This window comes from Eublepharis macularius, chromosome 10, assembly GCF_028583425.1.
Source record: "Eublepharis macularius isolate TG4126 chromosome 10, MPM_Emac_v1.0, whole genome shotgun sequence".
In the NCBI taxonomy this organism is placed as follows: domain Eukaryota; kingdom Metazoa; phylum Chordata; class Lepidosauria; order Squamata; family Eublepharidae; genus Eublepharis; species Eublepharis macularius.
In genome coordinates, this window is record NC_072799.1 from 54141636 (window position 1) to 54718351 (window position 576716).

At 43.0% G+C, this 576716-nt stretch overlaps 2 protein-coding genes and 1 long non-coding RNA gene across 8 annotated transcripts; 2 read left to right on the forward strand and 1 right to left on the reverse strand.

Moving 5' to 3' along the window:
* The first annotated feature begins 40732 nt into the window (after window positions 1-40732).
* POU4F2 (POU class 4 homeobox 2) lies at window positions 40733-42354 on the forward strand. Its single transcript, XM_054990428.1, has 2 exons — window positions 40733-41002; window positions 41416-42354. The coding sequence occupies exons 1-2, from the start codon at window positions 40733-40735 to the stop codon at window positions 42352-42354; spliced, it is 1209 nt and encodes a 402-aa protein (XP_054846403.1).
* Window positions 42355-46174: 3820 nt separating this feature from the next.
* Window positions 46175-313395, reverse strand: TTC29 (tetratricopeptide repeat domain 29). 5 transcript variants are annotated; one of them, XM_054990580.1, is made up of 14 exons: window positions 313341-313370; window positions 307383-307448; window positions 306211-306305; window positions 304694-304777; window positions 288530-288753; window positions 273107-273292; window positions 246579-246791; window positions 245143-245228; window positions 180149-180240; window positions 163381-163504; window positions 159920-160151; window positions 82297-82335; window positions 79861-79927; window positions 46175-46237 (listed from the first exon to the last, which is right to left on the reverse strand). In XM_054990580.1, the coding sequence occupies exons 3-13, from the start codon at window positions 306297-306299 to the stop codon at window positions 79890-79892; spliced, it is 1407 nt and encodes a 468-aa protein (XP_054846555.1). In that variant the 5' UTR covers window positions 306300-306305; window positions 307383-307448; window positions 313341-313370; the 3' UTR covers window positions 46175-46237; window positions 79861-79889. The 5 variants fall into 5 exon arrangements, with proteins under 5 accessions (XP_054846555.1, XP_054846554.1, XP_054846553.1 ...); XM_054990579.1 differs by lacking the exon at window positions 46175-46237 and adding an exon at window positions 76998-77555; XM_054990578.1 differs by lacking the exon at window positions 46175-46237 and adding an exon at window positions 79358-79615.
* On the forward strand, window positions 57927-64227 carry LOC129337090 (uncharacterized). 2 transcript variants are annotated; one of them, XR_008597772.1, is made up of 3 exons: window positions 57927-58179; window positions 62532-62724; window positions 63779-64227. It is a non-coding gene; the product is annotated as an uncharacterized LOC129337090 (long non-coding RNA). The 2 variants fall into 2 exon arrangements; XR_008597773.1 differs by lacking the exon at window positions 57927-58179 and adding an exon at window positions 59230-59322.
* Window positions 313396-576716: the final 263321 nt, after the last annotated feature.

A 576716-nucleotide genomic window follows, 5' to 3' on the forward strand; every position in this document is an offset into this window, starting at 1 on the left:
GACTCTTTGATTTTGCCACTACAGACTAACACGGCTAACTCCTCTGGATCTGTAACCCCCTAGGTCAGCAGAGATGCCTAGTAAGCAGAGAAACCTGGGGCGTGGGAGTCTGCCTTGCAGAGCGTGCTCCAGAGAGAGAGAAAAATTCATGCTTAGAGCCTTGGTTAAGCTTTGGGGGGGGGAGAGTTCTTTATTGTAGGAATTCTATACAGAATAAGAAAAAGATCTCTTTCTAGCTATCTGGTCTAAGGATGCCAGCTAGAAAGAGATCGTCTCTCAGCTTTCCTATCCTGTATGGAGTTCCTAGTTAATTCTTTTCTAAAGCTTAACCAAGGCTCTGAGCCTAAGTTTGTTCCTCTCTACAGCGCATACTCTGCAGGCAGGCTTCCACTCCCCACATTTTTCTGCTTACTAGGCATCTCCGCTGATGATATGATTCTGTACATGTCTATTCAAAAGCAGCCTGGCTCGGTGGTGGTCAACCAACTGTGTTGCATGCCAAAGCTCCCGGGTTCAATCATTTCCAGACTAAAAAATCAGGTAGTGGGTGATGAAAAAACAAAACAAAAACCACCCTTTGCTTCAGACCCTGGAGAGCTGCTGCCAACCAGAGTAGACAATACGGACTCCAGCATAGGGTAAGGTGGCTGCATCAGTTCAGTGACGCTAATTCCCAGGTCAGCCTGCAGCTTTGACTTACATCTCAGTCTTATGCACATTTACTTGGAAGTAATTCCCACTGAATGTAGCAGTTTAAATCTGAGTCAACATAACACATGATCTGACTGTGCTGTTGCACTACCTTTACTGTAGCATCCCATTCAAGGGGGTGGGGGGAAGGCCTTACTTAAAAATCAATATGTTAAAGATGATGCCGTATTCTGTAGTTAGTTAGTCTTAAAAGAAACCTGAAAATGGTAATGGGAGGGTGGGAGATTCCTTCATTTGCAGAAGAGTTCTTCTAATAACTTGTTGGAACATACTTTAAAAAAAACCTTGTAAAATCTCATGCTGAAATAAAGTAAAAATTAAATCATTATGAAACTGATGTACTTTCAAACAAGTTCTGACGGTTAGAAGAAGCGGTGATCTCAAAAGGTAGAGAAACGTCTTGCTTTGGGGCTTATTTGTATCACTTGTTCTATGTATTATCTGTCCTTGAGACAATCCTATGCAGAAGCTCTAATGTCAGGTGAGAAATTAAATTCAAATTCTCACCTAGATATCAAGTTATTTTACTGTCTCTTAGTATAACCTACAGCTACGCTATGTGTATGTAAAGTGCTGTCAAGTTGCAGCCAACTGGTGACCCCTGCTGGGGTTTTCAAGTTAAGAGACTAAACAGGTGGTTTGCCATTGCTTGCCCCTGCATAACTGCTCTGATATTCCTTGGTGGTCTCTCGTCCTAATACTAACTGGCAGCACCCCTCTTAGCTGCTGATATCTGATGAGATTGGGCTAGCATGGGCCACCCAGGTCGAGATAACCTATCCTGCTTCGCATGACTCTTTGAGGCCCAAATACCAAACTCAGCTTCCTTAGAGGAAGGGTGGGATATATATATATATGGAACAATAATAAATGGGACAACATATTTGATTTAAGTGGCTTAGAAATAACACTATCTGGATTAAACAGCTCGCTTTAGTTTATAAATTAAATGTATGGAAAAGAGGAGGGGGAAGACCATGGATTGCTTCCATAAGAATAGACTGAACCCAGAGTTACTTGACTATAAAAGTTCCTCTCTGAACATTTGGAAGTGTACCAGGTACTGAGCCAGAAGTTGGTGTCCAAAAATAGCATTGTGTATGAATTCACATGGTAAAGAAAAATCAGATGCTTCCTGGTTGTTCTTCAGTAGGTACAGTTAATTTGCATATTGTGGGCCCATCATGATGGCCTTCTGAAGTAGGCTTCTCATGGTGAAAACCGTAAAATGCAGTCTAGGTTGCCATGCTGGTTATTTCACGTGAGCAGGATTTTTTGTGCTATTTCTATATGTTAGTGGTAATTTGTATTAAAACAGATTACAAGGGACCAAAGCGGATTACAACTAAGGAACAATGCCTTGAGCTAAAACTTTAATGAATATAATGATTGTGCACTGCCAGCAAAGTCAGTATCTTATATACTAATAGTGAAATGGCCCTGATTTGTGCATACAAATCAGGAGACTGGAGCCATGAATGGATAAGACAGATCTTCCTACACACCTGGAAAATGCCCCAGGTTTGCAGAAAAATCTGAAATCTAAAAAAAAAAAGATACATTGGGGTTAAAAAATGCAAAATTATTAAAGAAGCTCTTGTAGCTTTAACCAGATGCCTTCAGTGGCTGTTGCTAGGCAACAAAGTAACGGTTCAGTATTCCAGGCTTGGTTTCTGTCAGAAAAAGTAAGGTGGGGCAGAGCTTTTTCCTGGGATGTTTTGGCCTTTGAAAGAGGACTCATTGGGACCTAGGACTACCAGAGTCAGGGGATTGCTTGCTCCCCCCTCCACTCCATGCCACCACTCACATGGCCGGTGGGGGAGGCAGGGGGCAGGCCGCCCGGGTGTGCTCCTGTTGTGACATAATGACATCATACCATTGTGTAGGCCTTGGGAGTGGTGGCCCCTCTTTGCACTGGGCCAAATTGAACTGCGTGAAGTGCGGGAGCACTCCCGAGGCCTGAGTAATGACATCACTCCTGGACGTGACTTCATCATGCCGCACCAGGAGTGTGCATGCACACATGGAAAGAGAAAAGATAAGTACTGCCCCCCCTACCAGGAGGGTAAGGAGACCTGGCAACTCCTAGGACCTGACCCAGAAACAACCACCACATGACTTGATACCTCATGACTTACAATGACTCACCCAGGCCTGGCTGCTTGCTACTCCTCAACAGCCAGAGTAGTGTAGTGGTTAGAGTTTCAGAGTAGGATGTGGGTGACCCAGATTCGAATCACCACTTTGCTGTGGAAGATCACTGGGTGACTTTGAGCCAGTTACACCCTTAGCCTAACCGAGCTGTCAGGGTTGTTGTGGGGATAATGCGGAGGCAAGAAGCATGATGTAAGCTGCTTTGGTTCCCCACTGTGGAAAAAGGCAGTATGTAAATAAAGTAAATTAGTAAATATAGATGAAGATGAGGGACAGATAAAAGATAAGTTGTTTAATAGGTTTAAAGGAGAGAAGGATATAGGGAAAGGTGAGCATATGGGGGCTGCCAGGAGGAGGGAAAGAGGGAATGGTGTGGGGAAAGGGATACAGGGAATAGTAACATACCCACGTAAGTGGTTCTTGAAAGCTTATGCTACAATAAAGTTGGCTAGTCTTAAAGATTCCACTAGACTCGTTACTGTTTTGCAACTACAGACTAACACGGCTAACTGCTCTGGATCTACGTCTTCTTACTATCTGATCCTGGTTTTAAATGGAGATTCCAGGAACTGAACCCTGGGCCTTCCTGCATGCAAAGCAGATGCTGTTCCACTGACCCCCCCCCCTCCTCTCTCCCGTGCGCTTTCTGTTGCTGCTCAGCCCTTTACGGCTACAAGGGACTGCTGGCTGCACAGGTGGGCCAAGTTCTCCTCCCTTTTAGAAGCCTCAAAGCCTGTACTCCTTTGGAGCTACAAGAGGGAACAATTGACAGGTGCTACTCAGCCATGGCAGTAGCTGCCGTGAAGGGAAGCAAGCCATAAATGTCCCCACACGCACATGCACACGCATGCATGCACCTTTTTTCATAAGGTTATTTTAAATTTACTTATATCAGTAATGTTAGCAATAATTAAATAATTTGATACAAACAGTTAGTAGCAAATATAATACATCATTTCAGAAGGCCTTGACCTGACGATATTTTGAAACATCTGCCATCCCTTTGGGAAAGGGCACACCTATTATTAACGAAAGACAACTTAATCTCTTGTGATTTATTCTGTTTCATTATGTATGAGTTCCTGCTGAATGAGCTCTTCCCCAGACTTGGGAAAATATATTTGATCCTCTTACATACTTTACCTGAAAGTCAGTGGGCTTATTGTAACGTTAAATAAATCTCCAGTAATAAACCATCTCAAAAGTACTCCCACCCGGGATATGTATGTGGTGCCAACTCTCTTTCTCTTCTTACAAATACCTCCTCAATAGCTGTGCTTTCTTTCAGGTTTTTGGCTTAACCTCTTAATCCTTATTCCCAACTGTACCCTTGTTTTAAACTCACGTACCTGCATTTGCCCAGTTTCACCCCTCACTACCCTTGTTTTACTCCTCCTTCAATTGTTTCCCTCTTAGTCTGTTTTAGATTGTAAGATCCCTGGGGCAGTGAAAAAATGGTAGTCTAAAAGTATGTCATTAATGCACGTGTCTACATTAATTCCCTTTCATAACTATCCGGAAAGAGCCACCCAGTACATAGCATCAATCCTTCTCTACCCCCTACCTCATTATTCTCTCACACAGTGCAAATCTAGGCATCTACTGATAAGAGGTATCTTTACATACTCAGGGAATTCACCAAATATGCAGAGAAGTATGACTCTAGATTACCTAGATAAAAGAAATAGAACAAGAAATGGCGTGATGAGAACCCAATATGCTCTGGATGAGTGGGGTGGGGGGGGGAGAATATTGAGAGCAGTTGAGTATCAGTTACTAAAAAACAAGAGGAGAGAAGAAATCAGCCTGTACAACCACTAAGAGCCTACAGGGTCCTGGAGCGAGGCTTTGGTGTGTGCGTGTAGGGGTTTCCCCAAAATTGTTCTCCCTCCTGCAATCCCCTGTGCCCCCAACCCCCCCCCCCATCTCTCTCACGCTTGATAATCTCATGCCAATTTACGGAGCTGTGAAACAGGTTCAACCACATGTGAAGGGGGAATTTCTGGGTTTCTAAGAGGATACCACAGGAATGCAGAAATATATGACTTCATTTTTAAAAACTGAAAAGAGGGGAGGGAAACCCTAAAGGCCTCCTGTAAGGACAGCGGAAAGCCCAGAGGAATGAGCAAAGAAGGTTCTGGGTGCAGAACTGGTGACTGGGAATGGCTAGGTGACAGCTGAAAAAGACTATTGGTATGAAGAACTGTAGCAAATAGCTTAGGGAAATGGTAGGCTTGTAAGCATTGCTTGAAAGCATTATTTTCATTCAATATCCTCAGACTCTCTATAGTTTGTTTTAACAGGCTTTTTCATTGACTAACTGGTCAAAAACAGTAACAGTGCAATCCTAAGGAGAGTTTCACCCATCTAAATCCATTGAAATTGATGGACTTAAAAGGACATAATTCTGTTTAGGAGTACACAATCTGCTAAATTTTATCTTTTACTTCATGAAAATCTTCTTTGGGAGACAGATAAAGGTTTGTTGCGATTGTAGCGTTGAAGTCCTTGACCTTTTAATTCATATCCCTCTGAAGTATTTCAGCTTTATATGCGCATGACATACCTTGCCATCAATAAATATACAGTTAAATGATTTTCACCAATGCACTGGGATTTTTAAGTTGTTCAGTAGTGAATGTCATCTGATTATGCTTTTAGACAGCAGAGATTTCAGAATAAAGGAAAGCAGCTCACAAGATAAAGAGAGCTTAAATGAAAAGAAGAGGCGGTAGTAAATAATTTAACTAGGAAAGAACAAAGATAGTCAAAAGGAACAAGATAAAGAGAGAGATTAATTATGAATAAAGAGATTGAGAAAGAAATGTAGAAATATACACGAGACAGGTTACAACCCATTTATGCTTCTCACAAGCACTTAATAGTATAAACTCAAATTTTCTAAGCAATTGGGGGGAGTTGCTATAGATTTAGTATAAACTTATTGCTTAAGAAATACACATTTGTAAAAACCTAACTTCTGTTAGTGAAATGGCCCGCAAGTGGTGGACGTAAGTATGGAAATGTGTCTTTAACAACTGATCTGTAACTGACTTAGCTAGTCCCAACAGCACTTCTCAAGTTGCTTCCACGTGTAAGTTTTGCTCTGGTAAAACTTGAGCAGTTTGCTCCAGTCTACACAACAGTGCCCCCTAATCATCTACTTTCTGGATTTTGCCCACTTTGCTGTAATCCTCCCCAGACTTGTTTTGATACAATCTTTTGGGAAAGATCAATGAAAGCACTTTTGGGTGCTTTGGTGCTCACATTGGCACCATTTCCCTTACTTCAACCCTCTGTGGTCACCATCCCCCCCCCATTCCACCAGAGGGTCTTTTTAAAAAAATAAGAATAACTAAATTACTACTGCACAATAACATTATAATGATCTATTGCCATGATCTACTAGCTCTACTGAATTCCTAGCCATTTTCTCTGTGGAGACATTAGAGGGAAGGTTCTCCTTCCCTCCTTTGCAACAAAAAGAGCTAGAGGCTTTAAAAAATGAATGCTTGAGAATTTAGAGAAACAAATGGATTGTGGCAAAAGACTGTAATAATGCTATAGCAACACAGCAACTACAATTTTCAACTACCTTTCTTTTTAAGTTCCCCTAGTGTAGGGAAGGAATGGTACCCACAGGGGGCTGAGGCAAAGAAAGTGAGGGGGAAATTGTCACATGGACACTCCATTCAAAGCTGCAATAACAGCTACACAGAGACTCCTCATTATGTGGAAGCAGTCTAAATCAACTTTGCCTCATTTTCCCTTCCCTCCTTTTCATCCGTTGGGGCTCTCATCTCTGTCCCTTGCCTTATCTGCACCCTTACCCTCAAGCACTTGCTTCTTTCCTCTGTTGCTTTCAGCATTCATCTCTAGTCTGTCTCTGCAGCATATTATTGAGGCTCAAAAATGCCTCTGTGACATTGATAACCATTGCACCAATCCCCATCAGCATCTCAGACTTAGCATGCAAAGAAAGGAGGAGATTGGTGTACAAGCTGATGATGTCATAAAAGCCCAGCTTTCCCCCTCAATCAGAAGAAGCTGGCTCTACTCCCCATGCTGTTGACCAGGTGGAGGGATATATTAGTATTCAACTGTCTTCCAAGTGGTTTCCCAAAGTTGCTGTAGTGTCTTTGCCTCCTTCACAGCTTCAAGACAGTCTCTCTCGGTCAGACAGACATCTGGACAATTGCTTTTCTTCTTTATTATACACAGTAGAATGGCAAGATCTTGAGAAGCTAAAGATGAGCAGTCAATGTGATACAGCAGTAAAAACAAAGATAAACAAAGATATAACATACAAACCACAAAACATCATTGTCAGGCCCCGCCTGGAGTATTGTGTTTAGTTCTGGAGGCCTCACTTCAAAAAGGATGTGAACTGACTGGAATGGGTGCAGAGGAGAACCACCAAGGTGATCAGGGGCCTGGAAACCAAGCCCTACAAGGAAAGACTGAGGGGCCTGAGAATGTTCACTTTGGAGAAGAGAAATTTAAAGGGAGACATGACTACTCTCTGTAAATATTGAAAAGGCTGTCACAGGAGGAAGGGAGCCATTCCTGTTGGCAACAGAGGATAGGACTCATAACAATGAGTTTAAACGTCAGAAGGGAAGGTATCGGTTGGACATTAGGAAAAACTTTCTCATGTTAAGCAGTCGAATTGGCTGCCTAGGGATGTGGTGGTGGATTCCTATCATTGGCAGTCTTCAAGGAGCAGCTGAACGAATATTTGTTGGGAATGCTTTAGGCTTTTCCTGCATTGGGCAGGGGGTTGGACTAGATGGTCTGTAAGACCCTTCCAGCGCTCTGATTCCATGATTCTATGACATGCTGCTAAGTCCAGAAGAATGGATAGTCATCCACTTACCATGAAAAATAGACTTTGACAAGTCTGTTCATATCCATATATTATTACTCAGGGAATCAGAAATCACTGATGTGGAACAATAGAGAAGAGCTGAGCTGGAACATAGTGCCACCTGTGCTCACCTAGTTCAGGAGGGTGTATTTTTAAAGAATGGTCTTATCCCCCTTTCTTCCTGGGTAATGGACATAGGCCTAATGGTCCACCTATATGATCACTATCCCCTGTGAGGAAGTATTTGAAAACCTGCTGCCACCACTACAAAAACTGGCTTTATAATGTGGTTTGGGATACCTGCTTGAGTAATTTCAGTTATCTCTTCTACAAGAAGTTTTGGTCCAGTGCTGGCACTGAGGTATAGGTATAGTCTCTGCTCAGAGCTAAAACACACAAGCCGAATTACACAAGGATGCTCAAGTGAAGGGAGATGCAGTGTTAGCCAGGAAGCCAAGTTTTAAAAGACAGATCGGAAGGTTTTGTCAATTTCCCCACTCTACAGAGTCACCCAGATAAGCTCCTCAGAGGGTTTGTTTATTTGGTCTTTGCCTCCCAGAAGGGGAGGTGAAACTGACAGATAAAATAGGAATTATCTCAAGGAAAACAGAAATAAGGAACAAGGTGGATGTTTATCTATAGATGTTCCCTTCAAATACATGATATCCACCTCCCAAATCTGAATTCTGGATTCCTGAAGATGTTTCTAATTTTTTAAAGTTCTGTCTCACAATGGACAGGCCCAATGTGAAATATTTTGCTCATGTAATCTGGAGAAGGCAGGCAAGCACCTGATTTTGGATTCACAAATAGGTTAATAGGCAATATGATTATGTTTTCAAAGGGAAAATGTAGGTAGGGTATTTTTAGGTCGTCTTGCCACTTACTTGTCACAAAGTAAAGGGAAGTTTGGCATGTTGATCTCCTTTGCAGCGTCTACATTTTTAAAAACTCATTGGCTAACTCTAGAGGCACCTTTTTATATCCTGTGTAATTAAATTTTATCTTTGCTTTTCTTCACAAAGAAATGTTACTAATCATCTTTGTTGGACTTGTAATAAAGCTAAAAAAATTGAATACAAATCCATATGGTAATACAGAAAATTTTGAAAGCTAGTATACAATTGAAACCAGAAGCTTCTTGTATATTACATTTAAAGGTTTTGTAGTGCTAAGTTTGCATTTTCCCTTTATAAGGGATGTGCAATAACACATACATTTAATAGCACTTTAGCACTAGCACTTTATGTATTGTGTTTATTGAATGTTTCAGGGTCTGTTGTCTTGTAGTACTTGTATGAATTATCACTCCAATTGTGGGTTTGAGTACCTGAAAGACAATTTTTGTATTCTGAAAAGTTCTACTGCGAATTTAAAATGTTTTGTGAATTGTGAGTAAAATACTCTATATATGTACTCTAATTGATATAATAGGCTGATTAGTAAGTTTACACAGGATATTTTGTCTTTGGGGTTCCTTACCGCTTTGCTTGGATATTGGGTTTAATGGACAGACAGATAGAAAAGAGACATGGTACTTTATTTTTACATATGACAACTGTGGTAAGGCTACTATATTCTCAAAAATGGAAGAGTCTGATATATATATATGTTTTTCTTTATCAGTTTTAAACTGTATATATATTTTAAAAACCTTTCAATAATATATAGATAGATAGATAAAAGAAATGTTACTACTAATTTTTTTAAAAAATCACTACAACATTTGCACCCTCGTTCTAAATGTGTGCACCTGACCTATATGTCAGATGGCATTTGTTCAGGGAGACCCAGGTCAAATCCCCTCTCTGTCATAAAGCTTACTGGGTGCCTCTGGGCCAGTCACTTTCAGCCTGACCTTAGCCTACCTCACAGGGTTATGAGGATAAAATGGAGGAGGAGAAGCCAATGTCCATCCTCCTGGGCCCCTTGAAGGCAGAAGCAGGGTAAAAATATACTGCAACCATCCTAAAGAATTTAAGTTTTTTATCAATGAGCCTAAGAATTGGACCAAAAAGCATAAATTCTGCTGAAATTATCCTGATAGAATATAGGAGGTAAATAATTTGAGTGACTATTAATGTCTGATCCTGGTTTAAGTTTGTCTCTATTCAACTGTGATTTTTGCAAGATGGAACAAGCGGTTTCTGTGCTTTTGGTCAACATTGGTAAGGTCCTCTTTAAACCCATTACATTCTCATCTGTAGGAAGTAGCTATTGCAAATATCTTTAAATTCCATTTCTCTCAATATGGTGTACAGCAAAGAAGACTCTCATTCCCTTGGTAGAAAAGAAAGCTTTGAAGCATGTCCTCTGTGGGAGTGTTTCTGAGCTTTTCTCACAGGATTGTAGATACTTTTTTCTTCAAAACAGATCAGATGTAAAAGCAAATCCCAACTGAGGGACATTTCTCACATTACTTGTTAATGACACACTCTTGGGAGTCACTCCCATGGCTAAAAATGCATGTAAATGTAACGTGAGTACACGTAGCTACTTGGGAGAGGATCTTTGGCTAAGCAGCACCAACACAGGACAATATGAGCAGCATACAAATCTGAATTTTAAAACCCCAGATATGGTGTTATGGCACCATGTTTTGTAGCACCATGAAGAAAGCTAAGGGAAACAAAAGGCTTTGTACCATCTCTCATTAGGACATTTTTTTTCCAGATTCACAGTCTTTTTGAGAATGGATGGGTAAATAGGTGCTACTGAGCAAACAGCTGGTTTCATTGTTAAAAAAAATAATAATGGGGAGGGGTGAGGAAAAGAGGGGGGACAATTGGGAATTCCTCCCCACCCTATTGCACACTAATTGAAGACTCTGCAGATCGCACGGTCCTGAATTTTAGCAGTCCAGCATTGTAACACAATTGCCTTATAGAGGTTGAGTTTTGAAGCTCAAAGAAACCTGAACCTGATGGGTACAGCGCAGGAAGGGGTGTGTAGGAGGACTGGAGGGAGGAGAACCAAGATAAGGGGGATGCATGACTAAGCCCTTGTTTAGGATAATGTAAGTTCGTAGGGACTTGGTCAGGCCAGTTTACCACCTCCCCTCTTGCTTTCCTTCTCCCTCTCCTTAACTGACGCTCAACTGCCCTTAACATCCCCTGCTCAGAAAGGGCAATGAGCATGCCCAACCCTCATCAGGCCATTTGGAGTATTTCCTTTTTGTTAATTTGGGGAAAAAATTATGCATATCTGTGGAGTCCCCTAAGTATGCAGATGCTCCTTCCATGTCTGTGTGCGGCCCCAGTTTTACAGTTGAGCTGATAGGCTCTTAACCATCAACTTCACACTTACAAGGAATGACATACTTAGTATTACAGTGCATTAGGAGATAGATTTGCATTCTGTTTCCTGTCCAATGGATATCCATGTGAATTGCAAGCTCCATGCAAGTCACAGAGCAATAATTACATTTATATACAGTATCCCTTGTGTACTGTATATTAATGTCTGGTTGGTAATTTAACAGCACCTCTAGGCATAAACAAAAGTTTATTAAAACAGTAAGTAAAATTTTCCTGACGACTGGCCTGCATTTTTAATTTTCAAATCAGCACACCAAAAATGAGAATGTGGATAACTTTATGCAAAAATGAAAAATACCATTTTATTGAAGCAACTCTCCAGCCTCATATTTTTGTGCAAGTTACACATAACACTGCCTTGAGCAATGAGCTACGTTTTATGTTCACAAATCCTCTCTTTTCTCATAATTGTTAACAATGATAATAAACAAAATCCTCTTCTGTCTTGATTAAATCATGAACATTTTGTAATAAGAAGACCTTTTTAAAAATTCAGATTTAAGTAATACTTGTCAAGAAAAAGTCATTGAAGTATTTTGTGGATGGGAATTTGCAATGATAGTTGCAAACAATGGTCTTCAATCATCATTTATCAGACTGATGCCGCTCCAGTTTTAAATGGTCTTGATCTGTTTGCCTTGCCCATTTTAAATGCAGCCACTACAACGTAAGCAGTAGGCAATTTAAAAATTGTATTTGTTTGTTTATTTAAATTAAATTATTTATAGAGCACCTGTTCTGTCAGGCTCAAGGTAGTATAAATAAAAATATATAAAAAGCATACATAAGATGGCATAAAACCTATTAGAGAGCTGCTGTAGCATAGTGGTTAAGTGGTTGGGCTGCAAATCAGCACTCTGCTGGTTTGAATCCCACCACTGCCATGAGCTCAGAAGGTGACTTTGGGTAATCCACTCTTCTCAACTCCAGCTCCCCAGCTATAGTGTGGGGATAACAATAACACTGAGCTTACTCAGTGCTCTGAATGGAGCGCTAATCTGTCCAGAAGAGCAGACAGTTATTATTCTTATTATTGCTAATACAAAACAATCACAATACCAGTCATAATCCATAACCACAATCCACTAGTCTCCAAAGATCCACAAAAATCAATAATATCAGTATAAGCAGTAGAAAAGTTATAAAAACAAATCTATAAAAATCTATTAAAAGCTCTCTCAGATAACATTATCTGACAAGCTCTTCCAAAACAGAGCAGAGAGGTTTCAGACCTCACCTCACTTGGCAATCCAGAAGTGGAACCGCTACTGAATGGCTACCATTGATCTAACCTCCCTGTGGGAAGGAAAGCGGAATCTGCTCAGAAGAGAGGAGTTGGCTTCTGGGCCCGTATAGGGAGGCCTTCCTTTGGCTGTGTGGCCCCAGGCCATAAAGGGCTTTAGAAACAGCACCTGAATACACAGGTAGAAAATACAAGTATTCTAACGCAGATTAATATGGCTGAAGGGATTAGTTCCAGTCAGAAAATGGGTTGCCACATTTGGTACTAACTGAAGTTTCCAAGTTGCCTTTTAGGGCACCTTGCCCTCCCATGAAGCACATTGCAATCACCAAGCCTTGAGTTGACAAGTTTAATAATCAAGCAAGTTCACAGTTGTAGGAATCAGCATGGCAAGATTGACATACGAAATAAGCGATGTGACAGTTGATCACAATTCAAGTGCCATGGCAATCCTCAATCAAATCCATCATTAGAGGCTGTGATGGCAACGTCTCAATTTTTTTCAGATGAAGTAACCCAAATTTTGTGCCAAGCAAAGCTGAATTCTGTACCGTACAAATTATACCAAGGAGCGTCTAGCAGTTTGCAGCTATGGCACTATTAGTTCCTCTCAAGGGCAAAGAGCACTGTCAGGAATGGAGGTGATAAGTGTGTTTTACATTGTCATTTATGAAACACAAAATTTTCTTATACGTTTGTGAATTGGGAGTTGATTGGCATTATTTTGCAGACTTAAGGACCGAAATGGAACATTCAAAGACAATGCATCCTCTATAATCACATTGGAAGGAATAAATGTAGTTGTTTCCCTGTTTGGGGGGTGGGAATTGGAGGGGGGAAACTCAAAAACTGTGAAGCACCTCTGCGCTGCTGTGATGAGGCGACCCAGTCGAAGGCACTCAAAATCAAAAAATATCATGATGTTCAGAGGAGGGGGTGCCATGATTACCAAGCAGCCCAGACCTGCATCTCCGTTCTGTTCCAGAGAGGCAGAAACAAGTTCTTGAGAACAGCTTCTGATTTTTATTCTGCACATCCCTACCTGCTACCTGTTCCCTTTTTAAAGTATACTTCCATGGGACAGCAGAGAATACGAACCCTGGGTCCAGCTGGGTCCACCTGCCAGAATCCATCATTTTAGGTTCCTCATGTTTGGGGACCAAATTTCACCCATCAGTTTAAACTAACGAATATTTGCTGAAGGTGCCTGGCTGAGTTGAAAAAGACACGTGTGTTTTCTGTGTTTGCACCTATGAATACAGAAGGGAAGGGAAAAGGCTGGATCCTTGTATTGTCTGAATGTTCGGACGTGACTTTGATACGTGGTGTGTAAAGGTAATATCCCAAAGCAGCCTGGGGAAGGTCTCCGTTTGCAATCTGCAGATTCAGTTCCCCTGATTTAGACTAAGCCACATACAGGATGCAAATATTGAAACGTGGAGTTTGACCTGGTGACATCTTTACTTCAAAAGCAGAAAAGGCTCAAGACACAGAGAGAGATTGGTTCAGTGCCTGTAAGCGTTGCATATTCATACTGCTCACAATGGTTAAGCATTTGAAAATTCAGGTAATGAGCATACAATACTCTGGTTGCCTTTGTATTGCTTGGGGGTTTGCTGTTCTAGTGATGTCTCCACAGAAACCGTCCTATCAAGTCAATTTTTCCCCCTCAAATTGAATCAGTACTTGTACATTGAAGTTTTCAACATCACCCATAAGGTTTTTAAGGCTTGTCAAATGAATCTGCATGGTCTCTAACCATGAATAAAAATGATTTCAGATATCATCTTTATTTCGAGTTTTTATTTCATGGGATTAATTTAATTGATTGTGCTGATGGGTTGTAAAGCTGTTGCTGCAATAGATATATTATGAATTCATCCAAGAATGATTATTGAATGAATTCATAATATATTTATTGCAGCAACAGTTTTACAACCCATCAGCACAATCAATTAATCAATTGATCAATTAGCTGTTAATCAATTAATAGCTAAAACATCTGGATTCAGTATAGATACGAGCATCTTGTTTGTGCTGTTAAACGTGGTGTTCTTTTAGAAAGGACATGCACTTTATAACATAAAATCTTTGGATGTCACTGGCTTTTGTTGTCTTATGACATATTTCCTTTTAAGTAATTTAACTTTGGTTCTTTATACTGGACAGTAAAGCCAATAAATTGGAAATTAAAATCCTTCTTTCATCAGTCTGTTTATACAAGTTTCTGAGATGTCTCATTATAATATCAAGAAGAACTGGTGGAAATGAGCTCTAGTCATTTATATAATGTACAGTGCCTTCATAATCAGTTACAGCCTTCTAAGTTCATTGACTTGAAAGGGCTTGAAAGGGTGTAACTCTCCTTAGGATGGCACTGGTGGATATGGAAAACTTGGTATCCAAAGTACTAAAATGAAGGGAGCTCTGAGAACTTGAACGGGCACTTGAAGTTAAAGCGGCTTGGCTAATTTTTACACAACCTCCTACTTTCTTGAATGTATACTACCGAACACTCTGACTAAGATCCAAAGAACAATGAAAATATACTGTGTGGATTTGTGTTTCTTGCTACATAGCAGCAAGCTGCTTTTGCAACTGCAAAGATCTTCAAGAAGAGTTTGTGATGTGATGCAGCATCTGGTATTCCCAGACAAAAGTTTAAAACTCCAGTGAAACATCCACGTAGTTAGGCAGGCCTACTGCAGCTCTCTGGATCTCAGACTGTGTGGCTTCCTGAATAAATATCTGTTGCTGTGGTGGGGAGAAAAATGTACTGCTGTGCCAAGAACTGCTGCATTTATTAACCTGCATGTTGTGCAAAACAGCTGCGTGTATCTGGGTTTTTTGCTTAGCATTCTAATTATGAAGAAGGACTGAAAACAAACTATGCAGGGCACAGATGGACCAATAGAAATCTTGCATAGGTACACACACACACACAGACCAAAATATGATGGTTCACCAGGTATTGCCTGCTAGAAGTTTCTTATAAAAAGAAAAGCCAAGGTAGAGAGCTGAGGTTCTTGGAGTACTGCATTCTTCAGCCAAATGAATATCCTGTCATTGCAGTACAGTCATGGGATTTGTGGAAAGAACAGTACTATAAATCACCTTTTGTTTCAGATTCCGCAGTGGCACTGCAGAGTTCACAACACTAGCACCTAACTGCTCTGCTAATGTGATCTTCTGGGTGGGGTAAGAATAGCCAGCTGTGAGGGATCTCTGAAGGAAATAAGTAAATCTTAGGTCTTGTCCACACGGTGTCCCTTGGCTTTCCAGAACACTTGTTTATAAAGACCAGCTGTGTTGGGGCCATGATTCCCTGGGCTGATCTCCAAGTGACATGCCTTTGAGGATTTTTGACATTTGTATCAGTTACTAGGCACGTTTGTGACTATGATCTTCCCCATGAACACACATGAAGCTGCCTTATACTGAATCAGAGCACCAGTCCATCAAGGTCAGCGCTGTCTACTCCAATTGGCAGCAGCTCTCCAAGGTCTCAGGCAGGGGTCTTTCACGTCACCTACTGCCTGGTCCTTTTAACTGAAGGTGCCAGGTATTGAACATGGGACCTTCTGCATGCAAAGCAGACATTCAACTACAGAGCCACAGCTGCCCCCCCCATTCATATTCACCCATATTTGGATCTCTCACTCTTCCCCCTCCCCTCCCAAGGCCATTTACTATTGTATACTTCCCAAATAAATTATTTCCGCCCACGAAATCTTCCTTTGTTCTGAAAAGTATTTCTGAGCACTGTGAAAGCATTGCTGAAGTAATGTATCTAGTGGCTGCTTTGTAGATGACAATTGTCACATGAGAAAGACTCTGTAAACCAATGAAATCCAACCCATAACCTCAAACAGCTTGATACTCTTGCCTACTCACAGGTCCGAAATCAGGACTGGCTTTGCTACCTTGCACACTTGGCAATGAGTAACTTATGCCCAATTTTATTTTATAACATTTCTACCCTGCCTTTTGGGGTGGTGGTGGAGGGGATTTCTAAGTGGTTTACAAAAAAAAGTTCATATTTAGTTTCCATAGGTGCCATCAGAACAACTCCCAAGTGGCACTTTTTAGCAGCAGCTGGCAGAGCTGCCAACAGGAATTTTGAGGCTGGTCAGGTCCCCCTTAGAAATGTTAATCTCTGGCCGCACAGCAGCCCCTTTAAACTCTGAACATCCCATCCCCCATAATTTCAGATGTGTGTATATTCTTGATTAGGATTATGGTAGAAGTTCCAAAGAATTCCTTGCTGCAAACGGGAATAGAATTGTGGCAGAGTCATGATGAAGCCGCGGTGTCTGCCTTCTAACCCCAAAGCTCTGAGACCATCCTTGTTTCCTGGGGGGGGGGGGGGAGATGGGGCACTAGAGGCTGGGTCTGGAAGTAATGGCTGAGCATCTGGCTGCCACTTTCCATCAAATATTAGGATTTGTGTCACTCGAGCAACTGTGCTCCCTAGAGGAAAAAGACCATAACAGGAAAAGTGGCTACAATTTCTCACTGTGGGGATTTAAATCCATATGTAGTTTCTTTGGACATCCCTTCTTGTTCTCTTTCGGGCTTTTTAGTTTAAATTGCTTCCATGAGTTTACAGGTTCCTCTACTTTCAGGTATAAAAGGTCTGGAAACATTTTTAAATGTGTTTCTTTGCCAAATTAGTCTGGATGAACACTTTTCCCCTTTACTTATTAGACTGTAAATTCTACCTATTGCATAGAGGAAAATTGATTTTTTCCACTATTTAAGTATGATCAATATTATCGACAAACTCAAATAAATTAGGTTTCCTCTTGGGGAATAAGGGCTGGTTTATTATGGATATAGTGCTGTCTTCTGTATATATGTTTAATACGATCAAATATCAAAACATTTAAAGTAACTAGAAGTATATTATATTTTTATATTATGGTTTTCTGTGCAAACCTGTTTCTGTTATTAATTAGCAACATTCAATGTTTCATGCGCCTTTCTACCATAAACTGCACATGGCAAACAGTGGAATCCCAAGGACCCTTCCCTCAGAGTAAGTCCCATCAAACAAACCTGAGTAGAATTCTGAGTAGACCTTCTTAGGATTGCTTTCAAAATTATAGCCGTTAGTTGATGAATGCAGGATATTTGTAAATTACCTCTGCTATGAACTTCCATTCCTAAACATGGAAACTTACCGAGTGACTTCGGGTCCCTCACACACTCTCAGCCTAACCTACTTCACAGGGTTGTTGTGAGGATCAAATGAAGGAAAGGGAAATAATATAGGCAACTTTGGATCCCTACTGGGGAGAAAGGAGGGGTATAAGTGAAGCAAATTAATAAAGAAACATTTGTGCTAATTTATCTGCTTGCATTGTATCTTGATTGCTCTCCAGGCAGATCAGAGTTCTTCTAGCACAGGCCAGCAGGAGGCAAGACAAACTCTAGCAGAGATAGTGATCCTACAATTGCCCAGGCAGGACTGAGGCTATTTATAGAGGGGATTACAAACAGCTGCCGCAAAGGCCAGGATCCTGCAGGCACTTACATCTGGGCTTAGTCCAGCAACCTGAAAAACCCTGCTATGGATCTTGGTCATCACAAGCCTTGTGGGTGGGGGAGAGATCCCAGGCAGCCAAGCGGCCACTCTAGTGTCACAGCTGAGCCTTGGCCCAGGTTCTCCATCTCTTTCCCGCTAGGGCTCTGGGGGTACCCATGAGACCCCTGGTTTAGCTGATGGATTCTTCTGAGGCCTCCCTGTGCAGCTCCATTTGAGGAGCCTGTTGGGTTTCTAGGTCATGGTCTCAGCAGATGGCCTATCTGAGTCTTGGGTGTCTGAGAGCCCAGGAACTGTAGGGTCCGGAGTTCTTGATCTCCCCTGGTTTAGTCGCAACAGTGGCAAAAATGAGTTTAATCATTGTTTAATCCAGTTTATGATGGACGCAGCATCCACTCGTGGAGGAATCTCCCAGTTTCCTTCACTGCTTCCACCCTTGGCTCATGCAGTTGGATGTAGATGCTGGAACCACACTAGATTGTTACAGGGAATGGAAGGTAGTCTGGGGTCATCAGTCCAGACTACCGTACCTCTTCTGCTCAGTCAAGGATTTTGAGTAGACCCAGGGCTCATTTGGAGGGGGAACGTGCCGGAACACAGTTCCAGCAGTTCCCCCAAAAGGTCACTGTCAGGTAGCCCTGCCCACCTGACTTTTGGCCATTTTGGGAAGGGGAACCCTCCACTGCCCAGTGCTGACCCGATCCCAGCCGTTTTAGCCCCAATCTGGGCCCAAAATGGCTATTTTGGGCCCATTTCCGCCAGGATCAGGGCCAAAACAGCTGGAATTGGGGGCCATTTTGGGCCCGTTTTGGCCTGGATTTGGCCCTGATTGGGCCACTGCCAGGTGGGGGAACACTCCCCTGTCTGGCAGCAATTTTGGGCCTGATCAAATCAGTTATGCTAGTGACACACTTCCGGTGATGGCAAGGGGCGTGGCATATGCTAATGAGTTGTGCTAATGAGTTCTTGCCGCTCTTTTTCTACAAAATGACCCCTGCTTAGACCTTTTAATGCTACAAAGTTAGCGTTTGTACAGATTGTGCAGCCAGTACCAACCCTTGATGCTTCACTCTATACAGCTGGTGTCTCCAGTAAGGCTTTGTATTTGCTATAGTACAGTCCTTTAAGAACAACATTCTTCCATATTTGAAGGTGCTGGGCAATCTACAGTTTTCAGACCTGAGTGCACAGTGACCAATGACGCTTCCTTGAGAAATTCAGAGATTGTGTTTATTTTGAGAGGGACTCCTCCGGTAGTGACTTGGAGCTGAAATTCATATGCTTTACAAAGTGTGTTATTATTTTCCCCACAACAATCACCCTGTGAGGTGGGTGGGGCTGAGAGAGCTCTGAGAGAGCTGTGACTGACCCAAGGTCACCCAGCTGGTTTCAAGTGGAGGAGTGGGGAATCAAACTTGGCTCTCCAGATTAGAGTTCTGACGCTTTTAACTGCTACACCAAACTGGCTCTATAGACAGAGATTCCAGGGCAGTGTTGCTTGGGTTGGTTTCTTACAGAGGAATAAGCATGGATGTGTTAGGACATTTTTATATTATTTGCTTTGTTTATAGAAGTAGAGTACACGTACAGGTAAAGAGACATTCCGTAAATCCACTAACCAATTTCAGATTCTAAAACAGAGAGAAAGACTCCAGCCAACAGAGCTGCTGTCTGCTTCTCTTCTTGAGAAAACTCAGAAACTTATTCCTCGGTTTATGGAGTTGGCATCAAAAAATCCCCTATGTACATCCCAATGTACATACAAACCAAAAGTGTTTTGTTTTTCACACCCCAAATAGCTACCATGGAGTAATCACAACTTTTTAAAGGCTTCAGGCTAAGCATCCTTCTGTGATGGGGCACTCCTTGCGGCTCGAAAGGTTCTGCCTCCTGAGTTCTTCTAACATAACACCTGTTCCAGGGAGGTGGATAACCAGGTTTGGATCACTGCTTGGGGGGAAAAGTGTTTTGGGGAAGAAGTAAATGGGAAACCAGGAAACACAGCAGTGAGCGCCAAGGCAGGCTGCTCTATGTCAATGGCTGCTTAAAACTCCAAACTGCACTTCTCCCTGGACTGAACTCCACTGTGATAGTGTTTCCTTCTTGTCCTAAGGATGCTGAACATCTCTCAAATGTGTGTTTTGTTTTATTTTTAAAAACTACTTTCCCCTCAGAGAGAGAGTTTTTTTTCCTGTGTCTTGTTGCAGGTTTTCTTGTCCTTAGTAGGGGGTCTTCATTCTACTTTAAATGGATTTTATAAGTGAAGATGAATGTATAGACTGAAGATGGATTTCTTCCATCATAAAGTGAGTTTTTTCTCATCACTCTGCAACCCTATGGAATTATGGCATAATGGCCTTTAAGTTACAAACATGCTTCTATATTAGGATGTCTAGACATGATCTGGCAGTCTGATGTCCAAGCCTCATATCTAGCAGCAACCTGGACTTCCTGTTGGGGCAAAAGATGTGGTACGCCAGTCTACCTTGACAGCCAGTGTGATCTTGTAGTTAACCTGTCCAACTAGGACTGGAGAGATTTGGGTTGTGCAAATAAAAAGGAAGGAGAGGTGAACCATGCATGTCACCATGAGCTCCTTGGAGGAAGGATGGGATAAAAATGTAATGCATGGTTCTTACATGTGTAATGGTGCAGCTACTATGTGTAACCTTTTTTAAAAGGCCTTCCAGGAAACAACTGTAACAGAGCAGGTCTTGTGAATTACGCCCTATGTGTTCAGCCTCTTTAGCAACCACATCTTTGAAAGGCTTATCAGGAGGCTAAGAGCATGCAGCACTTTTAGAGGACCAATGTACACAGTGTTCTAACCGTGGAGTGTGTATGTGTATCTGTATCTATTTGTGTATCTGTGTGTGTGTAAGGGGGGAATCATTTAATAGGAATTGATACCAGAAAGAAGACTTCCATTTAAACATATCCTTGACATCTTGCCTTCAGAGAATGCTGTTGGTTGTAGAAGAGTTGGCAAAACATAATATGCAATTATCTCCTGAAAATACACAAGAATATGTTTTCATTAAGTAGTCTTGGAGGTGGTAAACGTGTGTCTAGGATGTAACATTTCATACTGTGGGGGGGGGGGTGGAACTCAAATAACTGAATTCTTCTTCAAACCAAAATATTTAACACAGAGGACGCTGCCTGATACTAAATCAGATCATTGACCCATCGAGGACAGTGTTGTCTACTCAGACTGGCAGAAGCTCTCCAGGTTCTCAGGTGGAGGTCTTTCCCATCACCTGCCACCTGGCCCTTTAGCAGGAGCTACCAGGATTTGAATATGGGACCTTCTGCATACCATGCAGATGCTCTGTCACTGAGCCACAGTTCCTCTCCATATTCATGCATACAGAAAATTAGCACGTTCAGTGGAAAACTAGTCTAGAAGCCTTCTCCCTGACAATTATTTTTCTCCATAAGGGACGTTCTTGAGTTTTATGGAGAAGCATTCAGCCATATAGGCCACTTCTGCAATACAAGGTGTACAGTCCAGATACAGTTTTGTGCATCAAGAGATGGTTTTTGACATCATGGCTTCTAGGCCATACTGAGTTCTAGTTTGAACGTCATTGCAACAAGGCAGAATTGTCTCTACTCAAACATAAAAGTACCTTTCTTCTACCAGGCAGCAAGTCCAAATAACTTTCAAGTTCTTTAAAAACAAATTCAGATAATCAATGGATAAAGTAACCAATACTAACAAAAAGTATGCAGAGTAACATTTACCATAGAAAAGAAACTAAGTTCACATGGTGCCAGTCAGGTGGTTTGGTAAGCAGATGAGGAAAAGCAGAGAGACAAACAATACGTGTTAATGAATCATTTCAAGGCAGACGTTCTGGCAGGACCTCTCTTTGCAGCGGGTGCTGATCAGTATGAAGGACCTCGTGTCTACTCGTTACCTACGCCAGGACAATCTGCCTGAGATTTCTGTAAGATGCAGTGAACCGTAATTGAAGAATCAGTTTGACCTCAAGAAGTTTTCCGTCAGTCTCTCTCATTCTTCTTGCCCCTTCATCAACATTTTACTCTTAAACGTGGGGACAAATGCCAAAGGACATTTGGGGTTGTCATCCTGAAAGTCTGGTCCCCATTTCGTTGCTTTCACTTCCCATATGTCAGAATATCCAACCAAAACTAACATAATGATGCAGGGGGCAAAGAGCAAGAAGATGATAGGAAGGGATAGGTGCAAACTAAACCCAACAAACCCAAGGTCAGCATCACACTGTAGGCACTAGTATATATTACTGATTTGTCCAAGCTCAGGACTAGACATGGGCACGAACAGCATTACGAACAGAAAAAACCAACGAACAGCCCAATCTGCTGTTCACGAAGAAGCTGTTCATGAGGCCCCATCCTAAACGAACAGGTGATCGTTGCAAGCCTCATTCCTTGCCTTCTGCAGCCGTTCATCAAGCCAGACAGTCTGGCACCTGCAATCAATCCCCTTGGCAACCGGAGGCAGTGATTGAAATCTGAACTCTCAGCTGCCTGCCAGCTGATAGTTTAAAGGGATCTTTAAAGGGCCAGGTAACTGGGTTCGAGGGGAGGGGGGGATAAGTGGTGGGGGTTGGGGTGGTGGGTGGTTCTGGCCCCCATGAACAATGAACAACGAACATGTCTGGGAACAGTTCATGTTAGTCCATGTTTGTTGTTCATGGATGGCAACGAACGACGAACAGGTTGTTTGGGGTTTTTTTTCTGTCCGTGCCCATGTCTACTCAGAACTATCCACAATTTGGCACCAATGAGGTCTTTAAAACGGCTGCAGTAAACCTAGGTGATTCATTTGGGAGTTTTCTTGCGATGGTTTTACCTTCAGAGAGTTGTGCCTTAAATCAGTAAATGTTCTTAGAAGAACATGATGCACTCACATTCGCAAAATTGTAAGTCAATATTTTTTCTGTGACTACAGCTTTTGCCGCTTGAGCTTATGCATCACAAAAAAAATTAACTCTAGCCAAAGAGATATCTTTGTTTCTTTTCTGTACAGTAAGTGGTGTACACTTGGAAAAGAAGCCAAGCTATAAACTGGAGAGTCTTATGCCTCATGCAGATATACTGACATCTAAAGGAAACATGCCAGGAGCAAAGAGATTCTAGCAGAAGAACAGTAGAGTAGCCTGAAACATCTGACACACAGTGCTGTTTTTAGGTCTGAACATAGTAGCTATATTAGAGTAGGCATAAACATAAAAGTCTTTGCTCATTGCTTTCACGTCTTGAGTCAGAATTCCAGGCCTGACAGAAAAAGTCTTCATGAAATACATTGCTAATTATTGATATGCTTCTTTAAATGCACCCCCTTTTCACTTGTGCCGACTATTCCTACCAATGCAGGCCCGAGGCTGTTTTCAATGAATTCTAACCTCCTAGAAATGGCAGGGCTTTTTAAAATGGATGTGTGGGCGTGTTTTTAAAAAGTGGTTCTAAATGACAGCAAGTTGTAGGGTACAAGATAAACGCCTTAAAACTGAAGACTTTTTTTTTTAACAGAAGGAGCGATTTATTTTTCTCAGCAGCAAAAAAATGTAAAGAATGCTAATGTTTTATGCCTAAAGAATGTTTTGTGCCTAAAGGCTGTTGTAATATAGCTGTATTCCCTTTTACTCTAATTATTATGGACAATCCATTCAGATTGATACAGCCTATGCTGGTGATATGGTTTAAAGTAGAAGATAGGGTCAGAGAGCAACCTGAACGGCCTTTCTCTGCTCATAGAGAGCTTAATATCACTTATTTTCTGGGTCTCATTTAAAGACTACTTTTCTCATCTGAGATATACCCTCCATCTGATTTTTGTTATTGTTGATCTTCTTAGTGGCTTATTCTAGCAAATAGCTTATCCTGATGTGTTATTTATCCTGACTCTACTTTCACATAACCCGGCAGCACCTTCTAAGTTTTATGTACTAATGCCTAGTTGGACAAATTAGTATTTGGATGCCCATTTGCACGAACAGTATGTTTGAATCTCTGCTCTGCCATGGGCATTTGCTGAATGACCTTTTGCCAGTCACACACCCTCAACCTAACCTACTTCCTGGGGTGGTTGTGAGGATAAAATAGAAGAGAGGAATAAGGCGAAAGTAAGCTTAGAGTCTCCGTTGGGGAGAAAGTTATTATATAAATCCATTGCTTTTATTGCAATTTTTGTGTCTGTGGAAGTGCCTTTTGCTTCTCAGCTGTAAGCGCACCAGAAAGCTGCTCCCCCCTCTTCATATAACTTTTAAAAGGAACTTTCAAGTTGCTTTTAACAGAAATTATGGCAGAGACAGGAACTACATATACTTTTTCTATTGTGTCAATTTTCGAAAACATACAGATTGCAGAAGCAACAAAATGGTTGGTGCAACAAAAATTTTCGGATCTCTCCAATGCATGACCCTGGATCATCAGTACAAATGGGAATGGTGCTGGTGGAGAATGCTATTAAGTCATAGCTGACTTATAAAGACCTGTGGTGGGGTTTTCATGGTAAGAGACTAGCAGAGGTGGTTTACCATTGCCTATGCAATCCTGGTATTCGCTGGAGGCCTCTCATCATTAACCAAGGCCAACCCTGCTTAGCTTCTGAGATCAGGCTTGCCTGGGCTATCAACATCAGGGCACAAATGTGAACAAAGATCAGCTGACGCTGTGTTCAGCTAAAGTGGTTTTGTGGAGCAACTAAGAAGCCCATTCTTGGTTCATTCACTGAAGGTACCTTGATTCAATTGTGAACATTGCAAAGTGCACAGTGAAAATGACCATGTTGTCACCAAGGATAGAAGCAACAGAATCTCAAATAGAGGTCCATTGGAAAATATAATTCCCTGGCTGTTATATTCCTCATGTCTGTTTATGTGTATGCTTCTTTAATGACCCTATTAAGAACAATTGACCTTTTATAACTATGAGAGTTCCTAATTATTGCTGATTGATCCATAAACATTTAGCAGAGGAGCACTAGTAGTAGTCTGTGCTAGTGTAGCTGCTAAAGCAACATTCTAATCTAACGAAGAGTACAGAGTTGCCCCATGCCAAAGGGAACAATGTCTTGTAACGATGGTTGTTGGGGGTTTTCCGGGCTGTATTGCCGTGGTCTTGGCATTGTAGTTCCTGACGTTTCGCCAGCAGCTGTGGCTGGCATCTTCAGAGGTGTAGCACCAAAAGACAGAGATGTCTTTTGGTGCTACACCTCTGAAGATGCCAGCCACAGCTGCTGGCGAAACGTCAGGAACTACAATGCCAAGACCACGGCAATACAGCCCGGAAAACCCCCAACAACCATCGTTCTCCGGCCGTGAAAGCCTTCGACAATACAATGTCTTGTAAATCAGAACTGAGTGAAGAAACAGTAGAAAAGAGCAAGAGTCCAGTAGCATCTATAAGACTAACAAAATTTGTGGTAGGGTATGAGTTTTCATGAGCCACAGTTCACTTCTTCAGGAAGGTTCATACCCTACTACAAATTTTGTTTTCTTATAGGTATCTGAAGAATACCTATAGGTACATTTGGGCCAGGTGATAGGGCAACACTCAACAGTTGTGCCATTGGGACTGTCTAGGACTCCTTGGCCCTGGTCTTGGGCACTCTGCCAGTGATGCAGTAGATCTTAGAGTCAAGGAAGATAAATGGCTGAAACGGCACCATGGAAGCGAAGTGGTTCTTCTAGGCAACTGAGCAAAGCCAGAGGCCTGCCTGCAGCAGCGTTGATGTCATAAGCACTTACTTTCCAAAGGAACATAATCACCTTGTAATAATATCGTAGTAATGTTGTATAATTAACTTTGGATCCTTCTGATACAAAGGTTTCCATAATTTTCAAAATTATTTTCTGCTTTCATTTAATTATGTTAATATTCATCAAAACTTAATATTTTGCTCATTACAAAAAGGAGTTGGAGGGGGCTGTACACACATTGCAGAAATTGTTTCCCCTGCGTTGGTGGCTATGCTCCATAAGCAAGACAAGTGGTGAATTTTTAAATACAGGGACGACACTTTTGGACTGTGCTCTCAGGATGATGACAAGGAATGGAGGGGGCATGTTTAGTCCTGTGAAAGGGGAGGTGCTGTACCTCAGGCCTGCAAGTGTGCTCTGCCATCAGCTCTGGAAATAGCCCCTTAAGGCTCTCTTGGTGGAAACAGGCTGTAACCACTAGGCAGACAAAGAAAAGCACCCTGTTTGTACTTAAAGACACTTCATGATATATTTTCCACAATATCCAAATATTGGAAAGGGGCTCCTGAAAAAGAGTGTGATGCTAAATCATGGAGAAAGATGGCAAGACAAAGACCACAGTGCCTGCAAGTGTTCCCCCCATACTTTCCTCTTGGTAAAGATATGCTTTAATGTACATGCTTCCACTGCCAGGGCACTGGCCTTGAAAGGCTAAATAATGTTATGGTTTCTAATTTTTCACTGATTCATTATGCCTCCATCTAAACTCTCATGTGCTTTAGGACTATACCATAATTTTTTTTAAAAAAATGTATTTCATAAGGGACGATTTAAACATCCAGAGGGCAAATATTATGCCTTTCCACAAGTCAATGCCACTACAGAAGCTGTATCATTTGTAGTCAAGCACACTCAAATAAAAATCTCCTGGTACATGAAAATCTGACGTATCAGGGAAATCCGCCTCTCCATGTATTCCTATCCTGATCGTCATGGAGGACTCTGCCATGTCCCCCCACCTCTCAAATGTTCAAAGCAGTCTCTAATGCAAAGCTCCTCTAACATGCAGCGAGCCAAGCCAGAAAGAAATCTGAAGCGAGAGTACTGGTTACTTACAGAGCTATCCTGCAGTGAGTTACTCCAGTCAAAGGCCATTGATTTCAATGGGCTTTAACTTTCTCTGCAATTGCGCTGTAAAAAACAAAATGACAGAGGGCTGCTACCTTCATGCTTTGCCGTATACCCCATAAAAGGTCCTGTCTGGTCATTGTTGGAAATGAGATGCTGTTCTAAAGGGACTCTTGATCTGATACAGTGGGGCAGGATGTGTTGACATTGCTGGAAGTTGTGCACTGGCCTGAAATATGTGCCAATCAAAAACGGAACACATCCACGGCCTGTCCTATCACACAACATTCCACCCTGTTCTTTCTTTGTTTCATCCGTCCCAGGATACTGCCCAGGCCAGTGTTAACTAAGAGGGATTGTTGTACTGGATACATTCAAAGGAAGCCTCAGCTGTTGCCCTGTGGCAATTAAAGTGTTCTTTTTGCCAACCGAGAAACACATAATTGGATTAGAGTGCTTGATAGTAGATGCTTCGGAGGCATTTAAATGAATGCAGGTAAGATGCTACTTAGCTCTGCTGCAACATTATATACTCCCCAAGTGTGTATGCAGTTGTTTTCATCTGCATGAATGTGCTTTGTTTCTCCCATCTTTCAAATGAGAAATACAAACAAATCTTACACTGAGGTTCTTCCCTGAGGGGTGCAGAGTCCTAACCCAATAAAAATATTGCCATAATCCATTTATAACAATAAGTTTTGTTATGGATGTCATATTTAGCAGTGCATATAAATAAGGCTACACATATCAACAGAGGAATACATTAGCTTTTTCACATGATAATATCTCAGCTTCAAAACTAAAAATATCTTAAAGTGGTATTAAAGAGGTTTGTATACATGCTTACTTATTAAGAGGTAGTGGTTTAGCAAGGGACATGAGAAGTAAGTGGCAAGTGTAAGTTCCAATAAAATATTTGTCGGAATGATAGAACTGTGTATGTGTTCTAACATGAAAAAACAAATAATGCATTTTACCATGATATTCCAATGCATTCTCTTCCCTCCCACCTTGTCTTTATAGCAATTACTCATAAACAGTATTTCCTACACCAGAACATCTCTGTCACTCCTTTCTGCATTCTACATAGTGGTGTAACTGAACTTTCTCATTCCTTTGTTCAGAATACAAATTTGTCCAGCTCCTAATACTCAGCGGCATTACAAACCATGCAACAGTCACTTTCCAGCTGGGAATACAAACCGATATTCTGCACATGAATGGTCTGCCTTCCACAGAGCAGGTACCCTGAAGCTAACTACTTTGTAGATACATGTATAAAAGGTTTTTTTAAAAGTTAAACCCCTTAGTGCATCATCTACAAAGGCAGCTGTTTTATACGTGGAGGTGCAGAATTTCTTTATTCTGAAGCTCTTGCACTCCCTGAAATGCTTGTTAACTAATCAGATCACCCAAGCAAGCGGATTTTACTTGATGAGAGTCTTTCCGATTTGAGAAGGTCCTGGGCTCAGTTGCCAACATCACCACCTTGGATCCCAGGATGCCTGGGAGAAAGCAGGTAAAGAAATATTTTAAATTTTAAAAAAACCCTCCAGGTAAAAGGATCTCCTAGCAGGTGATGTGAAAGACCTCTGCCTGAGAGCTAGGAGAGTTATCGCCAGTCGGAGCGTGCAATGCTGGCCTTGACAGACCAATGGTCTGACTCAGTTTAAGGCAGCTTTCTCTGTGTGTGTGTGTGTTCATTACTGATTGGATTTAATTTAATATGCATTTATATTCTAGTCTCTTGCTTAATTAAAAGGATTAGGGTTTATTTCAATAAATAATACAAATTTAAGCTCTGAGGAAGTCTCAGTCTACCTTGATGGGAAAGGGTTAAACAAGAAGGACTCACATAAGTAATTTATACTGAGAAGCAGGTTCTCAAAGAGAGATCTCCATTTTCAGACCTTATCTGAAGCTCTGAGTCTGTCCAGATTTGGACAGTTCCAAAGCTTTAACAAGGTATAGATTAAAAAGTCCATCACACTGGCATCTGTTCCCAGCACCTAATTCCCTGGCCCCTTCTGCAGACTGAAACATACTTAATGGTTCCTTACCATTTACTTGCTTCCACAAGCCAGGAAGGTGACCTCCAAAAACTAGATAACTCAACTGCCTTGGCTGCCAGGCATATCTGCATATTGTGATAATGTTCTTGGGGGTGGCAGTTCCTTGCACCAACATCAACCAACAGCCACTAGAGGCTTTGATTTCCTTGTCTCATCTAAAACACACACACCTTGGAACAGGAAGGGGGAAAAGAATGGCCACATCGAATGTTCACAAGGATCAACTGAGAAATCTCTTAACATTTTCCAATCATGACTATAAATGGTTTAAAATCAGATCAAACTTGGTCTACTATAAAATGCATCAAGATGTCATAAACTCAGAGAGACATACATTTCTCACCTAAAATCTGCTGTGTGATGTTTCTTTCATCAAAACTTGGTGACCTCTTTTTATACTAAATGACATTTGATATCTAAAAAGACATCTCTAAGATCTTTTACAAGGGACAATAATATAAAAACGTGATTGGTCTTAAATTTAGTTGTTACTTCATATTTTTAATTATGCGACATTTTGCTAAACCAGCTTATAATGCTATTGCACACCTGCGCAGATAAGATCCCATAAATCTTTTTAAAGATTTTTTAAAATCTACTACAGACTAGATGAACAGATTACACTTAGTCTTCCTAGCAATTAAAAAACATTTAGCTATTATTTTCCAACTACTGGGGGGTTGTCAAAGATAAAAGAACATCTTATTTTTCCACAAGCTGCTAATGAACTGAATTAAAGGTTGTACGAAGTTTACTAAAAGACACATGTATAACTGGAGTATATATGGTCAAAATCCTATCTCTACGACACCAGTTATTAGAAGCAGGGGAGCTGGCGGAGCTGTATACCTTGGACAGCTCTGAAGTGAACTAATTGCAAGGATGGTTGAGCTTCATAGTGTATAGATCCCACAATGCTCCAGAATGAGGATATCTCCAGACCTGTGCCCAGACCCTTCTATTCAGCATTGCTCAGGGATCTCCTTCAAGGTCCCACCCATACCTCTAGTGATTGAGACCTGGTAACTTTGGTCTCTGGGATAGATCTTCTAACAGCTCCATGTGACTGCTGGAGTGGTGGAGCTGGTGAGCTGCTGGCTCTGGGATTACAGTTTGCTGTTCCTCCCGCCCCCAGCTATTTCCCCTAATCTGAGCCAGTGGCGCATCTTGGCTTGGTGGGTCTTTAATGGATGCCTCATAATCTTTGGAGTCAGAGCCTGGCCAACACAGAAAGGCCAGGACATCAGCCAAAAATGTATGCAAGTCTAAAGAGTTCTAATCCAGAAGTCTATGTGCAGTGTGCACATGGATGTCCAAATCATTTCAATGAAGGCAGAAGATCTCTGCATATAATGGAATGCACACAGAGATCTCCATTCTCCATGGAAATGAAGGGTGAAAGCCTTGTGCGTAAGGCTGCCCTGTGTGTCAATTTAAGAAAATGCTGGATTGGGGCAAATGAACTATTCATGTGTGCATCAGGAAATGCTGTGAGCAACCAACTGTCTTTGTGTTTTCTGTTGCAGCAGCTCTCATTGAGGAAAACTGAACAGTACTTTGTTCACTGACTGTCAGAGCTGGTGTGGCAAAGGTTGCAAGGAAAGGCTGAGTGTTTGCTTGGCTCATGCATTCACAGCTTTTTTGGCTCACAGTCAATACCTATAAATGACTTTGGTATTCAATTTCTGGTTACAAAAGAACTCTGAAACGTTAGTTTCTGCAAAAACATTTTGTTATGGCCAGAGTCCAAGATTAGTACGGTTGGGCTGTTCCAGAGAGAGTTTGGCAAAAGGGCCACTTTGCCACCATTCTCACTTTGCAAAGGATGCCCAGAGAAGCCAGGAAGTGGCATAACAGAAGCAGCCACCAGCCTTGCCTGCAAAGGAAGGCACTCTGCTTCTTCCCTGAATTTTGGAGAGCAAAATGATCTCTCCGCTTGACATCCGATGCCCGGCACATTGCAGAAGGCAGATCTCTCACTTTATTCTAGCCAATCCATTCAAGATGAAGATTGTGCTCCCTTTCTGGCATTGACCACTGAGAACATGGAGTAGCAGGACACTTTGTTGCAAGCAAAGGGACTTTGGGGGATGTCCTCAGCCATGCAAGCATGACCTGATGCTTTCATTTCATTTCATTTATTCCCCGCAGGCAGGGTCAGGGTGGGTCACAACAATATTTAAATTATAGAAACCTTCTTAATGCTCCATGAAAAATCATGATGGCAGGAGATAAAGAAGTTTGTGAGCAGCAGCATGTGTGTGCCTAAAATAATGAAGGTAACTATGTAGAATAAATGAAACCATCTGAATTCCCAGACAAACAAGAGCTGGATTCAAAGGGTCATGAAGGCCTGAGCAGCAATAGATGGCAGCAAGACTGTGGGATAGAACTCACACAAGAAGATAGAGAGCGTGTTTGGGCATCTGCATTGCTTAATTCCCCTGTCACCAGTGTGCGTCTCCAGACCTATAAGCTTATCCACAGGTGGTACCTCATTCCCCAAAAGCTAGCGAATATATATCCCAGCAGATCACCGCTATGCTGGAAAAAATGCGGGGAGCATGGTACGTTCCTGCATTGCTGGTGGGAGTGTAAATGTGTAGCTGCCTTCTGGCAGGCGGTTCTCCATGAAATTTCTCGCATCACGACTTATGTGATACCCCCGAGCCCGGGACTTGTTTTCTTGGACCTTTGGGGAGATCTGGATATTCCCCAGCTACGGAAAGCACTGGTCAGAACTCTCCTAGTAGCTGCAAAAACCGCAATTGCACTCAGGTGGAAATCGCAATACCCACCCACTCTTGACATATGGTATAGAGTAGTGTGGGATCACCTTATAATGGAAAAGATAACAGACAGAATTCGAATGTTGCAAAACCCCTCCAAACCTACACAATTTTATGCACAATGGTACCCTTTTCTGGAATTTTTGTCTCAGAATGAATGGCTGATCTCTAAGCTACCTCACTACACGATTATAAACCCCGAAATTTGAATTATGGATTTACTATGCGACATACTGGATGTGCCTGTACATGTTTCTCCCGATGTAGTTGTACTTAGCTTGCTTAACACTGTATTAGAATCTTGTTGATTATGTATAATATTTACACACTTGAGTATTGCCGACTGTTAGTGTTTTGGTGTTTGTGTATTGTTGTATCCGAACATTGTTACGTGTGATACCACCTTTTTTTTACGCATTTATTGTTGATCTTGTTACTTGTTACACTTTCAATAAAAATTTTGAAAATTAAAAAAAAAAATGAAGGCCTGAGCAGGCAGAAGGGCCACGCAGCCCCTTCCTTCCAGCCCCATTTTTGGTGCCTCTGGTGACAAATTGCATGTGCAAGACAGTTCTCTGCCCCCACCCCAAGAAAACAGGCTGCCTGCTGCAAGTGAGCATTTCCCCGAACAAGTTGTCTTCCTTGTTTCCTTTTAGAGGGTGCCTTAAAACAAATGCTCTGCAACAGCTTTGAAAGACACACTGAGGAGTTGAATTCGGGTGATGGCTTTGAATGAGGAGCTTCTTGGGTCATGAGATCAGACTGCAGTCCCCTCAGTAGTCCAGTAGCCTTTTGTTTCATGAGTGTCTTTGAAATGCTAAATGGGTTGCTAGTGTGCAGCCAAATCAAACACCTACATTCACAGGTAGACCTTTTCTATATAGAGAAACTTGTGGGGGGGGGAACCAGTTGTCCTTCTGCCTCCCGGAAAGGTCCATGTTACTGAGGAGACAGTCTGCGCTTTCACCAACACAAACAAACCCCATAGAAGAGAACCCCCTGATCTCCCCGGCATTTTCGTCCCATTGGACCACCAGGGCAATTACTGTCGGTTCCTGATTCCTGATTAGCAGTGGGCTCACATCTCTCTCATACTAAGCATATTCCATTTTCTTTGTCTGAGGTACTGAATGGTTATGAATAGTAAGGACAGACTATCTGTAATTATTTTTTAATTATTAATGGTTTGTTAGATCCTTTCACTTTTTACATTATATTTTTTTGCTAATGTGCCTTAAATAAAAATGTACTTGGGTTTCCAGGGAGCTCCCCGATGCATTTTTCATTCTTTCATAACATTAGTTCAAATTCTGTGAGCAACGTAGCATAAAGTTCGCTGCTGAGCTGCAGTTCTTCAGGTAGGACTAATGAATGCAGAAGAGAACCGGGTGTATTAAAGTGGGTGTGTGTGTGTGTGCTGAGATCCCTCCCCCCAGCCCTGTTTTTAAATTCCAGTTCTTACACCAGTTGGATGGTTTCCCTCCACAGAGAAAAGGTGTCACTCAAGCGAACATTCCCTTTGTGCTGTCTTGCGAGCGTTGAAAACTGCGCGAGTTTTCAGAAACTGTAGGTGAAATCCCGGAAATTTCTGCAGTCCCTGAACCCAGGGTAGCAAGTTCCCTAGTTAAATAGAGCCTTTGTTTCTTCCTAAAGAAGAGCTCTTCTCAAAGGCCACCGATGAAATCGCTGCACTGGAAGGCCCGTCTAAACCCGTCAGTGTCTTTGGGACAAACTAGAAACTTTCCCATTTCCTTTCGAAACTGCGAAAAGCGCAACAGGTGTCCAAAGGAGGAGAGAGTCCTCAAAGCTGAGGAGGCAGTGAAACATCCCAGCGCAGAGAAATAGTATTATCTCGGGGGTGGTCGGTATCTACTCTTTTTCAACACGTTTTTTCTTTGTTTAGCCATCAGAAGGAAGTACAAAAAAGATTCATAAGCAGTTTTTCTGCATATTGTTAAGTCACAGGAGTTCTGTCAAAATAGATGGAGCTCCACCCCTTCCCTTTCCAGAAAATGGATCTCATGGAATCCAGTAATCCGCATTTAACAAACCGAAAAGTCACTGAAATTGCAAATACTGCCAGTGCAGAGGGAGGGGGAGGGGGCAGAGAGAGCTGGAGAAAACGTGCGGAGTTTAAATGCATGCATTCAACAGAAACTCTCCCCAGAACTCCTGGATAAATTATGCAGAGGGATTTCTGGATTTCTTTCAAAGTAATTAAGTTTCGATTTCTTGCATTTCGGTTAGTGCCAGGAAACACGAGGCGCCAGGGACTGCAAAAAGCCTCATTGATTGTTCCGTACTCGAAGTTTGATTTCGTGACTTGACTTCACTCGGGGAAAGGTAAATTGGGCGGCCAGAGGGGAGCCCGGAGCTCCCTGCCAAAGAGCCCTCGGCTCTGGCTGCCCGGTTTTTGGCAGGCGCGCGGGCTTTCAGGCTCAGGGCGTCCAAGGATCAATTGGTCTGCTGCCCACCGAGGCGCACGTAACTGAGAGCGCCACTTCGGTTCAGCTGAGCGGGACTGGCCTCAGAGGAAGCGCGCTCGGGATGGCGCTGGAGGGGGGTGGCTGCCCGGAGAGAAGCTTCATTCCTGGGCCCGGGATGTGGGTTTTAAAACAACACACCAGGGGGGACTGACAGAAACCGTCAGCATTTAGAGCTGGCAGGAGTGACAACTGCCGTTCCTGGGCGCCTGTGGGTGGGAGAGAGATCTGAGGGGCTGAGGCACTGATGGCACGCCACCATGGCTAGTACTTCGTCTAGCGTCTGTACAGGACGATGCTCGGTTTGTTTACTCAGATGTAAGCTCCACTAAGCTCAGTGGGTATCATAACGTCTTCGACGGCAGCCCTACACACCCTTACCTGTGAGTAAGTGCTTTTGAATGGAGGCGGGCAGGATTTAGATCTGAGTAAACATCCATAGGATAAGGTTGGTTTTGAGCAGGTGCTTTAGCATCCGTGGCAAGTCTGTGAGGCAGATCTCTATTACTCCCTTTTCTCAGCAACGGAGGAGACGGACTTCGGAAGGGCGCAACTCTGCTTAGCGTGGCGCTGAGGCTTTGGTCGCCCAAGGCCTCGCAGAAAGTTCCTGGCGGAACAGAGGGCAGAGTTCATCTCGGTGAAGAGAGCCAGATGCAGCCTCTGGCAAGTCTCGCCCGAGTTCCCTATTTGTCAGGGAAAGGGTCCCTAATCGTGGGAGGCTGGGCGTGCGGTAGAAAGAGGGGGGAGAACTTGTCCCACCAACGAGGCGCAGAAGAAAGAGGTGCAGCGCGTGAAACTTTTTAAAAAGTGTGTGTGTGTGTGTGTGTGTGTGTGTGTGTGTGTGTGTGTGTGTGTGTGTGTGTGTGTGTGAGAGAGAGAGAGAGAGAGAGAGAGAGAGAGAGAGAGAGAGAGTTTTGAACTGTAGAACTGCCCCGGCCATTCACAGCCACACGCCCAGCAGAGCAGCGGAAGAGCCCCTCAGCCTCCGCGCGTGGTTCTGCCTTCTGAACTCCGGGGAGCCCCAGCTTCGGGCTTGCGGCGAGAAGAGCCTCCATCTCTACAACCAGCGCCGTAGGAGAAAGACCTCGCCCGCCCCTCGGCCTCTGCTTGCGGCGGTGCTGGTGGCGGGGAAAGTTTTGCCATTGCTTCTTGCCGGGCCCGCAAGCAGCAGAGCTTTCAAGTCCTGTTAACCCCAGATTCTGGTGGCGACGGGAAAGAAGGGGCGTGGAGCCGAATGCTTGAACAGAAGGCCGAGCGACTGGCTTTTGAGTATCGGAGACCGCAATCCGCAGGGGCCGGACTCTTTTCCTATATCCATATGTAATTATATGGGCTTCTCTGCCGGTGCTGCCAAGTAGAAATTATATTAATGGGGATCACTGATACAGCACCCTTGATATTCAAAATCATTGTTTGCTGCCGCTATGGGACAGGCCGTCATTACTGCCGTTTGACAAACGGGGCTGAGCGAACATGACTTGCCCCCGCCACCCAGTAGACCCACTGCTCAGCTATAGGTTTGCACGCAGGTCCTCTAGATCCTGTTGGCAGCAGTCCCTGTCCCTGGACTAGACCTCTCTGTCCTTCAGCAAGAAAGGGGGAGGCCTCTGAATTCCTAATTCTGTTTCTGCGCAGAATGGGCAGAGTAGACCATAAGTTTCTCCGTTCAGACTTTAGCTTCCTGCAAGCATGCTCTTGATCTAAAACAGATCCGCCCCATGGAAATACAATAGGAATAACAGCAGCTTGAGAGGAGGCATCTGACCTCAAAGTGAACTGGCTGCATCGTCGAGTTTGCCCGAGGTGTATCCATTGATTGCTCCTGATTGTGTGCGCGGGGAAGGCGGTGTGTGTGTGTGTGTGTGTGTGGTGTGTGTTGAAGGGGTATTTCATGTTTGCTGAAAGGAGCGGCTCCTACTTCTCTCCCTTTCCGTCCACCAATAGGAGGAGAGAGGCGCCGGTGGCTCTTCGCTGTCCAGGGTCCTGACTTCTTTCAAAGTTCTTCATCACATCAAGCAAAGAATTCAGAGCATTACTTTGCTCATTTCACTCACCAGCTCCGAACTGTCACCACCTGGAAGCCACACCACGTAGCGTTTTTCCCAGTAGGGTTTTCAGTATTAGGCAAAGAAAGGGAGCGAATTATTTGAATAAATCATATCCGAGAGGGCTCTGTGACCGGGAACTGGGGAGGGGGAGAACGTGGGCCAACATTCCTACGCGCTAAAATAAAATGGAAGTACTAACCAATGAGAGCTCATTAATATAAAACAGGGAGGGCGTCGAAGAGCTGCATTTTTCGATAAATAACTGCCCTAGTCATAACTGAACTCGCCTCCTTGCTGAAAAACAAAGGCAAGGCTTCCTAAAAGTATAGCCTGCATCTTAATGGATTAAAATTTCATCCAGCGCATTAGGTTCAGTAAAATATGAATGCGTTGCTTTAAATTTTAATCATAAATCAGAGCAAGGATACATGAGAGGCGACAGTGATTTCTCCCCAGATGTCTCCATGGGTCAGGAAATGAAAGGGGGACTCTAATTTTATTTAGGCAAGTCCATTTGTGAGCCGAGCCTGCAGGAAGACTAATGGCTTCGGAAGGCTTGCAGAGGCGCTCCTGCGCCGGGACTGGAAGGCTGGCCGCTGCTTTGGGACAGCAACATTTCACGTCGGCCTAAGGTCAGTGGTACAGCTGTAAGCGGGCAAACAGGCCACCGGAAGACCTTTGGCAGGGTGGAGCCACCCTGTTTGCTAGATCTGATAACACCATCAATACATACAGAGATGCAGTATTAAAACCATGTAATTACCGCAGCAGCAATACAATCTCAGTCAGGGCCTGGGATCCTGCTTTCTCCCTCAAAATTCCACTCAACTTTGCAAGCCTTGGTATGGTCGATTTCCTTTTGACTTTGGTGAGGACAAGACTTCTATCTTTTAAAATAGATTGGTACAAATAAATACAAATTATAACATCGCTATTTCATAACATCTTCTCTTTTGGGGGGCGGGTGAGATACTACAACTTATGTCTCTGATTCGCCCTAAACGGCTAAGAGGCTTCAACACGATAGGAAGACTTTGTTTACTTGACCCCATTTTGTGTTTCGCTTTCCTCATGTGGGCATAACAGAGGAGGTGTGCACTGTAGCTTGTGTTTTTGTTGGTATATCTTTTTCTTCCAAAAAAAATAGGGGGGGCTTAGGTCCACACACCTAATGATCGTTTTTAAAAGACAATCTCCATTCAGTGGCAGAGGCTGCAAACTCTGGTCACTGTTAGGCTGCTTACATTCTTGACTAGATGGTTAGTATGGTTAGTAAACCGTTTTGGGGGAAAGAGTTTTGTCGAAAAGAAAATGGATTACTAATCTGTATTAATAACGTGAATATGGCAACCTCCCCCATGCCCAGAACTTTGGGGAAAGGCCTTGGAGAGAGCAATGTTTAAATAATCTTTGCTAAATGCAGCGCTAAACAAAGTTTGCCCACTTATTTCACTAGTGTTCTCTTTATTTCATGAATATATTAAAATCCTTATTTACCATAGGAAGTGGTGACAAGTGTTTAGCATTTTGGAGATCAGTTGTCAGTTGCTATTAAAATCAAGATTAATTCGTATTAACGATATGCATTCTCAGTTCTCCCATGTGACAGCATACATTAAAACAACCAGTGCAAGTAATTAAACCCAATACAGGGGGGTTAAATATTTTTAAAAGAGGGTTTTAGACTCAAACTTCACTTGAGAGCTAGGAATTGTTCAGATCGTCCTGTTCATTCCAAACATTAGGAGGTAATTTGATTTTAGATCTTTTGGGGGGAAGGCAATTTATCTCTGGCCCTTTGCTTTCAGTTCTCAATATTCTTTTGAAATAAAGTATACACGGGTATTGTTTGCTTGAGATTCCGAATCTGTAACACGGAAACGGGATGTTATAGCTTGGATGGCTGGAGTCTGCAGCCTGCCAGCTCTTTCCCGTACCTGGCCTTCAATTGTTTCTTGTAAACTTAATTCGATATAATACAATGAAAATACAAAAATATTATCTATGGATTTTTTATTAGGCATTTGAGATGCTCAATAGTTTAGACTAATTAGACAAGCCAAAAGCCTTTTGAAGATTAAGCAAATTGGACAACCCTTGTTAATTAGGACATAATTTAAAGTTTGAAATTATATCACTGATGAAGTAGCCTAATTAGTATGACGATATGTTAATGGCCTACCGAGACAGCCCCGCGTGGAGGGCTGGCACGAACTCCTTACAGGCTTGCAAGAATCTGCTCTTTCCCCCCTGTATTGTCATTAATAAAAGATTTCTATAGACTTCAGCCTTTCAACGGTTACATACAATTTATAGTACACACAATGCATTAGCCCATAGTGCCGCTCCATTTTTTTTACTATTATGAAAACTAATAAATTCGTCAAGCTGAATTAAGCATACAAATCAGATGAGGCATAGCAGATTACATATTGAAGCGCTGTGTCTCCCGAGCCTAAATGAAATTTCAATCTAATAATTCCTTCCTGGCCCGGCCATAATTTGTTTAGAGATGTTGTTCCACTCCTTTCCAAGCGCTGTTCGCACAATAATTAAATGATACTCAAGCTTTTAACTTTGATTTATTTCATTTCTTTGAGCTGGCGACAGTGAGAGCTGATACAATGGATTTTTTTTTTATTTCCCTGAAAATTACGGAGACTACTGTTTGAGGTGAGAAATTAGACACCCAAGCACTTATTGAAACACAAAAAAGGGGCTCGGTGGTACTGAAATGTCAGTCTAGAATCCTTACAGGCAGGCGGGCGCCGACGAGTAGTGTATGTTCATTATAAAGATGAAATACAACCGATTGACAGAACCGAAGAAACTGGGTAGCACTAAAACCCACAATCTGTAACCTGGGCTCTTCTTGCGGCTTTGGGTGGAATATGGAGAAGCCGATTTTGAGGAGTCCAGAGGACGGTCTGGACACTAGAAGCCCTGCTCTCCTCCCGGTCCCATATGAGGCTGGAGCACCCCATTGCACTCCTGGGAATCCCCTCTCTGCAGGAGGCTGAAGGGAAAGCCGGCTGGTGACTGGCAGAGAGCATCACCCGCGGCTGGTCCCAGCTCTGCTCTGCCTTCCCGGCTCTTCCCAGCCGTCAGCTCCCGCGGCGGCCGCCCCTCCAGGCATTCAGCTCCAGTGTGCAGAGCGCAGAAAGGAAGCCACGAACAAAGGTGGCGGAGGGAGGGAGGGAGGGAGGCGGCGGCACCCTCTGGCTCGCGCCCACTTCAGAGAGGAGCAGCGGCAGCAGCGGGGCTGGGCGCGGAGCTCCCAGGAGCCCGTGCGCGGCAGGATAAAACCAGGCGCCAGCGAGCAGCGAATGGGGCTCGTGCCAGGCAGCCTTGGAGATGGCGGGCGGGCGGGCATCCTCCTGCTGCACCTGCGCAATGAGGTCTCCCTGGGCGCCCCCTTCTCTTCACTCTGGTGGCTAATGAATGATAATAATTCGAAGCGAAAGGCTTTCACAGTTATCCACACTCTCCTCCTCCACTTCCCTCCCGCCGCCTCACAGAAGGCGTCTGCCCCGCTCCACCACTTCCCCCCGCCCAAGACTGGGCTGCCTCGACCTCGGCACAGAAGCCGCTCCACACAGAGGAGCAACCGGCCCTCAAGTAGTCCGGCAGCACCCCCCGCCCCCGCGCTGCGCCGCCGCCGCCGCCGCCCCCAGCGCAATTCAGGAACCTCCGGCGCACCATTAGGCGCGCGGGCAGTGCAGTTGCTGCTCGAGGCCGGCTGTCCACATCCAGTCCTGCATAAAGTACGGACAGGGCGCGGGCTCCCAGGCGGGCAGGCAGGCTCGCTCGCAAACGCACCCCCAGCCGGGCTTCCTTCCCCGCCGCCTCCTCCTCCCTTGCTCTGCTCACACACTTTCCCAGCGCAGCGTCTCCTTGCAGACCTCTTCACCCATCCCGCCAAAAACCTCCCCCTCCGACACACACATCTGCGCTCGCCGCCGCCGCCGCCGCCACAAGGGCCCCCCTTTGCCGCCCCCTCCTCACACTCGGTCCCTGGCGCTGCCACGCGCGCGCTCTGGCAGGACGCATGCGTCTCCCGGTGTCAGCCCCAGCCTCGCCTCCGTCCAATGGGCGCCGAGCAGCCAGCAACTGAGGCAGAGCGAGAGGGAGAGGGAGAGGCTCCCGCAGCCCAGTTAGTCGGCGGTCTCGCTCGCGTCAGGCACCTGTCGGGCCAAGGTGTGCGGCTGCCTGGCGCTGAGGCGGCGGCAGTAGCCGAAGGAAGAACAATAGGGCGCTCCTGGAAGGGGCGCGGAGCCGCTGCGGGCTGAGCGCCGGGGGCCGCGGGGAGGGGGCCGCGGAGGAGCGGGGCAGGCGGGCCGGGGCACCTGAGGAGCCGCAGGGGGAGGCGCCGGGCCGGGCCGGGGCAGCCGGCGCACGGGGAGGAGCGGCGGGGCCCGGAGGCAGCGGCAGGAAGGGCTCGGCGGGAGGCGAGGCGAGCTCTTTCCCCACAGAGTTGGGGCTCCGGCGGCGAGTCAAAAGCGAGCGGCGCGGCGGCGCGGGGCCAGTTCGACGGCGGAGAGTGGCGGAAGGCGGAGCAGGAGCGGGAGGCTGCCCGGAGGCGGGAGAGCGAGCCAGGCGGCCGGGCGCCCTCGGGCAGGCAGCGGCTGAGGCAACTTGGGCGTGCTGGTTCCCCGCCTCGGCGCCCCCTCCGCCGGCCAGGATGATGATGATGTCGCTCAACGGCAAGCAGCCCTTCGGCATGGCCCACGCCGGCGGCGGCGGCAGCCTGCACGAGCCCAAGTACTCGGCCCTGCACTCCGCCTCGCCCGGCACCTCCGCGGCCGCCGCGCCCCCGGCCAGCTCGCCCAGCAGCACCAGCGCCGGCAGCGGCGCCGGCGGCCGGAGCAGCGCCCCGAGCAGCAGCAGCAGCGCCAGCAGCAGCACCAGCACCTCCGAGGCCCTGCGCCGCGCCTGCCTGCCCGCCCCGCCGGTAGGTCGCTCCCCAGCGCGCGGGTCCCCGAGGCAGGGCAGGGCAGGGCAGGCGAGGCGAGGCGAGGCAGCCCCCGCATGTTTATTTGATGGGCAGGCAGCGAATCAGCCAGGCGGTCTCAGGCGCTCCGGGGCTCCCATGAATTTTGATGCCCTGGGACGCGGGTGCCGAGAGCCAGAGGCGGCCAGAGGAGAGCTGCCTGCCCGCCCGCCCGCCTCTCTCGCCTCGCCTCCCTACTTTCTCCCTTCCCCTCTCCCTTGCTTCCCCGGCGCATCTGCCCCTCTCTCCCCCTGCTTCCCCCTTCTCCTTCCCTCCCTCCTTCTCTCCTTCTGAACGGTACTGGGGCTGGCTCGGATGTCACCCCGAGGAGTCAGGAGGCAGCAGTAATGTGTGCCTTCTATTTGCAATTGCAGAGCAACATATTCGGCGGTCTGGACGAGAGCCTGCTGGCCCGCGCTGAAGCCCTGGCGGCAGTGGACATCGTCTCGCCTGGCAAGAGCCACCACCACCACCCGCCGCACCACAGCCCCTTCAAGCCGGACGCCACCTACCACACCATGAACACCATCCCTTGCACCTCGGCTGCCTCCTCGTCCTCGGTGCCCATCTCGCACCCTTCCGCCCTCTCCGGCACCCACCACCACCACCACCACCACCATCACCACCACCAGCCTCACCAGGCGCTGGAAGGGGAGCTCTTGGAACACATCACGCCCGGGCTGGCGCTGGGGGCCATGACGGGCCCGGACGGCTCAGTGGTCTCCACGCCGGGCCACGCTCCCCACATGGCCAGCATGAACCCTATGCACCAGGCGGCTCTCAGCATGGCCCACGCCCACGGGCTGCCTTCGCACATGGGCTGCATGAGCGATGTGGACGCGGACCCGCGGGACTTGGAAGCCTTCGCTGAGCGGTTCAAGCAGAGAAGGATCAAGCTAGGGGTGACCCAAGCGGACGTGGGATCCGCGCTGGCCAACCTCAAGATCCCCGGGGTGGGGTCCCTAAGCCAAAGCACGATCTGTAGATTTGAATCGCTCACTTTGTCCCACAACAATATGATCGCCCTCAAACCCATCTTGCAAGCATGGCTGGAAGAGGCAGAGAAATCACACCGGGAGAAGCTCACCAAACCAGAGCTCTTCAATGGGGCTGAGAAGAAAAGGAAACGCACCTCCATCGCAGCTCCCGAAAAGAGGTCCTTGGAAGCCTATTTCGCCATTCAGCCACGTCCTTCCTCTGAAAAAATAGCGGCTATCGCTGAGAAACTGGACCTCAAGAAGAATGTGGTCCGGGTCTGGTTCTGTAACCAGAGACAGAAACAGAAACGGATGAAATATTCCGCTGGGATTTAAAGCCTTTGGAGATCGTGTCTGCTTTAATGCAAACAAACACCTGAAACTAAAATAGTTACCAGACATTTCCCTTTCTGGGAGAGAAAAAGAACAACGTTCAAAACGAGAATCAGACTTGAGACATATTCACAGGCTGTGAATGAAGAAGTAAAGCACCAAGTTTAAGAAAGTTGGCTGCGGAGATAAGCCACCTTTAAGGCTGCAACTTGAGCTGGCATCAAAGACAGAGACTGGTTTTGTGAAGGCAGATAAGAAATCTTTATAAAGGACGGACGACGTATCAAGTAAGAGTCGTTTTTATTCTTAAAGACATCACCTTTGTTCAGATGTAAGAGTACACTTTGCAACTATTTTTCAGAAAAGGAACATAAACTGACTAGTGACTGAAACTTTAACCTATAGTTGAAGCTTATACCATAAGAGAGGCATCTCAAAAGTATTTTGGTTTTTTAAAAAAATAAAATGGCAGGTTTTCTGCGATTACACTGCATATTATAAATCTATATATATAGCTATATTTTTACTGTGGTTATTATCCATTTCCTTCTCTGAAGTGATAATGCTGAGGGAAAGAGCTGATCCTGCTGTGTTCACAGATCTTTTAAGAGCTATTATTAGATTACTGCCAAACAAACCCCTGTAAATTATTAATTTATCTCTCTAGTAACTTCATTTTGTGCTTATCCTAATTAATTGCACCTCTTTCATCAAAGTCTTGAAAAAGTAAAAGAAAAGTATGGTTTCTGTAAATTAATTATTTTGTGTGGGTTGGTACAGTTTATGAACTTAAGCTTTCCCCCTTCTTCCAAAATAGAAACTCTTCCGTTTGGCCATCTGTATATTGTCACCTGAAATTAAACTATTTCTCTATTCTCTATTCTTATTTGTAAGGAGTTCTCGCTCTATAGTGGCCGTCCTGCGTTGTTTGTGTAGACTGACTCACTTGTCCAAGGAGGTATTTGTTGACTGAGTTACATATTTAATGGGGATTCCCAGATTGTCCCCACCATACCTACTTTAAGAAGATGCACTTGAATAGGTGACAGTGTGGTGGGTTTGTTGCTTTAGAATTCTTTTCATCAAAGTATTGTCTTTTCTAGATTTCAACAGTATTTCTCATCAGTGTTCAGATCTGCTATTTAGTCTTCATTTCCTTTGATTGCTATAGGTTTGCATTCTTTTTGGAGGTTTACAAAAGCCAAAAGTATGTATTAGAGGGAAAGAGGAGGAGGAGAGAGAGACTTGTGCAAGGGAGATAGTGCACTTTTTTGTAAATCCACATTGTTCGGTACAATTCTTTTGGAAGAACCCCCCTCCCCCCCAAAGGTACTTAGATTGTGGTACCGCTGTGTATTGTAAATAATTCATTCAAAATTGACGCACAGTTATATTCTTACAGATTTCGCTGTATTGCCGTTCTGTTCCAAGGCTATTTGAAGCCTTCTTCTGTACATTACAACGATTTCTTTGTTTTTGTTAATAGAAGGTTTATTTATTATGGTAATGTATTAAGTTATTTAAAATGTGGTTTGATTGTCTTTCATTAAAAAAGATTTTAACGTTTTATTGACAAAAATGTTTTCTGAGTTCTTTTATTTCTTCATTGAAAAAACCGGTTGCTGAATTAGAACCATATTGGAGACGCTACATAGATTGTTGTCCTTAAAACACTTATTTGGAAATAGTTTTCATAGAAGCCAGCATTATTTCTTTCCAATTCAATAAGTTAAGACTATTCGCTGTATTAACTGTTCAGTGACTTTCCTTTGAACAAAGTATTTCAAATGCAAACTGGATTATCCAAACTGTTATTTACTGGGGCTTGAGTTCCTAGCAGGATTGTTTCCGTCCAACGGGTTGAATCTAGACAAAGTTCTCTATCAGCAGGACTTTCCTGCCCTTCCCCCTACTGCAGCCCATCAGACACCACAAAATGGTTTAGGGGAGCCGTAGGGAGCCAGCAGCAGGAAAGAGGAATCAGTAGAAATTGCCCTTCCATTCCGCTGGCAGAAAATTTAGTCTGGATATGACCCTGTGTTTCATACCTGAACCTATGGCTCAGGCAGATGGGGAATGACATCTCTGAACCAAGTATCAGTTCGGAGAGCCAGACTGCACATCCAGGGCATGGAGACCGGTGAAGGAGCTCAGGAAGCCTGGCAGAGAGCTATTCAATTAGCCCGTCTTCCTAGCTGGGCTCTGGGAATGATGACGAGGATAGGTTGAGTCCCAGGAGCTCAGTCGCGGTGCCAAGCGCAAAAGCAGTGAGATCAAGAGACAGAATCGGGGAGGCGGGGAGAGAAAAGAAAAACTTGTCCTTGTAACTGTCCACATTGTTTTGCTATGGTGTTTCCAGAACACGAGTAATTAGAAACTGAATTCGGCTGACGCATCTTTATGGCCAAACAACCCTAAGTAACCAGAGTTTTAGGGCTGAAAGGTTTCTAGATTTAGTTGTGAAAAAATGTGTAGACGGAAAACCTTACTTGGACGCACAACTTTGGCAAGACTAGCTTCCATATTAAAAAGAGCAAAGGTGCCTAAGGGGAAGATCAGAGAAAAAATACAGGCTTTCCCCTCCCCAATCCGCTAGAGTCACTCCTGTTGTGTTTGATAAGAGGCTCCGGATCGCCCCGGATCAAGAGCTAAATTAAAATGATGCCGCGCGATCAAAAGATAGGCCTGAAGGAACTATATAAACACCCTGCAGAATTGTGCTGTTTCTCGTACTGTAAAGAACTAGCAGCTCATAGGTTTGTGTTCGGTTCATAATTTCTCCTTCAGGATCAAACCGGCTGTGTATAAATAGGTAACCCTATTGCCCAAGGAGATGAGGCCTTTGATGTAGTGAGATTGAACAGAGGGGGCTGTTTCTTCTGCTAGAAAGTGGCTCACAGTTCCCTTAAAACAATTTTAGGGAAAAAAGACAAAACCTGCTTATAAAATGCAATTTTAGGAGATAGGGTGCAGTGATAGATGAGATAGGAGCAGTGAACAGTGTAAGAAAAGCGTGCAAGTAACAGGGTTAGACGATGCTTTTACAATGGAAAGTGAGAAGGTTGAAATACCCTCAGGCCCCTCCCTTTCCACTTTATTCCCTTTGATTTTCTGCGACAATGGTGATATTGCTGCAGCAGCCTATATGATCCCTGCCGCCAGTGCTTTTCAGCACCAAGGACAGCTCCTCGGCGCTCTGATGCTCTCAGTTCAATCTTGCCACTTTGCCAGAGGCTGTCTCTTCCCCTCACTCAGAGGGGGAGAGAGAAGGGGAGAGAGAGAGAGAGAGAGAGAGAGAGAGAGAGAGAGAGAGAGAGAGAGAGAGAGAGAGAGAGAGAGGCGGAGTGAACTGAGAGGGGGGGGAGTTGAGACAGAGGGAGATGAATGTGGCAGGTTTTTTCTATAGGGACTCAGCAATCTAAACGAAATATCATTTGATCTTAGAAAATATGCTCACATGTGAACTTACTACAAATGCGTTTAGCAAAACAAAATAGGAAGACAGAAAGGAGGAAAGAATTCAGACAGAGCAAAGAACTATGACAAGGAAATCGCTGGATTTATTTTTTAGCTGACAGATTTTTAGGCTTTTACATATGACAAAGATTAGAACAGAAGGGGGGCCAAGCAGAAGGGTTAATGTCGCCACTTGCTAAAATAGTGCCGCAGATCACAGGCTTGTCATTTCCCCACCAATCGGCCAATAAATCTTACTTCGTTCCATGTTAATTCCAGATCCTGTGTTCAAAGCATGATATAGTTCTCTTTACAGTTGCTTTATAGGTAGAAAACCCATTTTTAACGACAGACGATCACAAATGCACTCGATGGGATTACTTGTCCCTTATTGGCTATCCCATTTTCTCCATTGCAAGCTTGGATAAAGCTGAAAGGAATATGAACCGAAAAGGTGAATTTCTCAGATGATTTCTTAAAAGACAGGGGCAAATGCAGCTAAAAAGACATAAATTTTCACCGCCACCTCTGTATAGTTATGTGCCTCTACCAGTTCCGATTATGAAGTCTTGGAGCGACTGAAAAAACAAAAACCTACTCGGGAGTCTGACATTAACTGGATGCCGCTAGTCCATCAATCAAACCAGACAAAATCGCTGTGTCTCATTTGTTGAGACATATTTGCCAGCTCTTGGGACCGTGCAGCAGTCCTGGATCAGCATGGCTGTTAAAAGCTGGAGGAATGATCGAAGGAAGAGGCTCAGAATCTACAGGCTGGCGCTCCCCCTCCCCCTCTTCACGTGTTTTGGATTAAGTGTTCTGAAGCTTCGGTTCTATTGGTGGATTGCTTCTGTAAATGAGTTTTCATTTTTCCTCCATTTTCACATCACGCACATCAGACAGAGGGAGGGAGGGAGACTGGGTCGTGGAACGGTTACTAAGGCAAGCAAAACTTCAGTGCGGATTCCCTCTACCTACACAGAGTCAGAACCTTAAATCCAAATATTTACGCTACTTTTAACCACTTAAACAGGGCTTAGACTGGAAGTAACTGGGCTCAGAATTTCACTGTAAATCTGTGAAATATGAGATTCCTATGATGATTTCATGGAGAGGTGAAGTTGGCAAATGAAGAGGATTCTAAAAAAATAGTATGAATTAAAGTACAGAAAGAACTTCTTCAGAGACTAATTATGATTGTAGATTTAAAGGAATTGTCAAGGAACAACACGTGTTTATTCAGAGGGTTCAGCAGAAAGGGCTGCTCAACAACTTTCATTCTCAGTTCAAAGCAAGCCCTTTTAATCCTTTCGCTTATTGACAAAGGGGGCCTCCTCCGTCCCCTGCTGATGCGGATTCTCATGGTGTCTATGGAAATCTTGCAACTAGGGTGAGTTTGGAAGTTGTTAATGTAGCCCATAGTGAGGGAAGAGAAAGCATGTGAGTAAGGAAGGGGAATGCCAGCAGCTACGCGCTTATGCAGAGGTAAAAAGGACCCTGCCAAGCATTGCCGGGACCCCGAAAAAGCACGCACTGAAACCCCTTTAGGAACGACAGAAGAGAAATCTTGTAGGCTGCGGCACTTCCTCTTGCCCCTCTTAAATGAGCCATTCACTTAAAGGCTATTATGGGCGAATTAATAAATTACACAGCGAATGATTAAATCCAGATAATTACAAGGAATAAGTAAGTAATCATTCGTTATCTCAGCTAATTACTGCGGGTCATAGTGAGCTGGAATGTGAAACCCTCCTCGGGAATTGAAATTAACTTTGCCACAGCGAGGCTGCTCTTGACATCCTTAGTCTGTAGGCGCATGGCAGCTCCCCTGTGGGCCAGGCTTTCTATTTAACTTGGAGAGAATGGAAATAAAATTAAGTGGCGAGGAGATAATAGGACGCTGCTTAGAAAGTCAAAACTGTGAGACTGTAGGAAGGAAGAAAGGAAGAAAGAAAGAAATTTGTCCTTTAAACGACTCCCTGAAGACAGAAAGCTTTCCATGCATATCCACATACTATAGTGCCGGCAATAAAGTTCTTTGAATCAGTTCGTTTCCTACAGATCTTTAATCCCATATAAACAGGCGCCAGGACCCGGGCCCAAGGAAAGGCGCTCTCCTTTCATAATAACTGCAAAAGGGAAGAGCTCCAGGAACTGGGAGGGTTCAGGGAACCAGCGTGTGCTTTGTTTTGGAGACAATAAAAGCATTCAGCTCCTAACTGCAGGAACCTAATTAGGAAGCGGAGTCGCCTCTTCTGTTGATCTTTCGCCAAATCTCGCCCAGAGCTAATGTCAGGCCGGGGTTTCCCCCACCGCCACCTTATTCGACCCAACTTCTCATTTTTTAAATTGTATTTACTTGGATCTTCGTAGAGGGCAAATCTATAGCGTAAACTAGGTGACATTCTCTACAGATTTAAGCACACAGGGGAGACGGGCCTGCTAATCATATATTGGAAAAGAAAAAGACAAATCTAAAGGGTTCTTTTTTATCTGTTGTAATTAGGTGGCCAGTCTTTCTCCCCTTTCCTTGCTGGAGCCCGGGATGATAATTAAAATTTAATGAAGCCTGGGACGAGAGGGAGCCCCTGTCTGGGGACGCTGGAGGAGAATATTTTAACTGTACATTTAGGCCAAGTGTCTGGCTTCAAAGACGTGACTGCTTTTAATCTGGAATTAGAAAAACCACAGACCTGAAATGAAATATCTCGGTTCCTTTTCCTTCCTATAGTACTGTCACCAACGCGTTTCCTTTTTGTTGCCCAGTGAAAAACAACACACACACACCCTTCAAATCTCCAATTACATTTGCGTAAATAATACATGGCTTTGATAGGGTACAGGATTCTGGTGCGTTTGGCTTTTTTTTTTTAAAAAAAATGGGTTAATGCAATATTAATCGCTTGTGGCTGTTATAAGAATGCGCACGGTTTTTCAGGAACAAATCGATGGATGCTGGGGATGGGAAGAGCAAAGACTACCTCTCTCCTTGCGGTGTAATCTTGCTCTCAAAGGCTCCTCCAGCTTTGGGTGAGTAAGAGTGTCAGTTGTGCCTATGCGTGGGTTTCTGCTTTGTATTGTTTTCTTTGTGTGTGTTTTTACTAGACGCCTCTTCGCGCAGGTAGCAAGAGAGAAGTCGCCGTCTTGGCCTGTAGCGGGTGTGCTAATAATGCACTCGAGGGGGGCGGGAGGAGGGGAGGAACGCCTCGCCAGGCTCCGCTCGGCTCCTAAACATTAATCACAGCAAAACGTCCCCGACTCCTGCCGCAGCAAACAGCGAAGTGCCCACCGCGGGGACAAGCGCAGCCCCAGAGCTGGGGCAGAAGGAACAGCAACAGCCCTCCCGACCAGGACTGCGCCGCTTCACTAACTGCGCCACCGCCCGCTCCGTGTTCTCGCAAACAAATGCCTCTCGTCGCCAGAGACTCTGGACTGTAAGTTTCCAAATCAGTCATCCAGAATTAAGGGCTATTTTATGCCCGTTGTGTTTTAATAATCGTGGCTATTTAAATTCTAACAAGGCTCCACCATTTCCCAAGGAAATGCTCCGGATAAGCGAGTACATAAATTATTCTTTTCTCTTTCCCTAAACCAAGCTAGCTACACGCGGTTTCTGTAGTCTCTGACTTAATTTGCTCTCTGCTCCCTTCAGTGGTTGGGGTCAAATGCTAATCAGGGCCGCTTTCTTTGTCCGGCAAGATTTAGGGAATTCTGCTGCATGCGCGTGTTTTGGCCAGGTGTACTCAAGTTTGTGTTTGGGGCGCAAATTAAGACGAGTGATCATCCTCTTGCCTTTTGGTTAACAGATTCCTGTCCCCTGGGAGGACTCATGTAAACCGTTCCAGCTTTTTGATTGCTGCCGGTGTGTGCTGGTCTACAACAAACCCTGAACAGAGAGAAGGCACTACAGAAAGACTTCAAAAAGATGACCCTCCGATCGGTGCAGCTACAGCTCCGCGTTTAAAGAGAAGGTAAACATTTTTATTTTTCCCCAAATAACCTACCCTGCAGTAGAGCCTTCCTATAGTTCTGGTTCTCTTAGCTTCCTTCATATTTTAAATTCTCTACTATTATTTCTGGAAGTCAACAGTTAACCCTCCGCCCTCCAATATGTTCCTGCCCCATTGAGTCTGACTTTACGCCAAACCGCTGAGCCCCTGACATTTGCAAACTAAGGAAAAGTCGTTGAAAGCCAGTTCTGATTTACCCCTTTTATAAGTGTACAGCAAACAGCTAAGGCGATGCTCCCATCTTTTAGAAGCCCCTAGCGTCTTCGGGGCAGGGACTCTTTTTTGTTTTTCTGTTTCTGCGGAGCTGTAGTCTCATGGCTGGAGCCTTAGGTGTAAGTATAATTAATTACTGTTACTGTCAAGAGGAGGTTTGTCTGAGTTTATCCCCATTCGACTCCCAAGTATGAACAGAATAGGATCGCTGCAGTCCAAGCAACACTGGATTGGCCCACTGTGACATGCAATGGGGTAGAGGACCCCTGGGAGAATTCATTCCCCCCCCCCTCCATTTATGCCCTGACTTGGATGGTCCAGTCTCGCTGTTAGCTAAGCAGAGTCAGCCCTGATCAGAACTTGGAGAGAGACCACCGAGGAAGACCAGGGCCTTTAGGCAGAGGTAGGCTATGGTAAACTGTGGTCGCCATAATTCAGCTGCAGATTGTGGGCCAATTTACACACACACACACACACACACACAACACTTTTCTCCCCCATGGGGACCCCAAGCAGTTTACATCCTTTTCCTCTCCCCCCTTTTATCCTCATAACAAGCCTGTGAGAGGGGTTAGGCTGAGATCATGTGAATGGCCCAAAGCCACCCTTCCACAGCAGAGCGGGGATTCCCACCGGGTCTCCCTGGAAGTTTGAAAGACTAATCAGTACATTACACCGGCTGTATCTTGCAAGCCTGTTCTTTTGGACTGACTTCCAAACAAAGTCAAACCATTCCCTTCAAACTACTTACACCAGGAGTGGCTCTACTGAAGTCACTTGCTCTACTCCAAAAGTAGAGCAGTCCGAGGATCCCATTTGGCCTCTCAAGATAGTCCATACAAATATCACTGGCTCTGTTCGGCTACCGAAATTCCTCGAGACTGGACACAGTCAGGTTCAGCACGGCGGATTTAGGGGTGAAGACGCTGCCCTCCTATGGGTTGCAGTCAAAACTACATGATATGACTATCGTATCCCCTTTGGAATACAATTGCTTAGTTGGTAGGTCTTAGGTCCATCCTATTCACATATTACTGGGGAGATCATAGAGATTTTAAAACAGTAGCTAACAGAAAACCCCAAGGGGAGAGAACCCATGACTTGGAGCCCCACCTCTGCTTTAAAAGGGGGTGGTCTGCAATCCGCGGGGGAGATGCTGTCTCCTTTGTAATCGCCGCCGAAACCAAAGGGCGCCATTCTGTTCCTAACTGAAACAGCAACCGGTGAGACCAGGCGATGCTGGCGACTCTGTTATAGGAGAAAAAGGAATGGCTTTAGATAAGCTCACATTCCCACGTACACTCTCCTGGGAGTAAATCCAGTGGATGTCTGCGAACTTACTTCAGAGTAGACCTGCATTCCAAGTAAAGGAGTATCTAGTGCCTCCTTTTTGAGTCTGGGAACCAGACAGAGAAGAAGAACTTGGCCCCTCCAATAGCTCCAGGTCAGCTGCTGCGGCTGCTTCCCTCTCCAGCACTCACCAGCCCCTCCTTTCTCCCCAGGGACACCCATCATTGCCTGACAGTTATAGACCAGGGGTAGGGCTTTGGAGTCCTGCCCTATTTAAACTCCCTGCAAGTGGACCACTAGCAAGCCAAGGCCTAGCCGAGTCCTCTTTCTGTTTGCAGGGTGCCTTTGACACAGTGCTGCCCCTTTCTCACATGTGTTGTGGAGAGACGCAGCCCCATCGCCCACATCATTTTGTTGGGGGTGCAACCCTGGTGCTTGAGGGCTCACCATTAAGGCCTTCTTGCTCCCTAAGAAAGATGGAAGGCAACAGGAAGAGCCGGCCCGAGGACCCCAAGGGAAGAGAGTGGGGGGGGCGCTCTGATTTTGGAGTTTGTCTCACCCTTACTCCTCCCCTCCGCGCTCTCTGTCTGGACTAGCGTGAAGCACCTTCTAAGCACATTATCTAGATCAGGTCTTGGATAAGATATTCCACTCAGTAAAAAAAATTATCTGTAAAACTCTGACCATACAGAAATGAAGAAGTCCTCACTGAAAGTACTGCATACCTGGGACTACAAGCCGTCTGAGACCAGACCAAAATAAAACCAACTCTTGTTCAAGCTGTTGTCTGGGTCTGTTGCTCTTTAGGCCGAAGGATGGAGACTGGCTTGGGTTAATGACCTCGCCAATAGGATTGCTCAGGAAGATGCGCAAAGGTGAAGCCCTATCTTGGCAATGCGGTAAGTTTCCGTCTCTAGTTCCATCTCTTAAGGAGCAAAACAGAACGATAAAATGAAATAGGCCTCATATAAGACAAGCAGCATTTGAATGCCCGCATCGGACACCCCCATCCCAAATGCTGTCATAGGAACTGATTCTCTGGAAAAGCACCGTCTGATCGGAGGGCTCGCTGCTGTCTTTCAGAAACTGCTGACGGGAAAAGCCAGAGAAGCCTTCTTTGCACCCCCCCCCCCAATAGCTTAGTGGACTCCAAGCCAGTTATCCTGTGTGACCAAGCAAGCATATTCACCTCCCCTGCATCTCCAGTTAAGCCTACGCGTTCTTATCCTGGGGCTTAAATGTGCCTACTTTTGCTAGGGCTGAGCCCGCTTCTGGCTTGTGGGGGGAAAGTGAACAGAAATCCTTCCCCTGAGTTGCTTAAGTCAGTGGAGGATTCGCCACCAATAGGAGGGAACAGAAGACCAGGTTGCGGCTGCCCTGTGATTGGCCTAAACACCCCTCTCCCTCTAAGCCTTATTTCCAGCCCTGCTTCAGCCCACCCGCTTCATGTCTGCACCCTGCAGTACTGAAAGCTACTTAGCCCTCTTTAAAGAGAAGACGCGATTTCAGCCGTACGCAATGCAAAAAGGGAGCCCAGCAAACACACCTGCAATTAGTACAGCGTTGAAGATTTCCCTCTCATAAGACTTTTCAGGCTAACAGTGCAATTCTAAACAGAGTTACTCCAGTATAAGCCCATTGATTTCAATGGGCGTAGACTGGAGTAACTCTGCTTAGGATCTCATTGTTCATCTGAAATTGTGCCCAGATAGAGGAGCTCAGTGGGACAACACCTGCTTTGCATCCGGAACGTCCCAGGCTCAATCCCTGGGAGCAAGCGAAAGCCCCCAAAGTCACTGCCAGTCCGAGTAGGCAACATCGATCTCCCCAAACCGACGGTTAACTGGGCACTTTCAAGTCTCTTGTATTTTATTTTCAGGAGGAGCCTGGCTGCGCAGGATCACAGCCTTGGAGGTTCTTAACTGACTGCCTTGAGGGTTCTGGCTTCCTCCAACGATTCAACTACTTAGAATAGTAAGGAGTGGGATAACAAACCGCTATACACACACCCTCCACGCACAACTGTCTTTCAAGCGTTTGCTCTGTGCTGGACCTTCCCCGTCTTATATAACTGCAAGAGCGCTTTTCTCCAGCCACGTGAAGCTGCTGCTACTGAAAGCCTTCCTTCGACCTCGCCAGAGAGGCTCCGCCGCGGGGTGCAGGCCTCTTGTACAACTGCTACTGACTCCCCTGTCCTGCTTGTTCCTGCAGGCGCTGCATCTTTCTCGTTGGAAAGCAACGCCTCATGAAGGAGAATGGCCAAGCAACGGAGCTCGGATACCCCCGGGGCAGGGTAAATTGGCGACAGTCTCGAGACTCGTTCCAGGACCGGAGCTCACTTTAAAAAAAAAACCCTTTCGTCTAATGCAGAGAGCTGCGTTGTGTCGCTGTTATGAATCAGAGATTTCATGAAGACTGATCTTAGTTCATCTCATAACTGTCGTCGACGGTGGGTGGCGCGGATTATGAATCAGAGTAAATCTCAAAGATCGTCTGTGAAGATCAGTGCGTGCTTCTGAGTAGCTGGGCTCCCAAGATCGTGGAGCTCAGGAAACCGGAGCCTCCGGGCCAAATTCGGAGAGAACGGTGACACTCCACTCAGTCTTCAATTTGATAGTCAGTCTAGCTATGCTAGTCCGGCCTCCTCAGATATGGGAAGCTAAGCAGGGCCGGCGCGGTTTGTACTGGGATGGGAGACCATCAAGGAAGTCCAGGGTCGCTGCGCAGAAGCAGGCAATGGCAAAGCACCTCTGTTTGCCTCTTGCCTCGGAATCCTTAAGGGGTAGCGGGCGGCTGCGAGTTGACCGCGCTTTCTAGCATCAGCGAGAACTTCTCCTTAAGCAGGGGAGCTTTATTTGCCTCAACGATCTTCAGGACTCAGGGCCAGAATCCACCTGACTCTCCCAGAAATGTACGAAAAAGTAGTAACGAGGAATTCCTCTAAGCAGAGGAATTCATTTCTCACCACAACTAACCCCTAAATATCTCGAATGTGGGAACTGGTCCAAGGCACTGGGTTCCAGATACGTCTCAGCTAGCTATCCCCTATTTCCCAAACGCATGGGACACATTGCAGTTACTGAAAACCCTTTCGCGCCATAAACTTTTCCTTACATGCACACACAGCGATAGATTTGTACATTTTATTGATTTATTTTACTTCATTTGTATTCCACCTTTCTCACAATGGGGACCCAAAGTGGCTTACATAATTCTTCTCTTTTCTATTTTATCCTCACAACAACCCTGTGAGGTAGGTTAGGCTGAGTGTGTGTGACTGGCCCAAGTTCACCCAGCAAGTTTACATGGCAGAGCGGGGATTTGAACTTGGTTCTCCCAGACTCTAGTCCTTCACTGTAGCCACTACACCCACACTGCTTGACAAGTAAGTTCTGCAGGGTCAATTCCCATGGAGAGTTGGGGGCGTGGCTTTTAGAGTCTCAAGATTCCAAAAGAATTGCTAGACCCATTGTGGTCAATTTTAGGAAAACTGTCTCTCCTAACTTCCGATTGCTACACACTTCTTCCAGCATTCCCTTTGGGTACAGGCATCACATAGGAAGGAGCTAGAGAGTGATTGTGGATGGGGAGATTAAGCGGTCGCGCCTCCTCCCCTTAAACGATCCTTGGGCATTTAGTTCGGCTTTCAATGACAGCCGGAAAGAAGGCTGGGAATTTGGGTTAGGTGTAGCCACGCCCACAGAACGCCGAGAAAGTGACGTGATCCCAGGGAGGTCTGACCAGCAGAGGGAGCAAAGATACTCCCTGCGGGATTTGTACAAAGTAGTTGAAAGGGACGGGCTGCGTGGATGTTTCCTGGGAGAATGCGTGCACGTGTGAGGGGAGGAGAGCATTCCCAGTGACCTCCGTTTGGGACATGATCGGTTTATTCAATCTTGTGACTGGATGAAGGCCAAGAAGTTGCACACTTACGAATTTCCTAGTGTTTTCTGTTTGTGGCTTTGTAGTGACCTCCTGACGCATTGTCCAATCCTGTTGTCAGCAGCATGACTTGAGGACTTCGCGTACATTGTTACCAGTAAAAGAGCCACTTCACAGGCGTCCCTTTCCCCGCCTGGTGGCGAATTTAATGCGCCCCTTTCCCGCTACTCCGGATGGCTCTTGCTGCTCACGTGCCTGTGCTGCTCGGGCGCCTGCCGCGGCAGCCTGACCTATAGGGGGGCTCCGACCTCAGGAGCAGACGGGGCGGCCGGGGATGCTGCGCCTCCGCTGGTCCGGCAGCCTGCCAGCCATTCATCCCTTAGTATTACAAACACAGGAGAAGAGTCCTCGGCACTGTTACTGCGGTCTAAGGGCATTGAGATCAGCGTGTTTACGCGGGAATAGCCCGGTGCTGTGTTAGTCCACAGACTAGCAAATGTTCCGTCTAGTCACTAGGCATTCGTGAGTGAGTTGGAAACTTTAAACAATGTGGACTCATAAATTGACAGCAAAGTCTCGCCTTTAACTACATGCAAGCCTCGCATAAGTGGACCGTCTTTTGGTTTTGGAGGACAGGAATGAGCAGGAAATCTGGAGGGAAAAGTCAGCCTGTAGGATGTCCCAGACGTTTGTGTTCTGAACTCCTGGACCTTCGACAGCGTCTTTTAAAATACTTGCTTTTATTTTAAATCACACATGCCTATTGCTAAAAATAATCCACTTTCCTCGAAAAAAATTGTACATTTTCAGATATAATTTTAATTCACCCAAAGAAAAGCTTAGCTTAGACAACTGCGGGCAAATATCTATCGTATCTTTCATTCTAATAGGAGCAAAGACATTTGCCAAGGATGTGTAGATTTCATATTCCCCACCCTTTCGCAGGCAGGCACGCCCACACACATACCGTTCTCCTTTGGGAACCGGTGAAGCAGAGGGGGCTGCCTCCTGTCCCAAGCAAAAGTCACTTCGAAATGGGCCTTCTTCACCCTTTCATGACCAGGGACAAGGCCAAGGTTTTCCCAAGGTGCCGAATTTAGACAGAAGGCCTTTGACCTTCCAGAATATCTGCCAAAGACTTGATTGAATCAGAACACAAGGTAGCAGGTAGGTGCCTAGACAGGTAGGAACCTCGCAGAAGGGCGATCAGAACTTTGCTCCAGAGGAAGAGAACCGGTGCTCGCCTTTCTGCATCTGTCCTCTTGACTAAGGCTCTGTCAATTTCAGCTCCCCTTCGGGGAGGCAAAAATGAAATTAACAAACCCCATGAGGAGGGATCTCTGCCGGCTGTCTTTTTAAACTACGCTTTGCGTCGCCCGTCTTTTATTGATATCTAGTGTAGAGAGACTGAAACCCCCTAATCCTGGAGGAACGCGCGGGGCTCTGGGGCCGAACAAGTGCTAGAATGCAGCCTCAGCCTATGCGCGTCTTTCCAAGGCAGGAAGCGGCAAGGGCGCTCCTGCAGGACCGCTTGGCTGTTGCCCGACGCTGATCAAGGCCGAGAGACGCCCGACACCTGCTGGCGTCCCTGCCAAGGGAGTCTCATGGGAAAGCTACAGAGCAGAAAATAGCGCGGGTGCCCCTCTGGGCGCTGTGGGGCCCTTAGCACCCTGCTAACATCCTGGCTGGAGGCCGAGGGACTTGTCAACAAGGCCACGGCCAGAACTCCCAAAATCCCTGCCCTGGCCGTGGAGCAGGGCCGGGCAGGTGGGAGGCTTCGTCCGCCCAGGGCTGAAGGTCGTCCCCCCCTCCCCGTCCCGCACCCATCTGTCGCTGCTCGCCTTCGGCCTGCCCACCCCCGCCCCCCGTCCGGCCGCTCTCATTGTCTCCGTGTCGCTCTCGTAATATTTACTGCTCCACCCCCCGCGTGACTTTTAGCTGGAAATGCCACGAGTTGTCTGCCCAGTTCGGCTGCGGCTCTATTAATCATCTCTCTCCACCCGGATTGCCAACAGGCAGGGCTCGCTTCGCTTTTCAGTTTATACAGAACAGGATCATTTACATAAAGTCCTTAAGGCAAATAACTGTTGGGGCTCTAATTTATATCTGATCGAAAATTAGCCGTCATTATGCGCTCCATTAGCAGCGTCTTTAATGTGCTTCTAAGCACCATTTGTCAAGCGGCTTGTTAATATCCTTCAAGTCTTTAAAGTTGAGAGCTCATTAAAGAGTGCGCTCTGTTATTGATGTAATTTAGATGAGTTTGGAAGAGCAAGTGCGCCATGCCTGGAATGGACAACCGACAGGAACAAGGGGCGGTGGCGGCCGCGGGGAGGAGGGCTCGGTTACAAAGGAGGCGAGGGCATAGCCAAAGGAAGCCCGGGCCGGCTCTTGGGGAAGCCGGGCTGGAGGGAGCCTCCAGTGAAGTGGGCCCACAAGAGGACCCTGGCACGGTTAATGGGGCAACTGGTTTCCCTGCAGTCCCTTCGGTGATGCCCCTCTGCGTCCCGCTGGGCCAAGCTGGCAACGGCACAAAGTCAAAGCGTCCAAGGATGGCTCCCCCCCCCAGTGCATAGCTGGGGTGGTGGCGGCGGCTAATGTCTCAGGCTGCAGTAGAGGCCCTGGTTTCGCGTGTGTGAGAAGCCGTGTGTGTGTGTGTGTGTGTGCATCTTTGCTGACGTCACAATAGAAACTAGCAATGACCTGTGATGGTCCCTCCCGGGAGTTACTTGGCGCCGGAGTGCAGGCCTGCAGGCGAGGGACGTTGCCCCCATTACCGAGCCAGGGCGATCCAGGTCAGAGTTGCTCCCTCCTGATTCCACTGAAGCCATCGAAGGGGGTGACTTTGTTTCGGGTTGCATTGCTGGTCCTTGAGCATAGATCGCCCCCCCCCGCCCCTCGCCAGGGCGGGAGGAGCCACCGTGAAACCCCCGGTATGGCGTGTCTAGGAGGCGGAAGCACATCCAATGTGACGGAGGTACAGTAAACCCGCTTAATTATGTACATATTATTACATTATCTATCAACCATTCCATCAGAAGAGCATCAAGGGCGATAAATTACCCCTGTTATTTATCTAAAAATCCATATATTCTGTCATCTTTTTTTCCTGGAGGATATTATGTTAGTGAAAGATAATAAAGGGAAGCCCATTAGCCGGGGCATTAAATTGTGGCTGAGTGCAACAAGCATTTCAGTCGCGCAGATAAATAAGAGAAATCTGCATACAGCCTCCGGGCCCCCCTCCGCGGCTCGCCATTAACCACGCCGGCCCTCAGCTCAGGGGCGGGGAGGGCCTGGGCAGCCAAGCAAGGGGTGGGGTGGCGGGGGGCCGAGGCCCAGATGCAGTCCGTTGTCCTTGGCCTTCTTTGCAGGAAGCCAAACCTCGACGTATTCCGAACGTTGATTCATCTTGCTGTCGAGCGTTTAGTCGAGCCGTTCACCAATCCATTAAAAAGTAGCTGTTTGGTGGATTAGATTAGCTAACACACGGGATCACGTCACGAATACTTGGGAGCAGTTGCAAAGAAACAACCGGGTCTTTCGAATACCCCCCACCCCCACCCCGCGGATCGCTTCTCGGTGAACTTGCATAGGATCGGATGCAGAGGCCATTCCGTCAAAAGGATTTAGGCTGCCTGACGGCTCGGAGGACTGCGCTTTAGAGTAAGCGCCGTAAATTGCAATGCCCGCGCCGCGGAGCGGTGTAAATCCCTTTGATTTAAAGAGCTCTGCGCCCCCGCCCCGTTCCGCTCTACTGGAAAGCCAGTCCCACGCAGTTCAATGGGATTTACTCCCGGATAAGCACGTTTAGCCCGTCAGCCGTCGCCTGAGCCAGACATCAAAACGCCGTGTAAACAGATGTTTGCAACTGCTCTGATCCTCTTAGAAAAGGGCCACTTCTGAAATGCAAGCCCAGGCCGGCCTCGAGCCATCGATCCGGGCCTGCAGGCCCCACCCGGCCGGTCTCTGGCCTTTCCCACCCCCTTGTATTTTGAAAGATCTCCAGATCGGGGCCGGGGGCCGGGGATCACGGAAGCGGAGCGTTCAGCCCCCTCCGCTGTGATCAGCGGGGGCTGCCCATTTGCGCCACGATGGCCTTGGACCCTGCGAGGAGCAGGTGGCGTTTAGGGGCAGGCAGGGTTTTTTTTGGGGGGGGGGGTCCCTAGCCCCCACCCAGCCCGGGCTCTTCTCTTGTCCTCCGCGCTGGGTTCTGCTTCAGGGGCCCGACGGGGGTCTTCGGGATGGATGGATCTGAGGATGCCAGGAGGTCACAGTCGCGGCGCGCCGCCCTTCTCCCGGGCTCGGCCGAGGGGCGGCGGGGCCCGTCCGCGGCTGCTCTTTGGCGGCTGCGCTCGACGCGATTCCTCCGGGCGAAAGTAATAAAGGGAGTAATTAGAATGCTAAAGACAGAGGTAAATAACCCGAACGAGGCGCCGCTGACAGATGAGCGCCGGGCCGGGGGCGGCAGGCAGGCAGGCCGGGTGGCGGCCGCGACTCGGCGCCAGGGCCCCGGGCGGCGAAGCGGAGGCAGAGAGGGAGGCCAGGCCTGGGCGGCGGGAGGCGGACTTCCCAGCCAAGGAGCCGGAGGGCGGCGCTGGGGCCTGGAGGGGCAGGACTCGGAGCGCCACTGCAGGAGGCGCTGTCCCGAGGGCGCCCCGGACAGGAAGGCCTGCAGGCTTCCCCGGATGCTCCTCCTCACCACGCCGGCTGATGATTGAATATCCGCGCAACAGTTTGGCCAGTGCAGAAAGCAATCGATGCTCTGCTATTCAGGGGGAAGAAAGAAGGATCTGAACAGCAGAGCATCCATTAGCGCTCTTTGCCCTGCCTCTGACCTGCAACTATTCATCTGAAAAACTGATAAAATTTCATTCTGTGTAGTGGCGCCCAGAGGTTAGAACCGGGAAGAGAAGACAAAGGGAATCGCCACAATCAGGCCACAGGAAGAGTAAATCTGGGTTTAAAAGAATTAAGCACCAAAATACCAGGCCTGTGGTGTCATTTTGAAGATAATTGTTACTTCAGCTTACCAGAAGATGAGCAAATTTTAGGTCCAGTAGCACTCTAAAGACCAATTAGATTTCCAGAGTATGAGCTTTGGAGAGTCAGAGCTCCCTTCTTCAGGTACCAGAAGCTGTACCTGACATGCCTGACATGCACACTTTCTTCTGAAGTACCTGGTCATCATCCAGCTATTGACCACTGCTTCATCCCCTTGTGGGAAACCTTATTTTCTCAAGGCACTGTCAGAAGGTAGTTTTGAACATGGATGCTGGAAGAAGCTGAACATAGGTCGCAAGTACTGCATTGGCCCTTTGCAGGTTATTGTGGCCCAAGTTGATTGTATGAGCTGCTGCATTTACTTGCTTGCATTTCAGTGGTAGGGATGGAGGGTACAATATGTACCTACAGAGCTACCATGCGACTTCATACTAACCTTCTGTGAGTAGGTGAATTTCACTTTAAATTATAGAGGCATGTGCCTTGGTGTAACAAGACTTGCAAAGTAAAAAACATTTATACTTAACTACAACACCCTCAGCTTCTACAATCTAGTTCAATACAAATGTAATTATCCATGTAGTCCTAAACCAAGGTTCATTGACTTCAATAGACTTAGAAGGGTGGAACTCTGCTCAGGATTTTCCTAAGCACATTCACTCAGAATCTTACTGAATGAACAGTAGGGCGGACTCCCCGGAAAGTGTTTTTAGAACTATACTTTAACAGTGCCATAATAGTGTAGTGTAGTGGTTAGAGTGTCAGGGTAGGATCTGGGAGACCCAGGTTCAAATCCCTCCTCCGCTATGGAAGCTTGCTGGGTGACTTTGCGACAGTCACACCCTCTTAGCCTAACCTACCTCTCAGGGTTGTTGTGAGGATACAGTGGAGAGGAGAATGATGTAAGCTGCTTTGAGTCTCCATTGAGAAGGTAGGGTATAAATAAATAAATAATTCTATGTGCATTGACTTCAATGCACTTAGAAGGATGTAACTCTATTTAGGATGGCCCTGCTAGTCTGTAAATTTGTACATACATAACCTTGAGAAAAGAGGAAGGTGTGGGCTGTCAACATAACTTGAGTTTTAGTATTATTGGAGGGAAGGGTACAGTAAAGTGGTAGAGCACATATTTTGTGTGAAAATGTTCTTCACATATTCAGTTCAAAGGATCTCAGGCAGCAGAAAACATCTCTGCCTAAGATGCAGGTACTGCCAGTTGAAGCAGAAAGATCTTAGAGGAAATGTGTTCTATTTTGGCATGTTATAGGGCTGTTTTTTTAAGTGCTCTTTTTGTGTGTTATCCTTTTGTTTTCAAAGATTAAACTTGCTGAAATTGGAAAGATTTCAACATCATCTCTCTCTTTTAACAAGAACTTCATAATTCTTTGACTGGTACTTCTGCACGGAACACTTGCTTCAAATTCTCCCCTCCTAACAAACAAACTCTTGAGGCTTTGGGAGGACTTCACATGACATTTGTCCACGTTCAGGCTTTCCCCCAGCATGGTTTCCTAAATCTACTTTTGTGTACAGTCTTTCCTGGAAGTTAGCACCAAAATTAGGTTTGGGATCCATATGGAAAGGTGTAGATTTCTGACTCCCTTCCCATGCCTGGTGCCATTTCCTCCCTATTTCTGGTCAAGTTGTCACCCGTATCCCCAGTGGATGTTTGTCTTTTAAAAAAACAATAGTAGGAATTTTGCTAAAAGTTCAAAATAATATAGTAAAGTACCTACAAAAACCTCCCTTGTCACAAAATACCCACCAGCTGGGATGGGTAGGTGTGTTGGGATGGTGTCAGGGCAAAGCACAAGAAAATCCCCACACAGACGCTCCATTGCTTTGTCAATGCCTTTGCAACAAGAACAAAACATGGAATTGTCCCTGTGTGGAAGCAGCCTCTATTCCAATTGAATTTGTAGAATTCATTTTTATTTGTGCTTTGAAAGTTCAGAGTCTAGTCTCACTGTTAGTCTAGGGTTTGTGTGTGTGTTGTTTGTTTTATGCCTAGGTTATTTCTCTGTAAAGAAATAGTACCAGAAGTGAACCTCTGTGGCCTTTTATCTGGCCATTCATCAGTGCAAAGCTGGTTCAATGTGCAGGTTCTTTAGAATGCTCCAAATAGGGGCAACCATTACTCAGTGCTCAGGTGACATAGGCATAGACTAGATGACAAACTTCTGAGCTTCAAAGTGCAGATTCCTGTCTCGACTCCAGATGGACAATTGGTGTTGATATTGCACATACATCCAGGAAACTCTGAAACCACCTGTGATGATTGATGGGTGTCTCTATGGCTTGTTTTTTCCCTCTCTTATGCAGATGATGGAACAGTGGTCATGTCAGCCATCAAAGTGAGCCCCACAGCCTAATTATTCTTCAGTACACAGAAAATGAGTGATTAATCCATAGCCTGGTGCAGATAATTCAGGGCAGTGGAGCACTGGTATCCATCAGTGGATGCAGAATCAACTTGCAGCATGCACAGATCCAGTGGAAGCTGAGTGGATATCAGGTAACATGAGAGGAACACAATGCTCCCCCTCCAAATAACATGCTGAATGCCCTTGATTAATCTTCTGTGCTTATTGCTGGTTTACAACTACATTTTTAAAACAGACTATGCAGATATCCAAAACAAGACAAACAGATAAATTCAAGGATTCCTTGTCACCAATGAGGAGTCCTCTTCCATCAGAGTAAGCTTCCTTTCTTAGAAAAAGGGAGTATTGTGTAGTTTGATGCAGCCAAGGAGACATCACAAGGCAGGATTCTTAATAGGCTTTATTCTTCTGTCCTCCTTACAGCCCTTGCTTGACATTCTCCTCTATTTTACTTTCCTCCCCCACTCTGCCTTTTTCTTTCAGTATTGAGGACTCTAGTTTAAACTACAGTCATCTCCCTAATGGGACAAACTTCTAAACATGAACAGTGAAATGAACTACAACTATTAAAACACAATAAAGAGTCTTTCGATTCAATGCACAGTAATCATATTCTTAACCACAGTTTTATTGTTCAGTTTTAAGTTTTAAAGTATTTCTTTTCAAGAGGGGTGGTAAGAACAACCAGAGAAAATCAAATCTTCTGCCAATTGGCTTCTAAATATCATTTTAAAAAGTTGTGTTAATTACCCAAGGCTAACATTTAACACAACCCCCGTCTATTATGGCCATTTCTTGGATGGACAATTCAAGGTCTATGCCTTGGTGGTATTCTATGTCAAGAAGGGCACTAAAGAGAAACTGTACTTTACAGAATATAGTTTCAGGTAGGTAGCCGTGTTGGTCTGCTGTACACAACAGCATGATGTGAATTCAGCGGCATTTTACAAACCAATAAGATTTTCAGAGTAAAGGCTTTTGAGGGTCAAAGCTCCCTTCTTCAGATACTTTATAAAACTTGCTGTTGAAACATTCAAGCTGTAAGAGCCAGTTGGGCTATGTGGAAATCTTCCATGGGACCCAATCCACTTGCTTATTCTTAATGCTATATAGTATATCACATTATATTGAATATTGTTATATAATAATACAAAGTTACTATGATCGAATACTTTTATTTTTTAGGCAGAAAAGAGAAAAAGAAAGTGAGCAGCATATATTTAACTGCTCATTTGTTCCTGAAACAATTATGGATTCCTTTGAACAATGGAAAGTGCTCAGGCAAAGATACGTTTCTCTAGAGATTGCTCGTTCCGTTTTCCTGTAAAGCATCTTTGACTCAAAGCAGTTTTTGGTACAGCTGTTCTAATTCTGTCTACTGAAATGCAACTTGCTCTTATGTGATGGTCTTTGGGATGAAATGGAATCTGAGATGAAGACAGACACTAAACACAGGTAGTCAGGTTTTACATAGAACAGTTGATATCTTTTTGGTAACAAAAATTGCCACTGTTCCCAGAATTGTTTTGTATTCACAAGAAGACACCTTCAAAAAATAATCAGAAATCTTTGACTAGATAATATTAAATGTTGTATGTTTTCTCATTTACCTCATTATGTCAATGGGGCTTGCATAAGAGAGCATTTACTTACTAAATGCTAAATAAGAAAAAGCTAATAAAGATTTAAACTAAGCAGACTTCCATGCCATGTTTATCTTCTAACACAGCTGTAGGGATGCTATCCAATTACTTATAGATGTTATTTAAAAAGTAATTTTATATTGTCAGGGTTAGCTGCTATAAAAACCAAAGGTAGCCATGGGTGCTTTCATTTTGGAGAAGGCAGCGAGGTTCTAGGCTGCTTTACAAGTATGTCCTCTCATGACAACAGATTTTCAAAAACATATTATCACACAACTGAATGCTCCCCTACATCATAAATCTCTGCCCACGGAAATCTAGCCAACAGGGAGAATTCCAGTCTAGCTCTCTCTATAATATGCTAGCTTCCTGTGGGGATAGATTTTTTTAAAAATGAAGGGGAGCATTCAAATGGTGGATCCAACCTGGTGGAACTCTCTGTCTGTGGACACTCAGGTCTGCCAAAATCTTCTTTCAGTGAGCCTGTAAGACAGAGACGTTTTGCCAGGCATATGGTTGAGGCTGTTGTGTCATCTGGTGATCCTCCCTACCGGTATCCTGTTGGAGAGGGGCTGTATAGTCATCTTGGCCCTCCCACATGAGTCAATCCAACCAGAATGGTTGCTTCCTCCTTCCCCCCCTGTGCACTATCAGCAGGGGTGGATGATATGGACCACCATCTTGGAAACTGTAAATTTAAATAGTATTTTATGACTGTTATGATTTGATTCTGGTTTTAATTGTATTTATACTTAGATGTAACCTGCCCTGAGCCCATTTGTGGGGAGGGTGGGCTAGAAATTGAACTGAATCCAGCACTACTACTAGAAAAACAAGTTAAGGCAGTTGCAAAAAATGCTTTTCTACAACATCACTCTAGCTTGGAAGATGGCTTTCTACCTCGACATGGCCCATCCGGCCACCTAGATCCATGCTATGAAAACATCAAGCCTTGACTATTATAACGCACTATACATGGGTCTTCCATCTAAGTTAACTAGGAGACTCCAGCTGGAGTCTCAGCTGTGGCTTGGCTGTTACCAGGAGTGAGCAGGAACATGTATATCACTCCCATCTTGCAGTCACTCCATTGGCTACCTATCAGTTACCATGCTCAGTTCAAGGTATTGGCTATCACATACAAGACTCTTCACAGCCTTGGTCCAGCATACTTACAGGATTGCCTCTCTCCTTATGTCCCTTCATGGCAGCTTCGCTCATCTGAACATGGTTTCCTGCAGGTGCTGCCCTCTACATGGGAAAAACCAACAGCTGCCTGTACACATGCATTCTCTGTGGTGGCCCCTGCCCTATGGAACGGCCTGCCTGAGGAGGTCAGGAGAGCCCCCACTCCCCTGGCCTTCCGCAAAGGAGGCAAATCTGAATTATTCAAAAGGACTTTTTGCACAGATAGGAGGGCTGTATTGTAGGGAGATGATCTCAAAGAGATGCTACATTAATGAGACAGGGACTATAGACTTCACCACTATGTTGCCTTATGCACTATCTGTTCTGTATAGTGTTCTGTTTCTTGTGCAGATGTGCTTTTAAAAATATTTTTCTTGACATACCTTTTTATATGATTGCCCGTTGTGAGTTTTCTTTAAAAATCCAGGTGCTTTTCATCTTAAACTAGTGAAATATCAGCAGGAAGGACAGGATGTACCTGGAGGGAGGGCACATATGGTGGCTAGTATGCAGACGGAGATCCAGTTCAACACTCAAGCAAGACAAGCGGATGCTTGGGAGCATCAAATTGACAGAGTGCCCAACTGGAAAGACGTAATCAGCTTAGCTTATGCTGGTTCTTACCTCCACGACCCATACAACTGTTGCTAGGCTTCAAATCTAGAACCTGTAGCAGCAGCACAGAAGAGGTACATCCTTCTATTTAAAGTTTCAGATGCTTAGCCTTGTTGGTCTGTAGTAGAAGAGCAAGATTCGGGTCTAGTAGTACCTTACAGACCAACTGGATTTAAGGTGTTATGGATCCAAATCTTGCTCTTCTACTACAGACCAACAAGGCTAACCACGTGAAACTATCTTCATGGAAGGCACCACATTCAGCTGCCTGGAGTGGAAATCCATCAACCATACAAAAAAAACGGGCACAGGTACAGACCAATATTACTTTTCTTACCAAATACAAGAGACTGGAAATTATATCTAAGGAAATCTAGTTGGTCTTTAAGGTGCTACTGGCCTCAAATCATACCTTCTATTTATGCCATTGCTATTGGGTCCCAAGACATGAAACTTCAGGAGATGATTTAGAGAGAGGAATCTGCTCCCCTATTTTTGCTTTTTACTGAATCAGACCATTGGTCCATCAAGGTCAGTGGACTGGCAGTGGCTTTCCAGGGTTTTACGTAATGGTCTTTCATATCATATTAGGTAGTGGTCTTTCATATCATCTGGTACCGGCTCCTTTCAACTGGAGATGCAGGGAATTAACTTAGGAACTTAGGAGGGCTCTACTCCGCAATGTTTCTGTTTTGATTGGCTCTAAGACCACAAGTCGACAGTCTAGGTGAAATAAATCAATTTCTGATTCTTCCTGTACTTCAAGATGGGTGATACAGCAACAAACCAGGAGAACATGGAGCTTTTGTATGGATGTGGATTAACCGTTTGCCTAAATATAAAACAACCTTTCCTAACATTTTGTGCCATTTTGTTCATAATCAAATCTTACTGTAATTCCAGTACAATATTGTTTATTTGTGTGTGTGTGTGTACACTACTTCATGGTAGAGGAAATTTCTGTCAAGTCACAGCAAATTTATGGCAATTCTGTTGGATATTCAAGCACACATACCCTTCACCAGTCTTCTCAGTCATCTATATAAAACAGGAAACCTTTCTTCTTTGACTGAAATTTGTCAGGGAGACTCCTTTGGGTGAGGGATTGAATCCCTGAGAATTTCATTCCAATTGGTTGAAAGGGGAGATGTAATATATGAAAATAATTTTCCCATGAAAACAAAAAAAATATTAAAAATCCAGACAAGTGTATAAAAAAATAACTCATATTTTTAAAAAACTAAAGTTAACTGCAAATGAACCAAATAAAAGTTATGTACATATCCTTACAGAAGATACAGAAAACTAGTCATAGGCTCATGAACATGCAGGTAGATGTTACTTTCTAGGACTGGCACTATTGACCGGGATGGAGGAATGGCATGAAGATGAGTTAAAATGAATGCCTCAATGAGGAGGAATGAATGAGGGGGTGGTGCCAAAAAACAAGTGGGGGGAGAGAAATTGAAAGGAAAGATGGAGCCAAGTTTGATTAAAGTGAACAACAGCAAAGCAGTCCTCTAGGCTGGACACCCAGCCGGAATGTGGACGATGAACTAATTTTAAATGTACTATAATGTTCTAGAAAAACCCACTCATTTGACAGATTTCATCCACAGTTTCTTACATTGGAGCGAAAATAAAGAATGGTGCCAAACATTATATTCTTTTACTGCAGTTTTGACACCTCTTTTAATGAGAGAGAACACAATAGATTATAATTGATAAAATAATTATATACTCTGTATTTAATTATAACTTCTTGAGCACACTACAATATCCACTAAATGCTGCACATTATTGTAGGGCATTTTGAAATTAAGCTGTTTAGTTCTGCTAAGATATATAAAGTAAAATTACAAATTTATAGTGTACACTTAAACAGAAGTACTCCAATCTAAGATCATAGATTTCAATGACTTTAGACAGGAATATCTCTGCATGGAAGAGGTTGCTGAGTGGACAGACTTCAGGATCCAACCCAGTTCTGTTTTGTGGCACAGACTCCTAAGCCCATAACCTTTTGGATCAATTGCAGTGTGATAACTTCTGCTCAATCATACACATTTAGATACGCTTAAGCCTATCATTGTTTTGGGGTGTCAGAGTATTACTTCAAGATCTGAAACTTCCACGTGGATTTATGCTACGTACTAAAAACATTCCCCAATAATTTTGGTCACTATATGCAGGTGAATTATACAAGAACCATATGTTTACATTAGCGATCAGCATTCATTTTTCCCTAAATAAAAAAAAGTCATGTTCATGTTCAGTATTTCAAGATTCCACTAGATGTTCACTAAAAACTGTACCACAGAGAAGTGAAGAAATGACCCATACAATATGACGTGAGATTAAAAATTACCAAATAATGTTGTATTCCTGATGGTTTCAGATGGGTAGCTGTATTGTTCTGCAGTAGACGAGCAAGTTTCAAGTCAAGTAGCACCTTGAAGACCAACAAGATTTCCAGCGTATGAACTTTGGAAAGGCAAGCTTCCTTTGTTTAGTATTGCCTCTCAAAAGCTTATACCCAAGAAATCTGGTTGGTCTTTAAGGTGATACTGGGCTTCAATTTTGTATTCCTGATGTATAGAGTCCATCAGGGTTATATAATCAGAAAAACAAACACCTTTGCAACAGAGATTGGTAAATCAAGGAGAGCATTTCTGAAAATGTTAGCTGTTATTTCTAAACCTGTCTAATCCACAAGAAAAAAAATCAGATGCGGCAAAAGCAGCCCATTACATGAACATCCTGGTCAAACCAAAACAGCACTTCTCCCCTCCTGTACACAGTGATGTCCAGGCCGTGGAAGTGTTCATTTTGTGACCCCTGTTTGGTTAGGATTCCTCAGGGAACCTTTACAGGAAACACTGTTGTCACTCTAAATTTGTTCTTAGTGAGATCACATCAAGTAGTCGGATCTGATGCTCTGCACTAGTGGCTTCCAACCTTTTTTTATATGGAGAGCCCCTAGTCCAAATTTGCTTGGTATGTTCATCCATTTAAGGCTGACTGAAGGTTCTTTGGCACCCTAGGAGAACTATAACCTTGGTGCTCATCTCATCCAGCATTCCATTTTCTACAGCAGCAAACCCGATGTTTTTGAAAAAACAATTAACATTGCACAAAGAGCACAGTTGCCCTCACTACGAAGTTCAAGTGGCATTCTGAAGAATATGAAAATTACATTCCAGCCTTTGACCACCCTCTCCTGTGTACAAAGGGGTCATTGTTTACCTAGATGACGTGCATATTTATTCAGAAAATAAAGAGGCACATGTAAAATTAGTCCGGAAAGTCCTGGCCACCCTGATGCGCCACAAACTTCCAATCAAGCTATCCAAATGTGAGTTTCACAAAGAGGAGTTGGACTATTTAGGCTACCGTATTTCGGGGCAAGAACTAAAAATAGACCCGGCTAAAATTAAAGCAGTGCAAGAGTGGCAGGCGCCCACTACACGCAAATAATTAGTCGTTCCTGGGCTTTGCTAATTTTTACAGACAGTTCATTGAAGGCTTTGCCCAGATAGCCCTCCCCCTAACAGAATTGCTTAAGACAAAAGGGAAAGGAGAGCAAGCCGCCAAACCTACGGCCCAACTCCAGTGGAGCCCAAGCTGTCAGCTAGCGTTCGAAACACTGAAGGATTGGTTTACTACCGAGCCGGTCCTACAACACCCCGATGAGAATAAAGCCTTCATAGTACAAGTGGATGCCAGTGACTCAGCCATTAGGGGCGTCCTCATGCAGAAAGGGGAAGATGGGCAGGTGCGGCCCTGTGCATATTTATCTAGAAAATTTACAGAAGTGGAACAGAATTGGAGTGTGTGGGAAAAGGAAGCATTTGCTTGTTAAAATTGCTCTTGACTCCTGGCACCACTGGTTGGAGGGAGCGCGTCATTCTTTTCAAGTTTGGACTGATCACAAAAACTTAGAAGCGCTCCGAACGCCACGGCGCCTTAATGCTAAACAACGTTGGGCAGAATTCTTTTCTAAATTTGATTTCACTCTGAATTTCTTACCGGGCAAATCTAATTTCCTGGTGGATGCCCTTTCGCGCATGCCCCAACATCAGAGCAGGAGGGAGGAGACTATTGACACAGTGTTTTCCCCCACTCAATTGAGGGGAGTGGTTACTACTTGTAGCCAGGCAACCAAGCAGCCAGATAGCCAAAAGGGGTGGAGAGCTAAAGTGAAAAGCGAAGTGGAGAAAGAGGGGGAACAAGCGCCCACAGGAAACACGACACAAATGGCGGCTGGAGAGTGGTTTAAGGGAAACTGACTGTACATCCCTGCTAGTTTGAGACAGGTGGTGCTTCAACAATGTCACGATGCCTGGACCGCCAGCCATTTCGGATACCTGAAAACCTTACATCTGATACAAAGACAGTTTTGGTGGCCCAGTATCCAAAGGGATGTGTCTCAATATGTAGCTTCCTGCCCCACATGTGTTATGGTGAAACCCAGGAGGGGGAGGCCCCCAGGACTACTACAACCCTTAGAAACTCCCAACAGGCCCTTGGAAGTGGTTTCCATGGACTTTATTACTGGTATCCCACCATCTAAGGGTTGCACCTGTATTCTAGTAGTGGTGGATCTGTTCTCCAAACAAGTCCACTTCATTCCATGCTCCAGTATTCCTTCAGCTAAAAAGTTGGCCAGTATGTTCATGAAACATATTGTAAGACTGCATTCTTTTCCTTCCAAGGTAATATCAGATCGGGGAGTTCAGTTTGTTGCCAATTTCTGGTGGGAGCTTTTACAAGTGGCGGGCATTGAACAAGGAATAAGCTCCACCCACCATCCCCAGAGCGATGGACAGTCCGAAAGAACTAATCAAGTGTTAAAGCAATTCCTCCAATGTTATATTAATTTCCAACAGGATAATTGGACCCAGCTCTTGCATCTTGCCAAGTACGCTTACAACAACGTGGTACACAGCTCAACAGGAGAGACTCCCTTTAAAATTGTCCATGGCTATGAGGGAGTAGCATTCCCCTTTGAAGTGCAACCGCCCAGCACATGCTCGGGGGACTTGGGCGAATGGTGGACCGCCCTGGCAAAACAGTGAGCGGAAATCCAAAAAACTTTGAATAAAGCCAAAGCTGACTACAAGAGGTATGCAGATCGCCATCGTGTGGCACAGTGGAAATTACACCCCGGAGATAAAGTATATGTCTCCACCAAAAACTTCAGAATGGAACAACCTAGTAAAAAGTTGGGCCTGAAATACTTGGGACCCTTCCCAATAAAGAAAGTAATCAATGATGTAACTGTAGAACTGGAATGACTAAAGAATCTACGCCAGGTCCACCCAACTTTCCACATCAGCCTGTACAAGAAGGCACCCCCCCCCCAAGATGAGCGGCATCCCAGCAGATTGGTGCCATACCCAACCATGATAGAAGATCAAGTTCACTATGAAATTGAAGAAGTCTTGGATTCCAAACGCAGACACAATAAGCTCTTTTACCTGGTTAGGTGGAAGGACTTTGAGGAGGGGTTTCGTGAGTGGGTAGAAGCTTCTCATGTAAATGCTCCTAGACTGATTGCTAAGTTCCATAGAAAGTACCCAGAAAAAGAAGGAGCAGAAGGGTGAGGAGAGAGGTCTTAAGGGGGGCAGAATGTCAGAGTGTCAGTTTACTAGTCAGTTCTCAAGCCATAGCTACGCCATGTTCTCATGTTATAATCTGTAGTTGTTTAGTTCTCTCCCTCCAGGCCCAGGTGCTGCCCAGGCCGCATATATCCATGGGAGCGAAGAATTCTTATCAACCCGTTCCGTCCAACCTTGACGTCCTCGCCTTCCTGGGCCTTCTAGACATGACTAAGTGGGGAGGCTGGGAATGGGTGTTTGAAGCGTTGTTACTTTCATTTTGTATGTCATTCTCAACAAAGCTTTCGTTCAGCCAAGGCTTTCCTTATCCTTGGAATATGGACACTTGTATCCTGAGCATTGTCTTTCAATAAACCTTCTGGAATCAAGAAACTTTGTGCTTCTTGCAGAAGGGGGAGACGAACTCTAGATAACTGGGATTCCATAGTCTGACAAGGAGCCACTTCACAAATAAAGTTTCCTATATGTCACATGAAAATGCATATACCTATTATTTGTAGTCAAATGTTATGTTTTGCTTACAGAGATAGCACAACAGGTGACATTCACCACACGTAACAGTATATGTTCTTTCTTCAACATAGCAGAAATATTAATGCAAGTAAATCATATTAAAACGGCCTAGTTTTCAACCTCAGCACAGTGCAAAGGTCTAAGGATGATACAACCTGTGGAAGTACCCATTTCCCTCTAAATTTAGGACATACTTTTTTAAAACTAATAGGTAAGAACCACCATGCTACTCAACAGCTGTTGCTCATAATAACTAAGCATTATACCACTTTTAACCACCTTCAGAGTGGTCCATGTGGAACAGGAAAGAAAAGAGGGTAGAATCTTCTGTCCGTCGCAGCAGCCATTAGGGAGGGCTGGCCTACAACCCACTTTCAGAGGCTTTGGAAACCACAGGTTGGGAACTACTGGTCTACATGACCATTGGGGGATTTCTTGGAGGACTTAAACACTGGAAAACAACTGATAAGACAGCAACAAGGAGGGGCGGGAATATGAATAGCAGTCGATAGCCATGAAGAAAGGTAAAATTGAAAGAATTTTTAAAGGGCTGTGGGGAGTTTTTCTCATTCAGAATCACTATATTTGAGTGGAAACGGAGGCTCCAGACTTAACCGGGGGCCTGATTGCTGCCGGCGAACGGGAGGGATCGGGGTCCGGCGACCGCCATGTTGAAAGCTCACCCAGCATGCCCCAGGTGGGCCCTCAGCCAATCAATTCAAATCCTGAGTCGACCAATCAGAGGTGGCCCGGGAGACAGCCAGGGAGCAGGGCTTAGGCATGGACCTCGGATCCGCAGTCTTCACACAGATCCGGCAGCCGGGTATTTATTTTGCTGCCACCCCGCACTTCGGCTCTGGCTGGCAGACACCCACCCTCCTCTCCCTGTTTCAAGGTTCTAATGGTTCTTTTTCATCACAACTTGTGGGCGGTTGGCATTGGATCAGATCCCATTTTTGGTGAGTCTGGACCTCCAGCACAGGCTCCCCATTGAGGGGATTCCCATAAGGAATCTTGGGAGTGAGTTATGGAGGTGCATGCCCAGCTCAGGGGCTGCCGGGGCATTCTCACTCCCAGGTGGCAGGGGAGTCACCGAGGGGTGTACACTGGGTGATCTCCCCCTTAATGTCATTCCTTGGTCCCCCCCCTCAGCCTGGGTCTGGGGGCGGGCTGGGGTTCATTGGCTGGCAGGCGGGTCAGCCGATGCGATTTTGGGGATCTGATCCACATGCGGCGCCAATACTCCTCATTGCTATTGTTAATAAAGTTGTGGCCTTGTTTATTCCAATCTGTGTGAGGGTCTCCGTTATTTTGCCGTGCCCCTTCCCCCTCCCCGTCCTCAGCCATAGGCGGCAAAAGAAACCCCAGAGAACTTTAGGCTCAGTCCTGGGTAAACAGAATTGTGCCTGCTTCTGTACACAGTTTCATGGCCCACCATGAATTTATTCTTGAATATTTCCTTGGAAATGCCAGTCAGTTTAAAGTAGAAAGAAAATTAAAATTACTGAATCAATTTGTTCTCTGTGAACTTTTGGATTCCCTCCTCATGGGGTTTTATCTTCTTGTTGACACTCTGCAAACTGTGTTGGTTTGGTCCTCCATGAAAGCAAGTGCCATCCAAAGCAAAATTACACCCTTCTAAGCCCATTGTCGTAAATGACAGAATGATGAACCAATGCTTAGAATGACATTCCTAAGATTTAATATTGTTCCCCATACCTTCCAATTTTTTTTTTGGTATTGTATGCCAATTTGCTGGAATGATTGTTGATGGACGCCTTATTAACAAAATGTGTGTTTGTAATATAGCCTTCTAAACTGTCCTAATAATCTTCAGAATAGCAGGTTGGCAACTTGTAACAAAGCGGTCCACCAATTTCTGAAAAGTATTAATCTCTGACTGGGATCTATTTACCGCTATTATGGAAAGCTTTGCAGTGCACATATAAATGTTTAAACTTTATATGTAATCAAAAATGTGCGTATTTTCCCCTTGATATGAGTATGTAGTTTATAATAATAACATTATTGAAAAATATGCATGAGCAAGTGTGTTTAGTATTTACATCCTTCTCAGAGCATTTATTGTGCGCTAGCTTAGAGTTCTCCAAGAACTGCATCATGCCGGGAGGAATTTTAGAAGTCATAAATCTTGACCCTATTTTGCTTAGGTCTTACCACCTCAGGCATTTCTTTAGCTGTCACCACCAAATGTTTTATAAGATTTTGAATACACTGCTTTCTTACAATGGATCCTGGGAGAAGCAAAGTAAAAGGCCTAGTTCATCAAAATTTGTGAATGCTTTGTAAGAACGAAGAACTGTTTCCTACATTACTAAGGATGGTGGTGACACTGCTCCTCTATGGCTCCATCACACCACATCAGTAACGTCTGAATGTTGAGATTGCAAGGAAGGAGCTGGCAATGGGAGCTGGAAACTCTCATAATGGAGATAACATTAAGCAAGAACAGGAAGTTTCTGGTTCAGTTGCGCCTCTGCCGTAAGTTCACTAAATGGCCTTGGGCAAACCTCTCTCTCTCCCGCACCAGTCCCTGCTACCACCTACAAAATGTGAATACTAATACTATTATATGAAGCATTTTGAACTGTATAACTGCTATATAAATATGCATTAAACTGTGACTGAATTCAAATTCACACTCTGTACCATGAAGCTAACTGGATGAATGTGGGCCAGACGCCGTGTTGCAGTTCAGCTGTCTCCAAGGTTGCTTTAAGGATAACATATGTGGGGATCAATGCACTGTCCTGACCTCCTTGGAGGAATGCTATGATAAAAATTAAACAAATTAATAAATAAAGTAGTACTTTATAAACTGATTGCTTTCCGATGTCAAGCAGAGCCATAAGAGAACAGCTGCCTTCCACCCCAATAAAGTGCCTAAGGGAACATGAAGACTGATTTTGATGCAAGAAGAAGAGTTCAAGCAGTGGTATATGCAAGGCAAATTCTGCATAAGCACAAAAAATAAAGATGTGTAGACTGAGGAGACTGATTTCAAGTGGGCCAATTGCAGGACTGGAACGCCATGCATAGATCCTTGGCAGATCACAATTACTAGGAGAAGAAGAATAAGGTATTTAAACATGAAAATATGCAAATATGTATAGTTCCAGAAAAGTTGCAGAATTCAACTGTTCTTAGCACAGCATACTGGCCTTTCAGAATTCACATAGTCCTGAGGAGCATTACTATTATAACATTTGTTTTTTTAAAAATATGACTTCACTGTGTCTGTGTTTTTAAGCTTGCTTTAGTATTTTTATTGTTCACCACTTTGGGGACCTTGTCAGGTGGAAAGGCAGCTTTAAAATGTTTTAAATAAATAATAAATAAATATTATTTGTAGGGGAAAATTGGGGGGCCCCCAGGCCCCCCACCCCATTTTTTCCAATGGAAAAATTGGAAATTTTTGTAGAGAACTGGGAAAAATGTCCTAGAAATATTTTCTCTTTTGAAAAAAAAATGAAAGGCATTTAAGATAAGGTTTTATTCACTCAAAAAACATAGCATTAAATTTTTAATGAAGGATCCTCTACAGCATTAGATAATGACAAGTGGGGAACCCAAAGACCTTAGGAAAGTGACTTCATTTTTCCTTGTATCTCCTTCCCCATACTATTTCTTCTTTCTCTCTTCCTGGCAGTCCCCATATCTTTTCCCTTTTTCCTGCCTCCTTCTCTTCTTCCTACTCATCAACCAACCTTTCTTTAATTTGCTCTGCCGTCTTTAGGTTTACTATTTATCTACTTCATTTACACCCTGCCTTTCTCCCTCCAGTGGGGACCCAAAACAGTTTAAATAATTTTCCTCTTAATTTTATCCTCACAACAACTCTGTTAGATTAGGCTGAGAGAAAGTGACTGACTCAAGGTCACCCAGCAAGCTTCCATGGTACAGTGAGGCTTTGAACCAAGGTGTCTCAGATCCTAGTCTGACTCTCTTAACAACAACACCACACTGCCTTTCAGCTTTCCCTCCCCCTGGCAGCCTCTCTCCTGGAAGAAATCTGGCCAAGTTACAAGTCACTCAGGTGAGTTGTGCGGTGGCCATTCTTGGGCCCAGCCAAGTTGTGCACGTTGTGTGAAGGATGCAATTGGGCCCAAGCAAACTATGCAGCATTAAATTGAATGGTGCATGCTAGCAAGTTGACCATTGGTTGCTGTTGGGCCTGGCCCTGATGAGTCTTCCCTCAAGGGAGAGAAGCAGGGTAGATGAGGAGGCCAAAATAGTACTGGAAATGGCCTTGCCTTCTTCCCCTTGCCTTTTACTGACAGAAGCCAAGGTTTGAAAGCTGGTAATATTATTGTAGTTGCCTAGCAAATCCCCCCGCCCCAGTCATTGGGATGTTCTTTCTTAAAGGTACAGGTGCTGCTTCTTTTATTTTGGAGGCTTTTAACCTCACAATGTATTTCAAAAATATATTTCAGATTTTTCTGCACACAGGTTTGTAAAATGATTTGTCATCTGTTATGGAGCTAAACTCTGGATATAAGTATCTACAGATGTGGCCACAGTAAGAATTAGATATGAAAATAGGATATACAATATATATAGGAAGGAATTATCAATATTACATATACTATATACATATGTGGCCCTAATCCAGATAGCCCAGGCAAGCCCAATCTCATCAGATCTCAGAAGCTAAGCAGCCAGGGCTGGCTTTGGTTAGTTAATTGGAGGAAGACCCCCAAGAAAGATCAGGGTTGCAGAGGCAGGCAATGGCAAACCTCTTCCGTTAGTCTTGTGCCTTGAAAGCCTCAGCAGGGGTTGCCATAAGCCAGCTATGATTTGACAGCACTTTCCACCACCACCATATATATGTTTATTATTTAAATGGGAATAATTTTGACAGTGATGAATATATTACATGTTTAATAGTAACACATTACTACAGGTTTCAATGTTTTCAATATTATAACATTTAAGTTCATATCCAAATATGCCAGTAGTTCTACTTTTGTGACTACATGAGACTGTTTCTCTTCAAATAATTCTTTGTTACAAAATTTGTTTTCTAATTTATTTTGGTCCTATCTCTCAGGAGGCAAAATCGAGAGACATATGGTAAGATAACATATGGGGTGGCACTTGCTATGTTGCTGCTGGAGGAGCTTCCTTCTCATTCTCCAAGGCTGGGCAAAGTGGCTGCTGAGCAGAATGGGTGCAAGCCCTTGGACAAGGCCTTTGAGCACTTGGGATTTGACTGCTGTCACCTCCGCCTCCTCCACCTCCTCCTTAGTCTGGCTGCTTCTCCAATGCCAAGCATCTCTTGAAGTCTCTTCTTTAGATTTCTGCTTGTTTTCAGATTTATGCAATCCAAACCCTGTTGCGCTTTTTACTGGATGGCCTATCCTGTTGATTGTATTTGACTTACACTGTAATCCAACTGAAGAAGGCAGACTATAAATAATGTAAATAATAATACTTGGGTGCAGTTGTTTGCAACTGTCTATCAAGTATTGGGTATACTTGCAGTCTAGCTTCTACAAAATAAAGGCATTTATATTTTAAGTTTCATACATATGCCAAATAGTACTATTTTAGGTGTGTTTGATGTTAAAACAGTAAAATAAGTTTTGGTGTGGTGGGAATGTAAATATTGTATGTATTTCAAAATTTCCAGAATTTTTTACATCTCTATATGAAGTATCTTTTGTAGTGAGCATACACAATATTAACTGTTCAAACCAAAGAGCTTGATTTAATATTGAAAAGAAGCCAGAGATTCTAAATTTAGAGGTGATTATGATGAAGTGTCATTTTAAAAGACAAGGCCACAGAGTTGAGATTCCTACTCTTATTACTTCTGGTGGATGTTTCTTGGACCAATACCACTGATATCAAAGAAACCTCTCAACAAATAAAATTAGGCATTTGTGGCATGACCATAAGGACTACAAAAGCCCTGCAAATATGAGACAGAAAAAAGTAATTTTCATAAATGAAAATATAGAGGAACTAGACATTTTTGTTTCCACAGGTTGCCAACATTCAGGGTTTGACTGACAGGCTGTCACAGGGATGGTCTTAGTGATTCTGTGACCCTGGCCAAAAGTCGAGGATGGATACCTCACACCACTAGGCATAGGCCATGGATACAGGACATCACTCACTAAGTACAGTGTCCAATCTCCTTCTGTCTTTGCTTTTAATGAGTTATAGTATGATAGGGGCAGAGTAGCTGCATGGAGTTGGGGGGATAGTTTCTCCAGCTTCTGTCCCTTGTCTCTTGTTGTTGCTGCAGCTGTGGTTACAGAATGGTAGGCAGCAGCAGGGTGGTTGGGGTGGCCTTTCTAGTTTCTTTCCCACATCATTGCCTCTTTATTTACTGATGTGGTGGTGGTAGAGAGGGCAGTGGCAGCCAGGACAGCTGAACAAGGGTTGCCCCCTCCCCTGGTGCAGAGCCTGGGGGAGCTGTCCCAAGTACCCCATAGCTAAGACTGACAGGGGACTGTTACGGCGACAGGACCACAAACTATGCAATGTGAATAATAAGGTTTGATCCAGTCAGCTTTTTTGCTCAGTATCAGCCAATTCCCTCTTTATTATAGCCTCTGTCCAGCATGGCTTTTGTTCCATTATCGCAGCATAGACTTTTGGGTAGTTAAAAGGAACCCCATCTCCTGTTTTTACCAGCAGAAAAGCTGTTTGGATCTATCCCATAATCTTCTATTTCTACATGATTAATTCATTAACCAAGCACTTTACTTTCCTAATAGTCATGCAAAGTAGGTTTGGCTGAAAGACACTAACTTGTCCAAAATAACTCAGGAAAGCTTCATGGTTGAATGGAATTTTTAAATTTAGATTCTGCATATTCAGAATGAAGTAATATGTTCTTCTGTGGTCCAGTCCTCATGCTACAGTGATAATGGCTGCAGTTGGGTAACTATGTGGGATAGGCAGATCTGTTTGGTAAACTTGGTTCTCAAGGCAGCTCTGCACTGGGTCTAATGCTATCAGAAGCATCATACAGCTCCCCTCAGTGCTGTCCCTCCCGCAAGACTGCAATTATTTATATTAATAAAATACAGATGAATTATCTGATACACACAAGAAAACAATTTCTTTTTAGATCTTGTCAGACAAATATATACTATGAGACAGAGGACACAATTATAGAGCAAATCTTCAAACAGCAGTTCTATATGGTATTGAATTTCACAATTTTCATTCATTTTAATGGTAGTCACATCTTGTAGTATATGGCATCAAAAGTATACACATATGGGTGGTTTTTTTGCATGTTTGTTTTTTATGTTGACAATTCTGTATGTGAAAAAGCACACTACAAAATGTGTTCCAGTAGTCTGTATATGTGATTATTTTGTGTTCCCTATTAATATTCCAAGATGAAATTCTGATTTCTTTTTAACAAGATACTCAGATACCAGCTTCAGAATCTTGTGTAACTGTGAAGAATGGAACACAAAATGAAATGAAGTTATTTTGATAGCTGTGAAAAATCTATTGAATTTTAAATGTGATTAAATGCTAATGTTTCTTTACTGGTTTCATTAAGAAAAAATCTATTTGGAGGGAGTAAGACACATATTAAAAGTATGTTGAAGGCCAGGTTAAGCTGCCTTTGTTTACATCAAAATATGCTGCAGAATATATGTCATGCATATAACTTAAAAAAGAAAAAATAATGTACCACATGGTTTCTTCAAAAGCAGAAATCGTTCATGATATTTGTATAACTGGTTCTTCTTCCTTGGCATCTGTAAAAGATATATACTTAAGTAATCATTGTGGCATAGGCTGCAATTCTGCTTGATCTATGCGTAGAAAGCAGGCCACAATGTGGCTCTACAGGAGGCCATTATAAAAATCCTCTTCAAAACAAGCCCTCTGGCACCTCATGCTGAAATATCCAAAAGGCCTCCTTCTTATGCTTAAACATGATGCACAGGATGGATTACTCTGATCAATGCTCTGGCTGTGAAAAAGGTGCACACAGAAGTCAGCTGATACAATTATTTAACCATTTTTTTGATTCCAATAAAAATGTACATTACGTCACCACATTTGAAACATGCAAAAACAAGTGTGGGACCTGCAAGGACTTGCAGGGGGGATCTCATTTCCCCTCCCCCTATCATGTCCTCTTTTCCCTCCAGGTCTCTCCGTGGCCTTTCCTATTTCCGCTTTCCCTCCTCTTGCTCACCTTTCTCTATGTCTTTCTTTCAAACCCACTAAACAGCTTACCTTTCCATTGCCATTTTCGGCTGTTAGATAACAAGGTGGAGATGACATACTGTATACTACTAGCTTCTTATACATAGGTTACCATTAAGAATTGGAATAGGTTGTGCATAATGCCAGGTTGCTTCTGCATCCAGGCCATTTTAAGCTTTTCAAATGCATACACGTTTCTTTGTGCGTGCGTCAGCATTTTGTTATGATCAATATTTTGTTATGATCACCATTATTACCATCATGTTTCCATGCTTATGCTGCGTCTTCCATAGTTAGTCTCCCATAAACTTGGCTTTGGGCAACTGTGGATGCAGCATTTATGCTCTAGGGATCAGTAACTCAGGAATATGTAATACTAGTGTTGCATTCATATGTGACAGTGACCCTGTTTTAATATAGTGTGAATGATTTAAAAACACACACACACACACACATCTAGCATTCTGTTTAAGTCAGTAATGACTCTGGATAGCATAGGGTCAGCTTTAAGTATTCTTCTGCTGTAACTGTGTGCATACAAGGAACTTGGTGTGGCTCTCCTAATTCATCTACAGAGGTTGCAAAGTTCTCTTCTGTTCATTTGAGACACGTATAGGTCTTTTTGACCCATTAAGAATGCAGGGATGGATGCAGGTATGCCCCAATCAAACCTAACAGTAACTGATAAGTGAATCCTCTGCAAACAAGATGCAGCCAAGAGTACTTCCCATTTCAGAGGCCTAGGTTCATATAATCCAAGTGCTGTGTTCCTTGCCTCCATTCTCACTTAGAGAATAGTCTTAAGAAGGTCTTCTCAGAATCCTACTCTGGACTTTCAGTGGGACTTACTCCCAGGAAAGCATTCTTTGGATTACACTGTTGATATACTAGTGATATCTTTGACATTTTACTTCCATGTTAGTTTGCTGTCTTTGGCATAATCATGTTGTCTTTGGCTTCCATGTGTTCCTGTCAGTAAATATGCTTTTTTGGATAAAGGTAGTTAGAATAGAGCTCAGCCAATTCCATTTAAGGCCAGTTCAGTTTATCTGTTTATCTATTGGTTGCTGTGTCAATTCTACACTGTGATTATAAGGATTAGGTGAAGTTACATCTTCTATTCTAATAGCTAAGTGGCCCTGATCTGTGGATACTTAAATCTGGAGATTGGAGCCATGAATGGACAAGATAGATCTCACCATACACCTGAAAAATGCCCCAAGGTTTGCAGCCCCCCCTCCCCCGAAATTAAAAAAAAGAGGTGAAGGGGTTAAAAAACCTCAAAATGATGAAAGGAACATTTGTAGTTTTAACTGGATGCCCTCAGTGGCTATTGGTAAGCAAAGCAACTATAATAGTTTAGCCAGTATCCCAGACTTGCAGTGCAATCCTATGTAGAGTTACTCCAGTCTAAGGCAATTGATCTCAACGTGCTTAGAGTGGCGCAACTCTGCATACGATTTCAGTGTTGGTTTCTGTTAGGAAAAGGCAGAGAGAAGGAAGAGTCCCTTTCCAGGGCTGTTTTGTCCTTTGAGAGACAAGTCATTGGGAGCCAGGCCCACTTGACCACTTGATGCCATATGATTTGCATGATTCACCCAGGCCTGGCTGTTTGCTGCTGTTCAACAGTAGCCCCCCCCTCCACCAAAAGCCACTGTAGTATAGTGGTTACAGCTTCAGAGTTGGATATAGGAGACATGGATTCTAATCATCACTCTGCATTGATTCTGTCACACACACTCTTAGCCTAACTTACCTCAGGGTTGTTGTGAGGATAATATGGAGGCAAGGAGAACAATGGAAGCTGGTTTTGGTCTCCATTGTGGAGAAAGGCAGTATATAAATGAAGTAAATTAAGAAATATAGGTGAAGATGGGGGGGGGCAGATAAAATGAATAGTTCTTTTGCTTACCAGTGCTTATATCTGGAAGAGCAACTGTACCTGACTGCCCTGTGGAACAAACAGAATAGAGATGCTGTTATTCCAAGCACTGACAAGTACTAAAATCCATTGCCAGCACCTAAGATTGAGGCTTATTCATGTAAACACTATGAAAGAACTCTCTTATATCCAAGGAAGCTAATGAAAACAGAGTGCCATTTTGTAAACTGCTGGTACTGTGACACCTGTTAGGGCTGAATTGATTATGGAACTGTTAGCTGATTAATCACCTATGTTTTAACTAATTAATCAGTTAAAATGAAATAAGCAAAACCTCCGCTTGGGCGCTGTTCTGATATACTGAAGGGATATAACATAAACCTAAGTCAACACTCAAGAAGAAAAGGTTATCTTTAATATTTTATTTTCATTTCTTATTACAGTAACACACCAGAACCAAAACATCTTCAAAATAACTTTCCCTTAACTCATAGCTCTATGAACTAAATTTTATTCTCCGTGACTAGCAGAACAGATCTATGGGATCCAACCCATTGCTTTTCCTCTGTGCTGGCACTGTCATTGTGACGTGGAGATGGCAAAAAGAAGGAGGAAGCACCACACTGCTGAGGCAAAGAAGGTAGGAAAGGTATAATGGAAAACAGGGTTGTACATAGTTCTTCTGTGCAGACACACATTGGGACTCTGCATGCTCAGGCCTGTCAACGGAGAAACTTACTAGCTTCTTTAGAGCTCCGTTAGGGGCTGTTTCTCCCCGGTCACATAGACTAACCGCTTTCCCCACCTAAAATGGGTCCCGTGACCTAGGAGGAGTGACCCCCTTTCCCTCAGTTCTCCTGAGCCACCACAAACCCAACTAGTTACCATTAGAGTGCTCACAGCGGGGCAGGGGGGGGAGGGATGTGTGTCTGCACAGAAGAAATCGATAAACAATAGTTACAAGTATGTATAACCCTGTTTTCATCTTCTTTCTTCTGTGCATCCCCACACTGGGAAGATTACTAAGCTACACACAATAAGGAGGTGGGGTGAATCTCTCCAACTCAATTTTATTTGTTGACATCATAAGAATATCACTGAGAAGCATCCTCAGCATATCAAGCTATGAATAAATAATTCAACATCCTTCCTTTTTTTTTTTTTAGGTTGTTCAAAATCACCAGCTGTCAGGGAGTTCCAGACTCCTGGGCCCCAGGCCAGCTGAGGGGAAGGGGCACAGGATGCCTGGAAGATCCTTTTGCAAACAGCACACAAGTCAAGCCGCCACCAGCTCCCCTATCTATCCCTAGGCTACGGAGTCAGGGAGCAAAGCTCCAGAGCCTGTTAGGGAATTAACCAAAGCCAAGTCTACCTTGCAAGGATAATGTTGCAGGTAGAGTTCACAGCAAAAGAGTATTTGTATGGTAGGTGGTTCACACAAGCACACACAGGGTGAGTTCAGCAAAGATTTTATAACTTTGAGGCTTCAGTGTCTCAATAACCCACACAAAGTAAAAATACAAAGGTTTATTGATCAAAGTGCAAGGTTATCACAAGCACAAGACAAAATGTGAGAACAACAAAAAAGAAACCTGTAACTGTTAGCTCTACATGCCACAGTAATTCCTTAGAGCCAGTTTGGTGTAGTGGTTAAGGGCATGGAACTCTAATCTGGAGTGCCAGGTTTGATTCCCCACTCCTCCACTTGAAGCCAGCTGGGTGACCTTGGGCTAGTCACAGTTCTCTGCAGCTCTTTCAGCCCCACCCACCTCACAGGGTGATTGTTGTGGGGATAGTAATAACATACTTTGTAAACCGCTCGGAGTGGGAATTAAGTTGTCCTGAAGGGTGGTATATAAATCAAATGTTATTATTATGTTATTATTATAGGAGGCAAAGCAAGTTGGTTTCATGAACGTAGCAAGCAAAGTCCCTGGACAAGGATCCACAAAAGCAAGTGCCGATCTCCAAGATGGGAGCTTCAGTCCCTCTCACAAAACGGAGCCAAAAGCAGAACAAAAGGGCAAGGGCAGTTGTCTGACCACAAGCTCAGTCGCCATGTTTTTTAGCAGCCAATTTATACTAATTGAAACCAGAATGGCGCAGGCCTGGACCACCAATCCGATCACAACTTGACAATATCACCTGAGAAGTAGGCGTCCAGTGCAAAAGGGAAGTGCGTCAAGTCTGCAGCTCTTGGCACACAGCCCAAATCCACAGGTGCAAATTTGATTGCCAATTAACTCACACAAAAAAAGTTCAGCTATGGAGGTTCAGCTTGGCGCCAGCGAGAACAGCTTACCTTGACTCAAGGGCAGAAGCTGAGAAACGCAAGCAGCTTGCTGCAAGTAAAAAGCAGAAAGGCCTCTCAAAGGGGAAAAGTTTCTCTCAGCATGAACATGGCGTTTTTTCTTCACACCAACAAGGTTGGATCATCAAGCAAATATACACATATAGATGTTTTGAAAATACAAGTATAATAAAAACTCTAGAATGGTAGAGTTGATCTAAAGAAAAATTCAAAATAAAAAAAACCTGTAATACTTTTTATTGGGATCAATCAAAATGGCACAAAACAGTTTGTGAACTGACAAGTTCTCCAGAACGCTTCATCGTGCTGGATGTTTACAAAAAAGGGGGGAGAGGAAAAAAAGATCATTTGAGGCCATGATCCAGAAACCTTTTATCTGCTCCTCTTTGGAGCAGATTTAGGGCACAGGGCAGAGATGGCATCAGGCACCTTTGCCCTTTGAGAAGGACGATAGCCTCCATTATAAATAGAAAAACCAGTGGTTAATGAGTTACTTATCCTTCAGAGTAGTAGCTCAGAACCTTTCATTGTAAAGCAGGTAGGAATAAGGTGCTACAGGTGAATGGTGTACTGAAACTCTGCTGTAATGCAGGAAGAGCTTAAAATATTTAAAAAGTCTTTCTGAAGCGTATTCCAATCAATTGAAAAAATGGTGGATGAAAGACTAAAACAATGCATCTAAATAACACCTACATTCATTGGTTACAAATACTGCAAGACGGTTAAAATAAAATTGAGTATCACTCTTCCTGCATGTCCATCACTCCATTCAGAAACTTGATAAGGTGCTTTCAAAAATCTATTCCTTTCACATATGCACACTAACAGCACAATTGGGTAGTGAGACACAGGGAGGAGATCAGCCCCTGTGCTGGTATATGCCTGAGAGAGGTGAGCATAACCTGGAGATAAGCTGGTGGAACATCCTTGTGCTACTGCACCATTACCAAACTCCAGCATATCAATGCCACAGCTCCCTGGCAGAGAACCACTGGTGCAACCCCCTGCACCAGCTGGATAGGAGGGGGGTCCAGGGGCGTGGCAAGAGTTAGTCGGCTCTCTAAATCAGCTCTCCAGCCTGCAATGGCACAGAGTTACACCCATAAAAACTGCAGTGTAGCCTATTTGCACTCATGGAGTCAAGGAACAGCAACTCCACCACCAGCTGCCATGCTCCTGGGACCCCAAGGATCACAGGAGAGCACGAGATGCCACAGGCTGCACCTGCTAGCCACTAGCTGAACCTCTATGTGGCAGGCTGTATATCAAATTGTATGACACAGGGATATACCATGACTGTACCATGGTGGCAGCTTGAACACACAACATATGGGAATAGGTAAACCATATGGGAGCACAACTCACTGACAGGACAAAGATGGGCGGAGAACCAGCTTCAGAGGCCACCATACCCTTGTAGACCTAATTCTTCCCATGGACAGTGCCCCTTACCATCATAAGAGTGCACCCTGTGCATTTGATGCAGGGTTTGATGGTTTATTTTAATTTTGGACAGTAGCACAGTTACGCAGGGGTTGTGTAATTAAATTTCATAAATAGCAACATTCGTTTTACCTGGACTGCTGACAGTAATTCTATTAACTACCTTGATGTTACTGTGTTCCAAACTCAAGACCAGAGAGTGGGGGTACGTCCCTTCAGAAAATTAACGGACATGAATGCCTACTTACATTTCCAATCGTTTCACCCACCTCATTTACGTTGTAATTTACCCTTCAGCCAGTTTCTCCAGCTAAAACAAAATTCCACATTGTCTCGAGACTTTCACACCAATTGTGAACATTTGGGACAACAATTTCTGCACAAGGGTTACCCGGAACATGTCATTAGCACTTGTAGAGACTGGGCATTCCAACGCAGTAGACAGGATTTATTAAAAAAACAGCAAAAAAGAACGGAGGAGAGGTTCACGTTTGCATTGGATTATACGCCTTTGGCAAAGGGCATTCGACAGGTGATGTTAAAGTATTGGGCGTTAGTGCAGGATCTTCCAGGTTGTGATAACATACCTAGGATAGCGTATCGTAGAACTAGAAATTTTAGAGACCATCTAATACACTCAGATTTAACTGACAGGAGACATGCCAGGGAGTTACCTAAGGGTCACTTCGTGGACGTTGTTCTACGTGCAATCTAGTAATGTCTCTGAAACAGTTTAAAGGACTGGGACTACGTAGTGAGTTCTTTTCTAATTGTAACACTCAAAATGTTGTATATGTTATTGCCTGTCCCTGTAAAAAACTATATGTTGGCAACACCAGTCGAGCTATTAAGATTCGAATCCAGGAACATTGCTCCAGATTACGCTGCATTGTGAAGGAAGCCCCTTTGGTCTCTCATTTTCAGGAACAAGGACATCGGGATCAGGACCTGTTGTACTCGGTATTATATGTGAGTCACTTTAAGGACATTTATTTGCACAAAAAGATCTGCTGTGAAGAGAAGCCTGGTGGGTACACAAGCTGCAAACAGTAGAGTCCAGTGGACTTAATATTAACTGTGACTTATCAGCTTATTTGTGAGGACTATTTACTAGGGGTTCTGGCCCTTTAAAGTTCAATTGAGATTCTCTGGATACATGACATTTAAGGACCGCCTTAAGTTAATGCCGTGCAGACGCCTCTGAGTGAGTGGTCATTGTGCTTACAAACTCTGTGTGACTTACCTTGATTGTCTTTTGTAAGTAGATGTTGTTCTACAGGTTTAGATTTGTATTCTCGTTCATATTGTTGATAAAATGAATTTTATTTTTTACAGCTGTAACTGCCAGGAAGAAGGGGATACCAGAAATGGGATTCCTCGCATGCAAACCCGTCACGGTTACTATCAGTTTGATTTTTTGCAAGCTTTCTAGCTGCTATGAAATTGATTTGGGTTGTCACCTATTAAGTTTATACTTCTGTTGCAAGCTTTTTGCTGCATAATTTTGTATCTTGGATTGGATTCCTTGTGTATTGAAAATATGGTTGGGCGGTGTGAGCCCTTGCGTTTTGAATTATTAAGAGTCTAGCACCTTGCACTTTGTTATCGACATACTGAATGATTGGTTGTTGTGGGTTTTCCGGGCTGTATTGCTGTGGACTTGGCATTGTAGTTCCTGACGTTTCGCCAGCAGCTGTGGCTGGCATCTTCAGAGGTGTAGCACCAAAAGACAGAGATCTCTCAGTGTCACAGTGTGGAAAAGATGTTGGCAGGTCATTTGTATCTACTCAGGAGGGGTGGGGTTGAGCTGAGTCATCCTGTAAGAGTTTCCCAGGGTGTGGAATGCTAATGGCGGGAGGCTGCACTGTATCCTGAGGAGGTTCTTTTGCATATGGATTGGTGCTTGATGTGCTAATCTTCTCTGCAGGGCTATTGTCGGGTATAGAGTGTTTTGTTAGCCTGGTGTTTTTCAGAACTGGAAACCATACTCTGTTCATTCTTAAGGTTTCTTCTTTCCTGTTGAAGTTTTGCTTATGCTTGTGAATTTCAATGGCTTCCCTGTGCAGTCTGACAAAGTAGTTGGAAGTGTTGTCCAGTATTTTGGTGTCCTGGAATAAGATACTGTGCCCTGTTTGAGTTAGGCTATGTTCAGCCACTACTGATTTTTCAGGTTGTCCAAGTCTGCAGTGTCTTTCATGTTCTTTTATTCTTGTCTGGATGCTACGCTTTGTGTACCACATGTGTACCACAAAGCGTACCTCAAACAGGGCACAGTATCTTATTCCAGGACACCAAAATACTGGACAACACTTCCAACTACTTTGTCAGACTGCACAGGGAAGCCATTGAAATTCACAAGCATAAGCAAAACTTCAACAGGAAAGAAGAAACCTTAAGAATGAACAGAGCATGGTTTCCAGTTCTGAAAAACAACCCTAGTAAACTGTTGTGGAAAGGCAGATAGCTGGCAGGGCCTCCTCTGGCTGAGTGAGCACCCCTCCCACCAAGAGCACAGAAATGCCTTCCAGCCAGGTAGCCAAAAGGCAGGTGAAACTGAACACATCATGCATGCTGCCTTGAAACTGGGCAATGAGGTATGTGAAAATGCTCTGGTGGTCACAGCTGGCTTGTATATTGAAGTTGTAGAAGCGGTGTTGATTGTTTTAAACCTGAGACATGTCCTGGAGGGCTATGAGCACAATGCTGGTGCAGTTCATGGCCCCCTGACATTCAGGAAGCCTGCGAATGTGGAGAACCTGGTGTAGATGGGGGCCAGCTCCACCTCCTCCATGGGCAAGTACACATGCTCCTCCACACACAGCAGTGTGGTATCCAAAAAGCTGTGGAGGCAACTGCTCACCAAGCATTGAAATGACCCTGTGGCAAGGAAGTGGATAGACAGCAGAACCTTCTGCAGGACTGGGATGGCCCTGGGGTCAGATGCCTAGTCCTATAGTGCAGGATCCAGGGCCCCATATAGGGCTTAGATGGCCATAATGTCCGGAAAGATCTGCTCAAAGAATTGCAGGGTAGTGATGTCAGGGCCGGCGTCTCCACTGAGGCAAGCCTGACAACCGCTTCCAGCGCCGAGGCACTAGAGGGGGTTCCGGGGCTGGGGGCAGCAGTGTGCGCCACAAAGTTGGCAGCAGCAGTGTGCGGGTGGCTGACTGGGAGGGATGGGAAGCTGTCCATGCACCTCCCCGGCCACCTGGCCTGCAGCTACTGCAGCGTTCTAGCTCTCCCGTGCTGCCGCCGCCGCCAACATGCACCCCCTGGCCGGAAGCAGCAGCCATGGGCCAGGCGTGGCAGGCGTCCAGGGTGGCGCACGGAGTAACGGAGCGGGAGGGCTGGGAAACCCTGGCGCCAGACTTGAGTGATGTGCTCATGGTAGCACCTGGCACTGTGCTTCCAGCAGTGCCACCCAAACATACAGCATGGGCAGGTGGATTGTCTGGATCCCTTGTAGGGGTGGCTGGTAGAATGGCTACCATCATGGTGCATTGTCTGATGCCTGAAAGAAGGATGGGCTTGTTAGATGCAAGAGTCATGTGAGGGGCATCCCCACATCCATTTGGCAACAGTTGTCCTCCAACCACTGGATTAGCACCTTCACCTACTATTGTACCCAGGGTGTGAACACCCTGCTGCTATCCCATGTTCATCTTGCCACTGGTGAAGGGTTGCATTCCATGGTCCAAAGGTTCCCACAATGGGCATGCTCTGCACTTGCATTCCCCTGTGGCATGCTGCCATAAACACCCCAGGCTTAGTAGATGGCAGTGCCAACCACCATCCTAACTGAAAAAGTGCTCCTATATGGGCTGGTGGAAGTGCATGTCAGTGTGTCTCTGGCTACCTTCAAGGGCAACTCTATGAGCACTGCCAATGTGCATGCTGGTGTGTGGCGGCAAAGCAGGTTTCTGCCCTGGGCCATGCTGCACAAACAGAGCTGTCCATCCTTGAGCAGTGGAACAAGACCTTCAGGCTGGCTCAGAGGTTTGTGCATGCTGTCATGGCTCAGGGCAAACCCTACGACTTGGAGGTGTTGGGGTCTGCCTGGTGTTGAGACTATGCTGTGTAGGGATTCTGCCTGTTTTAGTGGGTGGCTACAGCACTGAGGTCCTGTCTTGTGGGTATGTTGCTTTGAGACAATGCTGCATTCCTTGGGGAGGATGGTGGCAAGTACTGCGTCCCCCCCCCAAGTTGCCTTCTCACTCCTGCCTTTCCTGTGTAGGCAGTTTGCTCAAGGGAGAAGCTACTGCTGGGCCATTGGGTGCCAGGACCAGTGAGAGCTGTCTGCACACCAGCTTCCCAGGCTCTGTCACTCTGACCTCCTCCACTGGTGTCAAGAAACATCTGCATATCCTCATACCTTTGAGATGGGCTGCAGAGGCTGGCTCAGTCATCTTCCAGTATTTGTGCACTGGTGGCCTCCCTGGGTGTGGACAAGGCATTACAGTGGGTGGACATCAGATCATCAGATGGGGTGGGGCTGCAGGAGATGGGGAGGCTAGTGAAGTGGCACTGCATCCTGGACCAGCCATGGATGTGGTAGCCAATGAGGTCCCTAGTGAGGCTGGAGCCTTGGAGTCACTGCCTGGCCCCGAGGTGTGGGCCCATATCTGCACAGCTCATCCCCCCACCCTCTTGGCCATGTGGGCAGCCATCTACAGGGAGCAGCAGGAAACAAGGCATAAGTGAAGGGATGCTGTGGACCAGGGTCAGCAGTGCTTGGATTGCCTTGCAGCAGCTTAGGGGTGGATATTGGCCATCTTGCATGGCTGGGACATGGCGAGGCAGCATGCATGCATTGAAGGACTGCTCCCAGACCTGTCAGTTACACTCCATGATCTTGTGCTGATATCTACCCCTGGGACCCCTTCTGCTTCATTGGTGGTGGCAGCTGTTGTACTCAGAGGTAGTCCTCAGTGTTGGCCTCACCAATGTGCCCATGGCACTGGGAAGCTCACCTCCACTTCTGATTGCTGGGTGCCTGTGGCCAGCCCTGTTTTCCTGATACAGCACATGGTGGGCTTTGCCCAGGAGGTCCACATATGCAGGTGTGCTTTAGGTGATGGTGTGCAGGGTGATGGAGACTTCTCCCCCTTTTTTTTGCTGTTGCCTCAGTTCTATTTGGAAGTGGCTTGTGCTTTTACGAGGGTGGAGTGGGACCTCCTGCTGGTTACCAGGGGGGACCTGGCAACCCTAAGGACTGGTCTTTAGATTTCTTAGAACAGCACTTCCATTATTAAAAAAAAATTCTGGGGCGTGGCGTCGGCACCGAGAGGAATGGACGCCTAAAGCCAGAGCTCCGGTTCAATTCCACCCCTAAACCCCGATAAGCACTTCAAAGACGTTCTACACAACTTAGTATGAAGGGTAAGCAAGATCTTACTGCAAAGAAGCCCAACTCTAAGGCGGCGAAAAATTTGCAGAGCTATTTCCCAGCTTCACAAGCAGAAAGTACGGAGGGGGAGATAGAGGGAACGAGTGCAAACATGGCGGCCGCGATGGTGAATGCTGAGGCGCGAAAAACTCAGACGGTTTCCTATGACCCAGCACTAAAAGCCCTACTGCTAGACATCGAATCGAGCTTTTCTAACAAAATCTCCCATCTAATGGAACCACTATCACAACAATTAACTGACCTTAAGATAGTGATGGACTCTGTGGTCGCTAAATCGGATCAGGCTCTTACCCAGACTGCGGCTTTAAGGGAGGACGTCCACTCCCTTCAATCAGAACAAGATCGTGTCCACTATAAGATCCTGGACATGGAGATTCAGCTGCGGGGTGCTAATTTGAAGTTTAGGGGGATAGAGGAAAATGTGGCCGTGGATGCAGACCTGGCCGTTTTTTTGGCGGGCTGGCTGATGACGGAGCTAAAGCTGGAGGAAACCCATGCATTGACTATATTCAAAGCTTATCGAGTGGGCCCCAGAAATCCAGATAAGAGGCGGGGACCTAGAGATGTGGTGGCCGTCTTTGCCGACTGGAGGCTGAGGAAAAAAACGCTTGAGGTGGCGAGGGCGCGAAAATTCCTCTCCTACAATGGAGCGCGAATCAGCGTCTATACAGACCTACCGGCCGAGATTTTGGAGCGACGACGACAACTCCGACAGATAACTGAGGAACTCAGAAATGCCCAAATAGAATACAGCTGGACCCGGTATTCTGCATTGAGAATCTCGTTGAAGGGCATACAGCACCTGATCTCTACTCCCGAGGAAGGCCTCCGGTTTCTACGTGAGCTAGGCATAGAGGTCGCCATGGAGACGGAGGCCAGCTCTCAGAAAAGAAAACGACCGCTGCCCATGTCTCCTCAGAAAAATAATAAAATACCGGTCCGGGACACTTGAAGCTCTGACTGGTAGGACTTATGACCAGAATATGTTGTGTTGGAACGTCCCAATCTTACTTAATTTACTCGTGGGTAGGGGTGGTTGGGGTGGGATTGAGGGGATTGCTTCTTTATTAGCCCCTTACACAAACAGTCCTCCGTTCTGTTTATTTACAGCAACCTCGTTGCAGAGATTTCTCGCGAGGCTGCTGAGGACTGTGTAGCACCTTAGTTTCTATTTCTCTATTGGAAACGGTTGCTTTAGAAAAATATTAGATCTTGTGATAATTATATAAATACACTCTTCAAGTTCTTCCTGGAAAATAAGTAACAAGACGCTGAGTGCTCGTTGTATATAGTTTAGTACGGTAGTTAAGGCAAGTTAATGATTTAATATTAAGAGGTGTGCCCCTAGGGTTGATCCACTTCTACATAAAGTAATAAAGAGAAATCTTAATTAATTAATACCTTCTTGATTGGCATATCAGATACTCGGAACTCATTGCAGCTTGATCCGACGTTGGTAAAGGGGGGGAGGTAACGAAGCAATCTATACACCAGTCACAGCTTGCAGTTTTACCCTCTGACTATCTGCTTGCTCCTTACTGCATTTTGCAGAGGTAAGGGCAAGAATTAATTAATCATTTATTACAAGTCTGGGGACAGTTGGTTTAAAGGAGTATAAATAGTGAGTTAATTGAATATATCTACACTTTCAAGCTTTTACCAAAAACAATATTAAAGTGCTGCGTGCTTATTGTATATAACTTTGTTAAGGTAGTTAGGCAACTTAGTGATTGAGTGCTAGGAGGTGCATCCATCAATTCAATCTACTCCTCCAAAAGGTAACAAACAGACATCTTAATTAATTGATTCTTGATTGATTAGCAAATTGTACACTTGGAATTAATTGCAGTTTGATCCATCCATAATCAGAGAGAGAAGGTAACATAGCACGCCACAAGCAACTTAGTGATTTAAGGTTAAGAGGTACAACTATTAATTTGGTCTACCCCCACATACGGTAATAATAAGAAATTTTAATTAATTGGTACTTACTTGATTGTAACTTGATTATCATATACCTGGAATTACTTGCTGTTTGATCCGTCCATAATCGGAGAGGGGAGGTAGCATAGCAGACTACAAGCTTATCACAACTGTCAGTTTTGTCCACTGACAGTCTGATTGCTTCCCACCATATTTTGAAAGGGTAAGGGCGGAAGTCGATTATTTATTTATTGAAAATTACCAACATAGTAGATTAACTTACGCTTGCTATACATTTCATTGCATTTGTGTTTTGTGATACAATTTCTCGTTCCTTTCCAATGAATTTGTTGCATGATTGCCTTCAAAGTGATGAAATTTGATTGCTTAATTAACGCCAGACAGTGATTTACTTACCTGAATCTTATTGCATTTACGTATTGACCCTTTCTTTGGTGCTTAGATCATTTCAGCCATCTCATTCATATCTATTATAAACTACTGAGGCAGGAGCCCTTACACTCCTGCTAGCGGTCTCTATACTTGCACCTTTGGTTCTGCAATACCAGTACATTTCGCTTCAAAGGCCAATTTTGATACTCTACTTTTACCCATTCTATAATGGCCTCACAACCACATGTCCATATTGTCTCGCAAAATGTGAGGGGTTTAAACAACCTGGTGAAGAGAAGGAGAGTTCTGACCAGCCTGGCGAAACTGAACGTAGATGTAGCCCTGATCCAAGAAACACACCTCCATGCATCCTATGAGGCGGAGCTTAAGGCCCCATGGATAAAATTGCAATTCCACGCAAAGGGCTCCTCCAAATCCCGCGGGGTGGCAATCTTACTAGCAAACAGGGTCCAATTTGAACACAAAGCCACCCTACGGGACCCTAGAGGCAGGTTCTTATTCATAAAGGGGCACTTCAATGGACAATTGCTTACACTGGCATCTGTCTATGCGCCCAACACGCAGCAACTGGAGTTCACGGAAGAAATCCTCCGAAAATTAGAGGCATTCCAGGAGGGATCGGTAATTGTGGGAGGGGACTTCAATTATGTAGCACACTATGACCTAGATAAATCCTCATTTCCCCGCAACAATGCACCTCGAGTGCCAAGAAGGCCTAAGAACCCCAATCGTGACACACAGATGCTCACGCTATTTACTAGGTTCCACTTAGTGGACATATGGAGGGAGATGAACAAACTGGCCAAAGATTACACATACTATTCCCCACGCCATGACGTATACACCAGGATTGACTATATCCTGGTGTCCCCAGATTTGAGAGACAGAGTACTACTCTCCAGCATAGGAGACATAAGCTATTCGGATCATGCTTGGGTAACGTGCAAATTATCCCTAGATAGGCCCTACGAAAGGGAGAGGCATTGGACGTTCCAGAAAAACCTCATACTTAATGAGAACAATGTCCTACAAATTGAACGAGCTATCACCCAATATCTCAAAGATAACCAAACAGGCACGACATCCTCCCAAACGGTGTGGGACGCTCTTAAGGCGGTACTAAGGGGACAACTGATCGCTCTCTCTGCCTCTCTAAATAAGAAGAAAAAACTCCAAAAACAACTCATAATGGATAAAATCCACCAATTGGAACGCTTACACAAGGATAGAGGCAGCAAAAAAACCTATAAACAGCTGCTCCATGAGCGCAAAGCTCTGGAGTCACTTGAAACGTCCCAAATTCAAAAGAACATCTTATATTTAAAACAAAAGTACTGGAACCACTCTCCTAGGACCCTACGTTATCTGTCCTGGAAGGTCAAGGAGAAGAGAATAAATAGGCACGTCAGACTTATAAAAAACGACAAGGGACAAACGCTCACTAAATCTCCCGAAATATTGAATGTATTTACAAAATTTTACACAAATTTATATACTTCCTCCAGGCCAGATAAAACGTCAATTAGGAACTATCTATCAACCCATAAGAACATTAAAAAACTGGCAGCGGAACATAGCCAATTAATGGATGCCCCAATCACCGCCGCAGAACTGCTGGAATCCATTAAGAATTTGAAGAGCAATAAGGCATCTGGGCCGGATGGCTACCCGGCCGAATTCTATAAAAAGTTTGATTTGGTATTAATCCCGCCCCTGTTATCGGCCTGTAATGAGGTGCATAAATTGGGGACCTTACCTGGAACCTGGGCTGAGGCAGTCATCACCATGATCCCCAAGGAAGGCAAAGACCCCTCTAACCCCGGTTCGTATAGACCGATTTCTTTGCTGAATGTCGATTATAAAATCTTTACCTCAATATATGCACGACGCTTCAATTCTTTCATTGGAAATTATATTTGTACGGATCAGATAGGCTTTATCCCCAATAGGGACATCTCCGACAACATTTATAAGGCGCTGAACATTTTAACATTCAGTAGACACAGCAAATTACAAACCACACTCCTCTCCTTGGATGTCGAAAAAGCTTTCGACACCCTGGAGGTCCCGTACCTGCAGTTGCTCCTTTCCCACATGAAATTCGGCCCTAACTTCCTACAAACAATTAAAGCGATATACGAAGGCCCCAAGGCAAGAATCAAACTTAATGACTTAGCGTCCGATCCCTTCACTCTACACCGAGGCACGCGCCAAGGGTGTCCCCTTTCCCCCATCCTTTTCGCCCTCGCGATAGAGCCCTTAGCAGAGGAGATAAGAGCCAATGAAGGGATTCGAGGCATTGAAATAGACAACCGTACTTATAAAATATGCTTATTCGCTGATGACATCTTGCTGTTTCTTACGTGCCCACTTGCTTCCCTAAAGGCTCTGGCAATTGTTCTTGCTCAATTTGGGTGTATATCGGGGTTGAGGATAAACCAAGCCAAATCCACCATCCTATCAGTGAATCTCCCAGAGGAGACGTGTAACGACATAAAACGGCAATTTAAATACCAGTGGGCCAAATCACACCTCCGATATCTGGGCATAAATATCCCTCCCAACCCAGCCCAGCTACTCCAGGTAAACCACGTCCAAAAGATGAAAGAAATCAAACACCTCCTGCTCAAATGGAACAAGCAAAACCTGGCATGGTATGAAAGATACCACTTGATAAAATCCTTCGTCCTCCCAAAATTGACATTTTTGTTTAGAACAATTCCGATTGAAATCCCTAGCAAAATTCTGAGCCAATGGCAGACGACATTAAACAGATTCTTGTGGCAGAATAAGCGTCCTAGGATTGCCTTCAAAGTTTTGTGCGCCCCTAAAACAGCAGGGGGCTTTAACTACCCAAATATAGGGCTCTATTCTGATGCAGCCAGATTGACAGACATCCTCCAGATATTACTCCCCTCTGGACACTCTGATTGGATAAACATAGTGGGCACCTATTCCCAGCCAAAAACTTTGCGAGAGACTTTTTGGTCTACCCCAAGTTTGCGTCCTCCCTCCATATATCATAATATGTTCCTTGCTGCACTGCTGAAGCTTTGGGACAGACATAAGCTTTCCCTTCTCCCGGTCATATCCCGCTTTTCAGTGCTCACATCACATAAGGGCATGCCTCGCCAGCATAATATAACCGCACTGCGCTCCTGGGATGACCTGCGGGACTTGAGGTTGTTGGACATAGCCACCAAGGATGGTATTATAAGCAGAGTAGACTTGAACAACAACCTGGGCAGGGAAGTCCCCTGGTTTTTCTACCTGCAACTGCGATATCTTCTGCACGAATTGAATATAAAAAGCGTAATGACTAAACCACCAACTAAATTTGAAACACTTCTGGACTCCCACTCATTTAAACGTAAAGGTCTCCTGTCAAGACTATATCTCACCCTGCTTGATACCAAACCCCTAAACACTGAAGCGCTGCTCAATAAATGGCAACAGGACTGTGGGATAGAACTCGCACAAGAGGATAGAGAGCATGTTTGGCACTCTGCATTACTTAACTCCCCTGTCACCACTGTGCGCCTCCAAACCTATAAGATTATCCACAGGTGGTACCTTACTCCCCAAAAGCTGGCGAAAATATATCCCAGCAGATCTCCACTCTGCTGGAAAAAATGCGGGGAGCAGGGTACGTTCCTGCATTGCTGGTGGGAGTGTACAAGTGTTGCCGCTTTCTGGAAGGCGGTTCTCCAGGAAATTTCCCGTATCACGACTTATGTGATACCCCCAAGCCCGGGACTTGTCTTCTTGGATCTTTGGGGAGATCTAGATATTCCCCATCTGCGGAAGGCATTGGTCAGAACTCTCCTAGCAGCTGCAAAGGCTGCAATTGCACTCAGGTGGAAATCGCGATTCCCTCCCACTCTTGACATATGGTATAGAGTGGTGTGGGACCACCTTATGATGGAAAAGATCACAGACAGAATTCGAGCATTGCATAACCCCTCCAAACCTACACAATTTTACGCACAATGGTACCCTTTCCTGGAATTTTTATCTCAGAATGAATGGCTGATCTCTAAGCTACCTCACTACGCGATTATAAACCCCGAAATTTGAAATATGGATTTACTCTGCGACATACTGGATGTGCCTGTACATGCTTCTCTCGATGCTGTTATAATTAGCTTGCTTAACATTGTATTAGACTCCTATTGATTATGTATAATATTTGCACACTTGAATATTGCCAACTGTTAGTGTTTTGATGTTTATGTATTGTTGTATCCGAACATTGTTACGTATGATGTCATCTTTTTCCTACGCATTTACTGTTGATCTTGTTACTTGTTACACTTTCAATAAAAAAATTTTTTTTGAAAAAAAAAAAAAACCGAGGGTGGAGTGGGAGCTGTGGGCATGCTCACATACTGCATGGGCCCCCCCATCCCTACCCTCTCTCCTCACATGTCCCCAGGGCCAACTCCTCATGGTTGTTGCCCTGTGGTTGGTCAGTGTTGCCCTGTCCACCATGGCCATGCCACTGCACCTCTGCAATGTCTTGTTGCTAGGGTTGCCAGTGGGCCTACAGCCATGTGCCCTTGCTGCAGGAGCATTTGCCCAGTTGCCTTTGTTGTTTCTTCTTAGGGAAGACCAGCAGTCCTGCTGTTATGCCAACCATCTCCATCATAGTGGACCTCAGGATTGCACTGCCCGAATGGAAGGCGGACTTAGAAAGATTTCAGTAACATGTATGAATTCAGAAGAATAAGCAACTAATCAAACTGTTCTCCCCCTTTTAACCTTTGCCTTCCTCCTCCTAATTTTAGATTGCAAGATTTGCAGAGACCTGTCTTTTCTTGTTACTCTGTAAAACTCCACACACTCTAATGGGGGTAATTAATGTTAAAATGATCGAGTGAAGATGATTAATTAAGTTGAATATCATGATAAACTGGCGTTTTAATCAATATCTGTGTCCATTGATGTGTCTTTTGATTCAATTCTGCAGCATTCTAGCCAAATACAAACATTTCCAAATTGTATATACCACTCCAGATGTTCACAAGGCAACACGTTCTTTGCACCAAAGAGTTTTTAACAGAAATTAAACCAGTAACTAAAGTACTTTTATTGTGTTTGATTTACTTTAAATTATCTGAGTATAGTACATAAAATAGAACTCAGGAGGTGCCATTCAAGTTACTTAGGTCTGCAAGATGTTCATTTTATGTAATTCCATTTGTTGTGGTGTAAACTCTATTATTTGTCAGGGTGTGAGTTATCACTTCAATATATCTAAGTGTAAACCATATACATGCTATTTCCATAGTAACATACATTTTATAAAACTTGACCAGGATTTGACAGGATATGCTGTACCTTCACTCTGGCACAATTTAGATGACAAGATCCATTTCACTATTCTCTTCTGAAGTTCATTTGCATTTTTGAACTGTCATGTTTTTGAGTTGTAGGCAGCTTTAACATAAACAAAATAAAAATACAATAGGAGCAAAGTACCATAATCACTAATGAGTACAACCCCTCTGGAATTTCTCCAGACAGAAGCCCCAGGGAAATGAACAGAAGGTACAGTTCCTATTCATTTAAATGGACCGTCTGCAGGAAAACTTCCTGGGAGTAGTGTTCGATATGTACATGTTTTTTCTGGTTTTCTACATTTATATTTTAATTAATAAGTATTAACAGAATGTCTTAAAACCTTGCCAAAATGTTGCTGCTTTTATCTATCTAGAATGATTGCCTTGAAATGGAGGCAGACTTCTTTAATAGTTTTATGAAAATAATGATTAATGAATATATAGCATTTGGCTATACAAACCATTTTTATCCAGCATATTCTATTTTAAAAAGAGTAAGCAGTACACTACACATAGAGACTGTGTCAAAGTTTATAGAATAGGACCCTTGGTAGCTAACAATACGCTTCTCTAACAAATCAAAGGTATTGTTCTCAGCTTACATGAATATACAGTAGTCATTACCTTAAATTTAAACCTCACAATGAGTGGCAAACTCGCCATGGAAATATGAAGGCCATATTGTATCTGGAGTCTGCAGAGATTTTCTTCATACAGCTTTGCTTTCTTGAGATATATGTTGCACTTGAAAGCTAAAGGGATTACTTCTGAATAGTCATCACAAAGGTTGATTATATTCGTATTTCATTTAGCCAAACCCTGCAGGCTATTATACCATTAGCTGAGCTTGCCCAATTCTGCATTGTCAAAAAGTTGATCATGTAATGTAAAAGGCTGGATAGTGTGTTGAGCTATGAGAAGTTGCTTCAAAAAAAGCACAAAGGTCTTGTATTTAAAGCTAATGGGGTGGATCCAAACTGGCAATTTCCACCACTTCCCCCTTCCTACTGCAGATCCTCTCAAGTCATTCCCCAGGGACCACTATCACCTCGGAACAGCGTTTTGTGGAGATCAGTGGGCAACAGAGGGTAGGGGAGGCAGGAAATTCCCATTATGCCTCTGAGAAAATTAGTCTGGATCCAATCCAACATTTATAAACTGATTAAGATTCACATTTAGTATATTTATACTTCCACAGTTGCTGGATTTGACCAAGATCATAGAAGATGTCTCTGCACGCAGAAACAGGGCTAGCTTGGCCCCACAGCTAGACATGCCACAAAAGGAGTCTAGAGGCCCAGGACAGAACAGCCTTGGAGAGGGGCTTGAAACAAAGGAGTAACACAACTGAGTGATCTTGTGTAGATTAGCAGTCTAACCCATATCAATAAGTGAGGCCCAGGTGTAGAGGGCATCTGAGAATGGCAGGAATATCTTCACAGATGTAAAGATATGTTTCAAAAAAGGGTATATTGTTAGGAGATGTCAAAATCCTATAAATATGAGGTTGAATTGATCAGGAGCTTATTTTTAGAAGGTGCTCCTTGCCTGTGATCTGCTTATCTTTGCAGTAAGATACTTTCTTGGATTCATGTTATTGCTCTCCTTTAATGATCTATGATGGAGGTATGACTTTCTGTTGTTTTAGATAATGTTGAGAATATTGGGTAATCATGTTTTTAAAAAAGGTTTTGAACAGAAGCAGAGATTCTGTAATAGTGTTTATTTTTGTACTATATCTAGTAACTCCTGACTGGTTTGCCAAGTGTCCTGGATGATTCTGGTCAGGCCTGATTTATATACAGGCATGTACTTAAGAAGCCCTAAGTGTTTAGTTATTGCTTCCTATATCAGATCATGTAACTCCTGGTAAAAAGTACACATCAATAATGTTTTAGGTTAGCTTCTTAAATGCATGCCTATATCTCAATCAGGCCTAAACAAAGTCATCCAGAACACAAGTATCTGGGCCTTTCTACCAGTAGGCAAAATAGCAGCTTAGATTAGGAAATGGCATGGGGGAAAGGGTTAAACCCTTAAACATTTACCTTCTACAGCACTTTTAAGTGAAAATTAAAATGTATAGGAGATCTTTGGTAAAATCTCCCATTTCTCATCTGTTTGCACTCTTAAACTATGACAGGTAGATTCATATCAGTTAAATAGGCTAAAAGTATAGAAACAGATAATGCCAAAAGCCTATAGAGTTCCTGGAGTTCGCATTGTCCTGGCTGTATTCCATAATAGAACAATTAAAAGCCAAGTATCAGCTCATTAAGAGGAGAGTGAACAGGACAGACAGATCAGCCGTTGTGCCATTTATCACTGATTTGTGCCTGTAGCCTAACACAATGAAGCAGTTCAGGAACTAAACATCTGTTAGAGAAGGATGAAGAGATATGTCACCAGGACAGTAACGCTGGTTGTCACAGAAATAACTACGAATAGTTATGATGCGGAGTTATCAGCTACAATACATGATGTTTAAGAGGAAAGAAGTCCAATTTTGTAGGTGTAGGGATCAAACAAAGGGGAAAAAAGAAACGAGACAGAATAGTAACAGTATTTAACAAAGCAAACAAATGGGTACTCATGGGGGAGAGGAAATCCCAATCCCTGGTGCTCTGTGCTGGCTTCTCCTGTTTCTTTGCTGCATTTCTCCAATTGGTCTCCTGCCTCTTCTCACTGATGCTTCCTTTCCCCACCAATGTACCTGTAACTGTCTTTATCCTCAGCTCTCTCCCCCTTCCCACGATGCTCTGTTCCTTGCTGTTGCTTTGCTTCTGCTTCTCCCACCACTGCCATTTCTCTACTCTCCTGCATTGTAACTTTGGCTGCTGCTGTCAGTTTCAACAACTTTTATGGGATTTCTAGACAACCCTCAAAATGGCAGCTGAAATCTATTTCTCCCCCTGCACGTTCAGGTTTTTAAAATTTCCCCTTACCCTTTTCTTTCCATTCTCAGATTTTCTACAAATCTGGGAGTTCTCCCAGGTTTGTAGAATAATTCTCCCTATCTGTACCTGGTCCTAATGTGTGGATTTTTTGATCTGCAATCTGGAACCCTGTTCAGAATGAGATACACTGATCCCAGAGTTAGTTTCTTTCAGAACAAAAATAATGAAGAGTCTTGTGGCACCTTAAAGACTAACATTTATTGACACACAAGCTTCCATAGATCCTAGCTCACTTTGGGGGATTAGAACTATCGACAAAAATCACCAACTCTAGAGAGCAATCTCACCATCACTAAATATGTATAAAATCCATTAGTAAATATGAATTCAAATACCTTCATCTTCCACATTCTTTTATACCTTATCTTCTATTAAAAATAGACTCTTTTGTGCTTATCTTTCTTCGTGTTTCAGTCCATCTTGATGATTTGGTACAGAAATGCAAAGTAACAGCATCAGCTAGACTCACTTGCTGTTCAAATTCTTCATGGATAAATTGTGTAAAATAAAGTGCTAAATATATGACTTTAAGCATTTCCAGATGAATTAAGGTAGAGGGTCTTCTGCTTTTATTATATAAAGTTGTTCAATGTAGATTGTAAAAACGTTTTATTTGCTTCTCTTTTGGGACTATGTATTATAGAGAGCAAAGAACAAGTCTTTATGAGCACATACGGGAGTTCTAAAGCACCTGGAATGTCTGAATAGGTAGGGTTTATTTGAACATAAGGCTTGATAGTTGGGACCCAGTTTATGAATTGGGAGCAGGATTTATTTTTATATACCTTGTAATGGGAAGCTGAACCTTTTGGGATCACTGTAATTATAATAATTTAGCTGAGTTAGAAGATGTAACACGTAGGAAAAAAACTGGTTTTTGCCACTATTAATATGTATTTATTTAAAATAGTTCTATCCCTCCCATCTTTATCAAATCTAGTTCAGTTAGAGTTGTATATAAAACACAGTTCAATTAGAGTTGTAGCCTGGACATTCTGGTTCTGATAAGTAAAATTACCTGAAAGACCTCCATAGTAGCACAGATGAATTCAACGGACAGATTCAAATGTCATGTGGAAATTTCTGTAACTGAAAAAGAGTATCTCCATAGAATTCTTTCAAATCAACTAGGTGAAGAAAATCCCAAATCACTGAGAGACTATCTTTCTGTTGATTTTTTTAATTCTTGTGTGGGATTTTTTTGGCAGTTCAGCAAATTTTCTTTTTTCTGGAAAATTCTGGAAAACTGATTATTATAAGCTCAGCCCCAGATGTCCTGGAACATGCATTTGCAGCCATGACTGATTGGTTGAAACAGAGTCGACTGAAACTGAACCCAACAAAGACGGAGGTCCTATACTTGAGCCATGGGGGACTGGATTCGGGACTCCGGCTCCCGACCCTTGATGGGGCACAGCTTGTGCCTGTTCCAAGGGTTAGGAGCCTGGGGGTGATCCTAGATGCCTCCCTGAAAATGGAGGCACAGGTCACAGCGGTTGTCAGGTCTTTTTTCCATCTGCGGCAGACCAGACAACTTGTCCCTTACCTGTCTACCTGTGACTTAACTACAGTGATCCAGGCAACGGTCATCTCTAGGTTGGATTACTGTAACGCGCTCTACGCGGGCCTACCCTTGTGCCTGACCCGAAGATTACAGCTGGTGCAAAATGCAGCGGTGCGCATCATTATGAAAGCACCAAATAGGGTGCATATTACACCAATATTGCGCGAGCTGCATTGGTTGCCAGTGGAGTATCAGATCAGGTTCAAGGTTTTGGTAGACCTATAAGGCCCTGTGCGGACTGGGGCCAGCGTATCTGAGGGACCGTCTCTCCCCGTTTATTCCCCAGAGGACCCTCCAATCAGGAGAAAAGAAATTACTATCAGTCCCTGGCTCCAAGGAGGCCCGCCTGGCCTCGACTAGAGCAAGAGCTTTCTCAGTCTTGGCTCCTACCTGGTGGAACACTCTGTCTACCGAGACCAGGCCTGGCAGGATTTACTATCTTTCCGCTGGGCCTGTAAGACAGAGTTGTTCCGCCAGGCTTATGGCTGAGGCTGGGCCTCCACTGGCTGGAGGATATAACATCTACTCCCCTCCCTATGAGAGCTGCCCACCACTGTTCTGAAGCTGCTGCCATGTTTCAATTGCACTGCTGCACTTTCTGTAATCGCCACTAAAAAAAAAGAGTGCTGCTATTTTTAATATCTTTATACAATGCTTTTAATGTTTTATGATAATGTTTAATGAAATGTTTTAAATGTTTTTAATGCTGTTATCCGCCCTGAGCCTGCTTGCGGGGAGGGCGGAATATAAATATGATAAAATAAATAAAAATAAATAAATTTTAAAATCTAGCACTACATTCATTATATCATAGTAGACCTGTGCCTGCCTATAGTTTGTTAATAAATATCGTGCGGTGTCATTTTGGTTCGAGAAACTTTTGCTTTGGTAGTTTCAGCAAGAACTTTGTTTAATGCTTCACAGTTTGCCATCTGAGATCACACATTGGTTGGAAACCACTCTTTCAAGATCTTCTGGCCACAGAAACTGAAGTCAGCAAAGCAGAGAAAAACCCTTCAATACATCAGCAACTAATAAGATGCAATGGAGATTTTCTGTGAAGTCAGGGTTTTCTTTAAAGCTTTTAAGGAGCATTAGACTTGAGTGCATCCCTTCAGGGTAAGGAAGTGTAGGGAAAGTATGGGAAAAGCAGGTTAAAAACACTGATGCTTTCAGAGGACAGGCAAAGTTCCTGTCACTGAACCTTACCAAAGAGTCCGTTTTCTTGCAATCAGTTTAAAGAAGAGTTCATTTTTCTTCATGGAGAAGAAAACCATCCTTCAAAACCATCTGTTACCTGTCCGTCTTTATATAGAGTGGGACTATACTCCTAGAAGAAACAGTTATCTTTATCTTAATATGGATAGGGAATATAAATGGATACTCAGGCTGTGTTTAGGAAGTGGAAAGGGAAAAAAGCAGTGCCTCCAAAAACACATAACCACAGAAACTTCCACTGCTAGGGAAATGATATGCAAACTGCAAAATAGTCCTGGCTGTAGATGGTGTGGAAATTGCAGCAGTGGCTCAGAATGAGTCAGAAAGTAATTATTTAAAGGAGCCAAAGCACTAACTCCCTGCTTATCACATGGCATCCAGTGTACCATTTCAAGTACTCAATAGGCAAGTGGACAGCAGAATTAAGTCATGGGGAATAGGAGATTTTCTTCTTCCCCCCTTTTTACTGAATGAAGCCTCTATTTTAATTCAGATTTGCAGTCAATCTGTGAAACTGCTAAATATCTATGCACTTATTAACAAGGCTCCTTTCATTTCCCAAGTCTATGCTACCATCTTCACTACCAAAAGTAATAAAGAGTTCTCTACAATGCACCATTTATTGTAGCTAACAGTGCCATATATCTAAAGTACAGATGTCAGTCTCCTGGACTTTCACTCCAGAGCCCAGACAAGGCTATCTCACAGACAAAACAAGATGGGTAGCCATGTTAGTCTGTCTGTAGCAGTGGAAAAGAGCAAGAGTCCAGTAGTACCTATAAAACTAACAAAATTAGTGGTAGGGTACGAGCTTTCGTGAGCCACAGCTCTGAAGAAGTGAGCTGTGGCTCATGAAAGCTCATACTCTTTTTTTTTTAATCCTTCTTTCCTCTTCCTCCCCCTCCCCCCTCTTTTCCCCCTAAAGATAGTTATCAACCATAAATTCTCCTGACTTTCACTTCCCTCCCTCTTCACCCCCTCCCCCTCTTTCTCCCATTCCCCTAACCCCACATATAGACAATCCTGACATGGTGACCTGCAGGTAATTACCTAACAGGTTATTGGTTTAAAAATACCAATTCCAAGAGCAGGAAAAGACAATGAGGGCTAAGTGCAATTCTTTTCAGCTCTCTTCGTTTGCTCAGTACTTCTGGTGGTAGATCAGTGAAGGCTAATATTGGGGTTCCGTTGTAATCAAGTGCTCCCCTCGCTCTAGCTGTTGCAAGAATTTTTTTCTTAATACTCCCATCTTGAAAAGTAGCTATGATGTCTCTTGTTCTTTCTGCTGTTCCTTGATCCCACTCTATAAGCATTTTCTATTTTTAAAGTCTCCTCTTCATTTTCATTCCACTGTAGCTGCTTTGTTAGCCATGAGACCAGAAAGTTTGGCAACTCTTCATTTATATTAATATTTTCTTTAAATCCTCTAAATTTAACATTCCTCTGTCTTATAGCCATTTCCAACCTTAATAATCTTTCCTGATGATAAGTATTTTTACGTTGAAGCTCTTTGACTTCTATCTGAGTTGCATTGTTTATTTCCACCGTTTTATTAGCACTGTGAGTTGCTTTATTTATTTCGATTTTCATTTCAGCAAATTGTGCTGTAAATTGCTGTGATAACATTTTTATGTTGTCAAGCAGATTTTGTTCCATTTGTTTTATCAGTTCAGTAAAGGTGTCCTGTTGGGAGGGTGAGCTTATTTCGGCAGTTTTAGTTGCGCCCGCCATTTTGTCTTCCTCTCCCTGCTGTCTCCCTGACTCTAATGTCATTTCCCGGCTCGTAAAAAAGTTCTGTAAGTTTTTTATCGCCTTTACCAGGTGCCTCTTTTTGTCGGACATCTGCTTTCCCATAATTAGTGTGTTTCTTTTTGTTGTGATGATTTTAAAGGAGAAATTGGAGGGGGGGGAATGGAGCTTTTGAACTAAGCATCCTTCCTCCTCTCCGTCGATGCCACGCCCCCGAAAGCTCATTACCACAAATTTTGTTAGTCTTATAGGTGCTACTGGACTCCCACAGACAAAAGTTACATTTTGATCCAAATCAGGCTTCTTACCATTCATAGATGATAGATTACCAAACTCTCAATATGAGGCAAAATCACACACACAGTGAAGTCCTAAGCAGAATTACACCCTTCTAAGATAGTGATTTCAGAGGATTTAGAAGGGTATAACTCTGTTTAGGATTGCGCTGTTAGTCCTAGGAATACATAATGTTGAATTGTTTACATTTGCCTCTTTATTAGCCATCACTAATTGTCTGATAAAGAGGTGAATGTAAACAATTCAACATTTATACATTTAAAATACTATGGAATCTTCTGCAATCTGTGCTGAATTCTGGTAGCGGTTGTAGTGTACAGATAGACTAATTTGCTCTGCACCATCCTACAGTAATCTCTCTCATACATGTTCTGTATTTTACAGACATGAAAGAAACATCACAGATTCATGCAAAACTGCTAGGTGGCTGATAACAAAATAATAAGCTAGAAAAAGATTGCATGGCCAAAAGCTGTTCTCTCTAGTGAACTGCTCATTGCAGTTTTGCTTAATTCTTAATCTCTGCTCTACTATTTAATTTCTGTCTGCTTTAGAAACCTGCTGTAACACAGCAGTTAAAAAAATATACACATGTACTCATGAGCCTCCCCAAAGACCACTAACTTGACACACAGGCCATGACAGCTGAGCTTTGACTAGCAGGAAACCTAATCCAGGGTTTCCATCATGTCAGTTGTTGCCTTTATTTCATTACACTTTGACTCAGCCCCTAATGGATTCAGCTTTATAAAGTCTGTAAAAGAGGAAAAGAAAGCAATTTATTCATGTTTCACTAGAGCTTACTGAAGTCCTGAAATTTCTCTAAAAATGCAAATCATTTTGTGCTAGGCAAGTGGAAACTGGGCAGCTAAAGCTCTTGGAGGAAGACTCTTTCCCAGGGCTAATGTTTTTATACCCAGTGATGGAATAAATCGATTCCTTTATTATACCATCTCCTTCTCTCTCTATTTTCTAGAAGAATGTAATCCAAGATACTAAAGAAACATTTTAGCCACTTGTTAATTTTGTTATTAATCCCCAATATCTCAAAATAAACACCATAAACACATGTAGAAAAAAAATCAATATAGATCTCTTCAACACCATCTGCAAAAGGTAGATTTACTTAGAATCTAAGATATAAAACACTGTCATAGAAAACTAAGCCCTTACTTGTATTGCATACAACGCAATATAAAACAGAGAGAAACTATTTCAGGAAAGCAGATACATAGTACTTATACTGCACTAAAATGACCCCCAAAGATCTTATTTACTAAAACCATGGCATTTAAAATGAACATAAGTTTTAAAAGATTTTATGCCTTATCCAGTCACTCTTGTTAATTCATGACAAAATACAAAAGACATGCTTTTATGCTACATTCACCAAAATTTACACTTAACAGGTATAAAGCTGGTCATAAAAATAAATAAACCTGCATTCTTAGAAGCCACAAGATTGGACAGTATGGTTACCACTTATTCCTACCAGTTTTTCAAGGATCATTTGAAATAAAACTCACATACCTAGAAGCAGATGTTGCTAAAATATCTCTGAACAGTTGTTGACTACTATGTCATATATTTAAAAGTTTAGTTTCATTTTTCTTCTTTAAAGAAAAAACTACTCATTTTAGACCACATATAGTGTTGATTTGAATTTGCGATGGACTAGATAATTTACTTTCACCCCTTTCAATAGCCATAACTGAAAACAATGTACCTAAATTGAGAAATTTTCCCAAACTGCTTCTAAAAATACTTTGTTTAAACAATTTCACCATTTTGAACATGGTGATATGTTTGTTGCTTATTACATATTGCTTACACATACAGTCCTTCTGTATCTAGAATATGGGATTTTAATGTCCTATATGTTTATTAACATTGAGGTTATTAAGGAATCACTTATCTCATCTGTATAATTGCTCCCTATACTATAAAAAATTATCTTTAATGAGAAATTGGTACTTACCATGAAGTTTCATTCTTAATGGTTTCAGGACAAGACAGTTTTTAATATTGGAAGTAACCTTCTCTTGATTGGAGAGAGAGCAACAAACAGAAACTCTATGACTTAGCCTGAATCAGGAAAAGCCTCTAATATTCATAATTAGAAAAAGAAATTTACAACCAGAGAGAAAGGATTTTTTTTTTGTACTCTAGATAAGAAACAAAAAGTGGGACTTTCCATTTGACTCAAACTCAGCCTGCCACAAGTTATGCTGGTTATCCCAAAACAATAATAGACACTTTAAACTATACTGGGTGGGAGACTGCTCCACTCTGGAGCCACTGAGAATGAAACTTCATGGTAACTACTAGTCTCTCATTCTCCAGTAGTTCCAAGGGCAATCTTCAAAATAGGATGTAGTTGAGCAGTGCATCTTGGGGAGGAATAGATTATTTGACTGGCTAAAGGTGAAATATCAGAACTTGAAGCAGGAGGCCTCTGCAGTGTGGGAGATGTCATGATTCCTGAGTGTACTGTTTAGTAGTTCTGCAAATCATGGCTTTCTCAGGCAGCTGTTTGTTGTTGTAGCTACCGTACGGCTCTGAGAATCAGTATGATGGGAGAAAATGCAAACAGGAAGCTTATTGGCCATATACTGTTAAGGGCATATGTCCAGTATGCTTTCAGAAAGTGGTAGCAGGAGAAGTTAAGCTAGTGGTTCCCTGGAGAGGTAGTCAACTTGCAGTCTGTCAAAGTGGTAGTGTTTAACAGAACACTGCAGGTAATGATGCCATTCCAACTGGTTTAGTGACTTCCAGCTGAGCCAGTTCACCATTGTTTTGTCAATCCCTACCACATGTCCTACTTTGAAGGAATGTAGATGAATTTCTTAGCAGGACAAAATTTTGGAATCTTCCCATATGAAGAAGACTTATGGCATTCTGGTTATTTATTTAAACCTTAGACAAGATGTTATCAGTATATGCAAGAACACTGTGGTTCCTCATATTATTTTGGAATTCCAGCTGAGATAGATGAATGCTTTGACCTCTAATTTTTGGACACTCATCTTGAATTCCAATTTGGTCCTGTAGCCCTGTGCCATCATATGCAGAGGATGAGCCTCTTAGACTGTGCTCCAGTTTCTTGTCTATTGTGTTATCTGTTCCTTGATATTTCTATACAAGTTGTACATGAAATCTTGCCCCAAGGATTTCTTCTTCCCAAGAGATGAACATGTCCAGAGGTTGCATTAGTATCATCATATGTTTGTGGCGTTTTAAAATGACTTTGGAAATAAGATCCCTGATATTTTGTAGTGCCCATTAAGACTCCCAGGTGCTAAATATGTTTGAGCAAAATTATACTTTTCTTTTGATTGATTTTGAAGCTGTGATGTTGGAGAGCAGCAGTAACAGCATGAACATTCTTGGCAGGTTGGGCAATCACATAAGGAGATTGTTGCGTTAGGGAAACAGAGTCCCTGAAACTGAGGCTGATCATCAAGGTGATTAACACTTCTGTAAATACTTCAGGAGGCAAAGCCAAACGGTAAGGCTTGGGAATGATAGTAACTTCTCACATATGATTTGTGAAATCAAAAATATCACACAGCTGTAGTGACTGATTTGAAGGTCTCCATTTGAAAGTGCATCTTCTTTATCCAGTGACTCAGTCACTTAAGATGGCTCATGTGATCCTATTTTTCTTGGAAGCAGTGAAAAAGATGTAGTAGATGCTCACTTATTTATCAGCACTGGTTTTATGGCCACAAGAATTAGACATGGCAATTTTCTTTTTTGGATAATGGATTCTCTTTCTCTTTCTTTGCAGGGGCTTGAATTCCAGGGAATAAACCTAAGAGACCATCACCCACTTTGGATTAAACACACAATACTGTCATATACTAGAGATAGTTCCCTATGTTGTTTACTCTGGGGGACCTAGGATCATGTTTGACAAAGTTTCCTTCCACCTCTGAAGAAGCTTGCAGGGAGTCACTTGGAAATGTAAATCTGTGGTCTTCTAGATGGTTTTAATGGCTAGTACTTTTAGTTAAGTGTTCATGTGTACTGGCCCTGAAGTCACAAAAGGAACAAAACCTTTTTTTCTTATTCTGATTAAAATTGGTCAAGGGACTCCCTGAATAATTTTGAGCTTATGAATAACACACTTGGCAGATGCAATCGGCAACCACAACCTCTCAGTGTCTTACCCAAGTACTTCTACATGCTGCCACACTGGTAGTTATTACTCTTGCTGTGAACTTAATTGAATCCATGGAGGAGATGGCAAAGAAAGCTGCTGAAAGAGAAACCCTTTGATGCTAATTCTGGGGGAAATGTTGGTTCCATGATTCCAGTTGTTTGATCATAAATAAACTTCCCTCACAAATAAATAATTAGCATTTGAGGATTTAAAGGCCCTAGGGATCTTAGGGATCTTTATAGATATTTTCTGGAATAACTGAGTGTGAGCTTAAAGCCAATGCACTCAGAATATTTTAAACTTAGTCATTAAGATGTGATGACTGGATCATATGAGGGCAGTGTGCTTTGTCAGAGTGGGTATTTTATATCAATGATACCCCTAGCTGGACCCCTGCAGGGGCTAAGCTAGGGGTGATCCTCACCCCAGATGAGGTGCAAGGGAGCCACTGCTGCTGCTGGAAGCCAACTGCCCAAGTAAGGGTGGGTGCAAATGGCAGAAAGAGCTTGCTCTTCTTCTTTTCCACCCTCTTTGGGGGAGTGGTGAGCAATCAGGCTCCTCTGTATGGGGTCTGGGGCAGATGGCTCTGTTGCCCATTGGTTCCATCTGCATCAAAAACGCTGGAGGGCTGAAGAGGAAAAAAGAGGCACAGCAGGATGTATAACCACATGAAATCTGAAAACATGCTGCTACTGCATGTACTCTCTCTTGCCCAGGGGTAGAGAGAAGAGCAAGGAAAGCTAATGAGAAAAGGCTTCTATGCTTCTTCTCTCATTGGAAGAGGGACAATGGATGCAAGATTTTTTAAATGCCAACTTTTGTACTCTTAAAAAAGTTACCACTATTATGGTGTTTCCTGTCTAGGAGCAGGAAACCAACTAGGGAGAATATATTCCATTAGGTTGCCACTGCTCCCAAAGGCCAGTTTTACTGTTTTGCTGTCTCCCAGCCAGTCGAAGCCCTGCCTGCAAACAAGAGAAGGTGCCTACCTATCTTGAAGACTGTCCCACCCTGGTGTTTATGTTATATGCCATCAAGTCACCTCCAAACTGTGGCGACCCTATGATTGAAAGACCTCCAAAATGCCCTGTCATTAACAGACTTGCGCAGATCTTGCAAACTGGAAGACATGGCTTCCTTTATTGACTCAAACCATCTCGTTTTAAGTTTTCTTCTTTTACTATTGCCTTCCAGTTTCCTCAGCATCATTGACCTTTCCAGAGAGTCTTGTCTTCTCATGACCAAAGTACGATAGCTTCAGTTTTGTCATTTTAGCTTCTAGGGAGAATTCAGGTTTGATTTGATCTAGAACCCACTAACTTGTCTTTTTGGCCATCCATAGTATTCGCAAAATTCTCCTCCAGCACCATATTTCAAATGAATCAATTTTCTTGTCAGCTTTCTTCAATGTTCACATCCATACATGGAGAATACCACAGTTTGGATTATCTTGATCTTGGTCCCCAGAGAGACATCCTTATCTTTAACGATCTTTTCTAGTTCCCTCACAGCTGCTCTTCCAAGTCTCAATCTTCTTCTGATTTCTTGGTTGTAGTCTCCTTTTTGGTTGATGATTGACCCAAGGAATAGCAAATCTTAAACAATTTCAATTTCCTCATTGACAACTTTAAAATTATGTAATTCCTCAGTAGTCAGTACTTTTGTCTTCCTGATGTTCAGTTGTAATCTTGTTTTGGCGCTGTCTCCTTTAACCTTCATCAATAGCCGTCTCAAGTTTTCACTATTTTGGGTCATTAATGTAGAGCCATCTGCATATCTCAAATTGTTAATGTTCCTTCCACCAATTTTCATTCCACTTTCTTCTGAATTAAATCCAGCTTCCCTTATGATATGCTCTGCATAGAGGTAGAACAGGGAGGGAGATAATATGCATCCTTGTCTGAAACCCTTGCCAACTGGAAACCATTTTGTTTCCCCATATTGTCCTAACAGTAGCCTCTTGTCCAGAATACAGGTTGTGCATCAAAACAATCAGATATTGTGGCACCCCCATTTCTTTTAACACTATGTATAACTTTTCATGACCTACACAGTCAAAAGCTTTGCTGTAATCTATAAAACATAGGCGGATTTTCTTCTGAAATTCCATGCTATGTTCCATTAGCCATCATAAATTTGTAATGCAATCTCTAGTGGCTCTTTCTTTCCTGAATCCAGCCTGAACATCTGGCATTTCTTGTTCCATATATGGTAAGAGTCTTTGCTGTAGAATTTTGAGCATCACTTTGCTTGCACGGAAAATTAACATGATAGTCTGATAGTTGCTGCGCTCTTCAGTATCCCCTTTTTTGGAATTGGAATGTAGACTAAGCATTTCCAGTCTGTGGGCCATTGTTTTGTTTTCCATATTGGATGATAGAGTATTGTTAAGATTTCAATGGGCCCAGTTTCTGTAGCTTGAAATAGCTCTATTGGTATTCTGTCTACTCCAGGTGCTTTGTTTCTCCCAATTATTTTAATAGCAGCTTTCACTTCACTTTCTAAGATTTCTGGTTCTTCATCAAAAGATTCTTCTTCAAAGGTATCTGTCATTCTTCTGTATGGTTCTTCAGTGTATTGTTTCCATCTTTACATTATTTTGTCCTGATCAGATACTGTATTTCTGTGTTGATCTTTCAGCATCCCAAGCAGTGGCTTGAATTTGCCTTTGATTTCCCTGATCTTGTGGAATAGATCTCTTGTTCTTCCTTTTTTGTTGTTCTTCTCTATTTCTTTGCACTGGTTATTACAGTAGATTTCTTTGTCTCTGTGTGCAAGTCTTATTTCTGTTGCTTTTTTCTTTTGCTTCTCGTCTGTCTTTAGCAATTTTCCTCGGTTATCCATTTAGGTTTCTCCTTGCTTTTGGCTATAGGAATTTATTTTATTTTTAACCCGCCCTCCCTGCAAGCGGGCTCAGGGCGGGGTACAACATTGATTAAATACAACTTAAAATCAATCATAAAAACAGCAACAGATAAAATACTGTACCCCTTTCAGGGCAACCAGTGCCGAGCGTCAGTGGACTCTCCATACCCCTTGTAGAGGGAGAATAGTCTTTGCGTATTCTTTCTTGATAATATCTCTGGTTCCAGCCTATAGTTCTTCTGGTTCATGATCAATTAAACTTAAGATTGCAAATCTGTTCTTTACATAGTCTTTAAATTCTTCAAGACTATTCTTTAGATTGTACTTTTGGCACTATGATTCTTTTGGTGTTTCCCTTCAGCTTTATTCTAATTTTTCATATTAGTAAGTTATGACCTGTATCACAATGAGATCCTGGTCTTGTTTTAGCTGAGAGAATTGAGCTTCTCCATCTTCTGCTTCCAATTATGTAATCTATTTGGTTCCTGTATTGGTCACCCTGGTCACCCTGTGATTTCCACATATACAATCTTTTTGGTTGCTTGAAGCATGTGTTAGCAATGAACAGGTTGTTGGCTTCACAGAATTCTATGATTCACTCTCCTGCTTCGTTTCATGATCTTGATCCAAATTTTCCAGCAGTGTTGGATTTTTCTTTGTCTCCTATGATCAATTTCTTCTTGGACATTTGTGTAAAAGTTTTTGATTTCTTCTTCCTCAGCATCTGCAGTTGGGGCATAAACTTGAATGATGATTATGTTAACTGGCTATCCATGAAGTCTGATTGATATTAATCTGTCAGACTTTGTGTTGTAGCTCTAGACTGCTTGTGCTATGTCTTGCCTCACTATTAGAGCAACACCATTTCTTTTGAGTTTATCTTTTCTGCAGTAAAACACTGTGGTTTTGTGATTGAAAATGTCCTGAGTTGGTCCATAGTAGTTCACTCACACTCAGGATTGCAATGTTTAAACATTCCATTTCTTGTTTTATGATTTCTAGCTTACCTGGCTTTATACTTCTCACGTTCCATTTTCCTATTATGTGTGTTGCACAGTTTGGACATTCCTTTTGCATCTGTTTATATCCGCAACTGGACATCCTTTAGGCTTTAATCCAGTCCCATCATTAAGAATACCACTATTTGTACTTGTCCTTTGTTCTTCCCAGTAGCCAGTTGAGTGCTTGCTATCCGATCTGGGTCTCCCATTTTCCAGCATTATATCTTCTTTCATTTTGGATTGTGTCATCAAAGGGTTTTCAAGGGTAGAGATTAGCAGAAATGGTTTACCATTGCCTTCTTCTGTGCAGCACTAAACCAGGGTTACCTGAAATGACACTGCTGTTGTCTGTGAAAGATCCTCCACCAGTGTCACCTTCTACTATTGCTACTGCCCAGTAGCTATCCTTCAAGAGTTCCTCTGGTGCCATCACCATTGGAACAGTCAATTCTCTTCTACTGATGTGATCATTGATTCCTGAAGGGGATAGATGCATCTTTGTCTGGTGTCTCAGTTTTGACCATTCCTCCTTGACTGACTCTTCCAGGAGTTTAGCCTATTGACCACACTTGTGCTTCTGATGGTGTTACTCCCAATGACATTGACATGCTGAAACCCCCTTACCATGTTAAGATGTGTATCCAAGAAGAGGGGAAATCCCACCCCAGTACTGTTGAAGAATTTATATTTTTAACCTGTTCTTCCTGCTTCTGAAGGGCGGTATATAAATTGGTTATTATTACTATTATTACTATTATTATTACTATTATTACTACCACCACCACTACCACTACCACTACCACTACTACTACTACTACTACTATTATTATTATTATTATTCTGGGCTCAGAGATCAATCCTTTAGAGATAGATAGCTAACTTGGTTACATTTAACTTAATGGTTTCCATGCCAAACCCCTCAAATAACCCAGTGGGTCTGCCATAAGCTAAAGAAGTCATGGTTCTTTATATTTCGCTAATACATTAACAGAAAAAGTAATCAACTGTTTAATGTCAGAAGAAAGGCAATGCCTTCATATGTATAGCATCCACTCTTGTAAACTCACCAAATGGAGAAGTGTCAGTGTAAACATAATAAGATCGCAGTTCCTAAAGATTTAGACAATGTATACTGTATTGCTCTGATTTATCTTGTACATCAAAGCTCCCAGGGTGCTTACTTCTTCTGAGGACTTGCTCAGGACATTGTACCCCCTCTGAGTCTGGTTACTTACAACTAAGGTGTTATGCTAAGGGGATCTCCAGACCCTGACCCTCAGGTATCCAGGCCTCTGTCTCCATACAATTCTTATGGTCTGTCCATCAAGTATTCCCAATGTCCCTGCTGTATTGTCAAATACCCCAACTTCCAATCTTAGTCTCAATTAATTCAAGGTGCCCAATTGACAAAGAGACATATACCGAACGTCCACATTAATTAGCCTCATTTATATGGCATAAAGGTTACCAAGATATACTCAAAGGTCAAAATCTACCATACTTGGATGCTACAGCTACTCATTCATTTATCTGTCCCACTGGTTCTTTCTGAGGTTTGCCTTGGAGAAGCCTGATCTGCCCTGTCAGTTCCAGTGAAGAACTTCCCATCTGCTTCTCTTTCTTATGGAATGTGTGCTAGTCAATGTTCTTCTTTTTTAATCCAGTGGTACCTTAGAGGTGCCAATGGACTCAAATCCAACTATTCTACTGCAGACCAACACGGCTACCCACCTAAAACATTTCTCTTTTTGCCTGTTTTGTTTGTTGTAGTTTTAAAAAGTTTTTGCTCTGGTTTCTGTCCCTTTGTTTTTGTATGTACTTTTGACAAAGCGTCATGCTAGTGTTTAGGGAATTTGAGGCTTCCACTTATACTTACTTTATGCTATGGGAGAAGGGAAGTATGATGCTCCTTGTTGTTGTTTTGTACTGGTTATAGTTCTTGCTTTGATTTTTGCATTATTGCCATTCCTTTGTATGTTTATCTTACCATAGTAAATTCTCATTTTAATCAGTAAATGATTTGGCTCATTAATTCCCCTTTGTGATTGATAAGGTGATGTTGATTCTCTACTGAGACTGATTGTAACAAGGAAAGGCTGAGAAGTCTCCTTTTCCTCTCAAGTTGCCTTTCCCCCAGTAACTAAAAACAGCACCACCACAGGATCCTGGTATAGATGGGAATAAAGATCCCAGTGCATACGTTCACCCCAGTAGTGCTGGTTTGCACTACGGATATGCTCAGAGGAATGCCTTTACAGGCCAGAGGAAAAAAATGGGAAGCTGTTTGCATAATACTCATCCCAATTCCATGTACTAGAGGTTTGAGTTCTAGTTCACTTTTCTATATTTGATTCAACTTAAGTTAGCTCTTGTGTCTTAACCAGTGCAATATGTCAATAGTGAAATATCAAGCCAATATGCTATACTCGGGGAATCTAAACAAAAAAGATTGTACACATATATTGTTTCAACCTTACATTTCAGAGACCTGCGATATCATTTTAAAAGCTGGTTATTACTCAGCTCCTGTTAATAGAATTTTTTTCTAGAACAAATATATGCAAGCTAGCTTCCAGTACAGACTTTGCTCAATGCATGCATAATCAATGTTGAAATAACAGCAGCATGGAACGTTCATGAATTACATTATTTGAGCATGGGGTCAAAGATGCCTTGTATTCCTTTGGGTTGGATTTGGGTCTTGCAGGAGACTTCAGTTGAGCATTACCCCTAAAACAGTTTTTAAAAAAATACATTTGTGTCTGTTGTTCCTTTTTCCTTGTTTTATCTTTGGTATAGTATAGTATACATAATTTAAATAACCAGGGAACGTCTCTGGGCTTGAAACCACCTGATGGCTTATATTAGCTAATTAATGGTGATTTATCTGAGTTACTAATTTGAGTAGAGCTGATTGCCTTCAGGAATTTTTGTGAATGTTCTAAGAATTTTGATTATAATTATGCTTATTTGATGGGCAGTCTACTTGAACTACTTAAAAAAATGCCTCCTAGCAGAAAGGACTCCCCCTCCCATTATTACAAATAAATGACCTTGTATTATTTTCTAGTTCAGATCATATATTCAGGTAGTTTGTTTACTCCTATATTCAATTTTATCTCTGTCTGGTTCCTTCTCATTTTCTCTCTTATATTAAAGATTATTTGCCTAGCCTCCAAACAGAGACTGTTTGAAAAATAGTACTGATCTTGTACGCAGAAAGCTTAATCATTTTCACAAAAACTAATATACTAGATTCATTTTAGCTAAACTTCTCTGTCATGCTGGCCTGATTCCCAGGGCCTTTAAGTGTGAATTTAATGGTGATACAATCTCTGAGGTAGAAATATAATAGAAACCTCTCAGCCTATTGGATCTATGTAATTTCTCTTTTTCTTGTCTGTTCTCAGTGTCTCTTAAGGCAATCTGCTCTGAAGATGGCAAAAGGCTAGCCTTTTATTTTAGTGCGATCCCATTGCTACTTATACTAAACAAAGAATCAACTCCCAAGATAAGATATCCAGTAGACATCTGTTAAATACACAGTCCTAGAGGGATGTTTACTCTATTAAGAGGTTTGTTCTTTTGCTCCCCATATAAGAGAGGGGTTTCTAGTATTTTTTTAAAAAAATGAAACATATTTTTTATGAAGTAACACACAGATAGTTTTTATGTTGGTTTCTAGAAAATATATTTCAGTTTAATAAAACTAAAGAAAAACCTCTTTAACATTTATAGATAGGATTGCCCTTTTTAATACCACACTAGAAAATATTGCCCTGATGGATGATCTATATACCCCCTATACCCCCTTCCACCTGGGAGTGAGCATGCCCTGACAGCCCCCACCTGGGTTTGTCCCTGCAATACCTCACCCCAAGATCCTTTAAGAGGATCCCCAAGTTTCCTCATGGCTCTGTTTCCCCCCAAAGGTTCTGTGCCCAATGCCCAAACTGACCTTCCTGGAGGTGTGACAGGAATAGTTTTCCAGCAAAAAGTTTGGATTCCAAACCCAAGACCCAGCATACCCTAGAACAAGGGAAGGATGGGTGAGTAGCTGGTTTAGGAGCCATGCGCTGGCAGCCCAGCTGGCACCATGGCTTGTCCCCTCTGATAATGGCTAGAAGGAAGCTGCTGCTGCTTGCCCCACCTTAGATGCAGGCCACCAGGTCCCAAGCATTGGCTGCTGCCCTCCCTGCATCCCCCCACCCCCGTGAAGGCTGCAAACTAAGCCCACTGGGTGAATCAGCAGTCGTGGTGGTTCCTGAACTACAATGCTATGGATTGTACATCTTCATTTTATACCTTCATTGTTTCTTCTGAGTCTCATATTTTCTTGAGAATATGGCTCTCCTGTAGGTGTTTAATTTTTTCTAAACCTGCCAGTATCCTTTGATACAGTGCCCTCTGATTTTTCCTCATTACTATGAGGGATCTCCATCTGACCTTTTACCAATTAGTTCACCTCCTTATGTATAAGTAGTGGAAATTACAGAAGAAAAGTTATTTACTTATTCTTGATTAGTTCATTAATTAGCTGCTACTTCACAATGATTTTTTATGACAACCATGCAAATAAAACACATTAGCAAGGTTCAGACTTGTTTAATTTTACTACTAATGAAGGTTACACAACTGAAAAACTCTGTATCTCTCTAACACAACCTATGAATTACTAGTACAATCCCTATCCACTGTCACCAAAATCTAAATCCCAGCCAAAAACTTATGGAACTTTTAGTAACGTACAGAAAAAGTCCAGTAGCACCTTTAAGACTAACCAACTTTACTGTAGTATAAGCTTTCGAGAACCACAGTTCTCTTCATCAGATGCATCCGATTAAAGGTGCTACTGGACTTTTTTCTATTTTGCTACTACAGACGAACACGGCTAACTCCTCTGGATTAGTAACTTGTGCAGGTTACTATGAACTACTATGAAAGAATTTACAGAAACATACGGGAAAAATCAATACATATTTCTGAGCAAGCAGCTTTCCAACCTTGGAGGCAGAACATTCCCAAGCAAGACTTATAGGGACATGCCTGGAGAACCTCTTTAGTTGGTACTGCAGAATCTGAGCAATGTCAAAAGGTAGACGCTGAAACCAGATACAGAGACAGAGATGATATATGCAAACAACAGCTTAGTCCTTGTATAGGGTAACATAAACTACCATGTAGGTGGACAGGTTACTTTCAAAGTTAGAATAACAGAAGAATATTTACAGTGCAATCCTAAAACTGGAGTAACTGTGTTTAGAATTGCACTGTTTATGTCACATAAGTTTGGCTGATATTGGAACACCAGAGCCTGTTTCAGAGGCTACTGTAATAGACATTCCCATATTAAACATTAAGTGGAGATATTAACTTCTGTACATGAAGGACAGCTGAAGAGCACTATGCTTTTTAGCATCTTTGGAGTTATTTTTCTCCAACCAAGGAGAAAGCAATCCTAAAAGATGTAGCTTCCTGTAAGTTTGTACACCATCATTTCTCATTGCAGAAATGAATCAACGAGTTCAATCTCCAAGGCTGAGAACCTATGAAGACACGTGGGCATGTTACAGGGTAAAACTTTTAAAATGAATGCTTAAGATGAAAGCCTTCAGCTAGGGGAAAAAAATTGAAGAGAATGTTTTCCAAGAGTTCCAAAGCCATTCGTGTTTGTTTGTTTATGGGAAACAGCACAGCTTGGGTCACAAAGGCCAGCTCTGGGAGTAGCATTTTTAGTTATTTTGAGCAAGAAATGATGTTGTAGCATCACACTATAGATCAGAGAAATAGGATTTTTGTGTATCATTCTGCACTCAAGAAACGCAGCTCTTCAGAGTTTTCATCCAAAAGCTCACTGAACTTAGCTGACTACTCCCTGAAGACCAGTTTGCATTTTATTTTACGTAAAGAATGCTATAAAAATAAACTGCAGTGGTAGCTTTGGGGGGATAATTCAATAGATTTGCTGTTTTTACTGTAGCACTATTTCTTCCTAAATTTTCTCAGTGATCACACCAGCGAAACTCTGCCAGTAGTAACAATAGTAGAAATGCTAATAATCTGCAAAACGTTGGTTTTCAATCATTTATCTTTAGATCATCTGATCATTCAAGGAGCAAGTAGAGATGAGGTAAGATCAGTGCTTGGCAGAATTAGTAAAATCCACTTGTATTCGAGAAGCAAAGATGCATTCTTAACTGCCACTGCAATTTCCCATCTTCTCCAATCCAAGGTTGTTTTGTTTCACGTAAGAACACTTTCTGGGGAACAACCCCACTGAATAAAATGAGACGTACTTTTGAGTAGATCTGCTTAAGAGTGTTCCCTCAATCACTGATAGAAAGTGAGAAACAATATTCTTACATTTTCAGGTGGGTGGCTGTGTTGGTCTTTAGTAGAGTAGCACAATTTGAGTTCAGTAGTACCTTAAAGACCAACAAGATTTGTCAGAGCCCCCTCCATCAGATACCTGGACTTGAATCTTGCAAAATCCTTAACAGTACTCACATAATAAGTGATAATTTAATACCTAGTAATAATTTAATACCTAGAAACAATACCTAGAAAGTGACATATAAGTCAATAAGACTTATTATAGAAGAGTTGGAAAATAGGACAATTACCTCCTGTATTACCTGGGATATAACAGCAAATATTCCAGACCAGGGCAGGCTGGAGCACAGACGGGATAGAATGTAGAGCTATAGAAACTATAAGGAGCCAAAGACTGAGACGGGGATTTGCACTGCCAGGGAAGATTTTCAGTGGCATCCAGGAACACTTTTATGCTGTCAAAATTTATTTATGCATGTAGATGCATGCATATACACATAATGCAGCATTTTAAAAGTAATATCCAAGTTATAAAAATATATCCTATATAACAACAAGAATAACAACCACAACAACATTCGATTTATATACTGCCCTTCAGGACAACTTAATGCCCACTCAGAGCAGTTTACAAAGTATGTCATTATTATCCCCACAACAACAAATACCCTGTGAGGTGGGTGGGGCTGAGAGAGCTCCAGAGAGCTGTGACTAGCCCAAGGTCACCCAGCTGGCTTCAAGTGGAGGAGTGGGGAATCAAACCCGGCTCTCCAGATTAGAGTCCCGGCACTGTTAACCACTACACCAAACAGGCTCTTATTTCCATATATAAATGGAAATAAAAATCAAGATAAATAATGGAAATAATTTAGATAATTTAAAATAACTAGTTAAAAAGAAATTTCAGTATATAGCCTATGTAAAATTCTATACAAGCAAAATTTCCATTATGTTGTTATAAACTAAGAACCAGTGGCCCAATTTCATAAAACAGCAAAACAAAGGAAAAGATGACATTTGGTGGGCTTTTCCTTCACCATATCTATGAAAGCTAAGCTATGAAACGGTGATGGAAATATTAGAGCTGTTATGCTTGGGAAAAAAAAGAAAAGCAATGATCATTTCATTCTTCCTGTCTTTTAATGCTCCAGGGTTTTGGAGACGAATAGGAGCAATAAGTTCACTTTGCAGAATTAATGCTGTAATTCTTTATCATAAGAGCAAGGCATTACCTCAATCTGATTTTTCTACAAAATGGTTCAAAGTATTTTTAATGATGGCCCTAATTTGTTAACACCTCCTAAATTATTAATCCCCCTTTATATTCAAGTAGTTATTGCATGTCATAACAATGTATCTGTGCAGGAAAATTTAATACTGTTTTCTGCATATCAAGAAAAAGCTTGTTCTGCAAAATGCTATTAAAATTGATAATGAGCTAAATATTTGCCATAGCAAAGGCTGAAATTACTGTATCAATCAACATGGATGCTCTTATTCAATAAACAAAAACCATCATATTAACCTTCCCTAGTTATAAGTTGTAAAATGTTTGTTTTCATGCACACCTAAGGCCTCTGTTGGCTTTCTCAGACAGCTCCCTTTTGCTGATGTTTTTAACTGGAGATAATAATACAAGTTTTTTCATTTCTTTCTGAATTAATCTGTACTAAGTTACCTCCAAATAAGTAATATTGTTGAACCTTCCTTGCAACAACACAACAAAAATTATATGAAAGTGCCACACACTATACATTTTTCTTGTTTCTTTTTCTTAACCTTGGAAAAAACATTTTAGAACCAGAACAAAAAATATAGAACTGTACACAACATACAGGATATACATTGGGTCAAGTCATTATCTTTTTTCTGCCTTCTAAAAGAAATACAAACGGGAAAGAAATTATTCAGCAACTCCTATCTCTTAGAGGAATACAAAGATTCTGAAATGAAACATTATTAGAAAAAGAATATTTGTCTTGGGAGGGTTCTGCTCTTGCATTAAGTAGCTGCCCCTGAAGCTGGACTTGCCTTTGCTTCACACAGTATGTGGCCAAGAGGAATCAAGATAAAACATCTCAAGTTAGAAATTCAGCTGCATAAGAGGCTAATCCAAACAAAGCATTTATGTTTGGTGTTCTGTGTAACCAAATAGTTGTGTGAAATCTATTGTTATGGTTCTACAGCTAAATTATCAGCAAATACAGAGAAGTGCTGCATGAATTAAATATATATTTATTTAACTTAAAACATTTACTTCTTGCACCTTATCTCCACAGACACAAGGAGACTATCAATGCAACATCAAATATTATTTGTGTTGGTTATCTCTGTACTCTGTAGAAACATGTCTTATGGCCTACACTTTTAGAACCAAATCTAGGCATGGAGGATGTCAGAGAAGATGGAACTTGATATGCCCGGCTGCTGTTTGACCTGGCAAGGTCAGGCTCTAGTATCAACAACAACCGTGCTTATATACTGCTCTTCTAGACAGATTAGCGCCCTACTCAGAGAAGTGAACAAAGAGCCTCTCTATATGAGATGCTTGGGCGCGTGTTCATCAAGTGCTAGGAGATGCAATGTTAGCCAGGAAGCATAGTATTACAAGAGAGAGCCGCTGGAGATCGCTCCGGAGGGGACAGATTCCCTCACATCTCAGGTATGCTGGACTGTGTCCCCTTCCGGAGTCTTTGCCCTGCCACCCTTGCTGCTTAAAACTTTGAATTAACCGAGTCCCATGTGGGACTGTACAAAAGCCATGAAGATTAAAGGTGGGTTATAAATCAAGTAAACAAAACAATAAATAATCGTGTGAGTTCATGTACATATACAGTGTTCAAAACACTTTATATACATTATCTTTTAATACATACAATTATACCTTGTAATGTAGGCTGTGTTGTTTCCATATTCCAAGATGGGGGGAGGAGAAAATCTAAGAGAGGCTTTCGTAAAGCTCAGTGAGTTAATGGCAGATATAAGATTCAAATCAGGATTTTCTTGATTTGTAGATTAGTGTCTTAGCCCCTACAGCTTTTTTCATTGGAAAACTTTTCAAACTGATGTCAGGGCTTAATGATTTGGTCACACTTATCCATGCACCAATTACATACTGGTTGGACTACTATTTTTATGTTTGCCTTTGAAGACTGTTTGGAAGCTTCAGCTGATTTGAGAACTTGGGGAAGCTGCTGGCAGGTTATTTAGGATCATATCTTGTTAGTTTTAAAAGACCTCTACTGACTACTGGTCTGCTTCTGCACTACTATCTAAAAAGCTCTACACAACCTGGAACCAGAGCATCTGAAGGGTCATTTTCTTCTGTACTAGCCCGCTGTCAGTTGAGATAATTACAGTGCTCTGCGTACCCCCATAATCTGGCAACTAAACAACAGGGACAGGGTTAGTGACACTAACACTTTGGAATTCCTTCCTCACTGAGGGTTGTCTAGCACCAATATATAGCACCAATGGAAGGCACTGACTGAGATGGATCTTCTCTGCCTTCTGCTGATCACAACAGCCACCATACTGGTAGTGCCTGTTCTCCTGGAATGGAATAGGATCTCTAAACTACAGATCAGTTACTCTGGATAAAATGGCAACTTCAGAGGATGAGTTTCCTTCCGTCACAAACCCTGCCCTTCCTAGGCACCATCTCCAAATCTCCAGGTATTTCCCAAGCCAGAGCTGACCACACTAAGCTACCTGAGAGTGCCCAAAAAGTGATACTGAGTGTGGGTGACCCAGACAGATTGCAAGCCATGCAACAAGAATAACAGAGAAGGAAATCTGAAACTGCCCCTCCTGTTTGCCTTGATGGAGTCTCTTATACCCGAGAAAGGTCTCTCAAGTAACAGGAATAGGATACATAGGTATCGGTCCATAATATTTTAGGTGTCAAGCACTGTTTTTAATTTTCCCCATCTTTTAATTAGTTTTCTCTCAGTCTGATTTTATCTGAACTTCTCATTATATTTTCATGCCTTATCTGTGCTGGTTGTATCTGAGGTATACATTCAATATTTTAGCATTTCATGGTTATTGGATATTGTTTTAAATTTTGTTATTCTGAGGAGTGTGCACAAAAATTTTGGGGGCCTAATTTGGATCTGGTATTCAGAAATACCATAAATATTCAGTATTCCTGATATCCAGGTCAGATTCTTGATTTGGGTTTTCTTTTAACCAGGAATCCGAAATATATTTGTCCATTATTCCCTATGGGGAGAGCTATCGGGGGGGGGGGCATTTTTCAACCAAACTTCATTAAATTTGTAGGGAACCTAGTCCTATCTATCCACTAAAGACCCCCCAAATTTCAGGAAAATTGGAACCAGTGGTCCAGTTCTATGGCACCTGAAGAAGGTGCCCCTAGCCAGTCTCCATTATTTCCTATGGGGAAAACATTTCCAAAGCTTTCCAGGCAAAGAAACCTTAAACAAAGGTTCAATCTCTTGCCAAAAGCCAGCCCCAATGCAAACTGAACCAACAAAGCCCACCAGAACCAAAATGAAGCAAGGGGACCAACATCACAACAGAGAATCCCACCAGAACCAATGTTAAACTAGAGAACCACACCAGAACAGAAGAGGGGAACCAACATCAAACCAACCAGAACCAAAGAGAGGGGAACCAACATCAAACCAGAAAATCCCTACAATTTCAAAATAGAGAACCAATGCTAACTAAAAGAATCTCAGCAGAACCAAACTGAAGCAAGAAAGGACACTGTTGCAAACTCAACAGAACCAGGGTCATTCAAAGAGCCCAGGCAGGCAAAACCCAAGATCCTGCCTTGATTTGTGTGTTGTTTTTCTTCTTTGGTATTGTCCCTGTTGAGCAGGAGCTGAGCAGCTCTGAGGGTACTGATACAGTTGGTATCTGTAGTATCAGCCCCTATAAGATTGTTGTTGTCTATGGGGAAGCCTTAATCCTCTCTGCAGTTTTGGCGGTAGGACCCCATATGACCTTGTGGTCTGTCAGTCTTTTTGTTTCTGTGACAGGTAGTTGTCAGATTTAGCAGAGAACAATGTTTGGCCCTCAAACGATAGGCTTTCCACTCTGCTACGGAGTTACACATGTCTCCTGAGCACTATCACTGATGCTAATGCCCTGGTAAAGGAGTCAGCCACATTTCTGCTCACGTTGATCTGTTGTTCAGACAGTCTCAATGCTTCTTCCTGAATCACCTTTAGTAGAGCTCTTTGATCTTCTGACAGGCGATTGTTATACACCATCATCTTGTTCCATAAACAAATCTGGTAAGCTCACATGCTGTATAATTTGCAATCTTTATGTTGAGGGCTGCTGAAGTATAGATTTTTCTTCCCAGTCCATCTAGCTTCTTCCTCTCTCTGTTGGCGGGTGTAGAGTGCGGTCTCTGCCTTTGTCTGGACTGCATTTCCTCGGTAATGAGGAATGACGGTAGGGCGTGAGTAAAGAGGAATGGGCATGCACCCTCTTTTGTCTTATACAAGGCTTTGGTTTTTTTGGACATGGATGAAACCAAGGCTAGCTTCTTGCATAGAGAAGACATCGATTCAACAAATCCTTCAATCATAGGGAAGGCAATATTGGCTGGATTTCCCGAGTATAAATGTTGCAGTATTTTGTCCTTCGGTTTAGGTTTGGAAGATGAGAAATCAATGTCTAATGACTTTGCCATATGAAGCATCTGTTCCACATATAGATGTAAAATTGTTAGTTGGTGAGATTGATCCTCCATCACCCACTGTCTTGTCGGGAGAAAGGTCCAATGACACACTTGGACTCCTTTTGCCTTGGTAAGGTTCAAGGTCTGATTCCGATTAACTGGAAAACCATGAATGATCTAGGCATAGAGTATTGACGTCAATGTGATTTAGTCTGTGTAAATCCTTCAAAAATGGATCCGACAGATTCTGTCCTATAAGGATGTCCCACACCGATACCATAAGCCAATGGTATTTTCTTGTGGAACCAGGATAGGCATTTATGTTTCAACACATATTAGACCTGAGGGACTTGAGTAAGTCGGTCAAAAGAAGGAGGGATCTGAGGGACTGCCTTGCAGTGGCTGGTCTCTTTTTTCCATGGTTGAGGACAGAGGGTGATGCTTGGGGAGAAGTTGTCTGCACACCAACCATTGGTGTGCGGCATCCCACAAGGGGCGATACTCTCCCCACTGTTATTCAGTCTTTACATGCACCCTCTTGCCCAGCTGGTATGAAGTTTTGGACTTGAGTTTTCACCAATATGCAGATGACACCCAGTTGTATCTGTTGATGGATGGCCGGCCTGACTCTGCCCCATGAGAGCTTTGGAAGCTGACTCTCTGTCCTAATGAGAGCTTTGGAAGCTGTGTCTGTATGGGTGAAGCAAAGCCAGCTGAAGTTGAATCCGGAAAAGACAGAGGTCCTGTACTTGGGCCATGGGCTGCTAGATTTGGGAATCCGGCTCCCAACTCTTGATGGGGCACCGCTTGTGCCTGTTCCATTGGTCAGGAGTCTTGGAGTGATGCTGGACTCCTCATCAATGGAGGGTCAGGTCACGGCAGTTACCCAATCTATGTTTTTTAACCTTTGGCAGGCCAGGCAGCTTGGCTAACTAACTACAGTGATCCATGCAACAGTCACCCCCAGATTGGACTACTGTAAATCGCTCTATGCAGGGCTTCTCCTGGGTATGACCCAGAAGTTACAACAGGTCCAGAATGCTGTTGCACAGGTCCTGGTGGGTGTGCCATAAAGGGCACATATCACACCGATCTTGCAGCAGCTGCACTAGCTCCCTGTGGTGTTCTGGATCAGGTTCAAGGTTTTGGTTTTAACCTTTAAAGCCCTAAACGGACTGGGACCAGCATATCTAAGGGACTGCCCCACCCCCTGTATGTACCCCATAGAATGCTAAAATCTGCAAATAAAAATCTACCGGTGGTCCTTGGCCCCACAGAGGCTCAGCTGGCATCGACCAGGGCCAGGGCCTTTTCAGTCCTGGCCCCAACCTGGTGGAACTCTCTGTCAGAGGACCCACTTAATATAAGACCTTATATACTTTTGGCAGGTCTGTATGACAGAGATGTTCCGCCAAGCAAATGGTTGAGGCCAGTCTTAGATTGTTTGAAATGCCTCCCAACCGGTCTCTCATGGGGGAGGGGGCTATAAAACCATCTGCCCCCCCATACGTGATGATATCAACAGTGCCTCCTGCTCCCCCTTTCTTGTTATAGTGTGGTATGGGAAGAATGGAGGGAGTTGCCTTCTGAGACTGTCTGTACATATACTGCTGTTCTAATTTTAAATGTATTTAAAAGGTTTTTATTGTATTATTTATACTATTGTAACCTGCCCTGAGCCCGCTTGTGGGGAGGGCTGGCTAAACATTGAACAAACAAACAAACAAACAAACAAATTTCCCTCTCTGTCAGCATGTGTAGAATGGTGACCTTGTCTATGCATTGATTGCACCTCCTTTGTGACTAACGATGATGGAGGATGGGTAAATAGAAAGGGACATTTGTCCTCCTTGGTCTTATAAAGCCTTAGGCCTTCTTAGAAATGGGGGGAATAGAAGCAGGAACCCCTCAATCATTGAGAAGGTGATATTGGCTGGGTTCCCGGAATAAAGATGTTGCAATATTTTGTTCTTGGGTCTTGGCTCAGAAGAAGCCACATCTGTGCCTAAGGATTTAGCCATTCAGAGCATTTGCTTGGCTTAGAGTTGAAAGTCATCCATGGGAGAAACAGGTTCCCTATCTCCCACAGTCTCATTTGGTGACAGTTCAGAAGGTAGACTTGGGCTCTGCTCTTTTAAATTGGGATCCAGTTCTGAATCAGGTAGATGAAACACCATGGGCAACATTGGAATGGAATACCGATGATGGTGCACTCTAGGTTGTGTAAGATTGGACATAGATCCCACAGATCCTGTTCTATTGAGCTCATCCCAGTCGACTCCCAAAGGTAGAGGTGCTCCCTGGTACAACCCTGGACATTTATGCTCCCAGCAGTTTTGATGTGAGATTTGGTCATGCTTTCTGAGCTCCATGTAAGAGGGTTATCAGGGCAATTCCCCCTCCTTTTCTGAGGAATAAATTGAGTAGGAATCTGTGTGAGGAGAAGTGGTAGGTGGGGTCTCCACTATCTTCAGATCCCCGGTCTCCAGGTCTATGACCTACATCCTATGAGATCTCCTCTTATACTTAGAGTGTTTTGATTTAGATTTGGTTTTCTTTCTGGGTGGTTCCAGAGATTTTGGAGTTGGCCCTTTAGTTCCCTCAGACCTATGTCTTATAGGGCTTGGAGCCGAAAGCAGATCCGTAAAGGAGGGTGTCATGGACAGGGTTCATACTGTCTGATTCAAAAGCTCTCTAGAGTCAGAACGTTGTCAGATATGAGAAGCTGTCGAAACCAATGGGCTTGGAGTGCTTGAATGGAAGATTTAAATCTCACTTACCGTGAAGCTTCCTTTCTCGGTGGTCTGGGAGTGGGTCATTCCATACCAACGGGACGTTGTCTATTCCTGCCACATGGACTGCTTTCAAGGACTGAAGATTCCTCTCTGCCCAGGATAGAATGGTGCAGGCTTCCTTGTGTAGGGTCTTGAATCTGGTACCCCCTTGCCTGTTTAGGTAAGCTTTTGCTGTTGTGTTGTCGGTCTTTACTAACACATTTGTGCCTAACAGATGGCTGCTTAGATGACATAGCCCATTTCTTATGGCCCTCAGTTCCAGTAAATTCATACTCTCGTGCTTCTCTGCTTGTGACCAGGGACCCTGGACCACTGCCTTCTGGCAGTGAGCCTCCCATCCCCAGCGACTGGCGTCCATTGTCAGCACTATTCTTTTCAGCTCTCTTAGTGGGACCCCCACCAGAAACCTGTGTGGATCCATCCACCACTCCAACTGACATAGCAACCTGCTCGGTACTGTCACCACTGCGTTTTTCTTGCGCATGACAGCTTGTTGGTATGGAAGTAGGAACCACTGAAGGGGATGTGTATGTAATCTTGCCCATTGAACAACGTCCTGACAGGAGACCATCATGCCTACCAGTTGTGCTAAGCTGCTGGGTCCTCAGAATCTGTATAATTAGAGACTGCAACTTCTCTTGCCTTTCCAATGACACAAACATCCTGTCCCGAATCGTGTCTATGACTACTCCCAAATGGACTATTCTTTGTTGTGGGGTTAATGAGCTTTTGTCCCTGTTCACTACAAAACCATGTTTCTCCAGACAATCCAGTGTTGTTCTTACGGCTTCCAATCCCATCTGCATTGAAGGGGCCTTGATTAGGATGTCGTCCAAGTAAGGAAACAAGGAGATCCCTTGCAGACGGAGAAAGGCCATGAGCGTTACCAGAATCTTGATAAAGACCTGGGGAGCAGACTTGAGACCGAAAGGAAGTGCCCGATACTGAAAATGCCTCCCATCGTAAGCAAAACGAAGGAATTTTCGGTGTGTCTCCCTTATGGGGATATGTAGATATGCCTCAGAGAGATCTATAGAGGCGAGCACCTCCCCTTTCTGGATGGCTGTCACGATGGTTCGCAGAGTCTCCATCCGAAACTTGCGGGTTCTTATGAATCGATTCAGCCACTGAAGGTCCAATATGGCCCTGATGTCTCCATTCTTCTTTGGGACTATAAAAAAGATGGAATATACCCCTTGATTCCTCTGATATGGATGGACTGGTTCTATTGCCCTGATTTCCAGGAGATGTTGAATCGCCTGAAGAATAAGATGATGTTTCTGATTGGATGTATTTCTTGGAAGCTGAACAACCCTGTCGTGTGGTATCGTCTCAAATTCCAAAGAATATCCATTTGTTATGGTGTCCAGAGCCCATCTGTCTGAAATTGTTTGATGCCAAATTTCTGCAAACTCCTGAAGTCTGCCCCCTATCTAGATGGGGTGTCTTAATGTGTCGTAGTCACGCGGAAGTTTCTTTCTTTTGCGGCTTATGGAATTGTCCAAATTTTGAGAAGGATCTATTGTCTGCTCTGGACTTAGGTTTCCAACCTCCTTTTGAGGCTCTGGATCCCCCAAATCTGGAAGCCCTTCTGGGGTCCTGAAAGGACTGAAACCTTTTCCTCTGTTGGGGCTCCTTCTTTTTAGACGGAAGAACCTTTTTCTTTTCTCTGTCTTCAACCAGATACCTCTCCAGCGCCTCTCCAAACAGATTGGTTCCTTTGAATGGGATTGCTGCCACCTTTGCCTGTGCTGAGGGATCTACCTCCCATTTTCGCAACCATGTATTCCTTCTTGCCACCACGTTGAATCCCATTGCTCTTGAAGAGAACTGGAAAGCATCCATGGTCGCATCCGCAGCGAAGGCTGTCGCTAGGGCAATCTTCTTAACCTCATCTTTGATCTCCTTAGGGACGTTACTCTCAGCTGCGGCTAGATCTGAAGCCCAGGAACAGTCTGCCCTAGCAAATAATGAACCAGTCACCGATGCTCTGATTGAAGTTGCTGAAGCCTCGAAATTCTTACACAGTGACTGTTCAATCCTCCTATCACAGGGGTCCTTTGGAAAACCATCTGCTCCCATAGGAAGGACCGAGTTGGTAACCATACTAGACACTGGATCATCCACTACTTTTAACTGGATTTCCTTATTTGCAGCTGGAGTAAGTGAATATAATTTGGAAACCATAGGCTGAGTAGCTTTTGATTTTGCTGGTATCTCCCATTCTGCCTTCATCATATCATGGAAGACATCAGGAAGCGGCACACCCATCTGACTTTTACCCTTTTTGGGCAAAACCCAGTCTGATCCATGTGGGAAGTCTGACTGAGTCTCTTTTTTGTCAGCCTCAGATGGTGTAAGCTCCAAAGCTCTCAGCACCTTAGGAAGAAGCCTTGCATAAACCTCTTGGGGAAAAAGACGCACCTGAGGAGTGGTCACAGCGTCTTCCTCTTCTTCTTCTGACAGCTCACCCTCCTCATAGATTGAAGACAAGTCTGACTTTTCAGAGTCAGAGTGAACATCCTCAATAGGTCTAGAACCTTTCAGAGAAGCTGCTTCATCCCCTTTCCATCTTTTGTTATTATGGGGGGCAGGGGATAGCTCTCTCCTCTTGCCTGCCTTCAAAGGGTGAGCATTTTTGAGGCATTTACCGGCCTTGTCTGCCATAGTGGCCCCCTCCCTAAGGAGCCCATTCTCCTTCAACACTTCTCTAAACTCTCTCCTCATTACAGAGCCTAGCCATGAAAGAATTTGTGTTTTTACCTCATGGCTGGCAGCGTCTAATTCCCCTGTATTTCCCCCAGGGTTTATTGGCGCCTGATGAGAGGACACAGAATTAGGGGAACCAGGAAGCTCCAACTCACAGAGGGCACCCCCTGACCCCTCAGTGGGCACTAACCCCGTCCTTGCAGCCATAATCGCCCCTTTTCCGTTAAAAACGTTAATGTAAGGGGGGAAGCAAAATTCACCTCAGCGGCCTCTTACCGCTCCCTCAACTGCTGTCTCTTGAGCGTGCGATGAGGGTTCTGAAGGGCTGCACGAAGGCTGATGTGAGGCTTGTCGGCCTGTCGTGCCCTCCGCCGGCATTAACTGACTCTACCCGCTTCCCCCAGGGCAAACTCTGTCAAGATGATGATTGCGGGGGGGGGGGGGGTTCACACCCAAAGGCTGGAAACCCTGTGCGGGAGTCTAAGAGCAAGCTGTGGAAACTGGGCTAGCCCAGTACCGTCAGCTCCGCTGCTCGCAAACCTTGCCTTCCGACCGAAGGCTGATGAGGGGAAAAAGGTCGCAACACCTTCTTTCCCCTTGCAAGCTGTCCGGCTGCTCCTCCCTTCTTCGTTGGTCTTCTTTCCTTTTTTTTTTTTTTTTAAGATCGCATACTCAACGGAGCACTAACAGTCGACGCCCTGCTCCAGGCAGGGCCAGAAAAAACTGAAGAGCCGAGGAAGCCCCTCCCCTTCCGGGAGCGTTCAGGTGACTGACCCTGCACTGGAGAGGAGTCGCTTCCCATTGGTATGGAATGACCCACTCCCAATAGACCACCGGAGAAGCTGGGTGTTGTTGTTGGATATGGTGGGCCCAAATGGCTTGAAGCCTGAAGCCGAAAGGTAGATGCAAGATGGAGTTAAGTCTGAAGAGCTCAGTGCATTTGAGGTCAAGTGATGCTTCTGAATCAAAGATGGTGCAGTTGGATCTGAGGGTTTTGGAGCCTCTGAAGGTGCGACAGCTTGTGTCGGATCCAGTTGATCAGCAACCTCTGGCAAGGCAGAGGACTTAGCCAATTTATAAGATGGACTGGCTGCAGCCGACAATGCCCATTCCCAGAAAGTGGCCTTGAGCCTAGTAGCTTTTTCCGCTCTGGCCTTAGGAGTGAAGCTTTGGCAGTGTTTGCATGAGCTAATATTCTGCCCCTTTCCCAAACAGACGAGGCGAAGAGCGTGTCTATTCGTCTCAGTCATGTTCATATTGTGCTGAGTGTATTTTTTTTAATAAGGTTTTTCAGCCATTCTGTTTCTCTCTCTCTCCGTTTGTCTACATGAAGAATGAAGCTGATGAAAGATCATCTAAGCAGAACCTCTCCCATCGGTGGCAAAAGAGGTACTGAGGGTCCATCCCAGGGAGTGAGCTGTTTCAGCAGGAAACAAACTGCACATGTGTTCTGGGAAGGGGCAGATACCCCCAGAGGAATTTTAGCTGTAAAACCTACCAATTGGCAGGCCTGCTTGTGTGCAGTCCCATGTGGGACTGCACAGAAGACTGAAAATGAACTTAGAAAAAAAAATTTAAAAAAAAGAAAAGAAAAAAGAAAATGAACTTAGGTTTCTCTGAGATCTACAGAACTTTGATACTTAAGTGGGGCCAGGATTAGAGTTTCAGAATCCTAAAAGTGCCTAATCAGAATTCCACACAGGTCTAATCACTGGGGCTCACTCTCAGGAAAGTGTTCCTAGGATTGCACTGCTCAGATCAGAGTAAAAAAAAAATCAGAGTAAAAATTTAATTATTCCTAGTGTTGAATGAAGCATTTGCTAAAGGATTATACATGGGTAAGTTTTTTCATTTCATTTTGAAAGCAATACTTCTTGAGATAATAAAGTTCTAGTTTTTAAAGTGGGATGGAACTTCTCAGTATCAGATAATGAAGAGCTGCCAGTAAGGCATTGCATTTGCATTGGCACATCATCACATTGTGATTTCCTGCCTATTCTTCCATAGTTCTTCCCAAGCTGGATTTCTGAATATAGCTGTGGAATAAAATAGCTACATGGCAGAATATGGATCTTGTGTAAAATCAGGTGTGTGTGGGATGGAGCTGTATTAAGCTATTTTCTTATTAAATTACATGAAAAATGGACTCTGAAATGACAGAATTCCACTAACAACAATATTCTCCAGCCGAGTATCTCATTATTTCAATTTTAAAGGCAAATTACTGATTTAATTATGAGATTGTTCTGCTGAAGGTGGTTCTGCTTTTCATGACAATTATTTCTGTTAGCAGTACATAAGGTACAGTTATGCTGAATTTTCAAAAACCCAGTACTAGTACTGAACACACAATTGCCAAGAGCATTCAACACTTTAGAGGCCTACTACATTCCCTACCTTGACCTGTGATACATCTGCATTGAGTCACTGGAGGGTATTTGAGACTTAAGAGTGCAAAAAGAAGATTGGACCCATGGTGAGAAATGCTTCCAGAGATGTATTGTCAAAGGCTTTCACGGCCGGAGAACGATGGTTGTTGTGGGTTTTCCGGGCTGTATTGCCGTGGTCTTGGCATTGTATGCCAAGACCACGGCAATACAGCCCGGAAAACCCACAGCTTCCAGAGATCTTCAACTTTAAATGCTCTGATAGTAGATGAATACTTTTGTATCAAGATTGGAAGCTCTATAGTGCTGGTGAAAATATTTATTGTGGCCCAATGAAAGAGACATTCTCATCCCAAGGAAGGGGTGCAAAGTGTATCTCCAATATTTTGAGACAAGTGTAAGACAAAAGCGACATCTTCAAATAGAATGAGCATATACCATATCCAGAAAGTGGCTGCTCAGTAATCATAAGGATCACCAAAAACTGGTCTGAATGATGCAACATGGCCCCCATCCTATGACCTGCATATAAATATGGCAATTTTTAGATAACATGAATCACCTTGCAAAAATCAAAGAGAGTGCAAAATAATGGAAGCTGGGAAACACATTTGCCTAGAAAAAAGTATCTATATCCTGTAAATAGGCTGAAATTATCTAAATAACTAAAGCAGAATCTTTCATTGGAACAGAAGATCTATGGCAGAATGGACAGAAACAGCGAATACACATATAAAACAAGAGGGGATCATAATTAGGGCATGTAATAAAGTGTAATGAAGCAGAATGATAGACTAACACTGAAATCAATGGTTTCAGATTAACAGTGCAATCCTAAAAAGAGCTACTCTTTTAGGACTGGGCTGCAAATGTGATAGGATTAAGACCCTACAATACCATTTGAAAAGCCATGCTTGTGACATTTTAAATGTTTTCTTCCTTCTATGCCAATAAATATCAGGTTTCTAGAAAAACGTATAGATGCTCATGAACAAGACGATTTTAGGCTATTTTCAAATATATACTGCATACTCTGGTAAACCTGCCACAACTCCAGCACTCTTCAGTCCTAAATACAGATGTGATGTGAACTTAAACATGCTCACTCAGCAGTCGATACCAGTAAATCCAGCAGGGTTTATTCCTAAATAACTGTAAATAGGATTATAGTATTGGCTGGATGCAAATCCCCCTATTAAGAGCTGAGATACTGTACTGTAAATTACACCTTAGGATGGATCCAGATGACATTTCTTTTCACAATCATCGGAAAGAAGTTCCAGCTCTATGACATTTCTGCTGCATGGATGAGTTAACAAAATTTGTTTCTACTCTGGATGTCTTGCAAATAAAAGATTAACCTGCCATTAAATAAACTAATATTAGAAACCACAAGCCTTAATGCTTGCGTAAACCATATTGAGACATTTCTCCCCCCCCCCCCCCGGTCAGAAAAAGGAAAGGCCCTATTTTCTTTTAAACATGAAGGTTAAAATATATTAATCACTGTCTGTTTTTATTTGCCAATTTCTGACAGCTGTCAATAGGGAAATCTGATTTCTTTATCCAAGCTTCACAAACATAACATTAATACCTTCAGAGAAAGATCTTGTCTGTGAGATCGCCAATTTCATTGCCCCAATTCAATTACTGCATTCTTGAACTGCAATGTATTCATTTGTGGGTACTGAGGCAACCAGTGGGAGGGTATTGATTGGAGTATAATGTCATGTGTACCAGCGAGAGAAAGATGAAAAAGTGTTTTCTGTTTAATGGGTTGGTATTAAGTAGGTGGGAATGGCTTCTAATTAGCCCACAATTGCTGTGTTTCCCCGTTTTCCTCCTTTCCCTCCTCCTGTCGGTCACCAGCTGCCAATCTCCCTCTCCTTTTTTTTGTGTGTGGAGTTCATTGCTCACTGCAGTGAAAGCCTTTGTTTAAAAAAGAGGGCTCCCAGGGTCTCAGCTGCTGGGGTACAGCTTGCTGCCTGCGATGAGTAGCAACTGTCAGTTTATTTTATCTCAGCCTTTTCATCATTCTACTGAAACTGGTCGAGTGAAACCACCTGAGAGACCTGAGGATTCAGTACCTACAAGTCATTAGGCAGGACTGCTCAGTCTCTCCCCACACAGCAAGTCAACTGAATGCAGCCTAAAATACAGTCCATTTTAACCCCATGTTTTCCTATGGACATGTGAGACTTGCACTTGTATCTTTTTGCCAGACGGAATGTACCCATAATAAAATAATCTAAAATGTTTTCTATTGCCTTGCAATACCTGTGTTCAGTGTAAGCCCTCAGAACTGAAAAATATTATGCAGCAAAATGCAAGAGATTTATCGCAATCTCTTTAATCTGGTATGCCCTCTCATGTCTGTATTATTTTCCAGAGCACAAATACTGAAGAGAGTAATGCACCCAAGGTTAAATTTCCTATTTAGCTGAATATTTTTGACCGTATCCATTTGGAGGGGGAAGGAATTGAAACAATGTAGCATTGATATATATTGGATTTTCTGTATATAATAAAAAACATTGGAGCTTGTAATCAGATCCAAATTCATCTTAATTTATATGGGCATTTCTTCTCTTTTTTGTAGATGTTCATAACTGTATTTTATTTTAATTTTTTCTTGATCTCCAGTCCATCAAATTATGCATTCATTTCTATTACATTTGTATGTATCTACAATTTGTTATACATCATTTCCCTTGCCCACAAATATGTTTCCAGGTTTGTTAAATATTATAAATAGGAAAAGTTTTAAATTATCATCATGAAAAATCTTTGCAATAGATCATGTATGACCTGTTGCTTTCAATATTAGTAATAACAACTGTATGGGGATCAGTTGCTAAAGAAATATGCAATTTTCATGTGATGACAACATGTCTCTTACAGCTTTCCTACATCTCCTTTGTGGTTCAATAGAACAGTCCAGGTAGCTCAGAGTCTAGTTTGTTACTTAACCTGGATTTCAAGAATAATTTCATCATAACAACTGCAATTTGGTATGAATGCTATGCATTATACAACCATAAAGAAATAAAGGAACTGGATAAATACAAGAAATCTTACACATATTTTGGCCCAAGTGAATTTAGATTTTGAAAATAAGATTATCCAAATAATTTACATTTTCTTAACAAGGCCATTTGGGATATCACATTTTAGACAACCTGCTCAGTTGTTTTGGTTCATCTAATATATAGTAAAAGAGGCTTAAATAAAATATATGTATGCATAGTGCGTTCACTCCAAACACGGGTATAATTAAATATTAAATATCACCCGATGTTCTCTGGGGCACAGTACCAAACTGGTACAGAATTGGGAAGTGGAAGTACCTAGTGGGTAACAAGAAAATATTTATTTCACAGTTGTAAGATAGTACGCTTCTGTGAAAAGTATGATTTAAAATGATGTGGTATTTCTCAGAATTCAGAATGATTTGCACAGAAACAATATTGACTATGGTTGCATTCAAACATCATGAAAAACTCTAGTCAGCATTGCACATGAACACAGCTTGTTTGCTGTGCTCATGTGCTTCTCTAGCTCCTCCTACCTCCTCTTGTGCGCAGGGCTCAACCGAACACTTCCTGTTTTGATCAACCTTCAATTTGCCATGGTGTCCAAATACTGGCCCCATGGCAAACTGAAGTTCATTCCCCCCTACAAGCCATAATGAATTCAGACACCATAACAAATTGGAGCTTGATCATACTAGGTAGGAAGTGCTCAATCAAGTTCCATATACTAGAGGAGGAAGAAATAGAAGAAGCAAAGGAGAGCACAAGCACATTGACAGAGTTGTGCTTATTTACTGCTAACTGACAGAGTTGTGCTTATTTACTACTAAAAAGCACTGAAGGTAGGTTAACAAAGATTTTAAAATACATCTTCCCAAAAGAGTCACAGAACAGTTAAAACCGATTCTGCATGTTTCCATGGTAGCTTAAGCTTTTGTTATTTTCCACAAGGTCTACAGTTCGTATCCCATTGAGGCACATTTGGCAACAGTCTGGCCACAGGCTTTTTCAGTGGCTGCCCCATGCCTCTGGAACAGTCTCCTTGAGTTCCTACCCTCCTGGTTTTCTGTCAAGGCTGCAAAACAGAACTATTCTGCCCAGCAAAGGGAGAAAGGGAGAATATCCTACTGGTGTGGGTTTAAGTTTTTTTTGGATTTGTTTTTAATGTTTTTATATCTGTTTTAATGGTTTTTTTCTTGAATTGTTTTTATATTATTGCTATTCAGCTTTGGTCCTGAGATGCTCAAGAGAAAGGAGGCATATACATATTTGACATAAACAAATCAATAAAATATACAAATTATGTAAGATGCAAACAAACCACTGTTAATTAGAGTTTTATGCGGTGGTTCAATGTAGTCTATGGATGCTGGTCCCCAAACATTTTAATCTGGAAAAACATGTCCCTGGATAAAAAGTAATAGAGAAGAGAATACTAGTAAAGACAGATTATAATGATTAACACTTTACTAGGGACACTATTATTTAAAATGTTTATATGATGCTTCTTTCTTCAGAGCAAGGTTTGAAGTGGCTTACAAAAAATCATAAAAATTTAATTGTCATTAACATCAACAACCAGAGTACCTTAAAGTACCTGAAGTAGAACTCTATTTCATACTGAGAGAGCAGGATAATTTCTATGGCTTCATTCTTAATCAGTAAGGAAATGTGGTGCAGTGGTTAGAGTGGTATTCTAGCATCCAGGGGTTTTTTTGGGGGAAAAGAGGTGGCGGAACTCTCAAGAGGGAAATGAGGAAGAAACACATGGGATTCTTTGAAATCATATTATTTTCAAGCACTATTGCCGAGTATTTTCAAGAGGCGCCGGAACTCCGTTCCCCCACATTCCCCCTGAAAAAAAGCCCTGCTAGCATCTGCCATGAAGCTTATTGGTTGACCAATTATTTTGTCTCAGATGAACCTACCTCCTGAGAGAGGTTGTGAGGTCTGGAGACTAAAAATCTGGTGGTTTGTTCCCAGTCTTTATAATGTCAGTACTCTTTATTTGTTTTATAGTCCTAGCAAGCATACGGAGGAGTGTAGTGCAATCTATAATTCCACTCTAGGACTGTGACAAGTACTGTAATGATTTTATGTAAATGCATGTGTGTCTTTAAATGCTTGGTGTGGTATAGATGAAGAGTGGGGTGAAAGAGAGACGAGTGAGTGATATGATTGGTTGATAATTGAGAGTGTGGGAGGAGTGAATGCAGTTTTAGACTGAGAGAGGAGAGAAAAGATTCAGTCAGGGCAAGAGAGGCAAGCTGTGTGCAGCCTTAGCATGTGTAAGCATTTCTGAGAAAAATATTGAGTCTGGTTTTAGTAGGTAAGCCGTGTGCAGCCTGAGCATTTTTAAGCAGTTCTGAGAGAAATATTCAGTCAGGGCAAGAGAGGCAAGCTGTGTGCAGCCTGAGCTTGTTTATGTTGTCTGAGAGAAATATAACCTGTGTGGAAGCCTGAATGGTGTGTTTGTGAAAGAACATTCAGTCAGGAAAAGCAGGCAAACTGTGTGTGTGCCTGACAAAAGGTCTTACTTGTATTGAGAGAGAAATTAATATCAAAAGCAGGCAAACTGTGTGTGAAGCCTGAGAGAAGATCTGTGTGACTGAGTTTAAGTAACTTTAAAATTTGAGAACTACTCTTTTCAAACCATCAAGTTTTAGAAATAATGTTAAACCGATACGCTTCTTATAAAAAAAATGTTTACTTTGGTTTTTTTATATCTCAGAGTATCTGTCATTCCTATATTCCATTCCTATCCTCAAGGCCACATAGTACCACGAAAAAGCTTGACACTTGGGCACGTTACTAAAAGGAGAAATTTAAGTTATTCTGGGATTTAATTCCTGGTGGCAGCAATCTACCAAGAGGGGGCAAGAATAAAAGGCTTAAAGACCAAATCTACCCATGAGAAAGAAAGGGGTCGTAACAAGTACATTCCCTATAATCATGCTAGTAACCTGATCATAGTTTGTTTTAACTGTTTTGTTCTGTTGTTTTACTATAAAACACTGAGGAATTCTCTTGAGAGTTAACGTATACATTTTCTAAATTAAAAAAGTAGCTGTGATTTCCATACCATGAGCCTGTCTCTGTTCCATTGTGGTATGCAACATTACATAGATCTTTGGATTGTTCTGGTAGAGGAAGGAGATGATCTAGGGGACTGTAACACTGGAAATCGAGAAAATCATATAGTATCCGCTGTTTCCACAATCTAGTAAGCAGGAGTACAAGGGAAGCCTCTGTCAACCACCACAGAGAGAATTATTAAAGGAGGCTGGGAAGGAAGTGGTTGTTTGAAAAGTTCTGCTGAAGGAGTTCTTGATCCCCAGGCAGCGGTTGCAACGAGAACTTCTACAATGTTGGAGAAGCATTCTGAATCAGACTACTTCTGTTGGGTTTTTTTGCTTTTCTTCCCTCTTTCTGTCTTGTTTGGGTGATTCTCTGATGTGAAGTGAGTTGTTATTTTTGTGAAGTACACTGCTTTCATGCCCTGTTGTGCCTTCCTACTGTGTAACCTAAAGCAGTTAAAGAAATAAAGTGCTTTTGACAGCAATTTTTGGGGTGATTCTTTAATGTGAAGTGAGTTGATTTTATTTTTGTGTAAGATACTGCTGCCATGCCCTTTGGTGTGCCCCCCTGCTGTGTAACCTAAAGCTGTTCAAGAAATAAAGTGTTTTTGACAGGAATTGTGTTTTTGTGATTCTCTGATGTTAAGTGAGTTGTGTTAATTTTTCTGTGTGGGGGACTGCTGGTGTAATGTGTCATAATGCTTTGCCTACTTGTTCTTTGAAAGGGAGAAAATAATTTTTTAAAAACTTTATTTTGTGTTGTTCATGTTTTATTCTTCGTTGTGCAGTTGGTTCCCATCATAGGGAACAATGGGGCAGGCTGGCCAGCCTTCTCTGTAGGTGGTGGGGGTGTCAGGGGGTGGTTGTCTGTGTGTCAGGTGCTCTTTCCCAGGGACAAGTTGGCACTCAGAAGTGTGCCCACCATTGTGGCACCCCTGGGCTGTGCGGAATTGCCCTGGGAAAGAGAGTTTGGAAGTTCCCAGCATAGGGAACAAAGGGGGAGGGCTGGTCAGCCTGTTCCTGGGGTTATGGGTGTGGGGAGCTGGGGGTGGATTTGGGTCAGTGAGGGGCTAATGTGGGGATTTGGGTCTGTGTATGGCAGCTGGGGGGGAACTGCGTTTGTGTGGGGCAGTGGGGGGTGGGTTTTGGAGGCTGAGAGCACCTACTTGGGGAGGCCATGAGATGCCCCCCCCCAAGTGGGAGCAGGCTGAGCCTTGGTGGGGGGTGAGAGGAGAGGTGGGAGAAGGGCTCCAGAGGGTTGGGGGGCATTTTGCATGCTAAATGCCGCCCCTGGCAAGACAAGCCTCCCCCAGGTGGAATTGGTGGAGAACAGAGCACCTACTTAGGGAGGCCATGAAATCCCCCCCCCCAAGTGGGAGCAGGCTGAGCCTTGGTGGGGGGTGGGAGGAAAGGTGGGAGAAGGGCCCCTGAGGGTTGGGGGGCATTTTGCACGCAAAATGCCACCCCTGGCAAAGGAAGCCTGCCTCTTCATTTTTTCCCCATAGGAAAAAATGAATGAAGATCAGCAGCAGCAACCTAAAGCTATGCCCTTTTTTAGGCGAGGATAGGGGGACCTGGTTTGGGGGGCCATAACATGGCCCCCCAAAGTCCAATCGGTCTGAAACTTGGGGGGTTGTTAGAGGGGAGCTAGAGGAAGGCCCCCACCAATTTTGGCTTGATTCGGTGGGAAAATGCCTCCCCCAGGCTTCAGAGAAGCCTGGGGAGCCTTTTTCCCATTGAAAAAGCTTTCCCGAATCATCCCGAATCGCCATTCCCGAATCGGCTTGGCGATTCGGGATTCGGCTATTCCCGAATCGGCTTCTCAATTCGGGTATACCCGAATCGGGAAAGCCGAATCGAAGTGCCTTTGCACACCCCTATTAAGATCTTTACCAATAACAAGATAAGAACAACTATAATATAGAAATAATGTGATATTAATAGCAGGGGGTTCGAGTGCTGTTGGAAGTCAATATTGAAAAGGGGGAGCGGGTGGGGAAATATACTTGTGGGAATTGAATTGGATTGTATTTGTGTTTTAATCTGACTATATATTGACCCATCCAATAAAAAATTATTAATCACAGGTTTGAGCCGGGCCAAGGACTTCTTGGTCCTACTACCTTTCTGTTTTTACTTTTCCAGGAGAGGGATGTGTGGTCACAGAGTGGAGGAGGACATTTTCGTGGTGCTCTAGCTGCCAGCCTGGCCAGCAAGCTCTGCCTGCCCTTTGAGTGTGCATCCCCTCCAAGCTGGGGAGGGCATCTCTAAAGCCAGGTGCCAGGTGCTTCTGTTGAGGTGCCGTGGTTGTGGGGTCTTTGCTCCCTGTGTACCCATTCTCTGTGGGGGAGGGGAGGGAAGTGGCATTGGCAGGCAGCAGCAGCAATCGCTGCCGGGGATTGGCTCTGCCTTTGCCTGCCACTCATGGAGCTGACAATGACAGCTCTCATGTGACTAGTGAAGGCTGCCAGAGTTTCTATGGAAATGAGAGAGTGTGGGGTGCTGGCTGTCCCTGACCATACTTGCATGCTGACATACCTCTCTCCTGAAAGTCCTTAGGGATTGCACTTCTGGTGTTAAAGTTAGATGAGTGGCCACACATCTGCTCTCCAGTGGGAGTTAGGATTACACTGTTAGTGATAATTAAGCATATAAAATTGTATTAACTGGCATATTTATAGAATTTAAATGTCTTAGTTTTTTACATGCAAAACTGCAAATATATTCAATACTGTGGTGAGAGAGAGCTGAAGACTACTTGCATCACATTTTACTCATTCATAGAGTTTTTTCCAGGACTCTCCAAAATTTCCCAATTTTTCCTAAAATTTCTCAGACTTTTTCTTGCTATGTATTTTGAATAAAATCTTGTCTTAAAAATCATTTCACTAATTTCAAAGAAAAAAATACATCATCAAATTGTGTGTGTGTGTGTGTGTGTGTTCCCCACTTCTAATGTGCCAATGTTTCCATTGGAAATTTTTTTTTTAAAAAAACCCATCCTTGGGGGCGGGGGGAACCTTTTTTTCTGCACAAATGTTTTTGCCCTTCCGTCCAGGCCTTCACATCTTTAGGCAGATACTAAGGCTTTTGCCGCTTCTGTTCCTCTAAGTAAAACCACTGTCCCTATTCTCCATCATGTTTTTTCTAGGGATGCCCTTGTGCCCCCTGTAGTGGTTTCTATTTAGCTTCCTGCCCTGCTGCCTCAACTAGAGATAAGAGGTCTTCCCACTTCTTTTCTGAGCTCCCTGCCCACCTCTACAGTTTCACTTCTCTTTTGCCATCTACCTTTGTGTGTTCTCTCCCTTTCCTCTCATTTCCCTGAGAGACTTACAGAACTTTGGAAAGGAATACTTGTCACCATGATAACAGAGCTGTCTCCCACAAATTCATTCCTGTCTCTGGTACTGCATGAGCAGCCAACTTTTGTCCTTCATGGTCTCTGTGTAGTCCCACAAATGGGGTTCTGCGTTAACAAATCCAGAAAGATCTAGAGTTTGAAGCTTTAATTTAGCACTCAAATTCCTTCTCTCAAAAGGAGTATGCCAAGCTACTGTTCCCATCCCAGTAGAATGAATACTGTCTTCCAACTCCATTCTTTTCTGTTAAAAGTGCCTTTTCAGTTCTCCAAAAGAATTTTCCTCAGATTTCTTGGTGTGGGAAACGAACAGTACTGGAATAATCCAGACTTTTCTGCTCACGTGGAAGCCATCCAGACTCTTCAAACCAACCTTGAAGAACAAATGCAAAGGCACTGCAATCTTTTCTTCAGGCAAAACACCCTCCAAACTGACTAGTCTCTGAATCCTAAGACCCCCTCAAAACCAGTCATCAAGACAGAAAGAGGGAAGAAAAGCAAAAAAACCCAACAGAAGTAGTCTGATTCAGAATGCTTCTCCAACATTGTAGAAGTTCTCGTTGCAACCGCTGCCTGGGGATCAAGAACTCCTTCAGCAGAACTTTTCAAACAACCACTTCCTTCCCAGCCTCCTTTAATAATTCTCTCTGTGGTGGTTGACAACTTTCATCAGAGGCTTCCCTTGTACTCCTGCTTACTAGATTGTGGAAACAGCGGATACTATATGATTTTCTCGATTTCCAGTGTTACAGTCCCCTAGATCATCTCCTTCCTCTACCAGAACAATCCAAAGATCTACATAATGTTGCATACCACAATGGAACAGAGACAGGCTCATGGTATGGAAATCACAGCTACTTTTTTAATTTAGAAAATGTATACGTTACCTCTCAAGAGAATTCCTCAATGTGTTTTATAGTAAAACAACAGAACAAAACAGTTAAAACAAACTATGATCAGGTTACTAGCATGATTATAGGGAATGTACTTGTTACGACCCCTTTCTTTCTCATGGGTAGATTTGGTCTTTAAGCCTTTTATTCTTGCCCCCTCTTGGTAGATTGCTGCCACCAGGAATTAAATCCCAGAATAACTTAAATTTCTCCTTTTAGTAATGTGCCCAAGTGTCAAGCTTTTTCATGGTACTATGTGGCCTTGAGGATCGGAATGGAATATAGGAATGACAGATACTCTGAGATATAAAAAAACCAAAGTAAACATTTTTTTTTATAAGAAGCGTATCAGTTTAATATTATTTCTAAAACTTGATGGTTTCAAAAGAGTAGTTTGGTGTACAATATCTCCCTAGTCGGCTTCCTTGTTGTTACCACAGCTGTGGAGGCTGCCATGTGACCCAACAACCTTTGTATTCTCCACACAGGTTGGAAGCGGTTCATAGAAAACATAGACACCAATGTTTTGATGGTATGCACCCTTTCAGGTGGCAAGTAAGCCTTAGCGTTGAGGGCTGCACCAATGTAACTCACTCTCTGACATGGTTTCAATTTGGATTTGTCCAAGTTAATAATTAATCCTAGCCGTAAACAAGTATTAACCATCATGATGCCGAAATAAGCCCATCATCAAGGTATGGAAAAATAGAGCAACCCTGCTCTCTAAGATAGGCCACAACACGTGCCATACACTTTGTAAATACCCTAGATGCAGTAGATAACTCAAACAGCAATACTGTGTACTGGTACACTCTGTTCAAGTACTTGAAAGAGAGATACTTCCTGTGATGCTTTCTAATAGTCACATGGAAGTAAGCATCCTTAAGATCCAGGACTGCAAACCACTCACCAGAGTTTAACAGGGTCAGAACTGCTACTAGTATAATCATTTTGAATTCTGATGTCTTCAGATACCAATTTAGACCTCTTAGGTCAAGAATAGGCCTAAGGCCTCCATCCTTTTTCAGGACAAGGAAAAACTGAGAAAATCGCTGGAGAAGGATCTGCGTCCTCTACCTGTATAATTGCTCCCTTCTTAAGGAGAGCTTCAATTTCATTTTGCAGTTCAGGCAAGACATTATTAACAGCTGCTGAAGGCAGAATGCTATCAGAAGGTGCCATGAATTCTAATCCGTAACCATGTTCAGTGATGACTAAGACCCCAAAGTCAGTTGTTATTGACTTCCACTCCATTAGGCAGCAGACAGGCGATCTACAAAGGAGCAATCTGGGTTAGAGGTGGTGGCAACAAGTAAAAACTACTTGGAAGGACCATGGTTGTTTTTGCTTTGGCTTATATGTCTTCCTCCTCTTCTGCTGGTCAGATTGGTAAGGGCGCTGATAGGACTCCTATACTGTTGCCCCTGCTTGTAGGGTCGGCTGTAGGGTTGGTACTGATGGCGAGGAAAGTGCCTGAGTTTATAGGATCGCTGGTCTGAAGGCAGGATCCCCTGGGAGTTTGCTGTTTGCCTGTTCTTTTTCTTTTGTGAGAGAATCTCTTCAGTGGTAGAGGCAAACAAGGAGGTGCCTTCAAATGGCATTTCTTCCACCTTGACCCCTGACTCGAGTGGCAAGCCCATCAAGTGAAGTCAGGAGTGACGGAGAATTAGGATGGCACTGCCCATCCCCTTGGCAGATGTTTCTACTGCCTACCCACATTCACTTGCTGTTTTGATACCTGAATGATCTCTGTTTGCAGCAGCTCTATCATGGTATTCTTGTCTTGGAGATGTCCTTGATGTACTTAGCTTCTTCCAAAGGTAGAGCTGATAGCTCTCCATTATGGTTTGGTAATTGCCAATCTGTAAGTTGAGTGCTGATACAGAGTATTGTCTCCTCCCAAGAGCATCAATCTACTTGCCCTCTTTATCAGGTGGCGCTGAGTGTGTGCTCACTTGACTATGCTGGACTTCTTTGGTTATCAGCAAAGAGGGTTGTGGGGTGTTTAAAGAGTGAGGGCCATGTATCCTGCTTGATTTTATACATGGACTTCACTCTTTTGAATGTACCTGGTAGCTCCACTGGTCTCTCCCACACCTTCAGTATGATCTGGTCAAGTCCCTTAAGGATAGAGAACAGGGGTTTGCAATTCGAGTTTTCGATTAGGGATAAATACCCAAATTGTACTCGATTTGTAAAGATTAGGGCTTTCCGAATCTGGCCCAGCATGCTGACCCCGATTTTGAAATGCTGAATCAAAGCTTCCTGAAGCGATTCAGGCTGCTTTGGAAAGCTTCAGTGCTTTCAAACACCAGCTGGCTCCAGATGACCTGAGAATTGCTGAGGGCCAGCTGGCATTTAAAGGACCATTTCCCTGTCACACAAGCTGGCCTGCATCAGGTGAAGAATGTCATTCAGTTACAAACTGAATGTCTTGCTTCTTCACCCAATGTGACGGCATTGGGTGAAAAAGTGAGGCATTCAGTCTAAAACTGAACACCTTGCCACTGTCATTCACCTGTCCCAAAGGGATCGGGTGAAGAAACCCCATCGCTCCCTTTGCCTGTAATTGGGCTGGAGATGGTGGTGGCAACCAGGTCTTTCCTGTTGGATCCGACAGGTGTAGGGCCCCTGGCCAGTAACATTGATAAGGTTGTAGGATGTAGCAAGTGTGGTGATGACGTTCTGCTGTGGAGAACCTTGGTTCTGGTGGATGTCTACTGTCAGACCTGTGCCAACTCTAACTAGGTGGAGAGTTAGAACCTGATGGTCTCAGGTCTGAGGGCGGCATCAGTTCCCTGCTCAACTCCTGTCTTGAGTTGTCTCAGAAGCTAGGCTTGATCTCCTGGAGCTTTCCCTCTGACATCGACCTTTTGGGTGAATGGAAGTGCGGTGAAGGAATCTGTCTGGGAAGGAATCAGAATGATGTCCTTGGAGTCACCCTGGAGCTGAGGCGGTTGTGACACCCTCGACTCTGATCCTGCTCTCGAGCCTGAAGGTACAGGTGCCTTTTTGCTGGGCTTAGTACGTGTTCTAGACTCCGACTGGCTCAATTCTGAGTGGGACTTTGACTCCAACTAGGATTTCTCACTCGACTTTGATTTCAAGTCAGATCAGGAGAGATGTTTTGTCTTCTTCAACTTTTTAGTGGGCAGCTCCGAAGGCTGCCTGGCTCTAATAGCACAAGTTTTTCAGCTGGCCTTGACACTTCTGGTTCTGATCTTGCCACCGACCTGGCCGAGACTACTGACCCCACTCTGGAGTGGCAATCGGGTTGACAAGGGCTGTGACCCCTTAGTTGTCAGCAGAGGGGTCTGATCCTTGGGGACTGGTGTTTTTGCTGCAAACACTTTCTCCCATAAAGCGGCCTTGAAGCGAATTGCTCTTTCATTGCAAGCCTTGGGAGTAAATTGGCGACAAATGGCACAAACTCCCACATTCCCTCACCCAGGCAGAGGAGACAAGAGATCATGTTGATCAGAGTGCATCATCTTGGTGGAACACTGACCGTACTTCTGAAACAAGGCCTTTGCCTCAAACATAACAGTTAAGAGTATAGAAACTCACAACTGGCCGAAATTGTCAAGGTAAAGTCTAAGATCCAGAAGAGAAGTCAAGCCAGTCTGAAGCAAAATAAAGCCAATTAACACACTCGGATAAAGTCCAAAATCCAAAAGAGAAGTCAAGCTGGTCTGAAATTCCAAGAAAGCCAAATAATTCAGTCAGATAGCTAGAGCAAAAATGAACGGCACAACAAGCCAAGATCCTCTCCTCGCAGCAGCTCAAAGAGAACTTGGGGGAAGAGGGGTTGCTCTTCCTTTATCATGTGCCCATTTTGGTAGGAAAATGGATTCCTACATTAATCTGGAGAAGCAGCTCCTAAAGGAGTGTTTTAAAAGCTTTACATATTTTTTCCAAGTGGCTGGCCTGCACGCATGTACAGTCTTGGGCAGAGCCTCATGTCATAGGCCTCATTTACTAGGTTCATGGGTGCTCTGGCTAGAATTTCTGTAGGGTGGGGTGGGTGTCCATGATTGGTGCCAGAGAGGGGGCTTGGCTGCCACCAGGGCTCACACAGATTGATTGCAGCTTTAGTCAGCATCCTGTGCTCCTCTGGCAGTTTGGGCAGGGCTTTGCATGGGGTGGGTAGTCAATTTTTCCCATAACATGGGGGACTATGTGGCATAACTTTCTGCTGCTGTTGGGGGCATTCCCAAGCCTTGAGTGGCTTTGGGAGCCAACTAACTCCCTACCTACCCCCTGCAATGATGATGTGGGGGTTAATGCTTCAGATCCATTGGGGATAGCCCATGGCAGCCCCCTGCTGGTGCAAGACCCTGGCAGGGGTACCCACCAGTGAATATCAACTTTATGGCAATGCTTAAGAGCCTGATAAGAGCCTGATAAGGCTCTTAAGAGCCTTAAGAGCTTTCAGGCTAGTTGGTTCCCTAAGCACTTTCTGCATCCCCCAATTGTTAGCAGTCAGACACCTTCTCACACTGAGAGGGCAGTTTATAGATGGAATTATCATAATCTCCTTTCCTCATATTCTATAAGCACAAGGCACTGCTTTATCCAAGGCAGAATCGATGCCAGCTGGACAGGAGCTTGGAAACTTACCAGGAGGTGAGTCAGAGCAGCTGGCTGACCAACAGCCCCTTCCATGCTTGTTTTTCTTTTAGTTTTATAATATAGCATCACCAAAACGGAACCCACAGAAGTGCTGACCACCTTAACACTGTGGCATGACCTCCAGATGGTCCATCTCCTATCTTGTGGGTGTGAGACAGAAGGCATAGATACCTTCATTGGAGGGTGCTAGTGTCTTCAGCACTCTAACGGCAAGAATGAAAGGAGCAGGGCCTGTACAGTGGCGTAGCATGGGGGGCAAGATGGGGCGGTCACCCCAGGGGCATAATTTTGGTGGGGTGCTGCACCGAGGACAGCCTGCATTCTGTGGGAGGCTACCCGTGGGCACCCTGGCTGCCTGCCGTGCCAACAGGGTGGCTGTTCTGCAGCTGAGGAGCGCACTGAGCCAGCAGTGGCAGCATGGGTGACTCCTGTGGAGGGCTGCCTTATGGGTGTGGGGAGGCAAGAGCTCGAACTGCAGAAGGGCTCCAGTGCCCTACATGATGACGTCACTTCCAGTGACGTCATCATGCCGTCCTGGGAGCACGCACGCACATGGAGCCCATAAATTGCCCCAGGCACTCCAAACTCACGCTACGCTGCTCGGCCTGTAGGATGACTAGAAAAGAAGTGGTAGCCTGCTTATTAGTGCGATTGTCACACTAATGAATCAGCAGGGGAAACTCCACTGCTATGGAGCAGGAGCATTTCCCTGCAAGAACAGATATTCTTGTGAAATAGGAAGAGAAAGAAATCAGCTTGTGTAATCTAGGATGTTTTTATTTAGGACTGTTTTTAATTAACTTTGTTTTCATGTTACTATCAGTTCTAAATTGTGTTGTTTTAGGACTGTATTTCTATCTGTGATTGTTTTTATTTATATTGTAAGCTGCATTGAGTCCTTGCATGTTAGAAAGGTGGTTAACAACTGTTCTAAATCAATCAATCAATCAATCAATCAATCAATCAATCAATCAATCAATCAATCAATAGGAGCATTTGCAAGAGCTGCTAAAAGTGAATAAATTAAGGAGGATCTCTGAAGCTCCCAGTGCTGAGTGGGCAGTTCAGAGGCAAGAGGCAAAGGGCTCTCTTCCCTCTAAATTGAAGCTGGAAAGTGTGAGGTACCATTGACAAGAAACAATAGAATGGGGACACTTTGAACATCATAATCCTTTTCTTTCTTCACTTAAACAGACTTTCACATCACTTACAGCTGCAAGCCTGGGGTAGAACTTGATGATCAATGAATAAATTTCCTCCTTTTAGTGTGCAATACCAACAAGTTCAGGAGTACCAAATGATTATAGAAATGTACTAATGATCCACCTTGTAAAGAAAAGTTATAAATGTAGAATTAAAAAGATGAAAGAAACTTTAAAAATGTATGCTGAACTGAAGAGACAAAGTATTTAATTGAAAAGTATAAAATCCTAATACAGGTGATGTTTTAATGTTCATATGGAAAATGGCAAAAAGGGTATAAATTGCAATTAAGATAAAAAAGTGTAACTGTTTGCTTCTTTTTGAATAAAGGAGTCATAAAAGTATCATATCTGCTGGGTACACTTAACCCATATTACTGAGGTTATTAATTAAACACAAGGTAGAATAACAGTGCAAGAAATTTATTGGAATTAAAGTCATGTTTTATCTCCCTAATATTGCCAGAATACAGGGGATTTTCTTGTCTTTCTCGTTTTCAGAATCTGGGCACCTTCTTCCTACTCTTTCCTGATGAGGAGAATTCTGACCAGGGAAGGTGCAGATACATTCAGGTATTTCCTTGGTGAGTTCAACATTCTTCTAGTCATTTGCACTCAGTATGCGAAGATGTGCCAGTTAAGCACAACTGTAATTTCCCATTCATCTTCGTAGCTTCTGTATAGGCACACACTGGAGACTAAGCACATGCAGGCCAGCCATGGAGAACATTTCTAGAGCTTTCTAGAAGACTAGGAGCACCCCTCCTCCCTTTGGCATTTTCCTGCCAAAAACATTACATGACCAGGAGGAGGGTCACTAGCCCTTCAGTTCTCTTTTTGCCACTGCAGAGAGGATCTCCATTGCTGTTCTCTGCTTTTCCCTTACCTCATCCTTGAGGCTGAGGAGGGTTTATTTCTTTTAAAAGTTTTAAATCTTCAATAGGCATTCTAGTGAAGAATACAATTACATATAAAGAAGAAAAGTATCTGTCTTTCCTTTCACAGTTATGGCTCAAGAGAAACTTTTTCAAGATACTGGAAAACGCCAGCCTGATTAAAGACACCTGCTCTCTCCCTGGCACCCTTGAGTACCAACAGCTAAGTCCAGAGATGTGGCCCATCAGAGCCTCCTCAGAATGGCTCTTCCTTCAAGGTTGCAGCGGTGCACCAGCCTGAATAAATGCACCTGCCACATCGGTTCGAAGGGGGTAAGCCTACAAATGTGGCCTGACAGAGCCCTTGGTTCCCAGACTGTTTCCCAAAGGCTTTTTTGCTGTGTTGGCTCTGAGGGGAGACACCTGGAGACGTAGCATAACAGATCTCTCCATTGGGAGGCTGAAAGGCTTTCCCCCTAAAGGCTTTGGCTGCCTGCCAGCCTGAATAGGCCCTTCCATTCCCTTGGCTGTGTGGGCTCTGAGGGGAGACACCTGGAGGTGTAACTTAAAAGAGGGCTGGGGTCCAAGACTGAAAGGCTTTTCTCCAAGGCATTTGGGAACATGCCTGCCTGACTCAAGAAATCCCTTTTCCTCCCAGGCTGTCCTTGATTCCAAGGTGCAGACCTTAAGGGCAATACAGCTAACACAATGGCATAGCAGCCTGGAACCATCAGTGTAATGATTGGGGCTCCTCAGCTGCTTTTGCTTTAATAGCGATGATAAACCTGCACCTCTAAGCTCAATGCTATTTGAAGGCAGTTTTTTTCCTTTTGGTTCCATGTATGTCCACACTCCCTTTTTCCTACCAGGGAATAATGCTGGCAGTTCTCAAGCAAGATTCAACAGCCATTTAGGAATGTGCAGAGGGTCTCTTTTACTCAGCACAGAGTAACTTTATTTAGCAGAAAGAAAAGAACACAAGGCCTAGCTCAGACCTTCCCTAGCAGTCCTTCAGCCAGTTTATACAGACATGAGTAAAATCTGGACTGAAATTGCTCCAGATTTTAGTATTCTGGGATTAACATAAAACATGAAAAAGACCCCACAGCATCACAACTGCACTGCTAGGAGAGAGCTCTTGCTACAATTGTGTTCATCCTGTCTCTGGGGTCATCCTTGTATGACACCATTTCTAACAACAGTCAGTTTGGTATTGTGGTTAGAGACAAATCCAGATTCAAATGTCATTCTACCTGAAAGGCTTGCTTGTGACCACAGGCCTGTAGCATACTCTCAGTTTGGCCTGCTGTGCAAAATTGTTATGTGGATGGAATGGAAAGGTATAAAATGTTATAGCCACTTTGAGTCCTTTCGGGGGATGAAAGATGAGGTTTATATAAAATCCACACTCATTGTCTTATGTTTCTCCTCAGAAAGGGTGCCCCAGGACAAGAAGTCCATGACATGCAAACTTTAATTAAATTGGCTGCTGTCAGGGCCCCTGCTGCAATCCTTTAGCAAATTTATACTTCATTCCAGTGGCCGTCATTATTGTTGTTGACAGCCTGCAGAATAAATAGCACTTCATCTCTAATCAATCACTGTAGACTGTGAATGCTGTGAGCTGTTAGCCAGCGTAGGAAGCAGAATTCCCCTGCTGCAATTTTTCCTTTAAGCTGCTGATCAACAGGTCATTATGATCCTTTTACCATCCCCTTTGAAGGAAGCATGAAACACATTTTAACCTCTTGAAGCTGCAATATAGTTTTTTCCCTCTCATTTGTTGATGGTTGGTTACAGACCCTTTCCAAGGCAACACCCTTTTTTGTCTTACTAGTTGAAAAAGAGTTTCCATTGTCTTTTCAGTCTTTGTTGGATCCATGTTTTACTAAGGTTGTTCAGTGTTTTCACTTTCACAATTGCAGTTCTGTGTGTCACCTTGGCAGAATGTGGTCTTCAGTTTAAGTTTCACACTTCATGGGATACCCAAATTGTTTTCTTCTTTCCTAGACAGAGCATATGCACCATTCTCATGCTTTCAGTGCTCTGTTCTTCCCAGATGTTCATGATGCTGTGACTCTGAGAGCCATCTCAGGGGCTGCCCCTGCAGTGCAAGAGCCCTACTATGAGCAGCTCTTGCAAAGTGGTTCCGGCAAAAATGTACTTTTATTAAGAGTACTAGACATACCTTACTTTTCTTTTTCTTTTGTTTTACTGCAAATGTTCCATGTCATTGCAATGCATTGAAATAATGTTTCTTCCACTAACTGGTGCCAACTCCTAAATACTCTGATTAGAGGCATGGGCTATTTGGCCTTACGAGACTGTGATGGTCCATGGCCTGCTCTTTTTTTTGCTCCTTTGCTGCCAGGGACCCCTCTCCTTTGGGAATGCCCTTGCTAATCCACTGGCAAGGTAATCTGTTTTTATGTTTTATCTCCTGAATGTTTTTCACTGCACAGATTGTTCTGCTAGCAGTACAAGGTTCATTGATGGTGCATACTGTTTGCCCTTTCTTTGGCCCCACTATGCCTGCTTTATTGTTTTCAGCTTTCCGGTGTGGATCTGATATGTTTTCACTCCTGCTGATGGCTTTGGCAGTTTTGGTCAGCTCCCTTTTCCTGCACTATAGCAGTAATCTCAGTTTTTTTCTGAGTGGCAATTTCTGCTCCTTGACTACTATATTTTGCACCTCTAAGTGGGTAAGAGACTGTACTGAGGCTATGGCAGGATTTGGACCCTTCTTCTTGGGCTATTGACGATGTTTGGGATTCAAACACTCTAAAATGTTCCTCTTCTTTATTTAATCTCCAAAGACATTTAAAGTAGGGATAAGACAGTGGGACAGAATGTTATTATAAGACTATAAAGTTATGATGTGAAAATAGGCATCATTAAGGCCATTATACTCAAACGGCTTTCTAATAAGGTACAATAGATGACAAAACAACATCCAGAACTTTTAGGGTGTACAAAATTGTTCACTTTATGGGTCAAATAGTCCATCTTACTTTGGAATCTAACATAAAAAGCTGTTTCAGACTAGGGATGGTGAAGTGATGAAAAAATTCTCTGAGGGTGAAAAAAACTGGACATCCACTTGATAACAGTGATGACTCAGTTCTCAGAAGATAGAATTCCTGAACTAGAACAGCCTGTGGTGTAACACTTAGCCAATGGGCTTGCTAGAGTACATTTCAGATCACTGATGGACCACAATTTGTATCACTTTTTTTTATGTGAGGAACATAAAATTAAGCCTTGTTTTTGCGTCTCAAATTCAGCAAACAAATTCATAGAAATCAAGGAAGTTGGGTTTGCCTCTAGGTTGTTATTTAGCAAAAGGCTTTTGTAGCCACAGCCATAGCTAGTCCAACTGAGCAATAATTATGTCAATCTATTGTAGTTAACCATGGCCTTGAAGAGACTGCTGGTGGTCTTGTCCATTTCTTCCATTTTTGAAGCCAGTGCACAGTCCCCTTCTGTGCTCCCAATAATTCTCTGTGATTTCTACTAAATGAAACAGAGTTCCAGGTCAGGTAAATTTAAGAGTGGATGGAAGAATCATCCTAGTTCTGAGCAGTCTTTTGAAGTATTTGAGGTTTCATTACTGGATCAAGGCTCTGTTCCTTGTTCAGCAGTGATCCAGCCCCGAATTCTGGCAGACAAAACCTTTGAGTCCTTGTAATGCTCTGCTGGCAGTCCTTTATTGGATCTTTCAGGGTGCTACCCCAACTGATGCTAGAAAAGTGAGAGTTTTGAATATATCTTTGATTTACATGGTGGTTAAATTTTTTTTAAAAAACAATGCCACTGTTTACTCAGAATGTAAACAGATATAGTGGTAAGAGTCTGGTCAGAAATGTTGATCTACTAAAACAGAGCACAGAGGAAAAGCCATCCATTTAAGCAAAAAGCAGCATTATCATAGAATCAAAGAGCTGGAATGGGTATTACAGACCATGTAGTCCAACGCCCTGCCCAATGCAAGAACAGCCTAAAGCATCCCCGACTAGTATTCATCCAGCCATTCCTTAAAGACTGCCAATGAGGGGGAATCCACCACATCCTTAGGCAGTTGATTCCACCGCTGGATTACTCGTGAAGAGGTTTTTCCTAATGTCTAGTTTGTACCTTCCCTCCTGTAGTTTAAATCCATTGTTTCGAGTCCTATCCTCTGTTGCCAACATGAACAGCTCCCTTCCCTCCTCTAATGACAGCCTTTTAAATACTTGAAGAGAGCAATCATGCCTCCCTTCAATCTCCTCTTCTCCAAACTGCACATTTCCAGGTCCCTCAGTCTTTTCTCATAGGGCTTGGTCTCCATCTTCTGCATATGCATGTTGTTGAAATACCCTTCAACATGAGATGACCTACCAATTATTCTGTGGTCAAAGTGACTACTACATGCTAGGATTCAGAATCCTATGTTGCATTAAACACGATGTTCCAAAACCACCAGGGGGAAGATTTTAAAGCCAGATGCTCCAAAAACTGTGCATGAATGTGAACAAAAATAATCATTCTTGTACAATAATAAGTCTCAGCTGATATAAAGACTTAAATTGTTATGCAAATTCTAGTTTTCTAAGGCTATGAAACATGAAAATAGAGAATTAAATTGCCAGTTTGGACCAATTTATACAATACTTTAGTGGTGTCAAAGCTGCCAAATTCAGGACTATGCAGGCACCAGTTCAACAGAAAGCTTCATAGTGGAGATACTTCAATTTTTACAAGTCACACGTTTGAACATCAAACCTATCCTTTGCTTTCTCCTGAGTCAGGCTTCTCTTATGCTCAAAATGATGACCTGTTCGCAATTCTAAATGAGTGGTATTTGAGTAATTTGCAGTAGGTGGGAATATAATATGACCATGCCATGCTTCATCTTAAATCAATACAGTACTGTTTTTTGCCTGCACAGTCTGCAGCATTAACCAGTCAGCAGCATTCATTGTGTTGACACAAGATCAAAAGTTAACAGATTACACAACAGTTCTCTGGTGGCAATGCAAGAACACACAAAGTATTTGTGATCTAATTTACAATCCAGTTGATTTTGGTAGTGAAACAGGTAAAATGGCCAAGGCTATAATAACTGAAAGACAAGCCATGCAGCTTGTTCACCCTTCAGCAGCTTCTACCTCCTGCCCAAGCAGGGCAAGGACAACCAAAGAACATACCTGTTTTTGGAGTTAATAATTTTTCTATTAAGTAGATGATGAATGAGTGCAGTTGTGGAAAATACAAATGTATAAAACAAAAGAATACAATTTCATTTGTTTCATTAAAATGTGAACATTTTCTATAGTTGCTTAAGGGCGCGGCTTGGCATTTTCACTTGCCTTCTAAGATCTGCATTAAATTGTTGCCAAACATTGCCAAGAATCTGAGGGGACTTTTTTGAAAGAGTAGTTCAGCTTTCATATTATGCTTTTTGTTCTTCTGTCACTTTTTGGAAGCAAATTCAAAAATGTATGATTATAAGAGACATTTTATAATCTTTGAAGGTGCAAGAGAAACCTGATACTTGTGTTTATTTAGGATTTGATTGTATGAAACACTACAGTTGTAAATACATGAATAGGTTATCTTTGACAATGAAGTGTTACTATCTGACTTGATGCAATGGTATGTGCTAAAACTATTCCAATAGCAATCCTTATATGAAGACAATTTCACATTTCTATTTTCAGATTGGCGCCCATAAGAAGCACTTTCCCCCAACATATTTTTTCAGTTTTCTGAAAGAGATTCCCCCCTCCCAAACACCTACAATAGAACTCTGATTTGAACTCTATTATCTGAAATAACACACTGCTGTTGAGTTTTGATGCAGCTCTTGAATGTTCCCGCTAAGCTGTGCAGTGTTGTGAGCTAAAAATCTACTTTGTGAGCCAAAACAACAAATTTCATTAAAGTTTTGAGCGCGCCTCCTTTAAAAAAAAAATGCAGTCTACAAACATACAAACATTAACTATAAACTAATTTGTATTGTTTCTCACTTAGAAGCAACAATTCAAGCAGTCATTCAAACATGGATTCTAAATAAACTAAATTACTCTGCAGGTAAAATTATTAATACTTCTCCTTCCCAAATATTTGATATACAAATATAAATATATCTGAGAACATGTGCTAGGGTCTGCATCCCATCCTTGGCACGTGTTAATCTTCTCTATTCCAACAAGATTACAGCAGGTAGGTGGGATTTACGTAATAACTCATTGATTTACGTAGGAATCAATGAGTTATTATGTATAACTCATAGCCTCTGTAAAATCCAAAAATAAAAACCATGTAATACATTTTGATTACAATCAAAACAAATTAATAATAAAAACCAGTTGTCCAAGACCATCTAGTCCCATTAGGTGAAAGGGCCACAAAAAACAGAGTATACTTCTGTATAAAAATGGATATGTTCATGCTGATTGCAAAAGGGTAGCTGTGTTAGTATGTTAGTACCCAGTGGCACCTTAAGGACTAGCACATTTATTTCAAGATGAGCTTTTGTGAGTCAGTGCTGACTTCAGATATGTATGGAAATCAACCTGAAAATCATTCTCACGTTTTCTTTTTCCACATAATGAATCTGTACTTGAAAGACTCATGACAGAATGAGGCTGGGCCCCATCACTCAGCTGTGCTCTGTTCCCCAGCTAGAGAGCTGGCGGCAACTGGTTGCACTCTGCCTCTGCTCTCTGGCTCTACTCTGAGGGCTAAGCCAGCCACAGCTGAAAAGGAAAGATAGAAGCGGGACAAGGCTCCACCCCTGCTCCATCCCTATTGGACCCACCTGTCAGCTCCGACTGAGTGGGAGGGTGGAACCACCTGAGAGTTAATACCTGTGAGCTACAGCTGAGAATCTGTGAGCGGAGGAGTCAGAATCTGTGAGCAATTGCTCACGTGCTCACATTAGCGGGAACACTGCTCTTGATCCCAAATTCACAGTGTTGTTTCAGTATATTGATGAACAACCTTGATTCTCTGGCTTTCCACAGAATTAATGAGATAAAGCTCGTTTTCTGACTGATGTGATGCTAGATAAGCATGGATACCAAAATACTCTATAAATGAGATTACATCCACTGAATAATTATTGTCCAGTCTCAAATATACCATTATTGAGCAAGGCGATTGAATGAGTGATGGCTGGGCAACTTCAGAGATTCCTGTATGAAGCAGATTGTTTGGATCTGTTCCAGTCTAGTGTCAGGCTGGGTTATGGGACTGAAACAGCCTTGATCAGCCTGATGAACAACCTGCACCAGGAGAAGATCATCGTCTCCTATATAAACCTACCTGTCTACTTCAGTTATCTTCAGAGGCCTTGCTTCGGGTGCCCCTGCCCTCTGAAGCTAGATGGGTGACAACTTGGAAAAGGGCCTTCTTGGTTGTGGTGTCAATACCCTGGAACTCCCCACTCCCCTTGTGAGATTCGTTTCCATCATTATCTTCTGCCATTGGGTGAAGACATTTTTGTTTCATTTGCCATAGCCCCAATAACTGCTGTTGCTCTCCTCACTGGTTTCAGAGTTGCGTGTTTATATTTTTATATGCTTTTATTGAATTATTTTATATATTATTTTAAATCCTGCTTTACTGTTCAATGTTTTAATTTTTAATGCTTATATATTCACTATCCTGGGGATATTATTTGAGTGGAAAGGCAGCATAAAATTGTTTTAAATTAATAAATAAAATGTTACGGATATGAAGGGTTATACAGCCACAATAAAACAACGCTTCTAATAATTTTAAATTTGTAACTAATCAACACTCAATTTTCCCTGGCCTGTTCTAAGCTTTATAGGGAGGTGACTTGAAGTACGACAGAGGGTGTTGGTAAGCTTGTAATATTTATACATGCATAAACCTATTTCATATATTTTTTAAAAATCCTCACATCATCTCAAACCTAGCCTCCTTGCAGGAAAACAGGATTGAATTTAGCAAGTAATTTAATAAAACTATACAAGGAAATGACTTCACCATTAAGGACAATGAACCACTAACGTATTTCATAACTTGCGTCTTACCAACTGTAAAAGGGTCAGTGCACATGTCGTTTCTATTCTCCTTCCAGGCCAGCAGGTATATGATGCCGACGTGATCTGCAGCTCCTGTATGACTGTTAACTTTCACCATCATGTTATGAGCTTTCCCAATGCCACAATATACCTTTGTTTCATTCACTAGAGGCAAATCAGCAAGAACATTTGCTGCACAAAATGCTTGATCAAAATATTCACAAGCTTTGGAGTAGTTCCCCTAATAAAAGAGCAGAAAAAACATAGTTCTCAGTTTTTAAATACTTAGTTTTTACTTAGGTTGCATTTTGTTGCTGATCAAACCAATTAAGTAGTAAACTGTAGAAACCTAGATGCAGAAAAAGTTTACCTTGCTGTTTTAATACCTTGACATGTAAAACAGAGGTAACATTAAACAGCATACATTAAAAGAATATAATCTGAAAAAGTAATTCCTTTCATACTATGGGCAAATCCACACTTACCGGCACAGCACTAAACAGGTGGAGTAATAGTGTCTTTCTGGCACGTTTTATGATATCATTGCACCACAAGAGCGGCATCATGGCGTGATGACGTCATAAAATGCACCAGAAAGACGCTCTCACTCCGTCTGTTTAGCGCTGTGCTGGTAAGCGTGGATTCAGCCTTTGTCTGTTTTAATTGTGCAATATTCTCCCCCTTTCCAAGGACAGAGAAAAAAGAAAGAACACTACTGTCTTTAGTACTTTCCGCTATCTCATGCAGCAGTAAGCCTGAACTTTAAAAACAGACATCTACAAATGGGGAGGGCCTTAATCAAATCAGTTTAGTCACCAATGAATTGAATAAAACTTGCATTACTTCAGTTGCTATTCCCCACCCTCACAATAAGCCTACTCTTTACAGCAAAATCTGCCAACATGTATTTTAACACAAACCAGGAACACTCTCTTGAAGATACCATCTGTGTAACAAATTATAACCACAAAGTTGCACAGAGATGCAAATCTTGGTGGCTGCAATTTAATGGCCTGGAATTCTTATCCCCTGCCAAAGCCCATGTGTCTCCCTGGAGCAGCGCAACACTTCTAAAAGTTCACAACAGCTTTTGGTGGGCAGGGATAAGGCACTTTACAATCTAAAACATACTTAGTCAGGAGCAAGTCCCAATGATTTCAAATAGAGCTTAACTCACTAGCAGATCACAGAGTTACAGCTATAGGGTTCCTTGCTCCAAGTTCCTGGGATGTGTCTACCAGTAAGTCCAATTAATTACTGCGCCCCAGTACTTGATAAAAGCACACTAAATAGTTGGAAAGAGGGCAGCAGTAGGAATAGATATTTTTTTCAGCCTGGTTTATAAAAGGTAAGAGACATTGACTCGGTGGTACTAAGACACTAATATTTATATGAACAAAATATGAGCACCATTATTCACTGATGAAGCCCTCGACCCCAAGATAAACACTGAAAAAATTAAATTGTGCCTAGAGAATTGCCTGAAGACACACAATCTAGTTAACTTTTATTGAATTCATGGTGTCAGCATTTATCTGTTTGCATGATATATATTTTGTTATGCATACAAAGCATTCCCTGTGCAGGTAATGCTAGTAACAATAATTATCTGCCTGCACTTGGGCTACTTCACATTATTACATTTTCATGCAAATAACTTGGTATATACAGAAAAATATAACGTGCACAATAACTGTATATTTAGAGAGCCAGTTTGCTGTCGTGGTTAAGATCAGCAGGACTCTAATCTGGAGTACCAGGTTTGATTCCCCACTCCTCCACTTGAAGCCAGTTGGGTGACCTTGGGCTAGTCACCGCTCTTTCAGAACTTTCTCAGCCTCACCCACCTCACATGGTGATTGTTGTGAGGATATTAATATCACACTTTGTACACTGCTCTGAGTAGGTGTTAAGTTGTCCTGAAGAGTGGTATATAAATCGAATGTTGTTGCTGTTGTTGTTATTATTATTATTAATCACCATCCATTTAATGTGCAGTGCATGCCCTGGGAAACAAGGACTGACTACGCTCTCCCTTCTACGTGTATATGCACAATACAAATACATTTGCCATAGTTAGTGTGACGGGATGAGATTACGCAATGAAGAATGAAAAATTTAACTCTCCTACTTTCTCCTTTATTTAAATTGTATAATTTATATTTGCTGGATAATCATGCATGAGGTGTAGTGGCTAGTGTTGGACCAGGATCTGGGTTCAAATCCCTACTCTGCCATGGCAGTTTTCTGGGTACCCTTGTGACAATCACATGTTCTAAATTTAATCTACATTTAATCTACCTAGCTAGGTTGTTGTGAGGGATAAATAGAGGAAAGGAGAACAGTATACACTGATTTGGGTCCCCACTGGGGGAAAACTGGGTGTGTAAATGAAGCCAAACTAAAAGAAAAACCCCCCCACAATGCTGCCATGTCTGACACAGAAGCAAAGGTAGCTAAATACACTGAAATAAAGTATCTGAAACCCTAGTCAGAAAGTTGAACCAAAACTGATTTAAAAATAGATAAAACTAGAACACAACATGCACCACTATTTGAATTATTTGGCATGGTATTTCAGCTACTGATTGAAAATAAGATTTAATCAAAAAATTATCTAATGGGCAATGTAACTCCCCCCCTCCCCCCGCCCCAACAATGAATTATAAACGCACAAAATCTGTATCTGGGAGTATTTGAGTTTGTTTAAGCAGCAAGGAATATGAAGCAGCAGGAAAAAGAAGTGCTTGCTGCTTTAGAACTCCTACTCCAGTCTACTATAGTATTCAGTTGGAAGAAATGGACAGAGCACCATTTCTATGCAATACAGTGTGATACTACATCAGAAAAACCAATATAGCTAAATCTGCTCTGCAACAGAATCCCTGAACCTATTTCAACTGGTTTAGCAGTTCTCAAAATAAGATAAAGTTGAGTCTAAAAGTGTTCTTCAGCTAGCACAATGGCACTTATGCTAATAGCACTTCTGTTAAAAGAGACACCCCTCAATTTTTGTTCATCCTCCCACCCACAGTAGAGCACATTTTGCCCCCTCCATGTTTTTCAAAAGGGGGAAGGCAGTAAAGTCCTGTCCTGATATCTTTGCTTGTGATACTTTGGATCTATCTATAATGTCTAAGTAATAAAAAGGCAGTTTAGTTATATATTGTGTTACATTTACTAATTGAAAATTAGCTTCCAAAATTAATTGCAAACTTTAAAATGTATTTACTTATATCACCTATGTCGTAATCTACTTCTAGTTTCCATTTAAAAGTCAGGGGTGTTAAAATGTATTTATTTCAGATGTATTTAAAGTAAGTGTGCTGCTCATAAGATGTGCTGCTTCTAAGGTGTTACTTTGAAACTGCAGATATATGCCAATACAAATATTTAGAATTAGAGTCTATTAATATCGATTCTTGTTAATTTAACACCAGCATTATCTCACTCCTCAAGCTAGTACTTACTCTTTCATTGTAAATGTTTCCAAGGAATGTACATGCATCCACTAAGTTATGTGTCAGTTGAACTTTCCTGGCAATATTCAAAAACTTCTCCAAGTATGTAATAGCTTCATCCACTTCCCCAAGACTGAGAAGAAATAAAAGAGACTATATATTTAATAAGCAAGTTCATTTTACCATGAACAACTACAGTTGAATATCTACAATACATATATCAATTTGACACTGAAAATTTCTGTAGCTTGAAATTATTTGTGTACCTTGGAGAAAAACTGTAGGCTGCAGCAACTAGTACACACCATGAAGGCTCCTGCTCAGAAACACGATGGCCTTCTTCAAGAGATAATTGCTGCTGTTTATATGGGTATGCCGTGGGTTGCTGGGCTCACACTACCTACCACTGAATTACAGGTGTCACCTCTAATTCCCAATTCAATATACACAACCCGAGGTCACTCAAAAATCTAAGCTGAATATTGGCCAATATACATTGAGAAGACATTTGCACATTTTTTAATAAAGGAAGCTATATTAACAGAAAAAATCTCACACTACTGTAACTACACACAGGCTAGATGCTCAAGTTTGTGAGTAAAAACATCACATGCTTTCTCTTTCATGTGTCATGGCTAGTGACCTTAATATTAGCTGTGAACCTGAGTGTCTAATGTAGTAGTGCAGAAATCAAAATGTCAAGCCACAAGTGAACCAAAAGCTCAGGTCCTAATAATGTGTAGTAATGCAGTAACTAAAGTTTATATGTGATAAAGAGAATATTTTTATCTTTAAAAAAAGCTTCATGCCAATGTTCATGTTGCAAATGACTGTTTTAAGAAATAAAAGTGTGTATCATACAAAAGAAATTGTACAAAAATTGTGCCAGGGTTCCCTCTCACATGATCAAGATATGCGAACCTACAACAATGTGACACATCCACATGACTGAAATGCAGCAAACTAATGCTACAAGCTGACATGGTGCCTTAAAATTACCTTTTACTTACATCAAAATAAAATTGTTTATAAGCATTACACTTCAGAAGGGATGGCAACCAAACATTACTGGCATGTAAAACACACTGCAAATATTTGCCACATGTCAAAAGGCTTCTAAAGTTTAAAATCAGAGTCACATTTGAAGCCTATTTTTCTTGCAAAGGGGAGAAAATCAAACATTTCCACACTGAAGAACTGAATTGATTTATATAAGTAAAAGGACAAGGTTAAAATGTTAGACAAATATTAATTCCAGTTTTTCTAGTTTTCTATATGCAGTGCACAGGTGCAACTTGAACAGCATATTATATGGTATAATCATTAAATTCATTCAACCAGACCTTAGAGAGTTAAAAACATATATTCTGAGGAACAGTACTCCTCGGTCCAAAGAATGAGAATGAAACTGTGCAGAATATTTGTGTATCAAGGTGATACCAGTTTCCAACTGGGAAAACAGGACTGTTAACACCCTCATCCCTTGACAACTGTCCAATTATGTATATCACACTTGGCCTACTGTTTGCAGTAGAAGTAATCAATAAAGGATGTGGTTGAGTGAACATAGATTTTGGTTGAACCAATGCATGAAATCTTAATCATTTACTCAGAGTGGAGAAATCAAATAGAGCACAGATGAAACAGCCACTGAGGGGTTTGTTGATTGTGCCACCAAGTTTGTGGGCCAGAGGCTGAAAGTAATAAGTCAAATGGAATCAGTGATAGGAGAAAATGTAAAAAGGTTTTCTTAATGTAATGAATTAATAGAAATGTTTTCGATGTATTTTTTGTCATGGCGACATCCTATGTTTCATTTATAGAAAACAGTAAAGTTCCTAAGTTGTTTCATTTCTATACAGTTGTTTCATTTCTATAAAATGTAATATGAAGATTCAAAGCTTTATTTCTGCCATGAGAATAAAACTCTGCTACAGGATTAAAAAAGTGGACCAGAAAAAAGATCTACAAGCTTATTATGTAGGAAACAACTCTAAACAACAGTAATATTTTAATATCTGTTTGCCCTAACCAAGCTTTCCTTGTTCTTTTAAATAATTATTCATTTCATTTCTATTTACTTTACACAGCATAATGGACTCTTTACTGAACTATACTCTAAGCTGTATTTGAACCCTCAACTTCAGAAGACAAAAGTATCTACTTGATATCAATAATTATTGTTTTTAAGATCTAGCTAGAAGGTCCAATTACATTTTATTAGAGTTCAAGTCTTATGGTATCTTCCACGTCTTCACCTCCCCCCGTAACACCAGTGCTCTGAAAATGCTCAATGCCCTCACTTAAATGGTCCAGATAGCATTCCCCCACAACTGTACCAATTTTCCATTTTTAGAGAGCTTTTTAAGTGTACGAGCATTCAAAATTGCAAGACCCACTACAATCTGAATGGTGCAGACCTGACTGCTACTTCATTCTGATGGACCTAAAAGTAGCATTGCTGGATTGGACCAATGGGTCCATCCAATCTAGCATCCTGTTTCCAACAGTGGTCAGTGATGGGGAAGCCTACAAGCAGGGTCCACAAACAACAAGGATTGCCCTCCAGGATCTGGCCATCAGAAGAATTTTGCCTCTCAACCTGAAAGTCCTATACAGTTGCTGTAGCTAACAGGTAGTGGTAGATCCTTTCCGTTCAGTCCCTTTTAAATCCATCTATACCTGTAGCTATCACCACATCTTGTGGCAGTGAGTACTAGAAGAACTGCCCATTGTGTTAAGTACTACTTCCTTTTGCCTGTCTTGTATCTACTGCCAATCAGTTTCATAGGGTGACTATGTTTCTGTCCCCCTTCTCCACCATGCATAGTTTTTTACCTCATGCCACCACTAGCCACCTTTCCTTTCTAAAATGTCAGCCCCAGGTTCCCCTCAAACAGCTTCAGCTGACTTTGAAGAAAAAACCTTATTCTCATGCACTCTCATACAGATCCCTTTCACTCCCTCCCCCAAACTCCCAGATACACTTCCTGCTCCCACATGCAACATCCTCAGGAATCCACCCACCACCTCACAACTGATCATTTTGATCAAATTTTTTTTGGCTGTTGTGGGTTTTCCGGGCTGTATTGCCGTGGTCTTGGCATTGTAGTTCCTGATGTTTCGCCAGCAGCTGTGGCTGGCATCTTCAGAGGTGTAGCACCAAAAGTCTTTTGGTGCTACAAATCTGAAGATACCAGCCACAGCTGCTGGCGAAACGTCAGGAACTACAATGCCAAGACCACGGCAATACAGCCCGGAAAACCCACAACAGCCATCGTTCTCCGGCCGTGAAAGCCTTCGACAATACAAATTTTTTTTGCTTGCTTTTTTCTCTACTTTTCCCACAGTAATTCAGTTGTTACTTTATTTTTTATTTTTACTGTAAATGTTTTGAATCTATAATTACAAGCCACTGTGAACCATGCGGAAAGGCGAGGTAAAAATATTTAAATAAATAAATAAGACCATGTTATAGGTATATCAGGGGTATTACAGTATTGGCTATTTTATTTTCAGTCCCTTTCCTGATGAACCCTAGCAAGAAATTTGCCCTCTCCCTCCAGTAACTGCTGCACACAGAGTCCCCGTTTCTCTTTCTTGTGTTAATCTTGGCCGGCAAATGTTGCTGTGGAAGTTTTCTTCACATGTGGGAAGGGTTCTCCTCAGCATGCTAGACTTTGAAAGTGGGGAAGGGTAGATGATATAATATCCTTTTAAGTTCCCCAAACAAACGACTTCATTTGATTTTGAAAAAGATTTATTCTCTCTCATCTCTCTCTCTCTCTGAGAGCCCCTCTCACTGCCTACCCCAAAGCCCCCAGAAACACCTCCTCTCCCATTCCCACACAAGCCTGTCAGAAATCCACACACTAATAATTCCCTCACAGCTCTCTTTTCCCTACTCAGGTGCATCTGTTTCTGCTTCTGCTCACCTTGACAATATTCAAACTGGCTAGCTACATGTTCCTACCTGGCCCCTGCACCCTGATTCTGCCAACCCTTCCCAAGGTGCCATCACACACCAAATTTGAGTTTGGCACTATTTTCCTCTGCTGCTGCAGACCTCTTCCCTCCTTTAATCAAGCCAGCTGTCTAGTCAGGTTCCTTCAATCACTTTCTGCTAATTGGTCAGTCTTCCTATGTGAGAATGCACCTATTAGGTCTTGCTCTGGATTTTAGCTCTCAACTTGGCACTGAGATAGAGCAATTCAAGAGTGTAAGTCCACCGCACGTATGTGTCAGAACTCTTTCTGCATTCCAATTGGCTAGATTGCTTTTCAGTTGAGGGGCAGCTTCATTGCCAAGGGAAAAACAGCGGTGTTGGCTTCACCTTCCTGGACTCATAGCCCCCCCCCCCCACACACCTGTATGGCAGCCAGGGGCCCTCCCCAGTACAGGGCCTGCAACAGCTGCCTCATAGCTAAGACCATACCTGCATTAGTCCAGAAAATGACAATTTCCACTTTACCGTGATAGCAACAAATGCTTTAGATATTGAAAGTAAAACCAATTCTTAAACAGCAAAGAGTTAGCTAGCATATGCAAAACAAAATTATTGTAGAATAAGTTTTCATGTGCCAGAGACTATGTATTAGATGCAAAGTATTATATTTAGTTGACATATTTATGTATTTACATCTCCAAGTGAATGCAAAATTCTCAGTGTATATGTGTACACATACAAAGAAACATTAATATAGAAACAGAAAGAGAGGGGAGTTATTACAATGAGAAACTAGAAGGCCTAGTTTTCAAACACCCAAACTGGCCTAACATTAGAGAGGGCTCTGGTTCAGTGGCAGAGCATCTGTTCTGCATGGAAAGGATCCTGGGTTCAATCTCCAGTTAAAATGATCAGATAATGGGTGATGCCGGAGACCCTGGAAGGTTGCTGCCAGTCTGAGTAGACAATATTGACCTTGATAGACCAAAGGCCTGACTCAGTATAAGGCAGCTTCATACATAGACATGTATGCATTGCAGAGCAGGTTTGAAAACAAGATAGAGTTGAAAGAATAAATGGTCCATTCTGAGTAGAACTGGACCACTCCTAAATTATGAAGAATATATTTAAGATCTCTATTGGAAAACAAAACATACATTACAAGGAATCCATGTTCCCTAGAAAGTTTTCATGAGCTGGCTCTTACAGATAATAGGGCTTGCCTAGGAAAGGGCTTCTGCTTATTAAAATGCAGGTCAGTCTTCCGGATTAAGAGTGAATGATTCCTGAATTAATCACTGAAAGAATTATTAAATATTTGAACAGACTTGACCCTTCCCACTAAGAAGCTGAGAGGCTATTATATACTATTCACATTTCATGAATAACTCTGGTCTTGACATATAGAACAAAAAATTTCTCTTTCAAGAAGAAAGACTAGTTTCAAAAAGCACTGATTCAATCACTGTTCCACTCCAAGACTTTTTCAATCCATCTCCTTAGGTATGATCACTTTCACTGCTAGATGGTCCCTTACAAAGGATCCTGTCAAAGCAATCCCTTTTTTTAAAAAAAGGATGTCAATTATAACAATACTAGAAACTATGCCAGTTGTGTGAAACAATACAACAGGCTCTAGCAAACTGTTGTAAGATTTTCTTTATATTTCATGAAACATAACATGAAATGAAAGATTTCTTTATATAAGATTTCTTTATATACAATGTTTTTTGTAAAGATGTTCATGTATATTAAGGCTCACAGCATTGCAGCCAGGCTTCTTTGGGGAGGGGAGAATAAGCGCCACTGACTGAGCAGGGACCCTTCCCAGGCTACTGCAGACAGGTGTTCAGTAGCATCCTAGCTTCTGCCTTCTCCTCAGCAACCCTCATTTATTGTGGATCATCCAGCTCAGTACAGACCTTCAAATGCTTATAAAAGGACTCAGTCACAAATAATTAATTGTCCCACTTGGGTTGATTTCATCCCAAAGTGAAACAGAGCTCTTCCATCATCCCTTCACTCACAGAATAACTGTCTCCTCTCACGGTTACAGATACCAACCGTTTCCCTCGGAACACTCTCAAAAAGCTTTCAGTTAATTCCATCCCATAGGTTCTAGGCGCCACTGCACATGTGCAAGGATAAAAAGTGAGTCGTGAGAAACACGGTTTGGCTTTTATGTCTTACGATTATTCTCCTAGCATGTACTTATCTGCAATGTATTGTCTCAACTTGAAACATTTCTAGAAACTGAAGAACTTGGCAGATATGTTATCAGCAGGCTTGGTATTTAGAAGATACTTAGGGAACAATGTATGAGCTCCAATTCAATAATTTCTATAATTAAATATGCAACTAGACACCTACACACAAAAACATACAGCTTGTTCTCAAGATTCGGAATTTCATTCTAACATAAAACTTATGATTAGACATGGGCATGAACCAAAAAAAATTAATGAATCTGCAGTTCATGGTTCAGTGCCACTGACAAACCCGAACAAACGAACCGTAATGAACATTTCCCGTTACCGAACTGGTTCGTGGTTTGTGGGCGTTGGAACGGCCCCTGTTACACTTAGAGAGCCCATATTCCCAGGGAGTGTTTAGCAGGCTCTCCTCCAGCCAGCACCCAAGTTTGGTCAAGATTGCAATAGGGATCTTGGAGTTATACCCTCTCCAATCTGAGGTCCCCAGGAAACTCCCACTCGATACAATTAGAGCCACCAGTTGACGTTGGCCCAGTGTACAAGGGGTTGGCCGTCAGAACTGCCTTTCAGGGTTTGCAGGGATGAGATTGGAGTGCCCATGGCTACAAAACACCCCCTTCCCCCCCGGGTGTCTTCTCCCATGTAACCAAGTGTAACCAATTGCCGATCAAGGTAAGCTGGGCTTCGATTTGGGTTTCCAGGGCGACAGAAGGAGTGCAGACAGAGTTCAGGCATTCCCCCAGCTCCATTTCCAAGGGAATTGATTGATGGTGCCTGAATGTCTGGCTTCATGAACTGCGGGTGAACGCAACGAACTGGGTTTCCAATGAACACTGGTTCATTGGCCATGGACCCTCGCGAACCGCCGGATCGCGAACAGACGATCAGGCGGTTCGTGGGGTTTTTTTGTTCGTAATGCGTTTCGTGCCCATATCTACTTATGATACCTTTCTAGTTGCCCAGAATAGATCTAAGTGAAAAATTAATAAAAAACATAATCATCAATGAACAGCAGTATTGTCGTTATTGTTTTCAAAGATTATTTCAATAATAATCGAGTAATTATGAAAGCATTTTGAATCATCTGTTTAAGTGGAGTTTTCTAGTATTTTCCAAGGAAGGAAGGAAAGAAGAAAAGTGTGTATAGGAACCTGTAAGGATTTTGTAAGGGTTTGTTTTTAAACCTTGTATCTGGATCTTTAATTCAGCTTCTCCTTACGTTACCTTAACCATTTACCTTAGAAGGACCCTGGTCCCAATCAACACTCCTTTTATTACCACACACACAGAGCTTCAGGTGTTCTCTACTTTACTCAGGCTTATAGCTTGAGAACACCTTCCTTTGGGGGTTTGAACCCCACTGCTAACACCACCTGTGTTTGTATGATCTATATCTTGCTGCCTCCCTGCCTCCCTCAAAAGCATTTTGCTGCCACCTAAGGCTTTTGCTGCCACCTAAGGCTTTTGCTGCCACCTAAGGCTCTTGTCTTCTGTTTTATAGGAAGGCTTTATTACAGATGTAGTATGACAAAACAGCCAGCATGTGAAGATGGTTCTGAGGTAAAAAAAAAGGGGTCCTTCTTGCTTAATAGAAGTAGAAGTTATTTATAAGAATGTGTGATGGTGGCAGAGTACTGATAAACATATGGATTTCAGAATAGTTCTTAAGCTAAGTGGTTTCAAAAACAGTTATATTTTCATAGACCCAGTTATAAAGACTTGTTTTCCACACAGATCTTCACTAATAGAATAAAAACTCATCTTATACACACAGACATAGATTCACACAGGTTTTTCCACACAGCTTGCCTAACTTAGACAGAATGAGAGTGTTTCAGGCTTCCACACAGTTTGCCTGGCTTATACAGAAAAATACTATCTCTGAGATACACAGATTGCCTGATTCAACCTGAATTAATACATTCTCTCAGATACACACAGACTGCTCAGGCTCCACACAGATTACCTGATTTGGCCAGAATCTCCTGGATAGTTAACTCTCTCTCAGAAACACACAGACACAGACTCTCCCAGGCTCCACTCAGTTTGCCTGATTTTGCCAGAATGAACACTTCTGTCAGCATTCTGACTAAAAACTACAATTCATTCCACCCCGTAGGGTACAGCTACCACACAATCAGAGTACACTCCATGCACTCATCCAGCCCTCCTCCTCCTTTCCTTAGAGGCCTGCATTTAAACCCTTAGTAACAAATTAACAACCCCACATTAACCAGCAGAAATAAAATACTCAACATTAATTACAGGCAAAACATTACAGCACCCCTTTAGAGAACTTGCTCCTTACCTTTTCTGAAGAGAAATTCAGGAGGGTTGGTCCCAAAATAAAATTGTGACTGTGTCATGTATAAGCCGTTTCCACATGCTGTTAAAGCAACGGACTACTTACTGAATGCTGGCGGTTTTTTTCACAGATTCCAGACACCTCCAATTTCAAAGAGGAAGCAGGAAGTTTCACTTTCATTTGTTCAGCGTCTTTTGTGAAAACAGGATTTCCCACTCTTTCCTGTGCTGGGTAAAGGACGCTGAACACACGGAAGCCAAACTGCTTGCTTCCGCTTTGAAACTGGAGGCATCTGGAATCTGTGGGAAAAAATGCCAGCATTCAGTAAGTAGCCCATCACTTTAACAGCATGTGGAAATGGCCATAGTGTGCCCAGAAAAGTACTAAAGTACTCATGAAATTCACCAATGTCTCCACAGACTGTCATGTTTGTGTACAGCCATGCCATGATTGTTTAGTTGTTATGTCACTGATGCCACAGTATATTGAGTGTTTAATGCTAACCTGATGTATTCTCTCCTTAGCCATGTTCTTTCCATATTATAATTGTTATTTCTCCAGACCCTCTGGACAGGATGGGCCTCTCATGTTATCTCACAGAACTATGCATCTCTGAGCTAGAGACGACCTTGGAGACTCCAGATGCCTGCTTTTGCTACTTTGTCCAGATGCTGGGAATACGGGGTTTACGTACCTGTAACTGTTGTTCATTGAGTTCTTCTGTGCAGACACACATGGGGACTGAGCAAGCGCAGGCCTGCTGACGGAGGAATCCGATAGCTTCCAAAGAGCTCCGCTAGGGGTCGCCATTGGCCAGTCACATAGCCCAACCACCTTTCCCACCTAAACGGGGCACGTGACCTGGGCGGGGTGACCCCCTCTCCCTCAGTTCTCCTGAGCCACCGCGAACCCCACCATTCCACATCTGAGAGTTCACAGCAGGGCAGGAGGGAGGGATGTGTGTCTGCACAGAAGAACTCAATGAACAACAGTTACAGGTATGTAAACCCCGTATTCATTTTCGTTCTTCTGTGCATCCCCACATGGGGAGAGTACCAAGCTCCAGACACAATAAAAGGAGGCGGGTGAGAACTCTGCAGAAGAAGTACATTTATTATCAATAAAAACCAAACGTGAAAGTCAGACTAAAATGACATCTTATAAGAACACACAATACAACAGTAATCACCCAAAAAACTCCTCCTTGCTTTATCATAATTATTGCATTACACAAACAAAGAATGCAGAACTGCCTTGGCCACTGCCACATCCTGAGAAGTGTTGACGTCAATTGCATAATGTTTAATAAAAGTGTCAGATGAAGACCAAGTTGCAGCCTTACATATATGCGCTAAAGGGACCCCCTTCAAAAACGCAGAAGATGAAGCTTGGGACCTTGTGGAGTGAGCCCTAACTTGCAAGGGACAAGGTACCTTGGCCTGACTATATGCCTTCTGTATGGCAGAAACGATCCACCTAGAGATGGTTTGGGAAGAAGCTCTCTTACCCCTATTGCCACCTGCAAAACAAATGAACAGGTGCTCGTTGCTTCTAAAGGACCTAGTCCTATCTAGATAGAAAGACAGGGCACGCTTCAAATCCAAGGAATGCAAGGCCCGTTCCCCAACCAACTGAGGGTTCGGGGAAAAAATGGGCAAGGTAATGTCTTGTACCATATGGAAAGATGACACCACCTTAGGCAAAAATTTAATACCTGGCCTCAAAACCACCCTATTTGGGTGGAATTGCAAGAAGGGTGGGTCAATTCTCAGCGCAGACAACTCACTTACCCTTCTCACAGATGTAACAGCAACGAAAAAACAAACTTTCCAAGATAGAAGTTTCAGAGAGCATGTCGCCAAAGGCTCAAATGGTGGCAACATTAATTGCGACAGCATGAGGGACAAGAACCACTGCGGGACAGGGTGTAACAGTGGAGGATATAAATTCATCATCCCCTTCAGAAACTTCTGGGAGAGCTTGTGTGAGAATACTGAGGTTCCCTCAACCTGTTGATGAAAGGCCGAAATGGCAGCCAAATGCACTTTGAGAGAGGACGTAGCCAGCCCTTGTGTTCTTAGGTAACATAAATAATCCAGGACAGCGTAGAGGGGGCAGGAGTCAGGTAAGTACCCCTTAGTTTGAACCCACTTGGAAAAACGTGCCCACTTAGCCTTGTAAGAGAGCCTAATGGACGGTCTCCTAGCATTAAGCAAAACTGACCTAACCTCTTCAGACAAATTATCTATTGAGGGTATATTCTCCAAGCCGTCAAATGTAGCCTCTCGGGGTCATGATGGAATAGAGTCCCCCATGTCAGGATATCTGGGGCCAGGGGAAGGGATATGAACATCTGTCTGGACCGCTCTAGAAGTTTTGCCCACCAAATCTGCCTTGCCCAATACGGGGTGACTAGAATACAATCTGTGTTGTCCTGCTGAACTTTGCAGAGCACCTTGGCAATGAGGGGAATTGGCGGGAACATGTAGTAGAGGCGACCTGTCCAAATTAACTGGAAGGCGTCCCCCATAGAGCGGGAGTCGCTCCATGCAAGGGAACAGAAAAACGGGGCTTTTGCATTTTCCATTGTGGCAAACAAATCCATATCTGGAAAGCCCCATAGCAGAAACACAGGCTCAAGGTACACCATATTCAGCGACCACTCGTGGTTGGAGAGCACCATTCTGCTGAGCACATCCGCCCTGGAGTTGTCGGTTCCTGCTACATGAATAGCGTGCAGGGTTACATCATTCACAATTGCCCATTCCCAAAGGGCAGCAGCCTCCCTGCACAGGGTTAAGGATGCAGTTCCGCCTTGTTTGTTTACATAACACATTGCAGTGGTATTGTCTGTACGAATCTGCACACTCTTGTTCCTGACGAGAGCTGTAAAAGAGACAAGAGCGAAGCGAATAGCCCTAAATTCCAACACATTAATATGAAGTGATTGCTCAGAATGCCCCCAAACCTCATGAATAGAAAGGGAGCCACAGTAAGCTCCCCAACCATATGTGGAAGCATCCGTAGTAACACTCAGCTCCCAATACTGGGGTCCAAAACTGATGCCACAAGTGAGGTTAGAACCCAAGGTCCACCAGAGCAAGGAGCGAAGCACTGACTGAGGGATAGCGAACCGTCGGCTTGGAGAATGTAAAAATGGGTTAAAGCGTCTCACAAACCAATTTTGCAAGCTCCGCATATTAAGGCGGGCAAACGGGACTACTGCCGTGGAAGCAGCCATGTGTCCCAGAAGCTTTTGAATACCCCTGGCAGTCTGATATCTATTCCTAGAGAACAGCGAGACCATGGAGCGAATTTTTCTAACTTTGTCAAGGGGCAAGGTCGCTCTACCCAACACAGAGTCCAGGTCTGCCCCAATATAGGACAACTTTGTACATGGTACTAGCTTAGACTTGGTATTTATCACTAGGCCCAGTCGCAGACAGACCGTAGTGATCAAGGTGACATCCCTTCTCAGCTTATCTTCCGATGGTGCCGACAAAAGCCAGTCATCCAAGTACGGGAAAATAGAGCAACTCCGTGTCCTCAGGTAAGCAACTACAGGGGCCATACATTTAGTGAACACCCTAGGGCGGTAGCTAAACAGAAGGGTAACACAGTGTATTGATACACCCTATCATGATATTTAAAACACAGGTATTTCCTATGGTCCTTTCTAATTCCCACATGGAAATAAGCATCTTTGAGGTCCAGGACTGCAAACCAGTCCCCTTGGGAGAGAAGAGACAGGACCTCTGAAAGGGTGACCATTTTAAATTTAGAAGATCGGAGATATAGATTTAAACCCCGCAAATCCAAAATAAGTCATAGACCACCATCTTTCTTTGGTACCAGAAAGAATCTCGAGAAGAAACCACGAAAAACAGGCAAAACACTTCCTCAATTGCCCCTTTATTCATTAGAGATTGAATCTCCATCTCTAATTCAGGCATCGTATTAGTGAACGCCTCTGCAGTGAACATGCATGGAGGCCTGGCCATAAACTCCAACCCATACCCCTGTCCAATGATAGATAAGACCCAAGAGTCCGACGTAATCAATTCCCATTCAGGAAGATATGGCATCAGTCTCTCGGTGTAACAGCGATTAGGATCAGGTGGCAGTGCCGGAAGTCAAAACTGCTTCCCGGGGCCTTGGGCATCTCTATTGCGTTGAGCAGGAGGTTGAGGTGGCCTCTGTCGGTAGGATCGCCTCTTGGGCTGGTGAGGTTGGTAGGGTTGGAAGGGCCTCAAGTAAGCGTACTGTTGCTGCTGGTAATGGTGGCCAGATCGGTCATAGCGCTGGTACCCATAGTGGTGTTTGGGAAAATACCTCAGTTTGTAAAAGCGTTGATCACTTGGGACAATGCTCAACGACTTCGCAGTCAGGCGATTTTTCCATTTCTGGGACAACACCTCATCAGTCGCAGCCGCAAATAGGGTAGTCCCCTCAAAGGGCATCTCTTCTACCTTAGCCCTGGTGTCGGGTGGCAAGGCAGTGGACCGGAGCCAAGCGTGTCGTCTCAGCAATATAGCACTCGCCATGCCTTTCGCCGAAGTTTCCGCAGCATGTCTGCCAGCATTCATCCGCTGCTTGGATACCCGAATAGCTTCGGTCTGCAACAGCGTGAAGAGTGCTCTTTTATCGTCAGGGAGGCCAGTAACATACTCCGGTAACTTCTCCCAGAGATACAGTTGGTAGCCTCCCATGACCACCTGGTGATAGCCAATCCGAAGGCCAAGCGCCAAAATGGAATACTGGCGTCTTCCCAGGCCATCCAGCTTCCTGCCCTCCTTGTCAACTGGGGTGGAAAGTGCACCAGGTCGCTGCCGCTGAAACTCCTCGGCCACCAAAGAGGAAGGGACCGGGTGCTTGAACAACGAAGGCCAGGTATCTTGTTTCACCTTATACATCGCTTCGACCTTGGAAGTAGGTGGCATTTCAGCTGGTCTCTCCCACGCCTTTAGGATGACCTTGTCTAAGCCATCAACGATGGGGAATCCAATGGCCACAGGTGCGTCACTATAGAGCCTTCCCAACAGCTTCCCTCCTCCCTTGGGAACCGAGGAGGAGACATCAAGGTCCAATGCCTGCGCCATTCTTGACATTTGCTCAGCGTAAAGCCTCAGATCCTCATAAGGGGACTTAGCCGCAGGTCCCATATTTTCATCAGGCGGTGGATCCGAAGCCTCGGATCTGGCATCCTGAGACGCCTGTTGGGGAACTGCACCCTCCTCTTCGAAGTCGATAAGCTCCGGAACCGGGGAGGGGGGAGGCAGCCACGCCATTCTGGTTGAAGCTGGAGGCCTCAGATCCGGGTAGTCAGGAACAGGCAGGAGCCCTGGACAGAAATAATGACTTGGAGGCGCACAACAAGGCATCAAACAATGGTGGCGAACAGGTTGCCTGATCTGACAGACCACCGAGCTAGAATCGCTTCTTGCAACCGGGGATGGGGAACGGCAGCGAGAAGCAATCTCCTCCTCATGCAACCCTTCATACACGGGTGCTTGTTCAAAGCCATACTCGGAGGTCCAGACCAGCTTCTCAGCATTGGAAGTAGCTGGCACTACCTCAACCACGTCAGCATCCGAGGCCGATCGATCATGATGTGGAGATGGTGTTTTCGGATCCGAGTGAGCCGCCTTATGTGAGCGCTGTGCGGACTTTTCACAGTTCCGATCAGGCTTAGAGCTAGAGCGGTGCTTAGATTTCTTCGCCCTCTTTACTGGCAGCTCGGAAGTGGATCTGGGGTCCGATGGAGCAGGTGGTTCCGAAGGCTTCACGACTATCGGATTTGACCTCGGAGCCGAGCGGACCGACATGACGGATCCGGCTCAGGACCTTGGCTCCGACAATTTCGGTGGAGCCGGGACTGATGAACGATTGGAAACCACAGACCCAGCATGAGACCTCCGATCCAGAGTGGCCACCGGCTTAGATGTAGGAGTCGGAGGGTGAGACCCTTTCCCAGATTTCCCCGATGTGGAGGGGTTGGCTGCAAGGATCTTTTCCCAAAGAGAGGCCTTAAGGTGCTGGGCTCGCTCATCCCGTGCCTTGGGGGTGAATTGTTGACAGAAACAACAGGTCTTCACCTTGTGGCCCACCCCCCAAACAAATAAGGCACATATCATGCTGATCGGAATGCGTCATTTTCATCCCACATTGGGCGCATTTTTTAAAGAGGGCCTTCAACGCCATTTCAAAAGATCAGGCAGTACCAAAAAACAGTCCGTGAGCGAAAAATACCGAGATCAACTTTACCGAGACGACGAGAGACAACAAAGCAATATCCAAGAAACCAGTCCGAAAGTTCAATACCAAAATTTTCAGTCAGAGAAAAAAATAGCGGGACGAGCTTAGAAGCACAGATCTTCTCTTCACGGTGGCTAAGAGAGAACTGAGGGAGAGGGGGTCGCCCCGCCCAGGTCACGTGCCCCGTTTAGGCGGGAAAGGTGGTTGGGCTACGTGACTGGCCAGTGGCGACCCCTAGCGGAGCTCTTTGGAAGCTATCGGATTCCTCCGTCAGCAGGCCTGCGTTTGTGCAGTCCTCATGTGGGGATGCACAGAAGAACGAAAATGAACCTATTATTATGTACTCACTGTTTAGCCGTAACTATAAAGGGTTCTTACAGGACTCGTGTAACCTTACGTGCCAAAACCTTAACAGTTGCTGGAGCGCGGGAAAATCAAGTATAATATAGACTTTTTGTTTTGCCTTGTCACTTCTGCCAAGCTCCATGATGGAGTTCAGACCTGAACTGTAAAGATCCTAATAAAAGCTTTTCTACTGGAATCAATGCATGTTCACTGGAGAGGGGCTGAGGGATCTAACTGCTAGGAACTGACACAGACTAAAGCTTTTCCATTAATTTCTATAGGTATACCTGAAACACTTATGCTTTCTTTTGGATTTCTAACGGTCTAACTAAACGTTATGGCTTCCTCAAGTCTTCCATAGGGACTCACAGTCACATTGGAGTGCGGAGTTTCCAGTGGGAGTGCCTTTTAAAATCACCATGGAAGGCCAGTTGGCCCTGGGACCACAGGGGAGGAGGGGCTTCTGCCTTCCTTCCACTATTTTCTTGAGTTGAAATGGCTGGGTGGGGTGAGGATGTTATTTACCCCACTGTAGGACCTCCATGTGCAAGCTTCAGTGCACATGGAGCCCCTCTGATGGGGCAAACAACATCCTTGTATAATTTTGACTGGAAAAATAGTGCAGGGGAGAGGTAAGAGCCTCTCCACCTCCTGCCAAACTGAGTCCCTCAGGCAATATTAAAAGGTGTTCCCACCTGAGGTAGCCTGAATAGTCTAGCTTAGCCTGACTTTGTCAGAACCTGAATGTCAATCTGAGTGGGCCATAGTTAGCACTTGGATGAGAGACCGCTAGAAAGAATGAGGTTGCTATGTAGAGGAAGCCAATGTCAAACCACTTCTAGTCTCTTGCCTGGAATGCCCCACAGATGGGGTCGCCATGAGTTGGTTGTGACTTGACCACACATTTTCTCTCTCTTCCACCAGAAACTCCAATGTATCTGTGAGGCACCACGGCAGACTCACAAAAGGCGTAACATCTAGTTTGGTTCTAAGATTGGGTCCCTTAACTGAAACAAACAGGGCTACTGTGTAAACAGTACATCAGCGAATACGCTGACCTGTTGACAGGAATGACTGCATACAATTTAATACTTGCAAACAAAACATCTGAATTATCTCACTTCACTGTGGAAAAAAAGACATTAATGTGCACCATTTCAGCTTGATTTCAAAGTATTTCCCACCAAAATCTGTATTTTTAAGCCGTAAAATTACCTTCTGAAATTATGGAAAGAGAGTTATATTTGCAACCAATGTTTATCATGTTCTGAAAGCATATGCAATGTCTTGCTGAAAGAAGTGAGGCAGAACAATAACAATAAAAAATTCTGAAGAAAAATTCTAGAAAGGTTATATAGTGGCACATCTACTGAAGCATGTTATAATTTTCAGTGCATTTTGTTTTTTAACCAATACGGAATGACAAGATGTCTATTTTTCAGCCATGTCTTCAAACATTTTGAAAGGCAAAAATAATCAAGCCAACTCCCATTTCATTTACCATCCTAAAATAAGATTTGCACTGATAAAGAAATGCTTTGAGGGAGGACCAAATAAGTTAAGCAACTTTCAATTAAAGAATCACAGAGTAAAGCAGAGCATTGCTAAAAATTTGAGCAGCCAGTAATGGGAAGCAACAGACCTCTAACCATTTAAGTTTTTCACAGTTGACTGAATTTACAGTGACAGCAGGGAGAGGTTGCGCTAACCTACCTTACCAGGACTTGGGCTAAAGCTTCATATGCTCTGCCTATGCCACCATAGTCTCCCAATATTTTGGATAATTCCAGGAAAGCATTTAGCTTCTGTAAAAAAAAAAAGAAACATTATTAGCCATTTCTGTTTTTAAACCATTTTTCCTCATTGTCAGACCAGGTAAGAATTTGCTTTGTTGATAATGTCATTCATATGAAAAATTTACATGAAAGATTTTCTTGTACAATTATTCCATGTAACAAAAATTTATATCTGTAAATATTATACATAAGCTGTCTTATTTAATTTTAAAAAATCACGAGTATATTAGAAAGCCAAATAAATGGATTCTAGCTTATAAAACAATTTAAACTGCATACTTGCATGGCAGTTATGAGTTAATATTCCTAAAATGACATTATCACTATATGTCATATATCACTTACATGCAGTTTTCTTATAACAATTGTTGAGAGGATTTTTAGGTTTGTAAAAAAATCAGTAATAGTAAGTCGTATATAATAAATTTTTAAAAGGGATAACCTTGAAAACAAGTAGTTGGATATCGACTTATCTTTGCACAAAAGTGATTTGTTAATATTTATTTGGAATGTAGTCTACTAATGTGACCTGTAAGCAAAGGACTGTATCTGCCACAGTGAAACATATGATCTTAATTTAATATAACACTGACATCACCTGTATTGCATAATTTCCCTTTCCATCAATTTTTTTCAGTGAGTAGCAAGAAAGCATGTATATATAATGAAATCCCGTTCTTTCCTCCCTCTCTCAGTTCCTTGACCCAATCTATTACACACATGAGGACACAAGAACCCTCCAAAGACTATCTATGGAAATCCTTTTTGTACATTTTAAAGAAAGGACAAGCAAATGTAATTTACTAGGTTTGAAGGGGGATGGGAAATGCAAGAGACCATGCTGGAAAAATCTACACAAATGGTGAAGTTTGACTGGATGTTCAGATGTATTCTAATATAAATGGATGTAGTCAGGGGCAGGGCCAAACTGACCTTGATCAGAGTTGTTTATATATTATTCTACTGAGGTGACAAGCCTTTTCTAAGGAATTGGCTGACAGGGTTCTGATCCAGGCCAGCTAGAGTACATCATTTTACCTTTGCACTGCTGGCAATTTTGAATGGATTTGAGTCTTCTGCTGAAAATATTGCAATGACAGATTGGGAGGCTCATGAGGGAAGCAACATGGCTTGTTTGAACCATTCATTCAAGTGACATGAAAAATCCCTTACTAGATAAAGCATGGATAAAAAAAACATAATGCTATGTGGAATGCATCACGCAACGTTCAAGGTATTTTGTTTCACAAAACCTAGTTTTGTACTTTCTTCCAGCCTTCCATTCTAGAGTTCATAGTTTCAGCCACCATCATATCCTGCTACTGTAATTCTACTTTCCTATTGTCCACCATGTGTTTCTGATTTAAGAAAGACCACATTAGAATGACACTCTCATATCTTGCAAAAACTATGGAGAACAACACTTCTCATTGTACACAATACACTGATCTTATACCCTCTTTCCCAATCTTACTTGTAAAATATGGATTAGTGTGGATTACAGTTACTAATATCGAAGCAACAGAAAGAAAATGGATAATTAAAAAAAAATCTAAAACTATATGATTGTTTCGAGGTCTTCTGTTCATAACTGTAAAATGAATAAACTCATAAAGCTGACTCAGGTGCTATTTCATGCCTTAACGCCTACTAGAATTTGCATATGGCCTGAAGCGACTGATTCATTAAATCTAATTAAAGCCTTCTAATTCTTCTACACATCAAATCAACATGTGTATTTTATAAGATTTAGTAGTATTTTTAGACAAAAAGTGTAAATTTAAATCCATAGAGTTTCCTGACTGAAAATAGGAAGAACTTTATGTAAAGAAATACGTGAGCCTAATATTTCTCAACAGAAGCTACATTTAAGATTTAAAACAACTTTCTCATATTCTGCTGTTAGTTAAGGAAGCACCATTATCCTAAGAGATGGAGCAATGTTTTGCTATATTAGGGATAGGGACGTCTTCAATTACCCAAAAAATATAGTTGCTTAGGTGGCACAGAACTGTGTGTATTTATAAAATGGTTTTATCTTGTGGGATCAGTTGTATCATAGCTATTCTCTTCACATTGCATAAGATCTAGTGCATTACACATGTATTTTAGTTTTTGTCCTTTTAAGAAACCATACACAGAAGTTACCATCTTCTATACTCAGATTCGCATAGTATTATCGGATACATTTATCTAACAATAAAAATGTGGGTACAATCAAGTTTCTACTATCCATATTGTTAACAAATATTATTGAGGTGGATGAAGGCTGTATGTCATAGGTTTAACCAGGGCTTTTTTCAGGGGGAACGTGGGGGAACGGAGTTGGCACCTTTTGAAAATACTCGGCAATAGTGCTTGGAAATATGATTTCAAAGAATCCCATGTGTTTCTTCCTCATATTCCTCTTGAGAGCTCCACTACCTCTTTTCCCAGAACGCACCCCCCCCCCGGGTTTAACAATAGTTGTTGGTCAAGAAGATACATTCCAAGGCATATACATAAACTTAAAACATTCTGTTTGCCTTTTGTGGTGACAGAAGTTGTACAACGGGGCTAGAAAAACATTAGCAGTATGAAGAAATAATAGCAAATGTTGAAACAGAGTATTCCAGATGAATAAAGAAAAATGAAAGAAACTGAGGTACAGAGATAATATGAAGAATGAAAAAGCTGTTTAGTAGAAATGTTTGAAATGCTCAAAAACTAACAGAAGGATTAAATTGTATTTGTGTTTTCTTAACATGAAATATGTATTCTAAGGTCAAACTTCAAGATAGAGGTCAGCTTCAACTCAGCACTGGAGCGTGTGGACATTGTCATACAGCAAAGAAAATTCTTTTCCTTATTATTGCTGATAAATCTGTCTTCATCTTCAAATATGATTTTTTTTCTTCTGTCATATATTATGGAGACAAGTATAGAAATCTGCCAAGATAGCAGACTAGCAGTGCAATCCTGACTGGGGGTGGGGAGCGCCCTGGGAGCTGACTAGAAGTTATGCAGGCATATCCCAGACTTAATCCAGTGTAACTCCCCCCCCCATGACAGTGTAGTGGCCCGGCACCATTCTGCATGGATCCCCACCATGGCAGCTGACAATGGGCATAACCAGGGCACAAGTCCCTGTGCCGGTGGGCCGGGGGTGAGCCAGGGGCGGGGCGCAACTTAGTTGGCTCTCTGAGCTGTTTCAGGCACAGGAACGCCCCCAGCAGTGCAGAAAATTACGCCACTAAAAATCATGGAATAGTCCATGGGTGCCCATAGTGTGGGGAAAGTCGATCCCTCCTTGAGCTCGGCTGTCATGAGTCAGCCCCAGCCCCGGCTGGCCACCTTACCTATTGCTTCAGAGTCCTCCTCAGAAGATGAGCAGGAAGGGCCAGAAGGGTCTTCTCTAGAGCCAGAAGCCCCTGCAGAAGCTATTGGAGAGGAAGAGCAGTCAGAAACCACTGCTGCTGCTCCAGGAGGAATTCAGCAAGAACAGCCTGGAGCTTCTGCAGAGACTGTCAGGGATGAGGAACAGCCAGAAACCTCCACAGAGGCTGTAAGAGACAAAGACTCCCACAGGGCAAAAGCGAAACCTGAGCACCTGGGGCCAGCTGAAAGGAGGAAGCATAGAGATAAGTCAGCTCTGTTGGATAGGCGAAGGAGTGCCCGTTTACAGGCGCAACACCGAACTGAATTGTTAGAGAGAGAGGCAACAGCTATTCCTCATTAGGACAGCATAAAAGGAAGACGCCGAGGAAACCAAACGTGGAAGCAACTCAGCTCGCCACTCCCTGCTACCAGAGCTCTACGCCTGGACGCTCTTGCCCTGCCTTGTGCCCTGCCCTGCTGTTGGATTGGATTTTGACCCCGGCCTGCTTTCTGACTACTCTTCTGCCTGCTCCTCTCTCTGACTGACATATTGGCCCTGACACCTGACCTGACTCCTGGACTACTGACTTCCTGCCTGTTGTGTTCTGCCCTGCAGTACCAGTGGGCCTCCTGCCTGCTGAGCCCAGCCCTGTGCGCGACACGTTGCTTCCACCCACAACTCAGCAGCTACTGGCAGCATGGATGCAGCCACAGCTGCTGCACTTGTAGCTCAGAACCAGACGCTGCAGCAGACGGTGACCCAACTGAGCAATGCTGTGGCTCAGCTTCAGCAACAGCTTCAGCAGCAAGCTGCGGCAGTGCCGCCGCCGGCCACGCCCAAGTGCCCAGTGAGTCCACCAGAAAAGTTCGCGGGCAATGTGGAAGAGTTTCCTGTCTTCCTAGCCCAGTGCCAGTTGTACATCAGCCTGCACCCCCGAGACTTTCCTGATGATAAGACCAAGGTGGGCTTCATCCTGAGTCTCTTGAAAGGTCAGGCGGCCAAATGGTCTACCCCTCTGCTCCTGGAATCATCGCCGCTGCTGCAAGACTATACTGGGTTTGTGGAGCGGCTCCAGCAAACTTTCGCCAACCCCGTTAAGGCTGAGAGCACCAACCGGCGCATCCGACGGCTCCGCCAGGGACGGGGGTCCGTGGCCACCTACGCGACAGAATTCCAGTTACTGGCTCAGGACCTTGCGTGGAACGAGGCAGCGCTGCAGGACCAGTTCATAGAGGGCTTGTCTGATGCGGTTGCAGATGAGCTGGCCCGAACGGAACGCCCCAGTTCCCTTCAAAACCTTGTAGTGCTGTGCCAGCGCATTGACCAGCGCCTGGAAGCCCGGAGACAGGCGCGCAGTGAAGGGGCCTGGCGGGGAAGGATGCCCCGGCTGGTGCCTGCAGGCCCCTCCTCTGCCCCCACTGCTCCAAAGGGGGCGGAGGGGGAGGAGCCCATGCAGCTGGGCGGCGCCCGACCCCGTCTTACGGCCGCAGAGAAAGCAAGGCGACGCACCCAGGGGCTCTGCTTGTACTGTGGCGGGGCCGGCCACTATGCCAACGCCTGCCCGGAAAAGCGCCACCCAGAAGGTGCCGCAAAAGACCGGCCCCGGCTCGTGGCGACCCACGCGGACCGGGGCGAGAGGTTTACACCAATGGGGCCCTTGACATCGGAGGGGGACACCTCCTCCTCCACCTAGAAATCCAGTTGCCAGACGGGCGGCGCGTGGAAACCCGTGCCATGGTCGACTCCGGCGCTTCCTGGAGTTTCATGGACCGGCAGTTTGCCCATCAGCACCACATCCCGTTGCACGAAAAACCTGTTGCTGCCCTAGTGGAGGCCATCGATGGGCAGCTACTGAAATCCGGTCCAGTAACCCACGAGACTGAGCTGGTGGAGGTAGCTGTGGAAGGCCACCGGGACCGCGTCCAGTTCGATGTAGTCTGCATGCCGCACTTCTCGGTGGTGCTGGGGCTGACCTGGCTCGTGGGCAGCAACCCGCTCATCGACTGGAAGCGCCAAGTCGTCCAGTTCCCGACCAGGAAGCTGGATCCCCTCCCGAAGCTGCTCGCCAGCACAGACGCCAAGGTCCAGGGATCCCTGCTGCCACCCCACTATGCAGAGTTCGCGGACGTGTTCGAGGAGAAGGGGGCTGATCAACTACCTCCGCACAGACCGTACGATTGTGCCATCAACCTGATTCCTGATAAACCCCTCCCCAGCGGACGCCTGTACTCGTTGTCGGAGCCAGAACGAGTGGCCCTCAAGGACTTTTTGGCAAAAAACCTAGCGCGGGGGTTTATCCGACCCTCAGCCTCTCCGACATCTGCACCAGTCCTGTTTGTCAAAAAGAAGGGAGGGGACTTGCGGTTATGCAACGATTACCGGGCCCTTAACCAGATTACAGTCAGAGACCGCTACCCACTACCTCTGATCCCTGACCTCTTAGAGCGGCTCCAAGGAGCAACTCGGTTCACTAAACTAGACCTGCGGGGAGCATATAACCTCATCCGGATACGGTCAGGGGATGAATGGAAGACAGCTTTCGGGACTCGTTACGGCCAGTTCGAGTACCTGGTAATGCCCTTTGGCCTATGCAACGCGCCAGCGGTCTTCCAGCGTTTCATCAACGACGTGTTCCGGGACCTCCTCGACCACTATGTCATCGTGTACCTGGATGACATTCTGATTTACTCCCGCAACCCTGCCAGGCATGGGGAGCATGTGCGTTCTGTGTTGGAGAGACTTAGACAGCATGGGTTGTATGCCAAGCTCGAGAAATGCGAATTTGACCGGGAAGAAGTTGAGTTCCTGGGACACCGAGTGTCCAACCAAGGAGTACAGATGGATCCCACTAAGGTCGAGGCGGTACTTTCCTGGCAGGCTCCCCGAAACCGTAAAGAGGTTCAGCGCTTCTTAGGGTTTGCAAACTACTACCGACAGTTCATCCCTGACTTTGCTGCACTAGCCGTCCCCTTGACCCGATTGACACGGCCCCGCCTGCCATTCCAATGGACCCAGGAAGCCCAACAGGCCTTTCAAACCCTGAAGACCCGGTTTACGACTGGACCGGTCCTTGTGTACCCAGATCCGAGCCTCCCGTTCATAGTGCAGGCTGACGCCCCGGCCACGCTTTGGGAGCAGTCTTAGCACAAAGACGCTCCTCCCACGAGGTGCCCCAACTATGTGCCTTCTACTCCCGACAGCTCACTCCAGCTGAGTGGAATTACACTATCTGGAAGAGGGAGCTGTTGGCCATCAAGGCTGCCTTTGAGACCTGGCGGCACCATTTGGAGGGAGCTCGGCACCCGGTGGTGGTATATACAGACCACCGTAACCTAGAACATCTGCAAACCACCCGAAACCTAACGCAACGCCAAATCCGATGGGCGTTGTTCTTCTCCCGCTTTCAATTTACTATCCAATACATCCCTGGCTCACAGAACAAGTTGGCGGATGCCCTGTCCCGGAAACCTGAATTCAGCCAGCAGGCAGGAGAGAAGCCGCCAGCCACAACCATTCTGGCTCCTGAGTGCTTTGCAGCCACCAATGCCCCAGATGCCCTGCAGGATCGGATCCGGCAAGCTCAAAGCACAGACCCCTGGACACAACGCATCACCCAGGGACTACAGGACCCCGCGCAGCCAGACCCCCCAGGCTATCTCCTGCAGCAGGGCCTCCTTACATATGAAGGCTGAGTCTATGTTCCCCCGGGTGCTCTACGAGGGGAGGCACTGCAGCTTGCTCATGACACCCTAGCAGCTGGTCACTTTGGGAGATACAAGACCTTGCACCTATTGTCCAGGGATTTCTGGTGGCCCCGTATGCAGGTGGACGTGTTTCACTACGTGCAGTCCTGCGATACATGCCGGCGGGCCAAAGACCTTCCAGGGAAGCCAACAGGACTGTTACAACCGCTGCCCACACCCGAGGGGCCCTGGGAAACCGTTTCCATGGATTTTGTCACGGACCTGCCACCCTCTAAAGGGCACACATGCATTGCGGTGTTTGTTGACCTATTCACCAAGCTGGCCCACTTCGTACCTTGCCCATCGCTGCCTACGGCCAAAGATTTGGCATACCAGTATGTCCAAAACGTGTTCCGGCACCATGGGATTCCCCGGCACCTGGTCTCAGATCGGGGGGTGCAATTTACGTCGCGTTTCTGGAAGGCCCTCCAGACACTGCTCGGAACCCAGGTTCACCTGTCCTCGGCCCATCATCCACAGTCCGATGGGCAGACGGAGCGGACCAATGCCACGTTGGAGCAATACCTGCGCTGCTATATAAACTACCAGCAGAATGATTGGGCAGACCTCCTAGCCACGGCCGAATTTGCGTATAACAATTCAGTGCACGCCTCCACACGCCAGACCCCATTCCTGGCCACCTACGGACGCCACCCACATTACTTTCCCAGAACAACGCCAAACTCATCAGTACCGTCAGCAGATGACTTTGTCCGGGAGCTGCAGGCCCTACACCTGGTTCTGCGGGAACAGTTAGACCGCGCCAAACGGGCCTACAAAGCAACCGCGGACCGGCGACGGCGGGAAAGGGACCCTTTGAAGGTGGGGGACTCGGTGTGGCTTTCCACTCGGCACATTCGGTCACAGCGGCCCTCCCAGAAATTGGACCACCGGTTCATCGGGCCCTACCGAATTACCGCCCAGATCAATCCTGTTGCCTACCGATTGGAGCTCCCGCCAACACTCCAGATCCACCCCGTGTTCCATCGCTCCCTGCTCACCCCGGTAGCACCTCCACACCCCCTCCGTGAACCTGTACCACCGCCTCCCCCAGTCCTGGTGGACGGACAGGAAGAGTACGAGGTAGAACGGCTCGTAGACTCTCGCTGGCACCGGGGCCGTCTGCAGTACCTGGTGGAATGGAAGGGCTATGGACCCGAGGATAGATCATGGGAACCGGCTGAGAACCTCCACGCACCCCGCTTCATCCGCCAATTCCATCGGACCTACCCTAGCAAACCCGGACCTTCGGGTGGAGGGGGCCTTGGGAGGGGGGATGGTGTCATGAGTCAGCCCCAGCCCCGGCTGGCCACCTTACCTATTGCTTCAGAGTCCTCCTCAGAAGATGAGCAGGAAGGGCCAGAAGGGTCTTCTCTAGAGCCAGAAGCCCCTGCAGAAGCTATTGGAGAGGAAGAGCAGTCAGAAACCACTGCTGCTGCTCCAGGAGGAATTCAGCAAGAACAGCCTGGAGCTTCTGCAGAGACTGTCAGGGATGAGGAACAGCCAGAAACCTCCACAGAGGCTGTAAGAGACAAAGACTCCCACAGGGCAAAAGCGAAACCTGAGCACCTGGGGCCAGCTGAAAGGAGGAAGCATAGAGATAAGTCAGCTCTGTTGGATAGGCGAAGGAGCGCCCGTTTACAGGCGCAACACTGAACTGAATTGTTAGAGAGAGAGGCAACAGCTGTTCCTCATTAGGACAGCATAAAAGGAAGACGCCGAGGAAACCAAGCGTGGAAGCAACTCAGCTCGCCACTCCCTGCTACCAGAGCTCTACGCCTGGACGCTCTTGCCCTGCCTTGTGCCCTGCCCTGCTGTTGGATTGGATTTTGACCCCGGCCTGCTTTCTGACTACTCTTCTGCCTGCTCCTCTCTCTGACTGACATATTGGCCCTGACACCTGACCTGACTCCTGGACTACTGACTTCCTGCCTGTTGTGTTCTGCCCTGCAGTACCAGTGGGCCTCCTGCCTGCTGAGCCCAGCCCTGTGCGCGACACCGGCCCACCCAAGCGGCCAGATAGAGCTCTATCTGGCAGCTCGGCCCCACCCAAGTGGCCAGATAGAGCACAGGACACCAACTAACACGGAGACCAATGTGCTCACACCACCATGGTAGCCAAGCCCCCTTCCCCATGCCCAATCAGTTCCTTGGACACCCTACATAACCTCTAGCCAGGGTTCCCATGACCCCAGGGGGGCAGAGAGCCCCCTGCTATGGGGACTTAAAGTGTGAGGTGGGATAAATTGCTTGTGGTGGTGAGGCAAGAGTGTGCAGGGGGAACTCTGCAAAATTCATGACATGCCTTTCACTCACATATAGGAAGAGAGCCATGTCCAGAATGTCTAACAACTACCACCCAAGTTCCCCTACAGGTTACCCATTTCCTGAGTCCTGGCTTGGGGTGGGGGGCGAGGGCACACTGACAGGTAAGAAGGAGCTGGGGAGGCAGCTACCCCAGCTTGCTAGTTCACATCAGCATCCCCTCTCTCCTCTGCCACAGAGGCAGTCACCCAAGGAGCCATGCTCGAAACAGATGTTTCATGGAGGGCTTCAAGCAGCCCATGTTGGGGCCCTGTTCAGACTCCCTTGGCCAGACTCCCCTTTCAGCCAAAGGACAGAGCACAACTGCGGGTGAGGGTGACTGGGTGCTTGCTCTTGTAACTCCCCTGCAATGGTGGGCACTCAACCTCATTACTGTCTCCCTCACAGGATCAGAATCCCAAGCAGGCACAAAGCCGTGGAACATCCAGATGCAGAGTACATTCTTGCCAAAGGGGTATCCATCATCTGGTTGCTGGCAGCACCTGCGGTAATGGAGCTGCCAGAGGCCCTAGATACTTTCCCTGGATGTGGCAGACCTGGCTGTGGCTTGCACGAGATCAAGCCTGTCACATCTCTGTTTCCCTTTCAGACAGGTCGTGAACCATCAGGGAGGCTGAGTAGTATGGCTGTTCCAGCTCCCAGTAACCCTTCTCAACTGCCATTCAAGCCAGTCCAAGAAGTAGTTCCCCAGGCAGCATGAGAGTCAACCCCGCTCCTGAGAAAGCAGCATGAAGAATGGTTCTCCTAGCCCTGACTGCTGCATTAACAGGCACAGTTCTCTACCCAGGCGAGGGAAGTTGGCGTCCAGAAATCCTCTTCACTTTAGGCAGTTCAATAAAGCCTGTGTTGAACAACAACTCCCTTCCTGTCTGTTTGCTTTCATGTGAATGACAGTAGCCTCCCTCCACTTTCTTGTAGTGCTGCCTTTTCACACAACCCAGTGAATGGTCTCTGGCTCTGGGCTGGTACAGAGGAGGTGGCCCCGAAGAGGCTCCAGGTGCCTCTGTATGGCTCTACTGCCAAAAGAAGGAGGTTCCAGTGGCACCTTGGAGGCTCCAGCCCCAACCAGTTTCCCTCTCCCCTTTGCCTCTCAAATTCACTACAGGCAGTGGGTGGGACGTGGGGTCTTGCCTGCATGTGCCTTGTGGGAGGGGGCGCCACAGAGGACCTTCATTCTCTGACAGCACTGCTCGGGTCTGATAAGCCCGGCAGAAGACTGCTGCATGTAGTGGGTGAGGTTAATGCCGGTGTGTGTGTGTGTGTGCAGTGACATCTTGGTATCTCTGGGGCTCCTCCCCCACAAGGCCAGACCACTCTCCCTTTTGCTGTTTGATGAGGCAGGGATGGACTTTGGGAATCTTGCACTGGGGATGGGATGACGGCCCCCAGAGCAGTTTCTGTGGTCCTAGAAGCTGTCATTTCACTCTGGGGGATGTCATCTAGGCATCAGAGCACGGCTCTCAAGGTCCACCCCTCATTCTCCTCTCATTTTTTTGAGGCACTGGAAGTCAGTGGGCATTCGTGGCTTCCATTATATCCAGTAGGCCTTCCAGCCTCTCTCATTGTTTTCAACAGTGGTGGGGGTAGGCAGGAGTTTACAAGTGAGCAGCGCTTCAGCTGCCTGCCTGACCTTGCCAACCTTGCCCTTATTTTGTATTGTTTTTATGTTTTTTTAGATATGTATATGGCTTTCATTATATATCTTGTTAGCTGCCCTGAGCCCATTCACAGGGAGGGCAGGATATAAATTTGATAAAATAAACAAACATGCAAATAAATAAATAAATAAATAAATAAAGGTTGGGTGAGTGGGTGGGCAGGCACTCTGGAATTCCAGGTACTCTCCTGGCCATGTCTTGCTATATTCAGGAGCTGGCATGGCCTTCCAGTGAAAGTCCTTAGGGAGTGGATGAACAGCCCCAAGGTATGTGGATGCTGGAGGCATGCCGGTCCTCAGGATTGCATCAATATTCTAATATACCACTTGGTTTGGGCTTTATTAACAACTCTTGCTTAAGTCTTCATGCATTTCTCATCACTGCCCCATTCTTCTGAATTCCCTAAAACATAGCTTTCATAAGTGCAACACATCTCTTATGATTCCATATCATTGTCACTAAAAATTTTGTCGACGTTACTCCAGCCCTTCCACGTAAGTGTCTATGGATATTTATTTATTTATGTTATTTGTACTTTATTTATTTACATTATTTACACTCTGTCTTTCTCCCTAGGACTCAAGGCGGATTACACTGAGTAAATCAATACAATCAACAGTATTGGAACATCCAATAAACAATTCAATAGTATTTGTAGGGCACCGATTTGGAGCCAACCTGAATTCTGAGAACAGAATTGAAGCGAAGCGTAAGTATTAACCTGATGAGTTAAAGAAAACAGGGTTGCACTTGCCTGTAACTTCTGTTCATTGAGTTCTTCTGTGCAGACACACATGGGGGGGCTGCGCGTGTGCAGGACAGCCGATGGAGAATTCTACAATGCTTTCTAGAGCTCCAAAGGGGCTGTTGCTCACGAGCCTCACAGCAACCATCCCCACCTAAACGGTCACGTGACTTAATGGCGAGTAATGGCCCCTTCCCTCAGTTCTCCCACACGCCACTGCAACTCACAACTGGACCGACCAGAGAGTTCACAGCGGGGTAGGAGGGAGGGCATATGTGTCTGCACAGAAGAACTCGATGAACAGAAGTTACAGGCAAGTGCAACCCTGTTTTCATCTTCGTTCTTCTGTGCAGCCCCACATGGGAGAGTACCAAGCTGTATATCTCAAGGAGGCGGGTTGAATCTCCAACTCAATTTTATTGAACAGTATGCAACAGAGCAACCATAACTGCATGAGTAAAAACTATAACACCATATAAAGTTCAACTTGAACAGTACCTGGACTTCTGGCAATAATGACAACCCTTGAACAAAGTAACTACCTGAGAGTTTCAACCTGTAACCTCTCCTTTAACAACCCCCCTTTTTTTTGGTAAAGAGAGAGTGCAAGATGGATCTCGCAACTGTCATGTCCTAGTTTGCATTCACATCCACTGTGTAATGTTTTACAAAGGTGTCAGCGGAAGCCCATGTTGCTGCTTTAAAAATCTGTACAAAGGGGACACCCCTAATCAGGGCTGAGGATGCTGCCTGTGACCTTGGAATGAGCTTTCACTTTCAAAGGACATGGTATACCAGCCATGCTGTATGCGTTTTCAATGGCAAGCACAACCCACCGTGACACTGTCTGTGCGGACGCTTTCTTTCCCTTATTCACACCACCAAAACAAACAAACAGGTGTGTGGTATCTCGAAAAGATTTTGTTGTACCTAAATAAAAAGCTAAAGTTATTTTCAAGTCTAGTGTGTGCAAAGCTCTTTCTCCTTTTGTCATGGGGTTCGGAAAAACACAGGCAGGGAAATTTCCTGCGATAAATGAAAAGCGGTTACTACTTTTTGCAAGAACTGCAAACTAGGCTTGAGCACCACCTTATTATGGTGGAATTTCAGGAATGGAGGGTCAGCCCTGAGCACTGCCAACTCACTCACCCTCCTAGCAGAGGTGACAGCCACTAAAAATGCCACCTTGTAAGATAACACATCCAAGGTACAGGTAGCTAACGGCTTGAAGGGTGGTAACATCAGTCGTACCAACACCAACGACAACGACCATTGAGGGACAGGCAATGTTACTGGTGGATAGAGATTACACATTCCCCTCATAAACTGGCACGAACTTGCATGAGAAAATACTGAGTGCTCCTCTACTGGTTGGTGCACTGAAGAGATAGCAGCCAAATGTACTTTTAGCAATGTTACACTCAGCCCATTCGACTTCAAGTCGCATAAATAATCAAATATGAGATTTAATGGGCATGACACAGCCGAAACACCTCTAACCTCTGTCCAAGCCAAGAATCTAGCCCATTTAGCTGCATAAGACTTTCTTGTTGAAGGCCTTCTAGCATTTAGACAGACCTCCTGAACCTGAGCCGAACATCCTAACAGTGAGGGTGAATTCACCACACTGTCAGATGTAGACTCTCCGGGTCGTGGTGAAACAGCTCCCCATTGTACAGTAAATCTGGCTGTCTTGGCAACCTGACATATATCTGTTTGGACAGCTGTAGAAGTTTGGGCAACCACACCTACCTGGCCCAGAACAGTGCTATTAGTATACAATTGGTGTTTTCTCTCTCTATTTTGCATAGGACTCTTGTTAAGAGATGGATTGGGGGAAACATATAATGAAGGCCGTTTGTCCATGTGATCTGGAATGCGTCCCCAATGGACAGAGGGTCGCTTCCTTCCCTGAGGCAAAACACCCCATTTTTTGCATTGCTTGATGTCACAAACACATCTATCTCCAGTGTACCCCACTGGTCGAAAATAGGAATCAGGTATTTGTTGTTTAACTCCCACTTGTAGTTTGATACAATGACTACTGAGAACATCCGCTTTTACATTGTCTGTACCCGCAATGTGGATTGCTTGAACAAACACAGTGTTTGCAATTGCCCAGTGCCATAGAGTCACAGCTTCTTTGCAGAGCTTTAGGGATGCAGTACCACCTTGATGATTTACATAGTACATCGCAGTGGTGTTGTCTGTTTGTACCAATACACTCCTGTTTCGTAGGAAGCCTGCAAGTGAAACAAGTGCAAATCATATAGCTCTCAATTCCAACAGGTTAATGTATAATCCTAATTCCTTTTCAGACCAACTACCCTGGACAAACATATCATTACAGTGCGCATCCCAACCCGCCAGTGAGGCATCTGTTATTACAACCACATCATGATGAGTATAGCCAAAGGCCATTCCTTTAAACAGATTGTGATAATCAACCCAACATGCCAGACAACCCCCCTTGGTATTGAAAACCTCACTGAAGGTGCATGTTCTGAAGGTTTATATTTTCTAACAAACCAGTTCTGTAATGGTCTCATCCGTAGTCTGGCGAAGGGTACCACTGATGTAGTAGATGCTATGTATCCCAACAGACGCTGTATGGTACACACTGGCTGAAAACGGTTCCTGTTTACAAGTGAAATCAAAGATTTAATTGACCTCGCTCTCTCCTGTGGCAGAAGAGCTCTTAAAATGGAGGAGTCTAGCACTGCCCCAATGTAGGACACTCTTGGACTGGGCTCTAGCTTGGACTTTTCAACATTTATAAGAAGGCTCAATCTCTCACAGGTTTGCACCACCTTATTAACGTCATGTACTAATTTCTCTCTTGTAGGCACTTCCACCAGCCAATCATCTAAATAGGGGAAAACAGTACACTCTTGTTCTCTCAGGAAGGCCACAACAGGTGCCATCCATTTCATGAAAACCCTTGGCGCTGTAGAGACACCAAACGGGAGTACCCTATACTGGAACACCCTGTTATGGTACGCAAAACCCAGATATTTCCTATGCTCCTTCCTTATTGCAATGTGAAAGTATGCATCCTTAAGATCAAGGACCGCAAACCAATCCCCATGTTTTAGTAATGATAACACAATGGACAATGTGACCATCTTGAATTTTGAAACCCGAATAAAGCATTGAGGCCTCTTAAATATAAGATAGGGCGTAAACCCCCATCCTTTTTTGGGACCAAAAAGAAGTGTGAGAATAAACCTGGTCTTAAATCATTAACTTTTACTTCTTCAATAGCCCCCTTGGCCAAGAGAGCCTGAATTTCCCCCTTCCAATTCGGGTAACATTATTAACTGCCATTGCTGGCCAAACACATTTAGGTAGTTCAGTGAACTCTAGTCCATAACCACTGTTCACAACAGTCAAGACCCACAAGTCGGTCGTCACGGACTTCTAGTCATGGAGGAATGGTGCTAATTGGTCTCCCAACAAAGGACTAGAGTTCGCCTGCTCCCTTCAAAACTGTTTTGCAGTGCTTTGAAGATCTTTCTGATAAGCAGGCACATGAGACGAATGAGGCTTGTACTGCCTGCATCTCCTTGATTGTTGAGAGGCAGCATACTCTCTCTGGGGCTGATGCTAGAAGTATTAATGTTGCTGATTCTTCCCATAATAGTGATATGGGGTGTGCCTGGAGAAATACCTTGGCTTGTAGGATGACCTCTCTGCTGACGTCACCCCCAAAGATTTTGCCATCTGCCTGTTTTCTTTTTCAGAGCCTCATCAGTCACAGAAGAAAACAGTTGATCTCCCTCAAACGGTAAGCTCTCAATTTTCACCCTTGTCTCCACTGGAAGGGCTGTGGAATGGAGCATTCTCAGAAGTATTGCACTCGCCATACCCCTGGCTGAAGTATCCACCGCATGGCTACCTGCGTTCATTTGCTGTTTGGATAATCGTTCAGCCTCTGTCTGGAGCAACGACACCACTGCCTTCTTGTCCTCTGGGAGGTCAGAGATATACAATGGTAGTTTCTCCCACAGATACAGCTGATCCCCGGCTATTATCGTCTGATAGTTGGCAATTCACATATTTAAGGCTGAGACTGTATATTGCCTTCTGCCTAGGGTATCCAACTTCTTGCCCTCCTTATCAGGTGGGACAGAGTGAGAACCTGCCTTCTGGTGCTGAATCTCCTCCGCAACAAGAGAAGATAGAGGTGGGTGCTTTATTAGTGCCTGCCACGTATCCTGCTTAATTTTATACATCTGTTCCATTCTCTTTGATGTAGCAGGTAACTCAGCAGGGGTCTTTCACACCTTGTGCACAATTTATTTCAATCCCTCCAACTTGGGAAATCCAACTACTGTTGGAGCGTCACCATATATCCAACAGAGTAGTTTATCCTTGGTCCTCAGAGTAGCTGATGACATGTCAATGTCCAAAGCCTTTGCCATTCGAGTCATCTGTTCTGCATATAAACGGAGGTCCTCCAATGGTGAACTAGCACTTGGACCCACATTCTCATCAGGCAAAGGATCCGAAAATGACTCGGAACTGACGTCAGAGCAATCCATCTTCATATCTCTCTCTTCTGATACTGATGATGTTTCAGGAAATGGAGGAGGCAACCACCTGTGTTCCCTAGAGCCTGAAGGCCATGGATCTACATAGTCATCCTGCAACTGACAATGACAGGGAGCCGAGATACAGCAGGCATGTTGATGCTGGGTCAAGAGAGATCTTCTCAGTTCCAATGTCCTCTCTTGAGGCATGTCGGCTCTGATGAGACTGTATCGAACAGCTAGAGTGTTGGAGGACACGACACGGAGATGATTCAATCAGTGCATCGTGTTCACAGCAGGGTGAATACTTGGCCTCAGTATCCACGGTCCTAGCCCACTGACTCGGTTTCGACCTTTCCCTTGGATCTGAGATCTCCCCTTCTGACATCGAATGGCTCGGAGAATTCAGATGTGGTGACAGGGTACACAGAGTCACCAATGTCATATCCTTGGTGGGTGCTGGCATCGGTGAATGCTAGCGATGGGCCAAACCTGTAGTCTCCCGAGAAGAGTGCTTTGATTTCTTAGGCTTCTTGGCCGGCGGTTATGATGCAGACCTCGGTTTTGAACTGCACTTCAGAATCTTCCCCGTCGGATCCAATGCCAGAACCGATCTCGCGGAACTTGGTAGTTTGCCTGATGGATCTGGTGTCAGAGTCAACCTCACAGGACTCAACGTCTTATGTATGGGGTCCGATGCTGAAATCAACCTGGATGAAACCACAGAACCAGCTCTGGATTGTTGCCTGGCAGCCGCCGAAACTGAACCTGCCCTTGATACCGACTGTGGTGCGTGCTCTTTAGGCGAAGGAGACCTAAGCACTTCTCCCCCTTCCAGCACTTTGTTCTACAATGAAGCTCTCAGATGTTGGCTTCTATCATGCCTAGCTTTGAGAGTAAAGTTCTGGCAGATCTTACATGCCGTTACATTGTGCCCCTCACCCAAACAGAACAGGCAGAGGTCATGAGCATCAGTATGGGTCATCTTCATTACACTGATTACAGTGCTTAAAAAGCGCCTTCGAAGACATACTGAGGCAATCAAGGGACAGACAGGCAAATCCAAAATGAGTCGTCAAACAGGCTGGGTCAATACACACCGAAGCCGTCCAATCCAAATCAGCAATCCAAGAATTCGTAATAAAAAACACTAATGAATGGAGCTCAAGAGCGACGTTCCTCCTCAAGCGGCAGCAAGAAGAGAACTGAGGGAAGGGGCCATTGCTCACGGTTAAGTCACGTGACCATTTAGGCGGGAATGGTTGCTGTGAAGCTCATGAGCAACGGCCCCTTTGGAGCTCTAGAAAGCATTGTAAAATTCTCCGTCGGCTGGCCTGCGCATGCACAGACCCCCCCCCCATGTGTGGCTGCACAGAAGAACGAAGATGAACTTAAAAATACATAGTAGGATCCTATATACACAAACAGGTGGTACAAGCTATACACCACAGTATAGACCATAGTCTCTAAAGCTTTACCCAAGTAGCTTGCTAAATCACTTTGTATAGTACAATTTGGAGTTTCTGCATTCTGCACTGCACGACGCTGAAGAAATTTGGCATTTGCTTTTTTATTCCAGATGTGTTGAAATGTGTCTGTTTGCAGCTGCCTTTTCTGGGGGCTCCAGCCAATGCCACTTTGTCAAAAAGATTTAGCATATGCATCATAACATTGCAATGCTGGAACCCATTGGGTCACTATCTCTTTCCCCCTCATTGTCTTTGCAGATTAGACAGTTCTGTGCCCATAATTTTTTAAAAAAAAATTCTGGAGAGCAAATTGGTAGTGAAGTTCTGGTGGAAAACTTACAAAGCACTTGTCTGCTTGGAGCAAAACAGAGCCTCTCTTCAAGATCAAAAGGTTCAATGTTGCTGCCTAAATAAAACAGCATTCTCACTGGCCTCTTCACATCACGTGGCTATGTTCTAGGATAGGGAGGGTGGATTTGTGACACAAGCGCCCCCCCCCCCAGTTTCCAAATCACTGTGATCTTGAGCCCCAATTATAAAGAAAGGAAATAAAAAAGTAAAGCCAAGAACGATCAGGGGGGAACATGGATTGCCATCAGGGAATGAAATGGACATTGCTTAAAGAGGTAGAATGCATTAACATCACAGCATTGCATCTCTTCCCAATTTAAAAAAAGGGTGGGTGGGTGGATGCTCAGCTGCCTGGGGTTGGTTGTCAGGCTTCTCCAAACCAAAAGTATCAGAGAGGCTCTTGGGGGCCTAAGGAAACCAACAGCCAACAAATCACCACTCCAAGTAATACTCCACACAAAATCCTAAATATTCTGTTCAAGTATTATTTTTTAGTATTCAGTGCAAGTATTGTTCATATCATCTGTAACATATATAACACTCTTATCAGGTATCTATACAGTCAACGGCGCAACCCCTCACAGTACAAAGTTCAACAGTGCAAAAAAGAGGGTACTCCCGAGATGTAAGGGGAGAAAAGTCCAATCAAAGTCCAAAGGGTCGTATTGCTGTAGAGAAGTTCAAAGTGTTTATGTGCTCCTGGATTATAATGAAACCATATGAAGTAGTCTTGATATTTCCATTGGTCCCTACAGATGGAAGTTCTTCAACACAGTAGCCCTTAGTTATCCACAATGGAAGAAAGTATTCTAGGGTAACCCGACCTGACAGGCATGCTAGCTTCAATCAATCCTGTTTCGGCATTCAAATATATTATGTAATATGTACAATATATTCTTATATTGTATATGTAATACTTCCTATATTGCATAAATATAACAATAAATATACATCAAAAGACCCAGCTCTGTTTCTTAGTATATACATAACAATACAAAGTATCCCATTACCAGTGTAACATAAGTCAGTTTCAAACCAGGTGTTTCCTATGCAGTCTCTTCAAAGGTGGGAAACATTCTGACCATTAATTCTAAAACAACCCGAAGGGGATGTCCTAATTGAATGGTGGGGCATCATCTTAAAGGGACATGTTCCTCACAGACATAAGTAGCTAGAATAGTCATTTATTTGGTTCAAGCCACCTGGGGCTACAGAATCAAGATGATATATCCAAAAAGTCTCCCTTTCTTAATAATTCCCATTCCAGCTTCCTACTATCGGTTTGTCTCAGGACATGTAATACAAAAAATCTAAATTGTCTGGCATCACCATGGACTTCATCAAAATGTTGCACCAGGGGCGCCTCCATTATCCTGTTTTTGATAAGTGAAATATGTTCTTGTATTCATAACTTTACTGACCAACATTAAAGGACAAGAACACTCAATAATATAGACCACATTAGCTGTGCTGCAGGTTGAAAAATCTCTCAGATATATCTCCCCCTACCTGTTTTGGTTACTTTAAATACACTCTTCTGCTATTAGTTCACAAATATTGCACCTCACGCATTGATTTATTTATTTATTTATTTATTTATTTATTTATTTATTAAATATTTTTTATTAAAGGTTATCAAGCACATAGTCCAATTCAAGTCTTACTTTTACATTCACATAACAATAACTTATTTACAAGTTTACTATTAACATTTAAAGTTTCTTTTTCTTTAAATGGTTTTCCTCATATAGATCCATGAAAGTTTTGTTGTTCTTCAATTGCTTATATTTCTATTAATGACTGGTAGATTGTGTTCATAGACTGTATGTTGCTTGTTGTAATGTAGTCAAGAAATGGCTTCCACTTACTGTAAAATTCTGTTGTCTTTTCTTTTTCTGAGGATAGTTGAATTCTTTCTGTAATTTTTTCCATAATCATTTGGTCCCACAGCATTCCATTTTATTGTGATTATTGTTTTTGCTGCTACAAATAGACTACTTATGAGTTCTTTTCTAATTTGTGGAACTTTATTGTCTTGCCATAAGTCTAGAAATATTATTGTTGGTTGCAGTTGTATTGAATAGGTAGTTATTTTATGTATGATCTCTATTCTTCCCAAAAGGCCATTATTTTCAGACATGTCCACCAACAATGGCTATAGGTTCCTGTACCCCCACATTCCCTCCAACACAATGGTGAGTACTTTGCTGTTAGCTATGCTAATTTCTTTGGTGTGTAGTACCAATAGGATATTATTTTAAATGTTTGTAATTTAGTAGATATTATCAACGAATTGAATAATTTTGATGACCAGACTTTCCCCCATTGCTCTGATGAGATTGTTAATTCCCATTCTTGTTCCCACTTTTTTTGATACATATGTCTTTTTACATTTCCTGATTCTAATAAGATGTTATAAATCTTAGATAGGAGTCCTTTCAGTTTATAATCTTTTTGTTCTAATAATATCTCAAAATCAGTTTTTTGTTCTTTAAGGATCTCTACAAGACGTATTTGAGATGCCATATGATTAATTTGAAAATATGTAAACCATGGGATTTGTTGATTTGTTTTTTTCTTCAAGTTCTGCCCTTGTCAAAATTCTCTTATTTGTTGTTATATCTATCAATCTTGTTAGTTTAAGTTGTTTCCAGAATTTGTTTATCTGCTGCTTTTTACCTGGGGGAAACCAATCCTGCATTGTAAATGAAGCATATCGAGAGATATTAGGGAGAAGTCTTCCCTTTTGGGTATCCCATGTTTTGAGGATGTCTACTAAGAATTTATTTTGCTTTATATTTGTCCATTGATTTCTTTTTTTATTCCATAGTATTTCCTGAGTCGTGTAGGGATAGTACATTGGGATCAATATTTGTATCCAATCAAGTTCTTTTTTATCTTGCAGCAACTGTAGAGCATTAACTAATCTAGATGCAACTGCATATATCTTTAAGTCAGGGTAACTAAAACCCCCTTGGTGTACTTTTTGTCTTAAAGTGGCAAACGAGATTCTTGATTTCTTTTTATTCCATAAGAACCTGTTTAATATTGTTTGCCATTGTTTAATAATTGCTTGTGGTGGCGTTATAGGAATTGCTCTTAAAAGAAAAAGTATTTTGGGGAGAATAAAAGATTTTATAATATGGAATCAATCTAGCCAAGTGTATTGTTGTCTATTTCTTTGCTCCAGTTCTTGTTTAATTTCTTTGATCTTTTGATAATGATTGTATTGCATTAGCTGATCTAGGTCAGCTGGAATATTTATGCCCAAATATGATAATGACTTGTCTGCCCATCGATAACTAAATTTAGAGGATAAGAAATTCTTCATTTGTGATGAAATGTTTAAAGGCAGTATAGTGGATTTGGACGTATTTATTTTTAAGCCAGACACTTGTGCAAATTCCTTTAATACCTCATGTAGGTAAGTCAGTGAACTCTCAGGGTTAATAAGGAAAACTAACATATCATCTGCAAACATATTAAGTTTATATGTTTTAGATGCTATTTCTATTCCTTGTATTTTCTCCTGTTGCCGAATTGAAATTGCCAGAGGTTCCAGAGCAAGCGCAAACAGGATTGGAGATAAAGGACATCCCTGTCTTGTCCCTCTTGAAAGTATGAATGTCTCTGAAGTAATTTCATTTATTTTAATTTGTGCTTTAGCTTGTGTGTTGTTCTGAGAGCCAGTTTGGTGTAGTGGTTAAGAGCACGGCACTCTAATCTGGAGAGCCGGGTTTGATTCCCCACTCCTCCACAAAGCCAGCTGGGTGACCTTGGGCGAGTCACAGTTCTCTTGAGCTCTCTTAGCCCCACCCACCTCACAGGGTGATTGTTGTGGGGTAATAATAACACTTTGTAAACCGCTCTGAGTGGGCATTAAGTTGTCCTGAAGGGCGGTATATAAATCGAATGTTATTATGTTATTATTATTATAAATTTTGTTCCAAATTCCATAATTTTCAGTAATTCAATTAAATATGTTATTTCTAAGGAATCAAACTCTTTCTCTACATCTAATGATACCAATAATGTTGCTGAATGTTGTTGTTTGCTGGCTGATATAATGTTAAGTGTTTTGTATATGTTTTATGTTACGTCCCTTCCCGGGATAAAGCCTGTTTGGTCTTGGTGTATATATTCTGTAATAAATGTGTTTACCCTTTTTGCCATTATTGCTGTATAAATTTTATAGTCTTGATTAAGCAATGATATTGGACGGTAGGAAGCTGGATCCTTTGGGTCTCTTCCTTGCTTATGAATTACTATAATCAATGCTTCTTTCCAAGACGGAGGTTGCTGTCCCAAGTTTAATAGTGCATTGCATGCCTCTGTTAAAGAATTTAGAATGTTATTAAGAAATTTCTTGTAAAATTCCGGAGGGTAACCATCCGGTCCTGCTGCCTTATTGTTTTTTAGTCTTTGTATTGTTTCTCTAACTTCCTGTGTTGTAATTGGGTTTTCTAATATCTGTCTGTGCTTTTCTGCAAGTTTATTTAACTGTTTATGATTTTGAAAATACTGTTTAATCAGGTCTTCAGTTGGATTCTTTGATGTGTAGAGTTTTTTATAGTATTCTTTAAAGGTATGTGTTATGTCTTTGGGCTTGTATTCTATTTTTCCATTTGTGTTCTTTATTGCTATTATTTGTTTTGACATTTGTTTTTCTCTTACCTTCCATGATAAAATCTTTAAATTTTTGGGTGTATTATACCAGTATTTTTGCTTTAAATATAAAAGGTTTCTTTTTATTTGATCGGATTCTATGATTTCTAATAATTTACGTTCATGAAGTAGTGCCTGATAAGTTTTTTTACTCCCTGTTTTTTTATGTTGCGCTTCCAATTGTCCTATCCTATCCATAATTGCTGTTTTTGTTCTTTCTGTTGTTTATTTAAATGAGCTGTCAAAGAGATAATTTGGCCCCTTAAAACTACTTTGAGTGCATCCCATCTCATATGAGCCAATGTATCCTTTTCATTGTTATCTTTTAAGTATTGGGCTATAAATTGCTCTATCTTTTTGCTAGTTTGGTCTTTATTGAGTAAGACTTTATTAAGTGTCCAATGTTTTGTAGTTATAGTGTCACTTCTAATGGAAAACGTGCAGCTCGTCCAAGCATGATCTGACCACACAATATTTCATATTTCTGGATTTACTGCCTTTTTAACTAGTCCATGTGATATTAATATGTAATCTATTCTAGTATGTACTTTATGTTGTGGTGAATAGTAAGTGTAATCTCTTTCTTGGTCATGTAACTGTCTCCAAATGTCAACTAGCTGAAATTTATTTGTAAGTTTTTCCATATGAGTTTTATTTTTATCTCTTTTGCAATGTTTATTGTTAAGATGTGATCTATCTAGTGCATGGTTAATTATGTAGTTAAAATCTCCCCCGATTATCAGATCCCCTTCCTGAAATTTATTGAGACTATGAAATGTTGCCTCCAAGAATGCCAATTGATTTGTGTTTGGAGCATATAATGAAACTATTGTGTACATCTTCTCTTCTATAAGCCCTTTAATAAAGAGATATCTCCCTAGTTGGTCTCGATATATTGCTTTTATTGTAAACTTTGTATTTTTTGATATAAGTATCGAGACTCCTCTTGCCTTTGATGTACCATTTGCATGTATTTGCTGTTGTATCCATTTTGCTTTAAATTCTTGTCTGTCATTATATCTAAAGTGTGTCTCTTGAAAAACAACTATATTTGGTTTTAATTTTGTTAAGATTTGCCATGATATGTTTTTTCTTAATTGGATTGTTTAGTCTTTGTGCATTATAAGATATAACTTTAATGTTATGACTCATTCTTGCGTTTAATTAAGTATGTTTTCACCACTACTTTTTCTATTTTGTAACTATTAAGTACCACTTATAGCGCAAAAACAATATTTGTATTAAACCACTTTATAACACCAACTGAGTTTTCCAAGCTATACTTATAACTCAAAAACAGTATCTATATTTAAACACTTGTTTATCACCTAGTATATTATCCAAACTTTCCTTTACAGTTATAGACTAGTACTTATAGTTCTGTATATATATTTAGTGTTCTCTTTTTTATTAACAATTTACCCTTCCCTCCTATTATATCTCCCTCCTCCCTCTCCCCTTTTCTTTGTTCCCCTCCCCTCCCCCCTCTGTTCCCTCTTCCCTTCTTCTCCTCCCCCTCCCTCCCCTCTTATTTAACATACACACAATCCTGTTCTCTCTAACCTGTGATTACTCACCTCACAGGTTATTGGTATTTTACCAACTCGAGAACAGAAAATAACTATAAGAGCTGGATGCTATACCTTCCTATTCCTTCCCCTCCCAAATCCCTGTTAGAAATTCTTTTTGTTGTTCCATTTTCTCACAACCTGCGTTTCATTTCTTCCATACAAAGTTCCATCAGTTAGTTCCAGAGGACTGGAATTTTACTGTTCTTATGCGGTGATAAATCTATTGGCATTCTTCTTTTTTGTGAATTCTTCCCTATGTCCATTGAGGTTTCAATTCCCACTTCGTTTAAAAATGCTGTTCCTGATTCTTGGTCTGATATTTTGTAGATTTTGTCTTTATGTTTGACCTGTAGTGTAGTTAAGTTGCTCCAGTTGTAGTTGATTTTAGCATTTCTTAAAGCTTCAGTAATGCCTTTTAAGTCTCTTCTTTTGTTCAATACTTCTGGGGATAAGTCTGTAAGGGCTAATATTTGAGTACCTTTAAAATCCAGCCCTCCCCTGGCACTGGCTGTTTCAAAGATCTTTTTTCTGATATTCCCATTTGGGATTGTAGCTATTATGTCCCTAGGAAATTTTCTCTTTGCATTATTTCTTATCTCCACTCTGTTTGCATTTTCTATTTTCATATCTTCCGCCTCCTCCATCTGAAGCTGCGTCTGTAGCCATGAAGCTAAAAAATCAGACAGGTCTTCATTGACATTTATATTCTCTTGGAATCCCCTAAATTTGATATTCCTCTTTCTCGCTGCCATTTCCAGCCTTATTATTCTTTCCTGAAAATTTACATTTGTTTTTTTGTACTTCTTTAACTTCACTCTGTACAGTATTGCTGATATCAATAGCAGATTTAGCATCCTGCACTGCTTTACTCAGTTCGATTTTCATTTCAGCAAATTGGTCTTTGAATTGCTGTGATAGCATTGACATTCTCTCAAGGAGGTTTTGCTCCATCTGCTGGATTAAGCTTGTAACAACATTCTGCTGTTGGGAGAGTTGATTATTTTCTGTGCATTTAGTTGCGGCAGCCATTTTGTCTCCCCCTTCCTGCTTCTTAACCAGCTTTGCTGCTGCCTCCTGACTAAAAAAAAAACTCCTGTAAGTTTTTAACAGCTTTTACCTTTTGCTTCTTCTTTTCATTCGACTGTTTTTTCATACTCTGAGTGATTTTCGTTTAGTTGTGACGTTTTAAAGCAGGGATTTGTGCTGGGAAGGAACAGAGCTCTAGCAACAAGCGTCCATTCTCCTCTGCGCCGACGCCACGCCCCCCACCTCATGCATTTATGAGGTCCTATAATTTCTAGGGGGTCATTTTAGTTGATCTATACTCTGCATGTACCAGAATATCCCTAAGTCTTCTGGTATGTCGAAATCCGATGGCTGGCATATCACTACATCCGGGGATCTTATCAACAAGATGCCAGTGTCTTTTAATTATACTGCTAATACCCCTTGCAAGATGTGTATAGTCCACCGCCCAGTGTAAGCGGCAAACTTGAACCTGATCTCTCTTTTTAAATAACTCCTGTCTGTCTACTCTACCTGCTCTACTCACTGCTCCATGAATAACTTTTTCAGGATATCCACACTGGCAGAAGTTATGACTAAGTCAATCCCTTTCTCTCTTAGCCATGCCTTAAAGTCGAATTTCTCCATAGGCGTAATATCTTTGAAAAAGGAATGTCGAAACAGGACTGATTGAAGCTCGCACGCCTGTACCTGATTTTTTGCACTGTTGAACTCTTTGCACTGTTCTGAGTATTTATGAATATTCCTGACCCGAGCACTTTAAATGGTATTGAATTCTGATTGGTGTGATGCATTGCTGTATGTGAAGATGTACTTTTACTGTGTATTTGTACTGTGAGGGGTTGCGCCATTGACTGTATAAATATCTGATAAAGGTGTTATATATGTTACAGATGATATGAACAACACTTGCATTTAATACTAAAAATAATACTTGAACTGAATATTTAGGATTTTGTGTGGAGTATTACTCGGGGTAGTACTTTGTTGGCTGTAGGCTTCTCCAAACATCAAACAGTGGGCCAGATGAGAAACATTTGCAGACACAGTTTGTAAGGTTATGAATTTGCAGTCTTGATTTCACAATACAGCCATATGAGAAGTGACATCACAGTGTTACGCCCCTTCCCTTGTTAACAAAAAGAGGGAGGGTATGGAGAGCTGCGGAGGGAGGGAAGGAGGGAGTGGTTTCCACCACATGGCCAACCAATCACCACTCAGGGAAAGGAAAAGATAAGCGTACAGGACTAAGAATTCTGTCCACATATAAGACACATCAATGGCTACTTAACATGGCTTTGAAAAAAGTGCACATAGGAAAAAGTTGGGGAAAAGCCATGGAAAGCCTGTTTCTGCATCTCATGCCTCCTTTTCTCAGGTGGAACTCTAGAGATCATCAAAAGAAGTAGAATAGAATCTGAATCACCATAAACTGACCATGTGGAAACCACAAGTTTCATCAAATAAATGAGTATGTACAAGCAAATACTAACAAGATATACTGGGAAAGGCATTTTTAAAAATGAGAACCAATTTCTGTTTGGGGAAGTTTTTATTATAAAATGTTATAAGAGATACACCAATATTTATTAATATATAGAGATATACACAGGCTGAAAAAATGACAGTCCTCTTGGTTTAAGGTTTCTATCAGGACTAGTCTAAACAATACACTGATAACAGTGAGATTTTCATGTGATACCTTAATTTGTCTAGAAGAGTTACCACATGCATTTGGTATGTTGAATTGGTAGCTCAACACCTCAGAAATCCCAACAAGAATTTCATCATGAGTTTACATGGTATTTTTTAGCCTATGGTTTTCTGAACGTTTATATTGTTCTCATTGATCAAGACTTTTAGTGTCTTCCATCACAGAATTCTGATTCCAAACAATATGAAAGAATCAAAACAATCAACCATTTGTTTTGATGGTTCTCTTTTTAAAATATTGCTTTCTTCAATTTTGTTTTTTTTAAAGTTAGCTCTGGGAGATGGGGTAGGGGCAACTTGATGGAAGTTTTTTAAAGAAAAAAGATGTGATGGAAAGGTGGAGAAGAGGGGGTGTTGTGCTGGGAAGGCAAGGGGGAGAAGAGCAGGGGAGATGGCAGTTGGGACCAGCATTGGAGAAAGGGAGGAGGAGAAAGTGAAAGAGCATACAAAGAGTGAGTTTGGAAGCAGTAATGGTGGCAAGAGGGTGGAGGAGAAGAAAATGCCCCAGTGAAGAAGAGGAGAACAAGAGAGTGAGGAGCAGGGCTGGTGTGTCCATGGAGGCGGGTCCAGCAGCCGTCTTGAGCACTGAGGTGCTGGAGGGAGCACCAGGGGCAGGGGCATGCACTGTGGAGCTGGTGGTGGCAGCACTGGCAGCTGAGCAGGAGGGCTGGGAAGCTGCTCGCGTGCCACCCTGGCCACCTGCCGTGCCTGACCCACAGCTGCTGTGCCTGGCTGAGAGCGTGTGCTGGCGGTGGCAGCGTCGGGCAGTCTGAGCGGGCAGCCTCCCAGCCTTCCTGAGCGGGAGGGCTGAGAAGCTACCCATGGGCCATCCCAGCTGCCTGCCATGCCAATGGGGCTGGCTCGTAGCAGCATGCTGCTTGATGACATCACATGCAGTGACATCATCATGCAGTCCGGGTGCGCGCGTGTGCATGGGGGGGGCAACAGCCCGAAGCTGCCCCCAGTCTCAGGCACCAGAAGCTCTGGCACCAGCCCTGCTGAGGAGGAGAAAGGCTTTGGCAGGTGGGGAAGTAAAAAGCCAGAGCAGAAACTGGGGACCACTAGGAAAATTTTCCTGTTATCTTCTTATGTGTCCCTGCTTGTATATTATTTAATACATGGTATATTATTTAATACATGGGATTAAAGAAGAGAATACACTGTCTTTTCTTCCTCTCCAATACCACAAACAAACATTCAGAATGAAAAATCTTGAATGTGTGGATGTTTTCATTGTTTCTCAGGACTAGATTCACATGGATTCAAATCATCATCATCAAGAGGCATGTATCCAAATCTGACACTGTCCACCAAATCAGCCCTTGGAACAAAACATATATGTTCTTGGATGCTGAATTTATCATAGTACAACATAATGTATAGATTCAGTGAGGTCAGCTATGTAGAATATTTACCTCCAAAACAGAAAAGTTTTGAACTTTGCTGCATAATTCCAACTTTCTATGATTTTTAAAAAGAGAAAAAACCTAAAAGCCCTATTTAATCAGAGGAAGTGGTCCATCTAGTCCAGCATCCTTTCACACAACAGTGAAACAATTGTCCCAAAGGGACAAGTGACAGAGCACAGAGGCTAAAGCCTCCCCCTCTTCTTGTTTCCTAAAAACATGGACAGATGGGAAGGGGGGTTTTGAGCAGAGGAGGGGTGAACCACAGGTAAACAGTGTAAGAAAGTATGTGTGCAAAACATATTTTTGCAATTTAGAATAATAGTTAAAATTTGAATACAGCCAAAACATTTTTCAAACATTCAATGTTATTGATGACAATTTGTGATCAACTTGCAATGTGAACTAAGGCATAACTAAGTACCCCTTGACCAGGGGTTCCCAACTTTTTTGAGCTTGTGGGCGGCACCTTTGGAATTCTGACACATGATGGTGGCCACAACCACAAAATGCCTGCTGCAGAAGGCAGAGCCAACCACACAGAGGAAGCCAAGTGCAGGTAAGGAGGGGGGCAGTTTAAAAAATACACTAGGAAAGCGGGGGGGGGAGGAGGAGAGAGAGACTAAAATGAATACTGTTGTGGCAACTGCTGCTGAAACATTATTTCAATCTGCACAACCAATCAGATCTCAATTGGCCAATCAGATGCCCTCTTAGACAAGACCCCCACCTGATCCCATCCACTTTCTAAAAACATTTGGTGGGCAACAGGAAAAGTATCTGTGGGTACCATGGCACCTATTCCAGGGGCACCACATTGGGGATCCTTACCCCAGACAAAAATTCAATATTATCTTTATTTCTCTCATATCAGCAAGTGTTAATGTTAGTTATTGACAATTAATTTTGCTTCATGTCTTGTTTCATTTATGTCATTAAAATTAATGTTATGAATTTTTAGCAGTGTGCACATATGCACAACACAGACTATGATCCCCGAAGCTTAGTCTGGAAATTACTACGTCTGCCATATGAAGAAGCAGAAAAATTCAGGTTAGACATATACTCAGGCAAAATGCAGAAGCTTGACAAGAATATTACCCAAGACTATTATTCAAGGTTAAAAAAAGGTTCTTCCATGTTATAGAAAACCTTGGTTGGACCCAAAGAACTGCATGGTTCTGTGCCATGGAACATGTTATTCTTTCCTGACTTCCCCTGTATTTTACAGCCCCTTTGCCACCCAAAAAGTCCCCTGACACTCAAGGACAGCACAAGATGCAGTAGAGGGGCTAAGGTTGGGGACGGGGGAATTTGCAGATATTGTAAAAAAACAAAAAAAGTATTTTGTGAGCAGAAGTACCTTCTACTCATACAAAAGCTGTTTTGGATCCAACCCCTTGTAAAAATTAAATAAGGATTTAATGACACTAATCTACATTGCTATAACAATCATACCATGTACCTCCGTCATCCTTAACCCTTTGTATTTTAAATCACTGTCAAATTTTATCATAAATACATTTATTTCAATTTGACATTTTAATGTAGCTCAGACATTTCACAGTCACTGAGCAGTAAAGATGCTTCTGCCTCATTTACAGTTCTTGAACATGGTTCAGACAATCAAATGCAACATGAGTCAAAGACATCACTAGCTAATAGATTCTGGCAAGCGTTGCAGTAACAGGCTAAACACCAGACTGGGTAGCACCGTCCAAGGATATTTTCCTGGAGCCACTAGAGGTGTTGGTAGACAAATTGATGCAGAGTAGAGTGGGGAGAGAGGGAAAGGGCTAGTTTCACAAAAGGCACAGACTTTTTACTTGCAGTAAAAAAAAACTTCGTTCATTCCTATACCTCTGTAACAAAAAACCCAAGATATATGCAGCAGGAAACGTGCGCACTAGAATCCTGTTGAAATAGTATATCAGTTCTCTGATAGGGAGCACTTCTTTAAAGAAGAGGTTTCTACACAGCATATATTTAAACTTTTTAGGAAAAATAGTATTAAAATTTTTGAATGCAATTTTTATATTATCTATTTACCCACCTTTTACCTCAATAGAGACCCAAAGCGGCTTACCTCATTCTCTTCTTCTTTTTATTCCTACAACAACCCTGTGGGGTAAGGTAAGCTGAGAGTGTGTGACTGGCCCAAGGTCACTCAGCAAGCTTCCATGGAAGAATAGGGATTTGAACCCAGGTCTCCCAAACTGTAGCCCAACACTCCAACCACTACACTGGCTCTCCAGTGTATATATCTTATATAGCCATTTACAAAAACAGTAACTTTACAAATAACATTTCACATATCAAAGCTCCAAAAGGCACGAGATGCTCGTTCAGCCTTTGTACATGCTTTTTGAGTGGGTGCGGCTATAAAAGGCGGGGTGAGTGGATCCCTCCTGTCAGCTTGTGGCTAGATAAGGCTCTTCCTACAGGTTCCCTTGTGCCACTTGTCATCGGTGGGAGCTCTTTTAAGGAGACTGACATGAAATGTATCATGAACATGGCGCAAGTTCTTGGGTAAATTTATAGCAACAGTCACTTTATTGATTACTTTGCGCACAGGGAAAGGCCCAAGGAACTTTAACGCTAGTTTGCGGCTTGTCTGAGCTAATTTCAGGTTTTTGGTGGAAATATAAACATGATCTCCAGGTTGTAAATCCCATTCGGCCGCACGATGGCGATCTGCGTACTTTTTGTAATCCAGTTTGGCCTTTTCGAGGTGTTTTTTAATGAGAGTCCATTGCTGCGTGGCCTCCCCCCACCAGGAAGATACATCAGGCGAACTAGAGGAATGGAGAGGGGGAGTGTCCAACGGGAAGGGATTGAAGTGAGCTCCATATACAATTTTGAAAGGGGCCTCCCCAGTGGAAGCATGCACACTGTTGTTGTATGAGAACTCAGCTAAAGGAAGAAGGTCCACCCAATTATCTTGTTGGAAATTAATGTAGCAACGAAGGAACTGCTCTAAAATCTGATTAGTTTTTTCGGATTGTCCGTCGGTTTGTGGGTGGTGGTTTGAGCTGATTCCTTGCTCAATATTCAACATTCGCAAAAGCTCCCGCCAGAAGTTGGCAACGAACTGTCCGCCGTGATCCGAAATCACCTTGGACGGAAAAGAATGTAATTTTACGATGTGTTTCAAGAATAAATCCGCCAGTTTCCGAGCGGTGGGTATAGCAGTACATGGAATAAAATGAGCTTGTTTGGAGAACAGATCTACCACGACTAAAATGCAATTATGTCCTTTCGAAAGGGGTAAATCAGTGATAAAGTCCATCGATATTATTTCCCACGGTCTGTTAGGCGTTTCCAATGGTTGTAGGAGGCCTGGAGGTTTCCCTTTTCGGGTTTTGGCGCTGAGGCAAATGGGGCAGGAGCTAACGTATTGGGAAATGTCTTTGCGCATGCCCGCAAAGTCTCTCTCCTGCCCCCATCGCTGAGATTAGGTGAATGGCATGAGCCAAACTTTCCTCCATATCGATCAGCCTAGCTTCCAACTGTTGCATTCGGCTTGGACCCGGTTGCCCCATCACGGAACCTCCCTCGGTTGTACTCACCGGGGAAAACGGCCCCCAAGGCGGAGGATCTCCTTGATCGACTCTCGATCTCGCTGCTAGAATTCCTTTGGCTAGACCCGTCACTGCCGAGATGCCGGAATCTACAGCATGAGTGCGACTTTGCATCTGCACCCAACTTTGTTCAGGAACTTCCGTTGGCTCTTTCCATGGGGCAAGTTCCGAATAATCCCAACTCAGGGCGCCGCGGCGGGATGTGTTCCCGTCCGTCTGTTCAGTCGTCCTGTTCCAAAACAGCCACGGTTGGCTGCTATCCAGCTCAGGGACAGTCTCTAGGCTTCGGCGCCCGGCCATCGAAACTCTAGGATGTAGTCCTCCGGCCCGGCGCTCTCGTGTTTCTCGGGGTCTGGCTCCCCACTCCGACGGGGTGGGTAACGAGATCAAGGGGAGAGCGGCAGCCGTCAGCCTTGTCCCCTCACTGCCGAGGTCGATGAGAGGCGGTGTAGAAGTCGAAGCTCTGGCCCCGGCTGGCACCGGTTCTTGAGATTCTTGGGGTTGCGCTGTTTGACTGTCGGGGGACGCATACGGATCAAACAAAGGATCCCTGTCCGGGACTACCTTGGATTCCGCTGGGCCCGACTCAGGCATGATTGGTAACAAAATGTCAGCTTGTGGCTAGATAAGGCTCTTCCTACAGGTTCCCTTTCAAAAGCAAACAAGAGTCCATTGATTGAATAAGGAAACTTTACTGCAGAAAAGGTCCATTATAGTCCACTGTCCTGAATAGAAGACTCAGGATGGTACACAGTCATTGTTACCAATGAAGGGCAAAGCATGAGGTACAGAGTAACAGTTCCCATCTGCATCAGCCTCCCCCCACAGTTCTCAAAACAACATCTTTCAGTCTTGGGAAGCTGCTCTCCGTCAAGGCCAATGCTTGGTGGAACGGTGTTAGACAAAACAGTCTCCTCCGGTGGGAAAGCTGCCTGGGAACTGGTGCACCTGCGGGGAAAGCACTTAGACACTAGAAGCGTTAGAAAATGGAGTCAGTACAGTTAAATATACACTGGACCTGACACCCTCCCTCAGTTCACTAACCCGCTGGTGAAGGAGAAATTAGTATATTTAAAGAGCACACGGTGGAGAAAGGAGAGAGGGATGTGTGCCTGTACAGAAGAACACTTGATGAACAACAGTTACAGGTAGGTGCAACCCTGTTTTCATTGTTGTGTCTTCTGTGCAGTCCCACATGGGAGATTAGCGAGCTAACTTACCCAGGAGGTGGGTGTGTTGCTTATCACTGATTACCTCCTATTAGTTGAGTGCTGCTATCTTATATTCTTTTAAATATTTATATTGGACTATTTGCTGTTGTTATTTTAAATTATTTTAAAGTGTAAATTATAATGTTTTTATTGAGTGTAATCTGCCCTGAGCCTGCCTGTGTGGGGACAGCAGAACAAAGATCGAAAACAAAGAAACAAACGTGACAGCCAGCCAGTTGAGGGTTGAAGTGACCAAAGGCATGATAAATAGCCCTGAGTTCAAGCATGTTGATGGGAAGCTTTTTCTCTGTTTCTGACCATAGGCCATGGGCTGGCAATCCTTCCAAAACAGCTCCCCAGCCAAGAAGGCTGGTGTCTGTTGACAGCTGCATAGGTGTTGCAACGTTGATATGTATTCCTTGTAGTAAATTTGTGTTGGGATTTTTACAAGTGTCATTCTCTTCAGTCATGAAAGCGTTAATTTGTTTTTGTTTAGTTAGAGACAACTAGTCTGCATAAGACCAGTTAGATGTTGAGTTGTTCTTCCAGCCAGGGAAAAAGGGGAGTTGCATGCTTAATAAACAGATCTAGGACTGATTATTGGCTGACCAGGTTTATTGGGGGGCAATTGACATTATTTCCTTTACTCAGGACGCTATTGCTCTCCAGTTAGTTAGACAGATATCTTCAGGATGTAAGGATGTAGGAACTAAGTTAGCTCTTCTTTATTTTATCTCCAATGTACTTTATTATTTTTCCCATATGTAGTAAACATTTGTTTTAGAAGCTGAACACACATGTGTCTGTGATTCTTTATCTGCTGTGCAAATTTTCTACTCTGCAACAATACTTATCCAACAATTTGGCATGTTGGTCCATCACTTTAAGCTGGTCTTTACCGAGGGTGGTACCTGGATGCTTAAGTCCATCTTAGTCATGATGTAAGACTGGAAGGGACGAAGCGGTTGCTGTAAATTTCTTGAATGTACCCGGGCCCACTGAATGGCATCCAGGCTGGAGATGAGAAGCCCCATAAGCTTGGCTAGGGTAATCAGGGAGGAAGATCTGGGCTTGATTATGTCCAAGGCCTTTTATTTGATCTCTGCTGCCTTGGCCTTGGTCATGAGTACACATTGATGTCTGGTGTCTATGATTACCTCTAGGTACTTGAGTCTTTAAGAGAGGTTGAGGGAGCTCTTTTGAAGATTGAATTGAAAGCCGAACCGCTGCAGATAAATGGTTGTTTGCAGATCCCTTTCAACTTGTGGCCGAGAGCTGGAACGAATAAGGAGATCATCCAGGCAAGGATGTATGTGGATGCCTAGTTCTCATAGCTTGGCAATCGGGTGGATCAAAATCTTTGAGAACACCCTTGGGGTCATGGACAAACCAAAGGGGTGGGCTCAGAACTGAAGATGATCCCCTTGCATGCAGAACTGCAGAAATGTCCTGTGAGACGATGAAATGGGTACGTGAAGATAGGCCTCCTGAAAGTGCAGGGATGTCAGGAACTGTCCTGGCAACAGTGCTTCCATTATGGATCAAAGAGATTTCACCTTGTAGAGCCTCAGTCTCATGAACCTGTTGAGGTACTTCAGTTCCAGGATTGCCCTTCAGTCTGTTTTGCTTGGGGACGGTGAAGAAGATGGAATACACTCCGGTCCCCTGCTCTGCCCTTGAGACAGGATCTATGATCCTTATTTTGTGAAGGTGTCGAATAGCGTCTTGTGTTCTCTGACATTTTTCTGACCCTGGGCGAAGGAGAGACAGGAGAAAATTGTCTGGTGAGGTGTTTAAGAACTCTAGTAAAAGGCCTGTGGAGAAGATTTCTGAGGACCAATTGTCTGCTAGTCTCAAGCCACACGTCTTTGAATAGGAGAAGATGGTCCCCTATCACAATTTGCTGGCAGTCATGCCTTGATGGATCTGGCATCTTGGGATGCTCTGTCATTCTTCTGCTAGAATTGCCAGTCGAAGCAATTGGAGACAAATCCTGTTTTTGAAGACTGAAATGAAGACCAGGTGGATCCCCTGTTGCTTCTGGAGAATCTGGCCAGTACTCTCTGGGAACAAAAGGAATGACTTGACGCAGACCTCCTGTTATTTCAATACAACATCTTGGGAGGTGCCTTCTTTTTGTCCTTTGTCTCTATCAGGATCTGGCCCAGTGAGTCTCCAAACAGCTTATTGCCATGGAAGGGATAAGCCAGGACGATGGCCTTGGACTGATAGTCAGTCTGCCATGTCCTCAGCCAGAGAGATTGTCAGGCAGCTATTGCCAAGGCCATAGCTCTGGAGGATAGAGACATGGCATCTAGAGTTACGTTAGTGACGAAGAAAGTGGCCTTGAGAACCCTGGTGGCCCCTTCTGCGAGGCATCAGTTGCTGGGAGGAATGAATTGCAACATCTTCCTTGACCATACGATGAACACTCTGGCAACAGTGGATGCAATGATAGATGCCCATATGGCCATAGCTGTTGCTTCGTGTGATTTTTTCAGGGCAAAGTCTGCCTTCTTGTCCAGGTTCTCATGAATGGAACCTTCCCCATTGGCAGAGAGGAGGCCAGAAGATTGTAAGGCTGTCACTGGGGTGTCGAGAAGTGGTACCTGTAAAAACTGATTTGTGAACGATGGTAAGGAATACAACTTTCTGAGCAGCCCTGGAGGAGATTTGTTAGACATGGGTTTGGCCCATTCTGCCTTTAGCTGCTTCTCAAAAAATTCAGAGAAAAGGAAGACTCGCCGAAGCTTTAGAGGTATAGAGAAAAAGAAAAAAGGAATAATCTGAAAAGTGAAAGTAGGCATACTTAGAGAGGTGCCTGCATAGCTGCTCTCCCTATCAAGGCAGGAACAAATCTGAAGAACTGGGTGACATCCACTGGAAGACAGGAAGTTCAGTTTTTAGTTCCTGCCTCCCTAAACAGAGGATGGGAATCACCCATCTCAAGATGTCCTCCGCCTCAGAGGGAGAATATCTAAGCATTCTATAAGTCAAAGAGAAAAAATTGATAGGGAGATCACATTAGGATATACCTGCACACTTAGAACATACAAGAGGAATTTGGGGATAGAATCCTAGAGAAAGACTCTAGTCCTCCAGTTGGGGTGCAAAGACAACTGCCTGAAAGCAAACAAGTGGACAGAGAGATCTCTGTCTTTTGGTGCTACACCTCTGAAGATGCCAGCCACAGCTGCTGGCGAAACGTCAGGAACTACAATGCCAAGACCACGGCAATACAGCCCGGAAAACCCACAACAACCATCATTCTCCAGCTGTGACAGCCTTCGACAGTGATTGACTCAGTTAAGATCCTAGTGGTTATACTAGACCCAGCACCGCTACTAGAGAAGTAAATGCAGCTGCAAAAAAGGCCTTCTCACAACTCAGACTAGCCTGGAAGATGGTCCCCTACCTTGACACGATAGATCTGGCCACCTGGATTCATCCAACAGTAACATCAAGACTAGACTACTGTAATTCACTCCATATAAGTCTCCCCTCAAAGTCTTCTTGGAAACTTCAGTTGGTGCAGAATGCTGCAGCTTGTTTACTCTCAGGGACTTGACAGAGCATGCATATCACTCCGATTCTACAGTCACTACATTGGCTTCCCATCAGTTACTACGCTCAATTCAAGGTCATAACTATCACATTCAGAGGCCTTCATGGCCTTGGCCCTTCATATCTGTGCAACAGCCTCTCCCCCTATGTTCCATCATGGCAGCTTTGCTCATCTGGACAGAGCCTCCTGTAAATATCATCCTGCAGTTAGGCAAAATCAACAGCTGCCATCACACCTGCTGCCTTTGTGGTAGCCCCCGCCTTATGGAATGGCCTGCCTGAGGTACTCAGGAAACCTCCCACTCTCCTGGCATTCCACAAACTATGCAAAAAATTATTCAGGAGGGCTTTCTACCCAGATTACAGGGCTGTGTCATAAGAAATAGGTCAGAGCGATATGCCTTAGTAGGGACAGGGACGAAACACTATGCCACTGGGTACTGTCTGCTGATGTAGATATGAGCCTACTAGTGAATTTCCACAATGCTAAACATGCCATGGATCTCAGTTATACTTATTTCAAATAGATTTCATCTCTCTGCTCAGCTTCATGCTTGTTTAAATATTATGCTACCATTCCCTATTGTATCTGTTTTGCTAAATGTCCTGTTGTTCATTATTGTACTTTGCTCAGTGAACATCCTAGCTGTCAATTATATTGCATTTTCACTTGCAGTGTTGTAATCTGCCTTGGATCTCAGTGAGAAAGGAGAACAATCAACCAACCAACCAATCAATCAATCCCACATCGGTAAACAAGGGAGGGGGATCCCCTGGTTCAAACCTTTATTGCTATCAAAGTCCTCCTCCACTTTATCACATGCCTACTGTGTATTAACTCAAGCCTTCAACAGTTACTAGCAGTGCCTCCTCTACCGGGGGAAGAAAGTGTTAAGTATACAAAATACAGAAAGAAGTCCCTATTTGGATATATGCTTGGACACTCTTAGAGCACTATCAGTACAATGTCATGCTCAATGTAATCTTATGAACATGTGGTGAAATAGGATCCGCAACCAAATTTCTGGGTAACTACCAGCTATGGACATGCAGGGATAGGGACAACTCAACAGGTAATGCAGACTTCAAAGCAGCAGAGAACTGGCAACCTCATTCATCTGCCTTGCTTTCAGAACTCCATTTCTACTGCTGTTCAATAAAGGTTTGGATTGTTTCACAGCTATCTCTTTGCTTTAATGGGTTTTTCTAGACACAGATTGATTTCCACCTCAGCAGATGATTAACTTCAGCTGTTTTCAGCATAGAAGGATGAGGCTGAGTGGGTTTTTCCAATGTCTGCACAGTGGTGTTCTAGCAAGGGGGAGGGGCAAGCTCTTCCAGGTCCAAAATCACTCTGATTACTGCCAGGGTGTGATAAACCATACAACCTATATGATAGGATGATCAGAAAGAGAACAAAAATTGCTGGAATGAATAGCAGTAGGCAGAGATACTTAACCTCATGAATGGAAGTTTCAAAACCATGGCAAATGGAAGATTTGAAATGCCTTGTACTGTGTCTTTTTCTGTTGTGCACAGTTGCCACTGATCAGTATTGGCTGGCCAAAAGATGACTGTTGCTTTATTCAGGGGGAATGCTGTGGACATAATTTATCTTGATTTTAGTATGGCTTTTGATAAGGTTCTACATGATATTCTTATTGATAAGTTGGGTAAAATGTGGTTTGGACCTTTCTACTATTAGGTGGATTTGGAACTGGTTGATAGATTGCACCCAAAGAATTCTTATAAATGCTTCCTCATCCTCTTGCAGAAGAATGACAAGTGGGGTGCCTCAGGGATCTGTCCTAGGCCCTGCGTTGCTCAACATCTTTATGTTGAGCAACGTTGGATGAAGGAATAGAAGGGATGCAGATCTGCAGATGATACTAAATTGGGAGGGGTAACAAATACAGTAGAAGACAGAATCAAGATTCAGAATGATCTTGACAGACTGGAAAACTGGGCTAAAACTAATAAAATGAATTGCGACAGATAAATGTAATGTTCTGTATTAAAGTAGGAAAAATCAAATGCGTAATTATAGGATGAAGGACTTGTCTTGGCAGTAGTACATGTGAAAAGGATGTAGGGGTCTTAGTAGATCATACACTGAATATGAGTCAGCAGTGTGATGTGGTAGCTAAATAGGCAAATGTGATTTTGGTCTTATAAACAGTAGTGTCCAGATTACATGAAGCAATGGTATCACTTTACTCTGCTTTGGCTAGATCTCAATTGGAGTACTCAGTTCAGTTTTGAGCACCACAGTTTAAGGATGATGATAACAAAATGAAGCATGTCCAAAAGAGAGCAAGAAGATGGTGAGGGGTCTGGAGATCAAGACCTATGAGGAAAGGTTGAAGGAGCTGGGTATGCTTAGCCTACACTGGAGACGTGATATGGTAACTATCTTCAAGTATTTGAAGAGCTGTCACAGAGGATGGAGTGGAATTGTTTTCTGTTGCCCCAGAGGGTCGGATCAGATGGGTTAAAATTAAATCAAAAGAATTTTTGGCTAAACATTAGGAAGAACCTCCTGACAGAGCAGTTCCTTAGTGGAGCAAGCTTCCTTGGGAGGTGGTGGGCTCTCATTTGGAGGTTTTTAAAGCAGAGGCTAGATGGCCATTTGTCAGCAATGGTGAGTCTATGACTCAGTACAAATTTAGGCTGATCATGAGAGAGAGGACATGAAGGGATGAACTGGTATTCAGCTCTTGTGGCTCTTTCTTATATTCCCAGGGTAATGCCAATCACCACTTTGGGATCAGGAAGGAATTTTCCTCCAGGCCAGGGATCCTGGAGGATTTTTGCCTTCCTCTGGGCTTAGAGCAGTGGTCACTGGGGGAGTGGGGAGGGAAGTAGATGTGAATTTCCTGCATTGTGTGAAGGGTAGGACTAGGTAACCCTTGGGGTCCCTTCAAGCTCAATGTTTCTATGCTTCTCAGCTTCCTTGTTGTTGAGATTTAAACTCCTACTCTCCTGCTTCCCACAAGTTCTTTTTCCTAGTGGGTTATTGAACAGAACAACAATGGCCGAGCAGCCTGACCGGGTGGTTGATCCGTGAGAGTTAACCCCCCAGGTAGGGGGTCAGGGTCCGGAGCGCTGCGGGAAGAGCCCCCTGAAGTCAATCCAGGGGGTAAATAGCCCATCTGCTCCTATGGAGGTCGGCAGACTTGCGCAGCACATCACGTGCTGCCAGGCCATGGAGAACGGCAACAAGCAGATTTAAGGTGAAAGCCTGTAAGTAAGCGGATCCCTTCTGTTACTTTAAGCGTATGCGAAGGATTGGTGAGAGTTGAAGCTTAAGAAGGTTCGGATATCTTCCCCTTCATTGAGTTTTGGAACTTAGTTGGCAGACTCCCCCCCCCCCCCAAGATGGCGACGAAAAAGCAGAGCCCTGCTGTGGGCAAATCGGTTTTGGCTGCGCTGCAGGGGAAGGGAGAGACTCTTGAAGAGGTGGTTAAACGGTCGGTCGTTGAAGCTATGAAGCCCTTTGTTGACAGGCTAAATGAAATCGGACAAAGGGTTGGTTCAGTTGAAAACGAAGTGAAAACCACTAAAGATGTAGCGCTCGAGGCAGAGAAATCTGCTCGTGAAAATGCAACACTCATGAGAGCTACAAACAAAGAAGTAAAGCTTTTGGAGAATCAATTGATAGGACTACAAGTGGATCGTGCTCAGATGGTATTGCATTTACAGAATGTGAAGGAGGAGGAAAGTGAAAATTTAAAGGATCTGGTGTTGGAACTTTTGGCGTCATTCGCAAAGGCAACTAAAGAAGAGTTTATATTCTAGAAGTCCGTTGGACATCTTCAAAATATGCAACGAAGTGTCAGCTGCCTCGCGAGATTATTATTGACTTTTCATCTAAGAAGACTCGGGACACCATTTTATATAATTCGACTAATGTGGACTTGGACTTTCTTGGCAACAAGGTTAAGATATTGAAGGACGTTCCATTTTTAGCTCGGAAAAGAAGATTTAAGTACAAAAGGTTTGCAGCTCTTCTGAGAAAGCGTGATATAAAATACAAATGGTTATTTCCGGAAGGCATGTGGTTTAGATATAAAGACCAAGCCTACAAGATAATATCGGAAGTACAGCTGAAGGATTTTGTGCTTAATCATCAAGAGTTCGAGCAAGAAGAAGATCCAGAATCTGAAGGGGGGAGTGGGGAGGAGTGAGCGAGCGCAGCTATTGTAGCTGTTCAAAGAGAACTGAGACCGAGACGCAGGGGGGGGGGGAGAAGAAGACCTGATCCTGACTGTAGTTCGTATCTTATAAGATCTACCAATCTAATAGCATATTAGAAAGTTTAACTTTAAATAATTGTATTATGAAGGGAATTCAATACTTGTAGTTGTAGTCTGTGTTCTTATGTTGTTTTTTCCCTCCCCCCTTGTTTCCTTTTTCTGTTTGTAGTTTTGATGTTAGTAATTAAAATAAAAAATTATAAAAAAAATAAATAAATCTTTACCTGGGAAATTAAGTCTATTCTGTGGGGGTTTCCTTTGCAAAGTGAGCTATGAAGGTATCTGGGTGATACAGTTAGAGTGGCCATGCTTCCTTCCATTTGTATCCACTAGTCAAAAGGGAAGGGCATTTAACCACCCTCCATTTGTAGAAGGGCATTTCACCCCCCATTTGTGAATTTCTCAGGAGTGTAACAGAGGGCGTTCCCTATAGCAGAGACTGCTATGTTACTTGTACTTGTTCATTTCTTATGTTCCATAGTAATATCAGGGAAGAGTGATGGCACTGCGATGTGTTGGTTTGCTGCTTCATTATCAGCATGCCACTCTATGATTGGTAAGATGCTGGTGTTTCAAAATGAAAGCAAGTACATTTGTTTGGATCTTTTCTGGATTAACATATGCCAACAGAGTACTGCCTGTCAGAATCCTCCATTTATAACTTTTCTAATCATACATTCACTAGTTTGCATGATACAAGACTGCATTGGTACGCAGAGTGTTTGGACAAATTTAAATGGATTGAACTAAGTGTCCCATTAAATTACAGCAAAACAGCTAGTATTATTATGTAAGTCCAGAAGCAAGTTTATACTGAGGCCTGTCATAGGAGATATACAGTAGTGCAATCATGTGCAGAGTTCTCAGCCCACTGTCTTCAGTGGAGCTGGAAGGATGCAACTTGGCTGAGGACTTGGCTGTTACATTAAAATTTTAGAAACATTTCCCACAGAATAGGCCTTAGAGTAGACTTTTTAAGGATTGCTCTATCAGTTTTCTTAACCATAAATTTGGATTAGACCAGTGAACCATCTAGTCCAGCATACGGTTTCACACCAATGTGGAAGGACAGCAGACATGCCATAGATTGCTAGCAACCACTAATGGAACTCTCCGTCATGAAAAGCACTGCCACTCTCTTATTACTGCTCCCCCATTTGCTAAGCTCATACTCCTACACAATATGCTCTGTGCCCTACCCATAAGGAACTTTTTAGTCATGGAACTTATGGAGCTAGACTGGTATTTACGCTCTAAATTCAATCCTCAATGCTCAGGCAGGAGCCTCCACATCAAGCAACCTTAAAAATGAGCATTAACAATATTTATGGGATAGCTTAGAACAAAAGTTAAACAGAACAGTAAATTCTAAGAACAAAGTCATAAAATTGTATTGATTTTGTGATTTTTAATTTTTAAATTATTAGGAGCCTTGAAGACTTGCAAAAGTAGAAAAGCAGCATATTTATGCTCTACATAAATAATACATATGTTGTTTATGTTGTTCTGTTTACAGCTGTTCATACTAACTAGCTACAACTTTCTTCAAAATGAATAAGCTACAAAATACACTGGTTAAAATGTATCTTACTAATTTTAGACTTTTAAATAATATGTTTTTAATGACCCTCACTATATATTCATTCTTTATGTTTATGCAACAGCATTTACAATAACACTGAAAGTATACAGCATGGTTGTATAAAGAACCTACTTATTCAGTAGGTATACCTTTCTATTACTTTACCTTATTAGATCAATATAAATCCAAGTAATTCAAAGCCTACTTAAAATCAAATCCTGAACAATTTAAGTTCCATTTTTTAAAACAAAATTAAAGCTCTTAACAAGATCTTTTCTAATTTAGAAACTGGGACATAACATTTTCAAACATCAACACAGTACAGAGAAGCTTTGTCTGTTAGTCCATAGAAGTGATATAAGCAAAAACAATTTATGTATCCCTTCTATCCTGACAGCTGTGACAATGACTTGCCTGCCAAGAGCTTTTATCAAGTATGTTATAACAACCAGTAATAAGTGTAAATAATAAATGCCTAAGACCTTATGGGAAACAGAAGCAATAGCAAACAATTTTTGGTGCTTGCTGATGGGGATCTGCTGATCTTGGAATTCCCCACCTTCCCAGAAGAGTTTTGGCCTGACAATAAACAACACTTCATCTAATCCCAGCCAGGAGGTGAATTCAGCAGCAAGCTTTTGCAGATGTTCACATCCAATAATCTATCCATAATTGATGAAACAGGGAGGTCAGATGTAATGGCTGCTACTACTCCAGCAACAAATAAATGGTTATTGACAAAACAAGCCAGTGTGGCGCTGAGTACTGAGCAGTGACAAGCCTCAGAGCAGCGCAGAAACAGAAGTAGGGATGAGAATGCAGTCCTTCACCTGGATATTTCTTCAATATGATGTGTAACATAAGAGCCACCTAGAAATACTCAAGCAGATGGAGATTACTTTTGCAGAGGGCTGTTCAAAGTAGAGATAGTGAACAGAACAATGAACTAGATGTGAATGACTAGAGATTTGGGTAAGTAGAAATGCATGCTCCTGAACAGTAACACTTTGATCCAGTTGTCTTGATTGCTTTTAATCACACTGATATGCCTAAATTTATATAGCTAGGTGGCAAGAGGATGTTGCTTTGTAAAATCTTCTTATGATATATAATATTTTAATATATAGCTGATTTACTTTTATGCTCTGACATGTTTGTAGCTCTACCAATTAATTACATTTTTATATATTAAAGTCTTCCTAGATAATAGGTTAAACATATGTTAACATTAAATAAAAATTACTATGTAAGAATGTAAATTTTGCAAAATTACATTTTTTTTACAGACCCTGAACTTGAAAGTCCCTATTCAATGAAAGTACATATTTATAAAGGCTCAGTCCATGGATAAATTACAAGAAATGCATTAAAACCATGTATTATCGACTAAATAAAATAGATATTTATATGCAAACAAACTTGAAATCCCAAGTACTCATCTAAATGCTAAAATACAATATTTTATAATGTTTACTATGATGTAACTGAAACACAGTAGAATGAAACAGTAACTGTTATTGCCATATGGAATCATAAAAAGATTTCAGGCAGTAATAGTTTAAATATTGATATTACTAAATTCACTTTAGGCAGTAGGGAATGTTAGATCAATTTATTTCACAATTTACTACCAACTCGTCTGATCAGAACTGAAACTGATATATGCAAGCTGAAAGTGGTAGAATAAACTGGTAAGCAATGCTCCAGATTTCATCGTATAAGGAATATTCACAATTCTAAAATTTACTTCCATTTTCATAAAAGGGAATTCAGTGAATTGTATAAACCTTCTTTGTGTCCTTTGGGGAAAGGAGTGCAAAATGTACCTTCATCTCAATAATCCTCTCATCAAGCAGGACATATTTATTATCTTCATATTATCTCTTTGTTATAAATCCCATAGTTCCCATAGTTTTCCCAATGTTAGAGCAATATACCAGGCATGTAATATCTCTGAAATGTAGTTGATTGCTGTTATCCCCATAGTGACCATTAGTGTATGGGAAGTGGGGGCTGAAACCAAGTCAAAACGGTTTACAGCATTTTGCAATGTTCACTGCTGTAGTTCAATAACTGCCCACAAGAGTCATTGCTAGAAGTGAGACAAATAATTTTTTTACAGCTTCTCTCCAACTACTTTTGTGCAGATACATGTCCTCTTATCACTAGAACAGAGACTGATGGAGGTTTCAAATGCCACCAAATAGTGGGGAAGATGTGTTAATGAAGCCTGCAATGTTGCCCTAGCCTTTTCTCTCACGAGAGAATGCATATCAACATTTAAAAAATGACTGTGGCCCATCCTCCAGTCTACCCACTCTGCCACCCATGTCCTGCCCTTTGTGTCATCTGCCATTGGATTATTTGAGCACAGGATAAATAGTAGTGCGTGTACAAGCAAGTGAAGGTCAACAAAGGAGGACTGCTTGCGTTAACCTGTGTGGGGACAGTCTCACACAGTATGCACAGTAGTGGTAAATAAATGATCAGAAGGACAGTTATTTTCCGAATCAATTCTTCAATAGCTAATTACTCTGTCTAATGCAGCTGTAAAAGCCATATATAATAACCACAAGTGTAATAACAAGCCACATTCAACAAATGTAGCTTTCCTAATAACTTGCTTTCCTGCTTATATTGTCATGGTAGGCCAAAATGGCTGCTAGGTGGACTTTAATGGAAGAATTAGCCAGACCTTGGTCCTTGAACTATACCAAAAAGTGTAAAATGGAGGGCAATGAGGCAGAGACCGGGTTCAGATTGTTTTAGATATGATTTTAGATATGATCTCCTAGTTGATGGTTTTCTAGCCACTAACAGGACCTTTTGAACCAGGAAGGAAAAATTAATCCAGGGAAGAGACTAACCAGGCTTTCAGTTTTACATTATCCGGGTCATGGTGGAGAACCACGGCATCCTGTAGCAGATTTGGGGTTAGGGGAACATGGTTGGTTCTGCCCTGCGCCACTTGACACAGAGTGGTAAAACTAGGCCTGCCTCAGTCAGTAAGGGGTTAATAGTATGTGATCGCTAAAGAACTTTCTGAAGTGAACATTTATTGGAACATTAAATACACATCCTTTAAATCAACAGTAGCGAACCAAACTTGAACTTTTAACAAGGGTAAAACATCCTTTAATGACAACATTTGAAACTTTTTGAAAACTATGAACTTGTTTAGGGAATGAAGGTCTAAAATGGTGTGGGAGCCTCCTGACTTTTTGTCCACAATGAAATACGGGGAAAATAGTTCAAGTTAGCCTTTATTGGCATATATCAACAATTCAAGTTATTCACTTACAAAAAAAAGAAAAACAAAGTTAAAAGGATAATACATTACAAATACATAAATACAATTATAGCTTATTTCTGTGATATCCTTTGATGCAACTTCACAGCAGAATGGAGAAACTTAGGGCCAGGCTACAAGTGACAAATGACACAGGTTGGACACTTGTCAGCTTCCCTCAAGTTTTGATGGGAAATGTAGGCGTCCTGGTTTTACAGCTTGGCTCTCTGACTGCTGTCCAATGAACTTTTCAACTGTCACTTGTCCAACATTCCACCAAGCTGCCTACATTTCCCATCAAAACTTGAGGGAAGCTGACAAGTGTCCAACCTGTGTCATTCGTCACTTGTAGCCTTGCCCTTAGCCATCTTCTCGGTGACATCAGGAAAGGAATCATTCTACAGTCTATAGACCATGAACGAGGCAGAGCAATCCATCATACTAGCTAGAACAGATTTTAAATATGTTTGACGTATACCACTGTACAAATGACAATGCAAAAGAACATGTGTAATTGACTCAACACATTTTTGTTCACATAAACAGCATCTAGCTGAATAGGCTATCCTGTTAAATCTGCCATATAGAATGGCCAAAGGCACAGCATTGCACCTGGCCAAAGAAAATGCTCTACGAAGTTGTGGCACCTGCAGGGAATATAAATATGGAGCTATCCTCCTTACAGTGAGAGGAATTTCAAAGCTCAGGGGAGAGCAGGTTTTAGTAGCCAGGCTACGTAACTTCTGGCACTCAATATCTACCCATGCCTTTAATTTTTTTCCACGATATACGCTGACCAGTTTTACACATTGGACTCTGAAAGCATTTGATATATAAAGCTCCCAGGGTAACAATTATAATGTAACCATAGCCAGTATTTAAACATCATAAGCCAGGCCCTCGTTTCCACTAAAATTAAACCAGTTTCTAAGCAAATAACTGCATATGGAACACACTTTGGTAGGCCCAGAATTTTTTGCAAAAATTTAGATTGAATGCATTTGATGACCCAGTCAAAGGCCCTAATCCAGATCGGAATACCATACAATAGGTGGAAAATCACTTTGGACTTAACATTTTTTGAAGCAGCTGGTACAAATTGATTACCTCTGGAGAAAAAAAAAAGTGCTATAGCTGATGTACTAATGTCAGCTGTCTTCACTGCATACTTGCGGTGGGTGGACCAAGTCGCATTATATTGAAGATAAATACCTAGATATTTAAAATATTTAACTTGTTCTATCTCTTTCCCGTCCATGGCCCATTTATATGGTCTCTAAGTTTTAGAAAAAACTATGATTTTTGTCATAGTTCAGCTGAAGCTTGTTTTTAGCAAAAAAATCGATACAGCGAGTCAGCAAGCATCTTAAGCCAATTCTAGAGCAAGACAGCAAAACTGTGTCATCAACGTATAAAAGCAGAGGCTGACTCCCAGCTTTGAGTCATGATGCCCTTTCATAGCGTGCTTTGGGTGTGAATTGTTTGCAGACAGCTACCAGCCAGGTTAGTCAGGTAAGGATCACATCATCTGTTTCTCGCATACAGATATACAGCTTTCAGAGGTTTTCTTCAGATTTTTTTGCTACCTATTCTTATACCCCCGCAAGAATTCAAGATGCCATAATATTATAGTATTTATATGTTGCAGAAAAGAACTAATATTTCTAATGAGAAGTTTGCTGGAAGACAGCTGAATAGTTGTATGCATATTTACAAGTTTGGACCCCCAATAACAAAGTTGCATTACTTTAGAATGAATGTGGCTGGTGCTGTTCTCTTTGACAGAGAAGTTTGCTTAAAATTGCTTCAATATGTGAAAAATAATGCAAGGTAATTCCTGTTGTAACTCCAGATCATCTGTAAGTTTTTTCCTCAAATACTTTGGAATTGCCTTCCCAGAAAACTTTTACTAATGGCTAAGATGTGGATCGTTATAGATAATATAATAATTGTAGAGCAAAAAAGGGTTCTACAGATCTTACCCTCACAACACACTAAAGCTTATCAGTCAGACATAAATTGTCCTTCTAACGCATAGAATTGGAAGGAACTCATTATAATTTAGTGCTATTCTATGAATCTGTATAATCAGACTATTCAAGACTGAAAACATTTTAATGCTGACAAGACCATCTTCTAGTGCACAAAAGTAAAACATTTAAGGGGAAGTGGCTATAGGACTAGTCATCAAAACTCCTTGAACAGATAAGTGGAGCAAGCAAGGTGGGTTTATATTAATTACTTGTCTTGAAGGAATCTGTTCACTGACGTGTTATGAATCTGTTATGACTTTGATGCTGAGATCAAACTAAAGATGCATACAAAAGATTACTTAGCAGACTAATTACTCCTTAAGACACTTTCAAGCAGTCTTTTATACATACAAACAGGGAGATCAGAGGAGCTAAAAAGTTGATTTTCTCATTCGCTAGATGTGCATCTACATGCAGAGGCAACCCTAATATGCGTGACTGTGTACAAAAATAGTGGTAGAAGCTGTAGTTTGAATTTAGCTGGTATGGGAAAATATGGGTTTATGAACATGCCTTTGATAGAACATTAAGCTCCCTTCAAATCTTGCATTTCCATGACTTAAGAAGGGCCTGTAAGGCAATGAATAAAATTTATCAAAAACTAAATTCAGATAACTGAAGAAAATAGATAATGGTATACACAACAGAGGGAAGCAACAATTCCAGGTGACAATCATTATCTACTGTGCAGAAAATGTCTTTGCAATCCGAGATAAAGTAGCCAAATTGCAAGTATAAAATACCAGATCCTTTCACACTGCATAACATAATATTACCCTTGTTTTAGCAGAGAGAAAACAGGGTAGCACTTACTTGTAATTGTTGTTCATTGAGTGGTCTTCTGAGCAGGCACACGTGGGAACTGCACATGGGCAGGCCAGCTGTGGATATTCCAAAGCTCCGTGAGGTATGAAACAGTTGCCTAATCTTTTTGCACACTTTCCCCCCAGGCACAACTATAAAAGGCGAGGTGAGTGGCTCCCTCCTTCAATTCTCTAAGCTGCCGGTGTAGAAGGAAGGTGAGAAAAAGAGCACCCTAGTGGGGAGGCAGGGATGTGTGCCTGCACAGAAGACGACTCAATGAACAACAAGTACAAGTAAGTGCAACCCTGTTTTCATCGTCATGTCTTCTGTGCAGTCTCACATGGTAGATTAATGAGCTAACTTACCCAGGAGGTAGAAGTGAAGCCTTGCTCACAGCTGCACCTTTTCTGGAGTCTACGTCAATGGCATAAGGCTTGATGAATGTGGACGGCATAGACTAGGTGGCAGCTTCACACAAGTGCACTAGAGGGATGCCCAAGTTGAAAGCTGACAAGGTGGATTGAGCCCTCATAGAGTGTGTTCTTATGTGCAACATGCATGGTTCTTTAGATTAATTATAACAATCCTCAATGTCCAACTATCCAATTTGAAATGGTCTATGCACTGACCTTCAGATCCTTTTTGGGCCCTTTAAATGAGACAAAGAGCTTAGGGTATTTTTGGAAAGCAGCTGTCCTGTCCAAAAGAAGCACAAAGCATGTTTCTCATCAAAGGTGTGCAAAAGTCTCTTTGTATCAGTCATATGAGCAGGGAAAAATACCAGAAAGACAATGTCCTGATTTAAGTGAAAAGTGGAGACAACCTTTGGTAGAAAGGTACTACATTTGATCTTAGCCAAAAGGCCAAAAAGCAAGAACCTTAAAGGAGCAGGTAGCTAAGGGCTCAAAAAGTTTACACATGAGTGAAGCAAGAAACAAGGAGAGACTGGTAACCAGTGCAGCTGCTTCAAAATCGGTGTTATATGAACTGACCATGGTGACTTAGTCAGCAACTTAGCAGCCACATTCTGCACCACCTGAGGTCTCTGGAGCAACTTCAAGGGTAGTCCTATGTAGACTTGAGTTGTAGTAGTCTAAATGAGAGGTGACCATCATATGGATCAATGTGGCAAGGTCGGATTGAGATAGATATGGGAGTTGTCAGGTCGAGCAAAGGCAGAAAAATGCTGTTCTAACCACCATGGACACCTGATTGTCCATGGAAAGCTTAGGATCAAGCCAACCTCGCAAACTCTTAATGGAGACCACAGCAAAAGGCTGGGCTCTGTTGAGTAAAGGGAGTGACAAATCTCCCACTACCGAAATCCTTCCCAGTCACAGGACCTCAGCTTTCAAAGGATCTAACTTCAGCCAGCTACTTTCAGCCATTCCACTACAGCATCCAGGTATTGGGCCAAGGCAGATATATCTGCTTCTGGTTGCTTATCAAGTAGAAGGTAAAGTTGTGTGTTATCGTGTACTGGAGGCATCCAACTCCAAACATCCAAACAAATGACCACCCTCAGTGAGCGTCCCTAGAGGAAAGAGGCAAACCATTGTAAGGTAATAGCTCTTACCCCAGTGAGGCTAGGCGGTCAACCAGGAACAAATGGTCAACTGTGTCAAACCGCTGTTGACAGTTAATAAAAGCAGCAGCTCACAACCACCCTTGTCTAGCTAAAGCCAGATATCATCAACCAGACTATTAAAGCAGTCCCAGTCTGCCTGAAGCCAGACTGGAATGGATCAAGAGCTGGGCCGATTCCAGATGGCCCTCCCCATCCCAAAACGTCGCGCGTCGTCGCGTGGAAAACGCGAAATATCGCATTTTCTCGCGCGAGTTTTGGTTTCTCGCGCGTTCCCTGTAGTCGACATCGCGCAAAACTCGCGCGAGAAAATGCGATATTTCGTGTTTTCCACGCGACGACGCGCGACGTTTCGGGATGGGGAGGGCCGTCTGGAATCGGCCCTGATGTATCATTGAAAAACCCATGAAGCTGGTCAGCCACTGTCCTCTCAATGATCTTACCCAGGAAAGGCAAATTTGACACTGGGTGGTAATTTGCTAGCTCCCCTTTATCCAAGGAAGGCTTTTTCAACAGAGTTCGCACTACTGCCTCTTTGAGGGAGCTAGGAAATTGGTCCGATGAAAAAACAGGGTTAACATACCTGTAACTTATGTTCATCGAGTTCTTCTGTGCTGACACACATGGGACTGCGCAGGCGCAGGCCAGCTGCCGGAAAATTCTTTATCACTTCTCTAGCTCTGAAGGGGCCGTTAGTCGCGCGCCTCAACAACCGTTTCTCGCCCAACGGTCACATGTCCTTCCAACGACCAACGGCCCCTTCCCTCAGTTATCCCTTGCCGCTGCTATCCAATACACATAGCCATAATTTTTCAAATCACCATTATCGTTCTTGTCATCATATTTATTATTATTCTGCATTGGAATTCACAGCGGGGCAGGAGGGAGGGATGTGTGTCAGCATAGAAGAACTCGATGAACATAAGTTACAGGTATGTTAACCCTGTTTTCATCTTCGTTCTTCTGTGCCTCCACACATGGGAGAGTACCAAGCTTCACACAATAAGGAAGGTGGAGTGAAATCCAACTCAATTTTATTATGTACCATAACCCATTGTACAAGAACCAAGAGATAAATAGATTTGTTCAATAACATTAAACTTGTTCAATAAATATATACATATATACATATATACACCAAGTGTCATTGTCAAATACTGCAGTAAGACCCTCCAGCATCCCTCTAGGAAAACAAGGAGTGGAGGACAGCTTTGGCTACAGCAACCTCTTCCTCTACATTGACATCCATAGCATAATGCTTAACAAACGTGTCAGCAGAGGACCACGTAGCCGCCTTGCAGATATTAACCAGCGGCACACCCCTGATGAGTGCCGATGAAGCTGCCTGAGACCGCGTGGAATGGGCTTTGATCTTCAGTGGACAAACCACCCCAGCCAGAGCATAGGCCCTATTAATGGCCGACACAATCCACCGTGACAGAGTCTGTGACGATGCCTTGTGGCCCTTGTCCTTTATTCCAAAGCAAACAAACAGATGGGGACTACTACGGAAGTCCTTTGTCCTGTCCAAATAAAAGGCTAAGGCCCTCCTTAAATCTAAAGTATGAAGGGCCTTTTCTGCCCTGGTAGATGCATTTGGAAAGAACACAGGTAGCGTAATGTCCTGCGACAAATGGAAGGCTGACACCACTTTGGGCAGAAACTTAAGACATGGTCGCAGGACCACCCTATTTTTATGGAAAAGAAGAAATGGGGGGTCAGCCCTGAGTGCTGCTAACTCACTAACCCTTATAACAGATGTTACAGCCACCAGAAACGCCACCTTGTAAGACAGAAAGTCTAAAGGGCATGTAGCTAACGGTTCGAAGGGAGGTAGCATCAACCAAGATAACACTAGGGAGAGAGACCACTGAGGCACTGGCGGTGACACGGGCGGGTAGAGATTAAACATCCCTTTCAGGAACTGACGAGATTTGCAGTGTGAGAACACTGTACTACCGTCAACCCGATCGTGAAAAGCGGAAATCGCTGCGAGATGGACCTTCAGGGAGGTAACCCTAAGCCCTTGGTCCTTTAATTGTCATAGGTAGTCAAATATTAACCCCAGGGGGCTACTGGCAGGCACCACTTTCTTTGAAAACGGCCAAGCCTCAAATCTAAGCCACTTTGCCTCATAAGCCCGTCTAGTGGACGGCTTCCTTGCATTTAGCAAGACCTTCTCCACCTGCTCAGAGAAAATTACAGGCGGGGCCGAATCCGCCAGGCAGACAGGTGCAACCTCACTGGCTCATGGTAAAATAGGCTCCCGTTCAGCAGGAGATCCTGTTGGGGAGGCAGAGTCACATACGTCCGATTGGACATCCACAACAATTTGGGGAACCACACTTGTCTCAGCCAGAAGGGTGCCACCAGAATGCAATCTGCATTGTCCTTCTCTATTTTGCACAACACCCTTGGTATCAGCGGGAATGGTGGAAATATATAGTGCAACCTGTGGGTCCACGTAAATTGGAAGGCATCCCCAATAGAGAGGGGGTCGCTCCCCACCCTTGAACAAAATATCTGGGCCTTGGTGTTTGCTGAAGTTGCAAACACATCTATGCTTGGTTGGCCCCACATTTGGAAGATCGGCCCAATGTACTTTGCGTTTAGTTCCCACTCGTGGTCCAACATGTGCACCCTGCTCAGGGCATCTGCCCGAGCATTGTCTGATCCTGCTATGTGTATTGCCCGAAGCATCACACCATTCTGGATTGCCCATTGCCAAATGAGCATGGCCTCCCTGCAGAGAATCATAGAAGCTGTGCCCCCTTGCTGGTTCAGGTAATACATGGCAGTCGTGTTGTCCGTCTGCACCAACACCTGACGGTTTTGTAGAAGCGCTGCAAGGGACACAAGTGCAAAACGAATAGCTCTTAGTTCAAGAACATTAATATGCAGGTTCTTTTCCCTTTCTGACCATACATCTTGTACACATACAGCACCACAATAAGCCCCCCATCCCTGCAAGGATGCATCCGTGGTCACTGTAACCTCTGGATGCAGATAACTAAACAGGGTTCCTTTAAACAAGTTGTCAGCCACCAGTCAAGGGAGGATAGAATGACCCTAGATACAGAAAACTTGAGAGACGGCGGGTGCTGTAGAGCATTGTACCTCCGCACGAACCAATTCTGAAGTGGACGCATATGCAGTCTCGCAAAGGGGACCACTGAGGTGGCAGCTGCCATATGACCCAGTAAACATTGGATGGTCCGAACAGATTGGAACCAATTCCTCTTAAACATGGAAACCAACCCCTTAAGAGATCTAGCTCTTTCTTGTGGGAGTAGTGCTTTAGCCTCTACTGAGTCTAATACTGCACCAATGTAAGAGATCCTACGGCTGGGTACTAGTTTTGACTTATCAAAATTCACCAGCAGACCCAAACTTTCGCAAGTGCTCAGTATTAACTCCACATCTTGCAAAAGCTGAGCCTCAGACCCTGCCACGATGAGCCAATCATCGAGGTAAGGGAAGATGGTACAGCCTTTCTATCTAAGGAAAGACACCACAGGAGCCATACACTTTGTGAATACTCATGGCGCTGTGGATAGGCCGAAGGGAAGCACTCTATAACGGAACACCCTTCCCTTGTAAACGAAGCCCAGAAACTTTCTGTGCTCCTCTAATATTCCAACATGAAAATAGGCGTCCTTCAAGTCGAGGACAGCAAACCAATCCCCTTCCTTTAACAAGGAAATTACACAGAAAGTGTGGCCATCTTGAACTTAGTCACTTTTAGAAAAGCATTAAGGCCCCTTAAATCTAGAATGGGGCGTAAACCCCCATCCTTTTTGGGGACTAAGAAGAATCGAGAAAAGAAGCCTTTCTCAGACTCCTCATACGCCACCTCCTCCACAGCACCCTTGGCCAAGAGTGACCTTATTTCTGCATCCAGCTTGGCCATGGTATTATTTACAGCTGTTAGGGGTGAGATACACCTAGGCAGTTCAGTGAATTCCAGCCCGTATCCTTTATTTACAATCGTTAAGACCCATGAGTCAGATGTTATCGACTCCCACTCAAAGAGGAAAGGCTTCAGCCTGTCCAAAAAATTCAAGGATGCGGCTGGATTATTCTGTCAGAATTGCCTCCCTGCTGATCCTTCTGCTGGGCAGGGGGCTGAGGCGTGTGGGGCTTGAAGGGCCTACGCCTCCTGGGCTGTTGTGCAGGAGTGAAGTGGCGCTGAGAGGCAGGGTATTGCTGGTAGTAGGGACGCTGTTGGTATCTGCCATGGTACTGATACGGGTTGTATCTCGCAGGGTACCGTGGCCTAAATGCAGACCTGTCCGCCAAGGTCACCGCCAACGACCGGGCCGTCTGCCTATCTTCCTTTTTCTTTTTCAGCGCTTCATCTGTGGTCTTAGAAAACAAGGAGTCCCCTTCAAAGGGCAGATTCTCGATCCTCGTTTTCACTTCCTGCGGGAGAGCTGTCGACCGGAGCCAAGAGTGTCGCCTGAGAACCACCGCTGATGACATACCACGGGCCGCAGTGTCAGCTGCATGGCTCCCAGCATTCATCTGCTGTTTGGAGAGGCGGATGGCTTCATTCTGCAGCAGGGACACCACTGCCTTCTTGTCTGCAGGCAAGCCGTTGACATAAGACGCCAGCTTCTCCCATAGATATAACTGGTAGCCAGCCATGATGGTCTGGTAGTTGGCTATCCGGAGGCCCAACGCCGAGATGGAGTACTGGCGCCTGCCCAGGGCGTCGATCTTTCTGCCCTCCTTATCTGGGGGTGCGGAAGAGGGGCCTGATCGTTGAGGCTGGACTTCCTCAGCGATCAACGAGGAAGGTGGAGGATGTATTGTCGAAGGCTTTCACGGCCGGAGAACGATGATTGTTGTGGGTTTTCTGGGCTGTATTGCCGTGGTCTTGGCATTGTAGTTCCTGACGTTTCGCCAGCAGCTGTGGCTGGCATCTTCAGAGGTGTAGCACCAAAAGACAGAGATCTCTCAGTGTCACAGTGTGGAAAAGATGTTGGCAAGTCATTTGTACCTACTCAGGAGGGGTGGGGTTGAGCTGAGTCATCCTGTCAGAGTTTCCCAGGGTGTGGAATGCTAATGGCGGGAGGCTTCACTGTATCCTGAGGAGGTTGTTTTGCATATGGATTGGTGCTTGATGTGCTAATCTTCTCTGCAGGGCTATTGTCGAGTGTTTTGTTAGCCTGGTGGAGGATGGGTTGGAGGATGCTTGACCAGAGATTGCCACGTGCCTTGTTTGATCTTATACATCTGCTCGATGCGCTTAGATGTAGCTGGCAGATCCGAGGGTACCTTCCACACCTTCTCCACAATTTCCTCTATTCCTTCCAGCATCGGAAAGCCCATTGTAGCTGGGTTATTGCCGTAGATACGGCACAGCAGCTTGTCCTTCGTCTTAGGCGTGGCCGAAGAAATATCGATCTCCAATGCCCTGGCCATACAGGCCATCTGGTCAGCGTAGATCCGGAGGTCCTCATAAGGGGAGCTCGCACTGGGAGCCACATTATCATCTGGGGACGGTTCCGATAACTATTCCAACTGATACCCACAGCTGACATCAGCCTCCTCTTCATCGGAAGCAGGCACCGACACATCCTCTGGGAAAGGTGGAGGCAACCACCCCTGTCTGGAAGTCAACGGCCTCGGTTCCAAATACTCAAACCCCGCAGGGGCCCCTCTCCACTGGCAATGGTAGGCTGGAGGGATGTAGGAGGCCTGTCGATGCCGAGACTCCAGGGAACGTTCGGAACCAACACTCTCTGCCTCCGAACGGTGCTGGCTCCGAGTAGAAGAAGCTGGAGACGCAGGAGATGGTCCTCTTTGTGCGCGTCGGATCCGACGACGGGTAGCCGAGCCCGGCTCCGTTGAGGGGGAACGATGTTCGCTGGAAACCACGACGAACGCACCTGGATCCGGCACCTCCTCCGGAGCAGAATGGTCCGGCAAGTTCAGATGAGGGGAAGGCGTGCGTGGAGACACTAGCACCACTTCATCAGCCGACCTGCACCGTGGGGGCCGAGAGTGCTGGTGTTTGGCCTTCTTTGGCTTCTTCGACGGCGGTTCCGAGCTAGCCCTCGGATCCGAAGCCCTTTCGATGGTCGGCCTCTTGGTGGACTCTGGTCTCGGACCCGAAGCCTTCTTGGGCGTCAACTTCCCAGCAGCGACCTCCTGCCTCGGAGTCACGGCAACCGTCGGTTCCGATGTCAGTGCTGGATCCGAAGCCCTCGGCTCTGATCCCGAAGACGCATTCCTTGGATCCGGACGCGACGACGCCGGCTCCAGAGGAGATCTCGCAGATCTTTGCACTGGAGAGCCCGCTTTTGAGCCTGCTGCACTTGCCGGCCGATATTTTGATGCCGACTTCGCAGAAGCCACTGAGCTCGCTCGTGAGTGCCTTTCAGCAGAGGAGCCAGGGCCAGCCTTCAGGGAGGGTAATGGAGTCTTCCCTGCCACAGAAGGGGTACCTCCTCCTTCCAGCACCTTTTGCCACAGCGACGCGTTTAATCGCGCAGACCGTTCCTGTCTGGCCTTGTGTGTGAACTTTTGGCAGATTTTACATGCCGGAACATTATGGGTCTCCCCAAGGCAGAACAAGCACAACTCATGCACATTGGTTTGGGCCATTTTCGTATGGCACTGAATACAGTGCTTAAACAAGGCCTTCAAAGCCATTGTAGGGGTCAGGCAAAATCGCGTTGTCAAACAGTCCGAGTTATACACTACCAAGTCCAGAAAGAGTCCAAATCAGTTAGAAGAAGAGTAGTCAAGTCCAAAATCCTAGTCAACACTGAAGCAAGCAATCATTCACTGTAAAGTACCGGAGCTGTGAAGCAGATGTTCACTTCTAGCGGCGGCAAGAAGAGAACTGAGGGAAGGGGCCGTTGGTCGTTGGAAGGACATGTGACCATTGGGCGGGAAACGGTTGCTGAGGCGCGCGACTAACAGCCCCTTCGGAGCTAGAGAAGCGATAAAGAATTTTCTGGCGGCTGGCCTGCGCCTGCGCAGTCCCATGTGTGGAGGCACAGAAGAACGAAGATGAACAGTTAGTAATTGCTCACAAGAGGTTTCTACTTTACAGGGAGCTGCTGTAGCACAGCAGTTAAGTGGTTCAGCTGTGAATCAGCACTCTACTGGTTTGAATCCCACTACTGCCATGAGCTCAGTAGGTGGCCACTCCTCTCAGCCCCAGCTCCCCAACTGTATTGCGGGGATAATAATAACACTAACTTGTTAACTGCTCTGGGTGAGGCACTAATCTATCTAGAAGAGTGGTATATAAGCACAATTTTGTTGTTGTTGTTATTTATATAGCCAAAGGGAGGCAGGGGTCCAGTGAGAGTAGACCTTACAGAAAAAAATTTCACTTTCAAGAAAAGGCTTGTATTTTTAAAGCTTGCAGCTTAATCAAACCAACTTTTAAATTAACACATTAAGTGATTTTTAAATTAACTTTGAATTTTAATTAACTTTTAAATTAACATATTAAATTATTTACTTAAATGTATTCTTTATACAAAGTTTGCATTAAGAAGAAGAGTAGTGCACTGAACTGCAAAAGGAACCAACAGGCAACAATTGAAGGAAACAGTATCTGAAAAAGCTGCTCCCTTTAGATATACCCAGAAGGAGATTGCCTGAGGTGGGCCATAGGACAAAGGGATAAAGAAGATGAAAACTGTGATGCAAAGCGGGAAAATAACTGCTGAGATCCCCAAGTGTATATCTGAATAGTCCCATGCTGTGTGGCAAGACCCTTTTAGCATGTTACTGAAGCTGGTGATGAACTACACATTACCATGTGGCAAACTCGCTCCTAGAATTATTGTCTGCGCATTACAAGTAATGATAACCACTAGTCCTCTGGGAGCAAAATGCAATGATATCATTTCTTTAAGCATCTGAGCTCCCTTTGGATAAAGAGACCATTTAAACTGAGAACAGAAGGGTAAAAATTTAGCCAATGATTTCTACCTGGATAGTAAACCTCACTATATTTAGTGAACCTGAAAATTTCTGATATTTTGCTGATGTAGATATTGATCATTGCTGAAGATTTAAGGTGACAATAAAACAATTTCTATTTCCTAACACATTCTGTGTATTTTTGCTTGATAAAATGAAGAAAATTTGATTTTTGTTATTTAAGTTTTTTAAAAAAGAAATACTATGAAAAGATATACCATATTTAGAGTTACAAGTAATATACAATTAATATATTAAGGACTAAATTTAGAAACAGATACTACTTGTAATTCATCTTCTCTATATTCTAATTCTTGTAAAATGAAAAACAAGATTATAATTAAAGGTAACTATTCTGCTTACTACTTAATAAAAATAGTAGCAGTCATCAGAAATAATCAAACCTTTTCAGTTTGGTTTCAGTGAAGGGAACGTATGTTACAATTTTGATCAAGGACTTCGTAGAACTGAAAAAAATGTGCATACAGATTTTTAGCTCTGTCACTTTTTGTGATTACTTTCTGCTTAATACCTTAACAAATCTTTACAGATCTCAGGAAAAATTGTTTTAAAAGCAAGAGAATGAAAAAAGTTTTGAGCTGGTCTATGCTTTATAAGATAACTTCAACCAAAAGGAAGAAAAAAAGTGATGAGTAAGGGTGTCTGCTACACTGAGGCTGTTGCTGCCCTCCCTTACTCTGTTTTGTTGCATCCTACTCTATTTTACTCACACCCTGCTCTGTTCTTAATTTGTTCACAATTTGGTTTTAACTCATTTTAACTTGTTTTTAAACTTGCTTTTAAACTTGTTTTAAATTTGATCCAATTTGTTTCAAGGTTGGGACAGGGGTGGATATTTTATCTATTCATTTATGAAGTAGTAATCTTAAAAGCACTAACCTTAATACAGATAACTCCAAGAAATCAGATTTAATGAGTCCTTATTATGCAACAGCACTCACTAAGCTAAACTTTCCAAATCTGTTTTGGAGCATTAGTTGAAGAAAATCTGCAATTCAGAATAGCTTCATCACCCTACAGTTCTTGTGCTTGAATTAAATTGTCTTAGGTTATCTGCATATAGACTGTATTGCTTGAACACTACGACTTAACCAGAACACTGATAATACTTTTATCTCTCCTTCAGAATTAAATCAATTTAAAACATGTTTGTAAAACTATACCCAGTACAAACTAACATGAAGAAGACTGAACAGTACAGTTCAATCAAGTGTGTCTTTAGGTGAACATTTTAAGGTTTTGTCTCCATGTACTGAAATCTTTAAGTTCACTCTGAACTCAGCTGCACAATTTACACACATCAGAGGGACGACATCAGAGGGACCAAGTCCACAACTTCTGTTTCAATATCTGCGTGATTTCAGATCATCTAGTAGAGTGCAATGGCCAAGAATATGAGAAGTGAACAAGCAATTTACTGGTGCAAAAATGTCTGCAGCCACAATCTCCTGAGGCAGCCGTACAGTTAAACCACATGTGGCATTGTACTCCCATGACTGGAACTTCAGCGATAGAAAGCATTTGTGAAGGGCTTCAAAACATCAATCTGGGCTGTGGTGCTGGGAGAGGTAGAATTTTAAGTTTTTCCCCTGCACTATTTCCTCAATCCAAAATATCCATAGGGTGGGGCAGGGCAGGAGGGTGAGGGAACAGGCTACCTGGATGGGTTGATTGAAAAAATTGTGTGTAACAACAACAACAACAACATGCAATTTATATACCGCCAACCAGGACAACGCCCACTCAGAGCTGTTCAGAAAGTATGTTATTATTATCCCCACAATAATCACCCTGTGAGATGGGTGGGGCTGAGAGAGCTCCTAGAAGCTGTGACTGACCTACTTTAACCCAGCTGGCGTCAAGTGGAGGAGTGGGGATTCTTAGACTTTCCACTGAAGAAGTTACAGCTTAGACATTCAATGTTTAACATATCTAGTTGTTTGAGGTTTGGGGAGAAAGGGGGAGAGGACTCATTTCTCTTACCTCCCAGAGTTTTAACAGCCTTTCTGTATTTGAACTTGTTCCGAATACCTAAGTGAGATACATCTCACAAGGTCCAGAAGGCTGTATTGTTGAAGGCTTTCACGGCTGGAGAACGATGGTTGTTGTGGGTTCTCCGGGCTGTATTGCCATGGTCTTGGCATTGTAGTTCCTGACGTTTCACCAGCAGCTGCTGGCGAAACGTCAGGAACTACAATGCCAAGACCACGGCAATACAGCCCGGAAAACCCACAACAACCATCGTCCAGAAGGCTGTTTATCCAGATTCTCTCTTTTTTTCTTATGGGTACACAAACAGTTGGTATATTTGTGTTTAACATAGAGGAGGGGTGTGTGAATACTACTAGTTAATAATTATTTGTTGAGGGGGGAGGTGGGTGGGTTACAGGGGGAGAGTTAAATACAACAAAGTTTATCTGAATTATATTTGTTAGTAAATATAACCTCTTTAGTGGGAGTGGGTGGGGAAAAGGGGATTGAAGGGGTTTAACAATGCTATAAAACTTCTTAAACTATTCTAGTTAGGTTCATTAAATATAATTACATCAATACACTTACACAAAAACTCCAATCACCACCCCCGACAGAAAAGAGGCATAATGAAAACATTAGTGGATCGTGCAAGACGGATATGTGAGCCGCACTTTCTCAATGAGGAAATTAATCATCTAAACCACGCACTTCAGGCAAATGGCTACTCCAGAAATGAAATCCGAAGAGCAATCAAACCCAGGATGAATCAAACAACCAAGGAAAAACAGTCTCCTACAGGAAAAGTGTTTTTGCCATATATCAAAGGAATTACTGATCAGATGGGAAAGCTTATGAAAAAGCATAACCTTCAAGCAGTATTCAGACCCACCCGAAAAATACAACAGATGCTACGATCAGCAAAAGACAGTAGAGAGCCCCTCACCTCTGCAGGAGTATACCGTACACCCTGCAGCTGTGGACAAGTTTACATCGGGACCACAAAGCGTAGCATCCAGACAAGAATAAAAGAACATGAAAGACACTGCAGACTTGGACAACCTGAAAAATCAGCAGTGGCTGAACATAGCCTAACTCAAACAGGGCACAGTATCTTATTCCAGGACACCAAAATACTGGACAACACTTCCAACTACTTTGTCAGACTGCACAGGGAAGCCATTGAAATTCACAAGCATAAGCAAAACTTCAACAGGAAAGAAGAAACCTTAAGAATGAACAGAGCATGGTTTCCAGTTCTGAAAAACACCAGGCTAACAAAACATTCTATCCCCGACAATAGCCCTGCAGAGAAGATTAGCACATCAAGCACCAATCCATATGCAAAAGAACCTCCTCAGGATACAGTGAAGCCTCCCGCCATTAGCATTCCACACCCTGGGAAACTCTTACAGGATGACTCAGCTCAACCCCACCCCTCCTGAGTAGATACAAATGGCCTACATCTTTTCCACACTGTGACACTGAGAGATCTCTGTCTTTTGGTGCTACACCTCTGAAGATGCCAGCCACAGCTGCTGGCGAAACGTCAGGAACTACAATGCCAAGACCACGGCAATACAGCCCGGAAAACCCACAACAGCCATACATCAATATTGTTAAAAATGCTTATACTATCGATATACATGATCTCATTTTAACACAGATTCGAATACATTTCTAGCATTTGTATATAGCTGGTTGAGATACTTGTATATTCATCTTTGATTTGTTGTGAATTAGAAATAATATTTACTTTAACCCTTCAGAAACATTAATAAAAAGAAAATCCCCCCCCCCAAAAAGTGGAGGAGTGGGGAATCAAGCCCAGTTCTCCAGATTAGAGTCCTGTTGCTCTTAACCCCCATTTCTCCACAAATGCAGCCATGAGCCATATCAGGTTTCCCTGGGGTTGCCTTTAGGGTCAAACAACATGATGGGAGTTCCAATCAAAGAATGCCAACGCCACATACATTTCGACTCTTAAGCAACACATTCTCTCAGTTCTCCATCTGCAATACATAGCCAATAGCGAGATTCAGAATGTTGCTGTAAAGATTACTACAATAATTTACTCAGCAATTTTTCTCAAGCATTACAAAATTATAATGATCTCATGCTGATTTTCTCTGGATTAAAAGTTTAAATTTTATAATTATGATTTTGGATGGTGTGGGTATCCTGGAAGGTGTTTTTTTTTTTAAATTGGAATGTAGTAAATATATCTTAATACATATGGATTAATGCTACCATTCTTTATTGACCTGAACAATTGAATTTTTTTTCCTTAGTGCCCTGCCATCTTATTTTACTGCTCTTCTCCAGACGATTTCTGAAGCCTTCTATTAACGTCATTTTTCTCGCTTGTCACTTTGACTGCTAAACTCCTTGCACTAGCAGTGCATTCAAGTTCTTAGTCATTGCTAAAGCTCTCCTGTTTTCTGATCTAATAAAAATATTTCGGCTGAGTTGCCACTAATATGTAGATGACACTCAGTTCTATCTTGTGCTTTCAGTTGATCCCAGGGAGACTGTGGAAACCATGAACAGGTCCCTGGCAGCAGTTTAGGGATGGACTTGGGCTAGCAAACTGAAACTTAATCTCAACAAAACAGAAGCAATACTGGCGGGGGAAAAGGTTTGACCTAAGAACTGGGATATCTCCTGTTCTAGATGGGGTTGAACCACCTCCCCCTGAATAAGCAGGTTTATAACTTGGAGGTAATGCTGAACCTGGGCCTTCTGTTGGCTAATCAGGTGGCAGCAACTGTCAGGGGTGCCTTTCCCCAACTTCCTGGGTGGGAAAGATGTTGCCACAGTGGTGCATTTATTTATTTATTTGTCTATCAATCAGATTTTTAGACTGCCTCTCCCACGAAACAAAGCCTGAAGTGGTTTACAACATTAAAAACACAAATATTGTAGATAAAAAACTTTAAAAAATCACCACAATTGAGGAGGTCCCACGAGAATACAACCAACAGTAAAACAAACATGACGTTGTAGTATAGATTAATGAGGCATTAACTGGAGGATCTCCCAATAGAAAGGATGATACAGTTTTCAAGTACAACAATAAATACTAGTTTAGATAGCTGTCCTTGCTTAACAAAGTAAATAAAAAGTTCAGAATCTGGAGTGTAATATTGACCTTATTTATTTATTTATTCATATAATCTATATTCCATCTTTCTCACTGATGGGGACCCAAAGTGGCTTTCCTCATTCTCCACTCCTCCATTTTATCCTCACAACAACCCTGTGAAGTAGGTTAGGCTGATTGTGTATGACTGGCTCAAGGTCATCCAGCGAGCTTGCATGACAGAATGGGGATTTGAAACCAGGTCTCCAAGATACTAGTCTGACACTCTAACCACTATACCACATTGGCTCTACTGGGTCTAAAAAAAGGTAAAGGTAGTCCCCTGTTCAAGCACCAAGTCATTACTGACCCATGGGGGGATGTCGCATCACGACATTTTCTTGGCAGACTTTTTGTTATGGGGTGGTTTGCCATTGCCTTCCCCAGTCATCTACACTTTTCCCCCAGGAAACTGGGTACTCACTGGGTCTAGTGAATAAAATATAACACGATTAAAAAGTATCTCTTACTGACCCAACTTTGGTTAGCTTAAGAGTGTACATATAGCATTTGTCAGGCAAAATGGAAAATGTAAGAATAAATAAAATAATGAACAAGTACAGAAAGTTCTTGCCATGAATACAAATGCAACCATCACCTTTGTTATTCTCAGAAAAGGAAGCTATTTGCAGAAACTGAACATGAAGCCATCAGGTTGCAACCAACTCATGGCAACCTCTTCCATGGGGCATTTCAGGCATGAGATGGGCAGGTGGTTTGCCATTGCCTTCCTCCACACAGCAACCCAAGTCTTCTTGGTCTTCCCATCCAAGTACTAACTGTGGCTGACTTACTTAGCTCCCAGACACTGATGACCTCAGGCCAAGCTGGGCTAATCAGGCTGAATCTGAATAATGCTTAAATGGCAACTGACAATAGGAGGCATATCAACAGAAATATACCTTTCAATTTCAATGTATTAAAGGCAGTAAATCCTTTAGACAGCAAGACAACAATAAATAAAATCCAGGTGCCTCAAGGTTCTTTTGATGTTTTATTCTTTTTAAACACATTCCCACCCCTGCCCAATACACATATTTCAGGAAGCCATTCTGAAACTCAAGATTTTTACATAGAGTTTAAGATGTAGCTTAAGAGTTGCTATTCAAAGGAATGTACTCTTCCACCAGTTATATAAACAACAACACTAGATCAAGGTTTTGAAAGCCTCAAGAGAAACTTTATGGATTGTATTTCAGTTATAATTTCTATAAATAAGTCAATGTTGCAGAGAGGGAAGACTGCATCAATGCAATCCTAAGCAGAGTTACATCCTTCTAAACCCACTGACTTCAATGGATTTAAAAGGGTATAACTTTGCTTAGGACTACTCTGTAAAATAAGAATCATGTATACTTACCAATATTGCTGTATCTTCCTCTCCAGCTGAATGATATGCCAGACCCAAACAGAAGGCAGCTTCTGCCTCCATATTCTTGTTGTCCGCTAAATGAGAAGGAGACTTACAATTATTATTATACTTTTTTAAAAAATAGACTATAGCTAACTGTACTAGTTAGCTAGTTTTTAGCATTATGGTTTTTCTTAACATCTGTTTATTTATCTTGATATAAGTATTTTATTACTTTCAGGAGGAAAAACCTATAAACAACTCTATAACATAGTATGTATTACTTGTTTTTTAGATCGTGGAGCAGCAAGCAAAGAAGGCTGAGATAGAATTATGTTGCCAGGAAGGTGGTATGCTCCCTGACCTTAGGAAAAGAGGGAAAGCTCAAGGAGGGGAAGTGCTTTAAGTTTTTTTGCCCACTGTCCTGAAAACCACAAAACCTGTCCTTACTCCAAACACATGAGTAGAGTATCATGTACCATTCCCAATTAGTTCTTGATTATTGAACCCCATTCCCACAGCAGTGACAATAACGTTTCCTGAAACATTTTTAAAAATTCACTGAGCGGAAGTGCATAAATGTCCTCCAACAGTTAACGTTTTAAATAGTATTCAGCTTTAAAGTGCTGAAGAACACATTCTTCTGTGGGGAGATCCGACAGAACAAATCTCAAGAGAAAACCATCTTTGTATTGAAATGGAATTAGAATATACTGCCTAAAGCATGATTCCTATTCATGGAATTTATCCCAAGTACAGTGTTTGTAATACTCCACACATGTTGCAGCCATAAGAGAATCACTGCCATTAAGCAACCCCCAAATGGGTACATGGGTGGGCGAGATAGAATGGAGTGATGGAGCCCAACCTGCTTTCAGAATCAAATTTTACTAGTGTTAAAGTCACAAAGCACATTACTTTCTCCAGACCAAGGACATCTTTACAGTAAAATGAGTATTCAACACATTTACTACAGGCCAAATCACAAAATTCTTTTCTTACAATTAAGCTTTGGAATTTATGTGTAAGAAACCCAAAGAGGTGTAATAATTTGCCAGCTCTAAGATACAGATCTTATTTTCATAATTAGCTAACAGCTTGGCCAATATGTAGTGTTAGTCAAGTAGCAGTGAATAATCAGTGAACTACAACCAAAAATGTTGCCAGTGACCTTACTTCTGATTATGGTCTCATTGTTTTACCACAGTACTCCCAGAAGACTGCATTTTTGGAGTTAAAAGCTTTCAAGAAATAAATGGATTCCTAGTTGTCAGCAAGTAGGTACTTCTGTTTTACAACAAGATTTAGAAATATATTGATAGCATTTGTCTTGAATTTCATAGAAAATAATCATCAAACACTTGGCGATGTTTTTTACTTTACTCCTGGGAAAGCAAGGCCTGCACATTAAAGAAAGAAATGCAGGAGTGTTATTTTCTACCCACCTTCTTTTGCCATTTCAAAAGCTTTTATTAGAGTTTTGATGGCCTGTTGGTGTTCTTTATTTTGTAGCATTTTGTCTGCTAGTAATGTGTAAATCCTCCAGAGATGCTCACAGGCTAACGTATTAAGAGTCCGGCCTGTCTCATCTTTCCATATTCGCCCCACTGTCAAGTGATAGAATGCTTCATAATGTTCTGCAGCTTTCAGGAACTGACCTGAAGAACACAAGTCAGTCATAATTATGAGAAATGTACTTTACAAAATATTCTGAAAAAAACTTATCATCAAATAATCCCCGTAGCATATTATGTACTGATTAAAGGTATCATATTTTATAATAAAGCAGTAGAAGTTATTAAAGACTGAAAATATTTCAAAAGCCCACTCCCAAAACATAAGAAAGAGGTAAGCGCATAGAATACTGAAGCATAATATTCCCCACTAGAGCAGCATTATATAAAACAGGATATTTGGTTTGTAAATATGCTGACATTAATGGTTTGGACTGGCAAGCGATACTTACAGAAATTGCAAATAAAAATTATTTCTGGGGCAAATACATTATTTAAAAGATTATTTAAATAAATTCATGTTTCTCTAAAAATCTATTGAGCAAGATCAACACGTCAATGATCATCACTCTCTCGAATGCCTTCACTCTTGAGGCTCACTTTCCCTACTGTCATTGAAGCACAAGGCCAATTTTTTTTTTACCCAGACTTTTAACGCAAGCTCTTTCTCATGCTTTTTCAGCTGGTTGCTTTATGACCTGCATACTGCTGTTTTTATCACTACTGTTGCCTTGAAAACAGGGTTGCCCTTACCTGTAACTGTTGTTCATTGAGGTCTTCTGTGCAGGCACACATGGGACTGCCTTTGTGCAGGCCTGCCAGCTGGAGGATTTTGTAGCTAAAATTTCCACTAGAGGGCATTTGGTGCTTCCCAGGGCGCAGGCACAGCTGTTTTCCCACCAAAACAACCTACTCCCGGGAGGCGTGGCACCCTCTACCCTCAGATCCTCTTGCCGCCGCACTCCTCAGAAGATGAAGAGCATCAGTGGGGAAGAAGGGAGGGTATGTGTGCCTGCACAGAAGACCTCAATGAACAACAATTACAGGTAAGTGCAACCCTGTTTTCATTGTTGGTCTCTTGTGCCATCCCACATGGGAGATTAACAAGCTTCTTACCCAGGCAGTGGAGTTGTTCTCCAGCGGAAGATGGACTGTAAGACAGTTGTGCCCACTGTCATCTCTCGTCTATCAAGGACAAGAGATGGTGTACTGTCTCACAAAGGTGTCTGCCGACGACCAGGTCACCACCCTGCATATGTCCAGTAGAGAAACTCACTCTCAGGAATGCTGTCAACGTCGCCTGCAACCTTGCGGAATGTGCGTGCACATCTAGTGGGCAAGGTAAGTTAGCCTTTTTATAACATCACCTAATAGTCTGTACCACCCATTGTGCAATTGTCCGAGTGCTCGCTCCCTTCCCTTTCTTGGGCCCCGCATAACAGATAAACAACTATCTATCCAGAAGGTCTTTGTCCAATCTAAGTAAAATAGTATCCTCCTCCTCACATCTAGTGTGTGAAGAGCCTTTTCTGCTTCATCCACAGGGTTTGGGGAAAAAAACTGGGAGTGATAACTCTTGTGTCACATGGAATCTCGACACTATCTTGGGTAGGAATTCCAATCTAGGTCTCAGAATCACTTTTTCATTATGTATTTTATACTGTTTTTTGGTCATAAACAAGCGGAAGTTTTTAACAAAAGGAGAGACTGAAGATAGTTTTATCTTTCAGGATTTATTATCCGCAGAGTATGATAACAGTTTTAACTAAATCTGTTCTCCCTTTCTTTTTATGTAGATAGGAACTGTGGTTTGTTTATGTGATCTTTTTCTTGCTGGTCATTTGACTGTAATAATAAATTTGAATTTGAATTATGTATTTTAAGGTAAAGTTGATCTACTGATAATGCAGCTAAGCTCGCTGGACCCTCCGAGCTGACATTATAGCAATCAGCATTGCCACTTTCATGGAATGGTCCCTTAGGTGACATGTGGCTAGGAGTTCAGAGTCTTGACATCAATTTGGTCAACACTAACTGTAGGGACCACTATGGCACTATCTTCCCCTGTTGAGAAGATAGTGCCACAGTGGTCCCTACAGTTAGTGTTGACCCTTCATGAATAGTTAGTAGGCCCTTCATGAACAGTTTCATGGCGTAATGAGAAAACACTGTTCGTTTGTCAACAGGCATGTGGAAGGCTAATATAGCTGCTAGGTAACCTTTACTGATGAAACAGAAAGTCCTTTGTTCTTTAGTTCCAACAAAAATTCTATAACCATAGCAAGGGGACAAGTATACAGGTCAACCCCTTTCTTGGCCACCCACTCTACAAATTTTCCTCACTTGTAATCATACGACTGTCTAGTGGATAGTCTCTTGTCGTTCAGTATTACTTCTGCCACTCTAGCTGATAAATGTCCTACTGTCTCAGAAACCATGCCATCAGTTTGAGTTTGTTTACAGCATGGTGGAGAATCCCCGGCACAGGATCAGGTCTGGTTCTCTGAGATGTTGGAAGGTCTGATTGATCATTTGATACATTCAATGGAACCAGGGTTGCCTAGGCCAGAAAGGTGTCACTATTATGGCCGTTGTCCCTTCTGCCTGCATCTTGCTTGCCATCCTTGATATCAGATGCATTGCTGGGAAGGCATAGAAAAGGCTTCCAGACCATGTTATTTGGAACGCGTCCCCTAGAAAGTCTGGTTCTAAGCCCCCTCTGGAACAAAACAGTGGGATCTTCTTGTTTGCCTTGGTAGCGAATAAGTCTATGTCCAGTGAACCCCGTTCTGTGAATACTAGTCTGATATAACAGCCCCTGATAGACCACTTGTGTGTATTTGTTTTGATCTTGCTCAGCCTGTCTGCAATGGTGTTTTCTACTCCTGGGATTTGTATTGCTTGCAAGTGTACACCATGTTCTACAGCCCATTCCCAAAGGGCTATGGCTTCTAGACACAAAGGACGAAACGTCGTTCCCCCTTGTTTGTTCACATAGAACATAGCTGTGCTGTTGTTTGTTAACACCTGTACATTCTTGACCCTTACCGCATCTGAGAAGGACATTAAGGTAAAACGGATCACCCTTAACTCCAGTGTATTACTATGTAAGGAGAGTTCAGCTCTCGTCCATGTCCATGAGCTGTAAGGCTCCCATAATGTGCACCTCATCCAGCTGTGGATGCATCTGTAGTAAGAGTCACATCCGTACAAACTGAACCAAATGGTATCCCTTCCATTAAATTATCATCCATTAACCAGCAGGTAAGGCTCCTGAGAGCTGCCCTGGGGATATTTAACTTTTCCTGGGGATGTGCTGGGACACAGTAGACCAAAATAAACCAAAGTTGAAATTCTCTCATATGTAATCTGACTAGTGGTATTACTGCTGTAGTAGAGGCCACGAGGCCTAAAAGTGTCTGAATCCATCTAGTGGATTGAAACCTGTGCCTCAGAAACATCCTAACCGTTCTCTTGAGTTTTATGGCCCACAGGTAGGAAAGCCCTATTTAAGGAGGTGTCCAGAATAGCACCTATAAACTGTACCCATGTTGCAGGATCACCTTGGACTTCTTGTGATTTACAATTAGGCCCAGCTCTGAACAGGTATTCAGCATCACGTTTACCTGTCTACGCAAATCTACGCAAATCGCCCTCCGACATGACTGAAACCAACCAGTTGTCCAGACATGGATAAATTGAGCAGCCCAGCGTCCTCAGATGGGCCACAACCACTGCCATACACTTGGAGAATACCCCAAGGGCTGTAGAAAGTCCAAAGGGAAGTACCTGGTCCTGATACATCTCATCTGCACAGATGAACCTTAAGTACCTCCTGTGGAAAGAATGAATAGAGATGTGAAAATATGCATCTTTCAAATCAATTACTGCAAACCAAGAGTTAGGAGGCAGTAACATCATCATTACATTAAGGGTAGTCATCCTAAATTTATGTAGCTTGACAAACTTATTAAGGTTTCTCAGGTCCAGTATGGGTCTAAAACTCCCATCTTTCTTCTCTACTAGGAAACAATTAGAATAAAACCCTAGTCACTCCTGTTCAGAGGACACCTGTTGGACAGCTCCCTTGTCCATAAGGGTCTTTAATTCTACTAGCAACTCAGGCTGCAGCTTGTTAACAGGTTTATCAGGAAGATGCCAACACAGTAAGTAGTCAAATTCAACTTTATAACCATGCTTAATAGTATCAAGAACCCATGCATTGGTGGTGATGAGACACCAGGCACAGAAGTAGGCACTGAGCCTATCACCAAAAAGTGGTTCAGCATCCTGGCGCAGTCAGAATTGTTTCTGACTGTGTTGCTGCTGATCTTTGACAGGTTGTGGCTGAGATCTGTGCCTAGACACGTGATTTTGCTTCCTCTTAGGAAAGCCCCCCTGGCTCATCTGATATGAGCGGTTCTGAGGATACACGTAGTTGCCTGCCATTGTAGTTGGTATTGGGGCTTCTTAGTTGCCTGCTGGGTTGGTAGGAGGGCGCTATAAGATCTAGCAGTCTGTTGGTCCTTTCGCTTCTGCATGAGATAGTAGTCTGTTTTCTTTGAAAATAACAACTTGCCCTCAAAAGGGAGATCCTCCAATTTATTTCTGGTCTCTAAAGGCAGTGCTGTGGACTGCAACCAGGTGTGTCTCCGTAGAATGATTGGCGAAGTCAGGGCTCTGGTTGCAGCATTGGCTGTATTTCTGCCTGCATTTATCTGATGTCTTGCTAAGTGCAAGGCCTCCTCTCTAATTACCTTTGCCAGAGGCTTTTGTTCATCTAGAAGTCTTTTATGAAAGGCGACTGCCTTCCCGCACAGAAAAATCTGGTGCGCGTCCATCATTGCAGTGTAATTGGTGATCTTTATGCCCAGTGCCGCAGACACATATATCTTCCCGCTGATGGCACCTAACTTCCTCCCTTCCTTATCAGAGGGTGTGGAATGTGATCCCTGGTGCTGTTAAGATTACATCTCCTCAGTTACCAAGGATGAGGGTGCATTGAAAGGAAAGGATACAAATTGTCCTTGGTCTTATACAATGCCTCTGTCTTCTTTGTCGTACGTAGGTTAGAGGCTGGTTTCTCACACAGTGAGTTCATAAGTTCCATAAAACCTTCAATGACAAGGAAGGTCACACTGGTTGTGGTACCTGAATACAGATGCTGTAATATCTTATCCTAAGGTTTCAGATCTGAGGACATGACGACAATTTCTAATGCTTTGGCCATCCTTTGAAGTTGTTCTGAATAGGATTTGAAATCATCCGTGGGAGAGACTTTGCCAGTTTCCCCCAGAGCTTCATTTGTTGAAGGGTCAGACGGTCCACTTGGGCTAGCTTCCTTTTTATATAGACCTGGTTCTGTCTCCTGCAGTTGAAAGGCCATTGCCAAGCCCTAAATGGAATGAGGCCTCCTCATATGGTCTGAATAGGATCCGTGAGAAAAAACAGACTCCGTATGAAAAGGCTCATTGATGTCTACATCACAGTGTATTGGTACCTGTTGGCAGTACGTTGGAGAGCATCCCTGCAAACAGCATCGCTGTCAGGCTATGGATGATTGATATGGCAGCTAGATCCCTGGATCATTGCAGCAAGACACAGGTTCCTGGTTAAATGGCTTTTTATTGAGAAATCAGATCATTTCCATATACAGGTCCAGTTTACTTAGAAGCAAGAAAGCCTCCAAGCAGTACAGCTTCCTTGAAAGGAATAGAGGCTTGAGGAAAGTACAGGTCTAAATACTCAAACATTTCCCTCCTCCCTAACCCACCAGTTTTGAGTGGGAAGAAGTCTGGGAACTTTTGCTGGAGTTTATACATCAGCTAAACAAGACAGAAAGAAACGGTAACATTTCAGATACTACAAGGTCATTTTGGTGAGCTTCAAAGAGATTACACAGCTGTGTTCTCAGGCTGGGAGAGGGAGAAACGAAAGTGATGCATATAGTATTTACAATATGAAATCAAAACACAGTATTAGTAATTAGCATCCCCTAGAACAATGACATGGATGTAGGGATTACAGACACGACAATCGCTCTGAATGAGAATGACTGGCTCTCCCTCAAGTTGATTTGTTTCTCCAGATCGTCCCTTCTTCCTCAGAGGACAGAAGAGAAGGGGATCGGGACCTGGGTGAGCGAGTCCTCGGTAGGTCCAGTGTCTCCAAGTCCAAGGAGTGCCAGTCCATCAGGGGCTTGGCTTTACTTGGTTCCTTGCCAATCAAATGCTTAGTCTTAGCCTGCTTCTTCCTCAGGGACTCCGAAGGGGTCAATTCCAATGTCAGATCCGAAATTTGAACCTGTGCCGGTGTAGGTGTAAACACTGCCAGATGGACCAATTCTCTCAACTTTGAACACCGTGTCTGAGATGTTGATGGATCCGAGAGCACAGGTGATTTCTGTTCCAAGTGGCACTTTCGACTCCAACCGGAGTTGGACTGGCTGGACAGTTCCCGAAGAGGAGTTTGGACCCAGGATGTTTTTGGTTCCGATTGAGAGGTCTAGAGTTCTGGGACTGGGTTAGGATCTGATTGGCCCGCTGTGCTGTCAGACGGATTTGTCTTAGCGGTTTTATGCTGTGGGCTCACAACCACCAGCGGCTTCTCCCAAAGGGCTGCTTTCAAGTGGGAAGCCCTGGCAGATCTTACAAGTCTGGGTGTTGCGCCCCTCACTCAAGCAGAGAAGACAGAGTGAATGCTCGTCTGTTTTGGCTATCTTAGTGTTGCACTTGGAACGTTTTAAAAAGAGTTTTCTCCACCATAACTCACTGCAATCTCTCTTCTAGTAGGACATAAAGAAAAACGCACCGACTCACGAGTACCTTCACGCTACTGAACCTCTCACACCAGCGGTAAAAGAGGAACTGAGGGTAGAGGGCACCACACTTCCTGAGAGTAGGCTGTTTCAGCGGGAAAAAAGCCGTGCCTGTGCCCTGGGAGGCATCAAGCGCCTTCTAGTGGAAATTTTAGCTACAAAATCCTCCGGCTGGCAGGCCTGCGCAAGCGCAGTCCCATGTGGGACGGCAGAGAAGACCGACAATGAGCATCTGGTTCTTCACTGAGGTTTTATCAACAATTTTGTGGCTGGTTTTCAATATTCTATTGATATTTTTATCATTTATGTATTATGCTTTTATTGTTTTCACTTTGTTAGCTGCTATGACAGATTCAGCATAAAAATGTTAGGATTGCCAAATGCTGCATCCAGCAAGTAGCAGGTAAAGGCTTGAAACAGCAGCAAGGAGGAGAGGATGATTGACAGGTCCCTTCCTCCTGTGGCTAGCCAGAGAAAGAATGGCAGTTGGCAACAGAATAATGAGCTTACGGTTGGTGCTAACAGAAGGAGGGGTTGACAGAGCAAACTGAATAGTGAAAATTGGTGCTTAGCATCTGAACAGAGAGGGTCAAACCGAAAGTCTTCTGTCTGAGGAAGAAAGGGAAAGGTGTACCCTTACTGTGAAAAAACAGAGTTTATAAAGCACTTTTAGTTCAAGTACTAAAGTGGGACAGCCAGCCCTAAATTTTACTGAGACAAAAGAGATCTGGGAACTTGTTGTTGGCTCAGGAAGTGGGTAAAAAGTCTCCCCTTTGACCAAAGGAACAGGGTCAGGCCTTTTTTTCTGCCAGAACACACCGGAACAGTGTTCTGGCAGCTCTGCAAAATTGTCACGTGTTCAGGTGGCCCTGACCAGCTTGTGAGCTGTGGGAAAGGAGCTCTTAAACCCCTGCTCTTCAGCTGTTTGGGGGAAGCCTCAAAGGGGCTTTAAACTTCAGCTGAGAGGAGGGAGATTCCCTTCTCCCACCTGACGCCTCCCTTTCTTTCTCTTTCCATGTCTTTCCTTCTTTCCCTTCCTTCCTTCCTTTCCCTTCCGTCCCCTTTCCTCCCTCCCTCTTTCTCTCTCCCCCCACCCCCCCAGTGGGGCGAGCGAACCGTGCGTGATGACATCACTTCTCAGAAGTGACATCATTGCATGGTCCTGGGAGCATGTGCACATCATTGCATGGTCCTGGGAGTGCGTGCACTTTCTTAAAGTACAATCTTAAGCATGTGTACTCAGAAATAAATCCCACTGAGTTCAATGGGACATCCTAGTGAGCATGCTTCAGACTTGGGTGTGTAACCTACCCCTCCAAATTCAATAAATTCATTTTTTTTACCAAATCTGAGATAAAATTCAAAATCCTCCAAATTCTGAATTGATAATCTAATTCGGTTCGGGTATTTCCGAAAAATTCAGCCATTGTTTTCTATGGGAAAATTACTCTAGGAGCTATCTGGTGGGCTGGAAGAGTAATTTTTCAACCAAACTTCATTAAATTTGGAAAAAGCCTACTCTTCATTGCCCTCTAAAGATCCCTCAAGTTTCATGAAGATTGGACCCTGGGAGCCAATTTTATGTGCCCTCAAAGAAGGTGCCCCCAGCCACTCTCCATTATTCCCTATGGGGGGAAATATCTGGGAGCTATCCAGGGGGCTGTTGGGGCAACAGAACCAGTATCATTCTCAGCAGCCAAACACTGGGTTCAGCCAGTGGGGAACACTACAGAATAGAACCAAGCAGTACCCAATCACAAGCACAAGGAATTCCCTTGCTTCAGTTTGCTTCTGTTGGGCTAAGTTGCAACAGTGTCCCTTGCTTCAGTTTTGTTTGGGTGGAATAGATATGATTGTCTGATGTGGTGCTGGTTTCCTTCCTTCACTTTGTTTCTAGGGAATTTCCATTTCTAGGGGGACTCTATTTCTGTGCTTCAGTTTGATTCTATTGGGCTTTCTCTGGGATGAGCTCTGCTTGTATTTGAAAGTGTGCCTTGGGTATGGCATCCTTGCCCCAGTGCAATGGGAGTCAGCTTTGTCTTCTTCCCCATATGAAACAATAGTGTGGCAGGGGGCAGCTTGTTCAGGGGCTCAGAGAACTGATCCTTGGGGCCCAATCTTCCTGAAACCTGAGGGTTCATTACAGGACACTCAGGAATAGGTCCCCTATTTATGGTTTGCATGAAAAATGCCACCCCCAGCCCCTGGATATCCCCCAGATATTTTCCCCACAGGGAATCATGGAGATTGAGTGGGGGCTCCTTCTTTGGGGACCCATAAAATTGGCCCCTGGGATCCAATCTTCATGAAACTTGGGAGTTCTTTAAATGACCATAAGGAGTAGGTTCCCACCAACTTTGATGAAGTGTGGTTGAAAAATGACCCCTCCAGCCCACTGCATGTCTTCCAGATTGATTTTCCTATAGAAAACAATGCTCAAATTTTACAGACTTTTTAAAAAAAATTGGTAAAAATTCAAGATACCTGATTTTTGATATAGAATACCTGGATTTTACCAAATCAGTCAAAAGTCAGTATTTTAATCTGAATTCCAAACTGAACCTCCCAGTCCTACTTCAGACTGTTGCCTTACTGTGTGATCATAAGCAGAGTTAACCCCTTCAAAGTCAGCAGACTTAAAAAGGCATAACTTTGCTTAGGACGGCACTGATGATTTCCCAAATTGTCTTTGTCATGTTTAAATGAGTAGCAACTGCTCACATGAGTAGCAACTGAAAGAGGCAGACACAATTAATACCACTGGAAATGTCATCTGCTGAGAATACACACATACAATCAACAGGTGCCTATGGATGCCAAGCAACTTGATCATCTGTTCACATAATGTATTTCCTAATCCAAGCAGGTGTTTGGGGACAGCCAGGATGTCTGAGAGTATAAGAAAATGCACCCACAATCTCAGCTTTTTCTGGCTTTCTGAATCATTTGACTCACTCAGTACATCTGGTCAGCTGAGCAGGCACTTGGAGATGATTACCTGTGTGAACAAGCCAGTAATGCAATATCTGAATCAGAAAAAAAGCATGGAGAAATGGAAAAAGAAAAGGAAGTTTTGAACCTGATGCTATAACTTTGCCTATCTTGCTGCATCAGAAAGTTCAAGGAGAAGTTTTCTTTTTTATTAAATGGGAGTGGCCAACTGCAGGGCTTTTTTCTGGGAAAAGAGGTGGTGGAACTCAGTGGGTTGCCCTTGGAGAAAATGGTCACATGGCTGGTGGCCCCGCCCCCTGATCTCCAGACAGAGGGGAGTTTAGATTGCCCTCCACACCGCATGGTGCGGAGGGCAATCTCAGCTCCCCTCTGTCTGGAGATCAGGGGGCGGAGCCACCAGCCATGTGACCATTTTCAAGAGGTTCCGAAACTCTGTTCCCCCGTGTTCCTGCTGAAAAAAAGCCCTGGCCAAGTGAGAAAACAAGTAAAAAACACCCTAAAACTGTTCATTTTTAGAACAAACAGTAAGAACTTTCTCATGAACTTAGGGTACCCAAAACAGCTGTGAAAAATAATTTTTTTCAGATTATCTCACTGTACCATTTTTTGATTAACATTTAAAATTTAGAATTGATTTGTGCTAAATTAGAAAAGCTAATTGAAATGTTAAATACTGCTACTGCAATTGCTTTGCAAGTACCTACTGCTACTGATAATAAGCAATGAAATATTAGAAAAAGATTGAAGCAAGCAACAGAGCACTCCAAAAGCCAAAATGTAGGGTTGTACATTTTCAAAGCTAGCATTAAAAAGGTCACAATTGTTTGCAGTGAAAAGGAGGCTGCTGCTACTAAAGACATATCTAAGTATTACATTTAATAAAATATGAGAAAAATATTTAGAAAAAGATTGAAGAATATTAAGAAATAAGTTATGGAGTACTCAAAAATCCAAATTGTATGGATCTACATTTTTACAGTTAGCATTAAAAAGGTCACAGTTCTTTACGGAGAAAAGGATGAGTGAAGGGAAAACACAAAGTATCTCCCAAATTTTTCTGAAATATCTCAGCATCAAACCAATATATTATTAAACATGCTTAAGCATAATCCTTTCTCTGCTAAACCTTTTTGGATACTAACTTGACTGTAAAAAGAAAATAGGTTTTAATAAATGTTTAAATATCTTAAACATAAACACAATTTATACCATAATTTAAAAGGATCTAGCTATTCAATCTCCCCAAGCAATGTTTTCTAAAATTGTATCAATGGAACATAAATTTGAAATTGAAAAAAAGCACTACTTCTCATACACAACCATGAGTCAACAACAAAAGCTAAAGCATTGCTAAAAATAGTCAGAAAATGTAACAGGGCCCCAGGATACAGCATCAAATTAACAATCAGTAATCAATTCTTTTTTAATAGCTGAAAGGACGTATAACTACGTGTTTCTTTCAATAGGGGGTCTCATTCTAAACAATTATATTAATGCAAACACATCACATTAAAATGAATTAAATATCATAAATCATTCATTTTTCATAGAAACTAGAAATGTGAGTACAAAAGATTTCTGTTATTCTCTTAAACAAGATTATATTTTGAAACACAAGCTAACAGATTGAGTTGATAGAAAACATCCTTTCTGGCCCTTTTTGGGGTGTGTGTGCAAGAATGGGGCAGATGTTAAAAAGTTTGCATGCTATAAATGGAAAACACAATCCACACAAATTGTCTACAGTTTCTGAACAGTATTCTTTTTACATTCATTTTATCTATAGAACAACCCCCAAAGTGTGTATTTTATTAAGTAAGAAATATCTTAGGCAAATACGAACAGAAAAAAGAGAATGTGTAAGATCTCTAACATTTTGCACTATTTTTGAACAGAAAGATTGACTAGATATTAACACAAATGGGTTTAAATGTGAAGCTGCCATAAAAGCAGGCACATAAATGTAATTCTCCCAGACGCTATTTTGATGCACATTTTTGATTCCATGAATATTTTATGAAATGGCCCAAACTAAAGCCATATAACATTCCTGCATTACTGATGCTTGCGCCCGTAAGCTACAAACATTAGAGGCATGATTGAATGCATTAAAATGAACTCATTCAGCAGCACATTGATTACTTGAAGAAGGGGGAAGCAAAAGAAGAGTTACTTCACTTAAGAAAACAGTACACAAATATCAAGTTTCCAATACAGAAAAATAAAGATAGGTGGTTGCATGAATGTTACATTAAATAAGTAAATAAATGCAAATCTGTCTTAGGTCTGTATGTTACCATCTGACATTAATTAGGCAGGCTGTTAATTAGGTCCAAAGATTGCTTTGAGTATTATTCAGGTAATTTAAAATGTCGCAATCTGCAAGATACACTGACTGACCTGTTCTAGCTCCATGTCTCAGCAGTATTGAGAGCAGCTAATTATTTTCTTCTCTACTAGACTTTACAATTTACAGTGAAAGTAAAACAGCTAAAAACAATGGCATAAAAATAACCTGAGAAGTGTATCAGGAACATTTATTCAGCAGCTCTCCTACAGCTAGAAAGCACATTTAATTTTATATTGTTAACCACTGTATGGAAATCTTACAGAAATTAAAATGAAGAGACATAATATTTCATGTACATTACTGTTAAATGTAGAACTACTGGACATTTTGTGGGATTTTTACTGCTCTGTACATACAATCTGTTTCGAATCTATGCTCAGTAGTAATGAAGAAAGAACATCACTTAACTGATAAAGTCTTGAATCAAGTTAACTGATTAAAGTATTTATTTTCCATTTATTCACATGCATAATTAGTGCCATAGAAAGTTCTTATCCACAGTTTTTAATGGTTACTCTAACAACCAAGTCCTTTCCAAATGAATTCAATTTCATATTTCTTGCCATAGCAATAAAATGTCATATTGAATTGGCAGCCCAGGTAATGTTAATCAAAAACTCTTATTAGTAAAATCAAGTGCATACCTTTTAAGTGCATGAAATCAAACTGTGAAACAATACAAAGATGACAAGTTAGCCTTGTGTCAGGGGCAGTTTAGAAAGAAGAACAGTCACCATTATTTAAATATCCATTTACATTATTTAAATAAATAAGTAAATGATGCAGAGGAAGCACTAGGTGGGCAAGATAGGCAGGCAGGTCAAGAGACAACTAGGCTAATATCGTATGGTAGCAGCCTGGTTGTCTCTCAGCAAGTTGCTGCTAAGAGCAAGAAGCCAGGCCAAAGTAGCCAAGGCTTCCTAAAGCCGAAGACTCCATTAACCCCTTGAGTCACCTGCCAATTACTGAGGCATCAAGCAGCTGCACTGGTGACAAACAAGCAAACAAAATACCACGGGGACAATACCATCTTTTTTGGGGAGATCTACCACAGTATTACAGAAAGTAAGATGCTTAGGTCTACTGGCCAGAGTGTCTATTTTATTTCAGAAATACTATCAAATTTGGCCACTGAAAATTGAAGGAAATTAGAGATAACCATCCAGTTCAGCAAATTTAAATCCTTTCGAATTAACTGGGAGAAATTCAATCATGTATCTCTTCTACTATAGACTTAAAGACATGCTTGAAAGTGCTTGCCTTTGACTGCATTGTGCCATATTTATAACATTAGTAATTTCCAGTAAAGTTTTTCTATAGACAATAATCTGACATGTGCTTTACTGCAGTCCCACTGAACAGGCTATCTCTGGAACAGAGCCCTGCCCACTACTGCTAATAAACTTTGTCTTGCCAAAGGTTTACTTTGTATAATAAGAACTGCAGTTTCTAATGGAGGATTCCAAGACCTTGTGAAGCTTTGAAGCAAAAGGTGGGGGGTGATTCAGTTCAGGAAGCTTTGAATGAAGTTTCGTGATCTCAGTACTACTCATTAAGCAGTAAATAATTAAAACACCATGGAAAGAGACAGGTAAAATACAAGCAGCAGTGTCAGTAACAGACTTAAAAGAGAAGAGTAGGAAAATGAATTTTAAAAAAGCAATGAAATAATTCATTTGAAGCTTTAATAAATTTCATTTGCAGCCCTGTTTAAAGATATATTAGACTTTAGGGATGGAACCTAATTATGATCCAAATGGGCACTAGATTTTTTTCTTTAAAAGAGTTTCCTTTTTAGAAGCTAGTCCTGAAGAAACTCAAACTGCTTTCTTAACTCCCTTGAGCTCAAAAAGAGATTTAGGAATTTAGTTTGTGGAATTCCCGCCTCCTCCCGAGTTTCCCTTGAAACTGACTCTTGTGTAATATCAGCAAATGACCTCTTGAAATAAGTGCAGCTCAAAGCATGGCTTGGACATTTAATGGAGGCCAAAAATGGATAAACAATACGGCATGCATACGTAATACATGTATGCACCACCTGAATTTCAGACCTGCACTATCTATGCACCACCTGAATTTGTCCATAAAAAGATCTTGGACTTTGGCTAGAGCTTATGGATCCAAACATGCAATTAACAATATATCTTTTTCATTTAAAATACTATATATACATTATCATATACATATCCGGCAGAATACCTTCACCAAGATGGTCCAGATAGCCTGATCTCATTAGATCTTGGAAGCTAAGCAGGGCTGGCCATGTCAGTGTTTGGATGGGAGACCACCAAGGAAGACTAGGGTCGCTATGCAGAGGCAGGCAATAGCAAACCACCTCTGTTAGTCTCTTGTCTTGAAAACCTCAGCAGGGGTCACCATAAGTTGGCTGTGACTTGGAGTGCATGCTCGCAACAGACAGACATGTTATCTAGTAACATGTTTGCAAATAGTTAATCTAATAATATGTGAGTGAAGACTTTCCAGGAACAGAACATGCATTGGGGAGAAAGACTAGGGGCTGGATCTGGGCTGGATCAGCAATAAATGCTGATTTCCCCTTCCTGCTGCAGATGCCCCTCATGTCAGTCCTCAGGGTTCTGCATCCCTCAGGACCAGCATTTTGTGGAGAACAGTGGGCTGCAGGTGGGGAAGGGAGAGAGGTTTCATTCTGCCACTAGAAAATTTAGTCTGGATCCATACCAATGTGATGTCAAGATCAGCTAAAGGACAGAGGACTGCAGTTCTCCCTCCCAGCAGCCGTACTAGAGATTGCCATTTCCTGTGTTTGTTTCTAGGACTCTATTCAGAGTTGGTAGGTCCCCACAAAAGAGAGACTGAAAAAGCTGGAAACGGAAGTCAGAGGAGTGAGGGAGAGACGAGAAAGGCCTTGAAGAGCAGGCAGGAGTACCCCTCACTTGCTGGGTTTCCAATGAGAAAGGCAATTTTTTTTGCCTTGAACCACTATGACCTGCCGGCAAACTGGTCTCTTAGCTCTTAAGCAGGGAGGGCTGTGCTCTCTCTGGAGGAGATTGAAGTGAAATGCCTGGTATCCACTCCCAAACACCTGGGCTCCTTTCATTTCTTCTGCCTTCCTTTGAGATGATATGCACCAAGGAGAGCATCACGGAGAAAAGCCAAACCAAAACAGCCAGCTGTGAAAACTAACTGCATCACAAGTCAAAGAGATATATCATATACATCATACAATAGCACATTTAAAGGTATAAACCCAATTAAGTTTTAATTTATATGCATTTAATCATATGCCATTCTTTTAGTATCTAATAAAGTTCTCTAGCGCCTAAGCAAATTTTTCTCAATAAAATAGCAGAAGTGGGCTATATGAATTTCAAGCCCACTCAAAGAACCAACAAAACATTCAAACCTTAAAGAGAGAATCTCAGAATAGTAAAGAGCTAGTGCATTCAAACAATTCAAGAAATATATTGTACAAACAGTTTGATTGGTCCTATATGTAATACCAGTTGGCAATACTGGGTGCTGCTATGCAGCGCATCGCAACCCCCTTGGTCTGCAAAAAAAAAAAAATTGGTTCTCGAATCTGAAGTAATTTTTTTCTAATATGGTCTCAAGTAAAGATACCAGGAACAGGGTGGGCGAGTCTCATCACTGTCGAAAATTTAATGCCTGTTCCACCACCAAAATTTTTGCAAGCCTTTGCTTATCATTAGGTTTTAGGTTTAAATATGGGCCTCTCTTTTCCCATAAAAAAGCTGGTAGCGGGCCATGATAGCCTCCTAAGTACCAATTCTAAAGGATAAAGCTGTGGAAGCATAAACCTTTCTACCCAATATGTCTAGTTTTCTGCCCTCCTTATTGACTGGAGCCAAATGGCCCATGCTTTTTGGAGTCCCTTCCCTTGGAGGGTCTCGGTAACAATAGAATTGGTAGGAGGATAAGTAAACAGAAACCTGACCTTTCTTGGTTGTATACATATTATTTATCTTTTTTTGATATCACTGGAGTCAAAGCCGGTCTGGACCACACATCTTTGGTAACATCCAGTGTGCCTTGCATGACTGGATCCAAAGAAACTGGAGCAGAGCAAGTCACCCCAATGTCCAGAGATCTCACCATCTGAACTAATTGCTCTGTGTACAAGCGGAGATCTTCACTTGGGGATACAGCAGAATCCTCAGTAAGGAATTCTGGTGGAGAAGGTTCTGATGAACAATCCAAGCTGACATCAGAATCATCATCAGACTGCATAGTGTGGTTCAACATTGATTCCGGAGCAGCGTTATCTTCTGGTACCATGGCTGGAATCGATGTAGGTTTAGTTTTACCTCTTAGTTCTGACTGAACTGAAACATAAGGGACTTTGTCACAAAGAAGTAATGAAGGGGCCAATACATACCCAGTGAGCCTTCAAAGCCATAAGCATAATAATGGTATGGGGAACTATATGAAGAATAATGGAACCCATGTCTATGGTGAGGAGCCAGTTCCAAGCAATTGTCATTTTCAGATGGAATCGAGGAACCTCTCTGTCTTTCCACAGGTGATATTGGTGAAGACAGCTGTGGAGAAATGGCTGTAGCCAGTTTTACGACTTCAGGAATCTCACTCTCTGAGAGAGAGAGAGAACCAAAGTGGAATGAAGTCTAGCAGTGGGGGACAGAGTTCTCAGAAACTGGGACAGGCTCGATGCAACCAGAGCAGTTGGAGATGAAGAAAATAATTTCTTTCTCTTGTGCAACTCAGAAGTTGATGGCTCATCAACATGTTTTGATTTGAGCTTAGCCTTTTTTGCATGTGGCTCTAACTGGTACTGAGGTGGAACCGACACAGATGCAGCTACAGCCAACTGGTCCTTCTGAGCCATGTTAGGTGCTGAACATGCTGGAGGAACTAAGGAGGCCTGTTCTGGGTGCTATAGTCCTTTATCTGCAGCATTAAGATGGGAGTTGGTAGAGCCCTTCAGGGCTGACTCCCAAAGAACCACTTTAGCTGAGATAACCCTTTCATATTGCCCTTTGGGCATGAATGGCTTGCAGACAGCACACCGCAAGATGTCATGTCCCTCACCCAGACAAATAAGGCTTTTGTTGTGCCTTTCCGATTGGGCCATGCTCGTCCCACAATGGGAACACTCTTGAAGAGGGCCTTTGACACCATGGAATTGAAGGCTCTAATTTGCATATAGAGTGATAGAACTGAGGAGCAGAAAGAAGACACATCCAAGGGGAGGGAGCTGCTTGCCTCGACTTTTATAACCATGCCTGGGGGGAAATAGGCGAAAAGGCTAGGTAAGCATCTTGTGCCTCTAGGAGCTTTGGAATGTCCATGGCTGGCCTGTGCATGCACAGATCCCATGTATGCCTGCACAGAAGATAGGATGATGAACCATTGTTGTCATGGAGCAAATGGAAGATGAGATCAAAATGCCTACTGAAGGAATCTTGGAAACTTCAATTTACAAAATGTGGTGGCACATTGGCGTACAGGCTTAAGTTGCAGAGTACACATTACACCTGTACTACTACAATTTCATCAGTTTCATGTTTCTGTGCCAAATTCAAGACGTTGACACCTACAAAGCCCTTCACAACCTAGGAATCACATACCTGAAGGATCACCTCTCTATATATCAAATCCACATGCCAGTTGATGAGGTACTTTTGATCACTTCATTTGATGGTGATGATAGCAATAGTGTAATGTTATTCATTTTTATATTTGTTAATGTTTAACAGTACTTTTTATTCTGCTTTTATTACATGTATATGTTACAGCCATTTTAGAGAATTTGGGGTTGCAACGGGTAAATAAGTATTAAGCATGTGCCTGTAGCAGCAGCACCTCCTCCCTTCCATTCTTTTCTTCTACTAAGGAGAAGAGCTAGACACATATCTGTAGGTGTAGGGAACCCAAATAAATGGTCAGAGCCTGAACGGGATGGAATTCAGATATGAACTGAAAGATAACAGCCACATCTTCAGTCGCCTGCCACGAATCTAGCAGATTAGGCCTAAAATGATACAATGTTTTCACTGCACAACTTATACATTTATCTTTTCTATAATAAGTAATTTTCAACTATGGTCTTAGGAATGTTAACACTATGGATTCGTTTTCGTTTTCGCGGCCATGTCGGACGCTCCTCTCGGCAGGTCCGAGAAGAAGCAGCCGAGCAGCCTGACCGGGCGGCTGATCTGCAAAGGTTAGCCCCCAGGGCTCCCAGGGAGGGAGTCTGGGTCTGGGACGCGACGGGAAGAGCCCTCTGGCAGATCGAGGCAGGGGGTAAATTGCCTGTTTGTCCCTATGGAGGCCGGCAGACATGCGTGGCACCTTGTGTGCTGCCGGGCCATGGAAAACGGCAAAGAACAGGATTAGGCGGAAGCCTGTAAGTAAGCGAATCCCTTCTGTTACTACAAGCGCATTTGAAGGAGTGGTGGGATCTGAAGTTTAGAAGATTCGGATTTCCCCCCCCTCGCAGAGTCTCAGAAGATTGGCGGTCCCCCCCCCCTAAAATGGCAGCAAAAAAGCAGAGTCCTGCTTTGGGCAAGTCAGTTTCGGCTGCCCTGCAGGGAAGAGGCGAGTCGCTTGAGGAACTGGTGAAAAGATCGGTTATCGAAGCCATAAAACCCTTTGTTGACAAGCTGAATGAAACAGATCAAAGGGTGGGCTTAATTGAGAGCGATGTGAAAGCCATCATGGAAGTAGCGGGGGGGGCAGAGAAGTCTGCTCGGGAAAATGCGTCACTTATGAGAGCAACGAACAAGGAGCTAAAGTTGGTGGAAAACCAGCTGATTGGGCTGCAAGTGGAGCGAACACAGACCATTTTGCGTCTCCAGAATGTTAAAGAGGAGGAAAACGAGGATTTATGGGATCTTGCCTCGGAACTTTTAGCGACACCCGCGAGGGCAACTAAAGAAGAAGTAAAAAGCGCCATTTTGGGAGTCCGTCGGGTATCTTCAAAATATGCAATGAAGCGGCAGCTGCCTCGCGAGATTGTTATTGAGTTCTCATCCAGGAGGGTCCGGGACAATATCCTATATAACTCATATAATACGGAGTTGGACTTTCTGGGAAATAAAGTCAAGATACTGAAAGACGTTCCATTTTTAGTCCGGAAGAGAAGGTTTAAGTATAAAAAGCTGGCAGCTCTTTTGAGGGAACGTGACATAAAGTGCAAATGGCTACTTCCGGAAGGAATCGGGTTTAGTTATAAAGACCAAGCTTACAAGATTAATTCGGAAGATCAGCTAAGGGATTTTGTGGACAAAAATCCAGAATTTGGGCCAGACACCAAGCAAAAAGAAGAAGATTTGAAGCCTGAAGGGAGGGGGGAGGCAACGAGCGCTGCGGCTGTAGCTGCTCAGAGAGAACTGCGTCCGAGGCCCAGGGGGGGGGGAGATTTAATTTGAACTGTAATTTGTATTTTGTAAGATCAACCATTCCATCATTACTTTATTAAGCTGTTTTCTTTAATTATGGCAGTATGAAGGGAAAGCATTGAAGTGTAGTGTTTAGTGTTTGTGAGTTGCCTTCCCCATTTTTCCACCCCCCCTTCCCCCTCTTTTTTTTTCTCTCCCTTCTTTCCCTCCCCTTGTACTATTGTAGTTTTTAGTAGTTTATTGTTCTAGATGTTAAAATAAAAAATTATTAAAAAAAAAAGGAATGTTAACACTATGTTAACACAATAAAAAGAATTACAAACATTGTGATGGTTTTTGAGTAGTAAGCCGAAAAAGCATGCAATCTGGGCTGATTCAACTGTATCAGAACATACCCAAGTGACTAGCTTAGCAAAGATTTCTCTAACATCAGCCCAAATGAAAGTTTTGTTTAATGCAAAGTATGTTTTCCTATATTAAAAAAATTTAAACCTATTATTTAATACGAAGGAAATAGTGATACACATGAATTTTCCATGACAAATCCTTTACATCTGTTCAATTCCTAATGAAGTACAGCCCTTGCATATATTTCTAGCCTAGTTAAGATTAAAAGGATAACCAAATACTTAGTATACATACTGTTTTGTCATGTCCCATACCACACCATTTGTAGATTTCAATATATTATTAATCTAAACTGGAGATACAAATAATCATTGTGGAATCAATTCAAGTTCATAACTGTCAGTTCAATATCTATAGCAATACATTATTTCAATGTAATAAGATTACATCCTTTATCTGGAAAAAAATCCTGTGCTTCCATGGGATGAACTGAATTATCTAATAAGTCTTTCAATCACTCTGCTCTTCAAGCTTGTCATTTTGGATTTATGGGCGCTTCCCTCTGGCCATGGAATGGCAAGGAAATGCACCAGAGTCAAAGACATTCCACATTAACATACTGTAGAAACTCTCACATTGACCTCTCCAGTCAAACTTCATCGGCTAATTAAAATAGTTATACATTTTAAGGTAATTGGAAAGATGGTAAAAGGTAAAGGTAGTCCCCTGTGCAAGCACTGAGTCATTACTGACCCATGGGGGACATTGCATCACGACGTTTTCTTGGCAGACTGGAAAGATGAAACACATACAATGCTACAGTAGAGGATTACGTGTGTGGTATCAACACTCAAATTGAGAATAAAATTCTAAAATGAGCTTTGAATATCTGACTCTGTCTAAAACTAAACAAAATTGTTTGAAAAATGGTAGCACAGAGTGTGACATCAAAATTTTGCATCTAAAAAGCATTTATACTCACAAGATGATAACAATGGACTCTGAATGTCTGAATATCCAGATTGTCCTTATATATTATTCATCACCAAAAGGGCAAGGCTGCCTCTACAGTGAGGCCAACTCAGGTTGGATGGGGTAACGAAGTCTCACCTGCCCATTCCCAGCCTCCTGATCTGCCCATCTCCTCCACAACTGTCTCATCTGCTTCCTACCTGCTAGCACGTGCCTCCACAAGAAGCCAAGGCTCCTAATCTTTCTTGTCCTTCAAAAACATTACAGAAAGCCATGCATGGCCTATAAGACTTCCCAAGTTCTCATCAAATTCTTTCCTCTCACGAGAGTTCCACCTCCATTTGCTCTTACAACAAAAAGGAAAAAATCATGAGAAGAAGCCACTGTGTGAGAGTTCAGGAAACATTGCTGCATTGTCAAGGAGGTCTGAGAGAGCGAGGACGTTGGAAAGATTAGCTGCTCTGGTTGCCCAGTAGGAGAAGCAGCTAGCCACAGGCAACAGTGTGAATTGAGCTGGCACTGTCAAGGGCACAACTTAAAGGAACACTATGCATGTGACACAAAGAAACAAAGCAAAATGATAGCAGTTTCCTCAAAAGTGGTCTAGAAATTATAAGAAAATGTGTACAATATTGTATCATAATTGACCTGTAGTGTGAAGATTAGTATGTGTTTAACTTTAAGCAAACTTCAAGTTTTATTTGGGTTGTCCTTTGTCTCTTTTTAAATTTAAAATTGATGATTGATGGATGATGTTCCCAGGTGCAGCTTAGCTTTTACATCATCAAGCACATTATGGTCTCATGCTGACTGGCTGCTTCATGAAACAATCAGTTTGATGGGCAATCTCCCAAGCTCTGTCTTTCTGCTGCAGTGAAAAAGTTCATTATTGCAACCTGCTCCCATTCATCCACACCAGCTCTTGTGCCCCGTCCCTCCCTACCACCTACCTTCATTATGAACACTGCATGTCTTATAAAGTACAAAAGCGATCACAGTATTGTGCAGCCTGAGGTGTCTTCCCATTGCACTTGCCACAGCATGATTATGCAGTAAACTATGGAGAATGCCATCAAATCCATCTCAGCATGAAGACAGCTGAGGACAATCTGGAACATGGGATGGTAACAGATTTTTTTTCTGCCAAACCCCAAGCAAACAGAGAAAAAGCTGTAATCAATCCACACATGTATTGATCAGTATTAGGAGTACTGAAACTAAGGCTGTCTGGGGGTTGCCAACCCTCTTGTTCCAGCAAGGCTCTTGTCTCTTTGACAACTGCACTGACAGACCACCAAATGAGAGATGCCCCTATCACTGTATGCTCTCAAGAGGGACAACTATGGTGGTCAAACTGTCTCTTCAGCAGTTTTTTAAAGGTGCAGAAGCCAGACTAGAACAAGAGAGTGGGAAACCCCAAAACAGCTATATGCATGCTGATCACTGCAGCTGTTGCTCATATAATAGGTTCAGCAGGTCAGGGCACTGTGAATCCATCCCAGTCTCTATTTCAGTTGTGTGGTTACCTGCCAAGAGAGAGAAAAGGACAATAATAAGTAATGTTCCATAGTAGCAACAAACAGAAAGTGATTTCCATAAGTCTATACTTGATGTTCTAGCAGTTTCCTCAGCTCCTCTTGCCCGCACTCGGAGGCTCCCGTATTGTGGGAGACCCTTGTTAGGGGCATAGCATAGCCACTAGAGCAGTACTTACCCCAATCTTGTAGGGATTTGCATTGTAACAGTGTCTGCACTTTATGCTGGGGCTGTACCATGAGAATCTGATCCTGCAAAGCAATAGCAACAAATGCTCAGCTAGCAAAAGTAAAGTTTAGAGTGGAGCAGTTGCTATACATAAAGCCCCGTGGTTGTTCTATCTTCTCCACAGCAAGACATCATGCTGATATGCTGTCAGCACATATGCACAGTGGGAGGCGGGAGATCTCTGTGCGAATTGTGGACATTTACTGCTAGTAGCTGTTGAAGGAGTAAGGGGTGCTGATGCAATGCACGGAGTAGATACATGTTGTGGGGTTTGAAGAAAGTTGGCGAAAGAGGCTCCCCCTTCCTTGCTTACCTCTTTGGGGTGCATAATCCTTGCAGTTCCAGTTGGAGAAGTGAAGAATCCACTGTGATGTCTGTCCTGCGGAGGAGGGCCTGTAAGAGTTCTAAGCAGAGCTCTGTTAGAAAATTGCTACAGCATTATTCTCCTCATTGACTGTTTGTGCAAAGTGATTCCTTCCTGTGCAAAGTGCCTTTTCTCTGGCATTCCCATCAACAATGTCCCCTAGTATTGTTCTACATATGCCCAGCAAGGAACCAGAGAGATGTTGATGTCACTATTGGTGTCCTGGCTGGGGTTTGATTTCATAGTGCTTGGGAGAGCTATGAATGCCTGCAAGCAGGGCTCATTTGGAGGGGGAACGCACCGAAACGGTGTTCTGGTAGAGCTGAAAAGTGGTCATGTGGGTTTTGGCCCCACCCATGATTCCTTTTCCTCCCCTCTGCCTCCCCTCCAAAGGAGGGTAAGCTGCTTCAATTCATTCTGCTGCTTTATTTTCATTCATGACTCATGAGAGTGAGTGAGAGTGCAAGCTGGGCTTGGATCTACAAAGGAGGGTAAGCTGCTTCAATTCATTCTGCTACTTTATTTCCATTTGTGACTAGTGAGTGAGTGCATCCGTGCAAGTAGGGCTGCTGGGGCTGGCTCTCCAGAAGAGGGTAAGCTGCTTTGAGTTCCTTCTGCTTTATTTTCAGGAAATACCTAGAGATTTTTGGGGAAAGGGGTCTGAGGGGTGGGTGTTGCCTTCTGACACACTTCCAGTGATGTTAGAGTTTGTGGCAAATGCTAATGAGATATGCTAATGAGTTATGCTAATGAGTTCCTGCAGTTCTTTTTCTATGAAATGACCCCTGCCTGCAAGTATAGTTGATACCCAAGCTGCACCATGACCAGGTGGACTGACTGAGAGGAGCGGGTTACACCTTCCATTACTTCTTTGAAAATTTTTCTAGTTAAAGCACAGTTGTTAAGTAATCTTATCCAGGGGCAGGCAGCATGCTGGAGAGGCCTAGGATACCAACCGTCCCCATTCCTCCAACATGCCTCTGATGCCAGCCATTTTTGCACCAGGCTTACAGAGGTGCAGGACTGGTGTGGCACCAATTACAATTTACAAATTATGGGCATAGGGCTTAGTTAGTATTCTAAACCATTCAGAGACAGGGTCCAGGAATGCTCAGTTAAGATACATCTCTTGAAGAAAATGTCGTTCTGTTCTGCAGAAAAGTGTATGGACAAGGAAAACAGTAACCTATATAGAATTAATAATCCATATTCCTTTAATTCTTTCCTACAGTTAAGCTTTATGGTTTAATTCCTTTAGTCTTTATTAAATGAAAGGACTTTGTGGAGTCTCCTGTCACAAATTATTCCTCAGAAAAAATCAGTATTTTTCTACCTTCTTTAACAATGCCCTGCGAAAAAATGTTAATAAAAACAGAACCCATTCTTACAACCAGTCATTCTTGCTGAACACTACTGTTACTTTTGTATTTTTAGAAGAGTGTCTTAAAATATCTGCCATACAATGTTTCATTATTCACATATGATTTTTAATACTTATTGCCTTAGATTTAAAGACATTTAAGTATTGTTAGCTTTCCCATATAAAGAGGCTCTCAGAATCACTGAAGGTTACATTGCAGCCAGGAGGAAAGATTGGGGCAGAGTGCAAGACACCTGTCGGTGGTGGAAGCAGAAATTGCCAGGGTGACAGAGAGCAGAGGAGCACAGGAGGGACTTGGCATCATGCCATCTGCCCCTTGTGGTTGTCGCTGCCATTCCTGGATGGCAGCAAGGAGGACAGACATTTGTCGGTGAGTGTCCTACAGGGCCCATTCAGTCTACCAGCTATTACTACATCTACAACACCAGCACCTTCAGTATGTCACATGAAGACCTTTTCCTGAGATTCCAGCGAGTTATCCCCTCCCAATGACCCAACTTAGGTGCAGGGAATTGGCTTGTGCACCTCTGTCTGTACATGGTTCGAGCTGCTGGTTGGGAGGGGGGTCATGGGAGTTATGGGGCCTCTTCACCACTACTGCCTCACCTCCCTCGATGACCCAGGAGTGCTGGGTGGTCTCACCCTTGCATGCTGGTTGGGAAATTCACCCACCCATGTTTTTATCAGGGTCCCCTTAAGGGATCTGGGGGAAGCCAAAGGGTATGCGCCTGGGATGGCTGTTGCAGGCTTCACCATGGGTGGCAGAGATTACGAGGGCACCTTCTGTGGTGCCCAGCAGAAGGCTGGCAAACGTGTGCCATTGAGAAGCAGTGGGTGTTCAATGCAGTGGATCCATTGCCCTTATGCCATGCCAATGCTCCAATAGCTGTAATCAATAAAGTTTGGGCCCATTTACATCCAACAACGGTGTGTTATGTATTCCTTGCCAGAGTGCACCAACCTCATACTTAGCCTATACAGATGCAATGTATTAAATTTTATGCTGCAAGTTAATAAGTGTAGCAAGTCACATACAAAACACTACTCTCTGAAAATACTCGTTTTTATACTCTTTTCTTAAAATAGCTTCATTGTAATGTCTGAAAGTAAGGTGACACTTCAAAAATCAAACAAATTGAGCAAGATTTTGGTAAGTTTTGTTTGTATGCAAAAATCTCTGGAAATAACCAACTAGGATTACATGTAACATTGTTACAAGCTTTGGCAAAACAAGAAAATATTAATCTTCTGAACTAATGTAAGGGGGAAAGGTGCATATGACTGGTGAGGACAGAATTTTTTAAAAGGATAAAGTGATATATTATACTACCTCATTCCTTATGTCCCACTACAATGTCTATGTTAAGATGACAGAAGCATCTTAAGAGTCTACAGTGACAGTTTAAGGAAAGAAGAATAGAGAAGCTCCCCAACAGACATCCACATTAATTTTCAGATCCCTTAACAAGGCTCAAGAGAGAGAGAACAGGCAGCTAGGTTGGGAACCGTTCTGCCTAGCCAGGCAGTGTGTCATGTGCTCAGGGCACATGAGGAGGTTTATGATATTGCCATATTCATAAACCACCCTTTCAGTGTGAGGGAGGGTCTGACTGCTAACAGCAGTTGATTTTGCCTAATTGCAGGGCAGTATCCACAAAAAGTCCTGTTCAGAGGAGTGAAGCTGCCAGGGCATAACACAGGGAGAGAAGCAGTTGCACAGAGATGAGGGGCCAAGGCAACGAAGGGCTCTGAATGTGATAGTCATGACTCATGACCTTGAATTGAGCCTAGTAATTGATGGGAAGCCAGTGGAGTGACTGCAGAATGGGAGCAATATACATGCTCTAAGTCCTAAAAATAAACAAGATGGCCACTGTTGGAGGACTGAGGAAGGGAAACTGCCAGGAAACCAGGCATGAGGAAGCCCAATTGCTGCAGCACTGTACTGGCTACTACACCAGTCACTAGGAAATCACACAAGCCTGTCCCCATGTAGAACACACCTATGATTCTCAGAAATATATCAAAACTACTAGATTTTGCAACAGATACACAATTCTTTTCTCTAAAAGCACGAATGCTGATCGGTAGCTTTCTAGAAATCTTGGCTATAATTGTTAATACAGTGATATAAACAGCAAGTTACTCACCTTGTTCCTCACACACCAAGCCCATATTTGAATGTGCTTCAGCTTCTTTCCTCCCACCATCAATTTTAATTAGTTGAGCAGTTTTGTAGCATTGTTCATAGAAGTAATTCCTTAGCCATCTGTCTTCAGATTTGTTGAAGCAATAGGCCAAACTGAGTTGGTTCAAATACATCTCTTCATAGTATTCTTTAGTAAAAAGAAAATAATTGCATCTGAACCATGGAAAAATAGTTTCCCAGAAGTAAGCTTTATTGATAACTAAATTCTTCTGTTAATCAAAGCTATGTAATATTCAAGTCAAACGTGAAAGGAGCTCTGACTCTTGAAAGATCATACCTTAGAAATCTAGTCAGTCTTTAAGGTGCTACTGGATCCAAATCATACTTTTGATGTGCGTGTGTGTATGTGTACATGCTTATATACACATACAGAGAAGATGTATAAAGATTTTAAGAAACATTTTGTTTGTACTTCCTGTGTCCACTTCCTTTTTGCCTTCTAATTTGCAAACCCATTCACGTTATTCACCTTGTTCATGTATCACTCTTGCTCAGTGGTTTTTGGCAATTTGGTTGGGCCTAATAAAAATGTAATTCATTGCTATTATTTTCCTACTATAACAGCTGGTGATTATCATGATAGCACTGCCTCCTTTCTTTGCAACCCATTCAACAAACAGCTCTATCTAGTCACTTGGCCTAATGTACTGAAAGATCTTTTAATCAAAGCAGTTGGAATATTCATAAATATTTCATAACAAGAACAGTTGAACCAATGGTTAGGGCAATCTCATTTCAGCACGCTAGAGCCAGGGCTCTCATAGCCAACAGCTATCAAGGTTACAACACTTTTGTCAAGTTTATTGGCTTTTGGGGGGAACTTGGCAAAACATTTTCATACAGTTCTGTGCTTTATTTAATACAACTTTTTGTTTATCTGTCTCCAAACACATCTCAAATGTCTCTGTTAGGAATTTAACAGACTATCCGAAGTTTACAAATTTAAAACTAGTACAGATAGAGTAATAGCTATGCAGTTAGGAGGCAGGAGGCATTCTAAACAGCAATTCTACAGTAGGAAAAGTAATAAAATGTAAATAAAATGAGCCTGCTTGCGGGGAGGGCGGAATATAAATACAATAAAATAAAAATAAAATAAAATGGCCCTTCTTTGACAGACCCAGACTTGCCAAGTAGTTAGGATCATCTCTGCACATAGTCTAATGCGCTTGAGACACACTTTTAACTCATCCCCATAAGTGAATGGCTTCTACTTGCTCTTTGAGGAAGGAGGGAAAGTATAAGTAAAATACTGCTCTTGAGGGCACAACTGGAATGGGAACTAAACTTCCTTCTCGGAATGACTCAACCTCCTGACTAAGGGTACAATCCAGATTCAGGAAAAAAGCCAAGGGTGAGCAATCCAGATCCAGGAAAACCAGGATCTTCTGCGCAGACACACATGGGAACTGCACATGTGCAGGCCAGCTGCAGACATATCAAAGCTCCAAAATGTGCGAGACACTCGCCTGGCCTTTTCATCCTTTTTTTCAGTGGGCACGGCTATAAAAGGTGGGGTGAGTGGATCCCTTCCTCAGTTCACTACGCTGCTGGTGAAGAAGGAGAAATTGGCATATTAAAGAGCACACGGCGGGGAAGGGAGAGATGTGCGCCTGCACTGAATACTCGATGAACAACAATTACAGGTAGGTGCAACCCTGTTTTCATTGTCATGTCTTCTGTGCAGTCCCACATGGGAGATTAGCAAGCTAACTTACCCAGGAGATGGGCATGTTGCAGCATCCCTTCTGGAGTCTATGTCAATGGCATAATGCCTAATTAAGGTGGACAGTGTCGACCAGCTGGCTGCTTTGCATAAGTCCACTAGAGGAATGCCCATTCCCACTGCTAATTCACATCTTGCATTTGTGTCCACAGAGTAGTGCTTGATGAAGGTGTTGGGTGAAGACCAGGTTGTGGCTTGACACACCTCCTGCAACATTACACCTCAGAGAAACGCAGCTGAACCAGCTTGGGCACATGGGCTTTAACCGGGAATGGGCAATTCATTCCAACTTTGCGATAACAGAGTTTAATGTCTGAAACAATCCATCATGACAAAGACTGAGATGATGCTGTATCTCCCTTGCGATTATCAGCATGACACACAAATAACGCCTTGGACTTTCAAATGCCTTTTATTCTGTTCAAGTGTACAATAAAGACCTTTTAAGATCTAACGTGTGTAATGTTCTTTCTGCAACAGAAGTGGGATTAGGGAAGAACACCGGTAATACAACCTTTTGTTGCAAGTGAAACCTGGACACACCTTGGGGTAGTAACTCAATACTGGTATGTAAGACAACTTTTTCAGGGAAAAATTGCAAAAACAGGGAATCAATCTGAAAGGCGGTGATTTTCCCCACACATCTGGATGAGGTAATGGCAATGAGAAAAATTACTTTCATAGTCAAAAGGGACATCTGACAAGATGCTAGGGGTTTAAACAGGGATAATATCAACTGGGAAAGCACTAAAGGCAGACTTCACTGTGGAACAGGAGGAACCCTAGGAAGGAAAGTTTTAAATAAACCCTTAAGGAACTGCTTGGAAATAAAGTGGGAAAAGACAGTTTTACCATCCATCCTTTCATGAAAGGCAGATATAGCTGCCATATGCACCTTTATACTGTTTACTGACAGCCCTGCTTTGTTTAAGTCCAGCAGGTAGTCCAGAATGTATGGTAATGGTCAGGAAAAGGGCAAAATACTACTGGGTTGTAACCAGTGAGAGAAATGATCCCATTTCTGAGTATAGGATACCCTGGTGGACCGTTTCTGTGCCTTCGGAAGGATTTGTGCTACCTTATTGGAGAACTCTTAAGTTGGGGGGTTTGAGCAACCACGCTGTTAGTTTCAGGGTGGCAATACTGTGATGCCAAACATCCCCCCTGAGTAACAGGTCTGGAACCAATGGGAAGTGGTGGAAGCGACCTTGGGCCATAGTTTGGAAGATCAGAAATCATTCCTGGCGGGGGCCAGGAACTTTGTGAACACATGAGGTGCTGAGGCTAAACCAAAAGGTAGGACTGTGTATTCAAAAGCCTCACCCCCACACATGAAGTGAAGGTACTTCCTATCATCTGGATGGATTGAGATATGGAAGTATGCATCCTTTAAATCAATGATAGCAAACCATACGTTTGGTTCTAAGAGCTGGATGACCTTAGCCAGAGTAAACATTCTGAACTTTTGGATCTTTATAAAATTATTGTGACCTCTCAAATCTAGGATTGGTCTAGAACTGCCATCCTTCTTTTCAACCAGAAAGTATCTGGAGTAAAACTCATAAGGAGATGTCTGCAGATCAACTTTGTGGATGGCACCTTTTTCAGCAAATCACAAACATTTACTTGGAGGCTATGAGAACAGGTTAAAGAGGAAGTAGGGAGTAAGTCAACGGGGTTTTTCCATAAACAGTAACTTGTAACCACCCATAACAAACAATGGAAAGAACCCAAGAGTCATTAGTAATAGACTCCCAAACAACAGAGTATGGGCACAGTCTGTCCAAGAAGGGAACAGAACTAGATGCCCTCTCCAGTTCTAGTCAGAACAATGACTGCTGTCCTTGGGAAGCTGACTTGGGTGACTGTGGCTGGCCCTGCTTTCCCCCCTTGGTCTTGAAGACCTCTTTGAAGAATGGCGTTGAGTGGAAGAAAATGGACAGCGTCCATAAGGCTGCTGGCAGGAGTACCTTCCTAGCCTTTGCTGATACGGTTGCTGATAGGGCTGCTGGTAAGGTTGAGATCTTTGAAATCAGCTTCTGGGATTAAATTATTGCTGTGTTGCAATGACGCCAAGGGATTTTGCAGTTTGGTGGTTCTTTTTCATCTGGGACAACGATTCGTTTTCTCAGAAAAGAGAAGGGATTCCGCAAACAGGAAGTTATCAATTTTCACCTTTTTATCCAGAGGGAATGCAGTGGACTGGAGCCATTCGTGATGCCTCATAACAACAGCAGATGCCATGAAACAGGCAGAGCAATTGACATTTCCTGCTTAGCCAACTTTATGGCCTCAACTTGCAGTGCTTTCAGCAAGGAATGTCTTTCCTTGGGGAGTTCTTGAACGTAAGCAGACATTCATTGCCAGAGAAAAAGATTGTACAACCCTATAATGGTTTGGTAATGCGCAATCCTAAGGTTCAGGGAAGCAGAGGAGTAAGTTTTCTGCTCTATCGCATCCAACTTCCTGCCTGCCCAGTCCGCAGGGGCCAAGAGGGAACCATGTCGCTACTGAATCTGCACCTCCTCTGCTACTAGGGAGAACGGACGTGGATGATTGAATAGGTAAAGGCAGTCATGTTGTTTGAGCTTGTAGTACTTCTCTATTTTACGAGAAGTGGCTGATGATTGCTGGCTGTTGTGGCCATTGTGGTGGCATGGAGTGTTGTTGGTTCGGCTCCAAGGTAGGTTGTTGTTGTGACTATGGCACCAGCATAGCACGTTGCTAAATCGGTTCTGAGAACTGCGGCAGAAACTGATCCACATAAACTCTTCATACCCCTCATGAAGAGAAGGGGTGTGAGGTGGAGGCGGAGACTCTATAACATCCTCCTCAGGTATTGCAGGTGACAGGGGAGATAACAGGGTTAACATACCTGTAACTTATGTTCATCGAGTTCTTCTGTGCTGACACACATGGGGACTGCGCAGGCGCAGGCCAGCCGCCGGAGAATTTTCTAGAGCTTCCATGGCTCCGAAGGGGCCGTTTGTCGCGCGCCTCAGCGACCGTTTTCCCGCCCAAACGGTCACGTGATCCTCCAGCGACCAACGGCCCCTTCCCTCAGTTCTCCCTTGCCGCCGCTTGACCAACACACCTCAGCCATAACACCTTAAAAACACCAATTTCCGTTACAGCCATCACATTATTGTGCATTGGAGTTCACAGCGGGGTAGGAGGGAGGGTTGTGTGTCAGCACAGAAGAACTCGATGAACATAAGTTACAGGTATGTTAACCCTGTTTTCATCTTCGTTCTTCTGTGCCTCCACACATGGGAGTGTACCAAGCTTCACACAATAAGGAAGGCGGGGGTGAAGTCCAACACAATTTTATTAAGCAAACAAGAACAACAATAAATAGATATGCATATATACATCTATGTAAAGATACTGTGTAAGGACACATAAATACCCAATATTTACATATATACACACCCCCAGGTACATATATACACACTTTCACTCAAGGGTACCCAACAGGTACGCCAAGAAAGTCATACCAAAACTCCCTCAGGAAAAGAGGGAGTGTAAGACAGCCTTGGCCACAGATACATCCTGCTCCGCATTGACATCAACGGCGTAATGCCTGACAAAGGTGTCTGCAGAGGACCATGTGGCTGCTTTACAAATGTTAACCAGGGGCACCCCCCTGAGGAGTGCCGAAGAGGATGCTTGGGACCGCGTGGAGTGGGCTCTGACATGAAGCGGGCAAGCCACCCCTGCCAGGGAATAGGCCTTGCTAATGGCCGTCACAATCCACCTAGACAGGGTCTGTGAGGAAGCCCTGTTACCCTTGTCCTTGGCCCCAAAACATACAAACAGGTGAGGACTGGAGCGGAATCCCTTCGTCCTATCCAGGTAATAGGCTAGGGCCCTCTTCAAGTCTAGGGTATGGAGGGCCTTTTCCCCCTTAGAGGAGGGTTGAGGAAAGAATGCAGGCAGTGAGATATCCTGCGAGAGGTGGAAGGCGGACACCACCTTGGGCAGGAACTCAAGGCAGGGACGCAGGACCACCTTGTTGAGATGAAACACAAGAAAGGGAGGGTCAGACCGCAGCGCAGACAGCTCACTGACCCTTCTGGCCAATGTGACGGCCACCAAGAACGCCACCTTGTAGGATAGCATATCCAAGGGGCAGGTAGCCATTGGTTCAAATGGAGGCAACATGAGACGTGAGAGCACCAAGGACAGTGACCACTGAGGCACTGGCGCCGACACAGGTGGGTAAAGATTGTACATGCCCTTAAGGAACTGGCGGGATTGTGGGTGAGAAAACACCGTAGCACCCTCAACACGGGTGTGAGCAGCTGATATCGCTGCCAGGTGGACCTTGAGGGAGGACACCTTCAAACCCAGGCCACGCAAGTGGCACAAATACTCGAACACAACCCCCAAGGGACTGCTGTCAGGCACCACCCCTCTGGCAAGTGCCCAGAGCTCAAACCTGCGCCACTTGGCCGCATAAGCGCGCCTAGTGGATGGCCGACGAGCATTCAGGAGGACCCTCTGTACCTCGTCAGTAAAGCCTATCGGGGAGGAACGATCCGCCAAGCCGTTAGGTGCAGCTTCCTGGGATCGTGGTGGACCAGGCTCCCGTTTAGGAGAAGGTCTTGCCGAGGGGGCAGACTCACATACGTCCGTTGGGACATCTGCAGGAGCTTCGGGAACCAAACCTGCCGTGGCCAGAAGGGGGCCACTAGGATGCAGTCCGTCCCGTCCTCCTCTATCTTGCACAGGACCCTGGGAATCAAGGGGAACGGAGGAAACATGTAGTGCAAGCCCTGCGTCCACGTAAACTGGAAGGCATCCCCAATAGAGAGGGGGTCGCTCCCTGCCCTGGAACAGAACGTGTGGGCCTTGGTGGTCGCCGCAGTGGCGAACACGTCTATCACTGGATGACCCCACATCTGGAAGATCGGCCCAACGCACTCTACGTTCAGTTCCCACTCGTGGTCCAGCAAAGGGACCCTGCTGAGGGCATCTGCCCGGGCATTGTCCGACCCAGCCACGTGTATAGCACGGAGCGACACGCCGTTCTTGATAGCCCACTGCCAAGTGAGTGTGGCTTCCCGGCACAGGGCCATGGACACTGTGCCCCCCTGCTGATTCACGTAGTACATGGCAGTCGTGTTGTCCGTCTGCACCAACACCTGACGATTTCTCAGCAGTGCTGTAAGAGACACAAGTGCGAAACGAATGGCCCTTAGTTCAAGCACATTGATATGGAGGGTCTTTTCCCTGTCAGACCAGACATCTTGCACAGACACATCACCACAGTAAGCCCCCCATCCCAACAGAGAGGCATCAGTGGTAACCGTGATGTCATGGTGTTGATACCCAAAAGGGGTCCCTTTAAACAAGTTGTCATCAGACAGCCACCAGTCCAAGGAGGAGAGGACGACCCTTGGGATAGAGAATTTGAGGGACGGAGGGTGCAGCAGAGCATCGTACCTCCGCACAAACCAGTTCTGGAGAGGGCGCATACGCAGCCTAGCGAAAGGCACCACAGAGGTGGCCGCTGCCATATGCCCTAGTAGGCACTGGATAGTGCGCACAGACTGGAATCGGTTCCTCTTAAACATGGACACTAGACCCCTTAGGGACCGAGCCCTCTCCAAGGGGAGCAGGGCCTTACCCTCCACAGAGTCTAACAGTGCACCAATGTAGGACACCTTGCAGTTGGGCACCAGTTTGGATTTCTCCAAGTTCACCAGGAGCCCCAGGCGTTGGCAAGTGCTAAGTACCAAGTCAATGTCCTGCACCAGCCTAGACTCCGATTCAGCCACGATGAGCCAGTCATCGAGGTACGGAAAGATGGTACAGCCTTCTTCCCGTAGGAAGGAAACCACAGGGGCCACACATTTAGTGAACACTCGTGGGGCAGTGGACAGGCCAAAGGGGAGCACCTTATACCGGAAAACCCTTTGCCGGTAAACAAAGCTCAGGTATTTCCTGTGCTCCTTCCGTATGCCCACGTGAAAGTATGCGTCTTTTAAGTCAAGAACCGCAAACCAATCCCCCTGTTTCAGCAAGGCGATCACAGCCGCCAACGTAACCATCTTGAATTTGGTCACCTTGAGGAAGGCATTAAGGCCCCTCAGATCTAAAATGGGACGTAAGCCCCCATCCTTCTTAGGGACCAGGAAGAACCTAGAGAAGAAACCCTTTACAGAGTCCTCATAGGGCAATTCTTCCACAGCACCCTTGGCCAAGAGCGACACGATCTCCGCATCCAGCTCGGCCATAGTGTTATTGACAGCTGTCAGTGGTGAACTGCATCTAGGCAGCTCAACAAACTCCAGCCCGTATCCCAGTTCAACAATAGTTAAGACCCATGAGTCAGATGTTATTGACTCCCACTCAGAGAGGAGTGGACTAAGTCTGTCCGAAAAGTTCGGGGATACGGCTGGCGCGACCCGTCAGTACTGCCTCCCGGCGCCCTGCTGGTCTTTCTGCTGGGCCGGTTGCTGTGCCTGACGAGGCTTGAAGGGCCGACGCCTCCTCTGCTGTTGTGCGGGAGGGTAAGGCCGCTGCTGGTAGGCAGGATACTGATGGTAGCCCGGCCGCTGCTGTTGGTATCTGCCCTGGTAGTGGTAAGGGCCGGACCGGGGAGCGTACCGTGACCTGGAGGAGGGCTTGTCCGCAGGAGCCAGACCCAAGGACCGCGCCGTCTGCCTGTCCTCTTTTTTCTTTTTCAGGGTCTCGTCGGTCGATTTGGAGAACAGCGAGTCCCCTTCAAAGGGCATGCTCTCCACCCTGGAACGCACCTCCTGGGACAGGGCCGTAGACCGCAACCAGGAGTGGCGCCTGAGGACCACCGCCGACGCCATCCCCCTAGCCGCAGTGTCAGCAGCGTGGCTCCCAGCGTTCATTTGCTGTTTAGACAGCCGGATAGCCTCTGTTTGCAGCAGGGACACCACAGCCTTCTGCTCAGGAGGGAGGTCCCTGGTATAGGATGCCAACTTCTCCCAGAGGTACAGCTGGTACCCTGCCATGATGGTCTGGTAGTTGGCAATCCTCAGACCCAGCGAAGCGACGATGTACTGGCGCCTGCCCATGGCATCAAGCTTCTTGCCCTCTTTATCGGCAGGCACCGAGGAGTGACCCGATCGTCGGGGGTTGAATTCCTCTGTGACCAAGGAGGAAGGTGGAGGGTGTTTCACCAACGCCGGCCAGGTGCCCTGCTTGATCTTGTAAAGCTGCTCGATGCGCTTGGACGTTGGAGGTTGATCACAGGGCACCTGCCACACCTTCTCCACAATCTCCTCAATACCCTCGAGCATGGGAAAGCCAACGTACGCCGGATTATCCCCATAGATACGTTTGAGGAGCTTGTCCTTGGTCTGGGGAACAGCCGAAGAGATGTCCATCTCGAGAGCCTTGGCCATCCGTGCCATCTGGTCGGCGTAGATGCGGAGGTCCTCGAATGGCGAGTCCGCAGATGGCACTAGCTCCTCAGCTGGCGATGGTTCGGACCAGGACTCCGACTGGTAGCCGCCAAAGCTCTCCCCATCCTCCTCATCGGAACCGAGCTGGGATTCCGGAACCTGGAGCGGAGGGGGAGCCCACGCCGACCTCGATGTCGAAGGCCTCGGTTCCGACACGGAGAAGCCCGCAGGTGCCCCCTCCCATTGGCAACGGTATGGCGAGGGGAGGTAGGAAGCCTGCCGATGCCGGGACGCAGTGGACCGGACTGATCGGACACTGTCCCCGGAACCATGCCGCTCACGACCGACCAGAGGTGGAGACGGACGGACAGGCGACGGACGGCTCCGACGAGGAGATGGGCTCGGTTCCAGCCTCGGCGACCGAAGGGCAAGCGATGGTCGGCTCCGACGGTGCGGGCTCGGCTCCGGCCCCGACGAGAATTCCGCGGGCACCGTCTCGAAGGCCATCGGATCCGGCACCTGCACGGAGATGTCTTCTGGCTCCGGGGAGCCCAGGTGAGGGGAAGGCGTGTGAGGAAGCACGATGACCTCCTCCTGAGGAGCGGGACGCGGCGACCGATGATGCTTGGTCTTCTTCTTCTTCTTCGCTGGTTCCGAAGAAGACCTCGGAACCGACGCGCTCTTCGCCTTCGAAGGGGACCTCGGCTTCGACCTCTTAGGCTTCATCGGAACCGATCCGGACGTCGGTTCCGACCGGGGACTCGGTACCAGGATCCTCGGTTCCGACGTAGGTCTCGGATCCGACCTGGTAGATGACGCGCTACGGGGCGGCCGCACCGGTCCCTGCGCTGGAGAGGCCGCTCTCGACGCCGAGGTACTCGGGGGACGCGGTTTCGACCCCGACCTCGCGGAGGCCACTGAGCCAGCTCTGGAATGCCGTTCGGCAGAGGGGCTTGGGCCGGCCTTGGAGGAGGGCAACGGAGCGCCTCCGGACATGACCTTCTGCCACAGGGAGGAGTTCAGTCGGGCCTTGCGCTCCTGCCGGGCCTTGCTGGTGAAGCCCTGGCAAATCTTACAGGCCGTCACATTATGGGTCTCCCCCAAACAGAACAGGCACAGTTCATGGCCATCGGTCTTGGCCATTTTCGTGTGGCATTGGAGACAATGCTTGAAGAGAGCCTTTGAGGCCATCTTCAGGGGCACGCGAAAGGAAGGTCAAAAACAGTCCGAGTCAAATTACCGAGGCCACAACAAAGTCCAAAACGAGATCCGAAGAATAGTCGAGGTCACGAAGTCCGAAGTCAAAAGCCAAGCAATCAGTCAGAATAAAGCACGAAGCACAAAAAAGCACAGAGCAACGAAGCTCACGTTCTCTCCAAGCGGCGGCAAGAAGAGAACTGAGGGAAGGGGCCGTTGGTCGCTGGAGGATCACGTGACCGTTTGGGCGGGAAAACGGTCGCTGAGGCGCGCGACAAACGGCCCCTTCGGAGCCATGGAAGCTCTAGAAAATTCTCCGGCGGCTGGCCTGCGCCTGCGCAGTCCCCATGTGTGGAGGCACAGAAGAACGAAGATGAACTACCCCTTCCGCTCTGGGAAATCAAAATTGAACGTTTCTTGTGTTTGGTTTTTGCTTTAGCCTTTTGGGGAGGGGGCTCCAAAATATCCCGATCAGTATCCCTCAGATCTGGGGAGTGCCACTTTCTACTGTCAGGAGTCTTCCCTCTAACCAGACCACTGGCTATAGAACTGACATCCATCAAGGATTTACTCGGAACCATAGGTTGATGCTCCTTCAGTTCTGAAGGCTGTTTCGAAAGGTCAGCTATAGCCGAGTTCGAACGTGGAGACTGCCCTGTCGTGGCGGGTTTTTTCTTTGCCAGTTTGTCAGGGCTCAGTAAATCTTTCTCCCACAGAGTAGCTTTCAGGCGAAAGGCCCTGTCACTCCTGGACTTGAGGGTGAAGCTTTGACAAAGTTTACAACTAGGAACATTGTGACCTTCTTCCAAACAGACAGAGATCATGTTTGTCCATTTGCATCATTTTAGTCCTGCACTGGTGACATTTCTTGAATAATGAAGACTGAGACATACCGCAGGGAATAAACCAATTGTGCAGAGAAAAATGCTAAGCTATCACTAGAATGAACCTCTCTCTCAATGGTGGCGAAAGAAGGAGGGAATCTGGGGGCGCTTGCCCTAGTAACCATGTTTTCACAGGAATGGTACTGCACATGCATGGTAGGGGCAAGTGCCCTCCTTAACATATTTTAAGGTAGAAAAATCTCTCTGAGGCGGGCCTGCATGTGCACAGTCCCAATGTGGGACTGCACAGAAGAACTATGACAAAGTTGAAGCTTCTGTTTTCCTGCCCTATTCACAACTCTTTGGATTGTTATATCTCCAAGCCTCAAGAAGCATGCAAGTACCAGGAAACACACTTGCAAGCTTCATGTTGGAGATTACTGCTACAGTATAACTATCTTCTATACTCATCTTTTCATGTGTGTCACTTGACAGAATGTCCTGTGAAACAAGCTAATGAAAAACTATTCTGTTACTGATCAATGTGTTCCACCTATATACATACCTTTAAAATATATGTGCAGATCATCTCATCTTAGTCTGGTATATTTTGTGCTAAAATATACTGCAATATTATCATAATGTCACTGCTATTCTGGCAGAATATTATTGTTTGCAACCCTTCACTAGACCATCCCTTCCTCATTTAGATGCCTCTTTCCCATGGCATTCAGGGCTCAATTCTCACCTTTTCTCTCTTTATCTCTTGCCTAGACTATTATAGTTTGCCTTAACTGGCAGAACAGACCTGTCTGAAGTGGTGAATCCTGCATTCCCAAAGTTTCTACTGAACCTCTGTAAGTCTGTCATTCCCCTCAGCCTGGCTGGAAGGAACAGCCCTATGTTTATTCTCTGAAACTATTTTGTTCATCTTCGTCCTTCTGTGCAGCCCTACATTGGGACTGTGCACGCGCAGTCCCCAATGTGTGTCTGCATAGAAGACACTCGACAAACAACAGTTACAGGTAAGAAACACTGTTTAGAAGTCTCAAGAGATAGCATGCTTTCTCTGCTCTCCCTTATATCATACTATTCAAAAAAAGGAGAACAGAGAAAGCAGGGAGGGCCTGGTCTTATCCCAGACCTACATATAAGCTTGCAATGCAAATATTAGATCAAATGGTCAAATAAGCCCACACATGTATAAAGGTAGAGTTTTTACACTCAGACTAGTGTAGCAGTTAGAGAGGCAGATTATGATCTGGGAGATCCCGGTTCAAATCCCCAGTCTGCCATGAAAGCTTGGTCGGTGACCCTGGGCCAGTTACACCCTCAACCTAACCTACTTCTCAAGGTTGTTGTGTAGATCAAAAAGAGGAAAGATCGATGTAAACTGCTTTGAGTCCCCATTGAGGAGAAAGATGGGGTATAAATGAACAAAATAAATGAGATAAAATAAACATGTTGCATTCAATATTCAGGCTCCTTAAGAACCTGAGAGGGCTAGGGATTCAATGTTTATGTGAGGGTTCCCTTCCTTCTTACTGCATTCTGTGAAAATGCTAGTTTTCTCTCACTTGAAAAAAATATTCATATCATCTGGTTAAGACCATCTGTATCTGACACCAAAATTTAATACAGCAGTATTATAAAATTTTATACTTGAAATTTGAAAAAGCGAAAAGGCATTCCCTTGTAAAGCATGGCACTCTTTCTAAATAGAATCCTTCTATTTAGTGTTTTTTTAGACTTCAAGTTAGTTGGAGCTCGAAAAACAAAAGTTAGCAGCATTCTTTATCAGTAGCTTGAGCTAAGCCATTAAATATTCCTTGTTGTTATTGGCTGGGATGATGGCTCTGTCAACCTGTTCTCCATCCAAGCTCCTAGACAAACTATTGTTCTGGTTGGTATGTGGAAAAGAGGAAAGGAGTTGATAGGGTATATGCTTATTACATTTTCAGGTTAAACAAGACAAAAAGGAATCTCTCTAGCAAAATCAGTGGCTCAGTCAATGGGGCAGAAGCCAAATCCAAAGTACTGATGTTACTCCTGATCCTGGGGTAATCAGATCTCAAAAGAAAAGAAGTCTGTTCATGCACTAAAACATGGTATAGTTTGACAATGATGTGCCCCCTTATATGTATGAGACCTGCAGCAATTCCCCCCTCCCTTAATACTGCATCTCCCATATTCAGAGTTAACAACTGCAGCATCAATTTCAGTGGGTTATATGCCAGCAAAGTAGCCCAGGTTGTAAAAGCAAAAGCTAATATACCTATTCAATGATAACATTAAATATATTACACATAAACAAATGAACAAATATGGAGAAAAGGCTAACTGAAGAAAGTAATATCTACAGATATGACGGCTTTAACCTCTTTGATACTGAATATCAAAGCAACAGAGTTCTATAAAATTATGCAAATAAGTTGAGGTAAGTACCCTACAATTCTCAAGAGAGGGAAGTGACCTGAGGCTGACTATTGTTACTGTCGTAGCCTTGACTGAATGAACTTTAATGTGACCCTCAAATGTCTGTCCTTCCAGTGAATAAGAATAAGCAGTGCACAAAGACAATGTTTTAGTATAATTATCTTGGACACAAACTGATCAAAAAAAGCTAGAGATCATTAATACAGCACTGCAATTTAAACTTCTTCTTCTTCTTCTTCTTTTTTTTACATAGGAGAGGTCTGTCTGTATTTTAAGGACCCAGAAAAATTAGGAGATAGCTGAGAAAGTGCAGTTTCACTGACCAATGACCATGTTATATTTGGTGCAAAAAAGCTTTGTCTACCAATATTGGCATGGCTGAAGACTAGTTTCTAGAAAAACCTTGAAGATATGATATTTTTACTGCTCCACTAAAGCAACTAAAATACTTGTTGTATAGGTGTTAGTAATAAACAATGCTAAATCAAATAAGGAAACCTAACCTAGAACCTGTCTATTATGCTAGTTGCTTCAGTGTTTTTTTTTAAAGAAGAATTCTGAAACCTTACCTAAACGGAAGTGGAAATTCTGACACAGGCTTACCACTTCAGTGACAATTATGTCGTATGACTACTAAACACATCAGTGTTCATGAAAGACATGCTGTTTGTAATCGGTTTGATGGCAAATGCAACACAAACAGAACAGGACAGATACCAGCATATACTATGAAACACAGTATTAATAGCCTCTTTCTGCTCCTGTCCCATTTGTTTCCGTATTATCTAGAAGTCTTTCAGTCCCTGTCCTTCTGCCAGGTACGCACAGAGCTGTACCAATCTGCAAATCTCAGATTTACCCCATCTGGGGGCTGCTGAGCCCTATACCTCTTTAAGCCTTACCTCCTGCTTCTTCCTTGCATTTCTCCCATTTACAGTCTGGAGCTAATACCCTGACCTTACCCATTTCCTTTGCAGCATCTCCAAGCTGCCAACCATGAAGTTTTTTCCAGCACTATTTATTTACTTACTATGGTCTGCCTTTTCAGTCAGATTCAAAGCAGATCACAGTGTAAATTGATACAATCGATATGATAAGATTTCTAATAAGCAACGTACTAGGACTATGATCACGGCATATTAGACATGATACAGAATGCAGATATAATGTCTCTTCCCTCCCACATCACATGCCCACCTCATATGCCTTTGATGAACCGTCTACTTCTGCAATACAGTACAGTTATTTCCTCTAGTGTATTTAAGTACGTATAACTGGATGGAGGATGGTAGCTTTCAGAATAAAATAACTACAAATGAAATAATACTGTTTATACACTGATAATATTTACTGAAGTCTAAGAACAAAAATTTGTAGGGCAATGTATGTAAACAGAACAGTTTAGAAAACTGATACTGTTTAGGGAAATATGATAAAATAGCAGAGTTACTGCATACAGAATCAAAACAGAAAAAGAAATGAGTATGAAACCTATGGAAGAGCTCATAATTGAGCTGTTGGTTACCACGAGTATAAATGTAGTGAAAGGATCCTGGTGGCATCATTATAAATATACACACTAGAGACTCCCTCTCATTTAGTCACTTGAATGCCTCACTAAGTTCATAATTCAGTTATCCATCATTTATTTTCTAAATACACTTTAGTTGAATAAGACAGAGTTGTGCAAAGTTCTAGTAATGCTTCAAATTCATACATGAAACAATTGGAATCTTCCCTCAGGCACCTGCTGCTGCAACTCCTGCTGCTCCATTACCCAGAATTCCCCTATTTACCTGATCGCTGGGCTGCCTCAGCACTGGTCAGGAAGAAGTGAAGCTGATCCAGTTTCTCAGGCTGCTCCTCTAGGGACTTCTGCAGCCATATGGCTGACCCAGGCCCTGAAGCCTCCCTCAAGGCATTCCACTTCTCTATCAGAGTAAAGAGCTCAGCAAAAGACTTGTGATAACCCTGCCGCAGCATGTCTATGCAGATGTTCTTCTTGTACGAATTCCGGTAACTGGGAATTTAAAAGGGATAATTTTAATCCTTTAAATCTGAATTATGTTCTTATAACAAAAGAAATCACAATACAAAAAGACTCCCTCCCTCTCTCTCTCTCTCTCTCTCTCTCTCTCTCTCTCTCTCTCTGTATGTGTGTATGGGAGGTAAAAAGTGGCTAATGTTTTTTTATTTATTTTTTTTATTTAAATTTATTTTTTTAAACCAAACAAACAAACAAAAACAATGTACAGAAGTAAAATAGAACAACAACAAAGTCTTAGTGAACTATATACAATAAATGTCATGCCAATATAGTTAAAACAAAGACAACTAGCATTTTTTTTCAATTATTTGATAGTCGTTGCTTCAAATCTGAGTAACAAAAAGTAAATGCTTAGGTGGAGAGTGATTTGTATTGGAAATGAATTCAATGAATGGTAACCATTTTGCAATAAAATCAGTTTCTTTCAAATAGTGTTCATTCTGGTATAATTCGTCAAAAAGTGGCTAATGTTGCTTTGATCAGCTCATTGCTTTCTTATTATCTGCCAGAACACTATCAACAGGGAAAAAAACAGAGAAAACTGGAACAGCAGTTGAACAGTATTTCTACCAGAACTGCATTATAAATATAATAGTGTTCTGCAATTGAAATCAGCTAAGGTCAACTAAGTTAACCTACACAAGGAAAAAAAACCTTGCTGGCATTTGTTCGCTGAAACACACATTCAGAGTTTGCTTAAAACAGTAAGCAGTGGGGGAAACTAAGCATATACAGCATGTCAAAACAATGTATATGTTAAATAGTTTTGCTGGAGGTTATGGTGGTTTGGTTTAAAATGTCTGACATAGTATTTGTTACAACCAGACTCCTTACATATTACTTGCCTGAGTTCAATATCGGTCTTCAGCTGGGACTAATTTAGTAACACAGAAGTTTCATAATTTCTACCTAATTTTAAAACCAAATCACATATCCACAGAGATACAATAAAGAATTTATATCAAATTTATTCCACTAACAAACATGGAACAGATATACATATTAAAAACTCATGTTAAATTAAATATCTCCAAAAGGTAACACATCTTTTAAGGCATTACTTTTATAAATCATTTAAATGTTCTTCCCAATGACAGGCAATAATCACAGAACCCCATACACCCAGTCTACAAACCCAGTGGGATTTACCGCACAAGTGGCAAAGCACAGTCCACTTAAACTGGTACAATGCTAACTGAACAAATGTACATGGTTAGTGACTCTCCCCTGAAGATTTTCATAATGAGCAAAAGTTTACATGACTGGATCCCCCACCACCAAGCTAAATATATTTTTGTATTCTAGTAAAAAGAAAAAAAATCCTGTTTTTAAACCCATAACATCCAAAGCATTATATGAAATGTATCACTTCAGAAACAATCATTGTAGCTATAACTTTATATAATTTTCTAAACTTCTAGATGGAACAGAAACATTTTAATTTGAGCTCACTAATTCAAATTCACTACCTACACATCTGAGAGCACATAGTTATATTAAGGCCATTTTCATATAGCAGTAAATCTGCTTGAACGTACTCTTGAACATCTCATTTAATTCCTATTATGTCTCTCTAGATTTGCAAACCAACATACTTCACCATAGTCAACACATATTTTCACTTATAAATCAAATTTAAACACACCTAGAACTAGATTCAACTTAAACACACTGTCTTATTCATATTTTAATATATACAACCGAACACAACAGCTCCTTCAACATGACTGAAAACTTTCAGAACACTTGCATTTACCAGCTAATAATGTTACATACAGAATGATCAATAGTAGAATTTCAATTTGTATACCAGTTTTCTCACAAAAAATTCTTTCAAAAACTCATCTGAGTTCAGCAGCTGTATGATAGCTGTGTGATAAATGCTGGAGATAAACTGATTTAGAGAGCCCCTAGTGAAGCTGCGTGTAAAATGCGTATGGGCTTTTCAGTATACAATAAATTTTCTATTTCCTACTGCGCCTCTGGCATTTTGCCCTGCTTGCTCTCATCTTGGTGACTGGTGCAGCTCTCGTTTTCCTGTTCACAAAGAATTCTGCCATCTAACTAGGCTATTCCACTAGCTTCTGAACAGACTTACATAACATTTAATAAATAGTTCTTCAAAAAAGATACCTATTTTTCCTGTATGAAATGCTAGCTATTCAAAGCAATAATTTCTAAAGCTGTTTTCAAAAAGAGCACGGAATAATAAATACAATTAAAAGATTTCTATTAGATTGCAACAGTGAAAGCAGAGACTAAGGAAGACAGGAAAGAATAAAGGAAATGGATAACTAACTTGTAAGCTAGGAAGAATGAACATGTCTTCAAATACTGCTCAGCAACAAAACTGATGGAGTGTTTTCTATTATGACAACATTCCAGGGATAAAGTAATAAAGGGGAAAAGGCACAAATAAGAGACAGCATGAGTTTTTAAATCTGACAAGGAGCAACTTACCACTAGGAGGATAAGAGAAACCCCATATAAAAGTGGAGGCCAGTATGCAGTAAAGAGAATCATGTTTAAATCATTAAAAATGAGGCGCAGAATTTAGAATTAAAGAGAGTGGTTCTCTTACAGAAGTAGTAACCAGTGTTGGGAGATGTATGGCTGTGGAGAACCACCTGTAAATGGGTTTCAGAGTAAGGGTGTGCACTGGGGAAAAAATTGGTTTGGTAATACCAAACTAGGGGGGGAAATCGGTATTCCCTGAATACCAAATTTTCTCCAGTTTGGTTTGGTAATACAGAGCAAATTTGGTAAAATTCAGCCATTGTTTCCTATGGGAAACTCAATTTGGAAATTTCCGGTGGCCGGGGGGGTGGGGGTGTCATTTTTGGCCCAAATTTCACCACCTACTCCCAACTGTCCTCTAACAAGTTTCATGAAGATTGGACTCTGGGGGGCATTTTATGTCCCCCCACAAAGATGGTGCCTCCAGCCACCTCTAATGTCCACCATTCCCTAAGAGGAAAACTGACAACTAGCTTATCTTAAAACACTTTTTAAAAGTTCACACTTCTTCAAAGTTCACACTTCAGAACTCTCTCAGGATACTCCAAAAGTACACCGAAACACCCCTAAGTTAGCAAACTGAACCAAGCACCCCAACAAACAACCTCCCCCAGAAGAACAACCAACAGCAATTGAACCAAACTTCTGTGCCAAGAGAAAACAGAACCCAGCAAAAAACACCAACTAAACTTTTGTAAAGAAAGCCCAACAACAGGGGAAAACAGCACCCTCAGAACAAGCAGCAAAATGAAGGATAAATATAACCAACTTTAAAACCCAGAATCAAAGACCCCGTAACACAAAAGCCCAACCAAAGTCCCCCCACATAGCAAAAAAGCAGTTTTTAAAATGCAACCCCCCCTCACACTACCCCTCCCTTCTCCCTCCTGCCTCTGACTCTCTCCCTCTCCCTTCTCCCCCTTCCCATTTGGTAAAAAAAGATGGGAAGCAGTGGGGGTTTTTTGCTGATCTTTAGCAAAGGAACAGCAAGGAACAGTGATGCCATGCTTCCCGAATTTTACCAAATAAATTTGGTAAACTTAAATTCAAGATTACCAAATTTATTCGGTAATGCATATTTAACTTTGGTCATACCAAATGTTACCGAATTAGGTAAAATTTGGTATTTTTTTCTGAATTTCAAACCCAAATTGCACATCCCTATTTCAGAGTTTAATTAGCTGACAGGCCCTAACAGGTCTGCTGCTGTGAAAATCCCAGAACTGGGAAAATGCTGTGTAGGAGTTAGACAAAATGAGGATGGTCAGAAGAACCTGATTTCAGCACTGGTCTGCGGTCTAATCTAATTTGGGATAAAGTATTCCTATAACAATTGATGTGGTGGTGAATTCTATAGAGCTGAGTGTGTGTTTTATGGGAGAGTTCTGTTTCTTGAGGATGCTGACAAGGAAACATTCTTGGAGACAGAGGCAAAGGAAATGCTGTTCCTTAGGGTGCTGTTCCTTCCTCTTCGTCATCAAGTGTGAGAAGAATTGATTGAGTGGATGCTTCTCAAGATGGTACTGACAGAGGGTATCTCTAATTTCAAAGTACTTGATAACTCAGGACACTTCTTTTGATCCAAGACTGGACCCTGATACTGGTTCGTAAGAAAGGCAGGATCAAAGAGCAGTACAATGATCAAATCTAGACACTGTAAGAATGAACCAAGCAGTCATAGATATTATTAAAAGTTTGAAACAAGATTTTCATGTAGCAGAAATAAAAGGACAAAAAGACAGACCAGCATCAAAGGTAAATTACCAGATTACAGAACAGGTAATGGAGAAGTAGATACATAAACAGAGAGAGAGGGAAAGGAAGCAAAATTAGAACAAATCAAAAGTTCATTTTCAGGTTAATTTCAACATATATAGAAACAGAGATGACATCCATTAACACATAGCTACAACAAAGGCACAAATGAAAAAAGAAGGTGGTAAGCTAGAAGTGGAAAGATACAGTTGTATATAAAAATAATTAGTGGGCTGGATCCAAGAGTGATTTTCTTCTATCTCCCCACCCACTGCAGCGCAAAATGCCACCTGAAAAGTTGCTCTTTAGGAGAGTGTTTGGTGCTGCAGTGGGATGGGCATGAAAGAAAGTCATGCTGTGTGGATGGAAATCTTTTCATCCACAGAAACATTCTATTGGATCCAAGTCAGCGTTTAGGCACAAACAGAAAACAGAAAGAACAGAAGCCCACGGAACTTCAGCAGAACCATAGGCCAGGATTCAGCATCAGCCCAAACTATGAACCTGCTTCTTCAGGGGGACACAATCTCCTTCATGTAGGCTGGCTCTACAATCTTCAAGTATCTTCTCCATCAACTCACATCAGTCTTGTTTTGAGCGAGCTTCAGTTTACTAGCTCTCCTCCATTTAAAAAAATTGAAAGAAACAAAATTCCCAAACCCTAAAATATAATGTTAGAAAGAATAGTGATCTCAATATAGTATCAAACCAGTTGTGTGTGTGTGGTACCCTCAAGTCATAGTTGACTTATGACGACCTCTGGTAGGGTTTTCATGGCAAGAGACTGAGGTGGTTTGCCATTGCCTGCCTCTGCAACCCTGGTCTTCATTGGAGGTCTCCCATCCAATTACTAACCAAGGCCATCCCCTGCTTAGCTTCTGAGATCTGTTGAGATCAGGCTCACCTGGGCTATCCAGGTCAGGGTATCAAACCTGTTAAAAGATCCAAAATGAAGATGAGATTATCTCAAGAAAAGATCTGTAAAAATAAGAGTGAGAGCCATTTCAACAGAATGATGTAGATAGACGAAAATATTTCAAAAGATCAAAAAATATGAAGAAGGAAAAAGGCAACGTTGATAAAGGAAACAGATCAATTAAAAATAGAAGTAAATGATAAATATAAAAGGATGAAAATAAAGTAACAGATTTTTAAGGAAAAGAATAGGTCAGAGGAACATATGACCTCATTAGAAAGGATGAAAAAAGTTGGTGGAAGTAGATTATTATTCTTCACTCCCCCAGAGAGCTGTAGTGAGGAATATGGCAGGATTTCCACTCGTCCTTTGAGAATACAACTCTCAGTCACAAACAGAGGAGGAGGAAGAGGAAGAAAAGGAAGGACTTAAAACAGAAGGGCCTGAAATTAAAAAAAACTGAAACGTTTGTAGAAGCAGAAATAAAATGAAGCAATTTTATTTTTTTTAAAAGGCACAGTCTAGAGGAAGGAAAGGATTGAAAATGAAAAACATGAAGACAATTCAGAGTAGAAAAAGATGGGAAGGTATGGGAATAAAGAAAATGCTTAGCATTTGGTTTAGGTTAGCTAAAATATATAAAAAACAAAGTATTAAAATGTCAGGTGATGCCCTTTGTATTCTCCAAGCTATAATTGTACGCCACATCATTAAGTGCACGTCTTCATGGACATTTTGTTTTGCAACAGAGGTGTTCTTTCATTACACCCAATTCCCCACAAACCACATGGCACCCCCATTTAGTCTGTAGCAGGTTTTCCTGCTGTCATCTACACTTCAGATGGAATGACTGGAGATCTAGCAATGACTTTGCCTTAAACAGTAATGATGGTTCAGAGTTCTCCCACACCATATTGGTCTGTTTCCCAGGAATCCCCCCTCCATGCGTGCTTTTGGCACCAAAGTGAGGAGGAGGACATACCTGTATAAAAGCAATAATTAAAGAGATTTATTTGTTTTGTTGGGTTAAATATTATCACAGGTAATACTCTAGCCCTTTACAGCATGGGTTACATAGGAACTTCATAAACAATAAACTAACCATCATATTAAGCAACATACTAGGCAATTTATAACTGTCAATGTGTCTCCCAATCTCCACTGGCACACGAGTTATTAAAACAAAATTTTATCACTGTACATATAATATATGGAATAAATTGACTTTTTAAAGTTGTTTAAATCATCAATATCTTTTTACTGATGTTACAATTTAACATCACTATATTACAGTAGATAGAATGGAAGCTATGCAAATATAGCACAGGAATTAATTCACATCGTCAATACGTGATGAATACATCATTTCTCTTAAATGCGTAGGGAAAATCCAGAATATATGAATAATAAGATGTTCATATACATTTGTATGTAATTTATATTGCATTACCCAATTAATATATACTTATTTAAACAAGGAATCAATATAATTTGGAGTCTACAGCTGGGAAGTGCAGATTGTCAACAAATTTCAGAAAACTTACATACAAATGATTCACGGTATATGAACAAATCATAATGTGATTTTTTTAAAATTACCCAAACTCCTTTATAATAATCCTTACTGTAACTCAGTTTCAAACTGCAGGAAATTATTAGTAACTTATAGTGTTTGTTTTTACAATGCTGCCTGCTCTTCATATCAGTATTATATTGTTTTAGGAAAAAAATTCAATACTACTGGTTTTAAAATAAAGCTTTTTTGATAGGTAGAATGGCCTCTGGGGGCATCTACTGGAAATATAGCAATACTGCAATCAATTCCTGATATTCAAGCAATGCATACTGTAACAAGACACAATTACAACAATCCTAAGAAGAGTTACTCCAGTCTAAGACCGTTGAAATCAATGGTCTTAGACTGAAGTAACTCTGCTTAGGACTGCACTAAATCAAGTACTAAATATAACAGAATGCACTGGACGACACCCCCAACCTCTAACATTAATGCAAGTTTTTCTACTGATTATACAGATTGTACTTCATGTGGATACATAACACTTGGCCTATGAAGTTAGTTGCTGGAATCATGCAACAATATATTGATTGGCTACTGTTAAAATACTATAAACATTATTTACAGCTTTATGTTATGGCAAAGCTGTGGAATTTTTACAGCAGGCCATACCATAAATAAAGAGAATTATAATAGGCCATACTTAGTGTAAAGTGCAGGCTTGACTGTGCATGGCATGGCAGAGAAGCCAGGACCTCTAAATATCATCTATTAAACATCCCAAGTGGTTCCAGACTCTACACAGAGACTTTTAACAGATTATATGAGGCCTTTCTCTGTTAAACCCCTCCTCCTTTCCCCCACCCCTTCTGTAAAATTCTGTAAAACAAAGGGGTTTCTGCTACTGAATCTGAAGAAGTGAGTTCTGCCTTATGAAAGCTCATACTGGAATGAATGTTATTACTCTTTAAGATACCACTTGACTTATGTTTTGCTACAGTAGATTAACCCCACTAGCCCACTGGAACGGTGAGGGAGAAGAGCCAACAAAAATGTAAAAGCAACCCTGTAACGGATACAGAAAAGCCTTACTGTAGAAGGCCTTATGATTCCGCTGTGCTTCCCAATGGCATTTCCTGCCTCCTCTGGTTGAGTCCAAGTGTTTCATTCATAGTCACTCATAGAAGAATAAGATTTGTAGCAAATGTTCATACCTTCTCTTTGACATTTGGTTTGTGGTTTTCTTTATAGAGCAAAACTGGTTCCCAAGTAACAACCAGAAAGGCCCCGATTACCAGGGAATCTCCAGAGAGAAGTCTGGCTTCCTCAGTCTGAGGAGTTATGTTATAGGTCGATTGAGTGTGAATTTTATTTTTAGGGTCTCAATGCATAGTGGAACCCAGATCTGGCTAGGAGTCCTCCCTTCAGCTGTTGTCCCTCCCTAAGCTTCAGAAAAAAAATTAGCTACAATCAAGGAAAAGCACAGAGGCTGAGAAAACTCTGCCCCCTTCCAACTGGCTAATGAGAGCCAAGGAGATAGGCTCAGAGACTTCAAAAGGTAGCTAAAGGAGAGGGAAAGCTAGCAAGAGAGGCAGAAGTGAAGCCACTAAAGGCATTCTTTATTTTAAATGCCAACACTTTTCTCTCCCCCATGAGAAAGCAGCTACTTTAACAAGTCAGTGCCTGTTACCTTTCCCTCCACAGCAGGTGACTTTTGCCTCTCCCAGCAGATCTCAACTGCCCTCTGCTGGGAGAGTATCTGAACAACCTAGATAGGGCTGCCTTTCAAGCCACCCATCTTGGACCCAAACACTTCAAGTCACAGGACCACCCCACCCTCACCCACACAGCTATGAGTTTTTGTTAGCTTTGACTCTTGAAAGCTCATAGCCTGGAAATTTAGTTGGTGCTTAATGTGCTACTGGACCTGAATCTTGCTCTTCTTCATGCTGTGAGTACAAAAGAGAATACTTACTTATCACTCATTGTCTTTTCTTCAAGGGAGATGTCCCCTGGAAAACCTACATCTCCCACCCTCACATAAATATATGTATGATGTTGCCATAATACATAATATATATTATGATGTCACATCTGCATTAGGCAGTGACAAGGCCTAGGCAGAAAAATGATGCAACACTCACAAATCTCACAGTAGGGTTTTGTTAAGAGGCTTCAAGTGTTTAGCATCTTGGACTAGTCTTACAACTGTGAAAAGCAAGAACCTTCCACACATTTGTCTACCTTCGTCTTATACCAATCTCCTCAAAATTCACTGCCCAGAAGATGAGCTGGGCATTACCATATTCAGATCTTGGTCATTTGACCATCCTCTTAAACATCTCTGCAATAAAAGTTATGTCTTGTTTTCACCCCAGTGCTTCATGGGGAACATTTTCCTTCTTGTTCCCACTGTGGGTATAATTTACAATTTGGATCTACTATCCCAGGTAACCATTCCATTGACATAAAGAAGCATATTATTTAAAGTTTATATATTGCCTGAATGATATACAAAAACTGCTCGGAATCTTCAAAGGTATTAGTGGGAACAAATACAGTATTTTAAAATTGTTCTTTCAATGTCCATATTATACTGGCTATTTTAATGATGGAACAATTTTGTGATGGAACAATTTTTTAAAAGTGAATCCAAACACTTTGCACAGTTTTCTTTTCAGTCAGCAGAAAACCACAAGCTAAGCTTTCAAAATCAGTGCAGCATAATTTAAGGAACATGAAAGTAAATACTACACCTCAAGTGTTATAGATGTTTTAAAATTAAGGATTTTTATATAACTTGAGCAATTACTACTTTAAAGCTGAGCATTTTATTACCTGATTCTTTTACACAGCTTTTCTCCTTCAAATTTTTAGACCACCTCTCCTTCAAAAAACAAGGTCCAAAGAGGTTTACAAACATTCAAAATCATAACAAACATTATGCATTGAAAAACTAGAAAACGTATCAACAAAATTAGGAAAAATCCTAAAAGAATACAACCAATAAAGCAGCGTAATCTCAATAACTGGGATAACCCAAAAGTAAACTGCCACGTGGCAGAAATTCCAATGCTGCATCAGGGCTGGATAAAAGACTGCTGGAACAACTCCACCTTGCATGCCCTGAGGAACCTAGAAAGCTTAACTTGGTCCTTCAGTCACTGTTTAATTTTAACATTCACTTTCTAGGAGGAAGGAGAATGATGCTTGTATTAAATTAACCTTGCATAATTATGGATGTCAGGAATATTTTTCAAATTATACTGACTTAGGTCTTTTAATTTTTTTTGTTACTAACACTATGAAAGCTGGGTGCAGAATGCTTTCATTCAAACTTTGTACACTACTTTAAATCTTTTCTTTAAATCAATATCCCATTTCCTGGACTTAGCCAATAAATGCAAATGACAGAAAACCACTGAGTAAAAATAATATTACAAGTCACTCACGAGGGTCGCCTGATTAAAGTTTACTAACACCCAGAATCTAATCCTCTATTGGTATCAGTGTTTTCATTCACTGCAGCAAAGTCTGAAAGCTTTACAGCAAACTTCTTACAAAATTTAAATAATTGTTTTACTACTTGCTAGCTTTTATCATATTTTTTCAGAGCCTGCTTGAAACATCACTGAAGAAACATGTGATCTAGAGACCTTCAGTGTATCAGAGCACTTGTCACTGTACACTATTTTGATACACTTTTAACTACAAATAGCTAAGATCTAATACTTAAAAGCTAAACTTTGAATATAATAAAGTAATATTTTGTACAAATAGTAACTATCAAAATAGGCATGTGTAAATAATGTTTTCAATGTGGCAATACAGTTTTTATCAGCTGCAGAATTTTTTCTCTTTGACTCCTGGCCTTTGTTAGCAAACTGTGCATTTAACTGAATTGTGCAATCAAGTGTACATTCACAGCATGTCAGTAAAGATTCTTTAATCAATACTTATATGCATCCTTCTTTATTTAAAAACACAAAAACAGTAGGAATAGAAGAAACTAATCAATTATAATCTACTTAAGGAAGACATTGATAAAAATATGAAAACATTGCCCTGCTATCATGGATAAATAGAAATTCATATTTTGAAATGTATTTATTTGTCATACACCTCAACCCCAATTGTTATAATTATAAACCTCGCTGATTACCAGAACTTAGTTTTAAGTAAGTTTGTTCAGAACTGGGGTCTACAAGTGGTTTAAGCAAAGAAATGCTTACACTAGAACAAAGAAATATTAAACTAATACAAAACAATGTTGGAGGGAAAAGGTCAACACTGGAAGGAGTTTCTGGTCTCTAAAATTAACTTATTTTCTTGTAACAGAAATGATAATCACATTTTTCTGTAGCTGAAAGTTCTGATTTTAAAAGTGTCTTATAAAAAATGCACATCAACTTGACAAAAAAGGAAAACTAATTAAGAATCATGTGGTACCTTAAAGATCAACCAATTTTTGTGCTCTAGACCCCCATTAGATAAGATGCATGTAATATGATAATAAATTGGCAGATTATGTACTATGTATACACAAACCCACGAGTGCTGATATTTTTTTCTGGAAACAATAAGGCAAGATGCCAATGAAATACAGTGGACAAGGTATGTGTGAGACATTATATGAAGGCACCTAATGCATCCAAGATAAGAACCCATTTACAGATAAATTCTAAATAAAGTATTTCATGCTGGAAGTTCACTTTAAACAAAAGCAAGTGTTTCAATTATTATATTCTAAGTGTATTTGAAAGTCTAAGCCACAGTTTCTCTCTAATTTCAGTTTGGGGAAAATATCTTGAATTATTTGTGATTTTGTATCTTTGCAGCTTTGTGTCTTACCTCAAAATCAAGACTCATTAGTCTGCGCTACAGAAGAAAACATTAGGAACTACATATGAAGTTACAACAACTCATTTTATGTTTGCTTTACACTTTTCAGTTATAAAATGTACAGATTATTTTCCAACTTCATGGAGCTCAGGGTAAGATTAAAAAGCATTTATATACAGTTCAGAAGATTTACATTATAAATCCACTCTCTCAGTTGTGGGGCAAATGGAAATTCCCAGGTGCATTTTATACCATTTTACAGATAGAATATTTCTACCAGAACTGTACACCGCCTCAAATAATAAAGCACAATTGTTTACTTGTATGTATCTGATTTTATAAGTATTGTTGAACTATTGAGTAATAAAGTTTAGAAAACAGTTAGGATTAAATTTAGCAAAAACAAGAAGTTATATAAAAAGAAAAACTTCAATTCAGTGTCCTTTATTAAAGTATGTCTTATATTTTATCTTTGCAAGAATTTCATAAGTTTTTGCAAGTAAAATTCTGTTTCCTCTGCACTTACTAATAGTCATGAGAATCTGTAGTTTGCACCTTCCTATTAAAAATGTATTGTATTTTTTTGAAATTATTCACCCCGCCTTTTATCCAGATCATGTCTTTGAAAGGAGGAAGTAGATAATAAATGGAATAATTCATGATTTCCCATTAAATATGAAACTTTCTTTTGCAGAGTTTAGAAAATGGAACTTCTACATAATGTACAGAAGTTGATTAGAACTTTTTAACCTTTTCATGAGAAGTCTTCAATATTACTCAAATGTATTGGCAATTTTTTCAGAAAAATAAACTATTAATTTGCTATTTAATTGTATTCTTTAGTCTTTCTTTAATTACAGTGAATAAGTACATTACAGTAAGCTCAACTGGAGAAAGCACAATGATATGCACACACTCAGTCACACATACACTCACTGTCGCACTCTTTCAGAATTACATTCTTGTTTTGAACGTTGTTCAATAAAAGCATGGTCTTGGTCACAACAAGCAAGATTATTAGGAATTATTCACACAGAACAGAATACATATTTAAATAACATTAAATCTTTGAAAGCATTAACAGAAAATGCAGGCTGTATCTTCCAATACTAAAACTTGTGCTACTTTTCTTCTGACTGTATCCTATCAGAAGGGAGTTTAGAGGGGAAAGTTTCTAATGATGTTTTCTGTTACAAAAAAGGGTATTTTTTCCTACAGAAAAATATTTAAATTTAAATAGAAAGGTACATATGAACAATAAAGAAAATTAGTAAAACAGGCCAGTGAGAAAAAGATTTGAAGTAGATCATGAAAAACTGCTGTTATTTCTTACAGTCAGTGCCTTATATATTAAACTAGCTTGATACCCATGCTTCACTACGATATTTAACTACTTTAAATCCAGTTATAATACTTACGGGTATGTAACATTTTTTGTGGGATTTTTTTTAGTTGATTTTGTAGTATAATACCCAACCTTCATAAAGGTGTTTGAATTAAGTGAAGCATGTTATCCCTATTCAGGAGTCTTGTACCGTCTTCAACTGTCTGCAGTTTCCTTGACCTGATTTTGACAGAGTTCCACAGCTGACCAATCAGAGAGAGGAGGTGCAAGCAGGCAGGAGCCTGCCAGCCACACAGGAAAGCCAGGCCCCACAGGGAGAATGAAAACCCTAGTGAACTTCTAGGGGAAGACTGGGAGGGACATTTGACCTCAGAACACATTCAATGACTCCCAATAGCAACTGCACACTGTTTAGAATGTGGAGAGTGAGAACCAATCAGGCCGCATATGCATATGACCTCTGTGTTCTAACTATCTCTTGGGGGGAGAGGAATGAGGTGTGGAAAGTTGTGAGCCCGAATCAGCCTGCATATGCAAATGCCCTTGAAAGGCTGGCCCAATCAGGGAAGAGTGGCCGAGCTGGCAGTGGGCGGGAGTGCAAGCAGGCAGTAGCCTGCCAGCCACACAGGGAAGCTGTATCACTTTGGGAAAACATATTTGACCCCTTTTGACCCCTTAGGGGGCGAATTTCTTAAAATCCTTTCTTAATGGATGTTTATATCATGAAAGGAACGTTATCTCTAAATCTCATGTTTCTAGGTCCAGGGATTTGGGCTGGGTGTTGATGAGTCAGTCAGGACACTTGTCTTTATATACATAGATGAATAAGCAATAATGAAAATTAATTGAAACTAGTCTTTTGTGTTGGATTTAGTTTCAGTGTTTTAATGCCCTTTTTTAAAACATAGCACAGATGTTAAAGCAGTGAAAAAACTCATCTCCTAATAACTTCATACATCAGTAAAGAACACTGATAAACTGTACAGGTATTGGAAAGAAAGGGATGGTGATGAAAAATAATACATGGTAGCAGAAAGATGAGTGGGCCTGAGATGGGATGAAAATATGTTAAATATGTCGATATAAAGGGGTGTTAGGTTCTAGAAATGGTTCCTACATGTGTAGACATTTAATATGTAAGGGTCAATTCATTTAAAGCATTTTATGTACACCAAATATATATAAAGACCAAGTTCTTCCTTTGCCTCATATTACATGTCCTAGAGATAATGTCCATGTATGGGCTATATGTGAACTGACCTTGGATTCTGCATATTCCTAGACCCACCCACTTTCCACAGTTTATTCATGAGAGTTATTTTTGCTTAACTAATTAAAATAGCTTATTGTTGATTAAGGCCCTGAATATAATCAATATCAGTCCTTACGGTGGCTGAGCAGTTATAAAAAATGGACTAGATCTTTTTCCTGCTTGTTGAACCAATGGAATGCAAACATACACGCTGGGACTGATAATCTTTTAAAGTTCCCTTTTTGGAAACAAAATATGAGAAGGAACATATACTGTTTACTGTATCCCAGTAGATCCTAGTTGTTATGTCTGGATTCACTATCACTCTGTGACTTTATAAGTGAACAAGCGGAATGGTAATGTGTGCTCCAGAGCCTACCCCTGAACTTCAGTACAATTTCATGATTTATCACTGGATGTTATGATAGGATACTCTATTGTAGAGTTGCCAACTGCTTGGAGAAAAAATGCCCTGTTTCTTTAACATTGGCTAAGCCAGATATTATTTACTAGATGATGATATTTACTTCTATCCAGGAACAACTTCAGCTGCTCATTTCCACACATCGAGCCTGTTAATAAAGGAGACAGGACACTTTTTTCAGGCAGTTGGCAACCTACTTTTTCCTAGCCTAACAGAACTTTGGCCTATGCCCTCTGCTATGATCTTAATGGAATAATGACCATAAGGAATCATTTGGAAGTGTAATGAAGAGTTCCTTATCAGAAAAATGGAGGCGAGAGAGACAAAGGAACAGAATTCCTAATGAATAGTACCAAACTATCATGAGCCCAAATAAGCTGCTTTCCACAGAAGATAAGGCGACAAGATTTCAGACCTGTGAATATTCAACTTCACAGAAATCCTAGAGAGATCACAAAAATCTGATTTATCCAAAACCTGATTTATCCAGGAAGAGAAATGGACCTTCAAAATGAGATCATATGATGTGGCACCTTTTGTTAATTTTCTAGATTTCAACAGAAATCTTTTAAAAGCCTGTCTTACCTTAAAGATGAAAGTACTGACAAGTACCTTCAGTCAATGAGGGCACATATATTTTGAATCACATAAGAAAGAAGGATACTGTTAGAAAAAACATTCAGATAAGAACCCTGCTCCAGGTATACATGTCTGAGCAAGTAATTACATTAACAGTGCAAATAAATGGGCTTAGACTGGAGTAACTCTTCTTAGGATTGCACTGTTAGACTGATATCTCTGTATGAAGCAAGTTGTGCCAGGTGCCACTTACAAACAAGGTACTGATCTCTAAACTAATACTCCCTAAACAAGAGGTGCGAATTATGGTACTAATGCCAAAGGATCTGAACCTCAAATGTGTTTTTAAAAATAATCTGTATGCATAGCTGTTATGTAACATCATAAGAAATGTTACTTTCCCTAAACTGGACAGTGATTTATACCGAACTAGTGCACATTAAAAAGTCACAATTGCAAATCACTACATTACTTCTGTGAATAATATTTTCAACCTTAAGAGGCTTTCAAAAACTAAAACAGAAAGAGATAAGTTTTAATTACTAACAATTATATGCTGTAAATGTTCTAACAGGCATTGAACTAAATGCTTTGATATATGCAAGAGAAGTAGCAGTGAAACATAATTATTTAATATCATTTTTAATTTTAAATGCCATGTTCCTCAGGCAATTTTCTGAGGAACTTTAGATTTCAAAGAATAGGGCTAGAAACAAAGAAAACAATAAACTTGCTCCATAAAAATGCCTCAGAAAGACCTTACTTACGCAGCAGCCTCTTGTTTTGACAATCCTTTGATATGCATGGCCAAATAACGATCTATCGCATCTTTGCCTTTGATCAAATGCATCCTAAATTTAAATTAAAAAATTAAAGAACTGTGAGGTGATTTAACATCAAAATCTGTTACATGTATTATGTATTAATCTTTGCCAAGCAAGGAAAGATAAATATTAAAATATTGACAAGGTATTTTATCAGACACATTTTATAAAGATGTATACGTATAATTTTAACTTTTTGGTCTAAAGATAATTCAAATCTTTATTGTTTGTGTAAAGTACACATGGTTTTAGCAGAAAATTTCTGATATTCCATCGTTAATGCATAAACAATACATATTCTGAAGGGATTAGGAAATAGGAGTGCATCTTCTCTCTTTCTTTAAACTTTAAACAAGTGTGCTAATCACAACTGTGAATTGCTTGAATGGATGAAGACTACACATACACTGGTATCAGAAATATTTTAGGCAAGGTATATTACTTTTTTAAACAATCACAACTATTTTGACACCTTAAAGTAGAGTTCTAAAAAATAAATATTAAGGGCACATTCCAATAATGAACTCTTTAAAAGAAAGCCAACTGATGCCAACTGACATCAGTCCTAATGTCTGATGTCGGAAAACAAATCAAGACAGATTCACACATTATAATTTTCAAGTATACACCAAAAATGTTTACAAAACAGAAATTATGAGCAACAACTGAAAACAAGTTTTATTTGCAAGCATATATATATATATATATATATATAAATGTATGCGTCACAGAGGTAGATGGGCTATAACTTCCTGTCATATGTATCTTCAACTGCAAACTGAGTGCGTAATTTGTCAGAAGGTTCTTCATCATAACTCAGTTCATCTCCAGCCTCTCTCCCTACTCTGAGATTTAATAAATGTTTGTTTTATTATTTTTAATTCTTTAGAGGCACTACATCCCCCTTCATTGTTAACATGCAGACCTAACTAACTGAAAAATCAGGGAGGTATGTGCATGGCAAATCGTACTATTGTTGCTGTATCACTGATGGAGGAGCACAGCAAATAAAAAGTAGTTGAGACATACTCTGATCATTTAGAAAGGTCTCAAGAGTAATTTCTGAGAAACATAAAAGAGTAAGAAATTTTGAGACTCTCAGTGCAATCCTATGAAGAGTTACTCCAGTCTAAGCCCATTGAAGTCAATGGGCTTAGACTGGAGTAACTCTCCATAGGATTGCACTGTAAATATACTATTTAAAATAAGTATATTTACCAAGTAGCTTCTCATTTAAAAGATATTATTTTATTTTTTCCACATTTTATACTAAAACACCCTATCCCAAAAAATAATTTATACTCTATCCTGTGTTTTATCCATTATGCAAAACTATCATTCCTATAAGAAGATATCCCAGCTATTGCGAAAAATGTGATAAAACTAGACATGTTGTTTTTTAAAAAACATTATTACATTTATCAGTTAACTGAAGAAAAAGAAGCACAAGTTATACACACCTTGCAAAGGCTGGCGAAGGGCATCTTACCTCTTCCGTATCTGGATGCTCTTTGGGGCATTGTATTTGAACGGGGGGCAATATGCTCATTTTGAACTAAATAAATGAATACAGAATAGTTTGAGTAATTTTCTAGATTTTCAGTTCAAATATACATCATCCACTTAAAATTAGGTCAAAACCATTTAAGGTCTCACCACGTCAAGAAATTAGGAATTTTTTTGGATGCGATGAAACTGACCTGCCCTGCCCTGGATGGTCCAAGTGAGTCTGATCTCAACAGTCTCAAATTAAGCAGAGTTGGCCCTGATTAGTACTTGGATGGGAGACCACCTCAGAAAACCAGGCAAGGCAGGCAACGGCAAACCATTTCTTGCCTTGAAAACCCCAGCAAGGTTGCCATAAGTCAGTCGCAACGTGAGGGCACTTTACACACACACAAAACGGACCACATTAGATATCTGTTGTAGTAGTTATGCTGACTCTGCATTTGCTTAACAGGTTATCTAATGTGATCATCTAAAAGTGCAGCCAGTACCGTATTGCCAAGCCCTGAATGAATCAATTTGCTTCGCAATGAACAGTATTGAGAAAATATTTCCACAGTATTCTTTAACTAGCCCTTAAAAAGTAGGGACAAACTTACCCACAGGAAAAAAAAAATAGTCAAACTAATTTTTTAATCCTCTCCAACTCTAAAGTCCTTAATTAGGTCAATTACCCTGTAGTGTTTCATGCTGCTTCCCTCCCTGCTATAATTTCCTATAAACAGCAGTTTATACACTGACTGTGGCTGATTCCGCACACGTTGGATAATGCACTTTCAATGCACTTTATCAATTGTTTGAGGTGGATTTTTTGTTCCATGCATGAAAAAATCTGTTCCAAATGATCTATAAAGAGGATTGGAAGTGCATTATCCAACGTGTATGGAATCACTCATGTGTTATGGTCATTTTTTACTACTAATCGCACTGAAAGGAAAATGAAATTGGCAAATAGGGTGAAAAAATCAAAACTGTATTTTTTAATTTTCACACATTCCCCCCCCCCTGCTGTCCTTGCCACTGCTCTGTTCCTTCAATGCTAAAGCAAAATACATAATAAAAGGCTTATTTGGCAGCTGGTGGCATGATCAATACAACTTGCATTTTTAAAAATTCTATGACTTACTTTTAATATCTATTTGTTCCCTCCTCTCACCAGATTAGTAAAGCACACTTTTTGTTTGAGCAAAGGCTGAGGATGTAAAGTTTCCAAAATTACTGAATGTACAAAAACATTTTTTTAAATGTTGTAGACATAATACTAAACATGCTTATATTTTGTGGGTTCAAAAATGATGCTTGAAGTAGAACCATACTGATGTTATCACACAGAGATACAAGAATAATGGTTTATAAAGAAGCAGTTAAGAAATTAATACTTAAATGTTTTACAAAAATACATTTTTAAAGGAGTAACAGAACATAGCAATGTTAAACATTGACATAACTGAAACAGGTACAAAAAGAGCATGTCTAAACACAAGAGGCATTGAAAAGAATTTAATTCTGACTTAACTGAGCCCTTCATGTACTTGTTGTGATAACCAAAGGTTGACACAAAATTCCTAATAATGTATATTTTAAGGAAAACTGAGCTTAAATACATGTATTGACCAATGTTAAAACTGAGGTTTATTAATGAAATGGGCTTACATATAATTAGTAACTCTTATTATATCAGTAGCTAGAACACACTATTAGATATGGAAAACTGCTGCTATAACAACAGAATAGCAACTTAATACTATAATTAGTCTCATATGAACATGAGCTTTATTTCTTTTAAACAAGACAAAAGAACACAAAGCAGTCTAGCTTGTCATTTTGAAGTTCATAAATGCTAATGGGACTTTTTTTTGCCACAGAGCACTATGCTCTTTTTCCCACGTACTCAGCTTACACTTCCCACCATTAAAGTTACAGCTGCCACTTCCTTCATTTTACACAACTGTGATCTGAGACTGTTAGCAGCAGGAGCACCCTTATTTTTAAATTTAGTTTAATGTAGGTATTGTAAGCCCTGCTGGCAGGCCTCAAGGCACAAACTTTTAATGGAGGAAGAAACTGAACACTGCAAAAATGGAGAGAGAATTCTCTAATTGTTAGAGATATTGCTAGGAATGCAAGTACAGACAAGTTGATAAAACATAGTATCAGCTGTAGTTGATAGGTAACTGGTAAAGCTATTCTATGTTACATCAAACCTAGTGATGCTAATAGAATTTACAACTGGGGAATTTAGAACATGAACTTCTCCAGTTTGAAACTGGTGAGCCGCATATGATCTGAGCCAAACCTTTGTAACGTTTGAGTTCAGCTTTTAATTGGCTTTGGACCTGGCCACAACCCCATTTCCACCCCTGTCCTGTGGCTTTGTGAAACTCCTGTTGGTGGCAATCAGAAAGACTGTTGCTGCTGCAATCATCAGTAAGCCTGCCCATAAAACCTGAAACAATACTATGGCCGATTCCACACCACCTTGTTTTAGCGCCAGTTTTTCGCTGCCGCAGCACTACACATTCCTCTTGTTCACACGTTTTTTTAAAAAAATCATGGTATCGCTATGGCGTCGCAGCAGACCACCGCGATTTCATCGCGCTATGAGCTCATTACATCGTCCAGCCCCTAAAGCATCACCAAGCCCCACCCCTCATCTCCGAGGTTCCCCCCGCACTTAAAGAAAAAAAAAAGGAACAGGATGGTTTCACAAGGAGCCATGATGAGAAATCCAACAATCCTCCTACCACCAACAGAGAGAAAAATTCCGCTGATCTACTATTAAAAATCAGTTCAAATTTGCCCGCCTAAACAAGGGACCAATCACTGCAAACTGTCGATGGTGGGAGGATAATGAGCCAATGGCAGCCAATTAACGGGGTGTCGTTTCGACAGGACAGGATAGTATCTTGTCGATATACCGACCAATTGAAGATTTTTTTAAAAAAAAAAGGTCACAAGACTTTTCACAGCCCAACCACGCCCCCCCTCCCATTCATTGCGGGTTTTATTGAGTGGATGTGATCGTGGCATCGCGCAAGAGAAATGGGAGTCAGAAGGTGATGTGGACAGGCAGCTTGATATTGCGCCCTCACACGTGACGCAATCATTCCGAAAAAAACACGGGAGGTAAGGTGGTGTGGAATCGGCCTATTTCCATGAATCCTGGTGCCCACATCACTATTCCTGCAGAATTCCAGGGCCTAAATAAGGTTGCTGCCCTGGCCAGGTAAGGTTTGAGAAAAAGAAGGAAGCAACAGGGAACTCATGAGAGGTTTGACACGTGCTTCCAGGCCTTACTGTATTTTCAAAGACATCACTGGAACTCAGAGCTCAGAACAACAATTGGAATGAACCCAAGCTTAAAACAGGTTCATTTTGGCCTGATACGAACTGTGCCTAGATTAGTTCATTATAAGCACACCTATTTCAAATCAAGTTTGCTATCACTAATCAAGAAAGAATAATTTATATAAATTAAGCCTTTCTGATAGGGAACATATTCTGTGTACTAAAAAAGTAGCAGAAACTTCTGGACTCATTGCTAAGACTGTGAATGCTTTGATCAGCAGCTGTATAGTGCCATCAATGAGATTGCAATAAAAAACTCAACTGAAATGAGAGCACTTTCATCGATTCTAGATACAGATCAGAAAGCAAGGACATAAAACAAAGTCACCACACACAGTCAGTTTTAATTTGTTCTATGTGGCAACTAGCAGCACATGCAGTGAAAGCATGTCTGGCACTTTATCAGGCACACAGAATGACTTTCATCCATACCCCTACCCAGAAACAGCTGTTTCGTAGTGGGATGGTAAATATAAGTTCCTCGTTGGTTTAAGAGCCACTGGCTGTTGACATAACATTTAATCAGCTCTTAGAAATGAAATAGTTATTCAAATAATGAGTTATAAAAAAACCCAAGATGAGCAACACTTACAGCTTCACAAGATACAACTCTGACACTAGTTTTATTAAAATGTCTAAAAAGAAACAAATTAGAACACTTTTTTACAACAAACCAAAAACATTTAATTTCTGCAACAAGCAAACATTGCTGAAATGTCTGCCATTCTGATGACTATGATATGGGCGGAAGCAGGACGTGATATGCTCCGAGAGGACTTCCAAAACGCATTTCATTCAGAGACATATCACACTCCCTTAAATGGTCAGTTGTGTAACACAAGACTAGATGTACCGTGTGTACAGGGCTGGATTCTTACTGCAGTGTAACACACTGGCCGTCGTCACACGGGCTTTTATTTAGCGCTAAAATGGCGCTATTTCCCGGCAAACACCCACCTTATTCCAACACTGTAGCGATTTTCTCTTTTCTGCTTTGTGCTTGATAGTCGCGCTATTTTGTGCCTCAGTGTGAATGCCTCACATCGATGTATTTCGCCTCACAACGTCCTATGCCCTCCCTTCAATCCCAGAATCCATTTCTTCCTGCGATTCCCCTTTTTTTATTTTATTATGTCCTTATAACGCCATAACGACATAACACAATGCAAACTTTCTGCTGAAGTAAAAATGACTCAATCACCATGGCAGAGTCTTCAGCGATGGGGATCACGTCAGACAGGGAATTTTCTGCGGGCAAAGGGCTATTTATATAATTTCAAAGTTGGTAAAACAAAAGGATCGTGATGTTTTGCTCTAACGGAATGTTTATATGCTGTTATTCCGTTATAGCGGAATTAAACGCTAGAAAAATAAAAAAAGGGGGGGAGGAGCTACTTCTGCGCGGTTAGAGAGAACAGAACAGAGTGCTTCGGTGTGGACAGCTGGTGGCGCGAAGAGCCGTTAGGTGACCCAAAGAAACGTTACTGTGCCGATAGCAGGTAGGACGCTATATGCTGTAAATTTAATGGAAGAGATGTCCGTGTGACGACGGCCACTGTTGGGAACTGGCTTTTAGACTGAGAGGTAAATAGACACGATTAATCAGAGAGGGATTCCTATCTCAAAAGCAACTTCTAGTTGTTAAAACTCTCCAAGATACCACATTGCTGGTCTTGTAAGGGTGAGCTATTAGTGTACAAGTGCAAGACTGGCCACCTAACAGCAACACCAGCTGTTTCAAGGATCTGCTGTTTTCAATGATGATTCTGATTTTCCATCACTTGAAAGGTTCAAGTTGTTTGTCAACAAGATGGTATTCAAAAAATCTTATTGGTTTCCTTTTTTATCAAGCAATAAAGCTCTATTATTAGAAAAACCATCACTATCAAAAAAGTAAATATTAAAAAATATTAAAGAGTTCAGTAGCACCTTTAAAACTAACTAACGTTATTGTGGCATAAGCTTTTGAGAACTACAGCTCTCTTCGTCAGAAGCCTGCAGCTGTGGTTCTCGAAAGCTTATGCTATAATAAAATTGGTTAGTCTTAAAGATGCTACTGGACTCTTTACTATTTTGCAACTACAGACTAACACGGCTAACTCCTCTGGATTAAAAATAATGAATGCAAACTCCATGTTTTGAAAAATCGTAAGATTATATTCATTTTTTCCTGGAAATGTTTCATACTAATAAGATATGTGACTTTTCAAGTTTGAGCATTTTGGAAATTGCAAAGAAACTGCTTTTGTTATGTTTTCCCAACAAAAATATTTTTCTTCACACCTCAAAAATTAAGGAGAAGGTTTTCTTTATCTGTTGATTTTCTATATACAGATCCTTTTCAATTTCCCCCTTTTATCACATAGCTTAAGACTACTGTGTTAGCAAACTACCAAGGCACTCTCCTAGCATGAATAAACACAAAGAAGTAACTGTGTTACCCAGCTAAGATATGGCAAATTACAGCTACCAAAACAAAGACCCCTGAAACAACTTAGAAGTCTAGCAGATTTATTGTGGCATAAACTTTGTGGACTACAGACCACTTCATCAGATGCACCTAATGAAGTGGGTTCAAATCCACAAAGCTTTTGCAACAATAGATTGGTTAGTCTCCAAGATTTCTTTTTGAATCCAGTGGGAGGAGAGAGGAGGTGTTTACTTTTCCAAATATTGGACAGCTACTGGACTCAGGTGAAGCTCCTGCTAGTCAGTCAGAGACAGTAGCTGTGTTTACACACAGAGAGACACAAACACAACAGCTTTCTTGCATTGTGTTCCTGAACACACAGCTTCTGGTGATTAAACCTATTCTCCACTGCTGCGATTATACATTTCAGGGGGGTTAACTCCCTTTAAAGCGAAGCATTATTGACAACTGGCAAAGGATTCTTGCAGAGCTTAAACATGTTTGGCTCGTTCTGCTGTGCAGAAAAGAAGAACCCTGGCACTCTAACTCTTGTTGATGGGCAGTGAAAGCATTTTGTACATTTCATGGGTCAGTACAGACAGCGGGCTCTCATCTTCTTCTGTGGATGCCAAAAATCAACATCCAGGAACCAGAACTATTCTTTGAACTGGAACACGCCAAGGGATGAAGAAACGACCCAAATCAAAGAGCAACCATCCTGCACTCTTACCTCTCTTGTTTGCTATCCCGTCCCTCAGCTCTACACCACTTTTTCCACCTCTCAGGAACTTGGGGGGGGGGGCTGTGAGGAAGGTGCTGCAGGAATCCCCCTACAGAATTCACCTTCCAGCCTGAAAGCCTTGTATAAAGGCAGAGAATGCCGCGCTTGCAGAAAAAGGATCCGCGGGGGCATTTTCTCACTTTAACTGGGCTGGCGCCTAATTCTAAACAGCACCGATGACCGGGCCCCATACAGGGCAGCCGGCCACCTAACCCCCCCCCCCCCACTTCCCAATCCCCTCTCAGGCGCGCTCCCATTTATCATGGCATAAGACGCCTGCCATTTGGGAGTCAATGGCCGGAATACAACAAGACTTACTTCCGAGTAAACAACTGAGCTTGCCTGCCTCTCGCTCAGCCCTGGACACAAAAATGCGGAGAGGGGCGCGCTACTCACTGACTGAGCCGGAGGAAGAACCGGCGCGTTTCTTGCTCCGCTTAACTGACCACACAGACACCGGGGCCCTACCCGAGAGAGGAAGGGAGATGACGACCCGCCCCATCGCCTCCCCCGCCAGCCCCCGAGGAAACGGCGACTCTACCCACATCAGCTCGCCTCCGAGTCCTTCCGTTCCCTCCCAGGCCTCGGGAGAAGGGCTCAGAGAGAGGCAGGACGCCCAGGCGTCACGTCACCATAGAAACTGACGCTGCGACAGCGGAGCGGGCAAAACGGCCGCTCCGCCCAGCCCACGCCCTTCTTCGCCAGCCGCCCGGTTTCTCGTCGGGAGGAAGAAACGTTCTTCCCGCCAATGGTCGCCTGACGTCACAAAAAGGCTCTTTGCCGTTTTCCCTCCTGCCGTTGTTGAGGGAAAGCCCCCCCCGACCCCGCCATTTTAGAGTCTCGTGGAGTGTGACGAGGCTCCTGTTTCGAAGGGGTCGCCGTCGCTCATGATTAGGGGAGCAGTCCCTTCAGCCCGCCTCGGCTCCCGGCTCCAGTCTCTGTCCCGGCAGAATGCGAACTTTGAATCGCTACGCAAGTCAGGAAAGCACCCTTTTGATTATGTGCGAGGAGCCGCCCCCTAGTAGTGCTGCTAACTGTAACCATTTAAGCCAAACGTTGAAAATGAAGGTAGCAAGCGATGAACACCATTGCCTCAAGACTTGCTGAATATTCTGTACAAAACATATCAATAGACACTAAAACTCAAATAGCAAAAACACTGAAAACTACTGATACCACATTAAAAGATAAAGCAACGAAGGACGGTCTCCTAAGCAAAACAGATAGAACAAAAATTTCAAAGCTCAATTCCATGGTTCTTATATCTGCAATTACAAGCTGTCAACCAACAAATAAACATAAGAAAGGTTATGAATGCAACTCAGACAAGATTTGAGCAATTCATGGATGCTAAAAAATATCAAAAAAGGGCATGATTTCAAAAATATATGGCCTGTTATTGTCCTCTAACATCCCTAACAATTTTAATTATCAAACTAAATGGCATAAAGATCTTAATGAAGTACTGACATTAGAAAACTGGGAAAAAGTATGGGCATCAAAATTAAATAAATCCTCAACTATATTAACTAAAATACAAAGCTATAAAATTATACATAGGTGGTACCTAACACCCAAAAAAATCTCCTTAATTTATTCTTCAGCATCGCCCTCTTGTTGGAAGAAATGCAATAATGAGGGTAATTTTGCTCACTGTTGGTGGGAATGTCCCTTGATATCTCGATTTTGGTCAGAAATACTAAATATTATTAAGGAAATAACAGGGTACAGTGTCCCTATGTCACCAAAAGTAATCTTCTTGGGACTGTGGGATCAGACATCAATCCCAAATGCTAGAAGAGACCTTATCAACTCTCTCCTGGTGGCAGCTAGGAGTGCAATAGCAACCAAATGGAAAGACCAATCTCCACCTACTACAGAACTTTGGTTTACAAAAATCTGGAACCATTTAATAATGGAAAAAATAACTGACAATCTACATCAGACGGAATATCAATCTTCGGGATCAAACTTCTGGGAAAAATGGATCCCATTTTACGAATTCATAGAAGCAGGAGATCTGCAACCTCCCTCTTCACACCACTCATTGTTAATGTATTAAAGTTGAAGCACTGTGTTAATATTTGTAAATGCAGTGTATTATATTGGTTTGTTGTTTGATTATTGTTACAGTTCTAAAATTGAATAAAAATATTTTTTTTTAAAAAAGACTTGCTGAATAAATAGAAGTGCTGAAGCAAACCAATGGTGAAGTAGCCAACAAACCATAGGAAGCACATAGGATTGCAAGGTGTTTATAAGAACCCTTCTGATGTTTGGGGTGCCCATGTTCCCCTTTAGTGGCCAATGTAGAAGTGATGCATTTGTCTCACTGACTTTTTAATACTTCTGTCTGACCTTCACTCACCAACAACCCTCTAAGACAGCAATCCCCAGCCTTTTTGGCACCAGGGACCGGTTTCGTGGAAGACAATTTTTCCACAGGGAGTGGGGGATGGGCAGCCTCACCTGGCCGGCCCTGCACTTTTCATTAGAAATATCGCCTCGCCTGGCCGGCTGACTCCCATCATGCCCCTGGGTCTCTCCTCCTGCTTCCAGCCGGCCTACATGCAGTTGCTGCCTTGTGCTGTGATCAGTGTGGCTGTGGTTGCGATGTGGTCAGCCGGCCAGGCGAGATGATATTTCTAATGAAAAGTGCAGGGCCGGCCAGGCGAGGTTTGGCAACCCCTCCCAAGACAGCAACGGCCTACCTCGCCTTCTCCCTGGAGCCGGCTCTGTGCTCCCCTGCCACTCACCTCCTGTGTGGCCCAGTTGCTAACAGGCTACGGACCGGTACTGATACGCAGCCCGGGGGCTGGGGACCCCTGCCCTAAGAAACATAAAGCATTGTATGTCAACTTTACTGACCCTCACCACATAAGTTAATATTAGGTCATTAAAAGCTATTTGGATACCACATTTCTTTTTTAAGTAAACAGGCTAGTTTTCTGTTGACTGATTACTGAGATAACCTGTTTACATTTGTATAAACATATACTGAAGTAAACTGCCTCTTCTTTGTGCTGATAGATGTATTTTATATTGAATGATCTTCAAAAATGTCTCTACATTGTGATGGAGACAGTAGTGCTAATGAAGATCAAAAACACTTTCTACATAGAACACCTGAATAAATTTTAATCTTTATTAATATGCTTCAATATACTGGATTAATATGTTTCTTATCTAAGTCACATTGAACCCCAACTTCTCATGCTTCCAAGACTTTGTTTTCTTTTTAAAACACGTTTACTGCAACCATAAATCATATACCCTTTACTGGGTTTAAACTCTAACTGAATTTGTTTGGGATTTGAATCTATTTATTTGACCGAGTCATCTTACAGCTGCTGCAGTGGGTTGCAAAAGACAAAGTTTAGAAATGAGTCTCACTTCAAAAAGTTTAGAAAGCACTGTACTAGCAGGTTCTTCAACATATTAATCGTGGGTATCTTTATGCTTTATTTAGATCTTTGTGATACAGCTATTTACTATTTTAGTTTTTCATCCTGATTCCTTTTTTACTCTGTATCTTGTTAGGATAACTTTTCTTGTCATTGAACTGGTTTATCTCCCTTTTGTCTTTTCTTTGTCTGAGATTTACTGTGCTAAAACTGAGAGCCTTGTGAATATCAGACCAAACAATTTCAGTTTTACACCTGCTCTTGTATTTTGGCTATACATGTGTAGATGATGCTCTGACTTGACAGGACTAGCTCAAGGACACATTCGGGTAACATTTGTAGTAGAGTATCTCTTTCTGTAACAGTGGCTGTTATCTGCCTTTCCTGAGTATGAAAGACCTGGAGTTCTTTATTGCCTTGGGTAAGTGAATTTGAAGGTCTCATTCATGAGTGAATGTGGGATAATCAGACCATAGGCCAAGATACAATTAAGTTAACATAGTTTCTGGGTTCTTCAAGGTCTGAATTTGTTCTTCGGGGGTGGGGGGATGTTTAGCCACAATTAATAAGAATAACTTATTCAAGATAAGATTCTTTGTATCAATGTTTTTCTGTAGCACACTTTTGCCTTCAGTACACTTAGAACATGTCAGTTGTTAATATCTTCAGAATTAAACTATGGTGTTTTTTAAAACAAATTGTAAACTGAACAGTGCTGGAGATTGTTTGAATCCAACCATGGAAGGAGAGTTTAGGGAAAAGAGTAAGACTAGGAACAGTAAATTAAAGTAAGAATATGAAGAGAGTAGGGACACACGAAGAAAGGAATAGATGGGAGATTTTAGCCCTTTTCAGATCATAGAATCATAGGGTTGGAAGGGACCTCCAGGGTCATCTAGACAACCCCTTGCACAATGCAGGAAATTTACAACTACCTTCCCCACACACAAACACCCAGTGACCCCTGCTCCATGTCCAAAAGATGCATGTTATGTTCATGCATACCAGGATCTTGGCGGTGGCAACCATCTGTCAATCCTCTTGTTATGTATGGTCTCCATGTTGTCTGAACAAAGGCATTGTATCCATTTTGCATTCATGAACAGCTTCAGTGCATGCAAACTGACAACTGAATTTTCCAGGATTCTGATCCATGTATACCAAAGCTGTATGTGCATATAAAATATGAGCAATGCCTCTGTTTGGACAACATGACATCTACATATATAAGGAGTATTGCAAGTTATGCATGTTCCAAATATGTGTGGTTGCCAGGTATAACATCTCAAAAGGCCTTTTGTTAGGAGGTGTATCTGTATTTCTGTCCTTCCCTGACATTCCATTCTCTTGATGTGTGTGGATGCACTAGGGTTGCACGGTCCCCTAACCCTTCCAGCGGGAGGGGGGACCCAGTACTCACCTTTTTGTCGCTCCTCGCATTTGGGGCCCAAATTGAAGCATGGAAGCACTCTCAGGTCAGCATGATGATGGGGTCAGCATGATACTAGGGTATCTGGGATCCCTAGTGTGCATGTGTGAATTGACAGACAGACAGATAGATAAAACTAAGAATGAACATTGCAAGTCTTCTGTTACTATTTGCATAACACTACTATCACTCTGGGCCTGTGAGATAAAGCAGACTATTAAAAGAATGAACATTAAATATGGCACTATATTTGTTTTATATTATGTATGCCATTATTTTTAGTTTCTAAAAGTATAACTAGACAGCGGTGGTGGGGAATAATGTCTGTTCCCAGGACTCAACAAATTAATACTGAAATTTTAAAAGAGACCATTTCAACATTTCCTACAACTTACATGAATATAAGCCTCTTTTATTAATTGCAGCTGATTAGCCACGAGGCAAACATTTAATTAAACCTTGAGAGACAATAAAGCGGCACATAAATTATCCATTCAGGAGTACAAAGGTCTTTACATTTCATTAGACATAGTTTAACCAATAATTACACATCTTAAGCTCAATTTGTATTTTAGCAGGATTGAAGACAGTAAATCCTCCAGTGGATTTCCTGTTGTTGTTTTGTCAGTCATTTATTTTTTGATGCTTTTTGACTTGTGTTTACTCTGTCACTTATTCACATTATTTCCCCAATTATCACAAGTGTCAGTCAAATCACAGCTGTCAGTCACACTGATTAACATTTGATTCCAAAATCTTTTCCAATTCTTCCCCCACCCCCCCACCCCCCGCCGCCCAATTGTTACCAAATTTCAAAAGTACTCCACAGGTGCAATATTAGATGGTTAAATGATTTTAAAATTTTTAATGCATTTAATTTCTGTTCTTTGATCTCTTCTATAAAAAACAGATATTTTCTTTCAAATGAAGAACACATTTCTAACAATAGTTCAGATGACGTAAAGTAAATGCATATTTGAATGTGGTCCTATAATGCAATTTCTCATGCAGTTAGATGTAGAAGCAATTTCCTTCAGTACTAATACAACAGGGAATTGTATTGTAGGATCTACTACTGCCATACCAGTCTGATTCAGGAAATCTGAAGTACCTTTCCATGTGCTCAGATGATAGAGAAGATTGCACCATTATAGTACACAATACCAATTACATAATGCCCAAAAGCACAGATGGACTGGGGATTTTCTGTGAGGAGGAAAGCACATGAATGGCTTTCTGTAGATGTAAGGTAACCCAATAACTTCAAGTAAAGCAAGGTAGGAGAAGAATTAAACTGACCAACTAGAAGAGGGGAAATCAGTGAAGTTGTCATGGGACAATTAGAGAAGCCAACAGAAGGAGTAACCCTGGAATTTTGATATGATGCCTTTGATGGGAAATCAAGACATTGGATTTCCATCACTGCTGGATTTTGGCCCGAGGATCATGGACTTTCTTAAAAGATTGTTTGCTCCAACCTTTTAACTCTTTCCTGCTCCTATCCAAGAAAAAGAGTCTAATGCAGCAGGAAATTTACCAAAGGTAAGGCGAAGGCAAAAGAAAGAAATCCAAAGTGGATGCTTCATATGGTTGTGTTCAGTGTGATCTTTATTTTTACAGCCATCTTTTCTTCCCCTGGGATCCTCAGACATAACAAATTCTGATCTGAATGTAGAAGAAACAGACTGACATTCACAGATCACAGCACAAATCAAGTGTGTGTGTGTTTTTAACAGGATATAAATATTCCCATTCTTCTTCAACTTAACTTTTGCAGAGTGCATAGTTAATTCACTTAACAGAGATGAAACAAATGGATGATTTTCAATCAGTGAGCAATTTGGAACCTGTTTTTTTGAATGGGTTAACTCTGTGTCTGTTGCCCCACCACATGGAATTATTCAAAAATAAACTGGTCAACCCATACTGTTGGAACACTGGGACCTTTTTAAAGGGTTTAAAATCTTGTTTTTGAAATATATGGCAAGGGTCATGTAGAAATCAGTTCTCAAATAAAAAAGACAAAGTAGAACAAAAAATAACTAAAAACTTGAATGCAAAAGATTTTCAGTAGTACTTCTGAAGTTAAATATAGGTTGCTCCATTCGTATACAAAGATGGCAAATGAAAACTAGCTGCTGTGAGGCACTCACATTCATATATAATTGAAATACCCAAGAGTAAAACACTCAAGCACAGTAGATGACAACTGATAAAACAAGGGAAGAACTTTCAAACAAGATACAAAACTCTGGGGATTACTGAGAATTTCTAATACAAACTGAAGACCCTTCAACAGCTACATCTAAATTACCACCTAATAAAAAAAGAAAACAAAAAAATGAATCACTGAAGCTGGAAGATTGGTGGATGTTCTTCAGAATGCACTAGAAGAGCTTTGGGACAGTTCAGAGACATGCAGATAACAGAGGCTCAAGAACGGACAGAGCCAGGGTTGCAAGCTAGGCACAGGTAGCTGGTGGGAGGCTTGGAGGGTGGAGAAACACAGATCACCACGATCCGTAAAACCATAGAGTTACAGTAGAATCCTAAAGCATCACCCTGATGCAATGACATCATTTCCAGGTTCATGCCAGAAGTAACATTGGGTCATAGGAACAACAGCAATTCCACCCATATTTTTTCCCCGTCACCCTACTGAGTGGCAGTAGAGGTCAGGGCAGCCCTAGACAGAGCAAAGCCTTCTCAGAAGTACAGAGAGGCCTGGGCTACTTCCAGCTTGTGAGGCACCAGCCTTAATAAAAATAAAAAATGATGACACATAATATGCATAAAAACAATTTGTGAAGCTTATCAAATGCCAAAGCATCAGCAAGTGCTTAAATTTAAGGCTCCCTCTGAGACTGAAGCCAAGGCAAAATGGCCCTTCTGGTCCATGCTCTGACTGGCCCTAAAAGTGCCTAAAGCAGATCAGGCATTCTTTCCATCCACAATCTTGCATAATCCTTTGGAATCCTTTGCCATTGCAGCTAAATTACTGTAGTTCTCAAATGGCCAGGGCACAGCATCCTTTGCCTGGTTCTGTTGCTCAATGGAATTGGTGAGAAGGAGGATTTGCTGCTAGGCCACAAGCAAGATCCTGGGATGCAGCAGCAACTTCAAGGACTTTTAGCATTTCCTATAGGGCTGTGCCAGAGAAGTGGTGGAAAGGAGAAAACACTGATGTTCTTAGCTTGCTGCTGCAGCCAAGGGCATTCTGGGGTACAGCAAGAGCTTGACAATAGAAGCAGTGATTGGTTCTCACTGCTGCCAAACCATTATTGCCAGGACAGGATCTCCCAGGGCACTGCACTTGCCCTGCAGAAACAAAGCAGGATTGATCTGTTCTACGAAATCACCAGGAAGGAAGACTTACTACAAACATGTTGCTGCATTCTGGGAAATCCTAGAATGCAGCTACAACTTAGGAGCGGTTATGGTGGTGGCCACTAGTTTGTAAAACAATGCATTTTTCTACAGTTACATATTCATACAAATCCAACAATTTGTTTCTGCCTTATAATAATTATGTGTAGTTCATGCTGTGTTTGTGGATGCAGTGTTTATTCCTATAATTGCAACAAGCACTAAAATTAATTAAACTGCAGCCTCTTGCATCTATAGGCCAACTGTTACGTCTTCAGTTAATTTTTAGTCTTCTTATTTTTTTTCCCTATGTCTTTGATGTGTTTTATCTTCCTTGTTTGGTTTCTCTGTGGAATAGTCTCAGAATAATCCTGCGGTTTTCTTTTATGACTGAAACTTTGCATTTTAACAGTTGTCTGGAGAAAGATCCTTCCTTGTGAAATATCAGTTTTAATAACCAAAAAAAAGAAAAATGCCATAAATCTGCACTAACCACATAAAGCAGAAGTCTCTCAGAGACTGATTAACATTGAGACTCTACACAGGTTTTTCAATAATTAGAGGATGTGCTTGCATGGAACCATGACTGCTCTGGCCTTGATGCCTTTTCCCTGGGCAGCCAGCAATTATTACAGCCTACAGTATATTTCCTACCTTCCCTCTCGTCAGCCACTGATCTCTGGCGGGCAGGGGGAGGAGAGGGGTGTGGAATGTAAATGCCTTCTTAATTCATACAGTCTCATCATAATCAGGACAGCAATAGCAACATGTTCTAATTACGTATCACTGTTTTTATTTGCTCAGGATCAACTGGAGGCAGCTGCCTGTTTACCAGAGTGTTTCTTCACACGGTAGTGAAAAGATGATGAAGATTACAATCATCTCTTTGACTGTATTAACATAACAGATGACAGTTTTACGTTATAAGCTAAGATGGTCCGTAGCAACTTGGTTTCCCTTTCAAAGCTGCCCCGTAAGCATTCTCCAGCATTGACATTACATTTATGTATTGCTCTTGGATTCCTTGTGCTTCCATGTTTCATAAATAACAAATTAGATAGAGAGGTAGGTCTTAACACTGCCTGTGTTATGTGGATGATTTTAGAAGTGATTTTCCTGTGTCATGCAAGTACAAAATATGGCTATAAGACACAGTGTCAGATCACTTAAACTTCAAATTAGATATTTGCTAGTTGACGTTTAACTTTTCAGTTTAACAATTTAACTTTTTAGGTATAATACAGGTATAATAAAACTTTTCAGGTATAATAATACAGAGGAAGTGAATCTTGGCCTGTCTCTTTCCCACTGGGAATTTTTTTTCTGCATAAATAGTGGACATTTGCATATTTTGGATCCTATATTTTGTGCTGGCAAATACGCAGAAAATAGAGCTGGAAGGATCCCCAATGTCAGGCTATGGATGGCAGGATATGGCAGACAGATGCAACAAGAAGTCCAGTCTCTTGGTTAAATGGTTTTATTCAGAAATCAAATCATTTCCATATATATGTCCATAGGATTACTCAGAAGCAAGGTAAGCATCTAAGCAGTAAGAGCAAGATTGACAGGAATAGTAACGTGTGAGAAGATCCTTCCTCTTAACCTACACGGCTGCTCCTTCCCCCCTCCCAACAGTAAACAGGACTTTTCGTGTGCGTATTTGTACTATCACGTCGAAACACTGAGAAAGCAAGAGATCAAAGTCGAGACATAGCAATGCATGGGAGTGAGTAGTCTACAAGGTCATGAACACTGAAAGTTTCTACAGTCCGTTAGATAAGCACCTGCAAGCAGCCTGTGAAAGAAACAGTTCTGGCATTGGCAATAGGACATCAAGTTACAGTATGAAACATTGGTTCAGTATTAGCATTGGCATGGATGGGGCTCAGACATGACATTTTGCCTCCCTAAAGATGGCCCCTCCCTTCAAGGGCCAGGTTTGCCAGGATAACGTTTATGGAAGTTTGAAACAAGTCTAGGTGCTTTCATATGGGATTGTTCTACCCACTCCTTGTAGGATTCATCAAAGCCCTTCCACCTGACTAGGTAAAAAAGTTTGTTGTGTTTTATTTTAGAATCCAGGATTTCTTCAACTTCATAATGAATATGTTCATCCACCAGCATTGGGTGTGGGGGTCTCCATTCTGGATGCCACTGGCCAGGTGGGGGAGCCTTTTTCAGAAGGCTGAAGTGAAATACTGTGTGGATTTGTTCTTGGGGAGTTCAATTTCTACAGTTTGTTGATTGATTTCTTTACGGGAAAAGGTCCTAAATATTTCTACCCCAATTTTTTGCTAGGCTTTTCTCCTTTAATGTTTTTGGTGGAAATGTATACAAAGTCTCCTGGTTGTAGCTTCTGTTGTTCAGAGCATTTTCTGTCAGCAAATTTCTTATAGTCCTCTTTTGCTTTGTCCAAAGTCTTTTGGATGATTCCCCATTGGGAAGTTAAATTAATCCACCATTCCTCCAGATCTCCTGGCTGTTGGGATCCAGGGGTTGTAGCAAAAGGCAAGGCATTTCCCTCATATCCATGTACTATTTTAAAAGGGGTGGCTCCTGTAGAGCTGTGTATGGAGTTGTTGTATGCATATTCGGCAAAATCAAGAAAATCAATCCAATCATCCTGCTGGTAGTTAATGTAGCATCTTAGGAACTGTTCCAGCGCTTGATTTGTACTGAAGTTTTATTGCTTTTTGTTCACTTTGTCTTCTAGTCTTCTCTAAGTTACTTTTTAGCAAAATGTAGTCAGCTTAGTAATTTATTATTTTATCCAAATGTAACTCTATTTTTATCCTTTAGTAAAGTATTCTTACAGAGCTACTTCCAATGAGCAATCTTTGCACAAACTCTGCTATATTTTCCTTCACTTTTGAGAGGGGAAGATCAGTGATAAAGTCCATTGAAATCACAGCCCACGGTCTAGGAGGGGTTTCTAAGAGTTGTAATAGTCCAGGGGATCTTCCCCTTGTATATTTTCCCATTATACACACTGGACAGGAGTGTATATTGAGATATTGAGAAATATATTGAGATATTGAGAAATATCTTTCCTCATTGCTGGCCACCAAAACTGTCTTTGTACTAAGTCTAGGGTTTTAAGATACCCAAAATGTCCAGCTGTTTTGGCATCATGACATTGACATTGTTGTAAGATTTATTTTCTTAAACTGGCTGGGATGTATAGTTTGTCCATTCTGTACCAGTGGCCATCTTTCTCCTCTTCGGCTTTGGGCACATTCCCCCCTCCCTTTCCGTTTCAACTTTTAGTCTCCCCATTCTTAGAGATCAGGTTTCATGCTGATTTGTGTTTTCACAGCTTGGCTGCGTGTCGTCACCACTCCTCCCAACTGAGCTGATGAGAAAACTGTATCAATTATCTCCTCCCTCTGGCTGTCATGTTGGGGCATGTGCGAAAGTGTGTCCGCTAGGAAATTTGATCGCCCTGGGAGGTACTTCAACATGAAGTTGAATTTGGAAAAGAATTCCACCCACCTTAATTGCTTGGCGTTCAATCTACGGGGGGTGCGTAACACTTCTAAGTTTTTGTGATCTGTCCATCCCTCAAACGGTACTTTAGCCCCTTCTAACCAATGTCACCAGGTGGTGAGTGCAAATTTCACCGCAAAAGATTCTTTCTCCTATATGCTCCAATTGCGTTGTGTTTCAGAGAATTTTTTGGAAATATATGTGCAGGGATACAATTTCCCCTCTTTATTTAGTTGTAGGAGGACCCCCCCCCCTACGGTGAAGTCACTAGCATCAACCTGGACCACAAATGTTTTGCTCTCATCTGGGTGCTATAGAACCGGTTCTGACACAAACAGTTTTTGCAGCTTTTCAAAAGCATCTTGACATTCTCCCAACCAGTTCAATTTAGCACTGAGTTTTTTCCCTTGTGTTCCCTTCCCTTTGGTTTTTAGCAAGTCTCTTGGGGAAGAGCGATTTGAGCAAAGTTCTTTATGAAGGGCTGGTAAAAGTTACCAAACTCAAGAAACGACTGCAATCGCCTTCTCGTTTTGGGGGGTTCCCACCCTATTACGGCTTGGACTTTTGCTGGGTCCATTTTAAGCCCTTGATGTGAGACCCGGTACCCCAAGAAATCCAGTTTCTCCTTGTGGAACTCACATTTAGACAATTTTACTGGCAGCTTGTGCTTTTTTAAAGCAGTCAGCACCTTTCTGACCAGTTCTACATGGGATTCTTTATCAGCAGAATAAATCAGCACGTCATCTAGGTAAACAACCACCCCTTTGTACAAGTACTCATGTAGCACTTCATTGATTAAATTCATATACACACCTGGGGCCCCTTGGAGGCCAAAAGGCATTACAAGGTATTCGAATTGCCCCAGGAGGGTATTGAAGGCAGTTTTCCATTCATCCCCCTCCTTTATTCTGATTCGGAAGTAAGCATCTTTCAGATCCAGCTTTGAAAATTTTTTCCCTCACACCACCACACTGAGCAAGTCTCTGATCAAAGGGAGGGGTAAGCATTTGACATGGACACTGCATTTATTCCACGATAATCAGTACACAGTCTCAGCCTTCCATTTTTCATTTTGCGGAATAACACAGGTGCCACATAAGCAGAGCTGGCAGGGCGGATGAATCCTCACTCTAGGTTTTTATCAATGAACACCCTCAGCTCCTTTCTTTCTGCTGGGCTCATACAGTTTTCCTTTAGGCAACTTTTCCCCTGGAATGAGTTCAATAGCACAGTCCATGTCTCTATGAGGGGGAAGCTCATCAGGTTCTTTTTCGTCAAACACTTGTTTTAAATCTTGATATTCGGGGGGAATGGCTTTTTCCTCCTCAGCAGTCAATAACACCATTTCTAATGGGGAGGGTACCTCCCACCCCCACACTTTAGTCCATGCATGTTTTGCACAATGATCTCCTTTAAAAATCACCATCCCAGTAGACCATTTGATGTATAGGTATGTCCCACAGCCAACGACTTCCCAGTACCAAAGGATATTTGGCCACATCACTGACTACATATATTCTATTCTCCCAATGATTCCCCATGCCCATCGGGGTAGGCTCTGTTTTATAGGGTGTGGGAGTCATACTAGACCCGTCCATTTACTCAAATACTATGGGGTCTTTGAGTTTTATTAGTTCCAGTCCTAGTCCTGTGACCAGGGCTGACGATATTAAGTCCCGGGAACATCCAGAATCTATTAATGCTTGCACCTGCACATGAGTTCTCTTTTTTGGATTCAGTAACATCATGGACATAAACAGTATGGCCCTTCTTTCTCTTACCTCTGGTGGTTTGGGCTTTTTAGAGACCTGCCATCGGGACCTTTTCATGGCAGGTCTGTCTCGTTTCCTGATGGTGGGGCAAAGTCCTCCTCTGCTTCTTTTTGTATGGGTTCCTCAGTATTTCTGGGACTGTCATCGGCATCCAAGCCAGTCTCTAGTTTCCCCCACTTTGGAGGCAATCTCTGACTCGGCGGTTTAGGGGGGGAGCATGGTTTTCGGTGAACCTTGGCCCCTTCTCCCCTGCACTGGTCTTATGGGGCATTGTGCAGCAAAATGTCCAACACCCCACATTGTAAGCATAGTCCTTGTTTCCATCATAAGTCCCTCCCAGTTCCTGGGATGGGGGTCTTGGCCCTTGCGGGGTATGTCTCCTATCTGCAGCGGTTAGCCTCCTCGGCCCCACATATTGCTGCATTCTTACAAGTTTTACCACTTGGGTTCTGTTTTTGGCCTCGCAGGCTAATTGGATCTAACCTAACAGAGTTTGTGGGTTGTCCTGCATTAATGCTCTATCTAGCAGGTCAGCATTCAATCCATTTTGTAAAAGTTCAATTTTAACTCCTTCATGATAGCCCTGAGCTTTGGTGGCTAATTGCCTGAATTCGGCAGCATTTTCTCTTACAGATCTGGACCCTTGTCTTAAGGTTTGGAGTTTTGTTCGAGCCCTTTCTCCTTCTAGCGGGTCTTCAAATTGGGCTCTTAGCGCATACACAAAAGCATTTAAGTCATACAGCTTGGGTGCTCTCATGTTATGTAAAGTTACATACCACTCGGCTGCCGGTCCCCCTAGTCGAGATCCTAAATGGCTTACCCTACTGTGTTCCGTAGGAAACAAATGTCTCCAATCTTGGAAGAACTCCATGGCTTGTACTATAAAAAATCCCAAGTTTCTGGGTTTCCATCAAACTTGGCCTCCAATTTGAACCATCCTTGTGGCAGTCCCACTCCAGGAGCTCCTGCTGCTTGATGCTCTGCTGGCTGTTAGATTGGGGCAGCTCTGGGGGGTGGTTGAATGTGTCCCTGCGCCATGAATGGTCTTTGATAGGCTCCATTTGCTCCGTACACCATCGGAGCAGCTTGAGGCACCCCTCTGTACTGCGGGTGAACGGCTTGCGCTTGACCTCCCCGTGCCCTTTGAGGGGGGTATACTGTGGGACCTCCTGGTTGCAGGTGGCCCATTTGTACTCTTGCCCCCATTGGGACGATGATAGGGGTTCCTTGTGGTTGGCCGGTTTGGGGCACCCTCATCCCTATGGCAGCAACCAATGCCCCTGCGCTTGCTGTAGCAGGCGGGACCCTCGTTGGCTGTGTTCCCCCTTGTTGTGCCCCCCTCCTCCTTGAGGGGGTAAAATGGGAACTGTCATTACGGATGGTGGAGCTTGAACTGGTGGGTTCCTTGACACTCTCATCCCCGTTGTGGCAATTGGCGACCCTACACTGCTCACAACCAGAGGTAGGATCAAAGGCTGTGCTCCCCCAGATGGACCCATTCCCACTCCCCGGGAGGGTATATTAGAGGCAGTCACTACGGTGGGAGGCGGAACAGATCTCCCTATTTCTGTGACTATTGGAAACTGTGCAGTCGGGAGAATCACTTGAGCTCCCATAAAGTGTTCAGGAGTTACTAAAACTGGCCTGCCCCTTTCTGAAGGTGTTGGTCTCACTACATTTATTGGTTTTTGGCCAATCTGCGGAGCTCTCCCTTGCTTCTCTGGCAGCAGTTGTAAAACCGGTCCCACCGGCAGGCTCATCAGTTTGTTTATTAGCTGGGCAGTTTGTCCCAACTCCTCTGTCATCAATGCCACTTCGGTCTCGATGGTGTGGCACCTGTTTTCAACCTCTCTTGGTTGCGGCGTCTGGTCCCTGAATGGGTCTGATGGCCTGGCCACACTCCAGTCCAGGGTGTAGGTACCATCCTTACTTATGTAATCCTGGGAACTCTGCCCGTTGGGGGTAATTCAAGGTCTCCTGGTATTTGTACATCCCCCAACACCGATTGTGTTGTCATCTCCTGTGGAGTTGGTAGCTGCGGTGTCTGGCCCCAATCCTGGTTGCTTGGCCCAGCTTCAGCTCCCATTTCCCACTTATTTAGGGGTTCAATTGTAAATCTATGGTACTCTGCAGCATTAGCAGGGGGTAGTCCAGGGTCCCCCGTCATTTGTAAATCCTCTGGGGCTAGGGTACATTGGGCATCCACCGCACCTCTCATCCAACCCCTGGTAAGTCCTGTTAATGCCAACAGGTCGTATCTCATCACCTGGAGCTGTTCACGGAGATAATCCAAACGCTCCTCTCCTCTCAACTCCATCCCATCATCTGGTTCTGGTGAGTCTTGTATTAACTTTTCTTCACCAAACCCCCAGGAAAATAAACTGCTGCCAATTTTGATGCAACACTCCCACACAAGTTCAGTGAAACTCTTTCCTAAGCATCTGACCTCTGCTGAAGGGCATACAAGATGTTTGTGGGAAACACTTCTTGCCCTCCAGTGTTACTCATACAGCCCTAAATGTTTTTATCTCCATGCAAAACACTACTTGCTTTCCACATGCTGCTGAGAGCATTGCAGTACCAGCCTCCAATCCCATAAAAGCCCCTTAAAGAACATGCATACCCATTATCTGTTTGTTGCTGCACCTTTAAGAGAATAGAGGCAGGAGTAGAAAGATGAGTCAGTCTGCAAGGCAGCAGGGGCTTTGGTTTTGTTCTACTCTTGCCAAGTGACTCTCTAAGCTGAAATGTTAGCAATCAGACTCCTCTTCCTGCTGAGGGGCAGTTTATTGATATGAAGTCATGAACACCTTTCCTCATACAGCATAAGTGAAAGGCACTGTCAGGCCTGAAATAAAACAAAATAGATGCCACCCAGGTAAAAGTCTGGAATAATATGCTAGAAGGGAGTCAAAGTGGCTGGCTGATTAATGGCTCCTTCCACACCCCAGAGAGATGCATAATTTAGGACAATGAGTCTCCCAAGAACTCTTGACGAATCTCATCCACGCCCTACCTCACTTCCCCTCACCCATTTACCTTGATTAAGCACCACTTAACTCTATTCACCAAACTCGATAGCTTTTCCCATCTAGTACTCAAAGGGTCATCAAGCACCACTATAGTCCACCTATGGTGAAACCATCAAGCCTCTGCCACCTCATTATCAACCTCTGTAAAACCCATCAAGTTATTGTATGGGGGCAAGTGCATCAGCTTGCCCCAGGGGGCATTCTGCCCTATATCTGAAGTCTATACATACATACATCCCCAAATGTGTTTGGGCCACTTCTTATCCTTGAAATTCTGGTAATTTTGCTGCAGTCTCCATGGACCTCTGTCTTTGAGACTGGTAACTATCACTTTCCCCAAAACGGCTTTCTCCCTTCTCCTCCCTGATTTTCTCTTAGCCTTGTATGTGCACTGTATGTGGTTTTTATATGATTGCCCTTTTATTTCTCTTTTAATAAAAACCTTTCTGGTTGAACATCTGGATGGTTTATTTTGAGAGTTCTCTTAAGGGAATAATCTCCCTAAACATTGGTGGAGAATCCCAGTTACCTCCTCTTGCTTTGTCTCCTTTAAGCTAATTTCCTCCAACTAATTAGGAGACTGCCTATTTGGGTAACAGGAAAGGCATGGAGTATTGGTGGGAAAGCAAGCCAGGATACCATGTTCATACATAATGCGAAACCACAGTTAAGACTACCTGTGGTTAATTATCCTGGCTGTACATTCTGCTTTGAGATATCTGAATGAAGCATAGTTATTATGATGGTGTGAGTTCAGACAATTGGTTAACTATACGTTTAATTAAACTGTGGCTTCATGTTATCTGTGAACCAAGCTAATGAGAATTATTCTGGTGGAGTACTGTGTGTAGAAAACTTCTTAAAAATTGAAATTCCATGTATACTTTGAAGAAAATATCTGCAGGTAGGGAAGGGATACAATGAAATTTAACATCTAGAACCCTGAACCTTTTCTGCAAAATCATCATTTATTCTTCTAATTATCTCATGTGTCTTCCTCCATAGAATTCATTTCCAAGGGAGAGACAGTCTGTCATATCTAGCCCATTGTCACATAATAAACTTAGCTGAAGCCTAATCATGCTTTTGCATTCTCTGCAAAAAGAATTACAGGACTTTACATACATAAATTAAGACTTCCTTGAAAACAATGACAAAATGTCTCTTAATATGTTGAGCCAAATCTTTCTTCTCTCTCTCTAAAAGAAGCTCTGTAAAAGAGAGATTGTGGTGTTGCAAACGTGTTTGCTTTGTAACTTTTTTTCCTATGCTTCCTCAGTTTACCAGTTGAAACAAGTTTTTGATCATTTCACCACTGTCTAACAAATGTGAAACTGTATTCTTTGGGCTTTGCACATCATCCCATACAATAGAAAACAAGTTGGGGAGCCCTTCCTGTTAGTGAAGCTGTCAGGAGCACAAAGACTACAGTTTCCTTGAAAAAAGACTTGCACCTGTAGTCTTCCTTGTACTCCGTACTTTTCTAAACTTATGTGGATTCTCTCATGAGTGGTTGCTAATTGTTCACGGATCTGTTCTAAAAAAAGTTTTAAAAGCAAGCATAGACATGTATAAAAGAGCTCAGCATGAAACTGAAAGTTTGCAACATTACACTGAGATCATCAGAGCACTCTATTTAAATTGTCAGAGTACCTTTTCCTTTGATTCACAAGTTTAGTTTTATGTCCCCAAGAACAAAGCTGCCATCCCAATTACAATTAATAGTACTATCTATTGTCTTCACAGGAGTTAGTGTCTTTTTCATGCCCAAACATGATCATTAATATAATTGTATGTGTTCTTCACTTCCTTGAGTAGTGAGAAGTACATGAGTATTGCTGCAGGGGTTCATTTCCTTTGAAGAAGACAGCTCTTGAGACTCTAGGTATCTTTGAAGTATGTGTTTTATTTACAAATCTACAAGCAGAGCATGGTGGAAGCAAACAGGCTGTGCAGTAGATAGCACAACCGTGGATCCTGCTTCAGATTCCCAAAGAGCAACTTCCAGTTCCAGGGCTGCACCCCAGTTTTAGCTAACTCCAGTTAAAACATTTCACTCTCTGCCTGCCTCTGTTTAAATTCAACTCATTCCTCCTACCCACTAGCTGAATGGTGCAACCTTCTCAGATTTTGATAGGCACTACATTTTGAAGCCTAGAGATAGAGTACCATTTCTTAAGCAAATCTTATTTTTTAAACGTCCCTAGTCAGTTACTAGTTGTTTGTTCACACTAAAGATGACGGCCCAGACACATAACAAGACTCTGAACAGTCTCAAAAGGCAAAGTGGAAAAACCTGCTTTCTACTGCTTATTTAGCAACATGTTCTACATGAAGAATGTATGTGTTTTAATCCAGGTTTTAAAGCCAGACTTTCCTATTAAAACATTTCACCTCACCAAGACTAAAGGACAACAAAAAGTGGTGTAACTTTTACTGATTTTTAAAAAAATATATTCTTCACGTGAATCAAGGGAAGTAAACTATGGTCCTTAGACAGGTCAGGAAAGACAGCAAGCAAATTTGAGGACAGTAGCCTAAATGCTCAAAGTCACTGACCCGCTCAGTGACTCTGACCTAGAGCAGAAAAAAAGTGTATCTTTTCATAGAATATGAAGTTCCCATTAAGAATAAGAATAATAACAACATTTTGATTTATATACACCTTTCAGGACAACTTAACACCCACTCAGTTCTTTTTACAAAGTATGTTATTATCCCCACAACAATCTGTGAGGTGAGTGGGCTGAGGGAGCTCCGGAGAGTTCTCCTGACTGACCTAAGGTTACCCAGCTGGCTTCCAGCAGAGGAGTGTGGAATCAAACCCAGCTCTCCAGATTAAAGTCCTGCTGCTCCTAATCACTACACCAAACTGGCTCTCTATTGAACATTTGAAATGGAAGGAATGTTTTGGATTTTTATCTTGACAAGGAAGAGATTACAGTGTGTTCTCCTGATATTTCTGTATTGGGATTAGAGTGAGACAGATCATGATCTTATAATGACAAAATTAAGAATATACTTAATGGTTATATATTGTTACCGGAACTGCTCTTTTTGAATGGGGAATTAGCTTAGCAGTCCAGAACTAAATTTAGCGCGGATCTAACCATCTATGCCAAGGTCTCTTCTCCAGACGCTCACGTAATAAAGAAGCAGACTAAATCACAATACAATGTGTCTTTACTAGTAATGTGGCGTATGCCTGAACTTGCACACACATACAAGGTTACATACAAGAACTAGGAAACATAGAGGCAGGAAAATAGAGACGGTCACATTAGCAGGTACCCCACGATGAAGTTGGGTATACTTACAATCCTTTTTTTTAAAAAAAAAAATTTTTATTGGGTTAGAACATTAATATTTTTACATTACGTTACATTCAATTTCCCCCTAATTTTTCGTTTCTAACCCCCTCCCTTTCCCCCCCTTTTGTTGACTTCCAACAGCTTTCCCACCCTCTGTCCCTTTTCCCTTACTTCTATTAACTTCCTCTGTCTAAAACAAATATATATTCTCCATTATATTAAGCAGTACATCTTTAACTCTTTTACTTATTATACATCCAAACTATACTTCTTTAGATAAACAATTTATCCCATTTTCCAGTTTTGAATATTTCTATATTTCATAAACCATAAAGATTTCCCACATTTAGATCAAACAATTTGATTTGTTCTCTATATATTAATCATTTCTTCTTTTTATAGTATTTCTATATAACTCATCACATAGTCAGTCGTTTTAACTCTTCTATACATTCAGTTTGGTGCATATAAGTCTTATCAAGTAAAAAAAAATATTGTTAATTACTCAATCCTCATGTTTAAACCGTTAATTATTCTCTATCAATATTCAATATTCTATCAATTAACCTTTACATATCTATATATATCTCAATCAATTAGTTAATCTAACTGCTTATAAATTCACATTTCTCTTCCTCCCCCGGTAAAGTCACCCCTCTCTTTTATACTTTTATTGTACTTCAGTAGTTCTCAAACTGCCACAGTTTTCCTCCCACCTCCCACTTCTTCTCCAGATATTGTTTCAGCTTCTCCCAGTCTGTGTTAAACTGCCCTGAGTCCAGATCTCTCAGTTTTCTTGTCATCTTATCCATTTCAGCCATATACAGCAATTTGTAGATCCAATCTTCAATAGTTGGCACTTCTTGTACTTTCCATTTCTGCGCATACAAAAGTCTAGCTGCTGCAGTCATATAAAATATCAACGTCCTATGATGGGCTGGAATTCCCTCCATTCCCAAGTTTAGCAGCAGGAGTTCTGGGTTCTTATTTATTTGAAACTGTAAAATTTCACTCATTTCTCTTATTATTTCCCCCCAGAACTGCCTAGCTACCTCACACGACCACCACATATGGTAGAGGGAGCCCTCATGCTTCCTACATTTCCAGCATTTATTAGAAGTGTTCAAATTCCCTAGCGCAATCTTCTTTGGTGTCATGTACCAACGATAAATCATTTTGAAAATGTTCTCTTTAATATTAATACATGTCGTTGTCTTCATTGTAGTTTTCCACAAGTATTCCCATGCCTCCATTGTTATTTCTTTATTAAAGTTTATAGCCCATTTCACCATTTGTGTTTTAACTATCTCATCCTCGGTATACCATTTCAACAGTACTTGGTATACCTTGGATATTCTTTTCTTGTCTTCTTTAAGAAGGGTCTGCTCTAGTTCCGAGTTCTCTGTTCGTATGCCCCCTTTTGCAGAGTCCGAGTTGTATAAGTCTCTAATCTGTCTGTACTGGAACCAATCATAGTTAGGTGATAGTTCCTCTTGCGTCTTTATTCTAAGTTTAGATACTTCAGTTTTAGTTATTTCTTTGTACGTTAAACATTGTTGTTCATTATCAACAGCTCTCGGATCTATCACCTCATATGGAACCACCCACAAGGGGGTTCCTTCTTGTAGGTAAATTCTGTACTTCTTCCAGATTGTATATAAACTTCTCCTTACAAAATGATGCAGGAACATCGAGTTGACCTTTACTTTGTCATGCCATAGGTATGTGTGCCATCCAAAAATTTTTTTATATCCCTCTAGGGCTAATAGTTTCTTATTCTTTAATGTCATCCACTCTTTTAACCAAACTAGGCAGATTGCATCATGATAAAGTCTCAGGTTGGGCAGTTGCATTCCGCCTCTTTCCTTTGCATCTTGTAGAACTTTTACTTTCACTCGAGGCTTCTTGCCTGCCCAAACAAAATCTGATATTTTCCTCTGCCATTTTTCAAATTGTTTAGAGTCTCTGATGATTGGTATTGTCTGTAGCAAAAACATTACTCTTGGTAACACATTCATCTTAACTGCTGCAATCCTGCCCAACCATGACAAATTCAGTCTATTCCATTTGATCAAGTCTCTCTCTATCTGAGTCCATAATTTTTCATAATTATTCTTGAACAAATCTATATTTTTTGCAGTCAGCTCAACTCCCAAATATTTCACCTTACTAGTTACTTCACAGTCCGTTGTTTCCATTAACAATTGTTGTTTCTGCTTAGTCATGTTTTTGCATAATATCTTTGACTTCTTTTTGTTAATGAAGAAACCTGCCAAGTCACCAAACTCCTTGATCTTATCTATCACTTTTGGCATGTTCTCCAATGGATCTTCTACAATTAACATTATGTCATCTGCAAATGCTCTAACCTTATATGAATAGTCCTTTATTTTTATTCCTCGTATTTCCTCATCTTGTCGTATTTGTATCATCAGAATCTCCAATACTAAAATGAACAACAATGGAGATAACGGGCAACCTTGTCTTGTTCCTTTACTAATCGTCAATTTCTTGGTCAGTTCATCATTCACTACAATTGCTGCAGTCTGGTCTCTATAAATTTCTTTAATTGCTCTGATGAATCTTTCTCCCAGTTGTAGCTTTTCCATAGTGGCAAACAAAAAATCCCAGTTTAAAATGTCAAACGCTTTTTCAGCGTCTACAAAGAAGAAACCAACCTCTTTATCACAACGCTTGTCATAGTATTCAATAGCATTGATCACTGTCCTTAAATTGTCTCTTATTTGTCTGTCCGGCAAAAAGCCTGCTTGTTCTTCCTCTATAACTTCCGAGAGCCACCCCTTCAGTCTCTCCGCCAATATCTTCGCAAAAATTTTATAATCATTGTTAAGTAATGATATAGGCCTGTAATTTTTCATGTTAGTCAGATCTTGGCCCTCTTTTGGGATCAATGATATATTCGCTTCGCTCCAAGTGTCTGGAATTCTTTGATCCCTGAAAACTCCGTTCATCACCTCTTTTAGGAATGGTGCCAGTTCGTTGGCCATTGTCTTATAAAATTTAGCCGTAAGTCCATCTGGCCCTGGTGCCTTTCCTAGATTTGCGGATTGTATTGCCTTACTTATTTCCTCATCAGTTACTTCACTGTTCAACTTATTTCTCCAAGCTTCCGAGATCTCTGGAAGTTTGGTTTTCTCCAGATATAATGCTATTGATTCTTTGGTTACTTCTTTTTTATTATACAGCTTAGCATAGAATTTATAAAAGGCTCTACTAATGGTAGTCTGCTCCAGGTACGTTTTATTTTCTTCACAGATTTTATTTATTATTTTCTTTTCCCTTTTCTTCTTCAATTGCCATGCCAAATATTTCCCAGGTTTATTAGCACCCTCAAAAGCTTTTTGATTCAGTCTTTTAAGGTTCCACTCCCATTCTTTATTACTCATTGCTGTTAACTGTTCTTGAAGAATTTTGATTTCCTGATATATTTTCTTTTTCCCTGGTCTCTTTTTTAACTGTGCTTCTTTGGCCTTTATTTTCTCCTCAATCTCTTGTCTTTTCTCCTCTTTCTTTTTCCTTGCTCTGCCATTTAAGTCCATTAGTATGCCCCTTACAACCGCCTTGTACGCGTCCCAAACTTTACTGGTTGGCACTTCTTTATTCACGTTGTATTGTATAAAAAACTTTGTCTCTCTTCTCAATATTTCCATATTCTCACTTTCCTGTAACAAGTCCTCATTTATTCTCCAGGCTTTCCTTTTTCTCCTTTTTCCAAATTTCCACATAATTGGATTGTGATCTGAGCCTACCATCGGCATTATTTCTACCTCCTTAGTCCATAACGCTAAGTCCTTTGAGGCCCAGATCATATCAATTCTTGATAATGTAAGATGCCTTGCAGAATAAAAAGTAAACTGTTTGGTTTTAGGATATTCTCTCCTCCATACGTCTTCGAGAGTCTCTTGTTGAATCAACTCAAAAAAAAGCTTTGGCAATAGTCCTCTTTTCTTTTGTGCTGTTATAGTCTTTTTGTCTAGTTCCAAATCTGTCACTCCATTGAAATCTCCAGCAAGAATTATCTGGTCATATACAAGATCGTCTAAATGCTTCCTTAAATCCTCAAAGAAGCTTTCCTTTGCACCGTTAGGTGCATAAAGTCCGACTACCAACACTCTCTTTAAATTCCAATTACATTCCACTGCTACAAATCTAGCTTCAACATCTCTCATAACAAATTTTGGCTGCAGCTCCTCTTTTATGTACAACACCACTCCTCTTTTTTTCTTGTTAGAGGCCGCTACAAATTCTTTGCCCAATTTTCCAAATTTTAAATATTTTACATCCTGTTTTCTAATATGGGTCCCCTGCAAACAAACAATATCACATTTTTGTTTTAGTAGCCAATGAAAAATATTTTTCCTCTTATTCGGTGAGTTTAGTCCATTTACATTCCAAGATAATACTTTACACTCCATATTCATGGTTTTGTTGGTAAGTCTTTTTCATTGTCCTTGATAAATCTCTCCATCTCCCGCTCAGATCTGATGCGTTTTTTTGCCCCTCCAAACTCAAAGGACACTCCTTCCGGTAACTCCCATCTGTATCTAATATTCATGTCCTTCAAAGTCTGAATTAGCACTCTATATTTTTTCCTGTCCAGTAACACTGATCTGGGCAGTTCCTTCATTATGATAATCGTCTTGCCATCAATCTCCAATGGATCTTGAAATTGTTTTGTCACAATCCTCTCTTTCATGTTTCTAGTTGTAAACTGCACAATCACATCCCTTGGTAGTTTCCTCTGGGTTGCAATTCTCGAGTTCACACGGTACGCCACATCTAGGATAGCCACAATTTCCTCCTCCTCCTTCCCCAGGTAATCAGCCAACACCTCAGTCATCTGTTCTTGCGCTGACTTCCCTTCCACTTCTGGCAGACCACGAAAACGAAGCTGCTTCTCCATGTGTTTAGTTTCTGCAACTGACATCCTCCCCTTCACCAGTCTCATCTCTGTTTGTTGCGTGTCTATTAAATTCTCCATCGCGTCTTCTACTGTTTTAACTCTCTGCTGCGTTCCTTGTAATTCACTACTAATCGTTTCCACGCCTTTTTTCACTTCTGACAGCTCCGACTTTACTGTCTGTGTAACTTCTTTGACCTCTTTAATAAGCTCCAATTTCGTGTCCTTAAGTTCTTTCATCATGTCTATAAGTTTTTTGTCCAAATTTTCTATTGCCGATTGCCACTCTTTTTTCGACATCGTGAGGCTTGCTTTAGCTCGCTCCCACGAATCTGCTCTCTTCCTTAGCTCCGTGGCGTATATTTAAACGTTTTCCTTTTTTTCAAATGTCCCAATCTTTGCCAAAATTAATTTTTTTATATCCAAAATGTCGGGCGTCTTTTCTCTATGGTTTCTCTATGTTATTGTAATCCAAGATGGCCTACTTCCTCTTCCGCTGAAGCCGCGACCCTTCCCCTTTCAAAAATGGTGATTCCCTACTTCCTGTCCGTCGGCAAGGGCCGCTTCCCTCCAGCCACTCTATTGTTGTTACGCACTTCCTGTCTCCCGTCTTCCCACAGCAGGTCTCGCGATGGTGTCTTTTTCCCACAGCTCCAAAACCACAGGTATTCAAAACAATAGTCCGATTTTTGCAATAACTTCTTTAAATTTAGTCTCTTTTAAAATACAACTCCTGCCGAGTCTTCACCTCCTTTTCACTAGTCTGTTGCAGTTTAAAAATCTACTTTCTTTCCTCTCTGTTTTTATCAATCTGTCCCGTTTCAAGAGATAGCGATCTTTACCTTCTCTTCAACTTTCTCGGGTTGTAATCGCTGTTTCGATCTTAAATTCTCCTCTCGACTTCCCTCCCCGATCGAAGCTTGGGTATGTAGGTCTTATGCCAGCCGAATTGGCCCCAAAACTGCCGCAGAGATTATAGCCGACCCGTCGCAAGGTGGGACCTCAAGGATCGGGGGGGAGACTCCTTGAGTAGAGCCCCCCCTCGTCCGAGATCTAACTCACCCTAGGGTCTTGAGCGTTCTTTGCCTGCTCCCCACCTGAGAGCAGTCGGCCGCGGGTTATTTTCACCCCTCCGGCCGGTTAAAACGGCAGTCCGGTCAGCTCCGCAAATGGAGCTGCGTTAGACCTCCATGAATCCCAAACCGGAAGTCGGGTATACTTACAATCCTGAAGCGGAGCAGAGATATAGCAGCGGGGTGGTCCGATGCCAGCACCAGAGCCACGAGTAGAGAGACAGCAGGGGGTCAGGATAGGAATGACGTGCGTGCCATGTGGCCTGGAAGACCAGCTTAAATACCCCAAAACGTACCCTGGTGCTGGTGCTGTACCTTGTAGTTCTCACGGGTGAAAACAAAGGTTTTAATGGCTTTCTGAATGCCTTAGATGGGCCATTTTAGGATTCTGATTGTATCATAGTGACACCTTGGGAAGAGGGGACAAAGGAGGGAGGGGGAGATCCAGGCGTGTTGAATGGATGTTCCAGCGGACAGGGCTTGTCCCAACGTCATCAGCTCTGGAATGTGGAGGCTGCTTTGAGATGCGTTCTCTACGTGCTTGGGATGGTCGGCACTTAGCTTCTTCTCCGGGGCGGCTATTAAGATATGCAGAGCAGGGTGAGGCTCGCCGCTGCGGACGTGGTCTGCTTGCTTCCCTGGAATGGCTTCTCTCAGCAGGCTGCTTCTCTGGGTCTTCTGGCTGCCTGGGAACATGGCTGCTGGCCGGGCATGGCTGGGGCTTGCTAGCAGGCTGCCCAGTAGCGAGGGCAAGCTTGGTGACCAGCCTGCGGGAGGCTCCAGGTGGGAACTGGCCAGGGGGTGCCTGGTCAGGCTCGCTGGAGGTCTCCCCGGCTGGCACCTGGCTGCTAACAGCGCGGCTTGGGCCCAGGTGAGGAAGGCTTCCATGGAGGCAGGGAAACAGCACGTAAAACACAGTCCATGGCAGGGAACAAGCACAGCCCATGAGAGATGGTGAGACAGGCAGGAGGCACACATGCAGTGGAGTCCCAGCACACAGGAGGGTCCAGATATAGGCCTGGGCAAGGCTTCCCAGAAAGAGAGTCGAAACTGAAACAGTCTATTTCACCAGCAGGATAACTAGCGAGCAAGCAGGGAACTGACACGTGTACTAGAGTGCACACATGCAAGGCAGTCTCTGGTGTAGTTGTAAAGCAGCAGTACAGGAAACTCAAACACAGTTCATGGCAGGCCTTAGAGCAGGAGAGGGGGCCTACTTGGCAACAATATCAGCATCATGTTAAAGCACAGTTATCCCAGGGAGAATTGAGTGTCATCATGATCCCCTGTAACTAAACCTCTGACCAGCTCAGTGACTCTGACCTAGAGGGCTCAGAGCAGAACTACAAGTGACAAAAGGCACAGGTTGGACACTTGTCAGCTTCCCTCAAGTTTTGATGGGAAATGTAGGCATCCTAGTCTTGCAGCTTGGCTCTCTGACTGCTGTCCAATGGACTTTTCAACTGTCGCTTGTCCAGCATTCCACCAAGCTGCCTACATTTCCCATCAAAACTTGAGGGAAGCTGACAAGTGTCCAACCTGTGCCTTTTGTCACTTGTAGTTCTGCTCTGAGTTGAAGAGCCTGAAGAACCAGGAGGACCAGGGAGGGCCTGATTCTGCAGAGGCACTGTCCGACCATTCTCCAGCACTGCCAGAGGCTACCCTGTCAGAGCCTCTGAGTCCTTGCCAGCTGCCTCAGATATCTACAGTAGGCCTCCATCAAGCAGGACACAAACCCAGGTCCCAGCCCCTCAATATTCTCTTCTACCCTGCAGGAATGGCAGTTGCAAAAGGCCCAAGCAGAAGTAGCGGAAAGGAGGCAATGTGCAAGGCTGGCAGCACGCTACTTCCCTGCAGCTTCAGAACAAAACACTGAGTGTGATACTTCTTCACAGGATCCTGAGCCCAGCACAGTTTCCTAAGCTCCAACACCTGCTAGCAGGTGCAGATGAGCCAGATTAGCTCTCAGACTATTTAGGCTGAGGCTTGAGAAAGATTTGTATTGTTGGATCAATTGGTCCACTTGGTGCAAGTTCCAGCTCCAAGTTCCCACCTACAACTTTCTGCTCCAGGCCTCTGCTGCTTTGATATCAGTTGGCCAAGTGACAGACTGACTCTTCATTTAAGTGCAACTCATGAGGAGTTCAGGCCAACAGAGCACAGGACAGTGAGTTACATGATCTCTACAGCAACCTAGGCTGAATCCACACACCCTCAGAGCGTCCCGGCGTTGTGCTAAATGTTTGCTAAACACCCAGAACTGCAGCGTCTTTCTAGCGCGATTTCTGTGTGGATTCAGCCATAGTGCGATCAGTGATGTTATTGCACTGTTAGATTGATGCATCTTTTCAGAACAAGTAATGACACTGTATCAGTCTATGGAATACTGCCTTGATTGACATGGTGTGAGATTCCTCACGAGTCTCTTTCTGTCTTTTGTAATGGTGGTGCAGGAGGGGAGAAATACAGACATGGCTTGTAGTGCAGTCCCAAACACTGAAGTCAACAGGCTTAGAAGGGTATAACTCTACCTTGGTTAGTGCTGTTTATCATATTCTGTTTATCATATTCTGAAAGCAACCTACTAAAAGAGCTCAAAGGGCAGCCTGTTTGCTAGTCTAACCCCGGCCAAGATCCAGATGTTAAATTGCGTTAATTGAAACTCAGGGACCGGGTGCTTTCACTTCCTCACACATTATATGGCATCTTCTTTTCCACTGGGGTTGTGCAGGCAGTACCGATTGCTTGATTTTCATTTTCAGAACATTCTGAGAGAACATCTTGTCTCCTATCCTAAGCAGAACTGATATTGTGGCTCATCATTAGCAGAAGTCTGTTCATTAAGAACTTTCTATGAGTTCACTCTGAGATTTTAAAATTATTGAAAGTGTATGGGCATCTAAAGCAATCTTTATCCATGCAGCTACTCATATGCTCAACAGTGCATATGATGAGTGATTGCACTGAAATCTTAAATCAACTGGGAGAGCTAGAACAGCCTGTTTGAAAGAATTACTCTTTCTGCCTGCCCCCTCAGTCCTGTCAACTATTCCTTCCCTTCCTTACTGTCTTAAACTGTTCCTGAATAGGACAGATTTGATTTTTTTTTTAAGCTGTGTTCCTACCTGAAGTAGTAGTGAAAAGATTTGATAGTATTTAGGATATTTATTTGCAACTATAAGAAGCAGGCCTTGCTCTACCTAGTACAGAGTAACACTTTGGTTCCGGCTTCACATCTTGCCAGAAATCTCACTAGGCGCCTGTTTGCGGGCCCAGCTTGATACGGCCCGGGTCTTCCAAGCAGAATAAACACACTGATGCTTGTTTGGAGAAAATAGGCCACAACTTTATTGATTACAGAATAAAGGAGCCATGGCAGTGTAGGGCACGGATCCCAGCATTGGCAGACCCGCCTGCCAACCGATGACTCTCCACCCTATCAGCCCACCTGCTGAAAGGGGACACCATGGGATGACGTATGAGGAAGCCACACTGGGCGGTAGCCCCTGCATGGTCCCCTGTCACCTGAACGCAGGCTTGTTCTGTCAGCCCCCCGAGCTGGGCTTACCACTGCCAAGCCTGGTCCAAGACCCCTTATGGGGATCCCCTCAATGGGAAACAGTGTACACAGGCCCTTCCCCCCCCCCCAAGGGATCGGTGCCCAATGCCCAAACCGCCACAGGAGCCACTAAATGGCTCCCCGCCAAGGTTCTCCCGCTGTAACCAACAAAGCAATCCATCCCAAATATCTTGCAACCAAATGTCCCGCCCCCAGCTGTCCTGCCCCCAGCTGGACAGGTGCACGCCGTCCGTGCGATAAAGGGCCTCCAAGCGAAAAGAAATGTCAGGGTGGACAACCACCAAACCCCCCATTGCCAAGATGAATTTTCCCACCATTTTGGACAGCCTCCTTTGAGCTAAATCAACCCTATCATTATCCCAGGCCCTCCGCCACATCCAATGCTCCAATAAGTCGGACCACAAAATAGCCATGTTCAAATAGCTCTCCTTCAAGACTCCCAAGTCCGTCATCATGTCCTGTAGAACATCCAGCTTCTTCCGCCTTGGCAAGTCATTCTCCCCGAGCTGTAACACGACTGCATCCGGTGGTCCCGCTTTTCGCACGAAACGCAAAAAACAAGGTAGCAATGCTTTCCACTTCATCCCTTTTGATCCAAACCACTCTATGTTGATCAAGTGTTCGAGGCCCAGATCACGTCCCCAGCTGGAAGCCTGTACATAATGAGCTGCCCAGTATACAATGCTGTGACCCATGATCCACACCTGATTACCTCGACCTGAAGGCCTTGCTCTACCTAGTACAGAGTAACACTTTGGTTCCGGCTTCACATCTTGCAAGAAATCTCACTAGGCGCCTGTTTCCTGGGAAAGGTGCAGTCTCTGATAATTAGCTGCACCTGGGCTGCTTTCTTCTTCTGAGAGAGTGGCCTTGGGAAGGTCAGTCCTTGGTGATGATCTCAGCTCTTGCCACACGCCCTAAACTTTCACAGGGCTGTGATATCCAATTAAGAAATGAGCCCTGATTGGTTCAGTGGACTGATGCCCCCTCCAGATCTGAAGAAGCCTCTCTGTTATTAGGCAGTTTACCATTCCAGACCACTCTTGACCAGCCTTGCAACCTTGCAGCCATTATCAACTATCTGCAATGTGAGGGAGAGCACCTCAGCTCCGTGCCATCTCCAGGATGCCTAGAGTGAGCTGGCACGAATGGACTTTGATAAGATCAACCAGCCTTGGAACCAACTCAGAGAATGTTTAGTTAGTCAGCCAGCAGGTAGTATTTCAGCCAGTTAGAACATATTTTGATTAGCAAGCTGTTATTTGTTTTTTGCCTTGCCTAAATGCTATTACGAATGGTTTCTGCCTTGCACACACTCCTATGCTCTTTCTTTAATTAACTCCAATAATATGTTTTACTAGCCTGTGTCCAGTGTTGCTTGCTAAGGAGGCACACACACTCAAAAGAACCCAGGAAGCCAGAGTGCTTCAAAATAAAGGACCAGAGCTCTTAGAGGCTGCTAGGGGACCTGGGTGGCCAGGAGAGCCATCAGGGACAGGGGATGGGAGTCTCTGGGTCGATACAGCAACGTTATTTTCAAAAGTCAAAGTCCATGAAATGACTCTCTTTCCACTAAATCTTACTAGGAAAAATCATCATATAACTATAAAATGGTTTCTTCAAATAAATTTGTAAGCTAGCACTAAGGGCAGCCTTTATTGAATTATCCAAGTGAAGTTGATTCTTTACAGGGTCCATTGAAATGTGACCAATAGGACTCATTATTATATAACCTGTTAATTGTTTTATCTTGAAATCAAATGCATCTAAAATCTAAAAGTTAAAAGTAGTGTCTTTGTTCTGGCTAATAGAAGCTAAACTGTTGACTTTTTAAAGCATTAATGATGAAACTAGACATTGAAATGAGCATTATTAATGCATTTTATTAATGCAATATTCGTTTTTTCAAAACTGAATTCTTGAAATAATTGGAACATTTCAGCGACTATTGAAACTGGAATTCTTGTCCTTCTGTTCTCATGCAAGTGAAATAAATTTTGTTGCACTGTTTTACAGATGAAGATGAAATGACAAAAAAGTTGATCAATTAAATCATTAAAATTAAACAAAACTGTAATTTCTCAACACAGGTGAATGAAAATCAGGGAGTTATGTTTCTGAATGCCACAATCTACACTGCAGAAATTGTAGTATGTAATGAGAACAGCTATAATATAGACTGCTTTTGGCAGTCTGCAGCCTAAGCTTTGACTGAAAAATCGGTGCAAAAGGTCATCTAATACTAAGTTATTCTGTTTGAGCCTGGAGCTTTGAAAAGGGGGCTAGTCATGAAACACAAGGTCCCTTCGAGTGCTCAGTGATACAATGTAAATAAAACATTGGGGAACAGAAATACAAGTGGAAAAATCTTCGGATACGAGAATGAAGAAATTGGATGTAGAAAAAATGAAGGAAAAAAGTTGCTTTGGCAAAATTATGGTAAAGTGCAGGTGATGAGAAGTGAAACAAGGGGGGAGACTACACCGTCAATACATAATATTTGGGAAATGTGGCATGCTGCTTAAGCAGCAATGTAAAAAAAAATAATGTGCCACCTGTTTTTTGTTTCATAAAACATGATCTGCATTTCTGTCATCTATAGCGAGACAAAAAAACAAAGGGGAAAAACCCACCCTGCTCACAGAAAGCATAAAGTTTTAACACTTGTGATACTCATCTAACTTTCCTACTCAGGATGGAATGCTTTTCACATTACAATTTAAAGACACAGGAGTGTACCTGAGAGTAATTTCTGCATCTCAAAATATTCTGTGGAGATGTTTAATGTATGTATCTAGCTCAGACCAAGTCTCATTTTGCTGTGAAGCTGCTTCTGGAGTCTCACAGCACATTGATCATTCCCAGAACTAAATATTTGTGTTAAAGCACTCTCATTGAAGAAAGTTTGTTATAACTGATTTGTAATCTTTGTTTGTATAATAGAAAGGGAGGAGTCATTCTCTATTGAAGTTTTGCATCACAGGGGTGTGTAGTGAGAGCGCTCAGACAATTTGGAATGTGAAAAGCAGGTCATAGAGAAGTGAATTAGCATAGATGGCTAATATTGTCCAGCATGTGAGAAGACCATGTTATCATCCTGGTGAGGAAAAGGAAACTTTTCAATGGAAACGGTCTCCAAGGACAGAAAAACCATAGGGTTACAGTCATGGACATAACTAAAGGGTGTTATGTGAGTAAGAGGGTAGAGCCTGAATCCAGCATTCAGAGCATCATGAGCAATACGTTTGAACATGATGTTTTCAAAAGTAAGTGACTTTGGGCATAGCCAGCAGGTAGGTGGTCCTGTCGGCTTTGACAGCATCAGCGTCCTCTGTGGTGTGTGACTGTGAGGATTCCAGGCATTACTTTTCTAATACAGCTGACCAGAATTGACAAAGTTCGCTGAATCAGTCTGTTATGCGGGGGACATCGTTGCAAGCAGCAGCTGTTCTTTATAATGATTTGTGTAAAATCAGGGCAATTTTTTCTAAACTATGTATACTCTTGCATAGGCACCAGAATCTTACTAGAGAAGAGAACTACACACCTCAAGCAGAGCAACCTTCAAGCTTTAATTTATTTAACTTGAAAATATATACTGGCCATTTAAACAGGTAGCCAAAAATACACAAGCAGAAGCAGTTCCACTTGTAGAAAACCCGTCTCAGACACCACTAAAGAAAACTATTCCCTGCTTGCTCACCCTTGATCTCTGTCTCTTTGCCTCGAGCATGCTTTCTGATTCTCTCTCTCACCTGTATTTTGTGTTTTTCATCTGGGACACTTCTGTGCCCAAAGTCACTTGCGTTCAGACACATAATACTTGTGTTCCTAATGCTTAGCATGAACTAATTCAGGTGGGTCTTCCTATTTATTCTCCTTTGTGCAGCTGCTCTGTTGCACAGAAGAACCTCACAGAGAATTGATAATGCCTAGTGTCTAGTTTCTTGTTAGACAATTTCAACTCAAAACAGTGGCTGCACACATACAGTCTTCTAACTCATCCCCTGAAGTTACAGGTGACTGGCAGCAAATTCTTATAATTCTTAGCATTGATAGAAAGTTATTTGAGTGTTCAAAGCTCTTAACATGTATTGGTTTAATAACATGTTCCAAGCTCTTATCATGCATTGTTACAACAATCCTGTAATGAGGGCAGTATTTTTATCCACATAACAGCAGAAACTGTTGAAGGAGGATTTGAATTTCCTGGCTTATCACTCACATTTTGGTCACTATAATACACCAGAGGGGTGAGGGTATACTTTTATTTCATGAGTCTTCAGTTAAATGTAAATTGAGAAAGAGCAAAGGGTCCCGAGTCTTCTGCCCTTACAAGCCAACTAGTAAGCACAGCCATTTAAAAGCATTGGGTAATATAAAAAAAATGAGTTAATTGCCTATAATAATTTTAATTAAGCTGATTGATGATAAATTGTTCATATTGTAAAATCATGTATGTTTCAGTAAATTAATTACATTGTGGGGAATTGATTCACTCTAAATTAATTGTTTAAATATGCTATTAAATTAATTTGTTATTGTTGGTAAATTTTTAGAACTTCACTGAATAAAATCTCTAAATGGCTGGTTTTCAACTGCTGCATCAGGAATCATAAAGCGGTTATACCCTGAATCACAGCACCAGTGTCTTTGTGTTTTTTAAAAATGTTTTTCTCAAGAGAAGAACAAGAAAGAGGAAAGACTAAAAAAAAAGAGAAAATGCAGGGATTACAAGTATTGTGAATAAGAATATTTAAAAATAAAACACACCCTTATAAAAGTATCTGAAGAGGTGAGTGTGTCTCATGAAAGCTCATACCCTACCACAAATGTTAGTCTTATAGGAGCTACTGGACTCTTGCTCTTTTGTACTTCTACAAACAGACTAACATGGCTACCCATCTTGATATATCTTATATAGTAATAGCCAAGTGGCCCTGAATTGAGGATAATTAAGTTGGGGCCATGAGCAAACAAGACAGATCTTCCTATACAGCTGAAAAATGCCCCAGGTTTGCAGAAAAATCTGAAATCTAAATAAATACATTGGGGACTTTTAAAAAAACCCCACAATTATAAAAGGAACAGCTGTAGCTTTAACCAGATACCCTCAGTGGCTGTTGCTAGGCAACCATAACAGTGTTCTAGTCTTGGTAACCATCAGTAAAAGGCAGCGATAGGGGGTAAGGCCCTTTCTGGGGTTGTTTTGACCTTTGAGAGAGGACTCATTGGGGCCAGATCCAGAAGTAACCACCAGGCACCTTGATGCCGCATGACTTGTATAGCTCACTCAGGCTTGGCTGCTTTCCACTGTTCAACAGCCCCTCACAAAAATACTATAGTGGAGTTGTTAGAGTTTCAGAGTAGGATGTGGGAGACCCAGGTTTGAATCACCACTCCGCTCAGCCTAATCTACCTCTCAGGGTTGTTTTGAGGAAAATATGGAGGCAAGTAGAAGGATGGAAGCTGCTTTGTAGAGAAAGGCAGTATATAAATGAAGTAAATTAACAATTATAGACAAATATGGGGTGGCAGATAAAAGGTAAGTTGTTTAGTGGGCTTGAAGGGGAGAAAGATGTAGGGAAAGGGGAGCATATGGAGACTGCCAGGCGGAGGGAAAAAGGAAACATTATGGGAAGGGGATACAGAGGAAAGTGATGGACCCCCTGCAAGTCTTTGCAATTCTTCACCATGCAACTGGGCCCAGAACAGCCAGCACCAAGCAACTGGGGCATAAGGGAGAGGCTGCTGGGGGTGGAGAGGGAAAGATGAAGACAGGAGGGCAGACAAAGGTGGATGGGAATGAAAGAAGGAAGCAAGACACACCATTTATGTTCAGTATGTTGTCCCTTTAGCTACAGTAATGAATGCTGTTTTATAGCCTGTTCATATTTTCCATTGATTTATTGGTTACTAGCACATAAAATTATATATCTGAATAATAGGTCTGAATAGTAGGTCTGAATAATTGAAACTGAAGCAAAAAGTCATGTGACAAGCAAATATCTTCCTATGATGTCACACTTGGGTTCAGTGGCACCTCAGGGGGCAGGGAGGAGCACCTGTCACACACTGCGCTGCGGTGAACCCTTTATTTATTCCCTGCCACACAACTTTATTTATTCCCTGCTGCGGTGAACCCTTTATTTATTCCCTGCCACACAACTAAAGATTGCTGTTCCTTTAAATAGAGGCCGTTTCCACACACGTTAAATAATCCACTTTCAATACGCTTTAGTGCACATTTGTAACTGATTTTCCATGTGTGGAACAAAAAATCCACTTCTAAAGGATAACTAAAGTGCATTGAAAGTGCATTATTCAATGTGTGTGGAAACGGCCAGAGTCTGCAGGGCTTTCCCTAGGTTTGAAGCCTGCTTGCTGGCCTCACTGCCAGCTCCAGATTGGTAAATTCCTGGAGATTCTGGGGATAGAGCCTGGAGAGGGTAGCATTCTCTTGCAATAACAGCTGATCTCTAGGCCATAGAGAACAGTTCCTCTGGAGAAAATGGCTTCTTTGGAGGATGGATTCTATGGATTTGTTCCCTGTTGAAGCCCCTCCCCAAGCCCTGCCCTCTCCAGGGCCTCATGCCCCCAAATCTCAAGGAATTTTCCAACCTGGATCTGGTACCCTAATGCTGTTGGACTCCCAGAATATCCCTCTTTCCCCCCAGCTTAGATTGGTCCATGTTATCACTTCTATCACTATTTACTAATTACTTTGGAAGTGACTTCATTTGAAATGATTGGGAGGATCCTAGAATCTGTGTTCTCCCTTGACCTATAAAGTAATTGGCCTATTAGAGCTGACAGCATTGATCATCTGTTATGTGGTGTGCCATAGTATGCGTTCCCTGTGGAATCCGTATTGTTTCCTGTGGAATCTGTATTGTCTCCCTCGTCCTTTTCCACACAAGCTAAGAGAGGATCTACAAAGGAAATCCCATTCAAGGAGAGTTCTTGCTGAACCTGTTTCATTAATAAAAATGAAATCTGAAACTTCATGAAAATGTTCATTTCATGTATAAAATATTCTGTGAAAACTGCAATTTAGCCTCATTTTCTTAATTATCTTACACATTTTTTTTTCTTTTTTAGAAATGTATACTGGATTCTCTTGAAGGAATGCCTAAGGTGAATAATTTTATCAAGAAAAAGAAGTTCCTATTTCTATTTTAAAACAAAAACACTACATTGACTTAAAAGTTGGAATTGTTCCATAAAGTTTTATTACAGACTGAATTTCAAATACCTTGCTTTAAAATATATTGTTAAGTATAAAATGTAATCTAATCTGATTTGTCTAGAATGCTTGCAAAATAAACTGGTTATCACCAACTCTGTACCAACTAGTTAACTTACAATACAGTCCTATGGAGAGTTACTGCAGTCTAAGGCCATTGACTTCAATGGGTTTAGACTGGAGTAACTCTGCATAGGATTGCACTGTTAACCTCCCTCTTTAGTTTTCTTCAGTTTTTAACCAAGCAAATACTTATCAATAGAACACAAGGACTTAACCTAAATTCTCTGGGTCAACTATTAATATTTTACTTACACATATTTAATAATAAAAATTATATTATATAAATTATAAATATCTTTATAGTTATAAATACATTCTAAATACTTATTAATTAGGGTTGATTTGGCTAACCTCTCTCAGATTAGAATTTTGTAAGGTTACAGGCATTGGAAAACTGAAGAAAATGAAACTTAATGCATCCATTTAAATTGCCTGAGAGAAAACACTGCATACAGCTTTTTAAAAAGCCTTTCCCCTTAGGCTATTAAATAAGAAACCGGTCACTAAGTGCTGGTAACAACCTATTGGGTGGGGGGATTATGCCTATTACTAGTATCCAGTGGTTTATGGCTACATTTTGTTAAAGGCATTAGGAAATGAAATATGGATTAACCAAATGAGATAGGGTGGGAAAATCTTTCTTTTCCCATGAGGTTTATAGTTATTCCCCTTATCCATTCTAAATGCATTGAAGTCCTGGACAAAATGTATTCAGATACTTAAACACAGCTTTTGCCCTACAGTTTGAATCCACATGTATGCAATATATACTTTTAGCAAATAAGAATAATTACTTGTAAAAAATACTTTACAAATATGGGTATTTCTAATATTTAAACTACGCCCAGAGTTTATTGTGCCACATTGACTCATCTTTGTTTTCCTACAATTAGGGTCCTGAAGAAGTCAAGTGGCTATTGGTAATATATATTTGAACTTGTGGCTTTACAGCCTAAACATAATCTGTTTCTAATTTCTGCAGCTAAGCAACTCAAAGCAAATTTTAAAAAATGAGAGATTCCAGAGAAGTTCAAAACTTCTGTTACAGAAAAAATTCAAGGGACCCCCCCCCCAATAACTCATCTGTACCTAATATTTTGACAGCTTAGTGGTATAAATGATGTTATCGAGGTAGAATACAAAGTACAAATAAGTTATTTGCATCGGAAACATGTTTTTCTCTTCTGTTCTGTCCTTTCCTCTACCCCTCCTCCTCTTTTAATTTTAAAAAACTAGATCAGAACATATCATTAGCCATGCTTCTTAGTGAACCTGACTTTCTCAAGAAATTTACATCTTTCTCTCATTTTCTGTTAAGGTTTCTTACTCTGTTTTTTCACCTAAAGAATTATAATGAGGTACAGTGAATGAGATCTATGGGGAAAGCAGTGGACCTAGAGACTAAAGGTAAAAGGATGATTGATGGTATGAAATTACCATAAAAGTACAATCAGGATCAGATTTTAAAATGAATTTTTAAGCAGCCTAAGAGATACTCTTTGATTTGTAGTCTAGTGGAATGAATAATGTCTCATTCAGTGAATAAAGTTTCTCACTGTGTGACTTGAGCTTTTTCTGATCTTTCTGACTGGGAGTAAAGTGGAACCAAAGCCTAAAGTGGTTTTTAATGCTGAAAATATCAAACACAATGTTCCTAATGTCAAATCCTGGGCTTTGCAGACAAGGAGAGAAAAATAAATATAAGGCAACCATAGTATTAGTATTAAACAATGATGTTGCCCACTGTTCTAGGAACTTTCTTGATTGGTACAAAGCATTTCAAAAGATAAGAGGGGAAAGGGCCAGGCATGTTACATTGGCATGCATGGATAAAAACAAACCTTTGAATAGATCACCAGTTAACTATTCATGAGTTTACAGAGGGGCATCTCAAAGGCTGTTCAAGAACATTAAAGCTACTCTAGTGTTAGTTATTTGCATCATCTTTTAAAATAATGAAATTAAATTCAGTGCCATGTACCTTTAAACAATCCACAGCAAGGCACACTATCTGCAGACAGCAACTCTATGGTAAACTTAGTAACACAACTTGAGAGAATGAACTCATCATTATTGTAAGTCTGTATATTACTGTAAATAAATATACATCCTGTTTAAATATTACTTTGAATATAGACAAACATGTTAATTACAGTCACATTTTTGTACAGAATTGGTACAGCTATATTTACTATTTACTCCTGTTATTCCTGTAAAAATACTGCTCAGAAATAATCAATGATGTTATTGAGTGACACATGATTGCCTACTGATTTAAGTAAACAGGTTTTAAAATTTTAACTTTTATAGGCTTCCATTTTCCCACACTCTCCCAATCCTATACACAGCACAACCTCGAATTCTTAAATAAGCCATGGTTTTATTGGCAGTTAGCTCACTCAAAACTTTTTTTAGCAACAAAAAGCTGCACTCCATACATTTGTTAAAACTATATGCTTTAGCTAATAAGACTTATCTCTAGGCCCCATTGACATGAACTATCAAGTAAATGTGCTTCACGTTGGGTACTGGTCCCATTAGGATTCCTGGAGATAAAAACCTGGCTAATGTCCGAGTTACTTTTCCTTAAATGGGTTTGGAATCAAACAGTAATTTCATTTTCCTGTATTAAGATAATGAGGGAATACTTTGACAGTGATTAAAACCTACCCATACATCGAGGATTAGGGTAATGGTATTGAATTTTGTTATTTAAGTTTGGGACCAGGACATTAAAATCAGATGATTTAATTAAGTTTAACATTTAATTTTTTTAAAAAAAAATTCTTCTGCCAGTTGCTTTTTTATGACATTTTTCATTTTTCCGCCCTGCTGACAGTTCCCATAATGACTTTAATCATAGAGTCTGGAGAGTGAACATGTTATTGAACAGCAACCATCTCAATGGTCAATGTCAGTGTCACTTTTCAGGGAGCAGGACTCTTCGAGCATCAAGAAACTATCGCAATTCTAACAGCCACCTAGAAAAGCGTTAAGTGTATTAAATCTCTGTCAATCACAATTTTTAAAAAAACTTGCTGGCCAAATTATTATTATTTAGCTGAATATATTCTCTGGCAACTTATTTATGGTGTCCTTATCTGTGTACCTTATATGACTAATGATGATTGTTTATGGAGAGCTGCCTGTCCAATTATTTTTGAAGGAACACAAGAATGCAGAATGACTGCAAGCATCAGGTTTTTGCCAGAGAATGCCTCAGGTAAGAGGAGAATGGCTAGAGGCTATAAGGAATCACAAGAGACAAGTCAGAGTCGTAAATTGGGAAACTGACATATCTCATCTAATATACTTGCTAACTAGGCCTTTAAAAACCTTGACGTTTAACTAAGTTTGTGGAAAAGTTATGGATTTTTGTCCTTTCCCATTGACTATAACTCATTAATATGATGAACTGAGATGTTTATAATCATTTTCGACATTAGCAGACTAACCTATGGAATGATTTAGTGTTGCAGTTCAAAACCCTGAACCTGCAGAACTGCTTACGTAGATTGCATCTATTTCAAAGACAAGTCAGTCAGAAAAAAATGATATTGCAAGTTGTTTACCTTTTGGGTTCTTCACTGGTATGAAAGCCCTTTATTCTGCACAGGCATTTAAATAATACTTTTGAATCCAGAGCCTGTTTGGAGAAGACCAGAATCTTTGTTGAAATAAAGAGAGTTTTCTACTGGTTTAATTAAAAATGAAAGTATAAACACAGAAACCTTGCAGCATATCCCACTTATTAGCAGTCTGATTTAAATATGTATTAGAAACTTTGTCTATGACTAAATAATCTGTGTTTTTGCTTGCTGGTGCTTTTGTTGACATCCTTAATATGTGAAGATGCTCACTATAATAAGGTACAGCTGTAGGTCAATACAGTTGAGAAGCAGGCTGCCAAAGTAGAAGTAAAATAAAAATTAATATTGTAGTTAGACTAAAACCCAGTTGCATACTAACTGGTTTAAAGGATTATGAGATTATTGGTCTGTATGATTCATAATTTCAAAAAAGCAAGAGAGGAAATGGCATTGTGATTCTGTACTCTAATTATGCCCACTAAAAAAGGACAGGATTAATAAATCCTCTTCTGTCTGGTGAAACACAAAATACACTGACATAATTATATTATTGTATCAATTTTACATTGTTTCATTGAAACCGTTGTGACCAATGATATGTTATTGGTTACACAGGGCACAGTCTTATCCCTCGTGCTATACAACCACTATGTAAAGCCTTTAGGAGAAATAATGTATAATGGTTGTTGTGGGTTTTCCGGGCTGTATTGTCGTGGTCTTGGCATTGTAGTTCCTGACGTTTCGCCAGCAGCTGTGCCTGGCATTTTCAGAGGTGTAGCACCAAATGACAGAGATCTCTCAGTGTCACAGTGACACTGGGAGATCTCTGTCTTTTGGTGCTACACCTCTGAAGATGCCAGGCACAGCTGCTGCCGAAACGTCAGGAACTACAATGCCAAGACCACGGCAATACAGCCCGGAAAACCCACAACAACCATCGTTCTCCGGCCGTGAAAGCCTTCGACAATACATCGAAATAATGTATAGCTATGGGATTAGATGTCATGAATATGCAGATGACACCCAGCTCTGTATCGCTGTATCCAGATCTCCAATTGAGGTCTTAAGCTACCCTCTGACTGCTAAAGTGAAATGGCTGAGAGTGAGCAAACTGAAACTGAACCCAGACAAGTGGAAGTGACGATGAGCAGGAAGGCAGAAATCTTGAAGGACATGGTCAACTCAGTTAACAGCCAGGGGTTATGCTAGATCCAACACTGCTGCTGGAGAAGCAAGTTAATGCAGCTGCAACCTACCCCCCTCAAGTATTCCAACTCAGTCTGGCCTGCAAGATGTCCCCCTCTGTTGACATGGCTGATCTGGCCATCTAGATCCATGCCATGGAAACATCGAGATTAGACTACTGCAGTGTACTTTACATAGTTTTCCCTTGAAGTCAACTGAGAGACTCTAGTTGCTTCAGAATTCCGCAGCTCAGAGCCAAGCTACAAGTGACGCCTGACACAGGTTGGACACTTGTCAGCTTCCCTCAAGTTTTGATTGGAAATGTAGGCGTCCTGGTCTTACAGCTTGGCTCTCCATTTAATTGAAGTATACAGAACCCTCCCCCCCCCTACACACACACCCAGCGGAGGGGAAGGAGGGTGCCCGGTGAGAGCCCAATGCCTGCACTCCCCTCCTGACCACATGTTCTCCCTCCCATAGACTGCTGTTCTGTAAACTTCAATTAAATAGAGAGCCAAGCTGCAAGACTAGAACGCCTACATTTCCGATCAAAACTTGAGGGAAGCTGACAAGTGTCCAACCTGTGTCAGGCGTCACTTGTAGCTTGGCTTTCAGTTATTATTGGGAGCTAAGTGGTGCATGCATATTATTCCTTCTGCAGTCACTTCATTAACTGTCCAATAGTTACCAGGCTCAATTCAAAGTATTGACTATCACATACAAAACTCTTTATGGCCTTGACCCCTCATATCTGTGGGACCCCTTCCCCACCTATGTGCCACCATGACAACTTCACTCATCTGAACAGGGCCTTCTGCAGGTGCCACTCCACAAATTTGCAAAATAAACAACTGCCTGTACACGTGCATTTGCTATTGTGTCCCCTTCCTTCTGGAGTGCACTGCTTGATCTCCTGGCTTTCTGCAAAGTATGCAAAACTGATTCATTCAGGTAGAGCTGTTTTACACAGGTAGAGCTGTACTCTAATAACATGGTTCAGAAAGATGCTTTGATAAAGGGACACATATAGTATGCACTGTCTGTTGCTGTAATTATAGTGCTACTATGTAATTTTGGCATCATTTAACATGTTGTGCTAATGCTTGTGCATTGTTTCAGTTTTGTCACAGGTCTGTTTCAGGTTTCTGCAATCCAAGCCCTATTGTGTTATTTATTAGATATTCCATCCTGTGACTTTATTGACTTATATTGTGTAATCTCAATGAAAAAGGCAGACTACAATAATGTAAATAAGTAATAACAACAACAACAACAACAACATTCGATTTATATACCACCCTTCAGGACAACTTAATGCCCACTCAGAGCGGTTTACAAAGTATGCCATTATTACCCCACAACAATCACCCTGTGAGATGGGTGGGGCTGAGAGAGCTCCAGAGAACTGTGACTCGCCCAAGGTCACCCAGCTGGCTTCGTGGAGGAGGGGGGAATCAAACCCGGCTCTCCAGATTAGAGTCCCGTGCTCTTAACCACTACACCAAACAGGTAAGCAACATTTCAACTTTATACTTTTCTAATTATAACTTAATAATGCCATGGTGTGGTGATAGAGAGTGCCATCCAGTCATAGCTGACTTCTGCTGACTTCTGCTGGAGGTTCTTAGGCAAGAGACTAATAGAGGAGGTTTGCCATTGCCTGCCTCTGCATAACAACGCTCATCTTCCTTGGTGGTCTCCCATCAAATTACTAACCAGGATCCATTCTGTTTAACCAAAAGGTATGCTATACATACAGCTTGATCTTATCCATCTTTTCATTGAACTCATTGAGACATACTTTGCAGAAAGTGGTGTGTAGGATTGCAACTTTAATTGCTTTAGAGCAGGAGTCCCCAACCTTTGGGGGCCTGTGGACACCTTTAGAATCCTAACAGAGGATGGTGGGCACAAGCAAAACTGGCTGCCAGAAAAGGCTGAGCCACACATAAAATGGTTGCTGGAAGAGGCAGAGCAAGCCACAAAACCTCACACTTACTAATATTTAAGAATTTATTTAAAATGTTTACATCCTTTGCCTCGCACTCAAGGCGTGAACAATGTTGCAAGGCCAATTTTGATTTCATTTCAGAGATTTTCTTTTTCTGAATTTCAGAACCAAGGGTGTAGCTCTTTGATAAAATTTGTTTAATATATGATGATTTAAGAAACGCCTTGAGTTATGCTGTGCACATGCCATTGAGCGAGCAGCCATTGTGCTTAGAAATTTTGTGTGACTTACCTTGATTGTTTTTTGTAAGTATACCTTGTATCTTTGGGATTTAATTACTTTCTTAATTATATTGGTAACAAAATGTATATTATTTTCTACAGTTGTAACTGCCAGGAAAAAGGGGATATCAGAAATGGGATTCCTCGCATGCAAACCTGTTGCAGTTACTACATATTGGAATATGGGATAATTAAATCCTTGCAAGCTCATAGCTGCTGTGAATACAATTTGGGTTGTCACCCATTAAGTCCAACTTTTGTTTGCAAGCTTTCAGCTGCTTTTGATATAATCTTTGGACTCTATGCATTGTACTCCGTGGTATATGAGGGTACAGTTGGATTTTGCGAGCATTTGCACCTTTAATTATATAGAGCTTAGCACTCTTGCACTTTGTAATTTTTGTATACTGTATGATGTCTCTACTCGTGACCGCACTGTACTTCCAATGAACTGTACGTAGCCAGCTTTATAACCATTTAGAGTTTATGTTGAACTTGCTATTAATTTGATAAAAAAAAATATTTGGATCAATGTACCTTTAAATTGCTTTAGTCAGTAGGTCACGGTTTCTTTTGTTTATTGGATACGTTGTTCCGTGACTCTCTCTTTATTTGGGTGGGAAAATCAGTTAAGGCAGATACTGAGAGAGTTTTAGAAGCTGCTGGAGATTAGTAGCAGAGAGATACAACTGGCTGTTGACACCTGTTCTGCTACATTGTAACATTCCCTGTTTAACCACAGTTTATCTAAGAGTTTTAAAATCATTCGCTCCAGTGTCCTATGTTTTAAGTACAGTTTGTTTATTCCTGGTTTAACTCTGGCTAGCTTGAAGTTGTTGGTGAAGGGAAATTAAAACACATACACAAAACTCAAACACTCTGGTCACTCACGACCAAGGGGCCAGTATATTGAATCTAAATGGTAGCAACATATATTAGGGAAAGTGAACACTGTTCCCTTTCCCCCAAAGCCCTGTGCAGTATGGGACAAGGGGAAGTAAATATAGGGAACTATATTTACTAGGCTGCCTGTCTGGTTGAGCGTCTGGAAAGAGGAGAGAAGGGACCCAGTATGGATTTGGGTCAGGGCTGTCTGCTGATAGAAGTTGGACAGGTGGTGTGTTGTGACTGTCCTTAACTGCATGGGAAGCCTCAGACATGTATAGGAAGATTTATGGTGGGTGGTGGTATGAAGGGCAGTCACAGCTGTCATCACCTCAATGTCATCCGTTCAATCTACACAAAATTTCTGTTTTTGCTACAGCTCTTGCACAAGCCGAAATAGAAGAAAAGATTGCAGTTAATTTCTGGGCACCACAATATATATAGAGAGAGGAGAGTGCTAGGTGTTAACACAAGATTTTGTGGAAGTCCACTAAGTTCATTTATATTTCCACTTGTGCGTCACTGGATCCAAGCTTTAGTGATGAATTTCAATTTTAAAGAAATAAGCATGGTAGATTAACAAATACCATTTGTGGAAGAATGGTTTGTGATCATACTAGATATGAATTTATTTATTTTAAATAATTTACATACTGCCTTATAACCCAGTAAATTCATATTAATAATTATGAAACATTGAGTCAAATTGACCCTTATCTGACTCTACAGTTAATTTGCTTAATAGTTTGTTGAGTTCATTTGCCACTGTCTTTCTATCTTTGGTATACAGGTACTACAATAGCTCCAGAGAGAGAGAACCATTTTATCTGTTTCTTCAGTTATGTCTTTTGTTACTTCAAAAGTACAGTTTAGATCAAAGTGGTCTTAATGGCATTTATTTTATTTTTAACTACAATTAATTGGTTCCTTTAAAAGGCAGTTGAGAAGTCAATTCCTTCTCCTTGTAGCGAATCCTTTGCATTTAATAATTTACTACTATCTATTCCTTGCTGCAGTAGATGTTCTTTGCAGTCAAAAGAACCATAATTTTTAAATTGGATGTCAATAACAAACAATACATTTTATTCAGACATTTTGTGTACTGCTAACAAGTACCTCTAAAACTGATGGACTGGAAAATTATCATACTGAATATCTAGATTTTTATAACACAGTTGTAGCTATTTAGATATATGTATTTAGGTGGTAGGGGAGAAATAGCTTTTAAACTTGAGCTTTCCAAAATTCTCTAACAGGTTGTCACCCATCTTTACTACATCACCTTGACTATGTTACTTGTTTGCTATATTATAATCTTATATATTAATAGCCAAGTGGCCCTGATCAGTGGCTACTTATATCTAAAGACTGAAGCCATGAATGGACAAGACATGCCTCAGGTTTCCAGAAAAATCTGAACACCTAAATCTAAAAATTAAAAAAATTAAAAATTGAGGGTTTTAAAAAAACCCTAAATGATAAAGGGCATGCCTGTTGCTTTAACCAAATGCCCTCAGTGGCTGTTGTTAGGCAACCATAACAGTTTAGCCAGTTCCCCCCCCCTTGGTTTCTGTCAGTAAAAGGCAGGGGGAGGGGACAGGGCCCTTTCTAGGACTGCTTTGGCCTTTGAGGGTGGAGTCATTTGGGATAGCCCCAAAACAACTACTGGATGACTTGATACCACATGACTTACATGACTCACCCAGCCCTGGCTGTTTGCTGCTGTTCATCAGCCCCCCACCCCCAAGCCAGTGTAGTGTAGTGTTAGAGTTTCAGACTACGACATAAGAGACCCAGGTTTGAATCACCACTCTGCTGTGGCATAACTTGGATTCAGTCACACATTCTTTGCCTAACCTACCTCTCAGCATTGTTGTGAGGGTAATATGGAGACAAGAAGAAGGATGGAAGCTGCTTTTCATCCCCATTGTGAAGAAAGGCAGTATATAAATGAAGTAAGAAATATACATGCAGGGTGGAGGAGCACATAAAAGATAAGTTGTTTAGTAGGTTTGGATGTAGGGAAAGGTAAGCATATGGATGCTGCCAGGAGGAGGGAAAAAACATTGTGGGGAGGGGACAGAGGGAAAAGTGAAGTACCCCCAAGTCCTTGCAGGTTCCCCACCATGCCACTGGGCATGGATCAGCCAACACCACAAAACTGGGCCATGAGAGAGAGGCTACCAGAGGGGGAAAGGGGGAAAGATGAAGTCAGTGGGCTGACAAAGGTGAGTGGGAAGGAGAGAAGGAAGCTGGAAAAAGGAAAGAGGCTATAGGAGGGCAGGGAAGAGAAAGAGGACATGGTGGGCAAAGAAGAAGTGAGGTGTCCCTCGCAAGTTCTTGTGGGTCCTGTTATCACAGCCCTGCAAACATGTGAACATGCAGTTTCAGACAAGTATGGGGAATTAGCTTACTTGTTCATGAGGGAAATGGGAACAGGGAGGTGGCTGTGAGGAGTGTGATTCAGCAGGAAAAGGACAATAAGAACAGATTTTAAAGGGAATATGGAATCTATTGGGGGATTGGGTACAATATTAGGAAGTGGGGGAAGGAACTTATCCCACTAGCAAATATTAAAGCACAAGCAACTAGCACATTTCCTAAACAATACCCTGAAAACCTCAACCAGAACTATTCTAGAAGTGAAGTGTCTAGTCTTTCTAACTAGCAGAGAGAAGCAGAATGCTAGCTCTCTATGTGATGCAGTATGAGTTGGAAAATAATGGGAGATAGATTAAAGATGGCGAGGAAAAATATGCCTTTCCTAGTCTATGTAGAAATCAAAAGAAGGAAAGAAGGATCCAATGCACAGGAAGTCTGTTACAGTCCGTGGGAAGCTCAGAGGAGACTAAGCAATTTCAGCAAGGGTAAACCAACTGTGGGGCTGGGGTAGCAGGTGGAATCCAGAAACGAGCTGCAAAAGTTTGGGGGCTGAGAGGTGGCTTTTACATCTCGAGTTGTATTGAGAGGAGGACTGTGGCTCTGCTGTGATGGGACTAAGTCCAGGCTAGAAACTTTGAATGTAATTGGAAGGTTTGAATTTTAGAGGAGTGGAAGGTAGCGAGACTAGTTTACCTGTTGGACAAAAACTAGGTAGCAAGTTGACCGACTTAACAAAGGCCAGGAGACAGCTGATGTCCTAGCCTTCCTTATGATTAATTAACTCAGGGAACGCTAACATAAGGCAGATTCCTTGATGGTCCTAGGTCAATTATTGCCCAGCAAACTCTGATGTTTAAACATAGCCTGAATTGTGATGATCCTCAGGAAGCCAAAGAATAGAAGTTATTGTCAAGGGAGTGTCCAGGCACCCAGGGGAGCCTTGCTACCTTCCTGTTTGTGAGTCAGTGTTTCCATTTTTTTTCAAAATCAAAAAGAGTCCAGTAGCACCTTTAAGACTAACCAATTTTATTGTAGCACAAGCTTTCGAGAATCAAGTTCTCTTCGTCAGATGCATGATACAGAGACTGGTCAAATATAGAAGAGGAGGGAGAGAAGGGGAGGAGAGAGAAGAGGCAATTTGGGGGGGAAAGGGGAGCGTGCAACCAAAAATTCCTTTACTAGTATATGTAAACATCTCCTTTTGGTGTGTGGATCAGTTGGCTTCAAAGGAGTTTGCCCTGTTAGTTTGTAGCAGCCAAACAGCTAGACCATCCAATTCCAATGCAGTATGAGCCTTCGATAACCACAGCTCTCCTTGCCAGATGCATCTGACAAAGATGCATCTGGCATCTCTTTGTCAGATGCATCTGGCAAGGAGAGCTGTGGTTATCGAAGGCTCATACTGCATTGGAATTGTATGGTCTAGCTGTTTGGCTGCTACAAACTAACAGGGCAAACTCCTTTGAAGCCAACTGATCCACACACCAAAAGGAGATGTTTACATATACTAGCAAAGGAATTTTTGGTTGCACGCTCCCCTTTCCCCCCCAAATTGCCTCTTCTCTCTCCTCCCCTTCTCTCCCTCCTCTTCTATATTTGACCAGTCTCTGTATCATGCATCTGACGAAGAGAACTTGATTCTCGAAAGCTTATGCTACAATAAAATTGGTTAGTCTTAAAGGTGCTACTGGACTCTTTTTGATTTTGCTACCACAGACTAACACCGCTAACTCCTCTGCATTTTTTTTCACTTTATCTTAATGTCTCATGTTCTCTCTCGCTCCTGTAATCCCAGACAGCATATGGCTTAAGTCATGGAGGTGATCAGAAAACATGGCTTCTGCCCAGGGTTCCTTTCAGGGCTGTAGTTGAGCACAAATACACTTGTTGGGGGCAGGAACTGCTGCATTCAGGCTAATCAGGAGAATCTCTTAGTTCCATGGCCCCTGAGAGTCTCTCTACACAAGAGCTCTTACACAAGGATGCTCAAGTGAAGGGTTAGCCAGGTTAGCAAGGTTAGCCAGAAGCCAAGTTGTAAAAAACAGATTGAAAGGCTCTGTCAATTTCCCCTCTCTACAGAGCCAGCAAAGATGGCTCCTCAGAGGGTTTGTTTATTTCCTCTCCCCCTCCCCAAAGGCTCTGTCAGTTTCACCTTCCCTTCTGGGAAGAGAAAATAAACAAACTGAAATTGCCTCACAAGCCCAGCCTTATGAGGCTTCTATAGATCAGCCAGATGAGAGATGTTAATTTCTTGTAGGGCAGCTGTCCATCTGCTAATTCAACTGATGCTCATACGTGGCTATTTTTGCCAGAATAATTTTGAAGCAGAGGTAATAGGTACCTTGAAGTATCAGTGCCAAACTATTCCTTACAGCCAACCATCTCCAGATTTAATGTTGATTTTTAAATATATATTAAGCATGAGGATGATCTAATCACAGCAGAGCACTTTAAAATCCCATAGATTTAAGCTGGAGGAATTTAAGCATATAACTTTCCCACTGGAATCAATGTAGCTTCAAACTGTGTAACAATGGCTGGATTGTGCCCATTATTTTTTAAACTAACAAAATGGCCACCACTGATCATGAATGTGAGGTGTACAGAAAAACATGCTGCACCCTATAGTGGGATTTTAGTTACTGGCCAACTAATCACAGGAAAAGCCTTGTGCGATTATTGCACCTGTGGACTATGTTCCAATTTTTTCCACCTAAAATAGCTATCAATTTTGTCTATCAGATTTTGTTTTAGAAAGCTTCCTTTTTAAAATAAAAACATCCTAAACAGTTCTGTTTTTAGTCACAGAAGAGTTGACACAATATTGGGACAATGGGGCCAGAAGACTGGTCACTGACCCTTCTCTATAGATAAGACTGACAGAAACTCCTATCAGGACAGGAATCAGGGCTGGTGGAGGGCCACTGAGGATGAGATGATCCCACGGATCCTGTTTTTGTAGGATCAAGGTGGCCCTTTTGTAAGGTTCCCTTATGCTGCCCTTTTTTATTAGTCTTGCTACATGCTTGACACAGTAGTGACTCTGAGGATGGTTCACACTTGCAGAAGAATGAGATGGTATGAAGTGACCCACCATGAGGTGACAGAATAGACTATATCACTTGAGAATACAAGTGGCAGATTCCAGCTTTAAATATTTCTGCACATAAAATTCCATGAAACTAGAAAACTAGCACAGCAAGAAAAAAGGCCCCAGTCCCTGACTATGCCTGCTGTGCTGCTGTCCTATTTTCAGAGAGTTATTAAGATAGGGATATATTCCAATATGTGATTTTCTATGATGATCTGCCAGCAGGCTGAATTGGTGCAGTTGTTTCTATCACATATCAGGTCTCTGCTGCCTCATTCTTCTCTTTATGGAAACCAAACTTGAATTCTGTTATTAGTCAGAAGAAGCCAGTTCTTTAAATGAGTATTGTCTGAAAACAGGCTTTTTCGGGAAAATAATATGACCCATTATAGGAGCTGATACTCTTCCAAGCAGCGTAACGGAGTCATCTCAACATTTCTGCCAAGGAGGGAAATTAGGTTTTTAAAAAAAATACTAATTGTCCATGAGGAAGAAAAGCACAAGAAAAAGGCATAATAAAAGGCTATTCCCAGAAATGGGTAGAAATTCTTTTGTCAGTGACATCATAAGCATCCGCTCCCTAGCATATACTTTAATGCCTTCTTCAGCAGCCTGCTTGAGCATTCCAACTGCAATAAATTTAAGCTGGCTGTTAACACAGCAGCTCTTTGTCTTTTGAATTGAGAAGATGAAAACATATCCATTTATTGCTGCACAGTCCACACATTTCTTGAAGCATCTCTTAAATCACTGATATTTTTGGTTTGCCTGGCTGTGGAAAATAGTGTGTGTCACATCTTGCCGGCTTTCATTTTTACAGCAATATGGGAAAGGTGTCTGAATGCTATGAGGACTGATAGAAATTGGATTTCACCTCATTAGGAATAGGGGTGCCCTGCATGTGTACTCTGCTTAGCGGCTGCTGTCACTGGCATTCTAATACGTTATGTTTTTAAAGAAGTCATTTGTAGCAATGCTAGAGTGGGAGAAACAAGAAAATGTAATTCTGGGATGGCTATCTAGCTCCTGTAAGTTCTTCTTTGCTCATGAAAAGGTTTCTGAAAAAAGCCTTTCTTGCATTATGGTGAATATGTGGAAAGAAAACAAGGATTTTTCATGTGGAAAACAACATTTAAGTTGGCACGCTGATCAGACCAGGGTCCAGCTGCAAAACTGTCTGTTGACAGTGGCTAGTCAGAAACAGGACCAATGACTGTGATATCTATTCCTTATTGTTAATCTCCAGTATATTGTCTCTGAAACCTGAGGTTGTGTTAGCTATTCTAGCTAACAATATAACAATATTCTAGCTAACAATATAACCAATCCTTCACTTACAGTATTTATTTTAAAATGAGTGTCTCATAAAATGTGAGTCCATGAGTGGCTAACAATGTTCTTAAAACCAATTAAAAACCCTGATAACCCTTTAAATTACATATATAAACTGTACCATCATAAACATTATGGTGGTAGACCAAAATAGAAAGATTCGTCTGGCAGATCCAAAACACAAATACCAAAGCTGGCACATACACCCAACATGGTCACATCCGCCTTTCCAAGCAAGGCTTGTTGGCTAGAAACTTTGAATGTAATTGGAAGGTTTGAATTTTAGAGGAGTGGAAGGTAGCGAGACTAGTTTACCTGTTGGACAAAAACTAGGTAGCAAGTTGACTGATTTAACAAAGGCCAGGAGATAGCTGATGTCCTAGCCTTCCTTATGATTAATTAACTCAGGGAACGCTAACATAAGGCAGATTCCCTGATGGTCCTAGGTCAATTATTGCCCAGCAAACTCTGATATTTAAACATGGCCCGAATTGTGATGATCCTCAGGAAGCCAAAGAATAGAACTTATTGTCAACGGAGTGTCCAGGCACCCAGGGGAGCCTGCCTGCCTGATTTTCACCTGCCTTCCAAAAGTAAAAACTGAGCTGGCTTGGTGTTTCTCTTCAGGCACTCTACCATAGTAAAGACACTGTTCCTTACTGCATTCAGATCTCAGATACGAAATGTAATGTGGAGGCCACCATATTATTATGGTGAAGATATACTTTCTTGAGTTAAACCAGTTGTTTATACATTGAATAGATATTATTACTTTAACATAAAAGTATGATCCAACTTTTATTGCATCTACTTTTTGTACATTTAGACGGCTTATGCAAACTTCTTGTTTCGTAAATACCATAAATGCATTCAGATATCATGACAAACTAAACTAAAGCTTGTCAGTTTTGGGCCTGATCCTATTTTGTGTGCTGTGCTTCTGTCCTCATTCTCATTTCCTCCTCCTTCTCTAGCATTTAGAATCCTGGCTTATGGGGCTTCCGGTTTGGGATCCATGCAGGTCTAACGCAGCTCTAAGTGCTGAGCTGACCGGGCTGCCGTTTTAACGGCCAGCGGGGCAAAATAAGCTCACGGCCAACTGTTCTCAGGCGGAGAACAGGCACAGAATGCTTAAGAACCTCAGGGCACATTGATCTCGGGTGAGGGGGGGTCCTGCGCAACGGACTCTCTCCCATCCCTTGAGGTCCCACCCGAAGACAGGTCGGCTAAAATCTCTGCGGCAGTCCTGGAGCCAATGCGGTTGGCATAAGACCTACATGCCCAAGCTTCAACAGGGGCAAGAAGAGCTGATGGGAATCTGAGATTGAAACAGCGATTACAACCCGCGAAAAGTGCTTGAGAAGGTAAAGATCACTATCTCTTGAAACGGGACAGATTACTCAAAGTAACGAAGCATTAAAGTAGACTTTTAAACTGCAACAGATTGATTATAAGGAGGGGAGGATCCGGCAAGAATTATATTAGAAAAAGGACTAAGTTAAACGGAGTTATTAAAGAAATTGGACTATTGTTTTACATATCTGTGGTCACAAGGAGATATCAGGCTGTGAGAAAGTTTTACCATCGCGAGAACTGCTGTGGGAAGTCGGGAAACAGGAAGTACGTAATAGTGATAGAGTTGGCTGTTGTGGGTTTTCCTGGCTGTATTGCCGTGGTCTTGGCATTGTAGTTCCTGACGTTTCGCCAGCAGTTGTGGCTGGCATCTTCAGAGGTGTAGCACCAAAAGACAGAGATCTCTCAGTGTCACAGTGTGGAAAAGATGTAGGTCATTTGTATCTACTCAGGAGGGGTGGGGTTGAGCTGAGTCATCCTGTAAGAGTTTCCCAGGGTGTGGAATGCTAATGGCGGGAGGCTTCACTGTATCCTGAGGAGGTTCTCAGGGCTGCTTCAGCCATTTGCCTGAAGTGCGTGGTTTAGATGATTAATTTCCTCATTGAGAAAGTGCGGCTCACATATCCGTCTTGCATGATCCACTAATGTTTTCATTATGCCTCTTTTCTGTCGGGGGTGGTGATTGGAGTTTGGAGTATAATAGCCCTGCAGAGAAGATTAGCACATCAAGTACCAATCCATATGCAAAAGAACCTCCTCAGGATACAGTGAAGCCTCCCGCCATTAGCATTCCACACCCTGGGAAACTCTTACAGGATGACTCAGCTCAACCCCACCCCTCCTGAGTAGATACAAATGACCTACATCTTTTCCACACTGTGACACTGAGAGATCTCTGTCTTTTGGTGCTACACCTCTGAAGATGCCAGCCACAGCTGCTGGCGAAACGTCAGGAACTACAATGCCAAGACCACGGCAATACAGCCCGGAAAACCCACAACAGCCATCGGTCTCCGGCCATGAAAGCCTTCGACAATACAGTGATAGAGTTGCTGGAGAGAAGCGGCCCTTGCTGGATGACAGGAAGAAGGGAATCGCCATCTTTGAAAGGGGAAGAGCCGCGGCTTCAGCGGAAGAGGAAGTAAGCCATATTGGATTACAAAAACCATAGAGGAACCATAGAGAAAAGACGCCCGACATTTTGGACTCTTTAAATGACTTTTTTGTAAAAAGACCGGGACATTTAAATTAAAAGGACACTAAGCCAAGTGCCACGGAGCTAAGGAAGCGAGCGGACTCGTGGGAGCGAGGTAAAGCAAGCCCCACGATGTCAAAAAAAGAAGTGGCAAACAGCTCTAGAGAACCTGGACAAAAAACTTTCAGAAGCGATTAAAGAAGTTAAGGATATGAAACCTGAGCTGGTGAAAGAGGTTAAAGAGACAGTAAAGAATGAACTGGCAGAAGTGAAGAAGGGAATGGAAACAATACAAAATGACCTGCAGGCGACACAGCAAAGAGTCAATGTAGTGGAAAATGCGCTGGAGAACCTTGCAGACACGCAACGAACAGAGATGAGGGTGATGAGGGGAAGAATGGCAGTTGCGGAGAGCAAGCATATGGAGAAGCAGCTGAGGTTTCGCGGCTTGCCAGAGGTAGAAGGAAAGACGGCCCAAGAACAGATTACCAAGGTGTTAGCTGAATACCTGGGAAAGGAGGAGGAGGAAATTGTGGCTAGCCTAGATGTGGTGTATCGAATAAATTCAAGATTTGCGACCCAGAGGAAATTACCAAGAGACGTGATTGTGCAATTTACGACTAGAAATATAAGAGAAATGATTGTGAGTAAACAATTTCAAGACACATTGGAGGTTGATGGCAAGATGGTTATTATTATGAAGGAGCTGCCCAGATCGGTGTTGCTAGATCGGAAAAAATATAAAGCTTTAGTCCAGATTCTGAAGGACATGAAAATAAGGTACAGATGGGAATTACCGGAAGGAATTTCCTTTGAATTTGGAGGAGTGAAAAAGCGCATCAGATCTGAACTAGAAATGGAAAAGTTTTTGAGGGACAATGAAACAACAAGGTTATGAATATGGAGTGTAAAGTTCTATCTTGGAATGTAAATGGACTTAATTCACCGAATAAGAGAAAAAGTATTTTCCACTGGCTATTAAAACAAAAATGTGATATTGTGTGTTTGCAAGAGACTCATATTAGAAAGCAGGATGTAAAATATCTTAAATTGAACAAATTGGGCAATGACTTTGTAGCGGCCTCAAAAAAGAAAAAAAGGGGAGTGGTATTGTATATAAAAGAGGAGCTACAGCCAAAATTAGTGATGAGAGATGTGGAAGCCAGATTTTTAGCAGTGGAATGTACATGGAATTTAAAGAGAGTGTTGGTGATTGGAATTTATGCACCTAACGGAGCAAAAGAAAGCTTCTTTGAGGATTTGAGGAAGCAATTAGATGAACTTTCTTATGACCAGATAATTCTTGCAGGAGACTTCAATGGAGTTACAAATTTGGAACAGGATAAAAAAATCAGCAACTGTACAAAAGAAAAGAGGATTATTACCAAAGACCTTTTTTGCATTAACGCAACAGGAAACTTTGGAAGATGTATGGAGAAGACAGAATCCCAAAGGCAGACAATATACGTTTTTCTCCGCGAGACACTCTACATCACGAATTGATATGATCTGGGCCTCAAAAGATTTAGCGCTCTGGACTAAGGATGTGGAAATAATGCCTATGGTAGGCTCAGATCATAATCCAATTATGTGGACGTTTGGAAAAAGAACTAAAAGGAAAGGATGGAGAATAAATGAGGACTTGTTACAAGAGGGAGAAAATATGGAGATGTTGAGAAGGGAAACTAAGTTCTTCATACAACACAACATGAATAGAGAAGTACCAACCAATAAGGTATGGGATACCTATAAGGCAGTAATTAGAGGCATACTAATGGACTTAAATGGAAGAGCCAGGGAAAAAAGAGAGGAGAAGAGACAGGAGATTATGGAGAAAATAAAAGCCAAAGAAATACAACTAAAGAAAAGACCAGGGAAAAAGAAAATATACCAGGACATTAAAATCCTTCAAGAGCAGTTGACGGCAATGAACAATAAAGAATTGGAATGGAATCTTAAGAGAATGAACCAAAAGTCGTTTGAAGGTGCAAATAAACCTGGGAAATATCTGGCGTGGCAATTGAAGAAGAGAAAGGAGAAGAAGACAATAAATAAAATATGTGAGGACAATAAAGTATATTTGGAACAGACGGCTATTAGTAGAGCCTTTTACAAATTTTATGCTAAACTGTACAACAAAAAAGAAGTGAATAAAGACTCAATAGCGACATATTTGGGGAAAATGAAGCTCCCAGTAATTTCGGAAGGATGGAGAGATAAACTGAATAGTGAAGTAATGGAGGAAGAGATAAGGAAGGCAATACAGTCAACAAATCTGGGAAAGGCGCCAGGACCTGATGGACTTACAGCCAAATTTTACAAGGTAATGGTTAATGAACTGGTGCCATTCCTAAAAGAAGTGATTAATGGTGTTTTAAGGGATCAAAGGATTCCAGATACTTGGAGTGAAGCTAACATATCATTGATCCCCAAAGAAGGACAAGATTTGACTAACGTTAAAAATTATAGACCTATTTCGTTACTCAATAATGACTATAAAATTTTTGCGAAGATATTGGCGGAAAGAGTAAAGGGATGGCTATCCGAAGTTATTGAGGAGGAACAAGCTGGTTTTTTACCAAACAGACAAATCAAAGACAATTTAAGGACAGTTATAAATGCTATTGAATACTATGATAAGCGTTGCGACAAGGAGGTTGGTTTCTTCTTTGTGGACGCTGAAAAAGCATTTGATAATTTGAACTGGGATTTCATGTTTGCCACTATGGAACAGCTACAAATGGGGGAAAGATTCATAAGAGCAGTGAAAGAAATCTACAGAGACCAGAGTGCAGCAATTGTGGTGAATGATGAGGTGACTAAGAAACTGATTATAGGTAAAGGTACAAGACAAGGTTGCCCGTTGTCTCCACTGTTGTTTATTTTGGTCTTGAAAATATTGATGATACAGATTCGAGAAGATAATGCAATCCGTGGAATAAAAATAAAAGACTTTTCCTATAAGGTCAGAGCATTTGCGGATGACATAATGTTAATTGTGGAAGACCCAATTGAGAACATGCCAAAGGTAATAGAGAAAATTAAGGAATTTGGAGATCTGGCAGGATTCTATGTAAACAAAAAGAAGTCAAAGATATTATGTAAAAATATGACCAAACAAAAACAACAGTTACTAACGGAAATAACAGACTGACTTCCGGTTTGGGATTCATGGAGGTCTAACGCAGCTCCATTTGCGGAGCTGACCGGACTGCCGTTTTAACCGGCCGGAGGGGTGAAAATAGCCCGCGGCCGACTGCTCTCAGGCGGGGAGCAGGCAAAGAATGCTCAAGACCCTAGGGTGAGCTAGATCTCGGACGAGGGGGGGCTCTACACAACGAGTCTCCCCCCGATCCTTGAGGTCCCACCTTGCGACGGGTCGGCTATAATCTCTGCGGCAGTTTTGGGGCCAATTCGGCTGGCATAAGACCTACATACCCAAGCTTCGATTGGGAAAAGAAGCTGAGAGGAGAATTTAAGATCGAAACAGCGATTACAACCCGAGAAAAGTGAAGAGAAGGTAAAGATCGCTATCTTTTGATACGGGACAGATTGACAAAAACAGAGAGGAAAAAAGTAGATTTTTAAACTGCAACAGACTAGTGAAAAGGAGGTGAAGACTCGGCAGGAGTCGTATTTGAAAAGAGACTAAGTTTAAAGAAGTTATTAAAGAAATCGGACTATTGTTTTGAATACCTGTGGCTTTGGAGCTGTGAGAAAAAGACACCATCGCGAGACCTGCTGTGGGAAGACGGGAGACAGGAAGTGCGTAACAACAATAGAGTGGAGAGAAGCGGCCCTTGCCGGAGGACAGGAAGTAGGGAATCGCCATTTTTGAAAGGGGAAGGGTCGCGGCTTCAGCGGAAGAGGAAGTAGGTCATTTTGGATTACAACATCATAGAGAAACCATAGAGAAAAGACGCCCGACATTTTGGACACTTTAAAATTTAATTTTGGCAAGAAGATTGGGACATTTGAAAAAGAAAAACGTTTAATTTTACGCCACGGAGTTAAGGAAGAGAGCGGATTCGTGGGAGCGAGCTAAAGCAAGCCCCACGATGTCGAAAAAAGAGTGGCAATCGGCAATAGAAAATCTGGATAAAAATCTGGACAAAAAACTTTTAGATATGATTAAAGAGCTTAAGGACACGAAATTGGAGCTTATTAAAGAGGTTAAAGAGGTTACACAGACAGTAAAGTCGGAGCTGTCAGAAGTGAAAAAAGGTATGGAAACGATTCGTAGTGAATTACAAGGAACGCAGCAGAGAGTTAAAACAGTAGAAGACGCGATGGAGAATTTAATAGACACGCAACAAACAGAGATGAGATTGGTGAAGGGGAGGATGTCAGTTGCAGAAACTAAACACATGGAGAAGCAGCTACGTTTTCGTGGTCTGCCAGAAGTGGAAGGGAAGTCAGCGCAAGAACAGATGACTGAGGTGTTGGCTGAATACCTGGGGAAGGAGGAGGAGGAAGTTGTGGCTATCCTAGATGTGGCATACCGTGTGAACTCGAGAATTGCAACCCAGAGGAAATTACCAAGGGATGTGCTTGTGCAGTTTACAACAAGAAACATGAAGGAGAGGATTGTGACAAAACAGTTTCAAGATCCATTGGAGATTGATGGCAAGACGATCATTATAATGAAGGAACTGCCCAGATCAGTGTTATTGGACCGGAAAAAATACAAAGTGCTAATTCAGATTTTGAAGGACATGAAAATCAGGTACAGATGGGAGCTACCGGAAGGAGTGTCCTTTGAGTTTGGAGGGGTAAAAAAACGCATCAGATCTGAGCGAGAGATGGAGCGATTTATTAAGGACAATGAAAAAGACTTACCAACAAAACTATGAATATGGAGTGTAAAGTATTATCTTGGAATGTAAATGGACTAAACTCACCGAATAAGAGGAAAAATATTTTTCATTGGCTACTAAAACAAAAATGTTATATTGCTTGTTTGCAAGAGACCCATATTAGAAAACAGGATGTAAAATATTTAAAATCTGGAAAACTGGGCAAAGAATTTGTAGCGGCCTCTAACAAGAAAAAAAGAGGAGTGGTGTTGTATATAAAAGAGGAGCTACAGCCAAAATTTGTTATGAGAGATGTGGAAGCTAGATTTGTAGCAGTGGAATGTATTTGGAATTTAAAGAGAGTGTTGGTAGTCGGACTTTATGCACCTAATGGTGCAAAAGAAAGCTTCTTTGAGGAGTTAAGGAAGCATTTAGACGATCTTGTATATGACCAGATAATTCTTGCTGGAGACTTCAATGGAGTGACAGATTTGGAGCTAGACAAAAAGACTACAACGGTACAAAAGAAAAGAGGACTATTACCAAAGCTTTTTTTTGAGTTGATTCAACAAGAGACTCTCGAAGATGTATGGAGGAGAGAATATCCTAAAAGTAGACAGTTTACTTTCTATTCTGCAAGGCATTCTACATTATCAAGAATCGATATGATCTGGGCCTCAAAAGACTTAGCGTTATGGACTAAGGAGGTAGAAATAATGCCGATGGTAGGCTCAGATCACAACCCAATTATGTGGAAATTTGGAAAAAGGAGAAAAAGGAAAGCATGGAGAATAAATGAGGACTTGTTACAGGAAAGAGAGAATATGGAAATACTGAGAAGAGAGACAAAGTTTTTTATACAATACAACGTGAATAAAGAAGTACCAACCAACAAAGTTTGGGATGCGTACAAGGCGGTTGTAAGGGGCATACTAATGGACTTAAATGGCAGAGCAAGAAAAAAGAAAGAGGAGAAAAGACAAGAGATTGAGGAGAAAATAAAAGCCAAAGAAATACAGCTAAAAAAGAGACCAGGGAAAAAGAAGGCATACCAGGAAATCAAAATTCTTCAAGAACAGCTAACAGCAATGAGTAATAAAGAATTGGAGTGGAATCTTAAAAGACTGAATCAAAAAGCGTTTGAGGGTGCTAATAAACCTGGGAAATATCTGGCATGGCAATTGAAGAAGAAAAGGGAAAAGAAAATAATAAATAAAATCTGTGAAGATAATAAAACGTACTTGGAGCAGACTACCATTAGTAGAGCCTTTTATAAATTCTACGCTAAGCTGTATAATAAAAAAGAAGTAAACAAAGAATCAATAGCATCATATCTGGAGAAAACCAAACTTCCAGAAATCTCGGAAGCTTGGAGAAATAAGTTGAACAGTGAAGTAACTGACGAGGAAATAAGCAAGGCAATACAATCCGCAAATCTAGGAAAGGCGCCAGGGCCAGATGGACTTACGGCTAAATTTTATAAGACAATGGCCAATGAACTGGCACCATTCCTAAAAGAGGTGATGAATGGAGTTTTCAGGGATCAAAGGATTCCAGATACTTGGAGTGAAGCGAATATATCATTGATCCCAAAAGAGGGCCAAGACCTGACTAACGTGAAAAATTATAGACCTATATCACTACCTAACAATGACTATAAAATTTTTACGAAGATATTGGCGGAGAGATTGAAGGGGTGGCTCTCGGAAGTCATAGAGGAGGAACAAGCAGGCTTTTTGCCAGACAGACAAATAAGAGATAATTTAAGGACAGTGATCAATGCTATTGAATATTATGACAAGCGTTGTGACAAAGAGGTTGGTTTCTTCTTTGTAGACGCTGAAAAAGCGTTTGACAATTTAAACTGGGACTTTATGTTTGCCACTATGGAAAAGCTACAATTGGGAGAAAGATTCATCAGAGCAATTAAGGAAATTTACAGAGACCAGACTGCAGCAATTGTAGTGAATGATGAATTGACCAAGAAATTGACGATTAGTAAAGGAACAAGACAAGGTTGCCCGTTATCTCCATTGTTGTTCATTTTAGTATTGGAGATTCTGATGATACAAATACGTCAAGATGAGGAAATTCGTGGAATAAAAATAAAGGACTATTCATATAAGGTCAGAGCATTCGCGGATGATATAATGTTAATTGTAGAGGACCCATTGGAGAACATGCCAAAAGTGATAGATAAGATCAAGGAGTTTGGAGACTTGGCAGGTTTTTATATTAACAAAAAGAAGTCAAAGATACTATGTAAAAATATGACTAAGCAGAAACAACAATTGTTAATGGAAACAACGGATTGTGAAGTAACAAGCAAAGTGAAATATTTGGGAGTCGAACTGACTGCAAAGAATATAGACTTATTCAAAAACAACTATGAAAAATTATGGACTCAGATAGAGAGAGATTTGATCAAATGGAATAGTCTGAACCTGTCATGGTTGGGCAGGATTGCAGCAGTTAAGATGAATGTGTTACCAAGAGTAATGTTTTTGCTACAGACAATACCAATCATCAGAGACTCTAAACAATTTGAAAAATGGCAGAGGAAAATATCAGATTTTGTTTGGGCAGGCAAGAAGCCTCGAGTGAAAGTAAAAGTTTTACAAGATGCAAAGGAAAGAGGCGGAATGCAACTGCCCAATTTGAGACTTTATCATGATGCAATCTGCCTAGTTTGGTTGAAAGAGTGGATGACACTAAAGAACAAGAAACTATTAGCCCTAGAGGGATATAAAAAATTTTTCGGATGGCACGCATACCTATGGCATGACAAAGTAAAGGTCAACTCGATATTCCTGCACCATTTTGTACGGAGAAGTTTATATACAATCTGGAAGAAGTATAGAATTTACCTACAAGAAGGAACGCCCTTGTGGGTGGTTCCATATGAGGTGATAGATCCGAGAGCTGTTGATAACGAACAACAATGTTTAACGTACAAAGAAATAACTAAAACTGAAGTATCTAAACTTAGAATAAAGACGCAAGAGGAACTATCACCTAATTATGACTGGTTCCAGTATAGACAGATTAGAGACTTATACAATTCGGACTCTGCAAAGGGGGGCATACGAACAGAGAACTCGGAACTAGAGCAGACCCTTCTTAAAGAAGACAAGAAAAGAATATCCAAGGTATACCAAGTACTGTTGAAATGGTATACCGAGGACGAGACAGTTAAAACACAGATGGTGAAATGGGCTATAAATTTTAATAAAGAAATAACAATGGAGGCATGGGAATACTTGTGGAAAACTACAATGAAGACAACGACATGTACTAATATTAAAGAGAACATTTACAAAATGATATATCGTTGGTACATGACACCAAAGAAGATTGCGCTAGGGAATTTGAACACTTCTAATAAATGCTGGAAATGTAAGAAGCATGAGGGCTCCCTCTATCATATGTGGTGGTCATGTGAGGTAGCTAGGCAGTACTGGGGGGAAATAATAAGAGAAATGAGTGAAATTTTACAGTTTCAAATAAATAAGAACCCAGAACTCCTGCTACTAAACTTGGGAATGGAGGGAATTCCAGCCCATCATAGGACGTTGATATTTTATATGACAGCAGCAGCCAGACTTTTGTATGCGCAAAAATGGAAAGTACAAGAAGTGCCCACTATGGAAGATTGGATCTACAAATTGCTGTACATGGCAGAAATGGACAAGATGACAAGAAAACTGAGAAATCTGGACTCAGGGCAGTTTAACACAGACTGGGAGAAGCTGAAACAATATCTGGAGAAGAAATGAGAGGTGGGAGGAAAACTGTGGCAGTTTGAGAACTACTGAAGTATAATAAAAGTATAATAGAGAGGGGTGACTTTACCGGGGGAGGAAGAGATAAATGTGAATTTATAAGCAGTTAGATTAACAGATTGATATATATATAGATATATATAGGTTAATAGATAGAATATTGATAGAAAATAATTAAGGTTTAAATACGAGGATTGAGTAACCAACAATATTTTCTTTCTTTGATAAGATTTATATGCACCAAACTGAATGTACAGAAGAGTCAAATTGATTGATTATGTGATGAGCTATATAGAATTACCATAAAAAGATAGAATGAGTAATATATAGAGAATAAGTCAAATTGTTTGATTTAAATGTAAGATTTTTATGGTTTATGATATATAGGTTTATGATATATAGAAATATTTAAAATTGGAAAATGGGATAAATTGTTTATCCAAGATGGAAACAAAGACTTACAGTTTGGGTATATAACAAGAAAAGTAGTTAAGGATGTACTGCTTAATATAATGGAGAATGTATATCTGTTTTAGACAGAGGAATTTAATAGAAGCAAGGGAAAAGGGACAAAGGGTGGGAAAGCTGTTGGAAGTCAACAAAAGGGGGGGAAAGGGAGGGGGTTAGAAATGAAAAATTTGGGGAAAATTGAATGTAATGTAAAAATAACGGATTCTAACCCAATAAAAATTTTTTCAAAAAAAAAAAACAGACTGTGAAGTAACAAGTAAGGTGAAATATCTGGGAATTGAACTGACTGCAAAGAATATAGATCTATTCAAGAATAATTATGAGAAACTGTGGACTCAGATAGAGCAAGATTTGATTAAATGGAATAGATGGAATTTGTCATGGTTGGGAATAATTGCAGTAGTTAAGATGAATGTGCTGCCAAGAGTGATGTTTTTGTTACAAACAATACCAATTATTCGGGACTCTAAGCAGTTTGAAAAATGGCAGAGGAAAATATCGGACTTTGTTTGGGCAGGCAAGAAGCCTCGAGTGAAAATGAAAGTATTACAGGACGCAAAAGAGAGAGGCGGAATGCAACTGCCCAATCTAAGACTTTACTACGATGCAATTTGTTTGGTGTGGTTGAAAGACTGGATGACGCTGAAAAACCGCAAATTACTGGCCTTAGAGGGATATAAAAAAATATTTGGATGACATGCATATCTGTGGTATGACAAAGTAAAAGCAGACTCTATGTTTTTACACCATTACATTCGGAGAAGCCTCTTCACAATTTGGAAGAAGTATAGAGATTACCTACAGGAAGGAATTCCCTCTTGGGTGGTTCCTTACGAAGTAATAGATCCGAGAACTGTCGATAATGAACAACAGTGCTTAACGTACAAGGAGATAACACGAATAGAATTTTCTAAACTAAGAATAAAGACGCAAGATGAGTTGTCTCCAAGTTACGATTGGTTTCAATATAGACAGATTAGAGACCTTTATAACTCGGACTGTGCGAAAGGAGGGGTAAGAACGGAGAATTCGGAATTAGAGGAGGTAATTCTACAAGAGGATAAAAAGGAAATCTCTAAGACTTATAAAGTGTTGTTAAAATGGTACACAGAAGACGAGACAGTTAAAGTGCAAATGGTGAAGTGCATTATTTAATAAAGAAATAATGGAGGCGTGGGAATACTTGTGGAAAAATATGTTGAAGATTACGACATGCACTAATATTAAAGAGAACGTCTACAAAATGATTTATCGTTGGTATTTGACACCAAAGAAAATTGCACTAGGGAATTTGAACATGTCTAATAAATGCTGGAAATGTAAAAAGCATGAAGGATCTTTGTACCACATGTGGTGGACCTGTGAGGTAGCTAGGCAGTACTGGGGGGAAATAATAAGAGTGATAAGTGAGATTTTACAATTTCAAGTTAATAAGAACCCAGAACTCCTGCTACTGAACTTGGGAATGGAGGATATTCCAGCACAATACAGGACATTGTTATTTTACATGACAGCAGCGGCTAGACTTTTGTATGCGGAAAAGTGGAAAGTACAAGAAGTGCCAACTATCGAGGACTGGATTTACAAATTGCTGTACATGGCGGAAATGGACAAAATGACAAGGAAACTGAGAGACCTTGATCCAGGACAGTTCAACATGGATTGGGAAAAGTTGAAGCAATATTTGGTGAAAAAATGGGAGGTGGGAGGAGAACTGTGGCAGTTTGAAAATTACTATAATATAACAAAAGAAGAGGGAAGTGACTTTACCGGGGGGAGGAAAGTTAAATGAGAAATTCTAAGCAACTATTTTATTTGACTACAATATATAGTATTAAGTAATAGAGGTGTTATTATAAGAATTATAAGGATAGAAACTAACTAATTTTATTTCTGGCAGATAATTGTATAACTAAAACAGAATGAATATAAGAAAGGCGGAAAGAAATACATAGTAACATACAGAATATAAGTTAAATTGTTTGACTTATGCTGAATGTATATTGAGTTTACAGAGGTAATTAGAACTATGTAGAGTATGGGTCAAATTGATTGATTATTTCTGGCAGACAACTGTATAATGGAGAAATTATATGATCAAAGTAGAATGAATATAAGATAGAAGGAAGTAAAGAGCAACATATAGAGTACAAGTTAAATTGATTGACTTATATTGAATGTATACAATGTTTATAGAAGTACTTAAAGTTATGTAGAATAAGGGACAAATTGTTTGTCCCATATTGACGAGACTAGAATGAATAAGATAGAATATAGAGTACAAAAATAAGACAAATGATTGTTATTATTAAAGAATATATGTCAGGAATGGAATACTTAGTTGATAAGTCAAGTGGGAAAGGGAATAGAGATAGCACTGTGTTATAATAGATAAGCTTAGAAGAGAGTGAAAGTATATGCTTAATAGAATAAAATAAGTTTAAAATGAGTAGGGGAAAAATGGATAAGGGGTTGGAAAACTGTTGGAAGTCAACAAAAGGGGGGGAAAGGGAGGGGGTTAGAACTGGAATATTTAAAGGAAATTGATTGTAATGGATATTATAGTGATTTCTAATCCAATAAAAATTTTTCAAAAAAATAAATAAATCCTGGCTTATGGAGGGGAAACAAACTCCAGTTTCCTGAGGTGCCTGCATTTGGCCATCACAACAAGTTGGATTTCAACTTTGCTGGGAAGTATTCAATCAAACTCTGAGGTCTCAAAGAAGATGGAAGTAGGAGGAGCAAACATTGCAAACAAACTGTGATTGTACCTGATGCTGACAACATTCTGTCTAACTAGACTTTGTTATGATGTCTGAATACAGCATTTGTGTAAAATCTGGAGCTAGAGTGGATAGTTCAATTTTCTCCCAATCAATTATGGACATTCACATGTGTCAGGGCTTGCCGCAGCTGCCACTGGGCGTGGCACTGGGCAGTCTGCTCCTGACATCACAGGGGGGCCAGGGATTTTGCAGGACCCTGCTCTGTGGAAGGAGGGGCGGTATACCTCACCCTGACTCCCTCTCAATCCACTCGCTGGCCTGCTCAACCTGGCCTGCTTACCCCCTGCATCTCCCACCATCTCTTCCTCCCAAGACTCTCCTTGAAGCCTCCACTCTTCTTCTTGCCTTTTCCTTGGCTTCTCTCCACTCCAACTCTGCTCCATCACTCCTACTCAAACCCACCACCTCAGGGCTCTTCCCAGCCAGCTTTTATAGGGCTTCCTTCTACTGTCCCACCCCTCTTCCAGCCTGGTCTTGGGCTGCACCAAGCAGTTGCAGCTGGGGTAGCTGATCTGGCCCCACTGACCAGCACCAGCTGTGCCTTGTTCCCTGGCTGCCCAGCCTCCCTGCCTTGGCTGATTGCTGAAGGCCTGTCCAGCTGCCGTCCCCTGGCTAGCAGCCCGGCCTCCCTGGCTGAGCTGATGGCTGAAGGTGGGTCCAGCTGCGGCTCCTTGGCTGGTTGCCCAGGGCTTCTTGCAGAGTGCCTCCAATAGCCCCACCTGGAGTGGCTTGGCTTTTGGCAACTCCTGGGCCAGGCTACTATTTTCTAGCTGGGGCGTGGCTTTGGGTTGTTGGGGCTGCTGTTGCTTCTCCTCCTCAGGTAAGGTCTTTGGGTGGGTGACTGCTGGGCCCCCAGTCCCTCTGCCCTTGCCCCCTTCTGCCTTGCTTAGTCCCCTTTCCTTCCCCAGGGGAGTGGGACTCGCTGGCCTCTCTCTGTCTCCCCCTGCCTCCTGAGGCCCTGGGCCTTTTCCCCTTGCCCCTGGCACAGGCAGGTTCTGGCTCCATTTGCCCATGGGAGGGGATGACCTGCTGTCCCCCAGCTGCCCCCTCTGCTTGCCAGTCAGACCGGTTGACCTACTGTCAGCTGGCTGACCAGTTGACCTGCTGTCTGCTGGCTGACAAGTTGACCTGCTGGCTGCCCCCTCTGTTTGCCCGTCAGCCCAGTTGACCTGCTGTTCCCTCTTGTCAAGCCTGGGGGCTGGGGCTCAGACCCTGGACAACATGTTGGTGAATTGTCTGAGCACTATAGGGTATATATTCATCATGTGTATCTAATGCATGATGAATGCATCATACTCATTTCCCATCATCTCTCCACCTCAAAAAGGTAAAACGATTATATAAATTATTATATTTGTAAATAAACATATATTTGTATCACTGATTGTGACTGGCTGCTGAATGAAACAGGTTGCTAGACTAGTTGGACCACTGGTCTGATCGAGCAGGGCTCTTCTTATGTTCTTACGTGATTTCCATATATATTAAAGTGTGACACTTTATATCTAAAGGCTTAGATCCCTAAGCCTAAAAGGTTTGTGAATGGAAGGGGAATGGTTTTAGTTGATTTCCCATCCCATGACAGACCTCTAACTTTCTCCTAAGCTATTTCTGTTGGTCTCCTATTCCTAAGTAGTGGCAAAATCCTAGAGTCACGGGTGACTCTTGGATTTTGTATGAACGGTTGTAGTTTTGAAGTGTTTTGAAGTGATTATATCCTCTCCATCAGTTGGACTGTTTTGCAATAATTCCATATGTATTTATTGTGATATTTATTAAACTGTTTATTGATATATTTATTGGATTATTGAATGTATGGTTAACTGTTGGTTGTATGTGAATTGTTATTTATTACTGTGGAACACTCTGTGCACTTTGTCACTTTAATATACTTCAAAATATTTGGAAATTAATTAACTGCCTTTAATTATATGCTCCGAGAAGTGTGGTTTGTAATATTCAGTCCTTTGTTTCCGGAGTAGCCCTCCCTGTTTTACAGTTCTATTTTTTTGAGCCTTCAGGGCAGCAAAGAGGAAATTAACAAACCCTCTGAAGAGCGAGCTTTGCAGGCTCTGTAGAGAGAGGTGAAATTCAAACTATGCTTCCTGGCTTACCTTGCATCTCCCTTCACTTGAGCGTCCTCATGTAATTCGTCTCATGTGCTTTAAATTGCAGCAGGAGGAATGAACTGGCAGAAACTGTAACCTCCTCTTAGGAAAACTCAAGTTCCTTTAAATCTCCAGAATGATGTGGTTGGAAATAGACCATTTTTTTGCATTTAGAATGTTGGGAGAAGGAAAACATACTCAAGTGCACAAATTTCACGTAGCTTCAGCATGAATGTCTTTATTGGATTAATGCTATTGAATCTGTTTATGCTGAGAAATTTCTGGCTGGCAAAGGCTTCTAGGGTATTGAGGAAGTCTAGAAGAATGGATTAGTAAACTTTGATGTATAGATGAGTAAGAGAGAAGAGGACACAAGTAGGTGACATTTTTGGATACATAGAGATGCCCATGAGCCTTCAAGCCTATTATCCAACACAGTGGCATGGAAGAGTCAAGCTTTCCATGTACTTGGTCAGATGTGACAAAGAAATATTGGTTGCAGCAAATATGTCAAGGTAAAACTAGTGGGCTAAATTTATTCTTGGTGTCATCTCATCGACAACACTAAGGATAAATTTATCTCCCTTTTTAACATTGAAATTTTGCTGCAATAAACACTTTTTAGGGAGAGGAGGGAAATGCTGGACTTTTAAATGTGTCTGGTTTAGTATTACCTCTTTCATTTCATATTTCCAGTGGTAAGCTATGGGATTTTGGTCTTTGAATTAGATACTGTTAACTGTATGCTTTCATAACACATTCTCTTTGACTGCACTATACACAATTGTATGTCTTACTTTTTGATTTATAAAATATGCTTATCAGACTCTACGAGCACATACAAAATAAAAATTCATTACACAAACTGAGATGCTATCTCTTTTTCAACTCATCCAAAGTCTTGGGGAAAAAGTGTCATTTCTAAGTCACTGTTTAGGCTAAATGTACATTATTAGAAATACAGCCTGAAGCTCCAGAAGGTGTAACCTTAGAGTTTCTTCTTCTTCTTCTTCCTTTTTTAGAACTGGGTGTTTTCCTCATGCACACTTACACTGGGTTTTCTGGATATTTGATCCACAAGGATCAGATGTGCTTTGGGCCTCTGTAATTCCTCACTTAAGGGAATCAAACTGAAGCGATGTTTGTTAATTTTTTCTGCACTAGAAAAATGCCTAATTTCTGCTGTGGGTTTTCTGGGGAACACATCAGTTTTGTGGTTTTGTCAGTTGATAGTCTGAGGACATGTCAGTTTCATCCATTGATCAGTTGAGGAAACTTGCAAGGGTTTTTTGTTTGTTTTAAGGCACTGATGTTGCAACTTATTGTTTTAATTTTTTTTAAAAAATGCCAAAAAAGAATGGACTGAAAAATATAGGAAGCACAGAGGGAAACTTTAAAACATCAAGTGGGATTCAGGGCTGTTTGCTGAGGTTCTTTGTTAGCCATATTGCAGCATTCTCTTCCTGTCTCTCCATCAGTTGCAAGGTTGTTGTTTTTTTAAGGCACCCAACATCGCTGTTTAAAAAAAAATTAATTTCAGGAAAAAAAACTGGATTGCTTGCTGTTTTACCAATCAGGATGCAGGCAGATAAAGGGGAGAGTGAAAAGCAGGGGCAGGCCTCACACAGAGGAAAGCATTCTGTTCTTCAAAAAAGCAGCAGTTTGAGTTTGATGGGAAAAAATCAGGATATGTACTCAAGGAGAAAAGTTGCAGAAAAGCTGGGAAAAGATCAGTTCTGTGGCAGATGAAGCCTTTATTTGCATAGAAAAGTCAGGGAAGCAGTTTGGAGGCTGAATTGGGGTATTTTGACTGTATGCAGAACTCTGGAGAGAAATCAATGCAATATGGGGTCAGAACTGATGAAAAAAACCCATGTGGAAAAGGCCCTCATGAGACTAAGGTGCTTTTAGAGATATCTTTGAAAACCTTCAGCTCCCTTACCTGATCAATGGAACACTTCCCTGGTCCCCTCGCATTGTGGGCCCAATTAGGATTAGGTTCTTGCAACATTTTAAATTGGCCCAAATTCACCTCTAAAATGGCAGCAATGACCACAGGTCGTACCTATGGATGCCATAATGTCTAGTTCGGCTCCAAGTGAAAAATGCTGGTTGGATCCACTCCATTACTTGACAAAGCAAAAAAAAAAAAAGACTGTTTAATTCTATTGTTTTATTGAATTCGCTTGTGTACTCTGCCTTGAGCCTCAGTGAGAATGGTGGACTATTAATAATGTAAAGAAATAAATACAATTATTAATTCCTAAGGAAATCCAATTATTATTGACAAGGTGCCAATAGGGAGACTTAGAAATGCAAGAAATCACACTCTCTTTTTTCCAAGTATTATATTTAAATTACTATCATTCTCTCTCAGACTGTACACATCTAACATCTAATAAGGACTCTTGTATGAGTGAAGAAGTATTATGTCTGCTGCTGCCCACTGGTCCACCACCTCTTCTTATAGACATTCCATGTAACTTCTGAAAAGAGCCTGTGAGTTTACAAATGGCACATGATTAGGCTTTGCACACAAGACCTGGGATCCTGCAGAGACAAGAGCCCCTGATCTCATATGTGATTGGTACATGCATAGGCTCTTGTAGAAGTCTTGCTGAATGAGAGCAAGGGCAGGGCTAGAGCAATCCTCTTCCACTCCCCCCCATGTGAATTTACTGTACACAAATATAACATGGCATTGTCCAGTCTTTGTTTGTCCTGCAGCTCCCTGCATGCCCATACACATAAAAAATTGACCTTCCAGTGCAGAAAACAAAACTGGAAGTCACTTTAGGAAGCAAGCAATGTCCTGTGCATTTCCCTGATTTGCATTGGTACAAGCTGTTACATTGACAAGCTGGAAGAAATTCACAGCGCTAGCTAATTCCCAGATGTGATAGAATATTTACTTGGGTAGCCTTGCTGAAGGTAACTCTGGAAAAAAAAGTAACCTGGGCATTTCCTAGTTATCTAGCCTCTCAGATCACATCTTGTTACTCATGACTGTGAGCAAACTACACAGCAGAAGCACTAATTAGTTCACGGCTTTATCCTCACTAGATTCAGAGATGCTGGGGCTATCTTCAGTTGAGCTCTCCAAAAAAGGGCAGCAAGAAAGTACCTCTTATATCATAAAGTAAATAATACATTTTTAAAATTAATATCATATATCTCAAGCTACTTCTGTGGTTCTCAGTCAGACCCAAAAGACATGGCTGTCTCACAAGTGGGGCCATAAGGCCAGGATGGAGGAAGAGGGTGAGGTGGAAAGGAGGTCCTGGGAAGATGGGTGGGAAATTTGGGATTGTCTCTTCATAAGGTGCAGAATGGCCATGAAATATAGCCTGTTTCCGGCCAGGAATGCTGTATAACTGTTAAACATGAAAATTAAAATATATCTTTATTCAGTGGTTAACTGATAGGAGATTTCTGTATGTTATGATGAGGAAGAGGAAAGTAGCATGGAGTTATTTTGTTGTGGATTTTGAAAAGTCCAGTTAGTTTAGAAATGGATCACACTTCAAAACGTTTGAGGACAACTGGATTGTTTAAGTTTTAGTAAAGTACAAGTGGGGAACCCACAAGGACTTGCAGGAGGCATCTCATTTTCCCCTCCCCCACCATGTCCTCTTTCCCTTCCCTGTCCCCCCCCTCCATAGCCTCTCCCCTTTTCCTGCTTCCTTGTCTCCTTCCCACACCTTTATCTCCCCCCTGTCTTCACCTTTCTCTCTTCCTCCCCAGGCAGCCTCTCTTCTATGGCCTAGTTGCATGGTGGGGAACCTGCAAGGAATTTTATGAGGTACTTAACTTTTTCCTACATCCCTTTCCTCACACCATTTCCTCTTTCCCTTCTCCTGTCAGCCTACATATGCTCACCTTTTCCTATGTCCTTCTCTCCATCAAACCCACTAAACAACTTAACCTTTTATCTGCCCCCCTTTCATCTATATTTATTAATTTACTTCATTTATATACAATTCCACTAAGTTGTCAGGAAATAGGTTGATGGGATGAAAACAGCTTGCTTTCAAAGGCTTTGCATTATTTGCACAAAGGGCATCTGAACAGTACTTCAGTGAATATGATCCCCTCAGGGTTATTTATGCACAGAGGGAAAACTTCAGCGTTTTGCTAACGAATGTCGCTTCAGCCCACTTTCAGGCTGAAACCCAGGAAGTCGTAGCAAATCTTTCCTAAGCAAGGGGTTTTCATTTAGTATTGTATCTAAAGGGTTTTTTTTGCTTTTTCTTTTCTTGCTTCTCTCTTGCATTCACATATGATACATGGTAGAATGTCTAAAATAATTATTATAGTTACAAAGTGACCACTGATGCTGTGCTAGCAAAAACACAATGATATATTTGATTTGGGAGCTTTTCTTACCAAAATGACCCAGGACAGGTAATAAATGTAACCAGGGCTTTTTTCCTGGGAAAAGAGGTGGTGGAACTCAGTGGGTTGCCCTTGGAGAAAATGGTCATATGACTGGTGGCCCTGCCCCCTGATCTCCAGACAGAGGGGAGTTGAGATTGCCCTCTGCACTGCGGAGATCAGGGGGAGATCAGGGGGCGGGGCCACCAGCCATGTGACCATTTTCAAGAGGTTCCGGAACTCCATTACACTGCATTCCAGCTGGAAAAAAGCCCTGAATGTAACTCATATGAGAGTGCCACAGTTGTAATATTTGGTATGAAAGATAGCATGGATGTACATAGATGTACAGGCTAAATTCACTTTAGATACACTGTGCTATAGGCATCTGGCTAGTCGCACTCATTTAATGTATTTTACTGTGATTTTATTGATTGATGTTACCCCCTCTGAGCCTGCTTGCAGGGAGAGCAGATTATAAATTTAATTAAAAAAAATTTTTTTTAAATCATGATTTCAGGTATCAGAGACTCCCTTGCTCCTGTAAAGAGAGATTGTAAAATAGAGGAGGGATCATAAAATAGCTATCAAAGCAATCGAGAAGAATGGAAGAGCCAAAGAGTTGAAGCTTAACAACAATCACAGGGATTGGCTACACACAGTAGGGAAAAAACAACACTGATTGCATTCTGGAAAGACCCATTGGAATCAGAATATGGTCTTACATAGGGGAGTTATTTTGTCTTTCTGTGCATTAATCCAAACAACAAGTGCATTGCTTCCAGCAGCTTTTGCTAAATGTTCCAGTCACAGGCTTTCTCCATTGTAGCCTATGTTGGTCAGTGTAATGATTCCAAGTAAATGTGTGCATGTGTCTTTAAATGCTTGGTTTGAGCTAGGTGAAGAGTGGGGGTGAGAGAGGGAAGAGTGAGTGATGTGATTGGTTGATGACTGAGAGTGTGGGTGGAATGAATGGAGTTTAGACTGACAGAGCAGGGAGAAAAGGTTTTCAGTCAGAAGAAAGCAGGCTAGCTGTGTGCTGCCTGAGTATACTGAAGTATTTATGACAGAAATATAACCTGTGTGGAACCTGAACTGAGCATGTTTGTGAAAGGACACTCAGTTAGGGAAAGAGAGGCCAGCTGTGTGCTGCCTGAGCAGGTTTAATATTTCTGTGAATGAGAGTCAGAGAAAGAGAGGCTAGCTGTGTGCTGCCTGAGTATATTTGAAGTATTTGTGAGAGAACTATTGAGTCTAGTGAAAGAGGCTAACTGTGTGTAAAGCCTTAGAAGAGATCGGTGTGAATGAGTTTATAGGAAGTAACTTTAAGAACTAAGAACTACTTTTATGAAACCAATACGCTTCTTGAAAAATAAACATTTATTTTGTTTTGTTATATCACAGTGTAGCTGTCATTGCTATATCCCATTCATATCCTCAGGGCCACATAGAACCACGAAGAAGCCTGACGCTTAAACACGTTACCAAAGGGGAAATTTGAATAAAATATTTTGGAATAATCCTGGCGGCAGCAAACTACCCAGAGGGTGTAAGGGAAAGATTAAAAGAAAAATCTACCCCAAAGAAAGTACAGGTCATAACAGTCACCTTCTCCTCTGCTTTTAGGAAGCCCTGCAAGGCAAAGCTTTTAAAACAAGTTTTTGGTGGACACAATAGAAATTACAAGTGAGGGACCCAGAAGAAATTGTGACAGACATCTCATTTCCCCCTTCCCCACCATGTTGTCCTCTTTCCCTTCCCTGCCTCCCCATAGCCTCTCCTTTTCCCTCCTTCCTTTTCTCCTTCTCACCCACCTTTGTCTGCCCCTATCTTCATCCCCACCAGCAGCCTCTCCCCTACGGCTCTGTTGTATGGTGCCAGCTGAACCAATCCCAGTTGTGTGGTGGAAAACCTGCAAGGACTGGGGTGGAGGGGGGGGGGGTTACTTCACTTTCTCCTATATTCCCTTTCCCACATTATTTCTTCTTTCCACCTTCCAGGCAGCCTCCATATCCTTACCTTTCCTTACATATTTTTCTCATCCAAACCCACTAAACAACTTGCTTTTTATTTCCCTGTCCCCCCAACTTCACCTTTATTTCTTAATTTACTTCATTTATATACTGCCCTTCTCTACAGTGGGGACTCAAAGCAGCTTACATCCTTCTCCTTGCCTCCATATTATCCTCACAACAACCTAAGAGGTAAGTTAGGCTGAGAGTATGTGACTGGATCAAAGTCACCCAGTGAGCTTCCACTGCACAGTGGTGATTCAAACCTAGGTCTCCTACATCCTACTTTGAAACTCCAACAACTACACTATACTGGCTGGTAGTGGTGGGGCTGCTGTTGAACAGTAGTAATCAGCCGGGCCTGGGTGATCCCTGCCGGTCATGTGTTATCAAGTTGTCCACTAGTTCCTTCTGGGCTTGGACCCAATGAGTCCTCCCTCAAAGGCCAAAACAGCCCCAGAAAGGGCCCTGTCCCATTCCCCTGCCTTTTACTGATAGAAACCAAGCCTGGAGTACTGGCTAAACTGTTATGGTTGCCTAGCAACAGCCACTGAAGGCATCTGATCAAAGCTACAGGTGTTCCTTTTACCATTTTGTGTTTTTTTAACCCCCAAATACACACACATGTGCACACTTGTGTGTATACACATGCGCATGCACACACATACTAGATTACAAATTTTTATGCAAATCTGAAGCATTTTTCTGGTGTATAAGTAGATCTGTCTTGTCTGTTAATGGATCCAATCTCTGGATTTAAGTATCCAGAGATCAGGGCCTCTTGGCTATTTGTGTATAAGATGGTTGAGTATTGGATTGTTCTATGATGTGTTTGACATTGTCTAATTGTATGGTATTTTACTGCATTATTCTTGATGCAGTTTGGTGAGATGCCTTGAGTTCCTCTATCAGGAATTACAAATCTTTTAAATAAATAAAATAATAAAAGAGTAGGCCGGCAGAAATATCGGGCTCTGCTTATGGAGATGCAGAGATAGGAAGAATGACCTGCCAGATCTGGAAAATCAATATATTTAATTCTCAACATGACAAGATTTATGGATACTTAAATCCAGGGACTGGATCTATCCACAGACATGGCAGCTGTTTCTATAAATCTTAGAAAAGCCCAAGATTTTCATAAAAACCTGAAATTTAAAAAAAAACCCAAAATAATAGAAGCAGCACCTGTAGCTTCAAGAAACAAATACCCTCTCATTTGCTTTGCTAGGCAACCACAACAGTATTGTCAGTCTTCAAGCCTTGATTTCTGGCAATAAAAGGCAAATGAAGGAGGCAAAGCCCTTTCCAGGGTTCATTTGGTCTTTGAGGGAGGATTCATTGTGGCCAGACCTGTCAGCAGCAACCAAACAACCTGCTACCACTCAGTTTGCACTCACACAGGACTGGCTGTTTGCTACTGTTCAACAGCAGCCACCTCATGAGAGCCAGTGTTGTGTAGTGGTTAGAGTTTCAGACTAGGATCTGGGAAACCCAGGTTAGAATCATTACTCTGCTGTGGAAACTCATGGGATAACTTTGATCCAGCCACATGCTCTTAGTTTAACCTACCTCTCCGAGTTGTGAGGATAAAATGGAGGAAAGGAGAATGATGTAAGCTGCTTTGGCTCCCCATTTGAGAGAAAGGTGGGGTATAAATGAAGTAAATAAATAATAAATATAGCTAGGCCGATAAATGGGCTGGTGGGTGGGTGGGAAGGAGAGAAAGAAGCAGAGAAAAGGAAAAGGATATGGAGGGATTCCAGGAGGAGAAAAAGAGGAAATAGTGTAGGGAGGACAATACAGAGGGAAGTGAGATGTTCCCCACAAGTCCCACTGTGCAATTGAGCCTGGTGGCCAGCACTGCACAACTTGGCCATAGTTTTCATAGATAGAGGCTGCCTAGGGTGTGTAAGAGGAAAGCTGATGACAGGGGACAGATAAAGGTAGCTTGGCTATTGAGTGGGAAACATAGAAGGAAGCAGGAAAAGGGGCAGGCTATGGGGGCTTTCAGGAAAGGGAAAGAGAAAATAGTGGATGTTCTGGAAGCAGCTGGGAATGATGCTAGCTTCCAGATAGCTCTAACGCGCTGCCTTTCTCAACCCAGATCGTAAAATGGATCCTTACTCACAGTTTTAGCCAGTGAACGCAGCATGGTTCAAACATAAGCAAGATACATCTTTATTGGTCCAGATTTGTTGTAGACAAGCGGTAAATTCGTTATAACTGTCGCATCCTTGCTTGAGGAGCAGCGTCCCAAACAAAGGGAGGAACAGGACAATCAACTTTTTAACACCTTCACAGGAAGCCTACAATAAACTTCTATATTGAAGGGGGGACTACAATTCCCATGAGTACCAATTGTTAAAGGGACAGTACATAGTTCTGACTACACAGATACTGAGGCTTTCTAAGCTGTGGTTACAGTACACTCCCCGCCTGGGATCCTATGGATTCCACCCCATCATGCAAGCTAGTGGAGTAACCTAACAAGTCTAAGCATATATGTCATGCTACACTATTCTCATAACTAGGCAATAAAGGCTAAATATAGCATATAAGCAACAAATGGCATGCAAAGCTTGAGCTTCAGTCTTCAAGATCAGTCTTCCGAACAAGCAGGATCACTTCGGTGACTGGTCTGGTGAAAATCTTCGGGCCGTCGTGTCTGGCTACACGAATGTCAATCTTGCGGACCAACCCGTCTGCGCTGGGTAGAACTCGATCTATAAGTCCCATGGGCCACGAGTTCCTAGGAGTGTCCTTGTCTTTCAGGAGGACGGCATCACCTTCTCGTAGGTTGGGCTCAGACTTCTCCCACTTGCGTCGGCATTGCAGAGTTGGGAGGTACTCTTGTTTCCATCGCTTCCAAAAGGTGTTAGCGAGGAGTTGAACTTGCCTCCATTGCTGCTTGAACATATCCTTAGAGATGAAGTCTCCCTGAGGTGCAGGCCAGGCGCCCGTCTTCTATGTCAGCAAGGTGGCTGGTGTTAAGATGGTAGGGTTCTCAGGATCAGATGATACTGGAACTAAAGGTCTGGCATTGATGATAGCAGACACCTCTGCCAGGAGGGTAGCCAAGGTCTCATGAGTGAGAGAAGGTTTTCCTGCTAGCATAGAGTCTAATATTCTGCGTGCAATGCCAATCATGCGTTCCCACACTCCTCTCATATGTGAGGCATGGGGAGGGTTGAAGATCCATTTACAATTCTGCTCGCTCAGGTAGCTGCTGAGGGTTGGGTCCAGATCTGTGCTTCCATGGATTCCTAGCTCCTTGCAGGCACCAACGAAGTTCGTGCCACGGTCAGACCTCAGTAGCTTGACAGGTCCCCGTATGGCAAGGAATCTTCTGAGGGCATTTATGAAGCTGGAAGCATCCATGAACTCAATCACTTCAATATGTACGGCTCGGATGCTCAGGCATGTGAATAGCACTGCCCATCTCTTGCTGTTGGCTTGTCCTCCCCTGGTCTTGCGTGTCACTACATTCCAGGGGCCAAATACGTCAAGTCCAACGTTAGTGAAAGGGGGCTCAGTGCTGAGTCGATCCGGTGGCAGGTCGGCCATCTTCTGCTGCTGATGGGGACCTTTGAGCTTCCGGCATTGTATGCAGGTCTGTAGGACTGCAGCGATGCATCTTTTCACTCCCACAATCCATAGGCCCGCTGCTCTGATGGCTCCTTCTGTGAAGTGACGTCCTTGATGATGAACCCGCTCGTGGTGGTGGCGGCGCACCAAGAGGACAGTCATGTGATGTCGAGCTGGAAGGATGATAGGGTTCACTACTGTTGAGCCTATATCAGCTGCCTTCAGACGCCCTCCTACCCGAAGTAAGCCATCATCATCGAGGTAGGGGTTCAGCTTAAGTAGCGGACTGTTCTTGGGTGTAGGCAACCCTTTCTTGGAGTTTTCAAGTTCTTCTACATAGAACTCGTGTTGTACTCTCTGGAAAATCAGGAGCTCTGCCCTGCGTCGTACTTCTGACGAGGTTGGCTCTGTATTCCGGTGGCGAGCAAAGTGGATGAGGCGTGCCATCCCTAGAACAAGTGGCTTCCATTTGGAGAATCGTTCGAATCTCTTTGCTTCTAGATGGCGGTCGGTCTCGACTCCCACTTTCATGCAGGTGACTTGAGGCCGAACTTCCTTGTCCTGGTCTGGGTCTAGGAGCTCGTAGTGTTCCTCCTCGTGCTGTACTGGATTGACCGAGCACAGGAGGAAGTCAGGTCCTTTCAGCCAGGAGGACTCAGCCAGCTGTGAGGCAGGGATAGACCGTGTTGCGTGGTCTGCTGGATTCTGATCCGTAGGAACATGTCGCCACTGGCTAGGGCATGTGGATCGTCGAATACGCCCCACTCGGTTGCTGACATACACATAGAACCGACGACTTTGATTGTGTATGTATCCAAGCACTACTTTGCTGTCTGTGTAAAAGGTAGTGGCATCAAAGGTAAGGTCCATCTCTCTCTCTATTATCTCTGCAAGCTCCACAGCAAGCACAGCACCGCATAGTTCCAGACGCGGGATGGTGTGTCCCTGTCGCGGGGCTAACTTAGCTTTCCCCAGGATGAAGCCCACATGGACTTGGTTCTCCCCGCCAACGACCTGCAGATATGCTACGGCTGCAATCACTTTCGTTGATGCGTCTGAGAAGATGTGTAGTTCTCTGCGGGAGGCGGCGGCAGGTGAGACTGGTACGTAGGTGCGTGGGATCTGGATGTCTTGCAGGCAGTTGAGTGAACCTCTCCAGGCCTCCCATTCCTTTCTTTGGTCGGGGGGAAGAGGCTCATCCCAGTCTTTGGTGCCTAAGGAGAGAGTGCGTAGGAGGTGTTTTCCTTGGATGGTCACTGGTGCAGCAAACCCCAAGGGATCAAACAAGCTGTTCACTGCTGACAGGACTCCTCGTCGTGTGAACTGTTTCTCTTGGGCTGGTGCTCTGAAGATGAAGGTGTCCTTCTTCAGGTCCCAACTCAGTCCAAGGCTGCGTTGGAGGAGGGGAGTGTCGCCACCCAAGTCTAGGTCCTGAAGTCCTTTGGCATGGTCTTCTGGAGCAAATGCTTCCAACACCTTCATGCTGTTGGATGCAATTTTGTGCAGTCTAAGATTAGCTGCAGCCAGCATTTGTTGTGTTCTCTTTAGCAGGTCCACGGCTTCTTCTGGAGTGGGTGAGGACTTCAGTCCATCGTCCACATAGAAGTCCCGTTCCACAAATTGCCTTGCGTCCAGGCTGTACTTCCCTTCTCCTATGCGTGCAGTTTGATGCAACCCATAGTTGGCAATTGCTGGGGACGGTCCATTGCCGAACACGTGGACTCGCATGCGATATTCGGTAATCTTCTGGCTATGCAGTTCATCACTGAACCATAAGAAGCGTAGATAGTTGCGGTGATCATCTCTGACGAGGAAGGAATAGAACATCTGCTGGATGTCCGCCATGACGGCTACGGCTTCCTTTCTAAAGCGGATGAGTACACCAAGTAGGCTGTTGGTTAGGTCCGGTCCAGTTAGGAGGGCCTTGTTCAATGAGAATCCTTGAAATTGGGCAGTGGAATCGAAGACCACTCTGATCTGGCCGGGCTTTTGGGGGTGGTATACCCCGAAGAATGGCAGGTACCAGCATTCTTCTCCCTCTCGCAGTGGAGGTGCAAGTTCTGCATGCTTATTCTGCAGCATCTTGTCCATAAATTCCACAAAGTGGGCCTTCATCTCAGGCTTCCTTGCCAGGGTTCTGCGCAAGGTGTTGAGTCGAGATAGGGCTTGTTCACGGTTGTTGGGCAATCGCTGCCTAGGTGTGCGGAAAGGGAGTGGAGCAATCCAACTTCCAGAGTCATCTTGCTGAAGTTCCTTTTCCATTAGTTGTTGGAATTGCTTGTCTTCCATGGATGGGGCGAGCATGTTATCATCTTTGGTTGTTCGGAACACTGTAGTTCCAAGGCCATAGTCCTCTTCTGTTAGTGTGAAGTGTTCTGGACATGGCTTCAAGTGTGAGGCTCGTCCATTATCCATAATGGTTGTGGCGAAGACACTCATCTGGTTTGGCATCTGTAAGCGATCTACACACACGTTCCCCACTATGACCCATCCTAGGTCATACCTCTGGGCATGTGGGGTGCCAGGAGGTCCAACAATCACCTCGTGGCAAACTAGCAGATCGGTAGCATCTATCCCTAGCAGAAGCAAGATCTGTGCATCTGGATCCAGGGCAGGAAGGTGATCTGCTATTGATTGTAGGTGCGGATGATGGAGCGCTACGTCTGGTGTCGGAATCTGGTCGCGATCATCTGGTATGGCATCGCATTCCAATAGTGGAGGTAGAGAGAACTGGATACTGCCGTCGAGAGATTCAATTTGGAACCCGGTGGCTCTCCTCCCCGCCGTGCGCTGGACCCCAGCACACATTCTGAGGGTGTATGGCAATTCATCCCCTGATATGTTGAAGAGCTCAAAGAATATTGGGTCGACCAGGGACCGGGTACTGTGGCTATCTAGGATGACGTACATCTTGATGGCCTGTTCAGGTTGGCCAGTAGGAAAGACTTTGGCGAGACATATCTGATGGCAGGACCGGTTGTTGCTTCCAACGCCACACACTTGAGTGCAGTGGGCTGAAACAGGCTTCTCTCCTTGGGAGGCAGGGTTGTCCGGCACAACTGGCTGTGTTGGCGTGGCATCTGTGTGCATGGCAGTTGCATGTGTGTCGCTGCCGCACTTGCAGCATTTTATATATGTCTTGCAATCAGTTGAGGCATGTTCTCGAGATTGGCAACAACGGGAACACACCTTGAGCTCTGAAATCGTGAGCTTCCTCACTGTCAGTGGCAGTTTCCTGAAAGTTGGGCACCTGTTCGCAGAGTGTCCCTCCATGTGGAGTGGACAGAAATACGTAGGCCGTGCCGTTGACTTCTGTGCTGATGGCTGCGCTGGCGACTTCGATGTTGAAGGTTTACTTACGGTGGCTTCGCCAGGTGTCGTGGAGACCCCTGTTTTTAGCACCGAAGCAGTTGTCTTGGCTCTGGAGTCCCGTAGAGGCTTGTGCCTGGTATCCCGTGAAGGCACAGTCCTGATGTCCCGAGAATGAGTCTTCTCATCACGAGGCTCATTGGGGTGCGCGTAATATCCGCATTGGGAATCATTACGTGTCTCCGGAGGAGGAGAAATTATATGCCTCCCCACAAGTACTTGAACCCCCCTTGTTTGTTATATTTAAAATATTATCCCAATACAGCACATCTCACAACAATCCTATTAAAATCCAATTAAGCAGTTTAAAAAATAAAATATTTTAAATAATTCCACCAGATCCTCAGGCTGCAATCACCATTTTGAAGAGAAAGGAATTAAACTTAACTTACACTACTTTAAAAAAATTCTCAGCCTTGGCCTTTGGTGAATTTTCCAAGGAAGGAGTCCCAACTTTCATATTTGTAAGCAATGCACCAGGAGCTTCTATCTTTATACCTTTGCTGCTCAAGTTTGTCACAGATTATACTGTTCAGAAAAAATATGAGAGGAGATGACAAATACTTGTACTAGAAAACGTTTCTTTTATACATATTGGAACATATCGTTGGACACCAAGAACCTTGCAGTAATATGACTGGATCCAAAGAACAACCAATGGGAGGGCAATAACTGCTGGGGCTTTCCTACAAGAACATAAGCCTTATTATGCAAGACATTGCACAAGTGCAAGACCACCTTTGGGTTTAGTTTCACTTTTCTTGCACAATACTCTAGCACAAGTTGCAAGACAGTCCTTTTGCATGTGGAAGTGGCTTCTTTGGATCCAGCTCATAATCTTTAGAGTCACATTTTGAATGTTCTCCATCTTGATTCCCATCACTATATGAAAGGTTATAATCTAAACAAAGCGCAGCTCCCACAGACTGGGAGGATCAGGTCTATGATATCATTACTCAGAAGAATATCGCTTGTATTTTGGTGGAGGTTTCATGTTCTTCAGAGGGCCTGTGGGGAGGCTGTCTCTCTCTGCCACACTCAGGCTTTTTTTTTATTGTCCCTGTCAGTTAGCAGCCCAAGGTTACTGCCAGCTCTCTGTCAACGCTTTGATTTTTGTCAGCTATGGCCAGGTCCTTTTAGTTATCTGCTATCTTTTCAGCTTTGTTCCGTCGGAGCTCTACTTGTCTACTAATTAGCTCTTTGGAGATTTCCCTTTTAAAACTCACTATCACAGAGGACAGGAACCGTTCAAAAGTTTTGTGCTTCATAGAAATTCCATATTCATCCATATCCCACGCAGCCATCATTTTAAAATTAAGAGTGGCAGCTCAGGCCAATTTAAGGTATATCAGTAAAAAAAAGTCTAGTCTTTTTTTAAAGATACCTTCAAGGTTCTTGATCAGGTGTGGAGATGAATGTCAGAGGCAGTAAGAATGGTTTCCATCCAAATGACCAAGTGTGCAAATTAAGAGAAAAAAAGAAAACCACCATTCTGTATAACTTATTCACGTTTTCTTTATCTTCTGGTGTGCAAATATTGTGCTAGCTGAATATAAAAGTAGCACAACTTTAGGGTACAAAAAAACCCACACTGTAACAACATCAAGAGTGGTCTTACATCTAAGGAGGGCCCTGAGGATGTCTTTGTTGTCAACTTCAGAAGAAAAGAGAGGAACAGAAGAGGAAACTGGCAGAAGGAATAGATGCCAAAGAGAACTCAAAGGATTAGGTCCGGGTGAGGTGATCGGTATTCGAAAACAGTCTGCCTTCTGGCTCTGATCTAAGGGAATCGGCTGCCAGCCAAGCCAGAGGGCATAACAGCACAAACACACCTTCAGCACACTGCTGGAGGCTTGCCTCAGTGCCTTAAAAATTGTGCTAGCAATTAGAAAGCAAGGTGCAGAGCTGCAATAGGCAAAAAAAGTCTTTGCTTATAAATAAAAGTAATCTTTTCTGCATAATGCTCCAACTATTTTTTTAATCTTTCCTGCTGTCATCTCTGTAACAGTCATATTCTTTTGGACACTTAAGTACCTCCTTTGCTTGTGGTTCAAATTCACCGATGCTGCAAGTTGCTTCTCTGATGCACTTACATAGTGTTAATGCCTGGAAGATGAAAGTCAAAAACCTTTGAATATATTAATGTTATAACACAGATGTCTTACTTTTCAGACTCTTTTTTTAGAAATATGGTGTGGTTAATAATGATGAAGATTGTGCTGGATGGATGAGCAGATGAAACAGGGGAATACAGATTAAATACAAAAAATTCTTCAAAGCTGAAGTTGGCTTCATAATTTAACTTCCCTACTTGTCAGAATAGCAAGTTGTTAGTGTAACCATAGATCATCGCATTGTTCTAAAGCATCTGTGTGTAAATGAACAACTTTAATCTAAACAGCACTGCCATGGTGGTTCAGAAAAAAACTGAGAAAAGGGTAATTTACAAACATGGCTGGCAGAGGAACTCTAGGATTGCTAGTAATTAGACATAAGGTTATAACATGCTAAGGTTTGACAGAGTGAGACATTCCTTATTCCAAGCTTCCTTGGGCTGAGACTGCAAGCTCTGCAGCCTTGCTGTCTGAACCACAGCTTTTACTTGAATGACCTGATTAGTACCAGCCCTGCTTGCACTGTATATATTGGGAGTCTTCTATTGCCTTGAATGAAGCAGTCCTGGCACTTTATCTGGATCCACATGCATGGAAGGGCATGGTGAACAACTAGTCTGATGCAGGTTTACATACAGATTAAGAGGTGATCACTATTGCCGCCTATGGCTGAGTGAGACGACCGGCCAGGGAGGAGACGCAGCGTAATAAACAGGACACAAACTAAGGCTGGGAAAAACATGGCCACAACTTTATTATAACACAAACAGCGATAAGGAGTATTGGCGCAGCATATGGATCGGATCCCTCACCATCGGCTGACCCGCCTGCCAGCTGATGCCCCCCACCGCCCCCCAGCCCCAGGCTGAGGGGGGGACCAAGGAGTGGCATTCAGTGGGAGGTCACCCGGTGTTCACCCTCATGTGACCCCCCATGCCACCTGGGGGGGAGGATGCCCCGGCAGCCCCCCGAGCTGGGCCTGCCTTCATACCTCCCTCCCAAGATTCCTTATTGGAATCCCCTCAATGGGGAGCCCCCCCCGAGGGGGCGACTCCCCCAAAATGTGATCCGATCCAATGCCCCAACGCCACAAGAGCCACCAGTGGCTCCCGCCAACACTCCTAACGCTGAAGCCAGTCCAACAGGCCATCCCGTAGATCCTGCAACCAGATGTCGTGCCCCCAGCTGGAGAGGTGAACCCCATCCGGGTGAAACAACGGGGGAAGGCCCCGTGAAATGTCCCAATGCGAGATCAGGGAACCCCCAACCTCTGCTATGCGCTTAGCCATTGCACAGGCCAGCTTTCGCCTGACGTCTTCGATCTTCTCGGGGCAACAGGCCCCTCGCCAGATGCATCGTTGTAGCAAGTCTGACCATAGAAAGGCAGTTCGCGGAAACAATCCCCGCAGGGTGTCCAAATCTGCACACATGGCACGCCTCAATTCAGGGCCCTCCCGCTTGCCCAGGTCGTTCTCCCCAAGTTGGATGACGAGGACGTCCGGTGGCCCCCAGCGTTGAGCCTGGTGCCTCAGCATGGGGACCAGGGCTTCCCAAAGCATGCCGCGCACTCCCAGCCAGCGAATTTCCAACTGCTCCTCCAAACCCAGGTGCTTGCCTCATCCAGAAGATTTTGCGTATTTTCCGGCCCAGTGCACGATGCTGTGCCCACAGATCCAAGCCATCCTCCTGCGCCCTGCAACGAAATGATAGCAAACCAAACCATTAGTGGGAGGCCCCACCAGCTGGCCGAATGTAGGTCCGAAAAACCTGGGACCGCCAGCGGCCGATCTCCCTAATGACTGAGCTGGGCAAGCCCTGACCATAGGCCTCCGTAGCCGCGCCGATGCGGAAGGAGTGTGTGCCGAACTCTCCCTGTGGAAGCCCCACGGCCCGCAGGCAGGACCGGAGGATGGCCGCAAACTGGTACCGGGTGAGAGGCGAGTGGTCCTGGTGTACCAAGAATGGGCCCTGGGCATGAGACCGCAGATTCAGGTAAGCCCCCACCGCCCGGACCGGGCACACCTCCTGGTCGCTGGATGCCCGCAAAACGAAGGTGTGCCCCCGCCCTCGCTGATCAGTTTTTGAGCGGCGAATTCTCACGGAAATACGGCGAGGGGCCCAAGAAATGTCGCTGAGCTGCAAGGCCCGACCCCCCAAGTCCCCCCGGGACCCGGCCACCAGTTTGCTGACCCGGAGGGCCCTGAAAAAGGCCAGCAGGAAGGCAGAGTGGAACAAACATGCCTCGAACGTGGACCAGCAGAGGGCGGGGACGACGCGCACCAACCGGGCCAAGATGGCCATGGTGATCGGCCGCCTGGAGTCCGGGGGAGGGGGGGCCAGTTGCGCCCACCCCTCCACCGCTCTGCGCGCCATGAAGCAATCGCCTGGATCAGGAAACCCGGCAGCTTTGCTGAAGAAAGCTATCGCTGCGAGGTCCCGCTTCATGGTCCTGGCCGACAGCCCACGCCCGCGCAGATGCACCAAATAGCGCAGCACCATGTCTTGAGAAGCCGGCCATGTTGCCCCGCCCCCATGCTCCCTGGCAAAGGATAAGAATCTGGCCGCTGCCACCGAGTAGGTACGCAGCGTGGTGGGCGCCACCGAGCACAGTACTCCCTGTGTTATGGAATCCCGCCAGTCTTCCACAGCTCCTCCGGAAATGGGTCGGGCGTGCGACGTGCCTCCGGCGCCAGCATGAAAAACCTCTCCATCTGGAAGTGAGACAAGGTGTCCGCCAGGCCGTTATCCACCCCTGCAACGTGCCTGGCTGAGAAGGTGATATTAGACACAAGACAACGTAACACGAAGCGGCGCACCAGGCGCATTACCCGCTCAGAGCGCGAAGATTGGCGATTAACCACCTTGACCGTGGCCAGGTTATCACACCAAAAGGTAACCCTCTTATTGCGGAGCTGCTCCCCCCAGATGGATACCACTACCACAATGGGGAATAATTCCAGGAAAGTGAGATCCCTGAGAATATCTGACCCACTCCAGGAGGGGGGCCAGCGCTGAGTGCACCAGCGACCCCGAAAATAGACCCCGAACCCAAGGCTGCCCGCAGCATCGGAATGAACCTGAAAGTCAGACCCCAAGTCCATCGGATCCTGCCACAGGGAAACCCCGTTGAAGTTGTCCAGGAAGCTAAGCCAAACCCGCAAATCACTCTTAATGCCTGAGGTGAGGCGGATGTGATGGTGAGGGGCAGAGGCCCCCCGACAGGCCTGAGCTAGCCTGGCACAAAAGGCCCGTCCAGGGGACACCACCCTGCAGGCAAAATTAAGATGGCCAATGATCGATTGCAGCTCCCTCAGGGTGCATTTACTGCGATGGAGGAGTCCCGAAATGAGCTCCCTAAGACGACCCAGCTTGTCCGCTGGAAGCCGGGATAACCCAGCCACCGAGTCCAACTCAATGCCTAAGTAAGTGATCCGAGACGAGGGACCCTCGGTCTTTTCCTGAGCCAAAGGGACCCCCAGCTCCGAGGCCAACGCCTGGAAGGCTTCCAACCGGGCGGCACAGCACAAGCCGTCGGGCGGGGTTGTTATTAAAAAATCATCTAAATAATGCGTAATAAGGGGAGTCCCGAGCCGGTCCTTGGCTGCCCATTCCAGAAACGTGCTAAAGGTCTCAAAGGCCGCGCACGCGATCGCACAGCCCATAGGCATGGCCTTATCCACATACCACTGCTCACGAAACTTAAAACCCAGTAGGCAATGGTCCTCAGGGTGAACGGGCAGCAACCGGAAAGCCGACTGCACATCACACTTGGTCATAAGGGCCCCCCGCCCACAGGACCTGACCAGGCGCACGGCGTGATCGAATGAAGCGTATCTGACCGAACACAGGTCAGGCGGAATGGACTCATTGACTGAAGAGCCCTTGGGGTATGATAGGGGGTGTATCAGCCGATACTCTCCTGGGGACTTCTTTGGGACCACCCCCAGGGGGGACACCCTCAGATTGGGAAGGGGCGGGCTGGAAAAGGGGCCCGCGACCCGCCCGGCAGCCACCTCCTTTGCGATTTTGGCCTCAACCACCCCAGGCAGATCCCTGACAGATTTGAGGTTTCCCGAGTTCGTGGCCACCCGTGGACCCTCGTAGGGGATACGGAACCCTGAAGCAAAACCCTCGCGAAGGTACTTGGCTGCCTCCCTGTTTGGATAGCGCGACAGGAGCAGTAAGAGGGCCCGCAGCCTAACCGGGGAGTGCGTGAGGCCCAGAGTTCCATGAGCCGGGCTAATTACCAGTGTTGGCTGGCTGGGCAGTGGAGAGGGCCGGTCCTCCCTCCCTCCGGGCTGCGTTACTGGAGGACCGGCCACCCCGAAAGGAGTGTGGCGTCCCCGCACCGCGAGGACAGGCGGGGCGGGAGTGGGCCCCCCCGCAGGCGTCGCAGTTATGTTCAAAACGGCACTTCGACCGCTGGCACCTGCCCTGATTGTACTCCCAGCACACACCCCGAGCACGATCCCGCCGAAACTGCCAGCGACCCCCCTGCAAGGTGTCCCCCTTCCCCTTCATGTGTGGTCCCACCAGCCAGAGCCAGAGCTTCTGACTAATGAGGTCCCACCGAGCCCTGGGGTTATGGGATGCCGTCTTGCGGAACGCCTCGTCATAGTCCAAAGCTGCCCCATCGCCTGCCAGCGCACGAGCCCTGAGCACATTCCCCAAGTGATTGGTGAGGTGCCACCCCCGCTCAGGATAAGCAGCCTGGATGACCCCCATATATACCGTGAACCCCTCCAGCCAATTGGAGAAAGTCCGCTCCGCGACATCCTTCTTGCCCCTGCTCCTGTCCCTCCTGGCGGGGGGGCAGACCTCCCATCCTCAGACTCAGGTTTTATAAGCGATAGAACATCTACATAATATCCATCTAAGATACGCTCCCGGAATTTGCGAGCCAAGTGCATCCCGGGGGGATCCTCCTCGTCCCCGAAGGAGGCAGTCACGGGGAGGGGCTCATCCGCACCCCAAACCTCTCTGGGGTCTCCCCCCTCCCCGCGGGCCCTGGCCCTCCTGCGCTGTGCCCACTTGGGAAGTCCTGGAGTCTGAGCAGCCACCTCCCAATAATCCTCCCCTGAGGACCCCTCGTCTGACAAAGTGGACTCACCTGACGTCCAGTCGCTGTCTGTGTCCTCAGGGTGGCGACGTCGACTGCCTCTTTTATGCGCCGCCCTTCTCCTCTTGCTCCCCCTCCGGCGCTCCCGGCTGCTCGACTCGTCCGAGCTGGACGGGGAAGAAGGCCTCCTTCTGCGCTTGGCTGCTGCCTGGGTTTTCTTCCCCTTCACCCCAGGCCTCCGACCCGGGACCTCAACAGGATCAGGGGCAGTGTGAGCCGCCCCTGCCCCGGAGTTCCCCAGATGCTCCACTCGTGCCGTCAGGAGCTCGAGGGCCCTAGAGATATCCTGCAGGGAGCTGGGATTGGCATAGGTGTTCGCGCGCCCCAAGTCACGGTCGGGAGACCTAGGGGCCTCACAACCTTTTGCTCCACTCTGCCTGATACCCCCTGAACGCCCTGCCCTGGTTTTCCCCGAGCCCTGCGCTCCACCCTTCCTGCCACCATCCTTGCTTGCAGCTGCTAGTGCAGGGCTTGCCCTTGCCCTGCCTTTTTGTTGGGCGGCCGCGCTACGGCCCTTGCCCCTGCCCTCAGGACGGGCTTGGGGGGTGCTGCCGTTTGCTCCCTGCATCCCGGCACGCCCCCCTCCTGCAACCCCACTGCTCCCAGCCCCAAGGGAGGGCCCCCTTTTCTTGCCCCCTGAAGCTCCCCCAACTCTCTCAGCCACTGGTTTGGCCGCTCGCTGGCCCCTCTTGGCTGGGGTCTTGGCTGGGGCCTTCTTCCGTGCAAGAGCCATGCCACGTGGTTGGCCTGGCCCGTCTTCCACCGCTGCGCTGCAAGTCTCCTCCGCGGCTCTGCTCTCCGCTGCCTCTCCTCCTTCGGCACCGCTTGTACCTGGGGCACGAGGCTCAGCTAACCCACGTGCCCGCAGGGTCTTCGAGTGCCCGGTTCTTCCGCCGGGCTGGCTGGCTGTGCTGCCCGAATGCCCTTGCTAACCTGAGGGGCTCAGCTCCGACCCCTCCCAGCACTCGCGAAGCGTCACCGCAGCCCGGTCTTCCCCCGCTCCGTCGATGTTCGCCGCGTCCTGCTCCGCCGCGTCCTGCTCCGTCAGCTCTACGGAGCAAAGTGAGGGGGGGCGGGTCCGGCAGCGAACTAAATACTCGACTGCCGGACCTTGGAGAAAACCGCGGCCCCGGGCCCCGCCCCCTAACCGCTCCGACCCCGAGCCGCCGCGATTGGCTGCCCGGGGTTTGAACTGATTGGCCGCGGGCCCGCCCGGGGCATGCCGGGCGATCCCGCGGCCATGGCTGCTGCATCCTCTCGGCCGCTCTCCTCCCCCCAGCGGCAACCACGACCCCGGGTAAGTCCGGAGTCGCCGTTTCATAGGTAACACCAGAGATGGATAGTAGTTCTCCGTGAGATATGCGCAGCTTCTCTTATGAATCAGAGGATGAAAAATGTGTGAAGATCGATCTTTGGATCAGCTGTTTCCCCCCATGCATTGCTATATTGTACGTGAGTTAGTAAAACATAACGGCTGTTTTCTAAGCAGAAATCTGCTGCAGCATCTACAACCTGATGACTGAATTGGGGTGACTGTTTTTAACAGATATTGGGCAAATCCACACGCCCTTGGCATGTCCTGGCGTTGCGCTAAATGTTCGCTAAACATCTGGAAGTATAGCATCTGCTATCCCATGAAGTCCACTTGTGGTTCAGACCTTGAAGAACAGGACTTCTCCACTTCCCCTTCCTGCAACAGTCCAGTAAGCAGCAGACATTTAACTCATCTGTGCAGGAGCTTCTTCTACTTCTACTTTAGGATCATAGTGCTGAAGTATTAATTTGAGAGGTCTCTTAAAATATTTTTTTTTCATGTGAGAGAACCTCACACTCATCTGAATAAATAGATAGAGGAAACCAAACCAGTCTTCAAAGATTTCACTATTTGTCATGCAGTTAAGGAGATTATAGCACAGGGGGAAGAGTTGCGGATGCATAGGCTGCAGCAATAATACAACGACCACATTCAAGTTCCAAAGAACATCATAGGCAGATATGCATACTGATGCATCGTCCTGTGATACAATCTCACAGCATCTGTCTCTAATGTGCTAAGACTTTGGAGCTGTGTTGAAGCTTTCTATGAACTTATTACACTTCTTCTACACATCTGAAGCTTCAGAATGAATACTTTCTAAAAACCTTTTCCTGGATGAATTTTGCTATGTCTCTTTTGAATAATGTGCAACTTGATTTTGATCATGAAATGAAAATAAGTTTTTTAGATATTATTGCAGCTTGTTCCCAAGTATCATGTTCTATTAAAAAAATAACAGATTCTGAGTTGTCTGATTTTAGATTCAGACATTTTTGGGAAACAAAATTTAGCCACAGGACCTTGAGTACATACTTCTCTTCACAGTTTAGAGGTTCATGCAATTCCATGCATATCTTCATTTCTTCTCTTTGGGCTGACTTATAAATGAAGAAACACAACTTCATGAACTTTCTCAAGAAATCTTCTTGGTTACTCTGAGAAACAGGATACCGGACAAGCTTGGAGCTTTTTTTCGATCCAGCAGGTCTCTTATGTGTTTCTTATCAACTTATGAATCACTTATATTTGCTCAGTGAGAGAGGGCAAACCATCACTGTTCAGCTGGCAGGCCTAAAGCAAGATAACAACTAACTTAAAAGGTAAAGGTGCAGGTACCTGTGCAAGTACCGAGTCATTACTGACCCATGGGGGGACGTCGCATCATGACGTTTTCTTGGCAGACTTTTTTGTTACGGGGTGGTTTGCCATTGCCTTCCCCAGTCACCTACACTTACAACTAACAACAACTAACTTACAACAACTAACTTAAGTACAAGGATTTTTATACAAAGTTAGACAATATAATTGACCGTTTTCTACAGCATTTAGGAACTGGCTGTCAGTGAATGGCGGTTCCTATATTTTAGCCTGCAGCTGCTCTCCCTGCACATTGCTGAATAATGCAAATGAAGGTGACTGTGCAATGAATCAACAAATACTTTGAAGGAAGGGAAATATATACAGCCATTCGTGGAGAACATGAACTTTCCACTTGTACTCCCATTAAAGCACCCAGTAATGGATTCCTGCAGTAATGAAATGGGAAAGAGATATCTTGAGCAAAAGGTAAGAAGTTTCTTGAGAAAAGCAAAAATGAAGACAAAAAGACACATTGCAACCACACAAGAGAAGGTATGGAAAAGAAGATAGCCCCATCAAAGGAAAAAGCCCCATGGGAGACGGGAATACCGCACCCATTAAGCCCCCTTTGACTTCCAACATTCTTGATACCAGAGTAGACTACACTCAGCATTGGTCCTTCTACAGTGCAATCTTGAGGGCTGTTGTGGTTGAACTGACTGGCCACCAATGCAAAAAGGGTGGTGTTGGTCCACACCCTATGAACATTCCACAAGGCATGCCCCTCTGGAAGACACAGCAGCAAAACAAGTGCACCAGATTCCATAGCAACTTACCAGTCAGGTAATGGAAGTTGATGATCCCCCCTAGTGATGATCCCCCCTAGTGACCCCCCAGTGATTGGTGGTGCACACAGGCACCACCAATCACTGGCCACTGATCTGGCCACTGCCCCCCAATGCCCCTCCTCCCCACAGACAGACAGCGGACAAGAAGGGAAAACTCAGCAACAGCTTAATAGCCACCTTGAACTATGTGGAAAGGTCGGATATAAATATTTTAATAAACAAAAATGTAATAAATAAATTAAAGCCCCAACAGAGGCACATGGCCAGAGAGCGGCCTCCTCAGCCTATAGGGGAAGGGCATTTGTGAGGTCTACCCTTCCCCCAGTAAGGGCCTGACTGGCAGCAAAAGTACAGCCCACAAGCAAACATCCCTGCTTCAAGTCACACATTCCCTTCCCCTGAAAGAGTAATAGGAAGACAAAAAAGGACAGAGGCTGGCCTAGAACCGCCCCCATGCTAACCACTGGGCTAAGAGGGGAGATTCATAGAAGGCATGACAGCTGGCACTAGGCACCACCCCCAAAGCCCTGACGTCTCCACCAGCCACATGGGGGCAGAAAGAGAATATGGCATAGACAGGCACAGCTCTGTGGAAAGATATTTGGATAGCATGTCCAGGGACCCTGCTTTGATCTCACATGGCAAGGCAGGTAAGAGCCCTGGAGCTGATTTTTTTGCTCCCACAAATGAAAAAAGGAGGAACAGGATGGCCTAGCCAGTGGGCCATCCCAGACTCCCATCAGGACCCCACTCCACAACCCCCCTCTGCACCCGTGGCAGCAGATCTCTGGCATTCATTATGAGTTCCCGCTGCTGCAGTGACAAGTTGGGAGGCTTATCAAACACCAGAAGTGCTGCTGGAGAGTGTGAGATCCAGGGACCCCCCTTCCCAGAGCAGTCACACATCCCTCAGACCACACACCAGCCTATTCTTTGTACACACTGCACACAGCAGCTGGCATAGTGTATGTGAGGAGAAAAAAGTTGGGACCTAAGTGTGAGGTCAGCCTCTAAAGTGTTATTGGACCCCTGGTATATTTGGCAGCTGAACAAAACAGAAGTCAGTAGCACCAGAAAGACCAACCACAGCCATCCCAACATGGGCATCCCTAAGTCAGAGCCCATCCTCTTGGAGTGTGAAGGTGCAGTCACACATGGGGGAGGGGCCAAGGTGGGGCAGGGAGGGGTGTGGAGCTAGTCCCATCCAGTCACAAACAGACACAGACAGAGTCATACCCCAGACTTTATTGAACTGCAAATCATGAAGAGCTCCAATGGATTGAGTTACCAACTTCCTCTGCTTACCTTTTCGAACTGCTCCCAGGGGCCGGGGGAGACAGGTTGAGGTGTCCTTAGAGCAGCATGCTTCTGAGTGAGGTGGACTCCCAAGCTTGAAAAGCTGCAACTGATGACTGAGCAGAGGGTCGGAGACTGCAACAGTTATGGTCCCATGTCTCCCTGTTGAATCAACACTCGCACAAATACCAAATAGAGCACTAATGGCAAACAACACAGATGCCATACTACCCACAGCCACACCTGTGGTGCTCTGACAGGGTCTGTAGACCCACCTGGATGGGGGGAATTTGCCAGGAGATCCTGCTGAGGTGCATGGTGTTGCCATTCAAATCACACTTAACAAACCTGCAGGAAGGTTCTGCTCCTGCACCTGGTTGATGCAGTGCTGCTCCTACAGCTGCATGTGGCTCGGATCCTGCAAGGCTATGGGTCCCAGAGTTGTTTGGCCAGATAATCCAAGGAGCACAGTGGGGCAGCTTCCAGGCGCCCCAAACCTCAGTTGTGCCCTGTTCCTCTGCCTGAGGTGGGCTCCCTGGCAATGGAACGTGCCAATAGCCCAGTGTGGGGCTGCAAGCGTCCCTGCCCCCCATCATAGGTAGCACTCCCAGGGACATGTCTCCGGGAGTATGCCGTAATGGAGGACATAGGCCATGGTCCTGGGAGAGGCTGGCTCAGACTGCCCCCCTATACTGCTGGCCTCTGTTGTGGGACACGGCAGTGGCACAGTGGCATCTGGCTTTGTGGAAGAAGAACAGAGAAGGCAGATGAGGGCTCCTGGCCTGGAGCAAACTGCATTCCTGCCCTTGCTTACCTGTCAGTATGTGGTTTGAGTTTTGCTTTCAGAGTTGAGCTACCTGTTAAGGTTCTGAAATAAGACATATTAGCCACATGGTAGGGACTTTGCTCTCCCCATTGGGTGTTAGTGCCTTTCCCACCACCAAATTGCTGTGTTGTGTGCTCTAAGTCCACAGGGCAGAGAGCACTGAGTCCTTTGCTGAATACCCTACCTAATGAATGTTAGGAAATCTGGGCTGGGGTTTATGTAGTGCTTGGGGGCCGTGATTGGGTGCTGGGGGGCGGGGTTCCACCATTGGGGAGGGAGGTGATTGGTTGCAGCTGTAGTCAGCATCATGTGCTGTGCTAGGGCTTGGGGAGGGGCCACATCTGTAGAGGGCATGTGGCTTTTTCTGTTGCATGGGCACCATGGATACACTATCATTTTTGAGGGTGTGATTTTCTGCCAGTTTAGGGGAGCAGTTCCAGGTTGTGGCAGCTTAGGCAGAGTCTAACTCTTCCCCCATCCCTAGTTTCACCCCTTTCCCTGCTGCTACAGTAACTTGTGCAGGTGTTGCTTTACAGCATTGCCATGTCAGCACTCAGCTGGGGCACAGTGCTGCCCAGGCCTTCCACTGGCATATTTCAGAGAGACACCAGCGATTCTGGGAGAAACACAGGCATAGCTGCTAGTCCAGTCAGTTCTGAGCATGCATGTGCTCAGAATGGCATGATGCCATATATGTCAATTGTGTAGGTAAAAAAATCCAGTACATACACTCTAAAGTAGTTGATTTTTAAACAGTACATGGCCTGCCTATGATGACCTATCTAGGATATATATAATCCAAGCAAGCCAGTAATTGGCTATGAGGCCAGCCTCCAGGTTAAATACTGTCATTGCTCAGATGCAAAATTTTTGAATTGTGACTAAGGCTGTTTCTGCACATTCTCTCACATTCCCAGAAAAGGCACCAAAAAACCAGAAACCAAACAGCCTGCAACCGTTCTGCAAACAGAAATGTCTGGAATCCTGGGGGAAAGCCACCAATGTTCCGTGAGTGGGCTGTCCCTATAAGGATGTGCGGAAATGGCCAAAATCTTTGAAGTAATCGAAAGAGGCATTCAACTGAGTGCAAAACTAAGGAGTTCAGAATGTAGATGCATTTCGTTGTAACATCTCTTGTAACTGCTACTATTTATTTTATTTATTTAAAACATTTTATGAAGCCTTTCCACTCAAATAGGTTCCTCAAGGCAATGAACATCAAACATTAATGAATTTCAATATTAAAAACTTTTTAAATAAAGTATATATACAATAATTCAATAAAAACATATAAACGGATATAACACCAAAAATGAGGGAGAACAATAACAGTTATTTGGGGGTGGCGTATGCTAAAAGCAACAAAAATGTCTTCACTTACTGGAGAAAAAACTATCAAAGGAGACAGATAAATCTACCTGGGAAGAGAGTTCCACAGTTTTGGTGCCATAACCAAGAAGACCCTTTCTTGGGTTGCCACTCGTCAAGCCTAAGATGGCAAGGGCACCAAAAGCAGGGCCTCCAAAGATGACCAGAGTGGATGGGTTTATATGGGAGAAGGCAGTTCTGAAGGTATGGGATGGAGTGAGGGTTCTTGCAGGAAATTCCAGGTTCTCTCTGAAATAAATTATCAGGTCACATCCCTTCCATTTTGAAAACGTCATTACTCTAATTCTGGAAAAGCTGCTCAGAATTTTATACCACAGAATCACAGAGTTGGAAGGGGCCATACAGACCTTCTAGTCCAACCCCTGCCCAATGCAGGATGAGCCTAAAGCATCCCTGACAAATATTCATCCAGCCTCTTCTTGAAAACTGCCAGTGAAGGGTTGCTCACCACCTCCCCAGGCAGCTGATTCCACCGTTGAACTACTCTGGCCATGAAAAAGTTTTTCCTAATATCCAGCCGGTACCTTTCTGCATGTAATTTAAGCCCGTTGCTTTGAGTCCTATCCTCTTCTGCCAACAGGAACAGCTCCTTGCCCTCCTCCAAATGACAGCCTTTCAAATATTTAAAGAGAGCAATCATGTCCCCCCTCAATCTCCTCTTCTCCAAATGAAACATTCCCAAGGCCTTCAGCCTTTCCTCATAGGGCTCAGTCTCCAGACCCCTGATCATTCTCATCGCTCTCTTCTGCACCTTCTCGATTTTGTCCACATCCTTTTTGAAGTGAGGCCTCCAGAACTGCACACAGTTCTCCAGGTGCGGCCTGACCAAGGCAGTATAGAGAGGGGCTATGACCTCCTGCGATTTTGATGCAATGGCCCTTTTGATACAACCCAAGACTGAGTTTGCCTTTTTTGCCACCGCATCACACTGACTGCTCATATTTAGTTTACAGTCCACTCTTACTCCAAGATCTCTTTCACATACACTACTACCCAGAAGTGTATCCCCCATTCTGTATTTGTGCTTCACATTTTTGTGGCTCAGATGTAATACTGTGCACTTATCTATGTTGAATTGCATCCTGTTCACAACCGCCCACTTCTCCAGAGTATTCAGGTCTTGTTGAATTTTAACTCTATCTTCTTGGGTGTTTGCCATTCCTCCCAATTTGGTAAAATCAGCAAATTTAATGAGTAGCCCATTTACCCCTTCATCCAGATCATTGATAAAAATATTGAAAAGTACCGGGCCCAAAACCAAGCCCTGTGGCACCTCACTGGACACCTCCCTCCAATCTGATTAAATTGACCATCTCTTTTTCAGTGCAGTCCTCTGACCAGTTCCCTATCCACTGAACTGCCCTATAGTCCAGACCACAGTCTTCCAGTTTACCCATTAGAATGCCATGGGGAACCTTATGAAAAGCTTTACTGAAATCCAGGTAAATAATGTCAACAGAGTTCCCACGATCCAGTAAGCTTGTCACTTGATCAAAGAAGGAAAACACGTTGGTCTGACAAGATCTGTTGGGACAAAACCATGTTGACTTCCCCAGATCACTAAGTGGTCCTTCAGATGTTTACAGATCGATCCCTTTAAAATCTTCTTTAATATCTTCCCAGCAACAGAAATCAGACTGACCGGCCTGTAGTTTCCCAGGTCAGCCTTCTTCTCTTTCTTAAAGATTAGGATAACATTGGCTCTTCTCTAATCTTGTGGCATATCCCCAGTCCTCCAGGAGGCCTTGAAGATGATGGATAGAGGCTCTGCAAGTTCTTTAGAAAGTTCTTTGAGTGCTCTTGGGTGCACACCATCCAGCCTAGGGGATTTGTATTCGTCCAGTGAAGCCAGGTGCCTCTCCACAACTTCTCTGTCAATGTCAACTAGCCCCCCAGGTATCCTACTACCATGTCTAGATGGGCTCAAGTTCTTCAGGGAGAAAACAGAGGCAAAAAAGTCTTTAAGCCTGTCTGCTTTTTCTCTGTCCTCCATCAGAGTTTCTCCTTCCACTCCCAACAGCGGTCCAATTGCCTCTTTTACCTTGTGTTTGCTTCTCACATATCTGTAGAAGTTTTTCTTATTTTAGCGAGCCCCCCTGGCCAGACCCAGTTCATACTGAGCGTTAACTTCTCTGATGGCTGATCTGCAGTACCTACTCACCCTCATATATTCCTCTTTAGAGGTCTGTCCTTCTCTCCATATCAGCTATGCAAAACATTTAACAAAAACCTGGTCTAAAACCAAAAAGATGGGCATTCAGCTGTACATGTTTATGAATGTTCCTTCCAATAAGCAGCAACTAAATACATTTTTTGTCCTACTCATGTATTGCTGGATTCAAACCAGAGTCTGGAAAATCTTGGCCTATTTTATATTATTTTGTTAAATAATTTAATTATATTACTAAAATATCATTTTCTTGGCAAATATTGTTTAAATATCTATAAATATAGTCTTTCTTTAGTAAAACCTCTGATTAAGCCCAAGCCGTCAGTTTCATCTTTGATAACACCTACAACGTTTGAAGTCTGTCAGAATTCACAAGAAAATGGCCCAGTACTGCAGCCACGTCAACATCTCCTTTTTTGGAAACAAATGAGTTGTGGCCTGCTGGTGTTTAGTTCTGAGCAACTTTTGAAACATAGTTTTCTTCCAAAGAATAGACTCAAGTACGAGTGAGGTGAAAAGTATAATTAATAACTAGGCAAGAAATGTAAAAATGTGACTTCTCTGTGCCTTACAAGCAATGAGCAGCCCACCTGGTCCCTTTTGGGCTAAGCTGTTTGATCAGCTTCCCTCAGTCTCTGTGGATGTCCTTATACAAGTCTAATTGAAGGACCCCTGTTCTCTTTTTATTTTTGCTCTATGAAAAATGCATTGGAGATGTCTTATAATGAACTTTGATATGGTGAAATGATAATAATGTCCTAATTATATATAAAAATGTAATTACACTTGCTACTATTATAGAAAAACTCCCTTTATAATGAAGTGTTATGTTGGAAAAAAGATTTCATTATAGGTGGATTCCTTTACTTGTTAATTTGGCCTGTGATTCATCACTTTAATATTAAAAAAAATCTTCCTGAGTTACTTTTGATGTTTCTCGTTTATGGTTCATTTCACAGCTCACACCTTTAGATGCTACAATGGCAAACTTTTAAAAGACTAACTTAGAATGTTCCTTCCTTCCTAATAAGGCATTGATGTTTCTGTTAAAAAAAATCAGAACGTTCAATCATCATGAAATCAACAAAAGCTAATAAAACCAGCAGAGTAAATAACATAAAAACAATGGAAACATCAGTTAATGATAAATATGACTTAGCTTAGCAGCAATAAAATCCATACAGCTTAAACTAGCAAAGGAAACTATAGAAATAGTTCACTGGGAGAATAAAAATGTTTTTATCTGCACTGAAGGCACAGCAGAGAAAATACCAGGCATAGAAAGAAAACATAGGAAAGGTCCTCTTTCTCTCTCTATCTATGCAGTGCATGTTTACTCTGTTGTTACTCCAAGGAACTCTAGGTAGCACACATGGTTCTCCCTCGCCATCATTTTATCCTCACAACACACTGTGAAGGTCATCCAGTGAGGTTTTTGCCAGAGTAGGGATCTAGACTTTATATAAGGGGTGCTCAACATTTTTGAGCCTGTGGGCACCTTTGGAATTCCAACACAGGATAGTGGATGCAACCACAAAATGGCTCCAAGAAGAGGCAGAGCCACCACCATACACACATACACACAAATATTCAGAAGAAGCCCAAGTGCAGGGGACAGGTGGAATAGTTTAAAAAATACACTGGGAAAGAATGATTGAATAAAACCAACATCGTAGTGGCATCTGCCCCCAAAGCAACATTCTTTTAATCTGCACAAATAATCAGATCTCAAATGGTCAATCAGAAGCCCTGCTCAGCTGGAGCCCCATCTGGCCCCACTCATTTTCTAAAAATGTTTGGTGGGCATTAAAGGTGTTGGCACGGCACTCATGGGCACCACGTTGGGGAATCCTGCTCTAAATACTGCACTATGTGGGCTTTCAGTTCTTCTAATTTCTTTAATAAAAGTATTATCTGACAGAAAGTGGTCCTGTGCCGATACAAGAAAATAGTTTTATTTAAATAGTTAAAACATTTAACATTTTAACTAAAAATAGTTAAAACATTTTCATTGGGAGCTTTATTGAGTAATCTTACTGACTGAACAGCTAAAATATAATCATGGAAGGAATATCTATATAAATGTATAATGGTACCTTTGCAAGGTGGGTAGGGGAAAAAGGCAAGGAGCCGTTATTTTCCCCTGGCTAAAATGTCACTGTTTAAAATAAAAGGACCGTTGAGTACTCTGCTTTACTACAGGGCCAAAATAAAGGACACAGTGCACAAACATAATTGACAGTTTGTATCAATGAAAATCTGAAACAAGATGGAATTAATTTATAAGAGGTACTTCAGGCTTACAGAGCCCTGACTAGGGGCGTATTCCTACCCTTCCATCTTACCTGCTCTCCTAGCCACTCCCTCAAGATTAAAATCCCATCAGCATCATAGCTGAGTATAACATGGTATATGCAGGGCTTTTTTTCTGGGAAAAGAGGTGGTGGAACTCAGTCAGTTGCCCTTGGAGAAAATGGTCACATGGCTGGTGGCCCCGCCCCCACCAGCCATGTGACCATTTTCAAGAGGTTCCGGAACTCCATTCCACCGTGTTCCAGCTGAAAAAAAGCCCTGGGTATATGTAACAGTTCATGCCGATATAGTCTACTAAATGTCTTCTACCATAAAACCCAGTAAAACGTATTGTAGGATGGCAGAGAAACTGTAAAAAAGCAAGGACATTTAAAATAAAACATGAGTAATCCATATTAGGCATTGGGTATGATTAAAGACCACATGATAAAGCAAATTGGCTGAAATATGCAACTATGTATTTGGCAGTGCCTGAGGAGACCCCTCCTGGGAGTCTTATATGCTGTCTTGAGTTTTGCGGTGAAAGAAATGCAGAATAATCCCCTTAAATTCAGTTAGAATAAGACAAGCCTTGGCCCATGATGAATTGTTAGGTAGGGGGAAATTTGGAAACCGACCCTACTCCCCAAAATATTCCCCACAAGCTCTTAGGGACTTGAACAGGCTAATCTCCGCTGGCTCTCTTTTCCCCTTTTATCTGACTCTCTGCCTCCTGACATAATTGGTCCTAACAGGTATTATTATTTATTTTGATTAATTTATAAAGTCATATTTTTCTGCATGTCTGGGGAATCCACTGAGCATGCAGAAAATCCTAGTTTGCCTAATTGTGACCAAGTTTTGCTGTTCTTGTAATCAAAAAGGGAGCACCACATTATTAGTAGTAGTGATTAGTAGTGATGGAATGACTAAACTGATACTAGGTTAAAAAGTCTAAGTAGCATTGCCTTATGTTTATATTCTTTTATCACAAAAATAGCCATTGACAAGGCCCGCTGCAGAGTGGCAAGATCAGAACCACAAATCCGGCAAAGGGCCGGATCTGTCCTGCCACTGTCCCTTTGTACAGAATGCTCAAGAAGATCAGAAGCAGCGTGAGAGAATTCTCAGTGTGTACATCCTTCTTTTTGTAGATTAAGTCAGCGTTCTTGATAGGCCCCTGGCACTGACCTCCAAAGTCAGAGGGGATCCTGAATCCCAGTGGTAGGTATGCCATCCTGTAAACAGCATTATGGTACATCAGGCCTGTCCATCAAAAGACAAACAACCCAGCAATAACCTTTTCAGGACAAAGCAACAGAGGAAGAGGAATCAGAAGGCAATTTGACCTCTTAAGTATTCCACCTTTTTTTAAAGGTTTGAGTTACATTTGAGCTACAACAGAAAAATATATTCAAAATATGTAACTGCACAACTAGCTTGTATAATAGTTCTCTTCTCCTCTCGACTACTTATACCCAAACTTTAATATCAATAATTTTTAATCAGTCATGTCTTCCATGTTTTGTCTCCATATTATTAATTTAACTTAGTTTTGACCTAAGTAATCAAAGAAATCTTTCCATTTTCCCCAGAATTCTGATATTGGTCTATTGTGCACATAGGAAGTTAATTTAGCCATTGATATCTGAATAGGAAATATCCTAATCTAAATCTGTTTCAGGTGGGCAGCCATGTTGGTCTACATTTGAAGAGCAACGCTAACTATGAAGTTTGTTCACGTAAGCAAATAGGCAAACACTGCTGAATCAAAGAGGAGGTCTCACAGTAACTGTGGAAAGAGTTTTTTTAAGGAAACAGAGCTTATTATCATGAACTTGTACATGGCAATCAGCTGATTCTTCAACTACCAGTTCAGCTGCTAATGAATAGTTCATGCAAGTTCATTGAGTTATTTTTCACATATTGATACAGTACAGGGCAATCAGTGGTGTTTCATGCATGCACATTTTCACACAGTCTGATATGAGTCCTACTCCACAACTCCCAGATCTGTTGTTACTGCATGCTGCTCAGCAGCTAATCTTATAAATAAACTTGACCATATCGATCAGCTGGTGATTATAAATAAGCACTGCATTTTAAAATAAAGTCTTACCATTTGATGTTTATTTAAGTCCATGTTATTTTGTGTGTGCACATTTTTGCATAGTCTGGGGTGTGTAGTCCCCTCTCCATATCATTTCATTACTTGACCCAGCCATCCATGATCTGCGATGCAATCATCTCATTTACAGTGCAGATGCAGAAGTCAAGGAAATCAAAGTCCACTACTACAAGGAAATGTAACTCCACCACCACAGCTACTGCCATTTGAGTCAGATGGCACGCAGGCAAAGAGATCAGAGGTTTGGCTCATGGATGACCATGGCTGTCAAATATAGCATGTTTCACTGTCAGGTACGTTTGTCACAAAGTTCACAGCAACCCTACTTATAGTTACCATAGTGGCAAAAAAGACCATTATTCTAAAGAGCAGAACCTGGTATGTATGTTGAAATTGCACATACCTGTAAGTACTGGCAGTTTTGATACAATTTTCAGGGTCAACCGAAAGCCAATTTACACTTGCAGATAGTGGTAAGTTGGCTGTTTATATAACGCAAACACACAGTGATCACTCTAGCTGCCCTTCAAATGCAGACAAACTCCAAAGGGATAGCTGTGTTAGTCGGCTGCAGCCTGAACAACAAAGAGTCATGTGGCCCCTTGAGGACCAATGAATTTATTGTTGCATATGCTTCTCTGATGTGCAGCACATGTCATGTATCTAAATGGTCTTCTTGACCTAACTTATGCTACAATATGTTTGTTCATTTTTTGTTATTCACACGAATCAACTCACCATGTGGTTTTGGTGAGTTTCGCCATGCATGTGATGGTGAATATTACTGTTACTCCACTGTAAAAAGAGTTTACAAATCGATCATGCTCCAAGTTGTCACACATAATAAAGAATTATCAAAAGTTATAAAGCAGAACTGCTCCTTTATTTACCTTTCCTCCCTCCCACTCTCTTGTCCCCCCTCTTTAGCATACCCATTTGTGATAACACAGAAGGCTGATCAGCAGGGGCAAACTTGCACCACATAGCTGAGTCTCTGCAGTAAAGGCAGAATATCAATGAAGTAAGCAAATATGTGTGTGTGTGTGGATCTGAAGATGTCAGTGCCTGCTGGAGGGATGCTTGCATAAGCTGAATTTTGAGTATCAGGGTGTTAGTCCATCAAGGTCAGCAGTGTAATTTAGAGCAGACTTAGGATTCAAAAACAGATGTCAGTTGGATTAGAATAATAGATGGTATTCTTTCAGTCTTAATGAACGACTAGGAGATTTTCTTTTCTTACTGCTCAGCTCAATATCAGTGCATTTCACTTCTCCTAGCCTGCAATGACCCATGGTTTTCTACAGTAGAATAAAAACAGCTGGCCTCAAGAAAGAGAAAACGTACAGTCCATTCTTTAAAAAGCCAGTGTAGTACTGGATTTCACTTTAGAACTCAAATTAATGCAATGCTTATGTGCAGGGCTTTTTTTCAGGGGGAACGCGGGGGAACGGAGTTCCAGCACCTCTTGAAAATACTCGGCAATAGTCCTTGAAAATAATATGATTTCAAAGAATCCTGTGTGTTTCTTCCTCATTTTCCTCCACCACCTCTTTTCCCGGAAAAAAACCCTGCTTATGTGCAATGTTCTCACACGCGCGCGCGCGCGCGCGTGCACACACACACACACACACACACACACACACACACACTTTCCTCTGCCAGTCAATCTGCCAATCAGGTTTTTCTTGAGACAACACTGCTAAGGCACAACTAATGCATGAAAAGGGGAGGGAAGCAATGATCAACAGTGATCAACAAGTTAACAACCACCATCCCCATTGCTAGTCATAATATATCTAAAATAACAAACCAGTAATGAAGACACACACATACTATAGCTTGTAGATCCAGAGGAGTTAGCCATGTTAGCCTGCAGTAGCAAAATAGCAGTAGCAAAATAGCAATGGTGACCTTTAAGTCCTTGATGGAATGTCCTGGTAGATTGAAGTGTTCTCCCACTGGTTTCTGGATGTTGCCATTTTTAATGTCAGATTTGTGTCCATTTATTCTTTTGCGCAGAGGTTGGCTGGTTTGTCCAACGTACAGAGCAGATGAACATTGTTGGCACATGAGGGCATATATCACGTTGGAGGATGAGCAGCTGTAAGAGCCAGAGATAGTGTAGTTGATGCCATTGGGTCCTGTAATCATATTTTCTGGGTAGATATGAGGGCAGAGTTGGCATCTGGGTCTGTTGCAGGGTCTGGGACCTCTGTTGGTGACTCTGTTAGCCGGTTCGTGGTTGTTAGTGAGAAGTTGTTTAAGGTTGGGGGGCTGTCTGTAGGCAAGGAGAGGTCTTCCACCTATGGCTTGTGAGAGAGAGGCATTGTTTTCCAGGATGGGCTGTAGATCACTGATGATATGTTGGATGGGTTTGAGCTGGGAACTATAGGTGACAACTAGAGGTGTTCTATTGTTAGTTCTTTTTGGTTTGTCCTGGAGCAGGCTGTTTCTGGGTACTAGTCTAGCCCTGTTGATTTGTCTCCTCACCTCATTTGGTGGCTACTGTAGCCCCAAAAATGCTTGTTGTAAATCTCTTAAGTGAGAGTCTCGATCAAGGCCTGGCTGTAGACAATCGACCGAGTGGCATGTTTAGGGTGATAGCTGGAGGCATGTAGCTATGAGTATCTCTTGACTCAGTTAGACTTGAATTGAATAGAGACTATGAATGGTTATCTCGTTACCAAAAGTAATGCCTTCAGGCATCCTATTCAGATTTTGCCATGGAGGGGAGGGGTCACACCCAGCCTCGATTGTGCACTCTGCCTCTTTCATGAACTTATTTCCATTACATGACCCTTACTCCCTGCATCCTCTCCCCCCTCCCCTCACCACCTATATATCTCTGGCCAGTTTCTTCATACCCTCCATGCATCTGACAAAGAGAGCTGTGGTTCTCGAAAGCTTATACTACAATAAAGTTGGTTAGTCTTAAAGGTGCTACTGGACTCTTTGCTATTTTACTATAGCTTGTGTAGCCCTTCCCTCATTCTCTCTGATTTTTCCATCCCACTTCTTTATACCACTTCAGATTTGTAATCCCTTTTCCTCTTAGGACTTCTCAGGACTTTTGAACCTCAGGTGCAGTCTGTTCTCCTGCCTTCCCTGTATATCAACAAACTCCACTGCTACCAGATCACTCTGGATCCTCCTAATTTAAAACCAACGTTCTGTAACAAAGGCTGGGTGTGTTACCCTTGAAATCATTAATCTTAGGTGAAGAAGTGCCAAGGAAACAATATTTAGAAAATAAAATGAACAAAAGCAAACTTTATTTTAAGAATCATAGAATTCAGACTATTCAGTTGCTTCTCTCAACCTCTAGCTAAATACTGGAAACATATAAATCATTGAAAGGAAAATCAACGAAAGTCACAGCAGTAAACTTAACCTTTCCTAATCTTATCACCAACAGCTTCCTTTCCTAATTACCTCACTTAACAAACCCCTAATACCTAGCTTGGTCCTTCCTATGACAATCTCCTTTTCCAAAACTGTTGCCCTGTCTTACTTTTCTCTCCTTATCCTCTCCAATATATCCCATCCCAGTCACATCATCTCGTCCAATCAGAACACTTTGCATCTGGCCCTCTATCTTTCTGTCATTCTGTCACTCAAAGTCGCTCTACATGTCACACAAACATACTTTCCCCACTATCAGCCAACCTCCTTACCTTTTAAACTGCCTGTCAAGAATTACATACACCATTTGCAACATTTTAGGTCATTATTTACAGATCTTACATGCATTAGGTCACACGCTAGGGTTGTTAAGAGAAATTCTTGTAATTCCTCTTTACCCAGTTTCTCTGTGAAATCCAACAAGTCTTTTTCTTTTCCTCTTTTTAGGAATTTGGAGTCAGTTTCTAATCAACTACTTTTGATCAAAGAGAAATTTGAAGAGAGGAGGGGCGGGAAGAGAGGTTCTGCAGAATTTCAGCATTTCACTTTGTAGTTGCTCAGAGGCAGGCAGTGTCTTCCCATAGCCTTCCTATCTTCCTGCTAGAACATCACCCTAAGGTGTATAACCTAAAACAACTGCATGGATTGAAGTTACAAAAGGGCACCTTGATTTTTCTTCAAAGAGAAATAAAAGAAAAACCCTGCTCTTGAAAGAGAAAAAAGAGAATAAGAGGAATCAATGGCTATAGCTAAAAAAGTGAATTTCAGAAAATGAAGTTTCCCAACCCATAACAACCTGATCATACACATACACATTATGTAGTTAGAATAACTAACATTAAGAATCAGAAAATATGAAGAAGAATGAGAGATCAGGCCTGGGCATTAAGCGTACATCTACAAGCCCTGACCTGGATAGCTCAGGCAAGCCCAATCTCATCAGATCTCAGAAACTAAGCAGGGTTGGTTTTGGTTAGTAATTAGGAACACAATCACTGACAACACCACAGCTGAACTTGCTACCGTGCTCTGCCAGTTTGTCCTCATCCGCAACTACTTCAGATTCGGTGAAGATTCATTCCTTCAAATCAACAGCGCAGCCATGGGCATCCACATGGCAGCGCAACACACCAATAATTTCATGGCTGACTTGGAGCAGCACCTTCTCAGCTTTCTTATTGATGGTATTTTCTCATCTGGACACATGGGAAAGAAGCACTAGAAGAATTCCACCTTCAGCAACTCCCACCTCACCATCAACCTGACCGTGAATCAATCCATGCAGGAAGTACATTTTCTAGCTACCACTGTACAAATATATGAGGGATCCTTAAGAACCAGCCTATACTGGAAACCTACCGATCGAAAAACATATCTACATGCCTCTGGTCATCATCCCAAACACACCAAACAATTCATTGTCTGCAGCCAAGCTCTACATTGCAATCGCATCTGTTCCAATCCAGAGATTCTCACCTACAGGATCTACAACAGAAATTTTTGCAACTACAGTACCCATCTGATGTAGTAAGGAAACAGACTGACAAAGCCAGAATGATACCAAGGGATAATTTGCTACAAGACAGGTCCAAACAAAACAACACATACAGCCCTCAGCTCAAACCTCAGCTCAAATCATCAATGACTTCCAGCTTATGCTAGGCAATGATACTCTTCTCTCACAAGCACTGGGAGGCAAACCTTTTCTTGTCCACAGACAGCCCTTGAACCTTAAACAACTTCTCACACATAATAATGAACTTCCCAGCACTGACATGGACTCTGGGACCAGATCCTGCAATAAACCAAGATGCCAACTCTGTCCCTAACTCCAACAGCACGATCACTGGACTGAACAACACCAGTTATGCCTCTTCAGTATCATTCACTTGCTCATCTTCCAGTGTTATGTATGCTATCAGCAATGCCCCTCCACTCTCTACATTGGACAAACAGGCCAGCCCATAAACAAAAGAATAAATGGACTTAAATCTAACATTAGAAATCACAACACTCAAAAACCAGTGGGAGAACATTTTAATCTTCCAGGACATTCCATTGCTGACCTAAAAGTGGCTGTCCTCAAACCAAGAAACTTCAAGGGGAGATTGCAAGGGGAGATTGCTGAAATGGAGTGTATTCACAAATTCAGAACAATGGACCCTCTGGGGCTGAACACAGGATTCTTATCTCACTGCAGATGGTAATGTCTGTTCTAATCAAGCTGCATTGTGCCTTTACCCTCCCTTGTAACACCCGACCCACCTTTGGCTGTGATTTCAAGGCTCAGGGATCTTCATTCCTACTCATGTCTGAAGAAGGGAGCTCTGATTCTCAAAAGTTTACACTCTGAAGATCTTGTTGGCCTCTAAAGTGCTGCTGGACTCAAATCCTGCCATTCTACTGAAGCCCAACACAGCTACCCACCTAACTATCCATTTCTAAGCATGACACATTTATTCTAAACGTATTAAACATTTTTTTTGTACTCATAGTTTGTCCTAAACTATAATACAAAATAAAAATCATATAGATGAAAATGCCAAGATTAGAAACATTAAAACATTATTTCTTACCACAAGTATAATAAAATTATCTGCCTTTTATTTTGGAAAACTTTTTGGAAAAACAGTGACTCCTATCACATTTTAAAAGCACCTGGTTTGAAACCTAACCTCCAACAGTTTAAGCATTCTTAAAAATCTCATAAAACATCCACGGTTAAATGCCAGAGCAGCACACATCAAGTGCATGGCTCATGCAGCTCACTTCTTATTATTGGTTCTATGGAACGAGTCATTTGAAGAACCCCCCTGCTTAGTCACCAGACACTCTGCTGTTCGGGGAGTTTGAATTTAGTCTTCATTCCTCCCTTCTTAACCAGAATCTCTGCCACTTTAGTGGTAAGACATGACAAAGAAGAAAAGAGAAGAAATGGTACAAGCCATTTTTGAGAGCCACTGAGAAAGATTCCTATGTATAAACCAGAGGGTTTCAAGGAAAGGGGCTAGTGTTGGGAACTCAGAGAACTTGAGGCGTATTTTGGTATAACTGTATATCAATATAACACTTTCAAATCACTGATTAATATAACACAAAATAAAAACTATATAATATAACACTATTAAATCACTTGCAATATGAAGAGGAAATGGCTACAGTGGAAAATTTTATTTATTATATCCCATATTTTTGCTCTCATAAGGGCCACCAAAGCAGCTGTCAGATTAAAACATACATCATAAAATCACATCTTAAAAATTACTTAAAACACAGTATTAAAACTATTAAAATCAGAGTAAAAATATTCATAAAATAACATAAAACCTACAACTAAAACATTGGGCAAGAAGGAAGAATCACTGAGGGCATCCCAAAAAGAAAAGAAGTGCTGGCAGAAGATGGCAATAGAAGGGAACAGATGTGTCTTCTTCCTGAGGAAAGACTTCTAGAGTTATGTCCAAGAAGGCCCTCTCCTGGGTTGCGTCACCTGCCTAATCTCAGAAGGCAGTGGCACCTGAATCTGATGCAGAGCCTCCAAAGATGGCAGTAGTGGTTAGGTAGGTTCATAAGGGACTAGGCAGTCTTTCAGGAACATTGGTCCCAAACCATGTAGGGCTGCTGTGTAGGTAGGCCCAGGAAAATCTGAAAATTTCAAGCCAAATGACAGACACTCACACTTTGCAAAAATCCTTCCCGAAACTTCAGAATGAAAAAGAAAGATCAGACCAAAGCTGGGGAAACCCCAGGAGGTGCATGAATGCACCACTATGCTGTGGAAAAGCATGGGGGCAGGGGAACCTACTTTCCAATAGCATCAAACTCAGGGAAAATAAGCCATGTGGAAACACCCCATTTGAGGATTAATCTCCTCCTTGATTTTCAGAAGATAATTTCATGCATTAGGTAATCAGAGACATAGGTTTGGTGACCTCAGCCACGTAACACTTACTAGCTTAGCTATTAAGGGCATTGATTTCTACAATCAATTGTTGTAGAATCAGTTATGTGTCTTGACAGCTGGTGTTTCTACTGCTTGATGATGTGTACGATGAGTGGGGCATGAATGTCTCATAATATTATGTAAAATCAAGATTAATAAACTGATTACTAGGGAGGGGAAAATCTAAATCTGTGCCTCTTTGGATGCAACATTTGTGATTAAGATCTCTATAACTCCATTTCAAGATGCTATGAAAATATAAACAGTGCCAAAAGAATTAACAATATTTTTTCTCTGTCCAGTAGATTTACAAAATATAATATGCTGGTGAAACTAGACAGTGTGGTCCTGCTTTATCAAAATGATTTATCCTCTTTCTCTTCTCTTTCTTTCTGAAGAGCATGACAGTTCTTGTTGCAGGTACTCAGTGTTTTTTTCTAGAAGAAGAAGAAGAAGAAGAGGTGCTGGTACTCATGATGTTCTCCCCTCTCAGCCCAAGTCTGAATGCCCAAGAGATTCTGGTACTCTATACTTGCGTGTACCCCCTGAAAAAGAGCCCTACATGTATTACAGACCTTTTTCTTCACTAGCACGGCAGTTTTAATCCTAGCCTTTGGGGAGTGCTGGAAGACATTTTAGCCTCTAATTCTTCCAGTAGCTCATTAGGGTGATGAAAAGCACATGATGAGGGGCAGTGCTATGTTTGAAGAGCTAGGGGTTCCTGTTGCCTTGAATTATTAACTAGTCAATATTACAGTGGACTGCTCCTGCCTGCCTGCCTGCCTGCCTACAGCAGGTGGTACCCCACTGCCTTTCACTTGGAAAGCATCTGCTTGCTCAGAGCCTCCCAAGAGCTCGCTACAGTCATTTGTTCGATTTAAGACAGACACTGTCATTATTCTGTGCAACACTTCACAGAAATATTTCCTGCTAAATGCTTGAACCATCTGAGCAGCACCAGGCAAGCTGCGGGCTTCATTAATAATGCATCCATGCTTATCAATAGATTTAGACAACTGGTATTTAGAAGCCTCTTCAGAAGGAGTGGTTTTTTCACACCAGTTAGCTTCATTCTGTCAGTTCCTTGATGTAGACATTACATCCAACCGAGTTCTGAAAGCCAGAGGTGCTAAAATTGTGTTTGAGCTTCTCCCTGGCTTTGGAGCACTGTTTGACTGATGTAACTTGTAAGATCATTCTTTCTGTTGCATTTCTTTTTCTTCTGTTTTCTTTTTTCTTGAAGGGAAAGTTTTTGGTGTTCACAGTTTAAAAAGGGGAAACTTGCTACTATTTTGCTCTGTGGCTGACAGAACAGGTGGCTTTTCCTTCATAAAATGTAATGGTTCCTGGACACGTTATGAAGGTATAAAATAAAAATACAGAGAAGTTGACACTTTGTTTGTTCTGTCAGCTTAAAGATGGCCACCGCTGCTATGATACTACAAGGAGCTGGCGTTTAAGTGTGTAAAATATAAAAGCAGAGTCTTCAGTTCCGCAATAGGTTTGGACATTTCCAGGCAGTAGGGTTCTTGGTTGTTTTACTTGCACTAGCCAAAGACAGCGATATTCCTGTCCTCACAACAACACAGGGATGAGATCTCGACACAGCTCCACCCCCACAGCAAACTGGATATCATCCCTGGTCCTGCTTGCTGGGAAAGGAAAAGCTGTTTTCCATTATCTATGAGGAGCAATATAAACGTTGCGTGAAATGGAGTTTCTTCCCCAATGGGAGTGATTGTATTGAAATATCATCCAGTTGGGTGAGTCGTGGCTGTGATTTTTTTCTCCAGAAAAACCACTGCATGGGGAATTCTCTGTTTTTCCTTTGAGAATTATGCCTGATGTATTGATGCAGGGATACAGCTAGGTTTGTAGGCTGCTCAACTCCAAGCCCAAAGAAGCTCCGTGGAAGCTCCTCCTTTTAGTAGATGTTTCTTCTTAGGTCACTGGGAAGCAGAGTTAGAAGATGCTCCCACCCACGGAACCTACTTGCAGTTTTCAAAGATGCAAGAGCACCTTTCAAGGCCAGGCATTGGCAATCCTGCTTGGCACAAGTTGCAACACCATCCAATATAGTAAAAGGAAAGATTGACAGAGAGCTGAGCAGGTGGATTGCTACATCTAAAATGCTAGGATTCAAAGCCCAATTCAGTCAACATTTTATTGGGTAGCCTTGGGCAAAGTGTCATTCATCCTCTGTTTGTTTCCTAAATAATGAGAATGACATCCCCCACAAGATTGCTGTGAGGATGACCAAGGAGGACTGGAAACCACTAACCACAGTCAAATTTCTGGGTATGTTTTTAAAAAGGGGACACGTAAATGCACGCAATGTCTAATACTGGTTGAAATGTGCAGGGGGATGAGAGGTAGTGGACTTTCAGGAAACGTGGGATGACATTTGTGTGTTCCTCCCCCCCCCCCAGTTGCTGATAAGTTTCCCTCCTCTCTTTCAGAAACATGGTTGGCTACTCTTCCATTGATCCATTGATAGTGATTGTGCAAAATCTGGGTTCAATGAATAACTCAATTGTCAACCCTCTTCTATTCGAGTAAATCCATACAGGTAGAGATCGGAGAGAGCACTGAAGCTGCACCTGTGCACACAACAGAGCTTTCCTTTTCAAGTATCTGCCAGAAGCACTACACTCAGAACAACTGCAATGCCTCAAGGACAGAATTCTAACATGGGAAATACATCTATTATTTCTGATTTTGTAAGGAAGATAAAATATTCTTTCTCCATTGTTATATGCAAATGCACATTGTGGGAGGAAATGGCATGAAATGGTTTCATGTGTGACATTACCCAGTTTAATTTTTTTTTAAAACAGAGAATGTTCTTACCATCAAAGTTGCAAAACAAACTTAGTACTTAGCAAAGTCATGAACTTACAGCATGAACCTTCTCTGTATACTTACCGAACAGGTTCAGAAGCAAATGTATCATGTGCCAAGAATAGGATGGGTAAAGGATGGGCAAATAAACCACACAGTGAAACATTATCATCTTGACTTTAAAAAAAGAGAAAATACATTTTTTAAATCTTTGTTTTCAATAGAGGGAAATATTCAGAAGACAGCGAAGTTTATACATGTTGGTCAAATAATACATAGTTATTGTTCTGTCTTTGGTGTTCATGTGGATACTTTGCAAAAACAAATATTTGTCAAGCTGCTTCTTCCCCAGAAGAGAAAGGTAGTTTACTGGTTGCTCCTTAGAGCTGTAGCTATTCAATCAACATGGTAGCAAAAGATGAGAGGCATTACTGGGCAGGAAGCTCAGCAGGACCCAGTTCCAGAAGCATTTGTGCCTCTTTCCAGGTCTTGTTCATGTCAGGTATGTGATTTTACCCCAGGAGGAAAAGCTAGAAAGATGGCTAATAAGCATAGATTGAGAGATGTAGCCAGTGTTCATGGAAGATGTGTTAAAGGTTTTCCACTTAGTCTATGCAGGCAAATTCTGTTCCATGGCATGGTTTGCCAGTGGCCTGAAGAGAGAAGTTGTTGGCATTGGCATGCCTATGCATTTTGCAAGATGTGCACAATGTGAGGGGCAGGCAGGTAAAGGCATATTTAAAACATCACTGCCCTGACTTCAACCTTCAGGTTTATAGATAACATTCTAGCATACAAACTGCCCAGGGAAGAACTGTCTTTAGAAAGTTCGTGCCTGCCTGATTTTGCTTGCCATAGTTTGGGAGTCCCTGACTTTATTTCAAATGTGCTCTTGAATAAATGCATAGAAATGTTCTAACCTTGATGTGAGAAGAAGCTCAGCAGTGTGGATAACAAAGGAGTCTCTGTTAATGGTGTGGCACTAGACATATGTATGTATGTATGTATGTCATTTATAGTCCGCCTTTCTCACTAAGACTCAAGGTGGATTACATGGTGTGAGATCAGTACAATCAGTAGCAAGGACAAGGGTAGGCGTTTCCATACAGTGTCAAGGACATTTCCATAAACAGTGTTATAGGGTAGATGAATACAAGTTTACAGAGACATAGCATTAGCAAGGATCCAATATAGGGCTGAAGGATTGCTGAAAGAGAACATAATCCATTCTAGGATTGATGTTAGACAACATGAAGCACAAGCAGTATACGAGTACATATTCAAAGCAACAGATAATATGTAAAGCAACATAATTGTGGAGCCCATGGTTCCCAACTCATTGGCGAAACATCCGAGACCCCCTCCCTACAATACTGCCCTCCTATCTGAGTAAAAAAGCCTTTTTGAATAATACATTCCATATTTTGTTTTAGTTGTGATAAAACTCTCAATTTTCAGTACATTTCTACTCTTGACTATTAGTGTGCATTCAGATAAAAATAAGTAATTCTTTTCATTAATAGTTATTGTAACTAATCCAAACAAGACCATCAACAACCTTTGGAAATAATGAATCTCCTGGTTCCCAGCTTCATAGTATTTCTGAATCATGAAAAACAAATCAACGAAGGAGCGAAAAAAGGGGGAGAGATCAACTCAGCAGATATGGGTCCAACACAGACATCATCCAACAGGTAGAGTTTGTTAATACTACTGTTGCAATGGGTAATTCCAGTTATTGTTGCCCTTTGGGGCTTTCCAATTCTATTTAAGTACAGGAACTTTTGTTCTCTGGCATTGCTGCTAAGTGGGAGAATGGCAGGGTGTGTGTATGTGTTATGTGCCATGAAGTTGCTTCCAATTTATGGTGACCCTATGAATGAAAGACCTCCAAAAATCCTATCATTAACGGCCTTGCTCAGGTCTTGTAAACTGGAGGTTGTGGCTTCCTTTACTGAGTCAAGCCATCTCATTTTGGGTCTGCCTTTTTTTCCTCCTGCCTTCTACCTTTCCTAGAATTATTGACTTTTCCAGAGAGACTTGTCTTCTCATGATATGGCCAAAGTACAATAGCCACAGTTTTGTCATTTTAGCTTCTAGGGAAAATTCAAGCTTGGTTTGATTTTTAACACACTTTTTTGTCTTTTGGGCCATCCATGGTATCTGTAAAACTCTCCTCCAACACAACATTTCAAATGAGTCAATTGCTTCCTGTTTGCTTTCTTCACTGTCCAACTTTTACTTGCTGTCCAGTGCTGAGGGGCAGCGGGAGGCGGGCGGAGAGTGGCGGCAAAGAAGACACATACAAGCAAATGGGGTTAACAAGGCCACAACTTTATTAATTACAAGGGTAGGAGCATTGGCAGCATAGGGATCGGATCCCTTATCACCTGGCCCGCCTGCTAGGCGATGCCCTCCAGCCCCACAGGCCGCCCTGCGGAGGGGAAAACCAAGGGATGGCAGTTGGTGGGGTCAATCGGGTGTACACCCCTTATTGACCCCCTGCCATCTGGGAGTGAGGCTTTCTGGCAGGCCCCCGAGCTGGGCCTGCTCCCTGACCTCACCCCCTGGACCCCTTATGGGGGTCCCCATAAATGGGGTTAGATGTGGTCGATAGGCCCCATCTCCCCCCGGGGGATCGGATCCCAATGCCAACCCGCCAAAAGTTGTGACAAGAGAAATAACACATGAACGATACAGCAAAGAGATACGCACCATCAGAACAGGGAGTGGTGCGTGGGAGATCGCCAGCGGAGACGCGAATGCCGGGTCCCCCTCGGCTGCCTGCTTAAATAGGCGATGGGCGGACCGGAGGGAGACCTGGGCTCCCCAGGTCCGGCCCGCGCCCTGTCCCCGCCCACCCCGCCCCCAGCCGCGCTGATTGGCTGGGGGCGGTTCAAACCGATTGGCCAGGGCAGCAGAGGCAGCTGAGGGGGAAAAATGGCGGCCGCCCAGCTTCCACCCGCCCCCCCGTTGCCCGCGCAGACAGCAAACCGGCCGTCAGGTGAGTCTGAGGCCGTTGCTTCCATGCATAATAATGTGGAATGCCATAGTGAGGATTATCTCGATCTTGGTCTCCAGCAACACATCCTTATCCTTAAGGATCTTTTCTAGCTTGTTCATGGCTGTCCTTCCAAGTCTCAATCTCCTTCTGATTTCTTGGGTGTAGCCTCCCATTTGGTTGCTGATTGAGCCAACAAACAGAAAATCTTTAACAGTTTCAATTTCTTCATTGTCAACCTCAAAACTGTGTGATTCCTCAATAGTCATCATTACTTTTGTCTTCTTGGTTTTCAGCTGTAATCCTGCTTTGGCAATTTCTCCTTTAACCTTCATCAGTAGCCATTTCAGATCTTCACTATTCTCTGCCAGTAATGTAGTGTCATCTGCACATCTCAAAATATTAATGTTCCTTTCCACCAATTTTCACTCTACCTTCTTCTAAATCTAATCCAGCTTTCCTTATGATATGTTCTGCATATTGGTTGAACAGACAGGGAGGTAGTATACATCCTTGTCTGACACCTTTACCAATTGGAAACTCTTCTGTTTCCCCATATTCTGTCCTAACAGTAGGCTCTTGTCCAGAGGACAGGCTGCACATCAAAGCAATCAGATGTTGTGGCACTCTAATTTATTTTAACGCCATCCATAGATTTTCATGATCCACACAGTCAAAAATTTTGCTGTGATCAATAAAACACAGGCTGATTTTCTTTTGAAATTCTCTGGTATGCTCCATTAACCATCACAAATTTGCAATATATCTGCTGCCTCTTCCTTTTCTGAATTCAGTTGAAACATTTGGCATTTCTCTTTCCATATATGGTAGGAGTCTTTGTTGCAGAATTTTGAGTGTCACTTTGCTTGTGTGGGAAGTTAATGTGATAGTCTGATAGTTGCTGGAATCTTTGGCATCTTCTTCTTTTGGGATTGGAGTATAGATTGAGAATTTCCAGTCTGTGCACCATTGTTTTGTTTTCTATTTTTTTTGACATATTCTTGTTAAGATTTTGATTGACCCAGTTTCTGTACATAGAAATAGCTCTATTGTTAAATCATCTACTGTTGGTGATTTCAAGCTTACCTTTTGCAGCTTTGGGTTTTCATTTTGCATCTATCCACATCAGCAACTGGATTTTCTTTCAGCTTTAATCCAGTCCCATCATTAAGGACAGCACTAGTTAGCCCTTCCTCTGTATCACATTGAATGCCATCTGACCCAAGGGTCCTGTCCTGTCTATATCTACTTGTTTTGGATTGCTTGATCATTGGGTATTAAGAACATAAGAATATAAGAGAAGCCATGTTGGATCAGGCCAATGGCCCATCCAGTCCAACATTCTGTCACACAGTGGCCAAAAAACCAGGTGTCATCAGGAGGTCTGCCAGTGGGGAAGGGACACTAGAAGCCCTCCCACTGATTGCCTCCCCAAACACCAAGAATACAGAGCATCACTGCCCTAAACAGAGAGTTCTATCTATACCTTGTGGCTAATAGCCACTGATGGACCTCTGCTCCATATGTTTATCCAATCCCCTCTTGAAGCTGTCTATGCTTGAAGCTGCCACCACCTCCTGTGGCAGTGAATTCCATGTGTTAATCACTCTTTGGGTGAAGAAGTACTTCCTTTTATCCATTCTAACCCGACTGCTCAGCAATTTCATTGAGTGCCCACGAGTTCTTGTATTGTGAGAAATGGAGATAAATACTTCTTTCTCTACCTTCTCTATCGCATGCATAATCTTGTAAACCTCTATCATGTCACCCCTCAGTCATCGTTTCTCCAAGTTAAAGAGCCCCAAGCGCTTTAACCTTTCTTCATAGGGGAAGTGTTCCATACCTTTAATCAATCTAGTTGCCCTTTTCTTCACTTTTTATTTATTATTTATTTATTTATTCAATTTATATACCGCCCATCCCAGGGGCTCTGGGCGGTGAACAGTTAAAATTGATAAAAACAAAACTAAAATCAATATACAAATAATAAAACAAATTAACAAGGTGCAGTGGTGGGGAGAACCTTCCCCACCCCAAAGGTGGGAGGCCGACATGGCCCCGCCCCCTTCAATCACCAAACGCCTGGCGGAACAGCTCTGTCTTACAGGCCCGGCGGAACGATAATATGTCCCGCTGGGCCCGGGTTTCCATTGACAGAGCATTCCACCAGGCTGGGGCCAGGACTGAAAAAGCCCTGGCCCTGGTTGAAGCGAGGCGGGCTTCCTTAGGGCCGGGGACCACAAGTAAATATTTATTCGCTGATCGGAGCGATCTCCGGGGAACGTACAGGGAGAGGCGGTCCCGAAGATATGCCGGTCCCAACCCACTCAGGGCTTTAAAGGTAAGAACCAACACTTTGAACCTGATTCGGAATTCAACTGGAAGCCAGTGCAGCTGGCGCAGGACAGGTGTGATGTGTGACTGGTAAGGTATACCAGTCAGGACCCGTGCCGCCGCATTCTGGACCAGTTGTAGTTTCCGGATCAGGCCCAGGGGTAGCCCAGCGTAGAGTGAGTTACAGTAATCTAGCCTGGAGGTGACCGTTGCATGGATCACTGTAGCCAGGTCCTGGGGCGTCAGGTAGGGGGCAAGTTGCCTGATCTGACGAAGATGGAAAAATGCAGACTTGGCAACCGCCGTGACCTGGGCCTCCATCGATAGGGAGGCATCCAGGAGCACACCCAGACTCTTTACCACTGGCAAAGTTGCCAGTGGTGTCCCATCCAGGGCAGGGAGCTGGATCCCAACATCTGGCAGCCCCCGTCCCAGCTGCAGGACCTCCGTCTTCACTGGGTTCAATTTCAGCCTGCTCTGTTTCAACCATGCCGTCACAGCCTCCAAAGCTCTGGCCAGATTGTCTGGGGCCGTGTCTGGCCGGCCGTCCATCAACAGAAAAAGTTGGGTGTCAGTGCTATAAAATCTTTTTTGAGGTGTGGTGACCAGAATTGTACACAGTATTCCAAATGAGGCTGTACCATTGATTTATACAGGGGCATTATGGTAGTAGCTGATTTGTTTTCAATTCCCTTCCTAATAATCCCCAGCATAGCGTTGACCTTTTTTATTGTATTGAAAATGTATTGAAAATGTATTGACATTTTCAGTGAGTTATCTACCACAACTCCAAGATCTCTCTCTTGGTCAGTCTCCACCAGTTTGGACCCCATCATTGTGTATTTATATTTGGGATTTTTGGCCCCAGTGTGCATTACATTGCACTTGGCCATGTTGAACCTCATTTGCCACATTGGTGCCCACTCACCCAGCCTTGACAGATCCCTCGGAGTGCCTCACAATCCTTCCTGGTTCTCACCACCCTGAACAATTTAGTGTCATCTGCCAACTTAGCCACTTCACAGCTTACTCCCAACTCCAAATCATTAATGAACAAGTTAAAAAGCAGCGGACCCAATACTGAGCCCTGTGGTACCCCACTGCTTACTACCCTCCACTGTGAATATTGTCCATTTATACTCACTCTCTGTTTCCTATTCATTAGCCAGTTTTTGATCCACAAGAGGGCTTGTCCTTTTACCCCATGACTATTGAGCTTACTTAGCAGCCTTTGATGAGGAACTTTATCAAAAGCTTTCTGGAAGTCCAGGTAGACAACAGCTATTGGTTCCCCCTTGTCTACGTGTTTGTTCAGTCCCTCAAAGAACTCTAATAGGTTCGTTCCCTTACAGAACCCATGCTGAGTCTTCCTCAATAGCTTTTGTTCATCAATGTGCTTACTAATTCTCTCTTTAATAACGGTTTCCACCAATTTACCTAGTATTGACATTAGACTGACTGGCCTGTAATTTCCCGGATGTCCTCTGGAACTTTTTTTAAAGATGGGGTTGACGTTAGCTACCTTCCAGTCCTCAGGAATGGAGGCAGATGTTAATGAAAGGTTACATATCTTTGTCAGGAGATCCACAAGTTCACATTTGAGTTCTTTCAGAACTCTTAGATGTATGCCATCCAGGCCTGGTGATTTGTTAGTTTTTAAATTGTCTATCAGTTATAGGACCTCCTCTCTCATCACCTCAATCTGATTCAGGTCTTTCAACACTCCTCCTGAAATCAGCGGTTCTGGAGTGGGCAAGCACCTCTCATCTTCTACAGTGAAGACAGAGGCAAAAAATGCATTTTGCTTCTTGGCCATTTCCCTATCGTCCTTCAGTAATCCTTTTACCCCTTGATCATCCAGGGGCCCCACTGCCTCCCTGGCTGCTCTCCAGCTTCTAATATATTTGAAGAAATGTTTATTTTTGGTCTTTATGGTTTTTGCAATGTGTTCCTCATAGTCAAAGTAATAGATGATCAGAAGTGCCTTCTTCTGTGCATTACTAACCAGGTTAACTGAAGTGTCACTGCCGTTGTCTAGGAAAGATCCTCTGCCAGTGTCACCGTCCATTACTGCTGCTGTCTAGTAGCTCCACTACCATCACTGTTGGAGCTGTCTATTCTCTTTCTGCTGATGTGACCATTAATTCCTGAAGGAGTAGGTGCATCTTAGATCGGTATCTCAGCTTTGACCATTCCACCTTTAGTGACTGTATTGCTAACGGTATTGCTCTGAGGCTCACTGACACTGTTAAGGTGTATATCTAAGAGGAGAGTTGGGGGGAGACAAAATTCCTGGAGCAGGCTGGAGTGCTGCTGGTACTTCAGAAGCAAGTTATTTGCCACTATTCTTCTGATCTTTCTCCTCTCCCCTGTGACAGAGGTGATTAAAATCCATTGCTCTGAATAGTGAAGCAGCAAACATAGGCAAGGCTCCAGCCCCTTCAGGAAGCAACATAAGCAGTAGGATGTTGGGAAAGCTTGTGGGGGGAGATGCTCATGAGGCAAAACAAAAAAAGAAAATAGCTGCAAAACAAAAGCCTCTCCCCTCCTCCACCTCCAGCAATGGCCTTACAAATCATAGCGTAGAGTCAGCTGTTTGTTGCTGTGTGTTGGAATCCTCATGATAGGTAATTTCATGTCTGTGTGAAGAAATGGATGGAAAAGAGAGATAAACTGAGCTTTCATACTTCAGCTCCAGCCAGCCAACGAAAGGCTTCAAATTGTGCACTCTTCCAAATGTTAAAAGGCTATGAAACAACTAGCTAATAGCTCTCTTCAGGCTTGCACAACTGAAGAGGGCCTTGCTACACTTCACAAAATCCCCATGTTTGCTGGTGAACAATGAAAGGACTCTGTATCAGGTAGGCAATGGAAGTGTTGTGCTTCCCAGCTGCATGGTGGCCCTTCTCTGCTGGCAAGTGCAGCACATGGGGAGAAGCAGATTTAGACTCCCCCCATGTGGTTGTGGCTTCAGACTCCCTCCATGTGGTTGTGGAGCCCTCAGATCACTGCATAAAATAACAGCTGCACAAGTCCTGTGATTCCACAAGTAGGGTTGCCAACTCCAGACTGAGAAATTATTGAAGAATTCGGGAGGTGGATCCTGGAGATGGTGGGGTTTGGAGAGGGAGCTCAGCAAGTTATAACGCCCTAGAATCCACCCTACAAAGCCACCATTTTCTCCAGGGGGAACTGATCTCTGTAGTGAGGAGATAAGTTGTAATTCCAGATCTTCAGACCCCACCTGGGGTAAGGCAACCTTATCCACGAGGCAGTCTGAGAATTCAAAAACAGTACCATGGGGAGGGGCTGAACCTGCTTCTCCCTGAACACCCAGGTCCTGCACAGAAAATGGCCAACGTGCATCTGAGGGACAGAAAACTGCATACCTGATACAAAGGTTTTGCATTACATCATGACTTTCTAATGTGTAAAAGAAATAAGCAACATCAACATACTACCTGTATTAGGAGCACTGGAAAGAAAGTAGCAAGCACGCTTCTACTGTATGCTAAACAAGGTAACAAAAAAGAGACAGGAGTGGGATTTTGGAGGGCATGTGAAAACACAGTTTGCAGTTTGTAGCAGTCTTTAAATACAAGGAAGGAGGAATCACACAAACTTAAAGTTCAAGTATATGTTCTTTCACCAGAACTATCTCAGTGTGTTCAATTTGATCAATTTAAGACTGAATTTGAGAAAGAATTATGTACAAATGATGAATGTGTTATTGCAAAAGTGTATAAACTTGTGTTGAAACTGGAGACAGAAGAACAAGTCAAACAATGTATGATTAAATGGGCTAAAAACTTTGAGTATGATACATTAATGTAACAATGGGAAAATATGTGGTTAAAAGGATTGAAATTTACAACGAATGTACATTAAAATTTACATCGGATTTATGTTGGAAATGTACAAAACATGAAGGATAGTTCTTTCATATGTGAGGTTCTTGTAAAATAGCAAAAACCTTTTGGAAACAAATACAATTATTGATACAGAATATTTTAAAGATTAAAATGCAATTGAAACCTGAGAGATTTTTATTGGGAATTATGGACTTTCAGTCAGAAAAAAGTGCCAGCACTTTCTTTTTATATATGATTACTGCGCCAAGACTACTATATACTCAAAATTGGAAGAATGCAACTCTGCCTGCAATGGAGGAATGGTTGACAAAGATGATGGAACTGGCTGAGATGGCAAAGCTCACGCACTGATTAGAAAAACGTCAATAGGTTTATTTGTTGATGTATGAAAACCATTCATAGACTATTTATATGAAATAGATAACAATGATTTGATGATTTCTGGATTTCTGGATTAAGGGATCTTGATATTAGAAAAAAGAGGGCTGTTAATCACTTTTAGAGAAAGTGTAGATTTGACATGATACAAATATTTGTTTTGGAGAAAATTGGAAACCTTTTATTTTAGACTATATGTGTAATTTTTAGGTTTGTTTTTAATTATATAAAACTTTTAATAAAAATAAAATTAAAAAGAAGTATCTTGGTGTGTTTGATGTGACTTACTTCTAGGTAAGTGTTCATAGGATAGCAGCTCAGATCGTTAGATGATACTAGCTGCAAAAAGATTTCGTGTTGCACCGAAGAATGGCTGGACAGCGAAGCAATGGGAAGGATCCAGTAGAGCACCTCGTGGAAGAAGGTTGTGGAGTGGATGCTTCCTTGACTTTCCCGTTCCAGGGCAGCCTGCCGGTTGCTCTGCAAATCTTCTAGGAGGGCTAGGAGAGCTTCACAAAAGAAATGCATCACTGTTCAGGGGGCAGCAACAGCAAGGGGGCATCAAGCCAAACCCCTCCTCCTCCACCAGTGGCTTGCTGTAATAAAAATGAATGGTTGTTGCCTTTGGATTTTATTCTAATGGGACCCGTACAGTTGTTTGCAATTTTAGTTAATACTCATAGGGTTTTAAGCAAGCTAAGTTGTTACAGGCCTCAAGTTTAGTGTTGGGCCATTTGCTTCTCTCTCCTTTTCCCCGCTTTTGCTTCTCAGAGGGAGATTCTATGTACTGATAGCCTTTTAAATTTGTTGTACGTCACCTATAGAAACAAGCTGTTGCTTTCCCTGTGAAAACAGTAAAATACATGAAAGCAGCCAGCCAGTGGGGTGTAGTGCTTAGAATGATGGACTAGGGCCCTGGAGACTGGGGTCAAGTCAGCCATGAAGTTTCCTGAGTGACCCTGGGTGAATCAGAGCCAAGCTACAAGTGACGCCTGACAGAGGTTGGACACTTGTCAGCTTCCATCAAGTTTTGATGGGAAATGTAGGCTTCCTGGTTTTACAGCTTGGCTCTCCATTACAGCTGCAAGACCAGGATGCCTACATTTCCCATCAAAACTTGAGGGAAGCTGACAAGTGTCCAACCTGTGTCAGTCATCACTTGTAGCTTGGCTCTCAGTCCCTCTCCGCCTACCCTGCCTCACAGAGTATTTATGAGCAGGGCTTTTCTTCTGGGAAAAGAGGTGGTGGAACTCAAGACTGCACAATGACGTTACTTTGGGTCAGCTGGAACAAGGGGGGAGTTTTTTAAAGTTTAAATTGCCCTCTGCAAAAATGGTCACATGGCTGGTGGCCCCACCCCCTGATTTCCAGACAGAGGGGAGTTTAGATTGCTCTCCAAGCAGCGCGGAGGGCAATTTAAACTCCCCTTTGTCTGGAGATCAGGGGGTGGGGCCACCAGCCATGTGACCATTTTTAAGAGGAGCCGGAACTCCGTTCCACCACATTCCCGCTGAAAAAAAGCCCTGTTTATGAGTATAAAATGGAGGAGGGGAGAACCATGTAAGCTGGCCTGAACGAGCTGGAAGAAAAGTAAGATTAAAATGTGATATATGTTGTCTGAGATCCTGTCATTTGAAGGCTTTGGGAATCTTCACAGAAGATGCATAGCTTGCCCACAACCCTTATGTTTGACAGTGTTATCGAACTGTTTGCTAGCCGTAATATGTTGCAAAGCACTAGTTAGCTAATTCTTTACAAACTGTCCCTACTCCTTTATTTATATATTTATTTATATTTACATTGCTTACAGTCTGCTTTTCTCACTGATACTCAAGGTGGATTTCACAGTGTGAGATTAGTACAGTCATTATCAAGGACATTTCAATAAACAGTGTAATAGGGTATGTAATATAAATTTGCAAAGATTTAAAATGAGCAGAAATCCAGTTCAGTTGAAGAAATGCTGAAAAAGACTATAAGCAATTCTAAGACTGATATATTAAGCAACATAGAACTTCCCAGTAGAATCATGCTTCAAGCAACATACAGTACCTAGCAGTAAAGTCAATGGTCCCTATCGCTTTACTGATGCATCTCCTCGTATCTGAGTAAAAAGCCTTCTTGAATAATGCAGCTTTGCATCATCTGCAGAAAACCACAAGGGCAGGAGCTTTCCTAACCTCTCCAGGTAGGCCGTTCCATAGGGTGGGGGCCATCACAGAGAATGCACATGTACAGGCAGCCATTGATTTTGCACTTGGGCAAAGTAGCACCTGCAGAAGGCCCTGTTCAGATGAACAAAGCTGTCATGGTGGAACATAGGGAGAGAAGCAGTGCCATAGATATGCCAGACCAAGGCCATGAAGAGCTTTGTATGTGGAAGCCAATTGAGCCCAGTAACTGATATGTAGCCAGTGAAGAGACTGCAGAATGGGAGGAATATTCATTCTTCGCCTAGCTCCAGATAAAAACTGAGTCACAGTGTACTACACCAACTGGAGTCTCTGAGTTAATTGAGAGGGGAGACCTATGTACAGTAGTCTAGTCTTGATGTTACCATGGCATTGATCCAGGTGGCCAGATGGGCCACTTTGAGGTAGGAAACCATCTTCCATGCTAGACTGAGATTGTAGAAAACATTTTTTACAGCTGTCTTAACTGGCCTTTTCTGGTTAAAAAATATGAGAAATAAGGTGGAATCCTGCAAGATAATTCCCACTTTGGAGTTAGCTGGTCTCCAACAGTGACTTGTTTGAGTCTGTTCCATGAGAAACTATTTAAACCAGTTCAAGACACATCCTTTGATACCCACTTTTGCCTCATAATGCCTCAACAAGATGACACGGTCTACCATATCAAAGGATGCACATAGATCCAGGAGGAGCAATCGTGGCCTTTGTTTATTTTAAAATGGACTTTGCCTATATTTAGATGGAGATCATCAACTAAAGCTACTAGAGCCATCTCTGTCCCATGCCCTGGCCTGAATCCTGATTGAAAAGAGTCCAAAGCAATAGAGTTATCCAAGAATACCTGGAGTTGGTCAGCTACTGCTCTCTCAATCTCTTTGCTCAGAAAGGGCAGATCAGAGACTAGATAATAACTAGCTGCATCATTTTTGTCTAGGGATGGTTTTTTCATTAGCAGGTGGTTAATTGCCAGTTTGAGTGTCCAAGGAAAGGGATCCTGAGTTAATGACTGATTTACAGTAGACCTCAGGGGCTTGTTTATAAGGTCCTTACTTGATTTTAACAGCCAAGATGGGCAATGGCCCAGCATGGAAATAGTGGCTTCTATAAGCCGCTGCACCAATTGTGCTGCTGGGCTGCCCCTCCGCTGTCCTGCTGAATGTGCAGAAGGTCCCCCCTTGGCCTCAGAACTGGGGAGGGGAGCGGGTTGCACCACCTTATTCCTCCTCCTACCCCTCTGGACTGTGACATGCTGCTGGCCAGGTCACGTCTGCTGTTTCCTCCCTGGTCTCACTGGGAGAGCCTCCTTTTATTACACCCCTGTTCCCACCCCTCTCAAGAGTGGCCAGTCCCCCCTGGTGCCTGGCCTTTCCCCAGCTGGCTCTCCTGCCTTCAGCAGATGATGGTCAGACCATGGTTCAAGCCAAATCTCCAACCCTGAAACAAGAGTTTCCCTCCAAAGCTCAGTGGGGTGTTAATGTTTCTTACTAGTTTATTTGTGCTTGTTGGTTGTCATTTGAAATATGGGTCAGTGGTGAGTTGTGCCCAATGCACAGTGTAAATGCTGAAGGCAAAAGTGAAAATGGCTCCAATGTCCCACAAAAAGACGGGACCCATTAAAATAATTCACCCACAAAGGCTCACGGATCCTTCTAGATTCCAAAATGCCCTGGGAGATTTTAGAATTCCGTACACATGCTCTATTGAGGCTGCAGTAGGCTCCTTGAAGCTATTGACAACACTGCTCTACACTGACTTCTTTGACCTTTGGGGCAGAGGCCAGCCCCACGGTTTACCACAGAGCTGAGTGACCTAAAGAATGATGGAAGATGCTTAGAAAGATGCTGGCAGAAAACTCACACTGAAACTGATTGAACATGCCTACAGAACCCATTGGAAGACCTATGAAGCTGTAGCGATAGTGGCAAAGAAACGTTATTTCTCTGCAACGGTTGCATTAGCTCCTTCACAACCACCCCAGTCGTTCAGCCTATCTTGACATCTTCTAATTCCTAAATCTGAATATTTAAAGTCTTAAGAACAGGCAATTAGCTGTGAGTCCTTCGCAAAGTTTTTTGCCAATACAGTCGGATAAATATGCTCTGAACTGGATGTTTTCCTCTCATTCTACTGTTTTGTCACCACGACTATTTCTTCTCCATGAGTGCAGAACTGAGAAAATGCTCTGGTAACCTAACAATTTTAAATTATTTTATAGGATATCACACTATCTGTTTTGATTGAAACAGTACTGATATCCAAGGCTGACACATTTGGTAATCAATACGAAAGGTCAGTTAAGTATTATTCTTACCAGCAAGGGGGAAGACGTTCTGGTTGAAATAATACTAGTGTAATTCATTTCTGAAAACTATGGAGACCTCCTGTATGAGGAATGTAGTTATTAAAGGTAAAAGTGTACAATATGTTGTAATGAAATGTTTGTACTATACACTTCATTAAATGGTTTGTGGGCCACCTGGGAAATTCCATTTCTCACGCACAAAACAACGTTTATACATAGTTATCACTAGAGGGAGCACATACAGCAAAACCTGAGGAAAAAAACCCCACAGATTGCTACATAATTTAAACCTGGAGAGGAAAATAGCTGAGAGCAAAATCTGTATTGAAACTACCTTAGAGAAGAGAATAATTCTTATTTATTCTACTCCTGCAAAAGGTGTGGCTCTGTATCTGTGCCTAAGCATTTAATATAAACAGAAATAAGATAAAACTGGAGTTCTGGAGTTACTTTGGAATGGTGGAATTTTAAAAAGCTGACAGACTGCATGAAAACTTGTGTCCAAGTTTTTAAAAAATCTGTCATATGAGAGACACCAAACAAGTTAAAAATTCAGAGAGCGTAGTAGGGGGTCTTCCTGAAGAATTCAAAGATCTGATAGGTTTTGGATCTGATGACTGTTTTGATTTACAATATTTAAAGGCAGAAAATATAAGGAATAAAACAAAACAGAATTTCACATGAACTCCAGAGGGGGTCCTGGACTATGGGCACGTTACCTAGAATAAATACTCATGACATTTTCATGAACATTTCATGAGTTCATCATTTGAGTAAGGAAATGTGCTTTAATATTTGAGGCAACATCTTGAAATGGAACTGGTTGCCGTACATGTTTTACAGTTTTAATTTGCTCTCAGCTATTCTTTATGTCAGAGTTTCAGCCCACTGCATAAACTACTTTGAAGTCAAAAGAACGGGTGAAAGAGACATTGTCTCGCATCACCAGAAGTTCTCCCCACACACCTAAACCTTGACATTCATTAAGGTGCCTTGGCTTCTCAAAATGAATATAGCGGCATGCTAGAGGCATATATGCAGCCATCTGTATTTATGAGGGAAGATGAGCACAATTGCTGTAGAAAATTCTAGAAAATATATGAATTGCAGGAAAGGCTGTTCCAGATCCAATCCTGTGTTGAGAAAGAGACAGGATTTGCTGCAGCCCCTGAAAAAGGAGAGCCAGGCAGTGGGACAGAGCTGTCCTTGGAGTACAGTGCCGGGGCGGAGCAAAGAAAATGCTTTTAAGGACCCACAGTCCAATTCCACCCCTCTTTGTTTAGCAGACAGAAGCTGCAACTACCCGCCCTCCACTGCTTTCAGAGTAGGTGCAAGCTGCTCACCATGTTGGGGTTGAGTTGGAATTTTCTCCCCCATTTAGCATAATTGGCCTAAACTGAGGTCCCCCCCCACCTTCTCTACTCTGAAAGGAGCACAGCAAGGTTCTGAGCTTGTCTTGTACTTCCTTGTGGTGGTGGCAGTGTGGGTAAAGTAGACTAAGAGCCAAGCTACAAGTGACGCCTGACACAGGTTGGGCACTTGTCAGCTTCCCTCAAGTTTTGATGGGAAATGTAGGCGTCCTGGTTTTACAGCTTGGCTCTCTATTACAGCTGCAAGACCAGGATGCCTATATACCCCATCAAAACTTGAGGGAAGCTGACAAGTGTCCAACCTGTGTCAGGCGTCACTTGTAGCTTGGCTCTAAGTGGTACTGAATACACAGTAAAGCATTGGACAGCACCCTAAGGCATCAGTTGGTGGGGTTGTGAAACTTTAGGAGAGATTCATATAATAATGGTTTTAACTCCCAAAACATGTGTTACTATGTTTATTCAAGTATCAATATATTCTGCTAGAAGTTAAGGGCGTGCTAGAGACACAATCCTCTCCTCAGCACTAGAAAGGAAGCATTATACTTTTGTCTTGTGTCAATAAAATAGGTGTCAGAATGGCAGTCAGTTTTCCAGAGCTATAGCTCCACAAATGCCTTTTTAAATTCTAATGCATTTAAAAAAAATAAAAACCCTAATATAGCTAGTGCAATGTAAAAAAGAGAGTCTCCTTTTTATTTTGACAGAGGGTATATGTAAAAAGCTGTACAATAAAGAATTGCCTGCTTTTTGCAGGCAGATTAAAATCTCAGCCACAGATGTCTACTACTGCAGCCCGTATGTATAATCAACAGACCTCCTCACCAAGGGGCAGCCAAGGGAAATGCTGGAAGCTATTGAAAACTGTAAGCTTTCATATTGTATTAGCACGTCCATTCACAAGGGCTTTGCTATATGTACCAGACATAATAGAAAATCTATTTTAATAGTACTAAAACTCAAACTTCCAGCAGTCAAATTAGAGAGTTCAATGTCATTGGAAAGGACCGTACTACAACAATGTAAGAAAAAAGTGGTTCTTTGCAATCCCACAATATTCCTTTTTATTATTTAACCAGAGCCTGTTACAGGTGGTATCAGTGGCAAAGTCGTTGTTTCAGCCTGAGCATCCTGCTCAGGTTTCACCAAGTACATTTACGGGGCAATCATAGACAAGTCTACTGAGATGCCTACTGAAGTCTACTCTATGGGGCTTACTTCCCATAAAGTGTTCTTGGGATTTCACTGTTAGTCAGCAGCAGGTTCTTGTGGAGTGAATCATAGATCACAATAAAGTCTTCTCTACATATGAGATTAGAAGGCCAGTTTGTGGGTAGATAGACATGAGAATGGGCCAACTGGTTTTCAGAGCCAAGGTCAAAAACTACTGGGTCCAGAAATGTTTGTAGTCCAGGACAGGAATCTCAGTGTAGAAAATTCAAACAAGGAGTGTAATGGAGAAAGAGGTTCAAAGGCTAGGAAGACAATCCAGTTAATGGGAAGAGAGAAACTTCTTTCTAGAAGGCACAATGAATTGCTTTGCACAAAAAGTATTGATCCATGTGCTAGCAACCTTTTTCAGTTTCGTTATATAGAAAATTGTACGTCAAACTTATTTAAAATCTGTTCTAGCTGGTATGATGGATTGCTCTGACTTGCTCAAAGTTTATAGACTGTTGAACGATTCCTTTCCTGATGTTACCGAGAAGATGGCTAAGTTTCTCCATTCCGTTTTGAAGTTGCATCAAAGTATATCATAGAAATAAGCTATAATTGTATTTATAATTGTATTTATGTATTTGTAATGTAGTATCCTTTAAACTTTGTTTTTCTTTTTTTTTGTAAGGGGATAACTTGAATTATTGATATATGCCAATAAAGGCGAACTTGAACTATAAAAAATTGAGGGCCAATGTGAACAGATTTCAGTGACTGCTTTGGCAACTATCATTCCTGATTAAGATAAAGTGTCATAAAATAGCTTATGAACCAGCACTTGGAGCCAGTAATGGGCTGGATGAGGGTGAACAAACTGAAACGAGTTAGAGCAATCCATCGTACTAGCTAGAACCGAGTTTCTCTGGCCAGCAATGTGAGATGTCCATGCCTTAGTTACATGCCAAAACAATAATCTTTGGTCTATGTCCATACCTGCCAGCTTTAACCACAGATGGATTAAAGAGCACTCTACGTGGGGCTACCCTTGAAGATGGCTCGGAAGCTGCAGATAGTGCAGAATGCTGCAGCTAGACTGCTGGTCGGGGCCAGATATTGAGAACATTTGACCCTGATATTATAACAACTACATTGGCTACCAATCTGCTCCTGAGCCCAATTACAGGTGTTGGTTCTATCCTCTAAAGAAGATAAAAAGGCAATTGGCACAAAGAAAAAAATCTTTAATCATTGTACACCTTCATGTGTTTCACATACAGATTCAGGGGCGACCAACTTTTAGTGTCTTTCCTGCATATGCACTTTAGCAGAGTAGTGGTGTACAATTATTAAAGATTCTTCCCTTTGTACCAATTGCCTTTCCCCCCCCCCTTTGCCTTAATATAGCCCCCCCCTTCTTCTTCACCTGTCCTTTAAAGCCCTACATGGCTTGGGACCGGGCTATCTGAAGGGCAGCCATTTCCCATAGATTCCTGCCCAGGAGGGAGAGTTCCTTCGGACAGTCCCAACCATTACCAAAGAAGAATAAAATATTACGGGGGAGGGCTTTTTCAGTGGCAGTCCCACAAGAGGGGAACAATCTCCCCAGAGAAGTATGTCTGGCCCCTTCACTGTCTACCGTCAGGAGACAGCTGAAGACTATTTTATTTAGGATAGTTTTTAAAATGTATTTTAAACTCTGTTTTTAACTGTCTTGGTTGTTTATAGTTTTGTTATTTGTTTTATGTTGTAAAAGCTATGTTTTGTTTGTTTATATCTTATATTGTAAGCAGCCTTGAGTAGCTTTTTGATGGAAAGGTGGCTAATAAATATTTTAAATAAATAAATAATGATAATAAAGCCAGTCATAAATGAAACAAAGTAAAAGGAACAATATAAAATCAACAACCATCTAAAAAAAATAGATATATATTTGCAAGCACAATAAGAACCCTATTGTACATGTTAAATGCACAACTAAATTCACCATTAGTAATGTATCCATGGCCTTTACCTTGTTAAATAATTTTTTTAAAAATGCACAATATCTAAAATTGTCTCCAATTGATATTGAGGCACATGCTGTAATTGTGTCATATTAATTGTCCGTGTCATGTAAGAATCTGTGATTACCATGTGCTTTGGTCTTTGTTACCTTTTGCTGTTATAAAACACCCAGCAATAGACTTAGAGCTCTTCTATTCAGATACCCGATTGATGTGATCTTACCCAGAGGCCAAAGCCCATATTAGGTATGAATTCAGACCCCCCAAATTATGCTGGGGAAAATAATCTAAATTGTTTGGCAATATGACATCCCTGTATCTTTCTTCATTGCAGAAACCTTTGTGGATAGAAGCAAGCTATATTGGTGAAGCCTTAAAGGCCGAGAGAGTGAATTGATTTAATCACAGGAACATGGGATGAAACTGAATGACTTCCGAGAGCCTCAGGACAGAGAAGAAATACACCTGGTGAATCACAATTTAGATTTCAATGAACATGAACTGCCAAGTTCTATATTTATATACTGTCTAGTATCTACAGACTATTATAGAATCCAAGCTTACTGTGTGGTTCTTTGTTTTAAAAAAATCAAATTCCTGTTGAAATGTTTAATGGCAAGTGAGAACTATAAAGCTACTGAAAGTATTCTGATAGTGAACCTGACTTGTGGTGCTTGGGCACCTTCTCATATTTCCACCACCGGATCTGGATGCCTTTATCAAAAGCAGCTCTCTCCCATTGTAATTAAGTCAGCGTTTCCCATAATAAACTTAATTTTTCCTCCGAGTTCATTATTCAAACATCTTAGTGTTAATTGATTTGAAACTTGGTTAACTGTATCATTTAAATTCTCTCCAGCTGTGTGGGTTGCATAAATCAGCTATTTTCATTAAAGTTGAAAAGACGTACGATTTGATATATCGACCCTGTTACTGTATGTTTTGCATTCCTCTCAAGGAAATCAACAACTTTTGAATTAATTTTTACTCAGGTTATTAATCCCTATTGTTTCTTATTTGCTTTTGGTGTTTCAACAAACAAATGAAAAGCTTTGTTTAAAAAGATGGCATATTGTAATTAAAATTAACTTATAGTGTTCTCAAACAAATATGCAAAGGGACGGAGAACCTATACCAATAATTAATGAAAGAAAGTGATATATGTATCTTTGGTAGGAGCAGAAGAACAGGAGGGGCAACTCCAAAATACAAAATGAGAGGCAGACGTAAGATATGGGCCAAGCTACATGTGCCACGGGAGTCCTGTAGCCGGAATATTGCTCTAAAAAAGGAGATGTTGGGGTCTAATCTGGATTGAAGCCATTGCAGTGGGGGAGAACTGAAATGACATATAAATTGATATGTGGGATACAGATAAGCAGAAATGGCTTGGGTGGTGGTGGCGGGGACTCATATCAACTTTCCTAGCACCCTGGCCTGAATTCATGGCAGCCTGCCTCATATAGATGCTTTCTAGGATTAACAAAATAGCAAAGAGTCCAAGAGCACCTTTAAGACTATCCAACTTCATTGTAGCATAAGCTTTCATAGCTTCATCAGATGCATCTGATGAAGAGAGCTGTGGCTCTTGAAAGCTTATGTTACAATAAAGTTGGTGATGGAGTGAGTGCAAATAATGCAGCGGAATTACACTGTGCTGATTAGAGAGGCAAAAGTTTTATATGAGGAAGTTACATACTTGATAGTAAAGAGGAGAGAGAGAGATCCTTGCTATCTGACTACATCTTGCAGAGAGAGAGAAGAAGTGTGGCAGGAGAGAGAAGAAGCAGGATATTGCCTTCCTTAGCCCGATAGGAGACAAGACAAGGAAATGACCCCCAGGAAACAAGAGAGGTGCTACTCTCACTGTCCTAACTAAGTGATCCTTGCTGCCCCCTGCATGGTAGGCTCTTCTTCCTTCTTGCTGCTGTTGTACACCAGACATTGCTATTTCCAACAGTTGGATAGTCTTAAAAGTGCTACTGGACTCTTTGCTATTTGGCTACTGTAGACTAACACAGCTAACTCCTCTGGATCTAGCATTAACAGTCATCTTAAACAGATTTACATCCTTCTAAACCCTTTGACTTCTGTGGACTTAGAATGGTATATGTCTGCTTTAGAGTTCACTACAAATCATACCTCTGGAGTTCTAGTCACAGAATTCTGTTGTCAAATGTAGTTTGAGCTTGTAACTCTGTATGTATAGAAGTGCACTGTAAGGTACTTTTACCCCTGAATAAGATATCTTATCACAGGTTACAATGGTTTTTCTTTTTTAAAACTAAGCACATGAGTTAGGTTTTTCTCTCCTCCTCTTTTGCATCTTTGATGGTTCTTTTCTTCTTCTTTCTGTCCTCAGAATACAGAAGTTCTGTTTCATAGAAGGCTTTTGTGGAATGACCCTCATCTATGCAGATATGAATAGCATGAAGAAGGGAAATATGTCCGACTCTGTAAGGAGTCTGATTGAGGAGATCTCAAGCTAACATGCAATCTAAATAGCTTGAGCTGATTATGGGGTAATTCTCATGAATCTGGGAAGAGCTTAATTCAAACTAGGTTGATGCATTTGACAAGCTATTTCAGATCACTGGTGGTGAATAACTGACCCCTTTTAAAGAGAGGGAGCTCGCAAGCAGAACCCCTCTCTCAATATTTTTCAATTTGGGGTCTATTTGACCCCCAGATTAGATTAATAAAGTAATTTGGGGGGGGGGGTCAGGGAAGGCTTAGAAGGCTTGTTGTATGGAATTCTAACATCATCTTTCCCACAGTGAAGTGAAATGTTAATGTCTTAGATTCAATGTATATGATAAGAGAGGCAAATATTTCTTTTACAAAGGTTGTTGTAACCTATGCCATATTTGAAATTTATAAAATATATATTGATTCAAAGGTAAAGTATTTGCTCGTCAGTTTGGTATAGATTACACTAATGAAGGGCCATCTGCGGCTTGGAACACGCTGGATTTCTGTCGAAGGAACCTGTCTCTGCACCCAGGAGTACCTGAGCAAACCCTGTGAAGGAGGTGATAGCATTCTCTGAACACATTTTCCCCTCTTCTGTCTCTCTCCTGTCTCTTTCCACCTTGAGTAGAGATTTAGAAGTAAACAAAACTCAGCAAAATCTAAGCATATGTGTTCATGGTGCTTGTCTCAGAGAATGATTTAATCCAGCATTAAAATTCACCCACTGCTAAGCACTTGCTGAAACCCTTCATCTTGGATTAAAATGGTCCTGGAACAAGCCAAGCTGAGTGGACCCTGTTATGCTATGTGCCAACACTGCAGTTCAGACACTACTAGCAGTGCTAACTACTAGCAATGGTTGGCTCATTGCCTCCTCCTGCAGCACTGTTGAAGACAACAGGTGAGTTGAGACGGATCATCTTTGTCACTCGAGGGCCCAAACCAAGCGGTCCCTGAAGCACTGGTAAAGCTGTTGGGGCTTGGCTCTGCTTTCTTCTACCCCCACCAGCTCACTGGAAAGATTTCCTGGAAGTTAAAGGCTTAGTCTGCCCCGTGTGGCCTTCAGCATCTTTCTTAGTAATTAAACACTGAATAGTTGCCTTATATACGTCCCCGTCTTGTACTTTATTTGGACATACAGTGATTCAGAGTATTGTCCAGAATCTTCCATAATGGCCGAATTATGTATAATCTTGTAACCCAGCTTGTAAAGACAATTCTATTTGATTAGGTCAATATTTCTAAAGTCCTCTGACCTGTTTTTGAGATGTAGAAGGGAGGATATTCATCTTAGCCCTTATTTCCCTATTATATTATATGAAGCCCTAATAGTTACACAGCTAAAGAGGGCGAGGGAGAAAGAATATTATTTTGACATCCCCGGTAAGGGAATCCTTTACCTGACAACAAAACAAAAAGAAAAAAAACCCTGACAATGGCTATTCTGGTCATGCCAAAAGGTGGCATTCTTAAGTGCTCTTTAACATTAAAACAATCCTTGTCCGGGTAATCATTCATGACAGCATTCGTGGGACTGATACCTTTCATCTGCTGACATTTAAATCAATGATCCACACAGATACCCATCCACCCTTCCCTCTCCCCAAAACCAAACAGATGTTTTGAAATATGCAGCATAGGATAGGCCAGCCTAGAATTTACAGATGGAAAGGTACGCTCTTCCACACACACTCTCACTCCTAGCTGGAACTTTTCTCTCGGCTGCTGCAAGCCCTGACCCTGCTGCAAGGGCAGAGCTGAAGATGTACAAATAAAGCAAAGGAATTCGTAGTCTCTCTCTGAGTGTGAGCTGACATAATGGGCCGATTTCCTTTCCCCTGGGAGCAACCGCTCTGTTTGCTAGCAGGAGAAGTGGCCTGTAGGAGAGGAATCCGAGGGTTTGCTTTGTTCTAAATGCCAGCTCTGGTCATAACTTCTTACCGCTAGTCACCCTGTTAATGACCACATTTTTTCAATTTAAAAGGGACATAGCACTAAATGAAGTGATGTACAGCACATCGACAAGCATCATCTATCTTGCATGCTCTTTACCATGATGCATGGCTTGATCCAGCTGTTGCAGGGGGGAGGGGGGTGTTCACGCACAGGAAGAATCACTCAAGGCTGTTAAACCGTTCTGGTTTATAAAAAACAAAGTGTTGTGAATAGTGATGGCACATATTTTAAAAATTGGTCTCAATTCTACTCTCACACCCATAGGTTAGAAATCTTCGTTACTTACTACACATTAATGTAGGTTAGTTATATCTAATGAGACTTTGTACTATCTTGATTATTTTATAGTTGCAATTTTTTTTAAAAAAGAGCCATTTGGCTAGCAACTGTTTTGGTGCTTTGTCAGTGAGACCCTCACATTTTGTGCATGTGAATAGAATAGAATAGAATAGAATAGAATAGAATAGAATAGAATAGAATAGAATAGAATAGAATATCATTAGCTATATCCATGATGCCTAATGGCCTATCCATTAGACACATCTAGGCAACTGCCTAGGGCACCAGCAGTGATGGGGCCCCGGACCAGCCTGTCGCTGCCCTGTCCACTTGCCATGGGGTCAGAGTCTGCTGTGGCAAGTGGCAGCCGGAGGTTGGTAGCTGCAGAGAGCCAGCCCTTGCTCATCAGGGGATGCGGCCATGAGCAGGCCAAGGGAAGGAGCCTTTTCCCAGAGCTGTTTTTGCCTCAAAATCTGCTCCTGTTTGGAGGTGTGGCACAGCAGCCCGGGGCCAGAGGCTGGTGTGAGTAAGAGCAGGGGGGGAAAGGAGGAGGGCTGATTCCCATGGTGTATATGGGGGGGAGGGGGGCATTTCCCCCACATTGCAGGTAATAGTGACAAAGTTATTCAGCCAGAGTGCTTAAAATCCTTGGACCATCCCTAGCAGTGCGCACATAGCCCAGTTTCAATAACAAGGAAATAACACCCATCTGCTGGTAGGGACACAAGAGAGAAGTGAGATGAAAAATTCATCCTTAAATTTTTAGAATTTTAAACGGATCACCATTACAACAACCCTGTGAATTAGGGCATTACTATGTCCATTGATCAGCGAGAGCTCATGGATGAACTAGATAGTCAATTCAGGCTTTAAGAGTAAATCTGTTATTCTGTTGGCTGCGCGAAATTGGGCATTCCCAGAGCATATAAATACGTTCCTAGAGGAAATGCAATGTGCTTCAGCTCTATTTGATATACTCCTTGTAGTTATAATACCCATATAAAGAGGGGTTTTTTAGATCGTCGTCGTCCTTCTGTGCAGCCCCACATTGGGACTGCGCAGGCGCAGGCCAGCCGCGGAGAAGATTCTTTTAGCTTCTAGAAATGTGACGGGGACGTTCGGGCCCACCGCGCATGCGCGCCGGTGTTCCCGCCAATTTTGAAGTACAAGTACCCGAACGTCCCCGGCATTCCCTCAGTTCCTTTTTCGCCGCCGTTCGAAAAGGTTCTTTAGCTGTCGCTCGTGTCTTCGGACTGTTCGTCGCTTGTGAGTTATCGCTTCTTTTCTGGGACACGCCTCCACCATGTCCCATTCCTCTCTATTTAAAAAATGCCAGCAATGTGGCACTAAGATGACCCACTCAGACGGTCATGACCTGTGCCTTATCTGTTTGGGCGAGGGGCACGTCGTGGAGCGCTGTAAGTTCTGCATGGCCTTCACCCCGAAGGCGCGGAACGACCGCAAGGCCAGGCTCCGAGCCTTCCTTTGGGACGCCAACCTTCTGCCGCCCAAACCGTCTGGATCGTCCGGGAGCAAGCCCAGCTCTGTCGCTCCCTCGCCGGCTCCGCGTAAGTCGCCGGAACCGCTCCCCTCGGATCCGACGGGGCCGCCCGTTCCGGAGGGCTCGACTGCCTCCGGTTCCGTGAGTGTTCCGTCCAGTCGGAAGGCGAAGAAACGCGCTTCGTCGAAGCCTTCTTCGAAGCCTTTGGCCACTGCGGCTTCTTCGGAGCCCCCGCCAAAAAAGGCAAAGGCCAAGTCGAAAGCCAAGAGCCGTGCTTTATCGCCGGCCCCGACGTCGTTGGCTGGTTCGCCTCCCAGATCGGCCCCTCCTGCTGAGGACGTCAGGAGTCTCCTGCACACCCCTTCGCCTCCTCGTACGCCTCCTCCGGTGGTTCCGGACGACTATGAATCGTTCCCTTGTTTTTCGGAACCGTTCCAGGAGTTTGAACGCTCCCTGCCATCTGCTCCGGTCCCGTCGGAGGTCTCCGTTCCGGCGCAGCCAGTCTTGTTGGTCCCGGCGCCGTTTCACCGATCCGTTCCAGTGCCTGCTGCTCTACCTCCTTGGCAGCCTGTCCCGGGCTTTGGGAACGTGGCCTCCTGGCAAGATTTCGTGGCTTGGATCCAGCAGTCCGCCCCCTTCCTGCCTGGCCCATCGGCGCCCTTGACCTCGGTTCCGGCGCCGTCGACTCTGCCACTTGCTCCGCCTGCTGCTCGGCCGCATCGCCATCTTTCGGCTCCCGAGCCTTGTACCTCGGCTCCGACGGAGCGCCCTTCGGTTCCGACGCAAGCCCCGGCGGTTTTCTCCGACTCCGAGGATGAAGAGGGCCTGGCGTCTCCATCTGAGTACTCCTCGGACGCAGCTTCCGACCCTTCCCCTGATGATGCTGTGGGGGAGCTCCGTTCGTCGTCTCCTAATGACGACTACAGAGTGTTCGCGGAGCAGCTGGTCCGGATGGCCGCGGCACTGGAGCTGGATGTCGCCTCTTCCACCTCAAAGCCCAAGAGCAAGCTGCTGGAGCCGCTGTACTCTGGCTCTCCTGCCTCGGTGGCGTTCCCCCCTGTCGAGGATCTCGTCGACAATGCCCTCGCGCTCTGGCAGACCCCTGCTTCCGTTCCGCCTACGGCCAAGAAGGTCGAGAAATATTATCGGCTCAAGCAGGAGGATTGCCCTTACCTCTTCACCCATCCAAAACCCTCTTCCATCGTGGCCGAGGAGGGTCAAGCTCGGTTCCGACGCGGTTCCTCTTCGGCTCCGTCGGATCGGGAGGGCAGAAAGCTAGATGGCATTGGTCGGAAGGTGTATTCTTCGGCTTCCCTGGGGTTCCGTATCGCCAATTTCCAAGTGATAATGGGCTCCTACAATCTCTTCTTGTGGAAGCGACTATCCTCCTACCTCTCTGACCTTCCCGACGATCGCCGTGCCTTGGTCAAGGCTCTCCAGGCTGAGGCTTTCCGGTTGTCAAAGCAACAGATGACAGCTGGCAAGGACGCCACCGACTCTGCTGCACGTGCGATGGCATCCTCCGTGCTCTTGCGTCGGCACGCCTGGCTTCGATCTACGGGCCTGCCCCCCGAGAAGAAGGCCAAGGTCGAGGATATCCCGTTTGAGGGTCCCCAGCTCTTCTCAGAGAAAACGGATGAGTCCCTTTCCCTCATGAAGAAGAACCAGCAGACGGCCAAGTCCCTCGGGGTTGCGCCTTCGGTTCCGCAGACGGGTCCGAGATATCGGTACGGCAGGTTCCGGTCCTATCAGTCACCCTACCAGCAGTTCCAACAGCGCCAAGGAAGGTTCTCCTCCGGTCAATCCTATGGCCACCGTTCCTACTCTGGTCAGCAGCGCCACTCTTCGAGACGCTCCGGCCGGTCCAAGGGACGACAGCAGCCTCCCTCGCCCAAGCCCTCGACTTCGGCGCAAAAGCCCACGGTCTTCTGACTAGACCAGGACGCTTCCCAGTTGGCCTACAAGGAGACTGTTAATGTCTTGTTCTTGGACAGGCTACGGCCTTTCTTGCCCCATTGGCGGCTCATTACTACTGATAACTGGGTCCTCTCTATTGTGGCCCGTGGTTATAAGTTATCGTTTACCACTGCACCCCCTCTTTCGCACCCCCCTCGTTGTGCTTCTTGTTGTAATGTTGTGTTACAAAATAATGTTTTGGAGTTGGTTAACAAAGGTGCTGTCCGGGTGGTCGATGTCTCTGCTTCCCCTTGGGGATTTTATTCAAGATACTTTCTTGTGGATAAGAAAGATGGGGGGTCTCGTCCCATTTTGGACCTTCGGGCCCTTAATACTTACTTGAGGGTGGAAAAGTTTAGGATGCTTACTCTGTCACGAGTATTGGAACTCTTGGAGTCAGGCGTCTGGATGGCCATTTTGGATCTCAAAGACGCCTACTTCCACATTTCCATCTTTGAGGGCCACAGAAAATATCTCCGTTTTGCCTGTGGAGGCGCTGTCTATGAGTACACAGCCTTGCCCTTTGGCCTGGCCTCGGCGCCCAGGGTGTTCACTAAATGTATGGCCACCGTGGTGGCGCATTTACGGTCTAGTGGCTGTTTTGTCTATCCATATTTGGATGATTGGCTCCTGGTGGGTCCCTCCTCTGATTCCCTCCGGGCCTCTATCGCCCTCACCTTGTCCGTGCTAGACGGCCTGGGGCTAGTGGTCAATTTGGGGAAGTCTGTGTTGTCCCCAGGTACGAGCATTAGGTTCATCGGGGTCCACTTTGACTCTCTGCTGGGCCGGGCTTATCTACCCCCGGACCGCTTGAGCAGGCTGTCCTGCCTGGCCCGCCACTTCGTGCATAACCGGTTCCAAACTGCCCTCCTGATTCAAACCTTGTTGGGCCTCATGGCCTCCTCCACAGGGGTGGTGTGTTTTGCACGCCTGCACATGCGGCCTCTGCAAAACTGGTTTGTTCGGGTTTTCAACCCTCTCGCTATGAGTCAACACCGTGGGTTTTCCATCCCGAGGGTGATACAGCGGTCCTTGGTGTGGTGGACTGTCCCTGAGAATTTGTCCAAGGGTTGTCCTTTTGGTCCCTTCCTGCCGGAGGTCACCGTCTTTACGGACGCTTCCAATCTAGGCTGGGGAGGGCGTTGTGGGCGCCTGTCTGCTCAGGGTGTTTGGTCCTCCCTTGAGGTAAACATGCACATTAACCTCTTAGAGCTTAGAGCGATCCGTTACTCCCTTGCTTCTTTTGCAGATGTCATTCGGAACAAGAGGGTGCAGGTCCTGTCGGACAATACCACAGCCTGTTACTATCTCAACAAGCAGGGAGGAACGGTCTCGCTCAAGCTCTGCAGGGAAGCGACTACGCTCTGGAATTGGGCCATTACCAACAACGTCCTGCCCAAGGCCGTTCATATTGCGGGGGAGAGCAACACAGCAGCAGACGCGCTGAGCAGAGTGTTTTTGCCCCAACACGAGTGGTCCCTCAACAGGGCTTACCTCCATGTGGTTTTCCGCATGTGGGGCACCCCGCTCATCGACCTCTTCGCCACAGCCCACAACACACAGGTTCCCCTGTTCTGCTCCCGTGCCGGGTTTGGCCATCGTTCTCTGGGGGATGCCTTCCAGATACCCTGGTCTCCAGGGCTATTTTATGCCTTCCCGCCCTTCCCACTCCTTCACAAGGTCCTGTCCAGGATCAGAGCCTTCCGGACCCATTGTATCCTGATTGCCCCTCGGTGGCCTCGCCAGGATTGGTTCCCCCTTTTACTCTCCCTGTCACAGGGGCGGTGTCTCCCGCTTCCACACGCCCCAGACCTGCTACTCAGGGACGGGGTGTGGCATCACGATGTGGCAGTGCTAAATCTGACTGCCTGGCTCCTCTGCGCCCCAGACTAGGCCTCTCTGCTAGGGTGCTTAACGTGATCTTGAATGCCCGAAAACCGTCTACCAGGTTGTCCTACCAGAGGAAGTGGTCACGTTTCTCTAGGTGGTTAGCCCCCAAAGGGGTTTCCCCTTTCACTTGCCCGCTGCCTGTCATTCTGGACTACCTCCTGGACCTGTGCTCCCAAGGCCTGGCGTTCTCCAGTGTTAAGGTGCACATGGCTGCTATCTCTGCCTTCCATGAGCAGATTGATGGGAGGACTGTGTTTGCACATTGGCTGTCCAAACAGTTCCTGAAGGGCCTACTGAAGTCCTTTCCTCCTAGGGCCCGTCCTATTCCTCAGTGGAGCCTGACCCTGGTGCTCTCCCGTCTGATGCTCTCCCCTTTTGAGCCCCTGTCTACCTGTCCCTTGCCTCTGCTCACGCAGAAGGTGGCCTTTTTGGTTGCAGTCACTTCCTCCAGGCGGGTTGGGGAGTTGTCTGCTCTAAGGTGTGACCCCCCCTTCCTGCAGTTCTTCCCCGGTACGGTCCTGCTCCACACTAGTATGCAGTTCCTGCCCAAGGTGGTTTCAAAATTTCACCTGCGTCAAAAGGTGGTCCTTCCTTCCTTTTTTCCTACACCCTCTTCCCCAGAGGAACGTACTCTACACACATTGGATGTGAAACGTGCTTTATTGTTTTATTTACATCGCACCAAGTGTTTCAGGAAGTCTCCTGCTCTGTTCTTGTGTTACTCTGGCCCTCGCAAGGGCTCGCCAGCTTCTGCCCAGTCCATCTCTCGCTGGATTGTGTCTGCAATTAAACTTTGTTATCAGCAAGCTGGAGTCCGGTGCCCGTTGTTGATTACTGCTCATTCTACTCGAGCACAAGCTGCCTCTGCTGCCTTCCTGCGAGGAGTGCCACTCCAGGACGTCTGCCAAGCTGCAACGTGGTCTACCGCTGACACTTTCATTAAACATTATTCTGTAGACGTGAATGCACGCCGTGAATCCGCTGTTGGCACGGCTGTTCTGCATTCTTTGTTCACATAGACACTCACACCCGCCCCCATTGGTGAGATGCTAGCTATTCTCCCAATGTGGGGCTGCACAGAAGGACGACGACGATAAACAGGGTTTCTCACCTGTAACTGTTGATCGTCGAGTCTCTTCTGTGCAGACACACATTCCCTCCCGCCTGCCCCGCTGTGAGTGCTTGGTTTACTCCATTGTTTCTCCGGCGGCTCAGGTGAACTGAGGGAATGCCGGGGACGTTCGGGTACTTGTACTTCAAAATTGGCGGGAACACCGGCGCGCATGCGCGGTGGGCCCGAACGTCCCCGTCACATTTCTAGAAGCTAAAAGAATCTTCTCCGCGGCTGGCCTGCGCCTGCGCAGTCCCAATGTGTGTCTGCACAGAAGAGACTCGACGATCAACAGTTACAGGTGAGAAACCCTGTTTTTCTTTCACGTGATATACAAGAATTATTATGAAGCTCTTGCAAATGGTTTAGGACTAGGAATGACTCACCTCTGCATTGCTCACCTAATGACTTTTCAGCCACTATGGAGCCAGCTGTACCTACTGATGTATGCACGGCCACAGATTTATGGGTCAGGAATAACGGCTCACCCAACATCTTGTTTTGCTGTTAAACAGCATTAATTTAAAAGGCCTCAAATAACTTTTCTCAGGCTCTTGATAGGCTGAATCTCTTCCTTTAAAAACCTTTGTTCTTCTTGTTGTGTCTTTCATAATCTTTTCAAATATGAAATTCATCTTATTTCTTCTCGTAATAGATTCAGATATATTGTATGAACTCCAAGCTTTAAAAAAAGATCCAACTGAACTAAAGAGCTTTTAGGGCACTTGGCCAAGGAAACTGTCTGTCTCCTTCCTGTGCCAGGGATATTAGTCTCCTGTTTACTGTGCTTTTATCCATGTTTATCTTGCAAAACTAAATGAATTTAAATGATATCTTTATTTCTCAGTACTTAGACTTCCTTAATTCTGTTTCCATCATATATGACTTCCAAGAGTGGCCCATTTTCTTTTCAACAAGAGTGCCATAAATAATCACAGATGGACAGAAACGTAACACTTCTAGTAATGTGGGCTATGCCTACCCAGAGCTGGGAAAGGGATAGAGTTCCCAGCATGAGCTGTTATGAATTAAAATGAATCTTTGTTTTCAGAAATGACTGACAATATTTTCTCATCCCTTTGCACTTCTGCACTCCCTGCTATTATAGGCAATACAACCAAATGGTCAGTTTAAAACAGACGGATTTATACACCATAAACAGTGTATAAAAGAAAGCATGGGAGACAATCCAAACAGACATAAAACATTCTCTGAATATAAACTACTGCTGCACTATAGTATATTCAGTTTATAAAGCTGCAGTTCTAAATTGCTCAGCTTAATGATGTCTTTCCCACATTCTGCAAGTGCCTAAAAGAAAATAAGTTCATGGGATACTAACTGAACTAACTTTGCACTTCTAAATAATGGAACTTCCTGACTTTAAAACTCTTAGGGAAGCCTGAAACTTTGGGGAAACTACACAGTGATTTTTTTTTAATCATGCTTGCAGCAGACTTGCGTCAAAACAGTAATAAATGGAAACACACAAAATCTTCATCCAGCATTATTTATCAGCACTTGCTGGTTAATGTAATTTGTTTAGTCACAAGTGACAGTCCTTCATTTCTTACTTGTATTTTTCTACTTATTTATTGCATTTTGCATCCTATGCAACATAGAATTAAAATTAATTTTAAAAGCTAAAACATCATGAATATGCTCCAACCTATTGCATTAATCCTGGATGTTAAAATCCACCTCAAGTTTGCTACTCTTCTGAAAAAGGTCATGATTGGGTGAGTGTCTTTCAGTGAATCCTGAAAAGATTTTAGCTGTATCCTTTAATGCCCATTGATTTCAGTGGACTAAGAAGGGTGTAATTCTGCTTAATTTTGCCCTATCTGAACCTCTGAAGCTCCTTTATACTGAGACATACCATCTAGTTCATTGGTCCATCGAGTTCATTGGTCTATCCAGCTTCTCTTCTGATTGGCAGTGGCTCTTGGAGTTCTTAGGCACAGAATGTTCTTTTACAACACCTACTAATTATCTCTCAAATTAATAATGGATTTCAATTAGAAGATGTTGTGAGTAGAGATGGGCACGATCTGCATTACGAACGTAAAAAACCCATGAAAATGGTGATTGCGCTATCGTGACCTGGTAGATCATGATTGTCCACGGCCAACGATCCAGCGGTCAGGAGAGGCCTGGATCGTGGTGTTCGGGCTCAATTCGGGGATTCAGACACTCAGGCGCCAGCAATCTATTCCCCTGGCAATGGAGCCAGGGGAATGCCTGAGCTCTGTTTGCCCTCCTTCTGTCACCCTGGAAACCCAAATGAAAGCCCAGCTTTCCTTGATCAGCAGGGCTTCCTTTCAACCACGGAGCAGCAAAGCGGTCACAAGTTGGGAGAAGACACCCAGGGGAGGGAGGGGGAAGGGGGTGTTCTGTAGCCATGGGCACTCCAATCTCATCCCTGCAAACCCTGATAGGCAGCTCTGACGGCCACACAGACCTCTTGTGTTGCTGAATGGGACCCATGCTTATAATAGCCATGGGCTCCCAGGCTGGGTTTCACGATCCACGATCCACGATCCGGGTTCAGGAATGGGACATGTTCGTTGCTGTTCGGGAATTCGGGACCATGGTCTGCACTGAACCACGATCCTCTGGTTCTGTAATTTTTTTTGGTTTATGCCCATGTCTAGTTGTGAGAGCAACACAGGTTCTTAAGGTCCAAGGTTAGTAGATCTTCTGCATGCAAAGCAGGTGTCCTTGTAAAGGGATGTCCTACAAGAAAAAAATCCTGTTTGGGTCTTTGCTGTTCAAATTTAGCATACAGATGGTAAATTCAAGAACTTTAACTGCATGCCCAGTTTAATTTCTAAGGTGTTACATGATTATATTTTTTGAAATGTATCAAGTAAGAGTGGGAAAGCATCCTACATGACTCACAGACTAATTAAACATAATGCACTGCAATTGTGCAATATAACTGCAATGTACTGTAGCACACAATTACAAAGGCAATGGGGTGCCTGGAGAAAAAGCTTGTAGCCCCTGTGCTAACAGTAGACATACGGCTGCCAAGTCTGTATTTCCAAAATCAGGTTTTGGGGCTGAGAGGCAACACATTCAGTGCACAGAGTAAGTGCCATGCACTGAGACGAATATAACTGATTGGAAGAGAGTATCATTGCAGCAGCTATGCTAAAACAATGATGCAAAAATATACACTGGTGTTCTGGCAGAATTTGCATCACTGGCACTGTAAACAGATTTGCTGGTGAAAATGTTTAGGTGTGGAAATCTGGGATACTGAATAAGTGAAAAAGCTGTATACATCACACGTGCCTGATGAAGACAAAGCTGAGTCTGAAGATTCCCTCTCTTTGATTGTTACTTAAAGGTATCAGGTGTGTGTGTGAAGGGGGAATCAAACCTCAGTATAATTGCTCTTCTCCAGAGTCAGCAGGCGAGAGATTCAGCAGCAGCCTCTATAGTCCGTAGAACAGGGATCTGTCCTTGTTAGTTTAGCATTTGACATGAGTGCTGTGTAAGAGAAAATGTGGGTGTGTAAACCCTCCCAATGATAAAGAATGTCATTGCCTCCATTTCCCCAAATAGCTCCATGGCATCTCCTTCTGAGCCTGATGATGAATCTATAGCTGCCACAGCATTTCCAGTTAGGAGCTCTAATGGCTTCAGGGCTACCCAGGAAAAGCAGGTAAATCAGCCAACCCAAGGAAGTGACAGGCCATGCCTAAGAAGACATTTGACTTGGATCAAAATGTCCCTGCTTTCCTCTTGCAAAGTTACGTTTTCGGGTGCAGGATATTCTAGATTGTCCTAAAATGGTTGTGTATGCAACTTTACTATTGCATTTGCATTGGCATGATGATAGAGTCTAGAGATTTCTACGATACAGCAGTAATAAGCTGCAATGCATTTACACTTTAATCTTTTGGAAATGAAAAAATTAAGCATGACCCAGACAGCCACTTGCATGAGCAGAAGACACTTCTGCAGAAGACACTTCTGCTCATGTCAGGATGGGCCCTTCAGTTTCCCCTGATTCTCACTCCATCTCTCCATGTGCCACATCACACCATTCCTGGGAGTGACTCTCTGGAGTGGCTTTTTCTGGAAGCAGGAGGAGCTGTAAGATGGGAAAGGCCAGTTGCAGACGAGGAATTCCTGGATTCCACCCATTTTTTTTTACAGTAAACAGGTAGAAGAATGCATATGGCATCTTTCTGTTCAACATTGACTTTCACATCTACCGAAAAGAAAATCTACATTTTGACTTTCATGCTAAGTGGAAGTAAAATATATTAAAGTAAAACAACAGCCAAGAGAGAAATCAAGTCCAATTTACCCCACACAAGCATTGCAGAAAGGGAGATAGCACGTTTTTACTCCTCCTTTTTAAAGCTCACTGTCATCAATAAAGAATACAAACTTGGCCCCTGAAGTTATTTTCACAGCTCCAGTTTCACATGTAAGATACAGGAAAATCAAGCTAAGGTTTAATCCACAAAGGGTGTAAATTGGGGGGGGGAGGGGAAGAAATCCAATAGTTTAAGTGTAGTTGTAGCCACCCACTCCCTCTCAGGCATTTTGGATTCTCTTCCTTGGGCAAATTAATTTTGTGAATTCCTGTTTAGATTATTGTAATTTATTGTATTAAATGAGCGACTGGGTCCATGCCATGAAGAAAGGTACAGTTGAAAAGTGAGAGATCAGAATCGCTCCTGTCCTGATGGGCCGTCTTGTGAGAGGTGCTTCAGACCAGCCAGAAGCTACATCTGGAGAACTGCAAAATAAAGCCGCTGAACACAAACGGCCCACAGAATCCAATTAAATACTCCTCACCAGGATCACTTGTGTTGTGTATGAGCAACTTGTTGCCAGTCACTTTCCTAGAGCTACCTGCTGAACTCAAGAACTTCCTGGTATGTACTTCCTGATGGGCAGACACAAATCCTGCCTTGCCAACAGGGCACAGGGCTCTACTCTTTGCTCTAGATTTCCTGAGTGGTATTCTGATCTCTCACTTTTCAACTGTACCTTTCTTCATGGCATGGACCCAGTCGCTCATTTAATACAATAAATTACAATAATCTAAACAGGAATTCACAAAATTAATTTCTATGTATGCAAAGACAGTAGTGACTCTTATGTCCTCCCCACTCATGCCTCAGTTCTGAAGTGATCAGTTTTTAGAAAGGCAGTATCTCTTAAACAGGCAAAGTGGGATATAGACCAAACAGTCTTAACAGAGTTACATCTTTTTAAACCCATTGACTTCACTGGGCTTAGAAGGGTATAATTCAGTTTAGGACACTGTAAGCCTTGATTTCCTCTTCTTCCCTTTCTTCTCCACAATAAAGACAGCACATGCAATAATTAAGATGCAAGTTTTCCCTCTTGAATCTCTAATATTCATAGGAATCCTCTCAAGCCTGTTGAGAATGAGAACCAGTGACATGCAAACATCCGATTTTCTTAGATGACAAATTGTGAGCATTGCCCCAACCATTAAAAAAAAACCCTCAACTTTACACTGAATACTCCAAATTGCTCTGAATTGTATCACAAATAGAGATGGGCACGATAAAAAAAAATGGCCGATCCAGCTGATCGTGGATCAGTGCCGGTGACGATCCCGACTAAACGATCCACACCGATCATCTCCCGTTCCTGATCCATGGATCGTGGATCGTGGAGGCCAAAGTACGGCGCGCTGCTATTCCCAGCTATGTGGGAAGGTGAGTGTTGGTGGCGGCCACCGGGCATGGGGAGATGGCGACAAGCCGCCTCCCCTCAGGGGGCAGGGGGTCTGGCTGCTTGCCGGCAGCACCGTCCATGTGCCCGCCCGCCAGGCCAAAAGGGAATGCGCTGGTGAGAACAGAACGGTGGGTGATGCCGGTGGCATCTGTGTTTGTTTTTGGCCTTCTGTGTTTGGCCTTCAGAGCTGCCTATGAGGGTTTGCAGGGATGAGATTGCCCATGGCTACAGAACACCCCCTTCCCTCTCCCTCCCCTGGGTGTCTTCTCCCAACTGGTGACTGCTTTGCTGCTCCATGGTTGGAAGGAAGCCCTGCTGATCAAGGAAAGCTGGGCTTCCATTTGGGTTTCCAGGGTGACAGAAGGAGGGGAAACACAGCTCAGGCATTCCCCTGGCTCCGTTGCCCCGGGAATAGATTACTGGCACCTGTCTGGCTTCCCGATCCAGCCCCCCTCCCGATCGCTGGATCGTTGGCCATGGCCGATCACGATTCGCTGAGTCACGATCGCGTGATCACCATTATCGTGGGTTTTTTTGGATCTTAATGCGGTTTGTGCCCATCTCTAATCACAAACATCTTTTGCATGTGCATTCTTGCATTACACATACACATGTTTTCTCGGGGCTCTGTTCTTCCCTCTTTGTCCAACTATGCCAACAGAAAAAAATACAAAACAAGTGCTTCTTAACTTGTCTCAGTCCTGCTGTGATGGCAGTAGTAGGGAACCTGTGGGGCTTGTTTCTCTAGTAATCTAGCCTTGCCCATTTTGCCTGCCTGATTCCCAGTGGAGAGTATGTTTGTGTTAATCATGTGTTCTAAATTGGCTCAAAATACTTTGTGTATTCTAACACTGCTGCTGGGAACTATAGCTTGATGTGAATAGGTGGTACCATGAACAAACACAAGAAGCTACCTTCTGATGAATCAGATCACTGATCTGTCCAAGTCCGTATTGTCTACTTACACCACAATGGGACAATAGAGGAGTGCGGTTCAAAGCTCACAAGCAGGCGCAGTTAGTAATACTTCCATGAAAATTACACACAGTCAATATGGAGATTATAGGGTGACATTGCAGAGAAGTGCTACCTGGTGTCCTATGAATATAAAGGTTCTAGCCACACAAAAGTCAGAGAGGAAGAATGAAGCATGTGCAAACAAGAAGTGCATCATGGGATACCATCCAGCGCCTTGGAGGAACATGGAGAAAACTAGTGCCAGCATGACATGGGATCAAGCACAATGTGATCATGGCTTTTTTAGTGGGCAGGCGAAGCACATGTAAGTATGTTCACGTGCCGTTCATGTGTAAATCGTAACTTGTAGTTTGGCTCTTAGACTGGCAGCTGCTCTTCAGGTCTCAGGCAAAGGTCTTTCGCATCACCTGCTACCACATCCTTTTCACTGGAAATGCCAGGGATTGAACCGGTGAGCTTCTGCAAGCCAAGCAGAGGCTGTACCACATAGATATGATCCCTCCCTGAATGCATGAGGAATACCATTGACTGAAGAACTCCTGGGCAGTTGGAAAGCATCACATGCACTTGAAATATAACTCATTGAAAATGATGTGCCATCTGTCCACGATTAACCTGGACAGTAAACAAGACTGTAAATGGTGGGCATGTATCAACAGCTGCTGCCTGGACAGTTTCTATGTAGAATGCCACCAAATATGCAGGTGTGAAATCACCCCAAATACTGCTCATTTAAAATCACAAATTAATATAATCAGATAAGGTGCTCAACTCAAGAAAAAAAGGTCACTGAAGGTAGCGAGTTCTCCATGTTCTTTGGGAAAGTTGAAGCTGTGACAAAGAAAGAAAATAATTACATGACCTCCTTGCATGCACCCGTAACAAAACTCAACAAGTACCCCCAGCCACTACAGCCTCGTGCAACGAGCCCTGACACCAGCACTAAGGGGGGGGGCAGGGTGGGAAGCCAGCTGCCAGTCTCCCTTAAGGCCCCATGCCATGGACTTGGGATGGAACCCTGCTTCCCAGGTCCTCTGGGCTCTCCCTGCCCCTGACTGCCCAAGCTGGCTAGCATTGATTGACCAGCCAGCAGTTTGAACTGTGGCTGCCCAGGCTCCCCAGCAATTGTCACTGGGAGCCCCGCAGCGCAGGCAACATAGTGGCCGCCACGCACCTCACTCTCTGCTCCCCCCTGCTGCCCGCAACCGGCACTCCCAAGTGAGTTCTCGCACCAGTGTTTCTCCATGTTCTTTGGGAAAGTTGAATAATCACTGATGGGAAATGAGAATCTCATATTTTCTTTAAGGCACAGAATCAAAATTCTAAGTTTTTCACTTGAATGAGGTTATAGTCAAGCAAAGCTTTAACTTTTTGCAAGAAGCTTTTGTCAATCACCTTAAGATAAAACTTTGTATTAAAATCTGTGAAGCAGTTTAATGGATCTTTGGGCTGGAGATTCATGCAGACCCTCCCACTGAATTCAGTTCTTTAGAGTCATGAGCAAATTTAACAGCAAGCAGTGAACTAATGTGTACCAGAAAATGACTCATCCTCTCATCCTTAATAATGAAATAAAAATGGGAGTTGCTCTGACAAGCAGGTCTCCAGAAACGAGGGTTCCCCGCAGACTTCTCCTTGATCTTAAAGCTTAACTTGAAACATTTATATGCACATTGCACCTGACCAAAAGATACTTTTATCATATCGGCTGTATTTCTTTCTTAAATAATAGATTCCTGCTTTCTTCCCTTCTCAGGCAATGGACTTTATTCTCAATAATTTTTTTGTTCTTTTAAAGTAGTTTTTGAACTGCAAGACAGCTTCAACTACTGACTCCGTCACTGCCTGTTAACATCCTAATTCTTAGTTAGAAGTGTAATAAGGGTGAGAGAACCTCGGTTACGATAACGCTTTCTTCTCTTTAAAGAAATCAGGTTAATTGATTGCTGATTTGTCATGACAATAATTCCAACATATTGAGATACTTTGAAACAAACGAACGAAAAACCTAAGTTGTGCATCAAGAGAATCCAAACCCTAAGCCAATTTCGTGGCTTGCAGAAATCATGCACATTAAGAATATTTTTGTTTACTTCTTTCAGTATTTTGTTCATTTTCTTGTGCCACAGGCAGGAACAAGGAGCTGTGTAGGGCACAGAATTCCACCCCACTGGCCAATGGAAATGTGGGATTTTTTTCTCCAGACATGGCCTGCATGATCTTTATCTCTGCAACCAGAAGGGCAGGAAAACGCAGACGATTCTCTAGATATTCAGTGACTGGAAATTGTGCTTGTAATTTCCCTTCTAAAGTATCCACCTTCCCAGAACAGAATAATTAGCTGGGGTTTATGGAGTGTAACAATCAGAATTCAAAACTACCTGATATGGCCCATGTAATTTATAAATGTAATGTATAAATTGTAATGTATAAATTGAATTGAATAAATAAAATAAAATAATTTCTTTTTGATTTCATGGGTTGACATTGCCATCGGTTTGGTTTTGCCTCATTTTTGTTGTGATTTATTATTCTTCTGTTTCGTTTCATTTCTCACAAGGGAGAAACAAAATTGAAAAGGGAACATTTGAACTGAACCAAAAATCTTTCGAAATTTGGTCCCATAACTAATCAATATCAACAATAAAGAAGTTTCCATGCTATAGCTGCTAAGGCTTATCTGGACTCCATTTTGTACCGTCTGCATTCTGCAGTGATTTTCTTCCATTTGTGATTTTGTTCTTGACATTTTCATTGCAGAGAAAAGAAAAAATTGAAAAATGGGGGCAGTTTTTGGGAGGAGCAAGGCTAATTCGCAAACAGGATTATGTGAAAAAGAAATAAACTTTAAAATTTGTTTGTTAAATCTTGGTTCTGTTTAAAGTCTGTTTTATGGAATATGTGGCCTCAACACTTTTTTGACATGGCAGGGAGGTCAAAATGTTCAACTTCTATCTCCTTTCCCTTCCAAGTATGAAATATTAATACTTTGTTAATAGTTCTGGGTGTATCTATCCAGAAAGGATCTATCAGAATTGTAACTTATTCAACTTATTTTATAACTTAAGCAATAAATACTGATGGATTCTATGGTATTTATTTTTAAATAGGTATGACTGGGGTGGAGGATACTGTTGCCTAGATCCCCCCTCCCCAGAGTCTGGACATGGATTTTATGTATGAACAGGGCTTATACTTGGTACTGAGGCAAATATGATACATGAAGAGGAGAACATCATGGGACTGGCAGGGCAACCCCCTGATCAGCACCCACAAGCCACCCTCTCTGCAAACACTCTGGAGTGGCCACACTGCACACAGGTAAATGGGCCTGCTTGCCAAGATGCCAGCCCCTGCTGAGATCCCTACCGGAGGGATAAAGAAAGAGAAGCCATGTTCCAGAAAAGGACAACTATTTTTCCTGTGGACGCCATAGCAAGCCAGTGCTGCTGTTATGAACTGTTTGCACATTGCACCTCTGATGTGCAGATACCCGAAGCAAAGACTGGGAAGAAACGAAGCACCTCAGACTCTGGGAATCCCACATCAAGACGATCGCCTCCAACTATCAAAACAACAGACCTCAATAAAATGCAGATGGCGCTCTATTTGCATCTTTTCTTCTCCGTGGAAATGTCACCAAGTACCATCAATAGACTCAATCACTTCCTTCCCACTCTTTCCCCCTCCCTCCTGCTCTCCCGAGGTGTCGCAAAGAAAAACTTTAGATTCCAAATTATCCATCCCGAATATCTTGTGCCCTGTTAAGGTGACACAATTGCTTTTGTTAAATCTCCTGAGAACCATCAACGGGACATAGATCACTCCACTGATCATGCCCCAGGATAGAGAATTGGCTATTTAAGGGAGAGGCCAGTGCTCACCACGCACGCCATTTCCCCTATCCCAACTAATGTAGTGCAGGCACTACGTTAGACCTCTCACTCCTCGCTGCCAAATCTCTGCTTCTTGCTGGACAGGTGCGTATCGCCCACCAACAATACTCCTGCGAATGCAACTGTTTCTATATTTTCCCACCTTTTATTTCCTAGTCTTGTAATGAGTGTGTTTGTTTCTTGCACTCCGTATGCTCAAGATTATTAAGTAAAGTCTTTGATCCATTGAAGTATTAAGTAAAGTCTTTGATCCATTGAAGTATTCGTCTCCTCTCTTATTGGGCGGAATCCAGGATTTCTGACCCTGATATACACAGGCCATGATCCCTTAATGCTAGCCTACTGCTTGTTAATTCCCCACCTTTAGGGCAGTTTGGCTAATAATATTCTTGAATATTGAAATTAAACTACATTCTGCAGATATGTACAGAAGATGGCCCAGAAAGTCTGCTTTTCAGTAGACTTTCTATTAAAAAAATAAAACTTGGTATTATTGAATGTCAGTTTGCTTATTTTAAATTTCCACTTGTAAAAGTAATACAAGTCCATAGGTCAGTAAAGAATCATTAGTCTTCTATTAGCATCTGCAAGCAGAAAATTATATTTACAGATATAAAGCAGCAGGTTTTTAAAAGCCACATTCTTACTGAGTCACAAAATAACAATTTTCACGTCTCTGAAATCATAAAATATATTGGTGTTGGACAGGTTTGATGCAGCTTGTCTATGTTTGTTATATGACTGTATTTGTTATTTGTATTTATTCCTGAGTCCAAATGATCAGCTTTTTATGCTTATATATCTTTCTACTGCTAAAGGCAGTGGAACCTGCTGTTTAAAGGATTTTGCCATCAGATCTAGGAGGATGCAGCAACAAATAAAATGTGTGTACATTTTGGACAGTAATTGTTTTGTGATAGTAGTTCTTCATGCACTAGGCAGTGACAATTGAGTAACTTGAAATGTTTCGTTGTCATGCAGTCATTCTTTGCGTACCTTCTTGTGTGGGAGGAACAAGATATACCATCTTTTGGAAGGCAATAAAGGGCAAATCTGCTTCCTTCTATGTCTGTAGCATAATTAATGCTCAGTTCTGTTGAACAGGGGAAAGCAAACACAGATGGATTGATGGAATGCTGGATTCAGTTGGTCATGTACAAGCCACTGCAACTCATGCAAACTGCAGCCTAAAAAATAGTAATATGAGAGAGAGAGAGACAATAAGTCATTACAATTATATTCTTTTTGACAGTAAACAAAGATGGTTTGACATTAGAGCTGCAATGAATATTCACTCAGCAGTTCTCCTCAAAATTCTCCTCTGTAAGTTTTCATGCTGGAGATCCTTCCACTGTCCACTGGACACTCAAATGTTATCTCAATTTGGGATGCAAGGTTCAAGGGTTGGACTAAGGTCTGGGAGACCCAGGTGTGCATCTCCACTCTGCCACACAAGCTAGCTAGGTGATCTTGGACCAGTCAGACACTCAGAGCCTAATCTACCTCACAGGGTCGTTGTGACAATAGAATGGAGGCGGGAATGATATAAGCTGCTTTGGGCCCCCATTGAGCAGAAAAGCAGGATATAATTGAAGTAAATAAATAATAATTGATATCATTGCAATAATTGATATCTGGCAATTTGTATTTTGTAGTATTTGAAAGTTGACATGCAATGGTGTTTAGAGAGCAATCCTAAGCAAGTCTATTCAGGTCTGTTCAGTAGGGCTTATTCCCAGTAGTGTTCCTAAAATGGCACTATTAGTATTTTATGGTCTGTATAGTACAGTGATGTTCAAATTTTCTGCTTTCAGGCAACACTTTCCACACTGAACTGTGCTAAAATGAAAGCAATCAAAAGATGCTAACAAGTGTAAAGCATCATTATATATCTAACATTTATATCTAGATCTATGTCAATAATAAAAGCAGTGGTAAAACATCTCTATATCCAGGGCTTTTGGGGGGGGGGAAGAGGTGATGGAACTCAGTGGGTTGCCCTCGGAGAAAATGGTCATATGGCTGGTGGCCCCACCCCCTGATCTCCAGACAGAGGGGAGTTGAGATTGCCCTCCACGCCGTCAGTGTGGAAGGCAATCTAAACTCCCCTCTGTCTGGAGATCAGGGAGCAGGGCTACCAGCCATGTGACCATTTTCAAGACGTTCTGGAACTCCATTCCACTGTGTTCCCACTGAAAAAAAACCCTGTCTATATCTAACACGTATATCTATATCTGCCAATCATGAAAGCAGCAGAACCAGGCCACATGCCGCAAATGCACCCCGGAATCTAAAAGCGGTGATGCAACAACCGTCAGTATAGCAATTGGCACCTGTAGTAGAAGCTTCCCCCACCACCGCCCCAATAGTTCTCCAGTTCTCCATCCTCTGGAAATATTTTCCATGTGGTGATTTTTATGTTAGTTATAATTTTGTGAGCATTTCTTGCAATTGTAATGTAATGGTGTTTTCAGCCATGAGTATAGAAATAAATGATAGGATATAAATCTAATTTTAAAAAAAATATAAATCTAAGTTTATAAATCTAAGCTGGGGTCTTTTTCATGAGTTTGCCTATCAAAATAATTGATTTTTAAAACTGCTCTGTATGCAGAATAAACTGAATATTTGCATCTCTTGTTATTGTTTTGGACAATCTGGTTGGGTTTGGAAATCCCTGCAGTGATTCGCTGAAGGGAAAGATTGTCAGTTTATTACAAATGAGTATTGAATTGTGGAATATTTTTCCTAATGAATGTGGGTAGCCTGAGTGTTAACAATTGCTTAGTTATTATATTATATGTAATTTAATATTCTATGCTGTATTTCTCCACTGTTATTTAGGAAGACATGTCTCAGAATATGTCCATAATAATATTCTCAATGCAGTCAGGAAATCAAGAATTGCCTTTCTTTTTTTTTCACCATTTAAGGTAGTCACAAACTTTAAACTTAGATAGCAAAGACCAATAGTGACATCTAGTGGACATTATTAGTGTGTTTACACAAGGCAAACGTCTGCTGCTACTAAGAAGTCACACACAGGGTTCAGGCATACAAATAAAGAGATAAAAACAAAACGGTAAGCCTAGAACCCTCTGTTCGTTTGCATCTTGTGTGATATTTTTTTTAACCCTATCTATGACCTGGCCTGTATATGGTTTATCGTGTGAGGCTGCGTATTTCATGAAACATTCTGGAGCAGTAGCCGCTAAGTCTGCAATAATTTTAAAAAAGGAGTCTTCTAGTGCCTCAGAGACGAGCAGTTTGACTGGGGAAGAAGCTTTTGTGCTCGAGGGCCCACCTTATCAGAGGCTGGAAGTGAATCTTCACTTGAGACACACACAGACATATGACAAAAATGTAAATATAAAGTCAAAATAACATGAAATCTAAAAGATCCAATCTGCTATTTTTATGCAAAGCTCAGCGATATATAAGATAAATGCAATGGCTATTCACAGCAGCAATAATTGACAATAAAACCCTCTTCCTAGAATTGCTACGCTAACTATTGTGAAGGAGAAATCCTTTATCTTGTTTCCACTGTTAGACAAATACAATCCAGATAAACTCCAATTCAGCAATTTCATGTCAGTCTCCCTTTGAAGTTGTTTAGTTGGAAAATGTTTCTTCTCTGGTTACTGATAGCTCTGTGGTGCGCATATATTTTACCTTTTATATGTGTAGGTGCTGAAAATAAAGTTTTGTTTGGGGGGACTTTCACTTACTATTTTTCCAGCCTTCATCTACTGTCATTCTTGGGGCTGCCATTTATACGTGAAACCTGCTGTGTCCTTTCCCCCTGCTTTGTTTATCTTCTCCACACATTAATTGATGTCAAATGAAATCAGACTGGAGCAATTCTGCATAGGATTGCACTTTAAGTCTTCCAAGGAATCTGGCTTAAAAAAATTGCCTTTACTGCTATTATTGCCATCAAAAAACAATTTTTTATTAAGGTGACTATAACAGAACTGAAGATTATGAGCTGATATTGCATAAAATACCTGTTCATATGATGGGTTTATTTTCGAAATGTCAACATAAGTCATACTTTCCTTTTTTTGCATGTGACTTCCCATTTCCTTTTAAAAGCAACATTTTCATCTAGGGGCGTGACAGTGAAAGTGGAAATGTAGAAAACTAAGCACTAGTCTAGTTTTTAGCCCAGAGGCAAAGAATAAAATCACTATTAAAACTGAGAAAAGAAAAATAAAAGATAGTAAATCCCATCCCAGGTATTTACACTAATACTCAGCATTTGTCATGTGATATTTATTGCAACAAATAGCACATAAAGTGTATGTAACACTGGTTAACAGAATAATTCCAGAACATTCTGTTTGGAAACAAAGTAACTTTAGCATCTAAAATGCATTACAAAATTATACAACTCTTCATCCTGAGAATCTACTCTAGACATTAGAAAACACTTGGAGAAATTTGTTTTTCTACTATTTGATGCTTATTATTGCCTATTGCACAAGTGGTACCAGAGGTTCACAGCCTCAGAGAGGGAGCCTTTTGCCTCACTCTTTCTTTGAGCAGAAGCGCGGCTTTGGGCCCAGCACAGTATTCAGTAGAAAATGGCTGTTAGAGTCACTGAGAGCAGTGGTAAGATTTGGAGTACAAAATGCCCTAAGCCTAGATTTCTCCAGGGCCCCAAGAAGCCAGCCTGTCCACCTGTCTCAGTTTGCTGCAAGTGTACGTACACCTGCATAGAAAGGCACATGAATAAACGCTAAGATACCATTTCGCATACAGCCTGCCGTTGCACAGACTACACAGAACTCTAGCACATCAAGGAAAATCTTAGAGAGCTAGATGTTAGGCTAGCTATTTAAAAGGCGGTTTTGTTTCCCCCCTACGAAGGAGCATTCAGACATGGGGAACCCCCTCTGCAGTCTTGTGGTACAGCCCAGAAGTAAATATGTGGATCCAATCCAATGGGTTAACTCAAAACTTTCCAGGTATTAGGCAAGAGTACATGCATTGGCCTCTTGGAAATGCCTGGTCATAAAAAAAGAAAATTTTTGTAGGATATGGTACAGAACAAAATGTTGTGTTATAATACTATAATAATAATGAGGTTGGCTAATTATAAATTTTTCAATATTCTAAACAGTTCACTTGTGCTATTATGCACTTTGTGGCATTTATATTTCCCAGATCATCCAATAAATCAAAATGAAAAGCATCATTGTGCAGCAAGCTAGTGATCATATGCACTGCCCCACAATGATATGTAGTATTGCAATATAATAAAGATTCCAATTGTTACACTCATATTAGAGATGTTCTGACTCCTCTTTTTAATTATTTCCTTACTACCATTTGCTTGTAGTGCCTTGCTTTGCCTCCCTGAAATTTCAGCATCTTTCCAGATGAACTGTAGAACTTTAAAGAAAACAAGCAGCCTTACAAAAACCGGGCACACAGCCAGTTGTTGTAAACTTTGAACTTCGATCAAAGGCTAAAACTTTCACACAGTTTTCAAGTTCCCTTCTTCCTATTTTCTCCGAGCTACACATCATTTCGTCAAAAATGAAGAAATAGATGTACTAGATGGAACCATTTCAAAATAGTATTCCTGGAAATCTAGGAGTCAACGAACTCTTAATCTTTTACTCCAAGTTTAAAAACTCTAGATATCTATTCTCTTTAATTGTTCTTCGTGTCCCACTCTATGTATTTCATTCACAGAGATAAACTTTTAATTCCATGCTACTTAAGGAGGGTTGACATGAGGTTCAGCAATATCCTACTACACTTTGTGTGGAAGATGTAGCGCTCTTGTGTTCCTCTTCATTGGTGTGGCTCTTCCTGACTCCTTTATAGATCAGTCTCTGGGTAGCAGTACCCATCTGGAGCAATAAGCAGCACAGCCTGGGGGAGACAGAAGGGACAAGGAACTGAAATTACTTCTCTCTCCTCTTCTGGGAGCACAGCTCAGTTGAGGAGAAGGTGTACATTCATCCTCTTGCCTCTTCTCGCTCCAGATAAGTGCCCATCACAGCTCTTGTGACCTCAGGCATGATCTTTCTGGGGGGTCAAAAGAAGCTGTAGGGGACAGTGGGATCTCTGCTTGCCTGTTGCACATGGATGGTAGGATGTTGCTGATCATATATTTTATCCTTGAGAGAATCCTGTTTCCCTGACTTTTTGGTGACTATTTAGAATGTGTGAGTTGGGCAATCCCTCCTACAAAACATACAAATAGATGCTGAAATTCTTCAAGTCATGGTTTCTCCTGCATTGACCTGGAGTTGGATGGTGACTATGACTCCAATTCTGCATTTAACCGATACTGCAAATCTAGTTTGCAAGTATTGGTTAAATGTAAATGGTAGTAACTAAATCCAAGCTTCCAGTTTTCCTGAATGTCGCTGTTTTGATCCCAATTGTTCTTACAGTCACTCACTTAACCTTTTAAATCTTTAATGAGTTTGCTTACACAACTGAAAAAAATCTGTATTTAATTTAAGCATTTATCCATTGGTATTGAGTCAGAATCTCAACTGATTATATATGCATGTTACCAAGAACAATAACCATGAATATTATATGGTGGGATTCTCTCTCTCTCTCTCTCTCTCTCTCTCTCTCAAGACAAGTGTCCTGACTGACTCATCAACGCCCAGCCCAAACTCCTGGACCTAGAAACATGAAATTTGGGGAGAACATTCCTTTCATGATATAAATATCTGCTAAGAAGGGATTTTAAGAAATTTGCCCCCTAAGGAGTAAAAAGGTAAAGGTAGCCCCCTGTGTAAGCACCAAGTCATTACTGACCCATGGGGGGGGGGAGAACTTCGCATCATAACATTTCCTTGGCAGACTTTTTGTTACGGGCCATTGCCTTCCAGTAAAAGGGGGTAAAATGTGTTTCCCCAAAGGGATATAACTTCCCTGTGTGGCTGGCAGGTTGCTGATTGCCCACTGCCAGCTCAGCCACTCTTCCCTGATTGTGCCAGCCTTTCAAGGTCATTTGCATATGCGGGCTGATTGGTCCTCACCCCCCACATTCTAAACAGTATGCAGCTGCTATAAACACACACACACACACACAAACACACAGAGAGAGAGAGAGAGAGAGAGGCATCATCTAAGTAGATACAAAAACAGGACCAATTTACATACATGATTTTGCTCCTGCTAATACTTTCTTTTAAGAAGGAATGTGTTTTTTTAACAATATGCTTTCAAAAATTAAAATTCAATATGAAGACATTTGCTCTACAGTAGTTTGCTTTGCATTGTTGGAATGGGAAGAAGCCTGTGATTTGTGCAAGATTTCACTACCTGTATAAATCCCACCACCACCCCCTTTTGGGTTGGGGGTGGTAACATCTAACTGGATGAAGAGTTGTGGAGAACTCAACAGCTTGCACACAGTAATATTTCGTTTGGTTTGTCCATGTAAAGGAATTACATGGATGGTGATTTTGACTTTTACTCGTGGGCCAACACAGCTATAAACAACGAGTTTAATGTCAGTCACTGTAGAGGCTTGCACAATGAAAACTGCCTAGTGTGAGAGGCCTTATGAACATCCACGCTGTGCTGCCTCCCACAGTTACCTCAGATACTAGTTGCTGTGGTGTTTCTTTTCTTTTCATACACTAACTTCAAGAACAAAGTTTTGGGGTCATTTTGGAAACCTCATTGTTTCCCCCCAGAATTGCTGGCAGCAAGTGGGGTTTTTTTTAGGGGGGGGGAGGTGTCTGGCTATCTTGAAGTCATATCTTTGGGGAGGGGCTGAAAATGCTGTGCTTGACAGGTTCCTGGCTATCACCCACTTGGACATTTGCAGTCTTAATGAGGAAGAAATCAAAGTTAACACAAAAGAGTAGTGAAGATATGATATCATCCTTGCCTGGAATTATAGCTATTGTGGATAATATAGAAATATAAAGTCTACAACCTATTATTTTAACATTCATAGGATTGCATCCTCAAAACCATAGCAAAGACACCAGCAAAGATATGTTCAACTACTGGATATTTCTGAATTGTTAACTGGAGGGAAAAGAAACACAGAACTCGTTATGGCAGTGTATGTGTGTATAAAGTGTCATCAAGTCACAGCTGATTTATGGCGCCCCCTGCTGGGGTTTTCAAGGTAAGAGATTCTGTCTGCCTCTGCCTACCTCTGCACAGCCACCCTGGTCTTCCTTGGTGGTCTCCCATCCAAGTACTAACAGGACCAGCCCTGCTTAGCTTCCAGGATCTGATGAGATTGAGCTTGCCAGAGCCAGCCCAGTCAGGGATTCTTTATAGGAGTACTGCATACTGTACTCCTTTTAATGAAGATAAAAGAACAAACACAGTGACAAACAGTAGCAAATGACTAAGAGTAGATGAATGAAGATCTGTCAATATTCAGAATGCAGGGCAGAGTGAAATATTCCTGCATTTGCAGGTAACCTAAGTGGAAATCCAGGTTTCCAGTTCAGATTCATATCTGAGTTTGTCTGAGCTACTATTCTGCTCTTACTGCGTTGTTTTCTGCTTTTGTCGTTCCATTGTCTGCATAGCTTGACATTTTATTTTATTTATGTTATTTATAGTCTGCCTTTCTCACTGAAACTCAAGGAGGATTAACATAGTGTAAGTCAATATGGTCCATAGTTGGGACATAAAAATAAAAATGTCATAAGTTAATGACTGCAAAAAACTGAAAACAAGCAGAAGTCCAACAGAGAGCTGAAACAATGCTCAAACAAAACACAAATTGCCATGACATATTAAATGATGTGGAAACTATCCAGTAGAAGCATAATTACATCAAAAGACAATACGTACTAGTATAGTCTACAGTTCCTCTCTCTTTACTGACACCTCTCTCTGAACCATTTCCTTAGAGCAGAATCTTATTACCTATGTGAAAAAGCCCTCCTGAATAATCTGGTTCTGCATAGTTTGTGGAAAGCCAGGACAGAGAGAGCTTTCCTGACCTTTTTTGGCAGACTATTCTATAAGGTGGAACCTGAACCTTTCTAGAAGGCGATTTCACATGTGGAATCTGCTACTTTCCCCGACTTTTCTAAATTTTGTAATCTTAATTCTATTGCATTGTTGCATGCAAGTTAACAGACATATGCAACTTAATAAATCTCATGCTATTTGATTAGAACATTTTACATCATATAATCTGCCTTCAATCTCAGTGAGAAAGGCAGACTATAAATAAAGTAAATAAATAGTGACTATACATGCCCCCCCACTACTGTACTTACCCCCTGTCAAAAAAACCTTTCTGGATGAATGATGCACCATTGGACTTATTTAATTATTTAGAAAAATAAACATGGCAGTTCTGTACAGATACAAGATGGGCTACCCTTCCACCGTGCTCATTTGCTCCCCTAACAAAAATTTTCTGGCTACAGGCCTGCTCTCTCCTCCCTCCCTGCGTTCTGGTCAATGGCACAAGCTATTACATGCTGCCACCACCTTCCTCCTGCCTTCACTACCTTTCCCTGCACTACGGGTTGCTGCATGCCTGCACTCCTGGAAGGAGCGAAGGCAAGAGGAAGGCGGTGGCAGTACACAATGGCCCATGCCACCACTCAGAGTGTGTGTGGGGGGGAGAAAGGGAGGAGGGTGAGCAGCCAAAGTGTGGGAGGAAGGGAGGCGGCTGAGCCAATGGCATAGGAGGCAACAGCCAAGAGCAGGATTATGAGGGAATCCTCCCCCATCCCCCAAAGAGCCCACACAGCCTTGTCTTTGAAAACTACAGTTCTCAGGTAAAAATGCCTCACTAGCCATGGATCTGAACCCTTGCTCAACATCTTTTATAGCTTGACCCTCAGAAAAACCTTGGAGTCAATAGTCTACCTTTTACATTATTGTCACTAAAACATTCTGTTGCTGAATGTGCTATATAAATAGAGATGCATATTAATACTGTGGTATGCAAATGTGTTCTAAATTATACATATGGATTTACAGTTATGTGATAGTTCAACGATATTATTCCATTCCAGCTTTTTAAAAAAGCTGTTCCTATACAGGATTTAGGTTTGTGCACATTGTTAGTGAATACAATTCAACAGAAATGGCAAAACATTGCATATTTTCATCAACACCACTCTAAAACATGTATAACCTGCATGTGAGGAGTATTCTAACTAAATGTGTTTTGATGTCTTTCTGGTGCTCAAAAATTCATACATTAGACAGGCTTTCCTTTTGAAATAAACATTCCAAAATTTTCCTCTAACCACAGCAGATAAAGGTTCGTTTTTGTCTGGTCACTTAATCCAACAAGATTTTCAATAGGAAGGAATAATCAAATTTCCTTTAGGCTTAAGCAAGTTTTACCACAGGAAACAAACAGAACAGCATGGCTATATGTTCATAAATTATGTTCATAAATTATGCTCATTAACATACAAACACAACTGTTCTAATCCAACTTGCAGAAATGCTTAGTCATAGTAAGTAATCAAGGTGATAATAGCAGGACATGTGCCTAAAAGTTACCTGCATAGTTTGATACAAATGTTTTAATGGTTCCAGGTAAGCTGATTTTCAGGATTTATACCAGGAAATATTATTTGTTATTTTGTACTTTGTCTTACAAAAATCTTGATAAACATCCTGCTTAGAAGACTAGTCTTCCTCAAATTGGCACTAATATTCTTCACAATATAAGCAGGTTAGGCTGAATGATGGCTCTTGCCATAAAAGAAGAGATAATTATTCAAGTCTGTTGGCTCCGACTTGATAAGACCCAAGTCTTACCTTCAAGACTCCCAGATCATTCAGCTGTACATTCATTCTTTCACTAGTTGTCATTTTGGAGTAAAAGTACTCAATAACACAAACAGAAAAACAATAATGAATTCAATATAATAAGCTTGCAGTGGCAGGTGATGCCTTTGACTGTGTAGGAGGCTAAGGAAGCATTTTACTGGTCTACAGGTATTATGGAGTTACTTCCACCTGTCAGCAGTCAGATCCCCTCTCCATGATGACAGGGTAGTTTATGAATGAAATATCATAAACTGCTTCCTCATATACCATAAATTCAAGCAGAAGACAGCTGGGCAGGAGGACTGGAAACTTACCAGAACATGAATCAGAGGTCGGTGACTGACTGACTGACTATCCCTCCACGCCCTGGAGAGAGACAGAGATAACAAGGCTTCCTGAGAAAAGTCCCTGCCTAAGCTCATCAACACCCTCCTTTACTTCCCCTAGCCCATTTACTGTATTCAAAGCTATTCAGCAGCACACTGATAGCTTTCTGATAGCTTTCCCATCTGGTACCTACCAGGTCATCAAGCAATATTTTCACCTATAGTCCATCCCATATAGCCCTATCAAGCCTCTCTCAACTTATTGTTTGACCTCCAGACGAACCATTAAGTTATTGTTTGGGGGCAAAGATGCCCATTTTGCCAGAGGGAAATTTTGCCCTGTAATTGGGCTCCCCAGTCATGTGCTTGTGTGTGTGTGAAGAAGAATCCATCTCTTCTAGATCCATACACCCACCCTCAAGCTTACTTGAAAATCTTCTCCTCACTGTGAAACGCTGGTCATTTTTGCTGCTGCCTCCGTGGATCCCTCCTATCCTGGAGGCTGGTAATTATTGCCCTCCCTAACTGTTTTCTCCCACTTTCCTCGTTTTTCCTAGTTAGCTTTGTATGCATGCCATCTGCGATTTTCTGTATGTTTGCCTTTATTTTCTCTTTCATAAAAACCCTTTCCTGTTGAACATCTACCTGATATATTTGAGAGTTTTCTAAGGAATAATCCCCATGGACATAGGTGGAGAATCTCAGTTACCTCGCTCACTGGCTCCTTAATGCTAATTCCCCCGACTAATTAAGGAGACTTCCTATTTGAGAAACAAAACAGGCACATGTAAACCAAGTCTCTTTGACTGTATTAAAGCAATGCATTAACCACCAAACTATGAGGCTGTGTGAAGAAGAATCCATCTCTTCAACGATTATTCTGTACAGATACCAGTCTTCAGAATGAACACAAATCAGAAGTTTATTTAGTCCAGGTTTTGGTAAAAACCTTGTATCCCAGCCAATGATCACTCAATGTTGTCTTTTAAAAAAAATCACTCTAGCTATACTTGAACATATCAAATAAGCAAGCATGGACTTTAGTGCAAAATCAAATTTGGTAAACCACAAAGCAGTCTCATAAAATCAAACAAGAACCACAATTATTCAGAAAACACTATGATCTCATTTACATGTTATAAAGAACAAAGCATACATGTTATCCTTTCTTCTACCTACCCTGCATTTAAAAATGAAATGCAATTTCTAAAATTCTTACCAAGCCTTTTCAGAAAAGAGAAGACAATCTCACCACAACCCAGATCTGAGAGAGGCAAGAGGTCTGAGGTAATTCAATGAGCCACACATATTAAAACATCTAATTTGTTAGACACCTCTGAACATTCCAAAGTTTAATTGTTGTTGTTCTAGGATTTCTTCTGGCTGTAAAATCAATGATTCATATGTTATTTTTCTCAAGGCTGAAAATTAGCTAGAACAGTGAAAAAACCTAAAACCAAACTCTCAGGCCTCCTATGTTCTAAATAATGATTTACTGTTAAAATCCACAACACAGGAAAATGAATGCAGATAACCCATCCCATTGCACGTAGAGGCAATGCAGTGAAAATGCTGTTAAAGAACACTCCTTTTATGTATAAGATTGGTGCTTCCAATTCCACACACCTGCACTTAACCAGTATAGAATTTGTCTCTTTAAATACTATGGAAAGATACATTATATCTATGCTGGATATGGTCGGTAAGGTTTGGAAATCTTCACAGATCTGACATAAGCACTTACCAGGATGCCCAAGTATTTATCACGTTCTTTAAATTTTTATATTGTAGCCTTAAGGAGAATCTTGGCTATGCTTCTTCATACTTCCCAATGAATATGGATCAGATGTGTGAGAGGAGAGCCACTGGGGACCCTGCACTCCCCAGCCTCCTCGCTAATACTGAAATAGCCTCAGGAAGTCTGGAATACGCCAGAGGGAAAGAAACCCATACAGATGACCTAAGGAAACCTGTAGAGATGTCTTAGTAAGAAATAGGTATGTACACTTACCTTTGATTATAGTTGCTCACTGTATAAATGCACTTAAATCATATCAAATGCTAGCTACCCCATACATATTAAGACCCAAACCAGAAGGTGCCGCGTTATGCATTCATAAAGACCCTGTTCCCTGCAAACCACCAAATTTCAAAAGGAAAAAAAAATCATGTTCATGTTATTGTGAAGAACTGAGCCTGGCAGAATGTGATCAGGTGATGAGGGTACGGATGGTAAGGTTCAGACCCAGGCCTCTGATGTCCTTTCTGAAGTCATCCCTCTTGTACAAACTCTTCCATTGGGCATTCAACTTTAAGCAACCGAGTTTAACCTATACTGTCTCAAAAGCAAAACACAGGATTACCAAGTGCACATTGGCGTCCAGTGTGCTGAACAATAGCTGGCCCCTGCCAAAAGCATCCAGAAGTGCAATAAATACATTGTTAGAACAAATTGCAGGGACTGGAACCATCATGTTTGCATCACACATCCTTATGTATGTCTGTTCCCTTTGTAGTAACAGCAGATACTAAGTCTGAAAAGTTCAAATCTAAAGAGACCTTGGCATCTCCTGTAATATTTGGTTCATTTCAAGTATTATAATAGTCCCAAAGTACCAAAATCTGGTCTTCTCTAGGAATCACTGGCAACTCTATGATTTCACTATAGATTTTCTGGTAATACTTAGATAGGCATGATGTCACTTCTGGGTATCCCCAGAAATGATGTCATGCCATCACTGATTCCCCCCTCCCCCCGAGTCTTCTACGAAGGATTCTGGTAGGCTTTTTGTTCCTTTCTTTGTTCTTGTAAATAAAGTTATACTATGTTTATTGAAGAAGAACCTCAGCATATTCCTGAGTGATTGCAGCATTTCACATATCCATCTGTATGGTTTTTTCTGCTACCTCCTGTCTGCTGTGGGACCTGGAATTTATATGACTCACATGGAACACATGAAGCAGCTTCATACCGTGTCAGACCACTGGTCTGCTTTCAGTTCTCCAGGGTCTCTGGCAGAAGTCTTTAATTTCCTTATAATTAAATCTACTATATGATCCTTTTACCTGGAGATGCCAGGGACTGATCCTAGGACCTTCTGCATGCAACGCAGACCTGCTACCATTTAGCCACAGCTCTTCCTGAAGCTGCTCTCTCATATTATTTTCCTTCATCATCTATTACTCTCTCTCTTAGCTTTGCTATTTTCACTGGGAAAATGTTCCTTTCTTCTCTGATAAATAAGCTTTAAACAATTCCTCATATGACATCCCTCCCATATCAATGAAAGAGGTATTCTGGCCCAATCCACTCTAAGCAAATTAGACAGCTGTATTCAGTGATATATCAGTTAATACTTCTTTCTATCAACAAACCATGATGTGTATTCACTGTGCTATGAAATAAACATACATAATCCATACTCTTAGTTTTCACTCCCATGGCTTACAAGCAGCTAAAATGCAATATTAACTAAAAATATACAACTGCTAATAATGGGATTTTAAAAATCCCTGAAGTAGCATAAAAATCATTTAACAAAAAAGCAGCATAAACCTCCAGATCACAAAAAGCAGATTTACAGACCAATCCAATATGCATTCCAAAGGGAAAGAGGTCAAAGAACACAAAACCTGGGGAAATGGACATGTAGTTGCTTATATATTTCATACATGTAAAGATGGACTAGAATCTGGGAGATCCCAGGTTCAAAACTCCACTTTTCCATGGAAGTTTGTTGGATTGCATTGAGCCACTCATTGAGCCAGGCTGTTATGAGGATAAACTGGAGGAGAAAAATATAAGACACTTTGGATCCCCATTAGGGAGAACAGCAGAGTATAAATGAAATAAATAAATATAGTAATGATTACCAAGAGAGTCAGCACTGACGCCCAATATCACAAAACTAATCCAAGCTCAGCTTTAACTTCTGGCAACCAGTTATTGGCAAACTACATCTGACAGCAGCTTTGACCAAACCCTTTCATATCTATGACAGCACAGCACCCGGACAGACGTCTTTCATGCTCATTTCTCAGCAAAGAATGATATATAAGTGTTCCAGCCAGTCCAAACATGACTTTCTCTTTGTAATAATAATAAAGGGAGTTAATATCATTTTGATTTCAAAGCTCAGGCCTTCAGGAGTGACCCAATCACATTGAAATGGATACTGGTTTTCAGAATCTTCATAATTACATGACAAGTAGACAGTTCTGCCATTGCCCAATTGCCTTCAAAAATCTTATTTGTTCACAGAACATCCTGGGAAATACTTCTTGTTTGTGCATGCTACAGAACCCTTTACTTCGAGGTTAACTTTTGACTCCATTCAGTGGATTACAGGCATGCAAAGATAAGCTGTCCTGCTCCACGTGAATGGAGCCTATGGATCATATCTGCAGTTCTGTACCTGTTTTTCCTCTTTCTTTGCAGTATGTCACAAGTTAGCGATTAGAACTTGATGAAATTGAGCAGCCATCAGGCCAATAGTTCCAGGGGTAGCAGATACTTCGAGAAGAATGGATCGTTGGCTGCTAAACACAAAGGACTGCAGCATAATCCTGGGGCAAATGAGAGTGATAAATGGGAGTGCTCTGTAGTGTGTGGCTGTAACTTCTTGTCACAGAAATGCCACACTCCCCATTGCTAGCATTGTGATATGTCTGACTACATTTAGCGGCTTTTACCAGCAGGCTGCCTATCAGAGGACCCAAAGCTGCCATTTAGCACATCGGGTGTTCTGTCAGCACAAAAAGCCAAAGCTGTTAATTAGCCTTGCCCAGACTGTTAATGTTTGAACACAATATAAATCTAAGTAACTCCTACTAATGCAGGGCATTTTGCCTAGACTCACAAAGAGAGAGGAAAGAAAATTTCCAGTGACTTTGGGTTAAAAATCTCAGACCGGACTCTGTCTTCCTGAAATTTCTTGACACAAGTCTCATATTTTTACCATTGCTGTTTTAAACCCATTTGGGATTTTGAGCTTCTCTGCTGACTCCCCACCCCCCATAAACGAGTATTGTTTTTAGAACTGTATTATTTCTATGCAGGAAATGTTCCGGGGGCTGGGGTGGGGGAGTCTTCAAGAAGTTTTCACACACACACAACAAAACTTAATTAAGCATGTGGCACTTATCTGTCATTGTCTTGTGGAGAAAATCTATCGTTATCTGGAAAACAAATATGAAAGATTCTCAGACTTTGCAGGAATGCTGATCTGGCAGTGATGGGACTCCTGACTAATAAACTATCTGGATTGTCAGAAGGAACTCTGATAGCGGGCAGAACAGTCTCAAGTAACAAATGACTGGCAATCTGGAATCAACTGTACGAAGGGCAGGACTGAGCACTGGACTTTTTTTTATAGCCACAGTGGTACTAAAGACGCCCACAATCCTTTGCAGTATTTTTGTCTGCTTTTTTAAAAAAGCATGCTGCTAGATGTCTGTAGACATTTGGCACTAGCACCTAAAATGGCAAGCTAGCTGAGAAATAAAGTTGTTAACTTCTCTTTTGAGTTAGATCAATTTATCTTTATTTTCAAGCATTAAGATAAAAATGCAGACTTGGATTATTTCAGGCACAGCTAACAAAAAAACACTTAAAAGAGGGAAGGCGTTCAATTTAGCACAAAACTAGGGCTCACCTGTCCCCCTGTGCTTGCTTAGAGACCTCCTGATCTTCTCCTCCCTTCACTCCAGCACTCCCAAGTTTTCACACTGGTCATTCATTGCCTCTCTCCTAACTCCCACACCACACCAGTTCTGAAGCATGCAAGTCACTTCTTGGTTTCTGCACTGCCTGTAAGAATAAGCCATTTTTAACTTGGAGATTTGCAAGTTAGGGACTTGCTATATTGGGATATGGAGATTCACAGCCCTTCTTTGTTCTCAGCTCCATATTATGAGCACCTTTATTGGTTTTAGAAATCCTTCTCAACCTGCTTATATTTAGTAATCTGTTTAGACAGCCATTGTATACAGTACTTAATGCATCTGAATCAAGCCAGGGTTTATCTCATTTCTATTCAAATTCTAATTCTTTGCAAATCTCATTTTCATGAGATTCTTTGCAAATCTCATTTTTCATGAGACTTTAGCTTCCTGCTAAAGTCTCAGTTGCTGCCTTGCCATCAAATAAGATTGAGCTGAGCAGGACTCTAACAGGGACACGCTGTAGTGAAGCTAAACACATTTATAAAAGGCAACAGCACATTTTATTTTAGGTCTACGAGGATGGATACTGATAGGTTAGGCAATCATCAAGGTGCCTCATGAGGGCCTAACTACACATTACATTTCCACCCAAGCCTATGATCCATGAGTGCTTATGAGTTCCCTGCTGAGTACCCAACTCACACAAGGCATAATTCAAATTGTGATCTTATTAAGCAAGAAGGGGTTTCAGTCTCCGACATGCTGTTTTCCCAGACTGAAATGGCCCCAGGGGGCACTGGTTGCCCCATAAGGGGGTCCATGTGTGCTGACTGGGTACACAGAAGTCCTCTAATGGGAAATAATACTCCCTTAGGGCCATTTTGGGTTGAGGAAGCATGAAAACTGAAGAGGGCAACCAAGATGATTAAGGTGTTTGGGACACCTTTCCTATGAGAAAAAGAATCTGGCACTTTTTGGTTTAGATGGGGAAAGAGGGGACATGACATATTTTTTATAAAATTATGCATGTAGGGGAGAAAGTGCATAAGGGAGCTCTTTCTCTCTATCCTATGATACTAGAACTCAGGGATACCCAATGAAGTTGATGGGCAACAGATTCAGGATGGACAAAAGGAAATAGTGCTTTGCTCAGCAAACTCCACTCTCCATGGTTATCGTGATGCTGAATTAGATGGACCACTGGTCTGATCCAGCAGGGCCGTTCATATGCAACCCCTCCCCACATGCCACTATTCATATCCAAATGGGACCCTCACACCTGCCAACTGAGTTGACAGAGAGGAACTCAGAAGTACGTGTCTGACTGAAAGCCCTTCTGATGGACCCAGATCCGACCTGAAGATGGTATATTGTGCAAGCAGGCCTTCAGGCCTCTAGTAATATTTTTATAGTTCCCTTTTTCTGTCAGTCAGTCAGTCAGTCAAGCAAGCCTTTATTGGCATATATAAAATATAAAAGTTTTAAATACAGAGACTCCATACAAAAGTTCTCTTTTTCTATGTTAATGTCTAGATTGTTAAAGGTTTGGTGGCTCCTTTAAACATTCAACCTATCACAGCCATTTCATAGAATAAAGAAAAGAACTCTATCTTTCAGAAATCATATTAGAATGCTAATACCCAGAAAATCATATCAACAGAGGGACTTCTCAATTATACTTTAAAACTAGATCCAGAGGAGTTAGCCGTGTTAGTCTTTCGAGGACCACAGTTCTCTTTGTCAGATGCATCTGGCGGGGAGGGCTGTGGTTATCGAAGGCTTGTGCTGCAGTGGAATTGTATGGTCTCGGTGGTGCTGCTGGACTCTTTTTGATTTTGCTACTACAGACTAACACGGCAAACTCCTTTGAACCTTTACACAAGCAAACTGATCCCCACATCAAAAGGAGCTGTTTGCATCTCCATATCAAAGGAGTTGTTTACATCCCTCCTCTCCTCCTCCCCTCCCCTCTCCTCCTCTATATTTGACCAGTTTTTTTCTGCCCTCCATGCATCTGACGAAGAGAGCTGTGGTTCTCGAAAGCTTATGCTACAATAAAATTGGTTAGTCTTAAAGGTGCTACTGGACTCTTTTTGATTTTCCTTTAAAACTGTATGCAATCTGATTTGTTGCATTAGAAAAATCAAGTGCAGTTCCTAAAAAGTATTCTATTAACAAGAATTTTGATTACTTGTTAAACTATTTTAATTCTGATTGTGATTGGGTTCATTTCTGTTGTTTCCACAGCATGGTGAGTATAGAAGACATATAAAGCCCTGACTGAGCAGGTTGGATTTCAGGCTTCAGATTACAGAAGAAGAAAAAAAAAAACAGACCGGCCAACTGCAAAAGAAACGTAGCCTCATAAAGGACAGATTGCTCTCTGCCTTGTATTTAAAGTTTCAAAAGTGCTTGGCAGATGCTTTCTGACTGGCTACATATTCCTTATTTGGAAATAAAGTCATGGTGCTGAAGGAAGAAAAGAAACGGAGAATCTCCTGAGAAGATTCAAATCGAGCTAAACAAAAATCATTCAGCATCTGAGCTAGAGGGGATCTTGGTCCAGTTTGGCCAGGGATCCTGGAGCGTTTTTGCCATCTTCTGGGCATGGAGCAGGGGTCACTGGGGTGGTGGTGGGGAGATAGTTGTGAATTTCCTGCATTGTATTGGGGGTTGGACTAGATGACACTGGAGGTCCCTTCCAACTTTATGATTCTATGATGATATAACAATTTCATATTCAGCTAGGATTGACTAGTTGAGGAGCCACAATTTCACAAGGACTTGATTTGATGTAATGGAAATGGCTTGTGGACAATTTGTCTTGACAATTTGGTTTGTCTTATCAAATCCTAGTTGCCACACTTCTAGCCTTTTCCTTACTTTGCCTGCAGAAACTCAGCTTCTGTCCTTGCCTGCACTACAACACCAGCTGAAGAGCAAAGCGTCTCCAAGTCATTTATCATTGGCTGGTGGCACTGCAGGGGTGGGGGAGCCAGCCTCTCAGTAGCCACTGCGTCATGCCCACTTAGCCGCCTAGCTTTTCCAGTTAGCCCTTTCCCAACATCAAATGGTAAGAAGACAACCCTGGGCCCAGATGGCTTCATAAATTAATTGTATTTATATTCCATAGACTAAGTAGCTGTGAGTTTAGAGAAATCATTTTTGTATTGACAAATGCATGGTGAAGTATCATCAGAGGCTAATATCACTCTATTTATAAGAAAGGAAACTATCCAGCACACATATTGTGTATATCCCCATCCCTGCTCAATACAGATTATAAAACCTTGGCATCAATTTTAGCGAATCATCTTAACCCTGTTCCAGATCATTATATTGCTCTGGAGCAAACTGGGTTCTTGAAAGGCAGGCAAATGTCCTGGGTCATCAGGTTGATCAGTCTGATGGATCTGCCCAAGAAACAAGCAATCCCAACAGTCTTTTATTATTTCATAACAACTAGAGTTTGTTTCATTGAGCAGGGTTTCAATTTCCCCCCTTGAGAGAGTACAATTTTTGATTGCATAATAGCATTCCACACATCCCATAAATAACTGTGTCACAGAATCCTTTTAGCTGGTGTGTGCTAATTATGAAAATGGAAACTAAAAAATTAATTTGTCTTTTTTTCTAGCCGCTTGTGGTCTTCACCCACTTTAGATTTATCACCTGTCCATTCAATAAATAGATTCAGCAATTAGTCATTTTCATGCAATTTGCTCACAGAATGTTACCAATCTTTTTGCTTCTGTTTAGAGCGCTCACTTAACATTAGCTTTTAAAGTATACAGTGGTTTACAGTGCAATCCTATGCAACTGAAGTTAATGGGCTTAGACCAGAGCACCTCTACTCAGGATTGTACTGCTAGTGACAGTAAAGATTCATGAAATCACCTCCAATATATCTAGTAATTCAAAATCTTTATACCAGAAAAGACTTCAAAATGTTCACTAATTCTTCCCATACTTACTGAGAGAGCATACAAATCCCTTAACAGCACTGTAGATATAGGGATTTGTCTTTAAAATGGGAACACTTTAAGTGAACACATAGCTACTAAATCCTCGCACATAGTACTGAAAGTTCTCCTGCTTTCTAGTTAGCCCTGTCAGGTATTATTAAGGGCTATCCCATAACATAACCTTTCCTCTTAATTTATGCAGAGAAAATGGCATTCTTGTTAGCTATTCTGGCTCACATCAGAGACCTAGAAGGGAGACAATAAAAAAGCATTCAATTTATTAAACATTTAACCCTATTCATATATCCTTTTTGAATTTCAGTGTGTTTTTTCACTGGGATATTCATTGGAGAGGGATTCCCCAAAAACAACCCTGGGTTGGGAGCAATATTTTTAGGCCACTTTCATGACTTCTCAGGCCATACAATGTCTGAGAGACACCATTTTGATAGTAAAGCTGAGAAATTAAGATCAGGCTACAGGCAACAAAGACTGCAATTCACAAGAAAGTAGTCAGGGGCTGCTACACTCTCCTGTCAATGGCTGCGTTCTTTGGCTTTCTGACAGTTCATCAAAGTTCAGGCCATGATTAATGATCAATGTTTGCAAGATAATAATCAGCCTTCCAGGACCATCCAAGAATCTGCCTTACAGTGCAGATTTCCCTGGAAACATAACCAAGAGTAAAGCCAGGGCCATTAGCCACCTTCTAGCCTCTGTTACTCAGGTTTGCCCCTCAGGTAATTCAGTCATCCCACCTAAATCATCCCGTCTCTCCTCCACCTTACCTGAAAATGCTGGACAGAGACCTCCTCCTTCCACCTGACCTCTCACTACTATGGAACTTCTTCAGCTGCATTAAGATTTCTGGACAAGTTGACATATAAAATTTTCTGCTGTTTCTTTAATCCTTTCAGTCTTCCTTCTTCCCAAATTCCACTTGAAACACTACTTAGAGAGAACCTGCATCCTTGCCCCTCCTAAGCCCCTCTCTGAGGGCTCTGTACACTCATAACACCACCAAGGTTGGCTTTCAACTTTCTGGACCAGCCTGAAGAAGTAATATCTAGTGTAATTGGGATTAGGAACATGCACACACAAAAAAATAGTATTTATCATTTGCAGCACTGGGAATATATTCAGGTCCTTCCATACTGGTCAACCATCGTAGGAGCAATGATGTGTAGAAAGACGGAGTGCAATCCATTTAATATTTAAACACCTCGTTACCTCAAATGAGTTATTAGGAATTGTTCAGCCAACTCAAGCAACAGTTTTGCCCCAGTATAAACCAGATAAAGGTTTCATGGTGTTCTTGGAATGTTTTAGATCAGGTGATGCAAAGGGCGAATTGATCCTTCTCCTTATCCTAATTTTTTGTTCTTGGTACAAAACACATTCTTTGTACTAGAGAAAAAGCACATTCCAATCTTTCAGCTCTAAACACAAGGTACTGTTTTCGCTGCTGTATAACAGTGACAGTTTGGTCTGGTTCTTTACTATAGTCATGCTTACAATGGTATGGTGGATATAACACTAATCCCCGTACCTTTGTTTTCTGAGTACTAGCATTTGGTCCTAATAAAGTGGATCAAATCAGAAAAACATTAATCTAAAATAACAGAGCAGAGGACCATAGAGAGAGGACGGCTATGACTGCAAAATTCCTCAGCTCACCCAAGGCCCCAGAATCTAGCAGTCAAGATTTCACGGAGGACAGTTACAATGTCCCTGTTTTAATCAAGCAGTTTGTGTTTGTCCTTCCAAAAAAAGAAGGGGAACCCCCAAGGGAATCTTTGCCTAGGAGCCCATATTGGCTCTTAGCAACGCTGCCTGTGGTGTACAAATGTAATGAAGCAATATAAATGTTTATTGCTTTTCGTGTTCTAAGACATTGCCTAAAAAGGATACTCTTTCTCCTATTTGGCCCAGGGCTATTTGTGATAATTATTAATCACTACACAAGATGAAATATCAACTGAAAATCAAAATAAATCATCAAGGATAAGTGCAGAGTCCCCATAAGAAGAGATAAGACAGTTGAAGAGTTGTAATTAAATCTCTAGAGCCACTGGAAAGGATAAGGAATGTGGACTTTAATTGCAGAGAGTTTTAGTTTTTTTAAAAAATCACTGCATGGTATAACTGAAGTGTGTAATATAAGGAAAGATGAAAGGTAAAGTAGGTCTAGATTTAAAAGTTTACAAGATATTGTTCATTTTCTGAAAAACAATTTTGCTTTCTTTTTTTCTTTTTTCTTTGGAGGAAAAGTTTTTTTTTTTAAAAAAAAGATAGCTTTCCTGTGTACCATTTAACAAAATACATGAAATGGCCGACAGACCTGATTTTTCCTCCTTTGATGCCAGGAAGCAACAGGACACACCAACACACTGCCACCACGCATGCGAGGTGGGGAGGCTCATACTGGGTCTTCTGCCTCTTAGTGCCCTCGTCTTCTGTTGTGGGATTCTCACTTACCTTTTCCTGCCCCCCCCCCCCAGCAAGACTCCCTCCCGTGTAGTGGCAGTTTAAATGCAGGAGCCTGGAAGCAGTGAACTGTGAAAGACCTTTTATTTGATAACAGGACGAGCTGGGTCAGAATAAACACAGACAAAGAGACAAAGTTACACATAGACCAGATTTCACAGCTGTGGACCTATCCCAAGTAGGAGGGGTTAAGGTACCTATAGGCATTTTCAGCTCACATTTTATACCTCTTTACAGGCAAACATCTGATGCAGGAATAGATAAATCACATGGTTTCTTCACTTGTACTCAGGTCAGAATTGCAAGTTCACTGTTCCTGGTTTTATCTAACCACACTGTCTGTTTGATTTGAAACTCTGTGCCTCTTGTTTAAACCAGAACATAAAATTTGCAATCTCTGGTATCATATGTGACAAATAACATGTTAAAAGGAAGTATGCATTATCATACGCTGGCCACTTCACCCTGCTTGCCATATATAACCAAATGCCTCCTAACTAAGCCTACTGTGCAAATATGCCTGGCAGCCATACTGTTCCTTGGAGATCTGCTCTCAGAGGCAGGGGCAGTCTTAGCAGCTGCTGCAGGCCCTGCTCTTCGGGGGTGGAAGAAGAGGAAGTAAAGCAGGCTCTTGCCACCACTTGCACCTGCCCCATCCGGGGCGTGCGCACCTGGCTTCCAGTGGCACACTGGGTGAGGAATGTGCCTTGTTTGGCTCCAGCAGTAGGACAGTGGGGTCGCAGTGAATCTGGGGCCCCATCCCGGACTTCTGCCCAGGCCCCCAATATCAATAAGAACGATCCACCCCTACTCAGAGCAAACCAAGCATTTTGATCAGGGGTCAGGAAGGATTCAGGAACTGAGCTAGCTCTACACAAATGTGCACGCGTGCACGCGCGCACACACCAGCCAGTGAATGTGAGGGATACTTTAATCGATTTACAGTGCCATCCTAAGCAGAGGTACACTTTTCTAAGTCATTTGAAATGAAGAGCTTCACTGTTAAACCATTACATTTATATACATTTGCATATCACAAACGTGCAGGTCTCTCTTTGGGCATGTTGAAGGGAAAATGAGATACGTCATGTAATAACCCCATTTGCCATTCACTGAGAGAAGATAAGATTCCACTCTCCAGTATTTTCTTTCTTAACATGCCAGAACCCAAATGGCTTTACAATTTTAAATCGGCCTCTTTCAGAGAAAGTTAATGCAGAGAATACATGGGCCAAGAGCTTCTGATGCAACACACAGGTTGCCTCTGCAACCATCAGTGGGGAGAAGTGAGAGCTGAGATGGAGAGGTTAAGATTGCGCAGAGTGAAGTTTCTAGGCTGGGGAAACAGGGCTGCCAGAGCTCTTAGATCTTCAGTTTCTACTGGATGTGAAGGAACAAAATGGCTGCTATTTGGGTTGATTCAGCTGATACGAACAGTTGTGAGTGAGGAAGATCATGATCAACTGTTTGATACAGATTGGAGGATCTGATGGAAGGCTACAGGCATATTAACCAGCATGGACTTTAGTGCAAAATCATATTTGGTAAACCACAAAGCAGTCTCATAAAATCAAATAACTCTCTCTAAAGTGGGTTTCCTTTTTGTAGGAAACAGAAGGAAATCTTTAGAACGACAAGTTGAGTCTTCCTCAGTAGCCCCTTTTCTCTATGAAGAAATGGGGGGATCACAATTTTTTTATATATCTACTCATCAACCAAAAGTTTGCTAAATGCCCATTTACATAGAAAGGAGGCTGCAGTAATGCACCAAAGAATTTCAGACCTGCCAATTAGAGGTTTCAGCCAATAAACAAGTCAGACTAGACTTTCTGATTCCATGACAGGTGTGAGCAAACAGAACTGAGGGGGGGGGATGCAGAAAACTAATCAGGCGCAGAATCAAACATTGCTAACAAACCAAATGGACTGCTGGGAGAGATGGAAAGACAGGAGCTGCAATTCACGATTGGAACATTACGACTGATATGGTCATGCCTGGGAAAGTGTACAATTTGAACATGGAGATGCTGTACAACGGTATTGTATACCTATACAAATTATAAGATACAGGCCTTCAAATAAAGTGCAACAGAATTACACTAGGTATATAAAGGGGAATCAACAGAGAAAGCATCCAATGGGTTCTTCTAGGTCTTTGCAAGAGAATTAAAAACTGAAGAGAACCAAAATTTAAAATGGCTGGCGTTTTGTAGAAATTGTCCTGTCAAAGAGGCCCTTTATAAGCAAACCAGAACCACTAAGTATGAGATCAGTTTCTCTCAGGAAAAAAACAGACTCCTTTCCATACTGCTCATTGAAACAATATGTTAGAATAAAGGGGCCTCCTCTCACCAAAGCCATAGCTAGAAGCAAAATGCTAATTGAAAGCAAGCCTACCTTGCTTCTCCATAAGCCAAGCTTTTTTTTTTTTTTTAGTTTAACATCTTCTATTTACTTGATGTGCTTAGAGTAAAGTTTCTCTTTATGCTATTCACTGTGGTTGTCTGGCTGTTTTTTTACTTGCTTTGAAAGGTCATAATATTTTGAGGTATATTTACGAAAGCTGAGGCAGTCATCCAAGTGCAAAAAAGAACAATCTGTAGCGGTATACATAAACAGTGAAGTTTGGTTTTACATTTTTTCCAGAGGCACAAGAAGATCTGGCCATCACTCATTTACAGGAAGCAAAAATATTTTGAAAAAGCAAAAGTAAAAAAAAGAGTTAAGCTTGCTTAAGTCTTACTTAATGGAACATGGCACACGGAAAAATGCACACATAGCCTATTTCAATGGCAACTAAGTGTATCTAACTTGCTGAATGTGATTCATACCTCTCTGACCCAAAGCGATGGGCTTTTATATATGCAGAGTTCTACACAAATAGGGGTTGTGCCTAGTGGGGTGCACAGGGGAAAAAAATCGGTAAATTCAGTAAAAAAAAATTCAGCATTCCCTGAATACCAAATTCATTCTCTAGTTCAGTTCAGTATTACAGAGCAAATTTGGTAAAATTCAGCCACTGTTTCTTATGGGAATCTCAATCTGGGATTTTCAGTGGCCTGGGGCGGGGGGGGGGGGTCATTCTTTGAACAAATTTCACCAAATTTGGAGGGGACCTAATCCCAACTGTCCTCTAATGACTCTCAAAGTTTCATAAAGATTTCACCCAAGGGGGCCACTTTATGCCCCCCCAAATAAGGTGTCCCTAGTCACTTCCAATCTACATTATTCCCTATGGGGAAAACTATGGGGGCTGTCCAGGGGACTGGGGGTGGCATTTTGCAAGCAAAATCCACTAAATTTGCAGGGGACCTACTCCTTCCCTAAGGCCTCTTCAGTTGTTCCTATTGTGGAAAAAAAAAGCTGAGTCCAACTGCAGAAATACATAGATCAAGGCTGCCATGGTGAGAAGCACACTCCCAAATACAAGCTCCACACGAGATGTCCAACAGAACAGAAATGAAGCAAAGGACAATCTTGCAACTAGAAGCAAACTGAAAGAAGGAAATGGAATCACATCCATTCCACCCAAACTAAAATGAGGCAAGGGACACTGTTGCAACTTAGCCCAACAGAACCAGTGTTAATTACAGCAGCCAGTGAGGGAACACCACTGAACAGAACCAAGCAATACCCAGCCACAAGCACAAGACAATGGCAAGTAAGCACAGTTGCATAAGATGGATCCCACCCACATGGCCTCAGGCTGAAACTGACAGCAAAGGAACAGCAAAGGAACAGCCCAGCCACTATTACCAACGTCTACCGAATTAACCCAAATTAATTTGGTAAACTTGAAACACTGAATTTGATATGGGACTATCTTTTGAGTTTGGTAATACTGAATTTTACCAAATCAGGTAAAATTCGGTGTTTTTAAAGGTCATGAATTGCACATCCCTAGTTGAGTCATTGCCTTTAATGTCAGCGGTCCTTGTACTCTTTGAGGAATTCTCTGTGGTCTATGAATGAGGACATTCCCATTAATAAGGTGTTGGGAGAATCAGGATGGAGCCCAAACCTGGGACCAAAGAGACCTTCTAAAAAATGAAAACGATGAGTTGTTCCTAATGTTGAAGAGTGATCACAAGCCATATTGTTTGTTCTGCTTAATCATTCCCAAGGAGACTCGGATTTGTTACCCTGCTCCAGCAATTCAGAAGAAGGTCACTTCCTTTCCAAGCTCTCTCGCCTCACCTTCACACTTCAGGGAGCACTTCTGCCCAAATGGCAGATATTTCAAGAGAGTAGTACCCAAATGAATATAGAATCAGTAAAGTACTGATAGAACCTTGACTTAATTCAGAATGGAAAGGGGTTATGGAGCTAGCCAAGTATTTCAGTCTTCAAATTTAAACTGGACATTTCTGGTGTAACATTTTGATCCTGCTCTTGAATTCATGTTTCCTTATGTAACCCATCCCTCATCCTACAAAAACTCTGGCTGGAAATGTGGTGAAGATGTTCCTAGCTATAAATGGCTTGCAGATCCCTGTCCAGAATCTGATAGTTTGTGGAACATCTACCAAGAACAATTATAGAGCACCGGGTGGAAGTTTTATCACATGTGAGTTAGTGCCACCCAGAGACAGAACTACTCTAGATACATCTTAGATGCACCCATTCTTCTACTGCTGCAATTGGGGTAAGATTTTATCAGGAGTGTTAAAAGAAAAAAAAATCATAGTTGGATTCTGATTGCTTTTTTAATTTAAAAACTTGAGTTGAACGCTTTATCATCTTATTTCTTTATTTAAAACCTTTTAATGCCATCCTTCCACTCAATTCAGGGTCTCCAAAGCAAACAATTCAACAAAATATAAACTCATAACCATAAAAGAGAAGGGTGGGCCAATTAAGGACACCAGGGGAATATAAAATGAAGACGATAGAGGGGGACAAATGAGTTTTCCTGGGGAGGAAATTCCATAATTTTGGTGTCACAACTGAGGAGGTACATTCTTCTAGCCTCAAATGGTGGTTGCACCCAAAGCAGGGCTTCTGAAGATTACCATAGTGGTCAGGTAGGTTCGTATGGGAGTGTATATGTTCCTTAAAGTATGGTAAAGTAATATTAGAATTCAAACTAGTTGTATTAAGAAATGAAGGGAAATGCATTTGGGATGCTATCTCCTACCCCCTGAAATGGGATGAAATTCTAAGAGATTATATACCCAAGCCAAGGGGAAATACAGAGGAAATATCTATGTTTATTCTCTTTCTCCATCTCATGATAAAACAGAGTGCTGGGTTAGGTTTTTTTTTCCTCTAAAAGAGCTCTGATACAGCTATGGATAGAAATAAGATCTGCTCCACAGAAACACTGTTTCCCTATGACAATCTCAGCAGCCCACCAAATTATGCAGTACATTCTAGTCTTCCTTCCTTTCTCATGATAGGTTTTGTCTATTGAAATTCAAGGGCATTTATCAATTTAAAAGCTGGCAGTAAAACAATTCATGAAAGAAAAACACAAGATAGTTTCACAGAAAAAAAGAAAGAACAGTGAACTGTTGACCTTATACAGTATATTTAATCTTTACGAAATGTCACAAATATTTTGCCAGAAAATCCCTATGTTTGGACAAACTATCCAGCCAAGAAAATTAGGGGACACTAATGGCTATGTAGTTTAACCCCATTTTTTTACTATCTGTATAAAAATCATGTTAAATATTTTTGGGCAGGAGTAAAAAACAACCAACAGGTTTTATATCATACCTTTTGGGTGTGTAAAGACAGCTCTGGAAGATTGTTTGTCTGATAGCAATTATCCTAAAGATGAAGAGGAAAGGGTGCATTGCTAGAAATGGATGGAAAAATACTTGCTGCTGTGCTAGTTTCCAGGAAAGCTTTCTTGGCTATTTGAATCTCAGGTGCTTCCATGATCCCACACCAAGCGGAGACTGATTGCTATTGACTTGAGTTGGCAGGCACACATTATTCATTTATAAATAAGTTCATGGTGGTCTCTTTGGCAGAACAAAAGGAAAGGGAATGACAAGAGTTTACTGCAGGGAAGTGGACAGAAATAGTTATATTTTGGGAAGAACTTTTAACTGTTGTTTATAGTTTGTTAGGGCCTTCAGCCAAAAGACTGGAAGGATGTGGGTTATAGAGTATGGGGAAAGTCCACCTGCTTAGAGTAAGAGATTAAATACCTCTGCTGTCTCTAAAATCACACCATTGTTCAGAAAGTGCTAGAACCCAATTTGCATCATTTCTTACTCTTTCTCACTCATTATATAGTGCTAATACCTTCACGGGTCATGGCTGTTGGTAACTCTATGAAAAGGACTCAAGACATCACCCTGGAGTGGACGTTCTGGTAGCTTTTGCATGAAAATGATTCTTTGATGTCTTGAATTACTTCTCCCTTGAAAAAAACAGGAAATTGGGTACCTGACCAAAAAGGCTCTTCTCTTACCAAGAGAAACAGGTGGTGATTTTATCAGTGGTACTATACAGGACTGTAAATTGATGCAGGCTGTAACTAACCATCTTACACAGAGACGCTCAAGTGACTTATTTTCTGTGTGGTCTTATATTCATGTATGTGAATCCACAATGGGAAGACAAGTGTAAGATCTTTCACATGAGCATCTCCATGTAAGGTGCCTTGTGTAGAGAGACTCTAAGTCTAAAAGGTTTGGCTGAATCAATAAAGGAATGAATTTGTTGCCAGCTTCCAAACCAGAAAGATGTATTAGGCTCTGTATAGAGCCTTTAAAAAACTTCTTTAATATATATATATAATTAGGGAATCTTGTGATGGTTCCAAATATTTTCTTTAAACTAACTAGTCCTCTGTGAGCTAATGAAAAATTGTTCCCAGTCCACACATTACAATTTTGAGGAACACGATTCCCCCCGCCCCTTCCTGCAAGTGCCACTATCAGGCTTTTGAGGGGATGGCATTTGCATTATAGATGGTTTTCATTGCCCAAAGCTACAGGGTAAGTTTCATGGATCTGGTTCTCCCCCAAGAAAATCACACTGCTTTGCTTCCCATACATCAAAGGATATTTTTGTCCCTGACTTCTCAAAGGATAAAGCAGTTTCCACTAACATATATTGAAGGGTGTTGGTGGAGGCTTAATTGGGACATAGTTGCTGATGGGAATGTAAAACCAATTCCACCACTAAATAGGCTAAGCAATAAGCACTGAGGACTGGATTAAAAAAAAAACTAGTCAAACAACATGGCATAGAATTTGATCCTTTAGCAGGCAACAACATCAAGTTGAATGTCAGTACTGGAGAAAAACTTCCCTTCTGGCTTAGGTGGTAGTTTGTGACGCTTTTTAATCATCTAATGTGCGGCATTGCAGGAAAGCATCATGGAAATGGAGAAAGGAAAAATGGGGGGTGGGGGGTGGATTTGCATATCTCACTTGAATTTAGGCCTTGTGGCTGCTGCATGCGCTTTGCGTGTACGCATTGGGGTGTCAGCTGAGTTACATTTTTCCCCAAGGTGTCATGGGTGCTTGTCTTACCAAATTTGATAGAACTGACAAGTGTTTTCATGTAAGAGTGGGGAAAGGGGAGGGCAAGACATAACTCCCATCACCTTGTCAAGCTGAGTGAAGGCAAACTCCAGCATATTCCTTCACAAGTGATGAGGTGCTCCAGAGTCATTAAAAGTCATAAAGTTAGTCTGTAGCGATGCGCCATGCATACGAGATGAAGCCAGTGAGGGCTGTCCCCCCTGAAACAGGAGCCGGCTCCTCTCCCGCATCCTTTCAACTCTCTGACTGAACCACAGGATCGGGCTGAGTTGGAGTGCTTTCTTTTCAATGTATTTTGGAAATTTCATGAGAGCTTGAAGCAGAACTTTGGCCGGCATAGCTTCCTGCCACCTGTCTCATTAGGCAGGTCTGTAAGGGCTTTATCACTTCCCCAGCCATTCCCCAAATATCTGACACTGTTCAGCAGGTGCTAGCCTACTGTCATTTATTCCTGCTGCATCTCACTCCTTAATAACATTGAGCTTTCAACTAAGAATGGTAAACAAGCTGGTTTCTTGCCCACTGCCTTTCTTTCTTCACATATTTCTCAAGAAAGTGGTGCAGTTTTATTCTGCAGTTATGAAACAGGCCACCAAAGTCACAGGAAAACTTTCGGAGTGTTTAGGTGCTCACATAAATCTCTTAACTGCACTTTATTTAAGATAATTCAAGGTGGGTAGTGTTAGAATCAAACCAGAAGTTACTTTTTATACAAGTTTGCCACAGAGACTTGCAGGCATACTGCAGCAGCAAGTCCTCCTGATAGCAACTCCTGTGTAAAAAGTGAAATCATAAGCTTATGCTACAATAAAATTGGTTAGTCTTAAAGGTGCTACTGGACTCTTTTTGATTTCGCTACTACAGACTTACACAGCTAACTCCTCTGGATGTGTAAAAAGTGTGGATAAGTCTGATCAGGACCACAGTGCAGGGGGAATATAGATGCCTGCCTCCCCTTTTTACACCATTCAGCTGCTGAAATGACTTGGGGCTGTGGGGGGGGCACTATTCATTCTGTCGGGAGGCTGCAAGTCCAAGCATTTGATGCACATGCAGCCTCCAGACAGAGTGAATAATGCCCTCCTGCAGCCCCCCTGCCACTAGACTGTCAAAAATGGCATGGGAGGAGGCAGCAGCACTCTTCTTTTCCCCACACTGTGGTCCCGGTCAGAATCTGCTGTATGTCCACAACCACAAGTCCCTATGGTGAACCTGTGCAAAAAGTAATAATCTAGTTTGGCTCTCAGTCTATAGCTCTAGAATAAAACAGGAGTTCAGAGAGACTAACAAATTTTTGATTTTAAGAGAAACATTTCTTTTAAAAAAATTAATTCAAGAACATGTAAGTAATGGACATCTCACAGGATCATTGCTGCTGGGACTTTCTAAAAATGTAAGAGAATGCCCAGCTTCATAAATTGAGTACTATGGTAGACAGAAAGAAAAAATAGACCACTGTGCACATTTTATAAACTGCCATTGCCTAATCCATCACTTTTTCTAGGGCTTAATTTATGCACGTGTTCAGTTATCTTACTCGCTTTTGTAAGTTATTAATATAATATAAGGCTAAAGGCATTAATTCTCCAGGTAGAACAATTAATTGATCCATTTGTTGCATCTGGTTTTCTCTGTCATTGTTCTGCAGGAATTTGTTGGAACTGGGGGTTGGAATACCTTTCCAGTGAGGAAACGCTGAGGACTCTAGGACTTTTCAGTTTAGCTAAGGGGGAACATGGTAGAGGTTTATAAAATCATGCATGTGATCAAGTAGGCAGAGGGAACTTTCTGTCCCTCTTCTAGAATACTAGAACTTGAGGAGGGCATCCAATGAAGTTGATGGGCAGTAGATTCAGGATATATAAAAGGAAATACTTCTTTATACAACAAGTGACTGAAATATAGAATTCACTAGAAGAGGCTGTGTTGATGGCCAAAGCCAGAAGCAGCTTTAAAAGGGGATTAGACAGGTCCATGGAGTATAGGTCCATCAGTGGGTCTATTAGAGGGACCAGCTTACTCATCATTACATTTGGGGGACCAGATTACAAATTACAAACAAACTGCAATCTGAATAGAGAGGTGATTGAGCATCCCAAGCATTTTGCCTTTTGAGGTACACAGCAGGCTTGCATAATATCGCAGAGATGCAGGGAATTAAAATAATTATGAAAATGTTTCTTAAGAATACTCCTAAACACAGTTGCTTAAAAGTAAGTCCTACAGATTGCAGCATGACTTTTCAGCAAGTGTGGTTAGGATCATAAGAAGTCCGTTTGGGACGGCTCATACAACATACACAGACACACCAATACAGTGTTCAGTATAAACAAGCTGCTTTATGTCACCATTGACAAAGCCATAAAAATTGCAAACATGGGGGAGGTATGGGGAGGTAGAGCGTTTGTTGGGACTGTCATTCTTGGATCGGGGAAGTGGGAAACTTGTGCATCACCCTGAGCTCTTTGGAGGATAAACATGTATATTCCACTTCCTGGCAGGCTGTTTAGAGTTGCTCTTGCTTATAGGAGACACAAAACTGCAGCTTCTGTCAATGCTCTGTTCCAAAGCCATGCAAAGGTTTATTTTAAGCCACATCCAAGATAACAAAGTGACATTATCAACTGTGACTGCACAGGACGGCTTTTTCTTTTCATTTACAGTTAAAATGTTACAGAGGTGCGGTAAATCCTCTTGGAAAAGATAGCAGGGCCTAAGTGGGCAAGAAGAACTAGAATAGAATGGCATGCATCAATCTTTGCGCACCTCTTGAAAGATGAAAGTGCAGCCCCTCTTAGGAGGTGAACTGTAGGTTGCTTACATGAATGTAGTCTCTTGGAACCTGGTATGACTGTATTCAGCTTCTGTGATCTTTAAACTGTGTCCTTAGAGAAATATAAATCCTTAAAGAAATCTGACATGCCAGCCTATGAACAAACTTATTTTTCCTAAGCTGTTCGAGTGAAAAAAACAACCAATTATTTACACACACCATCACATCAGTCGGGAATTCAAGACTCACGTAGCCACCTCAAACAGCTGCAGTGCACTGCATGTTCTGAGAGTGGCATCTCAACACCTTCAAACATATTTGGCAAGTAATCCTGGGGTCACATTGTGAACTGTTTCATTGGGCACCCAAAATACTAGTCTCCAGGGCTTTTTTTCTGGGGAAAGAGGTGGTGGAACTCAGTGGGTTGCCCTCAGAGAAAATAGTCACATGGCTGGTGGCCCCGCCTCCTGATCTCCAGACAGAGGGGAGTTGAGATTGCCCTCCGGAGGGCAATCTCAACTCCCCTCTGTCTGGAGATCAGGGGGCGGGGCCACCAGCCATGTGACCATTTTCAAGAGGTTCCGGAACTCCGTTCCACTGCGTCCCCACTGAAAAAAAGCCCTGCTAGTCTCCCAAGAGTTTCCTTCATTTATCCATACAGGGCCAGCCTTGCCGATACTAACATGAATAGTTGTGGTTGAGATTCCTCTAACATTGTGCTAACATTCATGCCTAAGGAATGTTTTTAAGCTCAGACTACAAGTATTTCCCCCCCTGTTGGCTTAAGAACAGGTTTCAATTAAGAGGCCTGTTGACAAGAAGTTGAACAGCAGCAAAGTTGTGGAGGAGAAAAGGCTGTAAAGAATGTTTTGGAGAAAGTGTAAAATCACTGTAGTCACAAGAACAGAATGTCCAACATTCAGAAAATTAGATGTGAAAGTTAAAAGCAACTCAGAGCCTATTCTGTTAATGGCTTGTAAACTAAAAAAATATCAACAATATTCAGAATGTAAGAATTTTTATTCTTCTTCAGACCAATAGGCCATCTGATTGAAAAGTCTGCCTTGACAATAAGTTACTGGGCTGCAGTGAGGAAGGGAAATGGAGTACAATTATTCCCATCTCCCTTGTCCATCAGTGAACAGGAAAGCAGGAAGCGTGATTTAAATCCCTCCCCTCCACATAGCCTATGGACCTGTGTGGATATTACTCCGTACTATTCCTGTGACCCCAGAAATAAACTTTCCAGTGTCAGAAATGACTTCCAGACCCAGAGTTATCATCAGTACCTTACACTGGCGAATCACTAGATACCATTTCCAGCTCCTAGATGTTGGTGAGTGATACAGATTCTATGCACATACTTTTTTGCAACTTACCCATCACTCCCATAGAGCCTCTGTGTACTTGTATAGGTTTTATGGAGAGAAGCCAATCGATGAATGGAAGTCAAGAAAGAGAGTCCAGGAGAGCAGTCTCCCACTTCCATGTTCTGGCTTTGATCCATCAGTGTGTTTTCATCTATTAGCCCCATATATGGAAATCTGAATACTATTTTGTAATCACTGCTGGAAACTGAAACATATAGCAGAAGATGAGCATACTTTGCTCAATGAAAAAGTAATGCATTGAATCCATTGCCCAAAAGGCTGGCATTATCAAAACTACACATTATGTGGCACAGATGGTTAGCACTTAAAGTGGCAGCCCTGTGCATTCTCTTACTATTGGTCCAAGTGTCAACTATTTTAAATAAAACATGTGCTGTGATGTTACTTTGTCTGCTAGTTTGTTATGGTGGGTTTTTATATTGGTTGTATGCCATCTTGTACATTCTTTAAATCAGTAAGTCTTGGTTCATGCTTTCCCCTGCCCTCTTCACTTGATTTCCTTGTTTGCCATTTGTGAGAATGAAGAATTCTTATAACACAACAGTGTTACACCATGGATCTTGCTGTAATAAATGTTACCAGAAGACAGATGAAAAAGACACAAAAGGCAGCACAGATGCTCCCTAAATAAGGAAATACTATGAATTTCACTGAAATCAATGCTTCTTACTTGCAAGTAAATATATTAAGGATTAAGGTGACAATAAATTCATAGATTTATCAAAGATTACTAACCTTGACAATAAAAAATGGTACTTGTGCATTGACAGACAATATACTTTTCAGGGCCATTCAATTAAAAACCAGTTTCTTGTCTGAAGAAAACCATAATTCTTTATTTTTGCACTATTTCCTATAAACATTCTTCAATGGTTTTTGTGCATCGATAAACCTGCATTATATTATATGTATAAATGACATACAATATACATGTAAATTCTGTCTAAAAGCATGCAGACACAATACAGACAAAGCCACAAATCCAACAGCGAGTGCCTTTCAGTGAAATCCTAAGCAGGGTTGAAATCAATGGGCTTAGACTGGAATCTCTGTTTAGGATTAAGCTATCTGTGTGCTTTCAAAGTATGTATATATTTTTGGTTTCAGACTTAAAAACAGTTATATAAAGTAAGTAGTTATATGCTACTTACCTTTAAACTGAACGGTTTTTGTAACAATTAAGTTCTTTAATGGCTTGCGAACACTAACATTTGATTGTCAAACAGCCTGCCAAAATAAGAACAAGGAAAAGACCATGAAACTTTGTAGATAATCAGTAAGTGATTAAACTGAAGTTTCTTCTGGAAACAATTAAAGGAAAGAGAATAGTTCTGTCAATAACCTTGCAATTCCAGCAATGTATGTCATTCTTACATTATTTTAAATGTAAATTTTAGTATGTTTTCACATGGAACAGAGTTCATAAGGTCCTTATGGTTAATGCATTGCCAGTTTGGCCTATGTCACAGTAGTCCCACTCCCCAGGCAGGGTTCAGGGAAGATGACTGTGAGCAACTTTCCCTTGGGCACTTGCTCAGAGATTTGTTGTAGGACTCAAGGCTAGTTTAAACATTATGTTCCTCTTATAGATTTTTTTTGGAAATTCTTGAATGTGGCAGAGGCACCATGCATGAGCCATCATATCTGAAAGCCAGTTACTATATAAATTGGTTTAGTCGTATGGCAATTCTACTGTTTTATGCTTCTAGGTTTTAATGGGTGTTTAATTGTTTTAGGTTTTTATAATTTTATTTTGTGAAAGGCCTCGAGCAGGATTCTGAAAAGGTCACATATAAATGGTTTAAATTAATTAACTAACTACTAATTATATAACAAGAAGTGGAGGACCCACAAGGGCTTGCAGGTGGGTCCCCTGTAGCCCCTCTCCCCACATTATTTCCTTTTTCTTCCTCCTGCCAACCCTCATATATTCACCTTTCCCTGCTTCTTCCAGTTCTTCCTAACCACTAACCAATCTACTTTTTATCTGCCATCCATCTTTGACCATAATGATATTTGTTTACTTCATTTATACCCTCCCTCCATTATGCGGACCCAAAAGAGCTTTCATCATTATTCTCCATGGTACCATCACAACAACCCCATGAGGTAGGTTAGGCTGAAAATGTGCAGCAGGCCCAAATCACCCAGTGCGCTTTCGTGGCGGAATGGGGATATGAACTTGGGTCTCCCAGATCTTGGTCTGAAGCTCTAACCACTACACAGCTCTGGCTTTCATTGGGTGGCTACTTTTAAATGGTGGCAAGCAACTGGGCCTGGGTGAGTCATGCAGAACAAGGGGCAGCAAGTGGCTCAGTGTCTTCTGTTGGGCCTGGCCCCAGGAGTTCCCCCTCAATGGCCAAAAGAGCCCTGAAAATGCCCCTGCCCCTTCCCCCCGTGCCTTTTACTGACAAAAGGAAAAAATCAAATGCAGAATTATAGGCTAGAGGAGACTTGTCTTGGCAGTAGTATGTGCAAAAAGAATCTAGGGGTCTTCGTAGACCATACACTGAACATGAGTCAGCAATGTGATGTGTTAGCTAAAAAGGCAAATGTGATTTTAGGCTGTATCAACAGAAGTATAGTGTCTAGATCACACAAAGTGATGGTATCACTCTACTCTGCTCTGGTTAGACCTCACCTAGAGTATTGTGTTCAGTTTTGGGCACCACAACTAAAGAAGGATATAGACAAGCTGGAGCGAGTCCAGAGAAGGGCAACAAAGATGGTGTGAGGTCTGGAGACCAAGTCCTATGAGGAAAGGTTGAAAGAGTTTGATATGTTTAGCCTGGAGAGGAGACAACTGAGAGGTGATATAATAACCACCTTCAAGTACTTGAAGTGTTGTCAAATGCATAATTATAGGATGGGGGATATTTGTCTTGCCAGTAGTATGTGTGAAAAGGATCTAGGGGACTTTTGTGTTTGTCTCTTGACAAGGAAAATGGTTATCATATTAGTTCTTGCTGGTAAGTCCTGAGTGTGAGACCATTTTGGTCGGGGATGTATATACACTCTTTTTGTCCTTGAAAAAGTGGAATTGACGAAACAGGTTGAGTGAGCTAGCTTCTCTGTTTGGCATTTAGGGGGTCCATCCCCTTGGGTTGCAGTGTCCGACCTGTCAAGAGACAAACACAAAAGGAAGACATTAGCGACTACTTTGAATTTGATGTACTTACCTGGCTTGTCCACACTTTATCTGCACTTGTCACTTTAAGATCTTATCTGTACGGCTCTTCAAGAGATAGAGTAAAGAAGACGAACTATTTAATCCTATTGGACAGTGAATATTATATTTGGAATTATTGGAAGGGTCATTGTAATGTTGTTGAAATGTGGAGGTTGTATTCAATTTATATTTACATTTATACAGTGTTTTATGAAGATTGTATGAGATTGTCATCGTGCAAGCCATGCACACACGCAACAGGAAAAACTATATGGTAAGTGCCAGGCCTCTGATCTCCCACCAAGGGGGTTGGGGGACCTGGCAACCCTACCTGAAAGTGATTAATGACATAGAGGTTGCTGACTGAAAGATAGCTTACCATAAGTGGACAAATGTTAGGCCTAACATTACTATATCTAATTCTTAATCATAGAATCATAGGGTTGGAAGGGACTTCCAGGGTCATCTAGTCCAACCCCCTTCACAATGCAGGAAATTCACAACTACTTCCTCTTCCCCGCAACACACCAAGTGACCCTTGCTCCATGTCCAGAAGATGGCAAAACACTGTCAGGATCCCTAGCCGAACTTGCCTGGGGAAAATTGCTACCTGACCCCAAGATGGTGATTAACATTACTTGGGGTATGTAAGAAGGGGCTACAAGAACTAAGCACTGATGTAACCCTCCTTCTCATGATCCGCCTAGGTTCACAGAATCAGCATTGCTCACAGATGGCCATCTAGCCTCTGCTTAAAAACCTCCCAAGAAGGAGAGCCCACTACCTCCTGAGGAAGCCTGTTCCACTGAGGGGCCACTCTGTCACGAAGGTCTTCCTAATGTTTAGCCAAAAACTCTTTTAATTTAATTTCAACCTGTAGGTTCTGGTCCGACCTTCTGGGGCAATGGAAAACAACTCCATGCCATCCTCCCATTCTTTATTTGAGAAATTAAAAAAACTAATTTTTGATGGTCGAACTCGGGGCCTCTTCCATAGTTCCGCTAGATTCCAATTATCCTGATTATCATGGTTACTGCAAGAGCTAGCAAAAATATTAACAAAGTGTTTCTCCAAGGTATGTAAAGGTTTATCGAATAAAAAATGAAATATGGAATAAAAAATAGCAGACTGTTTTTAGACACTTACACTCCAGGTTGAACCAGCTATTTTTCTGTGAATTTCAAGGCCTTGTCTCGATAAGTTAGTTTAAAATAAGCAGGAAGCAAATGAGAATAAATTTGGTCTAACTTGTAACAGTTGTCTTGTACAGACAAGGGTGTGACATTTATCTGAGAACATCAGAGTTCTACACAAAGTTTAGTTTCCGGATCTCCATTTTACTGGTCCCAATTTGTTTTGATCTTGACAAGTGGATATCAAAGACTATTTTGGATGTAGAGATTATTAGACAAACTTATTACTAAAAGTCAGGGCAATAGTCTTGCCCATCTCAAGATAGTTTACCAAATCAATCAAACCAAGAGAAATAAGAAAATAGTCTATAATGCTTACCCTAAAATTGTTCTAGTAAGTAAACTCCCCATAGTCTACTTTTTCCTTAAAGCCATTTAAAGTAATCAGTTTTCTACAATCTACAAATATGGCCATTGATTTGCCAGACAGGTTGATCTTATTATCCTTAGATGATATATAAGGATGATTATAACAGCTTGTTTCCTCCATTGATATTCCCAGAGACACAGAATGAAAGACTTCTAGGGCAGTGCCAGTGCATGCATTAAAACAGATTTACAGTACAAATCAATGTGTTACATTGGATTAACTCTGCATAGGATTGCACTGCTATTCATGAGCAATTAAAATGTGCTGTCATGTTTAACACAATTACCGTGATACGTGAACATAAGACTTTTAAAAAATATTTTAAAATTATTTATGGGATGCCACACTGAGTGCTTTTAAAAAGCAATTTAATTAAAAGGCAAAGTTAAAACCTCTAATGAAGCTCATGATTTCCCTTAAAAAACCTGAAACTTAATGAACATCAGCAGGAACAAATCTGGTATCTCCAACATGCAAGGAGGCCAACCCACCCAATGTTTTTAAAACACAGTGCCAGGAATGGATTTTGAAGTAGGAATAATCATTATTCATCTTCCACATTGTTTATCAGCACTGACTAGATTTCAAGCTACTCAGAAAGTTAATTGATTTCATGGGATGGGTTTATAGCACTTTTAAGGTTCAGTAGAAGAAAAATGCCAGACAAACATAGAAAGTGATCACAACTAAAAGTGACAAATTCTAGGTGCTGGAACATTTGGAAAACAGTATGAGCCATTAAAATACCCACATCCAATAAACAAAAGGTGATTGCAGGAGGGTGGCTGTTTTGAAATAATGCCTCAACCATTGGCAGTTCCACAGCATTGGTAGCATTTTTAAAAAGACAGCAAGATTTGAGTCCAGTTGTGCCTTAAAGCCAAACTACACGAGACACCAGACACGTGTTCTTCACGTGTCAGGTCTCACAAGGTTCCCTGGGTTGTGTAGTCTTACAAAGAACAGATGCTCTATGCGATTCCCCACAGGGGGAAGAGCAATGGAAAGGATTCCGTCTCTCTCTTTCAAAAAGCCTTGGCTCAGGTTTTCCTCCGGAAGCTTGGGGCGGGAGTGGGGGGGGGGGAGTAACAGGAGGCAGGAAATCCGGGGTGGCTTTTTGCAAGAGAGAGAATCCCCTCCATGCATCATGGATTCTCTCTCTCTTGGTGGAACTCTCTGTCTGTCTATTGTTCCACTGGGCTTGTAAGATGGAGATGTTCCACCCGCTGGGAGGGGCAAAGTGCTCCCCCCTGTTTTCGGCTGGCCAGTTAAACAGCATGACACCCTGCTCCACAGGGTTTGAATGTTTTGGGGTGCACCTTGAATTATCTTATCTTAATTGTAATTATGGTTTTTGGCTTATATTATGGTTGTTTTATTATGATGTTATCTTCTCTGAGCCTGCTTGTGGGGAGAGCAGGCTACAAATTCAATAAATAAATAAATAAATTCTAAAAAGTGAGCTCAATTAATGGTAAGACCAATGAATGGTAAGAGCATTTATCTCTCACTCTTACAACAACCAGAATAATCTATTTTACAATTTGTTCATTGCCATGAACAAGATAGCTAGTTTTTCTGGTTATGGAATTCTTCTCCTGTACAACTTCAAAATCAATGCTTCAAAGTATAATCTGCTCTAATTAGGGCTGCCAACTTTGGCTGGGGAGATTCCTGGAGATTTGGAGGCAGTGCATGGGGAGGGAGCCTAGAAAGAACGTGATGCCACAACCCCTGAACGAAGCTGGCACAGCCCTGGATGCTCAGGGGTTGAGGGATCTCTCTGATGGGGCAAAAGAGGTATTTGGCTCTGCCATTCTAGCTACAATTGCATACACTCCTACTTGAACCAGAATAGTGAAAACAAATCTGTAGGATTTGATTGCAGTTACTTTCTAGGTGAGCAGATTAGTCAGGTGAGCCAGCATTTATTTGTTAAAGCACCATGCATGACTCTGACTGAACAAGTTCCAGAATTTCAGATGCTTACTGTGATAGTCTGCTGCAGCAAAAGCAAACAGGAGTTTTGTGGCACTGAAACTAACAATGTTTATTCTAACAGAAGGTATCATCACCTAGAGACCACTTCACCACCTCCATCTCCTGTTTCTGATGAAGTGGGGTCTTGTTTATGAATACTTATTCTGGGATCAACCTTTATTAGTCTTTAAGATGCCTAAGACCCTTGCTTGTTTTTGCCTGAAAAGATGTTTCAAGGCTGTCACCAAACTAGATAGCTAAAACTAAGCCTTCTTCTCCTCATCCTTTTCTGTACACGGCCCCCCGCCCCCGGGCAGCAACATATGAATAGACCTAATAAGAACTACTTTAATGCTAAGGATAGAACTTAAATCACAATTGCTCATGACCTGGAGCAGTGATCTTGACATGTAATGGGTCTTTCACTGTTAACAAACAAACGCGTTTCAGATATCCGAAGCCGTCATATAGCTTTCCTTTAAATAAAGGAATGAGAGCAGAGCGGAAGTAGAGATGTTACGCCACCATGAGCCATGAAGAAAGGCAGGATAGAACTATGTTAATCAAATAAATAAAAACCTCCCTTGGTGTTGGTAAGTTTGTCCAACAGTAAGTGTGTCACTCTTAGAATATCAGTAGCTTCAGACTGGGGTCCTGAGCCTCTTTGGTTTTCAGGCTTCCCACTTTGAGTTCTTCCTTGGTCCTTATTCGCTTTGTGTTTTCTTCTTCCATTGTCCTTTACAGATGCTGTACCTTCAGGGGAACCTCCACCGCCAATCTTGCTTACACCAGGAGGCCCTCCTCTCTCCGTCCCAAGGTAAGTATGGCCGGAGGATTTGAGGTATCCTCCTAGGGTTTTCTCTACCCCTACCCCATCCAAGCCTCTCCAATAACATCCTCTCCTCCAGAGGCCCTCCGTGCTCTTCCATAGTGCTCCCAGCACTCCCTTTATTGTCTCCTAAGGTTGTCAACTCTGGGTTGAGAAAATCCTGGAGATCTGGGGTGGTGGAGCCTGCAGAGGGCAGGGTTTGGGAAGAGGAGGGACCTCTGTGAGATATAATGACATACAGACCATCCTCCAAAGCAGCCATTTTCTCCATGGGAACTGATCTCTGTGGCCTGAAGATCAGTTTTAATTCTAGGAGATCTTCAGGCCCCACCTGGAGGTTGGCAAAGTTAATGGCTCCCCTTCTCCTTTTAAATCATTGGGCTGTGGGCCTGGGCTCCACCTGAGGGACTGGGCCCCACTCACCCACCAACAGTGTCACACCACTTCTGGCCTTGTTAGCTGGTGTGCCCCCCCACACACACACTGCATGGGGCTTCCATGACCACAGACTGCCCACATGGCCACAGAGTGCCATGTATTTGATAGGCACATATTTTGTATGCAGATAAAATTATGATTTAAATATTTGTATTTTATGATGCTAGGTATATTGTTTCAGAGGTTAATTGTTTGCAGAGAATCTAAGAAATGTAGGAAAATCTCTTCTCAATTAGAACAATGGTCCTGAAAGCAACAAGATTAAAATGTGGAAACAAGTTCAAAGTTTATAAATGTGATCAGTGTTGCAGCTCTGTTACAAAACAAATAACAATGCCTGTTCTGGATAAAATGCCACTTGTTAAAGCTTTGTGGGTTTAATTTTTTAAAACCTGAAGCATATTAAATCCATGCTTTACTGGTATACTGTACAAAATACAGCTGGTCTTGGACTATTCTTCCATGTTGGAAGTTAATGATGGAAAATTTTTACAGGTAGAGAATAATTAGCAATGGAACCATGGAGGAAAAAAGGGATTTTGTCAAAAATGTTGGTGCCAATTGATTTTAAATGAGCTAGACACTGGCATATTGCATTCATTTCTTTTTATTTTAATGCTGTACAGCAAAGTTCTTTGGACATATTGCTATAGACACCTTAAATCGTTTTTTTTTTTTTTGCCAACTAGTTTTCCAAGGAAGAACTGAAATTTTTTCAGTATGAGAAAAGTTGTCATGATTTAAATGATGCCTTGAGGCAATTGTACCACACACCTTTAAAAGAGGGATTAATTTGCCTATTAATTCCAACAAAGAATTGTTTTATGAGTATCCATCTAAGTACATTTTGTTCTTTCTCAAACATTTCCTGGCAAATTTGATAGGATGTCTATGCACAGATATTTAAATCAAGGTCCTTGGAATGTGCCTCTCTATCTTCTGCTCTAGTACCAGAATGATTGCACACATTTCTTGACCAAAAATGGATACTGCAGGATTGTTTTTCATTCACTAATTCTTTTCTCTTCAGATGCGTTGTAATAGGTATGCTACAGAGAGACCAGCATATAGTGGACAAGCGTGATGCAGCAACATAAAATATGGAAAATATGTTGGATTGGATCCCATGGATGAGATCTCTAATACCTCCCAGTGCTATTCTTGGGGGGTCTCCTGTCCTCTAGGTGTAGCGTTTTGGAGGCAGTTTGAGATGCTATGGAAGCGGGGAGGCAAGAAAACCAAGCTTCACAAACAAAAGTCCTTCCTACCCATGGAAATCCTCCAAGGGGATCCAAGCTCTACTCTTGATAGTCATCCAGGCAGGGTGACTTCCATAATTCCACATACAAGACAGACACAATCCCTATAATTCATGTGGCTCCGTCTATGTGAAGCAATGCATATAGAAATACTCAAGGATCCAGAGGAGATCCTCTGGATCTTTGACTATGGAAAGCACCGCATTCAGCCGAATGGAGAGGAAATCCATCAACCTCATGAAGAAATACTCAAGAACATCAAAACATCACTGTGATGAATTAATGACATAAGGACAATCTCTGGGATGATCATCTGACTGGTTGTTGTGGATTTTCCGGGCTGTATAGCCATGGTCTTGGCATTGTAGTTCCTGACGTTTCACCAGCAGCTGTGACTGGCATCTTCAGAGGTGTAGCACCAAAAGACAGAGATCTCTCAGTGTCACAGTGTGGAAAAGATGTTGGCAGGTAATTTATATCTACTCAGGACGGTGTGGTTGGGCTGAGTCGTCCTGTAAGAGTTTTCCCAGGATGTGGAATGCTAATGGAGGGAGGCTTCACTGTATCCTGAGGAGGTTCTTTTGCATATGGATAGGTGCTTGATATGCTATTGTAGGGTATAGCGTATCCTATTCTAGGACATTAATACTGGGACAACACTTCCAACTACTTCGTCAGATTGCACAGGGAAGCCATTGAAATTCATAAGCATAAGCACAATTTCAACAGGAAAGAAAAGACTTTAAGAATGAATAGAGCATGGTTTCCAGTCCTGAAAAACACCAGGCTAACAAAATACTCTACATTCTACAATAGCCCTGCAGAGAAGATTAGCATATCAAGCACCAATCCATATGCAAAAGAACCTCCTCAGGATACAGTGAAGCCTCCCTCCATTAGCATTCCACACCCTGGGAAACTCTTACAGGATGACTTAGCCCAACCCCACCATCCTGAGTAGATATAAATTACCTGCCAACATCTTTTCCACACTGTGACACTGAGAGATCTCTGTCTTTGGTGCTACACCTCTGAAGATGCCAGTCACAGCTGCTGGCGAAACGTCAGGAACTACAATGCCAAGACTATGGCTATACAGCCCGGAAAATCCACAACAACCATCATTCTCCAGCCGTGAAAGCCTTCGAAAATAGATCATCTGACTCTTTCCTATAGCAATATTCTATTAATTCCCGTTATATGTTGTATATAATTAAGCAACAAATGCTTGTTCAATAGATTGCAAGTCGAGGGAGGATTGTATTTTTGAACATACCTCAATGGGGAAAAACCTCCCACTACACAGGAAAATGGTGTATCAGGGAAAAAACAAGACTAGGTCCAGCTCTTACCCTAGGCATACTCATTTTCTACAGGTGGGGGGTGGGTAGAACCTGCACTTGCAGTCTGTAATGGTATACTTGTAGAGAAGCTTTATCAGTAGCTAAATGTATAAACTGGCTCTGAGAGCAGAAATTGTAAATATGCACCAACTGCTTATAATAATCCACATTATCAATATATCTAATTCTCACCATAGCCAAATCTATGGATACTTAAATTCAGAGACAAGAGCCATGGACAGACAAGACAGGTTTTTTCCACAGATCTGGGGGGGGGGAATAAAGCAAGATAATGGAAGCAGTATCTGTAGCTTTAAGAAACAAATGACACCTGAATGGTTGTAGTTTGGTAACTGCAACAATTTTAAGAGCTTTCCAGCCTCGGTTTCTGTCAGTAAAAGGCAGGAGGAGAGGCAAGGCAGTTTTGGCATTTTAAGGAGGACACATGGGGCCAGGGCCAGCAGCAACTACCAGGTGACTTGATACCACATGACTTGTGTGACTTATCTAGGCCCAGCTGCTGGCAATTGTTCAACAGCAGCCACCCTATGAAAGCCAGTGTTGAGTAGTGGTTAGAATTTTGGACTAGGATTTGAGACACCCAGGGTCAAATCCCACTTTTGCCTGGAAGCTCACTGGGCGACTTTGGGCCAGTTACTCATTCTGAGTTGAACCTACTTCACAGGGTTGTTGTGAGGATAAAATAAAGGAGAAGATGTAAGGTGAGGATATGGGGGCTGCCAATAAAAGGGAAAGTAGAAAGAATGTGGGGAGAGGGATACAGAGGAAAGTGAGCTCTCCCCCCCCCCCCGGCAAGTCTTTGTGCAACTGGATCTGGCCCAGACAGGTAGCAAGGACTACACAACACTGTTTTCCCAGGAGAGAATGCCTGGAGGAGACAAGGAGATAAAGCTCACGACAGGGACAGATAAAGGTAGTCTTGGTTGGAAGGAGAGAAGGAAGCAGAAAAAGGGGGAGGCTATGGGGGCTTTCAGGGAGGGGGAATAATGGGGGAGGGGAAAATGAGATGCTTCCTGCAGGTCCTGGTGGGTCCCCAGCTTGTAGAATTTCTAACTGCAAGAAGAAATATTCTGTCTTTTCTGTCCAGGGACAAGGCCACCATTAACATGCTCCCCTTGACCATGAGCTATTATAGAAACATGATAAAACTGGAGGCTACAGACAACCATATTTTCAGGAGCAGGTCCCATGCTCTGCAAGTGAGGTGGAAGCCAGTGCGGTACAGCGGTTAGAGCACAGGACTAACCTGTAGAGATCCTTCTTCAAATTCCCACTCACGAAAAAATTCACTAGGTAACCTTGAGCTGGTCACTTTCTCTCCGTCTAACATCACATGAAGGCAGGGAAAACCACATATGCTGCTCTAAGTATGCTGGAGGAAGGGCAAGGTCAAAATTTAATAAATAAATACTCTTAGAGATTCCCATGCATTTATCTGGAGGGAGGCAATGTCCAAGAAACAGCCATCTACTTATGTCATTGGAGCCACTGAGCAAAATGCCCCAGCCTTGTGTAAGAGGCTCATTAATGAGCACAAGCTTCAATTTCATACGTTTTAAAAAGAGAAATTCACAATAGATAAACACCATGACAAGAGTTAGTGGGTATTCTTTGTTATTTTACAACACTCTTTCTCTGGCTGTTTGGGCTAATAAAAACTTGAGTGATTTGAGCCCTAATACTTACAGGCACCAACATCTTAATTATTTAAGAATTCCTGGACTGCTGATATTTTCCGCATGTGGATGTAGCTACAAGTTCCAACCTGGGGAGTCGTATTACTGAAAACGGATTATTAAATAATGAAATACAAGCTCCAAAAAGCCTCCGAGATGTTTACCTTCAGGAATAAGACTGGCATTAGGAGATTTCTAATGAAATATTGAATGAATTAAGGGACTTCCTTTTTCTGTACGCTGAGGTTACATTTAAATCCCCTTGCTCCTCTGCAGCCTTAGGCAACACAACCTTCCTTGATGCTCTCTTGCCTTGAAAAGGATGAAGCAAGTCAGGCTCTTTTTTTGTACATGAAAGACAAGTAGGTCTCTTCTTTTCACTCCTAACTCTTTCTCTATGCTCCCTTGTTGAGTTAGGCAGTGATGATTGAACTGAAAGCCCTGGGAAGGGTTCGCTTGACTTCTTTTGTTTTGTGTGCATGCACTTATTTTCCTGTATTGATGCCAAAGTTAAGTTAACTTTTCTTTGTACTGCCCACACCAGATGCAGCCCAAAGCAGTATCAGGTCAGGCAGGGCTTTGGGAAAGCCAAAGGTCTTGACCACAAGCTGGCACAAAGGAAGGCTTGAAGCCTGAGAAGGATGACTGAGTAATTTAAACAACACTGAAAAAAAGATGGGGGAAAACATGCCATAGGATGATGTGTGTAAATATGTACTTGGAAAGACTAGTGAAATATGGGGGAAAGTAAATTTACAATTTAAAACTTTCTAAAGTCTTAATGCCTACAGAGAAAAGGTACAACATTATAAAGTGAGGTTTAACTGTGAGCTGACCCTTCTATTCACACGACACGCTGGGTTCATTCATATAATCACAAATAGGGCATTTTTATCTGCATTTTTTACTACACAGGCTGAATGTTCCTAATAGTCTTTTGACTTGCCTTTGAGTAGGGTTGACATTTGCATGTCTCCATTGGGAAAACCTCTGCTGGCAGTCCCCATTCCCTGTTGGCACTCAATGGAGTGGTATCCCCCACATACACACACACCACTTCCACCTACATTGAGGATTGCTCTAGGAGTCATTGGAAGTTTTGGATAAATCCTAGAGCATCCTGCAATGCACTGATGTCACTTCCAGTTATGCAGATGGAAGTGACATCTTGGTGTTGCAGGATGAAGTCAGGGAAAGTCCCAACCCCACCAGACTCACAGGGGTTTTCAGCCCTTGGCTGTCAACCCTAACTGTGAGAAATTCACTCTTGTGAATTAGCTGAAGAACACTTTCCTGGGAGTAATATGAGGCTTACTTTGAAACTGATCTGCATAGGAGTGCTTCCATAAAGAGCTATGCAGATACTTCTCTTGTCATCTCCTCCTCCCATATGTTCCTGTGTGCCAGTTATGGTCTTCAGGCTGCCACCTGCTGGCTGTTCCCCCACTCAAGGTGGTCTGCCAGGTATCGACCAAAGCCTGAGCTTTCTCTATTGCAATGTCACATTGTGGAATAGGCTTTCTGAAGAGGTGAAGGGATCCCTCTCCTTGGAGATCTTCAGGAGGTGCTGAAAGGCTTGACAGGGTATGAACAGTAGGCATCTTTGGAGGGGCTGTATTGGGGATTTATATTTAGTTTTAATCTATAATATTTTAATAGCTACTTGTAAGCTGCCTTGAAAAAAGAGAAAATGTGAGATATAAATATTATAATTAATACTTGTGATTCTTGCTTGGGATAAACACTTGTGCTATTCACCATGTTAAGTCTTGCTGAAAAGGAAGAACCCAACATGAGAACTATTCAGCAGGACAACCAATTAAAATCAGGACTGCATTGTGCAGGGGGTTGGACTAGATGACTCTGGACTCCCTTCATTTCTATGATTCTATGACCTAATCATGGCACTGCTTTATGACTACTATACACTATAACAAATTCTATAGGCAGGAGTATTAATAATATTTTTTAAATGAAGTCTAGAACTATTGAGGTCTGATGGTCAACATTTTTCTTTCTTTTAAACAAGCCTAACCTTATGCAGAAACTGTTGCATGGAACAGAATGGATGAAACTCTTCCCACCCCTTGTAGTTATAAATGAGATATAAGCAGTAAAAAGTCCTTTGATTGCTAATCCCATGTTTTCATACTATACAGGATCTTATTTAGCAGTTCCAAGTTTGCCTCATAGGACTTAAAGAATAACATTTCAAATGGGAGGGGCTTGTTTGTTTCAGTTGACTACCCAAGAATATTCAATGAAACCATGGTCATTCATAGAACTGAAGAATCTGGCTGGATTTTTAAAAATAAATTTCCCAGAAATACCTGCTGTTTAAACATGTAACCCTGTGATCTTTTGTGCTTATAACTAGAAAAGAATACATAATTAAGGACATATTTATATTATAACTGGCAGCACAGTGTGAGGTGCAACCAAAGACTAGGTGTTTCTCAGACATTACATTCATTTCCTATTCAACAGCAATAGACAAGGAATCATCCATGGTACCTTATCAGTCTCAAACCCACCAATGGAGGGGGCTCAGCCTTCTAAATTCATGTTCTGATATATCTCAGCTTTTCCAAAACAGTATTTCCCCTCTTAGTGTCCAGCCATATTATGACTAAATTCTAGAAATGCATAGGAAATCTTTTTTATTGTAATATTTGGTTCATATTTTTAAAAGTTTATTCAGATTCTTATGGTCAGGATTAAAAGGATCAGTATATTTATCACATCCTATATTTGTTTCCATTGGTGCCAGTGGATAAACTTTTTTGTTTTCCATCCAGTGGAGCGGTTGTGAGGCTAAAATGGAAGAAGAGTGTCCTCCTCCACTGTGCAGACCAAAAAGATCTGCACAAGAGCCCACACAGAGCTACTGTTTATGTTTGTGCCATGTTATAGGGAAATCTATTTTTGCAGAAAATATAAATATAAAACATAACAGTGAGATCTGTGCATGTGCAGATTTCATGCGAGGGGATATCCTAACAGCATCCTGCAAGTGGAGAACCACAGGAGCTGTAAGGTGAGAGAAGAAAAGATGAAGGGAGAAGAACCAGTGGGGCAAATAACTGGGGAAGGAAAGACCGAGAGGGCAGCTGGGTGAGAACGAGGATGAGGAGAAAAACACTCAGAGAGGAGGATGAGATTTTTCCCTCCCCAGCTTGTCACTTAGGCTGTGTAGCACAACTACCATTGATTCAAGCTCATCTGCTCAGTAATGCCTTTATATGGATTTTTAGGAGTAAGGTACTGTTTAGTACTATTTTTTCCTACAAGTTATGCATCTATGAACATTTGTATAAATATCATATAAACTGATAAGTTTTCACATTTTTCTTTGGCATGGATACCACTACTTAAAAGTAAAGCCCCAACTGAAATGTTACACTAACTACAACAACAACATTCGATTTATATACCGACCTTCAGGACAATTTAATGCCCACTCAGAGTGGTTTTCAAAGTATACCGTTATTATCCCCACAACAAAACACCCTGTGAGGTGAGTGGGGCTGAGAGAGCTCCAGAGAGCCGTGACTAGCCCAAGGTCACCCAACTGGCTTCAAGTGGAAGAGTGGGGAATCAAACCGGGCTCTCCAGATTAGAGTCCCATGCTCTTAACCACTACACCAAGCGGGCTAAGAAGTTCACTTCTGTCTTATTTTGATGTGTTAATTTGTCAGAAAAACTGTTCCCAGACCATCATCGTCAACAGTGACTATGTGATCTAGCATCCAAGAGCTAGCCTCAATGGCTACGTTTTTTAAAAACCCTGCTTACTAAAAGAGTAGCAGGGTTGTGTGTATATATTTTCCCCCAGCAAGGAAAACAGTAATTGTCTGCTGAACCCCCTGGTGGAATAGCCAAGAATGGAGCAATCATTTCATTTCTGTCTCCTTTATGTTGGGGACTACAAAATAGGCTACAATCTCTGTTACCTCTAAACCACAAGGACACAGTCAAGATTATTTGAAAGGATTTGCTTGTTATAACCCAAAATGATGGCTGAGCCTGAGAGAGAGAGAGTCTCTGAGAGGGTCCCTGATTGATCAGGTTTTTTTTTTCTTCTTTCCTTCTCTCCCAGAAAGAGGAAAGATTGGCATTGGAGTCTTATGGGGCTCAGAGAGAACAGTAAGGAAAGCCAACAATTCCCAATAAACTGCTGAGCTGGTGTGAACAGGCCTGGTTTAAAGGGGAAGAAAATTTCTCTGTAGGGAGGGACTTACTTGCAGTGCTGAATTAATCAAAGACAAGAGAGATTGACTTAGCTGGCAGCCTGTCCCCACCTCCCCTGGAGTATAGAGTAAGGACAGGAAGAAAACAGGCAGGAGGAGTTAAGTGGCAGCTTGTGTTGGGGAGTACTGCCACCTAGGGTTGCCAGGTCCCTATACCCTCCTGGTGGGAGGGGGGTGGAACCTGGCACTTACTGGGAGATTCTCCTGGGAAGTGACATCATCATGCCGACTATGGGTATGCATGGAGCCAATTCAGCCTGTTTGGGGCCAAAATTGGCCCTAGCAAAGCACGGGAGCACACTGGGAGCCAGCATGCTGACATCACTTTGTCATTTCTCCCAACTGGGAGTGTACCCAATGTAAGCTTTCCTGGGTTGCCTGCCAAACCCCTGGAAGATTGCCCACCACTGGCAACCAACTGAGAAGCCTATCGCCACCCCATTCACCCTAATGAACCAGCCTCCACAGGGAACAGTGAAGGTTTTTAATTGTGTGTGTGAATGTCCAGACACATGCTTCATTTAGATCCTGCTGTTCTACCCTACTGGGATCTAAAGTGGCTTGCATAATTCTCCCCTCCTCTGTCTTTCCCCCACAACAACCCTATGAAGTGGATTGGGCTGAGAGTGTGTGACTGGCCCAAGGTCATCCAGCAGGCTGTCATGGCTGAGTGAGGATTTGAACCTGGTTCTCTCAGATCCTAGTCCGACACTCTAATCACTACTTCATGCTGGCTCTATGTAAGATTATAATCTGAAGCACAGGTGCCTGGATAACTAGTACTACGTTATATTACCGTTGGCAGGTAGATGATGGATGGATGTCAAAACCACAGCCAAAACCTACTTGACATCCTTCAGTTCCTATTTATCAGAATGGTCTGAGGAAAGGAAGATAGGCAAATAAAAAGGAAGATGCGCACATGCCACATTTTCATTTTTAATTGTGGATCACTTCCAGTATTCACTACAGATAGATATCACAACAAGCTGCAATTAAACTCCAACAGTGCATGAACACAGCTTGATGTTGTGCTTGTGCATACCCCTAGGTACTCCCACCTCCCTTCATTTGTGGAGCATGATACAATACTTCCTGGTCTGATCATGTTCCAATTAACCATGACATCAGAAAAACAAATCCCAATGCACTAAGATGCCTGTGTTCAGATGTCACAGTGAACTGGCGCATGATCAAACCAGGAAGCTTTTGAATGAAACTCCATGCATGAAGGTAGGTGGAGCTAGGGTATGTCTGAGCACAACAAACAATATTCATTCACAGCATGTTGTGATGTCTCAACGCAAGTTATATATAATAAAGGCCTTTGTTCTGCAGACTTCTTTTCTGTGCCTTGTCTCCCCTACCATCTGTATACATGGAAAAGTTATCTTCCACCTGGCCCCTGTAGCTCACAAATCACTGCAAAGTAATCTTTCATGCCCTATCTCTATGTCTCAACTATGAGGGTTTTTGGCAGAGAAGCTAGCCTGGCCCTAAAGACCTTGCTGAGTAATTTTGTCAAAACAACCCCAAGTTTAGAGAAAATGTGTTCTTCCAATGAAACTATTTATTATTGGACAAAGTCCAAAAACACAAATAACCTACACAAAAGACCATACTTTTCCAAACAATAAAATCCTAACATGAATTCATTGAAATACTGCAATGATAAAGATCTTCTTTGCAAATACTTTCAAGGAAACTAACTGTAGGGTTTATATGTATTGACAGAGATTAGTACTAATACTGTAGTTTTTAATCTGGAGTATTTGCATGTATGTTGTTGGTCAGGCATACATGATTACCATTATGTGTATGGTATTGTGTATAGCCACTACTGATTCCAAATTATCCTGTTAGTCAAGATGAGTCAGCATGATATTATACATGCACACTCAGGGCTAAACTATGTTGAGGGCTTTATGAGTTGCACCTGACTCGCTTTCCCTGTAGCCACATATAGGGTTACCAATTTCTACTTAAAAAAGCCACAAACAGCCCAATCAGCTGTTTGCGAACAAGCTGTTCCCCAGGCCCCATTCTAAATGAACAGGTGGTTGTTGCAAGCCTCGTTCATTGCTGTTTGTCAAGACAGACAGTCTGGCACCTGCAATCAATTCCCTTGGCAACCAGAGGCAGGGACTGCCTGAACTCTGGCTGAACTCCTGCTGTTGCCCTGGAAACCCCAATCTAAGCCCAATTTAGCTTGATAGGCAGGTCTTCCTTTCAAGCGTGGAGCTCCACATTTGTTACAAGGAAGCAAAGAGCAGGGGGGAGGGGGGCTCCCTGCTCTGGTTTTGCAGACAGTGAGGGAGAGACAGTTACTGTTGGCATTTTGAGAGAGAGACAGGGAGAGTGCATTGGAGCATGAATTTTCTGTGTGTGTGGTGGGATTGGGATCTACCTCTTCAAGCTCCAGGGCTGCTGCCAGGCTCTGGGCCGAGCTATTATTTATTACTGGTACCTTTCCTGCTGCTGCTCAGGTAAGGTTTCTGGGAGTGGTGTGGTAGGGATTTTGATGGCTGGAGGAGAGCCTGCTGGCCCCCCATGAACAATGAACATGTTCGTGAACAGGTCATGTTCATCAGTGTTCGTTGTTCATTGTTCGTGGATGGCAACGAACAGCGAACACCATGTTCGGGTTTTTTCTGTTTGTGCCCATGTCTAGTGGTGACTACTATTCTCCCACTTTTGGTACAACCCTCCTGTTGCTTTCCTCCAGGTAGTGAGAAGAAAATGTGTCGGGAGTACCAGCATCTCATGCATCATGATGTAACTTCCAGCAAAAACCTAGAAAGATTTGGGGAGTTTCATAGTGATTTAGGGAAATTCTAGGGTGTCACAGGTGGCTATGAAATCACTTCCAGGTGTTAGCCAGAAATGACACAATAGCTCTATTGATATTGCATCTACTTCTGGTGATTTGTTTCTCCCAATTGCTTTGAGTGCAGCTTTCACTTCACTTCCTAAAATTGCAGGTTCTTCATCAAAGGATTCTTTTTGGAAGAAATCTGTTATCCTTTCAAGTCTTCTGTACATTTCTTCAAAGTAGTGTTTACAACTTTTCTTTATTTTGCCCTGATCAGATAACGTATTTACGTGAAGATAGTTTCAGGTAGGTAGCTGTGTTGGTCTGTGGTAGAACAGCAGGACTGCAGGTGTCATTGGACTCAAATCCTGCTGTATTTCTGTGTTGGTCTTTCAGCATCCGTAGCCATGGTTTGAATTTTCCTTTGAATTCCTGCATCTTGTGGAACAGATCTCGTGTTCCTCCTTTTTTGTTGTTCTCTTTTATTTCTTTGCACTGGTTACTATAATAGTCCTCTCTTAGATGGGTGCAAAATCCCCACCATCTATTTTGTGCACATTTTTTGCACTTATTTGTTGATATTATTGTCCTAACCAATTAGTCTTCTGGAGAGGAGACCAGGCTAAGATCTGCAAGTACAGTTTCCAAAACGTATGGATTTGCATTCAAACATCAGAAGGACAGTAAAAGATGCTCCTGTACAGCCATGATCTTAGTTAATAGCTTTTTATTGACACAGGCCTATAAGCAGTGAGAACTTCAACACAACTGTCAGAATAAGTTTCCTTTGGAGTAAAGACCATGGAAGAATAGAAACATGCTGGACTTCACCTCAATTAGGGAGGAAAATGGAGGTTTTAGGGAGCTGTCTGGAAGAATCAAGAGCTTATTCCAATACTGAAATGACCAAAAACAATGTCATACCAATTTCTCTACTTTGCAAAACACAATAGCATGATTCACACTCAAAACATGTAAGCTGTAGGGGTGTGCAAGGAAAAAACTTTCGGCTTTCTTGTTTCGGGATTACCCGAAACAAGATTCTCTACCGGCATTAGCCGAATGCCGAAACAAGAATCTCTTTCGGGATTCGGGATTCGGCATTATTTCGGCATTCTTTCGGGATTCTTTCGGGTTTTTTTGCTGGGAAAATGCCTCCGTCTTTCAGGACGCCTGGAGGAGGCATTTTCCCACCAAATAAGCCCAAAATTGGTGGGGACCTTCCTCTAACCCTTCTCTAACACCCACCCAAGTTTCAGACAGATTGGACTTTGGGGGGCCATGTTATGGCCCCCCAAAGCAGGTCCCCCCATCCTCCCATAAAGGAGCATCTTCTTCATTATTTCCTATGGGGAAAAAATGAAGAAGCAGGCTTCCTTTGCCAGGGGTGGCATTTTGCATGCAAAATGCCCCCTTACCCTCAGGGGCCCTTCTCCCACCCCTCCTCCCACCCCCCACCAAGGCTCAGCCTGCTCCCACTTGGGGGGGCCATTTCATGGCCTCCCCAAGTAGGTGCTCTAATCTCTACCACTGACAGCTGGGGGAGGCTTGTGTTGCCAGGGGTGGCATTTTGCATGCAAAATGCCCCCCAACCCTCTGGGGCCCTTCTCCCACCCCTCCTCCCACCCCCCACCAAGGCTCAGCCTGCTCCCACTTGGGGGGGCCATTTCATGGCCTCCCCAAGTAGGTGCTCTCAGCCCCTAAAGTCCACCCTTCACAGCCCCACACAAACCCAATTCCCCCCCAGCTGCCACACACAGACCCAAATCCCCCCAGTAGCCCCTCACAGACCCAAATCAACCCCCACCTGCCCCACACCCACCATAACCCCAGGAACAGGCTGGCCTGCCCTCCCCTTTTGGGAACCCCTAAACTCTCTTTCCCAGGGCAGTTCTGCACAGACAAGGGGTGCCACAATGGTGGCAGTGCCAAATCGTCCCTGGGAAAGAGCACCTGCCCTGGCACACAGACAACCACCCCCCTGACCCCCCCACCACCCGCAGAGAAGGCTGGCCAGCCTGCCCCATTGTTCCCTATGCTGGGAACCAACCTCCCATCAAAGAAGGGAACACAGACACACAATCATTAAGTTTAAAAAACCTTTATTTTCTCATTTTCAAATTACAAGTGGTCAACAAATCACAACATATTACACTTATTGTCCCTCATAGCACAACACAACACAATTAACTACACATCAGAGAATCTTAAACACATTTTTTTTTTGAAATGGACAAACAGTAAAGTTTTGAACATTACCACAGGTCACATAGTGAGCGGGCACAACAGGGCATGGAAACAGAAGATGATCATAATAACTACCAGCCTAATACAACTCTCCCTCCATAAAACGACTTAATGGGGGGGAACCACTGCAACAAAATCCCCCCCCCAACCCTCTGGGGCCCTTCTCCCACCCTTCCTCCCATCCCCCCACCAAGGCTCAGCCTGCTCCCACTTGGGGGGGCCATTTCATGGCCTCCCCAAGTGGGTGCTCTGCTCTCATCTCTACCACTGACAGCTGGGAGAGGCTTGTCTTGCCAGGGGTGGCATTTTGCATGCCAAATGCCACCCTCACCCTCAGGGGCCCTTCTCCCACCCTTCCCCCCACCCCCCACCACATGCATTCCTTGACAATCAAGAAATCTGGAGTTAAATATAATGTGCATGTAAGTCCCTCAAAGACAGAAGCAATATGACCCATTTGATTTCCACAACCTCAGACACAATTAGGGATCCGTTTCCCCTTGGTGGGGGATCCCCCACTCTCACCTATCACCCCGAAGGGGGAAAGTCAGTGAATGAGCCTTCAAGGTACGCTCCAGGGGCTGCTGCCGTGATGTCACTGATGTCATCTGGCTGCCCTGAGAGTATGCCTGTGCTTTGCAGTGGGCTGATTTGGGCCCTGCAGGCCAAAGCAGGATCCCTTGTGGCCCAAATCTGCCTGCTGTGAATTGTGCGTGCTCCCCAGCCTTGTGTGATGATCACATCACTTCCTAGAACAGACATCATCATGCCAGAGCATTGCCATTAAATGATCATGCGTGTGTGAACAGACCCTATGTATCCTGTAGGCTTCAGTGATGGTATAGTAATGTTTTCACTCACATTATAGAGAGAGAGAGAGAGAGAGAGAAGGGGGGGAGGCACTGAAGCTAGATTATTTCTTCTATTTTACTGTCCCCTTCCAAAGCCAGGGTGGCATTGGCACAATGCCCCCCTCCCCCCGGCCAGAGCCTTAGTACCAGTATGCATTGACAGGCCCATGCATCATAGTCCTTTTTGAGACCCAGCCAAGTTGTGTGCCTTTTGGAGAAAAATGTTCAAGTTGCTGGTGGGGGTATGAACAATTTTTAGATATCCACTGTAGTGCAATGGCTAGAGAGTTGGTCTAGAATCTGGCAGACTCTGATTCTGTGCCTTGTAGGCTTGATGGATGTTCTTGGCTCAGCCTAAGTAAACAATTGTGTTGTGTTTTCCAGAGGCAGTCTAGGTGATTTTGGGGCCCTGGACAAATGTTCTTGACGGGGCCCCAGAACCAGTGCCGCCCCACCACTGGCTCCTTGCCAAGGCCAAGCAATTTGGCAACCTAGGCCCCAGATAGAGTGGGCAGGAGTGCGTTGTTTCCTTCCTCCCCCCCCCCTCCACCCCCTCATACAACTAAGAAGGCCATCGGTGGAGTCACTCCAATGTGAGGCATGGAGCAGCTGTCTATTGTTAGCCTGGTTGTGATGAGGGTGAAACAAATCAAGGGAGAACAGCAATGTGTAAACCACTCTAGGTTCCCATGGGGGAGAAAACCGGGGCATAAGATAAACCTTTAATTTGGTGGGGAGGGGGTATATACATTTTATGTGTATGTGTCTGTATGTTTTATGCATTCAAATCACTTGTGGTGTACTTTAGAATTATATTGAGCTCCACAGTATCCCAAAAACCTTGTCCATGTATTGCAAACCGAAGTCAATCTACCACATCTAGGGTATTCTTCTTTTCCCTACTGCCTTCAATTTTTCTTAGCATTATTGTCTTTTCTAGTGAACCTTGTCTTCTCATGATGTGACATAAGCACTATCATCAATTGATATCTTCAAGGGAGAAAGCAGGCCTGATTTGGTCTGGACATGTCTTTTTCGGAGTCCATGGTACATGTAAATTGAAACTTTCTTCCCACTTCACAGTGTGAATGCTTTTTCCTCCTATGAGCTTTGTCTAAATTTTACTGTACTGATACTGCTCATTTGGCCAAAAGGCCTGCCCTTGATCAATGCCACATTAAATACTTCATAATAAAAATATGTTTTTAGAACCATTTAAAAGTGTCCTTGAGTGCCATACGCCGATTTAAAAAACCATAAGCTAAATGTTTGGGAACACAACCAGATATGTGAATGACTGAAATGCAGCCCAATCCCACTGCTACTTAAAATCCATTTTTGATGAAGGTCTGGATTGTCTTACATTGGTGTCATTGGGCTTGGAATCAGGAACCTGGAAGCGTTCCATGGGGGCTACAACTTTCATGCCAAGGCTAAGAGGGTGGGAACGGGATCTCTCTGGGGTGGCAAACTCTGGCCTTGGAAGTTACTGGCAATTTGGGGGTGGGACTTGTGCAAAGGAAAATCTGAGTAGGGATCTCCCCCAGAATCCATGGTCCGCATTTGCCCTCTAAAGAGATTGCCCTTGGAAGCAGCCAGTTTATCTGTAGGGAACTACTCTCTCTAACCTGAACTCAAGCCCAACCAGGAGTTTGGCAGCCCTAGGAAAATTTCTGAAAAAGATGGCAAAGGAGGGCCAGCAACTGATAGAGGCATGGAAGCCCACACCAGGACAGTAGCAGGGGCCTACTTGGGCAAAAGGGACGACCAGTGCTCTCATCCCCCATAGTCCACTCCTTTCAGCCCCACACAAACCCAGTTCCCCCACCCCAGCTGCCACACACAGACCCAAATCCTCCACTCAGCCCCTCTCAGAACCAAAACCACCCTCAGCTGCCCCACACCGAGTACCCCAGGAACAGGCTGGCCAGCCTGCCCCATTGTTCCCTATGCTGGGAACCAACCTCCCATCAAAGAAGGGAACACAGACACACAATCATTAAGTTTAAAAAACCTTTATTTTCTCATTTTCAAATTACAAGTGGTCAACAAATCACAACATATTACACTTATTGTCCCTCATAGCACAACACAACACAATTAACTACACATCAGAGAATCTTAAACACAATTTTTTTTTTTAAATGGACAAACAGTAAAGTTTTGAACATTACAACAGGTTACATAGTGAGCGGGCACAACAGGGCATGGAAACAGAAGATGATCATAATAACTACCAGCCTAATACAACTCTCCCTCCATAAAACGACTTAATGGGGGGGAACCACTGCAACAGGGTCCAGCAGAACCTATGTCATTTCCTGTGGCTGTGCTTTCAGTTCAGACACACAAAGCTGAACTGGGCACTTCCAAGGCACTGGACAATGGTATTTCTGGAGCAGTTCTGCAGAGGTCTCCCCCCACCCCCACACCAGCCTCAGAATTTACCTGGGAACATCTGTGAGAGATCATCATCGGCCGGTGCCCATCCACCACTCTTCCCGCATCCCCCAACCATGCAAACCCAACATTAACATCAAATTTTTTTTTTTAAACATGAACAGAACATCAACTTTTAAAAAACATAAGCACAACATTTTTTTTTGGGTTTTTTTCCTTTTTTTTACATGAACAGAACATCAACTTTTAAAAAACATAATCACAACATTTTTTTTGGTTTTTTTTTCCTTTTTTTTACATGAACAGAACATCAACTTTTAAAAAACATAATCACAACATTTTTTTGGGTTTTTTTTCCTTTTTTTTACATGAACAGAACATCAACTTTTAAAAAACATAATCACAACATTTTTTTTTTGGTTTTTTTTCCTTTTTTTTACATGAACAGAACATCAACTTTCAAAAAACAGTACAACAATTCTTCTACAATTTTTTTTACAATGATTTCATCTGATAAAAACACCTAAGCAATCCCTATCTAACCTGTTTCTCCCTCCAGTAGCAATCCATGTTTCTGGGGCATTATTTTTCATAATAAATTTGGTCCCACAGGGTATGTCTCAGTGATGGGAGATGTTTTGAATACCCTGGGGGGGGGCTTTCAAATTGCTGGGTGTTTTCCCTTTGCCACTGGTTCCTAACCACCCTCCCTCTACTGGCCGGTTTTAACTGTATATACAGGGTTTTATACAGGGGAGAGCGCGATTCCAAAGGATTGGACTCATAGAGGATGCAGGCCACAAGTTGGGCTCACCTCAGTCACTCTGGAAGTCCAGTCCTGAGAAATCGAAGAGGCGAGAGTTGACCTTCAGGAAGGTCAACTGCTCGACTCTCCATGGGAGAAGGCGAGTGCGATGTGGGCCGACAATGTCGCCCGCATGTGAAAAGACGCGCTCGCTCTCCACGCTCGTCGGAGGGCATGAGAGCAGCCGCTGCGCCTCGAGGGAGAGGTCCGGCCAGACCGACTCCTTCCTGGCCCAGTAGCTGAGCGGATCGGTGGAGAGCGACTCGCAGGGCTCCGCGAGGTAGTCCCTGACCATCGCCTCCGCCGGATCCTCTCTCACGGTCCTCACGACCCCAGAGGGGACGAGGGCCCACCGGAGCATCTCCATCTCCATCGGCACTCCGGTGGTGGCCTCGGGGGGGGCCTGCGCAGAGGGGGCGTCAGAGGGACCCGCACGGCAGGGCCCCTCTTGCGTCCCCCCTGTCGACAGGCGTCCCCTCTTGGCCTGCCTGCGCCTCACCCAAGAGCAGAGCCCGTCTCTGGCTTGGGTGAGGTTCCCGTCCCGCTCGGCGAAAGTGCCCTTTATGCGCGGGTCACACATGGTCGCCAACATGTATGACTCTTCCTTAGTGAGAGGAGTTAGCCTGGCAGCTATGCCCTGCTGCAGCCTTCTCACTAATGCGCGCACCGCTGGAACAAGGTCAGCACGGGGCGCGACCCGGTCTGCAAGGGTGGCCAGATTCCTCTGGAGCGTGTGCACCAGGGGAATGACCAGACCGAGGGTCGCCGTGTCTGACGAGACCGCCACAGTGAAGTCCTTGAAGGGCTTCAGGACCTCCACTGTCTGGGTGATGGTGAGCCAATCCTCCCGGTTGAACTCACCCACCTGACTCGCACCGCGGTGCTCGGAGAGCCACGCGTGGAGTGCGGCCTGCTGCTCCACCAAGCGCTCAAGCATGGCGCAGGTGGAGTTCCAGCGAGTGCTGACGTCAGTGATCAGAGCGTGCTCTGGCACACCTGTCCTGACCTGTGTCTGGCGCAGTTCGTGCGTGGCCTTCACGCTGCGCGAGAAGTGACCCGTGAGCCTCCGACATTTCTGGACAAGTAACTGGAGTTCACGGGTCCGGGTATCCACGGGTTCCTTCGAGGAGCCCAACCCCAGCGCATCTCTCACCACTAGGTGAAGCTTGTGAGCGGCACAGTAGACGCTCTCTCGGCTCACTAGATGCGCCGCTGCCCTCATGTTCTTGCCACCGTCCGTCACCATGCATCCCACGGTGGCGGGTCCCTGGCCTATCCACTCGTCCAACTGTCTCCTTAAGGTGGCAGCGATGTTCTCCGCCGTGTGGGACACGTCGAGCACCTCGGCGTGAAGCAAGGCCTTGCAGTAGCCGGCCTGGCGGTCTCGCATCCTTCCCTGTCTAGCTGTGCTAGGCACCTCCCCCCGGCCCCCACCCAGAACCGACTCGGGTTCCCACCAGTGAGCAGTAAGCGAGAGGTACGCTTGCTGCACACTTGGGCAGGTCCAGATGTCCGATGTGAAGTGCACAGTTCTCCCGGCAACCCGGGACAGCTGTGCCTTCACATGATCCCTGGCAGCCCTGTAAAACGAGGGCACCACCGATCTGCTCAACGACGTGCGAGCAGGGACGGCGTACCAGGGAAAGCAATCTTGGAGCAGCCCTGAGAAGCCGAAGTCTTCAACTACGGAATACGGTTGCCCATCCACTGCTATCATGTTGACGATGTGGCGCGTGATGCGCCTGCTCGCCCTCCGGATCCCCTCTCTGGGCACACTAGCGCCCTGCATACCAAGCATCTCCGGGAGAGAGGCTTGGCGTCCCTTTCCTGCAGGTACCCTTGGGGGGAGAGCACCAGAGGAGCCTGCCTCCTTCTGGCTAGCTGGCGGCCGTGCGGCGCCACTCGAACCCTCCTCCCGAAGAAGCACCGCCTGGTGGTGCCTCTTCATATGGTACCTCATCCCAGACGTGGAGAGATGCCACACATCTTTGCCACGGCTGACGCGCTGCCTACAATGCAGGCACAGGGCTGCTCGGGGATCCTCCGTTGTCTGGAAGTGCTTCCAGAGTTCGGAGGAAAAGGGCATCCCACGCTTCCCAGGAGAAGCGCGTTCGGGACCACCCTGCGGCACCTCCTGTGAGGTGCTCTGGCCGGACACACCGTGTCCCACTCTCGGCCGGGCAGGTGGGGATGGACGAGGCTGAAGGGGCAGAGATGTGGGCTCTTCCACCACAGTCTCTGCCTCTTCCTCCCGCGTCCTCTCCTCCTGCACAGCCGCGAGAGGCCTGCTGCTGGCCTCAGAGGAAACTGGGGTGGACCGCCCCAGGGGGGGTCTCACGGGCAGTTCCTCCAACATCCTCCGGGTTCCTGGGGTGAGCGGGAGCGCAGGGAAAGTCATGTGCTCCGCGCCCATCCCAGGAGACACCACATGCTGCCCCTCCTCCAGCAGCTGGCTCGCAACCACTGGAGGAGGAGGAGCCTCAGCAGCAGGCCCCTGCCCAGTGCCAGCCCCTGCCTCACGCACCCGGGTTGGGGGTGGCCCTCCAGCAGCTGCCTCAGGAAAGAGAGTCTTGCGAACCCTCTTCCTGTCACCAGAAGCCAGGCTGGTGAACGGCAGCAGCGCAGGGGAGGGCCTCCTCCGCTCAGATGGAGGGGCTGCCGCAGCAGTCCCCCTCCCCCTCCCCTCCTCCCCTCTAGATTTCTCCCTAGCCTTTCCCCCGGGTCCCCTCTCCGCTTTCCTCTCTGACATACTTTCCCCTCCCAAATTCAACCCTAACTAATCAGAAAAGATTTAGAAAACAAAGGTCAACTTTGTTTTCAAGACCTAACTAACCTGCTATAAATCTGTGTTTCTAGTGGCTCTGTGACTTGGAGATGAACAATCAAGTGCCTTTTTAAGCAACCCTATTTATGTCAGGGAACCTGAGCCTGCCAATCAGCTGAATTCCTCTGGAATTGAGCTGGCCCTAAACCCCAATAACAGGTGACAAAGCCTTAAACACTCACACACTAGTATGCCCGGGCCGGCCTGGCACCACCACGTGTGCCAGAGATGGGCAGTGGAACCCTAGTTATGGGGGCACTAATGGGAAGCCTATTGACAGCTATTACAAATTTTTATATATATATATATATATATATAGAATTCAAACCTAACACTCACTCACTAATGCTTTCCCTGCTGAGTCCCTATTTAGTTTTTTAAAAAAAACTAGGCTCGGTTTCCCTAATAATTATGTTGAGGGCAATTATCCACTGATCACCTACCAACTGGCCTACCTACCTAAGAGACACTATTTAGCGGGACCGATGTATCTGTGGTATGTCGGTGTGGGGTGTGGATGTGGTGTTTTGAAGATGAGCCTCCCCCCTCCCAAGCTAGCAAGAACCCACCCCCAAGGCCACCCAAATGTCAACCCGGACTCGCTCACACTAACACCAGTCCTGCAGTCCAGCGATGTTCAGGCGGTCTTGCAGCTGGTCCTCCTCTCCTCCACGATGCTGTCAAGAAAATTGGAAATGTTAGCAGAGTCAACACCACACGCCGCACACGCAACCCCAAAATTCAAGGCCCCGTTGCACAAGCCAAGTCAGCCCCCCCCCCTTAAAGGCTAGGGCCAACCAGCAGCAAAACAAAACACATCCACCCAGCAGAGCTTCTGGCCTGTGCAGGCCAGAAGCTGGCACACTCATTTTTTAGTCCTGTGAAACAGCAGTTCATGCCCACCCCACACTCAAACTTGAAAAATGAAACATGAAAGAAAGCAGGCACTGCGATCAATGCTGGCCCCCCTAACCCCCAAACAATATCCTCTTGCCCAACCAGAAAATGCCCCCCCCCCCCGGCCCAAGCCATAAAGACAGAGCCAAAGCATATGCTCGCAGGTAGGCACAGCAGCAGACATAAGCTCAAAAACCAAATTTAACAACAACCCTACCAGTCCACCAGTGCAGATGTCCAGCAATGTTGATCCTCCACGCAGAGATCTGCAGGCCGATGTCCACCAAGTGCAGTCCAGTCCAGAAGAGGTCCACCAACGATAAACAACCTGAATGTGAAGCAAAACAGTGAGTGCCAGGCCAGCAAACGGGAAGGGTTACCAAAGCCGGAGCAGCAGGCCTGTGTGTGGGCCGAAGGCTGGCACAGTTGATCAGGACGGAGCCTGTTGGGAATCCTTGCAAGCAGGGGACCAGACACAGAAACGCAAGCCACACCATTCCAGATTGTGGAGCACAACTGTGAGTGCCAGGCCAGCAACCAAAAAGGGTTACCTTGGCCAAAGCAGCATACCTGTGTGTGGCCCACAGGCTGGCACAGTTGATCAGGACGGAGCCTGTTGGGAATCCTTGCTAGCAGGGGACCAGACACAGAAAGGCAAGCCACACCATTCCAGATTGTGAAGCACAACTGTGAGAGCCAGCCAGAAGAAAGGCTTCTGGCCTGTGTAGGCCCGAAGCTGGCACACTCTGGTTTTAATCTTAAAACAGTGGATCAAGCTTAAAGAAGGCAAGCACAACAACCAATGCTGAAACCCCCCCCCCCCACCATCAAAGATTGTCTGCCCAACCTGTCCCCCAGGCCATACCTGTGTGTGGCCCACAGGCTGGCACAGTTGATCAGGACGGAGCCTGTTGGGAATCCTTGCTAGCAGGGGACCAGACACAGAAAGGCAAGCCACACCATTCCAGATTGTGAAGCACAACTGTGAGAGCCAGCCAGAAGAAAGGCTTCTGGCCTGTGTAGGCCCGAAGCTGGCACACTCTGGTTTTAATCTTAAAACAGTGGATCAAGCTTAAAGAAGGCAAGCACAACAACCAATGCTGAAACCCCCCCCCCACCATCAAACATTGTCTGCCCAACCTGTCCCCCAGGCCATACCTGTGTGTGGCCCACAGGCTGGCACAGTTGATCAGGACGGAGCCTGTTGGGAATCCTTGCTAGCAGGGGACCAGACACAGAAAGGCAAGCCACACCATTCCAGATTGTGAAGCACAACTGTGAGAGCCAGCCAGAAGAAAGGCTTCTGGCCTGTGTAGGCCCAAAGCTGGCACACTCTGGTTTTAATCTTAAAACAGTGGATCAAGCTTAAAGAAGGCAAGCACAACAACCAATGCTGAAACCCCCCCCCCCCCCACCATCAAACATTGTCTGCCCAACCTGTCCCCCAGGCCATACCTGTGTGTGGCCCACAGGCTGGCACAGTTGATCAGGACGGAGCCTGTTGGGAATCCTTGCAAGCAGGGGACCAGACACAGAAAAGCAAGCCACACCATTCCAGATTGTGAAGCACAACTGTGAGAGCCAGCCAGAAGAAAGGCTTCTGGCCTGTGTAGGCCCAAAGCTGGCACACTCTGGTTTTAATCTTAAAACAGTGGATCAAGCTTAAAGAAGGCAAGCACAACAACCAATGCTGAAACCCCCCCCCCCCACCATCAAACATTGTCTGCCCAACCTGTCCCCCAGGCCATACCTGTGTGTGGCCCACAGGCTGGCACAGTTGATCAGGACGGAGCCTGTTGGGAATCCTTGCAAGCAGGGGACCAGACACAGAAAAGCAAGCCACACCATTCCAGATTGTGAAGCACAACTGTGAGAGCCAGCCAGAAGAAAGGCTTCTGGCCTGTGTAGGCCCGAAGCTGGCACACTCTGGTTTTAATCTTAAAACAGTGGATCAAGCTTAAAGAAGGCAAGCACAACAACCAATGCTGAACCCCCCCCCCCCACCATCAAACATTGTCTGCCCAACCTGTCCCCCAGGCCATACCTGTGTGTGGCCCACAGGCTGGCACAGTTGATCAGGACGGAGCCTGTTGGGAATCCTTGCTAGCAGGGGACCAGACACAGAAAGGCAAGCCACACCATTCCAGATTGTGAAGCACAACTGTGAGAGCCAGCCAGAAGAAAGGCTTCTGGCCTGTGTAGGCCCGAAGCTGGCACACTCTGGTTTTAATCTTCAAACAGTGGATCAAGCTTAAAGAAGGCAAGCACAACAACCAATGCTGAAACCCCCCCCCCCCACCATCAAAGATTGTCTGCCCAACCTGTCCCCCAGGCCATACCTGTGTGTGGCCCACAGGCTGGCACAGTTGATCAGGACGGAGCCTGTTGGGAATCCTTGCTAGCAGGGGACCAGACACAGAAAGGCAAGCCACACCATTCCAGATTGTGAAGCACAACTGTGAGAGCCAGCCAGAAGAAAGGCTTCTGGCCTGTGTAGGCCCGAAGCTGGCACACTCTGGTTTTAATCTTAAAACAGTGGATCAAGCTTAAAGAAGGCAAGCACAACAACCAATGCTGAAACCCCCCCCCCCCCACCATCAAACATTGTCTGCCCAACCTGTCCCCCAGGCCATACCTGTGTGTGGCCCACAGGCTGGCACAGTTGATCAGGACGGAGCCTGTTGGGAATCCTTGCAAGCAGGGGACCAGACACAGAAAAGCAAGCCACACCATTCCAGATTGTGAAGCACAACTGTGAGAGCCAGCCAGAAGAAAGGCTTCTGGCCTGTGTAGGCCCGAAGCTGGCACACTCTGGTTTTAATCTTAAAACAGTGGATCAAGCTTAAAGAAGGCAAGCACAACAACCAATGCTGAAACCCCCCCCCCCCCACCATCAAACATTGTCTGCCCAACCTGTCCCCCAGGCCATACCTGTGTGTGGCCCACAGGCTGGCACAGTTGATCAGGACGGAGCCTGTTGGGAATCCTTGCAAGCAGGGGACCAGACACAGAAAGGCAAGCCACACCATTCCAGATTGTGAAGCACAACTGTGAGAGCCAGCCAGAAGAAAGGCTTCTGGCCTGTGTAGGCCCGAAGCTGGCACACTCTGGTTTTAATCTTAAAACAGTGGATCAAGCTTAAAGAAGGCAAGCACAACAACCAATGCTGAAACCCCCCCCCCCACCATCAAACATTGTCTGCCCAACCTGTCCCCCAGGCCATACCTGTGTGTGGCCCACAGGCTGGCACAGTTGATCAGGACGGAGCCTGTTGGGAATCCTTGCTAGCAGGGGACCAGACACAGAAAGGCAAGCCACACCATTCCAGATTGTGAAGCACAACTGTGAGAGCCAGCCAGAAGAAAGGCTTCTGGCCTGTGTAGGCCCGAAGCTGGCACACTCTGGTTTTAATCTTCAAACAGTGGATCAAGCTTAAAGAAGGCAAGCACAACAACCAATGCTGAAACCCCCCCCCCACCATCAAACATTGTCTGCCCAACCTGTCCCCCAGGCCATACCTGTGTGTGGCCCACAGGCTGGCACAGTTGATCAGGACGGAGCCTGTTGGGAATCCTTGCAAGCAGGGGACCAGACACAGAAAGGCAAGCCACACCATTCCAGATTGTGAAGCACAACTGTGAGAGCCAGCCAGAAGAAAGGCTTCTGGCCTGTGTAGGCCCGAAGCTGGCACACTCTTGTTTTAATCTTCAAACAGTGGATCAAGCTTAAAGAAGGCAAGCACAACAACCAATGCTGAAACCCCCCCCCCCCACCATCAAACATTGTCTGCCCAACCTGTCCCCCAGGCCATACCTGTGTGTGGCCCACAGGCTGGCACAGTTGATCAGGACGGAGCCTGTTGGGAATCCTTGCAAGCAGGGGACCAGACACAGAAAGGCAAGCCACACCATTCCAGATTGTGAAGCACAACTGTGAGAGCCAGCCAGAAGAAAGGCTTCTGGCCTGTGTAGGCCCGAAGCTGGCACACTCTGGTTTTAATCTTCAAACAGTGGATCAAGCTTAAAGAAGGCAAGCACAACAACCAATGCTGAAACCCCCCCCCCCACCATCAAACATTGTCTGCCCAACCTGTCCCCCAGGCCATACCTGTGTGTGGCCCACAGGCTGGCACAGTTGATCAGGACGGAGCCTGTTGGGAATCCTTGCAAGCAGGGGACCAGACACAGAAAAGCAAGCCACACCATTCCAGATTGTGGAGCACAACTGTGAGAGCCAGCCAGAAGAAAGGCTTCTGGCCTGTGTAGGCCCAAAGCTGGCACACTCTGGTTTTAATCTTCAAACAGTGGATCAAGCTTAAAGAAGGCAAGCACAACAACCAATGCTGAAACCCCCACCCCACCATCAAACATTGTCTGCCCAACCTGTCCCCCAGGCCATGCCAAGAATAAACTGCAACACCTTTTTGCAGAGGCAGGCCACAGCAGCACATTGCCCAGCATCAAAAAAATTTACAAAAATTTTAAAAAGGCCTACCAGGTGTCCTCTCAGGATGTCCAGCACAGTTGATCCTCCAGGCAGATGTCCTCCAGGCTCCAGGTGCAGTCTCTCTTCTTCTCCTCTCTCGGTCACAGCTCAGCAGCAGCAGCAACAGAAGTGTTCCAGACAGTCTTGCTCCAAATTTAAATCCCCTGCTGCAGCCTCAGCCAAAGATTTAAATCTATTGGCTGGCATGAGAATGCAGCAGTGGGATTGGTGACTCCTAAAGTCCCCAGTCCCCTGCCTTTCCCCACCCACACTCCAAGAGCCACCCTCCTCCTGCTCCCCCTCCCCTACCTGTTAGTTTTGGCGGGAATCTCTGCTGCTTTGCAAATGCAAAGTGCAATGCAATGCTTGCACCTTGCATTTGCAAGGCAAAGCAGGATTCCCTATCCTCCTTTGCAAGAGGGGTGGGGGGTGACAGAAGGAGTGAGTGATTCACTCCTTCTCCCCCCCTCCCCTCTTCTAAGAGCCTGCAGGAAGCCTTTGCTTCCAGCAGGATTTTGCTAGCCGCTTGCTAAGGCAAACGGCTAGCAAAATCAAAATGGCGATTCTCGAATGCCGAAAGAATGCCGAAAGAATCCCGAAACGTTTCGGGTTTTTCTTTCGGCAATCCCGAAACGTTTCGGCATTCCCCGAAACGTTTCGGGATTCTTGAAGAATGCCGAAACACTTTTGTTTCGGCATTCTTTCGGCATTCAGAATGCCGAAACGCACATCCCTAGTAAGCTGCATTTGTGCTAGGACAATCCATTGACAAATTGAAGAGTTTTATACCATTTATACATATATTAAACCTCATAATAATTCTGAGAATAAGCCTATTATTCCATCATTTAGAGACACTTGTATATAACTAATAGTTGTATATTGCTTCCCTATTTAACAATCTAAATTTGTCATAGATCCTGAGGAGTTAGCCGTGTTAGTCTGTAGTAGCAAAATCAAAAAGAGTCCAGTAGCACCTTTAAGACTAACCAATTTTATTATAGCATAAGCTTTCGAGAATCAAGTTCTCTTCATCAGATGCCTGATCAGGCATCTGATGAAGAGAACTTGATTCTCGAAAGCTTATGCTATAATAAAATTGGTCAATCTAAATTTGTAGTTGCAATACTAATCTCAAGCTTATTCAACAGAATGGACCTTTTATTCAGACTGATGGGTATTGATCCAATAATAACATTAAGAAAAATAATTTACATTGGCTTCCATGAACAAGAGTTCTTCCCCCTGAGAGTGGAAGGAAGTAATATGCCAGATGTGGCTGTTTTATTTTCTCTTGACCTCCTACAAACAATTAGAACAAACCTGAAAAGCAGCTGAACTGTACCCTTCTTACGGATGTGGACACAGTAACTAGACCTTCAATTATTTCCCTATAGAATGCTGCGGAGATATTCTCATAACTCATCTACTAAACCATTGCAGGATTTTCCATTGCATATGAAAATATATTTGTATTTTTTTTACTTGTAATGATGTACAGATCACTTTCTGGGTATATAGAACAATCTGCTTCCACAACAGCTGTACTTGCTACATCAGTAGTTCCATATTACTGATAGGCTGGCCAGTGCAACCCTTTGAACCCATCAATAGGCAACAAAAAAGTAAGGCTCAAACCTGTCTTTATATTTCTGCTATCTACAGATAGTAGTCAGAAGACCTTTCCGGCACTCTAACAGTCATGTGTATAAAATACATGTTATGAGACTGACACAACTATATATATAATTGTTGAATTCCTTTTGATATATTTTGATGGGCTCTAGAAATCATTAGCCAAAGTGGATCACTATAATGTTATATTTATAATGTTAAATTTAAATAGGAGGTTTTTTTAATCTTTTAATGAATGTAGTTGAAACATTAACATTCCTTTCCTCTGGATTATATTTTTTAAGTTGCTGCTTCTACATAAGTAACCGGAACATGGTTTGTTATGGCCAATGCTGTTAAGTATTTCCCACATATTTATTATTTGTTCCTCCCTTTTTGAAAAGCCTTGGAATGCTTTCTGGGAAGGGATGGGGTGAAACTGGACTTTGCATCTCTCTTTTCAAACATAAAAAGTCTTTCAAAAAGGCAGAATCCCCCATGTGAAATATATGTAAACAAATAAAACTCTCGAATGCCAAGTCCTTGTAGTGTCTGCCATCGCAACAAGGCTCTTGTTTTCCTCTGCTGTTTTCATTACGAAGAGCTGCCTTGGGAATTTCACTCACAGAGTGATGAGCATCAGAATTCACACATCAGGTCCTGCCAAGTTGGAATGGGAACAGAGACAGGGACGGAGAGAATTCTTCTTTCTCTTTGTATGTGAGGGAGGAGGAGCAAGATGTTAAGGAGAAGGAGCAAGAATGCACTGCCACATCGATCTTTGGATGACACTGGCCGTAAATTTACTGATTCCATTTCTAATAACAACAACAACATTCGATTTATATACTTCCCTTCAGGATTACCTAACTCCCACTCAGAGAGGTTTTCAAAGTATGTTATTATTATCCCCACAACAACAATCACCCTGTGAGGTGGGTGGGGCTGAGAGAGCTCCTAGAAGCTGTGACTAGCCCAAGGTTACCCAGATGGCTTCAAGTGGAGGAGTGGGGAATCAAACCTGGTAGTCCTGTGCTCTAACCACTACAAAACTACACCAAACAGAGAGTTTGGCAAGCTGGAAGAGATGAAAGGCACAGCACCAACCAAACTCAGGTTTCTGAGTCTATTTTTCCAGCAGGACTTGGATGAAGCCAATATCTTCAGTAGTGTTATGATTTGCTTGTTTTTATTTGTTTTATAACCTTTTAAACCTTTGCTTTTTGATTCAATCCAGCTCCTCCTTATGCTACCTTAAACATATACCTCAGGAGGTTCTGGTCACAACCAAAACTTTTTTTATTTCCACTCACAAATGTTCTCTACTTTATTCAGGCTTTTACCTCGAGAACACCTTCATTTTATTGTTTGTGTGACCTATATATTGCTGCCTCCCTGGTTCCCTCGAAAGGTTTTCGTTGCCACCAAAGGCTTTTGCCTTAGACCTTATCTGGTAATATAGGAAGGCTTGTTATAGATGGTGGTTTGACAGAACAGTCATTGTGTGATGTTGGTTGTGAGGTTTTAAAAAGGGATTTTTTTCTTAAACAAAAGTAGAATTTATTTATACGTATATAAACATGATGATTGCAGAGTTTTAGTAAGCATATTGGTTTTAGAATAGTTACTAAACTTGGAAGTTTCAAAAACAATTATATCTTCTTGAAGGTATATTCACAGACTCATTTACACAAACTAATTTTCCATCCAGAACAGAATAAATTTTCATCTCACCCACACAGTCATAGATTTACTCAGGCCTTTCCACACAGCTTGCCTGACCTAGATAGGATAATCTCTCAGATACACACAGACCAACCAAGGCGCACACATAGTTTACCTGATTTAGACAGAATGCTTTTGTAAGCAGTTGGCCCAGCCTCCACCATGTTTAATAGCTATTTAATAGCTACCTGTGATATAAAAATCACAAGGCCCCTGGATTAAATGTAGTTTGGTTTGCAAACAGGGGAATTCCAGCTAGCAGTTGCTGAGACCTGCCCAGGAGATCCAGGCATGAATGGAATGCCGAATGTAAATACAGAGTGACCAGCGGTGATTAGTTTATAGTCCTCTCAGCTCTGGGTGGAGCCAGAACAATAAAGGTCTTGCAATGTTATCCCACTTAGCACATTCCTTTCCCTCCTTCTGTGATGAGATCCCCAGCCCATGATTGAGGAAAAATCAATTAGCACTCATAAGTTTTTATAATTCATTCCTGGGAAAGGTACATTCCCCAACTACTTTCATCAACTCAGCTCCAGGGATGTTAATTTGCAAACATTCCTTTATGATTCCACAGGAGAGCAAACCTTACTCTTTTGTCCCACCCCAGTAGCGCCAATCAAGAGGTATTCAAACCTTTGTTATTCCCACGAAATAACCATTGGAGTCTTTGTTCCAACAGCTGAAGAGATCTCCCACCTCAGGGCATATTTTGCCCTATAAGAATAGGGACCCTTGCCCCATTCAAACTGTGCATGCTTAGTGGATCCAAAGTGCTGCCCCCTTGAGGTTACCCTAAACCTCTTGCTTTCTTGGCTGAGAAAGCTGGACTTTTGAAGCTACTCTCTTCCTCTGTGGACTGGACTACTCTCCAGGATAGGTAGATATACTTCCCCTCCTTCATTCTATTCCAGCTTCTGTCTAGCTTCCTAGGACTCTGTGTAACCATTTTATTATTTACTCCTGTGTGTGCATGTGTTTTCCCCCTTCAATAAAAGATGGTTCTTTGAACCTAAAGTACCAGTGTCGTCTGCTATCTTGGGGAAGGGACTCCGTAAAAATTGGTGGAGAAATCCCATCATTACCCCTCTTGTATAGCCTTACTCCTTGCTGCTAATTCCCCCACTCTCACTTAGTAGCAAGGAGACCAATTCAGGTAACACTTTCTCTGAGACACCTAAAGACTGACTGAATAACTCTTCCCTCAGCTGTCTGAATAAAAACTGCAGTTCACTCTGGGGACTAAGGTACAGTTACCATCTAACAAGAGAAGACTCCATTCCCCCATCTAGACCCCCTCCTTCTTTCCTCAGAGGCCTGCATTTAAACTCAAATTAACAAATATTAATAAACTCCACATTAGCAAACAGAAATAAAATCCAAATTAAATGTATTACGTGCAAAACATTTCATTCAATTCCTCTTGAAAGACGCCAAATGCATCTGCTACTGTCCAATTTGATTTAAAAATGCAAGCTTTACTACTGAACCCTCTAACTTACCCCTGCTAGATCATTAAATTGCTGCACCCACAAACAGGAAGCCACCTAGGTTATGCATTATATGTGTATCAGCCTCAACCAATCACTTAGCATTTATTCAAGAACTGAAAGCGTTAAGCATGATGATATATCATTATGGACATAGGCTTATCAAAGATGAATTTATCCTGGAATTTAAAGCCCATAGCAGATATCATTTCTGCAGGAGCAGAAATTCAGAATGCATATCACATTTATTTGACCAAACAGTGAAATTTTGCAAGCCTGAATTAGCTTCCTCATATGGTTGAGTGTAGAGGACGGTATGAAGTTCTGGATCAACAGTAACGTAAGGAAGTTGTGGGTGGCCAAAAAGATCAGTGACCCACCCTAACCTCCTGATTCTATGCCATGTGTAGGGACATGTTTGGCCCTTTAGAACCACTTTAAATGGAAAGTAATCTCTTTTGTGCTTCCAAGTGCTCTTTATAGGATTTTCTGCCTCACTGCTTAGATTACACTTCTGAAAGAATTAATACCTGGATGAAGAAAGGCAAGCAGTACCGAATAACCTGTTGAGAAGAAATATGCAGATTTGATTCATAGTATTCAAATGCCTATGAACTCTGGGAGCAAGAAGCTGAGTTCATTCATGAATTGCAGCGTATGCCTTACATTTAGCCATTTAGTAGATATATGTAAAAAGAACTGTTAATAAATGTCAAGATGAAAGGAACTATATTTGATGTATTTAAGGACCTAAGTGCATGATTCAGTTTTGCTCTGCTGTGCTCATGTACACACAACCAGAAGAAAGAAGAAATTAAACCAAAGAAATTAAAAACCTCCTTCAGAATGGGGATACTGCATCAAATAACGATACAACAACTTCTTCTAGTACACCATGAGCTAGTGTAACCCCTATGAGGTAACTGGTTTAGCCTAATAGGGCAGAGTCAGCAGCTAGAGCCAGGCAGCTGAGGAAGAAGCTGGTTGCTGGGGAGATTGATAATAATTAATATGCTCGAAATGTTGACTAAAAGAGGTGTATGTGTATTGTGTTTGGTTGGTGTTATTCCTGGGATTGTGTTGTTCTTGCAGGGCTGTAATTCCCAAAGAAGAGGACAGAAGCCTGGGTTCCAATTGCTTCAAATTGGAAGGATTGTGGCAAAGGACTCTATCAGTTGGTGGAATCCAACAAGTTGAACTGTTTCCCTTGAGTAGTTTTCAAAGACATTGTTGGTTACAAGTTTCTGTATGGTTACACTTTGAAAAAAGTTGTATTGTACTAATTGTTAAAAGGTTTTTTTAAACTTACAATTGTGTGAAAGTTTGCTTCCTAAGCCCTATAGAACCCATACAAAGAAAAGTTACAGCAGCATGTTCTAGCTGGGAGGCACCCCATTGCTCCAACCAAATACATACAATGCTAGTACATTATGCTTTTTCATATGTTCTAAAAAAGCAGCAATGCATGTCATGTAATCCAGAGATCTTCCTCAAGGAAATGTTTCTGTTTGTGGAGAAATCACATTTGCTCAATACTTTAAAGGCCCTATAGAAACAATAACTTACTTGCACGTAGCTACCAAAAACCACATGCTATAAACCTAGACTTCAGAATAACAATACTCACATCACAAAATTGATAGAAAAGCACCCCCATATCCTTGTAGTAATGTGAAGCAGAACTAGCCCCACATGGTGTGGGATAAGCTTGCACTAAAAATAAAATGTGTCATCTAGTGTGGAACAATCTGAGTCAAATCTCAGTTGGATGCAGTAAATGGTCATACATAAGGAAGCACACATGGTTTTAATACATGAAACTAATGTGAGATTAAACTAGTGATAAAGAATCTGTAGCATTCAGCAATTTTATATCTGCCACAGACCTGCATGTAGAGATATTTCTTCTGTGTCAGACTAACTATAAACAGATGCTGGGTGATGGATGTGGGAGGAAAGGGCTTGCTTTTAACTCTTTAATACATTTTTTCAAGAGCTGAAGAAAGTGGATAAAAGCTACAAGCAAGAGCCACAAAAAAGAACAAAATACAGATTTTTTTTGAAGTCTGTGTTTTGCTGGATAAGGATAAAGGCAGGAAGATACACATCTAAATCTTACAATGAAGAAAATCCATATGGTATACACAGAATATTATGAGGTCAAATGGATTTCCATCTTTGATTCTGTTTGCAAAACATCAGGGCTTGGAATGTAGGGTACTGAACATGGATTGTTTTTAGCATCAAAATCAGTATAGCACAGATGCACGAGAACTGACAAAGAACTGAAAAACAACCAACAAGGCAGAAGGGTGATGGAGCAGAGTGATTGCATCCTGCTCACCATGGCAGGCTGGAGTCAGACATGAATAATAGATTTTTAAAAATCCAACAAGCAACTCCTTGTGTTCCATTGTGGGAGAGTGGTGGGTTAAAAATATGAATAAATAAATCAATTCCTATTGTGATCAAAGATATGGTCAAAAACTGGTAAAAAGCCTTCCATCTAGTTGATGGCGAACCTGATAGAAAGCAGTGCAAAAAATGAGGTAGGTAAAAAATTGATGAAATTAGTTTTGATATGGTGCAGGTAACAGCAAAAGTATTGAGGATGGGTGGTTAGCTCCAAGAAGGCCAAAAGAAATGGAATAGAGGATGTCTAAAGATCCAGCATCATAGCAAACTTAAGGATTGCTAGAACAAAACCCAGCTATATGGACAAAGACTGGGAATCCACAAGAGACTCCAGAAGGCCTCAAACACTGCAGAGGTGGAACCTCCCGATGCACCACCTTCACCAGTGATGAAGTTTAGATCAATTGTTTTGCTAGTGGGGAAATGATTGGGGATAGAAGTATTTTTTAGTTGCCTTGCTTGGGTTGAAATGAAGAGCAAGTGATTGTTTAGCATCCATGGGCTTTCTCTCCAGCACAATCCACAAAACAAGTCTCCCTGGATTATGGTCAGGCTGAACATTGTCGTGAACATGTGGGTACTGGGGCTTGGAGATAACAAGAAATAAGTAGGACGTTTTAGATTTTAGACATTTTTGTCTGAATGGAAACCATTTATAGACTTTTTACATGAAATGGATAATAAGGACTTGATGACATCTGGATTTATGGATTAAGAACCATGAACAATAGAAAAAAGAGGGCTTTTATGTTTAACTTAGAATAAGTGAGATTTTGAAAATGATCTGTATTTGTGGCGAAGAAAATCAGAACTCAATCTGTAGTTTAGTTTAAGGGTTTCTTTTTCTTTTCTTTTTTCACTTGTCTATGTGTTGCTGGTGTGTCTTCTTTTTAGAATGTTTTTTGTCCTCTATGTTTGTTGTCTATAGTTTTTGTGTTGTTGTTTGTGGTTTAAATAAAGAAAAATTATAACCAGGGAAAAAAAGAAATAAGTACGACGTTCCTCTTGGGAATAAAACTAATGAGCTTTTGCATGGCATGATGTAGCCATTAGGATTTAAAATGGCAACAGTAACTTTGGGAGGCCAATTCCTGCTATGGATAGCAACATTATCTATGCTACACTTTTCGTGGGTGATGGTAAGAAATGGGCAGGTCTGTCACTCCAAGGGCTGCTAACTCACTGTTGGGAAATACCTAGAGATTTGGGGGTGGCGCCTGGGGAGGATGGGGTTTGGGGAAGGAAGGGACCACAGCATGGCATAATGCCACACAGTCCACCCTCCAAAGCAGCCATTGTCTCCCGGGGAACTGCTCTCTTGTCAGCTGGAGATCAGTTGTAATTCTGTGAGATCTCCAGCCCCCACCTGGAGGCTGGCAAGCCTAATTACTTATGTAAAGAATAGGAAGAGTTGCACAGAAATGGGGTCGAAATAGTCATGGTGGTTTATTAAATATGCATGCTATGATGACTCTAAGCAGTCAGAGGGATGGTCATCATTATCTGCAGGCCCAGTTGCATTGATGTTTGCTCATCTGGGGCTCTATTTTATGGCAACTAGTTCTGAACGAGAACAACAAAGTGTGATTTTTATAGGCTTCATTTGAATTCCTAATAGATCGTATATATCCAAGCAGGCTTGGAAATCTAGAGGATACATTCATTTTATCCTTCAGTTTTCAGAAACAGCACTTGGCCTTCATTTGAAGTTTTCCTTCTCAGTTACCACTACTGAACAATATCCCTTTGTTTTGCCATAAGTTAAAGACTTGGACTCACGAACAGCATTTGTTTCAGCTAAATTTGTTGGGAAAGTTCTTCTATGAAAAGCAGTGGGAGGGAGAATGGAGAAAAAGGAAAAGTAAACAAGAAACCCAGTCTCTCCCCAGATGATAGCCATACCGTAAATTAAAACCACCCTTAAATCAAAAGGATCCAGTTACACTGGAAAGCCAAAAGCTAGTGTATATTTTACTAGGTGTGTGTGCATGTCTATTCTGAAGGAATGGTTATATTTGAAAATAATTAAATATGAGGTAAGTTTGCCTTGCCCTGTCCTCAGATTATATTCAGCAAGACAGATTTCTCAATGTGGACCTTTAGTTTTTGTTCTCAGTAAATCACATTGCAAGAGAAGACTCCCCCCTCCCCCAACAGAATGCCAGTGCAGAATACTTGCTTGCTTATACATAAGGTCTGTGGCATGTCTTACATTAAGGGAGCAGCCACATCTATGCCAGCCTGAGGGTACTTTTCATCTGGCATGATGCTTAACAGTTTTTTGAAAGTATTGGCCTACACAACTGTAGCATCTGCTAGTGGGCCACTGCTCCTGAAAAAAAAAGCAGTTTAAGAGTAGAGTGTAAGTGGCTGAGTGAGAAAAGGGGGCACAACCAGGTGAGCCAAACTGCCATATAAACATAGATGAGCCAACTATAATTCAGGACTGCTAGTGCTGGAAACAGAAAGATCCATTGTCCCACTGTGGAGCCCTCAAGAACAGATAGAAACCCAGAGGTGACCTTCAGTCCCAAAAAAAGGCCCACCCAGATCTATGCCTTCAATCAGCAATTCACTCTTGCAATAACTTCACAATAAGGCACTTTTCTACAGCTAGGGTTGCCAGGTCCCTATACCCTCCCAGTGGAAGGGGGGACCTGGTACTTACCTTGTCATGTGCTTCTCTTTGTGTGCATGCTCACTCCCAGCAGAGATCACCCTCCACTGGCAGGCCCCCCCAGAAACATGCATGATGCACACGCTCCCAGCAGATGTGACAATGTCACTTCTGGAAGTGATGTCATCAGACCAGCCCCAAATCAGCTCCAAAAAAAGTGCAACAGCACTCCCACAGTCAGCACAACGACATCACTTCTGGAAGTGACGTCATCACATCTGCTGGGAGTGTATGTGCTGCATGTGTTCCCAGAGTGCCTGCCAGTGGCAGGCTATCTCCAGGGGTCTTACCACCTCCTGCTCGTTGCCAGCAATAATAATAATAATAATAATAATAATAATAATAATATAGTCCACCCTCCCCACAAATGGGCTCAAGGTGGATTACAACATACAAATAAATACAAATAAATTACAATAAAAAGCGATAAAGTCACAGATTCATACTCTAAATTCAGTGGCATAAAACAGGCTCTACGATCCCACTTCTAATGCCCCAGGACAGGATTCCATTCATCCTTCCCCACAACCCATAAAAGGAGTGGTTGAAGATGGTTGAAGATGGGTACAATCAAGAAAGAAACTGAAAGTCTGATCTTCGCAGCGCAAGAACAACCATTGCAAACCAATGTTATGAAAGCCAAAATTCAGAAAATCAGTGAAAATCCAAAATGTCGACTTTGCCAGGAAAAAGATGAAACTGTGTCCCACCTTATTTGTGAATGCAGAAAAATTGCACAGATGGACTATGAAGCTAGACATGACAAGGTCGTAAAGCCAATTCACTGGTCATTGAGTAAAAATTATAATCTGCCAGTATCAAAGAATTCATGGAAACATCAGGTGGAAAAGACGTTTAGAAAATGATCAAGTCAAGATCTTGTGGGATTTTAGAAAATAAACTGATCAACATCTTGAATACAATACACCAGACATAACAATTGTGGAAAATTGAAAAGTTTGAATAATAGATATTGCGATTCCAAGGGATGTCAGAGTCGAAGAAAAAGAACAAGAAAAAATGATTAAATATAGAGATCTGACTATGGAGGAAGAATACAACAGTAGTCTCCATTGTCATCGGGGCACTGGGAACTATTTCAAAAATGTTTGCAACTTATATGGAAAAACTGCAGCTTTCTGACATAACACCTAGAGAACGGCAAAAGGTGGTGTTACTTGGAACAGCGTACATATTACAGAGATACCTGGCTAATACTTAAGTCTCTGATAGAAACTTGTATCAGCTGACATCTTTATTTATTATTGATTGTGTTGCATGTAATTCGAATAATAATAATAAACATTCAATTAATATACTGCCCTTCAGGACAACTTAATGCCCACTAAGAGGAGTTTACAAAGTATGTCATTATTATCCCCACAACAACAAACTCCCTGTGAAGTGGGTGGGGCTGAGAGAGCTCCTAGAAGCTGTGACTGATCCAAGGTCACCCAGCTGACTTCAAGTGGAGGAGTGGGGAATCAAACCCAGTTCTCCAGATTAGAGTCACATGCTCTTAACCACTACACCAAACTAGCTCTCAAACTGGGTCTCTGAGAGAAAGGCAGATTTATAAATGTTTTAATTAATCAAATAAATATCTATCCTGGAAAAAAGGCTAATGATTCATATACACAGCTCATATAGTCATTACTAGCAATTTTACTGAAGTCATACATGGGATTCTTGAAATGCTAACATGATCCTTAAAAAGAACAATATGTTTCTTTAGCATGAGGGGAGCTGGAACTTAGTACTCAATTACTATTTATTGATCGTTTGAAAAAAATCTGTTTTATTTATGGTTTTGATTTTTGCTTTCAGGCATTGGTCAGGGGGACAAGGTTGTGTTCTCCCCCCTCAGCTACTTGGTGAACACACAAATTTCACACTGGACTCTGACCCCCTAACTACCAAACACCACTGGGTTCCACCAACAAGCCCCATCTAGGCATCAGAATTGTGGATTTCAAGAGTCAGCAACCCCCCTTTGACTATGAATTTTTATTGAGGCTATCTTGACTTTACTGTGCAATTGTGGGCTGAGAAGATGCATGTGATTGTCAACATAATGTCCTGAAACCAAAAGAGATCAAGCTTTGACTTAATAAAGACCCATGATGAGTTCAGCTATTCATCAAAGGCTATCACACGAGGTGTCAGTCCATAGCCAAGAAGCTAAAACCAGCCTGGGATGATGAACAAATACAGCTGCCAGAGGCTCAAAGGGTCATGTGAATAGGCCCAAGGGACAACAGCAACACAAACAATGATTTTTTTTCCAAATTGAAGTTATTATTTTTGCAGATTATTTAATTATATCTATATTTCAATAACCCTATAAATGTTATTCATCTTATTTTCTCCAATTCCAAATCTGGCATGGATTTTTTTTTAAAATCCAGGAAATAAAAGCACAATGTAATGGTGGGAGAGTGAAAGAGGATCTTGGAGGATGGTTAAAAGGTCTGAGTTAGACCTACATCTCATTGGGAACAGATGTGGATAACATTTGAATATTTGTCCAAGCTCAGAAAGAATGGCCATATGATAATAAAAGGATAAATAGGTTCCTGTATCAGCTTTGAGAACAACCCTGGGAAGTTACTAAAAAGCAATTGTTCCATGGCTTTTAATCAGTACAATGCCAAATTCTTTTCTAAATGGCTAATTCCCCTGATCTCTAGGCTCTCTGTAAGAGTACAAGGCCGTTTCCACATGCTCCTTTTTGTTCGGTCTTTCAGTGTAATGAAGCCGTTTCTGTTCTATCCGCTTTGGGTAACCACGTTCCACACACACAGGAGAAATGTGTTTCTTCTGTGCAGAAAAAGCGCACACTGCAGGATTCCACATGCCCCTAATAGAACGGACGGCAGAAACTCGTTTTTTTCAGCAGCTCGTATCAAATGACGCTTTGGTGTTTTTTTTTTTGAGCCGCATGTGAATTGCGCTATATCGCTATATCGATTTTGCATATGACCGTGTGTAATAGACATTCCTATATGATGTATGTTCCCGCCTTTTCCCCCTTTGCCGGCTGCCAGCCTACACAGCCAACACAGCCTAGACAGAAAGTAGCATATTTGTGAGGAAGAAAACTGTTGTGTGAGGCACTGTTGTATCACCATTATGTCTCCACAGAGTGCTGTATTGATTATGATGGCACAGCTGATGGTTGTCATTATCCAGTGCTCACTAGAAATGTGGAGGTTGATGCTGACACATATCTTGAGGAGAAGGAGGGCGCTTATGGTTTCTAGAAGTCATTCTCACATTACTTTTTTAGACAATGAATCCTTCCGCAGTTCAAGACGTTCCAGATTTAGGGCAAGATGGGAAGCCATGGCACTGGAGCATGTCCCCCGTTTATATTGGGTTTACCCCAGAAGTCGTGACTGGTGGGAGAGATTTGTCATGCAAATCTGGGACAACCAACGATGGATTGAGAGCTTCCGCATGACGAGGTCTACATTTATGGAGATAGTGGAGGTTCTAAGACCAAGATTGCAGCGTCACACAACCTCTATGAGAGCCCCATTATCTGTGGAAAAAAGAGTTGCAGTGGCAATATGGTACCTAGCCAATGCAAACTGTTATAGGAATGTGCGAGAGCAGTTTGGCATTGGGCTGTCAACAGTGGGAGAGGTTGTCCTAGAGGTGTGCTTTGCAATGGAGATTGACCTTCTTCGGAAGACAGTGTGCCTTGGGAACGAGGTTGGAAAGGTACTTCTCCCCCACAGAAATTTTAAAAATGTCCTTAAAAAAATCCCTTCATAATGGCGCATAATCGTTATTACCTTTACATTAGTGCATGCCAAAGAATCTTATTGTGGTGCTATTCATGTAAAACTAACCCTCTCCTCTATTTTTTTTTTAAAGATCATGGATGGATTTGGTGCCATTGGTTTTCCACACTGCATAGGGGCAATTGATGGGACCCATATTCCAATCTGTGCCCCAGGTGGACGTCCTGAACCATACAGGAATAGAAAGCAGTTTTCATCCATCCTTTTGCAGGGCACCGTTGACCATACTGGCCGTTTTATAGATATTGAGGTAGGATGGAGTGGCAGAAACCACGACGCCTTTGTGTTTGTGAATTCTGCAATCTGTGCGGCCATGGATGCCGGCTCATTTGTCCCCGGTAACCCCACTTTGAATCTTGATGGAGTCACTGTGCCCACTCTGATTTTAGCTGATGGAGCCTATCCTATGAGGAAATGGTTAATGAAACCATACGGAAAACATGCCATCTCTGCCAAACATCATTATTTTGACCGTGCCCTTTGTAGGGCTAGATGTGTAGTGGAGAGATGTTTCGGCCGTCTGAAATCCCGCTGGCGTTGCTTGGCCACACGTCTAAATGTTCGTGAAGAGAATGTAACATCGATTGTAACAGCATGTGTCATTTTACACAACATATGTGAGGAACGCGGCCACAGCGTTTTAGGTGACTTAGAAGAATCTGCAATGATTTCAGTGGAAGGTGATCAGGATAACTACCGTGCCATTAATCGCAGGAATCTTGAAGACGGGAAGAAAGTAAGGGAGGCAGTGGCAACCTTCATGTACAGGAACAGACATTAAACCTTTTAAGTTGACAGACTTTTTAAAAAGTGTTACAGGTTAATAGGCGTTACAATATTAGTTCCATACAAGAAACCAGTTATCTTTTGGCTTGTTTTTGTTTGTGATCAAGTTCATGTTATTGTTCTTATAATGGTTTGATTGTTGTGCTGTATTACTGACAGTATGGGCGGATTCAGGAGAATAATAAAAATATACTGGTGTTTGATTTCATTGCTGTTTACAGTGCTGTCTTTTCTTACTACAAACTTTGCAAAAGGTGATAATGAAAGTTATCATTGCTCCAATTTGGGGGGCTTTTACATGACCTCAGTTCCTGAGTATTTTTCAACAAACACATGATACACTTTAGAAGTTAACTTAGAAGTGTAATGCAATATGGACTTAGAACTGTAATGCAGTGAACTTAGAAGTAAAAGTAAGGTTGTACTCTTTAAGAATAAATGAAATGCAAGGCTACATCTACATTTCTGCCCTGCTTGCTCCGGTAGCCCCCTTTGTATATGCATCGTGTGTCAGGATGTACCCTATAATGTGACCACGAAGTATGTTATATATAAAGAAAGGAGGCAGTGTATGAAAAATGGGAGACAGTTGGCCGTTATGATAACTGCAATGTTTATCAATGGCCTTCTCTCCAAAGGTCTGCAGACATCACCTATTCTCCAGTCTCTGGGATAGACCTTTTTACTTGTACAATGTAATAAATGCTCTCATCTGTTACCCGTCAACCATTTGACCGCTGCACAAGTCAGAAAAAATTGGTTGGATCTAAATCAACTGACCCAGACAAATATGTGTTTAAAGTAGCACGCTAAAAGTGCAATCCTAAACAGAGTCATCCCAGTCTAAAACCATTGATTTTGATGCACCTAGACTGGAATAACTTTTTTAAAGGTTGCATTGTAAAGGAGCAAAGGAACGGTTGTTAAATACTGTTGGAAAAGTTGCACTAAATGGTTATTTGATTGCATTGCTGTTTACAATGCTGTCATTTCTCACTACAAAGTTTGCAAAACGTGTTACTGCTGTGTGGGACTCTACCAAGCTCTGGTTTCCTGACGCATGCTCAGTAGCGTTTCTGTAACTTTTCGTTAGGGCGATTGTGAGAAAAATGGCATCCAGTCGTCGAGGAATCTTTTGGAAAGACGAAGAAGTGGAGCTTATGCTTAAAATATTGCTGGAGACAGGGAAGGCTGGTAGATTAATGACTAGCACTCATCTATCTACAAAAGCTGTTTTTTCTGCAGCAGCACGAAGGCTAGAAAACGTGGGTTATCGAAGAACCCCAGCGCAAATTAGATCTAAATTTAAGCGCATAAAAGGTGCATTTTTCGACTCGCTAGAAGCATGGCAGGGAATTCCCAGGCAGAGCGGGAAACCGCCGTACTTCAAGGCCACAATGCGCTTATGGGAGCAAGCTGGCCGGCCAAGCTGGCGTGACCGCAGACATGCCTGTAAGTAAACCCCGCACCCCAAAAATGTTCATTTTTTGACTTGAAGTTCCTATTCAACAAGTGCTTTCATTTTAGTTCTGTTTTCAGCGTTGCATCTGATCCCACTCCAAATACAGTGACCCATACTGTAGCCTATAAAACTAATTTCTGGGAGTGATCAGTATCCAAGAAATGATGACCTCCGGCTGACCACAGCCCTCTTGTGATATGAGTGATGAGTGGCTCTACAAAGAACTTTAATGTGATGCTTTCCTCATGCACGGTCTATTATAGATAATAGACCTCAGTAGGATTTGGTGATAGCACTGTTCTTTTATAGATGTATGGATTTTAATGTATTGTCTTACTGGTTTTTAATATTTGTATTCCTATTTTAATATTGTATTATGTATTTTAAAGTATGTATTTATATTATTTTAATAGTGTTTATATGTATGCTGCAAATGGTCTCAAACACCAAAAATGATGGAAAGGCAGTATATGTTAAATAATTAAATAATAGAAATGTCTGCTCCCTCTTAAGAAAGCTTCAGTACCCTTTTTTGAATCTGGATCAGTACAGGACTACATGTGTATACTTCCATTTGCATCTGATCCTAGGCTAGACACTAGAAAGACACACAGTTCACAGATGCTAGACCTGGACCCACAGGGGATAGCAATTCTAGGAACAATCTCTTACATATTTTAGAAATGAGCAGGAGTCCCTTAGTACCAATAAGACTAACAGAGTTTGTGGAATAGTAGGTGCTTTCAGAGGTCACAGCACATACCTTACTCCAAATAAACTGTTACTCTTACAGGTACAACAGGACTCTTGCTCTTTCCTACTGCAACAGACAGACTAACACGGCCATCCATCTTGATCTAACAAGTAAAGACAGCACTAGTAAAAATCTGCACATACAACCCTGTGGATATCTGAAAGGTTTAGAAAATGGTTACCTGGCACACACCTAATACACATAAGATTTATTTCCATTAGAGCTCTTTCTCTCATCTTTATAACTGTTACCTTCCTTTGCAACTGGTTTTGATTTTTGAATGTGTGCTCCTTCTTATATGATTATAGTTTCCTTCGTTAAGTTTTTGGTATGAATATTAAAACTTTAGATCCTAACATCATGTTACTTATTGTATGTAGCTGTCCTACGGGGAAGAGAAGAGACAGTCCATACAGAGGAGCAGAGAGGTGCTACTTCTGGAGAGGAATCCACAGATGCAACTGAAGGGGAGATAGATCTGCCTCAGGAGGAGACAGTCACACACAGAGAAGAGTCATCAGGTGAGTGCATAATAGTTTTATATCTCATTTTTCCACACAGCATAGAAACATGTGACTTTCAATTCAGTAAGGGGAACATCTACCCTTTTCCTTCTCAGTCGTCCAAGATGAAGTGATTGGAGGAAGCAGGCCTGAGATGTCAGAGGTGATGGAAAGGCCGCTTGGCCGAGAGAGGGAACCCATTCCTTCCACCAGCCTTTCTGAGGACACTCCAACTCCCCACACCGTTGAAGACTTGTACAACAACATGGTATGGATAGAGCACAGCATATTGACCTCAAGTAGGTATAACATCTATTGTGCCCCACTCTTTCAGTGTATACAGAGTATACTGAAAGCCCTATTTCTCCACAGTAACAAGGATCCAGTCCAGAATGTCAAGGGTGGAGCATAAAGTATCCTCTGTCTACCGTCGAGTGACTGCCCTGGAGGAGAAAGAAATGCACAGGGAAGCAAAATCTGGACCTGTTATTGATAACACTTAGAAATAGTCGTAATTATGTAACATTTAGAAACTATGTTAGTATTTAGGTCTTTCTTTAAAAAAACCCTATATATAAGTTCAAAACATGTTTATTGTTGTGTGTTGCACTGTTAATGTTAAATAAAACAACAGCAATTTAAAAATACACATTGTGTAACTCATAAACATGTAATATAATGGTCCAATAGAAATATGCTTTTAAACTAAGTACCACAGGCTTGAGGTATGGGATGTTCATAACTACAAAGTAAAACGAGCTGTGGGCCGACCTGCACAGGACCGTTTGGGAGGGCAATTTCTTTCTAAATGCACTGTACTGTTTCTATTGATAGTGGTTGCTTCCTCAGTATTGGTGCCCTGCTGAGAAACAGTGGCTTGCTGCTGTTTCACCAATATATCACCCAGGTTTTTGAGTGTGCCGACAGAATCATGCATCACCTCCAAATTCTGCTGCCAAGCTTCTTGGAGGAATAGTCTCTCAGTTTTGGTCTCCTGCAGATTCTCTGAATGCCTACGGTTCTCTTCATGAAGCATTTCACGATGCAATTCTCTGAACTCCTCCAGCTGCCTAATTTTCAATTCTTTTTCAGCACTGTGCTCTGCAGATGACTGGGTCATCATCTTTTCTGCAACATTGTACAGTCCTGCAACCCTTCTTTTCCTTATTCTAGCATTGCTGAGACGTGTTCCAGGAGATTGTTCTGCTGCAGATTTTTCAGGGGTGCCTAATAATCGCAGTAAGAGACATAAAATAACTCAATCAGATGCACCAAACCTTGTGACTGGAATGTTAGACATTTTGAATGCAGCACAGAAAAAAATGATAATGAAAATAAATTATGGGGAGCAGAAATGTGAACCTAATATAACATTCCACTTGAGCAACTTCTCTGACATTACATCACTGCATTTTTTCAATATAAATTACAACTTTCTACTGATGAATACTATAGAACTCCAAAATATTATCTCAAATTCTTAGCATTTTATCTTTTCTCTGTAATCTACTGAAAGAAATAGGCATCAATCACCATGCTGAACACGAGGGGGAGAAGTGGGCTGGTCCACTTTATCTGCTGATTCATTCTGAGTTAAACCAATGTCAGATTGTTCTGGGTAGAAAAAAAAGGAACAAGAAGAGGTTTATCTTTACGGGAAAAGATATTGAAGTTCAGTACATCACTCAATAAAAGTCCATTTTTCTTCCATGGCCTTTCAGGAAACAGCATCCTGACTATGCTTTGCTTCCATCGGTTAATGACTGTTGCTGTACTTTGATTTGTGGCGTCTGTTCTTATTGTGTGTTCTTACTGAACTATAGAATATATAAAATTATAAAATATAATTATATAATATAATTATATAATATAATTGTATAACATAACATAACATAACATAACATAACATAACATAACATAACATAACATAACATAACATAACATAACATAACATAACATAACATAACATAACATAACATAACATAACATAACATAACATAACATAACATAACATATTTATACAATATAATATGAATTAGTCATCCTGCATCAGGTTATGTTCTTCCCCCCTAGCAAGTACTAATTTCAATGGATCACCTTATATATTTAATAATACTTTTTATTTATTTATTTATTTATTTATTTATTCAATTTATATACCGCCCATCCCAGGGGCTCTGGGCGGTGAACAGTTAAAATTGATAAAAACAAAACTAAAATCAATATACAAATAATAAAACAAATTAACAAGGTGCAGTGGTGGGGAGAACCTTCCCCACCCCAAAGGTGGGAGGCCGACATGGCACCGCCCCCTTCAATCACCAAACGCCTGGCGGAACAGCTCTGTCTTACAGGCCCGGCGGAACGATAATATGTCCCGCTGGGCCCGGGTTTCCATTGACAGAGCGTTCCACCAGGCTGGGGCCAGGACTGAAAAAGCCCTGGCCCTGGTTGAAGCGAGGCGGGCTTCCTTAGGGCCGGGGACCACAAGTAAATATTTATTCGCTGATCGGAGCGATCTCCGGGGAACGTACAGGGAGAGGCGGTCCCGAAGATATGCCGGTCCCAACCCACTCAGGGCTTTAAAGGTAAGAACCAACACTTTGAACCTGATTCGGAATTCAACTGGAAGCCAGTGCAGCTGGCGCAGGACAGGTGTGATGTGTGACTGGTAAGGTATACCAGTCAGGACCCGTGCCGCCGCATTCTGGACCAGTTGTAGTTTCCGGATCAGGCCCAGGGGTAGCCCAGCGTAGAGTGAGTTACAGTAATCTAGCCTGGAGGTGACCGTTGCATGGATCACTGTAGCCAGGTCCTGGGGCGTCAGGTAGGGGGCAAGTTGCCTGATCTGACGAAGATGGAAAAATGCAGACTTGGCAACCGCCGTGACCTGGGCCTCCATCGATAGGGAGGCATCCAGGAGCACACCCAGACTCTTTACCACTGGCAAAGTTGCCAGTGGTGTCCCATCGAGGGCAGGGAGCTGGATCCCAACATCTGGCAGCCCCCGTCCCAGCTGCAGGACCTCCGTCTTCACTGGGTTCAATTTCAGCCTGCTCTGTTTCAACCATGCCGTCACAGCCTCCAAAGCTCTGGCCAGATTGTCTGGGGCCGTGTCTGGCCGGCCGTCCATCAACAGAAAAAGTTGGGTGTCATCCGCGTATTGATGACAACCCAGCCCAAACCTCCGCACCAACTGGGCGAGGGGGCGCATATAGATGTTAAATAACATTGGGGAGAGTATCGCCCCTTGGGGAACCCCGCACACCAAAGGGTGACGGGCCGATAGATCTCCCCCGAGCGCCACCCTCTGTCCCCGACCCTGGAGAAAGGAGACCAGCCACTGTAAGACTGTCCCCCTAATCCCCACGTCGGCAAGGCGGCTGGCCAACAAATCATAGTCAACCGTGTCAAACGCTGCTGTGAGATCAAGTAACACAAGCAGCGCTGACCCGCCTCGGTCCAGATGCCTGCGAAGGTCGTCTGTGAGGGCAACCAAGGCTGTCTCCGTCCCATGGCCAGGACGGAAGCCAGACTGGAATGGGTCCAGGACTAGAGCATCATTCAGGAATTCCTGCAGTTGTACCGCCACCGCCCGCTCAATCACCTTGCCCAGGAACGGGAGGTTCGACACTGGGCGGTAACTGGACGGGTCAGTGGGGTCCAAAGATGGTTTTTTCAGGAGGGGCCGCACTACCGCCTCCTTTAACACTCCTGGAAAAACCCCAGAGCTCAGGGAGATGTTAACAATGGCCTCCAGATGGTCCCGTAGCCCCTCCGAGCTGGCCTTCACCAGCCAGGATGGGCAGGGGTCCAGAGGACAGGTGGTTGGCCTCATCCCCTGCAGGATCCTGTCCACATCGTCCTGAGAGAGCAGGCTGAAATGGTCTAAAGCAGGCTGAAATGGTCTAAAAGTTTTAAATGGTTTTAAAAGGATGCCTACCAGCTTCCCCTTGAGGATCTACATTTGTTTCATCAGAGTCCACATCTTCCTCCCTAATGCTCACCACACACTGTATTCCAGATTCTCCTGTAATTTAAATAACATAAATGGATTGCTTTTAAAACAGGTTTGGTTTAAGCCATGTACATATGTAGCATATTGTACAGTCACAACAAAAATATTATAAACTGAAAAGTAATTGTTAGGAAATTTCAAAAACTAGTTCTTTAAGGACCAACTGTAGGGATGCTCAACCCACCCTCCAAAAAACCCCCCACATACCTGTGGTGCTTGGTGAGGAGGAGCGAATTTGCGAGGAATCAATGGTAACCAAGTCGTGTAAAAAGTTCTGCGGATTCTTCCTGAGGCATCACCGAATTCACCCTAGTGTTTGGGACAATCTCCATGTGGAGGCTTCGCGACAGCCTTTTGGGCTTCATACAGGCATTTCCTCGAAGAATACTGTTCAGTTCCTTAAAGAATGGGCAGGTGAGTGGCGCACTGCCAGATTTTGCATTGTGCGCCACCACATGCTTATACTCTAGTCTCATTGTCTTTGTTTTATTTCTACATTCCAAAGCTGATCTGCGGTGACCTCTTAAAGCCATCTGTTCAGCTACTTTTTGGAAACAATATTCCTGTGAGATGAACATAGTGCCTCCTGCACTTTTTCTTCCCCCCATAAAGCAAGAAGATCTAAAACCTCCTTTTCCCTCCAAGAGACACCTCTGACTCCAGCTCTCTTTGGTCTCTCCATGATTTACCTTTACTCACAGTTACTATAAATGCCGATTCTTTGAGGTACTGACTGCTGTAAAAATATTTTATTAATGAGGGAAACTGGGAGTGAGCAAAGAATTTTCACTGGCTGTGTGGTCTGCGCATGCGTGTGAATCAGTTATCTTCACTCAGTTTCCCGCTCAAAATGGAACTCCTACTGAATAAATCACCATCTGGACATACGCATGCTTTGGACAGTAACCCTTTTCACCGTCATACTTTATTCCCTTAAAAAAATTTCCTCAAAATTTTTTCCCCACGTTCTTCACACCAAACGCCTGTCCGATACAGCTGATTACAGTCATAGCACTATTTATGAATTTTTTTTAAAAAAAAAATTAAATGATTATGAACGTACATGACAACTCCACGCATGTGCGAGGTCAGGGGGAGGGGTAATGTTAGATGAGAGGAGGGCTTAGGGGAGGGCGCATCAGGAGCGCGAAAAAGCCTCCGCATGCATTGAAACGGATTGAAAATTGCGCGAACAACCCATAAAGAAAAAAAAAACTGGAAAAACCCGGTCTCACAAGAAACGCTTTTTAAGCGACATCATCGTGACATGCTTGCGATTGGCATACAATGACATGTGTAAGGAGTGAGAAAAACCGCACAAAATGAGTATGCAGGACGTCTCATTAAGGTCATGTGGAAACATCTCATTGGGAACAGATGTGGATAACATTTGAATATTTGTCCAAGCTCAGAAAGAATGGCCATATGATAATAAAAGGATAAATAGGTTCCTGTATCAGCTTTGAGAACAACCCTAGGAAGTTACTAAAACGCAATTGTTCCATGGCTTTTAATCAGTACAATGCCAAATTCTTTTCTAAATGGCTAATTCCCCTGATCTCTAGGCTCTCTGTAAGAGTACAAGAATTATTTACTGTCAAAATCTGGATGAATGCATTAGTATATCATGCAACTGTTCTTGGTTGAATCTAGCATGTGAACTGCAGGGCTGTAATTCTATCTGTGACTTCTGGAGTTACTGTTTTCCACAAGAGTACAGGCAGCCAACAAATTTGTCAAAGGTCTTTGTCAAAAACCAATGCTGTGCACTTTGGAGGGGATGCCATGGTTCCCAGAGGACCACATAACATGATGGGGGGTGGGGTGGGAATACAAACAGCAGCTGATGGGTGGGTCATGCTTTTGGGAGTTTCTGCAAGCAAAATTTGTACAGCCAGGATTGGTCTTCTTCGAGATGTTCTGGGGAAGGAAGGTTCATGACATAGGAGAGCTCTTTCTACGTTGGCTTTAAATTATACAGACTCTATTCCCCCCACTGCAAATCCAAGGCTGGAAGGACTGCAATCTTTCTCCATTGGGTAATGAACACACTCGTCTCAGGAAAAGCAGCCAAGGGTCATAAGAGCTGAAGACTGTGTAGCATGATAGCTGCAAGCTTTGTGCCTCTGTTGTTTTTTCAAAAGTTCCCATTTTTAAAATCTCATGATCCTTCACAGCAGGCAAGCAAAATATATGAAATATTATCAGGATGAAGCAAAATCCTTGCAGGTTCCGCTGAGAGATCACACAAGAAATATAAATACATTTTAAGGAGGTATCTCTTCTATGAGGCTCTTTGAAATATCCACAAACTGAATCACACCATAAACCAATGTTAATTTTTTTGTTCTTCTTATGCTGTCTCTCCAGAGACCTGCTTAAATAAGCAAGATTTCAGTAAATCACATTTTCAGTAAATTTCTTTCAATAAGTCACATATACTGAAAAGACTCCTCAAGGTCAGGATTACAAACTTGTTCTTAAAGCACTGAGAATGAAGCCCAACTCAATGGTTAATATGGTTATTATGAGTATTTTTATGCTTCCTGGTCTTGAGATCAGCATGAATTTTGCACATATTAAATACATGCCAAAACATGGCTCCTCCCCATACCATGGGAAACAAGAATTGCCCTAGTTTCAGAGACAGCAATAACTGTCATACATTGTAGTTGCCTGTTCCTTCTTTTGGACCCCGGCTGCCAACATTACTACAAGGGCACGAGTATACAACCTACAGTGAGTGAACTTCCATATTACTAAGGCAACCTCATCAGACACAACTCTTAGTAGATTCCAATGAGTTACTGAGATACAAATTAATGTGGTGAAGACACCACTGTGATTCATTGGCAGGGTGAACATGTGAATTTGTCACAGACAAATGGCAAGATCATAGCTCACCACTAGAGAGGGGCATGAACCAGGAAAATTTCAAACCATGTGGTTTGTGGTTCATCACATTTCACAAATCATGAACTTTCACAAACTTGCTTCAGTTCACAAACCATTTCGTTTGGTTCGTGAAAATGTCATTTATGGGTCAGCAGAAGGTATGCAGACAGCCCACCCCCTGTTGCATAGGAAACTGATTGATCGGCACCAGGCTGTGTGCAGTGATGAACTGAAATACAAACTGGATTAAAATTCATCATGGTTTGTGAGAAATGAGCTCCCCCAAACCGCTGGTTCACGAACCATGAACCAGCTCAGTTCATTTTTATTTATTTATATATTTATTTATTTATTTATTTACGTCATTTATAGTCCGCCTTTCTCACTGAGACTCAAGGTGGATTACACAGTATGAGGTTAATATAATTGTGCCCACCTCTACTCACCACCTTGTTTCCACTTCAGAATTTACTAGTACAAGATCACCTACACCATGCCAGATTGCAGGTAGGAGTTACTGTGGATATTTGTTAGTTGTTGTAGCAAAGTTGCACATTCTGGAAAGTGTGGAATCATGTATGGTGAATTACTTACCAAACAAGTATATTGCAACAGAGAACACTTAAATTTTATTGAAGCTGATTCACATTCACTTGCATTTTTGTAGTAGCAGGAGAAAACATAGAAATCTAATCCAAATAACACTATTTCCTACTACAAGTAGCCAGCTAATCTGACTGCACATGAGTAAGGGTGCACTCCTTGGAATACTTGCTCAGGAGAGTTCTGCAGAAAATATCTTGCTTCCTAGACTAGCAGGAGAAAGAGAAAGAGAAAGAGAAAAAAGGGCAGAGAAAGAGAAGGACGGTATTACACATACCGTCTGCATCTAATGTAAAGGGGGAAATAGTGACCCCCAGGGTCCAGGCACGGTGAGGAGTTTTTTCCCTACAGGAGTGAAGGATCTCATTTTAAAAGGCTCACTACAGAGGAAAAATGGCAAAACAAAAAAAACATGTTTTAAATTACATGAAAGAGGGACCTCACATGACTACTGAATGATCCCTTTGCACATTTTGCCCAGTTTCTCTTTCTTCATGAAACAGATTTTTCTTTTTAAAAACACCAACTGTATGTCAAGGACACATTAACCTTTTGCCACTTCAGTGCTATTATGGCTAGGTTCCAGCGAATGATACACAGACACCTCTGTATGGTTGGAATGGCCACAGCTTTATTAATTACAGCAGATCGGAGCACTGGCCAGGCGTATGGGCACGGATCCTCTGTTGGCATCGACAGGCCCACATGCTGTTCAATGCATAACACTCCAGCCCAAGGCTGGTCTCCACTCCGGCCCAAGGCTGGTCCCCATAGGATGGCAAGCCGTGTTCCGCCACCAGCCATGCTGGTCAGGCCTTGACTCCCTTTTCAGCAGGGGTGAGCCGCCCGGCTGCTGCACTCACCCTATTGAGGATCCAGCCCAATGCCTCAAAACCTCCACAGGAGCAAGGCCAAAGGCCAGCCTCCTGCCAACACTCCAATGGCTGTGGCAAAATTGGAGCCACTCCCCATCCCCAAGGTGACCGCAATTTTGATGACCTAAAGGAAGGTGAAAAAACCCCAAGAGGCCCCAGGCAATCTGGCCCTTGTGAGGAAAAACTCTTTCCTGGCCCCTTCAAAGGCAACCGGCTCAACTGACCTTGGGCATCTCTGCTGCTCCCCCCAGGGACCCCAGCAGCCCCCTCTTTTCCACTGTCTCTCTCCTCACTTTCCCGTCCGCCTGCTGGACCGCCTCTAGGGGACTGGTCCTCCAAGGCTCAGGGTTTGGGGTGGAAAGCCAGGTGACTCCAGTCACTTGCTCTGGACCACCACCTCTGCCCAGCTGGCCCTGCCTGACTGCTGACCTGAGATGCCGGCCATGGTTGCTCCCATGATCTTACTTGCTGCCCTCGTCCCCCTGTTCAGCCACCTGCTGCTGCTGGCCGGATCTCCCCATCCTGGAGACCCTGTGGAAAGCCATGTGACTTCCATCCAGCCGTGCTGTTTTGCGGCTGCCCACCTGCCCAGGAAGGCTGCCCAACATCCCCTGGCAGCGTATGCCCCTTTGCTGGGTCACCTGGGATGTTTCACAGCTGCCCACCTGGCCCAGGCAGGCGCTTGACATTCCTTGGCCGTGCATGCCCCCTTTCCTGGGTTGCCTGGGGTCTGTGTAAGGCAGCCTCCTCCCAGCCCCAGGCCCCACTGTCACCTATCTGGCCAGGAAGGTGGACCCTGTGCCCCCTGTACTGCACTGGGTGTATGTGATGGCCTCCTGTGTCCTACTTTTGACTGGGCAGCTCGCCTTCTTGTCCGGACAGGCATTCCTGTCTTGCTGTCCTCTTGCCGCTTGCCCTTTGTGTCCTCCTCATGATCTTTCTGGGGTGGTGCACCACATGCCCTCTGCTGTGGCTCAGGCCAGTCTCGAGTCATTACCCTGCACGCGAAGGTTCTGTGTGGCCTGCCGGGTTGTTTCCCTCCCAAGGATGCCAGGCTCTACCCCTGGCCTACTTCCGCAGCACCCTCAACTCATCTTGCCGCCAGCTATGAGTGCTCTCTGACCAATTCCTCTGGGCTGGGCTGTCCTCCTTAGCATGCACCCCCCCCCCAGTTCCCTACTTTGGGAATCGCCAGTTCCCATATGCTGTGGTTAGGGCCCCATTGCCTCTCCTGTCCCATGCCCGTAGGTGCAGCCATCTCCCAGTGGTGCCTGCTGCTGTGTGCCCCCATTGGCAGATCTCTATATACCCCTGGCCTTTGGGGTCTGTCATCAAGGGTGCCCTGATCTTCCAGTCGCCCCAGCCCTTGGGGTCTGTCATCGAGGGTGCCCTGATCATTCCCATGCCCTGGCAGGATTGTATGCCATTGAACCCTCAAGCTGTCCCCGGGCACGAACTGCCCACTGCTCCTCGGTTCTCTGATTGTACCCCCATGCCAGTTCCTTCACCTGGCCTGAGGAGCATGGCTCTCCATGCCCAGTCCCGGCCGGATCACATCTCACGCCCACCCCTTTGGTTGGAGCAGCATTTTGTCTCACTGTATATGTCTGGTGTTCACTTGTGCCCCCCTGGGGGGAGCCAGGGACTTACCCCATATGGCAGCATTCCAGGGAGGATTCTTGTGTTGCCTCCTCTCAGCCGCCTAGCCCGCTGGCACCCGCTCTTCTGTCTTGTTTCATGGATCTGCTCCCAGAACTTCCCACAGTGGCCACCCCAACCTATAGCTCCTCTTCCTCGGCTGCCCCACCGCTTCTGTGGGCTGTGCTCCAGGACCCTGGAGCCTGCCAGCCTGGGTGAATTGCATAACCTCCATTACCAGGGTGATCACGCCTGCCCTGGGGATCTCTAGGCCTCTGCCAGCCTGACAAGGCATCCAGTACCTGAGTTACTCCATGCCACCTTGGCCCGGTGAGGGTCATCTGCTATGCCTCATCCCGGCATGCTGTCCTGCTGTTCCTGCCTGGTGGGCTCACTGAGGGGCACTGGCATGCTGACGTCTATGATGCTGCTGGCTACCCTGCTGCCCCATGAGGTCTCCATGTGCCACTGGCCACCCGTGGCCGTGGTGGCGCCTGGCTCACCTGTGCACCCTGTCTCTCAAGCTGGCCTCTTCTTCCTTTGCCTCTCCAAGCCTGCTTGCAATGCCGTTCTCGATGGTGTCCCTTGGATCGTGCTATGTGGCTCCATGGTAGGTGTGCACAGCTGTACGCCAGCCACCACTTCAGCACCTTGCTGCTCCCATGTATCTCGGCAAACAGTTGTCCTCCAGGTGCTGTCCCCACTGCCCCGGCTGGGTGCCCCCTTTTTACAGGGCCAGGCACCTCCCAGCTCAGGTTAGCTGGCTCTGGGCTGGGGCATCTGGAGGTCTCTGGAATGGTGCAAACAGCATCGCGCCCCTTCAGAAGAGGCCTCCAGATGTTCATCCTCTTCCAACTCTGTCCACGGCTCCACTTCCACTTAGCCTTTAGCGGCAACACAGCCCACACGTTAAGTCTGCAAGCTTCCTTTCTCAAAACCAGTGAGCTAGTCCAAGTTAAAAAGTGAGCTTCTTTTTCTGATAAGCCCTATAAAGGCTGTCCTGGTGAGGCAAGGGAGGAAGAGGTATGGTTTGCCTCAGCCTGTGGAAAGGGAGAGCTGGCCAGCCTGATGTGCCAAGCCTTGGCTCACAGCATCAAGGATGGGGGAGGAAGCACTTTCAATAGTCCAATATCCACTACCACCACCCTCTTTGTACAGTGGATGGAGGCAGGATGGATGGGGAGGAGCACACAGGGCTCTTAGATCCCTGTGGCTTCCTAGGAAGTATAAGTATTGGGAGAGGGAGTTTACAAAGGATCCCCGGACCATCCTCAAAGCTGCTAAGTGAAGCAATTCTAGCTATCTCCATTTTCCAGCAACACCCCATCCTCCAGCGTGGCAGTCTTCTTCTGCCAACACCACCTATACTGTCCTCTCAACAAGTTCTGCAAAGAGGTTTCTCAAGTGGAAAATTCAACTTATTTTCAACATCAATAAAAGATCCCTTAAGAAGACAAATATGTGGAAAATAGAACAAGAATGCAAATGAATTTGTCTTCTGTAACCCTCAAGAGTCCTGTCGATACTGACATAATGTTCCATTCAAAATTAATCAATATATTGTAGGACTTCATAGAGGGTGAGCCACAATAGAAAGTGGTGGCCTGACAGTAGTAGATCATTAGAAAATGTGCATTACAAAATATTGTTACAAATGTGACGGCTATCTGTTGAAATCACTGATGAAAAGCACAAAGTAAGAGCTCTCACAGCACTCTGCTTATTGCAAAACTATGAATACCCAGGTCTGTGGCTGATTGCTTCTGCGTTGCATGATAGTATTTAACTAAATACAAATGTGTAGGAGTCATGATTTAGTTCTCACTAACATTCCTCACAGCAAGGGGAAAATATTATTAAAATTCTATGCTGCGAGGGAAATTATTGCATTCACTCCTCTTTAGCATATTGCATTGAGATTCTACTTTTATTAATATAATAAAAACGTTAAAGTTTTAAAGGTCTCCTTGAGGTTGTACTGTTTTACTTCATTCTAGTGAACAGCAGATTCTCCAAATTTTATTAGCTGGGGTTGACCAAAAAAATTACGGTGTATATATCGCCAAGGTTCTCTACTCTGCAATGAAAATATGGGCAGAGATAGTGTCTTATGCATAATTTATTTGAAAAACTGTTAGTTGTACTAAACCATTGATGTATATGGAAATAACATTGATAGTATTCCTATAACTATGTTTTCTTCTTTTTTCTTTCTTCTTTGTATGGCTTGTGAACCATAATAAAAAACTGACTGGCTGACAATATTCCACTGAACAGCAGTTTTAAATCAGCATTAACACAGAAACTCCTACAAAATAAATATCTTGTTACTCTAGCTAGATAATACAAAAAGTGAACTTGATACTGCCATACTTGTAGCCTGTTCTTAAGATCAGAATAGAGATATTGGGCAGTTTTCTAACAATGCTTCTCTCAATGGCATAGAACTGAAAGGTACTCATCCTATAAATCATAGCCCCTGAAGGCAGGCCACGCACAACTCAGACTACTGTGTCCACCATAAGCAGTTGCCAGAAACATATTGACACAGCAAAGAATTTCAAATGAGGGCTAAACTGCATACTGCAAGGGAAGTCAAAAAAACCCTCCCCCGCAGTCAATTGATATATAGAAGAGTAAGATCTGGATTCAGCAGCATCTTAAAGACTAACTTGATTGATCTATGGAAAACACTTCCTTATTCCAATAAGTCAAGTTCTGCAGGGCCTGAAAGATGGAGATGTTCCGTCAGGCCTTGGACAAGGGGCCAGCATTTCCCCCACCCCCATCTGACCACCATACCCTCCTTTTGCAGCTGCCCTGGGGTTACATTATGGCGGTGTCCGTGGTTTATGGTGATTACAGTAGCCTGATTTGTTTGGTGGCATCTGGATTTTTTATGCTATTTGGATTAATACTGGAATTTATGCTAATTGCAATAATGCTTTACTGTATTTTAACGGTATATTTTGTTGGAAGCCATCCCAAGCTCACTTGTGGGAAGGGCAGGGTATAAGCCAAATAAAATAAATAAATAATAAATAAGGCCTGCAAATGAATAAAGCTCACCTACCCCATCAGTTCAAGGAATGTTTTGTCTGTCTGTCTGTGTCTGTCTGTCTGTTTGTTTGTAGTCTGCTTTACTCACTGAAACCTAAGGCAGATTACACAGTGCCAGTCAATACAATAATATAATCAACAGCTAGGACATTTACTGAGCAAAGTACAATAATGAACAACAGTTAGGACATTCAATGAACAGATACAATAAGGTATGATTGCAGAAAATTTCAAGACAAGCTTAAATCCAAACACAAAGATGAAACCTTTATGAAACAAAATGTAATTAACATGACATCTTTAACATTGTGGAAACTACCTAGTAGCATCATATCTACATCAGCAGACAGTACCCAATAGCATAGTCTATAGTCCCTGTCCCTTACTAGAGCATCTGTCTGAGCTATTTCTTATGGCAACACCCTGTAATCTGAGTAAAAAGCCCTCCTAAATAATTAAGCTTTGCATAGTTTGGGAAAGTCAGGAGAATAGGAGCCTTCCTGACCTCCTCAATCAGCCAATTCCATAAAGTGGGGGTTGCCACAGAGAAAGCACATGGATGGACAGCTGTTGGCTTTGCCCAGCTGCAGAATGGTATCTGCAGATGGCTCTGTTCAAATGAACAAAAATTACCATGGTCGTAGGACAGGGAGCGCGCGGCAAGCCAGCAGGTCCCTCAGCCGGGCAGGCGAGTGGCACGGAGGGCTGGGAGGCCACCCGCGCCACCTGCCCCGCAGGACAGGGAGTGCACGGAAAGCTGGCCGCCCCCTCAGCGGGGCAGGCGAGTGGCGCGGGTGGCCTCCCAGCCCTCCATGCCATTTGCCTGCGTGGCTGAGGGGGGCGGCCAGCTTGCCGCACGCACCCTGTCCTGCTGGGCAGGCAAATGGTGCAGGCGGCCACTCAGCTGCCGCCAGCACACTCCTGGCAGCTGGCAGCTGCACCCGGCGCCGCCTCTTTAACAGCGCCAGGGGCAGACTACCCCCTGCCCCCACTCGATCCAGCCCTGAAAAGTTGTGATAGTTCTCTACTCCACAGAGGAAGTAATTAAGTGGGAATTGTTTTGGTGTGCACAGGAAGGAAGAGGACTATACTTCCTGAACTATTCAGCCACAAGTTCTACCAGGCTAACATTTCAGAAACATGAAACTAGTACTTAAGTCAGAACTAGCATTGCAAACAGTTAGCATCTAGGTATCAGAGTGAACTGGCTCTTCCTTGCATCAATGGGTTTCTTATGTCATAATATTTATTTTTAAAAATCATGAATACTTACGTATATTGTATTGTATACTATATAATGTTTTGTTTTAGAAACTTGAATCTTGTCGTCAACCATAATAAAATTTACTTCGTTAGTTACTTTTGTAATAGTAATTATAACTTAAATTGTCAACTAGATTGGTTATTTATATTTGAGATATTATTATACAGCTTGTCAAACTGGATTTCTTAACCACAGCCTGTTTACTTTCATAGAAAACTTCCAGAAGCTGGGCCTTTGTTTACTATTTTTTTCTCCTTATTATATTTTCTATTTGCATTTTGATGTAGATTTATTTTTAGTTTATAAATCTTGCAAATATTCACATTTTTATGACATACATCCCACTTTTTCTTTTTTCTTCTTCATTTTGCACATCACTTTATCCGAGCTTACATTTGGTTTGAATTCAAAGAAATCTCTGAGAATCAAGAGGTAAACAAGAAAGGGCAATCCATGAATTAAATACATGTGCTACAAGAAATTTGGTGGAGGTCTCAGTCAGCAAGCATAGCTGCATCAGGGGATGATCACTAATGTTCAAGGATAAATCTTTCAAAGCACAAGTCTGAAAATAAATTAGGCAGGAAACTAATAGGGAAAGATCACAACGAGGGTGGTATGTTCCCAGGACCTGGGGTGACTCCAAAGTCTGACAGCTATGTTTTATATCTCTCTGTTAAATGTGAACAGAGTGGATATTTTAAAAAAGCAGATAGAAAATATACTTGTTCTGGAAAGAAAGGGGGAAAGATTATTTCAATGTCATTATAAAGAAGAGATAAAGCAGCTAGTTTCAAGTTAAAATAAAGATCATTTTATGAATGGGTATTAAAAATATTATAGCCTGTTAACAACCATTGTATTTCATGTTCTAGATTCCCCTAATTTATCTCCTATATGGTCTCTTTGGCATGTATGCTGCCCTTCTGGTTGCTTTAGAAATATGGTGCAGAATTACAAAGGGTAGGTAAAAAGGGATTTATGGAAGTTTCTTTATGGCTGGGAACTTCAATAATGTCCTATAGACATTAGTTCAAAAGATCATAAATTCTTGAAGATGACTTGCATTTTTCATCAATGTGTACTGTCAACTGATGCTGTTCAATCACTTATTTCTAGTGTCTTCCAAATATACAAAATGATAGGGGTTGATTAAATGAGCCTAACACATACAAAATTTACACGGACATCATGTACACTGATATAAAAGAGAAAAGAAGAGCAAAAGGCAACTAGCCTTGAAGCTCGTTTCATGAGTTTAAACTCTAAGAAAGAAAGAAAGAAAGAAAGAAAGAAAGAAAGAAAGAAAGAAAGAAAGAAAGAAAGAAAGAAAGAAAGAAAGAAAGAAAGAAAGAAAGAAAGAAAGAAAGAAAGAAAAGCAGCATGTGCCAGAACTTGAGTCACAAAATCCGAGTGAGTATTGCCTTGTCAAGACGGGTTGGTGTGCTTTTGTGATATCCAATCTGTGTTGGGATGGGATGCCAGAGGCAATCCAAGAAATCAGTACATGAACCAAAGTAAAAAAGGGGTTGAAATAAAAGCTCGTTTATGCTTGTTGACAGTTCATGAGACAGGCATTTGATAAAGCAGAAGCTGAGATTTTTCTCAACTACTTCTTTATAACGATAGCCAACTCCTAAAGGATTTAAAGTGAGACTAAATACATTGACAGAATTAAGGTGAGAAAGAGATTTCTGGTTTATATTTATAGTCAGAAAGGATGAAAACACCGTCTCTTTGTCCTATCATTTAGCTGTGTGATAATTAAAGCATGATATGCAGAGAATATACATAAGTGCTGGTAATTACTGGCATTTGGCAATCATTCTTTGTGTGTGTGCGTGCGCATGCGTGCACACACACACGCATGCACTTGAGCACACACATGCTAATGTTGGCTTGTGCCTGTGCTGGGCTTTAAATCTTGTTTTTGTTTTTCGGAACTCATCCAATTCTGCCTTTTTATACCTGCTATCTTTTACTAAATTGTTACAGAGTTCTTCTTCTGATATCTGTATGATTTATCTTGTTGTGAATTGCCCTAGAACATCATTTGGGAGGTGATCTAGAAATATTTATGGAAGTAGATTTAAGATACACTTAATAGCACAGCTGGCGCTATCATTCTGGAGTGGAGTGGTGAAGATGAAATTTAACTGGGAATTGGAAGGCCAGATTCAAATAAAAGTACAAGCATGAACTCCCTTGCTGGTTTTTTGCAAGCTAATATCTGTCAGCCTCAATTCCATCTTCCATAAATTATTATTACTAGGCAGTATCCTAGTTTAAGCAGTATCGTCCAGCCTAAGGAACCTTCCACCAGTCTAAATTACTCTTCCTCCAATGGAAGAGCCACTTAAGTTGGAGCAAAGCGCCAAGATTCCTCAGGCTGGAGAAAGGTTTCAGCTTTTGTTCAATGGAGTGGTAGGATACAGGCAATTATTACTGAAATAATTTCTATGCTACTTTTCATCAGCTTACAAAAATCATAAATAATAAAAAAAAATAACCAATTTTAAATTGTCATTAAAAAACCTACCACACGATACATTACACTGTCAAACATTCAGATCATTAGAGACAACTAGGGTTGGCAGATCATCCCTGAGGATGAAATTGGGAGATGAGGGTGGTGATAGAAGTCATGCTGGGGGGAACTCATCCCACACATGCTCACAGAGCATGTACACTCAGGAGCACCCCCACATTGTGTCAGGAGTGATGTCATTCCCAGCCCAACACTGAAGTAATGGGTCGTATCAGGGACTGAATGATTAAAAATCAACCTCAAACACTAAATTGGGGGTCGATTTTTACTCAATCAGCCCTCTGTACAATGTGAGGGTGCTCCAGAGCATGTGGGAGGGGAAGGTGAGGGAATACGGTAGGGGGCAAAGTGGCTTCCCCACTGCCATGTTCCCACACCTTCCCCCCGCCAGTCAGGTGAGAGGTGTGGGGGGGTGGAGGCCGAGGGCAAGGAATCCTTCACCCCCACCAGAGGACTGGCAAGCCTGAGGACAACACAGTTTTCAGTAATGTATGAAAGACCTGTAAAGTTGACACCAGCTTCACCTCCCAGAGGAAGTTCCACAAGTGAGAGGCAGCAACTGAAAAGGCCTCCCATGAGTCCCTGCCAATCTCACCTCAGTCAAGGTAGATTCTGACAGGAATGCCTCTCACGTTGATCCCAGAGGGAATAACTCAAAACTATAGGAATAGTATTAACCTTCACTACAAGAACATCATATGGTTTGCAGAGGCAATGCCTATGGAAGAAAGAAATGTAAGAGGGGGAGCAAGGAAAACAGCTACAGAAACTGTAATTTCTATTATGCACACTTAGCCTTTCGTAGAAATACAGGGACGGCTAATATTCCCTTTGTTTATCTTTAAATAAGTAGTATATTTGTATTAGAAAATGCCTGTCATAAGATTCTCAGAGGACAGTGCCAGCTGGAAACCTGAAAGGCAGTGAGTGGGGAAAAATGTAAATGTGCAGTTTCCCACACAGCAACAGAATTTCCCAAAGGGGTCTTATACATGCATTTGCTACAGTAAACAGTGTGTCAAATTACTCTAATGAAAGGCCTGAGATTTTCTCTAAGCTTCATCTGGTTACACTATTTACAGTAGAAAATACTACTTAATTTATCCCATTCTGTTGACTCTTAAAATAGGGAAGATCATTTAAGACAAATAATAACAGTAAAAATCTGAACATCCCAATAGAAAGACTTACTTATGAAATTTGCTATGCCTCAAAATCAAAAGCACCTAAGATGCTATAAATCTCTATCAGAACCTTGTTGTCTCTCTTTTCTCTAAAGAAAATTTCTAGAATGTAAGAGACGTCCTGTTAGATCTCACTAGTGGTCTATCCAGTCCAACGCCCTGTTTCATACTATGGTCAACGGGTTGCCTTTGAGGGCCTACAAACAGAGAGCAACATTCAAGTCCTTCCCCTGATATTGCCTCCTAGGACTATTCAGATGATTATGGCCTCTGGGTGTGCGTGATTCCTTTAGGCCAATAGCTAGCAACCATTGATGGACGTATCCTCCATGAATCTGTCTAATCCCCCTGTCACGGGCTGGGCCAGCCCAAGCAGAGTGGTTCAAGTCCAAACCTTAATGCCAGAGTCTGAGGGGAGTTCCAAGAGCAAAAGCCAGGTCAAACCGGCAGTCAGAGCACGAGATAACGCCAAGAGTGAGTCCAAAGTCCAAGAGCAAGGTCAGGTACAATCCAAGGTCATTTACCAGTAGTGTCAGGTCCAAAAGCAGGCATGGGCAAGGAATACGGAGTGGTTGCAGGCAGTAGACACGTTGCTTCCACACCCAGCAGTTCCTCCAGACTGGCTCTTACAGCCAGGCGTGGTTTTCAGCCAGCTGCTGGGGCTCCATCCTGATGCTACTCATCGTCACTCTCCAGCAGCTGGCATTGGCTCAAGAGGCGAGCACTGCGCCGTCTCTCCTGCAGTTCCAGTCTCTGGCGCTGCCTGCGGCGTTCCTTGGGCGTGGGTGAACCTGGGGGGATGGAGGCTCTTGGCTGCGCTGCACCTGTAGAAGTCCCTGGCTGAGCTTCCCCTGTGGTGTAGGAGCTAGAGGGTGCTGGTGTCTCAGCTGCTGGCTGCAAGCTCTGATCAGCCAGCAGCTGTTGCTCCTGATTGCTGGCTTCTGCTGAATCAGGGATAGGGCTGGCTACACAGGGCTCCTCTTCTCCTGAGGAGTCCTGGCTGGCTACACAAGGCTCCTCTCCTCCAGAGGAGACCTCACTCTCAGACTGGGCCATGACACCCCCCTTTAAAGCCAGTTGTGCTAGTGGCCATCACTACATCCTCTGATGGTGAATTCCACAATATAATTGCTGAATGCTATGTTTGCAATAGAAAGCTTGTAAGATAGTATCTGGAGAAAGGTCAGAGGCCAATGGCAGCAGGGCCATGGCCTTTAGGCTACAGAGAGTCCTTCTTAAAAAGCTGAATGGGGTATGAGATAGCTATTGCTTCCTATGGTCAACACATTGTACTAGAGCCTTTCAGTTCTGAAAAAGTCTCCAGCTACAGATATCAGGCTTTGTTCCCAGGTCTTAGTGCTCAGCATCCTATAGGCTTTGCATATCCTGGTCATAGGCTTGCCTTTACGTGATATGTCCACACCTTTCTTTTTGGCAGCAATAGCACAATATCCCATGTCTTATAATAATTGTGGTGGTGGGATAACCTTTATGCAGGTTGATAGCTTTGCAGCCTGCTGGGAAGATCTTAGTTGTTTCTTATTAAACCTGATGTAATATGGACTTCAGGGAATAAACAAACAGCCTCCAAAGCACATTTTAAAATAAAACCTTACATAACAACAACATTCAATTTATATACCACCTTTCAAGACCACTTAACACCCACTCAGAGCAATTTACAAAGTATGTTATTATCTCCACAACAATCACCCTGTAAGATGGGTGGGGCTGAGAGAGCTCTGGGAGCAATGACTGACACAAGGTCACCCAGCTGGCTTCAAGCGGAAGAGTGGGGAATCAAACCCAGCTCTTCAGTTTAGAGTCCTGCCACTCTTAACTAGAGATGGGCACAAACAGAAAAAAAAACCCGAACATGATGTTCATTGTTCGTTGCCATCCATGAACAAGGACTCACGAACAACCACAAACATGGCCCTGTTCATGAACATGTTCATGGTTGGCTGTTTGTGGGAGCCAGCAAGCTCTACTCCAGCCATCATCCAAGTCAAGATCCCTACTGCACCACTCCCAGAAACCTGACCTGAGCAGGCACCAGGAAAGGTACCAATAATAAATAATAGCTTGGCCCAGAGCCTGGCAGCAGCCCTGGAACTTGAAGGGGTAGATCCCTATCCCACCACACACAAAGAAAATTCAAGCTCCAATGCACTCTTTCTATCAAAATGCCAACAACAACTGTCTCTTCCTCTCCACTGTCTGCAAACTAAGCCAGAGCTGGGAGCCTCCCTCCCTCCTGCTCATTGCTCCCTTGTAACAAATTTGGAGCTCCACACCTGAAAGGAAGACCTGCCTATCAAGCTAAATTGGGCTTAGATTGGGGTTTCCAGGGCAACAGCAGGAGTTCAGACAGAGTTCAGACAATCCTTGCCTAAGTTGCCAAGGGAATTGATTGCAGGTGCCAGACTGTCTGTCTTGACAAACAGCAATGAACGAGGCTTGCAAAGACCACATGTTCGTTTAGAATGGGGCCTCACGAACAGCTTGTTCGCGAACAGCAGATTGGGCTCTTCGTGGCTTTTTTTTGTTCATATTGCTGTTCGTGCCCATCTCTACTCTTAACCACTACACCAAACTGGCTTTTAAAGAAAGTAGGGAATAGAAGAAACTAGGCTTGCTGCTCATGTGCTAGAGTTACACAACAGTGAAGTACGCAATCCCAAACAAACACAAATATTAAAACAAACAAAGGCTCATAAAATTACATGGGCATGGCAGGACAGTCAGCTGCGTTATCTGTCACTAATTACATTGTCAACATTTTGAATAGCATACCAGGACACTTGCTCAAGCACATTCCCTATAGCAATCACAGTTGCAGTAAATGCATGAACTAGGATGCATTGCAGGTTCAGCGGTATCAAATATTTCATTCTGGGTGCTTTGAAAATCCAATATTCCTGCAACAAGGCAACATTCCTTTACTGATAGATTATGTGCCAGGATCTGATATTCGTTCATTGCACAATGAAATAAATAGAGAAAGGCTCTATAAGGAAACAATTAGCTGAACTTAGAATCTGAGCCTGTGGAGTTCTAAGCTCAATAACAGATAAAGAATATTATCCATTAATTCCCATCTTCTTCTTCCATCAAGATATGGACAACATGTACATAGAAAAAGCATTTTTTAATCAAAGGAAAGAATTTCAGTTTTCGTGCCAAAATACACAAAGAACACTGAAAATCATGATCCCTGTGCAAACACAATTCCCTCAAAAACAACTCTGAAGTATAATAAAACTTGGTGAAATATTAGAATTGTCTATGTAATCATCACTGTGTATCTCCAAAATTACAATTACAGGTGTGTTAAATTGGTTCCCATACTTTAAAAGTAGGGTTGGGGTTTTCAAGGGTGGAGGGGCGCAACTATATTTATAGCTGTCAAAATGTAATATAATGTCTGTAGATTACAGAAGTGCTTAATAAGTTTGCAACAAGGAGCCAATGACCCCCACAACCTAATGAAAACCAGCAGCAACGACTCCATTTCTGTAACCTGTACTGAACAGGCTGGGCTTCTGGGCTTTTGGAAGAGTTTAAGGATCTCTTTGTTTAAATATAGTACTAGTGATAACCTTGGATTGCACTCTCACTGACAGTCTTGTCCACGTATACAAGTGATGCTCCCATCATATGTGACAAAGAGCAAAAGAGATGAATAAAAGGAAGAGTAGACAATTAAAATGTCAATAAAATACGGCAAAGATGGAGGAAATACTTGGTGATACAAAATCACAGATAATCCAGACCACAATGTCAGGGCCCAATTAATAAATTATCTGGGACATAGGCTTTCTTCCTATGCATCAACAAGAGTTTGTGGGTGTCCTGATGATTCCCCTACCCACTGCAGCTCCCTGTGCCACACACTATACTGTTCCTGAAAGTCATCTGACTCCCAAGGAAGGCCTTTTGAAAGAATGCAAAGAGGTACTGAAGCAGTGTTTCCCAACATGTGGACTGGGAATAGGGTTCCCATGTGCCCACAGGTAGTGGGCAAACTCCCGGGGATTTGCTACCTTGCCCGCCGGTGATCAAGATGAGGTGACAAGCTCCTGGAGGTTGCCCACCACTGGCAGGCACCTCAGGAACACACGCTGTGCACATGTTCCCAACAGGTGTGCAATGTCACTTCTGGAAGTGACGTTGTTGCGCCGGCCGTGAGAGCATTCCTGCACTTCGTTTGGGGCCAATTTGGGCCCCAAATAGGCTGAATCGGCCCCACATGGGGCACGGGAGCACTCTCATGGCCAGCACGAAGACACTTCCGAAACTAACGTCATTACACATTTTGCACACACACGAAGAAGGCATCGACACTGGCACGAGATAGCCACCAGGAGGTTATAGGGACCTGGCAACCCTAGTTGGGAACCAAAAGTAGACCATGAAGCCTCTGAACTTGGGATACTAGCCAGCCATTCCTAATGGCGGCTCCTGTCCTTTGCACCTTTCTCTTCTTTTCCAGCTTTTCACATTCTTGCCTCCTCCTCCCCCTTTGAAACAATAATGAGGTAAAGAAAGCTCTCTGGCAACTAGTAACTTTATGGTAGTAGGTGGAAGAAGGGGGAGGAAAGGCTAGAGACTAGGTGAGAGCTGTTCAGCATATGGAAAAACAAGAGGAGGAAAGTAGGTTACCAGTTCCCTGGTGGGAGCAAGGAATCCCCCACTCCCAGCCTCTGCCCACCCCCCTCATCTGGCTAGAGAGGGAGAAAGCGCAGAGAATGGGCCCAGGTGCTCTGGAGAGCTCAGTAGTGCGCTAAGGAACTCTTTCATGTCACACTGGGAATGACATTGTTCCCAGCAAGACAAGGATGGAAATACCCCCAGCGTACCCCCCATGCCCTCCTCATCCCCCAAGTTGGGTGGCACCCCAAGAGGGAAGAGTGGTGTGGAAGCATAAGTTCTGTCTTGTCACAGCTCCTTCAGCAGCCCAACCTCTTGCCCAGTCCCCTGAAGTGCCTTCCTGCCCTTTACCTGATGTGGGAGATGGACAGCATTGAGCTACTTGCCACCCTCCTCTGCCATCTTCCTGCATCTCCTCAACCTGGTGCTCCTCTCCCTCCAGCACCTTGTCAATCTCTTGAACCAGTTCTGGATGGGTCACCATACAAAGTAAATTGGGACTTATGGGTCACAATATCAAAAAATCCAGAGGAGTTAGCCGTGTTAGTCTGTAGTTGCAAAATAGTAGAGTCCAGTAGCACCTTCAAGACTAACCAACATTATCGTAGCATAAGCTTTCAAGAACTACAGCTCTTTTCGTCAGGTGCATGCATATCAAGAATGTTGGGAACAACTGTAATGGAGAACTCATACGTAGATCTATTCAGAAGAAATACTCATTTTATTCAATAGAGCTTACTTCAATAGAGCTTACTTCTAGGAAAGTGGATGGCAGCCGGCACCAATGAGGCATATGCAAAAATCAGTTCAACAGACCTCACTCCATTTGCAGTTCTTTGGATTATGCATTATGACACTTTGTAGAACTCCTACTTTGATAGATGTCTGTCTGTCTGTCTATCTCAAATTAAGCCAGTGTTTTTATATCAGAATCAAACACACTCAAAGTAGCAAAACGCAGGGCCAAACTGGGTATTTGGGTTTTTTAAGACCTAGCTCTGATTCCCCACAGCCACAAAGCAGCTGCAGGAATGTTTTTTTTAAAAAAATAATAATAAAAGAGATCCCCAAAGGCTCAGAATGCTGCAGTGCAAGAAGGAAGGGATCCTTCCTTCCCTCAAGCAAATTTTCCATGCAAAAACACCAATGGGAAGTTATTTCCCCAATGCTGCTCTCACATGGGAAAAGGTTGGGGTGGGGGGAGGCAGGAGATCTTCCTCCCCATGACAGTATTCCATACCCATTTGAGATTTCCTATATTTTATAAAAGCCTTTTCCTTTCCCTAGTAACTAGGGTTGCCAGCCTCCAGGTGGTATTTGGAGATCTCCTGGAATTACAACTGATAACCAGCCCACAGCGATCAGTTCCCCTGGAGAAAATGGCTGCCTTGGAGGGTGAACTCTATGGCATTATATCCATCTGAGACTTCCCCATCCTAAACCCTCCCCTCTCTAAGCTCCACCCCCTAAATCTCCAGAAATTTCCCAACCCAGAGCTGGTAACCCTACTAGCAATATGCATAATGAAATTCTACTAAAACAGCCAGAATGTACTCTGAATGACTAGTCCTGTTTAGATTGTACCCAAGACCAGCTGCCTACATAACTATTTGAAAATTTTCATAATCTTCTTCACTTATATTTCATGGATAGAATAATTGTCCTATGAATTTTCCCATGCAGTCTAAAATAAGCTAGCAATTAAATACTGGTCTCTGGGCAAAAGACCTTCTTGCAATATCATGTTTCCATAAATTAATGAAATTGGCATGAATCCAACCATGCAGTTCCTCCAACAAAACAGTATTTTCATTTGTGAAACAATTTCCACAATTCCCTCTCCCACTGTAGGCCTGTCTTTGCCTGATGTTATTCCTGGGGGCCTTTGGGAACAAAATTTTGAGGAGCTCAGTGGGTGCAGCAGAAGGGGGAAGTGGGAACATCCCACTCTGCGAAGATCATTGGATACATGCCATGGTATTCTTGGCTGTTCCCACGTATTTTACAACACTACAATATTTTTATTCAAACATTGCCTGCCATCCAAAATTGTACACAATCAATGCAGATACAGCATTAGAAAGTTAGTGATCAGCTGGCTGATTCTTAACAAGATTTTTTCAAAATTGTACCTTATCTTCTGGTAAACATAATCCATACCTAAATATTCATCCAAATAATAATATTCCAGAAATGGAGTGTAAGAGGGACTAATGATAACATGAAAAATGATGAGGAGCTGGTTCAGTAAAACAAAGTAGAACATATTCATACTAGCTGTATGAAATCTAAAAATATACATCGGAGCGTTTAAAAAACTGAAATGGATAAAAGGAACACCTGTATATTTAACCAGATGCCCTCAGCAGCTGTTATGAGGCAACCAGTTTAGCCAGTATTCCAGGCTTGGTTTCTGTCAGTAAAAGGCAGGAGGAGGGGGCAAGGCCCTTTCCAGGTCTGTTTGAGCTCTTGAGGGAAGACACATTGGGGCCAGGCCCAAAGGCAACCACCAGACAACTTGATACCACATGACTTACATGACTCACCTAGGCCTGACTGCTTGTTACTGCTCAACAGCAGCACCCCTCCCCCCAAAGCCACTGTAGTGAAGTGGTTAGAGTTTCAGAGAAG

Bases quoted from the DNA above. Each gene is read 5' to 3' on its own strand.
- POU4F2 (XM_054990428.1), top strand. From the start codon at position 40,733: ATGATGATGATGTCGCTCAACGGCAAGCAGCCCTTCGGCATGGCCCAC. The intron at 41,003-41,415 runs GTAGGTCGCTCC...TTGCAATTGCAG, and splicing joins CCTGCCTGCCCGCCCCGCCG to AGCAACATATTCGGCGGTCT.
- TTC29 (XM_054990580.1), bottom strand. From the start codon at position 306,299: ATGAGCATATTGCCCCCCGTTCAAATACAATGCCCCAAAGAGCATCCA. The intron at 246,792-273,106 runs GTGAGTAACTTG...TGTGTTCTTCAG, and splicing joins CTTGGTGTGTGAGGAACAAG to GTCAGTTCCTGAAAGCTGCA. The intron at 82,336-159,919 runs GTAAGACGCAAG...TTTGTTCCACAG, and splicing joins CACTGACCCTTTTACAGTTG to GGCAGTCAGGTACAGTTGCT.